The sequence below is a fragment of the Muntiacus reevesi genome, chromosome 10 (genome assembly GCF_963930625.1).
Source record: "Muntiacus reevesi chromosome 10, mMunRee1.1, whole genome shotgun sequence".
In the NCBI taxonomy this organism is placed as follows: domain Eukaryota; kingdom Metazoa; phylum Chordata; class Mammalia; order Artiodactyla; family Cervidae; genus Muntiacus; species Muntiacus reevesi.
The window spans coordinates 64,676,580-65,218,896 of record NC_089258.1 but is presented as its reverse complement, the minus strand read 5'-3'; the positions used below and the strand labels follow the sequence as shown (position 1 = coordinate 65,218,896).

At 39.6% G+C, this 542,317-nt stretch overlaps 3 protein-coding genes across 9 annotated transcripts; 2 read left to right on the top strand and 1 right to left on the bottom strand.

The window, feature by feature from the left end:
- Positions 1-56,918: 56,918 nt before the first annotated feature.
- Positions 56,919-470,723, bottom strand: DLC1 (DLC1 Rho GTPase activating protein). Of its 7 annotated transcripts, none has more exons than XM_065947630.1 (18): positions 470,492-470,723; positions 455,092-456,239; positions 353,647-353,796; positions 345,903-346,043; positions 264,530-264,563; positions 86,865-86,936; positions 80,920-81,001; positions 74,352-74,415; positions 71,362-72,767; positions 70,322-70,498; positions 67,688-67,847; positions 67,361-67,559; positions 65,530-65,743; positions 63,707-63,821; positions 62,375-62,593; positions 61,354-61,571; positions 60,437-60,610; positions 56,919-59,455 (listed from the first exon to the last, which is right to left on the bottom strand). In XM_065947630.1, the coding sequence occupies exons 2-18, from the start codon at positions 456,112-456,114 to the stop codon at positions 59,335-59,337; spliced, it is 4,569 nt and encodes a 1,522-aa protein (XP_065803702.1). In that variant the 5' UTR covers positions 456,115-456,239; positions 470,492-470,723; the 3' UTR covers positions 56,919-59,334. The 7 variants fall into 7 exon arrangements, with proteins under 7 accessions (XP_065803702.1, XP_065803701.1, XP_065803703.1 ...); XM_065947629.1 differs by lacking the exon at positions 470,492-470,723 and adding an exon at positions 469,772-470,060; XM_065947631.1 differs by lacking the exons at positions 264,530-264,563; positions 345,903-346,043; positions 353,647-353,796; positions 455,092-456,239; positions 470,492-470,723 and adding an exon at positions 234,096-234,264.
- Positions 112,467-113,148, top strand: LOC136176818 (HIG1 domain family member 2A). The gene has a single exon (XM_065947455.1). It carries the CDS (start codon positions 112,577-112,579, stop codon positions 112,895-112,897), a length of 321 nt encoding a protein of 106 aa, XP_065803527.1. The 5' UTR covers positions 112,467-112,576; the 3' UTR covers positions 112,898-113,148.
- A 49,881-nt stretch (positions 470,724-520,604) lies between the features above and the next one.
- Positions 520,605-522,897, top strand: C10H8orf48 (chromosome 10 C8orf48 homolog). The gene is made up of 2 exons (XM_065946777.1): positions 520,605-521,595; positions 522,662-522,897. Exons 1-2 carry the CDS (start codon positions 520,812-520,814, stop codon positions 522,679-522,681), a joined length of 804 nt encoding a protein of 267 aa, XP_065802849.1. The 5' UTR covers positions 520,605-520,811; the 3' UTR covers positions 522,682-522,897.
- The last annotated feature ends 19,420 nt before the right edge of the window (positions 522,898-542,317 follow it).

Genomic DNA, 542,317 nt, shown 5'->3' with positions numbered 1-542,317 from the left:
AAATGAAATACACTCTGTGCCCACCTTTTGGCAAGAATCAGTGAAGTTGAGTGTACTCTTTGGTGGAAATCTCTCAATTTAAAAATCATTACTAGTTCTTGTCTCTAGAAACCATCACTTCTTTCATCTTTGTGCTCATCTTGCAATTTTTGAAATATCGAAGTGTAAATTCAGCTTTAAAAGCTCTATGCATCATGGGTTTGTTAGCAGTTTCTAGCATTTTCTTGATGGTCGGAATCAGAAGGAAATAGCTAGTTGCAGCACCTTTTTACTGTGCTCATCACTTCTGGCTCAGTCCCCGGGGAAGACACAGAAGACTGTCCCCCTTTGAACAGCCTTGGTGTGGGGGACCGTTAGATGCTGGAGCTGCCAGAGCCCCGGGCTGCCACTGAGCCTGACAAGGAGGGACTCGCCCAAGCCAAGAACCACACCTGCCCTTCCCACCACACCACCCCGCACTCCTTCGGGGAGTTCCGGGCCTCTGCCTCCACCCAGGACTTCATCACACTGCATCCCTCAGCCCCGGTCCCATCTCCAGGGAAATCACCCCAACCTGCCGCTCCACCTTGATTTCTTCCTCACCATCCTGCAGCCCTGTGCATTTAGGGTGACTGACAGCAGCATTTGCTGCATTCACTTTCAGCAAAGAATCTTCCTGCAGCCTTCCTGAACCAGCTACAATTTGGTCTCCTCTTCTCTCTCCAGCAAAAAAAAAAAAAAAAAAAAGCGAGTTGACCAACACCTTCCTAATTCCACTCACTTTTCTACCTAGTTCTTCCTCCTCCGTGCCAACCCCACTGTGAGCTCCGGAAACCGCCTCTCATTTGCCATTTTAAAGAGCAGCCATAAAGGGACATAAAGGAACTCCCCCACCCGCCGGCGACTCCCAGGCTGGCCTCCCAACCTGGCGAAGGTAGAGTCCAGCTCTGGCCACTGGAATTCTGCTCCTTGTGGGCTCAGCTGGCTGGGAAGGCCGTGTCTCAACTTCACTGACTCCCTGAATTTTGAGTCTCCTCCCAAGATAACATCTCACAGGTCCCATGGTTCTAAGTCCTCTAAGACTCCCCAAGTGGGAAGAGTTAAGTGTTCACTTATTTGTGAGATTTTTATTTGAGGCCTGATGACAACTGATAATGTGGGCTTGGTCCTTGGAGTTCACTGATCAAGGGTTAAAATGACAGTCACCAATATTCAAACCATCAATTACTAGCTTTTTCTTTCTCTTGAAAGAGGTCACAGTATTTGGCTAAGTGCATACAATGAAGGGGGCTTCCCAGGTGGTGCTAGCGGTAAAGAACCCGCCTGCTAATGCAGAAGACAGTAAAGAGACACGAGTTCGATCCCTGGGTCAGGAAGGTTCCCCTGGAGGAGGGCATGGAAACCCACTCCAGTATTCGTGCCTGAAGAACCCAAGGACAGACTGTAGCCTGGTGGGCTACAGTCCATGGGGTCACAAAGAGTCGGACACGACTGAGCAACCTGGCACACCCTCATACAGTGAAGAGCGTGAGAGCTGGAGATACTGATACAAAAGGAAATCCCTTCCTTCTCACAAGTCACTCCTGAAAAATCAGGCAGCCAGGCCTCAGTGTTCAGAACTCTTTGACCATGAACTTAACCCGATCCACGCCTTTGAGCAGCCAGGGCTCAGGAGCTGGTTGACGGAGATGCCATATGATATGCAGGCCGGAGCAGTCCCACTAGCAAGAAGCCAGTTGGGACCCCCAACACTGCCCCATGGATGCAGGGAACCTGCCTGGAGGTGGCCCCACGTGTACCACGAGCCTGAGTGCTGGCCCCATGTCTGGGAAACTTGGCAAAGATTCCTGGGCCCACGCTTCGGGCTTGGCATCAGGTGGGTGGAGCTGCCACTTCCCAGTGACTCGGTGGAGCCATTTCCACGGGTCCTGTTCCTGGGCTCTAACGAGAGACCACCGTCCTTGCCCAGACAAGGTGGTGGTCTGCTTGCGTGTGCCCACATCCAAGGCACCCGAAGTTTTCTCATCAAAAGAAATGCAGTTGAAGCCCCAAAGTTCCGTGACACAAGATGACTGCATGGAAGCAGATCGTTAGGATGGCGTCATCCAAGCCCGCAGCCCTGTACTTGATCAGCGGGAAACCCCAGCGTGTGGGCTGAAGGGACCTACACACCTCCTACAGGCAGAGCTCCTTGGTCTGGGGAGGCTCAGCACAGCAGCTGGAAGAACCGCACCCGTTCCATCTCTTGAGGCCTCGGCCGCAGAAGGGGGTGTCCACAGAGAACCTGCCTTGCCGTCACTACCGAGATACGCTGGTACAGGCAGACGTCGTGTGCCTGCATGTCACAGACGCTGCATTTTTTTACAAACGGAAAGTCTGCGGCAACCCTGTGTTGAGCAGGTCTCTCCAAGCCCTTCTGTCAGCTGCATCTGCTCACTTTGTGCCTGTGTTACATTTCGGTACTTCTTGCAACATCTCAAACTTTTTCATTATCCCTGCGTCTTCCATGATACCTGTGATCAGTTATCTTCGATGTTACTATTGCCAAAAGATTATGAATCACTGAAGGCTCAGAGGAGGGTTAGCATTTTTCAGAAATAAGGTATTTTTAAATTAAGTTCTGTACGATTTTTTAGACATAATACTGTTGCACACGTAACAGACTAGTCTCATGGGCCTCGAATGCATCCCTGGAAATTCAAACTTCAACCTACAATGTCAGAAAGCATGGGAGGGGTTTTGAGTAGCTGCTTGGGAAGATTCCTCTGGAAGAGAGAAGGTGTAGTGGGAGGGGCTGAGCTTTCCAGGCGGCACGGGTGGTAAAGCATCCGCCTGCCAATGCAGGAGATGCAGGAGACACAGGTTCAATCCCTGGGTCAGGAAGATCCCCTGGAGGAGGAAATGGCAACCCACTCCAGTGTTCTTGCCTGGAGAATCCCATGGACAGAGGAGCCTGGCGGGCTACTGTGCATGGGGTCCCAAGAGTCGGACAGGACTGAGCAAACACGTGTTCCGATTCTGACGATGGAGCAGAGGAGGTGCGGTGACGAGGTGGGGCAGTAGGCTGGGAAATGAAAATAAGATACATGCAGAGCTCAGATAGAACGAGCTAGAATCTGATCAGAGAGTCAGGGAGAAGAAAAGGAGGAAATGGCTCCTACATCCAACCTGGCGTCCAGGGAGGCTGTGAACAGAGCCCAGCGCGGGAGCTGGGACTAGAGGACCATGCAGCGACGGTGGAACTAGGGCGCCCTCTGCTGGACGTAAACGCCGCGCCGTCAGCACGCGCCAGCACCACCCAGCGGTGTTCCCAGGACCGGCGGATGCTGAGCCAACACTAGCTTTCAAACACCTGGTAACTAACACACTGGTACCTCAGAAGGAATTCAGACAGATCTGTGCAAACAAGAGGCTGTCCAAGCCAGCTGCTGCATCTTCTAACACACACTGCCTCATACTCAGATGGGTTTACTGACAACAAAGAATCACGCTCGACAGAAGGCACAAGAGAATATGATCTGTGGGAGAAAAATCAAGGGAGGTCTTTTGGGGAGTGTTAAATACGTTCGTTCAGAGTGATAAAGGGCTGAAATGGTGATCTTTAGCTGCTAAGGCGACACTGGAGTACTTCAGGCTATTGAGTGTTGAAATGTGAAGGGTCTGAACAACTTAAGAATACTGCACATGCAACTTGGCAGAGAGAACAGCAGCAGGAAGCTGGGCTGCACGGGTGCGAAGTGACTCGGCGAGAGGCCTTTGGGGCATCCTCCCGAGACCTCCTAGCCCCTTCCAGGCTTTCACTCCCGCACCGACTCCCTAATTCCCACATCCACCCTGTGACGTGCACGCGTCCTGTACACAGAGAAAGGGCTGCTCGACCTGAGAGTCCTGAGAAGAGACCTGTCGGCTCCCTTCCAGCGCCCGCCGCACGGCCCAGCACCCCCCGGCCCCACCTCGCACTCCCGGCCCAGCTCTGGCCTCAGCGCCTCCTGGCTCCTCCTCAGACACTGCAGGACTCGGGGCTCCGCAGCTGCTGTTCCCTCCGCTGGCGATGCTTGTCCCTGAAGCACAAGCGATGTCCCCTCGCCTTCTCCCAGCCTTGGCTCAGATGCCACATCCTCAGCCTGGCCTCCCTGGTCACTCAGTGATACACGTACACACACCACACACACACAGCACACACATACACACTACACACAGCACACACATACACACCACAGACACATCACACACACACCACACACACATACCACACACACCACAGACACACCACACACATACACGACACACACAGCACACACACATACCACACACATACATACCACACAAACACAGCACACACAAACACACCACAGACACATCACACACACACACCACACACACAGCACACACACATACCACACACACACATACCACATACATATCACACACATACACACCACAGACACACCACAGACACACCACACACACATACCACACACGTACTCACACCACACACACATACCACATCCTCAGCGTGGCCTCCCTGGTCACTCAATGGTACACATACACACACCACACACACAGCACACACACATACACACCACAGACACATCACACACACAACAGACACACCACACACGCAGCACACATATACATACCACACACACATCACACACACCACAGACACATCACACACACCACACAAACACACCACACACATACATACCACACACACCACACACACACACCACACACACACACCACACACACACACCACATACAACACAGACACACCACACTCACACACCACACACAAACACACCACAGACACACCACACACATACATACCACACACGTACTCATGCCACATTCACACATACCACACAGATACCACACACATACATACCACACACACATCACATTCACACAGCACACACATACTCACACCACACTCACACACCACACACACACACCACAGTCACACACCACACACAAACACACCACAGACACACCACACACATACACAGCACAGACACACCACACATACACCACACACACAGCACACACACATACCACATACATACCACACATACATACCACACACACCACACACACACACCACACACACACATACCACACACGTACTCACACCACACTCACACACCACACACACATACCACACACATACCACACACATATACACCACACACACATCACACACACACACACACCACAGACACATCACACACACCACAGACACATCACACACACCACCTCACATACATACCACACACATACTCACACCACACTCACACAGCACACACACATACCACACACATACCACACACATACACATCACACACACCACACACACACATACCACACAAACAGTACACACAACACACCACACACACCACACACACATACCACACACATACCACACACATGCATACCGCATACATATCACACACATACATACCACACCAACACAGCCCACACATACATATCACACACACCACACACACACCACACAAACAGCACACACAAACACATCACAGACACACCACACACAAACAGCACACACAAACACACCACAGACACATCACACACACCACACACGTACTCACACCACAATCATACACCACACACACATACCACACACATACATACCACACAAACTCAGCACACACATACATACCACACACATATCACACACACCACACACACATACCACATCAACACACCACAGACACATCACACACACCACAGACACACCACACATATACATACCACACATGTACTCACACCACACTCATACACCACACACATACCACACACATACATACCACACAAACACAGCACACACATACATAACACACACACATCACACACACCACAGACACACCACATACACACATACCACACACGTACATACCACACACATACATACCACACACATACATACCACACAAACACAGCACACACATACATACCACACACACATCACACACACCACAGACACACACATACCACACACATACATGCCACACAAACACAGTGCACACATACATACCGCACACACATCACACACACCACACATGCATACCACACAAACAGCACACACACACATCATACACACCACACACACACCACACAACTAGCACACACATAGATACATCACACACACATCACACACACCACACACATACACACCACAGACACATCACACACACCACATACCACACACACACTCACACCACACTCACACACCACACACACATACCACACACATACCACACACATACATACCACACAAACACAGCACACACATACATACCACACACACATCACACACACCACACACATACACACCATAGACACACCACAGACACACCACAGACACATACCACACACATACCACACACATACCACACACATACATACCACACACATATCACACACATACATATCACACAAATATAGCACACACATACATACATCACACACATCACACACACCACACACACATACCACACAAACAGCACATGCAACACACCACACACACACACCACACACACACACAGATCCCCCACACACACACCCCACACACACACCCCACACACATACCACATACACACCACACACATGCCACCCACACACCACACACATACATACCACACAAGTACTCACACCACACTCACACACCACACACACACCACACACATACCACACACATACATACCACACAAACACAGCACACACATACATACATCACACACACCACACACACATACCACACAAATAGCACACACAACACACCACACACACACACACACCATACACACACACACAGACCCCACACACACATACCACATACACACACACATCACACACACACCCCACATAAACAGCACACACATACACACCACAGACACATCACACACACCACAGACACACCACACACACATACCACACACAGCACACACATACATACCACACACACACATCACACACCACACACATCACACGCACCACACACACACACATACACACACATACATACCACACACACACACACTCACACACACGTACACACCACACATACACACCACACACACACACTCACCCCCCCATACACCACATACGCACCACACACACACACACACCACACACACTAGTTACATACCACACACACACACCACACACAGCACACGCACATCACACACACAGTCTACACACACACTCCATACACTCCACACACACACACCACACACTCCATACACATATCACACACACACACGTCCCCCTCCAAGCTTCGTGCTGTCCCACAGCCTTACCACCTTTACACACTACATTTTCTCTGTGTACCTTATCCCCTCTCCACTCCCCCGGATGCAGGGCTCTCAGAGGACCTGGATTCTATTCTGTGGTTGTATTTTCTGTCCACGGGCTTAACCAATCGGCCTGACCCACCCTGAGTCTCAGCTTTCTCATCTGTAAGTTTCCTCGTCAGTAAACAGGTTCATGCTAACAGCTCCAGGAAAACCGAGTAAGACACAACCCGTGTTTGAGTTTCAAAGCATCAGGAAAGGGAAGCGCTGTCGAGGAGGGCCCCGGGCACAGGGTCAAAGGTAACATCCTCTCCAAACAGGGGGCCCAGACATCGTTTAAAAGGACAAATAGGACAAGAAAAACTGTGAGTAATGAAGCTGAGACATTTGTCCTGTTCTCTCTACTTGCAAAAGGAAAAACATTAAGAATTCAGTATTGGTTAGAAGGATACAAATGAAACCGAAAGAGATAAAGGAACATTTGCAACACCAAACAGATCAAACTCTGAATTTCTGATTTATACAAAGGCATTTTTCCCAGGAACATATCCAACTAAGAACAGCCCAACGGTGTCAGGCCCGGGTCAGGGCCGGGCTTAGGCAAACCCAGCAGTGTCGCCACTGATTTTCACTGTCCCCACCTCGCTCTGTGCCCACTCTGGTTCCTGCATGTCCCCAGCCGGCCTTGGTGGTCCCATCCCACGGCCAGGAGCCCGGGGACTCAAGGTGTCCTACAGGCCACGCATCCCTGGAGAACATCTCAAGCCCAGAGCAGGAAATTTCCTGAACCTGGCTGTCCTTTCTCCAGCTAGGCACTCGCATTCCCTCGGACCCAGCTTTCTAATCCATGTTAACTCAACAGCTGAAGGAAGCTCCCAAAGCTCCCCTCTCCGGGGGGAACTCAGGCCTCCTCCTGTGCTACCCCATCCACTGTGGCTCGACGCCCCCATCAGAGCCGCCTAAACCTCCCCGGCCCCCCTTCACTTACAGAACTGGCTGGCAGCCCAGCCACGGTGAAAACCACGACATCCCAGCGAACCCCATCCACTCAGAACACACCAATTCAGACCTGGTGCTTCTAATTCACCTTGGATGTGCAGTCACGGTTGGGCAGCTGGCCCCTGGAGTCCCAGAGCCTCTCTTGACCACAAGCCCTCCTAAGCTGGGGCCTCTCTCTCTCACCACCTCACTCACCGCCGTCCACACAGACACGACAGGATGCTCCCCGAATACACCTGACCATTTTAGCCTCAGGAGGTTTTGCATGCCCCTCTATGGGTCGAGGACCACACGACTCAAAAGTGTGGTCCCCAGACCAGCGTCAATGTCACCTCGGAACCAAGAACTGCAGGATAAAGAATCTGCATTGCAGCAACATCCCCTGCTGATCCGTGATGGTGGTGGTTTAGTTTAAGTCGTGTCTGACTCTTGCAACCCCATGGACTGTAGCCCGCCAGGCTCCTCTGTCTATGGAATTTTCCAGAAAAGAATACTGAAGTCGGTTGCCATTTCCTGCTGATCTGTAGGAACATTAAAGTTTGAGAGACAATCTAAATTCTTTCCCAGCTTGCATCTCTGCAGAATTCACATCGCACTTCTCTCTCTCGCTTGAGTAACTCTTCTGAGGAGCTTCAGAAGCTCCTCTCACCTCATCCTCTTCCCTCCTCACCCCTTTCTCTAAGGAACTAACCCTCCTGTTTCATGATTCCACATCTGTAACACCCAAGAACTGAAGACAATATACTTCCCTGGGCCTTTGTTCAGTGATGCTAGGACCAAACAAAATAACCAAGCTATTCGCTTCAGGAAACACATGTTCCTAGAAGAAAACCCCGATCCAATCAGACAGCTGACTCACCAAGACTCGCACCTGGGGCACAGAGAAGGGCCCCTGGCCCCCACCTCACCACCGGTCCAGAGAAAGCTGGGAAGGCGGAACTCGGCCAATCCCCACCCCACAGTGCAAGATACACCTGAAATTCACCCAGCCCAGGCCCTGAAACCATACAAGTATCCCGCTCTCGTTTCCTGTTCTGAGACACGACAAAGACAACCAAGCTGATGGTCTCCCTCATTGCAATAGAACTCATAAACTTAGCTTTATAAACAAACAAACAAAAAACCCAAAAATGCTTTTTTAATGAAAAAATAGCAAATAAGTGAAATAAGAGGAAATCATCTAAGTTTATATAGTCAATCTTAATGTCACTATTATTACTATGACTGAAGAGGGTCTGGAGTACTTTTCTGAATATTTTCAGTAGCTACTGGTTAATGCCCATTGATTCTACTCTAGATCCTTGAAGCAAACCTAGTTCCTAATCTGGGCTGTTCTCCCTCATAACATAATAAATTATACATTATCCAGCTTCCACTTCCAGGAGACAAGAGAAGGCAAGTCATTTACATTTTTTTGATAAGTTTGTCTCTGAACAATGCATATTGTCTCTGAATGATGTCTCTTATTAAACAATGCACCTTAATGTTTAAGACTAGTTAGTAAATGTAGCAACTCTGTTAAAAAGAGTAAGAAGATGATTTAGGAGGCTTTCATTCGGCCCATGAATGATCACAGCAACTATGAGCCCATAACTAATGAGCACACCGTCTTTCTTGAATCAACAAGTTTGTCTGGTGGCCTTTTAGACGGTCTACAGGCAACACACCCATCACAGAATACAGCAGTTACTGATTAGTACGGTCGCGCTCACCCCACTCCCGTGGCAATGCCCCTTTATCAGCTCAGGTTCTGTGACTCAGGAATTCAGAGGTTTTGCTGGCGGGTCTGACCCCGTGTCTCTCAGGAGGCTTCAATCAAGGTATCACCTGGGGCTGTCATCTGGAGACGTGATGAGGCTGGAGGACGTGCTTCTGAGATCCCTCTCTGACATGGCTGGTGGCTGGAGGCCTCGGCTTCTCACCACGTGGACCTGTGTGCCGAGATGTCCTCATGATATGACAGGCAGCTTTGCCCAGAGTCAGTGACCCAAGAGCAAGCAAGCCAGAGGGAAGCCACGAAGTCTTCTATGACCTAGTCTCAGAGCTGACAAAGCATCACTTTTGCCAGGTCCCCTGGTCACGTGGAACCACCCTGAAATGATACGGAAGCAGCTACACAAGAGCAAGAACGCAGGAGGCAGGGCTCCATGGGGGCCCTCCTGGAGACAGGCCAGAGCACGGCCTGATGAATTAATTTAGAAGCTGAACCCAGGAGCACTGCCCGAGGCCCCTGTGACGGCATCTTGTGATGTTTCTGCCACCCTTCCTGTGATCTTCGTTTGTTGTTTAGTCACTAAATTGTGTCCAACTCTTTGTGACCCTCTAGACTCTAGGCTTCCCTGTCCATGGGACTTCCCAAGCAAGAATACTGCAGTGGGTTGCTATTTTCTTTTCTTTTCCTGGCAATCTTCCCGATCCAGGGATCGAACCCATGTTTCCTGCATTGGCAGGCAGATTCTTTACCAGTGAGCCAGCAGGGAAGTAGCAGCAAAATTTCTGGGCACCATGAAATTGGGGGTCTTATATAACAACTGTTTCTACCAAATGAATGATGATTGAATGATGATGACTGACCAAGAGGATTTGCGTGAAAAGAGCCCTCAGACATTTAGGCATTGCCGACCCATGTTTATCTGCAGAGAGCTCTTTGAAGTCAGGTGGAGCTAGCAATTGTGGTCTTGAAAAACAACAACAACAATGACTTGCTTTCTTCCTTGGTTTGTTTACTCAGCTCCAAAAAGAGTACAGTAAGAGCTTCTTTGATGACATTTTATGGAGATTCAAAATTGGATGTGCAAGACAAGTAGTAATTATTAATCAATTGATAAAAATAACTGTTAGAAAGATTACTTCATAATTCATGATAGTGTAGGGTAACCATCTGAGTTGATAGATGTCTTTTTGGAAAGAAATTTATAGATTCATAAAAAATAAATCTCTCCCATTTCATAACCACATATAAATCTCTCTCTCATATAACCACATTTCAGAAAAAAAGAAAATCCATTACCCTGCAACTCTAACACAATCTCATCATCATATTTTCTTCCAGCTTCTTTTTCTATGCAGTTTTCCCGTAACTGGAGTCAAGAATGTACATAAAAGTTTCCTTTTTGTTTATTTCACTCTGAGTCTTAATACTGAAACTTCATACAGAGTTTTATACAGAAGCTGTTCAAAATGTGTCACACTTAGGGCAGTCAGCTGGGGGTGGAAGTGGGAAGTGAGAGTTGACCGGGGCGGGGGGAGGGGGGGGGTGTTGAGGGGAGGCATTCTGGATCAGTCATTGCTCAAGAAGGCTGTGTCAGGATCAGCTGAGGTTGCTAGGAGGAGACGTCCTGGGAGTTACAAAAAGCCACTGAGGCAAAACAGCAGGAGGTCTGAGAGATTCTGGAAGTTGTGGTCTAGAGGGGAAGTTAATTACCTAACCAATCTCTGATCCAATTCCTCTTCTATAAATCATAGATGTTACATGCACCTACCTTTATAGGGTTGCTGGTAGAAGGGTAAGTCAAGTTAAAATATGTCAGGTGCCCAGAATATAGGAAACATGTTATTACTAAAATGGTAAGATTCCATGAATCAGGATCTAGAATTTACCCCAAAGTGTTTAGTAGCCATTCTTAAGAGACCTCTTAAGCATATAATTTATGCCCTAAAATAAACTAGCTGATGACTAATTTCTATTGTATAATATAGGGCAGCCCATCTGGACACGAGGTCAATGTGGGACTGATCATTAATCAAAATCATTGATAACAAATACCAATGTCAATATGGCTTTCTGGGTGGCACAGGGGTCAGGAATCCCCTGCCAGTGCAGGAGGCAGAGGAGATGTGGGTTTTACCCCTGGGTGGGGAAGATCCCCTAGAACACAAAGTGACAACCCACTCCAGTATTCTTGCCTGAAGAATCCCATGGACAGAGGAGCCTGGCAGGCTGCAGTCCACGGGGTCACAAAGAGTCGGAACACGACTGAACATGTACATGCATGTCAGTGCCAACGTGGACCAGGAGAGCAACCCAAGGACAGGATGCTGGGAGGGGCGCGAAGCATGCAGGGTGCAACCCCACCTCCGGGAGACAGCGGTGACTGGGCTCACAGCTCTGCGGGAGTGACCAGGTTGCCAGGTGACCGCGAGGGAACATTTTCATCTTTCATCAGAACTGATGTGCTATCCACAAAGCAAAGTGATGCCACGAGGACGTTTTTGGAAATCTGCATGCACATGAGCTAACTGGTGGTTAGCTACCAGGGTTCCTGGCACAGGGAGAAGGGTTACACTTTCCCTCTTGTCCCCAACTGTTGAGGGTTACTTGATTTATATACTAAAATACAGTTAATGTACGACTCCCGGGTGGTGCAGTTGATAAGAACCCACCTACCAACGCGGAGGACATTGGTTTGATCCTAAGTCCGGGAAGATCCCACATGCCTCAGAGCAACTAAACCCGAGAGCCACAGCTACTGAGGCCACAAGCTGCAACTACTGAAAAGGGAGCATCCTAGAATCTACGCCCCACAACCAGAGAAGCCACCGCAGTGAGAAACCCACGCACCACAACAAATACACAGCTAATTTAAATTGTTTTTTAAAACTACACACTGACTTCCCATCACTTCATCGCAAATACAAGGTGAAAAAGTGGAAGCAGTGACAGATTTCCTCTTCTTGGGCACTAAAATCACTGCAGATAGTGACTGCAGCCATGAAATTAAAAGACTATTGCTCCTTGGAAGAAAAGCTATGATAAACAAAAGCTATGACTGTATTAAAAACCAAAGACATCACTTTACTGACAAAGGTTCATATAATCAAAGCTATGGTTCTTCCAGTAGTCATGTACGGATGTGAGAGCTGGACCATAAAGAGGGCTGAGGGCCGAAGAACTGATGCTTTCAAACTGTGGTGCTGGAGAAGATTCTTGAGAGTCCCTTGGAAAGCAAGGAGATTAAACCAGTCAATCCTAAAGGAAATCAACCCTGAACATTCATTGGAAGGACCAATGCTGAAGCTCCAACACTTTGGCCACCTGATGGGAATAGCCGACTCATTGGAAAAGAAGTTGATGCTGGGAAAGATAGAAGGCAGAAGGAGAAGAGGGTGATAGCAGATGAGATGGTTGGACAGCATCACCGATGCAGTGGACATGAACGTGGGCAAACTCCGGAGTTGGTGAGGGACAGGGAAGCCTGGGCATGCTGCAGTCTACGAGGTTGCAAAGAGTCAGACGCGACTTAGTGACTGAACACCACACGCTGACTGCAAAACATTTCAAGCAGTCTTACACCAGAGCCAAGAAATCCACTAACTTTATTCAGCCCAGCAGTTCTCATGCTGTTTGATCTGAAAGCTTTGCCTCATAAAATGTGTTAACACCCTAGAAAGCACACTTTGGGGAAAGTTTCTCAGCTTTCAAAAAAGAAGACCCAAGCAAACCAATCAACAGAAATACATAGGAGGCTGCTACGGTGCCATGCCCAGGGCACCCAGAGCCGTCTCTGCAATGGTGTTGACGGACCTCTGCCACCTGCCACCACTGCGCCAGCAGCCGGGACACAGTAGGCATCCCAGGGAGCCTGGCCTTCCATCTCTCCTCACTGCTCAGTTACCAGGGGAGAGGTCTGAGTACCACCCTAGCACTTAAAAAGGCAACCTTTTCCCTGAATCCTTGGAAAACTTATCATTTTTTTTTTTTTTTTTTTTTTACTATTTCTCCAACAATCATAAAGAAGCTTTATGAGTATGTGAAAGGTAACTATCTCCTCCTCCGATGAGGCCTGAATACCCTTAGTGTTGCTGGAACACTGTGAACGGTGTTATGATGAATTATAACGACAACAGAATATTTTCTCACTTGTTTATCTTCTCTACCCGTTTGTTAGCACAGAGAACAGGCAGTGGGAGCCTTAGCTTCCCTGACTGTGGAATGAGGACAATCATGTTCATCTTACAGAATCTGTCAGTGATTTTAAATATTAAATATTAAAAAGGCAAATGTGTGTGAAGTTCCTAAAACAGTATCAGAGATGCAGCGGAACCCAATCAATGACAACTATTGCTATTCTTTCTACACTTCCTTTAGGAAGACAGAAAGAACAGGGATCCGAAGTATGTACAGTCACTAGAGCAAATCACAGAAGTGCAGTGCCTGTGGTTAGATGACATTTCTTAAAGGGCTGGAAGGATTTTAGAAATGATCTTTTACTTACAGGTGAGAAACAGGGACACTGAGGCTGAGAAAAATCAAGCCAGTTACCCATGTTTTTCACAGGAGTGTAAATTCCCAAACCCCAACACTTGGACCTCAAACTAAGAACACAAAACCTCACTGAAAAGTTCAAAACTGAACAAGACTCATCTCAAGTGAATGCGTTAGTCACTCAGCCGTGTCTGACTCTTTTGCCACCCCGTGGACCATGGCCCACAGGCTCCTCTGTCCATGGGGTTCTCCAGGCAAGAATACTGGAGTGGGTTCCATTCCCTTCTCCAGGGGATCTTCCCAAACCAGGGATAGAACCCGGGTCTCCTGCATGGCAGGCAGATCCTATGCTGTCTGAGCCGCCAGAAAAGTAAAGATGCCCATAAATCTTCACTTCTCACAGGCCCAGGGATTCTGTACTTACACACATTTGCATGGTTAATAACACACTGGAAGTTCCTGTATACTAAGTGACCTGCTGCAAAATGTCCCCAGTATTTTATTTAAGTTCCTGTTTGCCTGTGTTTCACAGCCCAGGGGTTTTCTTGGGCAGGCAGAGCGTCAGCAAAGCGTCAGCCCAGCCCATCACTAGATGGCACTCCAGCCACTCCTGAGGGATCTGGGGGAGCCGGGAGGGACAGCCCAGGGTATGAAGTACAGAGACCATCGCATCCTGGTTCTAGTTCACATGTCCATACTGGGCCGCGAAAGCAGAACGTGTTCGATTTGCCATGATCATCCTTCGTGCTTAGATCTAATTAAATTGAACAAAAATAGAGCACAGCTGCAGAAGTGGCTGCCGGCCCAGCACCTCTGGGCTGTACTGCGGCAGGGCGGGAGGATCCTGACACAATCCAAGCTCCAGATCCGCCGCCAGCTGAAGCGGAAGTGAACACACAGCGCGGTTTTCTTTCTCAGGAAGGAGACCGTCCATAATTTCATTCTAGAGACAATGGGAGCTGAATGACGGAGCCAGTGAAAGACAGCCATTCTGGAAGAACTGAAATGCTCTTGTACTTAATGTTGGGCTAATAAAGGAAAAGGAAAGAGGATGAACAGTAGAGGGAAAGGAAAATCAGAAAGAAGAAAAATAAATGTTTCAGAACAACAGAGTGTGGTGAGCTGGAAAAGGAGGTTTTCACAAGGACTCAGAGTTGCAAAATTTCAGAGAGGGAAGGAACCTTATAAGGAAGCAGAATTGGGCCTGGGAACTAAAAAATTTGCTGGGAACTACACAGATAATCCGTAGCAGACAAGCACTGGACTTTTATTTGTGCTAAGCCAGTGCTCTTTCCAGGAAAACACGTGGTGCCCCGCACGTCTGAATGAAAATGCTTCACAAAATCCAAGGAAAGCCACGTAGAGACACCCTTCCTTCTGCCTCCACGAGCAGTGTGCACACACATCCACTGTTTCAACAATACAGGAAATTGAAGGAAGTGATCTGAAACTTCAACCACGGGCACAGCTGCTGCAGACAGCGTATCACGAAAGGCTGAAATCCATGCTGTGCATTCACACATGGAGTTGTTTGACCCTATTTAATAATCAGTTACATGCTCACAAAAGAATGCCAGAGCAGAAACAGAAGGGAAAGAAAAACCACACACACACACACCCTTTTTCCTTATGAAGAAGCATCATTCCAAGAAGTTTAAGGACCCAGCTAGTTTATTTCACAGCAAATTTGGTACCCTGTGATGCTATTGCCTTTGCCAGCCCAGGGTGATGGCATGACCAGGCAGTCACTGGGATCATCCAAATACATCAAAACCATACTTTACCTCAATCATACTTATATTTCAAGTGACACTGCATGCGTGCATGCTCAGTTGCACATTCGTGTCCTACTCTTTGTGACCCCATGGACTATAGCCCCCCAGGCTCCTTGCCCGTGGGATTTTTCCAGCAAGAATGCTGAGTGGGTTGCCATTTCCTGACAGTATTTTGAACTAAACACTTCTGATAATTATCAGATGTTCTGTGGTTTGGTGGGAAATGCTGGGCAGACCTGTGGTTCTGCCACCTACTTTGAGGCTATGTGATATTGGGAAAGACACTTAACTCCTCTGAGCCTCTTTCTTCTTCTATCAAAATGGGACTGAATAACTATGACCTCACAAGGTAGGTCTGAAAAGAAGTGAGAGCAGCCGTCATACAACACAAAGGAGCATCCATAAACACGAGCCTCCTTCCTTCAGAGTTGTGTTCTAACTCACACCCCTGGTGTGGATCTGGCCTCAACTAAAAAGAAAAGGGACTTTCTTGGTGGCTTAGGTGCTAAAGAATCTGCTGGCAATGTGGGAGACCTGGGTTCAATCCCTGGGTTCGATCCCTGGCTTGGGAAGATCTCCTGGAGAAGGGAATGGCAACCCACTCCAGTATTCTTGCCTGGAGAATTCCATGGACAGAGGAACCTGGTGGGCCACAGTCCACGGGGTCTCAAAGAGTCAGACACGACTGAGCGACTAACACATAGGAGGTATATAGCAGGTATAAAGAGAAAAGTGAGAAGAAAATGCTTCATTTCCTTTGGAGCCACTGTTGAGTTCTTTTAAGCCTAATCTAGGCCAGGGGTTCTCCAAACATTTTGGTCTTAGAATCCCCTTAACACTTTTTTTTTTTTTTTAACCACTTACACTCACAAAAGAGGTTTCTGAGGAACTTAAAAAAAAAAAAAAAACGGGTTATCAGTATTTACCATGTTAGACATTAATACTGAGACATTTTAAAAATATTTATTTATCAAAAAGATAATAATACATTACATGCTAACATAAATTATGATGGTTTTCCCAAACAAAAAAACGTTTAGTGAGAAGGGTGATGTCATTTACAAATCTCTTTAATGTCTGGCTTAATAGAAAACAGCTGGGTTCTCATAGCTTCTCTGCTTCTACATTTAGCCTGCTGTAATGTCCTAGTTGAAGTTTAGGAAGAAAATCAGTCCCCGAGTGCGAGAGGAGTTTAATACGCTTTTTTAAAGAAAGATAATTGTATATATTCTTTGATACAACTAAAAACAGTAAAGTGCTCATTTCTTTCAAGTTAATTTTCAGTGTGGAATCCGCAACCTTGTCGATGAACTCCTAAAGTTCTCTTCTATGAAAGCCATTGATCTGCTTTGCTCTCTGAACAGTTGATTTTCTCCTGTGTTCTCATGTGTGATTTTGTAACATTTGGAAAATACTGACTCACCGAGCTATACAGATCACTCCAAATGCTGATCTATTTTATTACCCAACATCAAAAATCCTATCATTAATATATCACCACCAATCTCATCAGAAGGCTCCCCTGACAGATCAGTTGGTAAAGAATCCGCCTGCAATGCAGGAGACTCCGGTTCGATTCCTGGGTTGGGAAGAGCTGGTGGAGAAGAGATAGGCTACCCGCTCCAGCATTCCTGGGCTTCCCTAATTATGGCTCAGCTGGCAAAGAATTCGCTTGCAACGTGGGAAACCTGGGTTTGATCCCTGGATTGGAAAGATCCCCTGGAGAAGGGATAGGCTACCCACTCCAGTATTCTGGCCTGGAGAATTCCACGGACTGTATAGTCACAAAGGGTTGCAAATAGTCGCAGACGACTGAGCGACTTTCACGTCACAATCTCATCAGAAAAGTCTCTATAATGAGGCTGTTAAGCTACCTGTGATGGGCTCAAGTTTTCCATAATTCTAATTTTCTCTTCAAAGTTAAAATTTTATCCCTGGCAACTGACAGTGTCATTCATCGTTTCACTTGACAAGCTCACTTTATTCATTTTCAGCAGAATATCTGTGAAATGCCCCAATCTAAATAACTATTGTTTGTCTTTCATTCTCTAAAGTAAAAATGATGCTCCATAACAAAGAAGAGCCAATTTATTTAACTCACAATTCAACTGCCAAGTGAATTTTTTAATTTTAACTTTTAAAAATTAAAATAAATTTTAATTTATTAATAAAATAAATTTTTATAGTTTTTCCCTGAGAAAACCAACCTATTTCACTTTTCAGCAGAAATGTTCCATGTGTATTTCCCATTTCATCACACAGACATGAAACAGACACGTACTCCAGGTTGAGATTTCATAAACTGAACAGCTTCCACCGATAGATCGAGGACATCCTTCAGTGAAGCTGGAACCTGTTTCGCTGCATGTGGTCCTCGTTTGGTACCTCTGCCCTGATTCATGCTGGACCTTCTCCTGCTTCAGCAACGTCAGTGGAAATGTCACCACAGTGAAAGAGTCAACATTGCAACACTGTTTTGATAATAGCTTTGACCTTTCAGACTCCCTGAAAGGGTCTCAGAGACAGCTGCCCTCGGGGCCCTGTGGACCACGCTGTGATAACCTCTGCTCCAACCCCTCCCCTGACCCTGACGCTCCTCTGTCCTTGGCGCTCCATCCCCTTCCTCCCCCGACCAGTGACCTCTGGCCGCTTAAAGTCCCCCTCTGGCTGCACTCAGCGAAATGTCCTATTTCCCCAAGTTCTCTGGTTTAGGGCTGACTATATCCTCTCTGTATATTGTCACCTTGCTTACTTAACTTATATGCAGCGTACATCATGCGAAATGCCGGACTGGATGAAGCACAAGCTGGATTCAAAATTGCCGGAAGAAGTATCAACAACCTCAGAAATGCAGATGACACCACCCTTATGTCAGAAAGAGAAGAGGAACTAAAGAGCCTCTTGATGAAAGTGAAAGACGAGAGTGAAAAAAGCTGACTTGAAACTCAACATTCAAAAAATGAAGATCATGGCATCGGGTCCCATCACTTCATGTCAGATAGATGGGGAACAATGGAAACAGTGACAGATTTCATTTTTGGGCTCCAAAATCACTGCAGACGGTGACTGCAGCCATGAAATTAAAAGACACTTGCTCCTTGGAAGAAAAGCTATGACCAACTTAGAGAGCATATTAAAAAGCAAAGACATTACTTTGCTGACCAAGGTCCATCTACTCAAAGCTATGGTTTCTCCAGTAATCATGTATGGACGTGAGAGCTGGACCATAAAGAAAGCTGAGCACTGAAGAATTGATGCTTTTGAACTATGGTGTTGGAGAAGACTCGAGAGTCTCTTGGACTGCAAGGAGATCAAACCAGTCAATCCTAAAGGGAATCAATCCTGAATATTCATTGAAAGGACTGATGCTGAGGCTGAAGCTCCAATACTTTGGCCATCTGATGCAAAGAATGACTCACTGGAAAAGACTCTGATGCTGGGAAAGACTGAAGGTGGGAGGAGAAGGGGACAACAGAGGATGAGATGGTTGGATGGCATCACTGACTCAATGGACATGAATTTGAGCAAACTCTGGAAGATGATAAAGAACAGAGGAGCCTGGTGTGCTGCAGTCCATGGGGTCAAAAAGAGTCAGACATGACTAAGCGACTGAACAACAATATCCTCTTTCTTCAAAAATGACAACAAAAATGATTCCATACCTATTACATACCACTGTTCTCGGCACTAAAAACATAGTCATCAAGAAGATTAGCAAAGTCCTTGCTCTCATCATCCTTATACTTTAAAGGGAGAAGAAGAGACAATAAACTTGCAAATACCATACAAGATAGTCTCCAAGTCTCGTAAGAAAAAAAAAAAAGAGATTGATGTAAGGAAGAGAGACAGGTGAGGTGGTAAGAGATGCTCAAATGAGAGGTGTCATGTTTGTGCACCCAGTCTGACTCATGGTAATTCCTGGGTAGAAATGGGAATGGGGGACATTCCCAGGAAACTGGCCGGGACAGCTCGGGAATACCTCCTGGAAAACTGGGAAGAGGAGGGGAGGGCATGGTGCTTGGTATTTGAAAGGTATTTACCAGTGGGGGTGGTGGTAAGTTCTCCAGGGGAAAGCAAGGTACTGGGGAGAAATGACCGAAGAAGGCAGGCTGGGACTTGGACAAGCCGCTCTCTCTGCCTCTCCACCGAGGGCTGATGTGGGCTGCTGAAGCACCAGGCGCCACCTAGCCTGCCTGGAGGCCAGTAGGAGGCGGGGACAAGGAGGGACGGGCATTATTTGTAATATGATGCTTCCAATACCCTGGCTGCCAGACCCAACTCACAGTGACATCCGCAGCCTGTCACTTCCGCTCCCGATTTATCACAGAGCCACTTCAAGAGTTCACTGACATTTTCCATCCAAACCAGTACGCACCTAAACTAAGACAGGAATAAACAAAAATAAAGAACAAAGAAATTGCACCTAACTGGCAAGAATGGCTGGGAGGTTCCACTGCGTGGAGGAAATCACGCCACACCCTTGAGAACACTTCTCCAGAATTACTTCTTGGCTGGCTCTCGTCTCCCCTGCACTTTATCCCAATAGGACGACACTGTGGCTCATGCTGAAGGAACATGTCCTCTGAAGGCAGACTGCATCTCTCAGGAAGTTTCTGGGAGTTTCTTTCACCGAACCCTTCTGCTCAGTCCTAGGAGGCATCAGCCTTTTACGCCTCCTTCCTCTACGATCCGCCTCCTCTGACTTAGTGCTCCTTCCTCCATGAGCCACAATCCTGTTTCACAAGTCTCACACTTTTCCCATGAGTTACTATAACCCCAACAAAGGTGTATTTTCTCTTTCCCTGGTCATTTCTCTTTAGTCACTTCCTGTCTTTGAGAAGGCATATGCTGGCAAGGCGTAGGGTCGCTCAATGGGATGCGGCACTTGATGCAGATGGTGTCTTGGAACTTGAAACATGAAAAAACTCCCTGAGCTAGAAATGCTCGTTCGAGGGCATCCACGCAACCCCCTCCACCCATTAAATCATGAATGACCCCTCTACTTGTGAAAGTCGCTCAGTCGTATCTGACTCTTTGTGACCGCCCCCACCCCCCCAGAACTGTAGCCTGCCAGACTCCTCTGTCCATAGGATTCTCCAGGCAAGAATACTGGACTGGGTTGCCATGCCCTCCTCCAGGAGACCTACCCAATCCATGGATGAGACGCAGGTCTCCCACATTGCAGGTGGATTCTTTACCATCTGAGCCACCAGGGAAACCCAAGAATACTGGAGTGGGTAGCCTATCCCTTCTCCAAGGGATCTTCCCGACCCAGGAATCGAACTGGGGTCTCCTGCCTTGCAGGCAGATTCTTTACCAGATGAGCTCCCTCTCCTTATGAAATCATAAAATTCTGTAGAGCAGGGACCTTTCCCTGTAGCCCCAGCCTCTGCAGACTGCTGATGCTGTTATGGAAAGGAAGTCAGAAAATACACCCTGCTCAGCCAGCCAGGCTTCCGCCTGATGTTCCCAGAGGCAGCTGGTGGGGGAGGGCTGGGGACAAGTAGGAGGCAGGTCTTTGTCTTATCTCTGTTCCCCAAAGAGGACTTCTGCTGTAACCACCCTTCCCCCATCGTGTCACTTATTATACAGTCCCCTTCTGGGCTGGTTCTAAAATGTTTAAAGTCAATGTATACACCAACTTGATAGTCAGCAAAAACAAGACCGGGAGCCCACTGTGGCTCAGATCATGAACTCCTCATTGCAAAACGAGTTTGCAATTCAGACTTATTCAGACTTAAATTAAAGAAAGTAGGGAAAACCACTAAACCATTCCGGTATGACCTAAATCACATCCCTTACGATTAGACAGTGGAACTGACACATAGATTCAAGGGATTAGATTTGATACATAGAGTGCCTGAAGAACTATGGACGGAGGTTTGTAACACTGTACAGGAGGCGGTGATCAAAACCATCCCCAATGTATATCCTTGCCTCCTTTGTCAAAGATGAGGTGTCCATATGTTCGTGGATTTATCTCTGGGCTTTCTATTCTATTCCATTGATCTATATTTCTGTCTTTGTGCCAGTCAGTACCATACTGTCTTGATGACTGTGGCTTTGTAGTAGAGTCTGAAGTCAGGCAGGTTGATTCCTCCAGTTCCATTCTTCTTTCTCAAGATTACTTTGGCTATTCGAGGTTTTTTGTATTTCCATACAAATTGTGAAATTATTTGTTCTAGTTCTGTGAAAAATACCGTTGGTAACTTGATAGGGATTGCATTGAATCTATAGATTGCTTTGGGTAGAATAGCCATTTTGATAATATTGATTCTTCCAATCCATGAGCACGGTATGTTTCTCCATCTGTTTGTGTCCTCTTTGATTTCTTTCATCAGTGTTTTATAGTTTTCTATGTATAGGTCTTTTGTTTCTTTAGGTAGATATACTCCTAAGTATTTTATTCTTTTTGTTGCAATGGTGAATGGTATTGTTTCCTTAATTCCTCTTTCTGTTTTTTCATTTTCTCTTTAACAAGTGGTGCTGGGAAAACTGGTCAACCACTTGTAAAAGAATGAAACTAGAACACTTTCTAACACCATACACAAAAATAAACTCAAAATGGATTAAAGATCTAAATGTAAGACCAGAAACTATAAAACTCCTAGAGGAGAACATAGGCAAAACACTCTCCGACATAAATCACAGCAAGATCTTCTATGACCCACCTCCCAGAATATTGGAAATAAAAGCAAAAATAAACAAATGGGACCTAATGAAAATTAAAAGCTTTTGCACAACAAAGGAAACTGTAAGTAAGGTGAAAAGACAGCCCTCAGATTGGGAGAAAATAATAACAAATGAGGAAACAGACAAAGGATTAATCTCAAAAATATACAAGCAACTCCTGAAGCTCAATTCCAGAAAAATAAATGACCCAATCAAAAAATGGGCCAAAGAACTAAACAGACATTTCTCCAAAGAAGACATACAGATGGCTAACAAACACATGAAAAGATGCTCAACATCACTCATCATCAGAGAAATGCAAATCAAAACCACAATGAGGTACCATTACACGCCAGTCAGGATGGCTGCTATCCAAAAGTCTACAAGCAATAAATGCTGGAGAGGGTGTGGAGAAAAGGGAACCCTCTTACACTGTTGGTGGGAATGCAAACTAGTACAGCCACTATGGAAAACAGTGTGGAGATTTCTTAAAAAACTGGAAATAGAACTGCCATATGACCCAGCAATACCACTTCTAGGCATACACACTGAGGAATCCAGATCTGAAAGAGACACGTGCACCCCAATGTTCATTGCAGCACTGTTTATAATAGCCAGGACATGGAAGCAACCCAGATGCCCATCAGCAGATGAATGGATAAGGAAGCTGTGGTACATATACACCATGGAATATTACTCAGCCGTTAAAAAGAATTCATTTGAATCAGTTCTAATGAGATGGATGAAACTGGAGCCCATTATACAGAGTGAAGTAAGCCAGAAAGATAAAGAACATTACAGTATACTAACACATATATACGGAATTTAGATAGATGGTGGCGATAACCCTATATGCAAAACAGAAAAAGAGACACAGAAGTACAGAACAGACTTTTGAACTCTGGGGGAGAACGTGAGGGTGGGATGTTTTGAAAGAACAGCATGTATATTATCTATGGTGAAACGGACCACCAGCCCAGGTGGGATACATGAGTCAGGTGCTCGGGCCTGGTGCGCTGGGAGGACCCTGAGGAGTCGGGTGGGGAGGGAGGTGGGAGGGGGGATCGGGATGGGGAATACGTGTAACTGTATGGCTGATTCATGTCAATGTATGACAAAACCCACTGAAATGTTGTAAAGTGATTGACCTCCAACTAATAAAATAATATTTAAAAAATAAAAATAAAAATAAAAAAAAATAAAAATAAAAATCATGACTCACCCCTCAAAAAAAAAAAAAAAAAAAAACCATCCCCAAGAAGAAAGGCAGAAAATGCAATGGTCATTGGAGGAGGCCTTACGAATAGCTGAGAAAAAAAGAGAAGTGAAAGGCAAAGGAGAAAAACAAAGATATATCCATCTGAATGCAGAGTTCCAAACAACAGCAAGGAGAGATAAGAAATCCTTCCTAAGTAATCAATGCAAAGAAATAGAGGAAAACAATAGAATGGGAAAGATTAGAGATCTCTTCAAGAAAATTACAGATACCAAGGGAACATTTCATGCAAAGATGAGCACCATAAAGGACAGAATCGGTATGGACCTAACAGAAAGTGAAAGTGAAGGTCACTCAGTCATGTCTGACTCTTTGCAACCCCATGGAGTATACAGACCATGGAATTCTCCAGGCCAGAAAACTGGAGTGGGTAGCCTTTCCCTTCTCCAGGGGATCTTCCCAACCCAGGGGTCAAACCCAGGTCTCCCTCATTGCAGGCAGATTCTTTACCCACCAAGCCACAATGGAAGCATTTTATGCAAGGATGGGCACAATAAAGGACAGAAATGGTATGGACCTAACAGAAGCAGAAGATATTAAGAAAAGGTGGCAAGAATACACATAAGAACTATACAAAAAAGATTTTCATGACCCAGATAACCACGATCATGTGATCACTCACCCAGAGCCAGACAGCCTGGAATGTGAAGTCAAATGGGCCTTAGGAAGCATCACTACAAACAAAGCTAGTGGAGGCGATGGAATTCCAGTTGAGCTATTTCAAATCCTAAAAGATGATGCTGTGAAAGTGCTGCACTCAATAGGCCAGCAAATCTGGAAAACTTAACAGTGGTCACAGGACTGGAAAAGGTCAGTTTCATTCCAATGCCAAGGAAAGGCAATGACAAAGAATGCTCAAACTACCGCACAATTGCACTCATCTCACATGCTAGTAAAGTAATGCTCAAAATTCTCCAAGCCAGGCTTCAGCAATACGTGAACTGTGAACTTCCAGATGTTCGAGGTGGATTTAGAAAAGGCAGAGGAACCAGAGATCAAATTGCCAACATCCACTGGATCATAGAAAAAGCAAGAGAGTTCCAGAAAAACATCTACTTCTACTTCATTGACTATGCTAAATCTTCTGACTGTGTGGATCACAAAAAAACTGTGGAAAATTCTTAAAGAGACAAGAATATCAGAATACCTTACTTGGCTCCTGAGAAACCTGTACTCGGGTCAAGAATCCACAGTTAAAACCAGACATGGAACAACAGACTGGTTCCAAATTGGGAAAGGAGTACATCAAGGCTATATATTGTCACTCTGCTTATTTAACTTATATGCAGAGTACATCATGAGAAATGCCAGACTGGATGAAGCACAAGCTGGAATCAAGATTGCTGGGAGAAATATCAATAACCTCAGGTATGCAGATGACACCACCCTTATGGCAGAAAGTGAAGAGGAACTAAAGAGCTTCTTGATGAAAGTGAAAGATGAGAGTGAAAAACTAACTTAAAATTCAACATTCAAAAAACGAAGATCAAGGCATCCAGTCCCATCACTTCATGGCAAGTAGACAGGGAAAAAATGGAAACAGTGACAGACTTTATTTCCTGGGGCTCTAAAATCACTGCAGATGGTGACTGCAGCCATGAAATTAAAAGACACTTGCTCCTTGGAAGAAAAGTTAAGACTAAACTAGACAGCATATTAAAAAGCAGAGACATTACTTTTCCAGCCAAGGTCCTTATAGTCAAAGCTATGGTTTTTCCAGTAGTCATGTATGGATGTGAGAGTTGGACTATAAAGAAAGCTGAGTGCTTTAGAATTGATGCTTTTGAACTGTGGTGTTGGAGAAGACTCTTGAGAATTCCTTGAACTGCAAGGAGATCAAGCCAGTCAATCCTAAAGGAAATCAGTCCTGAATATTCATTGGAAGGATTGATGCTACAGCTGAAGCTCCAATACTTTGGCCACCTGATGTGAAGAGCTGACTCACTGGAAAAGACCCTTATGCTGAGAAAGATTGAAGGCAGGAGGAAAAGAGGATGACAGAGGATGAGACGGTTGGATGGCATCACCAACCCAATGGACATGAGGGTGAGCAAGCTCCGGGAGTTGGTGATGGACAGGGAGGCCTGGTGTGCTGCAGTCCATGGGGTCACAAAGAATCAGACACGACTGAGCGACTGAACTGAAGTGACTTCAGCAGCTCTCCAGGACCTCACCACCAGCATGGTAAGAATCAGATATATGAAAGGCTTCATCTAATGTTTTTCACCTTCAACATCCTTTGTCTTCAATCACCACAAATTCATCACTTCTCTCCCATTTCCTTTCTGACCTCTGACATGTGTCTTGGCTACATTTTATCTCCCCAAAACAAACTGCTGTAGAAACGTTAACAAGTTAGTCCCACATGTCTATTGCAGGGACATTTTTCACATTTCCAAATCCCATGAATCACCGAGAGCTTTCACGGGGGCCCTGGGGAACACGGCAGGGAAACAGCCTAAGGCAAGTCGGTATCACAGGGGAGCCGGTAGGTTTTCACAGCTGTGGAACCCAATTCTATTCCACCAGATAGAACTCTAAGTAGTAACATGAGTCATAAGCTTTCCCTGCCGATTGAGTGGATTAGGATGGGAGTAGGTGGAAGCCATGACGGCGTGGGTGGTGGCCAAAGGTCAGGGAAGCCAGCAGAAAATCACAGAGAAAACAAGCAAAGTTCTGGAAGAGCTGCTTTTCCTTCATCCATTCTTCTGAAAACCCTACACTTCATAGTAAATTCACATCCTGAAGAGGGAACCTAGGAAGACGAGGGTGCATCCTAGTTGGCCACTTTATCCCACTTCATCGCAGATTCTTAGCTTTATATCCACCTTCAATCCATACCTCCAGCTCTTTGGGTTCTGCAAACATCTGACTGGCCTCTTAGCTTCTTGAAGTGGAGCCTGCTTTCTGGCCCATTGAGTCTGCTCAATCCCTCACTTTGAGCGTCTCCTCATAGTCCTTGAGAATTCTAAGAAACCATTGGCTCCATCACCCCTGGCTAAACCAGTAGTCAGTGGTAAGCCTGGGAGAGCCTGCACTCAAAGATCTGATCAAAAACATATTCTTGGGATTTCTCTGGTGGCTGTGGCTGGGAGTCCGCCTTCCAAAGTGGCGATGAGGATTCGGTCTCTGGTCGGGTAGATGCGAAACCACACACTGTTAGACAATTAAGCCCTTGTGTGCCACAACTAGGACCCAACACAGCCAAATAAACACACAAATACGAAAGAGAGAAAAAACACATTCTTGCTTAAAATCAATATCAGAAACTAAAAATGTAGTCACCATGTGATCCAGCAATCCTGCTACTAGGCATATACCTGGGAAAGATGAAAATTAACTAGAAAAGCTACATGTACCCCAGTGTTCAAAGCAGCACCATTCACAACAGCCAAGACATGGAAGTAACCTAAATGTCCATCGACAGACGAAGGGATAAAGTGGGATACATATATAACTGAATGCTATTCAGTCATACAAGAGAATGAAATAATGCCATCTGCAGTACCATGGATGGACCTAGAGATTATCCCCTGAAGTGAAGTCAGAGAGATAGAGACAAATATCATATTACTTACATGTGGACTCTAAAAAAAAAAAAAATGATACAAATGAATTTAATCACAAAACAGAAGCCAACTCAAAGATTTTGGTGGGGGGGGGGGGGGAACCATGGTAACCAAAAGGGAAAGTGATAGGGGAGGGATAAATTAGGAGTTTGGGACTAACAGATACACACTACTACATAATGGGCTTCCTAGGTGGCGCAATGGTAAAGAATCCGCCAACACGGGAGATGTGGGTTTGATCCTTAAGTCGGAAAGATACCCTGGAGTGGGAAGTGGCAACCCATTTTCCTTGCCTGGAAAATCCCATGGACAGCAGAGTCTGGCGGGCTGCAGTCCATGGGGTCACAAAGATTCAGACACAACTGAGTGAGCACGCACGCGCTACTACATATTATAAAATAAACAACAGAGATTTACTGTATAGTGCAGGAAACTACATTCATATCTTATCATAACCTATAATGGAAAAGAATCTAAAAAAGAACATATACACACACATATATACATAGAAAACACCAGGAACCCCTGGTGGCTCAGATGGTGAAGAGTCTGCCTGCAATGTGGAAGACCTGGCTTTGATCCCTGGGTTGGGAAGATTCCCTGGAGAAGGAAATGGCAACCCACTTCAGAATTCTTGCCTGGAAAATTCCACGGACGGAGGAGCCTAGCAGGCTATAGTCCCTGGAGCTGCAAAGAGTCAGACGTGACTGAGTGACTAACACAACATACATATAAATGAATTATTTTGCTGCATATCTGAGACTAACACAAAAATCAACTACGTGTCAATAACATTTTTAACATTAAGTGAAAAAAATGAAAGTTGTGTTTTTTGCCCAAATCTTAACTCTTCAAATATTTTAAGTTTTTCACTATAATTAAGCTCATAGAGAAGAGAAATTAAAGGAGCTGAAATCCTAACCTACGTAGATTTTCCATTATGTAATACCTGCTCATTTATTTTTTGATAAAAATTTATCCTGTTTTGTAGGGCTTCCCGGGTGGCTCAGATGGTAAAGAATCTGCCTACAATTCAAGAGACCTGGGTTCAATCCCTGGGTCAGGAAGATCCCCTGGAGGAGGGCATGGCAACCCACTCTAGTATTCTTGCCTGGAGAATCCCCATGGACAGGGGAGCCTGGCGGGCTACAGTCTATGGGGTCGCAAAGAATCGGACACAGTTGAGCAACTAACACTTCTTCCTGTTTTGTAACCTTCCACCCAAGGCCTGGATGGAAGGTAGTAAGCAGTGATAATGTTAAATTTTAAAAAGCTGAGATTTAAAAAAATAAAAATAAAAAAAAAAATAAAAAGCTGAGATTTCAGGGTTAGGTTATTTTTCTTTGGCTCTGTACAGTCAGAGGACAAAACGTGCAATCAACTTCCATGTGCACATTTCAATACATTGTTTACTAAAGCCAGAGCAGTCTGACCTTTGCTGTTGAGGAAGAAGAAACTTTCCTCAGCTAAATTCCCAGAACACAGAACTTGAGTGTGCAGGAGAAACTTGACAAACACGTGACACTCACACTTGGGGGATGACAAATGGATGTCTTCAGCCATGCCACAGAAAACTGGTATTCCTATAGTGCTTTATGTTTTTGACATACACAGACATGTATGTATATGTGTTAGGTGCTTAAGTCGTGTCTGACTCTGTGTGACTCCATGAACTGTAGCTCATCAAGCTCCTCTGTCCATGGAATTCTCCAGGCAAGAATACTGGAATGGGTTGCCAGGCTCTTTTCCACGGGATCTTCCTGATCCAGGGATTGAACATGGGTGTCCTGTATTACAGGTAGACTCTTTACCATCTGAGCCACCAGGGAAGTCCTATGTTTTTCAAGGCAGATGATAATCTCCTGAATGGAAGGAACTTCATCTATTTACTCTGAATACCCTAAAGAAGTGCCTCATCCATGGCATTCTATAAATGTTTGGGGAACAGACCAGCCTCTATAAATGTTTGGGGAATAGACCATCTATCCTCTCACTTTATACTTCATGCGTGCATGCTCAGGTGTGTACAACTCTTTGCAGCCCCATGAACTATAGCCCGCCAGGCTGCTCTGTCCATGGGATTTTCCAGCAAGAATACTGGAGTTGCTATTTCCTACTCCAGGGGACCTTCCTGACCCAGGGATTGAACCTGTATCTCTTACATCTCCTGCACTGGCAGGCAGATTCTTTATCACCACATCACCTGGGAAGCTCCACTTTATACTTTCCCCATCTTTATGTATTTTTCTGAGCCCCTACTCAGACGTAGCATCCAAGGTATTGATTTCCTTGGCCTGCTTCAACTCAAGGTTCAAGCAGATGAAACCAATACATAGGAGACCCTAAGCACCATGGCAAGTCCTGCTTCGAATCCCTACATCAAACACAATGTTCTTTTAGGAGATGTTCCATGGGGAGAAACAGACAAATACTTTACTTCAGTTCTGATAACACACAGGTCTTTTTCTGTTTCCTGTCTGACTCCAGGCATATGAGGACTTTTGACACAAGGAAGGCAATTTGTCTTAGAAATGTTTTCTTTCATTTAGGGTTTTGTTTGTTTTGTTTTCTGAACTTTCAGCTCACTGACTGGGCCAAATAATTAAATCATGAATCTGGCACTTCAGGCATGTAGATTACATCTTTTTTTAACTTGCTTTTACATGTGGCATTTATTTGAAACAAATTTACAGGCAAGAATAAAACCTTGAATTTATTGCCAATAGAACTGAACTCTTTTGAAACCCTAGACATCATGTAATTCATTTCTACAGTGCGTATTGAGTGTGTGCATGCTAAGCCACTTCAGTTGTGCCCAACTCTTTGAGACCCTATGGACTGTAACCTGCCAGGCTCCTCTGTCCATGGGATTTCCCAGGCAAAATACTGGAGTGGGTTGCCATACCCTCCTCCAGGGGAATCTTCCCAACCCAGGGATCGAACTCATGTCTCTTATGTCTCCTGTATTGGCAAGTGAGTTCTTTACCACTGGTGCCACCTGGCAGAAAAGGAAATGGCAACCCACTCCAGTATTCTTGCCTCGAGAATCCTGTGGACAGAGGAGCCTGGTGGGCTGCTGTCCATAGGGTCGCACAGAGTTGGACACGATTGAAGCGACTTGGCATGCATGCATGCATTGGAGAAGGAAATGGCAGCCCACTCCAGTATTCTTGCCTAGAGAATCCTGTGGACAGAGGAGCCTGGTGGGCTGCTGTCCATAGGGTCGCACAGAGTTGGACACGATTGAAGCGACTTGGCATGCATGCATGCATTGGAGAAGGAAATGGTAACCCACTCCAGTATTCTTGCCTGGAGAATCATAGAGACGGAGGAGCCTCTTGGGCTGCCATCTATGGGGTCGCACAGAGTCGGACACGACTGAAGCGACTTAGCAGCAGCAGCAGCAGCGCCACCTGGGAAACCCTCTACAAATGGATAAAGCCAGTGGTTTGTCTTCTACGAGGCTCTGAAGGGTACTACACCTTGCAGGGGTTAGCAAAGATACAGGTATGGAATTTCAAAGTCTAACTCGGCAATGGGAGTAAGCCCAGGAGAAACCGGTCTCTGAGTTCAGTGACGTTAAGAGATATACTCATTGCCCTTTATAGCTCAAAGTCATCCTTCTGCTCCAAAGGAACATAACCCTCAAATACAATAGACATTCACTCCCTAAGTAACACTGCTTCCTAAGAAGCAAACAGATTGGTACATGGAGAATAAAGGGATGTGGGCCCTTATTGTCAGGGGGAGGAAGTTTTTTTTTGTTTTTTGTTAAGCAGATAACATTTAAGCTGAGATCTAAAGAGTAGGAAGCCAGCTGTGTGAAGCTCAGTTTTCAGACTGAGTGATGGATAAGATGAAGGCGGCTGAGTGTGAAGGAGAGGGAGAAACCACGAAGGACTCCCAGGCGTCTGCTTTGTGCACCTGGCTTGGTGTGCTAACGTTCATTCCCAGAGATCGAAGAGAGGGAGAAGGAGAGGATCACAGGAAAAGTCAAAAGGTATGTTCCGGGTTTGTCACGTGTGTGCCGACTATGAGAATTCCCAAGGGAGAGGTCAAATACATACAGACGTCTCAGGATCCCAGCTGGAAACCAGGGTTATGTGAGGAGAGTTTAATAAAAGGATTAAGCCGAAAGGATCATTTCTGTTTTTTCCATAGGATGTCTCTAGCAGCACTTAGTTGTCTTTTACTTCATTTGAAACAATTTTGTTAGATTGTATTGTGACAGCTGTCATATCAGTATGCATTAAAAAAACATCAAAATTGATGAATTTCTGTGTAGCCATTTCAATACTGGAAATGGAAAAAAGCAACATTTTCAGCATATTATGCTTTATTACTTCAAGAAACATAAAAATGCATAATCTTCCATCAGGATACTGCAAGACCACATGTATCTTTGACGACCAGGCAAAAACTGTTACAGCTTGGCTGGGAAGTCCCGATTCATCTGCCACATTCACCAGACACTGCACTTTCCAATGTCCATTTATTTTGGTCTTTATAAAATTATCTTATTGGAAAAAATTTCAATTTCCCAGAAGACTGTAAAAGGTACCTGGAATAGGCCTTTGTGCAAAAAGATAGAAAGTTTTGGGAAGATGGGATTATGAAGTTGCCTGAAATATGGCAAAAGATAGTAGAACAAAAAGGTGAATACGTTGTTCAAAAAAATTCTTGGTGAAAATGAAAAATGTGTCTTTCATTTTTATTTAAAAACCAAAGGAACTTTTTGGCCAACCTAATACAAAAGTATGAGCAGAGTCTGCCGGGCTCACTCAGTCATGTCCAACTCTTTGTGACCCCACGGACTGTAGCCCACCAGGCTCCTCTGTCCATGGGATGCTCCAGGCAAGAATACTGCCATTTCCTACTCTAAGGGAGCAGAGTTTAGGACAAGCAGAGAGAGCTGATGTGGTTACCCTGAAGCTAGTAACCATGCCTAGGCCTGAAGGAGCAAGCGAATGGGGCAGAAACTGGTAGGGAGAGAGAGAGCTGGTTAGATGAAGAAACTCTTGTGGTAGGAGCCGTGGTCCTCAGGAGGGAGATCCAGTCCGAGGTGAACCACAAACAGGCAGCTGGGTACTAAATTTATTGACCTCACTCTCCTCCTGCCTTTCAACTTTCTGCTGGAAACGTCTACTGGCCACGGCCACAGGAAGCAAGAGATTTTCTGTCCACGAGGCCCACAAAGGTCAAAGTACCAAGGGCAGAGTGGAGGCTCAACAAGAGTAGAGAGTGAATCGAGGACACACAGAAAGTGTACAACACAAGGCAGCCGGATACACTGGGTTCCAAAACGATGGACAGGCTGGTTGGAAATGATCGGTGTGTGGTCTGGAGTCAAAGCTCTGGAAAGAGATGAGGCTATGGAAGCAGAGAGAACGAAGAAAAGGGCCCACGCACTAAAGCACTCAGATGTTAGAGCTTAGCTCGAGAGTAAAGAGGAACTTGCAAAGACTGACAGGACTGGCCAGAGACCTAGGAGAGGAAACAAGAGAGCGGCGTCCCAGAAGCAAACCTGGAGATGGCTTCAAGAGGAAGAACGATCAGCTGACTCTCCCGGGTCAAATGCTCCCGGGAGGCTGAGGAACAGCAAGGTGACTTCTGGATCTGGCAACGTCATTCAACAAGTCTGTTCGGACTGTGCTTGTGGGTGTCTAGATTGAGGACACCCAATCTAAACAGGAAAGCAGACACCGTATTGTGGGATGACCGCTCTGATAGAAACAGGAACAAGTGCCTTTGAGAGCAGAGTGGGCACGGTGGAAAGTTTCCTAAGGACAGGGCTTCCCTGGTGGTCCCGTGGCTGAGATTCTGCATGCTCAATGCAGGGGCTCTGGGTTCTACCCCTGGTCAGGGGCCCACACCCGTATCCACAGCTAAGACCCGGAACAGCCAATTAAATAAATAAAAGTTCTTTTAAAGTTTCCTAAGGACACTAAATTGATGCATGGAATGTAAATTCTTTGAAATAAATAATGCCGGTGCTAAAAAAGCCTTGCATTTAAGAAGAAAATGAGAAGGAAATGAAATTCAGAAAAGTAAACAACTTGGCATTAGTACTTGACTCAGTACCCACGTGGGAGGATCCCAACAACCTAAATACTGTCTTGATTTCAGACTTTCTTGGTTAGATCTTCAGAAGATAAACCTATGACCTTTGCTTTATTAGCCCAAAAATGTTATTTAAAATTTCCCATGAAAGTAATATGTTTATCCCAGAAATTTTCAACAATAAACATAAAGAAGAAAATTAAACTTAATACTGCTAAAATTAAATCCATACTACTAACTTTTTAATGTTTTTTTTTCCATTTTTTCCCTAAGTTCATGTATGTTTATATAAACACTTCTCTTTAAAAAATGTTTTGTACATATCAGTGGCATGAAAAGGCAACCACAGAATGGGATAAAATATTTGCACCTGATAAGGGGCTAATATCCAGAATATATAAAGAACTCCTACAACTCAACAATAACAAAAACAAATTAAAAATGGGCAAAGACTTGAACAGACATTTCTCCAAAGAAGACAAACAAATGGTCAATAAACATTTGAAAAGATGCTCAACACCACTAATCGTTAGGGCAACGTGAATCAAAACCGCAATGAGGGGAGCAGAAGAAGACGCCAGAGAATAAGACGGGGAGATGGCCTGCCTCCCCACAAGTACATTAAAAACTCCTCAAAATATGAAAAACCACTTCTACTGGCAACTTCTAAACCACAGCAGAAGATCCCAGGCCTCCAAAAAGGCAAGCTAATCTCTCTGGAACAAGAAATCAAACCAATACTGTAAAGCAATTACCTTTCAATTAAAAATAAATAAAATTTTAAAAACCACAATGACATCTCACCTCACATCCATTAGGGTGGCTACTGCTATCCAAAAAACCAGAAATAACAGGTATTTCCAAGCACGAGATGTTATTAGAACCCTTGTGCACTACTGATGTGAATATAAAATGGCACAGCCTCTATGGAAAAAGTATGGCAGTTCCTCAAAAAACTAAAAACAGAATTATAACCCAGAGTCTTGAAGAGATCTTTGCACACCTACGTTCATTAGTCATAACAGCCAAATCACAAAATTAACACAAGCACCCACCAACAGACAAATGGATGAACAAAGCATGATACATAGATATAATGGAATATTATTTAGCCCTGAGTAGGAATGAAATTTTGACACATGTTATAACATGGGTGAACCTTGAGGACATAAAGCTTAGTGAAATAAGCAGTCACAAAATTACAAATACTGTATGATTCCCTTTATATGAAGTACCTGGAGTAGTCAAAATTCATAAAGACATAAAGTAGAATGGTTGTTGTCAGGGACTGAGGGCAGAAAAAAAGTGGGGAGGGAGCAATGCTGCTGAACAGTAGGGAATTTTAGTTTTTCAAGATAAAAAAAAAATGTTCTGGAGATTGGCTGCAGAACAATGTGAATGCACTTATCCCTACTGAACCGTGCACTTTTTAAGATGATAAATTTTGTTACAAGTATTTTACCACAACTGAAAATTTAAAACATTTTATAATTTTACTTCATTTAAAAATATCAGGTGAACCTCTTTTCATATCAATTGAACATTTTTGGTATTAGCGGTTCTGTAAAAGCCTATTTTATTGTTCCATACCTTATTTAATAAAACTACTGTTTTTTTTTCAAAATCAGGTTTTCTACAAAATGCAAACATCATAAACAAACTGCAATGGGCAGTGCTCAGCTACTTTTTGGACTCACAGGAATTATTTCCCTAGAATAAATTCCTAGAATGGAATTGTTGGGTCAGAAGAGAGTGGGGCCGTGTCAAGGGTGAGACTGGGGTGGGAAATGCAATATGAAAACCAATCAACAGAGACCTGAAGTGGGGTGTGGTATAAATTGTTACATAAATGTTTCTGATTGGAAAAAGGGACTGTAACTTACTCATTTATTCCTTATCTAAAACATACTGAGACGCCGCCATGCACCACCGTTCTAGACACTATGATACCATATTGCCCCATGATATGCTCTCTTATCCCTCAAGGAGTTTAAAGACTAGGTCAGAGAGAAACAAGGAAATCACCAGCTTCAGTGTGGCTTGGTACATGAGGAATGGGAGAGGAGCCCAAGGGCTAACGGAAGCCGGGGAGGAGGCTCTCCAATCGGGGAGTCTTCTCCATGGGACTAACTGTGCATCCGTGAGCTGAAATTCGAGGGACAAGTCCGAGTTACTCGACTTCAAGAGTGGATAACCAGATGGTATACTGCACCTCCAAGATGGTACCCAATGATCCAGACCTCCTGGATCAGGGCGGTTCTGAGTGCCCAATAAAGAAGACAGGTGTGTGAACTCTGAGACTAGGTTATAAAAAGCACTGCAGCGTCCTTCGTGCCCGGCTGGACTGTCTGCTCTAGGGGAGGTCAGGGTTAGGGCCATTCGAGCAGCCCTGTGAAGAGGCACCCTGGCCTCTGACCAAGAGCCAGCGCCACTCACCAGCCAGGTGGACGCGCCGTCTCAGCAGCCGATCCTCCGCCCAGGGGCGACTGCAACCCTGGCCAACGTCTTGAGGGCAGCCTTGTGAGGGAACCTAAGCCGGAACTGAGAGTCATGTAAGTGATCCCTGGTTCCATAAGCCACCGAAAAGTTTTGGTGGATTTGCTTCTCAGCGATAAGTTACTTTAACATACTGCGTCTAAAATTTCTAACAATGGGAGATATTTGGGGTGACCCCAGAGAAGGTTACACATGGGGGACCAGCAGGAGCTGGAGCTGGAGAGGAAAGCAGTGGCCAGGTGATCCTCGGCCGGGGTACACTCTGCCCCCCTCCCTCCCCTGGCCAATGGACCCCGTTTTGTTCACGTGTTAGGTGGCATCTAGATGAGGTCACACTGGGAGGACGTGCGTGCAAAGGACAGTGAGCCGAGGGGAAAGCCTCACGGGTGAGCAGAGGGAGAATGCTCTGCTCAGACACCCACGAAAGAGGGGCCACTGAAGTAGGAGAGAGGAGCAGAAAGAGGAACTCTAAAAGTCAGAGTTTCAAAAAAGAGGGCACGGTTAAAGCTGTCAAAGGTAACAAATCTAATAAGGGGACTTCCCTGGGGGTCCAGTGGTTAAGACACCACTCTTCTATGGCAGGGGGCATGGGTTTGATCCCTGGTTGGGGAACTAAGACTCCCCTGCATTAAGATCCTACATATCACTGCATGAGGCGAGGGCAAAAAAAAAGAAAAAAGAAAAAATTAGAGAAAAAAAAGTAAATCTAACAAGGCCCAAGAAATGGGCACTGGAAGGGTCACCCTTTTGTCCTCTGTTAGGGCCGTCAAAATACTGGGTCTGACCGGAACACCAACAGTCCTTCAGTGGCTCATGTAACACCCATCACTTCTCTGTTCCTTCGTCCCCTCCCACCTTCTCTTTAGGGCTTCCCTGGTGGCTCAGAGGGTAAAGCGTCTGCCTGCAATGCGGGAGACCCAGGTACAATCCCTGAGTCGGGAAGATCCCCTGGAGAAGAAAATGGCAACCCACTCCAGTACTCTTGCCTGGAGAATCCCATGGATGGAGAAGCCTGCCAGGCTACAGTCCACGGGCGGGAGGGGGTCACCTGTAGAGTGACCCCCCCCGGACTGGGGGGGGGGTCCCAAAGAGTCGGACACAACTGAGTGGCTTCACTTTCACCCTCTCTCTTCTTCTCTTCCCATTGGCCACCTGGCCTCTTCCTTGCTCCCACCTCAGGTGTCTATGCTTTCTGCCTCTCAATGCGTGGAAGTTTCCTCACTAAGGTCCACACTGCTCCCTCCTTCCCCACCTCCAGGCTGATGCCCGTCACCTTCTGAGTGTGACCTTCCATGGGTCCTGCAGTTGAAACATCCCCACAGACACACCTTCTCTTCCGTCCTCTGCTCTCCTGCTCCCCCTACTGATCACTCTACAGGCCACATCTTTTACCTGATCTTGTTTTTGCATCTCCCCTTCTCTAGGGTGTCAGCTTCAGCAGTTTGAACTCTATCCCCAAAATGGAGGACTCAAGTGTTCTCCAAAACCAGTTAAACGCTGCAAAAATAAGGCACAGTTCCTGTTTTCAGGACTCGTGACCTCCAATCACAGGGTGACAGCTGCTACATCTGAAGCACGCAAAAGCACTAAGTCTCCAAGGAAGGAATGAGGGAGGAAGCAACTTTGGAGCAGAGAAAGGAGGAGCAGGAGAAGGGCATCATCCTCTGATGTGTCAGGACCGTGGGGGTGGCGGAGGCGGCGGGGACCGGTTGAAGGCAGACTGTACTTCTACAGTCTGAGCCTTTAACTCAAGAGCCTTTAACCTATAGGGCAGAGACTCAAACTGTCCCCTGCGGAGTCCCAGGGCCTCACACCGGCCCGGCCACTGGCTGATGGCAGGCAGGCAGGATGGAAGGTGGTGTTCTAGCCTCCACTGGTTTACATAGCATGCTTCTGATGAGTCCTTCTCCTGAAGGCTCCAGTCCCGCCCACCAGCAGGTTGAAAATCATCTCGGCCGGTAATGAAACCTGTGACCTTAAAGAAACACCAAGTCCAAGGAGAATCAATCATATCCTTTGGCCAACACAGGAGCGCAGGCCAGGCTTGGGGGCGGAGGGGCGGTGAGGCGGGTGAGAATGTGCAGGTGTCCTTGGTCAGCTTTGGCAGCAGTGGGGTGCAGAAACCAAGCCTGGGCGCTAAGCCGGGCTACAACCGTATCAAGGCTCGGGCCGAGAGCAGAGCGGCCTTCCACGCGTGTAACCAACAAATCCCGCATCCTGGGGCGCACCTGTGATCGTGCAGGTGCACTCGCTGCTGCCCAAGACGTAAAGCAACTCGCGAAAAGACCCACACGCTCATTTGGAGGCAAAGGTGGGGTTAGCTCTACCCAACTCTGGCGTTTTTAAAGCGTTGTTTACAGCGCTAAACCACCAGATAAAAGCAGTGCAACGGGCCGGAAAGAGGCAAGGGCAGAGAACGCGGCGGGGGTAGGGGGCAAGGACCAGGGGACCGTGGGGGTGGGGTGGGAAAGGGAGGCATGGGAGTGGGGCAAGGGGACTGGGCTGGTCCCTTTCGGGTCAAACCCGTTTCGTTATCTGCCAGACCGGAGCAACTCGTGCTCGTGCATCCACCTGCTCATTCTACGACATTTCTTTGCTTCTGAAAAGTATCACAAGTACACGAACGTGCCAGATCCCCATTTTCTGTCCATTTCTGGGAAGATGCGGCGAAGGGAAGGAAAAGGAGGAGTTTTCCTTCCTGCATCACACCCACATCTGAAAACGCTGACCTTCGGGAGTCCTCTCGGGCCGGGGGTGGCGCGGCGGGGGCTGGCTGGCTGGAGGCTACGTGACTGCGCGCTCGCCGCGCCCCCAGCCGCCCCGGACGGCCGCGTGCCCCTGGCAGGCCCCGTCCCCGCAGCCCGGGCGGAGGGGAGGGGCGGGCCCTCGGCCTCCCGCGCCCCCTCCCCCGCCTCCCGCACCCCGTCCTCGTCCTCCCCCGCCCCTCCCCCGCCTCTGCGCAGCTCCAGGTGTCCAAGTCCTGGGAACCTTGGACGTTCCAGACGCAGGCACCTCCTTCTCCTTCCTGGATCCAAGACGCGAAAGGTCACCAATCTTGAGTCTTGGCTTCCTAGTTCCTCGACTCACAACTTGGTGAGGCTCCCGAAGGGCCCTTCCGGATGCTGTAAGGTCTGGGGCTGTTGTTCCATGAATGATGCTTTTCCACTCTGCAGGCATCAATGAGACCTTATCTGTAAAGCGCCGTGAGTTCCTTGCGATAAAAGTGCTGACTTAATTTGTCACCCATTGCTTGTAAAGTCAACTAAAATGGCATTTTAAAATCAACATTTACTTAGATGTAACCCAACCATAACAACCTTCCTGTGCAGCTTGCCAAATACTTTAAATGTCAGGCTGGGATCTGAATCATTACTTCATTTTTACAGATAAGAAAAGGAAACATTGTTTGTTATAATAGTAATCACCATGATATTATTATTACTGAAAGTGATCCATTTTGAGTGAAAAACATAAATTGCTAAATACATGTATATCTGAGAAAGTCTTCTGGAACCACTTTCAAAGAATGCTCCCCATCTGACCATACACAAAAGGGAAGAGCAAAGTAATGTTATCTTTTAAATCAGGAAAATAAACAGTTTTCTATTTTCTTCCCTCTTCTGTAAGCACTGACATTTGAGAGGTTTCTCACCAGCACTTGATCCTAAACATGGCTGGGGCAACCTGGGGGGCACCTAAAATGATGAATTGGGAAGCGATAGATTTGGGGTCTGCAGATTTTAGGGAAATATTGATACCTTCCTGCTCCTTTATTGGTTGTGTGGCACAGTCTCCGAGACCCCTGAAAATGGTGAGCAGGGTAGAAAGGAATGAGATTTGTCCCCATCCTCTTGCTCCTTTTGTGAGGCTTGGGTGATGAATGTCCAAGGAAACTCAAGGGTGGAGGTCAAGCTGTCTAACTGGTCTGGGTGGGTGTGATGGAGGTGATAAAGGAATCCCATCTCCAGAGACCCCTGGGTGCAGTTCAACCTGCACAGCAGGCCTAGGAGACATGACCATGATCCTCCCTGCCACATACATGAGGCCCACGGGAGTTGCCTCCAGTAAAACAGTTGGGAAGTAATAGGACCAGCTTTCAAATCCAGCCATCTCAAGTTCAGCTTCAGAACTGTCTCCTTGGACTCCAGGAGTTCTTGGACTCCATCAGAGTGATGGTCCTGGGATGGCAGAGACTTGCCCGGGGGAGGAGATGTGGGTCTCTCTAACCTACCCTGAGCTGGCTCCAAAGCAGGGGCATTTGTGGAAAAGAAGGCTACACAGGAGTTAGCAGCCTATGGACCACGGGCTACTCTAGCCCGTCACCAGTTTTTGTATATCTAGCCAGTTAAAACTGTTTTTTACACTTTTTTTAAAAAAATGGTTTTGGGGGAAATAATCAAAAGCAGAAGAATATTTTGTGGCCTATGACAATTATATGAAATTCAAGTTTCCCTGTCCATAAGTGAAATTTTATTGGAATATAGCATGCTCATTGGAGAAGGCAGTTGCACCCCATTCCAGTACTCTTGCCTGGAAAATCCCATGGACGGAGGAGCCTGGTAAGCCGCAGTCCATGGGGTTGTGAAGAGTCGGACATGACTGAGTGACTTCACTTTCACTTTTCACTTTTATGCATTGGAGAAGGAAATGGCAACCCACTCCAGTGTTCTTGCCTGGAGAATCCCGGGGATGGGGTCGCACAGAGTCGGACACGACTGAAGTGACTTAGCAGCAGTAGCAGCAGCATGCTCATTGCTTGCATATTGTCTGTGGCTGCTTTCACGTTACAAATGCAGAGTTGAATGGAATGGATTCTCGTTTTTTGTGGCCCTTATGTTCTGTAAAGCCACCAGGAATACAAAATCAGCAATACTGAGCCACTGCCCCTAAGGGAAATACAGGGTTATGTTCCTGCAAGCCTCTGGCCACATTTTTGTTAACAGATCAATACATAACCTTATGTTTTGTATTTCTGTTTACAGAAAGATTATTTTAATATATATTGCTCACTCACTAAGACTGAACTCAAGACCAACCACAGTGTAACTCATGCTTGGACAAAACTTATGTAACACATGAAGTTTCCATCTTCCTGTGCGTGGGAACACTTCGGAGCCGTTTTAAACAGCAAAATCACTCACAAAGTGAAATAAACATGACACGAAATAGATTCCAGAAAGAATGCTTGTATACTGTGTGTGAGCTGAAACATGAAGGCAGAAGTTCTCCTTGTTTGCCTTCACTGCTGAGAACATGGGTGTCAGGTGATTCGTATGTTTTGCCGCTCTTCACACACCCATGGTGGTGGTTTAGTCACTAAGTCATGTCCGACTCTTGTGATGCCATGGGCTGCAGCCTACCAGGCTCCCCTGTCCATGTGATTCTCCAGGCAAGAATACTGGAGTGGGTTGCCATTTCCTTCTCCAGGGTCACACACCCATAAGTGACTGCAAGCGCACGCAAATATTGATCTGGGGGGCTTCCCTGATAGCTCAGTTGGTAAAGAATCCTCCTGCAACTCAGGAGACCCCAGTTCTATCCCTGGGTTGGAAAGATCCCCTGGAGAAGAGAAAGGCTACCCACTCTAGTATTCATGTGGAGGGAGTTTTCAAAGTGTGAGGCAAAGCTTCGGTGTCTTCCCTTCACGATCTGTTTTTCATTGAACAAACATTTATCTATACTTTTACATTTGCACGAGTCTGTGCTGAGAGTGGTAAGCTGTTCAGAGTTACTCGTTTAAATAGGAGCACCCCCTGCCCCACTCCCGCCCTGGTCAGCGGGCTTCCCAGCGGGCACTGGTGGTAAAGAATCTGCCTGATACTGCGGGCAGACATAAGAGACGTGGGTGAGCTCCCTGGGTCAGGAAGATCCTCTGGAGGAAGACACGGCAACCCACTCCAGTATTCTTGCCTGGAGAATCCCATGGACAGAGAAGCCTGGCGGGCTACAGTTCATGGGGTCGCACAGAGTCAGACATGCCTGAAGCAACTTAGCACACACGCACGTCCCTTGTGAGTATCCTGAGAAGTGAGGTGTGAAAGGCTGCTGGGAGGAGAGGAGCCCCGACACACAGGGCCTGGCCACTTTATAACTCGGATCATCGGTCTCCGAAACGGAGTAAGCAGTTTGCTTGCTAGGACTTTCTGTGATCCAGCAAGGTGGGGGCAGTTTACAACCCGAGCCCCGATACCGTGGGAGGAGGGAGACAGCGGGAAGGCGCCGAGGCCTGAGGACTGAGGCAGTACCATCGGGCAGGCGGGAGGGGCCGTGGGCTGGTTCCGCTGAGTTTCAGGTTGAACTCTGAAGGAACAGAAACTCAGTTCAGAGAGCCGACTTGGTGGAGAAAAGTCTTTCTCCAGCCCTTAGGAGTTCAGTGTGTTAGTCGCTCCGTCATGTCTGACTCTTTGTGACCCCATGGACTGTAGCCCACCAGGCTCCCCTGTACATAGAATTCTCCAGGCACATATGACCCAGCAATACCACTTCTGGGCATACACACTGAGGAAATCAGATCTGAAAGAAACACGTCCACCCCAATGTTCATCGCAGCACTGTTTATAATAGCCAGGACATGGAAGCAACCTAGATGCCCATCAGCAGACGAATGGATAAGGAAGCTTTGGTACATATACACCATGGAATATTACTCAGCCATTAAAAAGAATTCATTTGAATCAGTTCTAATGAGATGGATGAAACTGGAGCCCATTATACAGAGTGAAGTAAGCCAGAAAGATAAAGAACATTACAGCATACTAGCACATATATATGGAATTTAAAAAGATGGTAGCGATAACCCTATATGCAAAACAGAAAAAGAGACACAGATGTACAGAACAGACTTTTGGACTCTGTGGGAGAAGGCGAGGGTGGGATATTTCGAGAGAATAGCATGTATATTATCTATGGTGAAACAGATCACCGGCCCAGGTGGGATGCATGAGACAGGTGCTCGGGCCAGGTGCACTGGGAGGACCCAGGGGAATCGGGTGGGGGTGGGGGGGAGGTGGGAGGGGGGATCGGGATGGGGAATATATGTAACTCCATGGCTGATTCATATCAATGTATGACAAAACCCACTGCAATGTTGCGAAGTAATTAGCCTCCAACTAATAAAAATAATTGAAAAAAAAAAAAAGAATTCTCCAGGCAAGAATACTGGAGTGGGTTGCTATTTTCTTCTCCAGGGATCTTCCCCACCCAGGGATCAAACCCGGGTCTCCTGCATTGCAGGTGGACTCTTTACTGTCTGAGCCACCAAGGAAGTCTTTTCTAATGCGGGGTCTCTTCCAGTGAACCCAGCAGATGGAGGGGTCTCAGCTCCACAAACCAAGCAGATCCAAACCAAATGCCTAACTGCATCCTGTTCTCTCGGGGCTTCCCCAGTGAAAACACAGCTCTGTGGGGGAACTTAAGGATTAAGTGTCTTAAGTATTTACTTTTCTGATGTCTGGCTATATCCTAAGAAAGAACTCAAAGTACTGAAAAGAGTGATGGACTGAATAATTTTGAAATAACCCTTCACAGGGAACTCTTTCTCACTATCCTTTGGATAAGACTTAAAGGCATCTGTTCATGGGCTTAGAGAGACGCTATTGTGTGTCATTAATTGAGGGACAGCCCATGGACATCATCAACTCAATGGATATCAGTTGGAGCAAACTCCAGAAGATAGTGAAGGACATGGAGTCACAAAGCGTTGGACATGAGTTAGTGACTGAACAACAACAAGTCATAGACTTTAGAAATAGCTGAGCACTGTGGAAGGTGAAACCACTAGCAGGCCAAGCCAGCAATTTTTTTCAGGAAATGGTTTGGGGTCCGCCCTAGCCCATGAACAAGTCCCAGCTTTATTTTACAGAGAAGGCTCAAGGTGATCTTACCCTGGAAGATTTTCAAAGTCCACTACCCCCTGAAAAAATTCCAGCAATGCTTACATTGTATGTACAGACAGAAAACCTGTGTTTCTCTCCCAAAGCCCCTCCAGAGTCTAGTATACCTGAAGTCCCTTCATGCGTACCCTGACCCTTCGTCTAGGTGACAGTTTTCTTCTTCCTGTCTCTTGACATGGAGACAGATACTCAGTTTAAGAAGTAGCGCCCTAAAAATCGGGTCCCACTGAATTCCCCCACTAATCATGTCCTGTTTCTCCCAACTACCAGGACTTAGTGGTATCAAAGGGGGTAGTCATGGATGGAAGATTAAGGAACAGGATGTAGGTTACAGGATTACAGGATGGATAACAACAGTGTGACCTTCCCCATCCCCCACCCCACAAACACACACACCTCAGGCCAGCAGCTCAGCCTGGACATAAACTGACGTGATTCTTAGGCATTGCAGTATGGGCTTGAAAATCCTGGCTGGAGGGCAGAGCTCATCCTAGCCACCGGAAGCACTAACCACCTACTTTATCATCTTATCTTGTGGAGAAATATCATCCAATGAGTCATAGAAGTGGGTCTCTCTACCTTGAAATCTGCTCCTCTCTTCCGCCTTCCCGACCCCTATGCGTCATGAGCCTCTGAAGGTTTGTTTCCAAGCAGCTTCTTATACCTGAGAAAAGCAGGTGCTAAAGAAAAAGAAAAAGAAAAGTCAGATGAGTAGATAGATGATAAGCCCTTTCGTGGAGAGGGTTTGTCAACTCCAGAGGTCTCTTCCGGGCTTGGTGGAGTCCTGGACTCCCCTTATGGATCAGGTTGGGAAATGCCAGTCTGACCCCTCATCTTTGAACTAGGATGCAGCCTCCTCCCGTGGTCCCAGCGGTTTATACTGATGCACTTCAAGGGGACCGGGATGTGGAAGTAGCAACAGGAGTCTGAACCGAAAACCTCAGCCCTTCAGCTTCATGTACATTAAAAACATTTTTTTCTCCCTGTTGTTGCAACCACATTCATTCTCTTCATGCCTCTTCCAGAGAGGAAGCTTTAGGCAAAGATAAGGGGATGTGAGGAGAGGGCCTTATCTGGAAAGAGAAATGTAGTATAGAAAAGAGAGGGTGACAGTTAAATTACATACAGTATGCTTCTTATGCATTAGGGACACATGTCTGGCGGTTCAAAGATTTTAAAGGTAGCATCCCCCCAAATGTTTTTGTAAGCCTAGATTTCTGTTTGTGAGCTGTTTGTGCTGAGTGAAATAAATATCTGAAGACTCTATTGCTTTTTTTTTTTTTTTTAAGAGAGCCGCTTGTATAAGCGCGGGGGTAAATGACTAGAGAAGTCGGCTAAGTTACAGCACACCTACCAGGAAGTACATATAACAGAGCCCCCCCAGAAAATGGCCAAGGTAATTCTCAGTGCAGACAAGGAATGCAATTACACACAGCTCTGGTAATGCTGGAGACAACTGAGATCGTCATTACAATTGGGGAGAAACACACATAGGACGCATTCAGAGTTGAACCTTACTCTTGCCATTTGCCAGAAAGAAATTTTTACCCTAATTAAAACTTCCTCCAGGCTCCACTAGTCCTAACTCTGAGGATAAAAGCTTATTTAGATCCATCCTGTCAGAGTCCAAATTGATAATGAGAAGACGATTACCACCATCCAGTTCTCAGCTGCGGGCATGGCCTGGAGGAAGAGATTCCTGTATCCTGCAGACCCAGACCGGTGGCCTCTCCACCATTTTCCTGAGACCAGTGCCTTTTTTTTTTTTATTTCAGAGTGCAAAATACTTCTTATTAAATACTTTGGTAACATAAAAACAATTTGTTTTTAAACACAAGAATCTTGTAAACACAAGAATCCGCAAAGACATCTATTGCCAGCAGTGGACATTGAACAAAATCGCCAGCTTGAGTGAAAGGCAACTTTTAAAACTGTGTTTGGTTTCTGACCTTGTCCAGATAACCCTGTTTATTTGTATAAATTCACTGTTGCTCCTGTATGCATCATAGAGAAGTCTTCGTGCACAGTCTTGGATTATTCTAGAGTCTAAGGAATACAGATCTTCTAGGGACATTTTCAAGTTCTCTCTTACTTCTGGGTATTTTGAGGAATGTTGAAGCCATTCTGCCAACCATCTCAGTTAGCCACAAGAGCATTCCTGGTGGAAAATACCCATTCTTCATCCTCTGCCTTCAAAGGCAAGAATCACTGCACAGGCCCCCCCGGTGGCTCGGCATAAAGAATCCCCCTGAAATGAGGGAGTCGCAGGTTCCATCCCTTGGGCTGGGAAGATCCCTTGGAGGAGGGCATGGTAACCCACTCCAGTATTCCTGCTGGGAAATCCCATGGATAGAGGAGCCTGGTGGGCTAGAGTTCAGGGGGTCACAAAGAGTGGGACATGACCGAAGCAACTTGGCACACACGTGTGTACATACTGTTGTGAAACAAATGGTCTGTGTTCTGCTCCACACACATTTTTGGAGTTCTGGAAATATGCCAGGGACCATGTTATGTGTTGGGAACAGAGGTGGGAGTAAGGTAATGTTTGCCCCTAAGAGGTTGCCGTCTGGTAGCAGAGCCAGACCAAAACCAAAACACAAACCCAGACAGTGACAGAAGAATCTGGGAAAAGAGAACCCAGAGGGAGACTTCACCCACCTCGGTGGGCTTCTTAGTCTCTGGAAAGATGGCTTAGAGTTTGCTGGGGAGGATTTAAAATTTTCCATTCATTTCTGTCTCAGAGTGTTTGGAAATGTGAGCAGGCTGGACCCTTTGCTCACCTCTGGAGATGCCTGTGGCCTTGCGGGTGGCTCCCAACTCGCTGACTAGGACACAGACTAAGGGCCAAGCATTTGCTGTGGGTTCCTAGGCTCTTCGCCAGCCAGGGTACTGTTTTATGTTTAATCCTCAGAAACTTCATATTTTGAAAACCGATGTCTATCAATTAAAGTGTGTTGATTAAGTAAACCTAACTATTTTTCCCATTATAATTTAAATAATTTAAGTGATAGATGTGCTCTGTGCACTCATGCACTCAGTTGTGTCCGTCTCTCTGTGACCCCATGGACTGTAGCCCTCCAGGCTCCTCTGACCATGGGATTCTCCAGGCAAGAATACTGGAGTGGGTTACCATTTCCTCCTTCAGGGGATATTTCCAACTCAGGGATCGAAATCGTGTCTCTTACACCTCCTGCGTTGGCAAGTGGATTCTTTACCACTAGTGCCACATGGGAAGCCCTAAATGACATTTAACTATTATTAATTATAATCAATTTAATGGCACATTACTGCCAGTTGAAACTGTTGCTTATCACAGGATAGCAAATGACACTACACAGGGGAGGATGTAGTTTCTTATAAAATCAACCAAATGTTTTAATTAGTTTGTACAGGCTTATTGTGCTAAGGCATGATTTGAATTAGACTTTTCTTGCCCCGCTCCCCCCTCCCCGCCCCGTTTCTTTTTTTTTTTTTTTTTTTAAAGATAATGAAGTAGCAACCAGTTCTTTTCTCTGGGAAACACTAACTTTGTGAAAAAGGGACTGGGTCTGAGTATCAGAGACTCTAGGGCAATTTCTGACTTTTTAAAAATTTGATGTGCACATTTATTCCATTTAATTGAGATTTTTAGTTGATGGCAGTCACTCTTGTTTCCATTCCACTTCTCCATGAGGCCTCCAGCCTGTATGGTAGGGATGCAGAAACAAAATTCATCGTCTTTAGTTAACCTAGGGCGTTCGTGAACCTAAAACATCAAGTTAGGGAGAAAACCCCTTAGATTCCTGGTAATTATCCAAGCGCCCTCCTCTCCCCGCATCCCAGGGTCTTCGGATCTTTTATAACGTGACCTCCAGGCTCTGTGGCTTGCACACCACAGGTGGCTTCTCTATTCTTCCCCGGGCCAGGACAGTCCATGGTTTCAGCTACCGTCTACCCTTCCATCCATGCATCACACCAGGCTTCTCTCGGGAGCTCCTGACCTAGATCATGTCCACCACCCACGGGACAGCTCCGCTGAGACGCCTTCGGAAGCCTCGGTGCTCTCACAGCTGAACTCACTGTTCCTTCCAGCATCGTCCCAGATCTGTTTCTGCTCCTGAACTGCTTATCTCAGACAGCAGCTGCCACCCCTCCGCCCAGGCTCCGGGGTGGGGTTTAATCCTCATCCCCAATCTCTCATTCCAACCAGACTGTCACCAAGCCCTGTTGTCTACCTCCTAACCAACTGTGTTTCCAGGGCCTCCTCTCCTCTCGTCCTCTGGGTCCTGGCGCTCATGAGCTCGGGGTGGGGGGACTCCTGTGAAGGACTCAGCACTGCCTTCCCGGCCTCCAGTCTTCTTACTGGATCCACCCTCCATACCACCTGCAGCCTCTTCTTTTAAAAAGTCAGATCTGATTCTGTTGCTTCCCTCCTTTAAAGCTTTGCAAGCTTCCCACTGCCTGTAGGGTGACATTCAGATTTTCGAGAAAGGGATGCAAGGCCCTTGTCCACCTCACAGCGCCTGGTTCTCCCAGGTCTTTCTCCTGCCACACCTTCCCTACAGAACACCTCCTCGCCTGTGCAAGTGAAAGTGAAAGTTAGTCACACAGTTGTGTCCGACTCTTTGCGATCCCATGGACTATAACCTGCCCAGCTGGAATTCTCCAGGCAAGGGAGTACTAGAGTGGGTTGCCATTTCCTTCGCCAGCCCAATCCAGGGATCAAACCTGGCTCTCTTGCACTGCAGGCAGATTCTTTACCAGCTGAGCCACCAGGGAAGATGTTTCCCACGTGCAAGGCCCTCCCAGCATCCTCCCCAAGCCAGGCTCCTCCAAGCTGCCCATCATCACCCCTGCCTGGAATGCATTTCTGCCCTCTCCCTCGCCTTCATCCTTCAACACCTAGCTCAAATGTCATCTCCTCCTCAGGGCGTCGGGGTGGAGTCACGACTCCAACACATTTTATTGAAATGATTTCTCTGTCTGCCTTCTTGAAAAGACTAAAATCACCTCCAAGTCAAGAGGGATGACTTATGCTTCTGTGGCTTTCGTTTGTTGGTATCTAGTAGGTATTCAACAAATGTTTGTTGAATGAATAACCAAGTTAAAATGGAGGGCTAATGCTGCTGAATTCTAGAGACTTCATGAAGAAAAGAAACTGTCAGGTCTTCACCACTTTGCTCATGGAGTCTGGCTACCCAAACTTGGACAGTATTCATCTTAATTAATATTAATTTGAAGAATATGGATAGTGTATTTTAGGCACAAGTTTAAACCAGGAAAGAATAAGAAACAGATATTTACAAGTAATGATACCTAGTACTTACTGTGCATTGGGCAAGGTTCTGTTAATAATTCTTTGTATAATAATTTCTTTGCTATTATTGTGTCTATTTTGCAGATATGAAAACTGAGGTTAAGTAACAATTTCTCTGAGATTATATGCTTAGTGTCAACAATGGTTTAACTGTGAAGATCTGTTCAGAGTCTATGCTCCCACCTGTTGTACAAAATGATGTCTGTTGTTTTTGTTGTTGTTTAGTTGATAAGTCATGTCCGACTCTTTGTGACCCCCATGGACCATAGCCCACCATACGCCTCTGTCTGTGGGATTTTCCAGGCAAGAATACTGCAGTGGGTTGCTATTGCCTTCTCCAGGGTACCTTCCTGATCCAGGGATCAAACCCGAGTCTCTTGTGTCTTCTGCATTGGCAGGAAGATTCTTTACCACTGAACCACCTGTGAAGCCCCAGATGACCTCTAGTATAATATTAAAAATAACAATAGCTAACTGACTCTGAGTGCTCACCACATGCTGGGCTGTGTTCTAAATGCTTTATGTGATGTATCTGATGGGGACCCAAACAGTTTAACCTAGCTGTGTTTTGATTTTCTCGTCTGTAAAATCACATAACAATGCCTCCCAACCTTACAGGTGTGCAGTGAGGATTAAGTAAGGTAATAGATGGAAACACTACAATTGTGCAGACCTACACACTTAAGTGCACAATAATTCATGTAACCGAATGGCCACCCACAGCTTTAGGGAATATCGATGGAGAAAGTAGACACAGCACTCCTGGTTGACAGTGACATGGGTCTCGGCCCGAGAAGAACCAGAAGTGTGAATGAGAGTCACACTGGAGCACCTGATGGAGGGAAACTCGGAGGGAAATGGCTATCATCAAAGCATTCATGTGCTGTTTTATTGGAGAGGAGAACTTAAGCCCCTCCAGGTGACTGCTGTCACCCTAATGTGACTTCTGGCCCATTTGTTGCTGCAATTTAAAACCTAAAGGCAGTCACAGATTCTTACAGGGTTACTGCTTCCACATCTGGAAGATGAGATGGTGGGATTTAGTTATCTTGAAAGTCTCATCCAATTCAACATGCTCTGACCCCACAGCCCCAGCCTCTGGTTGACCAAGATCCTTTCTCAGTCTGTCCTTCCTTGCTGTCCCAGAGGAAAGCACCTGCTTTCTTTTCTTAAAGTCACCCTTTGTCTTGTGAGCCCATTCTGTCCCTATAACAGAGGGACTCTGAGGCTGTCTGCATCCCTCCATCTCCATGGGCATAGTCCCTTTGTCCTCAAACCTATGCACGTGTGCCCCTGAACTTAAGAAAACATTGCCCTGATCTGCTTTCTCCGATTCCCCTGCTGTGCCGGTACCTGTCCAGCGTAGTGAAGGACCATTAATTCACTCCCCAGTGCCTTACCACATCCCGTAGCATTCCCTCATATTGCTGTCCTTGCCCAGTGAGGGCAATGGGATAAAGAATTCTTCAGCCCATCTAGCAGAGATAGGCTGAATACCTGTCAATTAATAAAAGCGAGAGAAATACAAAATGACCTTCCTGCTTTGCAAATTGAAGCCTAAGAAACTATTTGAACGATTTTTTGTTTTTATGGTGGTTTTTTTTTTTGTTTGTTTGTAGGGAGGAATGTGGGGCAGGAAGAGGAAACATATGGAGATGTGAGAGATGGAAAGAGATGAAGGAAGAGACAGAGGGAGTCTTCCAGGCCACCTGGGAGGCCAGGGGAGGGCCTGGAAATCAAGCTGGTTGGAAGGCATGAGGAGAGAAAAGTCACAGGAGAGAGGAAGTATTAGTGTGAGGGAACAGGGACCAGAGTGAGGGGAGTTCAAATATCAAGAGGATGTGAAGAGGAGGAGGTCAAGGAGTTTAGTGTGAAAATTGAAGTAAGAAGTGGCATTTCATTAGGCAACACAAGGAAAAGCATCTGTGTCTCCAAACACAGAGGTAGGTGCAGAAGGGGTGATGGAGAGTTAAGAATTTTAGTGAGTATATTTTAATGATTAGACTCTCTTGTTTGTTTCCTCTTTATCCCATTTCTTTCTTTTGATGCTTACTTGAGAGTTTTGTTGAGAGGCACCGTCCCTATATTTCCTGATTTTTATCTCGATTTGTACTTTTCTTGGCATAGAATGGGTTTAGGACCAGATAAAACTGGAAAGTAGGTCAAAGCCAAGAAATGAAGTTATCAGTCTTAGAAACTGCTTTCTTAACTGTTAGGTCTGCTTTGTTAGGAAATGGGGGGAAAAAAAGTCAGCAAAAATGCGATCCTGAAATTTAAATGGCCACTGGTCCATTTGATGCCAGGCTGACCTATCTCCTGGGGTCACTGGAAAGGAGGAGCTCCCAGAGGATCCTGTTGGACCTCTTAGGGTCAGCCAGCCGGAGCTGCCCATGGGTGGCAACGTGGTGAAGATTAATCTGACCGAGAGTGTTTACGGCATTAGGTTGGTTAAGAACAAACATCTACATCCTTATCCTGCCTTACCAGTCAGGTTGCTTGACTTCTGGAAATTTATCTTCTTTCCTTTCCGGATGGTGGCAGGAAAACATATCCCATTTTCAGCATTCTGGGTCATGGGGTGAAATATTCTCTAGCTCTTTTGAGATACTGCAACATTTTGCACGGCCCCAGGGACTTCACATCTCTTCTTGCTTTAATAATCTTTATAGTCTGTGTGGCCTCTTCATTTCCTGCTTTCCTGGAATGATACTAATGGTCTATTCATATTTTTACATTTAAAAATACTGCAACAAAATAGAGCTTGACTTATCTTTGCTATTGAAAAAAATACATCCTATCAGCCCAGGAAGTCAAGAAAACAGGTTTCTCTGGAACTTGTCATTAAATCCCCCGTTTCCTTGATGAATTATCTGAGCAGGGCTAGGAACCATCACTCAACTACAGACCAGTGACTGGGAGGTGCCAGTGGCCTTGGACAGTGTTCCGCTTAAGAGCCTTCGTAAGCTATTTTTCATTAAGAAAACTCTCAAACCATGTGCCAATAAAAGATATTTCACACACAGTTCTAAGACCCTTCTGGACCTCATTAGCAGTTTTAAATAGTATTTATCTTGTTGAAAATTCAAAGAAAACATTGTTGTTCAGTTGCTAAGTCATGTCTGACTCTGTGACCCTACGGACTGCAGCACACCAGGCTTCCCTGTGTAAACTGTACTGTTTAATACCTTAAATCTTTGACAACTCTGGAAAAGAATGGAAGGCAGTAAGCAATGTAGTGAAGAGTCCTTGGAAGCAAAAAGCTAGGACCCACTGTTGAAGATATATCTTTATCTTAGAGTTGTTACCACCAACTTTGAAGTTCTGATGCCTCACACATATCAAACCTGGATCAAGAACTCCTATCACTATCTAGAAAAAATGGTACAGGTGAACCTGTTTGCAAAGCAGAAATAGAGACACAGATGTAAAAGAAGAAATGAATGGATGCCAAGAGGCTAAGGGTGGGGTGGGGTGGGGGGTTGGGATGAACTGAGAGATTGGGAGTTACATATATACACTATCTATACTACTATTTAACTAATTAAAATAGAAAACCTACTATATAGCACAGGGAACTCTACTCAATGATGTGTTGACCTCAATGAGAAGGAAATCCAAAAGAGAGGGGATTATGTATATGTATGACTGATTCACTTTACAGTGAAATTTAAAAAAAGAAAAGAACTCTTACTGAAGGACACCCTGGGCTCTGACAGCTGCTGCCAAGTGGCTACTCTCACCAGCATGCAGGAAGGCCTAGACACCAGGGACAAGGGGAATGAAGGGACAGACGTTGACCGCGAAGGGACCACGGTGGTTCCTGGACAGCAGCATCTGCCAGGATGCCTGGGCCTGCAGCAAGCCTGGGAGAATGTTCTGAATGACAAAGCATTCTTTCAGATCAGCTCGAGCTTATCTCTGGTTTGGTTATGTAAAAATAATCCTCCAGCAAAGAAAAGAGGTCATCCAACTCAAGCTTGAGAAATGAAGGAGCTGGCCACAAGGGACATACAGTTTTAGCCTCGTGACTGGTAGAATAGTTAGTGGATACTATCTGACCTGAAATGTGGATGTCTACAAGTACTGATTAGATTTCTTTCCCCTGCCTTCCTCCTCTTTCTTTTTCTTTCTCCTTCTCCTTCCTTCCTTCTTTTGTTCTTTCTTAGAGGATTATTGTAGGTGGTAGAGAGAGAATTGGATTGCTTGGAATTATTCTCAGATCTTTGGAATAAAAATTACACTGTCCAGTTCAGTAGCGACTAGCTACCTGGAACTATTTAAGTTAATAAAATTAAGTAAAATGAAACATTCAGATCAGGTCCTCAGTCACATTAGCCACATTTCAACAACAGTCACACGTACCAGAGGCAGAATGCTGTGTTGTACCATATTTCCTGAGTCCCTTTGCATGTATTATAGAGCTGCTTTATTTCTTTAAGTGTCCCAATGTCTTTAAGCTTTTTCATTTATAAAATGAGGCTAGTAAGGTCTCCTTCAAAGGACTGCTATGAGATTTAAATGTAATATTAATTCAGTGAAGCATATATTTCAGTACCTTCTCATTAAAATGCTTATTAAAGGGTAGCTCAGCAGCAAGTCCTCTCAGACTTGGGCCAAACTCACTTGTATTTGTCCAGTACCTGTCACCTATGAAGCTTTTTGAAACAATTTCCTCAGGAATCAGACAATTTTTATGGGAACAAGTCACTTTTTTTGTGGGAACAGCATCACCCAATCATGGCTGATGTTGAGTCATAAAAAGAGTACGATTTTTGCTTTCCACGGTGCTTTGTATCTTGATAGAAAAAGAGAAAGAAAGAAATGAAAATCCCCTATGAGGAATAACATTTCTAGCCCTCAACTCACTTTTTTTTTTTTTTTTAAAGTCTAATGAGATGAAAAATCTCTCCAAAGAGGTGTTTATACTATAGGTGTCAACACAGCCTTGGGTCCAGACAGGCAAACCGGCTGCTCTAACGGCAACTGTGTACACACAGTGAGGGTAATTACTTTGGCTACAGCCGCTGACATGATTTAGCAAACTCCCAGCCTGCAAAGAACTTATCATTCCCTGGAGAATGAGTCCAATTTCACTGCAACTGCACAGACCTACCCGAGTTTTCCCTGCCACAGGCTCTTTGAGGGTTTTTCTAATTTGCATTCCTTGGGCAACTGGAATTTAAATTCCTTAGGCAAATTTCATCCTGATGGAATACCAAGATGACATGCATGCCATGATCTCATTGTTTAGGCTTTCTGCTTTAGAATCATGTATGTATGCTTCAACTGGCAGGTAAGGGAAAACATGTGGGCTAACCCCCACTTTTCTTTCATGAAGGATCCTTTACCTTTCAATATACTCTTGCTTTTCAAAGCACCTTCACGAATATGTCAGAGGCACTTCATGGTATTCTTGGCTGGTGGAAAGGGCACCGTGACGAACTGCAGAAAATCACAGAACTGGGTTTCTGAGCCTGGGCCGCTGATTAAGGGGCCTGTAAATAGCTATTTCCCTTGTATCCGTGAAGCAAAGCAAGACCCACCCAGGCTGGGTGGGTTGCAATCAGATGACACGTCAGATTTTTCTGCAGGCACAGATGGGGAGGAGCGGGTCTTCTATCTGATGGGAGGCATCACTGGAGTCTTGGTACATCACCAATCATGCATTCAGTTGGCAAACAGAACTACAAATTCTCTAAACCATTAACCTGAAGCAAAACTTCTGCCTTATATTTAACTTTAGCCTACTTAATTTTTCCTTAATTCTCTCAGTAATTGGGTGACAGAATAATTTCTTGGGAACTTTGACTTAATGTGATTTTGCTACGGACTTCCCTTTTCTCTGTGTTCCTTCTGATTCCGGTGCTGAGATGACCTGAGTGAATTGGATCTTGCTATGAGAAATTTGTCTCTGGATTAAAGCAAGATCAGCAGATGGGAGATGGGCTGGGGTAGGATCAAGTGAGCTGGAATTTCAACTCTTCCTTCAGGCTCTGAACACTTTAACCTGTGCCTTAGAAGGATAATACCTATGCTTCAGGGGGTGCATGTGAGGATTGAAAATGTGAAAAGTAGACAGAAGTGGCAAAAAGACCCATCATTGTTTTTGTCTATGGGTTTATCTATGCGAACTTGAACAGAATTTGTATCTACTCTTGTGTGAAAATTGTATAAATCTTATGTTGAATTGGTTCACCGTGCTTTTCAGGTCTACTATATCCTTCTACTTCTCTGTATATTCATTCTGTTAATTTTGGGGAGTTTGATATTGAAACTCCAACTAAAAATATTAATTTACTACTTAAAATAATTGCATATATTATATTGTTGCATATATTTGTATACATATTGTATATATTATACACAAAACTATATATAGTGGAACTATTTATAAACTTGTTTTGCATTTTCCAAGTCTCCCGGCAAATGTATCATTCTTTCATAATTAACAACAACAAAAAAGAAAATCTCACATACCTCTTTTGCCTTTATCTCCTGCATGCACACACACTCACACATACCCCCTTAACCAGTGGTGTTGGAAAAGCACCAGTTTGGATTCTTTCCTGGTTTTCCTCATTTTTTTACTTTTTCAAAATCTCAGCTATTTCCCTTAGCCCTGCAGGCAAATTTCAAGAATTTTAATTCTTAAAATTAAGTTAGAATCTCCCAAGTTACTCTATCCGTTAACTGGTAGGCAGGGTGCTATGGGGTGTTATCGTTTCTATATTAGTGTCCATGAGAGCAGATTTTCAGAACTGCAGTATCTTGAGGTCGGAGCTCTGTGTGGGTGAAATAAATAGGTGTTGGAATAGCTGACTAAATGAGGTGACAAGGACGATGGTGGTGACAAGAGCAATCTGAATCTACCTTGGTGCCTGTGAGAGCATCTCTCCCACCGTGGTGACCACACTTAGCCTGTGAGTAAGTTACGACTCCAGGGGCAAACAACTGAACTTTTGCTATTTCAGGCCTGAGACATTTTGATCTTTCATTTTATATGGCTCTGAGGAAACCAGGACTGGAGGCAGAGGCAAATAAAAAAGGCTTTGGGCTGTATTTGTGTCTTTTAAAAATTAAAAAAAATTCTACTGAGGTTGGTTTTTCCCTTTTACTATGCCCAAGAATTTGTCAAGAGCAAATTTTAAGCTCTGTATCACATTGTATTGGAAAAAGAGACTGGCTGAATTTTGAGCACAAAGAACTCTCTAATTTAGAATCTAGAACATCTCTGTAGAGCATCTATGTCTTCTTCAGTTTGAACTTTGAGATTTCATTAGATGTAACAAGTTTCAGTCCCTGCCATCTCAAAATGGGCACTGATGAGCCACAGTGACAGAGAGCATCCTAGATTTGATCTTTTCAAACAGACACAAATTCAATCAATTCCATTTGGCAAATAATAAATTTATTAGGTGCCTACAAGTACAAAACACTGAAAGCTGCTGTCGGGGATTATAAAGACAGATAGAAGAGCCCTGCTCTCAGAGAGCTCACAACCTAGGCAATTAGTCACAATTAGTAAGCTGGGGCAATATCACTGTAGGTGGCTTAAAGCGGACTTCTTGAAAATGTTCGTATCCTTCACATTCTCCTCCGGTCAAATATGTAAGGAATCCTTTGAACAGGAAAGCAAAGAGTGGGAAAGAGACCTTTTATGGAATGAATCCATGACCTTGGCTTTGCTTATGAGCATCTTTCGGTTGCTGTTGCTTATTCTTGTAACTTTCTCAGCATCGTTTCCTCGTGACCTTTGTTTGGAGAGCATCTCCATGCTTCCTGAACCTTCACCAGGGTTTCCTGTTTGTGAGTGAGTGGCTCAGTTGCAGTTTGGCCTTGGAATGATTTGCAGTCTGATTTTTTCCTGCAGCAAATCTGTATTTTCATTTCAGTTGATGCTAGGATGGTAAGCCTTGCCATCTGTGGTTTGAAGGGTGGCAGAGAGATGCAATACAATGGAAAGCAGGCCAGACGTTTCCCTTACTTTAAACATTTAATAGTGCACTTATTGATTATATTCTGTACAGATATAGAGCAAGTTATAAACCTCTTCTTTTACTTTTTTTCACTTAGACTGTATTCATGTAAAGTGTATTTACATTAGCAAAAAACAAAAAACAAACCAAAAAGCTTTGAGGTACAAAATCCAAAAGAATATCTGAGGTATAAATACAAGTATATTTTAAATAATAATTTTTATCATGCTTTATCTATGTTGGAAAGCACAGTGGACAGGTAGGTGTACATATTTCTTAATAGAATGGTATATACAACATACAATCTTACAAATCTGAAGGCCATTAAAATTGAATATACAAGTATATCTTCATGAGGAACACTAATATCCAAAATACTCAAATTAAACTCTGATCTGTCCCCCGCCCCTTAATTCTTCAAAGAACCTTTGAAATAACACTGACAATGGTAACTAAATTATAACAAAATTAAAATCCTTCTTACAACTCTCATTCATACATTATTCACTTTTGATCCATATAAAATAAATTTCACTAATACTGTCTTTTGAGCCAACCTTTACTATTACAGTAAAACCTGTATAAAGACCACCCTTCCAAAACCCTGAACTAGTGTATTTTTATTTGTTTTTACTGTGATTACAACTTTCCATTACTAAAATCTATCCCAAGGGCTTCAGAAAAAGAGAAGAAAAAGAAATATAGGAAAAACAAAACAAACTCTCTTTGCTGATAAAGACAAATCCAATTAATAAACATACGCAGCTTTCAAAAATGCTACTATAACGACAACAAGCAACTTTTTGGTTGGGTTACACTCGCAGGGAGTTCCTTGGGACATAGTTTCCTGTGTTCCCATACACAGTGCCTTAAAGAGCTTCTCCTAACACAGACATGCAAAGAACTTGCAGATACATAGAAAGTGTTGATTCTTGATTCAGAAGTAGACATTAGAGTGGTCAGTTTTCACATCTCAACTTAAAAACCAAAACAAAACAAAACTGCTTTGGTGCTAGCAAGGAAGAATTTCCATCCCTGAATTCACCTGTACTGGATAAAACCAACTTTGCTCCTTGCAATCACATCTAGAGACAAACTGCGTTCAAAAGGGGCTATCTGAGTAAATTTATTACAATCACTTTTAAGGCAAAGAAGAGGCTGGCGGGAAAGGAATATGTTTACTAACTCAGAAAAGAAAAGAAAAAGAGACATGGGTGGGTTGCCCAACACCCCAAAACAAATGGGTTCCCTTTCTGGACGATTCCATGGGTAGTCGGATATTCCAGGTTAAACTGAACCTGGTGCATCAAAATCCTTCTTGGAGGTGTCCCAGTGTGCCAGACACTGCGGCCCAACTTACGCATCTCTGCCATTCAACCAGCAACAGACACACATACACGCACTCCTCTGTGCAAACCTTTCTTTGCTCTTCTCAGTGAGAAAACATGTCAAAGAGGACCAACTATTCCAGTGGATACACCCATCCCTCCACGCACTGCAAAGAAAATGACAGGTACACGTACACAGACACTGACATTGCAGGAAAATGAAGTCTCTTCATTATCTTCCCTAATATAGTTTGCTTCTCAGAAGCAATTCAAATAAGAATACATTTTTTTTTTTGCACAGTCATATATTCCAGTCAAGGTCCATAATACAGACCTTACACAAACAGGAAGCAGCTTTAAAAAGGTATTGAATCGCTACAGTCAATTCCCACTCTCCAATTTGTAGTTTTGCTTCAGGATCAGACACTGAACCCAATCTTCCAAGAACTGGCAAGTGTTCTAGAAACAAACGCCCAGACAGTGGACACGCTTCAGGAATCACCTAGATTTGGTGTCTTTGGTTTCAGTGTTCTGATGACTGAAGGAGTCTCGGATCTTTACCACTTCAGCTGCACACAAATGTCCAAAAGCTTTCGTGTACCACTCTGGCATGTGGCCCCTACGACAGAAAGAAAGGAAACGCAAACAAATTATTCAAGTTGGAAAACCCTGAATCAGCTGAAGGAAGTTCTGAATACACTTCTCCTTCTTGATCAGCAAATGTGCAAGTAAAGATCTCTCTTACTATTCCAAAGTAATCTCCTGGCACCTTCATTACACTTACGGAACCAGAAGTTCCCCAAGGAACAGCATACTGAGTGCAGATACTGGGTGAGACTGGGCTTCCCTGGGGGCTCAGACGGTAAAGAATCTGCCTGCGATGCAGGAGACCTGGGTTCTATCCCAGGGTCGGGAAGATCCCAGCAGGACGAAATGGCAACCCACTCCAGTATTCTTGCCTGGGGAATCCCATGGACAGAGGCCTGGAGGGCTACAGTCCACGGGGTCACAGGAGTCAGACATGACCAAGCTACTCACACACACAGACTGGGTCTAACTGTCCAGGAAAGCTCTGGCGTATGGAACAAAAGCAGATAACAGATACTTGAAGTACGACAATGTAAAGACTTCAAACAAGAATTGATTTAACAGGAGAGCCACTTTGGAAAGTTTTCAGAGGTTGATTTTTTTTCCTTGTTGGTATTGCTGCATTTCATTCATGTTTTGATAAGAATTCACACTGATCTAAGACACACAGCATAGGCCTAATTAACTACTAAAAGGGCATGTCCTATTATTTGGCTTGCTGATTCAAACTCTCATTTCCTGTGGCTTTAAGCTCATGGCAGAACCACCATATCTGCATTGCTTTAATACTACATTCTCTAAGGGGTGGAAATTAGCAAGTGGTACCCAGAAGACCAAGAAATGTGAAGGAGTTACTTTATCAACACTGATCTTCATGGAACATCCAAGATGCAAGGATGTATTTTCATGCAAGCCATTTTTTTTTTTTTTTTGGCATCAGACGAGAAGTCTGAGTCTACTTTATGCCCCTCACTCACGATGTAAAAAAAAAAAAATCAGCATCAGAACGTACCTTAAGTCTGCTCTGCACATGTAGGTGAGTTTGGATTTCCCTGACCCACAGGGTTCGATCAGATACCTGGCCAGGAGCACATTGACCCTCACTCCCACCACAGGGGCCCGGTCATGATCCACCGAGGTGAGTAAAAGGGCACATGCTCCCTTGGGTAAATTAGTCCTCCATGTTCTGCAGAGACAAAACGAGAGGGGGAGTAAATGGGAAGTTGCTGGAAGCCAAGTTTAAAATGGGGCCTCACTCTTACAGGAGGGAGCTGAAAGGCAGGATGGGGCACCCTGGTGACCCAGCCTGGGCAGAAAGCATCCTTGTGTAAGAACTCACGAATGGCTCACTCTGTACAGAGCCCCTTCTGCAGTGGGTATACAAGCTCACACAGTCAGTTCTTTGAAAGAAAACCAAACTGAAGTGACTTTGAAAACCCTTTTTATGTTTCACAAATGTACTAGAACATGGACGTCCAAATAAATGTTACTCTGTTGGAGAAGTTCGGGACTAATGATGTGACATTTCCTCAAAGATTTTTGAAATTCTTCCCTCAATAATGTCTTCAGAGAATGTAGGAATTACATATAAATCAGCTTCAACCACAGCTCACTTGGGACCCAAATGTTATTTCCTGGCTGATGCATTCACTAGCTATTTCTGAGAAAATCTATCCTAAAGGGGAAAAAATAGCTACCACTGAGCACATCTGATGGACTGTGCCTCTCTCTCTCTGAGCACAGTTCCAAGACTTCAAACCATTTTCAGGGATGGACACACTGCTGGAATAAATGCAGATGTCATCTTTCTTATCTGGAAGGGTTCAATGCTTTTATAGAAGCATATGTTCTATTTTAAGTAATTTTAATATAACATTCAGTGACATATAAGCTCATTCTTGCCACAATAATCAATTCGGAAGCTCTCACCTCAAAACGACATAGTCCCGAGCAGGATGGGGCGCCATACTGTTTTGGACGTACTGGTAAATTTCAGTCTGGCTGTCCAGGATTTCAATCACTTTTGAATCCAACAAGTCTACATCCCAGAGGTGCTGCTCTTTCAGGAGGCGCTTTAAGATTTCCTCGGGTGTTGCAGGGACTTCGATGGTTGCCCTCCAAAGCCTCAGAGGTGGTCCTTCACTCACCTGAGAAGGGGATGGAGTTTTCAGTGCTGAGACAGTCCCCACACATCTAGACTCTTAAGACAAACTGCTAGTCGGGTACATGGACCTAATGCTTACTTCTGACTTTAACAGGGTGCTGACCTCAAGTATATTCAAAATCAGAACAGAAAGCAGATAGGACTGCTGGCGTCACCTCTGGTTTTATCTGTTTTCCTGGGACCCATATTAGGGTCAATGCAATGAAAGTAAGATCTGTTGGCATGTCCAAGCCTGCAATGGCCATCCGGACTGTGCTCAAGGTTTCTTTCTTTTCAAGGTGGTAGAGAAAAGTCAACAAATACCTCCATGAGCATGCAAAGTCACATAGGATACCTCTGCCCTCAAGGGGCTTTCAAGTTAAACCAACCATCCCTGCCCCCAGCACTCCCTGCTCAATAGAGGGCCAGGAGAAGAGTGACTGAGAACAGAGGAGAGCCTGAGGGGATTACAATCAAAGGATGGAAACAGCCGAGCTCCCCATAAAATGCCCAAAGGCCCAAGACCATTAGTGAAACATTCCCGGAAACTCTGGCATGATTCTATGGAGCCAAAGGATTTCAGTAGCTCGTTTCCTCTGACGTGAGTTCAATGAGTGTACCATCCCTCATCGAAATGGTTTCCACTCACATCTCAGGGATATGAATCACCCATCTGCCCAGTTCTAGAACGAAGGCAATGGGTGACAGACCGCCACAGAGAACTGTGTTGGCAAAAGGGTCTGGTCTCTAATGAACCCAAGTCCCAACCACCAGACTTGAATGGCCGACAACAAGGATCCAACTCACCTTCTTATAGGAGAGCTCAGCCTGCTCAGATGTGGAGTAGCTGACCCAGCCTTTGAACTTCTCTTTGACCTCTTTAAACAGGCTGTCCACACAGTCCTGGAGGAAGTGTCGGTAGTCCGCTGACTCATCATTACAAAGGCGTCCTAACGCTTCGAGGGTAAGGGGCTTTAGCTCCTGTTCAGTGTAGGAATTTCGACATCGGCTCATTTCCTCAGGAACCTGGGAGTGACACGAGAGACAAAAAGGATGCCTGTTGCCCATCGGTGGAAGTGGCAGGATCAAAGCTGTGAAGGCAGTCTAATCCCCCTGCTTCCCAGGTGAAGGGTGTCCCTGCTGACTTCACATGGTATCACGAGGATGCAAGCAGAGCACCTTCATAAAGGTACCTAGAAAGCTTATTCTTGTGTGAGGTCCTCCTCTTTAGGAAGAAGTTAGAATAGAAGACAGTGACTAAAACAAGGCGTACACTGATGAAGACACAGAATTTTTTTTAAATTGAAATATAGCTAATTGATTTACAATATTACAATACTTTCAAGAGTCCAACATAGTGATCTAAAATTTTTTATATACTCCATTTAAAGTTACGATAAAATATTGGCTATCTTCCCTGTGCTGTACAATATATCTTGTGGTTTAACCCCTCAAAAAACTATTTTGTTCTCTATACCTGTGAGTCTGTTTCTGTTTCATTGTATTCATTCTTTTGTCTTGTTTTTAGGTTCTACATATAAGTACAGACAGGTGCATGCAGTACTTGTTTTTCCCTGTCTGGCTTATTATACTAAGAATAATGCCCTCCAGGTCCATCCATGTTGCTGCAAATGGCAAAACTCAAAATTTCATTCTTTTTTTTTTTAATGGCGGAGTAGTATTTCATTTTATATATACACACACAGAGACGCCCCACATATTCTTTAGTTCTTTATCCTTTCATCTGTTGATGGACACTTAGGTTTAGTGTTTTTTTTCGTTTGGATATACACCTAGGAGTGGAATTGCTGGATTATAACGTAGTTCTATTTTTAATTTTTTGAGGAAATGCCATACTGTTTCCCATAGTGGTTGCACCTCAGATACAGATTTACTTCAGATAATTTGTAGCTTTTGTTTTCTAAGTAAAGGGGTATGAAGGTTGGCAATTTCATGAAATATATTAACTCTACTGAGCTTATATATTATAAAATACATAAACAAGACATTCTCAGACTACATATATAATTTCTAGCTTGGAAAAGATCTTTTGGTTACGATGTGAACAAGTATGGAGCCCAAGATGTTGCCCCTATTTACATTATCCTCAACCAATAACAAAACTTTCCATCTCCCTACCTGGAAAAGCTTCTTGCACTCAGCAATCATATGGGCTAGCCCTTGAGTGGCAGCGAGATTCTCATTCAGATCTTTCTGATCTGGTTTGCCCAAACTCTGTTTTCTTTGCATTACCCTAGAGAGAGAAATGAGGAAGAGGCAAGATTCAAACGTTTATATATTTTTAATCAGTGTGTTATTCTAGGAAACCTAAAAGAGAGAAAAAGGCTATTTCACTGGAGCTTATTTGACATTAAGTAGTTGAAGAGAGTTTTATTTTGGTCACTAAAATTTCTCAGTTGTATCAACAACATACAAAAAACATGAGAGACCATCTCTGATGAAATCCTGGCTACTTAAAACATCATGTTAGGGACTTCCCTGGTGGTCCAGTGATTACATATCTAAGCTCCCAAAGCAGGGGGCATGGGTTCGAGTCCTGGCTGAGGTAACTAAGATTCCCCCATACTATGCAGCCCATAAAAATAAAACCACCATGTTAAATAGGTTCCTATTGAAACAGGGAAGCTTATAAGGTCTAAACATGTGGGGTGGCGAGAAGGAAAGGCAGCTTTGACTGGTGGATGGGTGGGAAGCACTGGTCATTGGGGTAAATAGGATCATTCTTTACAGTTTAAAATTAAACAGGAGCCCCTCCTGTTGGTGAGAGAAAAGTCTATTGTTTCCTAGAGGTTTTGTCTTAATCTTATCTGATCTCTTTCTACTGCTCCCCTTTAGTTCTCTCTCCCATTAAAGCAGGAATGCTCTAGTCAATGGTTAGAGCCAGTTAATTAAGCATTGTATGTCTTTCAGAAGCAAAGCTAACTTCACCTAACACAACTAGGCTGACCCCATCCTAACAGCTGAGAACTATCTGTCAAGTTCCTTTAGACTTGAGGAAAAGGATCAGCAGGATGCATTTGGTAGAAAGGAGTTAATGACTCCTTTCCTACTTTATATAAAATGTTCATGTAAGTAAGAAGTTCCTCTGCCATTGTTTCCCCATCAGACAGAAGCAAGTTAGTTACTTAATGGACCTGCCCCGCAGTCCCACCTCATGTATAAAATAGATGCTAACAGCAGCTTTGCCTCCTTCAATTGTTAGGAGGATTAAAGTTGATAATGAAAGTCCAGGGTGTAGCCCCTTGCTGGGGACAGAATACGTGCTGAGCAAACATCAGCCTTAATTATTTTCCAGATTCCTCGACTTCCACAGTCACTTCACCTTCTCTACATCTAAGGAGAAACTCTGCAACGTTGGCTCAGCCCGGTTCTTAACTTTTAAGGCCGAACACAATCCTTACTTACTTCACATCCAGCTCCTTTCAACCTCCGGCACAGGCCAGCAGGTTGGTTCTGCCGAAGAGGCCAAGCCAGACTGGTTTTATTTATGCAGAAGCTAGGACTGTTTTGGAGGTCAGTAAACCCTCATGATTCTTTGCGGGCAGAAAGTATGATGACCAGTTACCGAGGGTACTGACCGAGGGTCAGGGGAATCCCTTGCCGTGGCAAAGCAGGAATGCAAACGTTTCTCAAAAGCGGGTTGAAACTAGACTGTCTAGGAGGCCACACCCTCAGGGCTGAGTAGGACGGATGGGAGAAGCAGAGGTGAGGAACGTGGGCTGCGAAAGGAGGCCAAACTCCGTTTTGCTGGATTCAGGTATTAAGACAACAAAACACACGCAGACAGCTCTATCAGGACAGGGAAGCTGCCGCTGTCTGAACAACGGGGCGTGCGCATTGTCACCGCGCGTGCGCAGCGCGTTGTCACGGGGGCGTGTGCATTGTCACCGCGCGTGCGCAGCGCGTTGTCACCGGGCGTGCGCAGCGCATTGGACCCGCACCTCGGGGAGGAGTTCTCTCTCTTCAGAGTGTTGAGGTGGAAGAGGGAAGGCGCCAAGCAGACGGCCAGGTTGGTGGGGGTCATCTGGTTCTCCTTGACGGCCGCAGTGACATCGCTCAGGAAGTAGAGGAGCGTCTGCAGGACCTCCCGGTTCTCGTCGGGCAGGAGCATGATGGCGGCCTTGATCGCCTGGAGACGCTGGTCCTTGGGCACATCTGCGCGACACCAGCACTTCCCCCGTCAACCCAGTGATTGTCCATGTACGCTTGCAAGGAAACGTCCCCAAAGCAAATATCGACACCAAAGACCTCAGCCCAGCACTGAACAAGCACTTGCAGAAAGTGTACTTGAGGTTAATATGGAAGAAATTAGGGACAGCCACCAACGTCACTACCCTCAAGTATTTCCTGCCTGTGGAGGAACTGAGAATTTTAAACACCCACCTCAGAGTTCAACTCCAGATGATGTCTGCTGTTTTCTTTTAGTTTACGGAAGTTTGGTTTCTTTCTTTTCTAAGTACTTTTTTCAAAACTCCTAGTTTACCATTCTCAATTACTGAACATTATAGGCTTATACTCTTGTTCAGTTTCAATGAGAAATTTATTAAAGACACATACAAGAGTACAAAAACTGAGATTTCTTCACTTTGACTACAAAGTGTTCAGCATATCTGAGGACTTTCCTAATTTTAACTGATCTGCTCATTCTTTAAATGAGCAAAGGAAGCTACTAAAATATTCAATTTAAACAACAGATATGTTTTTTATGTAGTAATTTAAGCTTTGGAAAGCCTACTGAGAGGCTAGTAGTAAAAATACATGCTTGAGAAATAAACCCATAAAAATATAAATAATATAACAATATAATATAATGTATATATATGTATAAACTAATAATACAGGTAGAAAATGCTGAACCCAACTTTCAGGTCTCTTATACTAGGCACATTTTTCTTTTAAAAGGCATGTGGTGGAAAATTCAAGTCACTCAAACGCAGCTCCATAGGACAAACTGATTAAACAGCTCCATGGTTACAATACATAACAAATACCTTGGTGGGGGAAATGTGACCTGTGTTTTCATAAAATCTGAAAGGATGAAACACATAATGAAATAATCCAGACCAGCTCCACTTCTCATAAAGTCAAGTCCCATGCGCCAATTCTAAAGACAATGGTAGCTCGGAAAGAAGGTGCTTTTAAATTACATCGCTGTAATACCACACTGAGCCAAGGAAAACACAAGGCTGTGAAAGCTACAATCCTGATCTTGATCATTAACTTAGACAACTGTTTGCTTTAAGCTTTACTTAAAAGTGAGATGGGCATGGGGATTGTTTCCCCAACTATTTCTGGCAGAAGCTGAGATGCATAACAGAAAGATTATTTATTCATTTTACAGCAGGATAAAACACATGGACACCTGTGAAATTTTAAACACAATAGGCTTTGCTAGAGAGAAGTGAAGCAACTGAAATACCTATAGACAAGGCAGAGAGAGAGAGATCTTGGAATCTGCTCTTCTAAGTATGTTAGATTAACACTGGTCTTGAAATGAATGAAAAAAAATGAGTTCCTGGATTTGAATGTAAAGATGTCCAATTGCTTAGTAACTGGAGAACGATGACAAAGGAGTTTTTCCTTCACTACTCACCAGATGTACAGAAATCTGTTTTGCAAACAAGAAGGCAAAAAAGAAACAAAACAAAAACTGATGACCTGTCTCTAAGAGGTCACGATGTGGGTCCAAAAGAAGGGCATCAAAGGAGCTACAGGTTTTGGCTGACCCCACTTCCCCAACCGCCAACCATGTCAAGGTCAAAGAACACTCACACTGGTATATCTGCAGAAAGGTTTCTGAGAGCTTGTTCGTCATCAGTGGCTCAGGAAGGTCTCGAAAATACTGCTTCAACATGTCTGCCACATCATAAGCAGACTGTCCCTCATAGTTGACACAATCTGTGGTGCTTTCATTCATCTGGCGCAGAGCCTGAATCCGGGATTTGACACCCGATTTTCTGAAGAGCCCAACCTTTGTTGGAAAAATAAAACAAAATGTAAAGTGTCAAGAGGAAAGCAACATTTTCCAGCAGAGCTAGAAAATGATGCATGCACCTGAGCTCCCATGATTAAGTAGGACCTGCAGACATCGGCTCTCACCTGATCCAAACAATGATTGCGGAGGTAGCGCATGGCCTGCTGGATGCTCTGGGGGAGGGGCTGTCCTGTGCGCTGCACGTTGACCGTCAGAGGGACCCCGAATACATTCCGGTCCTTATAGTCTGGAACCTTGATCCTTTTCATGAACTTGGGCACAGCCCTATTGAAAAAATATTGGAATTGGGAGGGATACGATTACTCGTCTTCTGCACATTTTGTCTGTCTCTGCAGGTAAGCCCTGTGGGTTCTAGATCTGTGCTAATAAGGTGGCTATTTAAATTTAAATTAAACAAAATTACAAATTCAGTTCCTCAGTCATATCAGCCACATTTTAAGTGCTCGATAGCCATTTGTGGCTGGTAGCTACTACTGGACAGTGCAAATATGGAACATTCCTACCACTACAGAAAATCCCACTGGACAGTACTGTTCTAGATTTTCTAACATTTGAGGCCATGAGGCCCAATAACATTTCCTCAGCTGGGGATTCTCCCTCCACTGTTAGCTCTGAGAATGGGGTCTATTTTCTTAAGGGAGAAGATGGGCTTCCTTCCAAAATGGCGGCATAGGAAGGAACAAGAGGAGAAAGCTACAGTCAAGACCCTAAGTAGGCACTTCAGGATAGAGCTGAGAAACAAGTTCCCATTTGTCCTGAAAATGGATGAGAATCATTTCTGAGCTCTTGATGAGATCCCAAAGTATTTAGGGTAAAAAAAAGATCAGGATGAAAAAAAAAAAAGCAAAGGCATGATGTTGGTCTCACATAATGAGAACTAACACCAGAGCTCAACGTGGCGGGGGTGGAAGAAGGCAAGCTAATGACTTGAAGTCAAAATAAATTCTCCTGCTGATGACCCGAGAGAACATAACATCTTTAGCTTTCTAAAGGAAGACAGAGGAGAACAATGAGGGTTTTGTGAGCCTACCCCAGGCTCCCTGGAGTCCTGACACCAGGTCCAGCCTCAGCAGTGTGTGCAACAGCAGGAAACCGATGTCATGTATTTAATGCTGTCAAGCAGAAATTTCAGCTCTACAAATGACCTCTCTGAATGGGACAAGAAAGGGCAAAGCTGAACAGGAAAAGAACTTTGTGTAGAATTTCTCCTTACTCCATGGATCCCACAGTATGAGGCTTTAACATTTGGTTTTGCCTCACTGGAAAAACTGACCAGAACTCAAGAAGTATTCTGGACTTTCAGATTCTTGAGGGTTTGGTGGCGAGGGGGGGGTGGTGGGCCACTCAGAACTGAGAATGTGAAATATGCAGTTTTAAATAGCCAGCAGGGAAACTCTGGCTCGAAGCACAGAGGAACACTGCGGAAGGCAGACTGCCTTGACTTTAGAGTGCTAAACCCACAGCCACGGTGTGTTACTGTTTATAGCTCAAGGAAAGGTAAAACTGAAGCGCAGGGCCAAATCTGTATTTCCATACAGTGAAGTATATGGATCGTGGCTCTGAATACGCATAATACTTGCTTTGTCGGGGAGAATAGCCCAGCGGCGGAATGTACAAGGAACACATTACGATCTCCACCGAGAATCTGAAGCATGTGGGGGATAAACCAGTCAATACTTATTTCTGTCATTCAGAACAAACAACTTCTGTATTTAGCAGGGCTCACATAATAACAGCCTTTGAACAGGAGATGCTTTGATGCTGAAGTTAACCTCACTACGAGTCCCAAGGAGGGGAGGAGCTGGGGAGAGAAGTTACGTTGCTGCACTGATTCTGGTTTTGCTACCAAGTGATACTCATGAAATGGACCGAGTCTCCATTTTTATAAAGAACTAAAATTGTGCAAGTGGATAATGAACACTTAGATTAGTGAAAAGACTGAAGGATACCCAGCTGACACTGCAAAATGTGCTGGGATGTCAATGTAGAGACATTTACCTGCTCTGCACTCAGTAGAAAAAAATATGCACATAATAGCTCCTGTTCATGACCTATTCAGCCAAGCAGTCTACATCTCACAGTAAATACACCAAGGACCGTACTTTCCAAAGTGTGGACAGTTTAATAAATTTTATTTTTGTATATTATTTTTGTTTATAATATATTAGAGTGGTGAATTCCTTTAGTATTCACTGCTTAAGAATCTTTGTTGGAAAAAACATAACCTAAACTCTTTAGCCCAGGTAGATTTTTGTGATAGTAAAGATACCTATATCAATCAAAAATGATTTCTAAAAAACGTGCATGAAGAGGGTTACAAGGTCAAGCACTGTACATCAAGCATTTCAAAGTTGCTCTCATAACATCCCATGATCTAAAGTTTTCTTCCCTTCCTTCCAAAATATGATCTGATCCTGTACATGTATTTGCCTGTGGTGGGCTATTCCTACCACTGGGAAGGAAGCGCCTGGACAGTGAAGTAGAAGACTAAAGCGGTCTCACCCTATCAACTGGCAGCTTGTCACTTCTAGCGCTGAAAACTCAACCAGCCCCAATGGGAATTCCCTAAAGCTATACCAGCTGAAGCAGTATTGCACGTGGATTCAAGAATGTAGACACTTAGAGCGTCGGGACAATGAACTCAAGATACAGGATCCACCTGTTACACCCTCAGTGCTGGGACAACGCTGGTTGAAAATGTTTTCCAATATGGTACACTGGGCAGTTTAAACCCTTACCAGCTAAAGCCATGCTTATTAGAAGGCGTGTATTTCTCCAGCAGGGCGGTTAACTTCAAAAGGGAGTACTTTTGCAGCAGGTTCATCTGGGCCACAGACTGGCAGTTAATCTGCAGTGACACGGAGTTTAGGCTCGGCCGATGAGAGCTCTGGAAGCTGTGCCATCTCAGCCTGTGCCTGAGAGAGAAGGGGGCGGAATGTGAGTATGAAAGCTTTTTAATGGGTGAACACACAGTCAGCAGTGGGTCTCTCACTGGCCTCTAATCTTAGGAACTGAGAAGATTCAATTTCCATTCCAGTCTGTTTTTATTTTATCCTGTGATAAAGTATATACATAAATAAAATTTACTCGTTTAGCCACTTTTAGCATACAGTTAAGTTCCCTTGTGGCTCAGCTGGTAAAGAATCCGCCTGCAAGGTGGGTGACCTGAGTTCAATCCCTGGGTTGGGAAGATGCCCTGGAGAAGGGAAAGGCTACCCACTCCAGTATTCTGGCCTGGAGAATTCCATGGGCTGTATAGTCCATGGGGTCGCAAAGAGTCAGACATGACTGAGCGACTTTCACTCACTCAAGTACATGAAGCATTAAACACATCCACGGTGTTGGGGTTCCCTGGTGGCTCAGTGGTAAAGAATCCGCCTGTCAGGCAGGAGACGTGGCTTCAATCCCTGTGGTCAGGAAGATCCCCTGGAGGAGGAAATGGCAACCCACTCCAGTATCCTTGCCTGGGAAATCCCATGGAGAGAGGAGCCTGGTGGGCTACAGTCCATGGGGTCACAAAGAATTGGACACGACTGAAGCGACTAAGCAACAATAATGACAAAGTGTTGTACAATCAATCAACCCCACTATCCATCCACAGAACTGACTTCTTCTTCCCAAACTGAAATTCTGGTACCCAGTGAACAATGTTCATTAATCTTGCAGGATGATAGGATTTTCCCATCTAGCACTTTCCTTAGGAATTTCATGGCTATAAATGGCTCAATCCCATGTCCCCTACACAGCAAGCAGAAGCAGCCCCTTTCTGATCACTCACCTGTTGGACCTGGTCAGGGAGGCCCCGACCCCGGAATCCCTCCTTTCCGGGATGTCAGCGGGCTCCTCAGGCTCGTTCAGTGAGTTGCCTGTGCTGTCCAGGTCACTGGGGGTGGCTCGGTCGTTGTCCACGTCCAGGTGTATCTGCTTGGGAGAGGACGGGCACGGCGAGACGGAGTCCAGGGCTGAGTCGGAGTCTCCCTCATCGGAAAACTTCTCCGACCACTGGTTGACTATCCTCTGCATCCCCTTCACGTGGTAGAGGATGTCGTCCAGCTCGGGGAAGATGTCCTCATTCTCCAGATCGGCCAGGTCACCCGAGCTGGAATAGAGGATGGAGCCCGGCACGTTGTCATAGATACTCAGGCGGCTGCTCACAGAGCTCGAGGAGTTACGTCTCTTAAGTTCCTTGGGGCTGCTGTTTTCTCTTCTCAGGCTGATGTGGCCGGGGCCATGGAAGCTCCCGGTCCTCCAGTTCACAGAGCTGTTATTCCCTGAGGGAGAGAAACTGCCATTGGAAAGGGCTTTCGGGAAGGTGCCGGGCTTGTGGTCTTCTGGGATGTAGAACACCGTGTCCTCCGGGTAGCTCTCCCGGTTTTTACAGTTCTGCTCCATGACGTTGTTGAACGTGGACTGATTGAAGGGATCGAAGCCCTCCAAGTACATGCCTCCCCGCTTGTTGCAGGCGCTGAGGCTCCGGGTCCTGGTGACGGGACTGGGCGTGCTCACGTTGCTGCTGGTCTCAGACTGGCTGCTGCTGCTGCTGGTCTGCGTGGAACTGGAGATGCTCCTCTTCCGTACCATAGGAACGTTGATGTGGTTGCCGTTGAGGGCGGAGATCTCCACGCAGTTCAGCTGCTTCAGTTTCTCCTCGTCCACCCCCTCCTGCAGGATGGGCCCGCTGATGATCAGACCCAGCTTGGAAGGCGCCTTGTGCTTGCTGTGGTGGGAGCCCTTGAGCTTTAAGCTCTCCATGCGCTTCAGCAGGCTGTGCGTCTTGGACTTGGTCTTCTCGTGGCCCTTCATGCTGAAGCTGAAGCTGGACAGTTCCTTGGGAGAGGGCAGGCTGCAGAAGGAGTCATCGTTGCCTACAAAGGTGCCGGAGGAGCAGACGCTGAGGACAGAGTTAGTCCGGGCTGGGGCCGCCTCCCCACGCTGGGGCGCGTGGGTGGTGAGGCTGCAGGTGCTGCGGACAGAAGCCACCTCCTGGCGATCGCTGAGGTCCGTCAGCATACTTTCATGGCTTGGGGCGCTCTTTAGGTGGACAGCGTCTGGGGACCCAGGGATGGGGTCCTGCTTTGGAGAAAAGACGTCAAACTCTTCAAGTCGGGACCACCTCTTGCTGTCCCTCTGGAAAGTCCATTTGCCACTTATTGCACAAGGCTCGTCCTCATCGGAATCCTCGCTCTGCAAAGACAGAAGGGAACCATTCGTCCCCTGAAACCGGCAGACAGCACGGGGCAGGGCATGACCCAAGGCCCGGGGGTCAGGAGACTGACCATAATGCCATCCATTCATGTCAATACCCCTCCCCGCCTTACAGCTTTATTATTATTTTTTAAAATAACCAAGATGAATGTAAGCATTTCACAGGAAAAAGTCTGAGCAAGTGTTTCAAGCTAAATAAGAGTTATATGGAAACTCTGGGATCTATAGGCTGCTCTTAAATTGCTCACAAAGGAAACCTCTGAGATCTGTGAAAACTCCAGGCATGTAAAATATTTTGAACTGGAATCAGCAACGGGTAGGACTCCCTCTGGTCTGCCTCCAGTTCTGCTGTCTGTTGACAGTATGTGTTTATATTCCCTTTTGCAACTAAAATGGTGGTTCCCGAACACTCTCATCTCTCAGCCTCTTCCCTGTTCCCTTTCCTTCCTCCCCCACCAACATGGGGACCAGAATTAGTGCCACAAGAGTCCTATGACATTTCAAACTCAGGCATGCTCCAGGCCATTTAATAAGGTTTCACAAATACCCAGTTCTGATGGCATGTAACATGCGCACACCTGACAGAACATCTCTGCTGGTGATGCCTGACTTGAAGACGGGACCCAGGGTTCCACTGTGACAGGCTATTGCATCCGAGCCCCTTGATGGGGTGTCGAGAGGCACAGTTCAGTGTGATGCATGTGGAGCGTCTCCTGTGAGCAGGGTCTCCTGGGACAGTGGGTGGAGGGCACTGAACGCTGACCTGCAGGCTCCTCTCCACAGCTCCCCACAGTGTGAGGTGAGGTTCCCGCTCATTTGTTTAAAAGGTTTAACTCCCCCAAGAAGGCAACTTGGCGCAGGTTAGATAATTAAAATCGGTACTCTTGACAGTGAAAAATATGTTCTTTGACCAAACTCACTTCTGTTTACTCTAATTTGTGGCATTCACTCCCACCACTACACCCACCTCTTCTCCTAAGATCTCATAAGACGTCCTCACATTTCAAACACAGGAGAAAATACCATCCGAATCAGTTCTGTGCCGGCATTTCACTAGAATGTGTGGGATTTCCAGCCCTCCCTCTTTCTCCTCTAATTCCTTTCTCCCTTCAAAGCTCTAGTCTTCCACACTCCACCAGCCAGCCTTCCCTGCCATCTCTACAGCTTCAAAACACAGGTTCTGTTACACATGGGAAGACAAGAGTTCCCAAGAACTTCAGCTGCAGTTTCTGCAGGGAGGCAATGCAAAAGGCACCAGAATCCTTAAGCCTCATCCCTTTAATATGTTGTAGGCATTGAGTTAATGAGGCAAAATCACAGAAAATCTGTTCAGATCAAAAATAGCAGGCGAGACACAGATTACTGGCTAGCTGCAGCTATAGGTTTCAACTACATAAAACTACACAGTTTTTGGTAAACCTGCCTGGATTATAACATTTAAAATATAGGTATTTTTAGAACAAGGAAATAAGAATTTGTGAAACAAAATCTATCACAAAACACATAATCCAGTTTTTCATCTTCTCCTTTGCTCCTACCCTATGATACATTTTATATACTCACTCTTTTCCGATGAGGACTAATTTCCAGCTTCATCACCGCACATTTGTTTAAAGTATTTAGACGCCTACAGAGCAAAGAAATAACATTAGCAAAAATATGAAACCATGGATGGTGGATAAATATTTTTTCCAAACAGTTGACATGTTTGAGTTTCTTTAAATCCATTAATATCTACAATTGAGAAGAGTCTTCGAAATTTCTTTAAAAAGTGAAGTCTAAAAATACTTTTATATTTCACAAGTTGTTTTATTTACATTTAATATTACTATTTTACAGTGAAATGGCACCCTGCAATGGTTCTGTAAAGTGCCTCTTATTCTTCACAGAACAAACAACCCTCATTCGAAGACGTGTATTCTTCCAATAGCCCCTAAGTTGAGCCATTTCCACCCTGTGCCAAGAAGTAAACGCCAGTGATGTTTCCTTTCACAGAAATAGGAACATGAGCAAGTAACCAAGCTGAGCTGTTGGTGAATAAAGTGTTTGCTGTTGTAATGTATTCTATCTCAAATCAAAATCCAAATATAAAAATAAAGCTATTTTTAGTTATCTCTGACAAATGATAGGTAGTCTGTTAAAAAACTTAGTGAGCTCTCTATAGAAAGGAGATTTGAACGCTCTTTACTACCTAATTCTTTTTTACAGCTTCCTGTATAGGACAGGAAAATGCATTGGTATAGTCGTAGCAACAGTGCAAATGATTAATTTTAAAAACTGTATACTTCAAAGGTCAACATCTTTAAAAATTCAAAAAATAAGCGCTTGAATCAGATTCTTCTTTGGAACAGGAGTCAATTTTTTTACTCTGAATGCTTTTTTTTTTTTTTTTTAATTCCTGACAAAGAGTAATAATTTAAAATTAGGAAAGTAATTTAGCTTCATCAAAAATGAAGTACTTAAAACAAAGCAAAACTCCACCTCACTGGGAAATAATGATATAGCTTAAAGAAAGAAAGTAACCCTTTACAGATAAATAATCTGTATTATTTATACAGATAAATGGCATGTAAAACTGTGAATGACAGCTTTTCAGGCCCCAAATCTTTCTAACGTCTTCCAGATGACCATCATTTAATTGTCTTCAAATGAATCCTTATCGTAGCTGCTGTCTTGCACCATCAGTTAAGATTGAAGTTCTTCCTATTTCACAGGACAAGCGCATTTAATGCACACAAATTCAAACTGATTCTGAGCCCTCTTCAAGGCTCTATCGTTCTGATCCTGTTCTTGCAGCTTGTCTAATAACTTGGATAAAGGAGGGTAGAAAGTATTTTTGCCTGCTGATAAGACTGCCTTTGATTTCATAGATTATGTGGTAGCCTGCTTATAGGATAAACAAAGATAACCCTAAACAGAGCACCTATGCTCAGGAAAATTCTCTCTGATAATGGGAAGGGAAAGAAAACAAATAACTTTAAAAAAAAAGTCCACAGACATTAAAACAAGTGGATATAAAGTCCCTTTCAAAGGGGCATCCATTACTTCAATAACTTGTATCCACAGTGTTTTAGTTCTCAAATGTTTTTAAGATGTAAAGAATCCAGGATGGTTACAGTCTTAGGTCTGGGTTTCATTAATCAAACCTGAAATCAAATACCCACTTGACTTCATTTGGGCTTTAATGGTCGAGTGGTGTTTATAATCAAGTTTACTAGGCATGGATGCCTGTAGGGTGGGGGAGGGACTGACTTCACAAGCTGCAGATTTCAGTCAAACAGAAAAGACCCCAAAGGTCATTTTTGGAAAGGTCGGCGTTATCTTTTTCTCTTGGTAGCATCAAGCTAACAATGCTTCAAAACTGAAGCCCAGGAGTTATTCCTGAAGTTTTCATGGATGTTACCAATTTAGAGAGGGTACTGACATGAAGTAGCAGCTGGGGACGCACTTTGGGTCAGGCATTGTGCCTGGAGCGTCGCGTGTATTATTTCGTCTTGATAGAGATACTACTATTTATTTTCAATGTATAGATGAGGAAATGAGGCTTGGAGTGGACACAAACCTGGTCCAAGGCTACAGAACTAAAACACAGTGACTCTGGCTCTGAGAAGCAGTCTCTTCCGCGTTCCTTTCTAAAATAAATGTTAATCATGATAATATATGGGAGCAGCTTCTACCCTAAGTATGACTCCTCCAGTGAGTGGCAGAACACTGGTATCTCACACTGCCTGTCCGGAAGCCCGGGTCCTTTCTGGCCCGCAGGGTCCCTGCTGGCTCAGTTCTTCAGGAATGTGTCAGTCTTATCTGCTGGGCAACTTGCACTCAGCTCAGAGGGGGAGGGGGCACGGAGTGAGCCATCAGAGGTTCACGGGCTCTGCTGGAGGAGCTGCAAGCACCCTGATAAAACCATGGCAGGCGTGGTCCTGGGCCTCACGTAGTCCAAGTGAAAACAGGGAAAGCAGAAGAGAAGTGAGAAAAGAAAAAGGAACGTATGCCTATGGCCCGATATATGGCAGAAACCATCGCAATACTGTAAAGTAATTATCCTCCAATTAAAATAAATATTTTTTTTAAAAAGAGAATAAAACATCCCCCCCAAAAAAACCCCAAGAATATTGTTCCCCCATCTCTCTCTGAGAATACACCCTCCAAAGAATAAATACTAGCCAGGTGTCAAGAACATCCATGAATAGCTTACCAGTTTTATTCTACTTTGAGATGCTGAAGGTGAAATGAAAGGTGCAAAGAAATGTATTTCCAAGATGCTGTTATTATTTGGCACTAAAAGCATAATGTTGAGTTTCCTAGGAAATATACTATTTAAAAATATCAAAAAAAAAAAAAAAGAAAAGAAAAGAAAAAAGGAACAATTTCCCACATAGACCTGACAAATAAAAATTCTTCCAGGCCTTAAAGATATTTTCTTGGAATTACTGCAATTGCTTTTCTTTTAATAGGACCAAAATAGTAACATAGCTGAAATGTACTAAATGGCTGGGTGGTTCACAGAGCTTAGGCTCTTCAAGGGTGATTATATAATAAAGTACAGACTGAAGACGCTCCTGTCATTATGTGATTTGTCATTATATGATTATCATTTTATTTAAGTAATTCTTTGGTGTATTCATAGGAGTCAGTTGTAACCTCACAGGAAAACAGCAATGTGGGATATATGAAGTTATAGAGAGAAGATTTCAGAAAAGGTATTCTAAGAGGTCACAGTTTGCATTATCATCTGCATATGCTTCAAGACAAGTGAATCAGTCCTCTAGTATTAATACTGAATGTGATGCTCTCAGAATCTCGGCCTTATCCTTGGGGTTGGATCATAACAGCAAAGCTAGCATGACTGGGACAAAAGCCAACCTCTCCAAGGAAGCAAGTACGTTCACTCCTTACAAGTGTGCATGCTAAGAATGCTGGTAAGCAATCCAAACCCAAACAATCTAGTAGTTGCATAATTACAACTTTTGGTCATTATAAAACTTTATATTATTTAAGACCGTATCATTATCATTCTCAAGAACACACTGTCTACAAGTTTTCTGCTCTTAGTAGATTATGTTAAGAGGTCAGCACCTACTAGATTATTGATCAAAAGGAGCTTTAAAGGAGCTTTAATATCTGCACAAGTGATAAGTACATGAATGTTTATAATAACCTCTAAGCAGAACATGGGAGTGTATACTAGTATGTAAATGGGAGCATTTGATCTGTGTGTGGGTGGGGGGAGGAGGGGTGGCAGGAAAGAAAAACCATGTAAGAATTATTTTATTTAAAACAAACCTTAAAAAGTTTTAAAGTAAAAACTATTAAATATTTAATAATATTTTATTAAAGTGAAACTTTTAGCTGAGTTTCTGTTAACTATATTACCATATGTATTTAAAATCAACTGCTCAAACTGTTTCAACAAGGCAAAAAGATGGAAGTCTATGAAACAGTCTGTCTAGGGAAAAACATGACAGATCACAAGGCAAAGTTTCAAACAACACTATAGATTCAGGATCTGCTGGCCCTTTGAATGCTGTGGGCTGAGCGAGTACATAGAAGAGGCCAGTCTAGCAAATGAGATGAATATCATCATCAGTAAAAGCAAGTGTCCCCAGCAACTGTGATGACCATCCCAGGATCTGGAGGGCATTTCCAAGGAAGATGCTTGCCACTTCCTTCTTCAGAACATTCGTTTATCCCTATCCAAGGAAAATCATTTGCCATAAGAAGTCTGTTTATGTGAAAGTGTGGACAAGAGACCTTGAGCTTTTCATTACAATCAACTTGATGACTATTCCTGTGAATTCTGAATCCTACCTCAAGCTTTCCTCCACATACTCAAATCTGGGTGTCAGTTTTAGGCCTGATAAATTTTAAAGCACTTGACATCCATCACTGCATTTTCTTCTTATACTTAACCCATATTATTCTACACATAAGAGAAACATATAACAGCAAGAGAAACCAAAGACCAATCAGAATACACTGGTGGAATCCTAAGAGAGAGCAAGGTCTAGTTGTTTTTAGGCTTTTCATCAAAGATCTGAGTACAGAGTTACTCCCTTCAAAGAGAGGCAGACTCTCTGACGGTGCTGAGAGCCGGTACAAGGCACAGGGTACGGAGGATGCCCTTAGACCCAGAACAGGGTAACTGCATTTCAAACTGATATTAAAAAGGAATCTAATCATGACCCCTTGGGCTGTGATGCTGCCATGATATTTTTATGACCCAGAAATTCCTAAGCCGTTGCTGCTGTTTACAGGGCACGCTCACTAAGTAGCTTGAAATGTGTGAGACGGATGATCTGACGCAATGAGCATGTCTCCTAGGACACATCTTAGGAGTGACCTCATTTCTATGCGTTATCACCAGTGATGAATTGAGAAGAAATTAATTCTGTCCCACAGCTAAGCATTCAAACATTTCAAAAATGTCTGGAGTAATTTATATACCAGATGTGGTCCCTTCCCTCCTAAACTGTGTTGGGGCCATTTTTTCATTACAGATGACATAACTATGATATTATACACTCTGTGGGGTGGGGGTGCGGGGCCTTGGAATTAGGTTGCTTTCAGAAAGTGTCTACATACCCTGGGCTTTTCTAAGCAGTCATTCAATTGGATTTGAAAAGTGACAGTGTTTCTGTGGTTAATATGGCATTTTTTTTTCTTCTTTCTGAAGCCAGGAGAACTAGTCTATTCCATGAAAGTGAAAGTGAAGTAGCTCAGCTGTGTCCGACTCTTTGCCACCCTGTGGACTGTAGCCCACCAGGCTCCTTCCTCCATGGGATTCTCCAGGCAAGAATACTGGAGTGGGTTGCCATTTCCTCTCCAAGGGATCTTCCTGACCCAGGGATCGAACCCAGGCCTCCCGTATTGCAGGTAGACGCTTTAACCTCTGAGCCACCAGGGAAGCCCTATTCCATACTTCATTGTAAATACCATACTTGTCTTTCCCTAAAATGCCTGCTTAAGTTAGGTGCTTCAAAAACCACTGGATGACATAAAAGAGGCAGAAAACAGTATTTTCACAGAGCTACAATTCCTTTCTTTGCCTGTAAAAGGGAAATACATCCTGGGTGCCATTCCACCTCAATGATGCTTTTCCAGGTTAAAAGTAATACCGAAATTAAAAGAAAACTAATTTTACAATCAAATCAATAAGTGAATTAGTCTGTGTATGATCTTTTTCTCTCCAAAATTCACCTTTGATGGCTTACAGGTTTTGAGAAAAATTACAAGGATGATTAGCTTAAAAATGAATAATATGTCCTGAAGAGCTGGAGAGGATTATCAGTGTCCTGTCATCGTCTGCTGCGTATTTTATCGCTTCCACTTCATTAAAGCCTGCGAACTGCTCAGTGTGAAAATCCACCAGCACCACGAACAAGGGTTTCTGACACTTTTTCTCACATTTCCCATCAGTCTCATTTGCTGCCTGTCTACTTTCTGTTACAGGCTGTGCTGAGTTCTTTTACAGCTGTATTTAATCCTATCGTTATGAATGTGTACGTGGGGAAGTTGAAGAGGTTTGGAGATGCTTTCCTGGAATTCAAGCCACGGTCCTCCTGCCTCTAGCTTGGCGTAGTATCCCCCTCCCCCACGTCCACTGATTTCTCTAAATGTGTTACTTTCATTTGACAGCAGCTTTGACTCTTTGAGGCCACCTGGGTGGGGCTGAGCAGTCAATTACACTGCCTTAAAAAAAAACCCTGTTCTAGGTTTTCAAACCGCCTGAGCATTACCTGTTTGAGAAAGCACATGGCATCAAACATGGAACGGCACTGAGTAGGCCCTGGGACTGTGCTATTTTAATGGCAATACTAAATAATAGGAAGTTACTAATTTTAATTAAAAGGCCTATGATTCATAAGGAAGTAAATCTCTATATCCAAATACTATTCAAAAGCCTGACATAAATAGGGACTTCCCTGGCCGTCAGGTGGTTAAGACTTCATGCTTCTGCAAGGGGCATGGGTTCGCTCTCTGGCTGGGGAACTAAGATTGTGCATACTGTGCGGCCAAAAAGAAAAAGACACCTGACATAATTAGAACAAAAGCAAACTCATCCCAGTGATAAATACTATGCTCTTAAAAAAGAAAAGAGAAAGAAAGCACTCAAAACATTTCAGTTTACCTGCATAAAGCCTCAATAGCATCTCTGTCCAAAAAATCATGCTCTCTCTTCACTGAGGAAATATCAATGGGGAACAGAAGATCTGTAAGAGAAATAAAAACAAATATACTTATTGAGCATTCAGACGCTTGCCAATCTAGCCCAGTTTAGCAGAGGGAGAAAAAAAAAAACCCTCAAAAACAAGATAATTTCTTGAATACTTACTGTGTACAGGTTATCTCCTTCCCTACTAAGTGCTATGGGAATGTAAAGCAGTTTAAGACAATATCTTCTGTGTCCTAAAGGAGCTTGGATATCAAGTGGTCTGCAGACTCAAGTATCTGCTGTCAAAGATCAGTGGTTCAAAACACTGTTTCACCTTTAAACAAATCAGCAGTCAACAGACCTGCTATATAAGTTATAATTTAAACCAGAATGAATACCAGAAGGACGCTTCCTTCTAATGTGGCTGTTTCCTCCCTCCCCCGCCATGTGTGTCTTCACTCACATTTGATCAGGGAAGGGGTCACAGAAAACCAGGCCAAGGAAAGATCTAGAGAACAATGGTGGTTGTCAATGGAATCCAGTCATTTGCATGACATCAAAGGCTAAAGAGAATTCAGGATGTGCTATTTTTAAACAAAAACTAGCACTTCCATATGGCTTTCCAGTGGTTTATATAAATCCCCCTGAAACAAAAGGCCAGCTCTAAAGCTGGTGTAGAAAGACAGAATCTCAAATCCTTTTATCTGTAGAAGAGTTCACTACTCTAAGAATACATTAAGTTATATCAAAATCGAAAAGCAGAAAAGGGGAAGAGTCAACTCAATGGATGAATTCACTTTTCTGTCCCTCATTGAGGAAGAAGACCAGCAGTGCTTCCATGGAACACGACAAAGCTCTGGAACTGCCATTAGATAAGAGCAAGTTATCCCTCTTTGGTGTTCTAAGCTATTAAGGTAAATAACGGGCCTTCCTAGTAAAAAGCTTGCAAAATAGCGTGAGGAAGAGTCTTTTGTGCAACTCTGTGGGTCAGGAGCACTGCAGGACACAAGAATACACAAGGATACACAGAATACACAAGAATACACAGAATACACAAGAATACACAGACTACACAAGAATACACAAGAATACACAGAATACACAGAATACACAAGAATACACAGAATACACAGAATACACAAGAATACACAGAATACACAGAATACACAAGAATACACAGACTACACAAGAATACACAGACTACACAAGAATACACAAGAATACACAGAATACACAAGCATACACAGAATACACAAGGATAGACAGAATACACAAGAATACACAGACTACACAAGAATACACAAGAATAGACAGAATACACAAGAACACACAGAATACACAAGAACACACAGACTACACAAGAATACACAGACTACACAAGAATACACAGAATACACAGACTACACAAGAATACACAGAATACACAGAATACACAAGAATACACAGACTACACAAGAATACACAGAATACACAGAATACACAAGAATACACAGAATACACAAGAATACACAGAATACACAAAAATGCACAAGAATACACAGAATACACAAGAATGCACAAGAATACACAGAATACACAAGAATACACAGAATATACAGAATACACAAGAATACACAGAATATACAAGAATACACAAGAATACACAGAATACACAAGAATACACAGAATACACAAAAATGCACAAGAATACACAGAATACACAAGAATGCACAAGAATGCACAAGAATACACAAGAATACAAAGAACCTAAAGACCCCTTTGACCTCCCAAATGGCTAATGCTGCAAGGGGAACCTGACATGGCTGTTGGTAGTTTTGGAGACACAAGTAACTAACAGTATTCTAGTTCTGGGGTTGACGTGGGAGCACATGATGGTTCGTTATGTTTTTATGGCTTCTAACTTATGATCATTGGTTTTAGAGGACGGTATCGAGCTCTTTATCTTCAGTCATCAATTTCCCAAAAATTATACTTATAAATACCCCCCCCCATCAATGTTGAAGATTAACATAATGAGTGTTGTGGTCTATTCGTTTTCCTGAAGGCCAAAGTTAGTGATCCTGTTCTCTGAATGGTAAGACAGATAGACCAATGAAATAACTTGAGCCTAAAGATTCATGAAGAAATTTATAAAATTCAATATTGGAGGATCTACCTCTCTTCATTACCTTATAGACCAAATGATTAGGGAAATGATTAGCTGCACCACTATAGTAGCAATAAGAGAGAAGACTTCTAGTGAATGTAAACTATTAGTAAATAGAAGCAAAGCAGATTATAAAGCTGTTCGAAGCATCTGGCAACTGTATTTCACTTTGAACAGACATCATGCACTCTAAGTATTAAAGGACAGAGCTTATATTAAGGAATATGCTTGTAATACTTAATACATGTAAATCATAAAGTTAACATGCCTGTTGCGTGCATCTGAGACAGAAACTTTGCTATTTTAGCAATTCCTAACTCAGTGTGCCCAGAGCTATATTTTAGATTACTTTCCTGACCCAAATTAACTTTAAAATTCTGTTTAAAAAAGAAATTCTAGGAAAAGTAGGGACTAAATGCAAGAGAAGAGTGAAATAATTACTTTTTGTTGTTGTTGTTCAGTAGTTCTCAGAGTTCTTCAGGTTAGGATTTAAACTTCCAGCTTGGGTTTAAATGCAGGATGTATATATTGTCAAGGACCAAAATAAAGCTAGGAATCAAGGGACAAGTGTGGTGGTATGTGGTATATGTGTGTACCTGCCCTGCACATGGGGGCAGGACAAAGGAGAGAAATTATAAACGCTTAGAACAATGTACAGTACAACCTCAAAAGTAGATTTAGGCTTTAAAAGACTTATAAACGTCAAAGGACCCCCAAAATGTAACTTGCGAAAATAAAGTCTGTCTCTTAGGATTTGGAAAGATGTAAGCAGAGACCGGAAGGGGATCTCAGCAAAGATACACATCAGAAGAAAGGGCTGCTTGGCAGCAAATCAACACTAAAAATTGACATAATTGAAGGAAATTTAATTTCTAAACAGGAGAACAAAAGGACAAGCATGTTACTGCCACTGCAAATGCAATTATCTTTCCGCCTCCAGTAGAGCTGTGAACTGAAAATCCAATAGAATGCTGGGCCGCCCCCACCCCCACCCCCTCCAAAGCCCTACTGAGAGACAGAGGTGCTGTAAACGGTAATAGGTCCAAAATTCTCCTACAGGAAAGATAAGCAACTCCACATAATAAACACGCGGGCTAACCAAACACCTTAAAAGAGAGAAAGAAAGGAAGGAAGAAGGAAAAGGAATTGGAGATATTCTCTGAAATGGAGGAACAGTAAGATATTCTACACAGTCTAATTATAAAATAATTTTAAACCCATCTTCAAGGAGAAACATCATACATTCAGTCTGGGCTACTAAGAGGAAGAGCAGGCATTATTAATGAAGTAATGAGTTAGATTAGCTGAGTGAGGTAGGGATATAAAAATGATCTCTGTGGTTTCTCCCCAGTTTGCTTCTGGGGAGCATCCCTACTCCCTCCATTTCCTTCTTCAGTGCAACCTGCTGCAGCGGGACTCCCCTGACGGTCCACGGCCTGAGACTCCATGTTCCCAATGTAGGGGGCCCAGTTCAATCCCTGATGGGGAAACTACATCCCATAAGCTGCCACTAACAGCCAGTGCAGCCAAATAAATAAATATTTCCTAAAAATGAAGCCTGATTATCACGGGAGCACCTCCAAGCTGACAAACTGTATCCAGTCTCAGCACTTGTTGTTTCTCCATTGCTAAGTCGTGTCTGACTCTGTGACCCCATGGACTGCAGCACGTCAGACTTCCCTGTCCTTCACCATCTCCTGGAGTTTGCTCAGACTCATGTCCATCGAGTCAGTGATGCCATCCAACCATCTCACCCTGTTGCCCGCTTCTCCTCCCGTCCTCAGTCTTTCCCAGCATCATGGCATTCTGCTCATTTATTAAAGAAGAATGCTGGTGACCAGTAGATACCAGAGAGAGCCCACTGCCATTGCTATAGGAAGCAGCCTACGTGTTATCATCCTAGAAGGATGGGAGGGCAAAAGAAACGTCTTAAAATCACTATTTATTGTGAGAAGAGTTGAACATTCCTGGTGAAAAGACTGAAATGACATCATTTAACCTGGCTCTTTCAGCAGTTTTGTCACATAATGCCTGTCTCATAGCATCTCCTTCCTCTTACGTGGTGAAAAAGATGTATTCTTTCAGCGTAAATCAAAGAAAATTATGCTTGCTTTTTGAGTTATTTGGCAACCCCTTAATGGTGTTCTTTGAGATCTGAACTGTTTTAATTTTACAATATCTGCAGCATCTACTAAAGTGGTGGGCACCCCTGATGGTGCAGAATTAATACTGGCTTGTTGATTAGCTGAATGGATGGTTGGATGGATAGATGGATGGACAGATGAATGAGAAACATTTGGCAATAAGAACAATAAGTCTCCCGTTTAAATGAACAACCTCTTCTCCTCGTGTTATACAGAGCACACTCTGCCCACCCCAGGCAACCAAAGACATGAGCGAGACTCAAGGTGCTCAGCATCCTGTTTCAGCATCCAAGTTATGTTCAGGCCACTGTGAAGACATCAAGAAGCAGCAAAAAGCCAGCCTGAAAGTGAATGTGCTAGTTGCTCAGTCCTATCTGACTCTTTGCCATCCCGTGGACTGTAGCCCACCAGGCTCCTCTGTCCATGGGATTCTCCAGGCAAGAACACTGGAGTGGGTTGCCATGCCCTCCTCTAGGGGATCTACCTGACCTAGGGATCGAACCCGGATTTCCTGCATTGCAAGCAGATTCTTTACTGTCTGAGCTACCAGAGAAGCTACTTAAAAGTCAACCTAGATCTTGATTTCTTTTAAAAAAAGGGTCCACTTACTGAAATAACCTAGGAGAAATAATATTGATCGAATGACAATTTAAGGAAAAGTGAAAGGCCTAATGACAAAGTAGGGAAATATATCTACGACACATGACCAACAAAGCCTTAGTGTTTAGAATAAAGAGCTCTTATAAATCATCAAGAAAAGCACAATCAACTCAGGGTAAAAATGGGCAACAGATATTTCACAGAAGAGCAAACACATATGACCAGATGCCATGAAGAACTGTGTCTTAGCATCAATAGCTAGAAAAATGCCAGTCAAAATCTGTAAAATGTCATTTTATATCCACTTGAATGGCAAAAATTAAAGTCTGGCAATGTCAAGGGTTGACAGCATGTGCAGAGACAGGATCTTTTTACATTACAGGGAGGAGTGAAATCAGTACAGGAACTTTTCAAAAACTTGCATTATAAAGTTGCATGTACATTTCTCTACTACCCAGTAATGCTACTCCTAGGTATGTGTGTGTGTGTTATTGCATGATGGTTACTTTGGTTACAGGGTGGTAGAGTGACAGGAGACTGGTAGGTGTGCTATTATTAAGGTCCTAACTTTTTTCGGTGGCAGGGGTTTTAGGTGCTTGCTATATTTTTTCCTTAATGAAGTATTCAAGTAAATAATAAAATGTCTGAAAATAAATCGTAGATCAGTAATAATCATGTACCAAAGACAGGCTTATGGCCATTATAAAGGAATGGTATGGGACTTTCTTGATGGTCCAGGAGTTTGGCATTCACCTCCCAATGCAGGGGACATGGGTTTGATTCCTGGTTCGGGAAGATCCCCCATGTGGCTGAGCAGCTGAGCCCACACGCCACAGCTGTTGAGCGTGTCCTCTAGAACAAGTGCTCTGCCACGTGAGAAGCCACCGCAGTGAGAAGCCTGCGCACCACGGCTAGAGAGCAGCCCCGGCTGGCTGCAACTAGAGAAAGCCTGTGAGTAGCAACGAAGATCCAGAGCAGCCCAAAGTAAATAAATACAAATTAAAAAAATAAGAATGACGTTTCTAGCTTACCTTCATAAAGCTGGGCATACTGGGGGAATCCTGCGGCTCGGAGCCAATCACAAGCTTCTTTGGCTTCGATTTCTACAAGAGAAGAGAGGACAGACAAACATGTTAGCTGTGTGTAACTCTGCTCCTTCTTCCTTAATAAACCCTGGTTTTGTTATATAATTCCCTGTTGAGAAGGGATAAGCAAAAAACAAAATCCACCTATTCAAACGGCTTAAAATTTTTACATCTCTTCAGACTTTAAAAGATAGATTTAATTATCCACCTTTCCTTTAAGAAACAAAAATGGAGTCTCAGCATTAAGTCCCTCTCTGCTGCTTCTGTGTTCTGGTGACAAAAAATTATGAAAACAGGGCATCGTGAGAAAGTTGAAGGACGATTAAACAATTGATTTGAGGTCTGCGTGGCTTAACTTGGTTTACTTTTCATGTCAATAGAAGGCCACCGAGTACATCTGACACCTTGGAAGAGAACTGACTTGACCCGATGGGATGCATGTAGCGGCCTGTGTGTTGTGAAGGTGTCTCTTTGGGTCTATCAGGCAGCAGAGAGGCGCTGGAGGGAACTAAGTCGATAAACCCCACAGTCATGGCAGGCTGAAATGCCCAAAACAACTTCTACTACCCCGTGGTTAACATCGTATAGACAGTACGGATAAACAGTAAGGCCAAGAGCAACTGACATGGTGTTCAAATTCATTCAAGCCCTGTTTACGACCCCATTAAAACTGACTCACAGAGGAGTTCGGGGTACAGTCATTAGTTTCTCAGTTTGCACAAAAAATATTCTTTCAACCCTTCCTTCCACCTTCCTCAGATCCTCAGAGTACTTAGCGTGTAAGGTTATTCACGCATTTATAAATGTCTCAGTATTGCTTAATTTACTCCACATTCAAATGTTCATTACACTTTTCTCCTCTGAGCCAGATAGGAGGTGGATAATCCATCAGAGAGAAATATATATATATGTCTCACTTTAATATAATCTCACTTTTGTGCAGTAACTTTATTGTTTTAGAAAATAGGTTTTAACTTATTGCTTCATGAGTTCTTTGAGTCTTTAGAGGAAAGACAATTGAGAACACTCAAATTCATTAAAACAAGTAAGGATGGCCTTACAGAAAAAAGCCTGCTACGATCTTCTGATAAGTTAGTTAATACCCAAACAAAACCACTTATGGCAGCAGAGAAGCAATAAAAGACAGGGCAAGGTTTATTACTCTGATGAATCTTTTCAGTGTGGTGATGAAAGTAGCATCACAAAACACAAGATTCAGGACTGGACTTGAGGTTTTGAGAGTGACTGGAACGTGTCACTCTGTTGACATTGAAGAATCTCAATCTCTATACTGAATCAAATAATATATCAAACTGTCCAATGAGAATTATCTGCACTTAACAGTTTTTCTTGTATTTATATCCATACCTCATCTCAGTAAGGAATTAAAGAATCTTTAAATAAAATCATAAAATAAACATTTTCCAGAAAATTGTATTGCTGGAAAAAAATATAAAAGTTCAACATTTTATTTTAAAACATGTGGAAACTACTTTCTTCTCTATCCCCATGGCCATGTTACAAAGATAGACATGGAAAGAAAACAAGCTAAACGTTTATTTTTTAAAAATATATTAAATACCTTGCTTCTTCTACTGTGTAGAGGTTATTTCCATTGAATAGATTGTTAGACGTCAAACAATAGATTGTTAAAAAGTAAAAGTATTTGCTTTCTACATATTTTACTTAATAAGTGGTGAATAGCCAGAAATTCTCAACATCTACCTTTTCTGAACTATATTCAGACATGCTATCAGATCAGCACACACACAAGCCTTAACTGGACAAAATTCTCCAGCCAGCATCACCACTTATTTAGAACATGCTCCTGATTTCTTATTAAAATGGCTTCATGCCAAGAGGCATGAAAGATGTATGGCATTATTTTTTCTAAAGAGTGTTTAAATTATTTATGTAACACTTAACAAATCACAAAGTGTTTTCATCCATGTGCTGTGCTTGGTCGCTTAGTCGTGTCCGACTCTCTGTGACCCTATGAACTGTAGCCCACCGGGCTCCTCTGTCCATGAGATTCTCCAGGCAAGAATACTGGGGTGGGCTGCCATCCCTCCTCCAGGGAATCTTCCCAACCCAGGGATTGAACCCAGGTCTCCTGCATTACAGACAGATTCTTTACTGTCTGAGCCTACCCATTTAAAGCCACTTTAGGAAAACATAAATGCCTACTGATGTCTTGTCACTCTTATTCATTTCCCACCACTAAGAAAAAAGAAATGCCCCCAAATGACCAAAAATTGATCTAAAAAGCTGTGTTCACATAGCCACTATTCTTAGGGGCAGTTAGTTAGAAAGAAACGATGTGAATAGGCCAAGGTTTGCATCTTGTGCAGATAATTTAATGGAAGGCTTACAATGGCTAAAAAGCATCACTTTCAAGAACTACAGAGATCAGGAATTTCACCTGCCTTTTCCGTTCTCTAATATAGATGAGAATGTCTTTCCTTTAGATATCAAACCATGGGAAAGCGACATGCCTCTACTTAGTTTACATTTAACAATGTCCACTCATGAAATTAGGATGCATAATAAATGAGAACCTGTTGCTTCTACAGAAATCAGAATTAGAAAAACTGTAAAAAGCTGTCATTGATTTTTTAATAAATGGGATAGTTACTGACTTCACTCTCACCCCTTTGCAATTACCAAGAGAAAATGATAACGACCTAAGATCCATTTTATTTAATATGAAAAGAACCCATGTCTACAACCAGGTCAGGTAGGGATTTATCCTTTCTAGTTCCCTCCTGATCCAGGCCACAACTTCCACCCTTACCCTAACTAAAACTCCAAGTCTCCTGTTCTCTTTCCTGAGATTCCTGACACCAACCTTGCCTCATCAAACTTCCTATGTTACCGTTTTGATCTTGTCTCTCCTGCACAAACTTCCCTGGAGCTCCTGCCCCACTGCTTAGAAAACAAATCTAGACATCTCCCTGGGGTTTTTAAGGTTCTCCACGAGGCATGGTTCAGCTCCCTGCACCTGCTCCATACCCCAGCCAAAGTAAACCTGGTCCTTCTTCACCCCTCAACACATCCCTGGAGGGAAATACTCTCCCATCCTCTCATTATCAAATTTTACTCATCCTTCAAGGCCTCTGCCAAGTGTCACTTCCTCTAGGCAGTCTTCCCAGATGCCTCCCAACAATTCCATCAATGGTTAACTTTTATTGAGCACTCACTATGTACAAGGCCCAGTCTAAGCACTTAAGGTGTATGAATTCTCTGACTCCTCATATTGATCCTAACAGGTGAGCTGGGAATATCCCTAAGATATGAAGATGAGGGAACAAGTGGAGAAACAACCACTTCTTTCCATTCAATTGCCATAGTGTGACAGACAGCAAAGACTTGCAGAAACGAGCAACCCCGATTTCCCTGAAACAAAAATACGCATCAATGAACAACGTTAAAAATACTAAGCCAAACCACGTGAATGCTGCATTACTACTGTGACTCTGGCCCCCCTGTGTCTGGTTTTGGAGGCCTCTGACCGGCTCTTGGGACAATGTTTTTTAAAAAAATTCCCCCACCAGGCAAAAGTGCCATCAGAAACTGAAAATGAAGTGGAAATATGACAGGTTTAGATCTGGGTTTTCTCTAAGCCAACAACAGACAAACGTGTGAAGGAGGAAATAGGAAATTTTTATTGGAACCAGCTTCAGTAATGACTTGTGTTTGATGAATGAGGTTCGGGAGAACCTTTGGTTCTGACTGGGAGCCACGAGGCCGAATCTGCACACTTCCTGGCATGATGGGGTGACCCTAGCTTCCCCTCACCCCTCAACAGTGAGTGCGACAGAAATTCCCCAGCCCCGTCATCGTTCCGCTGAAGTCGCCATCGCGGTGGTTGAGCAATAACCGTCGGGTCTGAGCAGGATATGAGTACTTCCACCTTCCATCTGCTGTCTTCACGGTGGGAACCCTCTCGTCGAGCTTCCTGCCTTTGCGATTTGCCACGTGCTTCCAAAATCAGGCCTCAAGGCAAATGCTTCACGGAAAGCATCTCTTAAATACAATTCTAAGGAATCAGGAGGAATGTAAGAAAAGTCAGGCATGTTCCGGATTCCGTGGATTCCCCCAACATGGGCAGACTTGTGGGCGCAGACCCGCGGAAACGCGGATGCTTTACCAGCCGTGGAGAAGCACGTCGGCTGTGTGAAGGCAGGCGCTGCTTTCTGATCTAAACCAGGATTCCTAACCCCGGTCACAAAAATTCCTTCAAACGGAAGGAAGAATTGCTTCAAAGGATCAGTTCTCCTGCCCCCATTCGGGGCGCCACTTCACCGGACGGCCACACAGCTGGGCACCAACGGGCCCCCTTCCCTGGCAGGTGGGTTTCTCGGGGGCAGAGGAGCAAACCACAGTCTCAGACACTTCACCTGGGAGGCTCCGAGCCCGGCCCGGCGGGCATCACCTGGGGGCGTCTTCTAAAACCACCCCCACCCCCACTCCCAAGTGCTCTCATCTTCTCCATCTAGAGAGGACTGTGACAACATCTTTTTAAAGAAGCTCCTAAATAAATGTGAAGGTGGTCAGGATCCAGGACCACTGAACCAGGTAGCATTTCTTCATATTCCTTTATCCCAGGACTCCTTCTTCCCAAGGTATCCTGGCATCCTTCCCACGGAACTCTGATAACCCTTGCTCCTCCCTGCCCTCAGGAACTCTCTCCTAGCCCAAAGGGTAGGAGAGCCCTGGATTGGTCTGTAGGAAATACATGATTTACGTCATGTCATGTCGTGTCACGTCACTCCTCTGCTCAGAATTCCTCCATGACTCCCACTGCCTTTCAGACACGACTCCTCAGCAGACCCACAGCCATCTTAACTCGCCCTCTGCCCAGCCGTTCTGCTCATGGAGGGCCTCCAAATGCAAGCTCTGCTCCAGTCTTCCTGAACTCCTTGCAGTTCCCAGGATGCACAGGCTCTTCATCTCCTACCTCTCTTGCTGCAGGTAAATTCTCCCTTTGCACCCCATCAACCTCTCTGCCCCTATCCCCTGGGATAGTGAGTACACCTACTAAAAGCTTCTTAATTTATACATTTATTCCGAGAGACTATTTCCACATTGGAAGCACACTTAACATTTGTTTGAAGGACAAGAACCCATTGACATTTGACTGAGAACTACGACTTAAACCCCTATCTCTTTGCAGTTAATAAAAATAAATGTTCAACACACACACACACACGCTGCCAAAAGATTGGCTATTGGGAGTTACTTATGTAAAGTGGGACTTCCCTGGTGGTTTAGACGGTAAGGCGTCTGCCTACAGTGCGGGAGACCCAGGTTCGATCCCTGGGTTGAGAAGATCCTCTGGAGGAGGAAATGGCAGCCCACTCTAGTACTCTTGCCTGGAAAATCCCATGGACAGAGGAGTGTGGTAGGCTATAGTCCATGGGGTCACGAAGAGTCCGACACGACTGAGGGACTTCACTATGTAAAGTGAATTTCTAGTTGGGCTAAGTCAGATAGCACAATGTATATGTTAATATTTATTAAACTCTTCTGTTATCTAATCACAGCAAAGATTATGACTAGCCACTAGCAACATTCCTACCCTCAGGTGCTTAAAAAAAAATTCTAAGCATCTGCTGTGTCTCTTCTCAAAGAGACCAGTGAGAAGCTTCTGCAAGACCGATCAATATAATTCAGCTCCTGGGCCATCTGGCCTGCCAGTAGCTGACCCAAATCCACCTTTAGATATATTCTAGCACAGACACACATTTACGTGCAGCTCATCAGCCTTCACTTCCCTGCTTAGCTCAATATTTATTTATTGCACATCCACGGTCTGTGCCGCCTGCTGTGTTCAGGACAATCAAAGACCCAGGTCGCTGCCCTGAAGCAGGAAGCCAAAGGCAAAGGTAATTCACAATGGACGGACACTCAGCTGCTTCTCTTCTTATGAATGAGCTGGCTTCCAAAGGGCTCTTCTGAGATCCACGTATTTAAGTCCCAAGGGACCTTGTCCACGCAGCCCCCAAGAGTCCCCATTTCATAGATGACAGCCAGACTTCTAACACTGGCCCCTGGGCCCTTGCGCCTTCCTCCATCCTGTGACCCGATGGCCCCCAGGCTAACTGACCCACCCTCACAGGCCTCTTCTCACCCACCCCATGCTTCCTTTTCTGCTTTATCTTTTCTTCTCCCAAAACATTTATTATGTTTACTTTGTCTCTCCCCTCTGTAAACTCGCCAAAGGCCAGTTTCTTTGCCTGTTTTACTCTCTGATATATCCCAAGCACCACCAACAGTGTGGGATACATAGTAGTTACTCAATAAATACCATGTAAATAAATAAACTGCAATGTGATTTTCTTCTAGTGAAGTGGTCTTATTTTTTTCAGATCAGAAGCCACCACGAGAAATACATCTTACATTGGCCCCCCACACACACACGCATATGTGTGCCTATGCACGCATTCATGTACACACACGTGTGTATATAAGCATATATAAAACTGAAACAAGTTTCCCCAAATAACACTTACAATAAGTAATGCAGTCTTACATTTTTTATGAAGAAAAAAAAAAAAAAAAAAAAAGCTATTTGTTACCTCCAAAAGAAAAAAAACCAACCTGTTTGAAATACACTGTTCTCACACAGCTTTTTCTTAAAGAAAAGGAAAGAGGAAAAGAAAGAAAAGAAAAAGGAAGGAAGGAAGGAAGGAAGAAAAGTAAACTAAGAAACCTCTGTATAGTACAGAGGAGGCTATGACGTGGCAAAGGAAACACACGCATGAATTCAGAGGCAGGCGGGGGAGGGAGGCGGCTACTGGGCATTCGTTTCAATGCTCAGCCTTTATTTGGAGGGGCTGTGATCTTTTATAGAAGGCTGGATTGCAGGACAGGAGACTGGGAATCAAAGAGAATAAGCTGAGTGGAGAGCTGGCAAAGCACAGGTGTGTGTGAAGGTACGGTAAGCAGACTCGATTTACTGTAACACACAACAGAGGAAGGGGAGGGATGCAGTGAAAAGGGGGTCATGCCAAAGAGCAGACACAAGCATCTCCTTAGCCTGGTTACCCAATGAGCAGCCAACACGATTTCCTCAGATATACAAGAACTTTGCACAAGTGTCCCAAGTTCCTACTAAAAGTCCGCAACAGAAAGGGGGCAAAGTATGACCTGTAACAGTCAGCGAAACAGGTCCAGGAAAGAATCCATTGCTTAGTTAAGTAGCTTTAAGAACACAATCCTTCTGGACTGGTTTCCTCATCTGTAAAATCTGGGATTGCCACAGGCTGCGCAGATTCCTTAAGCTTCTGACTCTAAGAATTCCTTTATGCCCATTTCCCTTGTTTGTCAAGACAACAGTTAGACAAGGTTCCATGTGTTAATTTTCCACATTTATCATCAATTACACGGAGACATTCTCCTTCCCTCAAAAACTTATCAACTGTACAAAATTGACTGGCTTATTGCTAAAATATCTAATTTGTTTCCTTTTGCGGGGGGGGGGGGGGGGGGGGGCGGGAACCATGCCAGGGATCGAACATATGTGCCCCTGCACTGAAAGAATGGCATCCTAACCACTGGATCGCCAGGCAATTCCCTCTAATTTGCTTCTTAATAGATCAATTTCTAGATTTGTTCCCTGAAGCCTATGATCATATTACAGAGAACTCAAAACCCTAGGCATTTTTGCATATGCATGTCTCCAGCCCTCAAACTAAAATTAGTCTTTACAGGAAGAAAACACTCCAACCCATAGAAAACTCTTGAGTTTTAAAAAAAAAAATCAAAGTTTTACTTTGCTTATTGATCTTGTACATTTGTGTTTCAGTTAACAGCACCATCTTGACATCAACTCAATCAGGGAACTGGGGGCTAGAAAGCCTCTTGGAACTTTTCCATTTTTTCCTCTTTACAAATGAGGAAGCTGGTCCAAAGTTTAGCTATCAATAATTTGCTTACGGTCACAGAGGGCACCCCCCTCCCCCCACCAGCCCTCACTCCTGGTTAGAGAACTTACTGCACATGGCAGTCTTGCCCACAAAATTAGGCTATTTTTCAATACAAGTAAGAACTGGGAGTTTTGAGGGAGTTCTCTTATTAAGTTTTTTTTTCTCTCCTACTTGAGATTCGGAGACAGATAGGTTGCTTTCTAGTAAAGAACATTCCTAGAAATAATATAAAGGGGGGGGGGCAGGACCCATTTTCCCTAATGATGTGATGACAACTTAATAAATGGCTCTGCTTTAAAGAAGGGACACATAAGGCAAGCCCACACCTGATATTCTGCACAGGAGTCCACACTCCAACAACGTAGAAATTAAATCAATTAAAATTTCCTTTGGGGATCACTGAGGTCAAGTGTTTGGAAAACACTATTTTTAACACACAAACCAGGAAAAAAAGCACATAGCTCACACCAAAAAAATACATGCCCTTCCCGTGCGAAGGCCAACAGCTCTGCATGCATTTAAGCTCAGGCAGGACTGGGCGCTATCAGGCACTCCAGGCTCGAGCTGATCCAGTTGTTTCCAGGAACAGAAATCATCTCCCAATGAATCAGAAACTGGCACTTACTACCCAGCACACACACACAAAATCAAACTTAAATGAAAATAAACTGTTAAGGAAATGGATATTGCATCATCACATCTTTCTACTTCATTGCAATCTGAGGCAGAGCAAAACCCACCTCCATCTACATACACACACACACTCTCTCTTCCAGTATTCTGCTCCAAATATTTATGCATTTCAAACCACCTATTGCTAAGAAAAAAGATATGAAGTAGTTTCTTAAATAGTAAATTATTTAAAGATAACTGGATAGATTAGGAAAATGATTTCAAGAGAGGAAGCCATCTTAAACCAACTTTAAGGGTCCTTGTTTTTCTGAGTCTCATTTTTTCTCTTCCACTAAGTGAAGAAGATGGTTTAGATTATATAATTTGCTTCCTTTTAAACTTATTTTTCAAGGCAAAAATACCTGGTTACAAACCTAAAATAGCACCTTCCTCCCTATCTCCACCATTCAAGATTGATACACTCATCTAGTCTTTCACATATGTCTGCAAAGCCTATTCTATAACCCTAAGCTCCTCTCCCCAATCTGTGGCTTTTGCCCTAAGTTCTACAGCATCATAGCCCAGGAAACATAAAATACTGTGCAAACTGTAGTGCTACAAAAACCTGAAGTTAGAAATAAAGGGAATAGTGAGGGATGGTACAGAAACTATTCACTCATATTACAGTCCATCCTGACAGAGAAAAAAAGAAAATCTAGAATTGAACGAAACATCAGGCTGTCTTATCAAAGACCAATGAAAACAAAAACATGGCAGATACTAGTTAATACAAGCAGATTTTAACCACTCTTATGTCTAACCTCAAACAGGAAACACTACAGACAGACCTTGCTTTACTGTACTTCACAAATACCACAATTTTTACAAATGGAAGGTTTGTGGCAACTCTGTCAAGCAAGTCTATAATTGGGCCACTTTTTCAACAGCATTTTAAAAAATTAAGGTCTGCATTTTTTTTTTTAAGATGTAATGCTATTGCGCACTTAACAGATGACAGTATAATGTAAATGTAACTTTTATATGCACAAGGAAAGCAAAAAATCTGTATGACTTGCTTTATTCTTGTGGTCTGGAACCAAACCTGCAGAACCTCCAAGACACGCCTGGGTTCAATTCAACTTTCTGAGTCCTGAGCAAAAGGTGTAAGAAATAGAAGTATTATTGTCTTCTAGGTGAGCAAAAGAATTATTTTCATCAAAACTGCTTATGACATTCAGGCCTCCCAAACACACACAATCCACTGGTCAAAATTTGACTCAAGTATTTTTGTTTAGTTTAGGACATTACTGGTTTTATAACATATGCTTTTCCTACAAACACATTAAAATCCTCATTTTGTTGCTTCCCTGTTTTATTTACACAAGGGGACAGGAAGAGGTCTCCAGTTCTATTCAACTCACATATGACCTTGGACTAGTCCTTGAACTTCCAGGCAACTCAGCTGTCCCTCAGTAGAGAAGAGGCAATGTTTTTCCAGGCCGCCTTTGCACAGATCTGGAATTTCCCCTGGAATAACTTTTACAAATGCATAACCGCCATACAAGATCCCTTTTGGTGTCACACAGTTTGAAAAACGGAGTTGTAAAGAGATGTCTTTGGTGGTCTCTCCAAACTGGGAGGGCAGGTGAAAATGATTGCAGAATTTCGACATCTTCTATCTCCTTGGTTATCTGAGTGTGACAAAAGGCATGGCAGGGTGGGAGTACATGGGCCACAGGCCATTTCACCTCCCAGGTCCCTTCCTCTCCGGCCTCCTAAGTGCTGCAGCCTGGGAAATGCTATGAACTCAGGGTGTGGAAAACTTTTGTCCCTCAGACATCCTCTGGAGACTCTTGCAAGGAGGAGGAAGGCGCCTTTCTGTCGAGCTGCAGGAAGCAGCCTCTAGCCCTCTCCGCAGGACACTCAGAGGTGGGGCAGGGGAGAGAACAAAATGTGGATGGGAGGCGTCAAAGGCATCTGAGGACTCTAGGCACTGACCTCAGCCTTCAGCTAGCTTTTGATTTTTCTCCTGGGGGCGGAAGGGAGAAGACATGAGAAGGCCACCCAGTTGAGGCAGAATGTGTGGATGGAAAAGGAGCTCACTTTCCACTGTGAGACTCACTCCAGTAGCAGCATAAAAAACAAGAATGAAGGATTAAGAGAGAGACTTGATTCCCACCATGTGTGTTGGCTTGACTTCAGCAAAGGAATACTGTTTTTACCTTTTGGTGCCCAAGAACATTATTTCCTAATAGGTAGGCCTTTTCAAGATGCCATTCAAAATGTTTCCAATGACCTCTGGGAGAAAACTTTCCCTTGGAAACATTATTTTGGAGTGCTTTCACTGAAGTAAGCACCATTCAGGACAGTCAACGGAGACTAGAAAATGGTATCCAAAACTCCGTCTTCACATATTAAAGACAGAGGCTTGAGTTCTCGATTCACAAGGCCCCTGAGAGGGGACGCAGAGACCACTCATTTGTCAACCTGGGACCCTAACATTATAGCTCCCCACCTACCAGCACAAAGAAACTGTGGAGTAACTGCAAGGCTCTGTTTGGCCACCAAATATTGTTTCCTCAACTGAATCAACTCCTGCCAAATGTATGTCTGCAACTGGAATCTACAGTCACAGACACCTGGTTGAAATCCTAGCTTGGTCATGTACGGTGAGTGATCTCAGGCAAGGTATTTAACTCTCTTTCAGGGCTCAGATTCCTCATCTTAAGGAATGGAAATAATTAGATCTACTTTGTGAGGTTGCATGAAGATTACATGTGACAATGAAAGCAAACTTAAGAATACATTTTAACTTCTATAATGTGGCTCAGCGGGTTAAGAGTCCGCCTGCAACGCAGGAGATGTGGGTTCTCTCCCTGAGTCAAGAAGATCCCCTGGACGAGGGCATGGTAACCCACTCCAGTGTTTTTGCCTGGAGAATCCCCATGGACAGAGGAGCCTGGCGGGCTACAGTTCATAGGGTCGCAAAGGGTTGGACATGCCTGAGGTGACTGAACATGCACACATAATGTCACTACTATTCTGGTAAAAGTCTATGTATTAAAAAAAAAGTCTGTATTTTTTATAAAAATTAAAAAGGAGTATCCACACTAGAGAAGGCTGACTGTTGCTTATTAGAAACTATAAAAATTTTTATATATACATATACATATATATGTACATAAACATATATATAGACATATACATATATATATGTATAGGCTAAAAATACAAGACTTTATTCCTACCCACTGTTAATTATGATGGCAAGAAGGAAATAGCTAGTGAAAAAAAATGTTGAGACCCAATTAAAGAAGTTCCAGCAGAACTATACTTACTTATCATTAATGATGATAATCCTTAACAATAAGACAGGCTCCCACAAGGAAAAGCGGAAACAGGCAGGAAGAGGCTTTCTCAGCTGGGAACCTTACCCCTTTCACAGTAATTGGATTTCTGACTAATTTGAGGTGGAAAGAAAACACCACTGATCATACTCCCTCCAGTCATCTATTCCTATAAAAACGTATTTTAACCCTACAGCACTGTCCTCCTTTAAAAGAGTAAGAATTACCCTCAAGTTCTGGAATTCCTCTCTACACAATGGCCACACAGACAACTGTGAAAATCCACTCCAGAAAAGCATTCTCCTCCTAATTTCATAGCCATGGAAAACAGGCACTTGGCACTGTGCTTTTTAGGACACAGTGCTGGGCATTTATACCTTATGGCTGAGCATCAGTTTCCACCCCCCCCCCCCACCACAGCGAGGACAATTTTTGAAGTCCTGTATGCTACGTAGATTACTCCTTGTACTGCAGTCCCACAAGGCCAAAGTATATTAGAGATAAATCTTGCTAAAATGAACATTCAGAGAAATGACTCCGTTTAGAAATTAAATTCTCTCTCCTCCACTGGATTCCAATTCATATCCCTGTAAGCATTAGATTAAGTCAACTTTAAAAATGAAAACCACTCTTCTCCCCAGGCTTGCTTTATAATTTCAAGAATAGGCTTTGCAATGATGAGACTTTCCACCAGCTGTACCATGAGGCTGCTTGCGCTGTAATGTTCTAAAGCACAGAGAATTTGATCTTTAGCAATTTGGCAATGTCCAGGGAGGAAGGGGAAACATCTGAAGTTATTTTTACTTTTGCAAGTCCTCTAGTTGTACACAGTGAATGCTAGGGTGGGTCAAGTATTGTCTAGAACCTTCAGGGTCTTTTTTTTTTTTTTTTTTGCATGGCCTCATTTCCGTCTTCCTGTTGCTAGGAAGGGGAGCTAAGCATGAGAAAAGTGTGTTTACAATACTGGACCATCCTGTCCAGCACAAGGCTCTCTTCAAAAGAGTACAATTCACTTCACCCACTGTACTTTGGATGCCCCATTCTTCTGAACCAAACCACCCTCCCCTGAATATTTTCAAATTGCATATTTACCCACCTAAGCCATAAAAATACCACTTTCATTTGAACATTGCATCATGGCTTAAAATCTCCATGGGGACACCAAGGGAAACCCAGGTACTTATTTTTGTATTTGAAACCACCTCTTGGAACCCCACCAAACCTCTGATTAAAAGGCATCTCACCGGGGCCTCCCATACCCTCTTAAAGCCCCACAGTAGTTTTACAAGGAAGAGTTTAACTACTATCTATATTTTTCACTTCACAGTGACAAACTGTTTAATCATAACATGCTTTTCTATTAATCTGGCATATTTTCCATAAGCAACCAAGCATTCCCCTTTAATGTAAAAACGCCCTGAAACTTTGCTCCATCTTTGGTTTTTGAAATACAAGACAGAACAATAATAAAATAAACAAAGATAAAAAGGCTTTAGTTTTAAAGGGGCATCTAGTCTCTCACCTTTGCTCCAGAACAATAGGAAAATCCTTTGATTAGTCCAGTGTATTAAAGCTTGGAACACTGCCTTCAATTAGCCATAGTTAATTGTTTAACTGTTTAAGCTTTTCAGTCTTTAAGGAGTTAGAGGTGGTGTTTCTCATAAGGTCCACAGTTAGGAAGTTAAGACACAGGTAAGTCATTCATATGACACTTCTCATTTACTGGAGGGAAAGATGAAGTTGGAAGCTACTTAAGTCCAATTCTGTGGTGGAGGGAAACCAAGTCAGCTCTCTGTCTTGGGCTTCCAGCCAGTTTAATGTAAGGTGTCAGTCAGCATGAATTAAAATAAAATCTGTTTTTGTCAAAAGCAAAGTTTTAAAACCAGCTAGGAGAGAAAGTCAGTCTGCTGTGCTTCATTTTAAACGCTGAACAGTAGTGCTAATGAAAAAAATATGCACTCAGGTTTGGGCCACGCTGTAAATCTGGCATGCCACAATAAAAGTTAATACACGCAATTGCCAACATTTTCTCAGAAAACGACTCGAAATAACGTCTGAAAGCACACCTGCTAACTATTTGACACTCATTTCCCAGGACTTTAGTTCTATTAGGGGGACTGTTGACTTACAGGGCACCCCTCCGACCATTTGCTGCAGTCTGCAAGCCAAGATGGCACTATGTCCCTCCATTAATTTCTCACTTATCCTCCGCAAATTATCTCTGCGGAGGACCAGCCTGCAGGCCAGATGGATGCTGAATTAGTCAACCTCTTGGAGTTGCTGATAGATTAACATCCAGAGTTCTGCTGGTCTATTATTTTCTCTCAAATCTTCAGCAAATAGAGTTTGGAAAAAAAAACAAAAAAGTAATCTGAGACTCGGTATTCTGCCTTCTTCAGAGTTATGATTTTTTCCCCCCATCCAAATGCGTCATATACCCCGCCCTCATGAATCTTTCGGTAACTGATGGCTGTGCCTGGACTGCATTCCTCTGCCTCACCGGCAATCACTAAGGCAGCTTCTGAATCCTAAGAATGTACCCATTTGCTAGCCAAGTTGAGTGTAAAATGACTGGGGCAAAGCAAGCGTTGGGCAATATTTTCTTCCCCACTCTATATGCAGGGGTTCCCTCCTTCTCTAATTAGCACACACTGGGTGCTGAACATCACAGGGACTGTGCTCAGCCCTTGTCGTTTGATCCTCAGCACTTCCCACCGCGGTAAACACAGTTAGGACGCCCATGATGCAGATGAAGGAGGTACGGCGAGGTGTCAATTCCCAGATTCACTCAGCTTGCAGGCTGCAGACCACTCTTCCCACCCTGCCGGCCTCACCCAGGGTCTGCGCTCTGGAAGGCACGCGGAGACTGTTAAGTTACACGTGGCGGCGTCGGTCTGCCGCGGCCAGAGGTGTAACTCCTGCCGAAGGATCAATGACTCGGCCCGCGAGGCTGGAGGCGGGGACAAGGACACGGGGGGCAGGGGTCCAAAAGGCCGACGCCTCGCTATACGGAAAAAGCCAGATCGCCTGTTGTGCTTCCTTCCTTTTGGCGGCCCCGGGATTCGCGGCGCGCGGGCGCCTCCTCCGGAGCCAAGGGCGTGGGCATCTCCACCGGGCATTTTAGGAAACCCAGTCCAACGCCCCAGCACGTGAAGGCAGAGCCTTCCAGCAAGCGCCCCACATGCAAGCCTTGGGGCTGGCTAAAACAGCTGCAGTCCTCTCCAGGGGCAGGCAGCCACCAAAGCAAGACTTTCCTGGCTAAGCCTGGGTTATTTTCCAGCGTTTAAAATATTTGAACAAAAACGGCTGGAAATAAAAAGTTTTTTGGTAAGTTCACTTTTAAGCAGTTGAACATTTTTTTCCCAAGGGTCACCGCAGTCTACATATCCCTAAATAATAAGATTCTCAAGGGAGTCAACGCTGATTTTGGCTTGTAGGGTGAAGGACAGCAAACGCCAAGCCCTGCAAAGGTCCTCAAACGGAAAAGAGCAGAAAGAAGGTCGCTCCGCGCCCCCTCGGAGCCAGACGCCACCGCCTCGGATTTAGAATGAGAACAGAAAGACCGCCAGCGAGGCTGGGCAGAGGGACTAGGCGTCTCGCGACCCCGACCCGGCCCTGTGCCCCCAGCCCGGCCTGCACCCCCAGACTGCGCGGGAAGTTATTGTGGGCTTCACTTCATCAGTTACGGTCGCTCCCCCACCCCCCACCAGCCCGCCGCCCTCCCCAGAGCCCACGGGGCGCGTCAGCCCGCGGCCCCAGGGAACATTATCCGAGATTAAGACCTCCCTCCCCGGACGACGACCCTTGTTTTCCCCACACTCCACCTCCTGCACTCCAAGAAACACGGGCGACTCCGTTCCGAGCCTCCTCGGAAAGGGCTGCCAAAGCACAGAACGTCAGGCACCGACTTGACAAGGCAGGGTGACATTTCCTCCGCGGCGGGTTCCCTCCGCAGCTGGCTCTCGCGGCCGGCCGGATGGCAAGGCACAAGTCTAGCTTACGTGTTAGGATCATGGTGTCCGGCTTCTCTCTGCACATCAAGTGCGGCAGGGGACGGCGGGGGCGCGGTGGGGAAATCGAGGCAGCCCCAGGCAGCTCGGCTCCGGCGCCGGGACCCACGGCGGCACCCGAGACGCGCGCGCCCCTCCGAGAGATCCTCAGAGCATCCTTGCTCGCAACCCCAGAAAGAACGCGGGGTTTGCCCGAGATCGAAAAGCGGGAGCGCTCAGAGAGCTGAGCCAGAAGCCCGGGAGCGCTGCTGGCTCCTGCCGCAGGGAAGTTCGGCCATGGCAGGGACCGGAGCGCTGCACCCTCGTACTAGCCACAGGAGCACTCTGCCTCCCGCCTAACCGGCAGGCCGCGCCCTCCTGCAGCGCCCACCCCTGAGGGGAGGAACTAGACCCTGCGCGTCTCCTCCCCCCAGCCGCCGGGGTCTCCAGCAGCGCCTCCCGCCGGCCTCAGGCCCCGCCCTGCTCTCCCGGCCCCGCCCCTCACGCCCAGGCCCCGCCCCCTCATCCCGCGCCGCCCAGCTAGCCCGCCACCGCCTGAGGCCTCCCCTGGCCGCCACCCTTCAAGCCCCGCCCCGTCCCTCCTCCGCCCTGGGCTGGAATGCTTTTCCCCTGGCCGGCAAATCGGCTGGAGGAAGCGTCTACAAGTCTCCCATTAGTGGTCTTGGGGGCAAAGGCAAATGCTGGACCCTGGAGGCATTTACTTGCTGGGGAGGTCTGGGCTCCACGCTGGGAACACCGCGCACTTTCCCTCATCTTTTTCTTGGTAGCTTTGCACACTTTTTTTTTTTAACTTGTTATCCTGCCTTTCATCATGATGGGAACTGCATAAATTCCTGGGAACCGAGGCGAGGTGGGGAGGGAGGGGTGAATCAGTGTTGCATTACATGTAAAATGGGAAGAAGACAACCTGTCCCTTGGACATTCATCATTCAATGCTAAGGTGCGCAGGGGTACAGAGGAATGTAGCTGACGCTGTGGTAGAGAGGCACAGCTGTTACTCCACGTGTCTAGTCTGTGTGCAGCCAGACCCAAAGGTTTCCTAACCAAAGCCCTTGGGCCACAACCCAGTACAGCTCCTGGAACTGGTAGAGCAGACTCTAGACTGCAGAATTAGAATCTCTGATTTTGAGAATCTGCATTTTTTTTTTTTTAATACAAGCCCTTGGGTGATTCTGGTGCACTGCAATTTGAGGACCCCTGATATAAAAGGAAGCTTTATTTTAAAATATTACAATTGACTATAATCTCTGTAAAATTAAAAAGAAAAAAAAAACTCTGATCGAGATTGCATGAAAATTTCCTTTGAGGCTAGTCAATGCTTTCTGCCTATTTCCTCTGGGTAAAGAAAACACCAACCTAAACCCATTCATTAAACAAATACATCCAGAGCATTTATTTACCATGAGCCAAACACTATTCTAGGCCCTGGAGATTCAGCAATGAGCAAAAAAGATACACATCCCTTCCCTTCTGGAGTTTACTTCCTAGTGGGGAAGATGCACAATAAACAAAATAAGTCAGTGAAATATGTCTTAGATGGAGATATATAAAGTAGGGGAGGGGATGAGGAAGCTTGGAGCAGAGTCTGTTTTCAAATAGGGTTAAATACAATGGGAGAATTTAGTCTCTTGATTAGTTTAAAATTTATTTATTTCATAGCTGGGTCTTAGTTGACATACAGGACCTTTTCACTCCATTTTCTCAAAAACAAAATAAAAACACTCATTTCACCACTGACTTCCTAATTTACCCAAACCGGAATTGGGCCCTGAGGAGTGGCATCCTGGGAGTGCATGGGGCTCCTCTATTTAATGGTTATTTCCAGGGCTTTTACCTACTTAGAGCTGCTGGGGACCCCAAGATAAGCAAGGTCAGGCCTGCTTCTGCCCGCTCAGAGTTTAGTCTGCTAACAAAGCAAAGGGCTTACGAGAAACAGTTCTTGTAAGGGCCTGAAAAGTGGGGACCCGACCTGGCCCAAGAAGAAAGAAAAGGGAATGTCCCTCTGAAGTCCGGGAGCTGGAAGAACGCTCAAAACAGCTGCCGCAAGGGGAAATTCGATTCAGGAGAAACTGGAAAAATAAAGGCAAGAACTTTCAATTCCCCACACTACTGTGCTGACAATTTTTAAAAATCCTTAACAGCAAAAAACAATGTAAACCACTATAAAGAAAGAAGGCACCCCGTGATCAGATTTGTATTTTGAAATCTTTGCTCAGTGCGCAGTGTGTACTTCTTCAAAACTTGAAAAAGAGGAATATTTCCCTAAACTTCCCTTATACACTAAATTCTCTTGTTTAGAAACAATCCAAAACTTAAAAATATAGATACTCTTAAGCCTCTCCTCCAAAACATATCAATTCTCAGAATATGTTCTTAATGCTTATTATTAACTGGTTGAAGTTGTATTTTTCTTGAATTAGGTTTCCAGGAGTCTGTGCAAGCCTGATGTACCATCTGCCACTAAGTTATTAATCTTTCCAGAATAAGACCTGATAATGTTAATATTTTTGTCTCTTCTTAAGTCTCATTCCTTTCTCCTTGATTATTTTTTTTAATCTTTTGATGTGGCCCATTTATTTATTCATTTTTGGCTATGCAGCATCTTTGTTGCTATGCAGGCTTTTCTCTAGTTGGGATGAGCGAGGGCTACTCTTAGCTGTGGTGTGCGGGCTTCTCATTGCAGTGGCTTCTCTTGTTGCAGAGCATGGGCTTTAGAGCATGTGGGCTTCAGTAGTTGTGGCGCATGGGCTTGGTTGCTCTGCAGCATGTGGGATCTTCCCAGATCAGGGATCGAACCCCTGTCTCCTGCATTGGCAGGCAGATTCTCTACCACTGAGCCCCCAGGGAAGCCTCTTTCTCCTTGATTATTTATGCTGTCTTCTCTTGTTTCATTCCATCTCTTTGGAGGTTTGTGTGACGTGGATTGCTCACCATCTAAAAATAATAGTAACTCCAGACACAGTTGCCTTGGTGATGCATTGGTTTTCATATAGCCTCCCCTGAATCTCATCATCTTCTTCCATTATTTGGTTTCCTAACTTAGCCTGTGACCTGGGCCAAATCCCAAATTTTATTTTTTAAATTCTTATTCCCGTTAGAAATGGATATGCTACATTTAGAAAACTGCTACACTTGTAGAATGTGGCTGAAACAGGACTTTTGGAATAGGCCACTTACCAACTGTGTGATGAATATATTATTTAGCCCCCTAAACTTTAGCTTCATGTTTGAAAAAAGAGGTTTGAAATAGTGCATATCTCATGAGGTTTATCATGAAGATTGATAAGCTCATGCACATTACGCTTAGCACACAGTAAGTACTTGATAAGGCTAGACATTATTATTATATATCACTAAATGGGCACATCAAACTAAGCCATGCAGTTAGTATTTAAATAGCCATCTAGGAGAAGATGAAAACAAAACAAGATTTTGATTTCAACCTTTGCGAATCTGAGAAACCTGTACAAACTGGGGCAAGGAAGAAGTGGGGACATCATTAAGAGTTAAATACACAGTGGTCCTTTCCGGATAAAAGAGAGTCCCCAGGAAAGAGCAATGTCCTGCCTCTCCATTTAACCATCAACTCATCACCCACGGTTTCATTTGTCTATCACTGGAAGACGCCATTAGCCTGGGTTTGTCAACCAATGCGTGGCATGAGATTTGGATATTGAAACACTGGACTCCAAGAGGCATGGAATAAGGCAGCCCATTTCCCTGCCCACAGTATATATGGTCCTCTGATACTCCTTTGATAAATGAGAATAAAAAGCCCTCACAGGGACTTCACCGGGGGGCCAATGGCTAACACTCTGTGCTCCCAATGCGGGGGCTCCTGGTCAGGGAGAGAGATCCTACATGTCACAACTAAAGACCCTGCAAGCCACAACTAAGAAAGATGCAGCCAAATAAATAAATATTTTAAAAAATATCACAAATTACCCCAGGTTTTGTTGCTACTGTTGCTGCTGCTGTTCTCAATGGTAGGTTAAAACCAACAACAGAGAAAATCTTTGACATAAGGACCTGTGATGCTGCCCTTCACGTCCTGTCATGCTCCTCTCAGTTGGAGCATCAATTTCAAGTTATTCACAAGGATAGCCAGGCTCTGTCATCTACGTGGATGTTTTCATGTTCAAGGGTTGTATTACCAAGGTAAACAAACCACATGGTGAACTTCTAAACTGCCTAACAGAAGGCTGGGTGACTAACTGGGCTACTCTTTGATTCCCGTGTGTGGTAACTCGCTTCAGTTGTGTCCCTTTTGCGACCCACCAGGTTCCTCTGTCCATGGGATTCTTCAGGCTCTTTTCTGATGATTAATATTATGTATCATTGATATTGCCCCAGGGCATCCTTCTTGCATTTTTTTTTTTTTCCGTTAAAGAAAAGAACAGAACTCTGGTATCTACAGGCAGTCAGGCAGGTAATGTCGGTGAAGAAAGCAAGTCATAGTGGGATGGCGAGAAGCTGAGGAACCAGGGGCCCCTCCAAGACGGCAGTGTCACCCAGGCCCACTTGGTTGCTGGCTTGTGTTAATTCAGCAACCCACTGACCTGGGTTTAAAGGTTTTTTTCCAAGAGCCCCTAGATTTCTAAATTTTTATACCACATGTCCCAATTTTTAGATGCCAGCAACTAATTTAAAAAAAAAACATTGAAACCCATCCCAGGTTCAACTTTGGGCTTCATTTAGCCCTGGGGAAGCTAGCTTAAACCTCTGCTCTAGGGATACAAGCCAAGCAATCTCTTTAAAAATTTATTTCTCTCCCACAGGAACTAAAAGACTTCTGCACTTGGAGAATGTTGTAATATAATTTGTGTTCAATGGACCATTGTGAAATGTGTGTGGGAAATAGTTTTTTATTTTTACTGTTCAAAGGAAATTTAATAATAGAAAGCAGTGAAAATAAGTTTGTAAACAGTATACAATTCAGAGAAATAATTAAATTTGAAATTTAATGGTTGTCCTTAAAACATTCATTTATGGTTAAGCTTCCATGACCCAAATCTGGATTCTTTTCCCACTGTCTACCCTGGTATTCAGCCTTTTCCAAAATATTTGAAACCCAGATGCCAGCGGGTATAGGATGATGAAACAAGAGAAAAAGCAAGGTTTAGGAGGTGAAATAAATTAGCCTGCTTTTAATTCTACCTAGAATAGTGGAGCCTGGCGGGCTACAGTCCATAGTGTCGTGGAGTCGGACATGACTGAAGTGACTTAGCATGCACGCATGCACACAATAGCTCTCTTATTCAGTCAGGCCTTTTTCTGACTACATCTTTAGAACACATGAAGTTTAAAATATAGGGAAGGTTAACAATCGATCAGTCAGCTTTAGTTCAGAGGAGGAAGTCCCTTGTTCCTGCATAAAGGTGGTAAAAATCTATTTTCTGGATAATAACTTAAGCCTCAAATATGATCCAGTCTAGCACAGAACTTTTATTAATCAACAAATATATATTAAACCCTAGAAAAAGGAGATGTGCTGGTGATACAAAATCGAACAGGAATAAATAGGTTCTGGGATGTTATGTACAGAATGGTGATTATAGTTACTAACGTCTTATTGCATATTTGAAGGGCTTCCCAGGTGGCACTAATGGTAAAGAACCCACCTGCTGATGCAGGAGAGGTAAAAGACTTGGGTCTGATCCCTGGGTCAGAAAGCTGCCCTGGAAGAGGAAATGGCAACCCACTCCAGTATTCTCGCCTGGAGGGGTCCTGGGTTCCTCAACTTCTCACCATCCCACTGTGACTTGCTTTCCTCACCAGCATTACCTGCCTGAGTGCCTGTAGATACCTGAGTTCTATTCTCTTTTTTAATGGAAAAAATGAAAGAGGGATGCCCTTGGGCAATAACAATGATATATAATATTAATCATTAGAATAGAGCCTTGAGAAGACCGTGGACAGAGGAGCCTGGTGGCCTACAGTCCATAGGATCTACAGAGTCAGACATGACTGAAGTGACTTAGCATGCATGCATATTTGAAAGTTGTTAAGAGTAGATTTTAAAAGCTCTCACCGTAAGAAAAAAAAATTTGCAACAATTTGTGGTTCAGTGCACTTCAGTTCAGTCACTCAGTCGTGTCTGACTCTTTGAGGCCTCATGGACTGAAGCACACCAGGCTTCCCTGTCCATCATCAACTCCCGGAGCTTACTCAAACTCATGTCCATCGAGTCAGTGATGCCATCCAACCATCTCATCCTCTGTCATCCCCTTCTCCTCCCTCTTTCAATCTTTCCCAGAATCAGGGTCTTTTCAAATGAGTCAGTTCTTTGCATTAGGTGGCCAAAGTATTGGAAGTTCAGCTTCAGTATCAGTCCTTCCAATGAATGTTCAGGACTGATTTTCTTTAGGATGGACTGGTTGGATCTCCTTGCAGTCCAATGGACTCTCAAGAGTCTTCTCCAACACCACAAAACAAAAGCATCAATTCTTTGGCACTCAGCTTTCTTTATAGTCCAACTCTCACATCCATACATGACTACTGGTAAAACCATAGCTTTGACTAGACGGACCTTTGTTGGTAAAGTAATGTCTCTGCTTTTTAAATATTTTGTCTAGGTTGGTCATAGATTTTCCTCCAAGGAGCAAGCATCTTTTAATTTCATAGCTGCAGTCACGATCTGCAGTGATTTTGGAGCCCCCCAAAATAAACTCTGTCACTGTTTCCATTGTTTCCCCATCTACTTGCCATGAAGTGATGGGACCGGATGCCATGATCTTAGTTTTCTGAATGCTGAGTTTTAAGCCAACTTTTTCACTCTCCTCTTTCACTTTCATCAAGAGGCTCTTTAGTTCTTCTTCACTTTCTGCCATAAGGGTGGTGTCATCTGTGTATCTGAGGTTATTGATATTTCTCCTGGCAATCTTGGTTCCAGCTTGTGCTTCATCCAGACTGGCATTTTGCATGATGTACTCTGCATGTAAGTTAAATAAGTAGGGTGACAGTATTCAGCCTTGGCATACTCCTTTCCCAATTTGGAACCAGTCTGTTGTTCCATATCCAGTTCTAACTCTTGCTTCTTGACCTGCATACAGATTTCTCCGGAGGCAGGTAAGGTGGTCTAGTATTCCTACCTCTTGAAGAATTTTTCAGTTTGCTGTGATCCACACAGTGAAAGGCTTTGGCATAGTCAACAAAGCAGAAGTAGATGTTTTTCTGGAACTCTCTTGCTTTTTTGATGATCCAACAGGTGTTGGCAATTTAATATCTGGTTCCTCTGCCTTTTCTGAATCCAGCTTGAACATGTGGACATTCACAGTTCATGTACTGTTGAAGCCTGGCTTGGAGAATTTTGAGCATTACTTTGCTAGAATGTGAGAAGAGTGCAATTGTGAGGTAGTTTGAGCATTCTTTGGCATTGCCTTTCTTAGGGACTGGAATGAAAACTGACCTTTTCCAGTTCTGTGGCCACTGCTGAGTTTTCCAGATTTGCTGGCATATTGAGTGCAGCACTTTCACAGCATCATATTTTAGGATTTGAAATAGCTCAACTGCAATTCCATCACCTTCACTAGCTTTGTTCATAGTAATGCTTTCTAAGGCCCACTTGACTTTGAATTCCAGGATGTCTGGCTCTAGGTGAGTGATCACACTATTGTGGTTATCTGGGTCATGAAGACCTTTTTTGTGTCGTTCTTCTGTGTATTCTTGCCACCTCTTCTTATAATATTTGTGGTGATGGATGTTAATTAGACTTATTCTAGATTTATCACGGTGATCATTTTGCAATATATACTTATATTGAACCATTATGTTATACTCCTGAAACTGATATAATGTTATATGCCAATTATATCTCAATTTGGGACTTCTCTTTGGCTCAGCTGGTAAAGAATCTGCCTGTAATGCAGGAGACCTGGGTTCAATCCCTGGGTTAGGAAGATCCCCTGGAGAAAGGAAAGGCTACCCACTCCAGTATTCTGGCCTGGAGAATTCCATGGACTGTATAGTCCATGGGATTGCAAAGAGTTGGACACGACTCAGCAACTTTCACTTTCATATCTCAATTTATAAAAACCTCAATAAATGACGAAAACAAACAAAAAAATAGAATATAACGAGAAGGCTTGGAAGAGAAAGCTCTTCGGTAGAAAGTAAAAACAAATACAGTCTGCCACAGTTCACTGGTGTGCTGGACACGCTGAATTCTCCATCTTGGTTTGGTAAACCAGTGGGCATGCTTTCCTGAGATAATAATAATATTCACAGTAGAATCTCCTTTGAAAGGCTATTTCATTTAATACCTGAGATAGTTAATCAGCCCATGGCCTCACAGCCCAAAATGGCAGAGAAGTGACCCCAGGACCCCTAATCAGTGCCTCTGCCACCCCAACTTCCATCTGTGCTTCACCAAGGATGGCTCTGATTCTTTCAAGTGGCCTTTGACAAAATTTGCGATCCTTTTTGAATCCACAGAAGAAAATGGCCTAATTTCCCATTGAATTAGCCAATTTTAATGGCATGCGTTTGATTCTTTGTCTATTCTGACATTATCCTCAACTGAACAGGATTTTTTTATTTTTGAGCTTGTAGCAAATAACTTATTGAAAGCTGAGGATGGACAATGCTTTTTTATAAGAACTAATAATATTTAATCTTTTGCTTTCTTATTTAACTTTTGTGACTATAAAATATTCATTGTTTTAAAGTTTGGAAAATATGAAAAAGTATAAAGAAGAAAATAAAAACCTCATAACTGCACTACCAGAGACAACTGGAGACGATTTACATTTTCATGTCTCTCTTCCCAGTCTGTTTTTCTAAGGACAGATTCTTTATTGTACAACATTGGGATCACAGTGTATATTGTTTGTAACATTTTCTTTCACTTCATATACCTGAAGAATATAGCTTTTTAAAGTTGCTTCATATTTCTTCTTATGGATATACAACAAATTGCTAATCAGTACTGAACTTCAAATTTTTCACCATTTTTCCTTTAATGGACATTCTTCTATAAAAAATTTTAAACACCAAGAATGATAATTTCCTTTAGGGAAATTCACTTACTTTGAATTGAGAGGCAGAAGGACATTAGGACATATCTGTTTCTAAATTGTCATTCAGAACGTCTGTACTTATTTGACATTTTCACCAGTGTCTGAATGTACCCATTTCTCTACAATGTTAAGCATTGTAACATTATAATTTCCATTACTAATTTAATACGCAAAAATATATTATCTCATTATTAAGTCTACATTTGTTTGAGTATTAAACTGGATTAATTTATTATAGTAAAATATATGTAACATAAAATTTATTTTAACTGCTTTTAAGTGTACAGCTCAAAGGCACAGAGTCCCTTCACATCATTTTTCTAGCTGTCACTACTATCCATTGCCAGAGTTTTGTCATCCTCCCCAGCTAATTCCCCATTCTTCTTTCCCTAGCCCCCAGGAACCACTGTTCTACTTGCTATCTCTGGGAATTTGACTATTCTGTGTAGCTCATATAACTGAAATCATACAGTATTTGTCTTTTTGTGTCCAGACCTTTTGTTATACTGTTTGAGTGTTTTCATATTTATTAACCAGTGATAATTTTAAAACTTGCCTATCTAATCCCACAGTTTTGTTCTTTTTTTTTTTTGATGAAGCATTTTGTCTTTTCTTAAAGATACTAACCATTTGTCATTTATTATAAAAATATTTTTAGGAGTTTGTTATCTACCTTTTAAGCTTGATTATGATATTTTAAAAAATTAACAGGAATTTTCGCCTACTGCTGTTGCCCGAAACATGGAGACTCCTGGCCGTGTCACTCCGGAGGCGCCTTTTGAACCATCGCAACCCCCAGTCATTGAAGGCTTTAGCCCCAGTGTATACAGCACTTCGGAAAGCTTCAAGGAAAAGTTTATTCGCAAGACCCGCGAGAACCCACTGGTACCCATAGGCTGCCTGGGCACTGCAGCCGCCCTGACCTATGGCCTCTACTGCTTCCACCGTGGACAGAGCCAGCGCTCCCAACTCATGATGCGTACCCGGATCGCCGCCCAGGGCTTCACGATCGTAGCTATCTTGGTGGGTCTGGCTGCGTCCACTCTGAAATCTCGACCTTGAACCGGTGGCCTCGCCTTGAAAGCCTCACGGAGATGGCGTATACAGCATTTCGGAACCACCAGTCCTACCACTGAAATAACTCCCTCATCTCCCCTAACAAGCCCTGTATCAGTGCGGGTGGAAGTGGCCAATTGTGTAAACGACAGATTTTTTTTCCGGAATCTCGGGTTCCGTTCAGTTTACGTGTTGCCTACTTCTGTTTGTGCTGCACCTTCGCCACTTCCTACCTAATAAATTCTCATTCACTTGTAAAAAAAAAAAATTAACAAACAAAATCCAAAGATCTTATTTGTTTTTCTTAATGATTAACTAGGAATTTACTTAAGTAGTTTTCCCAATGTGGTTTGAAGCCAGAAATGCTAAGACACAAAATCAATTTGCAAAGCAAGGTCATTTAACAGGTGGGACTTTTGCTTTAGTTATAAGTTTCATTATTTACTCAAAGAAATATTCTAGGTATCTTATTTGATTTTTCTGTTTACTCTAGCATCACATATAGATGCTATATATAGAGTAAGGCCTCCATAAATACTTACTGCAAAAGGCTGGCAGGTTTAGTGTATAAGTTGGAAACCTAGGGGCATTGAGTTTGCATAGTTTTGAAAATCTGTGTGAAATCATTCATGAGTTTGTTTTTACAAAAGAGATGTTTTGTGTTCACCTGAGTTGTAATGTGTTGCTTTTCTTCATAGTAGATTGCATCTTAAAAATACTATGGCATGGGTTAGGGCGACTGCCTGAAAAATAATAAACAGCTCTTTTTCTCAGCTGCTAACTACAGCATGTTGGCAATTACAGTATTATTTCTGGAAACACCTACACAGCTCCAGATCATTAACTTACTTTAATGGCCAGCAGGAGAATGAAGTTGCAGCCAGTCGTCAAGCTTGACTTTTCATGCATAGCTAACTCAGTCAATTATCTCTTATGAATTCAGTTGAATTAAGCTGCTTGGGGGGAACTACATGAGAACACGTTAGACATTTTAAAAATAGCCCTGGTTACAGGAGTCATGAATTGTGAAAGACTGACGTTTGAAGATTTATCAGGAGAGACCAGAGTAGATTGACTCTCTCCTATACAAATATTCTGCTGCTGGACTCACAGCTATTTCTGTATTGATTATTGTCATCTTTTTCATGGGTTGACAAAACAAACATACAATAAAGGGCAAAAAAATTAGAAAAGCCCACTCAATGTCACAACTGAGTTCTCCAGGTCTGAAATAGAAAAATGAATCTGTGAGGGTCCTTCAGTTCATGCATGTGTAGAAGAAAGAATACTGATGTAACTCACGTTTCTGCCCTGGTCACAGACACTATCAGTGACCTTGAGTTGCTTACATAATACTATCACTTGTTCCTTAGTTTATCTTAGAAATTAGATATATTAGATATACATGATATGTTTGTATTACATTTTACTGTGCTGTGCTCAGTGCTCAACTGTGTCCAACTCTTTGTTACTCTATGGACTGTAGCCCACCAGGCTCCTCTGTTGATGGGATTCTCCAGGCAAGAATACTGGAGTGGGTTGTCATTTCCTTCTCTAGGGGATCTTCCCAATCAACGGATCAAACCCGCATCTCCTGCATTGGCAGGCGTTTTCTTTACCACTAGGCCACCTGGGAAGCCTCTATATTTTATTATAGATAAATAAATACAGATAAAACTTACATGAGAAAGATACTGGATCATTTAGCGAAGGATTTTAGGCTGAAGACATAGTATAATTTGGAGGTGAACATTATTATCACAGATAAGATATTTAACTCAGAGAGATTATAGTTAGCAGCTTGCTTGACTTAACATTGTTAAGAACTGAAGAAGCAAAATTCTGGGTCTCTCTGCAATGATACTTGTGAGCTTGGAGCAGGTTTTTGGGTCTCACCTTTCCTAGAATGTAAATTGAGGGGACAGGACCAGTGGTTCTCTCAATTCCTTTCAGCCATCTGTAGGTTCTAGTTTGTCCTGATTTACAGTGTAAAGCTGAATTTACACTCTCATTCCTTTCCTTGTTTAGAGCTCTAACACATCCAACTTTCAAAAAATCTACTAATTTAAAAAAATAGTGGAAAGGAAGAAGCATCCACTCTTTCAGCCACCATGCTTCACACCAATTCAAAATAGATCATGGTGTCCCCTGAGTGTGCAAATCCCAGGATTTCACCTGCTATGGTAGAACTCTTTACCCGTGACATGTACAGAGCCACATTTCTTGAAAATCCCCAAGTAAAGCTGAACACCCTCCTTGACTATCACTGAGGCCTCATGAGGTATGTGGTGTGGTCCCTATACAGGCTTGTGAAATTCGGACCATGCAGTTTGGTTGTGTAGAATTTCAAGGCTCTTTGCCAAAATGACCTTCTTAAAGATGATCTCTTCCTTTTTTCCTGTGTCACTGCTCTAATTTGCCAATCATATTTTGATTTTAACCTTCCCATCTGGATTTTGAAGTGGAATACCTGTATTTGTGTGATTTCTTCCACACTTTTCACTAAGAGTTATTTTCCACTTTTCATACATTTAGTCTCTCTTCAAAATTTATTCTCCTTTGTAAGAACCCTATTGTGATTGTTATGAAAGAATATAAAACCACCATGGCAAAGTATTACTGACAGAATATTTTGGACACATGCATTCCTCACAGTGATACAAACAGTTTTAAAACAACTACCAAACTAATAAAAAGATGACAATATATGTGCTGGCTGTCTTGCTTTTATGCACTAAAACCTGCTACATCTGAGCCATTATCTAGTATGTTTGGCATGTAACAATACTCTTTTGCATAGTGCTCTTAAATATAAGTGAAATTTCATTTTCAATAATATTCAATAATTGAGTAGGATATTTTGTTGTATTTTCTTCTGATCTTTTTCTTCTCTCATCTTCCATTTCCCACCTCCCAAATGTTTTTTTCCCCTTTTATAGCCCAACTATTTCACATTCTGGAAAAGGTAAAACTATGAAGACAGTCAGAAGAAAAGATCAGCAGTTGCCAGGGGTTAGAAGGGAGGGAAAATGATTAGGTGAAGTATAGAGGATTTTTAGGGCAGTAAAACTACTCTGTATGATACTATAATAGTAGATACATATTATCATACATTTGTCCAAACCCATGGAATGTTTAACACCAAGAGTGAATCTTAAATGTTGACTGTGGACATTGGGTGATAATGATCTGTCAGCAGAGGCTCATCAGTTTTAACAAATGTACCACTCTGGTGAGGGATGTTGATAAAAGAGGAGGTTGTGCATGTGGGGAAGGGATTGGAGTTATATGAGAAATTCCTTGCTCCCAATTTCACTGTGAATATACATCTGCTGGAGAACATAAAGCCTATTAAAAAATATGAGAGGCTTTAGAAGAACATGGAATCTCAAGTGATAAGGACACCAAACACCATAACTGTTTTGGTGTCCTATTAAGAGTAAATATAGAAAATGGAGCAAAGGGGCAACATCTGAGTTCATGGTAACTGAGGATTTCTCAGGACTGATGGAAGACTTCAATTCACAAGTACAGGAAGAATAATGTATACCAAGCAGAATAAACAGAAATCCACACCTAGACACCATTTAGTGAACCTGCAGAATATTACTAAAAGAAACAAATATTAAAAGCACTTGAGAGAAAAGAGAAATCATCTACAGAAAATGGTAATTAGATTGATGGTGTACCTCACAACAACAAAAATGCAAGTCAGAGAACAGTGGGATATCTTTGACTTGGGGTGGGAAGATAACTTTGAAGTATGTGCCCCCCAAATTTTTTTAAGGATGACGGTAAAAAAACATTTTCAGATAAGTAAGAATAGAAGGAGTTAACAACCAAGAGAACTTTACTAATGGAGATTTGGAAAGACATACTTAAAGAAAAGGGAAAATGACCTTAAAAGTCTGAGATTCAAGAAAGAATAGAGAGCAAAGATTGCAGGTAAATTGGGAAAAAAACCTTGTCTATGGAAAATAAAAACAGTATTAACAATGATAATAACAGGTTTATTTGTGGAGCTTAAAAAAGCCAACTACAGAGACAACAGCAAGTCAGGAAAGAATAATTGCAGTAGAGTGTTCTAAGGTCCTTGTGTTTATTTATTAAGTATGCATAGCAAAATTTCAAGAATAATCTCTACAAGAATAGAAATAGTGCATTACTTCTAAATTAGTATAGGGAAAAACTGGAATAAGAAAACAAAGATTTTGAAATGTTCTGAAACATAAGAAAACAAAGATTTTGAAATGTTTTGAAGCAAAAAAGGCTGAGGATAAAGACAAAGGAGAGAGCAGGTCAAATGAAAAACACAAAATGAAGGGACACATATATTCAAATATATTAGTATTTATCAGTAATAATATAAATGGTCTCAAGTTGTCATGTAAAAGTTGAAACTTACAGATTATATTGGTTGCTTAAAAATAAAAATACAGCTATATATTATTTGAACTACATTAAAAAGATTGGAATATGGAAAGGCTGAAAGTAAAAGAATAGAAAAGAATTTACCAACCAAATACATATGAAAAAAATTAGGGTACCTATGTAAATACAAATAAAAGGCTTCAATTCAAAAAGGACTATAAATGATGAAAACTTATTACACGGCACAAAAAAAGCTCATTTAATGAGGAAAATAAAGTAATTCTGAAGCTGTGTGCCTCTAATAAAATAACCTCAAAATTTACAAAGCAAATATTGGTAGAATTTGAGGGAGAAATGGACAAATATCATATTGGTGAGAGATTTCAACATACTTCTCTCAATTCTGGATAGGTTGAGCAGGCAAAAAGAAAAGTAAAATAGGCAAGTTTTAAAGACCTTGTATAGATATCTGTACCCATCAGTTAAAAAAAAAAGAATATATACATTCTCAACATTGCAATATTAAGACCAAGTAAACGAGACAAAATAAAACCACTGACCATATACTAAGCCATAATGCAAATCTCAACACATTTTAAAGAAGTGGTTATGTTAACCACTGTGGTAATTTAAAAACACACGTTACAAAACCTTTTGCAATCCTCTCATCAAGTGATAGAGTCAGTGTCCCCTCTCCTGGAACCCAGGAGGTCCTTGTGACTTTCAATGACTAGAATGTGGCCCAAGGGCTTCTGCCCTACTTCCAAGGTGGGTTAGAGAAAGTCACGTAGCTTCCGCAAGTTTTTCTTGGACAGTTGCTTGCTCTGGTGTCTTCCATGTAAGAAGTTTGGCTGCCTGAGTTCCTGACGTGGAACTTCCAAATGGAAGGGCCAGGACAGAGACGCCAGAAGAAATCCAGCTGTTTTGAATTTCCCCAGCCCAGGCACCAGTCATGTGAACGGAGACCCTAATTCCAGTCACTTTCTGACTGCAACTGTCCAAGAGACTCTGAGGAAAGCCTAGGTGATCCAGTCAACCTCCAGAGGAAAATGCATAAGTGATTGCTATGCCCCTAATAGTTTGTTCTACAGAAATAGATAATCAGAACAACCACATTCTCTGACCAAAATGCAAATAAGTTAGAAACCAAGAACAACAATATCCGCTACCACTCCAGTATTCTGGCCTGGAGAATTCCAGGGACTGTATAGTCCATGGGGTCACTAACAGTCGGACATGACTGAGCAACTTTCACATTGACTCATAATTTAAGAAACTACTAAATATCTCATGATTGAAGAAGAAATTATAATGGAAAATGTTAAATATTGAATGACAGTGAAAATAGTGCATATTTTCAATGGTGAAATAGAGTGGAATATATTTGATAAAAAATATAAACTTAATTATTTATATTAGCAAAGAAGAAAGGCTAACTATTAATAAAGCACCCAGTTTTGAAAAAGAATGAGAGAATTAACTCAAAGAAGGCAAAATAAAGAAATTAATAAAAGAGCAAAAATTAATAAAATTAGAAGATAGGAAAGGCATGGAAAACAAGAAGTGAACAAACACATGGCAAGACACTTAAATTAGTTAGTAATAAAAAATGAAAATCAAGACTATAATTCACATATATAATATTTACAGTGAAAAAGTCTGGTAATGTCAGGAAGTGTTAGAAAGATGAGAGCCCATTTATATGGGCTGGTTCAACCTTCTAGGAAAGCAATTTTATATTCATTTTAAAGCTGAACACTGACTCTGATATGACCCAGTAATTCTGCTCTGAGGCTTGTTGCCTAGAGAAACTCTTGTAACTGTGCATCTAGAAAACTGAAGGAACAGTACACTAATATTATATTAGGAAAAACGAAATAATCTAAATGTCCATCTAATGGAGAACAGATCTTTTAAAATGGAATGTTTCGAAAGAACAGCATGTATATTATTTGTGGTGAAACAGATCACCAGCCCAGGTGGGATGCATGGGTCAAGTGCTCGGGCCTGGTGGGCTGGGAGGACACGGAGGAGTCGGGTGGAGAGGGAGGTGGGATGGGGGACCGGGATGGGGAATGCGTGTAACTTTATGGCTGATTCATATCAATGTATGACAAAACCCACTGAAAAATAAAAAATAAAAAAAAGAAAAAAGAAAAAAAAAATAAATAAAATGGAATATTTACACAGCGGGATACTACATGAGCAGTGAAAGTAAATGAGCCACAGCTACATGGAACAACATGGACAACTCTTTAAAACAATGTTGGGTAAAATATCAACATTAAAAATGAAGCCTTACATGGTAAAAGCATTTCATAAAATGTAGAGGGAATAATAAATTCAACAATCAGGATTGTGTTAGCCTCTGGGGTCAAGGAGACTAGCTAGGGTAGAGTCATAGGTAGCTTTAACAGGAAAGGTAATTCCAGATATTCAGTTGGGTTTGGGGTTAATGGCTGTTGTATTATTATACTTTATAATTTATATTCACGTACATTTTCTTGTTGGTATTAAATATTACATCACTAAGATTTTAAGTGAAATAATCCTGGAGAAAATTTGTTTATTATATTGATAAGAATCCTGAAACTTCCATTTATTTGCTGCATGACTGTGGAGAAGTAACTTTATTTTCAAATCTTATCTTCCTTATACATACATGGCAATGGGCTTCCCCAGTGGCTTAGTGGTAGAGAATCCACCTGCAATGCAGGAGACGCAGGAGACTTGGATTCAATCCACAGGTCGGGAAGATCCCCTGGAGGAGGAAATGGCAACCCACACTAGTATTCTTGCCTGGAAAATTCCATGGACAGACAGCCTGATGGGCTATGATCTATGGGGTGCAAAGAGTCAAACAAGATTAAAGTGACCAAGCAACAGCAGCATACAAGGCAACAATAATACCTTCTTGGGTAGTTGTGAGGATTAAAATAGATTATGTTTATAAAGGGCTCAATATTTACTTATATGTGAACTTATTAAAAAACAGGAACTGAAACTGTAACCCAAAAATCTGTTTTGGGGGTACATGTGCATATTTTATCCATTTAAACTTCCGGAAGGACTGATGTTGAAGCAGAAACTCCAATACTTTGGCCATCGGATGCGAAGAGCTGACTCATTTGAAAAGACCCTGATGCTGGGAAAGACTGAGGGCAGGAGGAGAAGGGGACGACAGAGGATGAGATGGTTGGAGGGCATCACCGACTCAATGGACATGCGTTTGGGTGGACTCCAGGAGTTGGTGATGGACAGGCAGGCCTGGCATGCTGCAATTCATGGGGGCGCAAAGAGTCGGACACGACTGAGCAACTGAACTGACTGACTGATACTATATAGCTCAATCATATTACACTGCTATTTTACTTGTGTCTCAAAAGGATTCTTTCTCTTTCAATTATTGTACTATGATCGTGTGCTGCAGTATTATTATTGAAAAGTTCCAGAACTAGTGACTTAATGAAACTAAAAAGAAAAATCCTTAACTTTTTAATGTCTAAATTTTTCATTCAAAGCAATCCCCTACAGCTCTCTTATTTTCTCCTTTTACCTTCATTTGCATTATGAAAGCTAAATAATATTAATAATGATAATAATAGTAGTAGTAATAATTTGACTCTGTAAAGGAACAACCGTGTGTGTGTGCTGTGTTGTCCACTTATGTCCAACTCTTTGCAACACTATGGACTACAGCCTGCCAGGCTCCTCTGTTTACGGGATTCTCCAGGCAAGGATACTAGAGTAGGTTGCCATTTCCTCCTCCAGTGGATCTTCCTGATCCAGAGATTGAACCAACGTCTCCTGTGTCCCCTGCATTGGCACGCAGATTCTTTCAACATTGAGCAACCTGGGAGGCTGCACAGGAACATCTACTTTCTACCATTAAAGTTTATTCTTATTGCATAGCATCTAAGACATGAGACTTTCATGTTTATTTCAGTACTATGTTTTTTAAAAAAAGTTGTGTCATATAGCTATCACTCATGCTATTAGAATGTTTAAAGTTGGGAAGATAAAATCCAAGACAGGGTTGTGGAAATGTTTCTAACATTTCTTAGCACAGAGATCCAGAGGGAAAAGCAAACCCCATAACTTCATCTGGAAGTGACAAGACACTGCTGGTTAGTTTTGACTTAACCTGGTTCTGATATAGCCCTACTCCTGAAAGACACTTTGAAATCTGCGTTGAATTTAGAGAGAATGAAGGAACGCTGATGAGTGTGGTATAAATTTTAAATCTCTCTGGGATAATCAACCTCATGTTAAGGCTTTTATTAGCATCCCCCAAACAGTGTTAGATATGAATCTATCAGTTCACAATTTATATATTTTTTCTTTATTTGTCTGATAGGGTAGGTTTGCATGTCTGTGTCTAAGACCCACACTTCAGTCAAAAAAATGATTTCGCTCATGAGGTTATAATAGAAACTGAACACATCAGTCTTATCTCTGGGATTCTTCCTCAGAACTGAGCTCTTAAATAACAATCTCAGTCTCCCAGGGCAGTGAGAGATCTAACTCAAAACCCTGACCTAAATAAATCTCGAGGGCTGAACTGAAGAATGGCAAGTTTAGGGAAGCTAAATTAGTATGCATGGATTTCCTTCCCCCCTTTTCAAAATGAATGCAGTGCTTCTTCACACAGCTTTGTGACCCAAATTGTTCTATCCCAGTAGCTTTCATTCTATCACCAACCTCAAATCCTGAACTCAGAAAAGAAAGTTCTTTCATGCTGATTTTCATATCTTGTGGCTCCCACTGACAAAGCTTCATCCGGATATTCCACAATTAGGAGGAGGTAGGAGCCTCTACCTGAAAATTACGTGCATGGTGTGTGAAGAAGCAGGTCTACCGTGACCGAGGCTAAGGTTTAAACACTGTTTGAGCGGACACCCTGTGACTGAGAAAAGGAGGCTGTCAGAGATGTAGACCCCAGTTTTGGTTTGTAGGCCACCAACAGCCACTCATAAACTAAAGGGAGAAACTTCAACTAAATCCTGAGAGGTGTGTGTGTGTGTGTGTGTGTGTGTGTGTGTGTGTGTGTGTGTGTGTGTGTGTGCAGGTGCATGTAACACACAAATGGGGCACACACATGCTGGCATTTCCTCATAGAGGGCTTAACAGGGTTTTTCCTAAAGACCTGTTAGCTTTTAGCCTTGATGCTTACTTCCCACTCTTCCAGAACAGCAAACACCCAGTTTGATCAGTAATAAGGTGAATAATATATACTCTTTTAGGAAGCTGATTGGAAATCTCTCAGCAGAAACAAAGTACAGAAGGCACAATCTTATTCCTAAGTCTCCTGACAAAGCTTAACTCATGCAAACTTTCAAAACCTCTCTGTTTGCACTTCCTTGTCCGAATCCCACCCAAGAATCAAGCTCTCTTCCTAACTTCTTGTTCATATGTGAACCCTATTCTTTTTCTTTAATTTCCCTGAAATTCCAAAACAGTGCGACTAAGCTGTCCCATTATAGTCTAGGCATTAATAATCGCCTCATTTCCTACTCCCAGAACTCACTCTGAAACAGTCTCTTTCTTTCCTAGGGACAAACTATCGACTCAACTTCTCTTGCCTCCTACTCTTTACTGAGGCAAAGCCTTGCTTGCCATCAGTTCATAAAAATCTCCATATTTGTCCTCTCTATCCTCCGTATTTGTCTACTCCTCACCTCATTCTACAATCTGATCTGGGTCCTTCTTCCCAGATCTATGCAGGTCCACCTACACCTTCAACTCTCCCCAGACACAGACAACACTAACATTTCCCAAGTGCATTTTTATGGTGGATGACTATGTCCTGCATCTTCAGAAAGGCAAAGAGATCCTGTAAACTTGGCCAGCCTTCCCACCAGCTGGAAGAACATCTGTACATAGGAAGGAAAGAGATACAAACAAACTAGCTTCCCGAATGGCTGGGGCTGGGATAAAGCAGGTGCCTATGAGACCAAAGGCTCTATTAACAGTCACCAGGGTCATCAGGCCTCGTGTTCACTCTTGGTTTGGGAAAGCTTGCCTAAGTGAATTACTCACAGAGTCTGAAACTGAGACTCCATGCTGTTGGTAACCACAATACCTGTTTACAGAACTCTTCCGAAGGATGTAATAGGCATTTCCCAAGATCTGTCAGCTCTGGGCCAGGATTAAATCAGCCATTTGCCTCTGAAGGGTGTAATACCGCCTGTAAAACCACCACCACCAAAACGTCTTTTGCAGCCTGTGGTGTATACATGTATGCATGTGTGTGTGAATATATACTCCCCTGACCCTTTTAGAAGCTTAAGGGAAACATATAGGAAAGACAGGACTATGGATGGGTCAGGAGAGGATCTTCTTTTATTACATACACCATCTGTTTTCAACAACCATTATTTTGGCTAGAAAACATTTAATGAGTGCTTTCTTTTTTTCCCCTTCTTAAAATATTATATTTTTGTTTATTTTTGGCCATGCCGCACAGTATGTGGAATCTCAGTTCTCCGGCCAGGAATTGAACCTGTGCCCCCTGCATTGGAAGCGCAGAGTCTTAACCACTGAACAACCAGAGAAGCCCCAGTGAGTGTTTTCTTTTAAAATTCATCTCACCCTAATCAAAGAATCATAACCAAAGAGAAGTGATGGAGAATAAGAATTGGAATGCTTTGCCCAGCAGGCCCAATGAGTCCTTTAAAGGTGATTTCCTTCTTCTAATTACATTAGACAGTGATTGGAAGGATGGTCACTAACAAGGTTTCATTGTCCCTCCTGTTTTCTTTGTTGCCCATACCCTAATGACTCATTCTGTGGTACTTTGAGCCCTGGTGTGGAGCTCTGGTCATGTGGTTCGTGGGGACAGACGCAAGACTGTCAGACACAGGACTGGCTGTAGAGGAAAGGAGCCTGCGATGGTTTTAATATCCCGTGAGACAGAGCATGACAGATTAGTGGGCAGCTCCTTCCTTCTCAGGAAACCAGGCCTCTGGCTATAGCTTTGTCTTACCTCAGTCGCAGATCTTTATAAACACTTTCCCCCTGAACTTTAAAGGACCTGTGCTTTCCAGCAATACTTAAGGCCCACGAAGCAAAAACTCAGATAAAGGGTTCAAGCATAAAATCTTATTGAAGAGTAAGAACGCTTTCTATAAACTCAAGACTTCACGTCCAGAAAAAGATGACAATTGCGAACATTTCCACCAGAGAAAACACCAGACTGAAAGAAATGCTTGAACCTTGATAAACGATTTTGAATCTCAATTATTTTAAAGAAATACAGAAAGTTGCACCATTAGGGACCAGTTGTAGTCAAGGCTTTCTGTTAAGAGTTCTGGACAAGGGATGTTTAGAGATAGAGCAAGCCAGTTGGGAGGTAATAACTAGAATTACAGGGGATGGAACCATATGATGATAAAATATCCCAGGAAAAAGAACTGTAGTGAGGGGAACATGAATCCTTATAAAACATGCATAAAGATCTGTGGGTGTATGTCTGACACAAAAAAAGACTTGAGTACATAAGAACAAGGACATGATGTTTACCTGGGAAGACTCAATATTTACATGTCAGTTCTCCCTTAAATAATCCATCAATTTAATTCAGGTCAGTTCAGTTGCTCAGTCATGTTGGACTTTTTGCAACCCCATGGACTACAGCACACCAGCTTCCCTGTCCATCACCAACTCCCACCATGTCCATTGAGTTAGTGATGCCATCCAACAATCCCATCCCCTGTCATCCCCTTCTCCTCTGCCTTCAATCTTTCCCAGCATCAGGGTCTTTTCAAATGAGTAATTTCTTCGCATCAGGTGGCCAAAGTATTGGAGTTTCAGCTTCAACATCAGTCCTTCCAATGAACACCCAGGACTGATCTCCTTTAGGATGGACTGGTTGGGTCTCCTCGCAGTCTAAGGGACTCTCAAGAGTCTTCTCCAACACCACAGCTCAAAAGCATCAATTCTTCAGTGCTCAGCTTTCTTTATAGTCCAATTCTCACATCCATACATGACTACTGGAAAAACCATAGCCTTGAGTAGACAGATCTTTGTTGGTAAAGTAATGTCTCTGCTTTTTAATATGCTGTCTAGGTTGGTAATAACTTTTCTTTCAAGGAGTAAGCATCTTTTAATTTCATGGCTGCAGTCACCACCTGCAGTGATTTTGGAGCCCAAGAAAATAAAGTCTGACACTGTTTCCACTGTTTCCCTATCTATTTGCCATGAAGTGATGGGACCGGATGCCATGATATTAGTTTTCTGAATGTTGAGTTTTAAATTTAAGTACCAACAAAAACAACAACAGTATGTTTTAAGAGTAATGATCACTAATATGAATTGCATGCTATGTCAAGTACTTTCTGAGTGTTCTCATCTCTTAAATCGTTCAATCCCTCAATAATCTTATAGTTATTCACTTCCTCATTTTATAAGTGAGGAATTTAGGCAGAGTTTAAGCAATCTGCCCAAGGTCACGGAGCCAGTAAGCAGCGGCACTGAGATTCTAACCCAAGGGTTCAGGCCCTAGAACTTAACGATTATCTGTGCTTTCATGTCAATGGAACTGAAGAGTGAGTCTAGACATTGTGTTAAACACAGGAATTTAGATGGTATCAAATGTAGCACTGTGGAACATGGGAGAAAAAGAGGAATAATCATCTGATACATGAAGCTGAGGCACTTGTGTGGCCATCTGGAAGCAAATAAAGTTGAACCCTAGCCCGCTCTTTACCCCAAAGTATTTTTCAAATGTATTGAAAATTTTAAAATGTAACCATCTGAGGATAATCTGGGTGAGTGAATGACAGGAATTGGGGGAAGATACTTAAATTTTATACTATCGGCATTTATTGTCTGTTAAAATTAATTATTTTTAAAAGAGAAAGAAAATAAAGTGGTAGGGCTACCTACAGGGTGTGAGAGAGAGTGTGTGTATGTATGTGTGTGCATGTGCGTGTGTGTGTATGTGTGTGTGTGTGTTAGTGACGTGAATTAATGCTAGTGCTATTCAGATCTGTTTCTGAAGGAATAGATCTCTGGGGTTTACTCTACCCAGAAAAATGTGGCTATCTTGTGTCTATGTCTATGTGATGTTTTAGATGGTTCACTTTTCACACTTTATTATTAACAGTATGAACTTTTCCTCCAGGTTACTGAATGCAGTTTCAGTTTCTTTGAGTGAGAGATGGTGCTAGAATTTGGAGCATGCTTTGGGGAAGTTCAGTGTCTGTAAAAAGGCAGTTATGCCAGATTTTCTGAAGTTTACATCCTGGTCTGCAAAAATTGTGCTGAAACAAGAGTCAATGCTGAGCACAGTGGACAAGTCTGTGTGCTTTTCCTGACAGTACAAACCCTTCTTTGGGGTTCATTTATAAGTTCATAAGAACACAAGAACACAAAAATTCTGAGTTTATAAATATATATCCAAAAGAAATGACTCAATAAATTTGATGGGTTTCACTGCTATCTCAAGTAAGCTTTAAAGTATCTTTGTTTAGTCAAGTTACAGATTGTTCTCAGTAAAGGAAGCGATGGTTTTTACCCTGCATGGGATATGGAGGCAATAATGAGAAATAAGTTGAACTATTTCCAGTCAAACATTAGTTTTTAGAAATCTGACTGATTGTAAGCTTTAATATTAAATTAATGTTGTCTTTTTATTATGCTTAAGAAATTGTCTGTATACAACCACCTGGGGCCTCTTCATCAATTATCTGAAAAGGTGCTGACATTTTTGCCTTGGGGTGAGAGGTATTTTGTTTAAGTTTATGACTTAATAATAAGGTTTGGTAACTATTTTGGACACTACACACTCAGGCATTTTTCTTCCTACTCTGTTGCCTCTGTACGTTGTCCCTCTGTTGGGACTGTTCTCTGCTTTAATATTTTTAAAATTAATTCTTTATTTTGTTGTTCAGTTGCTCAGTTGTGTCTGACTCTTTGAAACCCCATGGACTGCAGCCTGCCAGGCTTCCCTGTCCTTCACTATCTCTTGGAGTTTTCTCAAACTTATCTCCACTGAGTCGATGCTGCCATCCAACCATCTCATCCTCTGTCACCCCCTTCTCCTTCTGCCCTCAATACACAGCTACATATAGAGAGTATGGAAAAACTAGACAATGCAAATGATCAAGGAAGAAAAAATATAGAAATAAGTACTCTTAATATTTTAATATGTAGATAAGGGAAACCTATTATATCAATCTTTGTTTTTCACAAATTGAAAAAATTCACATAATACAGGCTAACATGTAGAAAATCAACATAGAATCGAATGAACTTGAAAGTGGAACTCCCCCCATCTACTGAGGTAGCTAATATGATTATTCAAATCATTTTCTAAGCAATTGCCAGTATATTTTATATATTCTGCATACACATATATGAACACATTTTTTTGTTCACAAATTTCTATGTGAATTATTCTACAAATTGCTTAAATATATAAATATAATAAAAATAATGTACATGTCTTCATGTTAATGTATACAGATGTACCCAGTTTCTTTCAAGGTTTGGATAGAATTCTATTATGTATCTATGCCCTAATCCTAAGCTACTTAAGTAACTAGCTCTCTGTTGATGAACACTCATAAGGTGCTCTATCCAGTTTTTATTGCTGCAACCCTGCCTCACTGGCTCTCCCTGTGCTTACAGGTTTTGCACAGTGAGCACATGGGAAAACCACCTCCTCTCAAAAACAAATCAAAAGAAAAAAAAGGAGACTATTTGGTTGGACATTAACATCTTTAGTCTTAGAATCTTAAATACTATAATTGTAATGGATGTCCTACTTTCTAATTATTTCAGTTTTAAACTTTTAATCTACTTATATGCTATAGAAAAAACACACTCAACAAAATCAGATTATTTTCAATACCTCAGAAGTACCCTAAAATATTGAGATAAACGCTTTTAATTAAAGTTAATCATTCTCATATTTGTTTAATATATTCCCCTGTACATTATATTGTTTACTGTACTAACTTGTAATTTGAAGGTTCTCATCATAACGTTGCTGAAAATCTTGCTCATTTTAGAGTTACCCCTTATTTGAGATTTCCTGTTAAATAATACTTCTCGATGAAAACTCAATAAAGATATCATTTAAATAGTCTGTATGGGGAATAAAAGAACCCAAGGCTGTAGGTGAATAGTAACTTTATCTGACTATATTAACTACATGCCAAAAGACTATATAAAGGAACTTGAAACCTCCTAACTAGTTTCTGTTTGATAAAAATGAAACGTTTTTGAATAGATGAAATGGAGACTAATCCTGTTTAATTTTTCATTCTGAATCCTAATTTTTAAGATTTTTTTTAAAAAAGAAATGAACTCTCTAAATTTATTTTCAATATGTTTTTACCTTTTAAATTTGGGGAAATGTAGTTATTTATTCTTCTGTTGCTTTGCTTATTCAGCAAGGAGAATCAACTCAGCAAAGATGTGACTACAGTATTCAAGATGAATAGTCTCTAAACTCCAGTACTATTCTTTTCTACTGGAAAGTTAGTTTCAATTAAGAGATCGTTAAACTCACTGGTGACCAGCCACTCCAATCCTTGCCTCAAGCTGTGCCTTAGAGCAAGCTCCTACCATCAATATGATGCCCCAAAGGCCATCCCGAAGGATCTAAGTTACAGTCACACAAAGAATATTGAGTGCATAGTTTGGTTTTGTCCTGACTTTCTTCCTGCTGTGCCAAATGATTACAGGGTTATGAGGTTAAAGTGTGCTGGATGCACCAGATGCTTTTTATATATTAGCCCTAACTTTGCCTTACATTGTTTTGCCTTGTGAGACGCCTGGAGGAAAAGTCTTCTCTTCCTTCCCACCAAAGCCTAGAAAAACTCATCAAATATTTTCTCTCGGAAATTCTGACTCTTGAGTCATTGGTGGGCTATGTACTCACACACTTCCCATCCCTTCCTTCCAGGGTTTAATCATAGTTGTCGGTTTAGAAGAGGAAAGGGTGGATTTCCACATGTATAAACTCTAGAATGAGAGGTTATGAAAAGTCCAAATGTCCCTGTGTCTGAACTGGCTAAAAAGAGAGAGTGTTTGCAACTCAAAAGTCAGGGACTTTGGGCGAAAGGCTTGCTGAGAGAGCATGCCTGGCTAGGAGGCAGCCAGCTTGCGATAACTATTACAAGATCTGCTCAGGAGCAACCTGATGCCTCTGCCCCTTTGGAAGTGAAAACCTGCCTGAAGTCCATGTGTACTTTCAGAGGACACAGGAAGGAGAGAAAGAATAGCTCCCTCCTGTTGCCTTTCTGAGGGAATAGCCTGTTTTTCCCCCTCCAGGTACAAAGTTTAAATGAAAATGCCAGGATTCACTGCAGTGACAGAAATTTGATTCCCAGACAGGAAGTGTAAACAATTGTGTGAATGGAGCCCACGTAGAACCTTCAGACTGATTTACCAGGAGCTCTTTGGGACTTCTCACGCAAACTCCATTCCCTGAGTCGGAAGAGGCAGAGTGCTTCTCCACACTGTGCCTTACAAAGTGAGTGCACTTGCCCGCTGCAAATACCCTTCTCCCGTCTGGGCGGACACTGTTCAGCAGGTTTGCAACACTGGCACATTAAGAACTGGCAGACTGAAGACTTTTGGGGAGCAAAAGACAAAATGAAAACTTAGTAACTTGAGGAGGCAGGGTTAGAGAGAGTGCAAGAGTGGAAAGTGCTTGAGCCTGGAGGAGTGTGGAGAATGAAAATTCATTACTGAGAAGAACATGTGTTTCTGCAGGAAAGCCTGCTAGTAGTTAAGTTAGATCCAGAGAGAACAACAAAAGGACAGCTATCACGAAATTTAAAAAAAGAATACTTCAAAATGACCATGATTAGAGGTCATTTAGCATTTGAAGAATAATAAAGCATTGGTAATCACAATGGAGCTATTTATTGGCTTCCAAATCATGGGCTAAAGGAGCTTAATCTAGGCAGGCTGAGGGAAGAAAGGTCAGACTGTCCATCCCTTCACAAAAATAATAAATATAATACAGGGACTGTGACCTAAAGGGGGAACTTCAAAAATGTTGTTCTCAGCTCTAGAATCTAAATGTGTGGCACTGTGACTATAAATTAAATTTAAATGTAAAATCTGGGAGAGAATCTGGTATACTTTCACACTCTGACTGGGAACTTAGCTTTTATAATTTTTACTACATTTGAATCACAATGATATTCTTTTCCTTTTCCCACCAGAGTAATTCACATTTTTCCTCTCAATGTTTACTTATTCTACCTACTACTTGATACCAAAAATAAAGCAACATTTTTAAAAAAGAAAAATCTCTTACCAGTTCAGTTTATCCACTAGTTTACAGCAGCAGGATTCTTTGAAACTAGAAACCATGGGAATATTTCAGGATTTGGAACTTGTGCATATAAACCAGCTGGGCTTTGTTTAAAATTTTAAAGCCTTCAAATATTTCACTGAAAGAAACCCAAGATATCTTTTTTTATAGATGTCAAGAGGTCACATTTTTATTGGTTCATCTGTGTGTCAAATAAAAGGTCCTTAATATTTTTAACCACAGTAGGTCTCTAGGTTCTCTGCCCAATCACCCTATATCATCAAGACGGGTTTATTGTGAGTCTAATTTTTGCTAAAATACAGTACTCATTTGTGGGAGTCACATTTACTCAGACTTGTTCATCTTTCTATTAAAAGGAATTCAAGAAACAAAAGAAGTAAAATTTTACAAAGCACTTGCTCTCCTCTGGGTAACCGGGTTACATTTCAATTTAGAAACAACTGTACCAAGCGCAGGCGTGCACACACACACACTCAAGCTGAAATAATCTGCATATTTGGGGAGAGCTCATTGTTATTCAGCTAAGCCTTTCCCCTGACTTCTCTATTCTTGATGAAAGCTATGATGGGACATTGTCAGACTAGGTGGTGAGGTTCTGGCACAGATAAGAGAGGGGGAAACGCATCCTATCACATCAGGTTATTCTTCCTCAGGTCAAACAGTATATTGGAGGGGGGGTAATCTATAAAGCTAGATGATCCTTCCCATAGTAAAATCTGGAACATTCTGGAAGCAGCTGCATATATATTTATTTTCAGCTATAGCTCTGCTTCTCTCCCAGTGCTCTCTGTAAGGATTCTGCCCTTAGTCTTTACTGCTAGTTCCTGCCCTGCTAGCTCAGCTGGTAAAGAATCCACCTGAAACGCAGAAGACCCAGGTTTGATTTCCTGGGTGGGGAAGGGAGAAGGAAATGGCAGCCCACTCCAGTATTCTTGCCTGGGAAATCCCATGGACAGAGGAGCCTGGTCGGCTACAGTCCATGGGGTCGCACAGAGTCGGACATGACTTCGCGACTAAACCACCACCACATTCAGAACCAACACACACACACACACACACACACACACACACACACACACACACACACACACACACTTCTCTCTGTCTGTCTGTCTCATTGTCTCAAAGCATGAAATGAATCTAGGGTCACCTAGCATCGTCAACAAAAATAAGATGAGCACTTAAGAGTCTGAGCTCCAGACCAGGCATAAGTGCCATCTACCCCTCCATGAGCAGTGCCACTTCTGGGAACCAGAGTTGTATTCTTAGAAACAGCTGCAGAATCTAGCAAGGAAATTTATGTAATTAGCGAAGCAGGCAGAGATAGGATTTTTGGCTTCAGATTGAAATTCCACTTCATGATTCCAAGGTGGAAAGTGTTTTGTTATCTACCCACGTGGGACTGATTTCCCTCTTAGGCCTCTAAGTCAAATACCAGTACTGTGGCGAGGGCCCAAGAAACTGCAAGAGATCGAGGCAGAAAATTCTCATGCATCCACTCCCCAAAGTTTGGGATTCACAGTTTCAGGTGAAATTCAAACAAGGGAAGCAAAATTGGGGATCTCACACTATTCTCCTCGTGAGGCGGTGGTGTCAGCCATCCCAGAGGCCCAGGACCGGTCACTCACAATGACTCCAGAGCAGTGTCCTTTATCCAGGGATTGGGACACAGCTGTACATTCTTGCTTTGAGGTCTTTCTAGGGGTGGAGGAGGGACTTGGTTGACTCTCCTTGCTCTGTGCCCTGACATGAAGCCTGAGAACCCTCTCCCTCGCTTGAGGCACCATGTCATTCAACATCCCCTCTTCTGTTTGTTTATTATGCAACCTATAGGCGTATCATCTCAATTATAAACCCAGACAGGGGCTTTCCCCTCCCCACACCCGCATCCCTGTCGCCTAATAAATTTCCCTGGGTGAGCTGGCACCCGTCCTGCGGAACACATCCCCACATGTCCTCCAGCTCCCCAGGTGGCAGCCCGGGTACTGTCTGGAGCCCTTGTTGGGTCAGCTGATGCATGGTCCTTGGACCATTCTTCCAGCTGAAGGGCAGATAACAAAGAGGAAGAAGGGAGGGGACCCAGGGAAGGAGTGGAAACCTAGCAAAAAAAAGAAGGGGGGAGGAACACAAGCATCAGTAGCGCCAGCTTCAAGTCATAAACCTTTGAGTCACAAAGAATAACTGATGAGCGTTGTTTAAGTCAGAGTATTCCAGTACCTGTCCCAGCTTGATTTAAAACTTTGACACATTTCTCAGCATCTGCACGTGGCTTTCGGGGGTGCTGCCCTCCTTGGCAGCTAGGCGGTCCTATCTCCCTTTCACCTCACTCAGAGGGCAAGGGCCCTGGACACATCTCCCTACTTTCTACCTTTTTTCTTCTCTCTTACTTGGCATTGGTTAAACCTCCAGGATGATTTGGCTTTGAAACCACAGAAAGCTTACTGCATGCTAACTCTTACTTAAAAGAGAGGACTTTTATCAGGGAGGGGGACAGGAGAGGTAATGACAGTCAGTGCCCTTCACTGTTTTGGGGAAACACTATGTGGAGGAGGGGGTGTTATTAGGATGGATATGGGGTGTTGGCACTGGGGGAGATAGGCCTATAAGACATTATTCTATATCTAAGCAAAGATTTGGACAAGACTGAAGTTACTTACAACGTATGCATGCAACCTCATCTACTTATCTCTCTTCACCTTAAAGGTACCATCTCTGTGTACATGAAACAGAACTGAAACCTCGATGGTGAATACATTTATTCACAATACTAGCATAAATAGCTACAACAACAACAAAGCTAAAAATTCCAAGAGCAGCTTTCAATGGAGTAAAGAGTGGTAGGGATCTTTTAGGATAATCTGTGAGGGCTTTCTCAAAGAAAAGTCCTGATCCTAAATTAGCCCATACTCCCCCTCCCTGATCCTTCTGAAGTGAGACTGATAGGTTTTATGTGCCTCTGTCACTTAAGGAACCACATCCCCAGAGAGCACAGTCCCTGGTCAGTAACCCTTCTGAGAAACTGAACATATAGAATGTATCAAACAGTAGAGTGGAATGTGGGCCCATGTTAGGAACCTTGCACTTCACACTGTTGTTGTTGTTTAATTGCTAAGTCAAGTCTGACTCTTTCCGAACCCATGGACAGTAGCCTGCCAGGCTTCCCTGTCCATGGGATTTCCAGGCAAGAATACCAGAGTGGGTTGCATTTCCCATCAGGCTTCTCTCTCCAAGGGATTTCCCAGGCAAGAATACTGGAATGGATTGCTACTTCCTTCTCCAGGGGATCTTCCTGACCCAGGATCGAACCTGGGTCTCTCGTCTCTTGCACAGGCAGGCAGATTCTTTATCACTGACTCACCTGGGAAGCCCGAACTTCAAGTAAAAGTTCTATAAATCAGTATTTGTAGACTGAAGGGACAAACTATTTCATTCTGATATGAACCCTGTCATTAAAATACAGGTAAATGTTTTTGTGATGAATAAAATACACATTTGTTTCAAAGTATACTAAATTTATAGCAGCTTATTTTGGAGGGGTACACTTTAGTCAACAGGAAATAAAAGGAAAGACAAAACTCTGTAGGCATTTATAAAAGCTTTTTCCTTTAATAAAGAATGTAAAACTGAAAGTCCAGGAACCAAGACTGAAGAGTGCCTGCCCAGATAATGGAGACTTCTGATGAAAGAAACACTGTCAGTACTGTTATTGGAACAGTTTTACAGCTTAAGACAAACATCATAAGAAGGAGTTCAGGAAAAGATAAACAAGTGTAGGACCCTGGGAGAGAAACTGAAACAATTCTGGAGACTGAAGAGTATCAAAGTAAAAGCAATTATTATCTTGGCAACTAAATGGTAGTAGGCTATCGTTTTACATAACTGGGTTTGGAGATGCTTAAACGCTTATGGAACTGGCAGAAGATCTCTCAGGGGTCATTGTCTGCACTGTGAGGTTGACACTAAATAGCCTAAGTAAGACTGAGCCTCCCTAAGTCATAAGCAGATATTGTTAGTAGTACAGGCATACTCCAGACATGCAAACACTAACAGCTGAAGGATAGTCAGGTAGCCTATTTTTTTAGCTCCAACCTTGTATGTGTGTGGGCTTCCCTCTTGGCTCAGTTGGTAAAGAATCCGCCTGCAATTCAGGAGACTCCAGTTCGATTCCTGGGTCAGGAAGATCCCCTGGAGAAAGGATAGGCTACCCATTCCAGTATTCTTGGGCTTCCCTTGTGGCTCAGCTGGTAAAGAATCCACCTGCAATGTGGGAGACCTGGGTTTGATCCCTGGGTTGGGAAGATGCCCTGAAGAAGGGAGAGGCTACCCACTCCAGTATTCTGGTCTGGAGAATTCGTACAGTCCATGGAGTCACAAAGAGTTGGACACGACTGAGCGACTTTCACTTTCACTTTTCTATGTGTGTTACCTTGCGAGTAGTCAACTAAAGTCCATCCTTTTATAATATGACCACACTTCCTTAATATAAGTTAGAGCTGTGACATAACACAAATGCTAATTCCTACATTTATAGAACACTTTACCTGCATTCTATTAGTGTTGGATTGTTTGATTGGTGAACTGCAGATCAGCTTTGGGAGAAAAGAACATAATTAATCACTTTGTGTTCAGCACTGCCTGCAAGACCTCTCAGAAAGTACCCAGGGCCAAGAAATGCTTTTGAAACTGGATGGCAAGCTCCTTAGTCTAGGGCTGGCAGACATTAAGGCGGAGGAGGAGTGACCCCTCCAATTTTGCGTAAGGGGTTCATTCAGCCAAATGAACGAAGTACCTGTGGCAGCACAAGCTGGGTAGTTCCTCCCTTTGTGTGTGTGAAGTGGGCTGGGGAGGTCATGGGTGGTGAGTGAAACAGTGGGAGCCAGAGGAAAGCTGCCTACTGCTTCTAGAACAAAGTAGCTAAATGCATTTAGCAGGCAGTCAGGGAAGAAGGAGCCAGCAAAATCAAGATGGTACTCATGGCCCAACATGGTGAGACAGTACTCATCCAACCAATGCAAGTAGGCTGGTCTTTGACCAATGCAGCCTGACCCCTTCCCTTGGTTTCCTCGCATCTTTCTGTGACATCTTATCTCCTGATATTGCCTTTGAAGACTTTCTGTGGCACTGACTTTAACCCAATCTTATCTTTATAAAAATATTAACTGGATCTTGGGCTAGAAACATCATCCCTCTGGAGCTAGCAGTACACACCCAGAGAAGATGATTATACTTATACACCAGGAGAGAACTTTTTGTATAATGTGTATTTATTCTGGAGACTTCTCCATCAAAGTTTTTGCAAATGTTCTACACAGAAACTTGACTGGGTTGAAACAGGACTAAAGCTGTTTGTCAGCTTGGATAATTCAGTAGAATAACCTGCAAAACTATATTAGTGAAAAAGGAGCTATGATGACTGTGAAACTAAATCCAAATCAGAAGAGACTGTGAGCCTGGACTTTCCGCTTCCTGGTGGGTTTTGCAGTATCTTGTGAGCACAAGCTTGTGGACATGAGATAGCCCTGGAGTCGAGTAAAGGAGACCACCGTTAGAACAGGTAAGCAGCAGAACGCAGACTGATCTGGCTCTGGAAGTGGTTCTCAAGTTGTTTTCTCTTTGCAGTCACATTGCCAGATAAAATGCAGGATGCTCAGTGGCACTGGAATTTCAGATATATATTGAGTAATATCTTAGTACACAAAAATATGTCACATCATATCGCATGTGATATTTGGGATATACTTAAAAAAAACCCTCACTGTTTATCAGAAATCCAAGTTTACTGAGCGCTGGTTATTTTTATTTGCTAAATCTAGCAACTTTATTTTATACTGTGGTTTAAATGGATTTTCAATGTTGAGTTAAAAAAAAGGTATATGAAAGAAGGGTAATTGGCTTTATTCAGAAGGCAAAGAGCTTAAAGTGGTTTCAGCATGAGACACTGAAAAGGTGACTGCTAGATAAATGGCGTATAGACTGAGAAGCAGTATTTCTATATTTCCAGAGAGACTCTGACCTTGTCACAAAATTTTCCAGTTCTGAGCACTTAATTTTCCAGTTCTGAGCACTTAGTTTCAACACCCAGCTAGTGGTTTCTCCCTGAATGAGTGTTCTGTTGGCACAGAACAGGTAGTTGTGACAGTGGACCCAGGGCCAGGATTTCTGTTTGCCATGGCTCTTTTGGAAAGGAAGATTTGACCTGGCTTCCTGAAAATTAAACAGTTGCTACTTCAACTGCATTTTCCTTCAGAGTATAGCCAAAGCACTGGGAAGTTCCAGTGAAACCATTAGCATCCACACCTCTGTGGATTTCCCCTATCCTGGCTAAATGGGCTGACCACACATGAGTGGCAGTGATTCTCTACCCACTCAGTCTTGTGGCTTGACAGGAAGTAGGATGAGTGGCCTCCTTTGTTCCATTTCCTTAAGCACATACCGTTATATTGGCTCATCTGGGTCACTCAGATGATTAGAGAAGTCCAGAAAGCTAACCCAGAAAAAAGTGTTTAATCTAGGTTCCCTGCTATGACGCCCCCCTCGTGGTACAGCTAGGTACTGTATCCCTAATTATGTCACTGAGCTGGGGCAATCTTCTGAGAGGTGGGAAGTGAGTTACAAGGGTTGGGAAGAAGTCGTATCTCTGTATCTCACAGCACATGTCCAATAACATACCCTCAACTAAACTGAGGAAGGAAAATGGCAACCCACTCCAGTATTCTTGCCTGGAAAATTCCATGGACACAGGAGCCTGGCGGGTTCAAGTCTATGGGGCCGCAAAGAGTTGAACACGGCAGAGTAACTGAGCACTAACTAAACTGACCATTTTTCCTCTCAGTCTTTCCTTAATGGCATGATATCATACAGGTCACACAGGCTCAGGCCCCAGCATCTTTTTTTGACCACCCACCCCTGCATGTTCTTCTCTTCCCACACAGCTGATGAGCTATTAAGCCCAACACATCTTACCTCTGCAGCGCATCTCCCATTGCCCTTGCGACCACCCTCATTCAGGACATCATTACTTTTCATTAGGACCACTGACCATTAACTAGTCTCCTTGCATCTGATTTCTCTGCTGTTTAAGTCATCTTATTTAAACTGATCAAACAAGCCAACTTGAGGCTGCTGACTAATTTTTTCTCAGACACACCTCTGATTGCGAGTTTGGCCATTTAAAATCCGCCGAGGGTTTCTTATCTCATACCAGGTCCGCCTACGAGAGAGGAAGGAGGTGGCGGCTGGCAGGTGGGTCCAGCGGGTGCTGGTAATTAGCTGCCCTGTGGCTCTTGAGAGAATTCCTATTTGTCAGAACTGGCAAGAAAGGAGGCAGGTTTCCTGAGCTCTCAACCCACTTCCAAATGACGAGAATGAAGAAAGTTAGAGAAATTGTGTCCAGTTCATCTCCTTTCAAAGAAAACAAAACCATGAAAATGGATTGAGTTCTGAACGAACAAATCAGCAGACTCCAAGTGAGCTGAACTATACAACTAGAGGAAATGAACAAAAGACCTTTTCTAGTGGAAGAAATCTGTGTACATTTTAGGGTAAACACTCAGCAAGACGATAATTCGGAGAATGGTTTAAAAGGGAGTTAAGCGAGTAAAAGATAGAAAAGCTAACAGAAGCGGACTTTGCCAAACCGCCCTTTGTCTTAACATTTCCTAGGTTCTTAAGACTAATTGGTTCAGACTTTTTCTGAAAGGTTGCAGTAGAATTTAATCTTCATGTTAGGGATTTGGGAACTCTTTAGTAAGCGACTCTGATGACACAGAATTACACATATTATGTGTGTGACCTGGACCATAGCTCCCTTTGGATTTACCTGGGTTCTTACACTCATTTCCCTGAGGATTATGGATTAAAACTGAATGGCTTCTCAGTGGGGAAACATTTTATCTTCTGGGTCTTGACGCTGTTATTTGTGGCCTGATTGATGATGCCTAAAATCAGAGTCCAGCCCCCAAGGAATGCACAGTTTTTCACGTGAGTGGCTATGTGAGAATTCGCCACAGCAGTTATGAAAACCATCTTCTGTGACAACTGCCATTGGATCAGTGACTTAACTCTAGAAGGAGCCCCACAAAACAGTATATCTTGAGTCCATACAGTCTTGCAAATGGCATCACCTGCGTGGATTATTTTAGCTGTCAAATCTCCAACTGGGCATTTTATGAAATCATGATTTAAAACAAAAGCAAAAACTAAACTTATTTTTAGATCACACAATCAAACAATCTGGTCTTTTATGACTCACAATATTACTGAGTACCTTTTACTTAGTCCATGTAGAGTCTTACTTTGTTTTTTAAAAAAATACAACAAATTCATATTTTCTCTTCATTTTTTCTGCCCCAAGGGATATACAGCATCTGAAAATGAGGATCAGACTAATTCTTGCAAATAAAGCCTCTCTATGCCACAGTGAAAACATTTCTAGTAATGCTGCCACGCTGAACTCAAATCTTCATTTTTTATTTCTTAGAGGTCACATCTAAGATAAAAACTGTGTCATTAAGGCTTTTCTTAAGTAAAGCAGCACAGTTTTTAGAGCTGCTTCTCTATAAAGAAACTTACTAATATGAATATTAGATGGTTTTCCAAAATTCTAATTGGTGGCCAAGCCAGTATTATTTCCCAGATGAAACTCTCCTCTAACCTGTATTGTCCCAGATCCACTTCAGTTCACTGTATCATCAGGTGCCAGAAAGGAAAATGTAAGAGGGTTTAAAAAAAAAAGTCTTTTACTACCAACAGCAACTCGGTGCCATTTTTATTATACCTATCAAGAAAATAAATGAGACAAGTCCCTGAAATTGATTTTTATGCTTAAAATACATAGACCAATGGTCAGGATATTATTGCCAATCAGGAAAGGGAGTGGAAAGGAACACAGGAACCTCAAAGGAAAGGAAAGGACACAGAATCTTTTGTCTTTTGTTCTGAGATGGAAATAAACCCTCTCCCGTCATGATAAGCCTCCTTTTGATCTTCCTCTTGGAATAAGGAGAGGTAAAGAACTGGATGTTTTAAATTTGCTTTTACAAATTCAAAGTGAAGTCCACAACAAACTAATTGTTGATGGGCATTATTTCAGCCAGAGAGCCAACCACAGAAGTGACCTCGCTGTTCTATCTACTTTCCTAAGGATGCCCCCAAACCCCCATAGCAGTCAGGAAATGGGCTTGGAGATTAGAGGGCTGTTTTTCCTGATGGTGACCCTGCACTTATGACTGCTGGATGGAAGCATCTGATTTATTGTCATAACGTTAGGGGGAACTCATACTCCTCTTCGCATTGTAGCAAAGGTCATGGGTATAGGAAATGAGATTTAGAATTTTCTGTGAAGTGTATTACTAGTCCAGAAATAGTGCACAGCCATATATCTTTATCTTCATCATGTTATGGGTCAGGAGGAAATGTGACGTGTAGAACTTGGAAATTTGGGGGCTTTACTTCTAGATGCTTCAAGGTTAGAACCTAATAGCACTATTTGTTTTTAAGTTTTGATGTGTTTGTTTCTCCTAGATCAGTTACATCTGATGAGACACTGTTTTCAGAATGTTTATATTTTAATATCTAAGAACTAGAAAGAAAAGCAGTGGAATATAACACTTTTTTTTTTTTTTGCTTTGAAGTTTGGATATACAGGGGTTTAAATCTTGGCTCTGTTGTTGAATTACTTAAGAGAACTTGGGAAAATTACTTAATCCTTCAGACTTGAGTGTTTTTGTAAAATGGGGAAATAATCACTACCTTGTAGGAGTTTATTGCTTTTAAATTTAAGGGCTAATATGTGTAAAATATCTTGGAATATTGCCTGGCTTTTAGTAGAGATGCAAAAATAAACAGTTCTTTTTACTAATAAAAAACCACAACTGGTCAGGTGTCAGGGCACCTAGATTTCAGTTCACAATTGGGTTCTAGAACTTGCTTGTAGCTTTGGTCAAATCTTATCCTGTGGAACTTCAGTAGCCTTCTCTGAAAAATTAAAGAGGTGGTCTAAATCAGTATTTCGTTAAAAGTCTATTGTTATTATTGCCTTTCATCAAATTCCCCAAGACATTAAGAACATGGAAGAACATTTCATGATTTAGACCACTTAAGCACTAAAATTCTGTGATTTATGCAGTAAAGATGATTTCAAGTTTATTTAGCACACAATTTTAATTTTTGCAATTGTTATTAGGACATGCCATGCTAGACAGGGCTATTGATATACTAAAAACTCTTTATAGATTAAAAGGTATGACAGATGCATTTCTACATGCTCCTTAACATTTGAAGAGCAGGTGGTTCTCAGATGGATTCAAGCACAGCAAAATGTCTCAATTAAAACAAAGTCATTATCACTGGGAAGAAAAGTTATTAAGCAATCTTTCACAGTTATAAATTGCGAGAAGCATTATGACTTGAGAGTTAGTGAGACGTAATGGGCATGTGCTAGTGATCCCAGAAGACCACTTTAAAAGTATGTCTCTATACTTTATTGCAGACTACCTATTTTGCAGACATCTAATGCTAGAGGAAACAATCATTTAGAGTGCCTGAATGATCTCTGTTCATTCACAACAGAATGATCATCAGTTCATTTCCAAGGCAAACCATTCAATATCACAGTAATCCAGGTCTATGTCCTGACCAGTAATGCTGAAGAAGCTGAAAAAAAAATGAAGTCTACTGGTATTAGCTACAGACAATCTTTCATAAACCACTCAAGAGGAGTGAGACCCACAGAGACCACTTTGTGCCTGAGTGCTCCTACAGCTCTGAAATTCTGTGACTTACAAAATACAACTCACTTAACGCTTACTGGGTATACTGATTTCACTGTTATTTACTGGTTATTAGAACATGCCATCAGATGACCATTACATCTACTACTGTGGGTAAGAATCCCTTATTTGGGGGGGCTCCAAGATCACTGCAGATGGTGTCTGTAGCCATGAAATTAAAAGATGCCTTCTCCTTGGAAGAAAAGTTATGACCAATCTAGACACTATATTAAAAAACAAAGACATTGCTTTGCCAACAAAGGTCCGTCTTGGTCAAAGCTATGGTTTCTCCAAACATTCATGTATGGGTGTGAGAGTTGAACTATAAAGAAAGCTGAGTGCCAAAGAATTGATGCTTTTGAACTGTGGTGTTGTAGAAGACTCTTGAGAGTCCCTTGGACTGCAAGGAAATCCAACCAGTCCATCCTAAAGGAAATCAGTCCTGAATATTGGAAGGACTGATGTTGAAGCTGAAACTCCAATACTTTGGCCACCTGATGCAAAGAAGTGACTCATTTGAAAAGACCCTGATGCTGGGAAAGATTGGCGGCAGGAGGAGAAGGGGATGACAGAGGATGAGATGGTTGGATGGCATCACTGACTCAATGGACATGAGTTTGAGTAAATTCTGGGAGTTGGTGATGGACACGGAGGCCTGGCGTGTTGTAGTACATTTTGTTGTAGACCCGTTTGTAGGCGTCGCAAAGAGTTGGACATGACTGAGCGAGTGAACTGGACTGATGGGTAGCCATCTCAGAAGCTGCTGAAACAGTGGAAGAAAATTACTACTCTTATCAAAGATTTAGAAATCCTTCAGTGGTCCGGACAAAAAAGTGAATACCCTATTCTCACTAGTTACAACTGAGGGTGAAGGAAAGAAAGGAAGAAATAAGGAGTTGCTATGAAATTATCATCTCTCCCAACAGAGTGTCAAGTGTTTCTATAAAGGACTAAGTGAAATTTACCACTCTAATGACAGAAAGTGAAGAGGATCTAAAGAGGCTTTTGATGAAGGTGCAAGAGGAGAGTTAAAAAAGCTAACTTAAAACTCAATATTCAAAAAATGAAAATCATGGCATCTGGTCCCATCACTTCATGGCAAACAGGTGGGGAAAAAATAGAAACAGTGACAGACTTTATTTTCTTGGGCTCCAAAATCACTGCGGACAGTAAGCACAGCCATGAAATTAAAAGACGATTGCTTCTTGGAAGAAAAGCTGTGACAAATGTAGGCAGCATATTAAAAAGCAGAGATGGATGTGAGGGCTGGACCATAAAGAAGGCTGAGCACCTAAGAACTGATGCTTTCAAACTGTGGTGTGGAGTAGACTTTTCAGATTCCCTTGGACTGCAAGGAGATCCAACCAGTCCATCCTAAAGGAAATCAGCCCTGAATATTCATTGGAAGGATTGATGCTGAAGTTGAAACTCCAATACTTTGGCCACCTGATGTGAAGAGCTGACTCATTGGAAAAGACCCTAATGCTGGGAAAGATTGAAGGTGGGAGGAGAAGGGGACGACAGAGGGTGAGATGCTTGAATGGGATCTCTGACTCAACGGACATGAGTTTGGGCAAACTGCTGGAGATAGTGAAGCACAGGGAAGCTTGGCATGCTATAGTCAGTGGGGTCGCAAAGAGTCGGACACAAGTTAGCCACTGAACAAAAACAAAGTGAAGTTTTCCAGAATGGTATTATTTATGCCAATTAGGCTGAACTGATCTAGGCTTATTCTTATCCTCAATTCATATTTTTTAAGGTTTCTAATAGATATAAGTCTGTGGGGACTGAGCATTCACTGAGCTTCCCTAGGTACTCCATTTCCTCTTCAAACATTGTTCATATACAGGAGAAAGAGGCTTTTTTTGTAATGTCTAGCATGAAACATCTAACTAAATCCTTCCAAAAGGCACTGCTAATGATGACTTTCAGGCTCAAACTCCTTGAGGGAAGTCAGTGTTTCTAGAGAAGGTGATGCTCCAGAGGAGGACCTTTTGTGGAGGAGAGAAAGGAAGAAATTTGGGTCTAAAGCAAATTCCGAATGAATCCTAGTGCTACAGCTACAGGAAAGGCTGACCTCGGGAGCAGGTTTATGTCCATCATAGAGCAGAGCTCAGGATTAGCTTACAGGCTCAGGAGTTAGTCTAAGACCAGTACATCTATACGCAATCACCCCATAAAAAAGCTGATCCTAATTAACATCAACCCACCAAGAACAATAATTATGCTTCGTCTATATGGCGCCATGCTTTTGAGAAAAATGTATTTTTTATAGACATCATTTGGGGGTGCTATTTTTATATTTAATTTATAGAGTCTGGGGAGTTAAAGATGTAATTATTTATTTTAAGAGTTAAGTTCCTAGACTTGTAAGACACTTAGGCAAATATTTCAGTAATACACTTTCAGCTTTATTAACAGAGACCCCAACAGGGTGTGGCCAGCAGCTCTTCAAACCTAAATCCCTGCTGTAGAAAATATGTGAATTAGAGAAACAAGGGAAGGAAATCAATAGTTACTTAGTATCAAGTATGTTCCACACACAAAGGGCTGAGGTTTTAACACTTAGGAGTGCATTTACTCCTCACATAGAATAATTTCCTGTGAGATAAGTAGTATTTTAGTATTACTGTTATACTAGGATTAAATGAGGCCATTTGTTTAATGAATTTATATCTGGGGTTGCAAAATAGCAATTCCTCAATAAATGTCAACCATTATTATAATTCTCTTCTACAGATGATGCAATTTAGACTCAGTTTATTTTATAGACTTCCCCAACTCACATAGTCAGCAAGTGACAAAATAGGGATTTGAACCTGCCTTACTTCAGTTGGTTAGGAATAGATACTATTTTGAACAAACTTCTGATCATGTGTGTGTGTGTGTGTGTGTGTGTGTGTGTGTGCAAAAATCAGAAAATGGAAATTCTATTGTTTGGTGGCTTAACTGATCTAATAGGAGTTTCCGAATCCTCTATCAAAAGGAACACAGGAATAAGCTCCCAGAATCTTTCAGAGACTGCAAGATTCAAACAAATCCCAGATTTAGCAACCCCCAGATAACTCTCTTTCTGAGTTCCCTGTCTCTTGTTAATTTCTGTTACTTCTCCAGCATTGTCAAATTGATGTTGCTGCTTATTTAATTTCAGACCCACATCATCAGGTCACCCCAAAATTATCAGTCTGTATAAAATATTTCCTTTTTCCCTTCTGTTTAGAGGTCACTGAGACTGCATTTCTTCCCAGCACAGTTAGGATGATTGTTTTGAAATGTTTTGAACTCTGAGTAAACACACATATTTGAAAAACTGACATATTTTTGAAAGATGCTTTCTGGAATTGTCTTGAATATCTCAAAGTGAATAAAGATTTGAATCCTTTTTTTAAAAGTCCCCATAGATTGAGTCCAAACTTCCAGTTATAAAATAAATAAGCCACGGGGATGTAATACAGCATAGAAAATAGTCAATAATATTGGAATAACTTTGTACAGTGACAGATGGTAACTAGACTTATAGTGGTGAGCATTTTATGTTTAAAAATATTGAATCACTATGTCATACACCTGAAACAAATGTAATATTGTAAGTCAACTGTACTTCAATTAAAAATAAATTTTAACATTACAAAAAAAAGGTCCCCATCAGAGGTTCGACTTCTTGCAAACCAGCAGGGGAACCTCTTTCTGAATACACTCCATTCCCTCAGAGCTCATGTAGGATGGAAATTGAAGCATTTCACAGGGTCTCTTTTCAGACCAGTCTGATGACTTAACTTTTGGTGCTTCTAAAGAAACCAAACAACATTACACTTTCTTCTTTTAGCTACTGGATTAAGGATAGAACTATTTTAGCATACTGAATTTGAAGTACATATGAGACTAGGGATCTGGAATGATTTAAGAATTAAAATGCATTTTGAGAACCCATATTGTATTAATTTATTTGGTCCATGTCTCCATCAAATGTTAAACCATAAATAAAGTCCACTTTTCCTAATTTAAACATGGCCGACAGATGTTTAAGTGCTTATCTTCAACTTTTAACCATCTGCCCACACTCTCACTTCTCTCTTGTTTTATAAACACACATTAAAAAAAATCAACATATGTTCGAAATAATTATAGACTCACAAGAAGTTGCAAAAATAGTTACAAACATCACTCAGCTTTCCCAACGTGCATAATCAAAACCAGGAAATGGACTGGCATAATACAATTAATTAGACTACAGACTTTAGTCAAATTTCTTCTGCATGCCCTCATTTAAAAAAAAGTCTTTGTGTGTAACTCTCTGACCCTCCATTACATGCAGGTATAGATGCCTAAAGCCATCACCACCATCAAGATACACTACTGTCCTGTCACCACAAGTGAATTCTCTCCTGCTGCTCCCTTAAAGCCACACCCTCCTTCCTCTTTCCTACCCCTGCAAGCACTTATCTGTTCTCCGTTTTTATAATTTTGTCTTCAACAGAATGTTACAGACACAGAGTCCTACAGTTTGTATTGCTTTATATGCTTATTATGCTTTTATGCTTACATATTGCTTTTATGCTTATTATGAGTAGAGCATAAACTTACCCACTTTTTAGACATGAATCTGTAAAACTCAAACTTCTCGGCACCTTATGTCGTTAAATTATATTTCTACTTCTCTGCCTTATTTTTCTGGATACAGAATTCCTTACTATATTTCATAAAAAGTAAAACATATTACAATCAGGTTAGGACCTGGTTTGGTTTTATTGCTTCTGAAGAAAGAGTTTAATTGTTTTTCATTTTTTCTCCATTTCCTCTAGGGGAAAAAAATGGAGTAAGTTTTAAATTGCCAAGAGAAGGATAACAATTGCCTACACATAAGCACTTTCTTTGTTATAGAAAAGACAGCAGGGGAGGAAGAATAACTAATGCTTCCTTCCTCTCCCACCTCCAATTCCATGTCCTAATCCTAGGAATCTATGGAGATGTCATGTCACTTGGCAAGGGAGAATTAAACAGATAGAAGTTAAGTTTACTAATCTGTTGACCTTCAAATGGGAACATTACTCTGAATTATCCAGGTGGGCCCAGTGTACTCACAAGGGTCCTTACATGTGGACAAGGGAGATAGGAAGTTGGAAGGAAGAAGTATAAGAATTTGCTGGCTGTTGCAGACTTTGAAGATGAAGGAAGGAACCATGAGCTAAGGAAAGTGGGACAATCTCTAGAAGATAGAAAAGGCAAGGTTTCTCCCCTTGAGCATCTAGAAGGAAGGCAGCCCTGCCAACACCTGGAATGGGGCCCAGTGAGACCCTTTTGGACTTGTGCCTTCCAGAACTGAAAGGTGATAGATCTGAGTTTTTGAAAGCTTGTGGTAATTTTTTAATACAAACAATAAATTCATTTTGCTTTGTCACAGAAATAAGAAGTCATACTAACACAATAGTCAACCTTAAAACAATTGAAGGAGGCATTTTATACAAATATTTCTCCATGATCTTTAAGAACAGAATAAAGTTTTGCCCATTTAGACTGGTGGTGAATTAGTATATAGAGTTTTACCCATTATTGTATAATAATCTATAATGGAAAACAGTCTGCAAAAATACTGAATCACTATGCCATTCACCTGAAAAAATACAACACTGTAAATCAACTATACTTCAGTAAAAACTCTATTTCCTGCAAAAATGAATTCTTACTTGAACCATTACCAGAATCAACATTTCTATTGTATTAGTGCACGTTTGTTGTATATGTACATATATGTGCATGCGTGCTCAGTCACTCAGTTGTGTCTGACTCTTTGTGAACCCATGGACTGTAGCCTGCCAGGCTCCTCCGTCCACGGGATTAATCTACAAGAATACTGGGGTGGGTTGCCACTTCCTGTTCCAGGGGACCGATCGTCCCAACCCAGGGACTGAACAAGAGTCTCCAGGACTGCAGATGGATTCTTTACGAGTGAGCCACCTGGGAGGAAGCCATGTGCACATATATACATATATAAAAAAATGAATAAGTGATTTTATACATAACATATGTATACATGTACTTTTGTGTTATTTTTGTTTTTAAATTAGATAGAACAACTTTCCAAAGTGAAACAGCAACCCTCTACCCCAATTTTCAGAACACAAGTATATATATTAGAGACATTAATAGGATCAGGAAAAGCATTAAATAGTACTCCAAGCAAAATACAAAAAATGGGGACGATTACTGCCTCAGCAATATTAATGAATATCAGAAATAAAATATTTTGAAATTTCAAAAATAAACAAAAATAGAGAAAAACAATATAATCAATTTCTATGCACTCAGCTTTAAGGATCAATCAATTCATTGTCAACTTGTTTTGTCCAAATCCCACTCAGTCCATCCCAACCTGAGTGGCTAATTGTGAAGCAAACCCATGACATCATATCATATCATCCATAAATATTTCAAAGTGCATCTCTAAAGGCTAAATTTAAGTTTTAAAAGACTTAACAATAAGCACAACTAAGAATTTAATGATACTCTCTAACCATAATACCTATTAAATGCTCAAATCCTTAACTCTCCCACAACTTCAAAAACTTTATTTCTTCTAGTTGAGTATCAGAGTGGAACAAAGCATTTTTATGTGATAATGATATATTAGCAATTAAGTCTACTGACTCTGAGGGTTTTGAGTTTAAATTTTGTTTCAGACACAAATTTTGTGGGATACTTGGGTTGCGTGAAAATTCAAAATATATTTCCCACCTTTCCTGTTATTCTCTGAAAGTTTTTTAATAAGAAGAGCTAGCTATTAGATGATATGTCATTAAATTTTCTATGTGTCATCTGTTTACTTTGAGGAATAAAAATCTTCACAGTCTTTATCATTGTTGTTGCTTAGTCGCTAAGTCGTGTACAACTCTTTGTGACCCCATGGACTGTAGCCTGCCAGGCTCTTCTGTTCATGGGATTTTCCAGGCAAGAATACTGGAGTGGGTTGCCATTTCCTTCTCCAGGGCATCTTCCTGACCCAAGGATCGAACCTGTGTCTCCTGTAGTGCAGGTGGATTCTTAACCAATGAGCCACCTGGGAAGCCATAAAAAACTAAAATGCACATTTAAATTATTTAAATATAGCAGCTGTCAGCATAATTAGTATACTGTTTATAGAATTTAATAAGTGCAATAGCTTCCAACCATCCTTCCCTCAAATTCCTGCCTGAGAGTTGTGGTAACGCACTTGAGGTTTCGAGGCTTATTGGAATATAAATTACAAAGCAATCACTCTTTCAAATGGAATTTGAAGGAAATAATACAGAGTGATAGCAGGGGCTGCAAATGAAATTGTGGTGGTCTAGGGTAAAAGTGCCAACATTCCCTTCCATTTTGCTATTTTATATTCCAGATGCTGTTCCCATCATTAATGTGACCAGGAGAAATTCTGGTTCTTGGACTGAGAATCATGTAAAAACCACATGCTGTTTCTGGACAGAATGGAAAATGCAGAATCACAGTGGAACTACTCCAATTTAATATCTGTAGGATAGATTTACAGCAGTGAAATTAACTTATTCCTTCTCTAATTTCCTCCCTAGTATTTGCTGGAAATGTGAGTTTGTCAAACACACACACACACACCCACATTTCCCGCACACTTAAAACTAAGATTTCAGATGATAGAAAACATTTAAGATGATAAAATATATTTGATTCTTTCTTATTTCAGTGTATATAAAACATCTCAAGTAAGTTAAAGTAATTGTCTGTTTCGTAAAATGGCTCTAAGTCATTTGGATATCCATACAGAAAAAAAATTTTGTCTCATTCCTTATCAATTAAAAAAAATAATTTCCATGAATTGCAGGTCTAAGAGTGAAAAGTAAACAATATGGCTTTAAGACAAAAAAACAGAACTTCTTTCTGACCTGGAAGTAGGCAGGCTTCATAGATAATGCAAAAACAACAACAACAACAAAAAAAATCCACTAATGATGAAAGAAAAATGATAGATATGTTAAAACTAAGATCTGTTCATCATGAGAAAGTTTAAGAGAATGAAAGAAAAAAAAAGAATGAGGGAAAAATTTTCACTGTGTATACATCTAGTAATGGTTTTTATATCCAAAAAGATATGAAGAACTCCTAAAAATCAGTAAGAAAAACACAATCCTCTGTCTGTCACGAGAATGGTCAAAATGAGACAGATGGGAAATATCAAGCGTTAGACGTGCAACAAGTGAAATTCTCAAAAACTGCAGGAGGATAAGTTGGTACATTTGGGAAAACTATTTGGTAGTATTAATCAGCTGTGATACAGCAATTCTACCAAATATACATCAAATGGAAATGTGCACACTTGTTCAGCGAAACACAAGCACTAGAACATTCATAACAGCATTACCTGTAATAGCTCCAAACTGGAAACCATCCAAATGCACATCAAAAGTAGAATAGATAACAAATTGTAGTTCAGTTCGCCTTTGAACAATATGGTTAGTGGTACCAACTCTTCATACAGTCAAAAATTCACATGTAACTTAGAGTCAGCCCTGCATATCCCTAGTTCATCATCGGAGGATTCAACCAACCTAGGATAGTGAAGTGTTGTAATATTTGCTGCTGACAAAACTCCTGCACAGTTCAAACCCAAGTAGTTCAAGGGTCAACTGTACACCGACAGAACAGAACGCCACAGAGCAACGAGAACTCATAACCGCTACACACAGCAATAACGGACGCATCTCAGGAGCATGGTCCTGAGTGAGGCAAACTGGACACAAAATAGTGCAGACTGTGTGAGTATGTTGTGTGTGTGAGTTAGCCACTCACTTGTGTCCAACTCTTTGCAACCCCATGGACTGTAGCCCACCAGGCTCCTCTGTCCATGGAATTCTCCAGGCAAGAACACGGGAGTGGGGTTGCCATTCCCTTCTCCGGGGGATCTTCCTGACCCAGGAATGGAACCAGGTCTCCTGCATTAGAGGCAGACTCTTTACCATCCGAGTCACCAGGGAAGCCCGTGACTATGTTATGAGGAAGGAAACGAAGCTTGGGTGTGTGTGGTGGTGTGACCTGAAGGGCATGTGAGGTATCTCCTGCAAAGCTGGCGATGTTCTGTTTCTCACTGTGGCTTCTGGATAAACAGGTGTGTTGTTACCAACCTCTACAATTACACATACATATTTCTGTGTATATATTATCCTTTAATAAAAAGTTAAAAGGCAATTACTTTGCATGCGGGCTTAGCGTGCCTATTTGGTTTGATTCTCTTTTCATGAACATGTCCTTGGCTTTGTGATGCTGGATTTACTGTGGATTGCTGGATATCAGTGGCAGCCCCAGATGTAAATCTTGAGTTTGCAGTGGATTCATATGGATAGTAATCCAGGTTCTTATCAAATGCAGGTTGTGTTTGTAAACATTCCTCTACCTCCTGAGGTCACATTTCAAGGTATCCACTAATGGGTATCTTTTTCCTGAAGCTGACGAATTGTTCTTTGCTCTGGGCTTCCACTGTTCTTCGTTTGTACTTGTGTTACGGAACTTACTCTGTTACTTATGAAGTTGTACTTAGTTGTTTGTGTATCCAAGCTTGTCCACTGGATTGTTAGCCTCCCTGAGGAGAAGTACCTTTCTGAGTCACAGAGCACAGTGATCAGATACGAAATAAATGCTGGATTGTCTTCAGGACTTCAGATTTGTAGTCTTCTGAAGCCACGTGCTGCTTCGGTAAACCTTGTTGGCTCCACCTTTAGCCACACCTAAGTCCCTTCTCAGGCTTCCCAGGTGGCTCAGTGGCAAAGAATCCACCTGCCAACTCAGGAGACACAGGTTTGACCCCTGGGTCGAGAAGACCCCTGCAGAAGGAAATGGCAACCCTCCCTAGGATTCTTGCCTGGGAAATCTCACAGACAGACGGGCCTATGCTTTCTCATGGGGTCGCAAAAGCACTGGACAGGACTAGTGACTAAACAACAGCAACAACAAACCCCGTCTCAGCACTTGCCTTGCGATCAACTTGTTCGAGGCCACTATCATCTCTTGCCTGGGTAGTACCAGTAGCTTCCTAATTTCCTTCCTTCAACTTTTGTGCCCTTTGAGTCTATTAGTTTAGTGGTCAGAGTGACTCTTTCAGAATTAAAGTCAACTAACATCACTCCTCTGAAAATCCTCCATTGGTTTTCTATCCTAGAGTAAAAACCAAAGTCCCTTCAATATTCTATCAGGTCCTTCCTTCTGTTACCTCTCTGACCTTTTTTTCTATATCCTTTCCTTTGCCACTCTCATTCATATACTGGCCTCCTTGATGCTTCTTAAGAAAGAACCTTGGGGACCTGCCTGGTGGTCTAATGGCTAAGACTCTGTGCTCCCAATGCAGGGGGCCCAGGTTCAAGCCCTAGTCAGGTAAATAGATTCCACATGCTACAAGTAAGACCTAGCCCAGCCAAAAATGTGTGTGTGTGTGTGTGTGTGTGTGTGTGTGTGTGTGTGTGTGTGTGTGTGTGTGTGTGTACATATATATAAAAGAAAGGCCTCTGGGGGAAAAAGGGACCTGAAGTTGCTCTCACTTAAAGGACTTTGCACTTACTGTTTTCTCTGTTTAGAAAGCCCTTTCTCCAAGGAACCATAAGGCTGCTACTCCACCCTTCATGTCTTGACTTAAATGTCACCTTCTCAGAGGGCCCTTCTCTGACCACCTTGTTTCAAATGACACTCACATTCTCCTTATTCCCACCAGTTCTGTATTCTTTCTTTTCTCTGTTTTATACCCACCCCCACAGTACCTATTATTAATGCCTACCAACATAATAATATACACATAATATATAATTTACTTATTCTCTGTGATTTGCCTCTCACCAGTAGAATGTAAGCTCCATGACAGCTGAAATTCTGTTTCAGTCATTGATGTGTACCCAGAGCCTAAGGGCACTTGGCACATAATAGGTGCTCAATAAATATTTGTTGAATGAGAGAGAGTCTCTTTAACCTCTCTGTTTTTCTCACTAAAATAAACACAAATTGCTTTCAGGCAGGGATCATGTCAAATTCATCTTTCAGAGTTTAATATGGTCTCTGGCAAAGGGTAAGTGGCCATTAATATTGAAGTGAACTGTTGAAGAAAAACACACTCTATGATTCTCTGAATATTGCATTCCAAGATGGACATTCCAAGGAGGGCTGGATACATGATACGGAGAAGAAACAGAAAAGGCCTCAGTTAACCAACAAATATATAGATATTAAATTTTATATTACATGAAAATGTAGATAGAATTTGAGAAATAAATAGAGGCTAGGGAGATTCTGGATTCTTACTATCATGAGAGTAGGGAGTGAGGATATTAATCATAATTACCTGGGAATATTTGAGGGGTTCGGCACTGCTACCTCTTTGGGAGAGCCTCTCACATTTACGGAATATTTATTATGTGCCAGACTTCTGGATGAGATTTCCAGTGGCTGCCCACTGGTGTCTTCTTGGCCCTTACCCCTTGAGCTCCAGCCTGAATAACTGTATTTCTCTATGTGGTGACACTTTCTTATAGAAGAAGTAAAATCATACTAAAAGTTAATATGTTTCTCTTGCTCCCTTTCCTCCTCCCCCTTCTCCTTAATGGAAAAGTATTCATAAAAACAGAATAGTTGCTTTGGGAGTTTAAGTTGCTATATAGAATCCAGGATAATTATTTTAAGCAGGTCCATACAATAGAGGCAGCTTTAAATGACTAAACCAGCTTTTAAAGCAGCTTCATTGGCAGTAAAATTTTCACTAAAGGGAAAGTAATGATAAACATGAAATTTAGTAGTTACTACTGGGAGGTGGGAGGAACTTTCTAAGGCATTGGAGACAGCTTCTTAAGCTAGATGGTGAGTACATGTTATTACTTTTCAATACATTTCTATGAGACACATATTTTTATAAAATATTAAAAAAATTAATTGCTCCTCTGGACCAAGAGTTTTCTCAAACAACCATTTAAAGACCCTTAATGTATATTAGAATTAAAGTAAGTCACTTCGATAGCATTAAAATTTTCCATGGTAAAATAACTGTAAGCATTTCAGCCCTCCCTGTGGAAAGCTTTTTTTTTTTTTTTTTTTTTTTTTTTTTAATATTATTTTATTAGTTGGAGGCCAATCACTTTACAACATTTCAGTGGGTTTTGTCATACATTGACATGAATCAGCCATATAGTTACATGTATTCCCCATCCCGATCCCCCCTCCCACCTCCCTCCCCACCCGACTCCTCAGGGTCCTCCCAGTGCACCAGGCCCGAGCACCTGACTCATGTATCCCACCTGGGCTGGTGGTCCGTTTCACCATAGATAATATACATGCTGTTCTTTCAAAACATCCCACCCTCACGTTCTCCCCCAGAGTTCAAAAGTCTGTTCTGTATTTCTGTGTCTCTTTTTCTGTTTTGCATATAGGGTTATCGCCACCATCTATCTAAATTCCGTATATATGTGTTAGTATACTGTAATGTTCTTTATCTTTCTGACTTACCTCACTCTGTATAATGGGCTCCAGTTTCATCCATCTCATTAGAACTGATTCAAATGAATTCTTTTTAACGGCTGAGTAATATTCCATGGTGTATATGTACTTTTATGTAAGAGTCGCTCAACAATAGAATCTAAAATAGCCTCTTCCTGTGAAGGTTGTATACAGATTCCTTTTGTTTGTTTGTTTATAAGTCATTTGTTTTAAACTCTAAATAATCTTCTCTTAGTGCCAATATAATTGGAATTCCAGCAAAGAGGAAAAGCCTATTTAATAACTCAAAGAACTCTAGTGACGACACACAGGCCCTAACCACTAAATGTAACTATCATTAAATAAAAAGGCACTCAGATCCAAATTAGGAACACAAGTAGCATGGAAACAAAAGAAGGAACTCCTAGAGTTTGCTTCTGCATAAGCTCCAGGCTTTAGCAGGGCAGGAGAGAAGCATCTGGCCTGAGATAGGTGTGTTATGAGAGTTTGGAGCAACAGAAATATGATATAGCCACTTCTGTTATTTAAAAATTTCTAGTAGCCACTTTAAAAAAGGAAACATGTGAAATTAATCTTAATACTACATACAGTTTATTTTACCCAGTGTATCCAAAACATCATTTCAACAAGTGATCAATACAGAGATTATTAATGAGATCATTTACATTCTTTTTCTCACAATAAGTCCTAAATCTGGTGTATATGTTATACTTCAAAGAGTGGATCCACTTGTGGAACCTACTGCTTTGCAACTGTAGATGATATAGCCATCTTTAACAAAAAGATGACATTAATAATACAAAATTATATGTGACAGTGAACATTACTTTAGAATGAAAAAGGCATCACAAGGAATTACTGGAAATTTGAAGATTCAGTGCCACCCCCCACCCCCCACCCTTTTGACAACTCTCTTGGCAATTCACCAGAAATACTTACATAGAAGTGTTTCCTGACTCCAACCTGGCTTCCCTTCCCCAACCTGAACAGGACAAGTGCTGGCACACACAGGGGCCCGTCTACATCAGGGGCTCTGAAGTGTTTAAGTTTTGTTAGTGTTACAGGTGAAGCCTTGATCCCTAGCACCTAAAAATGTTGGAGGTAAGGTCTTTAAAGAGGTGACTGAGTTAAAACGAGGCCATCAGGAGTGGGCCCTAATCCAGTATGATTGGTGTCCTTAGAAGAAGAGGAAGAGACTGAGAGGACAGGCCAGAGCAAACTAATGCAATCAGCTTCTGGGTAAACTTCCTGGGCTGACGGACTCTGCTGCTTCCTGCCTTATCCCCTTGCTCACCAGCAACCTCCTCTTCTCGGTCTGTTCTGATCCAGCCCAGTCTGAGCTTTCTCTCTTCAAGTCTTCCTAATGGAGAGACCTCCTGGGCTCAGAGTGCATTCACACTTACTGACTTTCGTCATTTAACTAAGGAATTCGAGCTTCCATGGGACCACTGCTACATTAGTCCCATGTTGACTTTTCAACACATCTTTCCTCCCTTATGAGGAGGGACAAGACTTCAAGACTATCAGGGACAATGTCATATCAAATAGGAACATCACGAATATTTCTTTTTGGGGGGATGTGCTTGTGGGATCCCAGTTCCTTGTCCAGGGGTTGAACCCAGGCCATGGCAATGAAAGCACCAAACCCTAACCGTTAGACCACCAGTGAACGCCCTCAAACATTTCTTCAGCTATCTTTTTTAAATTAGGAGGGAGGAGGCCCATCCAATGCTGTGGATGACAAAACAAAAACAAGGTGGGGACTCTTGAAAAATGTTATTTTCAAAGTTACAAGAGAACAGAATTCACCATACTTGCTGATGGTTTAGTGCTATATCTGCATCACAGCAGTTATGGCTGAAATCCCCTAGTCTCTCCCACTGCTTCCTACTAATGCAGTGGGTCAAAGGCATTTATCTTTGTTTCTGCTGCAGCAACCCAATCCTGGTGGTTGCCTTCTGTTTTTCCACTGCTTACAACAGTAACGGAAGTTCACAAGAATATCTTCCAAAAAACTTTGGCCAGAATCAAAGGAAATGAGTACATTCAAGGGTGAAAGGATGATTCAACCTCTTTCAGTGCTTAATTCTTGGTTTGGTATTCCTTCTGAAATTGCTGAAAAGAATGCCAACAAGTTGTAATTACCATGGTGCTCCCTGGGAGATGGAAATCTGCCAGAAGTCATTGGATTTCAACCAGAAATTCATTTTAAATAAGTCTTTGAAGGAAATGAGTATCTTTTTGGGTTATTTATAGGGACTATCTGTGGTCCTTTCCCAAGTTCACAAGCATGCTTGGTACAGAGTTTCATAGTAAGTATGCTTATCAGCACTTTTTTGGGTGCGGGCTTGAATGGGTGCTAAATATAGTAATTCATTAAAAGGTTGATAAAAGAGAGTGGCAAGTATGTAGTCCCAGAATAAGCGTACCCCCAAATATGCATTCGCTTACAGAGAAATGTACACTTATTCTCCTAGTAAGAAAATATATCTGGGTTCAAAATATTTATCAAATGTCATATTTTTCCAGTAAACCAAGGTCCTCTAGGGGAGACATCCATCACCATCCTCAGGAAAGTGAGAGGCCTGCTTTTGCAATCAGAACGGCTTTCCAAGGCTCTCGTGCCAATCGCCTTGTGGAATGATTCAACCTCGGCTTCGGAAACTTCCCTGGGAGCTGAGTGGGCGGCCATGAATCATCTCTCACCCTTTACACATGTCATTACCGATCACCTTGGAATATTACGTGAAAATAACACTTTGCATTTTTGTAAAGAATGCTTTTCCTAAAGGATGAAAATTATCTCAGTAACTTTTATGTTGAAACTAGAATATTTTACATATGTTATGCTAAATAAAATATATTATTAAAGTTAAAACAAAAAGAATGCTTTCCCTGATGACATTAAACAGTTCCAGAGTAAAAGCAGGCCCTGATGTGCGGTGTACCCGAACTGAATACATTCCAAAAATGTGTGCAAATCCTTCTCTGATTCTGAGTCAAATATCTGATTTGGAGGGCTGTCTGTCACAAAGCCTGACGGTCTGGCAAAAGCACAAGGACTTCATTTTGGGAATTAAAAAAAAAAAAAAAAAAACCCAACTAATTTTAACCCTTTTATAGTCAATTTGAGGGAGCATTGTGATCTTTAATTTTCTGGTTTTGTTACAGATGAGAAAATAGACCTAAGAAAACCTCTCTTTAAAAAAATGCTATGCATACACTGAAAAAAATATTGAGAGACGTTTTCTAGCTATTTCTCATTTATTTGGCCACAGCTGATGACATAGTGTCCTACCATGTGGGAAGGAATGACAGGAACCTTGAAACTTTTGGGAGCTAATGCCACTTTACATTGCCAGTTTGCTGTGCACTTTTCAAGTTGCGTAGACTCCCCGGGATACCTGTTGAAGTCGACCGATAGAGTTTGTAGCATTCAGTGATGGCAGTCATTCTGTTGCAAGGTCAAAAGCAGATGAGTCATCTCATCAAAATGTTCTTACAAATAGTGACAGCTGCAATGGCATTTCTGACCCTTCACATATAAATAAAGAGCTCCCGTCAATGGTGAACCATCAGGCTAAAGGGATTGTGAACGTGGCTTGTTGAAACCATGTCAACATATGATAACTACTAAAACCATGTCCCAAGAAGAATAGTTGATTGAAAGGAGGATACCTAATTTGTAGAAAAGACGATTCAGAGAAAATTTAGTAGTTTCTCCATGTGACTGAAGGACTTCTGTGAAGGAGAGTTAAATGATTTTGCTTGTGTGATATCAAAGTGTAGGATATGGTCACAGCAGAAGCCACGTGGAAATAGATTCCAGACCAGCTGAGGGGTCTCCGTAAAGATGCCACAATACCAAATAACATGCCCTTTCCTGGAGGCGTCCAAGTGGACGTTTGATGGTCACAGGCAGAAACACTGATTTAACTACCAAAGTACTCCTCTTTTCTGAGATTTCAAGGAACATCTAAAAATAAGCAAGGGGATCATTATAGAAATTTAAGCTGTAGCTTTTTATTTTGCCATTTAAGGATATTTTAATTGCTATTTTTACTACAACCATTTAATAGAACAAAGGATAAAGCTAAGAAGAATAGGAAGGAAATACTGTAAGAATAAAGGATAGTTCTTGAGTAGTACTAAATAAATTCAGCTCTATGAAAGATGTACCATCTGTGTAACTTGAAACACACAACAACCAATACTGTACATTCTACATTCACACATACACACACAGACACATATACATACACATACACACAAATGTGGATGTAAGAAGAAATATCAAATCATTAGCGTGGATGGGAAGAGAGACGAGGGCTAGTGTGCATGCATGCGTGCATGCTAAGTCGCTTCAGTTGTGTCCAGCTCTGTGCAACCCTATGGATTGTAGCCTGCCAAGGCTCCTCTGTCCATGGGATTCCACTGGGACTAGATGGGACATCTAGTTTAAAAGCGACAACAATTTGATCTACACTATTTTACTTCTTTATATAAAAAATGGCAACACCAATATGATAAAATGTCCACACTTTTCAATTCTGGATGCAGGAAGCAAGAATGTCTGTTATCTTTTTGTGTTTTTCTATGTTAAAATAGTCACCCTCTCCTACCAAACAAAACAGAACAAAACACCAAGCTTTATTACATTGTCTGTATTTTTCTCATTTCAACATGCACTAACATAAACTGTCTATTACTACTGATCCACAGGCCACTATTTGGGAGACAGGAGTCTTCTTTTATCAATTGTATCTCACAGTCCACTGTGGGACAGGCACTGTGCGTGCACTTTCTTCTATCCTGTGATTCTGTGGTTCTATGATTCTTCATTTTCAGTAGATACTCCTTGTACAGTTCCTTTCTGATCTTACATTTCCTTTGAAACCAGGAAAAAACTGCAATTATGTCAACATTGTTAATAGAAGCTATTGTATGCTGATTAGATTCCCTAATTGGTAGCTATTTAAGCCCTTGATTTATTTTAAAAAGAGGGAGTGAGACTGAAGAAAAAAGTTTTCAAAAAAAAAAAAAAAAAAGAATGAAGGAATCTCCAGGAAGCTAGTGGTTTAGTTGCTCAGTCATGTCTGACTCCTTGCAACGCCCTGGACTGTAGCCCGCCAGACTCCTCTGTCCAGCAGATTCTCCAGGCTAGACTACTGGAGTGGATTGCCATGCCCTCCTCCAGAGGATCTTCCCAACCCAGGGATCAAATCTGTGTCTCTTATGTCTCCTGCATAGGCAGGTGGGTTCTTTACCACTAGCACCAGCTGGGAAGCCCATAAAAATAATAATGATTACAAATTATATAACATGTAATATCAATTATATAAAATAAAATAATAATTATGTTACATTAATAAATTTTAGAAAGTGCTGGCAAGGGGACAAAGAAAAAAATGTCCACTCCTCAAATTAATGCCAGTAATTCTTGATTTCATAGTGATGTGTTTGTTTTGAACTGGTACTATTTACAAAGGCAGCACAGAGACGGTGGACCTGGTTTTAGATGTTTAACAACTCAAATAAAGCTGCAACTCCTTGGTATGCAATTGAGATCATGAAGTTCAATCGACATACATCACTAACAGCAATTTACAGTTTATCATGAAGTTTCACTGTAAACTCATCCCTAACCACCAATGTCCAGACATGACTTCTTTCTATGCCACTGAACTCACTGACTAGTACACTTCTCTTCACTCCTTAGAATACCTCTGAAACATAACTTCCCCTGGGAAGCTTTTCTTTTGACTCTGCTAGTCCACACTTGCTGCTCCCTTGTGTTCTCACTGTTTTTTTAATACACTTTCATTAAATAGTTCCTACTTGATTTTAAAGTATTCTTTTTATATTAAACTAGTTCTTATTTTATGTTAAAATTATATTTTGTATAAGTCTTCCACACAGGACAGTGAGGAGAGGATGTCATTTCTATGGCTTTATGAATGATGACGTAGAGATAAGTGAAATGAGTAAAACTGCAGACCAGGTGAGTTTAAGACCCTGAGCTTGAAACTAGGTCTCCTGTCTCTAACTCATGCTCTTTCTACTCTGCAGCACCACTCTTTATAGCATGATAGGATGCTCAATTTCACTAAATACTACAAATATCACCACTGTTCTTTAAAATGATAGTAAAGAAATAATTTAACAAAAGTAACAGTGACTCCTAACAGTCTACATTTACTGTGTGTTTATAATATGCCCACAATGTTCTAAGAGATTTAGATGTATTAATTCATTTAATCCTCATAATGATCCTATAAGTTTACTATTATTCTTACTGTACAGGTAAGGAAATTGAGATGCTGAAAGATGAGATAATTTGCTTGAAGTCACCCAGCTAAAGAAGGACAGAATAGAAATCCACACCCAGGTGGTCTGGATCTGTCATCTATATTCTTAATGGAACTAGACTTTACTGGTCTTTTCTCTCAATGGAACTTTGACGATGAACAATGTCTACAAGATGAGTTTCAATGTTGATACTCTACGTACCATGGAACCAAGATTTGTCTTTGGTTTTACATCTATAGCCTCAACTCTAATTATACAGCACAAAAGAGAGTTGATTCAGATGATTGAGTACATTGAATTTCATATGGACAGTTATTATGAAACAAGTAGGCTTTTATTTTTGGAATTTCCCCCCCGCCCCTTCCTCTACAGATAATAAAGGAGACTGGGAATTGAGGGAGAAAAGGAAAACAAACAAACAAACAATTTCTGATTTGTTTGGGACTCCATTCAAGGTTGAAGCTATCATGCAGAGGTGAGTTTCAGAGTGTTCAAAACAACTGTTCTCTTTTGACATAACTTTGAGATGAAAAAATAAAATTGTAAAATATGTTGTGACAAGCTGCTATGTGAAAGACTTTTTACATGTAGAACAATAAAGAATGGAACAAACACTTTCATTACAGTTTACATTGTAAACATTACCTGAGTATAAAACCTAAATAACAACAAACCAAAAAAGCATAGGTAAGAAAAAATCTTCATAAATATTTTGTGCCCTTTGATAATAATCAATCAAAAATTCACTTTATTAAGAAAGTAAATTTAAGAAGGCAATACTGAGCAACTATCAGAATCATAAAATACAGCTGGGAAATGTATCCAAGAAGAAAAATTTCTCGTTTCTAACACATTAAAATAAAATTCATAGTCACTATTATAGTTATTTAAATGCTATTGTAGTTTACTAATTAAGAAGGAAAAACAATTCATGCCACTGAGATTTTAGGAGTCACTAAAATGCCTGATCTATATTCTGGACATTCTCATCTACACCTTAGCAATACTGAATATGTATCTTTCATTATTTCCTTAAAATATATCTTGAATACTATATATACAGTTTTACTCCTGGATATTTGGGCCAAATGACCTGGTTCTTTCTCCTTCAGACTTTCTTAGACCTTTTTTCTGTCCCTACATTTTCCTAATTTGCCTGTTTCCTACACTTTTCCATCCTTATCCTCTTTATTAATTAATTCACTTACTCATTCATTCATGCTACATTTATTTCACTTCCTACACCATGACTTCATATTTATCAAAATTAAAACTTCTCCCTTTTAACATATTACATGTCCTCTCTTTGTCAAGGACACCTTGAGATTTTAGTCAGAGTCAGTCTCTCCTACAAAATGAACAGTGGGAAAGTAGGATCCATTCCTATGTCTCTCCTGAAACTTGCTTCACTCACTTTATCCTGTCCTTCCCTAACCTAACATCATTTGGACCTCATAGTGTTTAGGTGATGCTCATATACACACTGTCCTATTAAAAGTTTCTGTTTTCCGTTTCAGGTTGTAAGGTACTAGAGGGTACTCAGAATGAAGTGTCAATAATGACCATGCTCACTTCTTTTAAACTTTTTATTGGGTGATTTTTTTTTTTTTTTAAACAATACCTGGGCTCTACTCAGCCAAGATAATGAGAAGGGAGTTTCACTCGGAAATTAGAAACAAGGAAGATAAGTAAGAGGTGATAAGTGCCCAGTTTCCTTCCATTGGTTTTGGAATTATGCTGGGATGAGTATTTCTAACTTGGACAATTGCCAAAAGTGACATGAAGAATGAATTTTCTATGAAAAGGAAGAAAGAGAACAAACCTGAAGCTGTGTATAATCCCCTCTAAACAACGAGTCAGCTGTTTGCATGGCCTTATAGAGTGAACTGGTGGTATCCCATCTGTTTTTTTTGGCTGGCTTTACTCTAAGAATATATTTCCTCTCCTTCTGTACTGAGTTGTAAACACAGGCTCCCTCTTTTAAAGGCCAGTGTTCCTCAGGGTTATGGACAGAAGAGGAAATTCCTTTTAAAATAGCTTTGTGATAGAACTCCTGTCCTTTACACGAAATAAACCTTTTGGGAAACAAAACAGAATGGATGGGAAATAACATGATAAGAAAAGAGCTCTGTACTTCTGCATTAATTTCAAATCCAACCTCTCCACGAGGGGAGCTGTTAAAAGCTGGTGCTGACTCACTTCCCTCCCTCTGCTGTAACCCTGCGGGGAGACACCATTACAAGTCTCGCACACACTCATAAGCGTTAGCAACTTCTTGGGTCTTTGATGTACTTTGGGTCAACAGTCATTGCAGCACACCTATCATGGGAGTGACTTTGAAAAGATTCTTGAGGCCTGTAGGGGCAAAAACACTAAGGAGGAAAAACTCCTGTTAAGAAACATATTGCTGTAAACCAGAAATAGTTCTGAAGTCTTCATTCAGTCTAGCAAACTCCAAGGACAAATGGACCCATGGACTAACACTAACTCCCCTGGGTGTGCTAACATACAGGGTCTGTGTGGGCTGAGCAGTTGGAAAACAGAGGGCCTGTGGGCTCTGTTGAATTCTGAGAGCTGTAAATTTTGTCACAAAGTTCACTTACTTTCAGATATTTGAAGGTCAAGGTAATGAGAACCCCTGGTACAGACTAAGCTTAAATACACTATTACCCTCAGACTTTAAAGATAGCTTTAGTACTCTCTTGATTATTGATATGGGCAAAGCTCAAATTCCAGATTTAAAAAAAAAACAACACTTTTACATAAAAATAAATAAATAAATTACTGTAGATCTAGACAATTTCAGGGTAATATATGCACACACCAATACACTCACAGGTTTTAGAAGCAATAAAATATTTTATTAAGCTAAAGTCATGGCTATTTCATTTCATTAAGAGTAGGATACTTTACAAATGAAATAAATCATCAGCAAATAAAATGCTGTGCTTTAATGATCTTAAAACATAACATCTTTTTAAATGGTCACTAGATATTTTGCCGATTTTGCCAATTACTTGTCACACTTTGGTTGGAAATTCTGAACAATTCTATTCATTTATTAACTCAGCCAGAGAACTGTTTTTAAAATTTATGAGAATGCTTGTGGTCAAATTCCTCCATTGCTTTTACCTATGACTCAGTGGAGAGAATGCTTTTCAATTGGTTAGTGGTCCAAGCACCTGTCTTGTATTTTGGACGGTAACTGTAACTATGACACTAATTGGCTTGTTTCTTAGCACTTTCTCGATCATATTGCTTGAATTGGGCCAATCCTGTAATGGAGCATTTTGTGATCACATGCTAAAATTAAACTATTATAGCCCAGATGGCATTACTGGGAGGTCACCCTAGGAAAAACGAGACGGCACTGCAAGTTTTACTTTTCTATAGGAAAACAGGGTTCATTTCAGCCTGCAATGTAGTCTAATACACATCATTTGCACCTCCAAGGATACCTAATGCATATTGTAAGGCAGGGCCCTGAAAGTGGGATCTCACACTCCAATGAGTGTGCAACTAAGCCTGAGTGAGTGCTACAACTAGAGAAGACCCGCATGCCATAACGAGAGGCCCGCAAACCAAACAGAGACCCAGCACAGCAACCTATCCCCCCCAAAATACTCGCCTATGGGTAAACAGAGGTAATCTTAAGAGATTTAAAAGACATACTATGACATCTGAAAAGAAACCTGACTGAAAATAATGCTAATCAGTCAATACATAAAGAAGAACAAGCTAAAGCTGATATTTATTCTACTCTTAAAGTAAACTCTTTGATATGTTGACAAATCAGATTTGGCAAAATGTCTTCCTCCACCTGCCTCTGTCATGAAATTTTCAAAAATACTATAGTAATATTCACATATTGATATTTGTATTGATATTCATGATTTTTCAGAATGAATCTTGACCTGGGGTAAAAGTACACCTTGAGATGTCAGATAAGAATACAATAAAGTTATAATAATTAGTATGATGCATCCACTCTATGCATCCAAAATATACTCCTTTGATTGCTTCCATGATGATTAATTATGTGATACTCAGTCTAATGTTTAATTTTAAATGCTTAGAAGCCACAATTGAAATTTTTCACTTGATAGTCAATACACCAAAGACATATTAAGGAAACACTTGTTCTTGCCTTGGTAAAAATGCTTAAAATAGTCCTTGAAAAATAATACAATGTCAAGTTAGATTACATTCCTTTGATAGTAAACACAAAAAATTCATAGTAAATATTATTAAAATTTGAAGAAACAACTTTTATAACAAATTATGTAATGGAAAGGGCATGGTATAGCTAAATGAAAGCACAGATGTTTTTCATAGGTCTCAGCTTATATAGTATTTGCTAAATTTTATTTCAATGATGGAATATGAACGATTACCTTCTCACTTGTATTATGAGTCACTAAAGGAAAGAAAAACCAATGAGGTGATATTCTTATAATAAATAACTCTTTCAATAAAAATAATATTTTTCAAAAAAGCTGTTAATTTAACCACAGAAAGTATTCTAGGCTAAGTTTACAGAGACAACATTGCAAAATTAATAGATGAGCTGTTTTAGCAAGGAAGTAAAAACTAAAAGTGTACAAAATGCTCTAGGATGATGTTGACATTCTAATGATTTTAATTTAAGAAACTAATAAAGCATAGTGAATTCTTTACAATATTTGAAATGAGGTAGGGAGTGATCACAAAAATCACTCATTATTACACAGAGGTTCACTGGTTATTTTACAGGAAAGAACTTGAACCTGAAGATAAGTTACTTATTTTTCTTTTTTAAAAAAGCATATATTTAAAATTTGTTAAAATTTCTATGATGATAAGTTGCTGTTACTATTACATGCCCTGAACATACATTAAAAAAAATCTTATATGATTTGTTTCCCCAAGATAAAGGTGACATTTAAACAATGAGGGGGGAAGTATCTGCTTTTTAAAATAAACAAACAACTTGGATTATCTACAAAGCACTTTGAAAATATTTTGGAAATGTGTGCATTGTTATGTGAATTTTTTATTGAAAATTATGTGTTGTGTCTCCTATTAAAACTCCCATAAGCAAAGTTAAAAGAAACTGAATACAGCTTTCTAACTAGCTATTTTTTTTTTCTAAATGAAGAGTTGCAGTAATTTCAAGCATATGTGTTAAAAATATAAAAATGCAATTTCTTACTTGTTTTTACGGGATCAACACAAAGATATTTATTAGTGAAATTTCAGGAAAATCCTTTCTTTAGACTGAATGGACAATTTTGTACCATGATACAGTTCAAAAGTTTCACAGTTTCATTTTGTCCAACTAGAGTTACCTATCCTTTGCCTAGCGGCCTTTAAATTCAAGCACTTAAATAAATTGACAGTTTGAATCAGGATGCAATCTGTTACATCAAGATTTAAAAAACAAGTTGAAAAAAAGAAAGAAAAAAAAAAAAAAAAACCCGGAAAAAAAAAAAAACAAGTTGAAGCACAGTCTGTCACATTTCTTTTTCTTTTTTTTTTTTTTTTTAATATTATTTTATTAGTTGGAGGCCAATCACTTTACAACATTTCAGTGGGTTTTGTCATACATTGACATGAATCAGCCATATAGTTACACGTATTCCCCATCCCGATCCCCCCTCCCACCTCCCTCCCCACCCGACTCCTCAGGGTCCTCCCAGTGCACCAGGCCCGAGCACCTGACTCATGTATCCCACCTGGGCTGGTGGTCCGTTTCACCATAGATAGTATACATGCTGTTCTTTCAAAACATCCCACCCTCACGTTCTCCCCCAGAGTTCAAAAGTCTGTTCTGTACTTCTGTGTCTCTTTTTCTGTTTTGCATATAGGGTTATCATTACCATCTTTCTAAATTCCGTATATATGTGTTAGTATACTGTAATGTTCTTTATCTTTCTGGCTTACTTCACTCTGTATAATGGGCTCCAGTTTCATCCATCTCATTAGAACTGATTCAAATGAATTCTTTTTAACGGCTGAGTAATATTCCATGGTGTATATGTACCACAGCTTCCTTATCCATTCATCTGTTGATGGGCATCTGGGTTGCTTCCATGTCCTGGCTATTATAAACAGTGCTGCGATGAACATTGGGGTGCACGTGTCTCTTTCAGATCTGGATTCCTCAGTGTGTATGCCTAGAAGTGGTATTGCTGGGTCATATGGCAGTTCTATTTCCAGTTTTTTAAGAAATCTCCACACTGTTTTCCATAGTGGCTGTACTAGTTTGCATTCCCACCAACAGTGTAAGAGGGTTCCCTTTTCTCCACACCCTCTCCAGCATTTATTGCTTGTAGACTTTTGGATAGCAGCCATCCTGACTGGCGTGTAATGGTACCTCATTGTGGTTTTGATTTGCATTTCTCTGATAATGAGTGATGTTGAGCATCTTTTCATGTGTAAATAATAAAAATTATTAATGATGACATTTATAGAGAAAGCAAAAAAAAATGTTTAGCACTACTAAAATGTAAACTTCAACCTTAAAAACAGACATTTTCCATGTTTGCTTTACATAATATATTAGTATTATTACACATAGCATTACATGTGGATGGTTTAAAGTAGTGGTTCTCAATTGGGGCAATTTTACCCATAAGAGAACATTTGGAAGTGTTTAGAGATGTTTTTGGCTGTCGTAACTGAGGAAGGTACTCTGACATCTAGACTGTAGAGACAGGAACGCTGCTAAACATTCTACAACGCACAGGACAATCCCCCATGACAAGAACTACCTGGCCCAAAATGCCAATAGTGCAGTCTAAGGAATTCTGCTTTAGAGATATATAAATGTGTATACATATAACACATAGTATGCACTCAAAATATTTCACTTAGGTGTATACTCAGTGTAAAGTTTGTAGACCACTGTAAGTTATGATTTCTCAGAAGTTCAGTTATGCTGTTTGGTTCAAAGTGCAAAATATCTGGTATTTGTTTCAATATACCATAATATCTTGACTCAAAGTTCATCTAATTTTTACCTCTGTGAATTATAAATCATGATTGACAAAAGAAGGACTTCTTAGGAAGCAAGGCCACATCTGTACTATATCTTCAGAGCTGTTTTTCTGTTGTTTTTCTAAAGTACCAAAATATTTAAAACAAAGTTAGATTTTCATGAGGTTCTATTATATTTGAATATAGAATTCAAGAAATTTAATCTCAAAGTAGGGGCACTATGATGAATTTCATAAAACTTATCCATCTGATTACCTTGGAGTTTCCAGGCAAAGAACTGAATTTAAAAACCGTTTTATCAGGATCTCTGTCTCTACTTTAGTCAGCCTTTAAAAGAAAATTGTGGAGATAAACACAATCGTTAGCAGTTATCACTTTTTTTTTTTCCTCCAGTAAAAGGGTATTAAATCTTACCCAAAAGCTGCAGATTTACAATTTCAGTTTTCAAGGTTAGTATATTAGTTTTCCTGTTTTTGGTAAGGGGATGGAGATTAAAAATTGACCAGAGGTCTGAGTCACTCTCCAACTTTAAATTCCTCTTATCTGATAGTTTATCAAACTTCCATTTCCTTTCTGCAATGCCCAGAGCTTCAGATCAATCATAAATTATGGCTTCACAACAGAGATTTAGCGACTGAGTTATAAAATTAAAAAGGCAATGGAGTTTTGAATATAGGACCAGACAGATGGAGATAAAGACAGACCAACAGACAGACACACACACAATGAAATGAAGCAAGATAGTTTTATAAGTATTTCCTTAAAAGCTGGAGGAGCTGATGATGGAGGAAGGACATGATAAAAGCTTTCTCTAAAAAAAACAAAAATTAACTGTGTAGTAGTCATTATTTGGGGAGGGGCAGTGAGTGACTTTAGCTTCCATAGCTTTGAATTTCTGTAGGGCATGGTTTTATATTCCTGTGAGAAGATGGAGGAATGCAGAAGGAAACCAACTTAAGTTTATGTTATTTATATTGTCTGTATTGACTGATTTTCATGTTATTTTGTTTTAGTTGATGCTAAAGAATGTAAAGAATGCTAAAGAATAAGGAAATAAAGAGAATGTTAAGAGTCACTGATGACTTTGATTTTTCTACTGAATTTTCCTAAAGCCTGTACATTCTCTGCTGTTCTTTTGTATTAAGCATTTTTTTTCAATTCTGACTACATTTAAATAGTGTTTTAGTAATTAAAAATATTCATTAAAGGAGAATATCCAAGTTTACAGGACTGAAATATATCAACAATGCTTATAATATTTACTGGGAGCAAAAAACTTCAGAAGAAGAAATAAAATACACTGAGCCTAAACTAATAAGTTGTAAAACTGGAACATAAAGTGAACAGAAACAATGGATTTGATCTCCAATAGAGATCCGTATTTCAAAATCATTTCTGCAAATTCATTTATCATGTTAAATCAGTTTTGGAAAAGCTCCTTCTCAGACATTTGGAAAGAAGGAAATCACTACTTTGATATAAGGCAGATGGTCCTACTTATTTGTTATTTGGTAACTGGTGGCTCAATAGAACCACTTTGAATTTTCCATCCGTCAGTGATTTAGTTAAACATGTATATTTTGACATCTTTTGGAGAAACTGTTTTATGCCTTCATTATCTTCAAAATGAAAGCTATATAAGGCATTTATCAATCTTGCTGCTTTTAAATCTCTTTCTCTGAAGTTCTTCATATAAATCTTAAATAATCTAGTAATCTAGGTCATTTGATCTGTGGGAGTAGAATAGAAATCTAAAATGAATAGTGTTTTAGTTTTCTCATTCTTCCAGACTGAAAACTCCTGAACAAACGATGGGGTGGGAGAGTAAAAGCAAAGAGAAGAATGATAGATATCTCCTGCAGGGACCTTTTAATGATGAACATCGATCCATTTCTAAAACCCATTGGCATTCACTGCATTAGTTACCAACAAATACTAGTCATGCTTCCTCTGTTTACCAGATAAACACCAATATAATACCATATCATGCTTGGTAAGGGAAATGTCAATTTCTTTTTTCTATTTCCTTATCACTGAAACTGTTATAGCCTAATACCTATAAAATAGAAATGAAAAGTCAGCTGGTACTGAAAAGAAAAGCAAGGAAAAGAAAACAAAAGAAACCCCAAAGCAAGGAGTGGGGGACTTATAAAAAGTCTCCATGAGGTCCTGGCAGGTAAAACAATCCTATGTGTTGTAAATATTAGTGTTCTAGAATGAAAATTGAACACAACTCACACATTGTATGTTGGCAAACTGCAGCTGATTAAGCATGAGATTAAATAAATCATAACCAGGACTTTACTCAACATAGAAAAGTTGTTCCTACAAATGCTTGGCACCTTGCCTGATGGACAAGAAATAATTGGTGCCTTCAATTTAAACTAACAGCGGTATAAATACGTAAACACTCTAGGGAGAATTTAACTTAATATTTCAAAGGCTTCCATCTCTGTTTAACAGCTAGATAAATGGCATTCTTTTTATTTTGGTCATATAAGATGATCAGTCATGCTGGCCGTCCGAGTTTGCAGAGTTGCCTCAATCCTATCTGTATCCCTAATCCTCTCCTAGGATAAGTTGGGTCACTTTGTTAAGACACAGTTAAAGAGTACTCAGCTTTTCTCTGGAACACTCAGTAACTGCTGTTTCTTCTGCTCAACTGTAAGTTCCACAAGGGCAGGGGCTGTGATGGCACTGTTTATTGATATGTCTCTAGCACCTAGGACAATGCTTGACATACACGAATGAATGAATGCATTCGGGTTTGTTCATTTCCTAAGACTGTATTTTCTTTTTATCTTGCTTCATCTGAGGATTTGGTTTTGGTGTTGCTTTTGGCACTCATTTTACCAATGAAGATTGATTTAGAAAATGTTCATTTTGATGTGATACTTTAATGTCATAAATTTGAGAGAAAGGTGAAATGGATGAAAAACGATGGCCTAGCTTTTTCTTTTTGAATTTTTAAAAGACTTTTTTGATGTGGACCATTTTTAAAGACTTTATTGAACTTTTTACAATATTTCTTCTGTTTTATGCTTTTCTTTTTTTTTTGCTCCCCAACCAAGGATTGAACACTCAACCTCTGCATTGGAAGGTGAAATCTTAACCACTGGACTGCCAGGAAGTCTCAGTTACCTGGTTTTAATGACAGGCTGCCTGGTATCATTGACAGTTCTTGTGTTTTCTCAAGTAGCTTTCTCAGAATAGTTTCAAGAACTTCAAACATGCCTTTCATCCTCGTGTTATCTCTGTGATACGTGAAGTATTTTCGATATCACCATATAACAGCTTGGGAGGCAGGCAGGTCTGAAAGGCAGAAGTCCAGAAATGTTTTCCATTTGACCAAATGTTTGTTTCTACTTCTGGACTTCACTCATTTTAGTCTGACCTGATCAAAATTTGCTTTACTCCAGGGTACTGGACTGGTTTTTATTTGCATAGCTATATTCTGTTTGCTATAATAGAGAATTTTAAAATGGCTTGTGCTTTACTTTTGATTCTTTAAGTTTTGAGAAGAGATGTTTAAGGTGGTGGGAGCTTAACTATAATTTATTTGTAATTTCACAATTAAAAGTAACATTTATTTATTCATATTAATTTTTATTAACTTATTGCCCTTCTTTATAGTCTCAGAGATGAAGGTGAAAGACTTTTAATAAAAATTCTGCAGGATAATATCAACATTAAAATGCCCCAATAATCAACTTAAAAATACTGAGAAAACAAGACTTTCCCTCAAGAGTGATTACTGGCTATAGGTAGCTCAGGAAAGCAAAATGATCACACAAACCTCATGACGTGCAGTCATACCCACATTCTGTGTGGGTATGGGCTGTGTATGGGCTCACAGTTATGTATCGCACACCCTCATGTGTGCTAAGTCATTTTAGTCGTGTCCGACTCTTTGCGACCCTATGGATATAGCCCACCAGGCTCTTCTGTGCATGGGATTCTCCAGGCAAGAATACTGGAGTGGGTTTCCATGCCATCCTTCAGGGGATCTTCCCAAACCAGGGACTGAATTCGAGTCTCTTACATCTCCTGCATTAGCAGGTGGGTTTTTTACCACTAGTACCACCTGTGAAGCCCACATCACAAATCCTCAAGCACAACCTTCCAATCTATGACACTATATTCTTGAAACGTATATTCTTCTATATTTCTATGTAAATTCTAACCAAAAAATGCCTCACCGAGTTTATCAAAAATCTTCATGTTTTCAGAAAACATATAATTTGGGAAGATGTTGGAAAACTTTTGGTTTTTACCACAAGGACACGCATGTTAAAAGATAAGACATTAAGAAAGAAAACTAATAAAGCTGGCTTTGCCCATGAATCAAATCTGAAACAGAGGGATTCCATTTGCAGTGAAAAGAACCCCCCAGCAGATTCCTTTCCCTTCCTTGGCTCCTCTTCAATGATGAAATTTCATCTTTTAGGAGCCTTGGCCAAGTCTGCAGTTAAGGCTCCCACAATGCAATAACACCTCAGACTAAGGTTTCATGAGAATTTGGTACTTTAATTCACATCAGAGTAAGTACTTTTTTTTTTCTGTTTTTCTTTATAAGAAGATATATCCTGGAATTTCCCCCTACACCAAATGAAGAGCTCAGGTATCATAAAGAACAAGTTGTATGTCAATGTAGAAAGTGAGCAAACATTATTAATATAAATGACTAAGAAATAATCAGAATGGGAACTTCACTGGTGGTCCAGGGGCTAAGACTGAGCTCTCAATGCAAGGGGCCCCGGTTTGATCCCTCGCCAGGGAGCTAGAGTCTACATGCCTCAGCTAAGAGTTTGAGTGCCACAACTAAAGATCCTGCATGTCACAACTAAGACCTGGTGCAGTCAAGTCAATAAATACATAAAATACTAAAAAAAGAAAGAAAGAAAGAAACATATACTCAGAATGACTAAAGAGAATGGAAAATAGGCAAATGCGAGTCCTTCAAACCATGAAGAACATCCTTAAATGACTGAGTTAGCATTCTTCTGCTGTTTCAGTAGTTCTTTAGGAAAGTCACATTTTACATTTTTGGAACTCTGCTGACAGGCTGTCAAGCTAGCTCTCCTCCTTGCTTGATTTGGCGGTCTCACAGCCCTACCTGGGGAAGTAGGGCCCGTGGCCTGCGGTGACTGCTGCTGTTTCAGGCTCCTCTTATCGCTAGCGGAACTGGCATCTTGTCAAGTCTTACTGAAGAGCCCTTATTTCTGTAGCCACTGAGGAGACTGCAGCACAACAGTCCCACCAGGCGCACACCGCCCAGATGATGTTTTCTTCCTCGGAACATGGAAAGGCCACTTTTGGGGAATGGTGTAAGGAGACAAACCAGCTGCCACTTCCGAGGGGGAAAATTCGATCCCTTTGTGCTCTTATCTGCATCCACTTCCAACAGTACTGGTTCACCTCTGCTGGGTCCCAGGGAAGGTAAAAAGGAGAGCGGAAAACGCTTGATGTGAGTGCTCATGGCCACGAATGAGTGACAAGAGATGGGTCTCAGTGGACAGCTTGATAACAGCCTTGGTTCAGGACGGGGGTCAGGTACTGTCACACCCAGCCCCACAGATGTACACAGTGTTTGCTCAATCACACAGCCACCTGGGGAGAATGCACAGACGGCACATACTCCTGGTTCATTCGTACATTCATTCATTCATTTGACAACTGATCGAGTGTTACCGTGAGCTGGCACTGGTTCTAAGCATTAGGGTTATAGTAGTGAACTAGGGTTACAGCAGTGAACAGAGCAACCCCAATCCCCTGGCCTTTAGGAGCTTACATCCCAGTGAAGCCTACATTCAACATTCTCTATAGACACGATAAAACCAGTAGGCCATTTTCCAAATGTCTTAAAAATAAATCATTTTAATTAAAAATAATTAACATGTGAAATGTTCTGCCTTGGTACCAGGCTGGCGAAATCTGAATTTAAAGATTGAATATGGGAAAATAAAACCTCAAAGATAATGTATTCCATTATCTATATATGCTTCAAAAATACTACCATAGTAATGCTTAGACTTCCCAGGTGGCACAGTGGTAAAAAATCTGCCTGCCAATGCAGAGATGCAAGAGATGCGGGTTTGAACCCTGGGTCAGGAAGATCCCCTGGAGCAGGACATGGCAACCCACTCCAGTATTCTTGCCTGGAGAATCCCAGGGACAGAGGAGCCTGGTGGGCTGCCGTCTACGAGGTCGCACAGAATTGGACACAGCTGAAGCGACTTAGCAGCAGCAGCAGCAGCAGCAAAGAGTCGGACACAACTAAGCACATAGTCGCAAGCGCTCTGCAAGGCAGGACAAATTCAGGAAAATTCAGCATCCAGTTTTCCTTAGAATTCCATTGTATATTGATTATGAAATATTAAACAGTTACTCTTAGAAACCACATATAGTTATAACTTGTTCAATTCTACCTCATTACACAAAGCCAGTGCACAAGCTCATGGAGTAACCTGCCTGCATTTCTGTCCACCTCTGCAAAGGGCCACGACTCACTCCCCAACACATCCTCAGAAGAGCTGCGGTAGTCAGTTTACCAGGTCACGGAAGTGCATCCACAGGGGCAGCAGCTACCTGGGGGAAATGGTGGGGTGGAGTCTTCCCCCAGCTGCCTCCACGCTGGCCCCTCCTGCACTCATGTTGCTTCCCTGGAAAGGTGTCCGAGATGGTCGTCCTTCCCACACTGCCTCCCTGCTCCGTGACAAAATAAACCACCCACAGCATTCCTCTGCTCTAATGGGTTTCTGCTCCAGATGGTCCCGTCAGACCCAACCTCATCTCCTTGCCAGGCTTTCAAGGTCCTGACACTCTGCAATCAACCCATTCTGGTAACAATCACAATCATAAAGTTAACAACAATATTTCATATTTCCTCTTATAAATTGATTGTACACATGGGATTTCATTTGATTAAAATGATCTCTATTGACAGAGGGTTACTCTGAATTTCAGAAAGGTCAAGTGATTTGCTCAAAGCCACACAGTTGCCAAGTTAGAGCCCAGTGCTTCTGAGTTCCAAACCATTTTTCTGGCTATTGCTTTTCCTTTTCATGACACACTCTTTACTCCAGTTGGCTCCAGCTCACTTTCAGTTCCCACCACTGGCCACACTCCTCCGACTGGTAATACTCTTCTGCTCAATTTGCCCCAGCCCTGTCCCCAGCTGGACCGGGTCCCTTCCTTGCCACAGGCTTCCCACAAACTTTTCTCTTCTTTTTCTAAAAAATTTCCTTACCGAAGGTTTAGCCTAGAGTTTCTCAACCTCAGAATTATTGACATATTAAAACAAATAACTTCTGCTATGGCAGGGCTGTCCTGGTGCTTTGTAATGGGTGGACCAGCATCCCTGGTCTCTACCCATTAGATGCTAGTGGTGCCTCCAGCTGTGGCAGCTAATAGTATTTCCAAACACTGCCAAACATCTTTTGGGACCAAGAGATGGTTGAGAGTCGCTGGCTGAGCCTGCAGTTATTCTCTACTTGAATGATGTGGGTCTGGTATGTCTCCCCATGAGACTTCAAGTGTGGGCAGAATGCATTTTCTTTGTATTCTCTGAAGATGTTGTGCACTCAATAAATATTACGGACCTTTGCCTCTCCTTCCAGTTTCATATGGGAGCTGCTGACTATATCCTCACATTTCTGATTGACTTTGAGTTTTATGGCATAGTAATTAAAAGTCTAGGCTATAGAATTTTAAGAAACGGGCATTAAAATCACTTCTATCATTTATTAGACAACCCACAGAATGAAAGAAAATATTTGCAAGTCTATAGACATTTCTCCTAAGAAGATAACAGCAACAAGTAACATGAAAAGAAGCTCCAGGTCACTAGCCATCAGGAAGAAGTAAATCAAAACCACAATAATCTGCCACTTCATACCCACTAACATAGCTATAATTTAAAAAATGGAAAATAACAAATGTTGGTGAGAATGCAGAGGAATTGGAACCCTCATGCATTGCTGGTAGATGTAAAATGGTTTATCCTTTGAAGAAATTCAAAATAAATAACTATATCACTCAAAAAATTCTATTAGGTATAGATACAAAAGAATTGGAAATGGATGTTCAAACAGAAACTTGTACAAGAGTGTTCGCAACAGCTGAACAATAGCTAATTAAATATATTTTATAATAAATATATTTTCACAATGGTTAAAAAGTGTAAACATTTCAAACATCCGTCATTGGATGGATAGATAAATAAAATGTAGTAGAATCATACATGGAATACTATTCACCCATAAAAAGAATGAAATTCTGATACATGCTACAACATGGGTAAAAATTGAAATATTATGCTAAGTGAAGCAAGCCAGACACAAAAGGCCACATATTGCATAACTGCATTTACATGAGCTATCCAGAACAGGCAAACCCAGAAAGCAGATCAGTGGTTTCTAGGTGTTGGGGAGCAACAGAGATGGGGAGTGACTGCTTCATGGGTATGAAGGGTTCCCTTTGGGGTGATCAAAATTTTCTGGACCTATATAATGGTGCCATGCAAAGCAATGTGAATAGACTAAGTCCTCCTGAATTGCATATTTTTAAATCGTCAAAATGGTGAAGTTTGTATTTCACATATTTTGCAACAATAAAGAAAACTGAATGGCTGGTAATGGTTCAGTAGCAGGGATGTCAGTGAGGGTTTTTTTGAACAAGGTAGGTTTCTGAGCATACAGGAGATACAAAATTTGAACTTTTCAGCAAAGAAAGATAAGGGTGACCAAAATAAAGATGGAGGCCTGAGCAGACTGGTGGGACAAGTGGGGTTCATATAGAAATGCTAAGGTAAGTCCTTTTATATCCTCCTATAATTACATTCTATAATAGAGTTACATTCTGCTATAGAATATAACAATAGAATTATACTCTCTAATTTTGGTCCAAGCAAAAATTGCTTTAAAGCACAAAATAACTATCAATAAGTGAGCACATCAAGTAGGATGCTATGTTCCTTGGATTTTGTAATCAGATATTATTGTCTTCTTACCCTTAAGAAAAGGAGCAAATATCCTTTGGCTCACTCACAGTTCATCAATTTTTATAACATTTGTTTTATAAATACGGTGTTCCTGTGAAGGAGAGAGGTGTATACTCACAGAGCATATTTACTTTTTCTACATCAGAGAGTTCCATACATCATTGCTTTAGGGACTAAATATGGCTTTTGATTTACTGTTGCATTAAAGTGTCCCCCCTCAAAAAAAAATATACAGCTTCAAATAAGGACTGTTAGCCATTCACGTGGAGATCAACAGACTCAGGAGGTGTGACTGTGTGTCCTGCAGGGGAAGCGCGGTGACAACCACACAGTCACAGCCTGGAATGTCGGCAAGAAGGGCTGTGGGCTGAGTGATGAGAGGCAGCCCCAATGAGAAGGTGTGAGGTGACTGGATCTCAAACCTAATGGTGCAGACGCGGGCCAAAGGAGGACTGGAGGTGGCTGACTCCTGTGCACAAGCGGGTGAAGGGACTATCTTTCAAGTCTTCAATTCTGAGCCACTTTAAACTCTTTGGGTTTTCTCAGCCCTGAACTAAGGTCGTCACCTTTCACGAGTTTTCCCTACAAACTAAACAAACACTGTCGTGTCGCCACCTCGTTCTCTCCTGGGGAGATGTTAGACACCACTGACCTCGATGATTGCTGTTGGCAGCACACCCAAATAGAGACATCTAGGCTGGAGAGAGGCCTCCAAAGCTGGCTGGCAACCAGAATCCTTCCCCAGGAACCCATTCCACACAATGGGGAAACTGCTTCCAAAGGCTTCCATTTCTTACTGCCAAGGAGAAGTTAGTTCTTCTTTTAAGAGACAACAAAGAGGGTTGAAATTCTGAAGTCTAAGAAGGCCTTTTGATTATTTTCATCAATTAATATTTTGGCAATCTCTGGCATTCACAGTACTGTGCAGTGGAAGATATCACAGACATATTACATCAGGAAACTTAGAACCATCCTCAAAAACATATTTTTGATTTCCTCACCCAACCTTGCTATTGTAGATGAGAGGGGGATAGAGGAAGCCCTATATCTTCAAACTCTTCAGATTATGGTAAGAAAATTTAAAAAGGTAGATAGTGTAGATTATCCTACGTTGGACTTTAAGCCATTGTACTAAAAGTGTTTTGAGAAAGGAAATTTACATTCCATACCAGCATTTTGTTGAGTATATTGATAATGTTTTATATAGGCTAGAAACATGTCTAGAAACATGGTAAAATGAGACTAATTATTAACAATTTCCCCTTGGACTTTACCTTCTGATTGCTCCTTCACCAGAATTTACCCAAATTCTACTTGCTAAAATTTCCAAAGAGCTTCTAAACCCCAGGCACCCCGTGGTGATTCCAGAACTCTGTCTCCGAGCACAGCTTTCCTCCTGCCCCTGCCGCTTGTTTTTCCGAGATACTGTTCTTCCACACCTTTCTGCTTTCTAGGAACTATGCCTCCCTTCTCCACCATAATGAGAGGAGTTTAGGATTTGGAATTGAACAAACCTGGTTGAAATCTTAATTCCACCAGTTACTAGTTGTGTGACTTTTTGCAATGTTCCTAAATATTTGTGCCTTGATGCCTTCATTTGCAGAGAAGGGAGAGTAACATTATAGGTTTGTTAAAGGATAATGTGACAGACTATATTTAAATCACTTAGTACAGAGTAGTACGCATAGTAGGCACTCAATAAAAACTGTTTCCTTAGCTCATCAGACAAGAACTGCACTTTCCCTTCACCCCACAAGTCTCTCAGTTGGTGTCTAATATCTTGTGGGGCATCTTTGCACCTAAGACAGTTGTTTTAGAACAACTGTCTAAAGAACAATAAATGTTTAAAGAACAATAAATGCTCATTTAAACTAACATTATAATCTATTTATGTCTCTGAAGCTTACTTTTTGTGTTATGTCTATTTTTGATCATTCCTTTGATACTTTTCTTCAATGCAACAAGGATTAAAAAGTCTAAAAGAAAAAGCTGACCACCAAGGATATTCATTAAATAAGGCAAAAAGAGAATACATAAAACTAACTTTAACTTGATGTTACAAACCAAACCATCAACATTAACTGGTATAGAAACATTTCTTTGTATACATTTTTGAGCAGGAAACTTGAAAAAAGAATTACTTGGTTGGCTAACACCACTGAAATGTCAAATTCCAATAAACAAGAAGCACTCCATTTTATTGGACTGCTAGGAATACATACATATATATATATGAAAGTAGAGTATTATATTTGAAAATTTTATTTTAGTCTTTAAGTCTTTAAAACTGGCTTCAACTGTTTCTACTTTTACATTGCTTTTAATTTTTCAGTGGTTAATACATTTCAGTAAAAGGTAGAGGGTTTTAAATTACACAGTAAAATAGAAACAAATCAAACGATTTCCTAAAAATGTGAAGAATGTCTGAAACTAACTCTAATAAGAAAGCAAAATGTACAGAGAGTATGTTTAAGAAGCTGTTTCTTTTTGCATTAATTTACCCTGAATTGCCATGACCAGATTATTGAATTTTTGGAATAACTATAGGCTCTGAGGGCATATAAAATATCTGACAACAAAACCTTTTTATTTTTGATTACAAACATTTGGGATTTTTTGATTATAAGTTACATAGTATTTCACATAAACTGTTTCTGTTTAACACATGATGGTTTTAGAGTACGGTGGCCCCTAGAAATGCTCACCAGTACTTCAATTCTCCTTTTACTGGGTATATGTCACGTTTGTCTTTCACGACCTCCTTGAAGATATATGTATCTATATAGCTTGCTTTGGCTAAATGAACATTTGTAAGTAGAAGTCATTAAGAGTTAGTGGGCAATTCACCCACTCCCTGGCCCCAACACTGGAAAAATTAGAGGAAAAAAATGATGCCTCTTCATAATATATGTTCATGCCAGGGTGAAGGAATGTAGAGTGTAAGAAATGAGAGGAAATCTGGAGAAGCAGTGGTCAAGGTTATGGAGACATTTAGTGCCAAGTGAAGTGTTTGAACTCTATTTCAAAAGCAATGAAGGGACTTCTGAAGGTTTGTGAACTGGGAAATGAGGTGACCAGAGCTGAGCTACAGGAGAAGCTGGAAAAGTTTTCAGGTGCACGCTAGAAAAACCCTAAGGAAAAAGGCCATTGTCATAAATGGACTGTTCAGGCCGATTCTGATGAGAACTTGAAAAGAAAAGAAAAGTGAGCTCCCTGCAGAGACTGAATCTGCTGGCACCTTGATCTTCGACTTCCCGGGCTTCAGAATAAAATAAATTAAACATATTTTCTCCGTAAAACAACCAAAAATCTTTTACAAAAACAGTGAATCTTCTATAAAAACAAAGACTAGCTACTTGTTTTCTGAGACATGTACATGAAACCAGAGCCTATTTTCTAGAGGATCTCATTGCCAATGAGCAGATGGCCACCCTGCTGGTCAGAAGAGCTTATTCATGAACTAAGGGGCCACTGAATCTCATTAATGTTTTTTGCTTCTTGGCTGCTGCTGGAGGAATGTAAAATTCTTTGCAAAGTGTGAACAAATGGTGTCGACTCATCTGTTTATTAAGGACGTGAGAGCCTATGTAGTATCTGAGAGCTCCAAACGCCAGTGAAGTTGATTTTAGAACACTGGCGATTGTTTAAGGGCAGGGCAGGCTTGGACAGGTTTTGACATGTGTATCCATCCCTGTCCGGCAGGACTCGGACTTGGGGTGGGGAGCTTCAAGTGGTGGTCAAAGGTGAATTCTATTCTGAGAAGGTTCTGGTTTGTCTTTCCTGCACTGCCCACTTCCTTCCTTAAGGAGCTACTTCCTCTTAAACGACATTTCCTTGCTCCATATTAGCACAGGGCCATGTGCAGTAAGGGTGAGATAGGGTGGTGATCCGCAGGGTTGAGTGCTTAGAGATTTTCTCTCTTCCAGCTATGTCGACTGCAGCTGCTCACCCGAGAGTCAAAGGCCAACTTTCTCATCCCGCAAATAATATAATGCTTTGTGTAAGTTAACCATCAAAGACAAAACCAAAAAACGGAAGCTTCTCTAGGAATTTTCGAGGTAATAACAGAAGATGGGCTCCTGGATTAGGGGCTCAGTCATTTATTTCTTTATGAGGGTTTCAATGAGTTTTCCTATCTGTATCAGGAAACGAAACGCCAATCTGAAGAATTCTTGGAGAGCTCAGCCACTTAATCTCAACTAATTAAAGTCTGTTGCACAGGCGGAAATGTTTGTTTCTTCTATACCCCTGTATGATTTTAAATAGAAAGCTGATATTCTTATGTAAAGGTGGGAGTTCTGCCGGGAAGAAAACCATACTTCTTTTTCAAAGTGGCTCTTGACTGAGAGCATGTTTCCCCTGGACTGTTGAGGCAGCCCCAGGACCTTTCAAAGGCTTCATTCTCCAGGCACTCCAATCAATGTAATCATCACATCTACATCTGAAGATTTCCCAAACAGGGGAAGTCAAGAGATTGGTCCAACAGAGTTCAGGAAGGAATGTGAACAGCCTGGCTGGCACCTACAACCAAAGAGGGCAAACAGATCATTCACTTCCTTCCCGTGGAACAGGTATTTCTGAACTCACCACTGGTTAGAAGAGAGTTAATAAGAACACTAAACTGCATATGCAACACATAGAAGGGGAGATGCCCATGTCCCTGGGTCCATTTTGGGGGGAACAAAACAACAGAGATTGTCTTTTTTTCTGCAGTTGGAAAATTATTTTTTCCCAAAAACTGATTAATTGACTTGAATATAACACTCTTGATGAATGTTACTTTTGATTTACATTTTGAGTTTTTTCCTAGGAAATTAGAATACAATTATCTCACATACATTTTCATATTTTGGTAAAGATACAGGTGACTCAGATAGTAAAGAATCTGCCTGCAATGCATGAGACCCTGGGCCAGGAAGATCCCCTGGAGAAGGGAATCTTCTCCACTCCCAGTATTCTTCCTCCCACTCGCAGTATTCCCACTCCCAGTATTCTTGCCTGGGAAATCCCATTGACAGAGGAGCCTGGTGGGCTACACTCCATGGGGTCGCAGAGAGTCAGACAAAACTGAGTGAGTAACACTTGCACTTTTTCACAGAGAAATTAGGGCTGCTTCTGTGATAGTGAACACACATATATACTGCACTTTACCAGAAACGCTTTGTCTGGTTTCACACTGTAAGTTAGTGGCAGAACACAGTGTATGTGTACCGTTTTCTCAAGTTTATGCATTACTATTACATAAAAATCCAAGACACATGCTCTATGGTCATAATGAGTCATTTAATTCAATGTACACTCTCAGAGGGACAGGTGTATGCATTTTAAGACATGATGAAAGATAAATTAAGTTTTTGAGATATTTTATATCTGTAGTCATTCCATGGCTAATTTATTGTGACACTGGCTACTGTTTTGCTTCCCATCTTATATTAAGGCATCACTACAAAGGGGTAGAGTATTAAAGAAAATCATTTCACACAACTAGTTTGATGGCTTTTATAGTTCACTTAATAGAAATACAAAATACTTTGACCTGCATATTGGAGCATTTATGTAGTAGACTTAATCTTAAGTGTGACAAGGTTTTACAGAATATCTCTAGTCTGTTCCCATCCCTTCATTTTTTCTATTAGTAAATGGGATAAATGTAATATTTTGAAGAGTTGTTAGGAAAGTTATAAAAGAGTATGTATATCAGGGTAATTTGTAAACTCAAAATCTATACACAGACATGAATAACTTGTTGCAACAAAACCTAATGGGCTATGGTAATGACTTAGTAAGTTCTTGTTCTAATATTATGATTAGAGCTTTTTCTCTTTCAATCTGTATATTTGTCGAAAGAGCATTCTGAAACATATTTTATTTCCTCTATTGTGACTCATGATTCCTTTTGAAGGAATTTCCTGTTCATATAAACAGGAAACACACAATTACCATAGAACATCTAAATAAAATTAAAAAGAGAAAACACTTGCAAATTAAATATTCGAGGATCCATGTCTAGAATACATGAAGCACTCATGCGTGTGTGTGTGCTAAGTCACTTCAGTTAGATCCAGCTCTTAGGAACCCCATGAACTCTAGCTCACCAGGCTCCTCTGCCCATGGGATTCTCCAGGCAAGAATACTGGAGTGGGTTGCCATGACCTCCTCCAGGGAATCTTCCCGATCCAGGCATTGAACTTGCCTCTCTGCATGTCCTCAGTAATAAAAAGACAACTTGGTTAAAACATAGGCAGAGGATTTGGATGGACATTTCTTCAGGGAGGGTATACCAATGGTCAATAAGCATAAAAACAGGATAAGTAGTACTATCCATGAATACAGAATAGGAAATGTACACCAAACCCACAAAAAGATACCATGTCATACCCACTAGGATGGCTCTAATCAAAAAGACAGACATTAATACGTGTTGGTGAGGATGTGGAGGGCTTGGAACTCTCACCACTGCTGATGAGAATGTAAATGCTGCTGCAGCTTTGGAAAACAGCCTGGCACATCCTCAAAACGTTAAACATAGAGTTACAATATGATCAAGCATTCCACTCCTAGGTATATACACAAGAGAAATGAAAATACATGTACACACCACAACTTGTATAAGAATGTTCACAGTAGTAGTATTTATGATAGCCCAAAGCAGAAACAACCCAAATGTCTGTCTACTGATAAATGGATAAATAAAATGTGGTATATACATACAATGAATATTGTTTGGTAATAAGAAAGTATTGACACATGCCACAAGACTTTAAGTGAAAGAAGCCAGTCGTAAAGGATCATATTTTGTATAATTCTACTAGATGAAATATTTGGAATAGGCAAATTCATAGAAGCTGAAAGTAGAGGAATACCTGCCTGGTCATGGGGGGATGGAGGTAGAGAGGTTTGGGGGAAAAGGTGGAGTGACTGCTAATAGGCACATGGTTTCTTTCCTTTTTTCCCCTCACCTTTGTTCCCCAGCTTTACTGACTTATAACATTGTGCAAATTTAAGGTAAACAACGTGATTCAGTTGAGGGTTTCTTTACGGGGTGATGAAATGTTCTAAGATTGCACAACTCTGTGAATATACTAAAAACAATTTGAATTATACACTTTAAAAAGGTGAATTGTATAGTATGTGAATTATATCTCAATAAAGTTCTTGAAAAATGGAGGATGGAAGGAGAATATGCTTCTTTTTCCTGGATTCTAAATTTTGTTTTTCCTTAAAAATAATGGATGACTTGATAAGATGCAGGAACAAAGAAGCTATCTACCTCCAGGCTGATGAAGAGAACCTGGTCCCTAGAAACTAACGGTAAACTCCGAAAGTGTTCATTTCCTTCAAACTGGTGACCTGTGGTTATCAGGAGCATTTCTATCTTAAACCAGATGGATTAGTAAAATGATTTGGTCCTGTGCAGACCAAAGAAGCTAATGGTCAAAAGCTTTGATGCTGTCAAACAACTAAGCAAATAACACATTAGATGAAAAGAAAACAGACATACAGACACCACTGAGGGAGCCTTTGATCTCCTCTGCGGTGGCTGCTCGCTCATAAAGGACACTGAAAACTGTTGCTTTTTCCTAATGAGCCTTCCCTGCCTTATTAGGGTCACTGATTTCATGTGCATCAAACAGGCGGGAAAAGGCACTGCCTTCTAAGAGGGGGCTTTGATGTTTTATTGATACTCGCCAATAAACCATTTCTTGCACTCTCAGCCAGTAAATAGTGATTATAGGATACCTTAAAAACTACTATATTTAGCTTCTGCTGGTGTGAACAGAAGGTGCGCCAGAAAAGGTTACAGCTGAAAGTCCAGAATGCCTCGGAAGTCCTCATCAGACTCATGTAGCAGCTTGCTTTTTCTAGTTTATTGCTGTTTATTTCTTAAGCTTACGAGTCACTGTTTGTCTCATAAAACTGTTAAAACAGTAAATTGTAAAGCAAGGTTAGGTTGCAATGCACCTAGGATAGTTCACGTCGTCACTCCTCTTTGAGGTTTTGACACTTGGGGAGTTGAGGCTGTCTGTGCACAGTGAAAGAAGTATGTGTACAGGAGGTTCTACCCAGATGGACAACGTTTCCAGGATTACATAGAAAAGAAACACCATGCAAAGGGTTGTAAGCATTTGCCACTTTGCTTGCGGTTGGAGAAGGGACTGGTGGGTGTCACATGCCGCTGGGCTAACAGGACAGACACATGGGGGCCGGGATACTCAGCACAGGAGAAAGTAGGCTTGTCTGTCACAGAACTTGTGTACTGTACAAACAGGTGCCTGACCTTCAAGTTCTTCAAATTCTTGGTTTTACTGCTAAGCCTCAATTTCTTTTAAATCCTGATAGGAAGACGAGAGAGAATCAAGGGAGGGGTTTTATTCTTGTTAACTGATGGAGATGATTGCCATTTTCTGTTTAATGTATCACTGAAGAGTGCCAGCCTTAGGGTCAAAGGAATTTGGTTAGAATCCAAGACTCACCATTGACGACTGTAGACATTTGGGCAAATTACTTAACCTTTTTACTCTTCCAGGACTAAAGGAGGTGATCTCCAGCGTTTCTGTGCTTCTAAATATTTTAAGTCAAAAAAGACAAAATTAAGTCCTTAATTCTTAATTTACAAAAGGAATACATGTTCTTTGCACAAAATTTAGAAAACACAGAGGATCAAAGAGTTGGAAATTTCATTCACTTTATAATCTTGGGCACCGCCAAGTCAAAGACTGTTAGAGCAGGGAGATACAGCGACAGTTATCTTGTCCAAACTTCTTGAAATTTAACAGATGAGGAGCCTGAGATACGACTTCTCCAGGATCACACAGAGTACCCGATTGAGCGCACGACTCTGCTCATTAGTTTAAAATGTCTTACCCCCTAATTGTTTGCAAATGGCATTTTTTGATCTTCCCCTTCAGTGTTCGCTACAAAAGTGGGAACTTGGAACCATTCTTTCTTTTTTTCTTTGGCCACACCTCATGCTATGCAAAGCTTCCCTGACCATGGATCAAACCAACACCCCCTCCCCCAGTGGAGGCGCAGAGTCCCAACCACTGGACCACCGGGAAAGTACCAAACCATCACTTCTTATATGTAGATATACTTGATTGTATTTTCTTCACAAAGGGAATCCTTGTGGCTTTTAAAAAAACATGTTGCTGTGTTCAGCTGCTGGCGTCTCTGCAAGACACAAATAACCTGAGAATGCCTACATTTCTGGCACATCCAGTTTAATCCACTGTTTACTCTGAGTTACTCCAAGTCTGTCACAATGGCCCCTCTGGAGTTCTTAGTTCCCTCATCAGCATGGTTCCAGCTGTTCTAAATAGAGAGGTGACCCTGTTTCACTTGGCCACTGGTGTCAGCAGCAGACACAGTATGGGGTCAGAGGTGAAGCAATATTAGGAGACCAGAGAGTCAAACTTACAGGGTGGGGGAGACTGACAGTTCTGGGCCAAGGAATGCTGAAGCTGGGTTGTGGGATAATGTGTGGGGACAGATTAAGATCCTCTTCCTCCAGTCTACTGCACACACAGTAACTAGGTAGCCATTCTTATTTCTTTGCCATTCCAACCTGATCATTCAGCTAAAATCGCAGACTTTAGGGTGTGAAGAAAACCATGACTGAAAGGCTGCTCCCCATAACCCGTCTTCATATCAAGTGATATGAAGGCTGCCTTGGCAACTGCAAGAGATGCAGCATGTTTACCTCATCACTTCTGGAATTTTAAATTCAAGTATAAGCTATTTCCATACATTCATAAAATATCATATTGTATTAGAGTTCTTAAAAATAGCCATTTATTTCATTACATTGTCTTCTGTAATAGGTGAAAAAATTGTTTTAACATGAAAGAAATAAAGCTCTTCCATGATTGGTTCTGTTTGCTTGTTTTCTCTGAAGGAGCAATAATATCTGGGGAAGAAATAATGGCATGTGTAGCAAAAAATTTAATAAAAGTATAGTATTTATTCACATTTTTGACTACTGCTAAATAGATATTTTACAACTCTGGTTTATGTTTGTGTATAGCCCTTGGCCATTGTGATCCTCATTTCAGACAGATGTTCCAATTTTCACCTGAAAGAAGTTTCAATACATTTTTTAGTATGTTCTCTTTCTTCCTAATAGCTAATATTTTCTTCTCAAAAGATAATGTATTTTAAAGACTCACTCTTATTTTAAATTTTATTCAGTTCATGGAGTATATTCCATGGAAGGAAATTTGCATAGGATAAGAATGTACTTTAAAGGAATTTTAAGTAAAGGCACTATAATCCCACATTCAATGTGTACCTCATCTTCCAGCACATTGCTTCAGTTTCAACAAAATATTTAAACCCATAAATGAACGTCAAATAATTTGGCCTGTCATCTGAATATTTCATCAACACAATATTTCGATACTTGGATATTTCTGAGTTGTTCATTTCATCCAGCTGTTTGATAATTAAATAAATAAAACCTTCATATGCCATAAGTCCTTAGAGCAAGAGGTCTGGGATTGAGGATCTGGTTGCAGGGAAATGAATTCTACTGGTTTATCATCTCTTTCTGAGAATAACATCATAATAAATGAATGCCATGGAGTCTCAACCACTTACAAGCTATAACAATTAAATTTTTTCTTTGCCTTTCTTTTTTTTCTTTCTTATTTTTGAAATAATGGAGTATATTCAAGGCGGTGCTAAGCCCTGAATCACACTGTAATTATTTTTCACACAGCTTATTTGCATTAAAAAAAAAAACAACTGATAACAGCATGCAATTCACTCCAAGCTAGATACTGGTCCCTCATCCATTAGTTGAAGACAAACACAGGTTCCAATAAAACATTTAGTAAGTGGTTGGGTAATTCAGGACAGGTCTATTTCAAGCCTATTTCCTGTTTGCATAAGCATCCAAGTCTAATTCTAATTAGCATCCTGAAATCAGCCCTAATTAGTAAATATATTTTGGATAGTTCATTCAAGAGAACACACAGCCTATGAAGAAAAGATCTGTATACATGGAGACCTGAGGGCAATATTACAAATGAAGAAAACTGTTTCTAAGCACTACCATTTCAGATCAAAGGAGGCTAGATAGCGAAACATTTGCTAAGTGGGAGAAATACCTTTACTTGGGTCTCTTTTTAAACATCTGTCTTAGGTTGAACATAAAATAAAACAATGGTGCATGTAAGTTACATTTGTCGAATGAACATTGGAGAGTTTCATGGATTAAACTTTGAAGCCTCACTCAACCATAAAAGGCACACAAATGCTGGGAAGTTGAATTTTGGGGGGTCATTTTGGCAAAGAAATGAGCTGTATATAAAGAAGAAGAGAACTTTAGGAGGGCTTGAGTTTTCTCATTTAAACATCATCACCTTTCTATAAATTAGACATTATTATGCCTACTTTTGAGGTGAACTACAGAAGAAAGATTCAGAAAATTCAGCATCTTGCCCAGCTCATTCAGCTATTAAACCACTGACACAAAATTTGAACCTAACTCATATTTATCTAGATTCCCTGGTAGCTCAGTTGGTAAAGAAACCCACCTGCAATACAGGAGACCCAGGTTCAATCCCTGGGAAGATCTCCTTAAGAAGAAAATGCAACCCACTTTAGTACTCTTGCCTGAAAACTCCCATGGACAGAAGCGCCTGTCAGGCTACAGTCAAAGCCCATGTTCTTTGCTGTTCACACATTTTGCAGCCTCTAAAAGTTTTTCAGTCTCTAAGTCATGTCTGACTCTTTGCAACCCCATGGACTGCAGCACGCCAGGCTCCTCTCTCCACCACTATCTCCTGGAGTTTGCTCAGATTTATGTACATTGAGTTGGTTATGCTAACCATCTCATCCCCTTTTCCTCTGGCCATCTATCTTTCCAAGCATCAAGGAATGTTGGTCTGAATCAATAATGGAGAGGATGAATACTGGGTGGAGGTCAGGAGCCCATGAGACAGTGAGACCAGGCTACCTGGGACGGGCTATCCCTTGTAACAGAGAAGGGGGTGGGAAATGCTGCTCCTCTGCATCCCTGTGGTGAGGCACAACCTCTGCACCGCTGCTGCTGACCTGGGAGCGCTCTGTACCGTGTACAGGAGTCCCGGGAACCGGGGAGGTAGGATAATCTTCATTACTGTGCATGTTGCACTTGGAGCACCAATTACCACAGTACATTCATTTAGAAGGGCTTTGCAGGTGGCACCAATGGTGAAGAATCCACCTGGCAACACAGGAGATGAAAGAGATGCGGGTTCAATCCCGAGGTTGGGAAGATCCCCCAGAGTAGAAAATGACAACCCCCTCCAGCATTCTTGCCTGGAAAATTCCATGGACAGAGAATCTGGGGGGATACAAAGGGTCCATGGGGTGGCAAAGTGTCGGGCACGACTGAGCAGGCACATACGCACGCATGCATTACTTTAAAAAGATGAGGTAAGTTTAGCAGATTTACAAAAATTAAAAAAAAAATTAAAAAATGGAGTAATTTGTGTACTTTTAACATTTTCTGCATCATATCGGCCATATTTTTCCCCAAAGGGAAGTCAAGTTGTTTCTAGCGTATAAAGAAGCTGTATAGGAGTGTATAATACATTTGATTAATAGGCAATTTATTTGTGATAGCTGTTTTCTCCTGGTCATTTTTATTGTGATAGGGTCTTCTCCAGCATTTACTAATAAAGAACACTGAGGCTGCTTGCATTTTTATAAGCATATCCATTTAGAAATGAAAATCTGGAAGCAAGGCAGTAAAAAGAAGAAATACACTTTATCTTTTACTCTAATTTTACAGACAAAGTATCTAAGGTCTCTTTGACTATGGAATGACATTCGATGGGCCAAGGACGACAATGGCCTTATTTGCACTTATAAAATGAGGTAATGATAGCTTGATGTTGGGGCTAAAAAGCTGGTCCCTCTTTCCTCTGGGAGCTATAAGGAAAATATGGACAGAAAGCATTGTATTCTCCTCAAAGCTTAAAGCCAAAAGGAAATCTGTATATTCAAGTAACTCTAACCGCTTTCATTTTGCAGAATGATAAATTTCTTCAAGGAGTGGTATTCTGAATCAACCTGGGGTTAATTTGTGTTAATTTTCTTGTGCAGTAGAAAGAAATGCAGTATTAAAGGACAAAGCCTCATAGATTATGGATTCACAATAATTAATCCATAGGTTGAACCCACCAATTAACTAGAGTTTTTTCTTTTTTTAGCTGAAAGATAATTAAATCTTTTCCCAGAAATCATTGTCTTGGAGGATATTTCCTAAGAAATGGGGCCAGATGGCTCATCATCACCCACTAGGCCGGAGTAATAAGTCAATTTGGACAAATTGCCATATACACATTCAGTCGCGGCAGCCTTTAATTTCTAACAGCTTTAAAAGCATCCATTAAAGCAAAATAGAGGAGAAAGGACTATAAATAGCCGGCAGTTTTTAGGAGGATTGTTTGAAGACTAGAAGGTTTGGTACTTATTATACAAAATGCTAACAGTAAGAAGCAGTAAAAGGCAAAATGAAATTTAAAAACCTACAATTAAGGTATTACCCATTTTCTGATGTTAAAATGGAACCCATTTTTGAAATTCTGAATAATATATTTCTAGTAAGTCAAAAATATATTGTTAATGCAGAATGCTTTAAACCATATAAACTAGAAGAAATCATGAATTTACTTAAAGATTAAAGAATGCAGAAGGTAGGCTCTACTATGGTGTTTCAGCAAAGAAAATGCTGCAAAATCAAGGTGAAGTCTCTCTTTGATTATGATCTCTTTAAGTCTCACTCAGTTTTCTAATGCATAGTTATGTTACAGATTCTTGATTTTCTGCAAACTGCAAAGATTTTATTTATTAGTTCAATTCTTTTTAACAATCTTAGTTCAAGTTGATTGCCACATCAGTTATTGATATTATTTTACCTTAACTAATGGGAAATGTGATTGTAAAATTCTGTCTGATCCTCTTTATAAATTGATGTTAAAAACAGAATTAAAACTTAGAATTCCTAACCTCCTAGTTAGACTGTCAACCTTGTCATACAGTTGCTCTGCCCACATCCATAGGAAATTACCTATATAATGATGTCTTCAGTGGGGAAAAAAAGAAAAACAGTCATTTGTTTGAGTGTATTAAACCACAGGTTCTTGTATTACTTTTAAAAATTTATTAAACTCTGACAGTATTCCTTTTATAACTCTGAGCGAGGTAAATCTTTTTGTATGTGCTTTGGAGATGGATTCAAAAAAATCAATTAGAAATATTTAGCATAAATGTTGTACAGGGAAATGATTATCACCTTTCTATTGAAATAAAAACAACTTGGGGTTGATGTTACAATTTGGTCTCTATCTACAAGGACTTACTACTCACTCAGGTAAACTGTTAGGTAATAGAAAAACAAAGCTATAGCTAGATGTTCCTTGCTCCTGGGCATCAAGTGGATAAAGGAGACATGGTGGTTCCCGAAAATAATTTGACCTTTCTAAAATAAGAAATAATATACAAAGCACTGAGTCTTTTCAGTTACGGAGTTTTTTTTTTTTTTCCTCTGTAAAATGTAGAGACTGGAGGCTTACATGGCTTCAAAGTCCCTTCCAGCTCTGATCTTCCATGATTATACACAAATTATCCTCATACGGAAGTCAGTCCATCCTTTCAGGTGTTTTGCTTGTTCCGAGACCCCTGCAGTGCAGTGGTTAGAACCAGGCACAATGATTGTACAAAGAGAGGACGAAGCTTTCTGTTGCTCACATTCCTCACATTTTGTTGACCTTTCTGACCACATAGAAAATTATTTGTAGTATTTTCAGAGTAGAGCAATCAAAGCTACACATCTCTTCCTGGGTTATAACTGATCAATTTTAAATAGTATGGATCTATACACATGCTGAAAGAATGAATGAATGAATGGGGTCATTCATTCTGACATCCTTTGGATTAAGTTAATAAGTATCAGGTAACTCAATGCTCTTAAACATCCAGGCTTGCACATATTTTCACTTTTAGCCCAAACCAAGTTCTTTGTGTGTACGTGTGTGTATGTGTATAAATATGCATGTGTTAACCAATATGTATTTATATTGGTATACAGAAGCAGTTTAATTAGAAAGGAAATCTAAAAACAAAACTCTCTCTTCTTTACAGACTCTGCGAAAATATAAAACTAAAACCTATCAGATCATTAAACTAATTTTGATCATCCTTCCTCTCTGTGTGTTAGACTTGAATCTCTAACTCACACGAAACCATCGAGGAAATCAGAATATGTACCCTCTCAGGATACCCTGCTCCACAGCTATATGGTTTAGTGAGGTATTCACATCTTTTTTTTTTTAAATAAAAAGTTTTATTGGAGAAAAATAGAACAACCACGTACACAGGGAAAAGAGCACAAAAATTCAACTGATACAGAACTGAAAGTCACAACTTCCCAATGTTGTCTGTGATTATTTTTCAATTTCTTAAATGCCTTCCCTCAATTTTTTAAATAGCCTTGCCAATTTTCAGCTGAAATAGAATCAAGTTTTCAAAAAATTAAGAGCCTCAGCGAAGGGACCAGCTTTTAAGATAACAAAGGTGACACCAAGAGTCTCCTAATAGGACCAATTCTACTGAAAAATTCCTGAAGCACATAACTACTGAGTCTGGTAGAACAGTAGCTCAGAGACCATCAGGGATTAGTTAGAACACTGACTCAGATGGTCCAGTATGCAGAGAGGGCAAACAAAAAAGCTGCATTTCCCTGTCAGATGAGTTCACATAAGAAAACCAAGGAGGTGCTAAGAAAATATAGGCAATGGCTGCTCAAAATAATTAAGAAGGCATTCTAAATACCACATATTATTAAACAACAGTGTGTAAAGTGATGCAATTAGAAAACAGGCAACTTAAAAAACAATATGGCCACAGGTCTTTGAGAACTCAAGAAAATAATCAATAGCAAACACAAGAGCTGAAAATCTTCTCAGCTGAGGGTTGAAAGTTAAAGTGAAAGCGAAGTCACTCAGTCGTATCCAACTCTTTGCGACCCCGTGGACTGTAGCCCACCAGGCTCCTCCGTCCATGGGATTCTCTGGGCAAGAATACTGGAGTGGGTTGCCATTTCCTTCTCCAGGGTATTCGCATCTTTTAACACATTAGAGAAAAGCTTCCCTTCTCAGGTGAAGCTGTCCTCCTCCAGGGCTTGGAGATCTGAGGACAGGCTGGACTTCAGCTCTGAGGTGGCTCTTGGTTGGGAGCAGAGCTGCTGCTGCCCAACCAAGGCTCTGAGTTATACACTTAGCAATTGGAATCAGCCCAATTTCCTGGAAGTTCATAAAAACCATTCCTCTCCAGAACCATCAGAAGAGCAAGCATTTATTGAGCCTACTGCGTGATCTCCTAAAGCAAATCAACCCTGAATATTTACTGGAAGGACTGATGCTGAAGCTGAAGCTCCAATACTTTGGCCACCTGATGGAAAGAGCTAACTCACTGGAAAAGACTATGATGCTGGGAAAGATTGAGGGCAGGGGGAGAACAAGGCAACAGAGGCTGAGATGGTTGGATGGCATCATCAACTCGATGGACATGAGTTTGAGCAAACTGTGGGAGATAGTGAAGGACAGGGAAGCCTGGGGTGCTGCAGTCCATGGGGTCACAAGGAGTTGGACACGATTGAGTGACTGAACAACAAACAACTGCGTGCTTTGCACTCTGCTGGGAGGTGCGGGAGTGTGTAAGTGAAAAGAAGACAGGTCCCTGTCTTCAGAGCTCACAGTCTGGCTGGAAAGCCAGAACAAAACCAGGCAAAACGGTGCGGTTAGAAGTCAGGTTCTGAATATACCATCACTTGATTTTTCTCTTTCTTCCTTACATAAAAAGGACACTGGGTAGAAGGACTTTGAGAGTATTGACTTACAGCTACAAGTTTCTTATCTCTAATCTACAAACAACAATGTGCAACACATCATATCTAGTGCTCATGGTGAAGAAACAATTACAAGAGTAGCTATGATCTGCAGATGTCTGGGGAGATTAAGGGCTTCATGTTAAATCACTGAAGACTGGGGTGAATATTCCAGTATTGGGATACTATGGAGGCAAAGACACAAAAAATAGGAATCACTTTAAGTTGTGTGTGGAGCAGTGAAAAGTCCAAGGTAACTGAAACAGATATCAAGGTTGGGTTATACGGGGGAAGACAGGTAGGACAAGATCAGACTGGGGTCTACCATTCCGTCACCTCTAGTGGATCACAGGCACATAACTGCCAAATGACTTGAAATCATTTGGGGACATAAATTGGATCTGTCACCATGGAGAGCTTTACTCAGTGTGAAATGTTCCAGGATTGGAACCAGGATCTTGGTCAATATTACACCATATTCTAAGGACCCAATGAAACAACTACCCAATACACACACACACACACACACACACACACACACATGGGCCCAGATCTCAAGAGGGAAACAATCCTGATATGTAATCTCCGGCCTATACCATGTTCGCTGTTTCAAAGACGACTCCAATGAGGGGAAAGTATTAGAAATGGGAAGCTTTCCAGAAGAAGAGTGTTAAAATATTGGCTCCTACAGAACCGTAACCCAGAGAGAAATGTTCTCCTCAAACAACAAAACAATTTACAAAGTGGCTTGAAGTCAGTTGGAGAGAAAGCAGAGTTTGGGAGGTAAGCCAAGGGGCTTGCATTTCTGTGATGCTTGTTCTGGTGCCAGTGATAAACACTAGTGCATCCCACCAGCCCTCCGCCTGCCGAGAGCTAAGTGGCTACAGTGCTCTCTGAACATAAATAATCTTAATCTTCAAATGAACAGTAGACACAAGAGAACAAGATCAGGGAGACTTTTTTTCTTAGCCCTTTATGGAAACTTCCAGAGGAACAAACTTCAGCCTACTATGGAAATCTCACTTGGAATAGCTGTTTCTGGAGCCTCAGGTGTATCTCTGTACAGTTTACCAGACTGGACTTGCTCTTTTCCTGTGATAGTGACCCCTAAGCCACAGAAGCTGCAGAAGAAGTCAAGGGCTGGCCAGTTTCAAACTCACACAGAGGGGCTGGTTGTTCAAAGGAACACGAAAATGACATTTGAGTGAGTCATGTGATAGTTCATCTAGTCTTCCTTAAGATGTTTTAAATGCTGGTACAGGAAAAGGGCACAATGATCACTGGGCAGTGTTTGTTTTTTAAGCAACATCATTAACCAAGTTATTCATGAACAATTTCTATTCAGATGGAAAAATATGCATTCTCTTTAATTTCATAATATTAATATAATTTCATAATATTGTTAGGGAAAGCCCCAGAATGTGGAAAATCTGAACTTTTTCTGGAGATTGCACATTAATAGCATAGATCAGCCTGTCTGCTTCACACTGTCACACTGGCAGCAGGTAAGGGTGGCTTGGTATGCAAACTATTCAATTATGAGTTGTCTTGGATAGTCTTGGACCATAAAGAAGGCTGAGTGCCAAAGAATTGTGCTTTCAAACTGTGGTGTTGAAGAAGACTCTTGAGAGTCCCTTGGACAGCAGAGAGATCAAACTAGTCAATCCTAAAGGAAATCAACCCTGAATATTCACTGGAAGGAATGAAGCTGAAGCTGAAGCTGAAGCTCGAATACTTTGGCCACCTGATGTGAAGAGCTGATTCACTGGAAAAGACCCTGATGCTGGGTAAGATTGAGGGCAGAAGGGGATGACAGATGATGAGATGGTTGGATGGCATCATCAACTCAATGGATATGAGTCTGGGCAAACTCCAGGAGATGGTGAAGGACAGGGAAGCCTGACATGCTGCAGTCCATGGGGTTGCAAAGAGAAGGACACATCTGAGCGACTAGACAAAAACAACAAAAGCTCTCCCTACTAATTGTATTCAGGAGGCTGAGAAAGATGGCAATGACAGCTAAAGCAGAGATGAAGAGGAGAGGGAAATAAACCTATGAGGGAAGAGAAGGAGACAGATGGGAAAGAAACGAGAAAAGCTCTGGGGCTTTTCTACATCTAAGTGATTCTTACATAGACTCAAAGTCTAGTTGTGAAATATTGTTCTTTCATAAAGGGCTTCGGATGCTGAACTGTGGATTCCTATTGTCCCTGTATGGGGCTTCCCTCATAGCTCAGTCAGTAAAGAATCTGCCTGCAATGCAGATTTGATTCCTCGGTTGGGAAGATTCCCTGGAGGAAGGCATGGCAGCCGACTCCAGTATTCTTGCCAGGAGAATCCCATGGACAGAGAAGCCTGCCAGTCCATGAGGTCGCAAGAGTCAGAGCCTGGCAAGCTACAGTCCAGGGAGTCTCAAGAGTCCATGGGGTCACAAGAGTCGTATACACAACTTAGGGACAAAGCCACCATTGTCCCTGTATGCACACTTTGAACTTCTCATCACCTGAAATAAAAGCAGATGCTCAGACATTATCCTAAGAGGTGAGATGGTCTTTCAATTAAGAGTTAAGGCCACTTAGAAATGTATTATTATGCAAATTTATGTAGTAAACACCTTCAGTATGAACAAGCAGGAGGTCCTATTGCACTGGAACACAAGTTTTCCTAGATTAAGGAAATGTACCTGTTTGGGGTACATTTTTTTTCCTTTGGTTTCTTTTTCTTCAGTTCCTGGTCTTCACACTCATTCTGCCCTTTGATACATTTTTATATTCTAGCTGAGTTTCGACTGTAGATCATAAAAGGAAGAGAATTAGACAATTAATATTGAGGTAAGAGGCTCTAGGGATGTAACAGAGAAAACAGAAGAAAAGCTCTTTCCGCGTCCTTCTTCACGCTCTGCCCCCACTTTCTCTGAAGGGCAGAGGGATGCTGTGAGGAGCAGCTCTCCGGCTTTTCAACAAGGACAAAGGAAGCTGATGGAGAACGTCTCTCTTGGTGCACCCCCTCTCCCCCGGCCTCAGTTGGTAAGGTCTCCTTCCTAGGGGACCCTGCTGGGCTGCAAGGAAATAAGAGGCATTATTCGCGCACCACTCACTATCTTTCAGGAGCTAATTAGCTGGTATGGACTATCCAGACCGTGGGTCCCTTTCACCGTCCTTTGGCAACTTGCCTTTTGGTCATTTACCATGCTTCATTAACGGGGTAAAGTTCAGATCTGCCCATTTGTCTCACCCTTAGGAGCACTGATGGCAGCTTTCTTGGGGAAGGCAATCGAAAGGGCTATGAGGGGATTACCGATAGAGGAGGATTATCTAAACTGGTGGTTTTCAACCTTTTAAACTAGGAGTCCTTTTACAGGTTAAAAAAAAAAAATCTGAGCACCCTGACGAGACAGTAATTATACTGTTAGTGTCTGCTGAGGAAGGTGAGCAGGTGCTCATAAAAAAGAAAGTCTTGTTCATCTTGTCTTCTTGCTCTTCAAACACATTCTCTTCTCCTGCCAACTCCTCTTGGAAAGACATCTTTCCTAGGGCATCAATAATACTATGAATTCCTTGTGGTTCAGACTCAAGTAAAGCAATGAAGGTTTACAGGAGAAGCCTGGTATCTATCATCTGTTGGAAAGTCTTACTGACACAAATACAGATGGTTGAGATGTTTTGGAATAATGACTAGGAAATAACAAGGAAAAATGAAAGAAAAATCTCTTTCCATGTCACGATAGGTGTTTCCATTTGTGAAGGCTTAAATTTGAAGATAGTTAGTAGTTTTCTTGTTTAGTGATGATTCAATGTATGTGTGAATCCAAAGAAACTGAAATCAACTTAAGAATGCTGGAGATTATGGAGAGTATGATCCTAATGTGTTTTTTAACAGTGTTGCTGCCTAGTTAGCGATGGGCCTCAGGGTGAAGATTTCAGAGTACACGTGAAAGGCATACCAGCTTCAGGAAGAGTTGCTAAAATGTGCGTGGTTAAAAAGAGTAAACCTTTTGTTTTTCCTGTGCATGGTCCACATTTGTTGTTTCTCTTTGTTCATTGTTTGAACAAATTGTTCTCAGTATCTGGACACCATCTTCTCTCAACAGATAATTAGTCTTCATCATCAAGAAAATAGAGGTGATAAGGTTTGAAGTAATTAGCAACATCTGCATTCTTGGAACCAAAAAAAAAGCTGCTCTTATCTTTCCATGGATTCTTATAGTCCCTCCCCCATTCTTTTCCTATCTGCTGATCACTCCCGAGTCGGTATCTCCAGCCCTATCTCTCTTCTCTTTCCAGTTCAGACTCAGACATGCACCTGACCACTGGCCACGTGCACTGGCCACAGGCACCTCATACCCACCTCTTCCTCCTTAACCTGATTCTCCTCCGAAATTCCTCATCTTAATGGAACCACCATTCCTTCAAGCATCCAGCGTAGGAACTGGGTAGTAAATCTACATATACTTTGCTCTTTCCTTCACTCCACATATGTGCTAAGTCGCTTCAGTCGTGTCTGACTCTGTGCAACCCAGTGGACTGTTTCCTGCCAGACTCCTCTGTCCATGGGATTCTCCTGGCAAGAATACTGGAGTGGGATGCCATGCCTTCCTCCAGGGGATCTCCCCGACCCAGTGAATGAACCTGCATCTCTTGCATCTCACGCAGTGCAAACAATTCTTTTAACTGATGAGCCATTAGGGAAGCCCAATGTTAACATCCCAGGTATTATTTTACCTTCTAATAGTTATTAAGTCCATCCTCCACTGTGGAGCTCAGCTAAACTTCCTTCTTTCAGGCTCTCTACCCTGGATGCTTACAGGGACCCTTAACGACTCTTCACTCTGCCTAAAAATAAGGTCCCTGCCTGTTCATGTGACATTCAAGACTTTTCATGACCTTCCATTTCCACTTTGATCTGCCACTTTCCTTGGTCCACTTCACCAAACTGTACATACTAACCAACTGCTTATATTCCTTTTACTTGAAATCTCTCCACCTCTCTTTCTTCATCTGACTGACTCTAACCCGCCTTCTCTGGACCTTATGACCAAGCTAGGTGCCCCTCCTCTGTGACCCGATGATACCTGGTACATACCTGTCTCTTATCACCTGTATGTTACATTATATTGTAATTAATGGTTAATGCATTTTTCCCTCCTACATTTTCCCCCTCCATCTGATGCTTCCAGTCATGAAGGAAGATAGTTGCCTATACTGTGATGCAATGGCTTGTTTTTTTAAAAAATGTAGGAAGTTTCTGACATACTTTGAGAGCCGAGCTGTAGTCCTTGCACCGCCTTGAACTGGGGCAGAACTGCCACATGCTTGTGGCCCACAGAATGTGGCTGTGTGACCTTAACGTCAGGTCAGAAGCCGTGATGCTGCCTGGCCTTTGCTCTGGAGTCCGGTTCCACCTGATAAGAAGTGTGGCGGCCCTGAGGTCCCCGTGCGGGGCGGAAGCCCGGGTCACATGTCTAGAGGCCACATGTAGGTGTTCTCTTGAGCCCAGCTGAGGTGCCAGCTGACAGCAAGCATCAACCACCAGACCCAGATGAAGAAACCTCTGGGTGGGTCGAGCCCCCAGCTGTGGCGTCACCCCAGTCTTTGAAACGTTCCCCTCTGAGGCCCCAGATCTTCTGATGCAGAGGCCCCTGTGTTCATCCTAAATCCTGCCCCACAGGCTCGGGAAGCTTCCTAAGTGGTTGTTTTTACACCACAGCATTTGGGGTGGTCTTGTAGCAATGGTAACTTAAGCACACCCACAGCAGTAATCAGCTCATTAACTCTTTATTGGCTCATCACTTATTGATCTCACCTCATTATTTCATCATGCTCCTGGTGATCGTGTCCTAAATAAGCTAATGCCCCCAAGTCATTGTCTCAGGGACTTTTTTTTTTTTTTTTTTTTTTTTTTTTTTTTTAATATTATTTTATTAGTTGGAGGCCAATCACTTTACAACATTTCAGTGGGTTTTGTCATACATTGACATGAATCAGCCATATAGTTACATGTATTCCCCATCCCGATCCCCCCTCCCACCTCCCTCCCCACCCGACTCCTCAGGGTCCTCCCAGTGCACCAGGCCCGAGCACCTGACTCATGTATCCCACCTGGGCTGGTGGTCCGTTTCACCATAGATAATATACATGCTGTTCTTTCAAAACATCCCACCCTCACGTTCTCCCCCAGAGTTCAAAAGTCTGTTCTGTATTTCTGTGTCTCTTTTTCTGTTTTGCATATAGGGTTATCGCCACCATCTATCTAAATTCCGTATATATGTGTTAGTATACTGTAATGTTCTTTATCTTTCTGACTTACTTCACTCTGTATAATGGGCTCCAGTTTCATCCATCTCATTAGAACTGATTCAAATGAATTCTTTTTAACGGCTGAGTAATATTCCATGGTGTATATGTACCACAGCTTCCTTATCCATTCATCTGCTGATGGGCATCTAGGTTGCTTCCATGTCCTGGCTATTATAAACAGTGCTGCGATGAACATTGGGGTGCACGTGTCTCTTTCAGATCTGGATTCCTCAGTGTGTATGCCCAGAAGTGGTATTGCTGGGTCATATGGCAGTTCTATTTCCAGTTTTTTAAGAAATCTCCACACTGTTTTCCATAGTGGCTGTACTAGTTTGCATTCCCACCAACAGTGTAAGAGGGTTCCTTTTTCTCCACACCCTCTCCAGCATTTATTGCTTGTAGACTTTTGGATAGCAGCCATCCTGACTGGCGTGTAATGGTACCTCATTGTGGTTTTGATTTGCATTTCTCTGATGATGAGTGATGTTGAGCATCTTTTCATGTGTTTGTTAGCCATCTGTATGTCTTCTTTGGAGAAATGTCTGTTTAGTTCTTTGGCCCATTTTTTGATTGGGTCGTTTATTTTTCTGGAATTGAGCTTCAGGAGTTGCTTGTATATTTTTGAGATTAATCCTTTGTCTGTTTCCTCATTTGTTATTATTTTCTCCCAATCTGAGGGCTGTCTTTTCACCTTACTTATAGTTTCCTTTGTTGTGCAAAAGCTTTTAATTTTCATTAAGTCCCATTTGTTTATTTTTGCTTTTATTTCCAATATTCTGGGAGGTGGGTCATAGAAGATCTTGCTGTGATTTATGTCGGAGAGTGTTTTGCCTATGTTCTCCTCTAGGAGTTTTATAGTTTCTGGTCTTACATTTAGATCTTTAATCCATTTTGAGTTTATTTTTGTGTATGGTGTTAGGAAGTGTTCTAGTTTCATTCTTTTACAAGTGGTTAACCAGTTTTCCCAGCACCACTTGTTAAAGAGATTGTCTTTTTTCCATTGTATATCCTTGCCTCCTTTGTCAAAGATAAGCTGTCCATAGGTTCGTGGATTTATCTCTGGGCTTTCTATTCTGTTCCATTGATCTATATTTCTGTCTTTGTGCCAGTACCATACTGTCTTGATGACTGTGGCTTTGTAGTAGAGTCTGAAGTCAGGCAGGTTGATTCCTCCAGTTCCATTCTTCTTTCTCAAGATTACTTTGGCTATTCGCGGTTTTTTGTATTTCCATACAAATTGTGAAATTATTTGTTCTAATTCTGTGAAAAATACCGTTGGTAGCTTGATAGGGATTGCATTGAATCTATAGATTGCTTTGGGTAGAATAGCCATTTTGACAATATTGATTCTTCCAATCCATGAACACGGTATGTTTCTCCAACTGTTTGTGTCCTCTTTGATTTCTTTCATCAGTGTTTTATAGTTTTCTATGTATAGGTCTTTTGTTTCTTTAGGTAGATATACTCCTAAGTATTTTATTCTTTTTGTTGCAATGGTGAATGGTATTGTTTCCTTAATTTCTCTTTCTGTTTTTTCATTGTTAGTGTATAGGAATGCAAGGGATTTCTGTGTGTTAATTTTATATCCTGCAACTTTACTATATTCATTAATTAGCTCTAGTAATTTTCTGGTAGAGTCTTTAGGGTTTTCTATGTAGAGGATCATGTCATCTGCAAACAGCAAGGATTCTTTAATATCCGCAAATCGATCAACGTAATACACCACATTAACAAATTGAAAGATAAAAAACATATGATTATCTCAATAGATGCAGAGAAAGCCTTTGACAAAATTCAACACTCATTTATGATTAAAACTCTCCAGAAAGCAGGAATAGAAGGAACATACCTCAACATAATAAAAGCTATATATGACAAACCCACAGCAAGCATCACCCTCAATGGTGAAAAATTGAAAGCATTTCCTCTGAAATCAGGAACAAGACAAGGATGCCCACTCTCACCACTACTATTCAACATAGTGTTGGAAGTTTTGGCCACAGCAATCAGAGCAGAAAAAGACATAAAAGGAATCCAGATAGGAAAAGAAGAAGTGAAACTCTCGCTGTTTGCAGATGACATGATCAGGGACTTTTTAAACAAGGGAAATCCAAGTTAAGACACTGCCCAAACCCCACTTTCAGAAGTTATTCAAGTGGATGTAAAACATTAAAAATGCTTTAGAAAAACACTTTAACAGGCTACAGAAGGGGCTAGAACTTAGACCAAGACAGTGGTCCTGAGAAAGCACAATTACTAGAGAAGGCACAGTAGCCTGCTTTACCTCCAAGGCTCTTTGCGACCCCATGGACTGTAGCCCACAAGGCTCAGGCAGGAATACTAGAGTGGGTTGCCATTCCCTTCTCCAGAGCATCTTCCCGACCCAGGGATCAAACCCAGGTCTCCTGCATTGCAGGTAGATTCTCTACCATCTGAGCCACCCGATGAAGCCCAAATACCAAATACTGAAGGTTAAAAGTCCAGTAACAGCTTTTGCCCAGAATTGAGATTTTTAGAGGCCATTTGCAATGATGGCAAATTAAAAGAAGAATTGAGGTAAAGATATGTTTTCATTTAAAGGAAAAAAATAACTTCCTTTCCAAAAGTCTGAAAGCATGCCTTTAAAATATCTTAGATTTGCTGTAGGAGTCTCAGGTATCTCAGGTAAGATTGATTTGATCAAAAAAGAATTAGGAATTAAGATGGCAATAATGGTATCCTTAGTATTGAGTGAAGTTGTTGATAATTCAACATATGCAGTGTTCTTCCTTTTACTGGGTAGATTCAGTCGTAAGGTGGCATTCTGGATTGTGTGTATTTATGTTTGTGTATGTATGTGTATATGTCGTCTAAAATAGAAGAATTTGATGTTTCAAACACTTTAGAAAATAAGACCATTCAGAAATCTTATTGAATAAAGAGTCCAGGTATCACAGAGGTTGATATCAATTTAGTATTCATAACGAAGGTACCTATAAAACCATGACTGTTTTTACATGACCACATTCCATCATGCAACATTCACCTGCATACCACTGCCTCACTCGTTCCTTTATCATATTTATCTGAGTTACCATTCAAATATCTGGAGATAGTCCATGGAGAGGGGCTAGCACAGCGTCCCAGGGTCTAGCACAGTGCCCAAGACATGTTTCTAATATTTACTGGATGAATAAAGCAGTGCATAAAGCAATGCCTCCCATGATTTAGATCATAAATACTGTTCATTCCTGTCTTGTTGTCAGTACCATGCCCCACCCAGCAGTGACCTTGATTGCAAAACTATAATGAACAAACCCAGACTGAGTGTCTCTATTCAACACAGGCAGAAACAGCCTCCTCTGTTAACGAGCATACCATCCGGACAGCCTCTGTCCTTAACCACGTTGCAAGGAGTTTCACCTCCTGCCCAGAAAGAAGCCAGCAAGTCGCTTTTTAAAGGTAAGTATTTAATGCATAACCACTGAAAATAGAGAGATAAGAGACAAAAAATGTGGCTGAAGTGATGGTGAGGATTCATGACTTGGTTGGATGCCAAGCGAAAGTCAGTTCCAGTTGCTCCATTAGCAGTCCAAACTTCAGGCACTGCCAGACATTACTATCTGCTTGTGCAATTTGGCACAGTTGCCACTAGGTCCAGAATGTAACTGCAAAGCTAGCACAGCCAATACTCTGCCCTGAAGGATCCACTATAGACGATGCAGAGAGACACACTATATGCAATTATGGTACCTGTTAACACTTACAGAACACCAAGAATATGCCTGGTAGCTTTCTAAGTGCTTTGATTAAAGTGGCTCCTTTCATCCTCACAACAACCCCATGTGGTAGATGTGTTACTATCATGCCCATTTCACGGCTGAGAACATTAAGGCACAGAGAGGTGAGTAACCTGTCCATAGTTACCCACATTGTATGTGGCAGAATGTGAGTTCAAGTCCCGTAAGTCTGCCTCCAAGATCCATGCTCCAAGCAGCCACACTGCTTTTGACAACTACGGTGTCTGCCTGTCCTGACGCAGTGCAAATATCTGACTATGAAGACACATTACAAGTACGCTCAAACAGGGGCAAAAATAGACCAGCTTTACCTCTGAGGCTAAATACCAAATGCTGAAAGCTAACAACGGTGCAGGAATAATTTTCTAACTAAACTATGCAATATTTTATTAGTAACCAGCCCCATGGCCCTACCTGAAATTGCTCAAAGTTAAGTGTTCTTTCTGGTCTGCAATTCATTTTAGTAGGATATTGCTTATGGCAAACCTAGTAAATAACATGTAAATGCTTAGTTGCAGTCTTGCAGTCACTTGAAACCATGCCTCTGCTCTCTGTCACCTTTAGTTGTGAAGCAAAAGGCAAGCCTATTGATATGGAAGTCTCAGGAAGGCAGGGACCTGTTAGTCCTGGTCATCAGCTCTGTATTTGCACAGAACGGGGGTCCAGTAACTGACTGCAGCACCTCGTACACTGCAGTGCCTGGCGCAGCATTTCCTCACCCTTGTCTTATCCTCCTCCCAGTCCTTGTCCCTGTACCACGGGTATCCTCACTTAACTCTTAACATCCTTTCTAATGTCCCTAACGTGTGCTGCAGCTTCTGTACCTTCTGCTCTGCCTGGAGACCTGGATCTCCAGAAGCACATCTCTTCTCCTGCAGCTTTCTCCTGCTTTCATGTCCATTAAATAACTTGCAGGAAGAGCCGTTCTCTCTGAACTACTGTTTCCTGATCCTAACGCTCCAAACCATTTCCTTTGAAGTCGAGGCCATCAACTCTACATCAATCCAATCTCCTGCTGCTCCTCCTTCTTCATGGAAGACTCTAGCTCTTGGTTCATACACTTCTCTTTCATTTCAACTCCAACAGACTTACCAGGAGGCCAAGTTCCTGTAGAGACTGCAACCTTACAATTCCCATCTGTGCTTCAACTTGGCAATTCCAAGACCATCACTGGACACAGTCTGGGCTTGCTTCAGAAGTTCTCAGCTCCAATACCTCATTCTGATTTCAACCTCCCATTCCTCTCCTTCCACAGCCCGGCTCTGGGTGAACCACTCATTCATTTCCTTCTGACATGCACCCTCAATTCCCTGGCATCCCAGCTTCTTCCTGCCTTCAGCTAGACAAATCTCCACACAGAATTAGAGCTGCAATCCACTCCTTTTTCCTTCCTGTGATAGTGAGTTACTGCTGGAGAGGATCCCACAGCTTTGCAGACAGAAGCTATCACCACTCCAAGCTCCCTAACCTTCGTAGGGCTCTTGACTCATTTCTAGACCTCTCTCTCTCCATTCCTTAGTGATTCCTTCAAACCTTCCTGACTCATCTCAAGCTCTGAACCATTTTTATCAGACTGCATTGCCAGAACTGCATTAAGAAAGTTGAGACTATCTGTTATGATCTATATCAGCTCTCCAAACACTCCTTGTCAAGTGATCTCTTACCACAACTATCTCCACCCCATTTTCACTAGTCTCAGACTTTAACTATTTTCTTATCCCTTTCTCAGAGTTTTGACTTCTATTTCTTTCTCCTTCCCTCCTTCTCTCCCTCCCTTCCTTCCCCTCTCCCCTTCCCCCTCTTCATCCTCTTCAACTGGCAACTTCCCCTTTAGCTTAAGTCTCTTTCATCCTGATTAAAAACCAAACTACCCAAACCAAAATAACAAAAACAGCAATTAACAGAAAACCAAAACATATCTGGAACCAATTCCCTCCCATCCCAAACAATCCCCATTTATCACTCTTTTTCCATATTAGACAAATGGCTCCAAATGATCACCCTTCAGTGATGTCATCCCTCCCATGACACACCTGGCTGCTTCTTGTCTCTCTGCATGTCACCCACGCTCTCCGAAACATCTCTGCCTGCTAGGACCCTCCAGGCTGGGCTGGGGCCTCTCCCTGTAATTTCTTTGGGACATTGTGCCCATTTCTGGAACTTCTACCATTTCCTTCAGTCTACTTGAGTAGAAGACAGTGAGGCCTTCTCACACATGGAGAAGGCCATATCTTCACTGCCATATCTCCATAGTCTGGCACAATGCCTGGTACATGGGAGAGCATCAGTGAGTTTCTGTTGAATAAATGCTTCCCTATAAAGTTCTACCAAATGGCTCTGCTCCATTCATTTTACCTTTTTATTGCTTTAATATGACTTGATCATTTTTGACCCAAATAATCACTGCTCCCTGCCAGAACAACATTGTTTCCATCTGCTTCATTAAGCTTCTGCAAAGATCTTAGCTAGTTCTTTGCAGTTCAGAGTTCTGGTTGAAGTCAGCTGGCCAACAGAACATCATTTCTTCTCTCACATGTTCTTCTTCAATGACTTCTACACTTAGGAATGTCATAAACTAATAAGATTTCCAAACTATGTGGGCAGAGGATTTGATTGCTAATTTTTATTATCTTAAGTAAGCGCATTAATCCACATCATCCAAAACCAATTTCTAGATGACAGTAATTTCATAAAAGTCAGGATATTTTAATGAAACAAAAAGTTAGAAGGAATAACGAATAAAGATGGAATAAAGGATACAATTTTAAAATGAATACTTAGAAATTAAGATTAAACTTAGTATTAATTTATTAAGTATTAATGCATTTGATACTTAAAACAGTCAGCATGTTTCTGGATTAGTCTGCTCAGGCTGCCATAACAGAATGCCAGAGACTGAGTGCCTTAAACAACAGAAATTTATATTCTTACAGTTCTGAATGTTGGAAATCTAATAAATTTATATTTATTACAGTTAAGGTGCCAGAAGGACTGGGGTCTGGCGAGGACTCTTTCTGGAGTGTAGACAGTCACCTTCCAGCTGTGTCCTCACATGAACTTTTTTCTCTGTGTGTGCATGTTTCTGGTGCCTCCTGTTCTTAAAAACACTAGTCTTATTAGATTATGACCCTGCCTTTTAGATCTCATTTAATCTCAGGTACTTTCTTATAAACCCTATCTCCAAATACAGTCACTGAATTCTGAGGTCCTGGGTGTTTGGACTTCAACATATACATTTGGGGGCTTCCCAGGTGGTGCCAGTGCTAAAGAACCCATTTGCCAATGCAAGAGACATAAGGATGCGAGTTTGATCTCTGGGTCAGGAAGATCCCCTGGAAGAAAGCATGGCCACACACTCCGCTATTCTTGCCTGGAGAGTTCTATGGACAGAGGAGTCTGGTGGGCCACAGTCCACAAGGTCACAAAGAGTTGGACATGACTGAAGTGACTTAGCACACATACATGCATATAAGTCTGGAAGGGCCACAATTCAATCCATAATAATTGTTCATTTCTCATTTTGTTGCAGGTCACTGGAAATTTTCTCTTGGATTGGTACCAATCTTCAGGCCAGGATTTGGAAAACACAATTCTAAACACTGCAAATATCACATACGTGTTGTTCAGTCACTAAGTCGTGTCTGACTCTTTGTGACTCCATGGACTGTAGCATGCCAGGCTTCCCTGTTGCTCACAATCTCCTGGAGTTTGCTCAAATTCATATCCATTGAGTCAGTGATGCTATCTAACCATCTCATCCTCTTCTGCCCTCTTCTCCTTTTGCCTTCAATCTTTCCCAGCATCAGGATCTTTTCCAATGAGTCAGCTCTTTGCATCAGGTGGCCAAAGTATTGCGATTTCAGCTTCAGCAACAGTCCTTCCAATGAATATTCAGGACTGATTTCCTTTAGGAATGACTGGTTTGATCTCCTTGCTGTTCAAAGGACTCTCAAGTGTCTTCTCCAGCACCACAAGTCAAAAGCATTGATTCTTTGGTGCTCGACCTTCACCATGTTCCAACTCTCATATCTGTACATGATTACTAGAAAAACCATATCACATATACTGTTTTTAAAAAATTACTTATTTTATTTATGTATACGTTTAGGACTTGTTGCTGTACTTCTTGGCAGTACACAGTCTTTAATTTTTGTTCTTTCTAAAATTTTCTATTTCTTTTAAATGGCAAAGTGCTTGAGGCAGAATCCTTGGGTGCAAAGACTTTTAGAACAAATTTATCCACCCAGTCAAACATAGTCATTGAGGACCTAACATGTAAAATAGAATGCAATCGAATATTGCCAGTTGTGGTGTCATGCAAAAAAATCTATGCTTAAAATAATAAGATCTGGATTCTTAAGCTCTCAGAGATTAAGCTTCTTCATCTTTAAAACAGAGGTAATCACATATGTTTCCTTAATCTCTTTGAAGGGATTCCACGGGAATTTATGTTGGCTTTTTTTTTTAAGGTGTCAACACTACACAAATAAAGGCAAAATAATAATTATTAGAATTAACGCAGTTGGGTTAAAAATATTGGGACATGGGACTTTGATGGTGGCACAGTGGATAAGAATTTGCCTGCAAATTCAGGGGACAAGGGTTCGGTGATACCTGGTCTGGGAAGATCCCACATGCTGAGAAGCATATTTCCTGGAAATAAGAGCTTAACTTTCTTACTTGTTTTCAATACCTAAAGGTTCATCATGCAAACATTTTATGGGACCAAAGGATAGTCCCATTATAATTGTTCTGTTAAGGTGTCTGACCAAACAGAAAAGGCACAAGACTGGGAATAAGAAGAATGTCTTGATTCTAACAGCACACTTCTACTGAGGTGCAAGCTATATTCACAGAACATGGTAAGTATGATCAAGAACTGAAAACAGAAAGGTAATCTCACCATGAACAGATCACATTGGTTCACTGTTAAACTACCACGTACCTCAATAAAATGTTTTCCTTAATAGAAATAAAGAAACTTTAAACACACACACACACACACACACACACACACACACAAACTACCATGTACATCTTCATGTACATATTGTGAAGTTATAAAATGCTCACATAAAGTTATCCAAAGGACTGAGGTAAATGGGAAGCTATCATACGATCATACAAACCTGGCAATAGCAGAGCAGAACTTGGGGTAACACCCAGAAAACTGTGGGAACAGTGTCAGGTTAAATCAAAGTTGATTAATACTATTAATACTATGTAAGAAAGTATTCAAAATGTGTATGGAACTCATTACCATAAGAGGTGAAATCAGTTAAAAAGTGAAAAGCCATGTGAATATCATAAATAAATTAATGGATACAGAACTAAAATGAGTTCTGAAGGAAGACATTCTTATTGAGGATTTTCTGAATTTCTGGGCATACATGTCAGAGAGTAACAGCAGCAATGCTTTTTCCAAACTGTTCTGGGACGTTCAGTGTAACGTGAATCTGCTCCAGTGTAATTGCTCTCGTGCCAGTTCTCCTCCAGAACAGTAAACACTGTGTTTGTTGTACACATATGTTGTGTTTATATGCTTACAGATGCATGTATATGAGTACACATTTAATTGGGCTCCCCAGATGGCTCAGTGGTAAGGAATCCACCTGCCAATGCAGAAGACATGGGTTCAATCCCTGGGTTGGGAAGACTCCCTGGAGAAGGGAATGGCAACCTGCTCTGGTGTTCTTGCCTGGGAAATCCCATGGACAGAAGAGCCTGGTGGGCTACAGTCCATGGGGTTGCAAAGAGTCAGACACGACTGAGCGACTAAACAACAACACATACAGCTAAAATCAGATTAAAAGAAAACAACTACAGAAATTTTCAAATATTTATTATTGATTTTGTTCCTTTTCCTGTTTCCTTACTACATAATATTGAACCTAAAAAGACTTAACAAACCGTCTGACTTGTTTTAAGTGAAAATAACAATGGAATGAACATAGGCTTCTCTGAGCAGGCCCTGGGGCCCATCTTCCATAGGCTGCACATCCTATTATGGCCTGAAAATGTGCTTAAAAAGGCAAGGAGTTGTTACTCGGGGCCCGTGCCATATACTAATTGCATTTTCCTGTCTTCTCTGACACCATCATGGATTAGGAAGTTAAGAGTCTGAAAACAACAACAAAAAACCAAAGGCAGCAAATGCTTATGAGTAATGAAAACATGGTTGAGTTATAACATCTGGACTTCATCGCCACAACCCTGATGTCAGGGCACAGTCCAGATGTTAACTAGAGTAACCATCTAAAGTTTGGGTGAATGTGGTCTTTCCTTTAATTCGCAAAATCCTTCTTGCAAAAATCCATGAAAACATTACAACTCAGGGATATAAGTAGTCTACCAAATATTTAGGAGACCAACTTTGGGATTACACAAATACACCAGCTTTCTACGTGGTTTGTCTCCTCGGAATGCTGTGGTCACCTACCTGGAATCCCACTTCCTCTCCCCACCCCCCAGGGAAAGAATGAAGAAAAGAAACAACAAGTACTTGGAAAGAATGGCAAGAAGGGAAATTGTGAATTCACAGGTGAGAAATGACCAGTCTTGAGCCTTAAAAGACACGCAGATAGAAGTCAGGACACGCTTCCTCCCTGTTTAAGGGCAGGCTGCGGCAGCCTGCTGGGATGAGTGTCAGGGTTTCCGTGTTTCATGTATTCTCTCCACATCTTCTAGGCAGTTGAAGAACAAGAGAGGACATTAGAGTGCAGATGGAAAAGAAAACAATAAACTGTATCTTAAATTTCTTTCCACTTTTGATTACTATATTGAAGTAATGTATAGCTGATGCCCTATATACTTTTTATAGTCATATAATTAATGAAGCTATGCTACATGGGCTTGTCTTTGGGGTGATACTGACATAAAATGGAATAAAACTGCATTCCCTATCTCCTAACCCATCCACACTCCCAATTACCAAATACCACTGGAAAAAGTGATTGGATAAAGACCAAACTATGGTTAAAAGCATGAGTTACTCATAAATGAAAGATCTCCTGAGAAGGGAATAACAACCTGCTCCAGTATTTCTGGGTTTCTCTGATGGCTCAGACATTAAAGAATCTGCCGACAGTGCGGGAGACCTGTGTTCAATGCCTGGGTCAGGAAGGTCCCTTGTGGAAAGGAATGGCTGCCCACTCCAGTATTACTGCCTGGGAAATCACATGGACAGAGGAGTCTGCAGAGGGATGTGGGGGGGGCTACAGTCCATGGGGTCACAAAGAGTCAGACACAACTGAGCAACTAACACTTTCACTTTCTTTCACCCCTTTGTGATTTCACGTATGGGGGTTGTGACATGACTAAAAGTCTCTTTGCTTTAACAAAATATGTAGAGTTCACTGAACAAATACCTAGAAGGCAGAACAGTGCTGGTTAAGGTAAAGACCCTAGAGACAGATGATCTGGTCTCAAATCCTGACTCTCTCACTTACTATACAATCTTGGAAGACTTAACAATCTACTGGGATGAGTTTAGAATATCTCTGAGTGACAATTAATCTATTATAAAATTGGAAAAGTAATACCTATCTTATTGTATTTTTGTAAAAATTAGTGATAAGTGTTTGAAAATCCTATAGGAGTAGGATTCCCTTCTATGGCAAGGGAATATGCCATTCCTTTCAACAGGGGACCTTCCTGACCTGGCATATAAAAGCTCAACAGATTACATTATTAATTATACTAAAGGTAGAGGTGAGTCCTGTCTATTTTTGTATCCCAGTATACAGTAACTTGATAACTGTTCAACAATAGTTTTTAAATATATGAATGAATGAAAGCGCAAAGAGTAAACAAACAAATTCAGGGGTTGAAACCACATCCTCTACTGAAACCAAGTGAGTTTACCCTTGGTTTCCTGTGCTAACCAGGTCATTGTTTTTATTTTTTTGTGGGGATGTTCCATCCTGTGCATTGCAGGGTATTTTGCAGAGTCCCTGGCCTCTACCTGCTAGATGACTGGGCCACTGTTTTCACTGTCTCTGCACCCTCTGCCAGGGTTCACTATGTTCCCTCTTATTCCTGCAACTTGCCTACGTTTGCCTGACGTAAGCAACCCAGTTCCATCCCCACTGTCTGTCATGATCACTTTCCACATGACTTCAGGGACACCTTCTTTGTTAACGGCCATAGAGCTGGTCCTCATGTATAGGCAGTTACTCATACTTGTTAAATAAAAGAATACTGCCCTTTCTTATTGTTTAATGTTTACTGTACCTGTCTTGAGAGTAGGGCTCATATCCTATATCTTTTCATCACAACACAGCGTTGTGAAGAACAACAGTATATCTGGATTGAAGGACATTTAGCAATAATGCAATTGAACCCCATCTCTGAAGATGAAGAATGTGAGGATTACATAGATTAATGACCTGCTCAAGTCTCACAGAGCAGGTATAGTCCCAGACTGGGGAATACAAATCAGACTCTTAACTAATCACGCTTGGCTGAATAGATTTAAAAAAAAAATTCCTAAAGGAGGTTTGTAGTAATCACATGTATTTATTACTACGTAACTCAAGCTCTCAAAATTCCTAAGAACTCAAAACAAGGTCTCGCTTAGATTAACTTATCCCCAAAATAATTGCTTTTCTTGTCACAGATTTCTAAAATAATTTAACTAGTCAAGAAACAAGGGCAGGCTCCTTGGAGAGGGCCATAGGTGACTTGGAATAAACACCAGTAACATACTGATTAACGTGTAGAACGAAGGATACTTTTTAAACACATTTTGCAGGCTCTAAACCTCCTAATACCTGCATTCTATGCACTGTCTTGTATGTCCTGGAAGATATAGGATCAGAGACCAACTTCTTCCCTGAACTTCTTTCTGAAGCACTGCAATCAGGATGGTTGACCACAGTGGTCATATCTTGTGTTGCAAGACCAAGTTGTCTGACAAGGATTTTCTGTCTAATCTTGATAGGCAGTTCAAAAGAATGCAAACATTTATCTCAAAAAAAAAAAAAAAAAAAGCGAAAAGTCTGCCATGCCCATTGAGCAAGTGAATAGCACTTTGGCTATTGGCAAGGGTAGATGATCTCATGTGATAATCTACTTTCTATAATTTAGTCATCGTGTGAATGGGATGCTCTGGTTAAAATGCAGATTCTTGAATAAGGAATTGCTGGCTGAATTCAGCATTGAAAGTATTTTAGGGGAATATCCTGATTGTATCAAACATGTTAACTGCCTACAGGATATGATGCCGACTTTGTTTATGCCAGCTGTATAAAAAAAATTTTTTTTTAAAGAGGAATAGAAGCTGTGGGAAAGTGGTATACTGAAGCTAGAATGTTCTCTTAATCCTAACCAGCTGTCCTTGCTTGAATGCATGGGAATTTAACAGCAATTTCTTTCTCTTTCTCATAACATGCTTGGTGAGTAGCCTGCTCTGTATGCATTTTATCAAAGCAGTGACAGAGCTGTTTTCCAACTACCAAAGTGTCTAAGACAACACAAGGACATATTCAAAAGCCAACTTAAACAAAATGTATGTAAGTACCAAAACCAGACTTCTTTAAGGCTGTTAAATGCCAAGGAGCCACAATTAAGTAACTACTGAAACATAGCAAGTTTCAATTCACTTAGCCTGTTTTTAGAGTGGTTATTATCTCAAGTTGAATCACCCAGCAAATCACAAGTGCAAGGGTGAGAGAAACACAACATTCCAGTACCTGAAGATAAATAGTCTAAGTGTCACACTCCAAACTCCTCAGATCTTTCAACTACTCCTCCTTCACATTTTTCTTTAGGGACTGACAAATTATAAATCCTTGACTACAGAGGAAACTGTAGATTTACTCTGAATCTCTTGAAGTAACAGGTCAAGAGGATACACAGAAGGAAGGAAAGAAATAACATTTTTACTTTTGGTTACAAAACTATGCTATGGAAAAATATGTAAAGAGTGAGTGATTTTGATTTTTGTTAGTTTCTAAAAATGGTCACCCACATATGCCCCCATTTATTTATCATATCTGCTTCCTGAGTTTTATTTCATTTCTTTAAGATAACAGAAACACCAAGGACATGGGATTCAAGAGAATTGAGCTCACATCCGTATTTAAACTCTTACTAATAATGTGACTTTCGACAAGCTGCTTAACAGTCTGAACTTGGGTTTCCTCACTTGTCAATGAGGAGAAGGCTATCTGCCTTAAACGGCTGTAGCAGCACTCACAGAAATGGGTGACCCATGTAAACTGCGGGGCTATTCCACAGGTTCTCAATGAAAATTGGTTTCTATCTCTTCTGATACTGCATTTCTGTGATTTCTCATATGCACAAGAGACTGTTTAGAGCTAGCCTTTAGAACAATTTCATTTTGCAACTATAGGAACAATGACAAAATAAAAAAATTAAAAATGATAATTCAAAATGCCCATCAGTCACTCCAGCAGTATTTGTCATAAAAATTACAGCTATAAACAAAGATCTTGGCCACCCCATTTCTAAACAATACAAGAAATTATGAATATCAAATGACCACAGACAATCCAGTGCCATGAATAATAATGAACTGTAATGATCTGAATTGAGAGAAGTTAGAAATATGTTAATTTAACAAATTTTATGAAAACATATGAACACAGAGCTAGGATTTCCTTAGGACCTCAGAGGGATGTGAACAAATGAGGGACTCTGAAGGTCATTACTCTGATTACATATCTGCCTCGGACTGGGGGTGGGGTGCAGGGAATCAGTGCTTTTCATTATAATTGTTTTATAAACATAAATACTACAATCTTCAAAAATTTCACAACTTCTCCAAACCCATCATATTTCCTCTGTTTTCTTCTCCCACCTGTCCTGCTTGAATTGGCATGTAAACTTGTTTCTTCTGAGTAAGCCATGGGAATGTTGACTTATTTGAACTGGTGTGTGCGTGCGTGTGTGTGTGTGTGTGTGTGTGTGTGCTGCCTGAAAAAAAAAAGTGTACTGGTATGCTATGTGGGTGCATACCAGCGCTATATACAAGCACCAGAGATGTTTTTTCTGTTCAAGTAGATTCCTATCGAATTGGGTGGAGAAGACTAACATATGAAATAGCAACAAAGAGATGAAATAAATAAAAAGAAGCATATAATTACTTAATTAGAACACTGAAAGAATCATTAACTGTTCAGTTCAGTTCAGTTACTCAGTCGTGTCCAATTCTTTGCGACGCCAGGCCTCCCTGTCCATCACCAACTCCCGGAGTCCACCCAAACCCATGTCCATTGAGTCAGTGATGCCATTCAACCATCTCATCCTCTGTTGTCCCCTTCTCCTTCTGCCCTCAATCATTCCCAGCATCAGGGTCTTTTCAAATGAGTCAGTTCTTTGAATGAGGTGGCTAAAGTATTGGAGTTTCAGCTTCAACATCAGTCTTTCCAATGAACACCCAGGACTGATCTCCTTTAGGATGGACTGCTTGGATCTCCTTGCAGTCCAAGAGACTGTCCAGAGTCTTCTCCAACACCACAGTTCAAAAGCATCAATTCTTCTGTGTTCAGCTTTCTTTATAATTCAGCTCTCACATCCATAAATGACAACTGGAAAAACCATAGCCTTGACTAGACAGACCTTTGTGGACAAAGTAATGTCTCTGCTTTTTAATATGCTGTCTAGGTTGGTCATAACTTTCCTTCCAAGGAGTAAGCATCTTTTAATTTCATGGCTGCAATCACCATCTGCAGTGATTTTGGAGCCCCAAAAAATAAAGTCAGCCACTGTTTCCACTGTTTCCCCATCTATTTGCCATGAAGTGATGGGACTGGATGCCATGGTCTTAGTTTTCTGAATGTTAAGCTTTAAGCCAACTTTTTCACTCTCCTCTTTCACTTTCATCAAGAGGCTCTTTGTGTTACAAGACTTCAAATAACATGGACATCAATAAAGACTTACATTGTTCTAAATGTTATAAAAGCAAGAGAATTGAAAGGTGGAGATGACTTGTACTAGGGCACCCTGCTCTGTTGGAGGAGAAATGAGCACAGTGCTTTAGTGGAACATAGGGAGATAGGAATGACTAAAGAGAGTTCAGCTAGGTAACAGAAGACCTTCACAGATACATTGAGGGGTCTTGGTTATACATGCCTAAGAACTGCACAACACAAGGTTTTTGGGCAAAAAGAATGACAAAGTTAAGATGGCAGTGGCATGCAAGATGGATTGAAGTGGCAGATGTTGGAGTTACAAGGACAAGCTGAGAAGACTTGTTAGACTTTATCTACTGAAAAATAATGGCAATCTGTGCCCTGGTGGTGGATGTGGAATGGGAAAGGAAGGAACAGATAATGAGATACACAGAAAGTGAATTTGACAGTATTTGGTCACTGAGGTGATATGAGGGATAAAGGGTCAGGGAGGCAACCTATAGAAGTTTATGAGTTTAACCTTGCAATTGTTGACTTTAACTTGATGTTGCAAGACCACCAACATTTGATGAACAAGTCCAGTAGACAGTTGGAGATACGGGATTAGAGTTTAAAGGTGAGGATAGGACAGACAAAGCTGGCTAGCTAGCTAGAGGAATAGATAGATAAATGCATAAATAGGCATGTACATAGATAAAATAGATAAAGGAGAAAGGCTTAACTAATGCTAGTTGGGTACAGGTGTAACTATTATATCATGTATATTTATGATAGTTTGAGCTTTAGGAATTATCACATAAAAGTAAGGATATAATCCAAAAATAACTTATGAAAAAACAATATATATGATGTACTGATTCAAATAGCTCCTAAGTGTTTGGTTGATACAGAAAGAACATGAGATGCTGTGTCTCAAATTCCTGATACCTATTTTTTTCTTTTAGTTAGTTCTATACTAAATGTACTTGCATATTTTGATATACAATGTTCATACATGCATTTCTGCTTTTGGCAATATGTATATGTGCATTTGGTTTGGGCTTCAAAGAAGAATGTAAAGTTTAGAAGGAAAGAGAGACATAAACAAACCCACAACATACTGGGATGAAAGGATTGCAATTGGTTGATGGGAGAATGTGATTTTAATAGAATGAGCCAGAATGGTCTCTCAGTTGAGGTACCATTTATTGGAGACCTGGATGAAGTGAGGGAGAGAGCCATGTGACAATCGGGGAGAGTTTTCCCAGATGAGGGAACAGCAATTGCCAAGGAAGAGCAGAGGTCAGAGTGCATGGAAAGGAATGAACTGGGGGAATATAAGAAGGTGACTTAGGAGAGGTAGGCAGGCTCCAGGTCAGGTGAAGTCTTCTTGGCCACAGAACAAATTTTATTCGAAGTGTGAGGGAAAGCTAAGGGTTTTGAGTTGAGGAGTTACAAGACATGATTTACATTAAAAAATATCCCTCGGGTTGCATGCTTGAAATACACTACTGAAGAGAGGCAGAGGCAGAAGTGAGTGAGTGTGGGCTGAGCTGTTCATATGTGTCTGACTTTGTGACCCCATGGACCATAGCCCACCAGGCCCCTCTGTCCATAGGGAGGCCAGTTAAGAAGCAATAATATGAACGCAGATTGGAGTGACGGTGGCTTGGCCCAGGGTAGCAGTTCTGAGGATGGCAGTCAGAACCTCCAGGCATTTAGCTGGGAGAGCTGATGGGACTGGTGGATGGAAGGAGCGCGAAGTATGAAGGAAGACAGAAATTAATGATGAACTGAGATGAAAAGATAAGTTTTATGGGAAAGTGAAGAACTTGTCAATTTTGGACATGTTACGTGATTTTTGGCCAGTTAACTTACCTGTCTGGACATATTTCCTCATTTGTAAAACAAAAATATAACAGGGCTAATAAATCTACTTCAGAATCTACTTCGTGTGTGTGTGCAGAGTTGCTCAGTCGTGTCTGATTCTTTGCGACCCTGTGCACTGTAGCTATCCTCTCTCCATGGGATTTTCCAGGCAAGAATACTGGAGAGGGTAGCCATCCCCTTCTGGGATCTTCCGGACCGGGGGACTGAGCCCGGGTCTCCACTGGCAGGCAGATTCTTTGCATCTAAGTCAGCAGGGAAGCTCACTGCACAGTGTTAGGTACGCACTAAACAACGCTGCAACAGAGGCCCTGAGCAGAGCCCCACGCTGCTTTGTCAGGGGTTCGGCTAAAACGAAAAGGCACGCAGTCGAGGAAATTCACCATCTTTTTGAGTTTGAAAAAAAAAAAAAAGTTTAAAAACTTTAGCTACAATTTCTTTCATGGAGTGTTTTTTTGGGATATGGGCACTACTGTTGGTGTTGGGAGAGAGTGATAGTTCTAAATGCTAATTATGTTATGAGTGCTAAAAATAATCATTTCTTATGGTGACTGCCATTGAATAAGTAAATTTAGTATAAAAATTATGGATGTTAGAGACATTCTAATTGAAATAGGAGACTTAAAAGAAGAGACAAGGTTTATATTTTGGAGAGAAGAACAGAAAGAACTTAAGAGAATTGCTTAAGGGGAACATATTCCATGAGAAATTATAAAAGGCATTAAAATTAGGAGGAAAATCAATAATTATGTTATTATAAGAAAATCAACCTACGTTTTACAGAGCAAGGCTTGTTTCTATCCGAACTTCATGTTCTCAAAGAATGACTTGTGATCAACGGTAAAGTGAAAAGAGATCATTTAACTAAGGAAGTTGTAAATTCACCAATATTGCCAGGCAACTTTGAGGAGCCCATTTCTACAATCATATCTGAGGTCTTCACAATACCACAGAGTGCACCGCTTCCAACTTATCAATACAAAAAGAAGAAAGACAGCTAGGTGGATGGAAAAACGCACGTGCAGAGATCACCATGCCCTTACTCAGCAGTCTTAATTTTAAAACTGAATAACCACCTTTAGTTATATATCTCTGAGAAAAAGTTGAGGTAAAGACATTGATTTTTAACAGGCATATCATTCTAAAGCATGATGCTTTGCTTACAAAAGACATATTAAAAATAAAGTATTGCTATTTTACTCATTTAACACAGAAGAATAAAAAAATAAAATCTACACTTAGTTTTGAAAAATAATGCTTCTGGCATTGGAGGATAATTATCTACCATTTGAGGAAAGACTTGTTTCTCAGTGATATTTGTCCCTGGGACTTCACTGGCAGTCCAGTGGTTAGGACTCTGTGCTTCCAACACAAGAGGCTAAGGTTTGATCCCTCATCAGGGAAGTAAGATTCCACATGCTGCTTGGAATGGCAAAAAAAAAAAAAAAAAAAAAGTTGGGCCCTTATGCCAAGTTTTCACACTTATTCCAGGGAACCCTTGGTCCTCATGGAAGCCTTCAAGGGAATCTTTTTTTTAACTTTGGTGAAGAGGAGGTATTTCTTAATATAGGTTATTGTGAGAATATTATTTCTGAGTCATACTTTCTGCTTCCTCTAATTCTCAGATAGATTTCCCCTCCATTTTCTAACCTCATCACCTATCTAAGTTGCATGAGTACAACAGCTCAGTCGCTCAGTTGTGTCCAACTCTTTGTGACCCCGTGGACTGCAGCCTGCGAGGCTCCATCTTCCATGGAATTTTCCAGGCAAGAATACTGGACGGGGTTGCCATTTCCTACTCCAAGGGATCTTCCTGACCCAGGGATTGAACCCATGTCTCCTGCACTGGTAGGCAGATTCTTTACCACTGAGCCACCTAGGAAACCCTTAAGCTGCATTTGTACCCAAATACAGACCCAGAATAGGCATAAATGAACTTGACATTTATTATCACCTTTAAGCAGATATTTAACTACATTTTAATTAAAAATATTAAAATGAAAAACATTATTCATTATTTATAAGCTTCATTCCAACTCTATTTATCTAATTTTTGCTTAATTCTATTAATAACTTAAAAAACCCTTCATGATATACTTATATATGATACATACATATAAAAATTTAGATATGTATATGGCTATATATACAAGAACACATACATTTATATGTACCCATACATACATATTGATATATATATTTGACTTGGTTAATATCTTATGCTATTTATATTTTTGTGGGTTTTTTTAAAAGTAAATATTTTATGAGTTTTACAGCACTTGAAAAATTCTCTACTATTGAGATATTGGGTATTCTTCTATATCATTGGAGGGTGTGCAGTACATGAACACCCACCACAGTTTGAACAGTTTGGCCACATAAGATGTGCATAACTTACTAAGAAATTCCATCCTTACCAGAATTACTCTGTCATAGAGAAACTTCTACACATATGTACAGAGAGGTATAAACAATAGTATTCACTCCTAATAGCAAATGCTTGTAATAGTGCATAACTGAAAGCAAACTAAATGCCTTTCAGAAGAAGGATGACTAAGTAAAATACAGCATATTCATAAAATAAATCGTAAGAACAAATGATCTTCAAGTTTCAACATGAATAAAATAATTCTCAAGGAAAACCTATACAGAATATTTTTTGACATAAATCTCAGCAGTATTTTTTTGGAATTGCCTCTAAAAGCAAAAATAAATAAATGGGACCTAATTAAACTTGAAAGCTTTTGCATAGCGAAGGAAACCATCGACAAAACAAAAAGCAACATACTGAATGGGAGAAAATATTTGCAAATAGTATGACTGATAAAGGATTAATAGTCGACATAAATAAACAGTTCATACAATTCAACATCAAAACCAAAACCAAAACCAAGCAACATGATTAAAAACCAGGTAGAATACCTGAATAGAGATTGTGCCAAAGAGGAAATGTAGACAGCCGACAGGCACGTGAAGAGATGCTCGACTCGGCTAATCGTCAGGGAAACGCAAACCAAAACCACAACGAGCTATCACTTCACACCTTAGGAACAGCTCTCATAAAAAAGAACATACATAACAAATGTTGGTGAGGATGCAGAGAAAAGGAGGCTCTTACATATAGAGTTGGTGGGGATGTAAATTGGTACAGCCACTGTGGAAAAGAATATGGAGGTTTCTCAAAAAACTGGAAACAGAAATACCATATGACTTAATTCCAGTCCTGGGTATATATAAAAAAAAACAAAAACAAAAACAGTAATTCAAAAAGATGCAGGCACCCCCAGTGTTTATAACAGCATTATTTATAATTGTCAAGATGAGGAAGCAACCTAAGTGTCCATCAACAGATGAGTGGGTAAAGAAGCTATTCAGCCATAAGAAAGAATGAAATGTTGCCATTTGCAAACAACATGGATCATCTTGGAAGGCATTATATTAAGTGAAATAAGTCAGACAGAGAAAGACAAACGCTATATGATATCACTTATATATGGAATAAAAAAATGCACAACAAACTAGTGAAAATAACAACAACAACAACAAAAAATAGACTAAAAGAAGAACAAACTAGTAGTTGCCAGTGGGGAGTCTCAATAAAGGGAAAGGATAGCAAGATGTAAAAACTATTAAGTATCAAATAAGCTACAAGGATATATCATATAACACAGAGAATATAGTCACAATTTTATAATAACTATAAATTAAGTATCAGCTTTAAAAACTGTGATTCATTATATTGTGTGCTCAGTTGCTCAGTCGAGTCTGACCCTTTGCAGCTCCATGGACTGTGGTCTGCCAGGCTCCTCTGTCCATGGAATTTTCCAGGCAAGAATACTAGAGTGGGGTGTCATTCCCTTCTCCAGGGGATCTTCCCCACCCAGGAATTGAACTCACATCTCTTGAGTCTCCTGCACTGGCAGGAGGATTCCTTACCATGTGTCACCTGAGAAGCCCATATAATATTGAACAAAAACTAAACATCAATAAAAAGCTTAATTGATAAAAATATATTCAAAAATATAATTCTGAGCAAGATGACTTACAGAATGATATCTGTAGTATGGTCCCATTTAAAAAATTTAAATGTGCAAAACATAATTAACATTGTTCTGGGTTACTTACATACATAATAAGAGTGCAAAGCCATTATGGGAAGGATTGAATCCCAAGTTCAGGACTAGAATGTCAGGGGGAGTTGGGGAGGAAATGGGATGGAATGGGACTCAGGAGGGGCACACAGTAATTTTAAATTAAAAATTTTGAGACAGTAATTTTAATATTTTATTACTTAAGTTAATGGTTGATACATGGGGATTTTTTTGTATGTCAAACGCTTAATAATGATAATCTCGCCATTAGTTAATTGATAACATATCTAAAGATGTTTTTGGACAAAATATTTTTGGAAGGCAAAGGTACTGATTTCAAATGTTGCCTGAACTGTATTGAATCAAAAAAACAGTGAGTATGTTATGAAAACAGCAACTTAAGCCACATGAGACACTGTGATCAAGTGTCCCAGGGTAAGACTGCATGGACCATTAGCTAAAGCAACATCACCTTCATTTTACAAAAGCAATTAGTACATGCTTCAGTCTTCAAAGTGAGCAAGGATTACCTACTCTTAAAAAGTTATTAAAAGCACTTGGCTTTTGACCCTTAGAGCACACTGGGTCCAAAGTATGGGCCAGTTTTTTTCCATTGTAATAAAAATTACAAAATGCCATTTTCCTAGACTCTGTTTAAAAACAGAGATGTTACATAAGTTATTGTGATTCAAAAGCATGCACTTTTACATAGAGAAAAGTAGATAGCTCATGTCATGGAGTTTTATTAATCAGGTAAAATACTTTAAGTCCAGGTAGGGACAAGAATATGGAACAAGGACAGGAAAGTAAGCACACACAGGACAGATTATGAATTCTGACCTAATTCAACTTGTAGCTCATTTTCAATGCAAACTGGGTAAAGAAAAATAGCAGACAGTCACAAAATCGACTGGAGTCAGGGTCTGTGTGGGTTGTTAGGGGGATTAATGAGGATGAAAGGCCATGAAGGTTCACTCCAGGAATACTTCATGGGCAAAGTGGGAGTCATGCTCAGGGTCACAGAAATAAAAACATTTTCTGCAAACTGACCTCATAAGAATGGGAACCTGGAATGCGTGTGGCAATGGCTGAGAATAGATGGGTGTGCTGTTTTGACCCATTCATTCTGGTGTGATCAGCAAGCAGGGGTTTACCCTCACCTCCCTGTTAAGGCCCTTCCCAGATGCCATTTTCTTATTTTCCTTTCTTTCTTTAAAAAAAATTAAATGTTTATTTTTTCCCATTTCCCAGCTTATTAACACTTGGCTCTTATTAACACTTGGGTAATCCTTGGGGTTTGTGCAGTGTGGCTGGTCACAGACTGTTGTTATTGCCTTAAATGTGGCAAAGGGGCATTTACAATAGATTTTCAGCCTGCGCTTTGAAATCACTTTTCTGAGGTTTAGCCTCCATGTTTATCTTCAGTTGTGCAAAGATTATGCTGTGCCAAAGAGCTCTGGCTGGAAACACAGCCCGGGTTCTAAGTCATCAATTTATACAAATGATCACTTAAAGACTGAAAGAAATCTTTCTCTTCTTTTCTTACCCTAGCCAAAAAAAGAAGGAAAGAAGAAAGAAACTTAATATTATGCAAAAGATGTTGTACACAAAATGGGATTCATTACTGAATATACATTTCACAAATGCACAGTATCCTATGTGTAACATTTCCAGGGCTGTTCTCATCCTATTGCTATCACGGCCGCCTACATACAAAGAACACAGATAAGGTCAACTCCTTGGGTTGTCTTGTCACACCTCTGCATTTTCCATCCTGGTGCTCCCAGCTTCACACAAGTTCTGCTGGCATTTGGCTGCATGTGGTCTGTAGCCCGAGCATAACTGAAAGGGCCTCAGTTTTTCCCTGTAACTGAGCGGGACAGTATTCTACTCTGGTGTGTGCTCAGTTGCTCAGTTGTGTCTGACTCTTTGTGACCCCATGGACTGTAGCCCGTCAGGCTCCTCTGTCCATGGGATCCCCCAGGCAAGAATACTGGATCAGGTTGCCATTTCCTTCTCCAGAGGATCTTCCCGACCCAGGGATTGAACCCATGTCTCTTGGGTCTCCTGCACTGGCAAGCAGATTCTTGACCACTGTGCCACCTAGGAATGAGTGCTGGCTTTTAAATAAGCCCTCTGCAGAGTTCCTATCAATCAATAATACTTAGAATAAGGAAATCTAGCCAGGTGAACTAAGACTTGAGAAGGCCTGGTACCACGCTTATCCCCACGTTGCTATGGGTTTGGTCCTATCACTCCCTTCCCGCCCCCACTAGTTTATCATCTCGTTTGTTCACCGAGGAGCTACACATGAGTCAATGTGCATGTGCTCATTTCATCTGGCTGGAATTCACTAAATGAAATTCTAGCTTCTTGTAATAGCACAAAGGAGAGATGTTCCTATTGCAGTCTGAAAGTACATGCTTAAACTTGTTTTCATTGGTGAAAAATTATAGTCCAAAGACTGACTCATCTGAGGTGAAAAGCAATACGTTTGATGGCATCCTTTACAACCTGAGATGGGCTTCATTTTCAAAAGTTTTATTTTAAATATAGAATATCGTAAAGGTATATGAGGAATGTCCTTACTCATCCAGTTTAGCTCTCTCTTTTTTTTGCCAGATGTTTATGTTGGTGAGAAACCAATAACACTGTCTAGACCTCTAGGATATAGTAATCAAGCATGAATGGAAAACATTCAGAGGTCACACTTCAATCTGGACCTACAACATCCTGCTATTCAAAACCAGATTAGAGATGATGGCTCATGATAAACGGAACCACACCGAATGCTGAGTCAGTGATTTGAAAGTTGTCTGCAAAAAACTAAATATGTCACCAAAATTCTAAAAAGTTAAAACAAAGTCTAGACATCATTACAGGAGCTGAACCTCTGCCCCCACTCCAGGTTGTCAACAACCAGATGCTACATTGTGACTTTTACACCAGCATCCTGTAAATCAGAAATCCTTAATCTGTTTTTGAAGAGAGGTTCCCTGAAGTCTTGGCTTCCTGAGGGATGTACGTGTGTGTGCTGAGTGTGCGTGTTTGTGTACACAACTGCCTAGATGTGTTCATATTAATAATAAATCCCTTAAAGACACACAGAGAGAAAAGTGATTTGTGGTGTCAGGATACTTAGAGATTACCAAGCAAGATTTCAGCTGGCAAAATATGGTGTGTTTTTTGCTATGTCCCGGTGATTTCTGTTGTCGAGAGATTGTTAATTAGTTTTTCATTAATAGTGTTTCAGTTCTTAACTGACATAATTTACTGACTGGAGATTCCTGCAGTACAGGATCAAAACTGACACTGAATTCAACACAAAGATATTTTTACTAATCAAATAAAGCGGAGACTGGGTATCTTGGCAAATCATAAAAACAGCCTCTGTTCTCTCCACCTCCTGGTTGCCACTCTCAAGCCCTTACTGAACTTTCGACTGGGAATATATTTCTGTTATAATGAAAGCAAGGTGTGGGTCAATGACTATCTCAAAAAAGGGCAAACCTTACTGCTTCCAGCCTAGACTGGAGCAAAATTGTGGTGGGATACTTTATCTTTTTATTTTTATTCTTTGGAGGAAGCAAACAGGTGAGTCCACTCAGTTGCTAGTGTGAGAATTTTTTTCCCAGTGTTGAGGAACATCCATATCACTTATCTGGCTGAACATATCAATGCTATTGTGAAAAAATTTTTCAATATGAAATCCCTGCATTTATCATCCTCCTAGTACACACGCACGCATGCACGTGCACACACGCACACACACATACATATGTCGCTGCCATCACATCCTCATAGTGACATAGAGGCTCTTCTCTGCAATGATTCAAATGTTTTCATTTCCATGTGCAATAATGGAAAAATGATAATTTATGATTTGAAAAGCTAGTTATCTCAAAGAAATTTTCACTTATAAATAATGTTCATTGGGATACAAATGAGCGTGACTGTACCAAAGTACAGAAAAACCAGTAATGAAATGGTCTGTTCGTCCTTTTGTTATAATGCACTTGGGTCAGTAGTCAGTTCCTACTGTAGACAGGAGAGAGACAGAGGGAGGAAGGGGAGGAAGGAGAAAGGGAAAGAGGGAGGGAAAGAAGAAATGAGGGAAGAGAAAAGGAGGGAAGCGAGGAGGAAGGACAGATACTGACTGGCTCAGCAAGTGCCTTATGGGTTCTGTCAAACCATGCTCTATAGGCTAGTTTTCTCCGTAGGTTACTTTTTTTCCTGTCAACTAGACTCTAAACTATGGAAGTCTAGGGACAGTTTTTAATTTATGCTGTCTATTTTCTACCAGCTAGCATTACAGTCAGTGCACAATCAATCTTAGCTAATTTGTAGCTAGTACAAGGCTATGCTCATGCAATGCGAAAGCCCTCCGTCACTCTGCTTCAGGGGGTGCTCTGTCTGCCTTTTTGGCTGTAGGGTTTGAGCCACATCTCACCTTCTCTCTAAGGCCCCTAGTTTGAAAACAAAATGTTCAGCTTTGAAAACTTTCTTGCTTTCTTTCATCCTCTGGCTTCTCTACCTGGAAATACTAAGATGCCACAATTAACTGGATTCTTTGGAATATATTACAGAAGTCACTTCTAAGAGAAAATGAGGCCATGATAGGTGAACATACTTTCAGTACTCAAAATATGCTCTAATTAAAATGTGGAAGCTGATAAAAGCAGTATTAATTCAAAGTCATACCTACTTTGGTAATTTTCTCACTGATTTAATTAAACTCTGCATTCGATAGATAATTAATATTCAAATTATTTTTTCTCTAATTTTCAAATTACTGAAAGCAATCTAGAGTGTTACTGATCTGAAATGAACTAGAATTTTTTTGAGATCATTATATATATACGAGAATACAGAATTGCTTCACTATGATTATGTGTGTGTGTGCGTCTGTGTGTTGGTCGCTCAACTGACTCTCTGTGATCCTATGAACTGTAGCCCACCAGGCTCTTCTGTCCATGGAATTCTCCAAGAAAGAATACTGGAGCGGGTATCCATTCCCTTCTCCAGGAGATCTTCCCGATTCAGGGATCAAACCTGGGTCTCCCATACTGCAGGCGGATTCTTTATTGTTTGAGCCACTAGGGAAGCCCCCATGATTACATACTTGACCCTCAAATTCTATTACCTCAAGTATTTTTCTGTTCAGAGTATGATATAACCTTGGTGACTGGTAAACATTTAAGAATATAATAATTATGCTGTATTTTTTGAGGTGTGATAATTATGTCATATTTTAATATAACTCATCTATCATTATTTCTCTTTTCTTTTAAAAATCCAAAATAGGAATATCTCTTTTAAAGTTATTATGGGAAGAAAAAATGTCCTTACTTCCAATTTGGTTCCATGAGAAATTCTATGAAATAACAAAAGACTTAGAAAAATCTATTTTAAGTCCATAGCCCATGTATGTTGAGATCTGAGATCAATTTCATCAATAAACTAAAATATTTAAAACACAATCTTCAAGTTTAGTTCATTTGGAATTCTGAATCAATCAAAAGCACCCTGTTTTAGATAGTGACATATTTTAAACTTTAGTACATTTCAACTTCATAAACAAGTCAGTATCTCATCTTAAAGAAATGGTTAAAGCTATGATCTCATAGCATTTTGGAGGTATCGAGTCTTTGTCCCATGAAGAGAATGGCTAGTTCATCAGGAAAGATGCACTAATTTGTCTGATACTTCTTTGCAGAGAGGGTCTCCCCTTGCTCCATGGGGTTGTCCACTGATGGTCTGATTTACTGATTTACATTTATAGGTTACTCTGCTCATGAGAGGAGTTGGGCTCGCTGGGATGCACAGAGCAGTTTAAACTGATGTTTCTCAACCTTCATGCTCATGTTCCATCCCTCCCACCTGCGCATGATTACTCTATCTTCAGCATTTTGGAAGATGCAGTTTGCGCTATGGAAACAATAAATGGATCATGTATATCTTTAAAAACTACATGTGCTCTTTCCAATATTGCCCCTTTCAAGTGTGTCTTTTCTCATCCCCTCGAGAGTCACTGGTTTAAAGATCAAATCAGTGATGAGTTTCAGACCTCTCTCAATGTCAAGAGACACTGTACAGTTCTTCCTTAAGAAAATGGGGTTCGTGTTGCCCATGCTGGGTCCCTCTTAAATTTAAAGGTAGAATTCAGATGTGATGTTCGTGGCTGATGGTTAAGGACTGGGTCTGTCTTGTTAGTTCTCTGCTACTTAGCACAACATTTCGCACAGATTCTCAATATAGATTCTCAATAAATATTTGTGATATTAATTAATGATGATGGCGTATTTGAATGTTTCTGATTTTTGTCCATGGACATTAATTAATGGATTTTTAAGGTATTGCCAAAAATACCCTAGCTTAAATGGGAATAAAAATAGTAGTACATGCCTCTTAGGATCATTTTTAAGATTAAAGCACTTGGTAAACACTCAAATGACAACTTATTGTTATTATATTACACTAGCTGCTTTGTCTTTGACTATTACCTGAGGAATATGACAGTAGTCCTGTAGTTGCTAGTTTGATTATTAAAGGGATGAGTAACTTTGGTCTTTTCCATGGTTGGGCCTTCATCAATAATTCCAGGAAAATGATTCAAAAATATCAGTGGTTGTTCACAAGCAATGTGGGAAGAGCACAGAAGGATCAACATGAACACACCATCATTACAAGTAAATACCCCCAACACATGCCTTGTGAAGAGCATATCCTCTTTCTCCAAGAATGACATATTATTATTAAGTGACAGGAAGAAGAAACTGAAAAACACATACAAGGCAAGCTTGAGTTCAATCTACTCCTTAATCATTCCTCTAGAATTGAGCTCCTACAGTGGAATGTTCTTTTAAATCCTGTTGTGGTTTCATGATACAGATTCTGATGCTTAGGCAGACCTGTCACTAATATGAAACAGTCACTCAGGTGTGTCCGACTCTTTGCAATGGAATTCTCCAGGCAAGAATACTGGAGTGGGTAGCCAGTCCCTTCTCCAGGAAATCTTTCCAACCCAGGGATCAAACGGAGGTTTCCTGAACTGCAGGGAGACTCTTTACAGATTGAGCCATCAGGGAAGCCACCAGGGAAGTCATGAATATACGCCTTCTATTAAGCCCCTGACTTTGAACACATCTCATTATTGCAATTATAATGACCTTTGGTAAACGATGCTGACTGTTCATACTTACTGTTTTATGTCATCCTTTTCTGGAGAGACATACTATTTTAGATGAACAAAGTTACAGAAGTTTTGCTCCAGAAAGGGAGGCGTGAGGACTGTCCCTTTCAAGTGGCAGCCTTGATGCTGAGCGTACTTTTTCCTACTTCAGAGCAGGCCCACGTGCTTGGATCTCTCTGCTGGTGCTGCTGCTCTTTCCCGTGTTTGGCTCCATCTATCTAGCAATTTTCAAAGCAGGTTCCAACTCGTTTGAGAAGACTCTCAGATATTGTATAATATATCTAGCCTGACAAACTCATATGCAAAGACTGATTCCCTCATCAGTGTCTGAAAACAGTTAACTCTCTAGTCAATTCTTTTTGGATTTCAACCCAGTGTCCGTAAAAGTCACCTTCATTAGATTCTTCTTTCTTTTGCACCACAGGTACAGAAGTAAATCCCATGTTCCATTCAAATGTTACCTTTTCATTTCCTTAGGACTGGTGAACTACTTTTGCCCAAAGGATTTAGGCAAATGCTGGGGTGTCACCCTACAGGGGTGAAGCTTCCTTGCAAGTAGAGCATAAGGAAACGGGAAGTTATACCAACCAAAAACTGACAGAGGGTTTACTTATACCAGAGACTTTTCTGAGGACTTTGTATAGTGACTCACATGATCCTTAAAACAATTTTATGGCATAGATACTATTTTCATCCCTTTTTAAATTGGTGAGGAACAGACTTGCCCAAAGTTACCCAGGCAGTCTGATAGCACAGCCAGCTTGCTCGGTAACTATATTATATTTCCTCTCATTCAAGCTGGCCTCAGCATCTGAATGCTTCTTCTTCTTTTTTTTTTTAGAAATAGTAATATCTAATTTAATACACGCTCATATCCACCCTTCAGAAGGCGACCGTGTCTCATGAAGCGTTATTAATGGTTGTCTCTCAGGCCCTTTGAAATGTTCTGTAGTGTTGCATTCTTCTAGAGAAGTCTTTGTTTACTTGAGGAGCCTGCATAGTTTGAGGCATACATCACTACTGGTTAAAAGACATTCTATTTGCCCTTACTTGCTTTTCATGGTGAACCAATGAGTAGAAAACAGTTCACAGGAGTCAGTGTTTGTGGTTGCCTGTCATGGGAAATGGGCCAGAATTCTTGATGCCCTGCTGAATTCAGAGCCAATATACTGAAAGTGTGTTGAGCATTCTTTTTTGCTGGTGAAGTGGAGACTTGATCAGCTGAAATGTAAAAATCTACTTCCCAAAAGATAGAAGATGCTGAACATCCAACAAAGTATCCCGGGGGGCTGGGAGGGGGGCTCTAACCTATCATAGATATCTGAATCATTTATTTTATGCCTATTGAATCTGAGACTGGTCTTAATTTTCTTAATTTCTTCATAGGCAATTCGGTTCCTCTTCTCTTTAATGTTTAGCCATAGAACTGTGTGTTCATAACAGGTTGAAGTATTTAGGTTTTTTCCCCTTATGTCATCTTTCCCTAAAAGAATAGATTGAATACTTTAAAAAATCAGTATGTCTTACACTATAGAAATTGTTCTTATCTTGTGTGTGTGTGCTTAGGTGCTCAGTCGTGTCCGACTCTTTGCAATCCCAAGGACTGCAGCCTGCCAGGCTCCTCTGTCCTTGGGGTTCCGCAGGAAAGAATACTGGAGTGGGTTGTCATGCCCTCCTCCAGGGGATCTTCCCAACCCAGGAATCGAACTAGGGTCTCTTGCATTGCATGTGGATTCTTTACCAACTGAGCTACTAGGGAAGCCCTGTTCTTATCTTATTACAGGTTAAATAAGAGCTAATATTTTATTGCTTTTTGGATAATTTATTCAGTCCACTTTCCAAACTGATGAAAGACACTTCACATATGTCCTCTGGATTTTGCCTTACTTTCAGTCTTCAGTCTCTCTGTGTCTTTCTCATCTTAATTTTTTTTTTTAAATTTCCTTAGAGGGCATCCTGTTGGTATATCAGTTTAAACTTGTTAATGGATCTTTGTGAAATATACATCAAAGAATTCCAGCCATCTCATGTATGAGAGACTAGCATCTCAGGCAATAAGAATTTTTGACTGAAAGTATTGAAAAGCCATGGAAAGCATTAAGCAGGCATTTTTAATTGAGGGTCTATGGAGAGAATTCAAGGTGTCCATGAACTTGGAGGAGCAAATATAACATTTTTATTGTCACTAAACGTAATTGAGATGTAGCAGCTTTTTGAATTATGAATGTTGACAAATTGACACCACTCCACACACAGTGGTACTAGTGTCCCCGTGACTTCATCACCAGTGGAAATGAGACTCTTCCAAACCACATTACAGTTATCACAAAATATCATTTATACTCATCTTTCCTCCATAGTTATGGCCGTTGTCACACTCGCTCCAGATCACACACGGTTGCAGTTCTCTCCACAGATGTTCGCGGGACGCTGCTGGCCCCATTCAGCCGCTAAACAGGAAAGCTGAAGATCTGCGTGTTGCCACCTAGACATGGATATTGCCCAGGATTTCCTCTCTGTGATGGTTGGTGACATGTAGACGAATTAAGGATGGCTGCTCAGTTAATGCTATTAACTATGGCTGCAGTAACAATCTGCACTCCCACATCTTTTAAAAACATCAAATTTATATTTAATTCCCTATATTGAATCCCATGGACAGAGGAGCCTGGTGGGCTACAGTCCATAGGGTCTCAAAGAGTCGGACACAACTGAAGCGACGTAGCACCTGTTTTGAACACATTATCCTGTTATAGAATTCATGTTATAGTGCCATATCACAAAGTTTAGTTTGAACACCTTGATCCCTATATTTCATTCTAATTGGTTTCTGCTATAATTCTATACATTTTGCTTATATATTAAAAATATTATTCTGAGAAGTGAGTTCATAGGTTTCACCAGAATGCTAATGAGATCCATTGGCACAAAAAAGTGTAGTTCTACATGATAGGATTAAGGGGCAACAGGTTTTTCAGGAATGAAATGCTCTCCAGAGCCAAGATGTCCCTGAGCTCAAGGAGAAGAGTGGCAAGGACGCAGTACACGCGTAAGACCGAAGCACAATTCGTCCAGAGAAGGGCTGTCAGCCCATCTGTCACTCACTGTTAACCTCAAAGTCCTAATTCCCTGAAAACACAATGCCATCCTAAGCTTTTAGGAGAGAAAAGAGACTGAGAACAACGGTTGCAGAGGGGACGGGAGTAAGAGAAGGCCCGTGGGCTGCGGTTGTGCAGAACCAGCAATTACAGATAAAGGAGGATGCAATTAAGACAGTCTGTTCTGTCACTCCTCGCGACTGGTCGGTCTTTCAATAACAGCAAGCAACAGTTCTGTCTTTCCTTTATGTAAGGCTGTGGACCCTTAAAAATAACAGATGGAATCTGTTTTACACATAAGAGAGTTTAAGGCAAGGGGAGGTAAATGATGGTTTGCGTATATAACACCATTTGGAGTAGAAGAACTAGGAGCTTCTAAGTTATGTAGTGTGTGTGTGTGCGTGTGCGCGCGCGTGCCTGTGCGCGCGCTTGCATGTGCGTATATGTGTAAGAGAGAGAAAAACAGAGACCTACATTGATTGAGAGAGAAGATACCTAACAAGGAAACTTAAAACTCTCTTCCACGGCCAAACACTCTAGTCTGGTGAAACCTCTGAAAGAAACTGAAATCTCAGATTAGTGTTTGAGAAACTTGGTGAAAGTCATCAAGGTAACGACCATCATGGAAATAACATTCCAGGTACTATTAACAGAAGTTATTTCCCTCCAGAGGCTTCCAAACATGTTTCACCTGTCACCTCATTAACTTCACAACATAAGAGAAGTGGGCGGTTTGGATTTTCTACTGCCCTCCATTCTGCAAGAGAGGGCAAAGTGGTGTGATGTAGAATAAAGACTGGATTTGATGTTTAGAGAAGTAGCTTTTTGTGGATAATTAACAGCTAATATTTAGCCTTTGGCCAGTGGCGGGGGGGGTGCAGAGAAGTTTGAGGTAAAGCATAGAAGTGTCCTGAAGTCTGGATGTGCACCAAATAGGTCTTCACTTGACTGAGCTATAAGCCAAGCAGGAGAGAGGACACAGAAAGAGTCCAAGTCCCCAGCAATCGCAGTCAGCTATGGTAGCCAAAGTCCTTTCTTATTCAAGTATCATATCAGGCTATTCCACTGTGTAAATTACCAAAGAGGTTCATATTTGTCTTAAAGAACCCTGACAATATAAAGAATCTCTTCCTTCAGTAGACCTAAAGCTAAAGTCCCACTTGCTGTTAGAGCTGGGGAAATGTTTAATTTTTATCACATGTAAAAAGTAACTATTTGTCTCCACGAGGTCTTCATGAGGTGCTATATTTTGGACTCCATACAGACCATTAATATATAGCAGACAAATGACAAAGCAGAGACAATAAGTTTCTAGGGATAATATCCTTATTCTAAGAGACCAACAGCTGTCAAAAGCTCTTCATTTATGAAAATACAAGAGGTCTGGGAAGCAAGACTGCTTGAATCAACCTCTAGTTTCAAATTAGAGCACCAAGCTACAATAAAATATTTTTATGTTATTTTTAATGAGGCATGATTTGTGAAATCTTTCCACTTGGGACAAAGGATGTGTCAAGAAAACCAACAGTGAAGCAACCGTTTTTTAAAAGAGTCAATCAATAGAGTCATGAATTTTACACTCCCATATCTTATGTCTTAAACTTTTGACCAACTGGAAATTGTTATTACTTAAATCTACTTTAAAAAAACTTACTATAAAGTTGAATTTCTTCAAGGTATCATATTTTACTCTAAAGCCACAATAAAATTATTAAATTTAAAATATTTTACTTTCTTTACTACCTTATGGTAGACTTGACATTGTTTACTCTTTCCCAGTCTTGAGCAGTATTATTTAGTTTAACAGAGAGAAAGATTTTCGTGAGCATTTGGGACAAATTCACAGCCTACAATGATATGTAACTAGCAGGTTATCTTCCTAATCTGCTCACAATCACAAACCTTAACTTTCACCTCTTCAAGTCACGTCAGGACAATGAGGTCAAAGTCAAACGGCCTTTTATCAAGAACACATAGCACAGAAACCTGGATTGACACTAGGAGGCCACATCCAATATTTTTAACCATTGAGAACTTCATTCACTCTATGGAAAAACAACTGGATTAACCAAGAAGGTTAAGAAAACATAATCTTTGACCCATCCATGCAAATAGCTGAAGTATAGCGACTTGGAGAGCAAACAGGAAGGAGCCATTAAACACTGTTGGGGTGCCTTCCCTGGATGCACAGAGGTTTTGTTTTCTTGTGAGAAGCTATTTTTTAAATCAATTTATGAATATTCTTAAACCACAATCAGGCAGAGGTTCCCTTTTCCTTAACGTACCCTTTCAAACAGTCTGCCATTCGGTCTCTGTCACATGAACCCTAGAACGTTTGAACTGCACACTGTATTTACGTTTTATTATATTTCAAACGCCTGCCTCCAGCATACCTGACACCCTCTTGGAACTCAGAGCAGCCCCAGGCTGCCAGAGGAAATACCAGCAGGCTTTCACTGGGCTGCATAGATGACTCCCCTTCCCCTCAGCCTCGAAGGCCCCTCTCTGCACAGGCCAGGCCACCTCACCAGACCAGCTCCGCAGCTGACCCTCCGAGGCCCATCCGACCTCGGGGCTTTTGCCTGGTGTTATTCATCACCACCGATTTCCTGACATTTGAAAGGTCCTTGCTTTTGTTTTCAAGGCTAAAAAAGAAAAAAAAAAAAAAAAAACCACCACAAAACCTCTCATAAAACCTTATCTAGAAATAATCAGACCAGAAACCAGAGAGGAACTGGAGTTTAAAAAAAAAAAAAAATCACTACAGAAACGCTAAACCTCAGAACAAGGGAGACTGAAATCCTTGCCATGACAGTGATGAACTTCACTGCGTTGATGAGCTCATGCATGATCCGAGTTAATAACTGTGCCTGTGTATTTAATTGTTTTCCTTTTCAGATCTCTCGTCCTCGCCCGCCCCTCTTTGCCTCTCACCTGCCAGCCGCCTGTCTCGGGTGTTTTTCCAAATGACATCCAGGGCTCTGGCCGTGGAGTCTCGGATGTGATCACTGAAGGACCTCCGGAGAGGGGCTCTCAGGGGCCGCGCCATCACGTGGGCCTCGGGGTCCCCCATCCGCCGCGGCCGCAGCGGACTTCGGCGCTACCCCGGCGCGGCCACCCACCCGCGGGGCTCGCTCCTGCGGCGGTCCCTCCCCGGCGGCGGGCGGTCGCCGCGCGAGGCGGCCGGGGTGCGTGCGCGCCGGGCCCGGGGGCGAGCGAGCCGCGCGCGAGCCCCGCGCCCTCAGGAGCCGGGCATTGCGGCCGGGCTCGCGCCGCGGCCCGGGGAGCGCCGACTGCAGGCGGCCGCCTGGCCCCGCGCCAGGCCCGCGCGGCTGCCACATCTGGAAAGGCTTAGAAGTGAGCCTGCAACACCCGCGCGCAGCTCTCGGGCTGCCTTCGTGCCTGTCTAGATGATTCTGGCTTCCTGTGTGATCCAGTAACCCGACTTGGCAGAGCTCGGCTGTTGGTCTAGGCAATAACGTGTCCCCCTGCCCTGGCAGGCCGGTACCCTTGCGTGTTTTGAAGGAAAGGCCGGGCAGGAGGCAGAAAAGGGAGAAGGGAGAGGAGGGGTGGGCAGGTGGGGCTGTCTTCCATCTTCATGGCTAATTCTCACTCACATTTGTGTTTTATTAACTCATGTGTGTTTCTACATTAGGCTGTTTATGAGACAGAAAGTCCAGCCTTTAGTTGTGGTTGTGGGAAGGAGCTAGGGCTGGAGCGACCATTCTTCAGATCAATCTAGATTCCCTCTAGGAAACAGACACCTGCGTTTTAAAGCGAAATATTAATCAGCTCCTCGTATTTCCCCTCTAACTATGCTTCCACTTACAGCCAGTGGTTTCATCAGATAATTCTAGGTTTTACCCTTAAATAAGGATCAGATGTCCCCTGGTTTTGTGAATCTTTTGGCTCCCGCTAAGCAAACTTCATCATTGTAATTGCACATCAAAAACTCTGCCCAAAAGAATTTAAAAAATAAATAGTGCCAAGCACCATGAAATCAAAATATGGGCCAACTGCTTCTTTTACAAGATACGTTTTTGAGTTTCTAAAATGCCAAGTAAATCTATTTCTCTGCCAATGAGTTTGGCTGATTTTCTGCCTTTCAGTGCGTTAATAATCCTCTCTTTTTTCACTGTTCCCTAAATCCAATCTTACAACTTTCAGTGTTTGGCATGGAGGCTTAATATTGGCATCAGATAGTATCTAAGAGCTAATTTATAACTTTACAAAATTACAAGATGCTGTAAAAGCACTTAGTAAATCACAAGGCATGATGCAAATGCTAATTATTATTGTAATTATTTTTGTACATGAAATCATTTTCAACCCAGGCTGATCCTGAATCTCCAAATTTCTGTAGTGTGCATCCTCTTTCCCATCACCTTTGACAACTGAATTATACAAAGGGTGAGAATTAAATTAGTGTAGTTGTGCTCACGAGTTACAACTAACCCTAGTACTACAGCTTATCAGTAACTCATGTGTCCTAAACTTACTGTTTCCAGAGTGCTCATGCCCTTGAGTCCCTCCAAACTGAGAACATGCTCCTTGGTAGATACCACTTTGCTTTATCACTGGGCTGAGCATAGATTAGGAGTCAGTAGGTACCAACTGCTGAGGCATGTAGACCTCTGTGCCTGTGGGAGACAATCCCAAGGGAATATTCTCCATAACAATCTCAAAAAATTGGACTGCCTAATACCTTGTTCCCTTTTAAAATGAAGTGCCCAAAGTGTGTATGTGTGTGTGTCCTTCAAAGAAGCCTGGGCACTTTGAACCAAGTTCACTCGTCTCCTGGCCAGATGAAACAGAACAGGTCTTCGTGGACACCGTTTGCAGAGGAGCAGCCTGAAGCAACCACAGCACAAGCAGGGAATCACACCCTGTGCCGGGCACGGGGAAGCTGAAGATAAAAGAGGCCCTGGCTCTGTGTTGGGGGAGGGAAAAAAATCCCACTGGCTCACAAATGATTTCAAAAGAGTGTGATTCGGTCTGTGATCGAAGCATGTGCCAAGGAGCACCAAGAAGGAAAAGGTAGCCTGGATTCCTCACTCCTGTTAGGCACAGACTACATCTAAATTTCTCCAACTATGACAGAGTCAGGGACATACAGTCATTTCTAGCACAGATATCAACAACTGATAGTCTGAGTCATGCAAAGAGACTGACTACAAAGGCACAAAGCTCTTCTCTACCCAAACACAAAGGAAGGGGGAGCGAAAGAGGGGAAATAGTATTTACTGAGTACCTATGATGTATCACAGGCTCTCCTAGCATTAGCTTTAGACCCATGTATATAGACCCCTACTGTTATATAGACCACTATCAGCATTACTTTGTCCTCTTTATTGATGAGGAAGCTGAAGCACAGAGAGAAATGTTTTGAGAAAGGTCAGATAGTAATTGGCAGATCCAGGATTCACACCCAGTGCTGTCTGCGTCCAAAACTCATTAGCCTCCTAATCAATTTTAATGGTCAGAAACAAATAACAGTGATGATACTGATTCATTAAAACTATCTAGGCTCAGTTGATGCTAAGTTATGGATCAAAACTCCATAATTTTATCCAAATAAAACTACCACTGGACCCACTGTGTGGAGGAAGAAGCCAGAGTTTTAGATGTTTGAGGTGATGCCACCTATGGAACATCAAGGTCAATCAGTCAAGAGAACCAAGAGCTAGTCAACACATATTGTCTAATGATGGAGTACTCAGCTCAGATCTCCAAAGTGTTCCCAAAGGACCCTCCTTCTTTGTAGCACTCTCTTTCCAGGACAATACTCCTGGTTTTGATACACTGCTTAGAAAAATCTTCTTATGCTAAGTACAGCTTCCATTAGGTAGAATGACCTAAACTATCTGAAAGATTTTTATGTTTTTTTTAAAAGGAAAATTACCAATATAAAGGTTGCTTTTTTCTTTTTTGGCCGCACTGCATGACATACGATATCTTAGTTTATCCCCAGGAATGGAACCTGTGCTCCTTACAGTGAAGTGTGGAGTCCTATCCACTGGACCGCCAGGGAATTCCCATAATGTAACTTTTACTGATAGACTGTTGGAGAGGAGAGACACAGCTAAATGTTTTCAAGCAAGGTGGGCTTTAATTACTGATTTTACCATAGCCCAAAGTAGGGCTGGCAACTTGGTCCCTCATTTCTAAAAACTCATTAAATCCAAATTTCATTGTGAGGTCATTTCAAGTCCTTATGGAGAAACTTGGCCACATACCATGGGTATGGTGCAAAAAAACATTTTAATACACAACCAATTTAAAAGTATATTTTTATTTCTGTTTTCTGTCTGCACTTACTGGCCATCAGAAATACTCAACAACAACAACAACAACAAAATGCCCTTCAGAATTTATTGTTTATAGAATAACTCCTCAAGTTATATTTCTACAAATTTGAGATAATCCAAGTCTCCTGTAATTGTGAGAGGTGAATACAGTATGTGATAATTAGTGTTGGTCTCAGCTTAGCAGATGGGAGGAGTGGGAATAGAGAAGTCATTTGGTGTTTTTCAAGATCCTGCTGGGAATTGTAAGAGCAGTGAAAAATAGTAACATCATGCCCTGATTGCTTTTCAGCTCCTGCTTTTTATGATAAAGGACTAGTTTCAGTCATTGGTGGAGCTGCCCTCTGACCTGAGGAAGCTTTGCAAGCTCATCTAGATCCCTGGAGAGCAGGGATTCTAGTCAGTATACCAAGCTAGAGATTCTGGCTTACATATGCCTCTAATATTTTCCATCTAAGCAAAACATCCCACTCTGGCAATGTATTACATGTTTTATCTAGTTTATAAATGTCATCTTCTTATTGCAAATAAATCTTTTAATTTCACAGTATTTATAGGTCCGTGTGCTTTGATCTAACAGCGGGGACACCTTCTTGTCCGAGCCAGTGTAACATAAATCTGCTTTGGTCTTATGGCTACTCTCATTTGCTGATGCAACTTACTTAAGCCTTTTAGGACTACTCAAAGTTGGCTCAGAAGGAAAAGAATCTTCCTGGAATGCACGAGACGTGGGTTCTATTCCTGGGTTGGGAAGATCCCCTGGAGAAAGGAATGACTACCCTCTCCAGTATTCTCCCCTGGAGAATTCCATGGAGAGAAGAGCCTGGTGGGATATAGTCCATGGGGTCAAAAAGAGCTGGACACAACTGAATGACTAACACTTTCAAAGTTCTGGTAGATTCTTTCAAAATAATGTCAATGATGGGAAATGGAAGGTTTATTAAGAGTCACTGCCATGCATGGACCTAGGTCTTTGGTACAGGAAGGAAATTATTAAAACTGCATTTGGTTAATCCCGGTGAGTGAGAGAGCCCCTGAAATAGGACAGCAGGTTTGGTGAAGGACAGTGTCTGCCCTGGCAAAATAAGTCTGCCTCCAGGGCTGTGATTTCACAAAGGAGCTCTCTTCCATTAGGTAGGTATCCAAAAGCCCATGTCAAGGAGAATTCATAGTCTGAAGCTTCTGTAACTCTGAACAATGTGTAAATGGTTTCTGTTTACTCCAGTGAATAACATCTAGCATGTAGATTACATGGTGCCAAAGACTGCTTTGTTTTGAATTCTGTTTATTTAATATGATCATCTTTACTACATTTACTACGTTTGTACATTTACTATATTTACTACTACATTTGGTGCAAGTGGCAATTTTATTTCTTAATTTGCTTCTATGTTTGGAACACTAAGGGGCTTCCCTAGTGGCTCAGAGGGTAAAGAATCTGCCTGCAATGAGGGAGACCCAAGTTCGATCCCTGGGTTGGGAAGATCACCTGGAGAAGGGAATGGCAATCCACTTCAGTATTCTTGCTTGGAGAATTTCAGGGACAGAGGAGCCTGGCAGGCTATACAGTCCATGGGGTGGCAAAGAGTTCGACAAAATTGAGCTATTAACACTTTGGAACGCTAAGGGTTACACTGAATTTGGTTGAGAATCTCTTTTGTGATAAACTCAAATGTTCTCAAAGGGCTCAAGTCAGGTCATGTAACACTGTTAGGTATCTGTGTATGCTTGATGGACCAGTAGACCATAATGACCATATTCTTGGTGATCTCTGACCTGGAGGCAGACATGACTCTCCTTAGAAGGGAAAGAAAATCTTAGAATTTCTATCTATGTATATAGTTCTTTAAATATTTCTACTTTTGTCAAATGTCTAAAGCACTTAAGCATAGTGATTTATTACTCAATTTACAAATAAATGTATATATTGGGGTTTTATGCTAAAAAAGTTTTACTGATGAGAGTTAATGATCAAAGAAGTTCAGAGACTTTCTCTGCAACTAATGATATATACCAAAATCACACTATCTTTCAGAGTGAAAACTTGTTTGGGGCATAGTGTTGAATAAATATAAAAGAGGAAAGGGTGTAATAGAACAGGAAATGAATATAACAAGAGGGAAAAAGACTTCCTTTTCTTCTTGATTGATGCAACAATTTTTTATTTCCTTTTCAACTATGGAATCTCATGCTTTCTGAAACAAAATTCACCTGGGCTGACAGAAGTCATGCCTGTGAAAAAAGAAACTGCTGTAGACTGAATGTTTGTGTTACCCCAAATTCTGATGGTATTAGGAGGTAGAGCTTTTAGAAGGTGATGGGGTCATGAGAGTGAAGCCCTTATGAATGGGATTAGTGCCGTTAAAAAAGAGACCCCAAAGAGCTCCTCTGCCATTTCTGCCATGTGAGGGTTCAGCAAGAAGATAGTGTCTATGAACCAGGAATTCAGCTCTCAGACACTGAATCAGCCAGCACCGTGATCTTATACTTGCTAACCTCCAGACTGTGAGAAATAAATTTCAGTTGTTTATAAGCCACTCAGTCTATGGTATTCTGTTAAAGCAGCCAAAACAGACTAAGACAGATACAGGCTTCATTTCAGTCCTGCTTCTTGACAGCTTTGTGACTTTGAGACAGCATTTTCACAACTGCTAAAGATGGGATTGACTAGATCACTAATTCTGACCTAGAGGGGAAGATGGAAATGGTGACTATCAGAATCATACAGGATGGAGCCTCTCCTACTGAAGTGAAACAAAAAGGTAAAATAATTCTACTGGGCTTGATGGCCTCATTCCCTTTCTGAAAAATATCTCAACAGAATCTTAACTATTAATAAATTAGTGGACCATTTTTAATCCTTTCCTCAAGCGATTTTCAAGTGGCTTTGAATATATTTCTTTGGAATTGTTCATTTATCTTGTTTTACTCCTGTCTCAATTATTTCTTTCTCATTTTCTGTAGTTGACTTATTTTCTACTGACATTTTTGGCAAAGAGATAATAAAAGATGCTAGAGAATGGAAAGAGAAAGTAATGACGCTCCCAGAATTTTTTAATAAAGTAACTTCAAATTTTCTTACTTCAAAATTTCAAAATTTCTTATGAAATCTTCAAAATTTCTTATGATTTCAGAAAGTTAAAATATTTAAATTTCTATAGAAAAAACATATATGGATACCTCACCAATACTACTACTAAAGAAAATAATGCATATATAATTTATATTTTCCTATAAATATAAATTTTCTTTCTTTCTTATAAAGTAATAGGCTATCTAATGGTAAAATAAATTATAGGTACAATTAAAACTTTAGAAGGAAGTGATCTCCTTTTTTTTTAAATGCTTCCTTTTATTCTTTTAGTTTTCTATCCTTTATTCTTCACAATGTAAAATTCCAGCATTTTATTAATTAAAGGAGTCGAACATTATGACACAGAATTACAGTCATGTAATTTCTCTGATTATTCAGGTTTAAAGTTTATTATGACTACTATGGATTGCTTTTAAATTGTATTTATTTCAATTCATACCATCTATTTTATGGATAATCTTATTGAGATTTAGATCAAAAAGAAATAACTTCTCACCAATTCTGAATTATAAGGCTTCCTTCTGAAAAACAAATAAAATATTAAAACTGTTCATTTTACTTTTATGCATGTCCACTGCCACAAGTCTCAGTAAGGAATGCCAGGTATGATTATCCTTTGGATTGTAACAATTAACAATAATCTCAAATAACATGCTACACTAATAATAAATCAAATGTTATTCTGGATGATAGCTGAATGGTATACTCAAGCATATACACTCAGGAATAATTTCAAAGTCAGACCAAATAGGAATCCAAATATTTGTCTATGTTAATGTAACCTATTGACTACATCCTTCTAATGTTTTATATTGTGACAAGACCCAAAACAGTGCCAATACTAACAGGCTAGGATGTTTTTGTGAAAAAACTCTTTTACAGGTTGACTTAGCTTTTGTCCACGAAGGGATCTTGCTCTTTCTCTTCTCACTCTCTCTCTCTCTCACACACACACACAAACACGAATACAAAACAGTGTTTTTCAGAAAATGTAAAACAGGTAATTCAGGACTGTAATCTCTAAAACGTCAAAAAAACAAATAGATGAGCTATACTATTGCCCCAACTTACTGCCTGGGAGAAGTTTCTGGGTCACAGAGTAGAAATAGGAAAGCCACACACAAGCTGATGGTCTTGAGGTGAAAGAGATGAGTCTGTGGAGACTGAAGCAGGGCAGAAGGAATGGCATAGACAGTGACTTAGGAGATCTGCAGAGGGGTCTCCCCAAACGTTTGACTGAATGCTAATTGGCACAGCTGTAAGGAGGAACTCTCCAAAGCCAGGGAAAGAGGTACTGGAAGTCAGGAGGCAGATAACTTCTTGGAGCTCACAAAGTGAAAAGTAAAAGTCGCTCAGTCGTGTCCAACTCTTTGCAACTGTAGAGCCCATGGAATTCTCCAGGCCAGAATACTGGAGTGGGTAGCGTTTCTCCAGGTGATCTTCCCAACCCAGGGATCAAACCCACGTCTCTCACGCTGCAGGCAAATTCTTTACCAGCTGAGCCACAAGGGAAGCCCCTTTCACTTTTACTGAAGCCTAGGATTAGTTCTGTTCCACCAGCTGGCATGAGAAGTCCTCAGGTAATCTGGGGCATGTGTCAGTAGGGGGACTAAATTAATGTCAGAAAAATGGCTGCTGTTGACCTGCCAGTAGAAGAAAGGAAATAATAAAGATAAGACAGAAATCATGGAAATTGAAAATGGACAAATGATAGAGAAGATCAAATCTATTTTTTTGAAAAAAATCAATAAAAGTGATTAATATCTATTTGGGTTAACTAGAAATAAAAATTAAGTTTAATGAGGTCACAAGATTCAAGGTCAATATAAAATAATCAGTTGTATTTCCATATACTAGCAATGAACAATTATAATGAAAATAAATACCACTTATGATTAAAAAATACAAACTACTTAGAGATAGATTTAACAAATATGTAGACAAAAACATATACATTAAATGCTATAAGAAACTGCTAAGAGAAACTAATGACCTAAATCAGTTCAGTTCAGTTCAGTCACTCAGTCGTGTCCACTTCTTTGCAACCCCATGAACCGCAGCACTCCAGGCCTCCCTGTCCATCACCAACTCCTGGAGTCCACCCAAACCCATGTCCATTGAGTCAGTGATGCTATCCAGCCGTCTCATTCTCTGTCATCCCCTTCTCCTCCTGCCCTCAATCTTTCCCAGCATCAGGGTCTTTTCCAATGAGTCAGCTCTTCACATCAGTATTGGAGTTTCAGCTTCAACATCAGTCATACCAATGAACACCCAGGACTGATCTCCTTTAGGATGGACTGCTTGGATCTCCTTGCAGTCCAATGGACTCTCAAGAGTCTTCTCCAGCACCACAGTTCAGAAGCATCAATCCTTCGGCGCTCAGCTTTCTTTATAGTCCAACTCTCACATCCATACATGACAACTGGAAAAACCATAGCCTTGACTAGACAGACCTTTGATGACAAAGTAATGTCTCTGCTTTTTAATATGCTGTCTAGGTTGGTCATAACTTTCCTTCCAAGGAGCAAGCGTCTTTTAATTTCATGGCTGCAATCACCATCTGCAGTGATTTTGGAGCCCAGAAAATAAAGTCAGCCACGGTTTCCACTGTTTCCCCATCTATCTGCTGTGACGTGATGGGACTGGATGCCATGATCTTAGTTTTCTAAAATTTTGTGCTTTAAGCCAACTTTTTCACTCTCCTCTTTCACTTTCATCAAGAGGCTCTTTAGTTCTTCACTTTCTGCCAAAAGAATGGTGTCATCTGCATATCTGAGGTTATTGATATTGAATAAATAGAGACATATACCATGTTCATGGATTTGAAAACTCAAAATTGTTAGAGTTTTCTCCATAATAATCTCCCCTTAATAATATATAGATTCAACATGGAAAAAATGAAAATTCCATGAGGTTTTTTTTAAAACTTGACAAACTGATTCTAAAATGTATTTGAAAATACAAACGACCAAATGCACCTAAAAGACTTTTAAAAAGGAGTAATTTTAGATGATTTACACTACCTGATTTCAAGATTTACTATAAATCTTCAGTAATCAATTCAAGAAAGGATGTTACTGATTTAAGGATAGACATATAGGCCAATGGAACAAAATAAAAATTCCCAGAATAGGTCCATACTACCCATTCAGTTAATTTTTTATAAAGATGCCAAGGTAAGCCAGTGGGGTGGGATAATTATTTTCAAATGTTGCTGGGGTAACTGGGTAACCATATGGGAAAAATGAATCTCCACGCTTACCTCACACTTTAAGCATTGTCTAAACGGACCATGAACCAGAAACCTAAATGTAAAACTCTAAGACTCATAGGAGAAATTTTGTGACTTTAAGTTAAGCAAAGTTTTCCTGCTGCTGCTGCTGCTAAGTCACGTCAGTCATGTCCAACTCTGTGTGACCCCATAGACAGCGGCCCCCCAGGCTCCTGTCCCTGGGATTCTCCAGGCAAGAATACTGGAGTGGGTTGCCATGTCCTTCTCCAGTGCATGAAAGTGAAAAGTGAAAGCGAAGTCACTCAGTCGTGTCCAACTCTTTGCGACCCCATGGACTGTAGCCTACCAGGCTCCTCCGTCCATGGGATTTCCCAGGCAAGAGTACTGGAGTGGGTTGCCATTGCCTTCTCCAAAAGCTTTCCTAGGTCTTCATAAACATGAATCGTAAAAAAAGGAAAGAGAGAGAGAACAAAATAGAACAAAAACCTCTGTTCTTTTAAAAGGACTGTGAAGAAGAGAAAAAGACAAGTTACTGGCTGGGAAGAAATATTTGTAAAGCATATATCATAAACAACTTGTTTTTGGACTGTATGAAGAATCTTATGATTCAATAACACAAGAGCAAATAACCAGACTTTAACAACGGAACAAAAAATCTTCATTAAAGAAGACATATGAATGACCATTAAGTACAGTAAATGATGACTGGCCTCACTAGGGAAATGAAAATTAAAAGCATACTGAAATACCACTACTTACTAAAATTAAAAAGATGAACCATACCAAGCACTATATTGGAGAGAATGTGAGGCAACTGGAATTCTTACACATTGCTGGTGGGAATGTAGAATGGACAGACAGCTATCCGGAGATGAGCACAGAAATCAAGGAAGCATTTAGAAACATCTAAATCAATCCTGAATATTCATTGAAAGGACTGATGCTGAGGCTGAAGCTCCAATACTATGACCACCTGATTCGAAGAGCCAACTCATTAGAGAAGACCATGATGCTAGGAAAGATTGAAGGCAGGAGGAGAAGGGGACAACAGAGGATAAGGTGGTTGGATGGCATCACCAACTCAATGGACATGAATTTGAGCAAGCTCTGGGAGATGGTGAAAGACAAGGAAGCCTGGTGTGTTACAGTCCATGGGGTTGGGGTTGCAAAGAGTTGGACATGACTGAGCAACTGAATAACAACAAAAAAAATAGTGTTAGGTGGGCTTCTCAGGTGTCTCAGTGGTAAAGAATCTGCCTGCCAAGCAGGAGATGTGGGTTCAGTCTCTAGGTCGGGAAGATCCCATGGAGAAGGAAATGGCAGCCCACTCCAGTATTCTTGCCTGAGAAATCCCATGGACAGAGGAGCCTGGTGGGCTACGGTCTATGGGGTCGTCAAAGAGTCAGATACAAGTTAGCAACTAAACAGCACAGCGTGGTATAATAGTTTGACAGAGTAATTCTATACCTGTTGAATCTAATGATAACATACTTTGCCTTCTATTTTTTTTTTTGTTTTCCCCCAATTTTATTTTTCCAGTGCTTTTTCATTTTAAAATGGTATATGTCCACAAGAGATTAAAAAAACTGGTCACCATAAATAGTTTGGGAAACCCTGCTCTAAATGCATGTATAATATACCTAGAGAAAATAACTGCTTGAGTATTTCAAGGGGTGGTAATTTAGCTTCCTTGTATCTACATGGAGAGGGGTTCCCTGGTGGCTCAATGGTAAAGAATCTGTGTGCCGATGCAGGAGGCGTAAGACACTTGGGTTCGATTCCTGGGTCAGGAGGATTTCCTGGAGAAAGAAATGGCAACCCACTCCAGTACTCTTGCCTGGGAAATCCCAAGGACAGAAGAGCCTAGTTGGCTACCAGTCAGGGGGTGCAAAAGAGTGGGACACAACTTAGCAATTAAACATTAGACAACAACAACAACAATCTACATGGAGAAAAAAGGTAACACTGTTTCGTAAGTGTTTGATTAGCCTCTAATTTAAATAACTTTCATTATTTGCACATTTCTTGCTATTTGTTATCTACAAATAAAGTAACATAGGCAGCAATAATATCTGAAGTTGGAAACTGAAAAAAAAATGAAAGGACATAGAAGTATTTTTTTGCCTTTGGAATTTCATGCACAATAAGAGGGTCATTTCTGCCACCAAGACTATAGATCATACAAGCACATCCAAACTTGAAATATTAAAAAAAAAAAAAAAAAAAAGGATGGATTGTGGCAGGAAAAAAACCAGGTAATTTTGTCATTTAAGTGTAAAATATAATTGTTTTAAAATAAGCCTCCTTTTATCTAGCTAGTTTTTAAGAAATGGTTATTAGCATTTTGTAGGATGATTTGCTCTAAAATCTTTGTTATTGTTGTTTAGTCACTCAATCGTGTCTGACTCTTTGCAACCCCATGGACTGTAACCCACCAGGCTCCTCTGTCCATGAGATTTCCCAGGCAAGAATATTGGAGTGGAGTGCCATTTCCTTCTCCAGGGGATCTTCTCAACCCAGGAATTGAACCTGCATCTCTTGCGTTGGCAGGAAGATTCTTTACCGCTGAGCCCCCAGGGAAGCCCCTGAAATCTTTAGAAACAGCTATTTTCTTTATTGTAAAGACACTATAAAGAAAGCTGAGCACTGAAGAATTGATGCATTTGAACTGTGGTGTTGGAGAAGACTCTTGAGAGTCCCTTGGACTGCAAAGAGATCCAATCAGTCAATCCTAAAGGAAATCAGTGGTGAATAATCATTGGAAGGACTGATGCTAAACCTGAAACTCCAATACTTTGGCCACCTGATGAGAAGAACCAACTAATTGTAAAAGACCCTGATGTTGGGAAAGATTGAAGGTGGGAGGAGAAGGGGACGACAGAGGATGAGATGATTGGATGGCATCACGGACGTGATGGACATGAGTTTGAGTAGGCTCTTGGAGTTGGTGATGGACAGGGAAGGCTGGCATGCTGCAGTCCATAGGGTTGCAAAGAGTTGGACATGACTGAGCTACTGAACTGAACTGACTTTCTTTAGTTCCCTAAATTCGTCTGTTACCTCTTTTTTATCTTAATGGTATCACTTATTACTTATTATCATGAGCATGGTTGAATTATAATAAAGCAGAACTCAAGTTTTAAATGTGTATCACCAAAACAAAAACATAACCCAAAATCTTCTGACTTTTCTCTAAACTCATCACTAAATTCCTTGTGATTAAAAGTATTAAAAGTCCTTGATCAGTGTTGACTATCGTAATCTAATGGGGTTTTGGTATTGTAGTGCATCATTACAAAAAAAAAAGTTTCTGCCTCCTTTTTGCAAACTACTTAATAAAGAGTTAAGAATGAGGATGTTTAGATTTTTGCAGCTGGGGTAATACCACTGATTAACTTGAAAAGATTTACTATTCTTAGTGAAAATTAAAATCACTCTCTGAGGCCTGCTGGAGTCTGGACTCATCCCATTTTTTCCTATCTTCTTTCCTTCCAAACACAAACTCTGTTCTCCAGCTGGCCGGGCCACACCATTGCATCACCGTGCCTTGTGTGTTCCCATGAAGCCTAACTTTGCCAACACCACTTTCCTTGCCTAGAAATGTGTCAGATCTTCCATTCCAGTTTTCACAGCTTTCTGTTTCCCCAGATTTTCTCTGGATCGGTCCAGCCCAGGTGTCCTCTCTCAGATAAAAGTCTAGAGTCTCTTGACTATCTCACCACTTAGTCATTGCTACGTATCTTGCCCAGCAGGCTGGAGGCATTCTCAAGGGATGTGTCCTCAAGGTCTGGAACAAGGAAACTCTGTGCTGCCTCAACAGAAGAGGCAGGAAAAGAAGCATGTACGGACACCCCTTGTTCACAGACCTCCCCTCCGACCCCGATCTCTGGTGCTGAGTTTTACAGCGGGGGGAGGAGAGAGAAAGAGGGTAAGGATGGGCTGACATTTGGCTGGACTTGGATTAACCTGGAATAGGGATAATAGGTTCCATTGAGGGAAAGCTAAAGACTGTGGACTTACTAAAGAGCTATACTACTTACATAGCTGTCAGCAATATATGGCAGTGATTTTTCAGTGTCACTTGGGCTGTTTCTAGGATTCCATAAATTATGTATAAACTACTTATATCATCCCTTCATTTCCCTCTCTGACCATGACCCCTGAGATTTATTCCTTTTCCCCAAGTCATCGAGTCTGTCTGCCATCAACTGTCCAGAATCACCACTGCACAGGTTACTTCTTCATCTCCAAACACCCTCCATCTCACAGAGGGTGGAGTTTCTGTCATGTGGTACTTGATAATCCTTGCTGGGCCATTCCAAGATGAAGATTAGCCCTAGGAGAGGATGAGGCGGCTGTGGAGAAATTTATATCTAAAACAAGAACCTGGTCCAGATAAACATCTTATTGAATGTGAGGGGCTTCCCCAGTGGCTCAGCAGGTAAAGAAACTGCCTGCAATAAAGGAGACACAGGAGACACGGGTTCAATCCCTAGGTTGGAAAGATCCCCTAGGGGACGGCATGGCAACCCACTCCAGCATTCTTGCTGGGAAAATCCTACAGACAGAGGAGCCTGGCGGGCTACAGTCCAGGGGCTGCAGAGTGGGACACGACTGAGTGACTGAGCACGCTGAAGTGAGTGGTGGGACAACCAGGGCCTCCAGTCTTCACTGCAGACTCTCTGTTCTTTTTTCCTCCTCCTGTCATGTCTGCATCTGGAGTTATTTCCACTGCTTTAAAATGCTGTTATTTTAATTTGATTAGGCAGTGAGTATGCTGGATAATATGTGAAACTATAGGACACAATAGCACACCTCTGATAACTTTGCTTGTTTCAACCAAATTTTCATATGTATCATTTCTCTCACCTTGACCATAAGCTCTCCGAGGCTAGTGTTTTAAATAGTTTTATAACCACAGCACACTATTTGGTAAAAGTAGATATTCAGAAATATTTCTGGCTTTATTTATGATAAAATATGACCTTTCTCGAGTCTTTCAGTGTCAGGATAATTTTCCTTAAGCCTTAGGCTTTTGCTATGCTGTACAAACTTTGAACTATGTAATGAAATTCATGTGCATGTGGAAGAATAAATGTGAAACTTTCATTGACATTAAGCAATGATCCTCAAACTTTAGTACGGATAAGAATTCCCTGGAGAGTGTGTAACATTTAAGATTCTTCGGTCTAAGATATTCTGATTAAGGAAGCATGAAGGAATATAGGAACCTGGGTTTTAAAACAAATATTCTAGAAAATTCCAGATGTAAAAGCTGGATTTAGAAAAGGCAGAGGAACCAGAGATCAAATTGCCAACATCCACTGGATCATAGTAAAGGCAAGAGAAATCCAGAAAAAAACATCTATTTATGCTTCACTGACTATGCTAAAGACTTTGACTGTGTGAATCACAACAAATTGTGGAAAATTCTTAAAGAGATGGAAACACCAGACCACCTTACCTGCCTCCTGAGAAATCTGTATGCAGGTCAAGAAGCAACAGTTATTACTGGACATGGAACAACAGACTGGTTCCAAATTGGGAAAGGAGTACATCAAGGCTGTATACTGTCACCCTGCTTATTTAACTTTTAGGCAGAGTATATCATGCGAAATGCCAGGCTGGATGAAGCACAAACTGGAATCAAGATTGCCGGGAGAAATATCAATAACCTCAGATATGCAGATAACACCACCCTTATGGCAGAAAGCAAAGAGGAGCTAAACAGCCTTTTGATGAAGGTGAAAGAGGACAGTGAAAAAGGCAGGCGTAAAAGTCAACACTCAAACAGTGAAGGTCATGGCACCTTCATGGCAAATAGACGGGGTAACAATTGAAACAGTGACAGACTTTATTTTCTTGGGCTCCAAAATCACTGTGGATGGTGACATGAAATTAAAAGATGCTTGTTCCTTGGAAGAAAACCTATAACAAACCTAGACAGCGTACTGAGAAGCAGAAACATTACTTTGCTGACAAAGGTCCATCTAATCAAAGCTATGGTTTTTCCAGTAGTCAGCTATGGATGTGAGAGTTGGACCATAAAGAAGGCTGAGTGCTGAAAAATTGATGTTTTTGAACTGTGGTGCTGGAGAAGACTTTTTAGAGTCCCTTGGAAGGAGATCAAACCAGTCAATCCTAAAGGAAATTAACCCTGCATATTCATTGGAAGGATGAATGAAATCAGTCTGAATTCAGACTGATGCTGAAGCTTAAGCTTCAGTAGTCTGGCAACCTGATGGGAAGAGCTGACTCATTGGAAAAGACCCTGATACTGGGAAAGATTGAAGGCAGGAGGAGAAGGGGATGGCAGAGGATGAGATGGTTGTATGACATCACCAGCTTGACAGACATGAGTCTGAGCAAGCTCCAGCAGTTTGTGATGGACAGGTAAGCCTGGAGTGCTGGAGTCCATGTGGTCGCAAAGAGCTGGACACAACTGAGCAACTGAACAACAACAATTCTAGAAAATGTTGAAGCGTACTTCAACATCTTGCATTAAGAGAGTATGCTTTTATTTTCAATTAAAAATGCCATTTTTCTTTCAAGCAGAAGATTATTAAATCTTCTTTATGTGCAAGGCATTCAAAGATAAATTAGACATTGATTTGATTATATAACATGAAAAAATAAGCCTTAAAAATCATAACAAAAGGCATAAAAATATAAACACTGTATGAGAACTGTAAATATAAGATTGAGAGATCTGGTAAAAAGGGCTGCTTTCAGAGTAGTGGAGAGCTTAGAAGCTTTCAAAGAGGAGGTGTATAAAGTAATTTGGAGATAGCATGAAAGGAAATTTTAGGAAAAGGTAACAGGAGCAGTGAAGACTCTGAAGTAGAAAGAGCAGGATGTGGAGAGTACACGCATTCCTGTGATGGAGTCTCAGGGGCGGTTGGAAATGAGGTGGGCAGTTTGACTCACTGGGGCTGGACATTATGTAGACACATCTTTATTTGGATGAGACTTCTAAGAGAAAGTGTAAAGACAGACAAGAAAAGAAAATCCAAACATTAGTGCCAAGTAACTCATTTAACATTTAGGAGGGGGCTCAGTGAGACAAAGATTCAATCATAAATATTATTTGTTAATTACATTAAATAAGATATTAATAAGTCCTATGATATGAATGATGTAACTTTATTTCTATGTGCTCTATGATATTAACATCTATGATTTGAGGCAAACAAAGTTAAGACTTGCAAATTGGAAGATTAACACCAATATTCAGTCTAGTAAAATAAAAATCAAAGCACTGTCTATCTAATGCATTTCTAAAATATAATTCCATATAATTGACTAGGTACTTTATATATATACATATACATATATTTTTTACCATCTATATAACTTATGTAGGCACTTAAATATAAACCAGGCTCAATTCTAGAGAATCACAAAAATGTTATAAAGTATTCCTTTGCTCTCCTTCCTCTTAAAAACAGAACAAAACAAAAATCTGAAACCCCTAAGGGTTAAATAACTTCACTAAAGCAAACAGAAAGGAGATAAGCTGAAGTCATGGGAAATGGTAGAGAAAGAGCAAGAGGCTGGAAACCTACCACAGATGGAGCAAAGATTTTCCAGATGTGGAATTCTTCCTATGGATCTGTGCTGTCGGCCTGGCTCACTTAAGTTCTACCAGGAAAGAAAATGCAACCATGGCTTCCTTCTATCTGCAATCTAACTAAACCTCTTTTGCTGAAATTTTATATTTTGTTTCCTCTAGGAAAAAGTCTTGCTATCTGTGATCTGCAGTTAGTTTTTAAAAACTGGCTTCCATTCCAGATGGGAGTGCTTTTGAAACACCCGAAATTATTTGTCTGTGTGTCAGAATAGCTCTATTGCGAAAGTCATTTCTGACATTTCTTTGTCACAGTGCTTGTGTCCACATCACAGAGGGCCAGGGAGCTGCTTGCATATGAGGATGGTGGGGTCACTGCTCTGTTTATGTTCTGCTGTCAGGGACCATCTGGGAGCACGGCTCCTGATTAGCTGCAGAGTGATGAGTGCCATCTCAGAGTCAGGGTCACATGTTAGAGCAAGATAACTTGTTTCTTTTTAGGTCCCCAAATTTGGTACTCGAAAATATTACCAAACAATGAAAGTTTCATGCTGTAATAAATAAGCTGGTGTTCTGATTTACCAAAAATCACAAATTTAGAAAACCCTTATATCCCCCACCTGGCTGAGCTGGGTCTTACAGAGATGAACGTTACTGTTTTCATGACTGCAGCTAGAATTCAATCATTGGTGGTCTCAGAGGGGGAAAAAAAATCATAGAAATGCCTCCATATCCCATAAACATAGGTGACTTTTTAAGATTAAAAAAATACTAAGTCATAAAATATAGGTAAGTTTAATAGATTTCAGATTTTTTTTCCTTTTAAAGACATTTTATTTTAAAAAATGTATCAACTGTCTCCCTGATTATTTATTTGTATGCTTCCCTCTTTTGGTTTTACACTGTTAACTCTTATTATTTAGTATCTGACATATGTTAATCATATTCAGTGGAATAAGGAAATGTGAATATAGACTATAAAAATATGAAATTGTTGAGGGCAACAGCACTTGACTCAAACGAATTACAATGCAAATTAAAAACTGAATGGCATGGTCAGGATGATGTTAAGTGATTTTAAAAGGACATGATTTCTTTGGTAAAGGGGAAAAAGACAATCAACCCATGAATCTCATAAATACCAGATATGATGGTTGAACGTGACTGAAAATGGAGAAACACTTTCTATGGGCTAAAAGGTGATTATGAAGTAGTGATAGCGTTCTGTAGCCTAAAATGGCAGTATAACTGAAAAACCATAGTTTTATTGAACATTCACTACATATGCAGTTCTTGCTAGATGTTTTAGAGTAAAATAAATCATAAACAGGAGACCAAAATATTTCATGGTTCTTCATGGTTACTGCATATTACATATTTTGAACAAGTATATGTTCATATTATACATATATATGAAGAAGAAAACAGTATTATAAGACAGGTAAAATAGATAATTGACTATTTTTGATACTAGTTATATTCAGTAGGGATTTGGAGAAGGATGTCTAATCATCTGAATGCAAAGAACTCATTCATGTTGGTGATGCTGTTTAGTTGCTAAGTCGTGTCCAACTCTTTGTGACCCCATGAACTGCAGCACGCCAGGCTTCCCTGTCCTTCACTGTCTCCTGGAGCTTGCTCACACTCATGTCCATTGAGCCAGTGATGTCATCCAACCATCTCATCCTCTGTTGTCCCCTTTTCCTGCCTTCAATCTATCCCAGCATCAAGGTCTTTTCCAATGAATCAGTGCTTCACATCAGGTGGCCAAAGTATTGGAGCTTCAGCTTCAGCATCAGTCCTTCCAATGAATATTCAGAGTTGATTTCCTTTAGGATTGACTGGTTTGATCTCCTTGCTGTCCAACTAAAAGCCTGAGATGTGAGGACACAGAGATACCCTGCAGACGAGGGGTGGGGCCCTCCTGAGAGTTGGGACTGATAGAAGCAGTTTCCTTTTCCATCTCATTCTGTAGTTTGCATCATCTCTACTCTTCTTTTTTGGGTCAGTTACCCCTTTACCCTGCTCCTCTCTGCAGAATCATGTTTCCTCTGTGACTCCACCTAACAGTGGAGTCCAAAACACCTGTTACAGGTTGACTGAGTTTCTCTGGCTCATAATATGAAGAAGGAGAGAGAAGGAAGAGAAGGAGGAGAAGTGAAAGAGAGAGAGAAACAGATTGTCCGCTGTTCACTCAATGTATTCTCTGGCCTTGAGTCATGTGTGTCTCTCACCCCAGCTGCCTGCCCCCAGTCCAATGGACTCTGGCCATGGGTTAGGATGGGGGGAGGGAGGTCACAGTGTACATAGGCTGCCACTTCTCAGGGAAGAAGATGAGCAGTGACATCTGTCTGATTCAAAGGAAGAGCTTGCCCAACAACAGAGTAACTGAGGTTTTGGGCAAAAAATAGCACTCAGGCAAATCCTTAAGGAAGTGTGTGATTTGGAGAGAAAAACAATAGAAGAGTGTTTCGGGAACAGTAAACTTCAGGATCAAAGGCATAAGGAGAGAAATAAGTGGACCACATAAATTACATGAACTATTAGATTTTTACCAATTTCGGTCATACTTTTATTAGAAGACTCAGGGGTGGGAGACGTGGTGCTGTTAGGTGGGACAAGGTGGAGAGAGCATCAGCTTTGGAGCAGGAGAGAGTCAAGTTCTGTGAGCTTAGGGTGCGCTAAAGATGATGTCAAGGAAGCGTCTCTTCTCAGAGACCACGAGGTAGGTGCACAATAAATAACAGCTGTGGATAACACACGTAGTAATAGTATCTTTCTTTTGAAAACATGAAGAAATTCTGAAGGAGAGAAAGGAAGTAATCACAATCAATGACTAAGAGAAGAGAGTCACTTTTGCCTAAAGAAGAAGGGATAAAAGTTTACAAATGTGCTGTGTGCAATATATTTTATGATCAATGAGTTGAAACATTTTTACACTAAAAGTGTGTTAAATAAGCTCCTTTAAATGTGGTATATTCAAGCAATGCAGTGTTAACTTAGTACTAGTACTTAGTACAAGAAACAAGCTATTATATTATGAAAAGACATGGAGGAACCTTACATGCATAGTTGTAAGTGAAAGAAGCCAATGTGAAAAGCCTACATGTTTTACCACTGAAGCATCACATAGAATAGCTTCCCTGTCTTAAAAATCCTCTGTGCTCCCATCAGTTCATACCTCCCTTTCCCCAACTCCTGACAATTCCTGATCTTTTTACTATGTCTGTAGTGTACTTTAAAAGAACGTTATATAATTTGAACTGTACTTTCCACTCAGTTTTCCTGTGAACTGAAAATTTCTCTAAAAAAATAAAGTCTATCAATTCAGTAACCCCCTCTTAGGTGCACAGCACAGTGCAAAGTGTTTTTGAAAGAATTCTTACAAAACTGTTGGGAGGCAGAACACTCAATGGACAATGGCAATCCACATATGATTAAGAATGAAAATGACCGTAACAGACTATATATGCTGTATCATTTCAAAAAGCAGGAAATTAATATGAGCAGGAGTTGTCACAGAAGACTACAGTGAAGGTCGGACCCAAATGGGACCTTGGGGGATGGGGCAGTTAAATTTCTGGAAGGGAAACAGGAGGAACAAAGGTCAACTTATATAGAAGCAAATTCAGGAGAAAAGCATGGTTACAGGGGAAGGTGCAAGTTAGGGGGGGACGGGAGATAAGGCGGGAAAGGAAGGCTAAGGTCTGATTAAGGAAAAATTTGTTCATCAGCCTGAGTGAGGAACCTTGGCATTTAACCACTGCCTGCAGCATAGTGGTTAAGAACAAGCACTCTAGCCTGTGTTGCTTGCTTTGAGTCTTGCCTCAGCAGTGGTGTGACTTTGGTTATTTTAGGAAACCTCTCTGAGTCTCAGCTTCCTCATCTCCCTAATGTGGAAAACACGTCTACGTTATATGATTGCTAGAGGATTAAATTAAGTCATATCAATAAAGTGCTTAGGAAAGTGCAGGCACAGAATAAATGTTTGATATTATTATCCATTCAACCAGTCATTCGACAGACATTAAGTCAAAAACCTCCTAAGAGGCTGGTGCTATACAGGTGCAGGGAAAATGTCTGCCTTTCAGGCAATCACAACACAGCAGGGAAAACACTGGATAAATACACAGAAGACCAGAGACTTAAAAAGGGTAGACACAGAAGTGATGAAGTGTACCATGTTGTTCTCCATTTATCTATTTCCTCAAATCCATAGAAAGAACAGATTTAACATTTATTTTAAGAAGAAGTTTATCACCAGGATTAACATAATGTTATAGGTCAATACGCTGCAAAAACAAACAAACTCAAAGAAAAAGAGATCAGGTTTGAATTACCAGTGGTAGAGAGAGGGAATTGGATGGAGGTCAAAAGGTTCAAACTTCCAAGTACAAAATAGTAAATACTAGGGATGTGATGTACAACATGAGAAATATAATTAACAGTGGTGCTCAGTTGCTTCAGTCATATCTGACTCTGCGATCTTATGGGCCACAGCCTGCCGGGCTCTTCTGTCCATGGGATTCTCCAGGCAAGAATACTGGAGTAGATTGCCCTTCCCTTCTCCAGGGGATCTTCCTGACCCAGGGCTCAAACCCACATCTCTTATGTCTCCTGCATTGTCAGGCCAGTTCTTTACCACTAGCGCCACTGCTGTATGTTATACAGGAAAGTTACTAAGAGTGTAAATCCTGAGTTCTCATCACAAGAAAACAAATTTTTCCTATTTATTTTGTATCTTTATGAGAGGATGGATATTCACTGAACTTCTTGTGGTAATCATTTCATGATATATCTATGTCAAATCATTATGCTGTATACCTTAAACTTATACAGTGCTGCCTGTCAACTAAATCTCAAGAAAATTGGGAGGGAAAAAAAGCAGTTTATAATATTAGCAGTTGGGAGTCACTGGAATATGTTTTCTGGGAAGCACAATGGTTAGAAAAATTAAGACAAAAAGCAAAACCCCAGTTTGGTGGGCAAGTGAGGGATTTTAATGACCATTCTGCTTAAACATCACTTGTAGAATTCTAGAAGATCATTTCTACATGATAACAGTAGTTAGGGCAAAATAGTTTCTTCTATTCATGAACCATTCTCCTGAAATGGCCAAACTGGTACTCTGGACAGCCTTCATATAACAATATGAGCATCAGCCTTTTCTTGGGAATTAGTTTCTTTATTATGATTGTAAATTACTGTCTGAGATGTCCCACTTAGATAAGCCATATCTCAAAATCATACTTTAATTATAAAACAGAAATACTTAGAGATCAATCTGGAAGAGATATTGGTCTCAATCTTTTACCTATAGAAACATAAATCAAAGTCCTTAAAACCAATGGAGGATCAAGAAGAGAAGAAAAATACAATCACACCAGCAGAAATTTTGGTCATTTCATACTCATGTCAAAGTAATACCTCTTATATATACCTTTCCAGGGAAAATGGCACCTTTCTAAAGAAATTAGAATAATATACAATTATCTTGTGGGCACATATTTGTGTGTATATTCAAACTATTAATAACAGTAACTGAACTGCAAACTGTGGACTCTATAAAGGTAAATATTTGAAGGGATCAGATGATCAGATATGATTTTCAAACTAAATGCAAGCTGTATTGCTTTGTAAATAAAACTGATACAAAGAGGCCTTTTCATAAATTGTCTTTCTTCAGGGGAGATTAAAAATGACAAATGAACTTTTCTACTAATCAAAGGTCAATGTCAGTTAAAATATGGAAATGCAGAACTGCTTCATGAGCTGGTCCAGGTAGTTCATAGCCACCTCTTCAATGCTGACAGTCATTCTTTCAAGGGATAAACTCAGATAGCAAAATGTTCACAAGACTTTTTAGAGGAAGAATTTTCAAGCTTGTCAAATACTGTGAAAAGCTAAGGTCACTGATAGATCAGAGATGAACTAAATGCCAGTATGAGTTGTTTGGTAAATCACATAAATGAATTGATTTAATACTGTTTCTTGAGCATCTGCTCTGTGCAAGATCATATACTGGGTGAGGGCTGACAAAGATTAAATTAAGGGTTTATGCCTTCATGGAGCTCACAGCCTGATGTGAAAGGGAATTCATGAACAGCAATACATCATAGGAATCATTAAATACTGTAAAAAGATACCATTTTTGATAACCACTCCAAGTGCAGGAAGCAATATTTGAATGGCTACTTGTTAAAAGAAAAATTATCATGCACTTGTATTGCTTGTAATATAATTGAGAAGAAAAGGAAATACGTTTGCTTGGTTCTGGTGATACAGTAGCTTTGTTTTACCTACTTGGTAATAAATGGAATGCCAATAGAACATTAAGACACAGACACTGGAAAATATTCTATGAATTCAAGATCTTTGGCATTTAAGAATAACTTACTTATATTTTTCACGAATTCTTTGATACCTGAAAGCTAATGTGTTTTCTCTCAACAGCCCAGTCAACCACAGCCAACTTTTTCATGGATTAGTTTACATTAGGTTTTAGAAAAACTGAGAGGTTATTTGTGGGCATACCCTAAATTCCTTTCTCATAAAAAATCAGGCAAACAGAGACCATAATACTAAGAAAAGTAAAATAAGTGAGTATTTATAAACCATTAGTAAAAAAACTAATGAAATTCATTTTCTGAGAGTGAAAGGAAATAAAGAATTTGGAATGTTGGCCAAAGACCAGTCTAGCCCGATAAAGACAATTTTCAGATCCTGTTTAATCCTGTGAAACAGCTGGGGGTCTTTGCAGTACAGAAAGTGTTTCACCTAGAAAAAAATTATAAGATTCTACATTTGGCTTTGGGAGTATTGTATTTGCAGATTTTAAAAACATCTAATTTATCCATTCATTTACCAAATATAGGGCAACTATAATAATGCCAGGCATTGGAAACACAGAGCTGAATGAAACAAAATTCCATCTTGCAAGATGCTTAGAGTCTAGTGAGTGAGACAGCCCTAAAACCGACATGATTTGTACTAAAATGGAGACACAGAATAGGGCACAGTCTTTCAAAGAAGAATGCTGAAATTGAGCAGTCCTAGTTTTGTCTGTCAAATCTTTTTGGATCTATCAATATTGGAACACGATTGATAGAGTGGAATCATACATTGCATGGGTAGGTCTCTGAAATAAGACTGGAAAAGGAGGAATATCTTCACGTTTAAGTTTTTTTCTTTTTGTTATCTTCATTTTCCTTCTCAGTGGTCAAAGGCAGCCAAGAAAATTAATACCAAAAGGCACCGTGTCTGGGCTTTGTTATTTACTATGTTTACAAGGAGCTTGTAATGAAATTGTGAAAACCTTGTTTTCCCCCCCTTACACATGTCACAAGGAAGTGCTTGATTTCTATGTTCTGTGTTGCCACAACATAAAGTTTAGACAGACTATGAATCTGTTATATGCCTCTGAAAGCTATCTTTCACAAGTGTTTCAGGCTATAATCATTAATATCTTGATTTTTAACATTTTCTGACCAAGAAAATAACCTAGAGACAGGCAAACAAACATCCGAAGAAAAATGACCAATGAATGTAACCAAAGTTCAATTCTGAATCATCTTTCTCAATGGTGCCCTTTGCACATTTGTATGGAATAGATCCCCAAATAACATCATTAATTAATTATCTAGTTGAGATACTTGGCAGTTGTGTGGGTAGCAGGCATAAAGAAGAGAGTTGAGGCGGGGAGTCAAAATGTTTTAGAACCATATTAACTCTAAAGATTGAAGCCAAAGCATTTTTGCAATTATAATTAATTGGTTAACATGTATTTACAGAGCACCTACTATGTGCCAAGAGCTGTTTTAATTACAGAGCACACAAAGATGATATTCCTGATCTAGAAACACTCATTGTCTAGAGAAGAGATCATACAGAAAAGCAAGATGACAAAACACTAATTGACAACACAGAGTTTTCTAGGAGCACAGAAAAATCAAGGACTAATCCTGCCTTGGAAATAATTCATGAAGGAGGTGTTATTGTTGGACAAGTAGAATTTTTCAATCAAAAAATGCAAAAAAAATTGTTATTTTTGGCTTATGATTGTGGTATATTTTTTATGGGTTGCTCTGCAGCCTAACAAAGTTTGTGTTATATGATTTAACTTTAGAATGAGAAATTTCATATTACTCCCTATGACTACTTTTCAAATATGCTTTAGTCACATTTTGGTGACTAAAAAGCACTGATAATTTTCTAATTTACATGTCTTTGGGCAATAGAGGACACATTCTAAATAGTAAGGATGGATATTTTTCTCCCCCATGTGATTAAATGAAACTCTATTCATTTTGATAAAGATAGACATGGTCCATCTCTTCTCTTTTTCCTGAATAAGTCATTTCTCTTTTTCTCCCTCTATCTCCACCTATCATCTGTATTTTTAAAAAGGCAGTTGCATGATCTACATAGAAGTAGAAAGATCAAAGTTAAAATGGGTTCTGTGGCTGTATATTATGACTGAAGTTGGACAAACCAACCAACCAACAAACACAAACGAACAGAAAGAAGAGAAAATATTGGTGGGCTTATCAGTGAAACCCCTAGCAGGAAACAGATGGCAACCTGGGTAAATTGAGGGGAGTTTAATAACAGAAGTATTGATAAAGGTGTAGGGGAACCACAAGGCCAGAGAAGAGAATGATTTAAAGAACATGGGAATTTGGGTGGAAAATGCCAGCTGTGATTCCTCGGGAGGCAGATGGGGGAGTAAATGACCCAACCTCACAGCCCTACTGTCCTTCCAACCATTATTCTCCTGTTAAGGCTCCTCGCTGGTGCAACAAGAAGACAGAAAAGAGAGCAGCCCAAGCTTCTGCCCACACTGGTCCACCTCCAGATCACAGAACTGGGGAGAAGGAAGGTGGAGGGTGAACTACAGGGGTGACATGGGCATATCCAGTGCAATACACAGCATCCAGATTACAAATGGCCAATGATGTCAAGCAGGAAAGTTTGATCATATCGTGCAATCAGTAAGGAGGTTAACAAAAAGCTGAAGTAGGAATCGACATGATCAGGTGATGCTTTTCAAAGATAATTTTGGTGACAGTGTAGAGAGTGAACTGGTATAATGATAAGTTAAGGTGGGGAAACCAGTTCTGGACGCTGTTTCCAAAGTCAGCGCAAAGTGGAGGGCTGCTTTAAAACAACAGCAGGGAGAATGAACATGGGGTGGTAGGATGGCAGTATTGACAGGACTATATGCAGGAGGCGAGGGAGGGAGGGTGGGCGCTGAGTAGACAGGATCCAATTACCCCAGCATCTAGGACATACATTTCTCAGGGAGTAATCTTTTGTGAAAAATCAAAGATTATCTATTCACTTGAGAGAATTTCACATTAATAGAGCTAAGAATTTCTAAAGAGATGTTAAAATATGGACAGGTCTGCCTACACTGTGATAACCTCTGTCTGAATGGACTGACTCAGAGGCTTCCGGAGAAAGTGATCTCTTTCTTCCACATGGACAGCTGCTCAGCTGTTAATTGGTGCCCCGAGGAAGTGTTCAAGAACTCTGAGCAGACACAGGCAGAAGTAACACAGCTAGTCTCTCTGGCTTGCACATGTGGTGGTTATAAGCACAACTCATTATCACAAGACACAGCTACCATTTTTCAGAGCCTACTTTGTGCCAAGCATTGTAGCCTTACAACACGGCAGCTTCTTTATTTACTCTCTAGAAATGGGAAAATGAAGAGATTAAGGAACTTGCTCAAGGATACACAGGCAAGAAGCAGATGTGCTGGAAAATATACCAGTGGCTTTGGCTCACTCTTTACAGATTCTGGTGGCATAAAGAAAGCTAACTGAAATTATTCTGTGTTGGATACAACTACACATACTGATACTTGTGTGATCAATTCTGATTTTTTAAAACAAAATGTATTGGACTCTTAGATCTGGAGAACACACATTCCAACATAGAATTTCTTGAAAACAATATTTTTATTTGATTCTTTTCTTGTGAGGCTTTCTGAATAACTTGGCTTAAGAATTTTTCTTTGAGAAGAGGAAAAGGAGGATGCTGGCCCAATGCAATATTCTCCTCTAGAGTTTGAATTCCTTCTGGGCGAGAACCATATCTTGTTCATAACAGCTTCCTTGATAAAACCTAACATGATGCTTAGTGCATGTTGCTGTTCAGTACATATTTGTGGAGTAAATGGACCAATGGGATGGTGTTTAACAACAACAGTCTTCCTTTGGAGGGCTTTGTCATCCCAAGATGGCAGAGAAGCAGCAGAATGATTCCACTAGGCTGAATTTATGTAGCAACACAGATCAGAAGAGAGGACAGCTACTTAGACCCCACACTGGGGCAACCACACAACTGCAGCTTAAGAATTATTAATAGCATGCTCCCTAAATGATTTTGTTTAGAGCTTCACAAAGCCTGGTGGAGCTGGTTCCAGTTGGCTTGGATGAGAGGTCACACAGATTAAAATAGACTTTCTTAATAAGAAACAATAGGCTACATTCATTTAGCCAAACAAAAAAAGAAATGACAGGCCTTAGGGGTGGGAATGAAGCTTAATCCTATTTAAAGGCTCAATTAACCCCCAGAAGATTGAGTAGGTCCCCTGCCTTTCCTGTCACTCCTCTGTCTAGCAGAGCTTAAAAACAAAGATTCATAAAAAGGATAAAGATATTCATATTTGTATGTAAAACACTCAAAATATTTTAAATATGGCATAATAAATTTTAGAAATTTAGGAAATTGATTAGACTTTCATAGTTCTTTAAAACCTTTTGAAATGAATCATACTCTCTTTTGAACTGGCAAATCTGTTGCAAACTGAATAAAATATTCAAACATAAGCCTCTATCTTCACATATAAATTCATTGATTTAAAAAACCATTTCTTTCTTGTATTTATGTTCTCAAACAAAATTGTATTTCCTCCTTCTTGTATTTCCAATTATGTTTCCTTATAATGTACTGTACATTCTCAAGAAATCTAAATTAGAATCCATTCTGGAGTTAATTTCAATCATTCTAATGTTTTAATGCACAAAAGCCAGGTTCTGCTCAAATCAGCCCATCCTGGGTTAAACGTCTGAGATGGGGCATCCAGGGGTCCGCTTAGGTCATACATACGAACTAGTGCATCCGACCTTTCACAAATCATCTGTGAATGAAATTTATCAACTTAAAAAATTTCTGCCCCAGGAGTGTAAAAATGACCCAAAGAGATAATTAAATAGTGACACTTAATTTCATGGGTTTTGTTGTTGTTGTTGTTATTGTTGAGGAGGAAAACATCTGGGATTGTGGCTTTTAAAAAGTGGTGTGTGAATTATATGTATGTTTTCTGTTTAATTAGCTCTTTGTTTTAATAGAAATGTCTTTAAGCGGCGCTTGATAACTGAGGTGCTTCTCCCTCGCACACTGACATCATTTTAGTGGCAGAAAAAGTCTTCACCTCTTCAGTCTCTCAAGCAATGGCATTTCCAGCCTTTCTCCCCCTGCCCCTCCAGCCAAGAATTCCTGTCCTAATTTTCTCCTTGGGGTATGGAAGAATGTGCTGATTTTCTGGAATAAGATGACAACTTTGCTCTGTTACACCCTTTGTTTAAATGGTAGCCAATCCTGCAAATTACAGAGAATGTCACAACACAAGATAAAACACAGCTTTGGCTAACTTCCTTTTTCTTTGTGATGCAAATGCGCTCTTCACCATTAATGTTTTGTTCTAAGGAGATAGCTAATATATTAATTATTGAAGGTATTAGAGCTCGGTAATGGTAATTTGAATCTGTTTAGTATATATCATTAGTCCAGCGCATGATACCAACACATGATAAACCGAGCAGTTTTTCTCTTAAACTGACACAAGATACCAGTTCCATGTTTTTCTTTTATTTGGAAGGTTTACCTTTCAACATATTAGACAGAAGAGGCTAGACACAGCCTAAACAGAGGAGAACACTTTAGCTCTTAGAAGGACATAAACTATGAAAACTTGTGTGTGAAAACTATCTGGCAGCAAAAATCGAGTCACTGAACTTGACACAACATCCCCCATAAAACAATCCTATCAGAACAACTCTAATGCATTAGTGTAAAGTCACCTTTTAGATGATTCTATAAACTTTTAATTTAGCTTTTAAAAATTACACACATCAAAGAGCTAAGTGATGTGCTTCAAGCTTGGTAAAGCACCTTTAATCTGTTTTTTAAAAAGAGATTTTTTTTTTTAACACAGAAAACGTTAAGACTATATTGAGGATGATCAACAGATTGTTAAAAAGCATACCATTCCACCAACCTGAGTCTAATTTTTCATATTTCTGCATTTCTCATTAATCCTCATCCACTTCCCATAATACTGTTAAATAGTTATAATTATAGCACAGAGCACAGAAATATATTATCATTTTTCTCTAATTAACTATCCATATCACTTCACAATTATATTTTTGATGGTATGACATAATCTTTAAACAAGCACATCTTTTTCTAGGACTACTAAACAGGATACTAAAATTTTTAAAAACCCTTCATAATCTTGGTCCCTCAGTAGCCTCAGGGGACTGATTCCAGGACTCCCTGGTGGACACCGAAGTCCATGTACGCTCAAGTCTCTTACATAAAATGGCCCAGTACTTATATACAAGCTACACACATCCTCCTACATCCTTTAAATTCATTCTAGATTAGCTATAATAACTAACACAAAGTAAATACTATGTAAATAGTTGCCTCTGTGGCAAATTCCAGTTTTTCGCTTTTGCATCTTTCTGGAAATCTTTGCTTTTTCAAATATTTTTGACCCAGATTGGTTGAGTCCATGGATGCAGAACCCGTGGATACAAAGGGCTGGCTGTATGAGCAACAGATCTCCAAAGACCATTCCTCAGTACACTGAACAACATTTAATTATTTTCCTCAAGAAAACAGTTGTGATCACATTTACAATTAAGGCCACAAGAATTACACACCTTATTCTAACAAGATATAATGTTATGCTAGAAAACCATATTTTTTCCTCGCATTTTGAGCAAAACTTATTTTTCTAGGAATTCAACCATAACTTTTGACCAGAAACTGAGGAGATGTATGCATTTTAGATATTTAATGAAATGTCCATATGAAAGATGGAATTTTATTCTAAAATAGATAGGAGTGAAAACAAAACCAGTGTCAACTTACCAGCCTTTTCCTTCTCTGAAATACCTGGAATCGCCTGAAAAAGAAAAAAAGTCACAAATTGTGGTATCATTAGAAGGAAATAGCAAATAATATTATTAGGAAGAAAATGATGCCCCATAAATGAAGCAAAAATTAAATACAGCCTGACACTAATAATATCAGAGAAGAGGAACTGAATAGACATTATTTTCCCCAAAGAAGGCATATAAATGGCAAACAAGCACATGAAAGGTGTTCAGCATCACTAATCATCAGGGACACGCAAATCAAAGTCACAATGAGACATCAACTCACACGTATAGAAAGTCATTGTCAGAAAGACAAGAGATGAATAGTAGAGGTGAGCATGTGGAGAAAAGGGAACCCTTGTGCACTGATAGTGGGAATGTAATTTGGTACAACTATTATGGAAAATAGAATGGCAGTTTCTCAAAAAGTTAAAAATACTCTATACTTTCCATATATATGATCCAACAATCCCACATCTGAATATATATGTCTAAAGAAAAGGAAAGAGGATATCAGAGGTATCTGCACTCCCATTTGCTTTGCAATATTATCCACAATGGCCAAGATATGGTAAAAGCCTAAGTGCCCACTGATGGATGAATGGATAAAGAAGATGTGGTATGCATGTGTGTGTGGTTGTGTGTGTGTGTAATATTATTCAGGCCTGAATAAGAAGGAAATCATACCATTTGCTATAACATGTGCCTTGAAGGCATTATGCAAAGTGAAATAAAGACAAATACAACATGGTATTTTTAATATGTGGAATCTTAAAAAAAAAAAAAAAGCATGAAACGGAGAGAGTAGAAAAGTGGTTGCCAGGGGTTGGTGGAGTGGGAGAAATAGGGAAGGATTAGTGAAAGGTATAAATGTTCAGCTATAAGATGAATAAGGTCTAAGGATTTAATGTAAAGCATGGGGATTACAATTGATAACTGTATTAAACAACTGATATTTTTTTAAGAGAGTAGAATTCAAATGTTCTCACCAAAAAAAGACAAATATGTGAGGTGATGGATATATTAGTTAATGAAAGAGGGAATCCTTCCACAATGGATGTTTTGTGTGCTTAGTCACTCAGTTGTGTCTGACTCTGTGAGCCCGTGGACTGTAGCCCATCAGGCTCCTCCGTCCATGGGATTTCCCAGGCAAGAATACTGGAGTGGGTTGCCATTTCTTCCTCCAGGGGATCTCCCAACCCAGGGATTGAGCCTATACCTCCCGTGTCTCCTGCATTGCAGGCGATTCTTTACCCTCTGAGCCATCAGGGAAGCCCTTCACAATGTATACATCAATCAAATGATGTTATGATTTGATATATATATAATCATCAATCAAATGATGATTGATTTGATATGTATATATCAAATCACTACAATGCACACTTTAAATGTCTTAAAATTTTATTTGACAATTATACTTCAATAAAGCGGAAAAGAAAAAAAGAGAGAGCTGTGGCACTGTCGTAAAGTCACTAGATCCAGTTAAGCTCATTGTAAATCAGTCATGTGTTTTCCTCTCTGAAGACAGACTCATCTCACCCTTAAAAGGTATTGCAATAAATGAAACTAAAAACACTTTGAATTTGGATCGAACTTTTTATAGTTCAATTTCTTTGTCCTATTTTGGGAGGCAAAGAAAGTTAATTGTTTGGTCAGTATCTGAGCCTTTCAAGCCTCTGTACACTCCTCTAAAGGTTCAGATTCCTCCTTTATAAAAGGGGGATAAATACCTCGACTTCACAGGGCTGCTGAAAACACCAGATGTAGTGGCTTCTGTAAAGTACATGAGGTCCTTGGGAAAAGACAGCCGCTCTATTTGCTACTATGGGCACTGTTCCAATGAGCGAATTACTGAAATGAGAGGTTTAGAAGTTCAATTCCTAGTAACGATTATCTATCACTATTATTTAGAAACTAGAATTCAGGATGAGATGTCTTCAACAGACTTTAAGGCAGAATAGTGTAGTTCTACTCCTTGTGGATACCGTAAAACAAACTAAGGAAGTGAGCTTCTGATTGCCATTCACCTCAGCCACTCATGATAAAATACAGTTAGCATGAGGGCATTAACTTTTATTGGAAAGCTTTTTATAAATCTATTTGGCCCACTGAGATTTCACGTTTTCTATGCCACAACCGCTGACCACACAAGATGTCTACAAGTATGTCTCTCTCCCCTTCTTAGCAGACAAAGTCTTCAGAGTTGAAGGAAGAAAAATAGGCTCAAATGGGAAATTAATTTCGTTGCACATGTGTATGAGAGAGAGAGAGAGAGGGAGAGAGGAAATTTCATGTGCACCTCTATTGTAGATCAGCCTAAGAAAATAATATCAGTCTCCATTTTTGGAAATCTCAAAGATCAAGACTCATATCTTTGTGAGATATTGATTATTGAGAACCGCACCTTTGGAATTTACAGGATTTGGAGATTGATGCAGTTTTTCAAATAAGGGGAAAATCTATGGATAAAAAAATGGAGGAGGATTTGTAAGCTTGATCTACCATGAAAGCATATTTTGATTTAATCTTGATCTACCTTTAGTTGTTCACTTCTTGTTCTCTGGCTGTGAATGCTGACTCTGCATCCTGGCAAAGATGCAGCCCTGAGGAGAACATCCAGTTATTAAATGGCAGAGTGGAGGACCACATCCAGACAGCAGGGCATCAGATGGACTGCACAGGCTTCCAGCCCTGTCCTCAGCACCCTTTTATTTACAGCAAGATCATCTGATTTCTTCTTTGTTTCAAGAAAAACTTCTCTGATTCTGTCTTCCCTTGACAAGAAAGTCATCCTACAGCTTTGGCAATGTTTGTTTACTTCTTATGTCTCTATTCTGGGAAAAGTCTAAGAATGGAATTAAATCCATACTATATATTTTAAACCTAGCCCCAGATTTGTCCCCTGACTAGAGATAAGGGCTTTTAAATTAAATTTTCTCTTTTGTTTCAAGCAAATAAATAACAAAACAAAATAGAAACCCTTTCATTACAAGATTGTAAAGGGTGGTAATAGGTAATTGACTCAGATGGTAAAGAATCTGCCTGCAGTCCAGGAGACCCATGTTTGAACCCTGGTTTGGGAAGATCCCCTGGAGAAGGAAATAGCTGCCCACTCCAGTATTCTTGCCTAAAGAATCCCACGGACAGAGGGGCTTGGTGGGCTACAGTCCATGAGGTCGCATCGAGTCAGACACGACTGAGGGACTAACACTTTCACTTTCATGGAGAAAGTTCCCCAGTGTATGAAGAGCTAACACTTACTAAATTCTCAGTATGCACAAGGTACAGTTTTAAGATTTTACCTGCATAAACTCACTCAATCCTTAGACCAACTCCATGAAGTCTTAAAAGTATAGCAAGTTTTGTGAGGTCACATTAATAGAACGGAAGCCAGGACACAACTACTCACATGCTGATCTTCGAGATCACTAATTTCAAAACACTAATAATCAGAGAATTTTGAAACAAAGGAGAAGAAAGGTCTGCAGAGGCCCTATGGGCAGATATTGACTTAGACCACAAAATACTTGTGCAGGATGTCTGTATGAAACATTCAGAAATTCTCTAAATAAGCTCTCTCTTCTTATGGCTAAATTGTTTTAGACAAATTGAATGTCTTATCCCAATTCCAAGGAGACCAGTGACAGGCCTTCTCCATATTTTATTCTATTTGATTACAAAGTGTGTAACCAAGCATGTGTAAGTAAATATTTAATAAAGATATTAATCAAGTTGCCCTATCAAACAAAAATATTTTAGCCTCCAAATAGCCAGATCCAATATGTCATGTAGACAGTGCCAGTTACTTTAGAATATCACCCCATGCTCTGCATGATTCTTTAAACTCACCTCCAAAACTCACTACCAAACTCTTTAAACTCACTACCAAAACTCACCTCCATTAAATAACTGCAATGACTGTATTAGCACATGAAGAAAGGAAAGTCAAAGTTTAATGTACCCAACATTTAATAACTTTTCTTTTAAAGTATAATCACATAGTAATAACAGCTGGATATCCTTCAGCTGATTTATATTTGAATTTGAGGGAGAACCATCTCTTTAGAAAATGGTTTATGAATACACTGATTAGATCTGTGAAATTTTCTAGCGATGAAAGGCAATATATTAAAAAAAATGCTGACACCTGGTTTTCAATTAATTAAAGCTATTTGTTGTTTCTTAATTAGCAGCAACTTTTTTTGTATGTGTGCAATTCATGATCCAGTTGAAGAAGATACAGGAGAATAGTTCCACTCAGAGGCTGCTGAATGACAATGATTAGCACGCTTATTGGAGTGCTACCCAGGCAGAAATGGCATGGTTTTCCTGGGTGTTGAACCCTTGGGGAGAAAGTGCTGGCCAGGAGATTTCTTTTTGCCTTTGATGTAAGAATACTGGAGTGGGCTGCCATTTCCTTCTCCAGAGGACTTTCCCACTCGGGATCAAACTCAGGTCTCCAGCATGGCAGGCGGATTCTTTACCACTGAGCCACCAGGGAAGCGCATTTCTGGGCTTGGGAAAAAAAAATCACTTCATGCAAGCTGTCTGTATTGTACAAAGTAGGTGTTCATCAAATTTTTGTGGGAATAAAAAACCAAGTGTATATTTGTATATATAGCTTAAGTAATATGCATGACTGTTGCTTATGAGAAAGCTCCCATAAAAAGCATATTTTTGAATTCATTAGGGGTTCTTTGTTAATAGCTGCCATATGTTTCATTTGAACTGTATCCTCAGGAAGTGATTTAACATTTCTGGCAATAAAGCAATTAAGTAGGATTTTCCTGCTGGCCATATGGGTTCGCTGTAACTTCATATTTTCTTCTCTCATTTCTCAATGGAACAAAGGGAAGTCTACTAATAACTTCCAAATGAGAGAAAAAAAATTATTCATGGTCTTTTGTTATTTTTCTCTGTGATATTCAAATGATAGGCAACAACCTTTTCTGTGGCTATCCTTACCTTCCAGTAGTTCTCCACATGCAAAGAGTTTCATTTATGTTGATTTGTTGAGGTGTTTTACAATTGAATTTTTTAAAAGCCATTAAAGAGAAAGCTTTTTAGTAAAAGGGGAGGAAACAACTTACTTTCTGTTAATGAAGTCTTTTAAAACTGTGTGTGGGAACCTAGACTGTGTGTGCGTCTGTTTATGTTTCTGGACATGAAACGTGTTGGGGAAATGCTCATTTTGATGTGCCTTGCGGAAATGCTGTAGACATACGTTGATTCATTTGGTCTGTTGCTAGAATGGCTTTCTGCACTTACAGAAGGATCTCAGCTGGATACCTTTTAGGAATTTATACCAGCTACACAGAAGCTGCTAACATAAAGAGTAACATAAGTAATGGATGTTGTATCTGAATCCATTTTATAAAATGACAATTAAAACATTGTAATTGATCTTGGTGATTTCTAAGTTCATCTTAATGATTTCAGGTGAAAATGGAGTAGGATTTTTCCCCTTTAATATGTCATTTTTATTAATATGTCAAGTCATATACATTGTTGTTGTTCAGTTGCTAAGGTATGTTCGACTCTTTGCGACCCCGTGCACTGCAGTACGCTGGACTTCCCTGTCCTTCACTATCTCCCGGAGTTTGTCCAAACTCGTCTATTGTGTCCATGATGCCAGATCACCCTCTATCACTCCCTTCTCCTCTTGCTCTCAATCTTTCCCAGCATCAGGGTCTTTTCCAATGAGTCGGCTCTTCGCATCAGGTGGCCTGATGCTCCAAAGTATTGGAGCTTCAGCGTCAGCACCATCCCTTCTAATGAATATTCAAGGTTGATTTTCTTTAGGACTGACCATTTGATCTCCTTGCCATCCAAAGGACTCTCAAGAGTCTTCTCCAGCATTCATTCTTCAGTGCTCAGTCTTTTTTATGATCCAACTCTCACATTTGTACCTAACTACTGGAAAAACCATAGTACCTATATGGACCTTTGTTGGCAAAGTGATGTCTCTGCTTTTTAATACCCTGTCCAGGTTTGTCACAGCTTACCTTCCAAGGAAAAAGAGTCTTTTAATTTCATGACTGCAGTCATCACCTGCAGTGATTTTGGAGCCCAAGAATATAATCTAATATAAAAATATATAATATATATATAATACAGAAATGTATATATATAAATAAATTATATATATATATATAATATATTATACAGAAATGTATTTATATATCATCTATGTAAGTTATTTTTTTCATAGTGTTTTGGAATTGGGATGATACCAATTGGGATGATACCATCAAGAAGGCCTTTTGAAAGAACTCCCTGGCAGTGCAGTGGTTAGGACTCCACACTTCTACTGCAGGGGGGAACAGAGTTCTTTCTGCTTGGTCCCACAAACCATTAAAAAAGTAAGAGACCTTTGAAAGTCACCCCCATACAACAAGGGACAGCGATGAGAGGCTGAAAGATGCTACTTGTAGGTTCCATGTAGGGAAAAATGCTATCATTTATTTTGTCCTTTCTGTCTTTACAGGTAGTGCTTATTTTGTATGTTTTCAAATATTAGAGATGTTGATGCAGAAGTGTCTGGAATATTGTCTTTTTCTATGGGAATTTTTCTCTATTTGCCTTCTTAAAAATGGGAAGAATCAGTGACAGAGTAGATTATTCCTTTCCTTTAAAAGCATTCCCTTTTATTCCCACAAAATATTATACAGTAAATTTCAAAGTGCACAATTATGTCCATAAAATTTGCAAGAAAATGTCCCTCAGTGATGGAACTCCCTCAGTCTCAGAGGAGAGCATACAAGAGTCCATTGTGGGCACAATGGACAAGAGGAAGAAGTGGGAAAGTCACTTTTTTGTGTGAAGACATGAAAGATAACATTAAAGGAAAGTAGGTACACTGGAAAATGGGCTTGTTTCCATGTCTGTTTACAGACTCTTTTGAAATGACTCCTGTCTGTGATATTGTTAACCAGTCAATGATTTCTGTTTGCTTTCATCTGAACAAAGAAGTTCATTGAGAAAGCTGTGTCTGATTGGCAATCTGATATCATCTGTTGTGGTTTACAAAGTCTTTCTTCAGCTTTGACAGTCATTTTCACTGAAAACATAGACTTTATTTTTAGAGCAGTTTTAGGCTTACAACAAAACAGAAGACGCTACAGAGATTTCCCCCTAAGTCCCTTGCCTGGACACATGCATAGCCTTACTGTTATCAATAACTCCCACCAGAATGGTACACTTGTTACAACTGATTGGCCTACATTGTCACATTATTAGCACTCAAAATTCATAGTTTATATTCATGTTCACTCTAGGTGTGGTCTATTCTACAAGTTTGGACAAATGAATAAAGACAGGAAAAAAGTAAGTGTTAGCTGCTCAATTGTGTCTGACTCTTTGTGAAGGCTAAGCTTCTCTGTTGGTGGAATTCTCGAGGCAAGAATATTGGAATGGGTAGCCATTTCCTTCTCCAGGGGATTTTCCCGACCCAGGGATCAAATCTGGGTCTCTCGCATTGCAGGCAGATTCTTTATCATCTGAGCCATCAGGAAAGCCCCTGTATAAGGACATGTATCTACCATTATAGTATTGTAGAGAACAGTTTCATTGCTCTAAAAATCCCCTGTAAATCCTCTGTACTCTATTCATCCCTCTCTCCTTCCTAACCCCTGGTGACCACTGATGTTTTTATTGTTCCCATAGTTTTGCCTTTGCCTGAATATCATATAGTTGGAATCAATATAGCCTTTTCAGATTGGCTTTTTTTCACTTAGCAATGTGCACTTAAATGTTCCTCTGTGTCTTTTCATAGCTTGACAGCTCACTTCTTCTTAGCACTAGATATGTTCCATTGTGTGAATGTGTTAGTTTTTTACCCATTCACCTACTGAAGGACCTCTTCGTTGCTTTCAGATTTTGGCAATTATGAATAAAGCTCCTATAAATGTCTGTGTGGGCAAGTTTTTGTATGAACGTAAGTTTTCAATTTCATTGAGTAAATACTAAAGAGTGCAATTGCTGTAAATGTGGGTTTAGTTTTGAAATGTTCATTTTTTGATGACACAGAAATGTGAATAGTTGTATTAAATAAGTTGCAGAGGGTTTACCCTTCTGACTTCTATAGTCTTATCTAATAGTGTGTGTGAGATTCATGAGCAGAGAACAAAGTTCTTACTTTAACATATGGTTAATAGTTGAAAGGTGACTGGTGAGACTTCCCTGGTGGTCCAGTGGTTGAAAATCCACCTTCCAATGCAGGGGACATAGGTTCAACCCCTAATCAGGGAACTAACATCTCACATGCCACAACTAGAGAGGCCCGCACACTGCCAACTGCTGAGCCTGCTCACTCTAGAGCTTGTGTTCCACAATAAGAGAGGCCTGTGTGCTGCAATTAGAGAAAGGCTGTGCACTATAATGGAGCCTCAGGGCAGCCAGAAATTAAAAAAACTAAATTTAAAAAAGATGACTAGTGATAATCCTCTTTTCCTGACCCTTTCCAGATATAATCTAACACATACCTCCCTTTCAAGAGCAGCATGGAGATTGCTCACTGGTTTAACAATGTGCATCAGACCCAAGTAGCTCGAGACAGCTCACTCCTGATTGATGGAAGCGTCAGGTGTGGCTGCCGTGTGCGTCCTCGGTGGACAAGCCATTTTGTGCTCTGGTGCCTGCTGCAGCCTACACAATACACAGAGTCTGGCGAGCTAGGAGGAGACGTGGGCGAGGTGCATGTGACGTGCGCATACATGAAATGTGTGGGGAAGCAAAGGTGGAGCAACTCTGGCATAGAACGTACAGAGCAGTAGGGGCCTTCCTGCTACAGAGGTGCTGGTTATTCACTGTAGGAAAATCTTTAATAGTAATAGAATTGTTGGGTAGCAGGTTTCTTTTTTTTTCCAGTAGTTATTAATATTAACAGCTATTAATATTAATATTAACAGTTATTAATTTTAACAGCTCCTTTAGCTCTCAAAAACATCCCAGTTTGGACAATAATTTATATGAGAACAAGGATTCCATCAACAGCATCCCATGTCCCTGGTTTTAGGGTAGGCTTGGCCTGTGGAAAGCCCCAGTATGAGATATAAGGCTGTGATATTATTTATAATAAATGTATCTTTGGATCTTCCATCCCTTTCCTAGCACAGGGCTCCTAAAAACACTTGGAATTTTCTAAGTTAGGAGAGTGATAAAAGGTGTCTTCTGTTATGCTAATAAGGTGACTTTTGACCCCACATAGAGATGGGGGCTGGCTGCCAGTGCAGCTGGGGACCGAGTTCAGTTGCCAGTGGTCAGCGAATTGCCAGGAGTCACACCTACGTAAGGAGCCTCCAGGAAAACCCAATGGCCAGCTTCTGGGTTGATGAACACCTGGAGATCGGAGGACACTGGTGTGCTTGGAGAGGGCGTGTTCCCATACCTACCCCTTTGCAGTTCTTTCATCTGGCTGTCCCTGAGTTATATCCTTTCACAACAAACCACTAGTCTAGTAGCTAAAATGTTTCTCTGAGCTCTGCAAGCCACTATATCAGCTTAGTGCAACCCAAAGGGGGAGTCAGTGGAACCTCCAGTCTACAGCCTGTTGGTTTGAAGCACAAGTGACCTGGGCTTACAAGTGGCATCTGATGTGAAGGGAGGGGGCAGTCTGTGTGACTGAAGCCTTAACACCTGGGATCTGATGTGACCTCCAGGGGGATAGTGTCAGAACTGAGTTACATGGAAGGATACTCAGCGGTGTCTCAAGAACTGCTTGGTGGTGTGGAGGAGACCCTCTCCCACATTGGAAATTGATTCCTAAACCCCTCCAAAGGGGAAGGATTATTTATTCCTGTGGATTCTACAGTTGCCTTGAACTGTCCTTTTACCCAAGGTCATCATTGCTCTTCTCAAGCAGCTAACTCTGCAGACTTTTCCCCTCTGGGTCCTGCTAACTTCTCTTTGGGGCCTTGAGGTGGTCATGGCTCAGCTAGGGGTATGCCCTACTGGTTATTGCACTAACCCTTGTATTTCTCCTCCCTTATGACTTTGTAAATAGTCCCTTTGTAACTGATCCTTCCCTCCATATAATCCTATTTTAAGTGCTTCTTCTATTTCCTACTGGAGCCTGAATTGGTACACTTCTCTTCCTTTCTTTCTTCTACGAATGTGCACAAAAATTCCATTTCTCCGCTTGCTCCCCTCTTTCTCTCTCTGTGGGGCATTATGTAGGGTACATATGATAATAAAATAAAAAGCCTCAAGAACCACTGATGTATCTTTTAATGTCTATTTCAGTCCCAGAAAACTGCATTTCAAAAATATCAATGAATTGTGAGCCTTCTGAGAAATGAAGTTTGTGACACTGACACATTTTCAACTTATGTTAATATTGACAAGATTAGAATCATTGAGGATAAGGAGTATAAGACTTGGGGAGAGCAATGCACTCAGAGAAGGCATGAAAGCCTGTAAACTATAAGATTAAGTAAAAATATGAACAGTTAGACACATTTTTGTTTTTAAATTTAGATGGAAGGATTGGAAGGATAGCTAGCCATAGCAAGTTTGAAATCACCAGCATCCAGCTAGAAGTGCTTCAACGCTAATTTTCTATATGAAATTTGTTAAGTGCATTTTGCACATTAGCCATAAAACTGAGACTTTGTAGACATATGAGGGCCAACTGAAACTGACATATAACTTTAGAAGTCAGATAACATTTTGACTTCTTCATTAACTAAATGTTCTGCTAAATATGTTTTCAACAAATTTTTATCAAAGGCTGAGTAGGAGACAGGAGGTGGTGGGAGAAAGCAATGGTTCAGAGTTTTAGAGAAAAGACAGGGTTGAAATGACCATGTGCACCACTTTTTTGACTAGCATCACTAAGGAACGAGTGCTCGTGTCTTCCCAGGGTGGATACCCAGGCAAGGAGGAAACAGGCAGGGTGGGGATGGCCTGGATTAAGGGCACTAGGCAGAGCCAAATGGGGAGGCAGAGTATAGAAGGGGAGATGCTTGAAGCGGGACCATTAAGAGACCTGTGTTTACAGAAGCAGGTGGAAGCTGAGGAGGACAGAAAGAGGTTGAGAAAGGAAAGGTGGAGAGAGAAGTGGGTCAAGAAGAGTCACGTGATTGTAGGGATCAGAAAGGGTAGTGTTTTGGGAAAAACTGGACAAAATGGTAAACTGCCTCACTGCCATAGGGAACAGGCAACACGTATTAAGAGGTGACTCTTATCCAGCACCTACTCTGCGCCAGGCACTCTTCTAAGCACCTGGCACATATTAATTCATATAATATTAATAAAGTGTGTAAGTTCCTCAGTTGTGTCCAACTCTTTGCGACCCTACGGACTGTAACCTGCCAGGCTCCTCTGTCCACTGAGTTCTCCAGGCAAAAGAATATTGGAGTGGGTTGCCGTGGCCTCCTCCAGGGGATCTTCCTGACCCAGGGATTGAACTCTAGTCTCTTACGTCTCCTGAGTTGGCAGGTGGGTTCTTTACCACTAGCGCCCCTTGGGAAGCCACAACTGAGTGAGCTCTCTCCAAAGCCAGGTGCTGACGAGGGGCACTTCAGACGGAGCTCGCTATCGCAGACCTGGGATTTTTCATCCATCAGCAGGGATGCCAAATGGCTAATTTATACTTAGAAGGGGTATACCTTTCACCATGGTCAAAAGTAATTGGTTTAGTGGATATTTAGTTTATAAAAACATCTGTGATTATGAGCACATCAACAAAAATGAAAGCATATAGGAAGCCTAGAATAGACACCTGACCCCAGAGAGCAACTGCATGATAACTGAGGTCCCATTTCTTCCCCATGGCAAAGAATCCTTGTAGAAATCATGTTATCAAAATCGCCCCACTACTGTCTGCTTCCTTTAATCCACACCTTGGATCCTTCTCCAAACATTGTTCAATTCTGTGACTTATTGTTTAAGCTGAAAAAAGCTAGTTTGGGTTTTAAATGATCAAACTGGCACTAAGTTAAAAAAAAAATCTATTCTAAACATTAACAAGATGCCACTCTATTATCTTAAACTCTTTTTGATCTCCATTTGGAATATATGGCCTCATGGTGACTTCTGCTCTCCATGAAGTGGGTTAAAAACTTGTCCAATCAATTCTTTTTGAGAACTTAGGATCCTGTTGGGGTAACTCCAAACTTTTGTATTGGGTGCCCAACTTCATCCAAGGATCCATTCTCTGTACTTAACAAAAGAACATGTTTGGTAACATGTTTTAAAATTAAAACATGAAAATAATGTATTTCCTATTTTTAAGGATTATAATACAGTAAGATCCCCAAACCACAAAACTGATGTCATCCCAATTACTTAAAATGTAGAATCTAGTACCAGGAAAGAATAACACATTTTTTGAATAGTTAGGCTTATTAACCTACACAGGACAAAGAGAAATAGTAAAGGAACTGAAGACAGTGATGTGATCCCAAAGTGAGCTATCTAATCAGTTCAGTGCATTTGGATAACAAACAGAAAGTTCTCTTTTTTCCTCTTTCCTATGAACCTCTGTCTTTTCTATAGGAAATTGGCATTATATTAGCCCTGAGTCAGAAGCACACTTCATTCAATTCTCAGGGTTTTCAGAAATTTCTATCTTTATTTTTTTAGGTAAGAAACAAATATACTTTTAAAAGGACTGTTATTTGCAGGCTCTCCTGATAATGATTCACACAAAATCCACATGGCCCAGATGAAGGAGTGATCTATTTTTAAGTGTCTTTTGTAGAAATTCAGTAAATGTCTCACATTCTCTGCTAGGCCTACTTTTAATTCCCACAACTGTTTTTCTTACTATTTGGGTCAAAATTCAATTAATAAACAGTACTTTTCCATATATTCTCCATGCTGAGAACTTTGAGTATTAGAAAATTAAAGATTTATTGAGGTAGGTCTGAAAATATTTCTATTCAAATGCCTTATTTACATTAGGGTTTTGAACAATGATTTTTTTTAAGAACTATAGTAAATTTTATTTTATGATATGCAAAATTAATAATAAAAATAAATCAAAATTGCTTTTATTAAATGCTTTAATTTGTTAATCAAAACATTTAAGATAATATCTACTGGCTCTCTTAACTAATACCTATTGCTATTCAATACCCTTGATCATTTTGGTTTTGAGAAACAACCATAAAATAAACAAATAATATAGTTTTAATTGTTATAGTTAAATGTTTGGAAGATTTTTGTTCTACTTAGGCAAGGACTGTAGTATTTTTCTCTCTTTTTACCCCTTGTAAAACTTTCTTACTTTGATAGGCACAAACTGTTACAGTGAATTTAGATTATTACCTTGGACTTCATATAGAGTTGACATTCTACCATATAATTAATCCCCAAAGGAATTAAACTGGGTATTTGGAGAACTCAGAGCGCGTTCTATAGCCTCAAGAAAATTAAACACTTTAGATCACAGTTTTCTTAGTTATAAAGTTTTAGCATATCTTTAAAGTTACAAACTTTAAATAATTCTTAATTTGTGCTGAAACGTCACGAGTTTCTCTTGGAAATGTCTGTCAGCAAAAAACTTAGCCAAACTGAAACCATATGAGTTCTAGGAAGTAATATTTCTTTACTGCATAGAGATGGTATTACCCATAGCATTTACTGTGATAGTTTTAATATATGTCCAGAAATCTTTGACCCTCCTTCCTTTAAAAGCTGAAGGCTCATTCCCTTCTCCAATAAAGTATGGTGAAGAGCAACTTCAGACGTGATGTTACACAAAGCATCGCAGCTTCCTCCTTGCTCTCTCTTCTGTGTGGCCTGCACTAGGATCAGCTAGTTCCCGTACCATGAGGACACTTAAGTCCCGCTGTGTGGTTCACATGGCAAGGAACCAAAGTCTCCTGCCAACAGCCATGTGAGTGAGCCATACTGGAAACATCCTCCAGCCCTAGTTATGCCTTTAGAAATCTTGACAGTAAGCACAGATCAGATGCTAAGCCAGAACCAACCAACTAAGCTGCTCCTAAATTTCTGACCCACAGAAACTGTGTGGGATCATTCATTGTTATTTTAAGTTGTCAAATTTCAGGGTAACTTGATATGCAGCAATAAGTAACAAATCCATTTACCTGTATATTCAAATAAGGAATTTATGACTATCTTTTGTACACATCTGTGAAACTATAACTGAACTAAAATTCATCTTATTTCCTGGAGAACTAGATTTTCTTTCATGCTCCTTTAAAAGATTGTTTCATGGGGACTTCCCTGGCAGTCCAGCAGTTAAAAATCTGCACTTCCTTTTCAGGGGATATGGGTTCTAACCCTGGTGAGGGGACCAGGATTCCACTGCCAGGCAGTGTGCCCCCCCCACAAAGCCATATATTTGGAAATTAATAAACATTTCTAAATAACTCGTAAAAAAGGCTGTTTCATGTTCAAAGACATTCATTTGCTCCTACTATACAAAATCACGAATTTCCCCTGCTACAATTAAGTAGCATGTTCTTTTGTGGCAGACCTGATGTAAATAGGCAGAACAATTGGCCTCTATTCTTTACAATTTTTCTCTTATCATTCTTTGCAGCTAAGTATTCTGCTTGGGTTGATGACCATCAGTTATTAGCATATTTATTGAGTTCCTCTGGACATTTTAAGCAAAAATAAGAACTATGCACAACATAATAAAAACTTAGTTCTACTGTTAGGGAACTTAGATTTTTCAACAGGGAATGATGTGAGCATACACAGTTGGGTATATGGTGTTCACACCATGTTGACACATACACAGACATAAGGTAATGCAGTAAAGTGAATGCCTTATTGTTGTTAAATAACAATTATATATTGTTTTATAATAATACATAAAATATAACATATATATATATGTATATAGAAATATATTAAGTGTCTTAATTTATCCTTACAGTAATCCTATGTGGCATCCAATAGGCATTTCACTTGGTGGTGGTGTTCTTTCTTTTGAAAATAGATTTTCTCTGATTATTTTTTCTGATTATATCTTAGAGACTTAAAAAATATGGAAAGATACTCTAGTGCAATGTAAGTGTAAATCAACCCAGCAAGCTGGCTTATGAATCATGTGAAGTAGTACTGTATCTCAAAGCATCCGATTCTGTGGCTTCATTAGAGCCCGTCGGCATGGGCTGCTGAGCACAGTAGGGACAGTCTGTTACCTGAAAACACTGCCTACAGGGTCTAACACATCAGACTGAAATCTCTGAGTTTTACATCAGAGAGAGATCTGGCAATGTTTTTAAAAATTTGCATTGTTTTTGCTGCTGTTCTCTCTCAAGTGAGTTCATAAGGAAACTCTCTAAAATACCACTGAAAGCGCAGAGAAGATTTTTAGTAGCTCATATTATTGACAAACATGACGCAGACATGTCTCTAGGGCCGTTCCTCAAACATGACTTTAAGGTAAGCTCCAACTTTATCAATAGCATATGACATCATTCTTTGTCTTCTTTTCTGTGTTAAACTGAATAAGATCTTAGCTTCCAAACCAAATTCAAACCATGTACTTTTACTAATGAGGTAGAAAATGGAAATTTTTTGTTTTTATTTTTACAAATCATAATCTTATTGCACAACAAGCATTTGGAGAGTCTTTACTAAACAAAAGAATTTGGAACTTAAACCAACCAAAATACAATTATAGTTGTGTTTTCCTTGATAAACATCGAAAGTGTTATGTTTGTGTGGAAAATATACATACATGTACACATTTTAAGGCCATTATTAGAGTATCAAATAGTCTTTTGACTATACTTTGGTGATGCTATGAAATGATTATTTACCATAAGATAATGCAAGTGACTGACTTGTTTAAACACTAAGTGCTAAAAACATTTCTGCTTTTCTTGAAATTACATGGGCATGTAAATGACTTCACAAACAGACACACCTGGGAGTGAGGAGCATAACGAAGAATTTTTTTAAAAGAATTTTGTAACTAATGGCAATTATTTTACAAAACAACTGAAAAAATAAATGAGAAAACAGAAATCTCAGAAGTTGATCAGTCTTTGCCTGTATAGCCTGTTTAGAGTCCTGAGAGCTTGGAAAGGAAGTAAAAGTGAGGCTGATGAGCTTTTGGCTTTTAGACCTGAGCCAGTCCCTCGAGGACACTGTTGGATTAGCTCGAATGTGGGGAGGGAGGGATAATATGATTTACAGAAAAAGGTTTTTTCTTGCTTCCAACAGTCCTACTAAATTGCACAATCCTTCAACAACACTCCTCAAACATTTAGACATGTTCTGGGACAATAATTTTATGCATACACAAAGATAATCTCAGAAGGCCATAAATGTTGTCCTGCTACATGACAGGTTGACAAGTGGGTGGTTTCTAAGGACCAATCATAAGGTGGAGACACAAATGAGGCAGGCTGAGTGAACCATTCTCAGTACATAATTGGCCTTTCATGTGAAGACAAACAGCTGCTAGAACTTTCTGGAAAATTCTATAGAGGTTTAAGAATTCTTAGAACAACTTTGGCACTATAATAGACGAAAGTTAGCACTGAATAATCTCTGGGAAAAGATTGCCTTCTTGCATCACATTTTAAAACATGAGGTGGTTTATATTTATTCCAAATTCAACTAAGAAAATGGCTCTATCGACCATTCACTCAATATATAATAAAACTTAGTATTACAAGGCAATGAGGAGGATACTAAAAATTATGAAGTATAATTCCACGTGTCAGTAAACTTGAGATTTAAGAGAGAGAAAAAGACATCCACATGCAAATTTCAATAACAATTCAAGAAAACAAGAGGTGATGTTTGACAGTAAGAAGGTCTAGATCTTTATTTAAGGAAGTCTTACACTTAAGAGTATTATGTGAGTAACAGTTGCGTGAATGCCTGCTAAGTCGCTTCAGTCATGTCCAGCTCTTTGTGAACCCATGGACTGTAGCCCACCAGGCTCTTCTGTTCATGGGATTCTCCAGGCAAGAATACTGGAGTGGGTTCCCAGGCCCACCTCCAGGGGATCTTCCTGACCTAGGGATCAAACCTGCATTTCTTATGACTCTTGGATTGGCAGGCCAGTTCTTTACCACTAGTGCCCCCTGGGAAGCCCGAGTATCAGTTGACCTCTACGTATTTTTTGGAATGTGGTATAGCAGAATGCCCAAAGGCTCACATAAAAGTACACACAAGTGTGTATATATCTTGTCATTCAGAACTCGAAAGCCACCTGCTGCTTTCCCCTGTCAACTTACTAGGTTGGACAAGCAATATCATGGGCTCCAATACGTTGGAGCTCCAATATCTTTCCTCCACTAAGTCCACCAAAAGAACCTGCCACATCAGATATATTTGGGTAATAAAACAGGTAGAACTAGGATTTCTAGTTCTCAGATTAGCAAGGTTAGTGTTTCTCAGACTCAAGTGTACATCAGAATCATCTTCTGGACCCTCCTCCTAGGGTCTGAGTCAGTAGGTCTAAGGTGAGGCTCAAGAATTTATATTTTCTTTAAGTGATATCACTGTTGCTGCTCCAGCGGTTATACTTGGAGAACTGGTGAGCTAGAAGACCATATTGGTTTTATCCTAGTCCTGAAAACAGAATCTGTGGCTGAAGTCTGACATGTTGATGGAAAGGATGGCATGAGATGATCCTACAGAATTAGGTGACAACTAGGTTATATAGAATTCATGTTAAGCCCTGACAATCTCTTTGTGGGTTTTAAGTAGATGAGTCATGTGATCTGATGTGCAGTATTCAAAGACCATGACGGCTGCCTTGAGGAGAATGTATTGGGAAGAAGAGGATTAGATCTAAGTACTGCCAGGTAAGAGGTGATAGTTCAGGGCTGGTGATGAAGATGGGGAAAGTGATCAATTATCACTTACATTTTGGAGGGAGAATCATTAGCAGACACATGGCAGTGGATTGTTTGTGGGAACATGGGAGGGGTAGATTCCCAAGAAAATGATCAGCCTTCCATCCCAGGGAACTGAGAAGATGGAGTAGTGGAGGGAGGGAAAACTGCAAGGGGCGTGGGTAGACTGGGTGGAGTCAATTTCAGTTGTGGACAAGCTCAGTCAGACTCTTTTAAATCACTGGTTACAGGAGTGTGAAGATCAGAAGAGAGGTCTGGGATGAGATATGAGTTCTGTGGGACCTAAAACTTACGAAAATGGGGCTTCAGAGTATGGAGGTGCCACATGGGAAGAGAGTGGGCCTGGACACTGGTATTGAAGGACCAAGTTGAGAAGGAGTCAGCAGAGCAAACTGACAAGGACTGGAAGAGAAGAAAGAGAAAAACCTGCAGCGTGTGATGTCATGGGGGCTTAAAGAAGCAACATTTTTGAAATGAGAGGGGCAGTCTGGAGATGGAGGTGATGCTGGGGTCAAGAAAGATGAGAATGAAAATACGGTCACTTGATCCAGCAACAAGGAAGTCAAGGAAGGCTGAAAAACCAGCAGAGGCAGATGTGGACACCTGGTAGGGAAGCTGGATTAAGTGAGTTGAAGAGTGAGAGGGAGGAGAAGAAACAAAGACATTTACTCACTGAATCACTGATTCAGACATGGATTCATCCAATTCAGTTTTAAACAAATATTATGTGAGCTCAGCCCTGGGGGAAAGAGGAAGGATCAGCCACTTTGGAGTGGCTCATTACAGTCTACAACAGGAGAAAAAATGGCAAACACCTTCTCTTGTGCCCGTCTTCCTGGACTTTCCCCAAAGAAGTATTGCTTTCTGGAGGCATAAGTATCTTCTGATCTCATAGACCTTTCCAATGCTTTCACACCAAGGTGTACATAAAAAAAAATGATAATATTGGTATAGATCACTAAGTTGACTAGAAAGGGTGCTGAAGGCTGGAGTTATGTCATAGACAAACACACCCCTCCACACTTTAAGATACACAGAATCATCCCCAGACTGACTCACCTCAACCCAGGTATGGTCTGTTCTATTCACATCTAGGATTCATCCACCAAAACTATGGTTCAGGAGCCCTGGTAGAAAGTAAATACTCTCTGAAATAAAGAATTTTCTACTGAGTTTTGGGGTGGCCTGGCTTTTGGATATTTTTTGACCCTCCACTGTTCTATGAGAGTTTGAAATGTTAACATTACTAATGTGGCATTTATCCGATATATATTTTTATTTTAAAATATTTTTTATATATTTTTATTAAATTTATGTCTTGTCTTATTTCTCCAAGGGAACTCTATGATCCCCCAGGACAGGAGATTTGAATACATTTTCTTTCTTTTCATCCTCCCTAAGCCAGTATAGTATCTTGCACACAGTCAGTCAGTCAGTTCAGTTGCTCAGTCGTGTCTGACTCTTTGCGACCCCATGAATCGCAGCACGCCAGGCCTCCCTGTCCATCACCAACTCCCGGAGTTTACTCAAACTCATGTCCATCTAGTCGGTGATGTCATCCAGCCATCTCATCCTCTGTCGTCCCCTTCTCCTCCTGCCCCCAATCCCTCCCAGCATCGAGGTCTTTTCCAATGAGTTGGTAATGCTTATTGACTGATACACACAGGTATGTGAAATCCATGTGTTCAGGCTTTGTTTGAAGTAGAAGAGAATGCATTGCTTTCTTATCCAATTATTAAAATCAACACTGATTTTTGTCTTTGGTTGACAGACTTGTCTGATACTAAAACAACTTGGCAAAAATCTGTCTAAGGTGAAACACTAGCAGATTGTGGGCACACATTTTTAAAAAAACTGATTATTAGATATTTAACTACTATACCTATGAACTTCTGACTGGACACAAAATCTACCTTACTAAAATACAGGTGGAGGGTATCTGTACCTCTTTCTCTGCACCACCTTTTTTGAATAGAATATTGCATATTCTGTGAGCTCCAAGCAAACACTAGTTGTTGTTGTTCAGTTGCTAAGTCATGTCTGACTCTTCGCAACCTACACTAGTTATCGGTATAGTAAGTCCCATATATACAAACCTTCAAGTTGTGAACTTTCAAAGATGTGAATGATGAAGAGCTGATGGAACTGGAGGCCCCAGAGGAAGGACAAAGAGAGACAAGAGGGAGAAAAGTAACTGAAAAACTGAAGATATTCATGATGCAGGCAATGACAAGGGGATTTTCTTTATTTGAGGAGGCGCTGATAGTTCTTGAGACACGAGATCTGAACATAGGACAGTACAGGAAGGTTGCAGCAGCCATTCAGAATGCAATCCAGGGCTGCCATGACATCACTGGATTATATTTCAAGAGGGTAGATAGAATTGAATCCAGCCAGAAACTAGAACCTGTGCCGTCAACATCAGTCAGTCAGTTCAGTCGTTCAGTCATGCCTGACTCTTTGCAACCCCATGGACTGCAGCACACCAGTTTTCCCTGTCCATCACCAACTCCTGGAGCTTGCTCAAACCCATCTCCATCAAGTTGGTGATGCCATCCAACCATCTCATCCTCTAGCGTCCCCTTCTCCTCCCACCTTCAACCATTCCCAGCATCAGGGTCTTTTCCAATGAGTCAGTTCTTCTCATCAGGTGGCCAAAGTATTGGAGTTTCAGCTTCAGCATCAGTCCTTTCAAAGAATATTCAGGACTGATTTCCTTTAGGATGGACTGGTTGGATCTCCTTGCAGTCCAAGGGACTCTCAAGAGTCCTCCAACACCGCAGTTCAAAAGCATCAGTTCTTCACGTCAGGTGCAAGTGAAATAGCGGCTTGCCCTGCACCTCCTGTTGTGATGATTCTTCAGCCTACCCCCTCCCACCCACCTCCCTCCTTCAGTCATAAAACTCTTCTTGCCTGTTCTCTTGATGCCAGCCCCTGTATGCCAGCTGTTGCACTCTACTAGAACAGTAGATGCCAACACATTCAAAGCAGTAACCAGCTACCTTTCTCCAAGTCTTCTTGGCTAGTAGGGACGTTTCTATTGTGTGGCAATGATGCTTCTCATTACGTTCCCAGGACCCTACATCCTGGGTGTTGAGGACCCTACACACCTGGAAAGAGGTTATGGGGTGACCGTCTATCCAGAGGCTATAATCATATACAGCTGTCTTTCCTCACCTCTTGTCTTTTAAACTTTATTTTTGTCTGCTTAACTCTTCACCAGACTCTCTGTGCAATAACTGGTTAAAAACAGTCATTCTAAAATACTTTCCTTACAGAGGGTCCTGATCCTACAAACAGCTTAGCCTTACAGGTAGGGTTTCCTCTCTCTGAAAAATGCTTGTGCACTTGAAATTAGGTTAGAATGAACAAAAAGAATAGATGTGAAAAAGGAAAAAAAAAGATAAAGCAAAGAATATGCCCCCAAAAGTTCAAAATAAGACTCAAAGATACAAGAGCCAGTAGAAAAGCTCACTCACTCATCCAAGACTCTTCTAAGCCAAGTTCCTCAGGTTATAGGGGTTTGGGTGGCTTCCTGATTTCTGTTACACCAGCTCCCTAGTAACCAATTCTCGTGTTATAAGAATTTGTTCTTTGTACACCTAGGCTAAGGTTTCATAGCCATTCAGTTCAGTTCAGTCGCTCAGTTGTGTCCGACTCTTTGCGACCCCAGGGCCTGCAGCATGCCAGGCTTCACTGTCCAAAACCAACTCCATTAGCCATCTCCTAATGATGGATAGGAGAAAACAGTCTTCTATTAGCTGGCAATGTCAGTTGGTAGGATTCTTTTTGCTCACAGATCTAGCCTATGAAACAATGACCTGGGTGTACAAGGAACATGCTGGGAAGCTATATGGATTGATGGCTTGTAAATAAGTCTGAACTTTTACTTTCATTTTTGACTTTTATTATTTTGCAAGTACAGGCAGACCTCACTTTATTATGTTTGTCTTTAGTACTTTGCAGATACTGTGTTCTTTACAAATGGAAGGTTTGTGGTGACTCTGCATTGAGCAAGTCTATCAGCACCATTTTCCCAACAGCATTCCCAACGGCATTGATCACTTTGTGTCTCTGTGTCACATTTGGGTCACTCTCAAGGTATTTCAAACGTTTTCATTATTATTATATTTGTTAGGGTCATCTGTGGTCAGTGATTTTTGATGTTACCTTTCTAATTATTTTTCATTTTTTTAAGTAACAAACTATTTTAAATTAAGGTACATACATTGATTTTTTTAGATGGAATGCTAATGCACATTTAACAGACTATAGCATAGTGTAACTTTTATATACACAGGAAAACCAAAAAACCCATGTGACTCATTTTATTGCAATATGTGCTTTACTGCAGTGGCCTGGAATCGAGCTCACAATATCTCCAAGGTTTGCCCGTACCAGACAGGCCACCTTGGTTATTTGATTATAGTTTTCCTTTCGTCAATGTATTCCCTCCTCCGACGTGACAGGGAGGTGAGGGGTGAGGGGAGCTTACCGAAAACTCCAAAAGGTACCCCACACCTAGGTTCTGGCAAGTACCTGCAATGCATGCTTTAGTCTTGTTTTGTTTAGTCACAAAGTTGTGTCCGACTCTTTGCAACCCCATGATCTGTAGCCCACCAGGCTCCTCTGTCCATGGAATTCTCCAGACAAGAATACTGGAGTGGGTAGCCATTTCCTCCTCCTGGGACAGAACCTCCTTCCTGACCCAGGGACAGAACCCACTCCGTTGGCAGGCAGATTCTTTACCACTGAGCCACCTGGGAAGCCCCAAGCTTTAGTCTTTGCATAAATTATTCACAAACAACAGAAGATACCCCAAGTGACAATTACTTCTGTTGTTGACTCTAATTCTGAAGCATAATTTTTAATGAAAATAATTTTTACTGTGATACAAAAATAAGTTCCTCTCAACAATCAAGCTGAGGTCTTGTGAGGTTTGGTGACCTTGTTAAAGCACACCATCTTTGTACATACAAAATAATGGTGGATAGGAGAAAATGTTGTTTTCTCTCAGGTGGCAACTCCAGTTAGTAGAAAGGTTCTTTTTTACTCACAGATCTAGGTTATGAAACCACGGCCTAGGTGCACAAAGAACAAATTCTAAGCCTAATGTATTTGAATAAGTCTGACTCTGTGAAAGCTAATATTCCAAAGAAAGTTGAGAATAAAGACCATCCAGTTTGAGGAATTCTGAGGATAAGGTATTGCTTTGCTAAAATAGCTATTGTGGCAGAGGATTAAGAAGGGGAAAGAAATTAATATGCCTGGTTTTGTCATTCAACTACAGTCACTCTAGAATGTCTTTAAATTTAAAATGTTTGTGTTCTAACTCAGAAATGATGCAGATAGAAACATCAAAAAAGAAATAAATCTCCAATTGCTAAACCAGAGAACATACCACTTTTTGTTTAAAAATACAATCTATTTTGAAATTTCTAGGATTTTCAAAACCTAAATATTTTTACATACCAAAAAGAGTAAAATATTGATATTGGCATGAAGTCAGGCCTTGCTCCTTGTTTTTAAGTAGCTTTAATATTCTCCTTCCCTTGCCTATTACTTTCTGCTAGTCTGTTCCTTGACATAACGCACTGAGAATGCGAGCACAAGACAATGTGTATAACTACTGAGTATGAAGACTCAAACCATGTTCAGTTGAGTGCAGCTACCATAAAATACAACAAAAATTTTCTAAAGTTAAGAATTAGCTTCAGCATTTTTAATGACCTTTAAATCACACATAATAAAATTTTGATTGGCCAGACTATTTTGGAAATGGAACATAAATTGCTTTTTTTCTTACTGTAGCTTTAAATTTAAAAAGGGAAAAGGTTATTTCAACCATTGTTGAAAATCTTTGGAAAGTGGATCAGCATATTTTCTTGCCTTAGCAAATAAAACATAATGAAAACAATGCAATCTTTCTTTAAAGACTTAGGTCCTTGCAATGCCTTTAGCTCCTAATCATCTGAGCTGCACACCCATCCTCTATTTTCAAGAAGTACCTGAGGGTCAGAGAGTGAGCAGAGCATACACAGCATACCCTGGAAGTTGCTTGAAATAGTAAATACAGAATATGTGTGTGTATGTATGTATGTATGTTTATGTATACATATATGGCTTTGCCAGTGGCCCAGTGGTAAAGAATCTGTCTGCAATGCAGAAGACCTGGGTTCAATTCCTGGGTTGGGAAGATCACCTGGAGAAGGGAAATAGCAACCCACTCTAGTATTTTTGCCTGGAGAATTCCACGGACAGAGAAGTCTGGTGGACTACAGTCCACGGGATTGCAGAGTTGGACACGACTGAGTGACTAACACTTTCGCTTTCATATATATACATATACATAGAATATACACTGTAGGTGATCTTCTTGGATTTGCCTTTTGTCTGAGAAGTAAGTTAAAGGTAACTTGATTAATCCATCAATTAACCCAGAAAATTAAGACAGTTTATGTACAACAATACATTTAAGTGTAATGTCTTCTGAATCATACTGAGTACTACTAAAATGGATGTATAAGGGTGATTCTGTGATTCTTGAATATCCTGCCCAGAAGTTTATAAATATGGGATCTCTATTTATCCTCCCTGAAGATAGAGAAATGGATTAAATCACCCCTCTGGAATTGCTGTAACAGTGTGAGTCTAGAAAGTTAAGTAAAATTTAAGTGAAAACAGTTATTTAAGTAAAATTTAAGTAAAATAACTATAATTTTTTTTAAAAGATGATACTATTTTCATACAGGGCTTATTACTTTTTCATATAATTTAAAAAATTATTTTTAGTTGTTTTATTACTAAAATGCATGTAAAATTCTTGCAAAATATCATCTCCCTACCAACATCAAATGAGTTTTTCTTTAAGATGCAGAATAAAAATTTCCTAAGACTCAAACTGCTTCAAGGGAGAATTTAAAAATGGCTCTCCAATTTGCTACTAGAGTGTCCTCCATGTCTTCTCATTGAAAATAGGACTTAAAAAAAATAGGGCTTTATTTAGAATATATAAAACAAAATGCCCAGCAACCCAAACTCAACATGAGTTCCTAGAAGGTTCAGAATGCCTCCTCCTCCTTCATTGCCTAACATCCATTTGTCAGATATCTATAAGCATGTTCCTTTTCGTAAGGTCTACATCAGAGGAGGACTCTCACCATAATCTTAGCAAATCCAGAGTTAGTCAGACATAAAGCATTTTTCGAGCATCTTCCCTATGTTCCAGGCACTGCTCTAATACTGGAAACTGTGACAAACCTCACCAGAAAAGACCTTCCTCTCAGGAAGCTAACTTTGCAGGAAGGGAGATTGACTAAAAACATCAAAACAAAAAATTTAAAGTCGTATTCAGGTAAACATAAGGAAGAGGATAAAATGAGATGAGGCCATGTGGTTCTGAGTGACCTGGGCTGGAAGAGGGGATGGGAGGTGGCTGAAGTCAGAGAAGCCCACTCTCTGGAGGTGGAATTAGAATTGCAAGCTGAGCAATGAGGAGACACAGGAAAGCAGCAGGAGCTGTTGGTGCAAAGTGCTTGAAATGGAAAGGAGCCTGGTTTGCTCTTAGTTCAGAGCCTAGGCTAGAGTTGGTGCCACAGACTGAAAGACGGGGGGGACAGATGAAGAAGAGGTCAGGGAGCAGGACACGGGCCAGACTTGTGAGTTCTTGTAGGAATGTTATACTGGCTGTAGGGGAAAGCGGGCTGGGAGGGTTTAAGCGGAAGAGTAGCTTGGTCTGATTCATGTTTAGAAAGAATACCTTGCCCTGGATCCATTGTGGGGAGGAGGGAAGGCGGGGGACCAGCTGGGATTCTGGGAAACATTGGAAACTTGAATTAGGACTTGGGAGACAAAGATCAGTTGTCTCTGGCCAAGGATAAGAAAAGGGGAAGATACCAGAATATTTTTGTTGGGGAAGTGGGCAGGAACTTCCTGAGACACAGATTGGATGGGTCATTTGAAGGACACCGAAGAATCATAGATTGCTTCTGGGTGTTTGGGTTGGAAACTGACAGGAAACCTGGGTGTGTGGAGAAGAAATCAATTGTCCTACTTTTGGCATGTTGAGCATGAGATGTTTGTTAGATATCCAAGTGGAGATAGGTCATAATCACAGCTATGCATTATCATTGCTGGCTATGCTCCACACACTGTTCTAAGTCCTTTTAGGCACAATAGGTAATTTAGTTTTCTCAATGATAAATGCAAGTAGAGGCTACTATTACAACTGCTAAGGTTGTAATAAGTGTCAGAGTCTGAACTAGTCCACAAAAAACCTGGCTTGAGACTTGAGCTGGTTATCACTGTGCTGAACTGAAGGAAGAGAGAAAAGGCTTATAGGAGAGAGCTATATATCACATTTACATTTTAGAGTCATCAGCCTACAAGGCATCTTTAAAACCAGGGGGCAGGCTGAGATCTCCCAAAGAACAGGGATAGATGGAGATGAAAAGATGACTGGAGATAGTGTCTTGGGACTTTCAAAAGTTGGGAAGGAAGAGCAAAGGAATGTGAGACATAGAAATTAGTGTGATTGGAGGAAATCAGGCAAATGGAAATAGAATCTGTCTAAAGTTCATTGGTGTTCAAATATAAAACTTTAAAAAAATATATCATATTTAGAGAGGACACATGAGTCCAACATTTTTCTCTATGGAACTTTAATATTTTTAGAGAAAACCATGTAAGCACACAAGAAATTCTTTTTCAGATAACTTCACGTATACTACCAAGTCATGAGACTTTTTGAGGTATGGTAGAAGACAATTAATGGAGAGTTATCAGAACTCTGACTGAATTTCTCAGAGCATATCTGAAAGTAATATCCTAAATTTCCCTCATGTTAAACTCATTCCATGGTCAAGTTGATGAAAATCCTTATTTTTCATAAGAATAGGCCTTCAAAAAGTATAATATATATCACATATTCTGCCTTAGAGATAACACTAATAACAAACCAAACATTCAAGCCAAATCTAAATCTATTGTTCCATAAAACCACAGCACCAGTTCATTTATCCACAGTACATAAAGACTGCCATGGTGCATGACAAAATGAAGAAGCAAAATTAATCAATCATTGTTCACTGGACCTATACTGAAATGTGTATAATTATGACTTTATTAATTTCAAAACAATCTGATTTTATGACAAGAGAATAGGTTTTCATAAATAACTTTTATAAATTATGAAAAAAAATTACTTTTTGTTTATGAAGGTACATTTTACTGCTTATTGTACTTGAATTATAGCTGGGGAAGGAAAAGATATGATATCCAGAATCTTTCCAAAAACTAGAAAGGATGCATATTTCCAAGGGCTCATCTTTCTTTCTAAAATATTATTGAGAATTTTTTTTCTTCCAAGTCTTACAATAGGAGCTAGAGAGCATTCATCTAAATCTACAAAACATAAGCCATTATCTGCTAAAATCTAGGAAAACAAAACCTCTAATAAAATTTACTTTTCTAACAATTAAACAGTCCTAAGGTGAAGTTGCTTGATTACAAGATAATATGATTTATTATTGAGACTGGAGGTTGAATTACAATGCAGAAATTACAATGTATCAATATGTGTTATGATATTTGCTAAGTCATTTTAATATTTCAGACTAGGAAATATAACAATTCTAGGAGAAATTTTTTACCCTTCAGAAGGAGAAGTCATATTTTTCTCAGTGTAAGAGACTAGCTTCTGCTTTGAAGTTAAGTATACAGCTACTGAGACCTTACAAAGAAAAAGCAGCCAAGATTAAACAATTAATTAGTACACAGAGCTAAGTTACTGTGGGGAGCTGCTGCGTGGTTAGAGTTGGACTTATCAGAAGCCTGAGCTTCAGTATGAGCTCTATCACTTACTAGCCACATGCTCTTGGCTTTAACCTCATCTTTTTTATCTATGAAATAAGAATAACTACAGTATTTGCAGTGTTGTTGGGACGATTAATAAAAATTTTTGAAAACACTATGCAATATGCACCCAAATATAAACTGACATTACTACTACATGACATTAACTGTACCTCAGAAGACAAAAACCAAAACATTATGACAGGAGTGTGTGCTAAGTTGCTTCAGTTGTGCCCGACTCTTTGCGGCCCTGTGGACCATAGCCCGCCAGGCTCCTCTGTCCATGGGATTCTCCAGGCAAAAATACTGGAGTGGTTTGCCATGCCCTCCTCCAGGGGATCTTCCCAAACCACAGACTGAACACGTCTCCTGCTTTGGCAGGCACGTTCTTTACTACTAGCATCACCTGGGAAGCCCTAAGACAGCAGTAAAATTTGTGATTTTTTTCCTAATATAGTTTAGATAGATGAGTCATTGAATAGAAGTGAATGATTTCCTAAACAATCAGTTAAAGGAGGAAAAACAGAAAATATAAACAAAGTATAAAAAGAATCAATTGTTTCTGGCTAAAGGTGGAAGGGAAAGTATAATCTCCTTCCTGGATGAAAACAAAGAAATATACTGGAGAGTTGTTTAAACACTTCCTTGACAATACCTTTACTGTAGAAATGAATTTCAGAATATTATAAGAGAATTTAATTTCTTTATATTTCTGCTATTCTAAAATCTTGATTATATAACACATGTAAGATTTATACAAAAAAGCATAGTAAATGGATATTATTTGCCAGGAGAAATATCAGTAACCTCAGATACACAGATGACACCACCCTTATGGCAGAAAGCAAAGAAGAACTAAGGAGCCTTTTGATGAAAGTGAAAGAGGAGAGTGAAAAAGTTGGCTTAAAACTCAACATTCAGAAAACTAAGATCATAGCATCTGGTCCTATCACTTCATGGGAAATATATAGGGAAACAATGGAAACAGTGACTTTATTTTGGGGGGCTCCAAAATCACTGCAGATGGTGACTGCAGCCATGAAATTAAAAGATGCTTTTATACCACTGTATGACAAAACCCACTGAAATGTTGTGAAGTAATTAGCCTCCAACTAAAAAAAAAAAATTTTTAAAAAATAAAATAAAAGATGCTTGCTCCTTGGAAGACAAGCTATGACCAACCTAGACAGCATATTAAAAATGCAGAGGCATTGCTTTGCTGAGAAAGATCCGTCTAGTCAAAGCTATGGTTTTTCCAGTGGTCATGTATGGATGTGAGAGTTGAATGGTGGTGCTTTTGAATGGTGGTGTTGGAGAAGACTCTTGAGCATCCCTTGGACTGCAAGGAGATCAAACCAGCCCATCCTAAATGAAATCAGTCCTGAATATTCATTGAAAGGACTGATACTGAAGCTGAAACTCCAATACTTTGGCAATCTGATATGAAGAACTGACTCATCTGAAAAGACCCTGATGCTGGGAAAGATTGAAGGTGGGAGGAGAAGGGGATGACAGAGGATGAGATGGTAGGTTGGAATCACCAACACGATGGACATGAGTTTGAGTAAGCTGCGGGAGTTGGTGATGGACAGGGAAGCCTGGCATGCTGCAGTCCATGGGGTCACAAAGAGTCGGATGTGACTGAGCAACTGAACCGAACATTTCCATAACACACATTGAATATATGCAATATGTTTTTTTGAGTTCAAGTAAAAGATACTTCTAGGCGGCTTCCCAGGTGGCACAGTGGTTAAGAACCTGCCTGCCAATGCAGGAGACACAGGAGAAGTGGGTTTGTTTCCTGGATCGGAAGATCCCCTGGAGTAGGAAGTGGCAACCCACAGCAGTATTCTTGCCTGGAAAGTTCCATGGACAGAGAAGCCTGGCGGGCTACAGTCTGTGGAGTTGCACAGAGTCAGAGCAAGCAAGCAAAAGATGCTTTTGATTGAATTAGCATTATTTTTAAATTAAATTATTCATTATCTGCCTCATTTGAGAATAATGAATTAACCTGATTTGTAATTAAGAATGAATTCACTCATAGTTACATAAAATAAATGATCCAATATATTCCAAGGTTATGATGAAGAGTAATAACATATTCTAGGAAATTTGTATTTTGTCATCAGTTTTAATGCCTTGATTTGATTTGATAATCATATTAGTATCACCTATTATAAACAGAAAACTAGGAGGTAGATTCTGGTGTCTTGCCATGTTGTTCACCTTTACTACATGAGAGAATTTAGGAGGATAAGACAAACTCAAAAAACTGAATTTCCAATATTATGTATATATTACCATATGTATATATACATAATTGAACCTACAATGCACTTTTCCCATAAATTTGGTAAAATAAGACTAGGAAACATAACATTATTACTGAACTTTAATAGAGATAGATTCACGACACTAAAGAAAACTTAATATAATATTCACTAAATTATTGAATCAAGCAAGAGTCTCTTGTGGAAGAGGTACGTCCCATTCTGCTCACCCCCTTTTATATCTTGCTGTGGCTCTGTGCCCACATCACAGGTGAGGTTCTATTATAGTCTGACCAGCAGCTGGTAAGCCTCAGCTTACTCAATTCTTGAGACAGTAGAGTAATAATAAGAAGTCTTTGTTGTTGGTTTGCAGAAATCAAAGCATTCTATAGAATCAGCAATAGTTATGGACATCCAGAATTCTACTTTTGTATAGTTTTGTTTGCTTTTCATTTTCCCGCACAAAATGTCTATAAGTTCATCAAGCTGTTAAGCCAAACACATTTATAGATTAGGATTTTCTTTTTTTTTTTTAACCAGAAGTACTTCATATATAACCATGCAAGTGTTTGGTAACAAGACAGGGAAATATCCATAAGAGCAGGAGGTCAGTAATTATTCAGAGAATGACTGATAACGAATTAATTAACTAAACTATTCTTTTGCTTGTCAGACAGGAATTTTACAGACTAAACTGCCTTTATTATAGAGTTGCTGTGAGGTTAAAAGACAAAATGATACATATAAGAACAATTTTCAAAGTGAAAATGACTATACAAAGGGGATGAACGTAGCTCAAATGATACAATAATTGGCCTCTAAGTCAGAGAAGATAAGGTATAGTATATGACTATTCAGGCCTCTGATGACAATCTTTCTAGGATATTTATAAAAATGAGATGCTGCATGTGAAGCAGTTAGCAGGCAAATAATAAGTTCTCAAGAATTAAAGTATTATCTTTTCAATTCTCTAGTCTCAGTTTACAATTAATTTCTCTTTGTAGGGTACCTCTCTAGGAATGATCACATCAGACAACAGTCCACAGTATAGTATTTTACATCTCTAGTTGACACTTGTGTGTGCTTTAAAAGCACTCTTCTGACTTGATACAGGGTAGAGATGTGCTGTCATTACTTCACTGTTCTTAAATAAAAAGAGAAGAAGGTTTTCACTGCCAGAAAATTTTCTTAAGGATCAGAGATTATGTCTGATTTAAGTGTAAAAGTCTATTTCTACAAAAGTAAATCTATAAGCACGTAAAGCAGGTTTTTTAACCTGGGCCTGCTCATTTTTGAACCCCTAAAATTGTGCACCAGACTTATTTTTGCATGTGTATAATTACTTCAGAAAACAATCCCCCAGCTTTCATTAAATATACACAAGAATTGTGATTCTTTCCAAATTAAGAATTATTGGTATAGAAAGTTCATAACAATGAAATAGTTTATGATGTGTTACATTTATGGCTCAAGGGTTCATATTTATTTCTTCCTTCTTTGCTTTTCTACTCATTTAGCAAATATTGATTGAATGTCTACTATGTGCTTAGAGCAGAGCAGGAATACAGCTGTAAATAAAGCATATAAAATATCTGTTGTTCTCACTGGACTTATATTCTAGAGGGACATAGATGAAAAACAATTAATAAAATACAATATAAAATCAGGTAGCAACAAGGGTTATGAAACAAAAGCATGAGCCCAGAAATCAAACATGACAGGGTAAGGGAAACCAGGGGTTCAGGGAAGCCTCTCTGGTGAGGTATCCTGAGAGCACAGACCTCAGATGAAAGGCAGGAGAAAGCCATTCACAAAACTGGTGAAGAGCATTCCAGGAACTCTTTTTAGCTAGAAATCATCTTCATTTTTTTATGCTGACTTCTCTTGTGCCTATGTAAGAAAAGCCATGACAAACCTAAACAGCATGTTAAAAAGCAGAGAAATCACTTTGCCAACAAAGGTCTGTAGAGTCAAAGATATGTTGTTTCCAGTAGTCATGTATGGAGTGAAAGTTGGACCATAAAGAAAGCTAAGCACCAAAGAACTGATGCTTTTGAACTGTGGTTCTGGAGAAGACTCTTGAGAGTCCCTTGGACAGCAAGGAGATCAAATCAGTCAAACCTAAAGGAAATCAACCCTGAATATTCATCGGAATGACTGATGCTGAAGCTCTAATACTTTGGCCACCTGATGCAAAGAGTTGACTCATTGAAAAAGACGCTGATGCTGGGAAAGATTCAAGGCAAGAGGAGAAGGGGACGTCAGAGGATGAGATGGTTGGATGGTATCATCGACTCAGTAGACATGAGTTTGAGCAAACTCTGGAAGATAATGAAAGACAGGGAAGCCTGGGGTGCTGCATTTCATGGAGTTGCAGAGTTGGACATGACTGAGCAGCTGAACAATGGTCCTACTTACTTTTTGTTGTTCCTTTTTTTGACTGTTTTCTTTCACAGGCCCAATGTCTGTAGATTTTGGTTCTCTATTTCCTCTCTTGTGAGATGAGAGTGTTTGACTAGCTGGATCCTTAACATGTTAACATACTGTGCTGCCTATTGTTGTTTTATTATTTTTATAAACTTCACATTTCAGAGTTCTCCCAAATTCGGTGACAATTTGGCCTAAGTCACACTTCCTGGGTGACTCAGTGGTAAAGAATCTGCCTGCCAATGTAGGAGATGAGGGTTCAATCCCTGAGTTAGGAAGATACCCTGGAGAAGGAAATGGCAACCCACTCTAATATTCTTACCTGGGAAATTTCACAGACAGAAAAGTCTGGTGGGCTATAGTCCACAGGATCGCAGAGTCAGACATGACTGAGTAAACAAGAAAAAGATACTTCTGATTCAATTAGGAGTATTTTCAAATCAAATTACTCATTATCTGCCTCATTTGAGAATAATGACATGACTGAGTGACTAAAACAATAATAATAATACATTCCATAAATAATTCACCAAAGATTCACAAAGAAATAAAATGTATGTCCTCATCTCTAAAGAGCTTGAAATCTGACAGCAATAAACTTCCTGGAAAATTTAACTGTTCTCTATGCCTGCATCTAATTGCAGAGAATTATTTTTATTCCTCAGGGTAGTTTTACCAGCACCTAAGCCTGTCTGAAGTTCCTCACACTGTGGCACCAAAACCAGCCATCCGTCAAGCTCAGGGATGTTCAGAATCAGTATTGCTCCTTTGAGCCTCATGTTGGGGGAAACAAGTGTTTGGTAGGGTTGGAGTGAAAAGAATGGATGGAGATTCACATTTCAGCAAAATTACTCTTTCTCCTGTTGAACCAATGTCTCTAGCCTGGGATCACAACACTGGAAAAAAAAAAAAAGGAACCAGTGACAAACAAAAACCAGAAAAGAAAGGAAAGCAAAAGAAAACCCTCAAGAAAGTGGACAGTCTGATGTATGCCACCGAATGGAACAGAATCACTGGGAATTGTCCTTTGTCTACTGTCTTCCACAAAACCAAGAGCAGTTCGCAGACTAGAATGAGGCTGGAGGGTGGACCTGGGATGGAGGCATGAGTGTCACTCACACGCTGGGTGTGGGCGTGTGCTGTGCCTTTAGCTCAGAGAGACGTTGGAACTTCTGCAGGTTCTTAAACTCCAGAACCTGCATAGGGATATCCCAAAGGGCTTCTTGAAACACAGGTTACTGGCTCCAAGCATAGTTTTCTGAGGACTGAAAGCTTTACTTCTAAGAGTTCCAGGTGGTGCTGATGCTACTAGACCACACGTTGAGAATTCCCAAATAGTTCCTGATTAGAGAAAGGCCATTGGGTTGCTGAGGGTGTCCCAGCAGTTGGAATGTCATAAGGAATCCTAGCAGGCCTTAAAACAAGGCAGCCAGGGTGTGACTCCAGTCAGTGGAACTGGCAGGCTCATTCTCCTGGTATGCAGCCGCTGGGACGCAAGACTCCTTCCAGACACTGTGCAGCTCTTAGGTTGGTGCCCCAGGGAAGGAGAGGCCCCATCAAAGCCAGCTGATTGCATCTGTACCCAAAGTGTGAGGGGCCAAACATCTTCCATCAAATTCTCTAATCACACATGAACACAAAATCAGCTGAACAATCTTTCAGTAAGTAAAATAGTACTGCTCACCATTCTATAAGCCAGGCAGTGATATATTCAGCCAGTCTGAATGAAAAGAGTTTATTTGCTTTCACTTCCAAACTAAATGAATTCCAAACTAAAAAACATTTCTGATCTTGAAGAATCTAAATACAATTGATGAGCTATGACAAAATTAAAGCAGAGTCCTACCTGTTCCTATGTGTAAAAAATGTAAGTAATCCACAACAGGTAATAAGAACTTCCCTGTTTACAAATTATTTGATGATTCTGCTAAGAAACTATAACTTTATACTTCAGGGAAAAATGTTTAAAAATACATAGGAAATTTGGAGGGAACTCCAGAAAATTATGTATGATTAAAATAGCAAGTCAATAAGGGAACTGTTAGTATATTCAATATTTTTGTAACAACCTATCAGGGAAAAGAATCTGAAAAAATAGATATATATGTATGTGGGTTCCCTAGTGGCTCAGTGGGGAAGAATCTGCCTGCAATGCAGGAGATGCCGGTTCCATTCCTGGGTCAGAAAGATCCTCTGGAGAAGGAAATGGCAACCCACTCCAGTATTCTTGCCTGGAAAAATCCCAACCCATGGGGTTGTAAAAGAGTCAGACATGATTGAAAGACTAAACAAAAACAACAAAATGCATGTAAAATTGAAACACTTTGTGGTATACCTGAAACTAATACAACATTTACATCTACAACTCTTCAATAAAAACATAAGATAAATAATAGCAAGAAAAGTAAATAGTTTGGTCAAGCAAGAAATATGTGGTAGTTACTTTTATTGGCTGGTCTGTGATGCCAATTGTTCAGTCAAATACAAATCTTGATATTTTGCAAAGGCATTTTTCAGATGTGATTAATGTTAAATCAGTTGACTGACCAAAGCAGATTACTCTTCAACATGTAGGGGTGGGGGTGGGGTGGGGTTCATTCAATTAGTTGAAGGTCTTTAGAGCAAAGACTGAACTTTCCCAAAGAAGAAACTCTGCCTCAACTCTGTAACACAGAAACCTCACCTAACTTTCCAACCTGCTGCTCTGTGGAATTTGTAGTTAAGACTATAATATCAAATTTTTCCTGAATTTCCACCCTCCTGGCCAACTTTAGAGATTTTGGACTTGTCAGACTTCAGAATCACATGAGTCAATCTTTAGAATAAATCTCTCTGTCTCTGTCTTTGCCTGTGTCTGTCTCAGTGTCTGCATTTATCTCTCTCATTTTATGTCTATGTACCTACATACCTATCTATTTAATCTCCTGTTGATTCTATTTTTCTGGAGAACACTAACACAGTGTGTATCAAAGACAAGACAAGACTAATCAGACTGGAGTTGTTGGACCTCAGACTGTTCTTAATGTGACTATGGTGAATGCCACAATAACTTTTTTACTTTGACTACTTGAAGGTGTACTTAATTTTTCTCTTAATCTCCATTGCCTCCACCCTTTACCCATCAAAAAGCAGAGATACATATTGACTCTTCACTATTAATACTTCTGTGAAACAGGTTAACCTGTCCTTTCTATAATTCCATTTGCTTTAAAGATGTCAAGAGAGATAGATTTATGATCCTCAGTGATTTGATCAAATTGAGAGATTGGCTCGTCCAGTTTTTGTGCTTTCTCCAGTTAGTTCCTGTCCTTTTCAGCCTTACGTGTATAGCTACAAGAAGTCACTATTCTGGCCAGAAACTGATGGCTCATTGCCTGAGACAGGAACATCACGTACAAGGCTGCTGTCTTGCACAACTCCTGGGATTGTGCAACGTGGTGTCCCAGATCAATTATAATCACTGGATGGAAAAAAAGTATTTAAACTACATGTCTCTGTACGTTTAGAGCTGAAATGTGCTCAAACAAAAGTTATAAGATGGGGAATGGTGCCTATTCTGTGCAAGGCCTTGCACTAAGTAATTAAATATATAATCTTATTTATGTTTTAACATGTCTATGAAATAAATGATGCTGTTGATGATGACAGAGTCTTATTTTCTGGGTAAGAAAAAGAAGGTCAGAGATATTAATTGACATCTTAACATCAAACTCTTAGTAAATGAAGGGACATGAATTTAAGTCATATCTGATTCCAAAGCCTGGACTCTAGGAAAATTAGACTTTTACATAGTTTCAATGTCTTTATAGATATACCATCTTGATTTTTCTCAGAGAGGCACTCTGTCTAGACATTGATCTGAAAATAAATCTACAGCAGGTGAATCTAAGTCAACATTGCATATCATTCTGAGTTATTTAGGGACCCAAATTTGAAATACTTATGTACTTATGTTTCCAGAATGGCAGCACAAAATGGTCCAAGTCATCAAGATGTTTGGTTAGTACCATTTTCTTTGGAAATGTGGTGAGGGTTTCTCAGAATCTTGGAATTTGTTTTGCTTTGATATTTTCTGAATCTATATATCCTCTAACGACACATTCACTTACTCATTTATTTTTTCATTTAACACTTACTGAGTCCTCATTATATCCAAACTCTATTTTAAACTTAGGAAAGTATTAAGATGAATTAGCTATAGGTTCTCCTTTTATAGCCCTTTCAATCTGAGAAGTTCTAGTAAGTGAGAGGAGGACAGAGCACAGAGTGACAAATGGGTTTATTGATGTTAGTGACAACATTTGCAGCATTATCAGTAAAACAGTTCTTGCAAAACGGAGGTTGAACTGATTATGGATGAAACAATGCATGAGGTTAGCCTATAGCCATCATGATAAAGACCATGATCATGATAATAAAAGCCAGATTGCTCTATTAGGACAACAGGTATAGATAAAAATCATTTGGGTTGATTTTTTTTTTCCTTGTGGCTAGAAACAGAGAAGGAAGTAATAACCATAAAAGTGGATTTCACTTTGTATTTAGATATAATTTGTGTGTGGTGTGAAAGGAAGAAAGTCTAACTGTGTACACATTTACTCAAGTAAGTTTAGTCAACTTCTAACTATTTAATTATTTCACCAAATTGGATAATAGATGGAAAATGATGAATGATGAAAAAGTGACTCCAGTTGACTGAAAATTAAATAGAATCTATAATTCCAGAACAGTGAAGTGGGACAGGAATTTAGAGCTCCCTACTGAAGCTGGTATAATTACAAACAAATCAAGAATGTAAAAGATAGTTGATCTCAGTTACCCTAGAATGAAAATAGAAAGTAATGACTGCAGAGAAAATAAAGGAAATGAAACTGCTTGAAGCAGGGGTTAAAGGCTACCTTGGGAATGAGAGAGAGGAAGAGAAGGAGTCAGCAGATGACTCAAAGGTGAAATCTCTGGGATGAGATAATCGACTTATGAGGTTTTTGGAGGGTTTACTGAAGTAATTTCTCATTCACAGTGTCAAACTCAGCAATGAATTTGGGCAAAAAGATAAAGCTTTCATTTTAACCTAGAAAAGAATGACTTCATAAACCTTTGATGATGTTGTTTAAGATGTGTATAAATACTATAAAGCCATTCACTTTTTCTTTAATCGAGCTGTGGGATCTTTGTTCACCAAACAGGGATTGAACTCTTACCCCCTGCATTGGAAGTGCATTGTAGGTACCTTCTAATACATTATGAAATGATTTCACAAGAGTCTGACATGCGAAAAAATATTCTGAAAATATGTCCTGAGTGGCACTTTGGGATTACACAATGGTATCCTTGTAGAGTATTTGCCACCCATCTCTAAACTTGGGTAAAAGTTAAGTACATGTCTTTTTAAAATGTAGAGATTCATAACAGTATTAAAAGAGGCTCTTTCACTTCAGCTAGATTTTTGAACCATATTTCAATTCTACTGGGTTTGAGGGAAGTAAAATTGTTCACAATCATAATGTAAGATTTTTCAGTTAGCAACAGGAATGAAACGTAGACTAATTTGAATTTGCAAGCAAGTTGTAGTCTAATGTTCACTTTCAAGTCTGTTCTTTGGAATGCTGATATCATCTTTTTGTAGACCAAAATAAATAAACAAACAACCCAACCTGACATGGTAGCCCAGACTGTGAAATCTGCTCATTAAATCTCTTTAGACCATCATGTACCTAAAATTTAACTGTTGTTCTTGTTCTTTATAACATAAGCCACAGGTACAAGACCCTAATGACAAGGTGCATGGTTCCTCTAATGTATGGCCTCACTGACCATCCCCTTGTCCAGACAGGTGTGTTTCTAGGAGGGGGGTGACAGAGAAGCTGGGTGGCCTTGCCAGGGTAACCCCCCAGCACACATTCCTTTTATCTCACGGCCCCTAGCACTGGTCCTATTGCTTCACTTTCCAGGTGCAGTAGATGTTTCCTGACAATGTTTTATCTCTTCTTTGGTTCAGAACAAGAGAAAACGTATCTAAAATCAGAATACATGGCTTTGCTAATTTTCCCAGGTGGTGCTAGTGGTAAAAAACCTGCCTGCCAATGCAGGAGATGTAAGAGACATGGGCTCCGTCCCTGGGTCGGGAAGATGCCCTGGAGAAGGAAATGGTGAACCACTCCAGTATTCTTGTCTGGAGAATCCCATGAACCGAGGAGCCTGGAGGGCTATGGTCCATAGGGTTGCAAAGAGTCGGACATGACTGAAGCAACTTAGCATGAATGAGTGTTTTAGAAAACAAAGTGAGAAAAAACTACTAAATGAATCTATATGTGAAAAAAGAACATTACATTTTGGTGATAGTGGTGATGAAGAAAGCTTTATCTACATTTCTGAGGAAAATCAGATACAGATAGTCCCGAGTATGTCCTCATGGGAGCTTGAGGATGGGTTCGCACTCTGAGGCCAAAACCTGCAGTGTGGGAGCGGAGGCACAAGAAGGTGAGGACTTAGGAATTTAATCTCTCTTTTTTGTAAGATACACCCATTCTGGACCACCCTTAGTGTGCAGATTTAACCCTCAGTTAAACTGGTTTAATGATTAGAGACAGCAGAGAGGGGAGGGAAGAGAGAAAAGAAAAGTGGCTGATATTTCCATGGCTACTTCCAGGAGGGCTGGATCACCAGCAAATGAGGAAAGACGAAGTCACACCTCCTCTCCCAGAAGCATGAGAAGCTCGTTTCAGTATACGAAGTATGTATGGAAAAGGTACTTTCTATAACTCTTGCAACTCCATGAACTGTAGCCTGTCAGGCTCCTCTGTCCATGGAATTTTCCAGGCAAGAATACTGGAGTGTGTTGCCATTTTCCTTCTCCAGGGGATCTTCCCAATCCAGGGATTAAACCCAGGTCTCCTGAATTGCAGGCAGATTCTTTACCAACTGAGCTATCAGGGAAGTCCAAGAACATAGAGCAGGGGCTCCTAATCCTCTAGGGAGAAGAGAATATTTTTAAAAGTCTTCCCTGGAAATTTCACTGCGTTGTTATTGTGTAAATCGGGAGGGAGGGAAAAAAAAGTGTGTCTGAAGGGGAGGAGGTGGGAGACAGCATGGCCTCCATGAGGGTGGGGGTATGCGCCTGGTGGGCGGGCACAAGCTGTTTCGTTTCGCCGGAGCATAAGGTCCACTATGTGGCAAGGTGTACAAAACAAGCTATAGAGATAGAATCATTCAGGGCTGCGTGCCACACTAGGCAAGTTGGATGTTGTTCTCTAGAGCACAGGGAGCTACTAAAGCTTAGCAGAAGTGACACTGCGAGATTTGTATTTTGGATGGATGACTGTGTGTGTTGGATTCAAGGATGACAGACTGGAAACGATATCGCTTAGGAGACTGTTGTCATAAGAAAGAAGGTGAAGACTGTATGAAGACCATTGTTGGGCTATTGATAGGAGCAATGGAGAGTGTAGTTTCTGATTCCAAAAATGTGGATTCCAAACGGATACTTTGGTTAAATATGACTGAATAAACACATTCACCCCAAACACACTGCAATAGTAAAGAGAGAGAGAGAGAGAGAGGATGTAACAAAAAGAGGACACAGAGATAACACAAGTCATATCAGTAACATTTTTTACTCTGGGAAGTAGATGCACTGTTGGTAGCTGCTTAGAGGATACAGAGAACTGTCTTCTCAGCCTTCTTGGGGGAAGTCAGTAAAAAGGGATCAGATTCCTTAAGCTTAAAGAAATCTGAAACTCCAGTACTTTGGCCACCTGATGTGAAGAGTTGACTCACTGGAAAAGACCCTGATGCTGGGAAAGATTGGAGGCAAGAAGAGAAGGGGGCGACAGAGGATGAGATGGTTGGATGGAATCACTGACTTAACGGACATGAATTTGAGCAAACTCTAGTAGATAGTGAAGGACAGGGAAGCCTGGTGTGCTGCATTTCAAGGTGTCGCAAAGAATTAGACATGACTTAGTGATTGAACAACAACAACAACAAAGAAATCTGAACTTGCTTAAGGAATGGAGACACCAGTTACTAGGGTTGGGAATGTAAGGATGAAAAGGGAGGGATGACTTTACAAGTAACGGTTAGATTCCCAGATCCACGGGCCCATGCTGCACAGCCAGTTAACTGCCTGTCTACTATGTCAGCAGGGGACAGGAAGTTGGTTTTCTGTGGAGACAAATTAGGCAGGTTCTGGACCCAAGGCATCTGGGCAGAGCTGAGGTTAGGACAAGATGTAGCAGTGGAAAGAGTAAGTGAAAGGCTGGTATTCCCTTCTCCTTCACAGCTACTTGGATTTTGACAATCAGACTTCACCTAGGAATTACTAGAGAATTACTTTCTGGAGAAACTTGTCAGTCAAAGGGAAAAGACCAATAGATGTTAGCAGTTGAGAAACTTCCTAAAGAGATCTGAGTCTCAACCAGATCACTAGTCTCCAGTAATCAAATCCCAGAGTGGCCATCTCCCACCTCCAATTTAACACAGAGCATCCAATCAATTTTAGTGACTTATTTTTATACATAAACATATAGCTAATATTCATCAGATATATAAGGAAGGCTATTAACATGAAAGGCAAAATAAAAAAGAATACATACAAAAAATGAAATTTGGAGAAAACAGAGATGATGCAAGGAGGAAAATAAAACTGCAAAGAGAATCATAATTACAATTTAAAATTTAATTTAATGTTAAATTTTAAGAAAAATCTTAGAATCCAATATAAGTTTTGGAATATAAATTAGCACAAAAATTTCTCAGAAAGAAGATAAAAATGAAAAAGGCATAGAAAATGGAAGACAAAGGTTTTAAAAAAGTAGAGTATAAGCCACGAAGGTCTAATATCTAAATTACAGGGAATATAGAAAGAGAACACAGAAAACCAATAGGAAGAAATAATTTTAAAACTGCAAGGATATCACCAGAAATGAAGAAATGAGTTTTCAGATTTAAAGGACAACCAGGTACCTAGAAAAAAAGAGGGAAAAGAAGAACAGACTAATACTAAGACATACCAATGTAAATTCTCACTCCATTAGAGATAAACTGAGAATATAAATTTTTGATAGGTAAGATGGAAACGGTTCACATGCAGGATTGGGAATGGATGTCACTGTACTTTTCAATAGCAAAATTGCAAGCTAGAAGGCAATCTCTTAGACATTTTAAGGGAAAGTGATTTCTAACCTTGTCTTCTATATCTGTCTAAGCTCTCAATCAAGTGTTGGGACAATAGTCAGGTATAGACATTAGAGTTGGACCATAAAGAAGGCTGAGCGCCGAAGGACTGATGCTTTCAAACTGTGGTTCTGGAGAAGACTCTTGAGACTTCCTTGGACAGCAAGGAGATCCAACCAGTCCATCCTAAAGGAAATCAATCCTGAATATTCACTGGAAGGACTGATGCTCAAGCTGAAACTCCAATACTTTGGCCACCTGATGTGAGGAGCTGACTCATTGGAAAACACCCTGATGCTGGGAAAGATTGAAGGCAGGAGGAGAAGGGGATGAACAGGTTGAGATGGTTGGATGGCATCACCGACTCAACAGACATGATTTTGAGCAAACTCCAGGAAGTAGCAAAGGACAGGGAAATTTGGTGTGCTACAGTTCATGGGGTCTCAAAGAGTCAGATACAACTTAGCAAGTGAACAACAACAGGGAGATGGAAATCAATTTCAAAAATGACATTTCATGCACTAATTCTTAGGAAGTTGTTAGATAATTGGCTCCACCGAAACAAGGAAGTAAGCCAGAAAAGGGGGTATGTGAATGAATTCCAGGAAACAAGGGATCCATTGCAAAGAGAATCCCCTGATGAAGGGAACAGGCTGGCAGCTGGGAAGAGGCATAGATAACAGATAATCCATAGTGAAGCAGAAGGGTGAAAGAGGAGAATGAAAAAGCTGGTTTAAAACTCAACATACAAAAAACTAAGATCATGGCACCAGTCCCATCACCTCATGACAAATAGAAGGGGAAGAAGAGGAACAGTGACATATTTTATTTTCTTGGGCTCCCAAATCACTGTGCATGGTGACTGCAGTCATAAAATTAAAAGATGCTTGCTTATTGGAAGCAAAACTATGATGAACCTAGACAACATGTTAGAAAGCAGAGACATCACTTTATCAACAAAGGTCCATGTAGTCAAAGCTATGGTTTTTCCACTAGTCATGTATAGATGTGAGAGTTGGACCATAAAGAAGGCTGAGCAGTGAAGGATTGATGCTTTCAAACTGTGGTGCTGGAAAAGATTCTTGAGAGTCCCTTGGACAACAAGGAGATCAAACCAGTCAATCTTAAAGGAAATCAACCCTGAATACTCATTGGAAGGACAGATGCTGAAGCCATCTGATGGCCAATACTTCGGCCATCTGATGTGAAGAGTTGACTCACTGGAGCACCTGATGCTGGAAAATATTTGAAGGCAAAAAGAGAAGGGGGTGGCACAGGATGAGATAGATGGTTGGATAGCATCACAGACTCAATGGACATGAATCTGAACAAATTCCATGAGACAGTGAAGAACAGGGGAGCCTGGCATGCTGCAGTCCATGAAGTCACAAAGAGTGGGACAAGACTTATTGACTGAGCAAAAACTGCAACATGAGAAATTTCTTCAATAAAAAAATAAAACAAGACAAAACAAACCAGGGAGATTACCAGATGAAGAATGTCAACACATTGAAAGAAGTTTTACCACTCTGGCAGAGTCTGGAGATGAATATGGGAGAAGAATTTAGAGCATGAGTCATGCTTCCCTCAAACTAAAGGGGAAACGTTGTTTCTAATAAAGGAATATAATCAAATATTATGAGCTGTGTGTATGTGTGGTATAGGAGAGATAAATCTTTATCTTTTAGAGCTAAATAACTAAAAAGGAAAATCAAACAATCACAGGTAAGCATATTATTTAGTTAAGCATGCTATTTACAACTATAGACGCACATATCAATAAAAACAGATTTCCTAATGGCTCAGTAGATAAAGAATCCTCCTGCCAATACAGGAGACGCAGGAGACACTGGTTCTATTCCTGGGCCAGGAAGATCCCTGAAGGAGGAAATGGCAACCCACTCCTGTATTCTGGCCTGGAAAGTCCCATACACAGAGGAGCCTGGCAGGCTACAGTTCATGGGGTCACAAAGAGTCAGACACAACTGAGTGACTGAGTATGCTCACATCAACAGAAACAGCAAGACTTGTTTAAAATGATTGCTTTGGGGAGCAGAAATCCAGAGGGGAGAAATGGGGTGGGTGTTGCTAATTTCTATTACACACATAGTCACATTGGGCTTCCCTGGTGACTCAGACAGTAAAGAATATGCCTACAACTGTGGAAGGCCTGGTTTCCATCCCTGGTTCCGGAAGATACCCTGCAGAAGGGCTTGGCAACCAACTCCAGTATTCTTGCCTGGAGAATTCCATGGACAGAGGAGACTGGTGGGCTACAGTCTATGGGATTGCAGAGTCGGACACGACTGAGCGAATAAAGCTTTCACACTGTGCACTCATACTATTTTGGCCATTAAAACGTGAGCGTGATTTTTGTTGATATAACTAAAAAGTAAACATCACAAAAGGAAACAAAGGGAAAATCATCTGGATTTGAAGTTGGTTGGGTAGGTGAGGTGACAAAGGTTGAGTATTACAGGTGAATGATTAGATTAGGCAATGGGAAGCTGATTTCAGGAAAGGACCAGGTATCTGGTGGCAAGAGCTACGAGGAACAAAAAGAGATAAGCTGCATTTTAGATATCCTGAGTTGGAAAGCAGATGTGGCCTCAGGATGATCTGAACTAACTATATCAGGAATCCATCTTTCCATTTTGCTTATCTTTTGTTTGTTTAATCTCTGGGAAGAGCTTCTCCATGCAGCAGTCGATGTGGCTGTAAGCATGTTGAGAGTTACATTTTTCAGTTTGTGACCAGAAACTAAAGTATGCAGTCTTGCCTACAGGTCTGAAAATTTCTGGAGATATTATGTAATCCAGGCTGGATGACATGCTCCCCTCTGTGGCCAGAGGTTGGATGTGTTATCGGGAAAAGGTGTCTTAACAGAAAAGTACTGCATACCACATTCATAACTTTTCTTAAAAGTAGTCTTCCCTTCTTTCAAGGCCCAACTACAAAGGTTACCCTAAGGATAGATGTAACTGCCTTAGTCGGAATTCATTTAGCCTTCCTTCATAATACCCACTGCTGCATTACCTGTATGTCCCTTATCATTTATTACAAGTAGTTGCATTTTTATGTGTGTATATTATATCTCCTCTCTGAGATTTTAAGCTCCTTATGTGAAAAGTGTAAAATGTAATTATAAGGAAAAACATTATAAGGTTTCTATCCCAATGAGAATGTCCAATAGTTGCTTTTGAACTGTGGTGCTGGAGAAGACTCTTGGGAGTCCTTTGGACTGCAAGAAGATCCAACCAGTCCATCCTAAAGGAGATCATTCCTGGTTGTTCCTTGGAAGGACTGATGCTGAAGCTGAAACTCCAATACTTTGGCCACCTCATGTGAAGAGTTGACTCATTGGAAAAGACCCTGATGCTGGGGGGATTGAGGGCAGGAGGAGAAGGGGACGACAGAGGATGAGATGGCTGAATGGCATCACTGACTCGATGGACATGAGTTTAAGTAAACTCTGGGAGCTGGTGATGGACAGGAAAGCCTGGCATGCTGTGATTCATGGGACTGCGAAGAGTCAGACACAACTGAGCGAGTAAACTGAACTGAACCAAATAGTAAACTGGGAAGTGTGCAGATTTTAATTTCACTACTCAAACCTAGCCTTAGAAGGCCCTTTGGTTAATTTTTTTCAAGCTTACTACTCTTTTTTTTTTTTTAATGTTTTTAAATAAGATTTTTATAATTTTTACAATTTTAAAGATTAGTTATTACAAAACATTGGCTGTATTCCCCTTTTTGTACAATACATCCGCGAGCCTGTGTTACACCCAATAGTTTATGCCTCCCCTCCCCCATTCCCCACTGGTAACCACTAGGTTGTTCTTAGTCTATTAGTATCTTCTTCTTTTAAAATATATGTCTTTTACAAGATAATCACATTTTTTGTAAGTCTTTTTTTTTTGGCCTGCATTACGCAGCACATGGAACTTTCCTGATCAGGCACGGAAACTCGTGCCCCTCTGCAGTGGAAGCACAGTCTTAACCACTGGACTGCCAGGGAAGTCCTTTCATGTGAAGCTTTTTTTTTTTTTTTTTTTTTTAAGACAATTATATTCTTAAACAGTCAAATCTAGTGACAGATTTCAAGAAGTAGAATTCTTGAAGTAAATTTCTGATACAGATGTTGATTTAGATTTATACTTTTGAAATGGACAAATTCAGGGACAGTCTTTCAGAAGAAGGTAATGATAATATAATGATGTTTTCTTCCATGCTTTGTAAATTGGCTTCAACCATCTTTCTGAAGGAGTCCCAAATGCTTTTAAACAATGAGATTATTTCCTTAGTAAATACGAAGATAGTATTTATTATATGCCAAGGATCATCTTAGTTCCTTTGTATGTTTTAACTCATTTATCTCCGCAATAAACTAATGAGGAAGGTACTATTATTATCTTCATTTCATAGATGAAGAAACTAAAGCACAAATAATCTAAGAGTTGAATGTTACTGACTAGGAGAGTTGGGATTCAGTCCCAAATCAAGGTAATTCACCACTGATGACATGCTACACTATCATGGTGTGCATGCATGCCAAGTCGCTTCAGTAATGTCTGACTGCGACCCTACGGACTGTAGCCCGCCAGGCTCCTCCGTCCATGGGATTCCCCAGGCAAGAATGCTGGAGTGGGCTGCCATTTCCGACTTCTGGGCAGCTTCCTGATCCAGAGATCGAACCCAGGTCTCTTATGTCTCCTGCACTGGCAGGCGGATTCTATACCACTAAGCCACCTCGGAAGCCCATCACCATCATGGTAATGTTCTCTTTTCCAACATGCTCACTGAGAAAGGAGGTGGGTGCTCTGACCTTGAGCCAAATCCATCCTCCCCAGTTTTTGTACAGACTGTAAGCTACAGTTCTTGATGTCTAAAAAACAATGAAAGGGAATATATTATGGTACATGAAAATTATAGGAAATTGAAATTTTAGTATGTAGAGTGTGTTAGTTGCTAAATGGTGTCCAACTCTTTATGATCCCATGGACTGTAGCTGGCCAGGATCCTCCATCCATGGAATTCTCCAGGGGAGAATAGTGGAGTGGGTAGCCATTTCCTTCTTCAGGGGATCTTTGCAACCCAGGGATCAAACCCGGGTCTCTGATCCAAGTCTCCTGCATTGCAGGCAGATTCCTTACCATCTGAGGTACCAGGGAAGCCCCTTAGTATCCAGAAGTAAAGTGTTACTGGAATACACCCATGTACATTGCTGTATGTATTGTCCATGCTGCTTTTGTAATGTAACAGCAGAATTCAGTAGTTGTGACAGAGACTGAATGGCTTGCAAAGCCTAAAATATTTGGTATCTGACCCTTTATAGAAAAAGTTTGCTGACCCCAGGCTTAGAAAAACAATACTTGTGTTGATGTCTACGTTCAGACACATTTCTCAAAAGAAATTCCAAAAAATAATAGTTTTAGTAGTTTATATTAGTGATTTGATTTGATGTTCCTTATTTTAAATTTATAATCATAGCATATAATAACATATATCTATTCATTCATCAAATGTTTAATCCACATATGCCAGACACTGCTTGTAGAAAACACAGTTAAGTATAAAGATTAAAATAAAAACTTTAGCATCATTATTTTACTGTCGGCTCTCATGCTCCCACAAACATCTATATTGTACTTTGCACACTGTTAAGAGATCAATAAATCTTTATTAGTAATTAATTTTGTTGCATTTTACACATAGAGTGTGTTTCCCATTATGTGCTGAAAGGCTCCATATGCTTATAGAGATAAAAGGAAGTTATGCACAGACAGCTTTATGATGAAAAAAATGTAAAACATTAATGGAACTAGAAAGAGGCAGTGGAGCCCTGCAGCTGAAGGCAGATCCTGGAGCCAGACTGTCTGCCTTCCAGTCCTGCCGTGTTACTAAGTTCCTGCTCGAGTTACACATGGAAACCCCCGGGTGGGAGATCTCCCCCTCCCTGACTTCAGTTTCCTCATCTGTAGACTTCTGTGCTGGACATGAAAGGATCTGTAGGGCCTCAAGGATTTTGTGAACAAATATACTGGCTTTTGATTTCCATTTCCATTAAAATATGTTGTTTGGTGTGATGTGGGATAACAAGATCAGAACGGGGTCAAATAAATATTTACCATTGGCTGAACATTAACCAATGCTTTGTAATATTAGACAAATTATTGTCATTTAAAAAGTAGAATCCTCATTCATGCATGGATTAGCATATGGGCCTTTTCACTTTTCAAAGTGAAGTTGATAAATATATAAAAGTAGAGATGAATTTGATGCCTAAACAAATTGTCCAGAGCTATAGTTAAAGCTGAGTAATTTTTTCTTAACCAAATCTAAACAGTTGGAAAAGTCCTCCTTTGTTCTGCAGTTCAAAACATGATTCATCTAGAGATATATAGAGATAAGTAATAACTCTTCTTGGGGACATATTTTAAACCTAGGCTTTTAACTTTTATTATATCAATAGGACAGTAAGATGAAAACGCTTATTTTAAAAAAGACATACATTTGAAATATCAGCAGTCTTTTAAGAGACTATCAACAAGATACTGCATGAGAAAATATTCATGAATTTTCATTTAAAATAAAGTATATGTTCTGTTAAACAATGATTTATTCTTATGTTTTAGCTTCTTAGGGTAGTTGGGTTATGAAAACTGTTTAAAAACACTTTTCAATTCAAAGGCAGGTCACTGTTATCTGTGAAGCGTGTGTGTGTGCGTGTGTGTACACTCACATAATACACATGTGCTGGCACACAGGCTCACATTCACATATGCATTCCTAGAAAGCCATCAGATGCAAAAGTGAACATGGGGGGATCCTTTTGTCCAGGAAGCTTCCTATGAGAACTTACTTTAAATAAATAAAATAATAATGTTACTTCAGTCAATATTTTGTCATTAATATGTATATGGTAGGGTTTCCCTGATAGCTTAGTTGGTAAAGAATCCACCTGCAATGTAGGAGACCCTGGTTCTATTCCTGGGGTGGGAAGATCCCCTGGAGAAGTGAAAGGCTACCCACTCCAGTATTCTTGGGCTTCCCTGGTGGCTCAGCAGTTAAAGAATCTGCCCACGATGCGGGAGACCTGGGTTTGATCCCTATGTTGGGAAGATCCCCTGGAGAAGGGAAAGGCTACCAACTCCAGTATTCTGGCCTGGAAAATTCCATGAACTGTATAGTCCATGGGGTCGCAAAGAGTCAGACATGACTGAGCGACTTTTATTTTCACTTTCACATATATGGTACATTGTCTTTTGGGGAAAAAGAATCATTAGCCAACTGTGATAACTATGATTATGGAAAAAATAAATTGATGATCAGAACATTTACAACACTGACCCCACACCTATCAGTAATACCAAGTATTCTTGATAACTCTAATTCTCCCAAGTAATCAACTCTTCTGTAGAGAGGATAAACAAAAGCTGAAACGCATAGGCACCTACTTAAGAAAAAATATATCTTAGCGAAACAACAACAAAGCCCCACAGTAAATTCATTTTATTAGAAAATTAAACCTTCTTTCTGTTTCAAAGATACTATATAATTTTCATGTCTTAGATGATATGATGGACTTCCCCAGTGGCTCAGAGGTAAAGAATCCGCCTCTAATGCATGAGATGTAGGAGATGCAGATTCAATCCCTGGGTAAGGAATATCTCCTGGAGAAGGGCATGGCAACGCACTCCAGTATTCTTGCCTGGAGAGTCCAATAGACAGAGGAGCCTGGCCAGCTACAGTCTATGGGGTTGCAAAGAGTCAGACAACTGAAGCAACTGAGCTCACAGTACAGGTGATACGATTCTGCCTTCTAAGTTTGTTAACACAGATCACTTTGCCCTCAATGGTGGCTTGGCCAAGGTGTCTTTTCTCTTTAAGGTGACAGTCTAGACTGGCTACAAGCATTACGCCAAGGGGAGGCTTGCCCTGCCCAGTTCTTGGAAGAGGAACTCCCAGGGAGAGGAAACGGACATGGGCATTTTGGTCAGGGGTTTCTGACCATCTAAAGAATTTTTTTCCTCAACTATGTATGTAGCATTTCTTCTGAGTCAGATGGAAAAAAAAATGTTTGAACTCATATATAAAACCTGTAAAATGTTTCACAACCTTTTACTGCTTGTTTACTTAAAACAACAAAAGCTTGTTTTCCTAGAGCCCTTCCAGCGCTAATGGTCTACAGTAAGGTAGTCCAAGGCAAAGTTCTGGATTTACTCAGTGAAGGTCAAGAATGAAACAGGCTAATGGATTTGTCTGTGGACCCCTGCTTCTCCATGTTTAAACCTCTTGGGATTCTACCCTCAGCCACAGTGAACTTCTCTTTTTTTCTGTACTTGGTAATGATCTTCCTTTTCAGACCTTCAATATGATGTTTATTCTGTCTAAAAACTCATATTCTGCTCCTTTGCTTAGCTAATTCCTACTGATTCACCAGTCTCATTTGACTTAGTTACTGCTACCTTGTATATACCAACCTCCTCCCAGGTTTTGCTTAAAAAAAACTCTTTCTGGGCAGTCTTTCCTGGATCTTCTAACTAGTTAGATGCTCTTGCCACAGGCTTCCACATCAACCTGCACTTTTGTCATAGCCTCTAACATATTTTGGTGTCCATCACGTCCAATTTCATTGTCATACGGACCTGACTGTGAGCTTAGCAAGAGGGGGAATGGGTCTATCATCTTCACCTTTGCCTGTTTCCAGAGCCCAATGTAGCACCTGGCATCAAGCAGTTGTGAAAAGATTCATGTTGAGTGAATGCCAAAAATAATTACCTGAGCTTTTAGTACAGGTATGAATGTAAACAGAACTCCCTTAAAGTAGAAAAAAGAAAACTGAAAATTGAACATGTTTGGTTTGAAATTCATTTATGCATCAAGTTCACTAGCCCCACTGCATGTTTTGAATGCCACTAATAGCTCGGGCTTCCCAGGTGGCCCAGTGGTAAAGAATCTGCCTGCCAGTGCAGGAGATGCAACAGATTGGGTTTGATCCCTGAGTTGGGAAGACTCCCTGGAGGAGGAAATAGCAGCCCACTCCAGTATTCTTGCCTGGGAAATCCCATGGACAGAGGAGCCTGGTGGGCTACAGTCCATGGAGTTGCAAAGAGTTGGACATGACTGAGCAACTGAGCACACACACAATATCTAGCTCACTGAAAAAGTTTGGATGTGCAGAAAATGAGTTTAAAAATCAATGAATGTTCTCATTTAAAATGAAATAAAACATCACTGGGAAGGTTATATTAATGATTATAACATTATTGCACATCAGATAAAATATTACTTTCTAGAGCTCGACCATTACTATAAAGAATTAATAATTCAAATAGTCTAAATATTGCAATCACATTTTTAAAACATTTTGATATCTGAAATGAAAGTTTTTAAAAAATCTATCCCACAGCATATTATCATTTATTGATTATCTGTATTAGTCAGCGTGGACTGTGTAACAAAATACCATAGCCTGGGTGTTAAGTAAACAACAGAAATTTACTTCTCACTATTCTGAAAGCTAGCAGTTGAAGATCAAGGACCAGTAGATTTGATTTCTGATGGTGGACTCTCTTCCTGGCTTAGAGATGACTGCCTTACTTCAAACCTCACAGAGGCTTTCCCCTGAGTACATGAGGGAGGAGAGCAAGCTCTGTTGTGCCTCCTCCAGTAGAGACACTAATCTTATTGAATCAGGACCCCACCCTTATGACTTCATTTAACATTAATTACTTCCATATCTAAATACAGCCACATTGAGAGTTAGGGCTTCAAGATATGAATTTTGGGGTATCCAACGCAATTTGTAGCTTTATCATTCTAGAATAACATTTTAAGTAATACAACTTGAAGCAATGGAAAAAAAATTTTGGTCTATATTACACAAAGTAGTAGCAATTCATTAAAATTTTGTTTTTCAATTAAGTACTGTTATGATGATGCAAGGGAGTTTATTTTTCTGGAGTTCAGAGTAAGAGTTACTGACTTGGCATTATCTTTACAGTAATTTATATCATCTGACCATATATCACACAAGGCATTTCCTCTCAAAGTTTATAATGCCATCTTATTTAGACTTTTAGACCTGGTCATGAACTCAGAAATCACTCAGTCCAATTCCTTTATTTAAAGATGAGGAAATTTAGGTCAAAGAGCTAGAGCTGCCCATATGCCTAGCAAATTAGTCAAAGTTTTTCATAATTTGTTTCAATTTATATTTTATCAAAATTGTTCTTCCTTCTCCTGCACTGTATATTTTTACCATACTAGATTATTTGGCAATTACTTTTTCAAGTCCTGACTGAAATCTCTCCAAGATAATTCTGTCCAACAGAAATGATTATTCATTTCTCCCTGTCTCTATAGAATATTTCCAAATGCTTGTATATCACTTCTTCAATTATGTAAAAGTAATTTTATTAATTTACATTCTTCATTAAATTATGAGGTTACTAAAGCTAGCAGCTGGGTTCCATTTACATTCACAAGTCCTAAGCTATAGTATAGGACCTTAATAAATGATTCTTCATTTCTGAAGGTCATGTGACTCACAAGTGATACATCAATAACAGAAATCTGGGTCTCCTAATTTTCTGATCAGTGTTGCTATTATTCCGAGATCATACTTCGCTCTTCAGATGCTCCTTTTAGAGTTCTAGAAGGTCTTCTGTGGCAAAGTCCTTCTAGGTCAAAGCATAAGTCAGAGAAGCCTCAGAAAAATCCTTCCCTGAGTTAAACATGATATCTGAATTCACTCTCTGATGTTCTACATGGTTAAAATACACCACAGCAATGAAAACTGTTATATTTCTCAGGGGGCAAAGTCACCCTAAGAACTGAGCACTGAAAGTCACATTTGAAAGTTCATGTTATCCCTGGCTTGCAGAAGAACTGGAAGAATTGTGCAGGAACTGCATGTGGTCACATTGTGAGATGCCATATAGCAAAATCACTGATGCCCCAAAGAGATTAAAGGTCATGAAGTTAAGCCTAGGGCAACTGTTCTCTGAACTCTGGCACATTCTTCCTGGGTTTCTACTATTTTATTGCATCTGGCCCTTCCCGTACGGTTTAGCAAGGATTGTGAAATTCTGAATAAAGTTACAAGACATGTTGCTTCTCTTTCCATGATTCAAATTCCAATTCTTTTCCTCTTCAAATTATTTTGTCCTGAGCATTATAATAGTAGAGATATTTTGCAACAGATTTGTTGCATACATACAAAGATTGAGATGGATAAAAAAATTTATTATTGTTATTTTTTAAGGTTGTATGAATATCTAGAATTAATAACATATTAAAAATATTGCCATTCCCTGAAGATGTAAAAACGTCTAGAAGAAATTAGAAGTGGGATACTTGATAATTAAAATTCCACTTTTTTTTTTTTAATTCCACTTTTAATTGTGGAATTTTAGGGTACACATTTTATAAAAATACCTGCCTATATATTCTCATAAACTAGGTATTATCTTAAAAGAGATAAGAACTTTTTAAAAAATTCCCAGCTAAATCTTTAAAGTTAACTGTGTCATAATATTATGCTTTACAGCAAACATTCTCCTATCCACCTTAAGTTTTTCTGGAACTAAAAGCTGTAAGTCAGAAGATTCTGATTTACTAATTAACTGAAATTGATGTTATCAGTACAAGTCTCTTTTCCTATCTGAAAGTTGAAGAAAGGGGAATGGCCTTTGATTTGTATTCATTCCCAAAGTGTTTGATTTCTTTGGTAAGTATTCCTTCTTATGTGTTTAACTAGCAGCATAGACCATTATTAATTTACCTCCTACATTTTCTTCTGGCCTATGACAAGCGAAAGAAATGTAGTAAGACTGTTTTTTTAAAAAAAACATTAAAATATTTTCCCACCTTATCCATAAGAGTTTCTCTTTCCCAAATAATCACAAAACATAGGGTTACAATATCCTTGGAAGTACAACATAAAATTCCTGCTAAGGAAGGAGGCAGATAAACATGCTAACAGAGAAGATAAATAAAAATGAGGTGGTGAGCAGAACCTTTGATCTGAACCCAAGATGGCCATTTCTTTTAAATTTTCTTTTCTTTTCCCTTTTTGCATATACTGCCTGACAAAGTTACTCAAAAGAAGACTATGTTACATTGCAAGCTTGTGGAAGATATTTGTTTGCAAAATTATGTAATAGGTGATGTCTATTTGATTATGCAAAAGCAAAGCAGTTACAAATCAACTCTTTAAACAGTGTTTGTCCTCTGATTCTCTTCTGTCTCACAAAACCTGCCCCATAAGCTGATCCGGAATTCCTGGCAATTGAAATGGCTTACTTTGTATCCTTAACCCATCAATTTGACTTTATTGGGTAATGTTACGCTCAGGTAATGCTCCACAAATCTGGGTAAGTGAGTTTTACTTCAAAGACCTGAGACTCAGATTGTAAAGGAAAAGGGCCCAGTTTTGCTGGCCATGTGCACCTGCAGCTCCGCTTGAGGCCAGGGGGACGTGCTACTATTGGAAGAGGAGAAGTTTACTTTCAGCCAGCTCAGCAAAACACAACTCATTCTAAATACAACATCAGAGAGGATATCTCAGCAAATCCAACGATGTTGAAATCTGTGCACAATGGTAATCCAAAAACTGGTTTTGTGACATCAAAGAGTGTTATCAATTGTCTAAGGAATTTTGCAAAATTCTGTGAGGAATTCTCAAAATATTCTTAACTACTTATTATCAAAAAATGAAACAAAATAAAATAAAAATATCAACCATACCAGGATTTCAGGAGAGAAGACAGACAGTGACATAAAATTTAAGCAATGAGACATTGCTGTAACTTTCAACAAGTAAGAAGTTTAAGTTTTAAAGGATTACGATAAGGTACCAAAACATACATGACATTAATGCTACTTAGGTCATTGTAGAAAGAATTATCAGAAATGCCTAGCAAACTGCAGATGCATTTACACTTGATGGATTTGATAGGAATGGGACAGTTACTAGTTGGAAAACATATGAAGAGCTACAGTATCACCATTTAAAAGTGGGTAAGCCAGGTTCCTCATTAGTAGAGAAGGAAATGGCAAACCACTTCAGTGTTCTTGCCTGGAGAATCCCAGGGGCGGGGGAGCCCCTGGGATTGTTGGCTGGAATGTTGGCTTAAAGCCCAACATTCAGAAAACTAAGATCATGGCATCTGGCCCCATCACTTCATGGCAAATAGATGGGGAAACAGTGGAAACAGTGGCTGACTTTATTTTGGGAGGCTTGAAAATCACTGCAGATGGTGACTGCAGCCATGAAATTAAAAGACACTTACTCCTTGGAAGGAAAGTTATGACCAACCTAGACAGCATATTAAAAAGCAGAGGCATTACTTTGCCAACAAAGGTCCGTCTAGTCAAGGCTATGGTTTTTCCAGTATTCATGTATGGATGTGAGAGTTGGACTATAAAGAAAGCTGAGTGCAGAAGAATTGATGCTTTTGAACTGTGGTGTTGGAGAAGTATCTTGAGAGTCCCTTGGACTGCAAGGAGATCCAACCAGTCCATCCTAAAGGAGATCGGTCCTGGGTGTTCATTGGAAAGACTGATGCTGAAGCTGAAACTCTAATACTTGGGCCACCTGATGTGAACTGACTCATTGGAAAAGACCCTGATGCTGGGAGGGATTGGGGGCAAGAGGAGAAAGGGACAACAGATGATGAGATGACTGGATGGCATCACAGATTCAATGGACATGAGTTTGGGTAAACTCTGGGAGTTGGTGATGGACAGGGAGGCCTGGCGTGCTGCAGTTCACGGGTTCGCAAAGAGTCGGACATGAGTGAGCGACTGAACTGAATTGAACTGAACACAAGTCTGAAACCATTTCCACCATCAAGGTCACACACACAGACATCACCTCCAAAAGACTTTTCCAGCTCTCTTTGTTATTTTTATTTATTTTCCCTCAGTTACTTCTAATATGCCCCAGGTTGAGAACCACACAGTATTAGTAGAATGACACTTATCTTGAGTGCTCAGGTGGCAAAACGTGTTTTCTTTTCTTTTATAAATACTGTAATTGTTGTGATTATACTAGCAAAATATGTCTTGAAAAATATGTCTTGAAAAATCATTAAATGCAGAAAACTGAAGAAAATAATAATTTAAAAATTCCATAATCTCACTGTCCAGATATAAACATCTTCAACAATTTGTTTCCTTCTTTGTATGCTAACTGTTTTACATGGCGGCTTATGCTGCACACACAATATTACATTCCTTCTTTTTTTTTTTATTTTACGGTTGACTATATTTTTATTTTTAAAATTATTTTTTATTTTTATTTTTACCGAAGTATCGTTGATTTATAATATTGTGTTAGTTTCAGGTGTGCAGCAAAGTGATTCAGTTTTACTTACATATATGCACATGTCTATAATCATTTTTTTTAACTTTTAATTTTGTATTGGGATATAGCTGATTGACAGTTTCAGGCAAACAGCCTGAAGGGACTCAGCCACACAGACACATGTATTCCTTCTCCCCCAAACTCCCCTCCCATCCAGGACACTTCATATCAGTGAGCAGAGTTCCATTTGCTCTACAGTAGGTCCTTGTTAACCATTTTAAATACAGCAGTAAGTACGTGTCCATCCCAAACTCCCCAACTATCCCCTCCCGCACCCCTCCTCCAGGCAACCATAGACCCATTCTCCAAATCTGTGGATCTCTGTCTGTTTTGTGAGTTTATTTGTATCATTTCTTTTTAAATTCCACATATAAGAGATATCATATGATATTTCTCCTTCTCTGGCATTTGACAATATTTTCAATGTCATTTGGTATACATTTCAGATATCATTTTAAAGCAGTTGCCTACCTTTAAAAAGTCTCCATTACATATTATTATTTTGTGTATTTCAAAGAAAATTCCAGACAAATTATCTAGGAACATTCTTGGCAAACTTCCCCTACCAAAATCAAGTTTCCCTGAGGAAGGAGAAACCTCAAGCTTCTTATTCAGGCATAACTCAAGAAGCTGACATTGGTATTGCTGCCAAGTTCTCCTCACTAATTCCATTAAACAGTGACCCTCTACAAGAAAGTCACGGTCCTGGATGCTGAGCACTGGGCCAGGTCATGGCTTGAATGTTCGGTCAAGCTAAGACAGACTTCCAATGGTTGAGGCAAGAAGAGGGATGGACAGAGAATATCCTAAAGCCAAAGAAATAAATCTGAACTCAGAGCTAGAGGCACTGAACACAATCAATACATGCCAACCACTAAGTATCTGAGAAAATCGGCAGAACTTGCCAGCTTCCTGTCCCCAAAGAGGAAAGTATTGAGTGGTGGCTTAAGCTGAAGCTAAGATGAATTAGCACAAACTAGCTTCATCTAGTCTGTGGAGTCAGTCTAGAAACTGAAGATAAAACTTGCAGGAAAGGTGAACTCAATGACACTAAAGGATGCAGAAGCTGAGCAACGAAGCTTCAATCACCTGCTGGAAGTTAACCAGTAAAACTGGAGAAACAATCCATGTCTGGGGCACTGTAAATAGTCTGACTTGGAAAATTTTCCTTGACATCCTTCTCCAGAATGGAAGTACCGGAGTGTGAAATTAGAACACTCAGTGCAGGCAGATTTCTGGGCATTCTCTAAAGTGGGATTCCACGCACCTGATAGTGGAATCATTTCAAGGCTAAGCTTGAAGTGAGAGGTGAACTCTGATGTAGCTTTACCTTTCTAAGATGCCTCAGCTGACAATGCTTCCATTTCTGAACAGGGACATCTGTTTCCCACGCTGTGCCGGGCTGTACTAAGTCACTTCAGTCAAGTCCAACTCTGTGTGAGCCTATGGACTGTGGCCCACCAGGCTCCTCCGTCCATGGGATTCTCCAGGCAAGAATACTGCAGTTGGTTGCCATGCCCTTCTCCAGGGGATCTTTCCAACCCAGGGATTGAATCCAGGTCTCCTGCATTAGCAGGCAGATTCTTTACCATCTGAGCCACCAGGGAATTTGCCCTCTAGTATTATTGCCTGATTTTTATATGAATGTTGATCTTGTTACTAAAACAAAACTATAAACAAGGGAAGGTGTGGAAGAGAGAACGGAACTTACATTATGTTTAGAATAACACTCAAATTTACCCTAGTCTGGGTCCCTGTGTAACCTTTCTGCTGGTCCCTTCCCATTCCCTAAGCATTTCACATACTTTCCTGTTGCAGGGCCTTTGCCCTTATTTCCTATCTAGAATTCTCCTCTCCTGGCTCTTTTCATGCCCATGAATGGCTTCCTCTCATCATTCAAGTATTACAACATCCTAGAGAGGCCTTTCTAGATTATCCTACTAAAAGATTCACTTCCTCTTATCTCTGCTTTTTCTATTACTTTCCTTATCACAATGCAGTCATTCATTTATTCCAGAATGATGCATATTGGCCTACTCTGTGCATGGTAATGGCATACAATAGTGGGTCTCCAGGAGCCTCCACTTTAGCTGGGGGTAGAAACAGGACTCATATACTCTCATAAATCATTGCAAATTCCTAATCCTGTTAAGATCTATGAATGAGAGCCCGTGGAACTAACCTGCAGGTATCTGACTTTGGATTTCTTCATGGTTTGTTATCTGTCTTCCACTTGAATATGTGTTTCCTAAGGGCAGAGTTCTGGCTTTCTCTCTGGTTCTGCACTGTAGCCTCCCAGTATGCACATTTAACAGATGTTATTGAACAAATGAATGCTAAGCAGTTACATTTACTCTTTCTGTTATACGTCATGGTGACCCTGAGAACTACGTACCATTATCCCAATTTTATGGATTAATAGCACTGAAGGTCAGATAAGACATTAGTTCAAGGTTGTGAAACTGGTGACAGAACCAGAAGTTGAACTAGCTCTTATTCCAAGTTATTGCTCTATTTCACAAAAGGTATGGGAGAGGCAAAGAAAAAATTACTGTAAATTGCTTTACTATGATGCAGAACGTAAGCGATTTAGTTATTTTCATGTGCAAAAATCAAAACAAACAAACCAACCTACTACTATGCTAAAGAGTCTTACAACTTTATTTTCCAATAGCATTGCAGGATCAACAAACTCTAACCTTGCCAAGCAAGCTCAAATATTTCTAGTGTTTAGTGATTGCAAAATTGGATTTCATTTGGATCTCTTTATATTTGGCACCAAAACGACAACTTGAACAATCAAGAACAAAGCTGTATGCTTGTGTGGCATTTGCTTGACTTGGCTAAAGGAAACCAGGTACAAAGGTACATACTCCTTAACTCTTTCTGTTCTCTAAGAAGTTCTCAGAAATTTGGAAGAAATGCCTACAGTGGTTTCTTTGTTAATTATGCTACATGAGTGTGAGCAGGGAGAGACTTGCACATGTGTGTGCGTGTATGCATGTGCAGGTGTGCATTTCGCTCACATATTTGCCTTTATATCCTCTGTTTCTCCCTCTAAGATCTCTCCTTTCGGATCTCGGGTAATACAGGGCTAGCCTCCTGCTTTAGAGAAAAGCCAAGAGCTCAAGGGGAGCCAGAGAGTACTAGTAAAGTGGTCTCTGACTGAGATTCTCAGGTGACACTCTGAACTTTGCACAGAATGTCAGCCTATCAGCTTTATTTTCAGATGTGCTCCCTGCAGCTTGCGTCTCTCCTCAAAAGCATTGTTTTCAAGTTTCCAGGTCTCTGGTAATGCCTCTCCTGGTCGTCCTTGCGCTGGTGACCTTCAGTACTGGCACAAAACAATCTCTAAGCCCAGGGAGATTTCCTTCTTGGAACAGAGTTAGGTGATTTTTAAATTTATCACATGCTAAAGACTTCTTTCCAACCTTGCAAAGATCAATCAAAACTAAACATCTTTCCCCTAATTAAATAAGAACATGTATATTTTTTAAAAAATAGTCTCATATTTCTAATTCAATTACCTGTAAACCATCAGAACAATAAGAACTAATTATTGCCTACAAATCTCTTTTGAGTTTGTTAAAAGGTAATTGAAAAGTTTTCCCTTCATATTTAAGTAACCTCATGTTTTGCCAAGGATTAAGTTTGGTATGTTTGAGATTGGATGATAAATCAGTGCCCAGAGACTTTCAACACTTTCTTCATCTGGGACAAATGTCCTCCTGTTCTGATAAGTAATTTACATTTAATCCAATCTGCATTCCATTAGTATAATCCTTAGCCATCTAATTCCATTTTTAATTTCCATTTCACAATCTCTATTCTATTACTAGCTTTCACGTAGGTCAAGAGAGTACCCTGTAGGAATACATTTGTTGACATAAACAGAAAAATTACTTTGCGTTAAACTGATTACTCCTGTCCGTTGCAATGAGTCGCACACTGGTTTATGGAATCTAATCAGTCAAGTGACCATGTGGCTCGCTGATACCCAAGGTTATGTGGAAGGAGCTGATCCATCCCCTTTTGTGGTGTGCTATCCTCCCTTGTAGGAGGACTTACTGGTCTCAGTTCACCTGAAGACACCATGGTATTTCCAGGATCCTCTGGAAAGTGAATGATTCTGTGCCTTCATCCTGCTATGGATGTGATCAGCCCTCAAACACAAGGCACCTTGGAGTACATGGGATTCAAATGCAGAAGGTGGCACAGATGTCGATTTTGAGAATCTGGGCGTCTGCCTTCCTCAATTAACCTCCGACAACACCTTCATTGTATACCTCAGAGCAAGCAGCCTGGAGATGGTGTTGCTGCTGGGTTTCCAGACATGTGTCATTTCCACTGCATATTTAGTAGGGCATAACTGCCTGAAGTGGGGAGACGGGAATGTGAGGCATGTCTCACTGAGGAGGAGGGCTTTTATTTAAGAAAATATCACTCAACTGCTAATGGAAACGTCAACCTCCCAGCCCTATTCTTAAAAATAAATAAATACAAGGAGTTCCTCGTGTGAGAGGCACATTAGGGACACAAGATATTCATTTCCATGAAGTCACTCACAGCAGGCCTGTCTGGAAAAATGCTTTCATCTTCTGGGATGGGAGGGGGGGAATGGTACCAGCAAGAAGGTTTAAAGACCAAGTCTTTGAAGTAGAGGGTAAAGTGGGAAAAGTGATCTCCCGGTCAGGTGAATGTGGGGCAGATCAGATTAATTTCTATACTTCAGCGTGTGCTGCATGAGGACCATAGAGTTACAATTTGCAGCGGAGAAGTTCTACGTCCAGTCCAATGGTGTTCACACGAGGTTCCCTGAAGTCCTGGTGATCCTCCACCCCCAACCCAGGACCCCAGGGTGCAGAGGGCAGCTGGAGTGGGAGATGCCCTGTTGCCACAGCCAGGAGAGCTCTGCTTTTCACTGCTTCATGGATTCCGGTGATGATGAATTTAATTCATTTAACACATATTCACTGAACATCTACTATGCTACTGGCACTGTTCCAAGTATGGTCTACATGATAGAGACCAAGACAGATGTGACCTTGGCCTCATGGAGCCTATAGCTTCAACAAGGTTCTTTGTGGGCTGTTGGGAGTGTGTGAGTGCTAACATGCTCACTCTGAGGATGAACAAACTGAGGCCCAGAGAGATGAAGCCCTCCAAATAATTAACTGAAGTTGTTGTTCAGTCGCTCAGTCATATTCAGCTCTTTGCAACCCATGGACAACAGCACGCCAGGCTTCCCTGTCCTTTATTATCTCCCAGAGTTTGCTCAAACTCATGTCCATTGAGTCAATGATGCCATCCAACCATCTCTCCCTTCTCCTCTTACTTCAATCCTTCCCAGCGTCAGGATCTTTTCCAATAAGTCGACACTTCATATCAGGTGACCAAAGTATTGGAGCTTCAGCTTCTGCATTAGTCCTTCCAATGAATATTCAGGATTGATTTGCTTTAGGATTGACTGGTTGGATCTCCTTGCAGTCCAAGGGACTCGCAAGAGTCTTCTCCAATACCACACTTCGAAAGCATCAATTCTTCAGTGCTCTGCCTTCTTGATGGTCCAATTCTTACATCCGTACATGACTATTGGAAAAATCTAGATGCTGTGACTTATATTTCTATGTTCTTCCTCCTAAGCTCAGAGCTCAGACAGGTAGAGAGGGGAATAAAAAAAAATTCAGAAATATGTTCAACTTCAGAGGATGTGAATTTCAGTTCATGACTAGGTCTTATCTCTATGTGTGCTCACTCAAGCATTCTCTCAGGCTGCAATCCATGCTGTATACCCATTCTTGGGCTTGGGGGACACCAGATGCATGGGCCTCACTTCTTCCAGACCAGTGTGTCTGATTCACCTCTGATAGGAGGTCGTCTGACTGCTCTTTGTTCCAGGAGCCTCCCCTTCAGTCTCAGTCGTTCACTTGGTCTGCAGAGGTCTCTGTGTAATCACTGAGGCTCTGGCATTCTTCTCTGCCCTGCATCACTTCCTTCCTTCCCTTCTCCCATGCAGGGGGAATGCTTTCTCTCCAGCCCCCATTCCTGCTGCTCAGTCTCCCAAAGGCGACCTTTGTCTCTTTCCCTTTCCTTTCTCTGTCCCCGCCGGGGCTCTGTTATAGTACTTTTACAATGCTGAAAACCAGGATGGGGCGGGATACAATTTCATGTGTTTTCCCTTTGAGTGTGTTTCTGTCTTGTTTCCTCATTGTTTAAAAGCCCTCACTCTTTTTTTTTTTTTAATTAAATATTTATTTATTTTTGGTTGTGTTGGGCTTTTGTTGCTGTGTAGGCTTTTCTCTAGTTGCGGAGAGCAGGGTCTACTCTGGTTGTGGTGCATGGGCTTCTCATTTCAGTGGCTTTTCTTGTTGCGGAGCACATGCGGGCTTCAGTAGTTGCAGCTCCCCGGCTCTAAGAGCACAGGCTCAATAGTTGTGGCGCATGGGTTTAGGTGCTCCTCGGTTTGTGGGATCCTCCCGGATCAGGGATCTAACCCGTGTCTCCTGAATTACCAGGCAAAATTTTCACCACTGGACCACCAAGGAAGCCCAGCCCTCACCCTCTTTTAAGTGTTGGGTTTCAACTTTAGAGGGCTTCCCTGGTGGCTCAGATGGTAAAGAATCTGCCTGCAATGCAGGAGACTGGGGTTTGATCCCTAGGTTGGGGAAGATCCCCTGGAGGAGGGCATGGCAACCTACTCTAGTATTCTTGCTTGGAGAATCAGTCCATGGGGTCACCAAGAGTTGGGACACTCCTGAGCAACTGTCACAGGCTTCACTTTCAACTTCAACTTCCTGCCTGCTGTGCCTCTGTCCTCTTCACATCTGTAACCACCTGCAGTCCTGTCTCCAGTAAGGTTAGATCTGATCAGCTTTTACATGAAGAACAGTAACCTGCCGTGTGTATGACTCAGGATGTGGAATGTTCCTTACTCAGTCCATCCAGTCCAGACCTTTACCTGCTGGGACACATATATACATCCCTGCTGGGATATAGAGTTGCTGGCGGTGATCCTATAATACATGCAGCATCTTGTTATTGGGAACTGCTCACATGTGAGCCCACATCACTCAGTCCTTGCTAGGGCACATGATGGAAGGAGAGGGAAAAGCAGCCTCCGCTTACTAAAGAACTTCTCATGATCTATTTCTTTATTACAGTACAAAACAAAACTAAAGAGTGCTTGCTTTTGAGAAGAAGAGGTTGTTTCTACACAGGCCAACACACTGACTCTCTCCTGTACCCTTTGAAATCCTAAAATCAATTGTCCATAATCTTTAGTTAATATTGTTTGTAGAAGGGAAACATTTTGTGGTTTATTCTCCTCTTCTGTGTATTTTCTTTCATCAAACTGAACTAATTGAGGATGAATTGAATGCTTCGCCTACCTGCCAGCACCAGTGCAAAGCAAGCGAAATTGAGTTTTGAGAGACTCTGAGTTAAATTGGCAAATGAGGACGATATGATATTATCAGGACAGGAGCCTTGGGGAAATTTTCAACCGAGAAATCTTATAGAACTAAGCATACTCTGTCTTCTAGTTCTGTTTATCAATTGTTTTGTGGGGTCTGAATGTGGTGCTAGGACAGTTTTCTGTGCATAACCTCATCAGTTCAATCAAGGGCTGAATCTTTGACCCTGACCTCAAGTGACCACTGTGTTCCAAATGGCTGAATCTTTTTTCCCCAGTAACGTCTAACTCAGTGTGGAAAAGAAAATCAGAGCTGTTTTGTTGGAATAAGTGATAGTGAATTTTCAAACAGATAAAGTTTTGATCCCTACTTCAGACCCGACAGATGAATGTCCCACAGTGATAAAGGTACTTAAGTGGCACGTCATCTGTCTCCTTGGGAAATACATTTTCCATGACACCAGACCCAAGTTCACGTGGTTTTTTTCTTCCTTCCCTTTCCAGTCTCCCTGACTCTTTTTCCACGGAGCCCTGACCCCTTCTCCTTCAAGGTCAGGGCATCTCTGGCTGATTGAAGCATTGCCTTTACATTTCATGCAACAGAACAATAATAAGGTCAAGTTATTTGCTGCAGGAAAATCATGAAGGACCTGAGGTTGATATAAAGGGACCTTACCCAACTGAAAATGCAAGGTAATTCTTCCCAACATGGAAAAAAGAATCTTACAAAACATTAATGTTTTATCAGTGGGGCATTCTTAGGCATGTACTGAGTTGATTGCTGGGAGGTGAATCTAGGTAGTCTGGTATAAACACATAGACTCTGAGCTTTCAGGCTAAACAGACCTTGCAGAAAGACAGGTGAGGGCTGGGTGTGAAAGGTTCACAGTTTCTAGAATAAACATAAGTTTTTATTTTTCTTCTGAGCAGAGAAGCGGTACTGATGTTAGCAATGCTCTTTCTGCTCAATCCCTCTCCAACGACATGTAAGGAAGGGGTAAAGAGCAGCAGTGTGTATGACGGCTAGGCCTGTGGTCCCTAAACACCATGTCTCCAGCTTCTCCCCCTCTCACCCTGCTCTGCATAGATTTGTGGAATCTGGTTGAGCTGCCAATAGGTTCATTCTTTCCATTCAATCTGTAGATATATCTCCTTTCATAGTCTAGTAAGTTTGGTATCATTGACTTTGGGGGAAAAAAGATGATTTTTCTCACCTAAGTCAACAAAGCCCTGCTTCTTCTTTTGTTGTTCAATCAAATAGTCAATTTTTACTCTTTATTTTATTTCCTTGGTTTTTCTTAGACATTTAAAAGTGTTAACTGTGTCCTCTTTCTCAAAATGACATTCTTTTATATTCAGTCATTAACTGGCCTTGCTTCCTCCCTCCTCTTTACTCTCTACATTCAATACATAACTGCATGGATTATAATTTTTTAATATATCTTGAAGAAAAGCTATGACCAACCTAGACAGCATATTAAAAAGCAGAGACGTTACTTTGCTGACAAAGGTCCATCTAGACAAGGATATGGTTTTTCCAGTATTCATGTATGGATATGAGAGTTGGACTATAAAGAAAGCTGAGTGCAGAAGAATTGATGCTTTTGAACTGTGGTGTTGGAAAAGTCCAACACCACAGAGAGAGTCCCTTGGACTGCAAGGAGATCCAACCAGTCCATCCTAAAGGAGATCAGTCCTGGGTGTTCATTGGAAGGACTGGTGCTGAAGCTGAAACTCTAATACTTTGGTCACCTGATGTGAACTGACTCATTGGGAAAGACCCTGATGCTGGGAAAGATTGAAGGCAGACAAGAGGACAACAGAGGATGAGATGGTTGGATGGCATCACCTGACTCAATGGACATGAGTTTGAGCAAGCTCCAGGAGTTGGTGATGGACAGGGAAGCCTGGCGTGCTGCAGTCCATGGGGTCACAAAGAGTCAGACACGGCTGAGTAACTGAACTGAACTGAACTCAGATCCTGCACTTAGGCCAGACCAAATCACCTGCCAGTCCCCAGATGTGACCATTTTGCCTGGAAAATTCTTGGTTCTTGATACCTCCACTAAGGTAGCCCATCTGTCTTTAGATACTTAAGAAAGATACTTTTGAGCACATACATCATATCATCTTTCCTTGATTCCCTCAAAACTAGTGTAGGTATCCTGCCTGTAAGTTAGAATTGATTGTTTATTAGTGTATCTCCTTGTTTAGCTGTGAGCTCCCTGAGGAAGTCTGTTTTGTCTTGAGTATCTAGCACATGCTTGTACATAGTAGGCACTCAATAAATTATTAATGAGTAAAGAAATAAACTGTAAATAACCAAAAGGCAAATTTGGCATATAAAAGCATCTTCACTACTGAGCAAATACACTGTGAAAAGATCAACTAAAAGCTTTGGTTCTATAACACTTCATTCTGAACAGCCAAATCCTCTTGTAAACACTCAACAGGGAGTGATGGACACAGGTAACAGATGTATTAAAATAGATTGAGAGATGATTCACCTGACCTGCGATTTGAGATTGTGTTTATTGGGAAACAGCTATAGCTCCTTTCTATTTACACTTCACTTATTGCCTCTTTCTAAAATGTGTGCATGTGTGATTTTGATAATGGGAAATAGTATACTAAATGTCTGAAGAAAAGGGGGTTGAAGGGAATTGACCTTTATCAGGGATTATTTGAAAGGTCCCAGAAAATCCCAAAACGAAGGTTCAAAATCTTGTTTTCCTTGGTAATTGCTAATAAAGATTAAACATTTATAGAGAGAACTGCAGCCGATATGTCATTGTTTCCATGGGTAGCCTGTTTACAACCCTTTTGCATACAAACAGCAGTATTATTCTAAGGTTGGTAACCAGTTCACAAGTCTTTCAAGAAAATATTCAAACAAATTCTTCTCTGGTAATGTGACTAGAACATCATTTCTTCAGAGGCGCCAACACAGTGCAGAAAGCCCTTTACTAAGTGTTTGTGTTCCTCAAGATAAAAAAGATGCTTACTTGATGGCATCTGAATTATTACAATTATGAGACAAAATATGTTTTGTGTACTCTCCATCATATTCTGACCAAAGGTAAAACTATTTCCTCCTGGAGGAGGAAATAGAAACCCACTCCAGTACTCTTGCCTGAAAAATCTCATGGACAGAGGAGTTTGGCAAGGCTACAGTCTGAAGGATCACAGAGTCAGACACGACTGGGTGACTAAGCACAGCACATAGCACAAAAGTATTTTCTCATTTCCTTGAGTACAAAGGAGCATGCCATTGATAGAAATGGAAAAATTAACGAAAGTACACAGATGCTTCATTTTAAAAGACACAGAATTCCTCTTAATATTCTGTTTAGCACAGATGTTCGTTCTTACAGAAAGAAGCCTATGTATTATGTCATTAAGAAGCCAGATAACACATTTTCTGGAGATATATGTATTTCTAATTTATAATATATGTACTTCAGAGTATTCCCAATGAGGAAAGATGGTGGAGTGCCACCAACACCATGACCCAGCATCTACCAAGGCTTGGCTCAGAAAACAGTGACAAAGACGCACAGCTAGAGAAACCAGCAAAGTGGCTGTAACTGAAACTCAAACGACAGTTATTAAGATGGATGCAGACAGGGGTGACTGAATTATTCATCTTTTTCGTCATCCTCAGCTTCCCAGATAATGACCACATTCATTAGTGTCATTCTGAAGACAAAAGTGCGCTGTTGGGTTTCCCCTGCTGATGAAAGGGCTCCTTCCTCTTTCACTTTTCCCTGTAGTGGAATATCCCAATCTTCCTGGGAACTTGACTCTAATAATTGCTCCTCATCTAATGCTAGAGCATGTAGGACAAGCATGTCCTTTATGGGCTGTTGATCTGCTTGTTTAACTCAATTGTCTTGGCCCTTTTCTAAATTACACACATGTGTCTCCCTAATTCACCCTAGCATGGAAAATACCAGAATTTGCTTCAGTTCAAAGAACAATCTGCCATAGAATTAAAGCAAAATGCAAACATACACGCTATTTTAATATTAATTGATTCACCAAAGTAACTTTATGTACTTCTTTTAAAGAGTACATCTATTACATAAACTGAAGTATAACAGCAATAACTGGAGAGAGCACACTGCGCATTGAGTTCTCTGCTAACGGACTTATTTCCATAAATCATCACGGGATCTCCATGAGTAGCCTTTAAAAAGGACTAGCTGAATTATTTAATTAAAATTAATATACTTTAAAACTAGCTTATTATAAATAATAAAAAATAAAATACATACATTCACAAAGTATTTTTATAATTTACTATAAATATTATGAGTATAAATTATCATTACAGAATATTGTATAAATCTATATTGCTCTGTTTCATGAAAATATTTACTATAATTTCTTGCTCTGGAGTGTTTTATCAAAATTTAACCTAAATCTAATAATTTTCCAAAAGAATTTTTAAGAACTCGAAAAAGGACAAATTATACAGCAAACGATAACAAGTTATTATCTGCTTAAAAGGTTGTGTGGAATTGTTATAAATGAAAGAACTATATCTACTTTTTAACATTTAAAGTTTTGTCTCTTGAATAGGTCTCAATGGAATAGAAACACTGTGTTAATGGCCATGTATTGTTATAGATTTAGATCCCCGACAGTGAGCACTTCACATCCAAGCTTCAGCTTAACCTCTGTCCCAAGAGGCCAAAGGGCAAGCTGACTCAATCCTAAATTCTTTAAATTTACTATCTAAATTGGAAATTTCAATTATTTTTTAAATTTAAAAAATTAATAAAGAAATTTTTTTAAATTGTTCATATATTTCAAAGCTTGGCTACCACTTTAACTCAAAAAGCATAAAATAGATGTAACTATGAGTCATGTATTAAACTTGTGAGACTATATACACATATATAATATCTTATATATTATTATATACCACTCCTCCAGTGGATAAGACAGTAAAGAATCTGCTCGCAATGCAGGAGGCCTAGGTTTGATCTCTGGGTCAGGAAGATCCCCTGGAGAGAGGAAACAACAACCCACTCCAGTATCCTGCTTGGGGAATCCTATGGACAGAGGAGTCTGGCAGGCTGCAGTTCCTAGGGTTGCACAGAATCGGACAGGACTGAAGCGACTTAACATGCACGGACAGAGTATTCTTGCCTGGGAAATCCCAATCCATAGGGTTGCAAGAGTCGGACACGACTGGGTGACTAAACAATAACCAGTGTTCCTACTGCCTCTAGGTCTTCCTTCACAGGCAGCCTTCCCCGGGACCTGGCACTGAGAGGGCTTGGGGACCCCCCAGTCACACCCTCATCTGAAGCCCAGCACCCTTTCCTTCCCCTTCTCCCCGACCATGACCACCCTACTCATCAGGCAATTTTTAAACACGAGGAAGACAAAGTCATTAGAATAGAAAGTGTGATTTAGGGATAATAGAGTTAGAAATGTTAAGAAATAAGGCAGGTAAGTGTGTGGGAGATGGGAGGCTTGCTTTGTTTTATGGATTCATATAACTAGCACTGGGAGAGTGGAAATCTAGAGTTGTTAGGACACTTCATCTTCCTTGAGAATTCTGTCTCATGATATCATTCTGAAGCTCTGACAAAGTAACTGCCTGCTCTTACCTACTGAAGTCTTCCATGTGACGGGAAGTTAAGACAAGACTGGTCTTTTCAGCCAATATTTAATCCTACTTCTTGTCATGTGACTCAAGTCAGCGGGTCTCAGTGTGTAAAGATTCTCCACCTGTTAAATATGGATGACTATGGCTGATTTCATGGCTATTCAGTGTGGATTATGTGTGTCAGAAGACTGTAAGTAACATGGGAGGAAAAAAATGAAAATCTGGTAGAAGCCATCAGTGACAAAAAAAGTAGCTAATGAGTCTTTCAGTTGTTCCAAACTCTTGCACTGTGATTTTTCAGCTTTTGGTTTTGATGAAGATGCTTCTGGTGGATAAGTTGGTTATCCAGTGTGGTACAATGAAGAATTTTTAGGGCTTGGCTCAAAAGAACCCACTAAATTGCATGCTTTTCATTTTCAGTGCCTATGATAGAGATATTGGTACATGTAAGAACTCCACCTTTTGTTCAAGAAAGCAATGAGAAGGAGTAGAAACTAGTAGAAGTAGGAAGTAATCGTACATGTATCAAATCTAGCCCTTTAAAATTACATATCATTTAATGAATCATTCTAAAAGAAGTTAAAAATACGAACAACTCTATGACAAGAAGACATGTCTGCCATAAGAATTCTCTGTTGTGAGGAGGACATTTATTAATGGTGTTTATAAAACACTATAAAACATTTTTCAAGGGAACCACTAAAAATTTGTAGAGAGGAAATATCAAATATATATAAAAATTTCTAAGTTAATCTAAGCCATAGATTCTTACAGAAATACAAGAAATATTCCCTTAAGATACTTGGTCTTATCTATACTTTTGGCATTTATTGTGCAACATACACTTCTGGATAGCACTGCAAGTCCTCAAATATCCTCGGTGAATTCTTAAAGTTCCTGAAAAGTCACTTAAAGTTCTCTGGCTTTGGAGCGTTGTAAGTACAAATCTTAAATAAGTGACTCCTAATGATAAAAGGTGAATTTAAACAACTAAATTGCCTCATATTGTGTCTCCTATTTTGTGTATGAAGTGATACAAAATTTGACCAGAAGATGGCAGCATTCTGAAAGGAAAAAAGAAAACAAGAAAGCGAACAGGAAAACAAAAGGCAAGACACAGCAATCATCAAGCCGTTCAAGGATTTAAGGATGACTATTTCAATGTGTTAATTTTTTGTATAATTTATTTGTTTCAAGGTATAAGATTTCCTAATCCCAAGAACAGTAACTTGAGTACTATATAAGAGCCTACCTGTATTATTTTCTCATTAAGGAAGAAAGTCCTTTGAAAGATCCAATAATTATCTCTAGATAGAATTTTAAGTCAGTATTGTATTCATTTTCTCTTGGAGTAAAAATAATATTCTAAAATAATATATATGGCACTCAAATTTATGTCCCAGAAATATATTAACTGCATTATAATTTTCTCTAAAATATCTGTTTGGGGTGGAGGAAAGTTCTTGTGTACTATAAAGTGCATTATATAGAAACATAATTTAAAAAACATGAAAATATTCTTCCATAGAGAATTATATATCTCTTTATATATTTATACATAATTTTATTTACAAATCTTTAAAAAAGTCCTACATTAGCCTGAAAGAGTAACAGAATTTTCCTATGTGCTTAACTTACTAACAGTTTGAACTGAACTGAACTGAACTGAAAAGACACAGGGGAGCATATACTTCATGTCCTTTTAATGTCCCTTCCAATTGGTACAGCAAACAGAATTATGGATAATCCTCAATGACAATATTCTTCAAACCAGTTAATGAGTAATGTTGTTTACTCTGTGTAATTCAGAAATATGCTAGAATAATTGTGGAAAATAATAAATATATGATGGTAACTAATAAAAAATATTGAAGTGATTTAAATTTTGTGTCTTTTGCTTTTAAATGGAATCATATAGTTTTTGCCATATAATTATTTTCTGACTTGACAGTAATATATTAATGAAAGCTTTCAGGTACTTGGTAAGAAAAAAATTACATTTAGTATCTTATTGCTTCAAACACTTAAGAAAAATAGTCCTTCAGTCTGAGTCTGAATATAAGCAGGTATCCTTGGGGTCAATTCCTGCCACCCAGGCAGTTTCTAAGTCAGAATATATCCATTTATTCCATTAAGTTGTGCTGTGCTGTGATTAGTCACTCAGTTGTGTCCAACTCTTTGTGACCCCACAGATTGTAACCTGCCAGGCTCCTCTGTCCATGGGATTCTCCAGGGAAGAATACTGGAGTGTGTTGCCGTGCCCTCCTCTATGGGATCTTCCCAACCCAAGGATCAAACCCAGGTCTCCTGCATTGCAGGCAGATTCTTAACCACCTGAGGCACCAGGGAAGCCCAAGAATACTAGAGTGGGTAGCCTATCCCTTCTCCAGGGAATCTTTCCCACCCAGGAATCAAGCCGAGGTCTCCTGCACTGCAGGCAGATTCTTTACCAGCTGAACTACCAGGTAAGTCCCTCCACTAAGTTAGACTAACCTAATTCCCTCCATCCATGCTTGATCTGACCATTTGAGACCCAATAAGTGTACTTATTGCTGAAACCCATCCTTCTTTATCCCAAGAAGCTACTTGCGCTTCTAGAGTTCAGCCCCAAACTAAATGTCCAGTAGCTCTGCCAGGCAGGGTTCATCCCTTGTCACTGCATTAGACCTCTTCCCCATCACAGTTCCCAAGAAATGGACTCATGTGGAAGGGTGTTTCTTCAGTAATCCTTGGAGCTGAAAAAGAAATCAAGCCCTCCAACAGACAAAAAAATTATGCTATGTAGACACACAAAGTAGAAAAAAGTAAGTCTAGGCAAGTGGCTAAACATTTACATTTTACCTCTCTGCAAGAATACAATTATTTATTTTAAACCTTTGGCATCATTCGTTTTTAAAATTGTGTTCAAATTTGTTAATCTTACAGCTCAATTGGTATCACTGACTCAACGGACATGAGTTTGAGCAAACCCCAGGAGATAGTGAAGGACACAGAGACCTGGTGTGCTGCAGTCCATGGGGTCGTAAAGAGTTGGATACAACTTAGTGGCTGAACAACAAACAACAACAACAGCTCAACTGTCTGTCAACATACAAACCATGTTGGAGTATTCTAATGTGCTCTCTGATCATATGTTTTCTGACTTTATGTTTTTAAGGAAAACCCATTTTTTAATGGGTTTAAGGAGGTTTAAGGAAAACCTCCTTTAGGGTCTATGAGTTCTGCCTTTAGCTGGGCCAATCAAGGAACTGAAAAGTAGTATTCACCCCATTTGCGTGTGTGCATACCAGTCTTTAGACTCGTCTGAATACAGTTTCAGAGAACGACAAGAAGGTACCACCATAACCTTGAATCTGTGGTTTTATCCTGCTCAGTGTTCTTACTTTTCATTCAGCAGCAGAGAAGAAATGTGCTGCCCTGGCAGCCATCATCGCAGCTCATCAGACACAGATCTGTGTGACAGGATGTTAAAGCTGAAGTTCTGACTTAAACCCTAAGGTGACAGATTCAATATCAAAGTGAGTTGTGATATAGGAAAAAAAAAAAAAAAATGCAGATCTTGTAAAAAGATTTGGAGGAGAATGCATTAGAGAACTCTCAATCTCCCCTAACCCCCAAAGGATCTAACAGGATGAAGAATCAGAACATTTGGGGAAAAGTGATTTTGGAGAGGGATTTGGGGTTCTATGAGTCCTTTTCCACATTTTTCCCTACAAGGAAAGGTCAGTAGGGAGCCTGTTCTCATTTCAAGGCTGGTTAGAGGAACCTCAATGTGACCCTTCAGACACGGAGAAGGTGATGTGTCAACTACAGCATGAGGTCTACAGGAGCCTAACCCGGCCTATTCTATCCTACCACCTAGCACAATGGCTTACACATGTGCATAGTGAGTTCTTATGGGTTTTTTGGGAAAAAAAAAGAATTAAGTTTTGTAACATTAATGTTTATAACATTAATAGTATTCAAGCTCAGCTACATTATAAATTAGAAAGGCTTTTGTTTAATAAAATGTAGAATAATTTCATAAAACATGAATACATCTTTTAGATATATTACACATGGCTAGTAAATTTTTTTACATTCTGATTAAGATGTTCAAATATCTAATAAATATTTTAAAAGTTCAATATTAGGAGAAATAGAAAATTACTCTTTAACAAATATGTGAGCCCTTTTTAGTATGTAACTACATAAGAGAATATTAGAAATGCAGACAAAAATATATTTAGAACTATTCTTTATGTGTTATATAATATTGTATTTAATACAGAAAAAACTACAAATGTGCTATCAGTAGAGAAATGATTGCACAATTTTGATATATTCACAAAATTCAAAACGTAAAATTTAAATTTGCTTAGGAAACACATTTACACAGAAATTCTACTAGCTCTGAGTTCTAAATGTTTTAATCTCATAACAGTTATTTAAAATTCTGACTTAACTCCCCAATAGACAGTTTTTTAAAAAGTAAAACTATCTATCTACAGTTCAGTGTCTGAAATAGAGAATTTAATGATCTGAACCAGCAGAATTCTGGACCCAGGCTAAGGTGAGTTGCTCTGATCCACAGCCTGCTCTCTCCCACCTTTTTGTCTCTGATTGGCACCCAAGCTCAGGACTCAGTGAGGATGAAACTTAGTGAGTGAAAGTGTTGCCGGAGCAGCAGAGAAGTTCTGGGTTAAAGTTCAGCTTTACCAGGATGATCTTGGGTATAAAGTAGACATACATCAGAGGCTATCTGGACCCAAGAAAAAAATTCTCCAACATTTTCCTCACCCAGGATGTAAGCAACCTTAATGCTACGGATTGAAGGCTGATATATAAGAGGGATGAAAGTAAGTCTGGCTGGGACAGATGGAGGAAGGCAGTTTCAGGGGTGCCCAGAGCACAGTCTGAACAGCACTGATTTATTATTAGTATTTCCTTGTTTGTATGATTCTCTGCATTTCACAGTATGACTAGTTTGGTAATGCCCATTCAGTATCATAGTATTTATATAAAGGTAGGTCCTTCAAAATGAGCCAACAGAACCACAACAAAATAAAATGAACCAAGCAATCTACGGTAAAAAGGAAGTAACTGGAATCGTTTTCATGAGCTGCTGCTGCCGCTGAATCTCTTCAAACCTGTCCGACTCTGTGTGACCCCATGGACTGCTGCCCACCAGACTCCTCTGTCCATGGGGATTCTCCAGGCAAGAATACTGGAGTGGGTTGCTGTGTCCTCCTCCAGGGGGTCTTCCCGACTTAGGGATCAAACCTGTCTCTTATCTCCTGCACCAGCAGGCGGGTTCTTCACCGTTAGTGCCACTTGGGGAGCCCCGTTTTCACGAGAGTCCACCGATTTTCTTTCAAAGGCGTTTAATAATCCAGAAGTTGCCTCCCTTACACCAAGTTGTCACAGTGGAAAGAATAAAGAGTCACTGAAAAGTGAGAGTGGCCACAATTATGTAAGGAATATGAACTATTCATTTCATTCAAAAACAAGAAAGTAACATACAAAATGCTCATTAACTAACCAGAATATCAAGAACACTGGTAGTTTTCAAGTGATTGTGTCTTAGGACTCCATGAAGATAAAGAGTAAACAACTCCCTTATTTTCATATTTTTGTTACATGACTCCAACTGTTTAGATGGGTGATATTCAGAATACGCAAATGCTCTGTGGCTGTTTTTAATTTTTCATTTAGAAATCTGGTTTGTGGTAGATAGCTCAAAACCATAGTTATGAAAATTCTCTGTGTAAATTTAGTGTAAAAGTTACTGAATATTCACATGGAAAATCCAGCTAAACATTTCAACTGACTGTTGAAGTGAGCATCAAGGAGGCCATCAAACATCAGGGCAGCATTAACTATCAATCAAAAATCAAAGTAAGGAATTACAAAAAGAATGGAAACACTGCATATGCAATTAGAACTCAGGGAGAACTCAGTTTGAAATGAAGGAAGTGCTGTGAAAAAGGCTTATGGGTTATTATTACTGCTCAGTGTTATGAATTATATTCTTGGTTGCTGTGATGTGGCATGCTGTTGGCTTGCCATTTTACATTGCCCAGAAATAACTGGAAGTTGTTATTTCTCTTGGATGAAAATATGAGCTGGATTCGAGAAGTAACATCAGCACATGGAAAAACTAAATTTTTCTCATTGTAATGATGATAACATACAAAAGTACTATTCATATGACCAAATCTTAGGTTGTAGAAATTTTTTTTTTTTTTACTGTTTCTTGCCCTACTGGAGTCTATTCAATTTTAACTGTGTCCTCATTTATATGTTCCATTTCCCCCCATCTTTCTTCTAGTTGTAGGAATTCTGCTCCAGATGTCTAATTAACCAGGTTATTATAAATGAAATATGAACAAGATAGAAAAACAAATTTTCCAATTAAAAAAAAAAATCACATAAATACCATGTGCTCAGACTTTAGTATGAAGGATTAGTATATCTGGATGCAAGTTACACTTATTCTTGGCACAGTAAAACTCCTAAATTCAAAGTGAAAAATCTTACATGAAGTTATTGTGGAGATCAAATAACCCATCCCAAACAATACTATCAGGAATTAACGTGCATTTGGAATGGAAACAGATGTCAGTAACTTCAAGCACAAGAAATGAGAGAATTTTGAATAATTTTAAGTAGAAAAGTAAATGGTTATAAAATGTTTCTATTTTTCAAAGCCAAGCTTAATGAATTAATATTTATTTATAATTTCAAAATCCAGAATATGTGAATAGAATCCTCTATGTTAAGAAATATCTCACTGTAATAATCACAGAATGATTTCCTTTTTAGAAACATTTTTTCCTCAGCTCTCTTGTGGCTCATTTTTCCTTAAAAACGCTATAAAATTTGCCTTATTTTTCTTTCTCATAAACAATGAGAACAAAGAAAAATACTTTAAAAATCCACATACTTTAATGTTATTGCTTAGCTAGGTCAAAATTAAATTGTCACATTCAAAAGCATTACAATCAAAGGCATTTTTCTAAGACCATTACATTTTTGTTCACAAAGTGGTAAAGTTTACTAATTCAAATTTTTTGATGTTTCAGAAGAATTGACTAAACTCTCTTTACAAATTCTGCGTGGTTATTTTTTCTTTTACTGTGCTATTTGCCTTACTTACCATAAGTGACATTATGAAACAATATTTAAATTCTAGTAATTTTATGTATTTTCCCTCTAAGAAATCAGTAAAAAGGAGTATCTGTGGTTCCTATTTGCAAAAAAAAAGTTAATGTTTCATGCCTTTGTTTTAAATAGTGGACAGCATTAGAGAAAATTACTAACTTTGTTTAAAAATCTGATAATCACTTGAGCAAAAATACATAATAATATCTTGGTAAAACAAAATAGAGACCTAAAATTTTGTATATGAATTGAGTTTTAAATGATCCTTGAAAAGGATGTGATTTGAACTCCTGAATCTACAGACTGTTTTTCAGTTTTACTGCCTATCATATATTAATAATATGTCACATGTATAATGCCTTTAGCTTAATAATTATATGTATGAGAGGTGTGATTAAATTTGTATAAAATGCGGTTTACATTGGAAGTTTTATGGGGAATCTCTGATAATTTTTCTTTTCTTTCTTGAATCAGTTTTAATTTCCTTAATATGCTATATAATTAGGACAAATGCCAACAACATTTTACATAGCAGATTAGACCATATCACATTGGATGAAAAAAGGAAAAAATAAGATCTTGTTTTTAAATGACTTAAATGTTAATAGCATTCATTAAAAATAACATCAAGTCAAAATTCATATACAAAGTCATCACCCTCCTTTTTACCTCCATTTCAAAACACTTATACTTTTTAGGGAGGACAATACCATTGACAAGTGAATGTAAGACTCCCAGATTACTGTTTGCTTCTATTATGCAAAATAGAGGAGAAGAGAAAAACAGATTTATATAAGTGCCTCACAGTTGTGTTTCAGAGATATAGTGAGAGTTGTTTTTTTTTTTTTTTTTCTTCAAGGATAGGTTACAATGATCATGCAGTCTTTGGAACTGTTGGTGAAAGCAGCTAAAATATCAGGTTGACTGTGGTATTAGAGTTCCTTCTTTTTTAAAGTCACCTAGAAATGACCATGAACTTGCAGTCAGGACATACTCTTGAAGCTTTATTTCGGCCACCCTCCAGTAGTATTTAGGTAGGACTTACTCTGAACCATCCTTGGAAGGAGATGGCAGTCCCTGGCTGTGTGGCATTCTATCTACCCTCAGCTCCCACCTCCTCCATGAGCTGTGTCTCCACCCTTATCTATCTGATTGCTACTTTGCTGAAAGTGAAATTTGCTCAGTCGTATCTGATTCTTTGCAGCCACATGGACTATAACGCCCATGGAATTCTCCAGGCCAGAACACTGGAATGGGTAGCCTTTCCCTTCTCCAAGGGATCTTCCCAACCCAGGGATGGAATCCAGGTCTCCCGCATTGAGGGCTACGTTGGTAGTAATGATGAAAAGATTAGGGATGTATTTGGTCTGTGGAAGTAGAGCTACTGTTGCCAGACTGAGCTGGAATAAGATATATCTGTCTATTTTCACACTGCAGCAATTATAGTAATGAAGGTTAATAATTTCTGCTGTTTTTGATGTCTTCAAAGGAGGGTTTATTTTGTGATTCCAGTGTTCAATACACTCTGATAGGAATGCCAATATCTTCCAACATTCCTTTTGATAGTTGAAGATACACTTAAAGCTGGGGTTCCAAAATGCCCCAGATGATTGAGGTTCTCAGTTCTGTGGCTGTGGGAATTCTATCACATGGCAACAAGGGAGATTGTTTTTCTACGAAGCTGATGTTACTGTATAGCTCAGAACACCCTCCCTGTTCCAGCAGTACTTACTTTACAAATAAAATCTGTGGTTTTTCTTATCTCAGGCTTGGCCTCTTTCTTCATATATTCAGAATATATAAAGAATTCTTACAACTCAATAACAGAGGCAAAACCTAGTCTTTAAAAAGGCAAAAGGCTTACATAAACATTTCTCTAAAGAAGGTATACACATGCCCAAGAAGCACAGTGGTGAATTGTTTGGTACATGAGTTTTACCTCAATGTTAAAAAAAAGAAGAATTGAACAGAAATTTTAGTACTGAAAAATATAGCAACTAAAGAGCTCAGTGTGGATTAAATAGTACGTTAGACAAAGGTGACTAAAGGATTAATGAATTGAAAGATAGGTTAATAGTGATTAACAATAATTTAACGACCACCTATACTGATCAGTAGCTTTAAGTGAAACAACCACCACAACAATATTTCTGGGGTTTTGGTGCCCAACTTTAAAATCTTTCATATAACAACCCTATACTATGTAGTGCAGGAACAACTCAAGCAACCGTTTATCCTGGCCAGAGGATGTCAGAATACTGTTCTGCAGTGGATGAAAGCCCTGTATAAAGATGATATGACTACACATGGGTTGTTTGCATAAGTGTCTAGTGTGAGAGGCATTACGAGACTGCCTCAAAGGAACAAAACAAAGAAGTAAGAAATGGATGAGATTTTTTTCTCCGATAATTGTTGCACCTGGGACCATCTCAGTGCCTGCTTCAGTTGAGTGTTCCCTCTTTTTACTGTAAATCACATTTTATTCCTATTTGTGAGTCATGTACTTTTTAGTTACATGCTGCACATTGTGTGTGAAGTAGGGACTGAAATAAACATTTACACCTAGTAAAAACAAAAAAGAAAGATGGATGAGATTTTTGAAATGAAGCACCAGACCTTGTTTTTAACAATGTGTTTTTTGGTAGTAGATATCCTACCTTCTAGCTTTTTAATTTTTGTATGTCAAATACATCTCAGAAATCCACTTGAATGCTCAGTTTTCAGCATGATATATACATGGTATTTATGAAAAATCTGAAGATTACTCATTGGTCCCCTTCTAATAATAAATATAAAAGTAGAAATCTTATTGAAACATTGGCACTTAGAAATCCAGAGACCTTACATACAAAAGGAAAGCCAAATATTTGTGGTAGTTAGTCACCATTATAAATAGATTCATAGCAGCAAATCAAACGTAACATTAAATCATTCTGAAATGAAAGCAAGCATTCTGTAAAAATATGAGAGAAGTACACGGAGCAGAAATATAGTTCACTTTACGTGGATATTTGAAGTAGGTGTTCTTTGAATTTAATGTTTCTACTTAATATTAAAGTTGAAATTTTAGTTCACAGTGAAAACAACCACTCTGTAGGATTCTGCAGTTCTTTCTGTTTTTCACAAAGTAGCCAGTCTGTCATTATTCCCTAAGCTTAAAATTGAGGGGGAGTATGTATTTAATACCTCATAAAATAGGTAAAATTCTCCATTCTAATATTTTAACCTAGGGATAACTGAAAACATAAAATTGATCCATGGCAAAAGACTTCTTTTCTAACTTTACTAAAAAGGAATACTCAAAATAACAGTAACACCAAAACCAGCAAAAAATAAACACACGTGCACATTAAATTGGCCCTTCTGCTAACACAAAAGCTTGTTTTTCAAGATACTTTTTAAATTGTTCTTTTTCTTTAAGAAATTTCCTAAAAGTCAGTTGCCTTCGACAGTAGAGTGTTTCTCTCCCACTCTGGGTAGCTCTCATGGCCAGCTAGAGAATTTGACTAAAGTCCTAGGAAAACCGATGGCTTTATGTTTCTTATTCTGAAAGCTTACTGAAGATGGTTACCATAAAAACATGTACAGACCTCAACAGAAACAAATGACCACATCTATAAACATGGGAGTACTGAAGAAAGACTAAGGAACTGTATACAGAGTGGCAGCAATTTTTACAAATTATAAGGTGACCACACACTAAAAAATATACATTTCAAGGGAGAAATAGCAGATACCAACAGTGACTATTCTAAGTAAAAGATGCAGACAGAATAAATGTTATAGTAAAAATAGCACTCTAAAGGTCATTAAAAGGTGCTTTAAAAACAGATTTAAGCATAAATACCATAAAAAGGAATTCACCTCCCTTTCTATTTCTTTCTCATATGTCAGCCCCACACCTGTTTCCAGTGTTCATAAAGCCAGTGCTCCAACGTTCCCCAAATCTTCAAGCTAAAACTCTCAAGAGGTTTTGATCTTTTCCCTTAATAAGAATGTGGTAAAATCGGATTGTTTGGCTTCTATTTGAATTCTGCATTTCAACTTTCTCTGTTCATTGTGGAAAGGGAGAGACCCATGTCACTGCAGTCTGCCCAGTGACATACATATTAGACCCTATTTTTTCAATGTATCATAAAATAGCACTGGGCAGTATGTCATTGGTTCTTCCCATTTCCAATAAATACAGCACTAACGTGCAGCATGTCATTGCATTTCACTGCTTACATGCCTTCCTCTTTTGCTAGACTGTGAGATAATTAAAGATAGAGAATATATTTTTATTGCACTCTAAGTCTGTTTCATCTAGCATAACACATGGCACATCATAGGTGTTCAATAAATATTTATTCCATCAAAAGTAATCTAGAAATTCTTGCAACTGAACAGATCTACTATGGTTTAAACTCAAGTATTCTCTTTTGAGTTTTATTTCGGATTTGCCTTTTATTTTAAAGGCAGGCAAAAAAAGCAATCCAAACTCATTTCTCTGTGTTAAGCTAACATGGACATTTAAAAAAAAATAACACGACACTATGATTTTCACTAAACTAGGGAAGGTTATTTTGGAGCGCTGGGACTTTAGATATTTGAAGTAGTAATTACTTCCTCCATAAATGTTACCTTTAGAGTCAAATGCTGCTTTCCTGTTGCAGTTCAACTTTTTTATTTAAAGGAAAATGTCTTTTATTCACAATTCACTGTACTATACTACTATATGTGGTAATTCTTCTTTTCATTTGTTTTTGTAGCACTGCAAAGTCCATGAAACATCATAATAATAATGACAGTAGCTTACACTTTTTCAGTACTTTTTCTGAGCCAAGATTTTACCAAGCACTTGACATACCCACACAAAACTTATCACATGTGTGAAACTATGTATCTATCTCTACCCTTTAATCTATCCATCTGTTTATGTATCTATCTCTCCATCCATCCATCCATTAATTTTCCCATTGGTTAGCTTTGTAGTCAAAATAATAATACATGGAAAATGATCTGAAGATTTTCATTCTTGTTTCTTTAAAGTTCTAAGTATCCAGCAACAAAATTTAATACCATATTTTGCATAATTTTAGAGCAATGACCCATTTTAGTAAAGTACTTGTGTAATCATCTATAAAACAAAAAAAATAACATTTGCTGGGTTATAGTTAAACATTTCAAGTCACTGCAACTAAGAATCCAAGAGTATTTATTCCAAATTGAACAGAGGAGATGTCAACTCTTACATGATGATCATCAACACTGCATGTTGAAACTGTTATCATATATAACTTACCGTAGACTTGGGTTTGGTTCCAGAATTGGCCACTGGGGTGGAAGACTGTGGGTCAGTGGACTCAGTGTTAGAAGACAAATTTATTTGTGTTTGATTTATCGAAGTGGTATCTGTTCCACTCTCAGGTCCTGATTCCAGATCCTATTAAAAAATACATTGATATGAAGGATATGTCCACACTCTCTACATGCCTTTGTCCCTGCCTCCCACACATTTTCACCTCCTCCTCCTCCTAACACACACAGACACACCACATAGTTATGACAACCAAAACTGACCTGTCACACATAACCATGCACTATTTTGTATTAATGATTGTACTCTTTAGAGGGTCTCATTTTAGAATGCAAACACTGAAAAGAGGTAATACACTCCTTTAGTAACTTAACAGCCAATTGTGCATTAGAAAGGGCAGTAGTGGTAGCTAGTTAGGATACTGCAATAAGTCGGGAGATATTAATATAAGCCCATAGACAAGCCTGGCTCTCTGTGTGACCCTGAGGAACTCGCTTCACATTCCTCTTGCAATGGAGTTATGGATGTCAAATGAAAAGACAGCTCTCATTTCTTCTCACCTCACTCTCTTCTATGTTCCCATTAAATCTCCATGGTGACACCTACCATCATGGCCTGGAATCATTTAGCTCAAGTGTATGTCTATCTAATAAACTAAAAGCTATTTAAGGGTAGAACTACACTTTGTCATATGTAATTCAATTCCCTCATTTGATAATGAGTATAATAATTGCAGGCACTCATGAAGATTATGAAGATTAAGCAAGATAATGCAAATTATATGCAACAAGCACATATTCAATTTCATTAAATGCTAGGCATTACTGTAAATAATGTTATTATTAATATCATTATGTTTTCTGACCAACTAGTGCACAATATGTGGATAAGACATGCCTGTTCAGTGAACGCAATTACTCAGTAATCGCTCCAAAGGTTGTGCCTTTAATTTACTAAATGCTATCTCCATGTTATACAGTAGCTTGAGAACACAAAGGAAAGGCAAGGATGAGGAGAATGCAAAGGGTGGTGGGGGGGAGGGAAGTGAAAGCATACATCACTTTATAATTTTATCCTGAGAAAATTATGATTTAAATATCTTTGTGTCTACTCTTTCTACATCTCAACTTTACCATGGCCCACATGCTTAAATACACTCTCTGGTCTATGTTCTACCACTCTCTTGCTTCTGTGTGCTTCCGCTATACTTGCTGTTTGTCAGTCTTTCTAGCACACCAAGGTGGCTCCTATAGTAGCAACTACGCCCTTTCTAATCCCTTGCTCAAGCACTTCCCCTTGCTGGCCCTTGTCACTCAGCTCTCAGTTTGAATATAACTTCTTCAGAGAAGCATCCTTTGACATTCCAAGCTAAAACAGTTTCTTCCCTTCAACCTCCATAGCATATAATTCTCTGTTTTACAATCTTATCACCTTGTTTATCTACCATATATCAATTTTATTCATCCACCATCTCTACCTATGTATGTATCATCTATCCATCTTTCATTCATTTCTATATTCTAATCCTTTTATGTCTCCCTTTATTGGGAATCTATGTATCTCCAGAGTAGGGGCTTCACCTGTCTTGTTCACTGATACATTCACCAGGCTTATAATAGTACCTGGCACCTAGAATATGCTCATAAACACTGTTTTATCAAAGAATAACTAGACTGACAAATACTAATATTTAACCAAGGGCTTCCCTTGTGGCTCAGCTGGTAAAGAATCCACCTGCAATGCGGGAGACCTGGGTTCAATCCCTGGGTTGGGAAGATCCCCTGGAGAAGGGAAAGGTTACCCTCTCCATTATTCTGGCCTAGAGAATTCCATGGACTATACAGCTCATGGGGTTGCAAAGAGTTGGACACAACTGAGTGACTTGCACTTTCAAAGAGGCACATCTCTACATTAGAATTTATAAGACATTGATGAAAGAAATTGAAGAATACACAAATAATTGGAAAGCTATCTCATGCTCCTGAATTGGAAAAAATAAAATTTTGAAAAATATCATGCTACCCAAAGTGATATATAGATTCAGTGCAATCCCTGTCAGAATGCCAATGACATTTTTCATAGAAAAGGAAAAAAAAAATCCTAAAATTTGGATGGAACCACAAAGGACTGTGGGTAGCCAAAGCGATCTTCAAAAATAATAACAAAGTTGGAGGCATCACATTCTCCTATTTCAAATGTTAGTACTATAGTAATAAAAACAGTATGGTACTGGCACAGAAACAGACACGGGGATCAATGGAATAGGATAGAGAGTCTAGAAATAAAAGCATGCATGTACAGTCAACTAACATTCGGCAATGGGGTCAAGAATACTCAATGGGGAAAAGCAGTCTTTTCAATAAATGGTGTTGGGAAACTCTGATATTCACATGCAAATAAATTAAATCTGACCCCTGTCTTATACCACTCACAAAATTTAACTTCAAGTGAATTAAAGATGTAAATGTAAGATCTGAAACTGTAAAACTTCTATAACAAAGCATAGAGAAAATGCTTCTTGACATTGGTTTTGGCAACAATTTTTTTGGGGTATGACACCAAAAGCATAAGCAATAGAAACAAAAGTAAACAAATGGGACTATATCTAACTATATGGCTTCTGCACAGCAAAGGAAACAACAGAATGAAGATGTAGCCTATAGAATTAGGAGAAAATATTTGCAAACCTAATATCGGATAAGAGGTTAATATACAAAATATATAAGGAACTTATACAACTTACTAGCAAAAAACAAATCTGACTAAAAGATGAGCAGAGTGCCTGAGTAGACATTTTTCCAGAGACATACAAATAGGCAACAGGTACATGAAATGATGCTCAACATCACTAATTATCAGGGAAATGCAAATTAAAACCACAGCGAGGTATCACCTCATACCTGTCAGAGTGGTTATCATAAAAAAGACAAGAGATAATGAGTATTGATGAGAACGTGGAAAAAAAGGGAATTCTAGTACTGTTGGTGGGAATATAAATGAATATAGTCACTATGAAAAACAGTATGGAGGTTCCTCAGAAAGTTAAAAATAGAACTACATATAATCCAGCAATTCCACATTTGGGTATACATCCGAAGGAAATGAAATCACTATCTTGAAGACACATCTGCACCCCTTTGTTAACTGTTCTATTATTCACAAAAGCCAAGACATGGAAACAACCGAAGTCTCTATTGATGGATAAATGAATACAGAAAATGTGATACACACACACACACACAATGGAATATTGTTTATCTACAGAAAAGAAAGAAATTCTGCCTCTTCTGACAACATGGAAGGACCTTCATTTCATCATGTGAAATGAAATAAGAAAAACACAAATACTATAATAATCTCACCTATATGTGAAATCTAAAGAAGGCTGAAACAGAAACAAGGTAGAGAGGTGGCTGCCAGGGGCTGGGAAATGGGGATACTGGGGACAAGTTGGTCAGAGGGCACAAGTTCCCAGTTATAAGATGGTTAAGTTCTGGGGATCTAATCTTCACTTTTGTGACAGTATTAACATCACTCTATTATATACCTGAAAGTTGCTAAGAAATTAGATATTAAGTGTTCTCACCACATACATACACACAGGCACACAACTGTAATTATACTAGTTGATGGATGTGTTAACTAACCTTATTTGGTTATTATTTTGCAATTAAAAACTGTATCAAATCATTACATTGTATACCTTAAATATGTTATATGTCAACTATATCTCAATAAAACTCCAAATAGAAATTTAAAAAGTGGAAAACAAAGAAAGTGTATAAAATACATAAAAAAGAACAATAAATATGAAACAGAATGCAACAATCTTTAAGTATGTGTGTGTGTATAAACATATAACCCTAACCAAATTTCTCATCCCTGAGTGATTTCAGATTAAGGGCTACATATTCTTTTCTTTTTTTTTGGCATGGAAAAGACATTTTACATTTTACCATAAGAGAAAAATAATGTATTAAAATTTCATATTGAATCAACATTAAATGGATAGTCATAAATAGCAGGTAATTTATAAACATCAAATGCATAATCCTAAGTAGCAGGTAGTTTTTAAGTCATTTCTTTTTGACATTTATGTTTATCAGAAACCATTTGCATTAATTTTCCTTCCTGTTTATGAATTAATTAGGTAAATAAGAGGGTAACCTTGCACCTTTCTAACAATATAATAATTCTGAGGTAAAATAATAAATATTTTAAAAATCCACCACTAATTGTGCTTTTACCATTTATAGACAATACTCTATTGTTCCATGTTCACAAACTCTTTGGAAGATATTATTATCATCAACTGATGGATGATGAAGCCAAAGCTTAAAGCAAGTAACTTGACTAAGTTCACAGTCTGTGGCAGGACTGACATTAAAACTCAGATCTGTCTGACCCTCACTTGTCCGACTCGATCAGGGCAGGCTTCATAAACGTTAGCTCTACCGTTATGAACCTATTTGCAGTGCAGGAAGAGAGATACAGACACAGAGTAGTGCTGAGGACATGGTGGGGGAGGTGGGTGGGATGAACTGGGGGACTGAGATTGATATATATACACTACCATACATTAGAGAGATAGCTAGTGGGAAGCTGCTGAATAGCACAGGGCTCAACTTGGTGCTTTGCGGTCACCTACAAGGGCAGGACTGGGATGGGGTTTGGGAGGGAGGTCCAAGAGGGAGGCAATACGAGTATACATAGAGCTGATTCACTTTGCTGTACAGCAGAAAGTATACTCCAATAAAAACACCCTTATTTTATTTTAAAGCCATTCTTTACGACTCCAGCTCATATTATATTTTTTACCACTCCCTTTATTATAGAGAATCTGCCTGCCATGTGGGAGACCTGGGTTTGATCCCTGGGTTGGGAAGATCTCCTGGAGGAGGGTATGGCAACCCATTCCAGGATTCTTGCCTGGAGAATCCCCATGGACAGAGGAGCCTGGCAGGCTACAGTCCACAGGGTCGCAAAGAGTCAGACACGACTGAGTGACTAAGCACACAGCGCATTATATGTAGAACTCACTCTAACATTTCCTTATAAATAATTTCAAACTGAGGTCACTGTTCCATTGTATGTCTTCCCCTCCCTCCTAAACTGTAGATTCACAGTGGAGTATGAGGGTGTGTCAGAGAAGGCTTCTCCTCTGAATCTGGGACAGAGCTCCTTGGTGGACAGTCAAGGTCATAATCATCTGTTATAACCCACTTATTCCACGGCACAATTATCAAATGGAATGGAAATCTCATGTGGAAAACTTTTTGATGATGAGAGAATGTTAAAATTAGCTTTAAAGACCAAGGAACAGAAATAAAGAAAAAGGGATGACTTAGAAAAACGCAGAGACCAAAAAGAAATTTTGAGGGATTCAGGCTCTGTCTTATTCATCTCTAGCCCAGTGTCTGGTGTGAGTGAAGACATGGGAGAAGGAAAATGAATTAACAAATACCAAACATGTAATCTGTATCAGATCTTTGAATTCATTTACATATCTTCTTTCATTAACTCATCCCAACAAGCCATTAAGTAGGAAGCAATCTCGCCTGCTTTTACGTGAACTTGAAGTTGAGAAATTAAATACTTTTCTTATATTCTCAGACATTCAGTTGCAGAGCTGGCATGTGAACCCAGGCTTACAGACTCTAAAGTTTATTTTTATATTGTATTATTGGGCTTATTTCAACTATCTGCTGAACTAAAGACTCAGAAACACATTTTTATTTACAGAATCAACCACTGCTCAGCGAGGACAGTGATGGCCCATGAGACAGTGCATGTGATATAAAATCCAGCTTACACTTGAAATGGAGGGAGAAGATACAGATGTAGGCAAATCCTAATCATCACCCACCTTAGCTCTTGTTTGGTATTGTCTTTACCTTTCAACAAAGAACCACATGTAGCAGGTAAGGGCTGTTTTGCTCTCTGAGCTGGAGACAATAATATGGAGTTCTATTTAGCAGAAATCTGTGCTGTGCTTTTTATCGCTAAATACCTAGTACTGAGGAAAGGTCTATATAGAAGGAAAAGAAGAACCATTAAAGAGATAGGGAGAGATTAGCAATTCATAATAGAAAACTTTAAAAGAGAAAATATATCCCACATGTACATTAATGGCAAAAAAAAAAGTACTGAGAAGCATCTCCTATTGAAAAATAGGGCTATACATTTATTGAAAATGATGAAAATGAGCACAAAGTGAAATGGTGAAAATGAGCATGAAGCTTCTCTACACCTTTAATCTGTAAACAGGGTTAAAACACCCTTCTTGATGGTCTTCAGGAGGCTACTCTGGTTGTGTTTCCTTCACTTGGGTGCCTGTCCTACTGAAGTATGTGTGAGACACTACGGCACCAGGGGAGGAGTAAGTGATTCTGTCTGGGAAGACACATGGAGATTTAGGGAAGACTTCACTGTAAAGAAAACATCTGAGATGAATCCTGAAGGATAAGGAAAAATTATCCAGAAGGTTACAAACAAGAGGAAAAATGTCATTTCTACTGACTTTCTAGGTCTAGACTGAAGTATTTAATGTCATGTTTTTTTCATTTTTAAATTAAAATTGTGTTTTACTCAAGGTATCAGATTCCCATAATAGTCAGCTATGAAAAGAAGTATGGGATAGTGGTTGAATGACATGGCTCTTGTACATACAATTACTAACTTCTCTATTCTTTTTACTCTGAACAATGCTATAAGGAATGAATGTGTTAGCATATGTAATGCACATTATGTAATGCATTCATATATACTAAGGTTAGCTACTAATTTAACTTGTTTATTTTCTGTGAAATATTCTGTACCACAGTCAGAATAAGTCTTGAATAACTTCATAATCAATAGTAGAACTACACAAAATAATTTGATACAGAATAGTTATATTTTTGGTAGGTTCTCAAAAGGGCTCTATGGCTTAATTATAAGTAAATTCTACCATCACATTTGTTAGATATTCAAAAACTAAGCCGTTTAATATGAACATAATATTAAATATTTGAAGTGTATAGACATTTTGGCATCTATGTCTTCTAAATTTTATCTTGGGTGTTAGACTCTCAAAAGAGAGTCTATCTTATATGAAATTAATGTACAGTAAAATAAAGTTTTCACCTCTTTCCTATTCATTATGTTTCACTGAGTGAATTTTAGAGTGTTCTCAAGTTGATTTCAGCTAAATTCTTTCTTGTAATATGCTGAGTTAGTTCAATTAGCATTCATTCCTCCATCCATCCATGTGCCTACCCATCCATCCATCTACTTGCCCACTCATCCACCGACTCATCCATCCATCCAATTATTCATCCATTCATCCACAGATATTTATTAACCATCTTCTATATCCAGTGTAAATTTGTAGGATACTGGACATAAAATACTAAACAAGATAAACAAAGCATCACTAATGGTGTTTACAGCATATCAGAAAAGTCTGACAATGAGGGAAACAACAGCAATGACGAGAATCTGATCACTAGAAAGCAAAGTAACTTCCCAAAGTGACCCTCTTTCCTGTCTAATAATAACCATTTTCGTTTGAATCACACACGTCTCTTACGGACTCTGCGTGAAGCCTAGAATGATTTGAGTGAACTTTATGGAACACTATCAGGGTCACATGTGGGTATACTGGGCCATCCAAGAAGTTTCATTCTCAAGAGGGGCTCTGCAGATGCAGGGACACATTCACACGCAGAGCGGGAGGTGGGAAGCTCACAGGGACTTGCCGCCGCAGGTTGGTCGGTGTGCTGGACGGAGAGGAGCTGGAGCTGAGGGCGTTCTCAATGTCCTGATCGAGCTGGTCCAGTTTCATGATCAGCAGCACCATGGAGTCTAGTCGCGCCCTATCTCGATCTTCTCTTACTTCCTGAGGAACAGAACATGCTGTTGTTGAATCTGAAAGGCCATTTCTTGGAAAGAATAAAAAGTTCCCTGTTCTTCAATGGGACACAAAGGACACAATAAAAGGCAGTCTTCTATTTAAGGGGCAGGAACATTCTATTCTGTACCATCAATGGACGCTTCACTGGGAAAATACTGACCTCCTGCCAAGAAGGCATTTTTACAGGAATATTAAATATATATTTTCTAGAGCAAGCCACAGTGAAAAAGAGGCATAACACCAATGCTACTGAAACATTTACTATTTTCAGATTATTTTTGGAAAAAGTTGTATATTTACCCTTCTTTTGTCAAATCAATTATACACACAAATCATTTATAACATACTAACAATTGTTTTCAGGTTAGACATTTAAGGATGCATACAAGATAATAGTTTTGGATGACTATTTTTGAGTATAGTAAAAATAAAGGAAAAGAATCAAACAAGGCAGAAATTTTTGTTTGTTTTGTTTTTTGCGTGAGGCCACTTACTGCTTTTTCATGCTATGTTATTGCCAATATTCATTTTCAACCTTCTTTAACACACTTTGGGGGAAAAAAAGCCTCTACAATCACATGAATTGTGGTTACTTACTTTGCATTCTCTATAACATAGACATATATTTATGAAAATACTTTCTCTTATAAAAATAGTTAAGCTTCTCACTGACCATACAGAGTTATTTGCACATGACTGTTTACTATTCTTGAGTGTTCAAGTCATTAGTATTAGGAAACTTTAAAATGTTCTGTAATGTGCAAAGTATCAGGTTGGGCAGAGTGAGGGTAAATGAAATAAAAACAAAGCAAAACTTTAAAGCACTGTAAGTTTCCTTAGAAGCAAGATCCACTGAGAGGTGTCATGGACTCGGGACCAGCCTTTTTGAGGTAAATCGTCATTTGTGACTCATGTTGCCATTTTCTCATCTGTCTAAGATATTTACCTGGGTGAAATCAGCTTTGAAAGCACCATCAGCAGTGACCTCAAAGGGAAATGCTACCCTGACGAAAGCCTGAAGGGTGTGGGGACAAGGGAGTAGTTAGGAGGTTTTGCTAAGGGGATGGATGAGTAGTGGCATGAATGAGGTGACAGTTTGATTCAGATCTTTGATTTTGTTTTTGGACTTTTTCTCTTAATCACCCTAAATTCCCTAATCACCATTAGGGCAGACCCCAAAGAACAAGAACTAGGGTAATTGCATGGAGTCATCTAATGCCACAGGGGTCTCTGTACTTCACACAGGTAAAGTAGACTGTTAATATTAATAATAACTATTTCTCACAAGTCAAATTATTAGTTTATTAGATTAAGTTGGTCAAAAAATCATTAATTCAGCTACCATTAAGAAATTATTTGGGTAAGCTGAACCTGTGCTTGGTTTAAAGTTTAATGTCAAACTGAAAGACTCAGTCCCACTTCCATAAAGACATTAATTTTCAGAATACATTAAGAATTTTTCTGAGTTACGTTAATTCCCTCAGAGTACTATACTGTAATTATTTGTTCGGTTTCCTTCCATCATCTGTGTTGTCTAAAACATTTAATGAGGCTCTGAGAGAGAATTACAGAACTTTTGTGGTCATAAAGTTTCATTGTGCTTAAGAAGGGACAGGATATTTGCAACAGATATGAACATTACTCTACGTCATATTCCTCAATGCTACAGAACTTTGTTATATTTTTTTAAATGTTATTTATAGTAAAACCCTGTTTATACTTTAATAGAGTCCCAGAAATATTAAAAATATTAAATTCTATTCTAAATAATACAGAAAATGGAAGAATCTGCCTGAATAGAAGACTCAAAATCACCTTAATTACTCCCTCAATGTATTTGCTTATATAATTTCCTTCTCATTTAAACCAAACTTGTGTTTGGCAAGGTAATGTTCTTTGCATATCTCTATGTTCACGTATGCTTTTGTATGATTGTCTTTCATTCACCAGTCATAACAGCCTCAAGCAGAAAGATGAGGTTTTTCCACCAAGCAGACACAGAGTCAAGTTTTACACTGCATATGCAACACTTTTACAGGAATAAAAATATTAATGAAATCAATAGAAGCCAGTGAAATAACATTTCCTGGGGTGTTAGAAAACATGTCTTAATATTTTTCCAGCTACTAAGTTAACACTGGATAAAACAGTATACCCTGAAGTTATCCTACCTATCAACAGTAGACTTAGAGACAATTTGTAGTAACTGGATGTTGAGATTGTGCTTTAAAAACTTTTTCAAGTCTATGGGCTGAGCATTGAATTATTTTAAATGACCTGCCAAAAGAATAAAATCAAGCAGCCTTGGTCTAAGATATTTCTTTAGAGAAATAAGCTTATTGCACTTCCCTTTCATTCGTGGATACTTCCTTGTTCATCATCTATTACAACGTTCAGCCTGAAATGTAAAGTACTCAGACTAGCATCAAACATTACACATTAAACATCACAAAATAGAGTTGGCTACAAATCAGATGCTTTGGATAAATCTTTTGTCCTTGTTGTTAAAGCTCAAGTATGAACATTTTGCAAAGTTCTAACTTTTCATATGTCCATGGCTAAACTCCAGCAAATAGCTCATGGCTGAAAACAAAGCTGTGTGTTTGCAGATTCTGGCAAGGTTGAACTCTACAGCAGAGTTTTCATTTCATGCTGTCACTACAGGCCAGGGGAAGAGGAACTTCTTAATGAGTGAGGCTGCCTTAGTTCTATGTATTTCAGTAACTTAATCCCCTTAAATCAAAGCCAAGATGTGAAATTTTCTCCCCTCCCATCTTTCCTGCAGTCACAACTGTTCTGTGAAAGCGAACAAAACATTTATCAGTGAATAAGAGATAGAGAATCTCTGCTGTCTTCAATATTATAGTCAACATGAGAAGACATTAGGAAAGTAAAAAAAAATTCATATACATAGTTTCTGATAGAAACAAGGGTAAGAAGAAAATAGATAGGGTAATGAGGTATACAGTAACTTCAGGGGAAGTGTCCCATCTGGTGGAGTGTGGTCAGAGAAGAGCTTTCTGCCAAAGTGAGAGTAAACCATGATGGGGATGAAAAGAAAATGCGGTAGAAGAGAGAAAGAGAGAAAGACAGAGACAAAGATAGAAATGGAGAGAGAGAAAGAGAGAAATAAGGAAAGGAGGAAGGGTGTGAGGTGGGGAGGGAAGGGAGGAGGAGAAGAGAGGGTAGTAAAACTGGGAAATCAGTGTTCCATGCAGGGGGAAGAGTGATATAAGGATGCTGAGGTGAGAACAAGTTTGGTGAATAAGAGGAAGTGAAAAAAAGTAAGGAAAGCCAGGAGAGGGAAAGTGAGTGGGAGACTGAGTGGGTGCTAGGAAAAAATGAGGCTGACTATAAACAGGAGCCAAACTATATTCTGTTATGAAGGTCACTGTAAGGAGGTCAATTTTATTCTTTGTGTAGTGGGGCCACGGGAAAGATATAAGCAAATGAGTGATTCAGTGTGTTTTTTTAAACTTGCAGATTTCCTACCACATTTTGACAACCAAACATTTTTGGAACCTCATCACATTTTATGTCCAGCAATGCCACATGACTAATACAGGTGAAACAGTTTAGTTTATCCTAAGATGATTCTTCTAGTTCTAGCCATAGTCCTTTTTTCTGCTGAGGTCCTACTTTACAGTGATTAAAAAGAAATAATAGAAATTTTTATAATCAAGTCTTACACATTTTGAGATCAAAGTGAAAAAGAAGTAACTGTTTAGGGATCCTATTTCTTGGAAGTAGGGAATGAGTGGGCAGTGATATGTTAGAAAATCTTTAGCAACTGGATCTCCAAATAAAAAGAAAGCCCTAATTTGTAGAGTGTGCCGACTTTTCTGTAGTGTAAATACATCCATGGCCAATTTCAAGCTTCCAGCTAGACATTACTGAATGCAGTTTGGGGAGAGATGCACACAGTCGGCGCTTATGGTCTGTGGTGAGTTAATGCATAGGGGCTCCAACACACACACTAGGAGCGGGGACCAATTGGATAGAGAATCATTCTTAGAATCTGACTTGAATGGAAATACTGACAATTAAACCAACAGCTGTAATGAAGGTGTAGTCAACACAATCATATATTGAAATAATGCATTTTATTTATTTGATGCATTTACGCTCCCTAATATTTCCTTCCATTGCTCAGGTAGAGTTCAGTATATATTGTAGGTTTAAATTTAATGACCTTATGGAAGGATCTCTTTTTTTCTGGTAGTGGCTCCTTTATCTACCTTCTTGGTATCATCCCTTATCTATGTTTGCAAAATTCCCTAAAATGTATTATCATGAGCATGTCTATTTGTATTTTTACTTAAGTAAGTTAAAATTACATAAGTTAGGTTACTCATTATGTCACTTGGATACTTCATTCAACACCTGAGACTTTAGAAACCTACAGGTCCAGGACAGTGGTACCAATGTTCTGACTTTGCAGATGAGCAAAGTGATTCCAGCGAGTTTTAGGTCCAGGTCGCATTTCTGTTGGTAAAGTGACAGGCCTAGAGCTGGCTCTCCCTGCGCCTGTCCTAGTCTCCTTCCACTTTGCTTTCCTTCCACGATTAGTTTAGTAATCATTTCCACATCATGTGTACTCTCTTCCAACTCCCACAGCCCAGTTTATATTCTTTCTAACATATAGAAGCTATGTTTTGGAAGAACGCCAATGATCACAATTTATTACAATATATCTTTGAAGCATCTGGTTCAATTCTTTATACTTTTATTTAACAATCATTCAAGATGTGTTTATTGACCATCTACTGCATGCACTGTATCATTTCTTAGGTAGCAACTGCTTTCATATTTTTACAGCATAATTTTTAGAAATGCTGTTGTTGTTCAGTTGTTAAGTCATGTCCGACTCCTTGCAACCCCAAGGACTGCAGCATGCCAGACCTCCCTGTCCCTAATTATCTCCTTGAGTTTGCCCAAGTTCATGTTCATTGAGTTGGTGATGCCATCCAACCATCTCATCCTCTGCCATTTAGAAATGTTATGGAAACAGATTTTGCCTTCCTCTACCTTCCCAGTTTCTCCTTCCAGAACTAGACAGCCTAAATAAAGCCTGTTCCATGAAACTGCCTTTCAAATATTTGAAAAACTATGTTGCACCCATTTTCTTTTTCATGGTAAATCATCCTCAGTTCCTTTAATTATTTGTTAAATTGTTTACATATATATGAAAACATAATTATAATGTTTTCAAATCCTTATTAGTTCTGTTTACTCTTCTCTGGATATGACATAGTTCTATCAATGACCCAACTAATGGTTGGTACCAAGGATTAAATATATTACTTTACATGTTTTCTGACCATGAAGATAGAGAAGGCAAGTATTTCTCCATGTTCCATATACCCTCTTTAACACAGCCTAAGAATTAAGTGCCTGTTGAGAACATGAACAGGCTATTCTTAATGGGATAGTCTCAATCTGCTTTTTTAATGAGAAGGATTTTTTCGGCTGTGAGCTGACCTTGAGTCAACCATGTGATATATGTCTCTTTCTCCCAGTATGTGACTGTATCCTGCTAAGAACAGAAACATCCTGTTGTCTTGAGACTATAACCAGCTGTTGTCAAGGTATAGATAATGTATGTAGCTGCTGTGGAACAAATTTCCAGTTGTATCTTTTTCAAACACAAGTCAGTGTATACTTAGGCAAATTATGAGAAAAACTTCCTTTCAATTTGATTTGTTGTCAAAACCTAAGATGGCCAAGCCACGTGGAATTAATTGGGCAACTGGAAAGAGCTCCTTCTTTACTCCCTTGAGCTACTTAGTCCCTGGGCAGTGAAGTCACTTTGATCACAATGGTATTGGGGCAGACAAACAGAGATTTTAGGAGATCATTCTCTCCAGGGCCATAAACTGGAATCCTCTATGACTCCTCTTTCCTTGCCACTGAGGAAGATAATTCTGACCCTCTCTCTTTCTCCAAAGGCTCTTTATTGAACAGCATAGAACACAGCACATACACAGGGAGTGGGGATGATGTGTACATTATTGGACATTTCACAGACTGGGCAAACATGAGGTCCAGAGCAAAGGGTGCCTCCCTTAGAGCTGACAGGCTCCATTTTCCTTATGCCAAGCATTTGGAAGGGAACCAAAAAATTCAGTGAAATACCCGGATGCTTCCAAATAGTAGATATTTGGCTCAGCAAATTCAGCACTGCCTGAATGTTCTGCTTGTCAATGAGTTGTGGCATCCCATAGACAGGCATAATAAATTAAAGGCTAGGCCAGGAATAGAACTAAGACTTCCTGATTCACAAGCCAAGGTTCTGGCCTCTACACTGTCTTTGATTCCATACACATCTTACTGGCTATTCTGGGCTGTTAATACTCCTTGCTCACCCGTAAAAGAAAGAGACCTTTTAGCAAAAAGCTTGGCTCAACTTCACTCTGAATTATTTGATCTAAAGCCAGCTGGACTAGTATGAAATCTCATATTAGTGTTATAAATTTCATTTGACAATAAATTCCTCATTCTAGACTTTCCTTTCTTAACATAATATCCTGCTTGGAGAATCAGAAAGTGATTAAATCTTTATTTCTTCAGAAGCAGTGAAGATTTTCATCTGAGTTGACTGGCAGAAGCTAAAAATAATGTAATTATTTTATGCCAGAATTTCTAGGCAAGTTCAATAAGTCAGCCTTAATTTTTATTCAGGTGCATTTTGAGATAAAATTTATACAGACTGGTAATAAAGCTAAACAGAGGTAATTAAAAATATATATATATAACTACTATCTCCCACTTGCCAGATATAGTCTGTTCAACCACAAAATCTTTGTATGTTATCTTTAAGGAATAATAACATATGCCAATATCATTTTAATATTAGATGGTATAGAGAGAGAAATATTACCCTCATTTTAAGTTGCTACAAGGAATCTTTTAACTGATATGTACATTGTAGCACTATATTAAGTGTCTGTGTTCAGTTCAGTTCAGTTCAGTCGTGTGTCTGACTCTTTGCGACCCCATGAACCACAGCACACCAGGCCTCCCTGTCCATCACCAACTGCCGGAGTCTACACAAACTCATGTCCACTGAGTTGGTGATGCCATCCAACCATCTCATCCTCTGTTTTCCCCTTCTCCTCCTGCCCTCAATCTTTCCCAGCATCAGGGTCTTTTCTAATAAGTCAGCTCTTCACATCAGGTGGCCAAAGTATTGGAGTTTCAGCTTCAATACCAGTCCTTCCAATGAACACCCAGTACTGATCTCCTTTAGGATGGATTGGTTGAATCTTCTTGGAGTCCAGGGGACTTTCAAGAGTCTTCTCCAACACCACTTCAAAAGCATCAATTCTTCGGCACTCAGCTTTCTTTATAGTCCAACTCTCATATCCATACATGACCACTGGAAAAACCACACCCTTGACTAGATGGACCTTTGTGAACAAAGTAATGTCTCTGCTTTTTAATATGCTGTCTAGGTTGGTCATAACTTTCCTTCCAAGGAGTGTCTTTTAATTTCATGACTGCAATCACCATCTGCAGTGATTTTGGAGCCCCCAAAAATACAGTCAGCCTCTGTTTCCACTGTTCTCCATCTATTTGCCATGAAGTGATGGGACCAGATGCCATGATCTTAGTTTTCTGAATGTTGAGCTTTAAGCCAACTTTTTCACTCTCCTCTTTCACTTTCACCAAGAGGATTTTTAGTTCTTCTTCACTTTCTGCCATAAGGGTGGTATCATCTGCATATCTGAGGTTATTGATATTTCTCCCGGCAATCTTGATTCCAGCTTGGGCTTCCTCCAGCCCAGCATTTCTCAAGATGTACTCTGCATCTTGAGAAAGTTGAATAAGTTAATAAGTTAAATAAACATGGTGACAATGTACAGCCTTGACATACTCCTTTTCCTATTTGGAACCAGTCTGTTGTTCTATGTCCAGTTCTAACTGTTGCTTCCTGACCTGCATACAGGTTTCTCAAGAGGCAGGTCAGGTGGTCTGGTATTCCCATTTCTTTCAGAATTTTCCACAGTTTATTGTGATCCACACAGTCAAAAGCTTTGCATAGTCAATAAAGCAGAAATAAATGTTTTTCTGGAACTCTCTTGTTTTTTCGATGATCCAGCGGATGTTGGCAATTTGATCTCTGGTTCCTCTGCCTTTTCTAAATCCAGCTTGAACATCTGGAAGTTGACGGTTCACTTATTGCTAAAGCCTGGCTTGGAGAATTTGAGCATTACTTTACTAGTGTGTGAGATGAGTGCAATTGTGTGGTAGTTCACTCTCTATTAATCTCCCCTCCCATTTAAAAGGGATGTGAAAAAAAATGGTCACACATTTGCTCAATTTTTAAACTTCAGTGAGGCTTCAAATGGAGCATTTCTTAGCCTGGACTTTGTAAATTTCCTACAGTCTCCTAAATGGTTTCAAAGGACATTTATGCAGCAGGTCCTAAGGAGCGCTTAGAAGTGGCAGGTGTGAACCAGGAGAGAGGTGTGTGGGCAGCAATTCCTCTTTATCCCAGGGGAATCTGAGGATGCCTTCCTCCACTGGCTTTAAAGGCTCATTTTTGGTTGGGATAAAATTTCTAGCTAAATAATTTGGTGAGCATTCTGTGACCAGTTTTCACTTTAAATGCTAAAACTTTAGATTGACATTCAAGGTCAATTAATGTATGTATTTATTTAGACACAAAATCAGTCTTTAGGGACTATTCTGTGTTCTGTGTCATCATGCCTACACGATATCCCTGTAGTTTTTCTGTTGTTGTTGTTTTGTTTACAATTCTCATAAGCTCTTTGCTAGCTCAGATATTAAAGGACACAGAACTTATTCTGGTTTGAAAACATAAGGAAAACATCTACTTAACGTTAAAATTCCATAAATTATTTCCAAGAGTATTATGATGGTCTTTCCTTAGGTATAGATAACAAAGCAAGGCATAAATAAAAATTTATTTCTTTTCCAGAAAAATACATGACTTAATTTAGAAGCAAAGTCCTGTATTGACCTCACTGCTGTCTACTTTTCTAATTTTACCTCTCAGCACTTCCTGATCCTGCCCAGTGTCCCTCAAATTCAATCATTCTGAGGACAACTGCATATTTCTTGATATTTTTCTTTAAGTAGACCTAATGTTTCACAGTTACAAATGCATTTCTAACCTAGATGGGAAGGAAATCTACAAAAGAGGGGATTTATGTATATTTATAACTGCTTCATTTTGCTGCACAGTAGAAGCTAACACAATACCATGTAGCAATTGGACTTCGATAAAAATTTTTTTAAATGTACTTTTAGGATCTGAATAGACATTTTTTCAAATAAGATGTAGAGCTAACAGATGCATGAAAAGATGCTCAACATCACAAGTTATCAGAGAAATGCAAGTCAAAAAAGCATCAGATATCTCTTAACAGATAGTTGTCAGAATGGCTATTATGAAAAAGATAAGAAATAATAAGTGCTGGTGAAGATGTAGAGAAAAGGAAACCTTTGTTCACTATTGATGGGAATGTCAACTTGTACAGCCACTACAGAAAACTGTACAGAGGTTCCTCAAAAAATAAAGAAATTGATCTAGTCATTCCACTTCTAAGTACTTATCTGAAGAAAACAAAAATACTAACTGGAAAAGATAAATGTATCATTATATTCATGGCAGTGTTATTTAAACAGTTAAGATATGGAGGCAAGTGAAGAGTCCAATGATGTATGAATGAGTAAAGAAAATAAAGAAAATGAACAATGGAATATTATTCAGCCACAAATAAGAATGAAATCATGACATTTGTGACAACATGAATGGACCTTGATGGTATTACACTAAGTGAAATAAATCAGAGAAAGAAAACTACTATATTATCTCATTCAAGTGGAATGTAAAACAAACAGACAAACAAAAACAAAAACTGAACTCATAGATACAGAGAACAGATTGGTGCTTACTAGAGGTAGGCTGGTTGGGGATATGGTGGGAAAAGTGGGTGAAGAGGGTCAAAAAGTACAAGCTTTCAGTTATAAAATAAAAGTCATGGAGTGTAATATATAACACTATACATTAGTAACACTGCATTGTGTATTTGAAAATTACCAACAGAGTAGATCACAAAAGTTCTCATTACAAAAAAATTGTAACTATGTGTAATGCTAAAAGTTAACTAGGCTTCAATGTAGTGATCATTTTGCAATATATACAAAAGTCACATCATTACTATTTACACCTAATATTAATATGCTATATGTCGATCATATATATCTCAACTGAAACAATTTTTAATATATAATGCTGCATAAAATAAAAATGAAAATCTTTTATTTCTAATATTTTTTCCTATAAAATGACAAAGTTGTTAAAATAAAAAATCTTTACACTATCTGATGTAACCTCACATAAACCATACTGTATTTTAGGAAATACTGTACTAGAAGCACAGAACTTTTGGGTTCTCAAATATGCCATGTTCTTTCTCATTTGCAACTAAGATTACCAGATTTAGCCAACAAAAATTATATTTGAATTTCAGATAAGCACAAAATATATATTTTTAGTAAAGTCCCAAATATTCAGTGAGATAGTACTGTATGGGATATACTTATTCTAAACATGTTTTGTTGTTTATTTGAAATTCAAATGTAACTGGGAATTCTGTATTTTATCTGACAACTCTTTTTTTTTATTTTAAGCCTTTATTCATTTATTTTTTAAGAGCAGTTTTAGATTCACAGCAAAATTGGAAGGAAGGTATGAATATTTCCCATATACCCTTTACCCTCCCTGCCCCTCCAACACACACACACAAACATGCACACAGGCATGCACACACAAAGCCTCCCTCATTGTTAACATTCCCCACAGATGGAACATTTGCTACAACTGATGGACTTATATTGACACATCATACTCAAAGTCCATCGTTTACTTTAAGATTCACGCTTGGTATTGTACGCTCTGTGGGTTTGAACAAATATATAATGACATGCATCCATCAATATGGTACCTTACAGAGTGTTTTCACTGTCCTAAAAAATCCTCTGTGCTCTGTCTGTTCATCCCTCCCGCGCTCCCCTCACCCCTGCAATCACTGATCCTTTTACTGTCTCATTAGTTTTTCCTTTTCTAGAATGCTATTTTGTTGGAATTATACAGCATGTAGCCTTTTCACATTGGCTTCTTTCACTTAGTAATATGCATTTAAGATAGCTCATTTCTTTTCAGCGCTGAATAGGATTCCACTATTGAATGTACCACAGTTTGCTAATTCATTCATCCTCTGCAGAGGATCTGTTGGCAACTCTATTTTTGACTCATGTAATAATGCTCCTTTGACTTAAAACACCTCTCCCTTGCCTGAGTATATCAGAGGAAACCCCTTGGTTTCAAATTCAAATGAATATTAACTGCCTTTCAAGTTTAGTGATACGACTTCAAAGAATGGAAATTTTTTCACAGTATCTTATTCAGAGTAGTAAGTATCTGAATATTATTCAGATAATGATCCCAAGTAAATCTAAGAATTGGCACTTTCTTTTCTCTTTAGCAGCAAAATTAAATGTGAAAAATGCATAAGGCTACTCTCACGGTATTTTTAGGATTACAAATTTACTTAAATTGTTACTGTTTAGTACTAAATCTTCCATGAGAGAGGAAATTCAGAGTAAATTTTTTGCCATCGTATATTTTATAACTATCAACATGTTATGTGTGTTTGTGGTTTTTCTGACATTAATAAAGAGCCCTCACATTGAAGAAGTATGGGAACTATTTATCTAGCCCAATCCTCTCATTTTTTTTTCCCGTGTGATGATAACCTTGGCAAGTTAAGACTTTCCCAAGGACACAGACTTAATTAATGGCAGAATTGGAAACTGAGTCTCCTGATTCAACTCAGCTTTGCTTCCTATTACCCAATTAGTAACCACTAACACTTTTAGTCCTTTAAGGCAGGTTCTTCAGTTTTAACAGTGACCCAAAAGGCTATATTGCCCATGCAAATTCACGTGCAGTGAGAGATCTGAGTTGAATACATGTAGATTAAAAAGTAGACTTAGTCATGCATTGACTGGCACCATCTCACTGTTATTAATCTAGAAATTTAGAAGATAAACCACTCCATTAATGATTTGTTCCTTTCTTCCCATTCCTTCTCCCTTTGTTCTGCCTTTCTTTTTTTCTCTCCCTTTCCCCCCTCCTCTCCCTTCTCTCCCCCTTTCCCTTCTTTCTGTCCTGTCTACAACAAACTCTGCCAGGAGTTCTTAAATATTAGTGCACATCAACATCATCTTAAGAGCTTCCTAAACACAGAGAACTGCTGGCTTGTAGGTCTCTGATGGAGATGGAACACTGCATTTTTAGTAAGTTCCCAGGTAGTGTTACTGCTGCTAGGAGCCACACTTTGAGAACCTCCGAACCTGGCAGGCTATAGTCCATAGAGTCGCATGGAGTCAGACATGACTGAAACTGCTCAGCACACACATGAACATACACACAGAGGAGCAATAGTGAGCAGTGGCTGATTATAAGTATTCTTGTAGAGCTTTGAAAACTTTGACATGCCAAGGCTCCACTGACCAAATTCTGATTCAGTTGGTATAGCACAGGACCGTGCTAGTGTGTTTTGAAAGTTCCACAGATGTATTCAAAGAATAGTGAGAGTTGAGGAACATTGAAATATATTATAGAGAGAGCCATTTCTATGGTTTCAGACAAAAATTAGGATAAAAATTAGACTCTGACCCAGAGGAATTCCACAAGAAATCCATTAATTCCCTATGGTAATAGATTAATGGCAACTATACACCAAAAATGTCATAAAGGCATTCATAAAATTGAAAACCTATTTAAGACCAATTGTTAGTGATTTGATAAAAAGAACAACAACAAAACAAAAAGTCTCTCAGGTAGCAAGTTTTTGAAAGGCAACATTCTTAACTTGATTAAAACTGGGTATCAGATAATTAGAGTAAATATTGAAGATAATGGTGAAACATTAGAAACACTCCTACAATATTAATAGAAAGCAAAAATGATCATTATCACAAATTCTATTCAACACTGTACTTGAAGTTCAGGCTGATACAACAAAAACAATAACAGCAACAACAAATCACTGAGGATTATATTACAAAGAAGAAAATTTGTGCCTTGAAAATCTCAGAGAATCATCTGATAACTTATTAAAACAACAACAACAAAAGGATTTGGTTCAACAAAGTAAAACACAGATGCATTCATGTGCACTGTCTTTAAACATTTAAAAAATGGAATAGAAAAAAATCACTATACCAACAAAGAATCATACAATATCAAGAAGTAACTGAATGAGAAAAATCAAGAACTTTGACAGAGAAAACCAAAAATGTCACCAAAAAAACCTAAAAGAACACTGAACAAATGAGGAGATATATGGTTCTGATAGGAAAATTCTAACATGCCTCACATCTTGTGTATATATTACATATACATATTGTGTATATATGTATATACATATTGTGTATATATAGTGTCTTTCACCACTAGAATGTAGCAATTGTTGCCTGCTTGGCTCACTGATACAACCCAGGAATCTAGAGCAGTGGTAGACATATTATTGTCACATAATAAAGGTTGACTGACTGAATGAATGAATGAATGAAATGCTGCCCTCCAATTCATTCATAAATCCAAAGTAGTCTAAAATCCCATGTGATTTTTAATGGAACGTGGAGAGCTGATTATTAAAAAGTAAAAATAAAGATAAGGAAAAAAATCCCAAAAGAAATAGATAAAAAACATCTTTTGATGAATATCTTTAAATATACCAAAAAAGAAAGTGAAAGTCACTCAGTAGCAATTCTTTGCAACCTCAGGCCAGAATACTGGAGTGGGTAGCTATTTTCTTCTTCAGGGGATCTTCCCAACCCAGGAATTGAACTGGGGTCTCCTGCATTGCAGGTAGATTCTTTACCAACTGAGCAACCAGGGAAGCCCCAGCAAAAAAAAGAGACAAAGATACTATAATAAACACTGTGTGCCTCTCGGCTTAAAAGTTGTCATTTTTTGCCAATTTTACTTTATCTTTATTCTTTAAAAAACATATTTCACTTACATTTGATAAATTGATCTTAAAATTCTGTTGCAAGAGGAAACGCATATTAATCATAAATATCTGAAAAACAAAACAATTCAAATATTCTCTGAAACATGACTCAGTATAATAATCAACAAATGAAAAGACTAGCACAAGTTAAAAGACAACTGTCAAGCTGAGAAAAAATTTGGATCATATGTAATGAAGAATTAAGAAATTATAAAAAGGCAACCTAGTAAAAATGGTCGAAACATACAAAAGACTATTCACAGAAGAATTAATAATGACATAAAATCCTAAGCTTCCCTGGTAATCAAAACAATGCAAATTAAGTAAAGAGTAAGAATTATTATTTTTTATGTATCAGATTGTCAAGAAAAAAAAATATCTTGACCACGTCTTCAGAAATACAAGTTTATGCCTTATTTGGAAGGCAATTTAGCAGAATGTGTTAAAATTAAAGTAGGACATATTCTTCAACCTGGCATTCTAATTTTAGATGAATAACCTAGAGAATTACTTGCATTTAAGTCAAATATTTGTATGCCCAATACTATTTGTTAAGTAATTTTTTTTTACTAGTGGCCAAAGAACTGGAAATATCATATGCGGCTATCCTCTAAGATCAGAAGTAAGACAAGGATGCTCACTCTCACTATTTCTATTTAATGTAGTACTGGAAGTCCTAACAATAAAAAATTAGGCCACAAAAAGAAATAAAATACATTCAAATCAGGAAGAAGTAAAATTATCTCTATTTTCAAGTGATATAATTTTATTTATAGAAAACCCTAAAGACTCCACTAAAAAACCTGTTAGGACTAGTAAATGAATTCAGTAAAGTTGCAGGATACAAAGTCAACGTCAGTCATGTCCAACTCTGTGTGACCCCATAGATGGCAGCCCACCAGGCTCCCATCCCTGGGATTCTCCAGGCAAGAATACTGGAGTGGCTGCCATTGCCTTCTCCAGTGCATGAAAGTGAAAAGTGAAAGTGAAGTCGCTCAGTTGTGTCCGACTCTTCGCGACCCCATGAACTGTAGCCTACCAGGCTCCTCCGTCGATGGGATTTTCCAAGCAAGAGTACTGGAGTGGGGTGCCATTGCCTTCTCCGCATTAACAATTAACTATATAAGAGAGAAATTAACTATCTCATTTACAATAGCATCAAAAAACAATGAAATACTTAAAAATAAATTTAACCAAAAAAAAAAAGAAAAGAAAAAGAAAAACCTGTTCACCAAAAACTACAAGACACAGATGAAAGTAACTGAAGAAGATAAAAATAGTTGCAAAGGTATCACATGCTCTTGAATTGGAAGAATCAATATTATAAAAATATTCATGTGACCTAAAGTGATCCACGTATTCAGTGCAATTCCTGTGAAAATTCAAATGGTGTTTCTTACAAAATAGAACAAACAATCCTAAACTCATACAGAATCACAGAAGACTGAATAGCTAAAGCAATCTTGAGAAAGAACAAAACTGGAGGCATATTTCCTAATTTCAAAGTATATACCAAATCTATAGTAATCAGAACAATAAGGGACTGACATAAAAACCAGAAGATTCCACTGAAATGCAATAGAACTCAGAAATAAAACAATGAATATATGGGCAACTAATATTTGACAAGGTGATCAAGAACACACAATGGGAAAAAGACAATCTTTTCAATATAACTTATTTCATAGAAATAGAAAGGAGAATGGTGGTTGCCAGGGGCTGTGGGGAAGGGGAAAATGGGGAAATATAGGTGAAAATACATAAACTTTCACTTAGAAGAAGAGTAAGTTCTGAGACTCCAATGTACAGCATGGTGACTATAGTTAATAATGTGGTACTTAATACTTGAAACTTGCTGAGAGGACATCTTAAGTATTCTCGCCACACACACACACACACACACACACACACACACACACATGAGTTAACTATGTGAAGTGACAGCTGTGTCAATTATCTTGATTTCAGTGATCATTCCACTACGTATATGAATATCAAATCATGGTGTATACTCAAGTAAATACAAACATATTTACCAATTGTTCTTCAGGAAAGTTGAAAAAAATCCAGGTTGTAGCTCATTTACTTTTAGCACATATATTTCTTTCACTGATCTCTTTTTGATGATAAATAATTAGAAAGAAATAGCTAGTCAGTCTATAGGGTCACAGAGTCAGACATGACGGACCAACTAAGCACAGCGCAACACAGTAGCTCCCTTATATTATCAAGTATTTCCTGAACATATAGATGCCTGAATTAACTTTTAAAACCCACATGAGAAGAGATGGGGACTCAAGCTTCTCTGTAACCACTGAAGGACCTGGCAGAGAAACTGCCGATAGAAAGATTCAAAAGTATTTTTCGATTAATAATCAGTTATCTACAAAATTCCAATCTTTAGTGAACATCCACATAATACTGTCAATCTCTAAGAGTAAAAGTTTCTAAAGAGAGAAAGCATAAACAGCTACTATGGGAACTTTCCTTTTTAATTGAAGAGAACTTTTCCGATGCACTGATTAGAACATGTGCTGGCAGGAGAGTGGTTCATTGTTTGTGTCCTTACAAGACTCAGTGAAAACTCAAAAACGTCTTTGTGGTATAATATTTCTTGGAGTGAAAGGGACATTTGAAAAATAACCTTTTACTTCCAAAATATTGCGGTTACTCATCCTCCAATTCCCTGAGATCATTAAGACCTGTTTGTTTGCTTTTCTCTTGTGCATAAGGAAACCAAACATGCCTCTTCTTTCCCAATATGGCCATAACTCTTAACCCAAATTTCTGCCTAGGGAATCTCTCCAGCACACTGGAGAGGGTCTCTGTCTATATGCCTAGCTTTTCTCTGTATAAACCATGGGCCCATGAAAAGGACCCGTAAGTTTCGATGGTTTTTAATTCAAATGGCCATATTCAATAATACAAGTCTCCTGTGGAGTTAACTGGTTACCACAATGAGTAGTAATTATTCAGCTACTAATTGTATAAACACAAATAAGCACAGAGTATTAATAGAATGTGACTGATAAAGCTTGCAAGTTACTTTAAAAATAATATTAAACAGCACTTGAAAATGGGATTGAGTTTGCTTAAAATATTTGGGTTTGAGGTATATATAAACATGTGTGCGTGCGTGCTAAGTCACTTCAGTCCATGTCCAATTCTTTGTGAACCTATGGACTATATCCTGCCAGGCTCTTCTGTCCATGGGATTCTCCAGGCAAGAATATTGGAGTGGGTTGCCATGCTTTCCTCCAGGGGATCTTCCTGACCCAGGGATCGAACCCATGTCTCTTAACCTTCCTGCACTCTTTTTAAGACTAGCGTCTCCTGGGAAGCCCCATGTACATATAGTATGCATATGTAATGAAGGCTGAAACAACAAATAAAAGTTAACTTTCTGTTTTCAGAAGGTGGGTTTAAGACAGTACAGTATCATTCTTCTCAGAAGCCCAAGGGAGATGGGATAGTACTTAGTGATAAAAATCTGTTATTTTCATGGTGAAATTATGAAACAAACAGACCATGGAGTAGCAATTCAGAGCTGGAAAGGACTTTAGTTACTTATAGCTTTTTTACCAATGAGAAAGTCGTCTAAGATTAGTAAATCAAGAAACTATTGGCTTGCTAGGTTCTCACTACAAGGGATGGTAGCTAGTTGTTGTGTTCAGTCTCTAAGTTGTGTTCGACTCTTTTCGACCCCATGGACTGTAGCACACCAGGCTCCTCTGCCCGCCACGGTCTCCCAGAGATTGCTCAAATTCATGTCCATTGAGTACTTGATGCCATCTAACCATCTCATCTTCTGCTGTCCTCTTCTCCTTTTGCCTTCAGTATTTCCCAGGATCAGGTTCTTTCCCAATGAGTCAGCTCTTCACATCAGGTGGCCAAAGTATTAGAGCTTTAGCTTCAGCATCCTTCCAACCCTGAATATTCAGGGTTGATTTCCTTTAGGACTGACTGGTTTGATCTCCTTGCAGTCCAAAGGACTTCCAAGAATCTTCTCCAGAGAGAAGGTTAAAATATATATTCTGGAAAACTACACATGATTAATATACCCGTTATTTGACAAATGGGTATGTTAGCCTATATGAATCTCTTCTTTTTGAATGTTTAGGTTACACATAGTGCAAACTTGGCCCACCTCTCTCTCCTTCTTTTTAAGTATACATTTTTTCCCCATATTTACTGAGCAACAATTAGGTCAATAACACTGTATTGTGTATGGGACATAAACAAATCTTCTCTTCATTTAAGAAGTTCATATTACATCTAGTAGACTGTCATGCAAATAAGCAGCTGGAACAAAATGGGATGACTATGAGTTTAGAGCTAGAGCAAAGTGCCATGAAAGCAAAAAAATAAAAAAGTAATAAGAGATTCTATTTGGGAAATATGGGATCAGCTTCATAAAGAAGGCAATCAAAACTGAGCCTTGAAAATTGAATAAGACTCAGAGGGACGGATGACATGGAGTACAAGGGGTTCTGGAAATACAGGACACGAAACATGTTTGAAAAATAGATTTACACTGATTGAGTTGAGGCACGATCCAACATTAGCTCTGACTAAAGGCTTGTGTGAAGCACGGCAAAGATAAACCAAATACACAGAGAGCAGTTGATTTGAACTCCACAGGTTCACCCTGTCCCTCAAGCTTGCCACGCATGTATCTTTCTATTTTTTCTCTTTACTCACCAAATTTCCTTTTCCAGGTCTTCATTATGATACTTCTATGAAATAAATAATTGTATTTTTATGAAAATATACTAATACTACAAAAAGCAAATAATCCCTTTCTTCTCTCTCTGAAATCCCCACTGCCTCATGGTGTCACCTCTGTCTGGGGTATTTGCGTGTTTATGCGTGCTAAGTCACTTCAGTCATGTCCGGCTCTTTGTGACCCCCATGGATTATAGCCCTCCAGGCTCCTCTGTCCATGAGATTCTCCAGGCAAGAGTACTGGAGTGGGTCGCCATTTCTTTCTCCAAGGGATCTTCCCCAGCGAGGGATCAAACCTCGGGTCTCCGACACTGCAGGCGGATTCTTTACCACTAGCGCAACATGGGAAGCCCATATTTCCCTTATTTTTTTCAAGGTGAACCTAAATTTACCAGTGAAGTGATCTGCAGGAGCAGACCTGTTTTATAAGCTGTTGTGGAGGATCCTTTGCTAGATTGGTAAAGTTTCACCGCTCTGTTCTGGTAACAGTTGAGTCCTAGTATAAAGTTTTAAGAATAATTTTTTTTTACATTTATCAAATTTTCAGGCATTTCTTAAACATTCTGTGGTTATTTAATCAGAAATGGCATTTCCACAGGATTTCTGCTTTAGTGTGTGTCATTATTCAATTTGATAAAATTCTATTCAAATTTTTATTTAACCACAGATGCTTGTGGATAACTAAATGGTCAAATACATGAGAAAGCACAGATCTTTTCATAGGACCTGACACCATCACTGATAAAATAATTTGAAGTACATATTTTTCTACTGTGAGCAAGTTAAAGAAAGAATTGGATGTTCCTATTAGTCTAAAGGTCTTCTGGATTGAAAGCATCGATTCATTACAAACTTATAAAGTCCAACTAAGGAGAAAATAAGAATTATAATCTTTAAAATTGTTATTTGCTGAGCAAAATATAACCCAAATGTGAATTTTAGTATGTCTATAAGAATAGGAAGTAAGTTAAATAATCTTAAGAAATGTGTTTATTTAATATAATAGGATTTTAAGGTGGGTGGTTTCTTATGTTACTGAAAATAGAAACAGAAATATTCTTCTGACTGATAGTTCTCACACAATTTGCAAACTAAAACAACACAACTCATTGCCTTACCTGGAAAAGATAAGAGCAGTGTTAAAAAACAAAAAAGTCAGAGCTCTATTGTTTACCTAAAGATGTTTCTTCTGCTCTTGGTCAGAAATTAGTTATTTAATAGAACTGAACAAGTATTTATATGAGCCTCTGCATTTAGTAACACAACGCACCAACACATATTGAATATAAATGGTTGTAAATGTGATAATATGCATTAACATTGATAAATTTTGCAAGGAAGACAGTAGTAAGAATTCTATGAACTTTCTCATATACCAGGTCACTAGGAATGTTCTTAAGAGGCCTCCAAGCATTTGGGAGATGTGTCTCTTTCTGAGTTCCTAGGACACAACGTGCAGTGGAAGAAGAAGGGTTAGGAAGAAAGGGTCACTATCTCTAAGGAAAATATGCAAGTGCCACAGATGCGCGCATCAAGCTGCTGTTTCCCACACACTCCACGGCTCCTCTTGAGCACAGGAAGGGAAAGAAAAATCCTCTAAAAAATTAACCACATGTTAGTATTGAAATGTTGCCAGGAACACAGACAACCCTAGGGGTTTGTTTCAAATCAATATTGATGGAGCCGTGGTAGGGGGGTCAAGAGAATGGCACATCTTGCTTTTAGAGCTCACAGGACAGAGTATTTTTATTCATCCAAAGAGGAACACTCCGAAAACAAACAAACAGCAGTGGGAACGCTACAAGCAGCACTAACAGTCTGCTTGACATCTGTAGATTGATATATAGAGAGAAGGTGGGTCACAATCTCAATCAATCTCTGATTGATCTAATCCTGGGAGGCAGAGGGTTCTTTTTCAGCAGAAGGTGACATGGGATATTAAAAAGCCCTCCTGGTGAATGAGAAATTGGATTTTTCTGGGATTTTTTATGTATTAGATCAATGTCACTATTATAGTATGTTGCAGCAAATGTGACCATGCCATATTGGCATGGTCAAACTAACTGTAGTTTAACATGTAAAGCAAAAACAACCTACCCCCATACCGCCCACCCCCAACCAAAACATCTACAAATTATTTCTTCCCTTTTTTGAATGGACCAATCTGATTGTATACAAATTGAACAGATACTTATGCTTAATATTCCAAGTAATTGTTAAGTAACAGTCATTTTTTCCACATACAGAAATTGCAGGCATTATGTATACAAACATAAACAGTAGGCACTCAACAAATTTCTTTTCTCTTCTTAGCCTCAATAGCATTTTCTAAATTACATACAGTGATAGAGAAGAGAAGAGGTTTTATTAGTAGTAACAAATGCAGCAGTAAGTACATACTAATATTTTCAGTTATCTGAATATTTACTTCTATATTGTGATAAAAACCATCTTTTATAACTCAGGTATAATTCTACTCAGTGTCTACATTCAAGTAAGCCTTGCTGTCAGTCTTTTTGCTTCATTTTCTCACTCTGTGTCACCTTTGTTCTGAGGATCATAGAATTTAAAGCTCAAAGGAAAACTTGAGACCATTCAGATTATCTTTATTTTTAAGCCAACGTGACAACTGAGGCCAAGAAGAGGCTTAGTCAGGGCAAGGCTGATCCAGAAACCAGCCCTTCCCCCTCCCAGATGTGTTCCATGACTTTTCCTATGTATTTCATTTCCCAGAGGGATTACGAATTTTATAGTGCCGTTGCTTTATTTTACATATATTTTTCTTTCTCTTTAAACATTACCGACACTTATCTCTCACTCTAGGATTTCCTCCAATTCTCCCTACCAACATTAGAGCTTATCTCAAGATAACTCACAATGAGACCCTACTGAAACGTTCCTTGTTATGTCGGCTTTTCTCAGTGTTGCCCAGTGTCAGCATACAACTGACCACCTCTAAGTGCCTTTGTCTGATGCAGATGTGACCCAAACTTTAATCTGTATTTTGGGACTTCCTGCTCTTTGCTTTGATTCCGCCCTCTTGCACTGTCCTGACACTGGACGGCTCTGTTCTCTCCTCTGGCTTCCCACACAAGGACAGCTGGCTCAGGTCCCAAGAACCACTCTGTTCTTTACTCATTTCTTCCTCCTTTGCATTTGTATCGCCAGTCTAGGGAGCGCAACATAATTTCACACCAGTTCTCTCTACTTGTACAGAGTGGGATTTTTTTAACATGCGTGAAGATGAGACAAATCTTCCTTGATCTGTGTCTGTCTCGTGGCAGCTTGAAATCGATGCGACTCTTCAGCTCAGAATTCACCTCGCTTCCCACTCCATGCGGAAAATCCTACTCACTCTCCAGGGCATACTTTACTAGTTGTCCTCTCTGTGACTCCTTTTCTACTCCTTTTCCCCACAATTAATCAACCCCTTTGCCCTGCACTCGTGGGCCCCTTGCTCTCTTGTAGTCATTTTTGTCTATTTCCTTTAAAAAATTGCAAACTCCTTAGGGGCGAGAATAAATCTTGTTCCTTTAAATCCCATGGTTTTCCCCTGAGTCTTTTATAATTTCTGCCTTTTCTAGAAACATACTCTTAATCCTTTATTAGGCTGAAGCTCTCAGATGCAGAGATAATGTCTTCTTACTCCTTTGCACCCCTCTCCATACCTAATAAAATGTTGAGCACATGGTGGTCACTGGACACTCTGACTGCTTGACCATCGGACCAGAAATCTGGTAGCAGAGTTCCCAGTTTGGTCTCAGAGAGACAAAAGCCCCTGTACAAATGGATTTGGAAACAAGGGAAGGGTTATGGTTAAAATTTAGGGCTCAGGAAGAAAGGAATTTAGTTCTTCTTATTAGTCTTTTAATCTCGCCACTTCTAGGTCTTTGGGTGGTCATGTGACTATGTAGAAAGATAACAATGCAAAAGAGAAAAGAGGAATTGAAGTCAGAAATACATGCATTGAGTCCACTGGAGTCTTCGAATAAGAAAACATGTCACTGGCAAGAGATGCTGTGTGCTGCTTTCATCAACTGTTTCCAGCACACACATGGGTCTAGCTTAATGTTCCCCAAATTGGTATTTGAGGATCCTAACAGGGATTTTTCACTTGAGATGTTAATAGTTCTGACTTGAGAAAAATGTTTGAATAGTCAAATAAATAAGTGAAATTCTCTTTTCTGTGATGTGTATTTCCCATGATTGTTTACTGAAGCATTATAATGTCCATTAGCATATTGAAAGCTTTGAGAATTCCTGAAGTAAATAAAATTATTTAGGTTTATTTAACCAAGCATTTCTCAAACATATCTGAGCATGGCATGCTTTTACCCATTTGTTTGTTTTTCACAGAACACTAGTTTGAGGAATGCTGACCCAGTTACTCCAGGGTGACTCAAGTTCAGAAGAAAAGGTTCTCCCTGGGAAATGGTAGGACTCCATCTGTTGAGTTTCTGAGAGGTAAGAATTAGGTTGCCCCAGACAAGAGCTATAGCTAATGCTGAAGTAAATCAATTTTAATTAATTGATATTTCTCAAACTTTAATTAACTTACATATAACCTGGAGATCTTGTTAAAATAGAGATTCTAATTTAGTAGGTCTGGGTTGGGGCCTGAGATTCTGAATTTCTAATAAAGTCCAAGCTGATACTGATGATGTTGGTCTTTAGGAAGCCCTTTAAGTAGCAAGGTAGTAGAGTGTTTAGATGGTAGATAAAGTCTGGAAGCCACTGGGCTACTGTGGACCCCAGCAACTATTAGGATTCCAGCAAAAGGGTTGGTTCTCCCCAAGCAAGGAAAGATGGAATGGCAGAACAGAGTTACGGGCCAAGGTTTTGAAATGGCATATGGCTATTTGATTTCAGTTACGACTTTCTCAGGGTCTATTGTCTGTTTCAATGTATTGCACTTGAGTGTGATGAACATTCTGTCTGTGTATTGTCAACATATGCCATTCTAGAAAGTCTATGAGTGTTCTGCCTGATCATTTGCTTGCATTTATTTGGTAGTCTTTTAGTGAACAATTTCTGAGTAGAGGCAAAGAGGAATTGGGAGGTTTAAGAAGTTAAGGAGTAAGTTAGGAAGAAATTATTCATATTGTTTTTCAAAAGGTCCTTCATATAATAATTCTAAACCATTGATTCAAACTTACTCTCTCCTTTTCCTGAACCCAGAGCTGTAAGGCCCATTTAGTCTAGTCTCTTCCTTAGCTTGTTCACATGCCATGCTAAGTTCCTCCTTCACAAAAGGATACAGCCTGTGTGCTTCCATGCTTTCCTTTTCTGTCTAATTCTTACTCAGTGTGAGAGCCTAGCTCAAGTTCTGCTTTTTTCATAAAGCCTCTATCAATCACCCCAAAGCATATTCTATAGAACAAAATTGACACTAGTGCTCCTTGTTTCTTATTCCATTTCCAACATTCTTGTCTCACAGTTACACTTGAGGTTCTTTGAGAACAAGGGACATACCTTATTATTATTTTGAAAATTTTAACTTTACTTTCTTGTTTTCTGCTTTTCTAGACTTTTGCATTTTTTAGTTTCATGCTTGTGGCCAGCAAAGAAAACTTCTCTAAGGACTTTGTTATCTCATCTGTGAAACACAAACATTGGCCTAATGTGTGGTTTTCAAATGCCTTGGAGATGTAGAACCATTTCTTCCAAGAATATATTACATAGTAAACCCAATTTTGGAGCTTCCTAGGTACTCAGTGGTAAAGAATCTGCCTGCGAAGCAGGAGTCATGGGTTTAATTCCTGGGTCAGGAAGATCCACTGGAGAAAGGAATGGCAACCCATTTCAATATTCTTGCCTGAGAAACCCCATGGACAGAGGAGTCTGGTGGGCTACAGCCCATGGGGTCACAAAAGAATCAGACACAACTTAGCAACTAAACAACAACAGCAACCCAACATATGAAGAGATCAAAGTAGACCCTAGTAGGGCTGCAGGGCAACATGGCAGGTGGGGAAGCAGAGACTTTTCTCTTGCACATCCTTCTACTCTTCGTAGAGCTTCAATCTAATCATAAAGTTACACAGAAATCTAGAAAACCAATGGATTCAATGATATCTAAGTTTGTTTCTTTTTTTAAGACGTTAAAGACTGCATTTAATCACCAGAGGAATTTTAGCAGTTTATACTACAATAAATAAACATATCATGATAAATAAAATCATAAAATAAAATCCATATCCCATGATTTTTAATATGTGCTTCACTGAAAGCCTGAATTAGAAATACTGTGATGCTTTTTAGAGATGCAAGATCATTGGTCTCTTTTGAGACCAAATGAATCATAATGGGTAAGACCTGAACATTTATAGTTTACCAAGTCCCCAAGCTGATTCGTATAAACATAGAGGTTTGAAAATCAGTGATGTAGAGCAGGATTTTAAACAACGGTGCACATAAGGATCAACCATTAAGTTTTGTGCAACGTAAGTACCTGGCTACTACTGCCATAAGTTCTGATTTAATACATTTTGGATGAGGTCCAGGCATCTGTACTTTTAAAAAACTTTCAGAAGCAATTTTCTGTGTACTGCTGAGAAGCACTGATAGAGTGTAAAGAGAAGTAAAACACCAAACGCTGAGATGTGTACAGTTGCTATCATTATGCAGCAAGTTTAGCTTTCAGTTTTCCAGTAATTAAAGCAAACAAGAGAAAGTTTTATTTTAAATATCTTTTTGCATAAAGTAATGCTCAGTAAGTATATGTTTATTTACTGGACGCACTCTTGCATTTCCTTTTTTTTTTTTTTTTTGATGTTTCTTATTGTTATGGTAGGAACACAAAATCCAAAGATAAAATCCTCATGTGTTTTTGATGGCTTTTATTTTTAACTATACATTTCATATATAAAAGCTAAATGATTCTTTCATGAGCCTCTAAGTTGTTCTGGACTAAACCTTTTTTTTAAGCCTGATGATACCCAGGCCATGCTCCTGAATAGTTATATCAGGATCTCTGGGGGTGGGACCTACCTCCAGCATTTTATAAAGCTCTCTAAGGAATTCCAAGGTGAAGCCAAGGTTCTAGTTTTTGTCAATAGTTCTCAAGATACAGAATGCATACAGGTCACCTGGAGGGTTTATTGGAAATGCAAATTTCCTTCTCTCCTACAACTGAGATTCTGATTCAATAGGTTTATCTGAAAATTTAGATGTGATTGTGCTGCAGGGGTGTATTTGAGAAACTAAAGCTGGTAGGGGAAAAAAAAATCAAACAAACTCTAAAAGGAAATCTAAAAGTAAATGCTAGCATTAGAAGTAAAAATGTGATCTATTGTTCCAATTCTGCTTAATTACCCTTTACCAGTGGACATGATTGGAGACCTCTGATCTGTGATGGATGCTAGGTGAGTTACACATCTGAGTCCTGGGAGCTTGTGACTGGCCCACTAACTGCGCCAGGAGACACACTTGAGGACAAGGGACCACCAAGACATCTTAAGTCACCTTAAGTCAGTATTTTGAAAAATGATTTTTAGTTATTTTTAAAGGGGCTGCTCACTGTCTTTTTTTCTCTACTGAACTTTGGAAGGTAAAAAAATAAAGGTTCAACTTGGAAACATACTTTATCCATTAAATAAAAAACTGGGAAAATTATCTGAAATATTTTGGCTTATGAAATTTGGTAACTGATTTTTAAAAACTTTATATAATGAGAAGGCTGAGAAGACTCAATATTACATTGCTTAATACATTTTCCACCTTAAAACTAAATATTAAACAGAATTTTATAAACCATTAGATTTTTTGCAAAATCCGTTTTATGGCCATTAAATTACCAACAATGGATTATATAATGGATAAATAGTTACTGAGATAGAAAAATTCAGAATATATTTTTATGTTTAAAAACATTAAAATATGGCTTGTGCAGTTAATTGCCATCACATCTGGTTGCATGAAGGACAGTGATACATTTAAAAAATAAGAGAGAATGAACAGACAACAGATGAGGATAAGTTATAAAATCCTCAACAACATGAGGATAAACTCTAAGACTGACAATGTTTCTTCCACGTTAGACAAGTGAGGTTTGATTAAGCTATAGCATCAGTTTGAGTCCCTCGTAGAAACAGTATTCAAACTAGTTGAAGTAAAAAGGAAATGTTTTGGGGATGTTACTGAGAATCCAGGACATGAAATCAGGGATGCAGGCACAGATGTACTTAGGAATCTATCAAAGTTTGTGTTTCTTTTTAATTTTTGTATATTTTAGAAACTTGGTTTTTATCTTATAGTTGATTTACAATGTTGTGTTAGTTCTGAGTGTGCAGAAAAGTCATTCAGTCATACATATATACACATCCATTCTCCCTCAGATTCCCTTCCCATATAGGTTATTTCAGAATGTTGAATACAGTTCCCCATGCTACACAGTAGGTCCTTGTGGATTATCTATTTTATATAATAGTAGTGTGTATACGTTAATCATTGGAGAAGGAAATGGCAACCCACTCCAGTGTTCTTGCCTGGAGAATCCCAGGGACGGGGGAGCCTGGTGGGCTGCCGTCTACGGGGTCGCATAGTCGGACACGACTGAAGCGACGCAGCAGCAGCAGTATATGTTAATCTGAAACTCCTAACTTAACCCTCCTCCCACTTTTCCCCTTTGGTAACCAACATTTTTTTCAAAGTCTGTGAATCTATTTCTGTTTTATAAGTAAGTTCATCTGTACCATTTTTAAAGGAATACCGAAGTTATTACAACTCTGTCTCCCTTGTCTCTGTGATGACTTCATTTGCAGGCAGGTTTTCTCAGTGAGACACCAAACCTGGCCACCTCGAACTTAAGACTGAATACAAGATACTTTCAAGACAATCTTTCTTGGACAAAGTACTCTCAGAAAACAAAACAAAGCAAAACAAAACTGGGTAACTGTGGCGAGGGAAATAAGTTATGAGTGGCCAGAATGGGTGATATGCTTGCAGATGCCTAGGTTTTGACAGTATCCTTCAGCCAAGAAGAGCAGATACAGAAATAAAAATATTCTGGGCACATAAAAGTTAATGGCTTCCCATAATAGTACAGAAAATAAGTCCAAAGAAAGGAAATTTTTTTTCCAGATCTTAGAAATTCACATGTATTCTTTTATCACAGGGCTTATGTTTGTCTATCTCAGTAAGTAGTTTTCTGCCTCACTATCAAATTTTCTTGTTAACAATAACAAACATTTATTTATTGGAAAGCATTCATAGGTTGACATTTTAAAATAATGGAGCAAAGTTAATATCAACAGGCTACGAACTTTGACCAAAATAAGCCCACTTTCACACAAACTGTAATCAACTCACCAATGCATTATATTTTAAATGAAACATAAGTATAGTAAGCTTAATAACATATTTATTGCATATCTTTGGCTATTCAATATAAGCAAATGCGAATGGATGATAGCTTAAAAAATGGTATATATGGGAATCATGAACTAGTTTGAGAGCAAAACATACACCCAATAAAAATTACTGAGAGTAATTTTAAAACAATATATCCATAGTCATTAAATGGTATAATACACCCTGTATGCACTCATGCTAATGAAGTTAGAATTCTCATTTTAATCCTACAGTTTTATAACTCCTATACACATAACAGGTTTATTTACATTCTATTAAACATTATTGTAGAAGTGTTCAACTCTTTTCACTAAAAAAGGCAATAGTCTAGTCATTAAGCTCAGTCATGTCCAGTTTTTAGAGCTCCACGGACTATAGCCCACTATGCTCCTCTGTCCATGGAATTCTCCAGGCAAGAATACTGGAAGGGTTGCCATTCACTTCTCCAGGGGAGCTTCCCAACCCAGGGATCAAACCTGGGTTGACTGCATTGCAGGCAGATTCTTTACCTTCTGAGTCACCAAGGAAGCCCAAAAATGGCAATACTCTAAGTCAGCTTTAAGGTTGATCTTTGCTTTACACCATTCAGGGCTGGAAAATCTCTTTTACCCAAAGGAAGATATTTTGACAATGCCAAGTATAAACTGCCTGAGTGAAAATGCAAGAAGATTCAAATGCTTGGAAACTTTGGTGACCTGGAGATGGTTAGAGACATTTGTAAGGTAGCTCCAGTAGAGTTGTAAAGCTGCAAGACAGTTGCATGAAGTGTAAACAAGAGGTGAAAACATGAAGACAGTGATATTAGACTGGCCTTACAAAAAACTAGACTTAGAAGAAAAAACATGCTCAAAAGTAGCTGCTATCTGTTTATGTTCAATTGCTTCAGGTTCCTTTATTTTTCTTGTCTCATCCTGCCTCTTCATTTTTTTTCTTTTCCCTTTTCAAACACTGGGGAGACTAAATCTAATTTGCAAGTTGAAGACAAAAACTAGAGAAAAAAAGTTGCTGATAGCACAGAAATTTAGGAAAATTGATTTAGGAAGAGGGGATGGGATGTGGAACATGGGGGAAGATGTTGGTTGTGGGAGGGAAAAGGAGTGCCTTTCATGAAAGGAAGAATTCAGGTGTGGGGAGAGGACAGGGACATGAAGGAATTGTCTCACCCATCACTCTATTTTCTCTTTGAACAAAGAGGAGGGTTTCTCTGCTGAAGGTGTGTCAGGGTGTTCTGGGGCAAGAGGCCCCAGTAAGGCTTGAGGAGTGTGGTGAAAGAAATCTTTGGAATAGCCATTCCAGGGTTGGGGTGTCATATTTTCACAAAGAAAATTTCTATTATGGTAGCTTCAGGTTAGGAAAAGGCATGGATTGAAAGCTACTCTTAAATACAAATCAATCACAAATGCCTGTCTCAACTGGGAAGCATTAACACCGTCTATTTTTCTGATTAACTGTCAAATATCTAAATGATAAATCCAAATATAAGTTGTATGATTCTTAAGCTTTCTTCCTTCAAAATAGAAAGTAATGATTTTTGTTTTATCTCTAAAGCTGACAGACTAAAATGAGATTATATAGTTATATGCAGGTTATTGTTTTTAATTATGTATGATGTCAGGGTACTTTGGTCCTATAAATTTTGCAAGATGCTCTGCTGACTCACAAACACACACACACACACACACACACACACACACACACACAAAACTCTTCTCTTTTGGGAACAAATACAAAAAAATGACAAAGTTTCTCCCAATTATAAAGTGTTGATTGGAGGGAGAAAGAAAAGCGGATGTTCATATGTAAGCATGGGTTTATGACAAACTCTAATTTAATTCTGTAGTTTTACAAATGAGGATGATATTCCATATAGAATTCCGTAACAATAGATTTGAGACAGACTAGTGACTTCTAAGCCATTGGTCTTTTTACAAAGCAGAAGAGGGACATTTGGACCCAGATACAGACCCACACGGGAGAAGACTACGTGAGGACAAAGGGTTAGCCTGGAATGGTACCCCTTTAAGACAAGGAATGCTGAGAATTCCTGATGACCACAGAAGCTAGAAGGAAGATATTGGGGGTGGGGGGTGGATTCTTCCCTAGAGCCTTCAAAGGCAACATGGCCCTTCTGACACCTTAACTTTGGATTTCTAGTTTCCAGAACTATAAAAAAATTAACTTCTGTTGTTTTAAGCCTCCCAGTTTGTAATACTTTGTTACACAGCCTTAGGAAACTAATATACAAGGTTTCTGATAATCCACTGAAAGGATTCAAATGTGAAGTTTACCAAGAATAAGACAGAGATAAGCAATTTCAGAGCTTAGTACAACTTTCTCAATTGTAAATGAGAAGATTTAGGACTATTGAGATAACTAACTCCCCCAAATTGATTAAGGGGAAGAAGGAACCAGAATCCAGGTATCTTCCTATCCTAACTTTTCTTTTTCATGTTGTCCAGATGTATATAGGAAACATGCTGTGCTCTGGAGAGACACATTAGAAAAACAGACAACTTCTATTTCTGATTTTGCCTCATTGTATTTGTTCACCAGGTTTTGTGGCTTTCTTGAAAGTAACACATCAAATTTTATACATATCATTCAATATCAAATACCTATCAAGACTAATCCTTGAAGTGACTGTGTTGGTACACCAAATACTTTTTCAATATTCATTACCCTCACTTCTCCAGACTCTCCCATAAAAATAGATTTTGAGATTTAAATATATGCATATATCATTGCCTGGACAGTTCAGTTCAGTTCAGTTGCTCAGTCGTGTTCAATTCTTTGCGACCCCATGGACTACAGCATGCCAGGCCTCCCTGTCCATCACCAACTCCCGGAGTTTACTCAAACTCAAGTCCATTCAGTCGGTGATGCCATCCAACCATCTCATCCTCTGTTGTTCCCTTCTCCTCCTACTCTCAATCTTTCCCAGCATCAGGGTCTTTTCTAATGAGTCAGCTCTTCGCATCAGCTGGCCAAAGCATTGGAGTTTCAGCTTCAACATCAGTCCTTCCAATGAACACCCAGGACTGATCTCCTTTAGGATGGACTGGTTGGATCTCCTTGCAGTCCAAGGGACTGTCAAGAGTCTTCTCCAACACCACAGTTCAAAAGCATCAATTCTTCGGTGCTCAAATTTCTTTATAGTCCAACTCTCACATCCATACATGACCACTGGAAAAACCATAGCCTTACTAGACAGACCTTTGTTGGCAAAGTGATGTCTCTGATTTTTAATATGCTGTCTAGGTTGGTCATAACTTTCCTTCCAAGGAGTAAGCATCTTTTTATGTCATGGCTGCAATCACCATCTGCAGTGATTTTGGAGCCCCAAAAAATAAAGTCAGCCACTGTTTCCACTCTTTCCCCATCTATTTGACATGAAGTGATGGGACCAGATGCTATGATCTTAGTTTTCTGAACGTTGAGCTTTAAGCCAGCCTTTTCACTCTCCTCTTTCAGTTTCACCAAGAAGCTTTGCAGTTCCTCTTTGCTTTCTGCCATAAGGGTGGTGTCATCTGCATATCTGAGGTTATTGATATTTTTCCTGGCAATCTTGATTCCAGCTTGTGCTTCATCCAGCCCAGCATTTCTCATGATGTACTCTGCATATAAGTTAAATAAGCAGGGTGACAATATACAGCCTTGATGTACTCCTTTTCCTATTTGGAACCAGTCTGTTGTTCCATTTCCAGTTCTAACTGTTGTTTTCTGACCTGCACACAGATTTCTCAAGAGGCAGGTCAGGTGGTCTGGTATTCCCATTTCTTTCAGAATTTTCCACAATTTATTGTGATCCACACAGTCAAAGGCATTAGCATAGTCAATAAAGCAGAAATAAATGCTTTTTTGGAACTCTCTTGTTTTTTCAATGATCCAGTGAATGTTGACAATTTGATCTCTGGTTTCTCTGCCTTTTCTAAATCCAGCTTGAACATCTGGAAGTTCACGGTTCACATACTGTTGAAGCTTGGCTTGGAGAATTTTGAGCATTACTTTACTAGCGTGTGCAGAGTCTTTTCTTGTGCTGTTGGAAGAGGGTATTTGCTATGACCAATGCATTCTCTTGGCAAAACTCTATTAGCCTTTGCCCTGCTTTATTAGGTACTCCAAGGCCAAATTTGTCTGTTACTCCAGGTGTTTCTTGACTTCCTATTCCAGTCCCCCATAATTAAAAGGACATCCTTTTCAGGTGTTAGTTCTAAAAGGTCTTGTAGGTCTTCATAGAACCATTCAACTTCAGCTTCTTCAGCATTACTGGTTGGGGCATAGGCTTGGATTGTCATGATATTGAATGGTTTGCCTCGGAAACGAAGAGAGATCATTCTGTCATTTTGAGATTGCATCCAAGTACTGCATTTCGGACTCTTTTCTTGACCATGATGGCTACTCCATTTCTTCTAAGGGATTCCTGCCCACAGTAGTAGATATAATGGTCATCTGAGTTAAACTCACCCATTCTAGTCCATTTTAGTTTGCTGATTCCTAGAGTGTCGACATTCACTCTTGCCATCTCCTGTTTGACCACTTCCAATTTGCATGGATTCATGGAGCTAACATTCCAGGTTCCTATGCAATATTGCTCTTTACAGCATCAGACCTTGCTTCTAGCACCAGTCACATCTCTGTACAATCAGCAAAAACAAGACTGGGAGCTGACTGTGGCTCAGATCATGAACTCTTTATTGCCAAATTCAGGCTTAAGTTGAAGAAAGTAGGGAAAACCACTAGGCCATTCAGGGATGACCTAAATCAAATCCCTTATGGTTATACAGTGGAAGTGATGAATAGATTTAGGGGACTAGATCTGATAGACAGAGTGCCTGATGAATTATGGACGAAGGTTTATGACACTGTACAGGAGACAAAGATCAGGACCATCCCCATGGAAAAGAAATGCAAAAAAGCAAAATGGCTGTCTGAGGAGACTTTACAAATAGCTGTAAAAAGAAGAGAAGTGAAAAGCAAAAGAGAAAAGGAAAGATATTTCCATTTGAATGCAGAGTTCCAAAGAAGAGCAAGGAGAGATAAGAAAGCATTCCTCAGCGATCAGTGCAAAGAAATAGAGGAAAACAATAGAATGGGAAAGACTAGAGATCTCTTCAAGAAAATCAGAGATACCAAGGGAACATTTCATGCAAAGATGGGTTTGATAAAGGACAGAAATGGTAGGGACCTAACAGAAGGAGAAGATATTAAGAAGAAGTGGCAAGAATACACAGAAGAACTGTACAAAAAAAGATCTTCACAACCCAGATAATCACGATGGTGTGATCACTCACCTAGAGCCAGATGTCCTGGAAAGTGAAGTCAAGTGGGCCTTAGAAAGCATCACTACGAACAAAGCTAGTAAAGGGAATGGAATTCCAGTTGAGCTATTTCAAATCCTGAAAGATGATGCTGTAAAAGTGCTGCACTCAGTATGCCAGCAAATTTGGAAAACTCAGCAGTGGCGATAGGACTGGAAAAGGTCAGTTTTCATTCCAATCCCAAAGAAAGGCAATCCCAAAGAATGCTCAAACTACCGCACAATTGCACTCATCTCACACGCTAGTAAAGTAATGCTCAAAATTCTCCAAGCCAGGCTTCAGCAATATGTGAACCGTGAACTTCCAGATGTTCAAGCTGGTTTTAGAAAAGGCAGAGGAACCAGAGATCAAATTGCCAATATCCGCTGGATCATAAAAAAAGCAAGAGAGTTCCAGAAAAATATCTATTTCTGCTTTATTGACTACGCCACAGCCTTTGACTGATGCTGGGAAAGAATGAGGATAGGGGGAGAAGGGGACAGCAGAGGATGAGATGGTTGGATGGCATCACTGACTCGATGGACATGGGTTTGGGTGAACTCCTGGAGCTGGTGATGGACAGGGAGGCCTGGCGTGCTGCGGTTCTTGAGGTTGCTAAGAGTCGGACACGACTGAGCGACTGAACTGAACTGAACTAAGTGGCCTGAGTGACTTCTTTAATGCAGGGGGTGTTCTGCATTTGAAAATTTTACAATTTCCTACACAAATGATACCCTTAAATGGCATTTCCTTCCACAGTTGCTACATGTCACATTCGAGACAACTAAGATGTTTTGTATTGCATTTTCATTTCTCAGATCCCAATGCTTTTTTAAGTGAGTTGAGTCCCTCATCATTCAATCATTTTAGAGACAGGCTTTGATTTCCACTTAGTTTTAATACCATTGCTTCTGCCTTTTCCCCTCTACTTTGCTGATGCTGATCCAATTAAACTCCCATAAAAGCCAGTCAAAAATAAAGATACTGAAAATGATCAATTATATGAGTGTTTTCTTGGAAAATATAAAGCAAATAATTTGTATCTAATTGTATTTCCATATATTTTTCATATCTTGCTTTTGTCCTCTGACAATTGCAAGAACTGCTACAAATACAAGTAAAAATAAATGTAGTGATATCCAATTTTAGGGAAATCATCATTTAAAAAAGCAGTCAAAATGATAATCTTAAAAAGTATTGAAAAGCATGAAGTAAACCAGACAGAAATAGACAAATATCACATAATATCATATAAAAAAAAATGATACAAGTGAACTTGTGAACTGTGAACAAGTGAAACTGAAACAGACTCACAGATACAGAACACACACTTATGGTTACCAAAGAGGAAATGTAGAGGGGTGGGGATAAATTGGGCATTTTAGATTAAAATATACACACTGCTGTGCTGTGCTTAGTCATTCAGTTGTGTCTAACTCTGCAACCCCATGGACTCTAGCCCGCCAGGCTCCTCTACAGGCAAGATTACTAGAGTGGGTTGCCATGCACTTCTCCAGGGGATCTTTCTGACCCAGGAATCGAACCAGGGTCTCCTGCATTGCAGGCGGATTCTTTACCACCTGAACCACCAGGGAAGCCCAAAATATACACACTACTATATATTAAATAGATAACCAACAAGGACCCGTTATATAGCACAGGGAACTATGCCCAATATCTTGTAATAATCTATAATGGAAGAGAATGTTATAAAAGAATATATATATATTTATATACACATGTAAAAAAATAAATAGAAATTCAGTCATTACTGCTTAACATTAAGTAGAGAAAAACAGCTATACATTTAAAAGGCAATAAGACCTAAAGGAACAAAAGTCTCAGCAAAGAATTAATATGCATATTCCTGGAATCAGATATCATGGAGCATACATTTGAGGAGAAATAAGAAACAAGGCTAGACTGTGTGTAAGTGTTATGACTATTGGTCTTTTAATGACATATTAATGATAAAAGGGACTAGATCATATACAGTCTCCAGTTAAGGAAGAAGAAAATGGAGCTGTGCAAACTAATAAGAAATGTAATTAGAGAGAGAAAGCAAAACCTTAATTATTACTTTAATGAAATGACTGTTTTTTTTCAAATTGCATTGAAAACTTCCGTGAACTATAACTGCCACTAAATATTATTGATAATTACCCTGAATCTCCTCTAACAGTGAATGGTAGTTGCTTGTATTATTGTGATTTTATAAAAACAATACAGTAGAAAAATTTTATACTAAAAACTGGATCATAACAAATGTATGAGATGATAAATTATTGTAGCTTATAATAATAAATACTCAATATTATTTGGCCTTCACAATAATCCATCAAGGTGTTCAACATAGTAATTTTCTTCATTCGTTAAAATGAAGAAACTTACTGCATCAATCACTGAACTCTTCTGTCACTCATTTGCAGGCTGGGAATTTTAAACCTATCCTCTGAACTTATGATTCTGAAATATTTTTTGCTTTGCATCTAGAGCTTAAAAAATATATTGCTGTATTTACATCAAGGATATGACTGATAATGATATTTTGTGGGGCTTTCCTGGTGGCTCAGGCAGTAAAGAATCTGCTGGTAATGCGGGAGACCTAGGTTCGATCCCTGGGTCAGGAAGATCCCCAAAGAAGGGAATGGCAACCCATTTCATTATTCTTGCCTGGAAAATTCTGTTGACAGAGGAGACTGGCAGGCTACAGTCCATGCAGTTGCAAACAGTCAGACATGACTGAGCTTAGTGACCAAAACTAAACTATCAATATCTTGTGGATTCTAGATATTGCTGGCTAAACTTGCCCCTTAAATAAGAACAGCAAATCCTGGGTAAAAGGGATAGATAAAAATGCCGAACATTTGATTAATTTAAGAAACAGAGGCACTTGTTAGCAAAGACGTGTTACAGAAATGCGATATAACAGTTGCCTTTTGGAACTACACAAAGCTCCTGATCACACAAAGGCTGGGAGAAGTATTACAGCTTCTTTGAGATGCTTGCTTGTATTTAATATAATGTTTCCCTAATTAAATAGCCCCCCAGGATTATTTTTTTTCACTAACGACCTTTTTAGTATTTTTGAAATTAACAGTCGATAGAACACCTTAATAAAGTATTAAATAGTCAAGAATTTCAGACTCAAGTTTAATGACTAAAGGAAAAACAAACATTCTTTAAAAAAAAAAACAAAAAAAAAACTTCAGCTGTCCTTGAAACTTCCATTGGCCATGAGGGATGATTTCATATTAGGTCAACATAATTTAACAGATCATGGAAGATCAATGTAACTAAAAGACAAGTTAAGACACTGACATTGTAACTCTTTATATATATTTTATATCGTTTGTTATTTTTAATACTAAAAGGACTGTGGGTAATGAATTAACAGGAAAGCAAAGTTGTATTCCTAAAATTTCCTTCATATTCCCTTTGGTTTTAATTATGAAAGAAATATATACAGAGTACCATGCTTCTTCTGACTTCTAATCAGACACATTTGTCCATATGGGGGTTTTGAACATATTGACAGTGAATGAAATTCTTCATAATGGTAATTTGGTAGAAAGATCCCAGGATATATTCCAAATTCGAACTGTTTGACTGTCAATATCACCTATCATAATTAGAAGTCACTTTCTGAAGAAGCTGAATAAAGCAGTGTTCTTACAAAATTTTTCTAAGCATATATGCAGATAGTGGGAAGTAAAAGCAGTTCAACACAAAATTCTAGGTAGGAAAGTGAAAAGGAAATTACTGCTGAAAAGAAGCAGTTATTGCTCTTTCTGCCTTTTTAAACTGACTCCCGTCTATTAGCTGGCAGTGTTTCTTCGGTATACTCTTTCATGAACATTACTCTCTTCAGTTCAGTTCAGTTCAGCCGCTCAGTCGTGCCCGACACTTTGTGACCCCATAAACCGCAGCACGCCAGGTCTTCCTGTCCATCACCAACTCCCGGAGTTTACGCAAACTCATGCCCATCGAGTCGGTGATACCATCCAGCCATCTCATCCTCTGTCGTCCCCTTCTCCTCCTGCCCTCAATCCCCCCAGCATCAGGGTCTTTTCTAATGAGTCGACTCTTTGCATGAGGTGGCCAAAGTATTGGAGTTTCAGCTTCAGCATCAGTCCTTCCAATGAACACCCAGGACTGATCTCCTTTAGGATGGACTGGCTGGATCTCCTTGCTGTTCAAGGGACTGTCAAGAGTCTTCTCCAACACCACAGTTCAAAAGCATCAATTTTTCAGTGCTCAGCTTACTGAGGTTTAATTTTAGAGGAATTATGATGACCTACTTTGAAATATTTCTGTATTACACAGAAATAGAACTAGATGCTTCATCTCAGGAAAAAAAATGATCACGGTTGCTTTAATCTGCTTTAATATTTTTATTGAAATTTTAAATATGTAAAAGCAGTATCACTGTGTCTGAGCATTACATTGAGATACATAGCTAATCAACAAGAACTAAGATAGGTATTTGAGATTTATATGGACAAACTATTTCACGTATCTATTTATATTTCTTAACATATTTTCAAATAATCAAAGCAGTTTGTATCAGTAACATTTCCAGAGGTTATTAAATAATTTTAACGGGTGCCAAATTTAATTGTTTTTCTCAAGGTGGATTTTATGAAACCCCACTTCTGTGAGATACACTACAAGCTTCTATGATCAGAAAAGATTGAGAAATCTGTATATGCTCTAGCTCCTTCTTGAAAATTCGTAACAGATCAAAGTATCCCCTGACCTTTTTCTCCAGGATGATCCTGCAGTAAAGAAACTAGTAGTTCCCAAATTTATGTGACCAAAAACTTTTTCCACCTAAAAACCTAATATCATTTCACAAATGCAGTGTTCAATGGAATGCACTTTGTGCTGTGCTGTGCTTGGTCGCTCAGTCGTTTCCGACTCTGCGACTCCGTGAACTGCAGTCCACCAGGCTCCTCTGTCCATGTGATTCTTCAGGCAAGAATACTGGAGTAGGTTGCCATGCCCCTCTCCAGGGGATCTTCCAAACCCTGGGACTGAACCCAGATCTCCCACATTGCAGGCGGATTCTTTATCATCTGAGCACCAGGAATACACTTTGAGGAACACAAGACTATTTTTATGGGCATTTCATCTTCCCACTAGGAAGGATATCCTTTGAGTAAATTCAAAAGGTTGATGGGACAGAAAAAGATGTCTACCAGGTGATTATGTTTATCATAATCTTCTTCATCAAAGATGAATTGTCAAGAGAAGAACGTTCTTTCTTAAACTTAGCAGGTTTACAAAAGACAGAGACACCAAGGGATGTTCAGCAGCTGGATAGTAGTACTCAGAAGACAATGTAAATCTTCTTTCTATGAATCACAAACAACTAGCAGTAGTATTTTGATGTTAGATCTGCTACAAATCCACAAAGTACTGGAGAACAAATAGCTAGCTTGGGTTTTATCCCTCACAGGATTTTTTGACTCAAAAAGAACACACAATATATATGTTTTCTACAACTGGAAAGAATACCAGGACTGGTTCAAACAGTAATTACATTTGAAGTTTGCTAATTTACACTTGGATGCATTAATTTGGAATATCTTCCGTGGAGATGATTTTTTTTCCATTTATTTTTATTAGTTGGAGGCTAATTACTTTACAATATTGTAGTGGTTTTTGCCATACACTGACATGAATCAGCCATGGATTTACATGTGTTCCCCATCCTGATCCCCTCTCCCACCTCCCTCCCCATACCTTCCCTCTGGGTCTTCCCAGTGCACCAGCCCTGAGCACTTGTCTCATGCATTCAACCTGGGCTGGCGATCTGTTTCACACTTGATAATACATGTTTCAATGCTGTTCTCTCAGATCATCCCACCCTCACCTTCTCCCACAGAGCCCAAAAGTCTGTTCTATACATCCGTGTCTCTTTTTCTGTCCTGCATATAGGGTTATTGTTACCATCTTTTAAAATTCCATATATATGCACTAGTATACTGTATTGGTGTTTATATTTCTGGCTTACTTCACTCTGTATAATGGGCTCCAGTTTTATCCATCTCATTAGAACTGAATCAAATGTATTCTTTTTAATGGCCAATGTTCGTCGCAGCACTGTTTATAATAGACAGGACATGGAAGCAACCTAGATGCCCATCAGCAGATGAATGGATAAAAAAGCTATGGTACATATACACAGTGGAGATGATTTTATCAGTAACAGAAAATGCAGTGCCTAAACCTGTTACTGTACTGTACTGTGTGTGCTTAGTCATGTCCAACTCTTGAGACCCCACAGACTGTAGCCTGCCAGGCTCCTCTGTCCATGGGTTTTCCCAGGCAAGAATACTGGAGTGGGTTGCCATTTCCTTCTCCAGGGGATTTTCCCAACTCAGGAAATGAACCTGGGTCTCCTGCATTGCAGGCAGACTCTTTACTGACTTAGCTACAGGGGAAACCTGTTACCTATGGTCAAGTGCAGTCTGAAAATATTAAATGGAATATTCCAGAAGTTAACAATCCTTAAGTTTTGAATAGTGCATCTTGTAGAGTAGCATGATGAAATCTTGCTAGATCCAGCTCCGTCCGTCCAGGCTGTAAACCATCCCTTGTCTGCCTGATGGTTAGTCACTTTGCATCCACCCAATGATGCCAAAGTGCAACACTTCTGACACTAGCAATTTCAATATGCCAAAGTGCTTCTTTAAGGAAAAGAAAGGTCTTGACCTATAAGAAAAAACATTGTGTGCTGAGGTTGCTAAGATCTATGGTAAGAATCTCCTATCCCTTAGAAAGCATTGAAGGAAAAAGAAATCCATGCAGTTTTACTATTGCATCACCGACTGCAAAAATTATGGTCACACCACGTGATTAAGCACTTTAGTTAAAAGGGTGGTTGTTGGCCCCTATCAACCCTTATTTTTCCATGGTGGTGGTGGTTGCTCATGGTGGTGGTGTGTGCATGCTCAGTCACTCAGTTGTGTCCTATGCTTGCGACTGCATGGACTGTAGCTCACTCGGCTCTTCTGTCCATGGGATTTCCCAGGCAAGAAAAGAATACTGGAGTGGGTTGCCATTACTGCCTCCAGGGGATCTTCCTGGTCTAGGGATAGAACTGGAATCTGCTGCACTGCAGGCAGACACTTAACCACTGAGCCACCAGGGAAGCCCACAGTTAAGATGGGAAAAGCATTAAATTTTTATAAAAGATATTTTGAGGAAGAGACATATTCACATAACTTTTAATGCAGTATATTGTTATAGTTGTTCTATTTGCTATTTTTTGTTAATATCTTACTGTGCCTAATTTATAAAATAAACTTTATCACAGATATGTATAGGAAAAAACATAGTATCTCAAGGATTCAGTACTTTTGTGGTTTCAGGCATCACTGGGGGTCTTGGAACACATTCACTTGTTTACATATTGCCTGCAGTTCCATTTCGTGAAACCTAATTTTATTAAATACTGCTTCTTTGGTATGTGTTTAGAACAACTCTCAAAACATTTTCATGTAAGGATTCAAAACAGTTATATTAAAATACAACTTCAATATAGAGTTTATCACAGTTTTACAGTATTCAAAAATGATGAACCTGCCCTAAAAACCAAAGCATAACCCTATATGCAAAACAGAAAAAGAGACACAGAAATACAGAACAGACTTTTGAACTCTGGGGGAGAACGTGAGGGTGGGATGTTTTGAAAGAACAGCATGTATATTATCTATGGTGAAACGGACCACCAGCCCAGGTGGGATACATGAGTCAGGTGCTCGGGCCTGGTGCACTGGGAGGACCCTGAGGAGTCGGGTGGGGAGGGAGGTGGGAGGGGGGATCGGGATGGGGAATACATGTAACTATATGGCTGATTCATGTCAATGTATGACAAAACCCACTGAAATGTTGTAAAGTGATTGGCCTCCAACTAATAAAATAATATTAAAAAAAAAAAAAAAAAAAAAAAAAAAAAAAAAAAAAAAACCAAAGCAAAACCAAAAGGACCATTACACCCAAGGCATAAGAAAACAATTAAATAAACAAGTTTGGCATTTCCATAACTTTGTGTCCATCTATTCTTTTTTCTTTTTTGTCTGCATAGCTGAACTTGTAGGATCTTAGTTCCCTAACCAAGGATTGAACCCCTGCCCCCCCAGCAGGGAAAGTGTGGAGTCCTAACCACTGGACATACAGGGAATTCTTTTTTTTTTTTTAAATAAGTACTATTTTATTATTTACAAATACATAGTGACCATAAGTGTACATGTCACAAATTAAAAATGAGAAAAGTAGAGACGAAAGCTTGAGGGGAGTTGTTTTTTCATTTTTGTTTTTAGTGTCTTAGGAATTCAAAAAAATTTTTAAGGAAATAAAATATATAATTTCTGCCAGGGCTATATTAGCAGTGAAGCATTTTTAACTGTGGAAATTGTGGTTTTGGTTCAGAAATAATTTGTATATTTTTCACCCCTGATGATGGGAGACAAATCAGTGTTGTATCTTCGTAGGTTGCTCAACTATGGAGATCAGCAGTTACTGTGACTGAGTCGGCCCTTTCTGTTTAGAAACATGTTTTAAATATTTAGCAATTAACATGTGGTTGCCCTTGATTACGTTCACAGATTTCACCAAGCAGGCACTGATAAGAGTAAAACTGAGTAGTTATGAAAGAGATCACATGATGTGCGAATTCTGAGATGATTACTGTTTAGCCCTTTATAGAAAGATATGCTGTTCCCTGGTGTTAAAGGGTCTTATGTGTATTGATAAGTGCAATGAGTCACAGTCAGTAGACGAAGAGTAATCCCAGAAGGGAAGTGGCTCTTTGGGACAGAAAACATCTCGGTATGAAAATGACATCTGAGCGTAGAGAGACCTGAAAAAGTGAGCAGACCAGCCTGTAAAAATCGAGGAAGAGTTTTCTTGGCAACAGCACTCCACTTGGCATGCTTGAGAAACAGCTGGAAATCTAGAGGGGAGGTGAGTGATGTGAGAGATACATGGGTCTTAGGAGATGTGGTCTTAGGGATGGACCAGATCACAGCATCTTTTTAGCCACAGTAAATTTGGATGTTAAGTGATAAGGCTTTGAATTTTTTCGAGTTAAGGAAGTAACGTGAACTGATTTGTTTTAAAACAGTAATTCTGGCTATTTTGTTGAAAACTGACTACAGAGAGACAACTAAGAAAGAAACAGGGCAATTCCAAATTAAAACAATAGCATTTAGTCTACTATCAGGCTACAAAGATACTATTGTTAAACACTTGTCGTCAATAAAGGCAATATATTAGATCAGTGGTTTCAGCTCTGATGGCACATTAATCTCAGAAGCTTTAACTGGGTTTGCAGAAAAAGTTGGTTCAGATTTTTCTGTAACATATCATGGAAAAACCTGAACGAACTTTCTGGCCAACACTTAAAAACATCAGTGCTAGAATCCACAGGTGATTCTGATTTAATTTGTTCCAAGCGGAGTTTAAGAATCAGTGTTCTGTTTGTTTTAAGCTCTCCAGATCTCTTTAATGTGCAACCAGAATTGAGAACCACTGCTTTTACAGAAAAATAAAGAAGACCAAAAAAAACCCCAAACCAACTTTTATAGGATAGCTAAGAGAAGTTCAGTATGCAGCATAAATTATCTAGGAGTTCACTTTTCCTGGAGATTGTATAAGAATTTCAAAATTATTCAGTGTCCTGGACAGTTTTAAAATCAGACTGGGAACCCATTTGTCTGAAGCAGACGTTATTCAGCTTAGGAGCTGTATTAGTATCAGATGGCCTTTAGCGGTCCCAGACAGCCTCCTGATTCTGTTAGTTGAATCAATTTGTACTGCATTTATGACCTGATGGTGCTTGCTGGTGGGGCATAGTTTGGGAGTTTTAAACATCGTCATCTGTACCCAGCTCATCCCCTAAAAGATAGAAATGAGGCCCCTGCAGGTCTGCATACCCAGTGGTCCCTAGGAGCTAGTTACCCGAGTAATACAACAATATTATTTGTTATACGTAAGCATGTGGACCTTCTAAGCCTCAGGCATAGCCATTACATGAGGTCATATGTGCTGATGTGATTTGTTGAAAGAAATAAACATAGAGTTAATCACCAGAAAGGAAACCTTATTACTTAATGTGAAAATGATTCACTTGGCATAGATCATGTGTAAGATAGAATTCTGTTTTGACTGTAAGAAAATAAAAGACATATTTCAACTTTCAAAAGATGCTCAGAGGACTAAAATATCCACTAGCATGTCACAGAAATAAAAGAAATCAATGTGGACCTAAAAGAAAGTCAGCAGCATATCTAATGACAATTAGGTAGAGGGCCTTCAAATAGATTCCCTTGCCTTCATCTTCTGACCATTTTTTCTTCACCTTGATTAATGTTTTCACTGAAGGGAAAACTGAGTCTGTTTCCTGATGTCTTTGTTTCTTAACTCATCAACTTGAGAAACAGTAGGAATGGCAGAGGAAAAAAGGAGAAGGGCAAAAAGAGGTGGGAGCTGTATAAATTTTGAGGACAAAGTCAAAGTTCCGTGGGCCATCAGAGCTTTTGGGAAATCTCTGAGAGATGATGGAAAACCATTTTAATGTCCTAGATGACATTAAGATGCCTCAAGATAACACTATCACGACTTAAGTTTTTTGAGTTGTTCATAACTCAAAAACTATGTGACTAGAAATTCAAATATATTCTCTCAAAGTTTGCCTTTTAATATATATATTTTTAGAAATGCAGATTTTATAGAATATTTTATATAAGAAACCATCAATCTCTTTTTTAACTCAGGACTGAGTCATGTAACCCTGGTCCACTCCTCCCCTGCCCCTGTCCCTCCAAAATTACAAAGATATAGGGAAATTTCCTTTTATATACCTCAAATCTGTCAGAGTCCAGTGACCAAATATATTCTCACATTTCTGATATTACATGAATTTTTTTAATATTCTCTGCATTTTGACAAGTTAAATAGGACATTGTAGCATCAGACATCTTCACATGGCACAAGACCTTACAAGACAGAGCAATGAAGCAGAGCTCTGGGAAAATACAATTTCCTCCTTAGCTTACCTGTTATCTGCATTTTTCAGTTGGCATGTGTTAAAAGTGTTAGTCGCTCAATCATGCCCAACTCTTTGTGACCCTACAGACTGTATCTTCTGTCCGTGGGATTCTCCAGGCAAGAATACTGGAGTGGGTAGCCATTCCCTTCTCCAGGGGATCTTCTGAACCCAGGTATTGAACTCGGGTCTCCTGAATTGCAGGCAGATTCTTTCCCAACTGAGCCACCAGGGAAGCCCTATGTGTTAAAAAGCTGCTTAAAAAATTTTTAAAAAGGTTTTTGGTTGCTCCTAAAGGAGCTTCTGAACCTATTAAGCCACAATTGTCCAGACAATTACATTCTTTGCAGGCAAAGATGGAGAAGCTCTATACAGTCAGCAAAAATAAGACCGGGAGTTGACTATGGCTCAGATCATGAACTCCTTATTGCCAATTTCAGACTTAAATTGAAGAAAATAGGGAAAATAATTGACCATTCAGCAATGACCTAAATCAATCCCTAACAATTATACAGTGGAAGTGAGAAATAGATTTAAGGGACTAGATCTGATAGACCAAGTGCCTGACGAACTATGGTCAGTGGTTCTTGATACTGTACAGGAGACAGGGATTAAGACCATCCCCAAGAAAAAGAAGTGCTAAAAAGCAAAATGAGTGTCTGAGGAGAACTTACAAATAGCTGTGAAAAGAAAAGTGAAAAGCAAAGAAGAAAAGGAAAGGTATACCCATTTGAATGCAGAGTTCCAAAGAATAGCAAGGAGAGATAAGAAAGCCTTCCTCAGTGATCAGTGCAAAGAAATAGAGGAAAACAATAGAATGGGAAAGACTAGAGATCTCTTCAAGAAAATTAGAGATACCAAGGGAACATTTCATGCAAAGATGGGCTCAATAAAGGACAGAAATGGTAGGGACCTAACAGAAGCAGAAGATATTGAGAAGAGGTGGCAAGAATACACAGAAGAACTGTACAAAAAAGATCTTCATGACTAGATAATCATGATGGTGTGATCACTCACCTAGAACGAGACATCCTGGAATGTGAAGTCAAGTGGGCCTTAGAAAGCATCACTACAAACAAAGCTAGTGGAGGTGATGGAATTCCAGTTGAACTATTTCAAATCCTGAAAGATGATGCTGTGAAAGTGTTGCACTCAATATGCCAGCAACTTTGGAAAACTCAGCAGTGGCCACAGGACTGGAAAAAGTCAGTTTTCATTCCAATCCCAAAGAAAGGCAATCCCAAAGAATGCTCAAAATACCAAACAGTTGCACTCATCTCACACGCTAGTAAGTTCAGTTCAGTTCAGTTCAGTCGCTCAGTCGTGTCCGACTCTTTGCGACCGCATGAGTCACAGCACACCAGGCCTCCCTGTCCATCACGAACTCCTGGAGTTTACTCAAACTCATGTCCATTCAGTCGGTGATGCCATCCAGCCATCTCATCCTCTGTTGTCCCCTTCTCCTCCTACCCACAGTCCCTCCCAGCATCAGGGTCTTTTCCAACGAGTCAACTCTTTGCATAAGGTGGTCAAAGTATTGGAGTTTCAGCTTCAGCATCAGTCCTTCCAATGAACACCCAGGACTGATCTCCTTTAGGATGGACTGGTTGGATCTCCTTGCTGTTCAAGGGACTGTCAAGAGTCTTCTTCAACACCACAGTTCAAAAGCATCAATTTTTCGGTGCTCAGTTTTCTTCACAGTCCAACTCTCACATCCATACATGACCACTGGAAAAACCATAGCCTTGACTAAAGGACCTTTTTTGACAAAGTAATCTCTCTGCTTTTTAATATGCTACCTAGGTTGCTCATAACTTTCCTTCCAAGGAGTAACTGTCTTTTAATTTCATGGCTGCAGTCACCATCTGCAGTGATTTTGGAGCCAAAAAAAATAAAATCTGACACTGTTTCCACTCTTTCCCCATCTATTTGCCATGAAGTGATGGGACCAGAGCCATGATCTTAGTTTTCTGAACGTTGAGCTTTAAGCCAACTTTTTCACTCTCCTCTTTCACTTTCATCAAGAGGGTTTGTAATTCCTCTTCACTTTCTGCCATAAGAGTGGTGTCATCTGCATATCTGAGGTTATTGATATTTTTCCTGGCAATCTTGATTCCAGCTTGTGCTTCATCCAGCCCAGCATTTCTCATGATGTACTCTGCATGTAAGTTAAATAAGCAGGGTGACAATATACAGCCTTGACGTACTCCTTTCCCAATTTGGAACCATTGTGTTGTTCCACATACAGTTCTAACTGTTGCTTCCTGATCTGCATACAGGTTTCTTAAGGGGCAGGTCAGGTGGTCTGGTATTCCCATCTCTTTCAGAATTTTCCAGTTTATTGTGATCCACACGATCAAAGGCCACTGATTACACAAAACAGGGAAAGGGCCAGGACATTCATGTACAAGGTCATGTATTCTCCAAACTTCATATTTAAAACACAGAAGAAAGGCAGAAAGGCAGAAAAGAAGCAAGGAAGAAAGTGAGGGAAGATGGGAGGGAGAAAGGAAGAAAGGAAGGTGGGAAGGAAGGAAGACGAAGACGAATAAAGCAAAAGGAAGAAAAGCGAGAAAGACTGAAGGAAGAAAGAGGGAAGAAAAGAGACAGTGAGATGGAGAGAGAGAATTAGTTAACAGCTTCATGGTTTGATCTCAGAGCATGTTCTTGGTGTCTTTTCAGTTTAGTCCAAAAGTCAGTAGGCAGTTGGCCATAGTTTGCTCTGCTTAATACATGTTTAACCAGGAACAGAAAGCAAAATTATTTTGGAGGAGAGAGAGGCAGGAGGGTAAAGGAGGAATCTGAAGAAAGAAGGAGGAAGCTCTAGGCACTAACAAACATAAGCCTATACTTCAGAGACAAAAGCTCAAACACACAGCCTAGATCTCCACTGAGCTTATAAACCAGGGGATGGAACAACAGCTGCAGGGCTTGCAGCATCTGACTTTCCATCCTAAACCCAAAGACATAAACACAGGCAGAGAGTAAGGAACCACCAATTATTAAAGCTATCACCTAGAACAACCCCTCAAAACAGAACATCTGGCTAATTCCACAAAAGCCACAGTAATGGGTAGGGACAGAATTAGCATCTATGACACGCTGGTGACTACAGACTTAACTAGACATTACTGTAGGGAGGCCTCTTTTTTGAGTGATATCATCCTACCCTGAGGTGCAACAGCTGTAAAAGAAAGGAAAACAAAGCAAAAATAACCCAGACATCTCTCTTTTTCTAGGTTAAAACCCTGAGGAATCTGCATACTCAGCACCTAAGAGTTTTTCAAGGAGCCAAACCTAATTCAGCATGTTGTTCAGCCACTCAGTTGTGTCTGGCTCTTTGCAACCCCGTGGACTGCAGCACACCAGGCTTCCCTGTCCATCACCAACTCCCAGAGCTTGCTCAAACTCATGTCCATTGAGTCGATGATGCCATCCAACCATCTCATTCTCTGTCATCCCTTTCTCCTCCTGCCTTCAATCTTTCCCAGCATCAGGGTCTTTTCTAATGAGTCAGCTCTTTGCATCAGGTGGCCAAAGTATTGGAGCTTCGGCTTCAGCATCAGTCCTTCCAATGAATATTCAGGACTGATTTCTTTCAGGATTGACTGGTTTGATCTCCTTGCAGTCCACAGGACTCTCAAGAGACTTTTCCAACACCATAGTTTGAAAGCATCGATTCTTCGACCCTCAGCCGTCTTTATAGTCCAACTCTGACATCCACACATGACTCCTGGAAACACCATAGCCTTGACTAAGTGGACCTTTGTTGACAAAGTGATGTCTCTGCTTTTTAATATGCTGTCTAGGCTTATTTCAGCATATCTACATGCAACTGAGAGATATAAAGAGACAGATTTCAGTGTACCCGTATTCATCTGAATATATTTCATTTCATTAAGGAAGATTTAGAGAATCCCAAGAAAAGACTTAGGAGATAATATAAGCCATTACTGAATCATAGGGTGTTGACTGAAATAGTGATCAGCCCATTGGTAAAATTGCTTTTATCCATGTTAACTACCTGAAAAATTTAGTAGTATATTGATTACAAAGCAGAATATCACATTAAGACAAAAAACTTTCAATATGTTTTCTAAAAATTAAACAAAAAACTCTCCAATGTCTAATTATGATATTTGGTGAAAGAAAGGTAAAATTCCCTCTGAAAAGAATAAAAATTGACACAGACATAAGTTCCACAATTGAGAACAAAGAAACATGAAAAATGAGGATAGAAAATAGCAGTATCAATGAGATTTCTAATCATTATTATCTTACTGTCATGGTGCTACTCAAACAACAAGACTTAGGAATATAAAATGTATGATATTATAATGTATTTCAGCAATGCTATGACAGAATTTTATCTCATGGATTTTAAGTAAGCTTATTTGTTTCCTTATTGCATTATTTTCAAATTGTGAGGAATGAAAAAAAAAATAACATTCATCTTTGTTTTGGTTTCTTGAGTTCCATAAACCCTTCCCAATGGAAAAAATTGTTGTTGGAAACCATGGCCTGGGCTTGTTCATTTAGTCATGACTAAGTTTTAAATCATACACTCGAAGAGAAATTTTTGGCTCTGTGTAAATTAAAACAAAACAAAAACCAGAAAGAAAAAAAAAAAAAAAACAAGTAGGTCTTAGTTCTCATGTCTCTTGTGACTTTAAAACAGTTTCCCAAACTTTCACTGTGTTCAGGGCTTCAGCCTTCACTGCATTGAGTAAAATGTATTCTATGAGTCTCAAGTTATTAACAGCTTATTTTCCCTATGTTGATTTTTGGTATCAGAATATGATTCATTTTCCCAAGAAATAAAAGATGTCTCTGGAAGTTGACCTATCTTCAACACTGAGATTAAAATATATTCTGTTTTTTACTAAACACTTTTTGTGCATTCATGTTTTCTTACCAAGTACACAATTTATGCTACTCTTTATGACATCAAGTAATATCTATTTGGCATACATTAGATTTGGTTTAGTGAATGTGTGGTTGTGAAGAACTGGTCTGCCATACATTTTCAAATATTTTATCTTTATTGACCAGATTCTCTCAACTAGAAAGTGGTGGAGATGGGATTTCTGTCCAGATAATCTGACTCCAGGGCCTTGGCTTTTTATTGTCTCTCAATACTATATTAGAAAAGAAAAACTTGCTTATTAGATACTATGTCTCTATTTCTTTTACATGATAAATCTTACAATAAAATCTTCCTAGAGCTTGTCTATTTAGGTTTATACAGATGATAGGCTAAGATTTCAGGTACAAGCCACAAAAGAAAACTTTTTTTCTAGTATTTGCTACCATTCTAGAGTGAAAGTGTGGTTGCAGTTTGTCTTTTTATTTTTAGTTTTTAAATTGTAGGTTTTTCTTTTTCTTTTTCTTTTTTTGGTCAATTAGACAGCCAAACTGATTTTCCTGATCCTTTGAGAATACTTTGCAAACTAATTTCAAACATTAAAATATCCTGTTTCTTTCACATTTTTAAAGAAAGGTTGTTGTTTTTGTTCATTAGCTAATTCACGTCTCACATTTTGCAACTCCACAGACTGCAGCATGTCAGGCTTCCCTGTCCTTCACAACCTCCCAGAGTTTGCTCAGATTCATGGCCATTGAGTCAGTGATGCCATCCAACCATTTCATTCTCTATTGCCCCCTTGTCCTCATGCCCTCAGTCTTTCCCAGCATCAGGGTCTTTTCCAATGAGTCACTTCTTTGCATCAAGTGGCCAAAGTATTGGAGCTTCAGCATCTGTCCTCCCCATGAATATTCAGGGCTGATTTCCTTAGGATTGGCTGGTTTGATCTTCTTGCTGTCCAAGGGACTCTTAAAGAGTTTTTTCCAACATCACAATTTGAAAGCATCAGTACTTCAGTGCTCAGCCTTATTTATGGTCCAACTCTCATATCCGTACATGACTATTGGAAAAACCATAGTTCTGACTAGATGAACTATTGTTGGCAAAGTGATGTCTCTGCTTTTTAATACCCTTGTCTAGGTTGGTCATAGCTTTTCTTCCAAGGAGCAAGCATCTTTTAATTTCATGGCTGCAGTCACCATCTGCAGTGATTTTGGAGCCCAAGAAAAGAAAATCTGGCACTATTTCCATTGTTTCCCCATCCATTTGCCATAAAGTGATGAAACTGGGTGCCATGATCTTAGTTTTTTGAATGTTGAGTTGTAAGCCAGCTTTTTCACTTTGCTCTTTCACCTTCATCAAGAGGCTCTTTAGTTCTTCTTCACTTTCTGCCATAAGGGTGGTGTCATCGGCATATCTGAGGTTATTGATATTTCTCCCAGCAATCTTGATTCAAGCTTTTGATTCATCCAGCCTGAAATTTTGCATGTACTCTGCATAGAAATTAAATAAGTAGGTGACAATATACATATATGGCCTTGGTGTACTCATTTTCCAATTTTGAACCAGTTCCATGTCTGGTTCTAACTGTTGCTCTTGACCTGCATACATCAGGAGGCAGGTAAGGTGGTCTGGTATTCCCATCTCTAAGAATTTTAAACTACTTTAGATATATTTTCAGGAGTTCATTCTATCAAGCTCTGAAGTATTTCTGAATGCTGTATGTGTAAATCTTCCTAAACTGTGTCCTTAGTATAGTGACATTTGTGAAAGATTCAAGGTCCAGGATACTGACAGTATAGATAACTAAGTATTAACATATATTTTATGCTGAAGAGCCCAATTTTTGAAATAAAACTCATCTTGGAATCTATTCCCAGTCAACTTGGTCAGCATCAGTGCTTATAGCTGGATAGGCCTCTTACCAGGTGACTCACTCACATTCACAAATGCTCAGTCTATGGTACGTCACTGTGGGTATCCACTGACACTCACATGGAAAAAAAGCCTGGTAATGAATCATGAAGTCCTGGAATAGAAGTATATTTTCAAGCAATATTCATGGGATTTCCCAGGGTTGAAAGAATAATTTCTCTTCTGTATCTATAAAATTTCTTCTAGGAGTAGAACCTACATTATTCATAAAATGAATCCCATCCATCTCTTTTCTCCACAGTGTTTTTCATTTTAATTTCAGAAACATACCATCTTGGTTTAGAACATTTTGGGTGCAGGTGATGTAGTTTCTAAAATACTTCTACAAATGCACACTAGCAGATGTGGCAACAAAGGAAACGCCATTGTTTTTGAACATTTTATGGGACCTACACGGACGTGGGGGCATTTGCGCTTTCCTACTAAGAGCCCTTTAACCATTTTGTTTTGAGACCAAGATGAACTCAGGCAACTCTGGTCAGTTTGCTGGTACTTCATGGATTACTGAAAAAACCAATTTAATGAACATCTTGTACCTTACAAGCCACAATCATTCCAGAGGTTAACCTTATGAAGCAATTAAGAAAAATCATCCCAGTATTGTGAAATGACCTAGAATCAGAGATCACTGGGCTTGACAAAGGCGCTTTTTATGTAGAAAGCTAAGTATACAGTTAGACTTGAGTAAATAATAGTCTTTGGAGATGTGGAGATTGGCAGATAGCTCAGCTCCAATGCAGTTGATAAAACAGAAACAGAAGTAACCTTTGCCTTTGCAAGAGAAAAAAAACAAGGAAAGGTCATTTTGGAATTCATTAGACAATATTTCCAGTGTCAAATGAAGGATAACTGCCTCTTTCAAAGAGAAGAATATATTGGTATTTGTTTTAATTAACTCAAGATGTGCAATTTTCAAGCTTTACTTATTACTTACTGGGTGTTGTATGCATCACTGTCAAATAAGATAGGATTTAGGAATCAGACTTGGGAGACATGAAATCCATGTTGTCCCCTTCTGTGCCAGTGGTAGGCTGTGATTTGATGTGTAGGAAAATAAAAATCTTGATCAAGAACAAAATGGGGTATTATCTGAGGAAAAGTTTTCATTTGGTGGCAGATAAAACTTGGTAATATCAGATTACAAATTTCCCCAAACGTGAATTATTGTGAAGTGTTGGTTGCTCAGTCATGTCCAACTCTTTGTGACCCCATGGACTACAGCCCGTCAGGCTCCTCCATCCATGGAATTCTCCAGGCAAGAGTACTGGAGTGGGTTGCCATTTCCTTCTCCAGAATTATTGTGAAAGTCTCAGTAATTATGTGTGTCATTGGGATTCTCAGGGTTTAGTCTCTGAACCTAACCATAATTCATGAGTCTTTTGATATCATTTTCTTACAAATTTAGGAAAACATGTTTTTAACAAATCAAGGAGAAATTTTTACAATAAAACATATTAAAGGTAGAGGTAATGGAAGTTAGTTTAGTATAAGAATATAGCTAGAACTAGATTTTGATAAGTAGATTTATTAATATTTTAAACTGAAATTATATCTTTTTATTTTCTGAACATTTTTCTAGTATATAACTTAATGCTTAGTTGCTTTAGTCATGTCTGACTCTCTGCAACCCTATGGATCAGGGCCTGCCAGGTTGCTCTGTCCATGGGATTCTCCAGGCACAAATACTGGAATGGGTTGCCTTTTCCTTCTCCAATAAAACTTAATAATATTTTACAAATTTATAGTTTAAGACTGAAAAGTTTTCATGAATAATCTTACAAAATTAACGGCCATGAAAAATTTTTCCAAATATTACCATCATCAGAAGAAAAATATAAGCCTACACATACATATGTCAAATTTCCTTAAGATAACTGTAAGATAAACAAAAATAGAGAGTAAACATATTTGGAAAAGAGGTGTAAAATAATTTTTTGTGTGATTTAGGTCACATTTCATTTACTGGTGATTTCTGCTTTTTTGATTTATTTCTTTATTTGGCTGGGCTGGGCCTTAGCTGTGGCTCGTGAGATCTTTGGTCTTTGCTGTGATCAAGCATCAAGTGCAAGTCGCTCAGTCGTGTCCAACTCTTTGTGACCCCATGGACTGTGTAGTCCATGGAATTCCCCAGGCCAGAATACTGGAGTGGGTAGCCTTTCCCTTCTCTAGCGGATCTTCCCAACCTAGGGATCAAACCCAGGTCTCCTGCATTGCAGGCGGATTCTTTGCTAACTGAGCTATCAGGGAAGCCCTTTGCTGTGGTATGCAGTATCTTTTAGTTGCAGAATGTGACTTCTTAGTTGTAGCATCTGGGATCTAGCTCTCTGACCAAGGATTAAACCTGAGCCCCCTGAGTTGGGATCATGGAGTCTTAGCCACTGGACCACTAGGAGGTCACAACTGGTAACTTTTTAAACAGACTGCCTTTAAGCCTGACTTGTTTTTTCAGCAGCATCTAGCATCAAATTTTGTTTGAGAGACAGTGTTAACAAATCTTACATAAAAAAACAATAAGACTACAGCAACATTTGAGGAGTTATCTAATGAGAAAAGGCCTGGCAGGCTACAGTCCATAGGGTCACAAAGAGTCAGACACAACTAAGGTGATTTAGTGCATACACATGCATGCAAACAATATTTAATTTTCTACAAAATACATGTTTATAAATATAGTAAACATTAGCTGATTCAAGAAAGATTGTAGCAGATCATAATTATATCTACATCTACCTATAATCTGACTCACCTTAGTAGTTGTTAATATCTGTTCTAGAAGTTAAACATTATGAAGTGAGAGTAAAAGAGTTACTCAACTCATGTTATCCTATGGATGGCTGGTGGAGATACTGAAATATTTTCTACTTAATATCAAATTATCCAGATACCCTCATGCTAAGTTGGTGATGCAATTTCTGTATTTCACAAGGATTTTTACTTTTCAACCATTAGCTGAAGCATTACATATCAGTAACTATCATATAATCACTGGTAGGAAATAAAGTAGTTAACTGAAATTATTGCTCTGTTCTCCTTGAACTGCTTCAGGGGAGGACACTGATCACAAGTGATCTTAGAATGTGAAAACACTGGTACCCTGTGTAGAGCAACAGGGGTAACCTAGATCTGAGAATGACTGCCTTGGCTATACATCTGATACAAACCATCCAAACCATGCTGATCTCATCTGGCTAAATCTAGAGTCTCAAGGTTAGGGTAAGCCCACAGTTATACATGCTCAGTGGTTCTGGGACTGCTGGGTTTCCTCCCTGGGACATTCTAATGTCACGATGGTCTATCATGGCTGTGTCTGCTTGGCTGTTTTCACAGCTGAGCTGGCTACAGGTTCCAGAGGAGAATGGCTATAGTATGAATAATAATAATGATGTAACAAAGTGGCTTGGGCTTCCCTGGTAGCTCAGCGGCAAAGAATCTGCCTGTGATACAGGAGACGTGGGTTCAATCCTTGGGTCGGGAAGATGTCCTGGAGAAGGAAATGGCAACCCACTCTAGTATTCTTGCTAGGAAATCCCATGGACAGAGGGGCATGGCAGGCTACAGTCCATGGGGTCACAAAAAGAGTTGGAAACAACTTAGCAACTAAACAACAAAACAACTAGCAACTAGCAACAACGAAAGTGGCTTATAAATTTTGTCTCTGTCCCTTTCAGCAAGAGTTCAGTCTTTCCTCACTTGCTCTTCACAACAACCCTGTCAGGCAATTTAATTCTTATTTTACACAAAAACTGAGAAACAGGTAAGTGATTTAACTAGCCACATCACAATGAGTGTCTTCAGTATTTTCATCGAAATCAAAGGATGCGATACTTTACATATAATTATTTGTAGAAATAAAGAGAAATGGGATACAATTAGAAACATAGTAACTAAAATAGATTCATTTTATCAAAAAAGATTGATAAATCAGTAAGTCATTTATAGCTATTCCTTTTTGTATGAAAATAGAGAAAAATTTGCTACATATTTATTAACAGAATACACAGCCTAGGATATTTTAGTTTTTGTTTTTTTCAGATAGATATGTTTACTGAGTCTAAATTGAGCAGTCAATTCATTTCTCTGGTTTAAGAAAGCATATTTCACTGGAAATTTCATGACTATCCTCAAAAGAATTTATAGAAATGCCACTAGCCTGGCTAGATTTTCTTTTTATTCAACTTCCTGTGTTTTGAAAGTCAATAGTACTCAATTAGCATTGTAGAAATGTTATTATTTCACAGTTAAATTTAATTGCAAATACTTCATCTCTGTATGCTAACATATGTTTTTGAATGTAAAAGATACTGATTTCTGCTAATTGTTTGTGCAAATACATGCATTCTGAATTTGCAAAACATGGCTGTCTTCTTTTTAATTCATGTCCATTCAGCTGACAATCAAAAATTGAGAACCCATTGCAAAACCTTTCTAATATAATATTAAATTATTTTATTAAATGTGCTAAGTTTTAAAATCTTCATGGTTAAATGGTAAAATTAAAATGTTTTCATTGCCACTATATTAGAATTCCTTGTAATGGCATTTTAAAAAGTGTGTAGTGAAAAAGGCAGAATTATTTTTTGGACTACGTGCAGTTTGGCTTGTTCATGTAGTTACAAAAAAACAAATGTTTGTCCAACAAAATGCTGAGAGTCAGGTCTCCTGGGAAACTTATACAAGGTCATAGCTTCATGAGCATAAAAAAATCTTGTAAAAGCACATTAGCATGTAATACGAGAAAGTAAAGAAGAGAAGAGGCTGGGGGAAAATGTGATTGTTAGTTGAAACATCTATTAAGGAAAATAAAAAGTTACTGTCTTCTTAAAATAATAGTTCATATGCAAAACGTGTTTACAGAGTACATTATTTCCTTAAAAGATCATTTCCAACAAGTTGTTGAGGAGAAGAGAAATGATCAAATTTTAGCATTTTTACAGAGAAGGGAGGAGTTAAGCTAGGAACAAAACTGCCTGATACAATGAGAAGTAGGTATGAAAAGAGCTTCATAACAGTTGTAGAATGGGCAGTACTGGGACAGAGTGGTGGAGGTGTGGAGGTGGGAAAGATTATGCAGCACAGACAAGGATGGCTGTGACCTCTATCAACGTTGGGATCCTATTGGTTTCATTCACCACTAAACACTCAGCACATGGGAGACTCAACAAATAACTGTTGAACAATTGAACAAACAGCAAATAGATGAGTAAACAGCAAACAAGCTAATTAGACAAAGCTGTGAGAATTGATTTGATACTAGAACCTGTGGACAGTTCATCACAAAATAGGCGAAATGACTCCTTTGTTTCCAAAAGCAAACATTACAAAAAAGTATAAACAAGCACAAAAATAATTGCCTTTGGTAAAGAAAAGGGCTTCCCAGGTTCAGTGGTAAAGAACCCGCCTGTCAATGAAACAGATGCAAGAGGCGTGGGTTCGATCCCTGGGTGGGGACGATCCCCTGGAGGAGGGATTGGCAATCCATTCCAGTATTCTTGCCCGGGGAAATCCCATGGACAGAGGAGCCTAGTGGACTCCTAGTGGACTCCATGGGGTCACAAAGAGTTGGACATGGCTAAGTGACGGAGCAGAAGCACACACACACACACACACACATAGAAAAGGGAGGAGACGGAATGTTGTACTAAGAGAATCAGATGTGTTCAGATGTATACATTGTACACGTTGCCCAGAAAGAAATTGACTTGTCTAGCCTGTTAAAATGTGTGTATCAGATCATGCTACTCTTCTCCTAAGAAACCCTCCAAAGGCTTACAAGACATTCAGAGTTAGGGCCAAAAGTCCTCAAATATCATCATTTCTTGGACCTTTTCTCCTACAGGTTTCATCCATCTCACTCTGTTCCAACCACACCTGCCTCCCCAGCTCCTATTCCAAGCACTTCCTGCTGGCTGTACCCATGGGCACTGCAGTTCCCTGACACCTACCCTGAAAAGCTGGCTCATCCCCTCATCTACTTTAGGTCTTTACTCCAGTATCACCTCTCAACAGGGCATGCACTGGCCATCTTGTCTAAAATTGCATCTCCTGGTTTTTTTCCTGCTTCATTTTCACTTAGCACGTATACTTCCTACATATTTTACTTATATACCTTTTATATTATGCCTTCCTCACAATAATGTAAACCTCACGACGGTAGGGAATTTTGTCTGTTTTGTAGTTGTTGTGCCTATTTTGTATCCTAACTCTTTAGAACATTGTCTGAAAGACAGCATTTGTTGAATTAATGATAAACAATTAATAAATTAACCAAATTAACAATTTTGAGGCTTTCCAATTGAACATCATCTGTTTTCCTTCATTTCCAAAATTTTCAAAAATGCAAATTTAAATGACAATTATTAAGTGAAATGGCAACTACTATAAAAAGAAAAACAGCTTTGTGTCCAAAAAAGGAAAAACATCAATTCTTCTGCAGATTTCACGCAACAGGCTTTTCTAAAAGTAAAGTCCTAGGTTAAAGGTTCTTAATGTGGGGTTCACAGATGCCTAAAAATTTCAGAAGGAGTCTCAGAACCTGTGTATTTTCAGGCTAATCTGTATTATGCATAGTACTTATTTTTCTGGTAAAATATGTCACAGCCTTTGTCACAAATTCAGACAGTATTTACAAAAGTATGGTCTCCTTACCATCTATATTGATATAACCAAGGTTGGGGGGTGCTTATAAAAATTGTACATTCCTGGGCCCTCTCTAGACATAGTGAAGCCAGAATCTCTGGGGGATGGGCATGGGATAAAATATTTTGCAGCAATTTTTCCAATTGACTTTTAATAAAAATTTCATTTCAAGATTCACTGCTGCCAGTAGGTTGTGACCTCTCAAATATGATAACCATTTCACCTGACTGTTTTCAATGTTATATAGTATCACTTACATCTGACCATCTCAGTAGGACAGAGAGGCCTATAAAGGTAGGTAGTTTCTCTGTTCCCTGGCAAGGAAACTGATGCTGGGGAGAAGTGACTTAACCTAGTTCTCAAAGTTAAGTCCAAGGTTCTTTTACTCTATGTGTATACTTTTTGATGAGCTTCTTCCATAAGGAATTCACAGGGATCTTTGTAATATAGTAGCCATAACATTTCCTGTAACACTCAAGACATTTACTGAATTTTTCAGTGCTATCAAGTAAACATGCAGAGCAGTGTAAACAGCTCAGGAAAAATGAAATTTTAGAAGCATTGCATGACATCTTTCTATATAGTTTATAACCTTTTTGGTTGTTCCATCTATAGGTGGTTCCTTTAGGTTGCAATTCTCTATTGTTTTTGTTCACATTGTCCTCTCTCTTCTCAATTATTTTTACTTTCAAGCCTAGCATCATCCAGTTTAGTAATTGTAGTTTCACATGTGAAAGCTGTCTTCCTACGTAGCCTTTGAAAGCAGGAATTATGTGCTTCCTTTTCTTTTATATGGGACTTGACAGTTAGTTGGTCCCCAAAATAAGATGGCCTTTGTGGCCCTCAGGTTTGAAAGCTGCAATCAGCTCAAAATACAGATTCTACTAATATGTTTTTTTTTTTTTCCGGTTGTGCTGGGTCTTCATTTTGGTGAATGGGCTTCTTGTTGCGGTGGCTTCTCTTGTTATGAAGCACAGGCTCTAAGGCTCGCAGGCTTCAGTGTTTGAGGAACTTGGGCTCAACAGTTACGGCAGCTGGGCCTACCTGCTTCACGGCATGTGGATCGTCCCAGACCAGGGATCAAACCTGTATCCCCTGCACTGGCAGGCAGATTCTTTACCACTGCACCACCAGGGAAGCCCAGATTCTCCTAATGTTGACGGAGTTCGTACCACGGCACTCTTCTGAGTCGTCTGCACAGACTATTCTGGCTGTGTCTCAAGCTTCAGAAAATCAACTCACAACAATATAATTAAATCTGCTATGCTATCAGTGGGCTTGAATGGTAGTATGCTTATTTTATTTTTTAGTTGTCATAATTGAAAACATTGTCCCAATTTTAGAATACAACTTTAATTGTGAATTAGATTATCTGTAATTATTTCAAAAATCAGATTTAAAGTCTTTGGTTCCTAATACACTTTCTATTATTATGTATGACTCTGTACTCAGAATTTTAAAATGAGGTTCTCTACAGAAAAAGTAAGTTACAAGTAGAATGTATAGTGTGGAGAATACAGCCAATAACTATGTCATATCTTTGTATAAAGACATACCATAACTAGTCATTGTGGTGATTAGTTTGAAATGTATAGAAATATCAAATCACTATGTTGTGTAACAGCAACTAATGTGTTGTAGGTCAGTTATTCTTCAAAAACAAGCAGACAAACAAATAAACCTATGGAAAAAGAAATCAGATTTGCAGTTACCAAAAGTATTGTGGTCAAACATACAAACTACCAGTTATAAGATAAATAAGTACTTAAATATCTTATAAGGGATGTAAGGTTAAACCTGATACATATAGCTAACACTGCTGTACGTTATATATGAAAGTCATTAAAAGCTTAAATCCTAAGAGCTCTCATTACAAGGAAAAAAAAACTTTTCCTATTTCTTTAATTTTGTAACTATATGAGATGATGGGCAATCACTAAACTTGTGAAAATCATTTAATGTATGTATATCAAATCACTATGCTGTATAGCTTAAACTTATACAGTTGTATGTCAATTATATCTCAATAAAACTGGGAGAAAAAATAAAAATGCATCCCTCTTTCTCAGAATATTGTCAACTCCTTTCCTGAATCTAGCACTATGCCCTACTCATGTTAACTGTTTGACAAATGTTTACTAAATAAAAGAAATAAGACAAAATACTTTAAAAAGTATAAGACAAAATAGATATCATTTCTATGTCTATTTTGTTGAATCATTTAAAATAGTCTATCAAACAAAAATTACTATATATTATGAAATATACTCCTGTCCTAATAAATTATAATAATGACTAAGACATTTATTAGACTTCTTAGACATCTTAGAAGCTTCTTAAACATGAAATCAGGAGAGATGAGACTAGAAGAAAGATGTGTCTTACAGAATATATAAAATGAAGTTGAAAATTATTTTACAAATATATCATTACTGAGGGAAAAAGAGAAAACTTTGGTAGGGAGATTCTTTACTACCAGCGCCACCTGGGAAGCTCCCATGTGAATATTCTACAATCATATACTATCAGAGTTTAAAAAATAAATGCTATTCAAAATTTGAGTGTTATAAGTTTATAATTATTAGATACACAACTTCAATGGAGCCATTTTGGCAAGATGCATGATTTCACAGTTGGAGAAAACCTTAGCCAACATCTAGTCTCACTCCTTTGCATTTCTGACAAGGGCATGAGGTCCAGAAAGATAAGGTAACTTTCCCGGGGTCAACTTGGGTCAGAAGTAAAACAAAGAACTTCTAACTCTCAGTCCACCCCTACTTCTAATAATTGAAGTTTTTATTTCCTTGGAGCCTTGATAAGATATAGTCAATAAAATGTTCCAACATGAGGTGAACCAGATAAATAATTCCCTTGTTATTTGAAATGCTAAGTTGACATTTGAGAAAACTCCAAAATAATACTTTGTTCTCTGTTACCACACAGCTCACACTGTACAGCATACGAAAACAGTGATCTGATATTAAGTCACTATTACAATTTTGAAATCACAGATGTTGCTGACACATCATAAGTCAGAAGTTGAAAGTACTTCAAATGACCTTTTGAAATATGGGTTCAATCTATAATTGCAATTATTTTCCCTCTCAAAGCATTTCTACCACTCTCCTACCACTGTCATTTATAATGAACACTAAAAAACAAGCCTAGAGTTTTTTTCAGTTAGGAAAAAAGTTTGCTTATCTCTTTTGGTTAAAAATCCCCCCTCCAATTTACATATTGCTAACTTTGTAACAAATTTTGTAACCCAGGATAAAGTCTCATGACATAATAATATAGGCCATCCTTTTGTTGAATAAAATCCAACTAATTCACTAACAACCTAAAAATACAGTTCCATTATTACAGATTAATATATTTCTTGTGTCCAGCTAATGAATAAGAATTCTTTCCTAATAAAATGCAATTTTTAGGCAAGCAATCAAATTATAGTTTGATTTTTTAAACTTAGCACATCTTCTAAAAGTTCTCAAAGAAAATGTGCTAAAAGTTTTAAGAAAAAAGAACAGTTCTTTTCTTCCTCCTTTGAAAGTTCTTTTTTTTTCCGGGCTTTATCTCTGGAGGATTTCTAAGTTCTATGAAGCTCTCTGATTTTCAGATTTCTTCCTTTCTCTCATCCTCATTCATTCTGTTTCTGTTTCTTTCTTTCTTTCTTTTTTAACTGTCTTCCTGGGACAGGAAGACAGGGTGTTGATCTTATCTGGATCTTTTCCAATCTCAGAAAGTGGTCTTAAAGGATTCTGATCTTAGACTTCTTCCTAATTTTGTATTTCAGATAATTGTGTCAATAAATGAGTTCTAAATGTTTTCTCTCCTCCTCCTTTCCCATAGCTGTAAAATCATCAAGTGACTTCTTTGAGGCTAATTACCAGGCTTTTAGAGAAACAAGTATTATCTCTTCACTCATTGAAACTGCACTGTTTTCCTGATGGGGGTTGGGGAAGGGTGGGGGTGGGGTGGGGGTGGGAGCTGGGGGTGCACAGTGACAAGCCCTCTGGTCCACAGGTCCTGGGCTCCTTGGCATCAGAGTGTTCTATTTTAATACTGCTGAACCTATTTCTGCGACAGAGAGACATTTCTGAAAGTCTGCTGTTAGGATTTCCCTTTCCCATCTGGTCTAAAGAGTGGCCTCTTTGATTCTGAGAAAAAGGAAATGTTATGTAAAAACTACTTCCTGTGAATAAGCATAATAAAAGTAGAAAGATACAAATGTCACATAACATACTCTATAAAAATATTTTTGTGCACAACTCTTTTTATAAGTTTATGAGTAAGAGGATTGCCTGGGGAACACCCCCTCCAGCTCACCCAACATGTGCCTGGAATGCCATCCTGATTCCACTCTGCCTGTTCCCCAAACCAGTCCCCTCCTTCCATGAAACTGAAATGACTTCCTTCTTCTGAAACTTCTCCAGATGATTCTGCTCACTGCTGAAGGATTAGCATCTAAGGCAGTGCTTGGAAACTATTGAGCACTTAATAAAGATAGCTGAGCACATGAACAAATGAACCCCGGCAGTCAGTGAGGATACCTCACTCTGAGATATGTATTGTCTGTATCCCTTGCAAGTTTTTAAAATAGCCTTATACATTTACACGTGAATAGGTTTATCTAATTGATTTAGCATTTAAAGAGCTGTTTCTTTTCTTCTTAGCAAATGTTTATCTCTCCCAGCTCCTTGTGAAGTGCCTTTCTAGTTCATGATAAAAGCCCAGCAAATGTAGGTTGTCTAATTAAAAAACTTCCATAATGATTTTCCCCGTGCTTATTGTAAATGTTCTATGCATCTATTCATTTACTCATCATGACAGTTATATAGACCTCGTTATGGGCTGGAGTTGCAAAGGCAAATAAAAAATGATCTTTACCTCAAAGCAGCTAATTTCCTAGGGTAGGGACAAAGTTAATAGACATTAACAGTTCAAGGTCATGAGTGTCAGTCTAACAGTAAGAGAGTACACCTGCGGGAACATGTATAGGGTTTTGAGATGGGACACAAGAAAGTGAGGGCACACTTGGGAAGTTGATGATGTGGATCAAATTTAGGGGCACAAGGAGACACTTACCTCCTGTGTTTCCTGCTGCCACACTCCTGCTATTTAAAGGGTAAAAATGATCACCACTAGTGAGGAGCAGATGTCTAATGTTAAAGGCCAGGCATACCTAGGAATCCCAATGACACCGCAAACACTACTGCTGTGATGGCTCACACTGAAGACAGATTCCTTTCTTGTATGGACCTATGTTCATGCTTCACAGTGTGAAGGAAAAACAAGTTCCCACAGATATAAAAATATTGGTCCAGTGGTTAAGAATCCACCTGCCAATGCAAGGGACACAGGCTTGATCTCTGGTCTGGAAGATTCCACATGCCATGAGGCAACTAAGCCCTTATGCCACAACCACTGAAGAAGCCCACTCACCTAGAGCCTGTGCTCTGCAACAAGAGAGGCCACCGCAAGGAGAAATCAGCGCACCGCAACTAGAGAGAAGCACCCACCGCCCTCGCCACAACTAGAGAAAAGCCTGCCCAGCAACGAAGACCTAATGAAGCCAAAAGTAAATAAATAAATTCTAAATGTGTAGAAACCGCCATGCCAGTGAATTAGCTTCTTATACCAACGTGTCTTGGGGTGATTTCAAACTACACATGGTATTTTAAAAGGTGCGTTTTCCCAAGCGCCGGCTTACCTCCCTTGCAAAGTATTACATTCAGTCCCCCTTTTTCTGCAGGTTTAGGAACAGGTTCATTGACTTACTCCAGATCACAGAGATAGTTAGCAGTAGAGCTGGGCTGAGCCTCACTTCTCTCTGACACAAGTACTCTTCTGTCAACACACGATCTTTCTGACTTGTAGACAAGTTAGCATTCAAGGTGTGCAAGAATGCTGCCTATGATATAATGTTAATACAAGATGTTTCTGCATGTCTGGCAGCAACAACTATAGTGGGGCATTTATCTCTGCTAATATTTAGTACTTTCTACATTAGCAATACTGGAGAGAAAGCCCAGTTCTAGCATTTTCTTTTATCAGCCTGCTCTATACTTGCACTGCAAGGGGGACAGTCACATAACAGAGATGGATGGGGTCTGATGAGCCTCTGAGTGTCCTTCCACCCCAGCCCCTTCCTAGGAAGACACAGATCTATGGCTGCAAAGTCATGGGCTACACAGATCTTATCATTCAGCCAACATTTTCAACTTAGTCCATACGAATTCTATCCAAATAAATTCAAGATAATTTTTATTCAAAATCTTCCAATCTTTCAGCTGTCATGTCATCCTATAGCCTACAGTAACATAAACTATATGTGCCAAGAATAACAGAAATCCTGAGTCCTCCTGGGAACTTTTCTTCTATAATTCGGTTGGTAATCCATCCTGAATAAGAGGAATGAAATACCTTTGCCATCTTTGCTCTTATTGGACATGTGTCTCTTTTTACGTCTTATTATAATACCCCTTTGAAAGTGAAAGAAATGGACAGGGTCATAATCAAAGAACTTTACAAGGTGTTGAAGTTCATGCTCTACCCAGAGCCTTTAGAATGAGCACTGAACATGTTTTATTAGTTGCTGGAACTGCTTCTGGAGCTCTCGTAGCCCTATGGTTTAACTGTTGATCATTATGATACACAGGTATCATTCATATAAATAAATCAAAACTTACTAGCTTTTTTCTTTGTCATTACAGACAACATACATCTGGCAGTTTTGAGTTGAAATATCTCAACTATGCAAGATAGCCTCTTCTACATTCTTAGAAAAGCTAGCAGAGGAGTTTGGGAGATGCTTTTTATCTGGTTGCCAGCATTCAGGGAACTTCACAAAAGACTATTATATAGCATGATAACTTGGTGTGACTGAATATATATTAGGTTTGCAACTCTGTGGGAAAATGATCACTGGAATTTGAGCCTTGCCTAGGACCACAAGTTTCAGATTCTATTAGTTGCAAAGAAGAATAACTGCTTAGGGGTGAATTTGACCTCTTGGAGATAAGATGGAGGAATCATGGAAAGGAAATGTTTAAAAATAAGACTTGATACCACATAGATTAGTTTCTCCATATCTATTCAAGGAATAAAAGACTAATTTGATACATTTTCAGAATACCTGGATATTCACTATCTTGTTTTTTCTATTGGTTACTTACAGATATTTGTTTATGAAAAAACCTTAGCTGTGTTTACTTTGGGGATAGGTCAATTGAAGCCAGTGAGGCTGGTAAAGATTTCATGTAGATTAGAATAATTTTTTTTTTTTAATCTTGATCTTGTGCCTAATTGTCTCCGAACTGAGACTGGTCATTTCCGGCCATGGGGAAGAAACACTGTTCTAATGGCTGTTTGGGGCTATTATTTTTGGCTTATTAGTCTCTGAGGAGGAAACAGAAACCTGACATTTTGCTGGATTCCCAGGACCTATGTCTTTAAAGACTGGGATTATCACCCTTCCCTAGAGAGATGTCTGTTAGGGAAAGAGGGCCATCTGGGACCAGAGTGGCAGTTCTATTTGTGGGGACATGAAAGAGCTCAGAAGAGCTCGAAGGAGAAAATGACAGCTAAAATACTTCCTCCTCTGCAGTCCAAGGGATGAAATAAATCAAAGAGATAAACTACAATAAAGGAGAAAAAGACAAAATTTAAATACCGTGAAAAGTTTCCCCCTCACCCTGTCTCCGCCCCGAGTCAAGAAAGACTCAAGCTTAAGGCTGGAGTGAGTAAAAGCTGAAGCTTCATTGATGTGGGCAGAGGTCCTGGGGCAATGTATAGTGCTGGTGTTGGAGGACACAGAATAAAGCTTCCTAAAGCCCTGAGCGCCTCAGGAAGAGAGACCATCATCCTGTTAGTCTGGAGATCTAGATGTGTTGTAAGCAAGCACACAGGGTCCACACTCATCTGGACTCACCCACGCAAAACCGCAACACAGACAAACCAAAGGCAGCAGCAGACACTCTTCTTCAACAATGTGAGAATTACAGTCAGAATCTTTGCCTTTGGGCAGCTTATCACCAAACTAGGTAAAGTAGAATTCAAACACAAGAATTTTTAAGTGTGGCAATAAAAATCTTTTAAAATCTTTACAGGAAAGCATATTCACATTTGTTACCACATTCAAGCATTTCTCTTTATTTTAATACATCAACTGATATATGAAAGGTATTCCATATATGCAAATTTGAAAGCCTGATTACAGTGATTCCCTCTGAATCCACCATCTCACTGCAGCACTGGAACATGACCAATGATTTAAATCCACTTATATGTTCCTTTTCTTTCTTATCCTCACCTCCCTTTATGCTTTTTGCTTTTGTGTTTCGCTCCTTTGCTTTCTTAAAAATATAATTTTTAAATTGCATATATATATGCCTAGATAAGATATTACTTAGCTTTATTTTGAGCTCTATAAATGTATTGAACTTTTATGTAGTTTCCTGAAACTTGCCTTCTTCATTCTCTACATTATTTTATAAACACCCAGTGTTGGGTTGAGGTGTTTAATTTACTTTGAAAAAAGTGAAAGTGTTGGTCAATATTGTCTGACTCTTTGTGACCCCATGGACTATACCCCACCTGGCTCCTCTGTCCATGGGATTCTCCAGGCAAGAATACTGGAGTGGGTTGCCATTCCCTTCTCCTGGGGATCTTTCCGACCCAGGGACCGAACACAGGTCTCCTGCATTGCAGGCAGATTCATTATCATTGAGCCATCAGAAAAGCCCTTAATTTACTTTATATCTGTATAATATGCCACTATGTTGACATACTACAATATATTTTTCTTATCAATGAATATTTGAATTTTTCTAGTTTTTTTGCTATTATGAACAATAATGTAACACACATTCTTTGTGTGTGTGTGTGTGTAATAAAGTTTTATTAAAGTATAAAGGAGATAGAGAAAGCTTCTGACATAGGCATCAGAAGGGGGCAAAAGAGTACCCCTTTTCTAGGTAACACACATTCTTGAATAAATTTCTTGGAGGACAAATTCACGATTGTTTCTAAGGATGTATCTAGGAGTAACAATGGCTATTTCTAGAGTACATGAATATTTAACATTAAGATATGGGCTTCCCACTTGGTGCTAGTGGTAAAGAACCCACCCGCCTGCCAATGAAAGAGACATAAGAGATGCAGGTTTGATCCCTGGGTCGGGAAGATCCCCTAGAGGAGAGCATAGCAATCTACTCCAGTATTCTTGCCTAGAGAATCCCATGGACAGAACAGCCTAGCGAGCTACAGTCCACAGGATTGCAAAGAGTCAGATATAACTGAAGTGACTTAGCATGCAACATGAAGAAATAACGCCAAATTGCTAAGTTTGTTGTATCAATTATTTTGATACCCAGAAAGTATAGACTTTTTCATTGAGCCTAATCACCTCTTGACACTTCATATGTTGGACTCTATAATTAATGAAAATCTTAAGGGGGTAAAATTGTAAATCATTGTGATTTTAATTATCATTTATCTGATTTGAAAGCACTTTAAAATGCTTTCTTTATATTGTGTTTTGGTAAATAGGGTTTCTGAATTTTAACATATTAAATATAGCCACCTTTTCTTATGTACTCAGTGTTCACTCTGTATTATTTATTAACTCCTTACTAAAGAAACTCAAGGTCATAAATTTTATGTTTATGTTTTTTAAATATTTCAAGTTTTCTTTTCATATTTAAATCACTGTGCTTAGTCCCTCAGTCATATCCGACTCTGTGACCCCATGGACTATAGCCCACCAGGCTCCTCTGTCCACAGGGATTCTCCAGGCAAGAATACTGGAGTGGGTTGCCACGCCCTCCTCCAGGGAATCTTCCCAACCCAGGGATTGAACCCAGGTCTCCTGTACTGCAGGCAAATTCTTTACCATCTGAGCCACCAGGGAAGCCCTTTAAATCATTAAGCCATCTCAATTATGTGTGTGTGTGTGTGAGAGAGAGAGAGAGAGACAGACAGAAAGAGCTGATGGATTTAATTCTACCCTTTTCTATATAATCAATTTTCCAGGTATCATCCCCCTTTCTTTCATCCCACTCTATCTGGGGCTTCCAAGGTGGATCAGTGGTGAAGAATCCACCTGCCATTGCAGGAGACACGGGTTTGATCCCTGGGTTGGGAGGATCCCCTGGAATGGGGAATCGCAACCCACTCAGTATTCTTGCCTGGAAAATTCCATGGAAAGAGAAGCCTGACTGCAAAGAGTTGGACATGACTGAGCACACACGCACACACTCTATTATTAAAGTCTCTATCTACATGGGGTCCTTCTCTTCTGTTCCATTAGTTAATTTGTCTGTCCTTCATATATATTACATTATGCTAATTCAATACTTAATATTTTGACATTTGGTGGGTCAGCCCACTCACCTCAGGCTCCTTCTTCCATAATCTCTTCGCTGTACTCTGTCTGTTGCTTTTCATATACATTTTAGAATCCGTTTGTCAAGGTTCTTGAAAAACTGTTGAGACTTTGATTTTAATTGCACAGAAATGATGGATCAGTTTTGGAAACATTGATATCTTTACAAATTGAATCTTTCTATTTGTGAGTATGATGTATCCCTCTACTTATTTAGATCATCTTTAAAATCTTTCACTCAAGTTTTATAATTTCCTGTATAACGTATAACATAAAAAGGTACAACACTTAAAGATTTACTTCTCTGTAACTTATACTTCTTGTTGCTTTCATAAATGGCAAATTTTAAAACATACATTTTCTAAATTTTTGTGGGTGTACTAAGCTCTTTTACTATTTTCAGGAATTTGTCTGATTATTTTTGTGGGGATTTCTGACAGGCAATGACATCATCTGCAAAGTATCTGATTCTTAGACTTATCGCCGCTGCTCTTCCCCCTGGTAAGCCTCTCCAGAGAGACCATGAAAGTGTGTCCCTATTAGAAATACTGTTTGCTGTAGGCTTTAAAAAAACAAAATAGATATCACTTTGTCGGTTTAAGATAGTTCTAGTGTGTTCCTATGTTTTTAATTGAAAAAGCAAACAAGCCATAAATGGGTTTGGATTTTGCTAAATACTTTCTCTGCATCTCTTAAGATGATCATACATTTTTTTTCTCCTTTAACCAATAAATGTTTAAAATAACACATACAGATTTTCTAGGGTTAAAAAACCCTTTAATTATGGGATGAACCAAACTTGGTTAGATGTTTATCTTGCTTTATACTCCTGAATTCCATTTGCTAATATTCTGTTCCGGTTTTACATCTGTGTTCATGAGTGAGATTCATCCTTTCCTATTCTTTGGAAGAGTTTACAAGGGGTTGAAATGATTTGTTTTTTCAGAGCTGAGTAGAATTTGCTTGTAAAACCATCTGGGTCTGGTGTTTCCTTTGTAGGAGAATTTTAAAGACATTTTATTTTTATAAAATTATATTTTTTCTTGGTTTAGTTGTTATATTTTTCTAGTAATTTGTCTATTTTATCTAATTTTTCAGGTTTATTGACCTAAAGTTTTGCATTGTATTCTCTAATTCATCTTTATTAGTCATTATATTCTACTTTCTATTTGTGCATTCTCTTTTTCTTTCTTGATTTGATAGAAGTTATTATGTTTATTCTTAGGTTTTCCAAATAATCAACTTTTTTGCTATCACTGATTCTTTCGATTTTATGCTTGCTTTTTCCCTTGATTTTTATTTTTATCTTATTTCCTTTACTTTAATTGGGTTTATATTATTCTACTTTTTTACTGCTTAATACACTTGCCTCATTATTTTTCAGCTTTTCTTCTTTTAGAATACAAATACTTAAGGCTTTACATTTCCCTACAAGCACCTCTTTTATTGCATTCCACAGGTTTAGATGTACATTATTGATTTTATTACCACTGAATTATTATTTTTAAAATTTAGATTATGAGTATTTCTTGAATGATAAAGATGAATACGTTTTAATTTTCAAATACATGGGAATTTCAATTATTAAATTCAAACCTAATTGTCTAATTTAACACTTATGGCTCCTGACTATGTGGTCTCTGATAGCATTTTTTTTTTTTAACTTCATTGAGACATACTTCATGGCCTACAAAGTCAGTTTTCAAAATGCTCCATGTGTGACTGAGAATAATATGTATATTCTAATTATTATGTTCAGAGTTTTGTATGTGCATCAGATCAAGCTTGATTACTGTGCAGCTTAAATCAGCTGGTCCTTTATTAATTTTTTACTTGCACTCTTGATAATCAAGAGACCTGACAGTCCCATACCAAAACTGTAGATTCTTCAAAATTTCTACCTTGTTATTGTTAACTCTTTTATATTTTGGTCTATTTTATTTGCTGTATGCTGTTTAAATTAATGGTATTTTTATGGTGAATTGAAACTTTTATCAGTGTTAGTGACATAATTTTGTGTGGTCATTTTAATAATTTCTTTGTCTGAAATATCTTTTATTTCTTTTGCATTTACCTTTTATTTTTTCTTTTTCTTTTCCAAGTCCTTATACTTCACAGCATTAAGCTGGAATTTTTTTCCAAACAATAAACTTTTACTTGACTACTGACACTGACATTTACTGTCATTAGTGATACAATTAGATTTTGTCATACCATATTAATACTTTTCTATTTCATTTATTCCATTTTTATTGCATTTTCCTTTTATTTGGGTACTGATTGGGCTTTTTTATTTGCTTGCATCCAGTCCTGTTTTCTGGAATTTATTTATCCAATTCTATTCCTTTAGCAATTATTCTTAAAACTTTATCATTTATTTTTAGCATGGCAAGCTTATAAAATCTAAAGTAAAAAAAAAAAACTTAACCTTTACTTTCTTGAAAGGTAGAAGAAAGTTTGAGCTTTTTAACTTTGATCATCCCTCTTCTGAGGTATCCTTATAGTATCTGCCTTCTGTGTTTTATAATCTGTGATTAAATCTCCTTCTTGATCTTAATAGGAGAGATCTCTGTGGGCATAAATGGGCATTTTATTTTATTTTATTTTTTGCCACAGAGGTTTTGCTTCTGCCCGTAGCTAGGAGATGCTACCAAACTTGAGGGACTTAGCTCAGCATGGCTTCTCCTTCCCAGATTGAAGCTGGCTCAAGATTCACTTTCCCAGTTGTTATGCTGCTCTTAGCATGTGTCCTCAGGCAACCCTGCCCTTCCTGTCTGTCCACTGCTCAGGCTCCTATCAAGGTTCCAGGTCTTCCTTTTGTTCTTAGCACATGAAGAGATGCTCATTGGTGACCTTCCTTACCCCCTTGTGAAACCAATGGCAGCTGAGAGAATTCTTTCCAAGGTTTTGTTGTGTTTTTTCCTCCTTTGTTGTTATGCTCAGCTGTGTCCGACTCTTTGCGACACGATGGACTGTAGCCCGCCAGGCTCCTCTGTCCATGGAATTTTCCAGGCAAGAATATGGGAGTGGGTGGGTAGCTGTTCCCTGCTCCAGGGCATCTTGAAAAGATCGAACTCGCATCTCTGGTGTCTCTTGCATTGGCAGGCGGATTCTTTACCGATGCACCACCTTCAAAGGTCTGACATGACCTGAAAGTCACTCAGTGGTGTCTGACTCTTTGCAACCCCATGGACTGTAGCCTGCCAGGCTCCCCTGTCCATGGAATTCTGCAGGCAAGAATACTGGAGTGGGTAGCGGTTCCCTTCTCCAGGAGATCTTCCCAACCCAGGGATCAAACCCAGGTCTCTTGCATTGCAGGCAGACTCTTTACCAGCTGAGCCACCAGGGAAGCATTTAGACGAAGTGAAAAAGGAAGTTCCTTTGCGCCACACTGTTTAAAGGGAAGTCTCTTTCAATCTTTTTAATAATGCAATAAAGTAAAAGTTATTGTCACATATTTATCTTGAAGAAATTTTGACACATAGAGGCTAACCTGCACAAGACACAGCAGCAATTTAAGAGATTAGACTCCCATATTCTTTTCTATTGTAAAAGATGAAAAACAATTTTAACATTAATACTAAGAGAAGGTAGAATAAGAATGTGATATGAGTTTTTGTTGTTGTAGAAGCAACTGTTGTTTTTAGAGAATATGTGGACTTCAGTTAATAAGTGTACTATTGGTGGTGGTGGTTCAGTTGCTAAGTCGTGTCTGACTCCTTTGCAACCCCATGGACTATATAGCCCACCAGGCTCCTCTGTCCATGGAATCCTCCAGGCAAGAATACTGGAGTGGGTTGCCATCTCCTTCTCCAGGAAATCCTCCTGACCCAGGGATCGAATGTGTGTCTCCTGCACCGCAGGTAGATTTTTTTTTCCGCTGAGCCACCAAGGAAGCCCAATCCATCTCCTCACATTTTCCTAGTACCACTAACCCCTACCACTATCAGTTCCCATGAATCAGATCGTTGCCATCAACTTACTCTAAACAGTATAAAAATAACACAAATTCTTGTGCAGGATTCATTTCCTTGTCTCCTTTGTGACAGATTTTGTGATAATTTTCCATACTTGCATCTCACTGTTACTCCAACCACATAGATACAACTAACAGATTAAATAACTTCCTCATTGTCACAATCTCATATATGGTGAGGTTCCAGAATCAAATTGAATTCTCTTTCCAGAATGTATTCTCTTACACTTTCCAGCTTTTATGAATTTTGAGTAGCAGCACTGCTTTTGAGGACTGAGAATGAATGGGACAGGGATTACAGTCTGAAGAGCAGCACTGCCATTTAAGTTTCCATAGGCCCAAGTTCCAAAGCACAGGTCAAAGAATAAAAGTCCCTTTCTTTTTTATAGCTTTGGAAGTTCTGAAATTCATCTACAGTTTAAATAAAGCCTTAGAAAGCTGAGATTAATATTGCTTTCTAAAAATTCCTTTGTGTTCTATTAGAACTAGGCTAGTCCATAGTGCACAGAGCTAGAGTCCATACTGTGACCAGAATAATGGGCTTTGGAGCCCAAATTCACTGAGGTCTGAAAAAAAGCTCTGACACTTAACTGCTCTGTGATCCACAAGTATGTTCCTTATTTGTCAAGGCCTCAGTTTTCTCATCTACCATTTTCTACCTAATGTGTAAGTTGTTGTCACAATTAAATAAATCAGAAAGAGAAAAACAAATGGATATTAATGCTTATATGTGGAATCTAGAAAAATCGTACAGATGAACCTATTTGCAGGGCAGCAATAGAGACTCAGACACCAAGAACAGACATGTGGGCGGGGGTAGGGGTGGGAAACGGAAGTGGGGTGAACTGGGAGGATGGGATTGACATATATGTACTGGCATGTGTAAGACAGAGGGACAGCAGAAACCAGCACAGGAAGCTCCGCTTGCTGCTGTATGATGGCCTAGATGGGTGGGATGGGGGGATGTGAGAGAGCTTCCAGACAGAGGGGATATAGGTATACACACAGCTGATTTACTTCGTTGTACAGCATAAACACAACATGGTAAAGCAACTATATCCCGATAAATTAAAAATAAGTAAATAAATGAGATCATGCACATAAAGAATCTGGATCTGATGCCGATGCATAGTTAATGCTCAAATAAAAGGAATTACAGGTATTTGCAAAGTTAAAGTATATACAAGTAGCACAATTTTCCAAATCCTGAGAGTTTTATTAAAATTTGTATTTGAAGGTTACGATTAACATGAAATAACTTCAATAAGAAATGATTGATAGATTTCCTGAAATATGTAACCTACCTAATTTGACATGATTTTGACCTTCCAAACAACTTTAGTTGTTAAAGTTTGCATGTCTAGAGAAGTGTGATATTGCTTTGCTAAAATCTATACAGACTAAATCCACTTCAACTATCTAAAGAGTCTAAAGTTCTTTAGTTTTCCTGTAGGGAGAGCATAAATTATGAACAAAATTATATATATATAAAAGCAATTCTAGTTTCCATACACCAGAAAAGTGGCATAATAGCTCAACATTGTAGGAGAACACCCGCATAGGGCAGCTTATTTTTGTATAAAAAGTGGAGATTGGATTTCCGTTGATTTTTCTGTCCCTTATATAAAGCCCAGCCTAACAATAAATCCACTTGTGTTCAGTCACCCTTCCAACCTCACGTTTTTTTTTTTTTCCCCTTGGTGAACAAAGTTACTTCCTCTTGTGGAAGAATTTAATATGACATTTGAATAAAATAGTCCTTTGATACAGCTGGAAAAGAGGAAAGCACATTTGTCTATCTGACTATATCACTTAAAAGTGATTCAGAAAAAAAGTAATATACTGCCCAAGGGACTTTTATTTTTATTTTATTATTTGAGCATAATGTGCTAGGTGACCGTTCTAATGGCCATTTAGTATAAAGAATGCCTTTCAGTAAAGTCCCTGGAATGCTCCTGGCAGATTCCCTCAGCTCTTCCGCTCCCACCCACTCCATTGGGTGACATCAGCTTGGGGCCTTACACCAGAAGGACATTTCAGGGCTGGGGGGCAGTCATGAAGCTCTCCCACTCTGGGACCACAAAAATCCCAAAGGTTTCTTAGCTAACACCCTTTAAAAAATTGAGGCCTGTGGAAAACCTACGCACGGAAAGTCTGTTTCTATTTCAGTTGTGTATCAGTTAAGATGGAAAATTTTTAAAGTCCACACAGATGGTAAATAAATTTCTGCTACATGAGGCAGTTCCTGGAATAAAGCAATTTTCTCAAATAACAAGTGCCAACTTATTTTTTTTTTTTCTCAGCAGGACTTATTTTTAACTTTCCCAGGGAATGGTTAAGAGGCTGAGAGCAGTGTCCTTCACCTTAGGAATCCGAGGCTCCTTCCAGAAGAAGCTAAGGCTTTTCTCCCTACAGACTTACTTGTATGCAGACAGACAGACATACCCTGAGTGAAGGTAGTGGTTGTTCACAGTCTTAGGGGAGGGGAATGAGAAGAGGGGAGGGGAAAAAGAGAGGGGAGGGGAATGAGAGAGGGGATGAGAAGATGGGAATTTTGCACAAATATTTATGTCTTCGTTCAATGTTTAGTTTTCTATAACTTCCTCCAAATGGCATGTAATTAACTCATATTCTTGTGTAGGAATTCCTTAACTATCTTGAACAAATGGCCATTAATCCTTAGGGATTCTTTTCCCACTGTGAGACCTGGCCTGTCCCCGGAAAACTTCAGCATCCGTCTCCTAGGACGCGCTTGCACCCCGCTAACGGTTTGCTGGGTCAGGCATCCCAGGGGAGAGACATCCTGGAAAGGGCTGCAATTGGCAGGGAATGCATGCGTCTTAAACAAAACCGTGCCACTTGCTAAAGGGTGATTCAAACACTTCTTGTAGTAGCAGCCATTCTCTGTTCAGAAGAAACAGAGAGACTATTAAAACTTAAATTGTGTTGTAACACACTGATTACAGCAGAATAAGTGTAACAACAGAGGGTGAAAGAATGTGTTAGTCGCTCAGTCGTGTCTGACTCTCTGCGATCTCGTGGACTGTAGCCTGCCAGCTTCCTCTGTCCGTGGAATTCTCCAGGCAAGAATACTGGAGTGGGTTGCCATTCCCTTCTGCAGGGGATCTTCCTGATCCAGGAATCAAACCCGGGTCTCCTTCATTGCAGGCAGATTCATTACCCCCTGAGCCACTACAGCAGAATGCTAAATTTGTAGTCTTTACAAACTCAAACTTATTATCTTTGTCTTTTTGTTGCTGTTGTTAAAACCTGTCACTCAGCAGTACAAGGCTCTATCAATCTATTGATAAATGTTTCCTGAGGGCCTGAATACGAAGTCACTGTAGGAGTAAGGAAAAAAGAAAACCTATCTTTACTCTAAAGAAGTTATAATTGAAGAGAGAAACACCACTGTACCTCATTTCACTGTTCGCCTTACCGTACTCCGCAGTTCCTACGGTTTGTTTTGTTTTTTAAGAAATTGAAGGTCTGTGGTGAGGCTGCGTGGAGCGAGCGAATTGCGGCAGTTTTCCCACCGCGCTTACTCACGTCATGTACGTTTTTTGCGGTAATTCTCGCGAGAGTTCACTTTTTCGTTATCTTTATACCTTTATATGGTGATCTGTGATCCTTTATGTTGCTGTCGTAATTGCTTTGGTGGTTTTTTCAGCGATAAGTACTTTTTAATGAAGGTATATACTTCTTTTTTTTTTTTTAAAGACAGTGGCTACCGCACCCTTAATAGGCTACCCTATATTGTAAACAGGATATTCCCGTTGGCTAGTGGTTTTCTGCCTGCCAATGCAGGCGACGTGAGTGACGCGGGTTTGGTCCCTGGCTCGGGAAGGCCCCGTGGAGAAGGAAATGGCATCCCGCTCCCGTATTCTTGCCTGGAGAATCCCATGAACCAGAGGAGCCTGGCGGGCTGGGGTGGCAAAGAGTCAGACACAACTGAAGCGACTCAGGTGGAATCTCTGAGTAAAGCATCCAACCCACATGAAACAAGAAGACATTTTTCTGAAAGAGAATTTTTAAGTGCTTTTATTTTTATGACGCTCTTACAACTTACTTGCAGTGACAACTTAGTGTGGGTGTGAGAGAGAAATTCTGATGCTTGAGAGGAAACACTGACAAATCACTACATTGAGGCACGAATACAATTTACTAACAAGTATGTGGGGATTAGAGAAGTGAGGAGCTGGGAGGAATGGGAAGGTTTCTAATGCAACACCCTCGCTTGAATAATGAGGACACAAGCCTGAGGAGGGGACAGATTTGCTCAGAGATGTTGTCAACACTTTTCCATGACCTAACTGTGTCCCCTAGATCATAATGTAAGAAGCAATAACAGATTCAGTGTTTCTGTTCTTTAGTATTTATGTGAAAACATGTGAATCTGGCTGGCTTCCTGAGAATAAAATACATCTGAGATTCACTCCTTAATTTTTAAATTTTTTTTTAAATAATTTTTTAATTTTTTTTATTTTTCAGTGGGTTTTGTCATACATTGATATGAATCAGCCATAGAGTTACACGTATTCTCCATCCCAATCCCCCCTCCCACCTCCCTCTCCACCTGATTCCTCTGGGTCTTCCCAGCCCACCAGACCTGAGCACTTGACTCATGCATCCCACCTGGGCTGGTGATCTGTTTCACCATAGATAATATACATGCTGTTCTTTTGAAACATCCCACCCTCACCTTCTCCCACAGAGTTCAAAAGTCTGTTCTGTACTTCTGTGTCTCTTTTTCTGTTTTGCATATAGGGTTATCGTTACCATCTTTCTAAATTCCATATATATGTGTTAGTATACTGTAATCTTCTTTATCTTTCTGGCTTACTTCACTCTGTATAATGGGCTCCAGTTTCATCCATCTCATTAGAACTGATTCAAATGAATTCTTTTTAACGGCTGAGTAATATTCCATGGTGTATATGTACCACAGCTTCCTTATCCATTCATCTGCTGATGGGCATCTAGGTTGCTTCCATGTCCTGGCTATTACAAACAGTGCTGCGATGAACATTGGGGTGCACGTGTCTCTTTCAGATCTGGATTCCTCAGTGTGTATGCCCAGAAGTGGTATTGCTGGGTCATATGGCAGTTCTATTTCCAGATTTTTAAGAAATCTCCACACTGTTTTCCATAGTGGCTGTACTAGTTTGCATTCCCACCAACAGTGTAAGAGGGTTCCCTTTTCTCCACACCCTCTCCAGCATTTATTGCTTGTAGACTTTTGGATAGCAGCCATCCTGACTGGCGTGTAATGGTACCTCATTGTGGTTTTGATTTGCATTTCTCTAATAATGTCACTCCTTAATTTTTTTCTCTGTATTCTTTCATTTGGTCACTAAGTTTCCTGTGATTTTACACTAAATCAAAGGGCAATTGAATGAGAACATATTTTGAGAGTGATATAATGGCATTTTTCATAGACAAAGAAGACCACACTGAAATCTGTTTGTAAAAGAAGCAAATTACTTAATATTTGTACTTTTTTTTTCTTTTTTGACTTAAAAAATATGTTGTATCAGGGTTGACTTGTTTAACAGTCTTCAAAAAGTGGTTTGAGAGTACAGCAGAGATATCTTAATAATTAAAAGTTGTTTCTGAAAATGTTCGGGAGAAAAAAAACTTGATTTTCCATTTTCGTTCAAAAAGACTCAAATCTTCTGATTCTGAAGGGCCCAGCAAAAGGCCATCTTTCCTATCAGGTCTTTGGTTAAAAAATAGTGGTTCAAATAATGAATTTCCTGTTATTCTTAGCATGTGCCCAGAAGCCATGGAGATTTTTGGATATACTTAGTGAATTAAAGAAAGAAAGTGAATAAAAGACTCTATTATGAATAGCAACCATAGAAAATAAAGCTTATAAACAGTAGTAGTTTCATGATGAAAAGAAAGACATAACTGTAACCACAAAATCTCTTCCAGAGATGGGGAGACTCCTGGGTGTATTTCAGCCCTAAGGTAAACTGGAAGAAATACAAACCCTGAGGCTGCTACTCAGGTCCTTAGAAGAACATACTAAGGAGTGAGGTCAGTGATTGACACATGATGCATATGTGGTATTAATTGAGTTTGTGATGTGAAAGAGACCAGGATGTAATTTTGGAAGACTAATTAGCAAGAGTGAAATGTTACAAACTCACTTATACTCTCATCATTTCCTTCAACCCAGTATTTTCTGTAGTTCCTGCATGCTTGGGTCATTATTTCATAATGAGGTCTTCACTGAATTACAAATGGGTGATGGAGAAACTTCTACAGGAATCAGTTCTCAGTACATTTACTATCTCCCAGGGAATTGGAGAAGTATGTTGCCTCTTGGAACCAAAAAAAAAAAAAGTTGTAGGAGTGAACTGTGATGATGGAAAAGTATCCATTTAAAAGCAATAAGCAAGACAAGGGCTCAGGGCTGGTGCACTGGGAAGACCCAGAGGGATGGGATGGAGAGAGAGGTGGGAGGGGGGATCGGGATGGGGAACACATGTCAATCCATGGCTGATTCATGTCAATGTATGGCAAAAACCACGACAATATTGTAAAGTAATTAGCCTCCAACTAATAAAAATAAATGGGAAAAAAAGGGGTAATTAAAATTGTCTTTAGGGTGGTCCCTAAAAAAATAAAAATAAAAAAATAAAAGCAATAAGCATTTATACTTTTTGAACTTTAGAATAAATGAGAAATTATTTTAGTACTACTTCAACAGCCTAATTGCCTTGCAAATCATTTACTGCTTTGTGAATATTGACTCTTCCATGACTTTCTGTGAACATCCAGCTGTAAGAGCTTTATTTTTACGATGCTTTTAAAACATTATACCAGTTATCCAAAGCTGAATCTCTGTCCAAAAAGTTGCATTGACGTTTCCAAATATTAGGAAAATTAAAAACATAGCAAATATAGTCTAATAATTTCAACAGAATTTTCTAATGCCTCCAAGAAGTTTAAATTTAGAGAGAGGAGACAAAGAACATTTTCATTTTTACATACGCATCAATGCCACAGTTCTTTTTAGTAGGGCTAGTTCATAAGTCAACTGTGTAATTTGTCACCCAAATGGGACACTTCAGAGTGAAAGTGGGAGCTAAGGAGGCAGGATGTGGGGAAAATGGCATAACCAAAGTGGCTGGACCAACCAGGATGAACAGTCACCATGCTAATGGAGCATGTACCATGAGAGCTGGAGTTATGGATGTTTTTCCTTCAAGGTTTTTGAGTTTCTTGGGAAAAATGACAGTAACTTATTCATCTTTGATTATCTGGCAACTAATATATTACTCAAAATTTAGATGGTAAGAAATGCTAAATGAATAATGATTGAGTGAATTAACAAAATTACGAACAACTGTAATTTTATTGTGGGGTACACTTCTTCATGTATGTGAAATTAAAGATTAAAACATTCAGAATAAAGAACATGAGAAGCTAGCATAGTTAGTACTTCTTTTTCCCTTCTTCCCTAGTAAAGGAAGCTGTATTTTTCTCTTATATCAACCTTAATGAAATTGGAGACAGTTCTGTAGTCAGCTGTGGTTAGAGTACAGACTCACTCATTAGTTTGTCCACAAGCCCATCCATTCAATTAATCCATTCATTCATCTATTCTTTCATCCATTCATTCATCCATACTTTCATCCATCCATCCATCCACCCACTAGATGACTTCCTATTTTTCACTATCCATACTGGTCACTGAAGCTACACAGGGGAAACACATATTCTTCGCCCTCAATGAGCATATGAGTACCACCAAATGAGGGCATTTATTAGGTTCATCCTCAAGCAAGATGAAAAAAATATTACCCTTCATTCGTTTTATGTCTTTCCTTAATGAAGACATTTTCAGGGAGAGAAGAGGAAGAAATAGCTTTGCAAACTTAAAGAAAGTAGGATGAGTTTGGAACAGTTAAGTTCCAAAATGAGGCTGAAGTGAGGTAAGTGGGTGTACAGAGTAACCACTATGAGTCCATGATGCCAAAGAGCATGCATCTGTAGTGTTTCTATAGGAAACTCATTAGAGTAGTGAGAACAGCCTTAAAATTCAAGAAGGACTAAATACAGAGGACTTTAAAATGCAATCTGGGGGATGTGAACTTTATCTGATAAAAATGAAGAGATTAGATCAGTTTAATGAAGGGAAATCGCCTGCTGATGATGTCTTCTTAGGAAGGTTAAGCTGATTATACTATGTAGAAGGTGCTAGAATAAGAGAAAAGACTGGATTCAGGGAGATAGCAAGGGATTTATTATAGTACTTTTTTATTCTGACATAAGCATCTGGATAAGGTGGACATATGAGAAATGGAGACACATAAATGATATATTCCTACAAGAATCACAGAGAGATCAAACAGCAGCCACCTATTCTAACCAATTTTCCTAAGCCATACTAGGAAAGGCTAACCAAAATCACTGTATTTTTAAGAAAAAGCAATAGCAGGAGACAGACCATGGTACAGAAAGAAATAATTCAGGTAATACCAAAAACACACTGTAAACCTCAAAACCTCATGTGAAATTTAAATTTACTTTGAAGCAATGTGAATAAAGCTCCTAAAACTACAGGAAATTAGTCCATGTATCCATGTGTTTCAGAAATTCAAAATGTCTATTACAAACTGTTGTTAGACACATCATGCTCCATGTCTGTATGTATCTGTTGGGCTAGTCATAGCTCTAGAAAGTTCAGGCAGAAATTTAGAGATTTGGAATCCATCTTTACTTTAGAAACATGTAGAAAAGTACCTGTGAGTTTTGCTGTAATGAGCTGTTATTATGGAACTAATAATTCTACATCCTCAATATTTTTCATGCCGAGCCCCTTAATCTTCACATCATCTCTTGCTCAATTTACTGCTACATCATCCTAACTGGTTTCTTTGATTCCAGTTCCAATTGCTGTCAGTCCATTATCTGTACTGCATCCAAATATACCTATATGATGTGGTTCTGTCATGCTCCCATTCATAGCTTTAAAATTCCAAGGTGCTAGTCAAGGTTTTCAAGGACAGTCACACTCTGGGCCCTGTGTGGCTACACAGTCTCATTCTGTGCTTCTGTTCATTTCATATTTTATAGCCACATTCAACTTCTCCTAGTTGTTGAGGCTCACTGTATTCTTCTCTCACTCAGAAAGCTCTTCCCAGTCCACCTTCCTGCCCTTGCCATTCTTCAGGTTTTATCTTAAAAGTTCACTCAAAAGGCCTCCCGGAACCCCTTAGACTGAACTTGGACCTCGCTCCAGGTGTTCTCTCCCCCTGTATAGGCTTGCATCGCACTTATCTCTCAGTGTTGGAATCATCATTAACTTCTCCGTACTGCAGGAGTTGAATTGTGGCCCCCAGAAGGAATGTATGTGTCCTACAGCCTAGAATCTATGAATGTGATCTTATTTGGAAAAATAATCTTTGCAGATGTGATTAAGTTAAGGGCCTCAAGACACGAGGGTACATATTTTTAAGTTCTTTAACATCCATAAGAATCATCATCTTGCCCACACTTCAGTGATTAAACAGGTTTAGGATTCTAGGTTTATTTGATGGTATTCCTTACCTTTCCTGTGACCCTGTATTTAAACCATGAATACCAATGTCACAGTGATAACTTGCTTTTTGTTGTTGTTGCTTTGTTTTCAAGTCTCTGAATATTTTAAAGGCATTTTCTTAATCCTTGGATGTATAAAACTTATCAGGATGTAACTAAGAGCAGCTTTGCTTCTTTTGAGCGTAATCTAATGTTTACTAAGATCTTTAAATCTGAAGAGCCATGCCCTTTACCAGCTTGGGAAATACTCCTTTCAATATTTTATGAGTATTGCTACCTCCCATTGTTTCTGTTGTTTTTGCCTGGAATTCCTACTAGATGTTTTTGAATAACCTGCATCTAAGTCTTTTAATTTCCATCTATTATTTGATATTTCTCTTATTTTTGCTTTACTAACTATGAGAGTTCCTTGACTCCCTGTACCAGATCAACAGTTTGGTCTTTGGATATATCCATTTTATTATTCACCATCAATTGAAACTCTTGTTTAGGTCATATGTTTAACTTACACAGCTCTTTTCCTATTTTCATTCAATCACCTAGTCAGTACAGAGCTATTGAGCACTTACAAGGTACCAAGCATTCTTCTGGATGTGAGGGATACAAAACAACATCTTCTCTCAAAAGAACTTACTTTCTAGTTTGCTGCTGCTACTGTTAAATCACTTCAGTCGTGTTTAAGGAAGCATAAAACAGACCAACTAAGGAGTAAGCGAAACAAATGCAGGAAAAGAATCAAGAGTAGGATCCTAGTGGTCGTGTTAAGAAGCAGATTCTAAAAGAAGAGGGAAATCAAATTTTACAAATGCCATGGGTTGATCAACGAGAAATCTGGCACTGAGCAACATCAAGTTCATTGGCCAGCTTGTTCATAGCAGTTTGGATAGGAGCAGATGCTTTTCAGTGAGGTTGAGGACAAAAGGGAGGACAGGAATTGAAGAAAGTGAGCAAAGCCAACTATTAAATAATGATTTAATAATTGCTATAAAGGAACACGAAGAAAGAGGAGGATGTGGTGTCAAGAGAGATTTCTTTTAAAATTTTAATGGGATATATTTGGACATCATATTTGGAACCTGATAGAAATGACCCAGGAAAGGAAACATCACTGATCTAAGAGAGAAGGCTGTCCTAGGAGTGATGTCCTTGAACTGATGAGAGAGGAGGGGGTCCAGGGCGCAGTGGTGGGACTAGGCTTAGATTGAAGCTGAGAGTTCATACCTGTAGCAAGAGGGAAGGTGAAGAGTATGAAGTATGCTTTCTGCTCTCTCTTTGCTGGTAAATATAAATTCGTTTCAAATTGAAGGGATAGGAGTGTACATTTGGGTGGTAAATATTGCTTATGACTCGCTCTTAACTGTATGAAAGTGAAAATGTTAGTCGGTCAGTCATGTCCACCTCTTTGCAACCCCATGGACTTGCAAAGGAGGAGTCCACCAGGCTCCTCTGTCTGTGGGATTCACCAGGCAAGAATACTGGAGTGGGTAGCCATTCCCTTCTCCTGGGGATCTTCCCCACCCAGGGAAGGAGCCTGGGTCTCCTGTATTGCAGCCAGATTTTTTACTATCTGAACCACCAGGGAAGCCCCTTAACTGTATACATCTCTTCAGTTGTTTTGGTTTCAAAAAGTTACATGAGTAAAGGAATGCAGAAGGGTGTTCTCAGAGTGGCAAAGGAATTCTGTGCTACTGTGAGATAATATGTCACTGAGAACATAGGCAATCCAGTTCACTGCTTCTCACCTGGGTGTCCACTGACCCCAACAGAGGGTGGCATAATAACTGGCCTGCAGAAGAGAGATTCCCAGGCATCTGAAAATGGCCTGGCCAACAACGTCAGGCAGAAATATTCGCTAATTTGCTAATAATTCTTCCAGTATTGTTTTATTGATGAAGTGGTAACAATGACTTCAAGATACTGTGTCACGTATAACTCCCATGGATTTTAAATATAGAACAACATCATTAAACATCCCTAGACAAGGTTCTGATCCACCTTAAGAGTGTTGGCTACATCCCTTTGGTATTTTAAGCATGACTTTGTGGCTGCTTGATACTCCCTTCCAATTAACACACATCTACTCTTTCCTCCCTAGGAAAGACTGACATACTCTTTCTGCTACAAGCCCCCATATTCTGTAGGAAACCATAGAGTGATCATTTTGATTATTCTCAACATTCTGCTTTAGTCTTTCAGCATAAACCCGGATTTAAAACAACTTGAATGTAGATTGATAAATAGTAGCTTAAAAATGTTTCTTCCCTCACTAAGCCTGCACACTCCTTGTTCTCAAATACCATCCCCACCTATTCTTCCCTGTGTGGATGCTCAGTTGTATCCGACTCTTTGCAACTCTATGGACTGCAGCCTGCCAGGATCCCCTGTCCATGGGATTTCTCAGACAAGAATACTGGAGTGGGTTGCCATTTCCTCCTTCAGGGGATCTTCCTGACCCAGGGATCGAACCTGCATCTCCTGAGTTTGCAGGCAATTTTTTTACCACTGCGCCACCTGGGAAGCCCATTCTTCCCCACCTTAAACAACTCTGTGTGTGCCAATTTTTGCTGTAATAATCTGCACAATAACCTGCACTCCAGATCAGCATGGCACATATACAAACTGAGTTGCAACACAAATGCATCACTCACTTTATTAATGTTGTGACTTACCTTACATCTCCTGAGTAAATGCAGTTCTCTTAAAAATGAAAAGATTTATATTAAAGTTAGAAATTAAATTTCATAATTGTCTGGCTTCATGCAAGCAATACAACTATTGCCCATTCATTCTCTATCAAAAACATACATTTTTCTCAGTGGTCAGGGTTGGAAATTTAGGATTACAATAATTATAAGGTACTACATGGGAAAAATAGATTTATTTTCATTGTAAGTTGTCCAGGACAGGCTGATGTGCAATGATGCATGCTCTTTGTTTCTAATCTAGATAGAATTTTAGGTGTAAAAATTTAGTGCTTTACATGATTATCGATATGTTTAAAAGAAAAAATTTCTTGAAGATGATACTGAAATGACTGGCTAGCTTCTTTTCTCTTCTGGCCTCCTTAAGGATTGCTCACAGTATGGAAGTTGTTTGAAATACTTTTCAGCTTGTTTAAAATTTATCATGCCTCAACCCAAACACTGTGGACATCTGAGAGAAAGCACTTTGTAACTTCTAAGTGGACAGAGATAATATTTATGATAGAGGTCTAGGTTGATCATAGGGAAAGGGTACAGAATAACTGAATTAAATGAAAATTCATGTCTCAGGAAAGAGTTACTTTTTCCTATTAAACTAGAAAGCAAGAGAAGCTGAGAAAAATCTTCATTTTTTACTCCATTTTCAGCTTCTAAAAATTTATATTTTTGTCAACATATACCTGAAATGGTAGTTCAGTTTGCAAAGACATTTTTTTTTCCTGCACACACAGTGGACAAATGTCTGAAATAGGAGGATAAAACATTTCCTTTCATCGTTCAAAAAAACCTTAATATTAGGTTTGTGTTACATTTCAGTGTTGGCCAATTCTTTCTGATTACTTTTAAATTACAGCTTTTGCATGATAATATGCAAGTCAGCATCTTTCCTGTGGGGCAGCAACTTTGCCTTGGTAACAGGACATACCTCTGTTAACACGCTAAATTACAGCTCTTTGGCCTTGTCAAGATACACACATTATTGCAGTTAAAGTGAAATGCATGGATGTTTAAAGTCTCTTCCTGTTGGAACAGTCCATGAACCTATGAAAAGCAAATTCTCCATCTCTCATATCTTATCTGTTTATAGGATGCTACCTACAACAGTCCAGGCAATTGAGCGACATGTTGCTTGTAGGGTAAACCAACATGTGACAGGACATTCAACATCATGTGACCATCTTACAACAAAATGAAGACAAAATGCAAGGAATTTTAGGGATGGATTGAAAATCCAAAGTCTCAGCTACACAATGGCAAATGCATTCTGTGACTAAGATATTCTGCTCCAAGAATTCCAAGATATTCTGCTTCCTTAATGCAAGCTCTGGTCAGCTGTTAACTCAAATGCCATTTCCCCATGCCTTTGAGGAGTAGGAGTGTGAGGAAAAGGTCCGCAGATCTCAAAGATGATATTCACCACAGAGGCAGAGCCTGCTTCTAGATTCTTTGACACTGAGGAAGCAGAGCACCATCAGCTGACTTACTAACCTCCTGGGAAGAGCAACCACTTAGTTCCTAAGTTATCTGTCCTCTACTCCATGTCTCAGTAAAGACTGTACTTACTACAGGCAGGCAAATATCACACCTCAAATTGTGCTTGATTATTGCATATATTGAAAATTAGGTACATGTGTATATAATGTAGTCATTATTAATTATACATATATAGTATATTATTAAATGAACTTATTTTACTCTTAGATTTCTTGCTATAGATTTGGGCTTTATACATTCCATAATTCTCTTAAGCAAAATTTTAATTTATTGAGAAATTCATAAGTGAACTTTGTATGCAATGATAAAGAATCTGCCCACCAATGCAGGAGACTCAACAGATGCGGGTTCGATCTCTGGGTTGGGAAGATCCCTGGAGAAGGAAACAGCAACCCACTCCAGTATTCTTGCCTGGAAAATTCCATGGACAGAGGAGGCTGGTGGGCTACAGTCCATGAGGTTGCAAAGAGTCAGACACAACTGAGCACATTCACATACAACCATAAATGATTTTAACACATCTATGAAGATATAAAAGTAGGAATCACTGTCTCATCTCATTTCATCATTATTATATAATTGAACCATTCTGTTGATGCTTTAGTCATCAAGCAAATTTCCATGATTCATTTCACTTTTCTGCTAACTAATCAAATACTAGCTGGGGAGCAAATTAACGTGGCTAGCGTTTTTTTCAGAACCCATTAGTATATTGAAACTGAGATTATTTGTTTATGTATTTATTTAAGATAAAGTGAGCCCAGAAACTACTTAGCTAAAAATCTAACTTTAAGAACAGAAAACTGTTTTGCCGAAGCTAAAGCCTGGTACATGAAGTACCATCCATCCTCTTTTGATTTTCATATCACTATGAGATATTCTTAAAAAAAAAAAAAAACTTAATATTTAAAAGTGTTTGTTTACAAAATGGCCTTTTTGAAGTATTTGCTTATTTCACTTACTTCCTTAAGTCTGTGTATTTAAAAATAAAATGGTATTTTCCAAGAACAGTTTAAAGGAAGCACGGAGAGATCCCTCTCCCTTATTCTCACAAACAGAAAGTCTCTAGCACCTTCCAAGCTCGGCTCAGGCACACCCTGGGTGAAGACTTCCCTGACCCTCTCATCTACAGGGGTTCCCCATCCTGGCCAGAAGCATGTGGGGTCTTAGCTCCCTGATCAGGGATCGAACTTGCAACCCCTGCATTGGAAGGTGAATCCCCAACCATCGCCACCAGGAATATCCCGCTCCATTGATCTTAATTCTGTGTACCAGTGCATTAGGTTGAGCCAGGGTATTACTGTACTTGTGGTTCAAAACCTAGTATTACATTAGGTTCTAATAGTAATAGGTATTAAGGTTAAAAGTTAGTTTAACTGAGTATTTTGTTATTTGTATTATATTGCCCCTACCACTATGTAAGCTCCTTGAAATAAGGATGCATATATGATGCTTACTCAGATTCTACACCATACATGGCAAAGTATGCATGGGGGAATGCATATTCCACACTGTACTCTATAACGATAATTAGATAGCAAGGATGCTTGTGTGGGTTGACTTACTTTCTAAATCCTCTCTCAAATGTTGTCAGTCTTTTTCCATAATTATTCCCAGACAGTTCAGCTTATTCTTGGATCTGTGACTAGGGCATTTTAATAAAACAGAAAATAACAACTTCTACTGCTAATAGATGAAGTCACACAGTGTTTGCTAGGTGTCAGGCACTGTTCTAATTACTGCATACATATGAACTTTATCTTCTCAAGAAAAAAATGAAGCATCCCGTTATATAGTGAAAAAACTGAGGTATAGAGACAGTAAATAACCTACATGATTACAAAGCTGTGTGTGAGGGAAGCCGTTTGCTTTTAGAGTTCATTGGCTTAATTACTTTTTACAGAACCACAGTGTAGGAGCTGTGGAGATTTACCATGCCCTATGAAGTGTTCTGGAGAAGGCAATGGCACCCCACTCCAGGACTCTTGCCTGGAAAATCCCATGGACAGAGGAGCCTGGTAGGCTGCAGTCCATGAGGTCGCTAAGAGTCAGACACAACTGAGCAACTTCACTTTCGCTTTTCACTTTCCTGCATTGGAGAAGGAAATGGCAACCCACTCCCGTGTTCTTGCCTGGAGAATCCCAGGGACGGGGGAGCCTGGTGGGCTGCCGTCTATGGGGTCGCACAGAGTCGGACATGACTGAAGTGACTTAGCAGCAGCAGCATGAAGTGTTCTACTCCAACTAAAGTAGCTACTATACCCTTATTGGCTATATATACTGTGACTATAGGTTCCACTAGAATTTGACCAATTCCCAGATCTAATTCTGTAATTCTTCAGTTATTTATCTGTCAAATCTTCACCTCAAATTTTAGCTAAATAATGAATTTTTCTAGTGGTTGTGATATGTAGCGTTGAGCGACATTTTCTATCTCATTTAATAACCTAACAACCTGTGATGTAGGGACTGTTGTCTGCATTTTTCAAGAATACATAAAGCTCACACAGATTAAAAACACCCCTCAATTTAGACGATGCTCCTCCTCATTACAGCTTAATTTCTTGGTTAGAAAATCAAGCTCAGACCAAGCTATTCATTTTCTAGACCAAATAATGATGCTATTTCAACTAAAAAATAAAACAAAACAAAAACTCTGGGTTAACTTTCAACGTATATAAAAAGCAGTATATCCTTTTGAAGTTTTACTGGCTCAAAAAATAGAACCCAAAATGGAAGAGGTTCATTAATTACTAGTTTTATTCCTATGCCAATGTAGAAATAGAACTGAAAAAAGAATAAAAGTGGACTTTCCTATTTGCTTGTATTTCCTTTGAACATTTTGAGGTTATCTCTAAAGTAGCACTATAATTTTCTCAACACAAAATTATTTGTAGAATAGAGATCTTGTTGGCAGCAGGGATAAGTACTTTATTTCTAAGAACATGAGCCAGAAAATGAACAGATTCCATTGGCACCATGGTGCTAAGTGCCCAGATAGCAGAGGCAGGGCCCTGTTTTGAAGGTTTTGCTAGTTATCCCAACTTTTGTGGATACTGGCATTTCTTCGAGGGAGGCAGCCAAAGCCTTTGGTAGTTTTGTTGGTATTAAAAGATTAGTAAGTTGGTCCTGGTTTATAGTAACAGAAACCCACCAGGAAGAAACTAAATCAGTTTCACTATTAAGCTAGCCTCTAATGTGCAACTGGCTTGAAACACCCATTAATTATTTAAAATAACATCATAAAAGTATATTATTTCTTGCTCCAATAAAAGCTGATGTTGGGTTAATGTGAACTTAATAATAATCTTGTTACTAATAATGTAAATTTGCTGTTTTGGTCCAAGTCACTGCTTGGATCAGAGGTCTATCACACATCATAACTACTTTTTCCAAAAATATCTGGAACAAGAAACATTTAAGATCTAATCACTCTCATTCAGAGTATATTTTTCTGCCATGATGGCACCTGGCATCAAATCTCTCTACTTTATATGGTTTCCACACAGAAATTGAAAATAAATTTACTATTGTCTGACACTCTGTAAACAAAAGTCTCTCCATCTCCCTTATTCATTTGTCCTTTAATTTCTTACTCTATTATTCCTATCATCTCATTTCTACTTCCAATGTCCCCAAAATGACATTAACCAGAAAAGCTCGAGATATTCTAAACCAGTGGCCTCCCAACAGTTTTGATTATGTACTTTTCAGTGACCATGTGTATACTATTTACTTATATACTTTCATAGTGACATATCATATATCTTATAAAATATATACAAAATTAGAGGATAAATTACAAATAAATGTGAATGGTACTCCCCTGGCAGTCCAGTGGTTAAGAATCTGTGCTTCCACTGCAGGGCATGTGGGTTTGATCCCTGGTTTGGGAAACTAAGTTCCCACATGCCGAGAGGAGTGGTCAAAAAACAAACAAACAAATGTGAACGGATATTCTAATATTTTCCTCTTTACAGTCACCCTTGACCACTCTTTTCTGAAGACAACTGAATAGTTTCTAAATAACATTCACCACTCCGATTGTTATATAACTATTTAGTAACAGTTAACTGGTGGCAAAAGGTAATAAGCATCTTAAATTTGAAGGATGCATCAGAGACCAGAATTTACATAATTATCTCTTCCCTCTTGTCCCCTCATCCCTCTTTAGCAAGGAACTATTAATAGCAGGGAAAATATAGAGGAGATTATGGTATAAAGTATGAGATAATTGGTCAGTGATTTTTGGTTATATAAGCCTCATTTCTTCTGTATCCTTATGACTTGGGTTCTTGATATCTGATATTGTCTTCTGAAAATAAATCCTTTACCTTGGCAAGGCTATTCATTCATTTAAGCACTTATGAACAGGATTCTAAGCACTGAGATGGATGCTACAGACACAAAACTGAATCGCTACAAACATAAAACTGCCCCCACATAAGCCGACGTTTTCGTTAGTATTGGTGGGACCAGGTGTATTTGCAGTAAACATTCTAATTGGAGTAAGTCCTCTATGGGTGAAGACAATCAAGCAACAGATCTGGCTGAGGAAACTGGGGAAAGTCCCTTCAAGGTGAAGACATTTGAGGATTTTAAAATATGAGCTTATCAGGTCTTTCAGCCTGTTGGAGACAGAGAGCATGAATACTGGCTCGAGTTGGCAGAGTTCCTCCTGTGAAATGGCAGGAAGCATTGTCTCCACCTGCTCTGTAATCACTGGAGTTAAAGTTGTGTTCCTTGTCTCCTTATTAAACTTGTGGTGACCATAACTCCATCATGTTGAAAGAGAATCTGATTTCTGCCTGCTACAAATGTCAAGGAATTATATCGTTGCTTTCTTTTCCAATTAATTGGTCTTCCCTTGCTACCCAGTTTAGCCCATCCTTCTCTCTCTCTCTCTCTCTGTATCCTTCTCTGCCTCTCTCTTCCTGTTTTCCTTCTTCTCTCTGATCCTACTTCTTCCACGCCATCCTCTCTTCCTTTCTCACTACTGTTCCCTCCCTCAGTGCTAGCATTATGTGTTAGTCGAACAAAAGCTCTGTCTGGGGATACCAGCAGCGTTTCAGGGACTATAGCTTCACAGTGTAATGAACTCTGCCATTTGGCTTACGGTAGTATACCATGGTTCACAGAACGGGACCTGGGATACTGAAGATGCTCAATATTAATTACTTATTAATTATACTAGACAATATATCTAGTGTTATTGTTTATCATATAATTAAATGTTGTCTGCATTCTGGTTGATTTTGGGGAATTATGTTTGCTATGAGGCAAAATATTTGAGCCCCAACTATCTGTAAATATGTTTTTGACTTTCCAGTTGTTTTTGAGGCAAAAACCCAGTTTAAATGGCATGTAATAATTTGATGGCTTTAGCTGGCCTAACACACAAAATGAGCTACTTACAAAGCTACCAGCTTTACCTGGGACACAAATCCTGCTAAAAATACGGCTGAGAAGACCTGTGTTATCCATCTACACATAGATTTTCTACCTGGTAACAACTTTTCTCTGCCAGCTCTAGTGTTAGAGCTAGAGAAAAAGGTTAAAAACAGTACAGTCTGCTCAATAAGCCTGTGTGTTTAAAAGAAGTGTGACCTTCATGTAAAATCATATTGTCATTAAGAATCTATCTGCAGCTATGTAGACCTAACCCTGTTTCCCAGTCCTTCCCTCACTGTGAACTGAAAAACAAACTCTAATTCCTCCACTAGTCCTTGCTTTCATTCAAGGTTGGGGCCAGCTTAGCCATCTTTAGGTTTTCATTTCTTAGACAATTTTTCCTTCCTTTTTATATTCTTCCAACTGGCCTCTTGTCTCAGGCCATTCTATATTCTGTGTAATTTATTATGTTCTCTATGTCACCCATTGGTCAACGTTAGCCTTCTCATGCTACTAAGCCCTCATATAGGCATTCAGGAGACAGAAAAGGTCAGGAAGGTCATAGAAAGAAATGAGAAAGTCATTTCAGGTGTAGGTGTGCTTTTACCAAATATGTATATATTTTAAAGATAGGATAAGGAGAAAATATTTGATTTTTTCAGTCATTGCTAATTTTTTTCAGTCATTTCAGAATGTACTGGGTTTCCCTGGTGGCTCAGTGGGAAAGAACACTCCTGCCAAGTAGGAGATACAAGTTCAATCCTTGAGTCAGAAAGATCCCCTGAAGAAGAAATTAGCAACCCACTCCAGTATTCTTGCCTGGGCAATCCCATAAGCAGAGGAGCCTGGCAGGCTATGATCCATGGGGTTGCAGAAGAGTCAGACAAGACTCAGTGACTAAACAGCAACAAAGAATGTATTATATTTGTCCAAAGATAAAGTATAATATGTACTATACTGAAGTATAGTGTAGTATTATATACCGTATGAGCTACCACTGCTTCCCTGGTGGCTCAGACGGTAAAGAGTCTGCCTGCAATGTAGGAAACCCAGATTCGATCCCCTGGGTCAGGAAGATATCTTGGAGGAGGGCACGGCAGTCCACTAAAGTATTCTTGCCAGGAGAATCCCATGGACAGAGGAGCCCGGTGGGCTACAGTCCACAGGGACACAAAGAGCGAGACATGACTGAGCAACAAATACTACTCTACTATGTACAGTGTACTCTTTGTGCTTTGGGCAATGTTTCCATAAGAAAGAGTATATTAATAGCATTTGATCAACATCACTTTGACACATAAAATAGTTTCCCAACATGAAAAGATATTCTGCAATGTGAAGTTAAAGCATCAAGGATTTGCCACAGAATACCACAGAATATACATGCAGCCTGTTAAGGAGCAGCGGCTGTACTTTGCTGGAGCAGCTGTGAAGAGATACCCCACGTCCAAGGCAAGAGAAAGCCAAGTCAGACAGTAGGTGTTGCGAGAGGGCATTAGAAGGTAGACACACTGAAGCCATAATCACAGAAAACTAACCATTGGATCACATGGACCACAGCCTTGTCTAGCTCAATGAAACTAAGCCATGCCGTGTGGGGCCACCCAAGATGGACGGGTCATGGTGGAGAGGTCTGACAGAATGTGGTCCACTGGAGAACGGAATGGCAAACCACTTCAGTATTCTTGCCTTGAGAACCCCATGAACACTATGAAGACGTAAAATGATAAGATAATGAAAGAGGAAATCCCTAGGTCGGTAGGTGCCCAATATGCCACTGGAGATCAGTAGAGAAATGACTCCAGAAAGAATGAAAGTATGGAGCCAAAGCACAAACAATACCCAGTTTTGGATGTGACTGGTGATAGAAGTAAGATCCAATGCTGTAAAGAGCAATATTGCATAGGAACCTGGAAGGTTAGGTCCATGAATCAAGGTAAGTTGGAAGTGGTCAAATAGGAGATGGCAAGACTGAATGTCAACAATCTAGGAATCAGGAAACTAAAATGGACTGGAATAGGTGAGTTTAACTCAGATGACCATTATGTCTACTACTGTGGGCAGGAATCCCTTAGAAGAAATGGAGTAGCCATCATGGGCAACAAAGGACTTGAAATGCAGTACTTGGATGCAATCTCAAAAACAACAGAATGATCTCTGTTCGTTTCCAAGGCAAACCATTCAATATAACGGTAATCCAAGCCTATGCCCCAACCAATAACACTGAAGAAGGTGAAGTTGAACAGTTCTATGAAGACCTACAAGATCTTTTAGAACTAATACCCAAAAAGGATGTCCCTTTCATTATAGGGGACTAGAGTGCAAAAGTAGGAAGTCAAGAAACACCTGGAGTAACAGGCAAATTTGGCCTTGGAGTACGGAATGAAGCAGGGAAAAGGCTAATAGAGTTTTGCCAAGAGAATGCACTAGTCATAGCAAATACTCTCTTCCACACAACACAAGAGAAGGCTCTACACATGGACATCACCAGACGGTCAACACCGAAATCAGATTGATTATATTCTTTGCAGCCAAAGATGGAGAAGCTCTATACAATCAGCAAAAATAAGACTGGGAGCTGACTGTGGCTCAGATCATAAACTCCTTATTGCCAAATTCAGACTTAAATTGAAGAAAGTAGGGGAAACCACTAGATCATTCAGGTATGACCTAAATCAAATCCCTTATGACTATACAGTGGAAGTGAGAAATAGATTTAAGGGACTAGATCTGATAGATAGAGTGCCTGATGAACTATGGACGGAGCTTTGTGACATTGTATAGGAGACAGGGATTAAGACCATCCCCATGGAAAAGAAATGCAAAAATGTAAAATGGCTGTCTGAGGAGGCCTTACAAATAGCTATGAAAAGAAGAGAAGCTAAAAGCAAAGGAGAAAAGGAACAATATACCCATTTCAATGCAGAGTTTCAAAGAATAGCAAGGAGAGATAAGAAAGCCTTCCTCAGCGATCAATGCAAAGAAATAGAGGAAAACAACAAAATGGGAAAGACTACAGATCTCTTCAAGAAAATTAGAGATACCAAGGGAACAATTTCATGCAAAGATGGACACAATAAAGGACAGAAATGGTATGAACTTAATAGAAGCAGAAGATATTAAGAAGAGGTGGCAAGAATACACAGAAGAACTGCACAAAAAAGATCTTCATGACCCAGATAATCATGATGGTGTGATCACTCACCTAGAGCCAGACGTCCCGGAATGTGAAGTCAAGTGGGCCTTAGAAAGCATCACTACGAACAAAGCTAGTGGAGGTGATGAAATTCCAGTTGAACTATTTCAAATCCTGAAAGATGATGCTGTGAAAGTGTTGCACTCAATATGCCAGCAAATTTGGAAAACTCAGCAGTGGCCACAGGATTGGAAAAGGTCAGTTTTCATTCCAATCCCAAAGAAAGACAATGCCAAAGAATGCTCAAACTACTCCACAATTGCACTCATTTCACACGCTAGTAAAGTAATGCTCAAAATTCTCCAAGCCAGGCTTTAGCAATAAGTGAACCGTGAACTTCCAGATGTTCAAGCTGGTTTTAGCAAAGGCAGAGGAACCAGAGATCAAATTGCCAACATCCTCTTGATCATCGAAAAAGCAAGAGAGTTCCAGAAAAACATCTATTTCTGCTTTATTGACTATGCCAACGCCTTTGACTGTGTGGATCACAATAAACTGGAAAATTCTGAAAGAGATGGGAATACCAGACCACCTGACTTGCCTCTTGAGAAACCTGTATGCAGGTCAGAAAGCAACAGTTAGAACTGGACATGGACCAACAGACTGGTTCCAAATTGGAAAAGGAGTACGTCAAGGCTGTATATTGTCACCCTGCTTATTTAACTTATATGCAGAGTACATCATGAGAAATGCTGGGCTGGATGAAGCACAAACTGGAATCAAGATTGCCAGAGAAATATCAATAATCTCAGATATGCAGATGACACCACCCTTATGGCAGAAAGTGAAGAGGAACTACAAAGCCTCTTGATGAAAGTGAAAGAGAAGAGTGAAAAAGTTGGCTTAAAGCTCAACATTCAGAAAACTAAGATCATGGCATTTGGTCCCATCACTTCATGGGAATTAGATGGGGAAACAGTGGAAACAGGCTGATTTTATTTTTGGGGGCTCCAAAATCACTGCAGATGGTGACTGCAGTTGTGAAATTAAAATACGCTTATTCCTTGGAAGGAAAGTTATGACCAACCTAGACAGCATATTAAAAAGCAGAGACATTACTTTGCCAACAAAGGTTCATTTAGTCAAGGCTATGGTTTTCCCATTGGTCATGTATGGATATGAGAGTTGGACTGTGAAGAAAGCTGCAAGCCGAAGAATTGATGCTTTTGAACTGCGGTGTTAGAGAAGACTCTTGAGAGTTCCTTGGACTGCAAGGAGATCCAACCAGTCCATCCTAAAGGAGATCAGTCCTGGGTGTTCATTGGAAGGACTGATGCTGAAGCTGAAACTCCAACACTTTGGCCACCTGATGCGGAGAGCTAACTCATTGGAAAAGACCCTGATGCTGGGAGGGATTGTGCTCAGGAAGAGAAGGGGATGACAGAGGATGAGATGGCTGGATGGCACCACCGACTTGATGGACGTGAGTTTGAGTAAAGTCTGGGAGTTGGTGATGAACAGGGTGGCCTGGCATGCTGTTATTCGTGGGGTCCCAGAGTCGGACACGACTGAGCACCTGAACTGAACTGAACTAATCTCATTCACATTGTGCCACTATATACTCATTTCAGTGCAGTTCAGTCACTCAATTGTGTCCGACTCTTTGCAACCCCATGGACTGCAGCATGCCAGGCCTCCCTGTCCATCACCAACTCCCAGAGTTTACTCAAACTCACGTCCATTGAGTCAGTGATGCCATTCAACCATCTCATCCTCTGTCGTCCCGTTCTCCTCCTGCCTTCAGTCTTTGCCAGCATCGGGGTCTTTTCCAGTGAATCAGTTCTTCGCATCAGGTGGCCAAAGGATTGGAGTTTCAGCTTCAGCATCAGTCCTTCCAATGAATATTCAGGACTGATCTTCTTTAGGATGGACTGGTTGGATCTCCTTGCAGTCCAAGGGACTCTTGAGAGTCCTCTCCAACATCACAGTTCAAAATCAACCCTTTGACCCTTGGTCTTCTTTATAGTTCAACTCTCACATCCATACATGACTACTGGAAAAACCCTAGCTTTGACTAGATGGATCTTTGTTGGCAAAGTAATGTCTCTGCTTTTTAATATGCTGTCTAGGTTGGTCATAACTTTTCTTCCAAGGAGCAAGCGTCTTTTAATTTCACAGCTGTAGTCACCATCTACAGTGATTTTGGAGCCCCCCAAAATAAAGTCAGCCACTGTTTCCACTGTTTCCCCATCTATTTGCCATGAAGTGATGTGACCAGATGTCAAGATCTTAGTTTTCTGAATGTTGAGCTTTAAGCCAACTTTTTCCCTCTTCTCTTTCACTTTCATCAAGAGGCTCTTTAGTTCCTCTTCTCTTTCTACGGTAATATACTGCCACGATATACTGGGATATATTTATGTTAGGTCTTGTTCCTCAACATATTCATGTTATCAGTTATCCTTCAATATACATTTTTCTTCGTCTTTGATAATAGAATTTTCAGCAGACATCAGTTGCCCAAGATGCAAACTCTATTTCTCAGTGCTTATTGCTAGATGTGGCCATATAGCTAAGTTCTAGAACATGAAATATTAAAAATAAAGAAATGTGCTCTTTCTGGTTCGTGCCTTTACCGAGGAGTGTGGTCATTCCGGTACACTTCCCTCTTCTTACTAATCTGGATATGGATAAATGCTCAAGGTGGTAGACCAGTTGGATAAGAGGGTCTAAGTTTCAGAAAACATACCATTCCAAAATTACCTATACCCAATTATTATATATGTGTGAGAGAAAGATGTTGGGCAAGCCACTTTTACGCTGATTTTCTGTGAAAGCAGTCAGATCGATAGCATAAAAGATACTTTTGTTGCCTGTTGGAATGTGAGGCTTTTGTTCAAATGGGAAAATTGGATGTCAAAATTCAGATCATTTTTTTTATTATCTTTTGTAGTTTATTCTGCTTGGTAACATGGAATATGTCTTATGAAAGCTATTAAAATATTTTATATATTTATACAACTATTATAGCTATTCAAAAAATGGGGAACTATTTAAATAGTCTCTAGAGAAGACTGAATTTCGGACTCTCTTTAATTAGTAAACCACCATCAAGAACAAATATACTGGCTCTTAAAAAAAAAGTATAACCTCAAGTCTTTCCCTACATGTTTTCCATCTTCACATCCCATCTGGTTTGAAGAGACCACTTCTTAGACTGTCTTCCTCCCCCACATTTCTTTGGAACTTGTCTTTGGGAATTGCTCTTAACCAGCTGCCTTACCCCAAAGACCCACCCACAGCCTATAAGCACTGGTCACATGCCACATGACCTTCTTGGCTCATGTACTGATGTCTGCTCATGATCTATTTGGTTTTCCTTTGATTTCAGTGGCTTTGATTTAATGATATATTTCACCATATTGAAGGGAATTATTAGCTTAAAAGGTCAATATTTATCTATATTTATTACAAATGCAGTCACTCCAACTGAGACTTCTAATAAGTATGTCTGGCTATCTTTGATGGCCAGAAATATCACTGGAAAACAAGAAAAAATACATTACGCTGAACAACAAATGCCTGCCAATATTTATAGGTTTGAAGGAATTTATATCTAAATTACAGTGATAACTCTGGAGTAGTATTTCAGTGCATTCTGAGAACTACTCTTAGAAACTCTGTTTTTGTTTTCTTTCCAAGTCTTAGAACCTGATTATACTCCCTCCTGCAAGAAATTCATGTTCATAAATTCAATGACAGATTTGGTTCACTCATATGCCCATCAGATAATGAGCTGATTAAAGTTCTCTAAATTTTATTAGCTTATTCTGCTTTACCTTTCTAAGCTCTAATCTCAAAGCTGTCACCATGCTTGACAAATAGTTTAAAAGATACAGACAACTTAGCAGACTGCTTTCACAATCAGGCCCCTAAGACCTTAGACATGAAAATGTGCTCCATGTGTCTCTCCAGAGGCTTATCTGGAGATAAGTTTTAAACTAGTTAATACTAGAATTGAGTAGTTGATTGAAATTTTTGTTGATATTCTGAAAAAGTCTGTATTTTTGTCATAAAAGTAATAATAATAATAATAACTGTATAAATAAAGGGTCATCTTATGCCATGTAGAAGATGCTTCAAATAGTAACTGAACCCACATCTCCTGAGTCTCTTGTATTGGCAGGTGGATTGTTTACTACTGAGCCACCTAGGAAGACAGTCTAATATTAGGATCTAATATTATTTTGTTTTTGTATCTGTTCATTGTATGCATTTTGCCCAGAATACTATTACCTTTGGGTTTCCCTGGAGGCTCAGTTGTAAAGAATCCACCTGCAACAAAAGAGACCTGGGTTTGATCCCTGAATTGGGAAGATCTCCTGAAGAAGGGAACAGCTACCCACTCCAGTGTTCCGGTCAGGAGAATTCCATGGACTGTATAGTCCATGGAGTCTCAAAGAGTCAGACACAACTGAGTCACTTTCACGAACACCTTTTATAAAAAATATATAGGCCAAAAATGGAAAAATGCCCTGCCTCTAACCTTTTACTTCTGTTATCTCAAAGTAAATGTTGTCAACAATTTTGTGCCTATTTATCTAGAATTTTGCATATTCTTATTTAGGCATCTAGAGAGGGTCATAATTCATCTATATTTCTATCTATATCTGTGTCCACATATTTCATCTTATCAGACTGAGACACACTATAAATATTGGCCTGCCACTGTCTTTTTCTACACACACTATATCATCAGTACCATTCAGTTAGAGAACATGATGTCACTCCATCTTTTTCATGGCTGCATACCATTCCAAACTACAGATTAAACAATCATTATACACTAAACCATGATTATATATCCTTAACTGATGGGAATTTGTGTTGTGTCCTTTTTGTCAGTAACATACAATACAATGATGGACATATCTGTACTGTATTTATGCATTTGTTTTATTATTTCTTTTGGTAAAGTTCTAAAATGGCTAGTGGGCAACTTGAAGCTATTATAACATGCATTCAGAATCAAATAGAACAAAAATTCCTACACACTGATTCTAGAGGTTTCTTCTCTTGTAACCATACTTTTCCAGAGTAATTTCCAAACCTCAAATTTTGAATTTAATCTGTTTACTACAAAGCACCCCAAATGAGTTGTAGAGTCAAAATAAATACTCCTGCAGACAATGCCATAATACTTTAGAATGATGAAATGCTTAAAATAGAACATTTAAGTTAGAACTTGTAAATGAGATATAATTATGGCTCTCATAAGGCAACCATGCTATAGTGACACATCCAAGAGCAAATTCCTTCCTGCATTCTTAGAATTGATATAAGTGTCCAAGTGGTGAGCATATGTTTCTGGAATGTTTAATGTTCCTGTCGGCAGTTGGGCAGGGTCTGTCATATTTTAGGCGAACTATGTCATAGGTCAGTTAATACTTTCTTATGTCATTATTGCGTTCCCTCCAACAGATTTGATTGACTATATGGACATTTCTGAAAAAGCAACCTGAGCATTCCAATCATAACAACTTTATGCAATATTAACATTCTAATACAGTTTATGTAAGGAAGGAAGAGTTCGCCAGAAGCACAGAATGCTCTGTGGGCATGTATTAACAGTTTGAGCACATTGATCTTTGCTGTAAAGTTTTGACTTCACTTAAACTTACGACACATTACTGATCTAGTTTGTTAGCAAAACCACGTTTACAGTTTATGGAAACCAGATTTCCTCACCAAAAGGGAGCTGGAGTTTCTGCTTCTCATTGTTGATAGCTCCAGTTGTGCAGAACTGAGAAGTTTAGTTTTGTCTTAGGAAAGTTGGAATTATGGACTCATATTGTTTCAAGAAGGGCAAGGTTGCTGCCCTGAAATGTCCAATCTGCAGGTTGTTTTTTTTTTAAATGTCAATGGCATGTTAGATTTACAGAAGAAATGGTACTCGTATTTGCATCAAGATTATAGAATACTACATTGTGGGAAATCCTAAAGGTATGACAAACTTTAGTTAAGAGGTCTCTACCTAAAGCATGATCATGTAGTTTGTCTCCAATCCTTGTGTCTCTCACTTGCACACTTCTTAAGGGATCATGGTATCTATAGGATCAGTCAGAGGTGTCTCAGCATAAAATTTTATTTCAGTTATTGATCCTTTTGGTCAGAAGTTAACAGAAAGTTCATACAGCTATGGATAGCAAATATGCCAGGGTATCATTTAAAATAGCATTAGCATATTTTGGAGGAGGGGGTACTGTTGCCTTAGAATATGCAAAGGGTTCATTTAAAATATGTGACTTATACCATTTTTATTATAATAAAATATGTTTTCTAAAGGGGAAAGAGAAACAAACTGAAATATATAATTTTAATTTAAAGATATGATAATCTTTCAGAAAATTAGAGATTGTCCTTCAGATCTATGAGCTATCTGGTGACCATTTAATTCCAAAGAAAGTGAAATCAGTTCTGTCTTCAACACAATTCCAAAATAAAATGTTCAGGAAGCATTATAAATATTATTAGTGGAACAGGTTATCCTGTTTTAATTTTTACATATTTTGATGATTTTTCCAAGGTTCTCTTTAAGTCATACAGCTACACTACGGGGCAAAAGAAACATCGACATATCTTTTTAACCCTAGTAAAAATAATAAATGATGGAAACAAGGATATTTACAAAATTCCAAAAGCCAGATAATTGGTGCATGAGTCTTACCTTTCTTTTACGAAGTCTGACTTGGTTATCTGTGGGTTCCTGGGTGGCCAGAGTCTCCTTGAAGTGTAAACACTGCATGCCATCTCCTGAGTTGAACTTTGGAAGACTTTTGTTTTGATGTTCTGAGAAACCACTCGTCTCCAGGCCATTTTCAGTTGACATTCCACTAGGGCAGGAAGGAGGCTGCAGAAGGCAGCTTCCAGGATCTGGTTTTAATAATGGCAGTCCTCTGTCCATACGAGGAATAGCCAATAACTTATCTTGTACTGCACTGCAGGTGTTGCTTTCATGTTCATCTTTAGGGAAGTCAGGTTTCCTTCGATGCTGAGCAATTACAGCAGAATTAAGCAATTGCTTTTCTGGCACAGTATCTTTCACATTCAAAGAACTGCAAGCATTCATTTTGGACGGATCTTTTATTTCACTTAAGCTTATCTCCTTACAAAGCTCCAGGCTTTTACTCACCATGTCAACAGCTTTCCTGTCCCCTTTTTCCTCAACCAGCCCTAAATCAACTCCACCAGCCATTCCCCAGGAGTCACAAGAATCTTGGTTACTTTCCACAATGGGTAGTGTCTTTACTAAGGAGCCTGCTCCTTTGACGCTATGTTGGTCTGATGTTTCAGGTCCTTGAGTAGTTAGAATCTGTTTATCATCTGTGAGATACAGATCAGAATCGGTGTCCTCATCAGAAACATGCACGAGTGTTTCAGTGCTGGCCTCCAGAGAAAGAAACTGATCTTCACCTTCGTGGCTGTCATCTTCATCTACCTCCTTTGAAATGTGACCCATTGGCCTCCCAGGAATCTCTCTCAGCTCTGAGCCATGACAGCAGTCTGGGAGTGAAACACACCTCTCTTTGCGGTCCACATTTAGAATTGCATCTTTTTCCATACTTGCCTGCAAGCTGTCAGCTACTAGTCCATGATGACATGCTGTGTTACAATCATCAGAACTAAAAGGCTGTCCCATCCATTGGGTCACATGTTCTTCCCAGCTTCTCTTTCTGATAGCTACAGACATGTCATCGTAGTTTAACAACAGACAGAGAGATACATTCCGTATGAGACTAAAGGAGATGAAACTTGATGAAAGATTACTTCAAATTCACTGATTGATGAATAGAGAAAGTTTTGTCATTTCACCACCTATTAAAAAAATAAAATACATACATATAGTTCAGGATATAATTCTAAAGTCAAAATTTATCTTGGAAAAGAGAGTGCTTAAGCAATGCTATAAAAGATTAAATAAGAGATTTCTATAAAGCTTCCAATCAACAACCTTAATAGGGTTATTTCTTCAAGAAGCAGGCTAATATTAGAGGAAAATTTTACATTTAGTATCTCTGGTCAAAAATCATTGACAATACTTTTAAATGTAGCTGGACTGATTGACCTATTAATGAATAACCCAGTAACACTAGTGGTAAAGAACCTGCCTGTCAATGCAGGAGACAGAAGAGATGTGGGTTTGACCCCTGGGTTGGGAAGATCCCTGGAGGAAGAGATGGCAACACACTCCAGTATTCTTGCCTGGAGAATCCCAAGGACAGGGGAGCCTTGTGGGCTACAGTCCATGGGATCACAAAGAATCAGACATGACTGAGCAACTGAGCAGGAGCACGAGCATGTGTGTGTGCGTGTATAATTTAAAATTACACTAGGAAAATATCTGGACTGCTATACTTAATAATTCACCAGAAGCAACTAGTTGCTCTAGCTTACACGCTTCCCTGGTTAACTTTTGTGGAAACAAATTGCTACAGAAATCTATTGGTTGTTTGGTTTGAATTGCACCGAAGGTCACCAGGGAACTGCTCATGCAAAACCTGAGCTACAGGGGCAGCACGTGTAACATATTAGCATGTGAAAGAGCTAATATAGACCCCAAATCACCAGGACACATTTACTCCAGGGAGTGACTCCGAACGCTGAAGCTCCGGGGTAATCCAGTTTAGTTCATATTAACACATAATTCATGCTTAAGAAGGCATACCACATGCCATTTGCAATGCCTTAGGTTAAATGGGCTTCCCAGGTGGTTCAGATAGTAAAGTGTGTGCCTCAGTGAGGGAGACCCAGGTTCGATCCCTGGGTCAGGAAGATCCCCTGGAGAAGGAAATGGAAACCCACTCCAGTACTCTTGCCTGGAAAATTCCATGGGTGGAGGAGCCTGGTAGGCTCCAGTCCACGGGGTCGCAAAGAGTCGAACACAACTGAGCGACTTCACTTTCAAGTTAAATATATTTACATACATCCCTTTGCTACTATGACCAGTTTGCAAGCTAGTATTGTTAAAGCTTAGAGACGTTAAATGACTTGCTAAGGCTACATATCTTGGGATAAGCCTGGATTCAAAATAGACACCAGTTCTAAGAGCCAAAGAGGCAACAAACTTCATTGTCTCCATGTAATGAGATTCTACAGCCTCCGTTTCCCCCTAGACTTCTTTAATAGGTATAAAATCTAAACTCTTCAGGTAAGGATTCAGGTGAATCAAAAGAAGATGTGAGCACAGTAAAACAATTGAAACAGTTCTTTAGGAATTTCAGTTTGATTCTGTTTGGCTTCCAAGGAGTTTAGTTTGTATATTTCTGTTAGAATTTGGCCATAAAAATTTTAAGTAAACAAGAAAACCAGCCATAAGATAAGGTCAGGATGTAAACACATTCCAGATATCCATCCATCCTCTCTGCCTTGAATTATTCAAAGCCTTAGTTAAAGGCAACAAATTACACCAATGTAAACGCAAACGACTGAGCTGAGCAACTGAACTGAACTGAACTGAACTGAAACGCAACCTTATAAAAATGACTAATCCAAATGTGTCTATAATGAAACTTAATGACTGAACTGTAAAAGAAGAATCTCATTCAAGAGCAGACACTTCCAGTTTCTACGCCACATAAGAACGGTCAGCACATAACATGGACTGGCTTATTGATTTCAGTCATAAACAAGATTAACCGCGGTGCTGGTTTCGGGTCACTGCAGTCTATTGAAAAGGAGTCTGACTGCCCACCAAAAATTTCAAGCTATTCTGACTAAGCACATGCCAGAAAGGTAAATATTCTCATCCTGTAAAGACCAGGAATGTACTAGAATTCTGGTACCCCAGACTGACCAAATATCATTCTGGATGCTATTTGGTTTCCTTAGAGGTCTGTGTGTATCTTTTTGAAAATGGCCAGTGTTCACATTTTCCATGTTGGCATTCATTTTGCATTCAAAAGAAAAATATAAAGTCCCTGAATTCCATGCATAAGTCATTATTGTGTGGGAGGCTACGGAAAGTGGAAAAAACGCATAGATGCAGGCCAGAAAATTTCTGCTTTCATGGGCAAATTTGGGTTGTAATAGGGCGGTTCTGTTTTAGATGCTTTCTTTTCTTTATTTTTATCCAGCGTAGAAAGAGCAGGCTAACTTAAGAAATGCCAAGTGGTATTACTGTGTCATTCCTAAGCCACATTTACATTTAAGTTGAGGCTGACTTCTGGTTTTATTTGTTTGGTGAAGAAGGTGAAAGAGTTTTATTAACCCCTTGGGGAACAGATTACATAGAAATTTTGCCTTTAAGTCCTTACCATATTAGTTAACTTATTGCACTCAACTTTGGCAAGTATTTTTATAACATCAAAGGAAGACAGTTAAACAGTTCTGAGGCAATCTAGATGCAAAAAGAGACTGTAAATTAGACAGATTCCTACAGTATTAACTCCTTCTGTCCTAATTTCTTATCTAGGTTCTTTGGACATTTCCAATATCATTCCTGTGAATTTGTAGTATCTTCGTCTCAAAGACATAGAATTTTCTAACTTTCAATATGACCATCACCACTATAGTGTGGATGTTCATTCCAAATCCTGTGGTCTGATAAGATTTCTTTTTTAAAATTATCTCAACAAGCTTTCTTATTCACACTTCTTAATTAAACTCTGATTTGTAAGATTTATAGTTAAAAATCTGTCTTCAGGATCTAAAGGCCAAAAACAGCATTAATTAAAATATGATTATTATTGTCTGGGCTGCCCAGAGGGTGCCAAGGATAAAGAATCTGACTGCCAATGCAGGAGACGCAAGGGACGCGGGTTCTATTGCTGGGTTGGGAAGATCCACTGGAATAGGAAAATGGCAACCCACTCCAGTATTCTTGCCTGAAAAATTCCAATTCCATGGACAGAGGAGCCTGGCAGGCTACAGTCCATGGGGTCACAGTCAGACACGACTGAGTGACTGAGAACATTATTGTTCATCAAACATGAGCACCCTGGACTCATTTTCTAAGTCTTCTGAATTGACTCGAATTTGTCCTGTAAGTTTCAGAAGTCTTCATAAAAGACCTAAGTTTCCCTTCGAGCCTTCTCACCAGACTGCCTTATTCAAAATTACATTTCTAACTACTGATGACTTACTTTGCAAACTTCTATTACCAGTTTTTAAAATAATCGTTATTATGCACTTTCATTCAGAATGAGCTCAGCTGCTCGGGGCTTGGATGAGGGATCTGGAAAAGTATAAGTCATTCTAGGGTGTTGATTTTATGAAGTGAATTTCCATGGGGATTTTTCACTTCTTAAATGTATATGTTCAAACACCACTGTATTAATGTAACAAGAAGCCCTATGTACCTCTAATTATGTAATGATTCTGGAAAATATTTGTGAAATGTCCACATTTGCTTTTTGTGATGTTAGGGCATAGGATGTTTGGACACAGTGATTTAAAATGTATTATGTGGGCTCATTTTGTAACACTTACCACCCTTTGGCATAAACATTTTATAGTATACAGTCTGTATTTTAAAATGATCAAAGTTGAACATAGTACTAAAAAACAATGGAAAATACTCTAGTTTGAGAATCCCTGGCTTATTTCTGACATCAGGTTATAATGCTGTCTTTTGCAGCTGCTCCTGAAATGAACACACATTTTGTATTTTGACCTGGCAGTGGTCCTGAGGAAGAAGAACCCAGTGGGAATCACTACTGCTGACACTACAGCCTGGGAGAACTCGGTGCAAATGAAGTACCTGTGGCTGAAATCAAGTGGGTGGTACCTTAGAACTGACAGCAACACTGCCTGATCATAGTCATTTATTCAATAAGTGTTCATTTAGGACTGAACAGGCTACAGAAGGCTTCCCAGGTGGCTCAGTGGTAAAGAACCCGCCTACAAATGCAGGAGATGCAAGAGACCAGGGTTTGATCCCTGGATTGAGATGATCTCCTGCAGTAGGAAATGGCAACCCACTCCAGTGTTTTTGCCTGGGAAATCCCATGGACAGAGGAGCCTGGTGGGCTATAGTCCATGGGGTCACAAAGAGTCAGACACAACTGAGTGACTGAGCATGCACGCCTGGGCTGCAGACAGTCTGCTAAACATTGGGAACATAAACCTAAATATATATTAATTTGTTTTGTCCTTTCAGAGCACAGATGACATATATAGATATACATACACATATATAAATAAATACACACACAGGCACACACACATGATTGACTCCTGGGTTGTTTTTAGACACCTTCACACAGATGCTGAATATTAACAGAAGGGAAAATAAAGGCATAATAGTACTGCTGGTTTCTCTGTATTTTCCTACTTTCTTATAGATGGCTTGGCTGGAATTACTTCTGGTTTTTCTTTATGTCTTTCTTCTTAATTACTCATCCTGTATTAAATTCTAGGTCATGTTTTTCTCCTACTACTGTTATAACGTATATGTGCATATGTTTGTGTGCATGTGTGTGTGCGTAATAGCTACCACATAGTATGTATTCAGTCACTGGAAGAAGGAAGGAATATTATAAGGGAAATGATCTCCTTTTAATCAGAAGTAAGTTAAACTCCTTCCCTGATGGCTCAGTGGGTAAAGAATCCACCTGCAATGCAGAACACACAGGAGACCCGGGTTTGATCCCTTGGTCGGAAAGGCTCCCCAGGGTAGGAAATGGCAACCCACTCCAGTATTCTTGCCTGGGAAATCCCATGGTCAGAGAAGCCTGACGGACTACAGTCCATTGGGGTGACAAAGTGTTGGACACAACTGAGCAACTATGCACACATACACAGATTAAATTCCCAACATGAACTCTTGCAAGAATAGAGAATGCTCCTGAACCAAGAGAAGAACATTTCTACTGATACAATGGCCTGTGCTGTTACTAATATAAGGGTCAAGTTGGTGATATGGAGAGATGGGGAATCTGAGCATCCTATAATGATTTGACTTCTTAATGGATCTTGGCCTGCACTTGGGGAGTCACCTTTGCATATCATCATGCCACCCAAACACTTATTGAATTGAATTAGACAATCAGAACAGGATCAACAACAGTCAAACAGACACAGGTCTTCAAATGTGTGCTCACGAATGGCAAAGTAAATCTTCCTGACAGTGAGCATGGGTGGAGGTCGAAATGGAATTCATTTTCTTGATGGAGCTGTCAAAGAACAAAACATCTAGCAAACTAAATTGTAGCACATCTGGGCACCTTCCACTGCCCCCAACTCAATGATAACATGAGAAGAGTGCTTTAACATGCAAAGCTGGTGTCACATATTCAGGAGTCTTAGGATCAGCAAGAAAGCCTGGGACAGATATGGTTATTCTTAATCCCTGTATGTAAATGCACGATGAACAAATAGCCAAAAAAAAAAAAAAAATCACATATTTTAAAAAAGCATTTCTATGAGTCTAGTCAGGGTAGCCAACTTTTAATAAAACACAATTAGCACTTATTCTTTAAAATATTCAGGCTTTCTAATCCAAATTAGACAGGGTTAGAATTAGGCTTAAGGAGAGAGAAACCTCCTCCTTTCCTTAAGTCTAATGTTTTTGCATAACATGATGCAAAAATCTCTTGCTATACGATTGCACGCAGATTTCCTTTTTTAAGTAGCAAAGTGTGTCTCATTCCTTCACAAAGTCATTATTCATCCATCTACTTTTACATACTGTGTCAAATGTTGGAATTTACTCATTATCCCTCATTAGCTGTCTGTGGAAAAAACAAACTCCTATTAAAATTCTTTATTGATAAATTACTTAATGGAGCTTAAAATATTATATCTGAAAAAGCTTCTATGTCTTTAGGCTGCCTGGAAATTATAAGCAGCCTTTTAAATTATAGGATAAACCACCTACAATGAACTAAGTCAATGGAGTAAGTACTACATCACTTTTTCCAGCAGACACATCTAAGCTTCCATCATTTTTGATCTTAAGAAAAAGAATGAAGAAATAGGTACCCAATTAAAAATTTTTTTTAATGTTTACCTACTTTCATGTATATATTAGTTTTACTGAGCTTTGTAAGTTTTTTCTCCTTCTTAGCTCTCAGAGTCAAATATGTTCCAGAAAGCAAGTACATTTGAAAATTAACAGGGTCAATCCACTAGAAGTCAGCTCATCAGAAAAGAGAAAGCTGTTACAAAATTGCAAATTATTATTTCTGAGTTGTCCTATTTTTACCTCCAGCTTCCTCCTATATGATGTAGCCGTGTGTGTGTGTGTGTGTGTGTGTGTGTGTGTGTGTGTGTGTGTGTGTGTGTGTGTGTGTGTGTGTGTGTAGTCACTCAATCCGATTCTCTGTGACCCCATGGACTGTAGCCCGCCAGGCTCCTCTATTCCTGGTAGTTTCCAATTCCCTTGAAGGGAGGAGCTCAGATACTGGCAGTGTCTGACTTATTACCACTTTATAGCTCAAGTCCACCAGGTTTGCATATTCCCAGAACATTTTCTTAAGTAACCACGTGTAATGTGACTACATCTTTTAAAATGTCATGATGTTTGCCTGATATCACTAAAAGTTTTATGGAGATAATTGGTTTCCAAGAGATCCCAGAATTAACACAGTCTTGGGGTATAATATTATATCACGGATGCAGTAATTTCTAGATATCTATATTTCCTTTGGGATTCCATGTTTTATTTTTTTATGTACATAGTCTTCTCAATAAGTGTTCCATTTCGTGCAGATCCCTTTGAGCATCTAGAACTACATTGTAGCTTGGGTATTTCTGCAAATAAATTCATTAATGAATGATAAATTATTTGGCATTTTGACTTCATATCTTTTCTGCAAACTCCCTTAAAACCAAAGAAAAGTATTGCTTTTGCTCTGAAATTGTTTCACTTGAAATTTCCGAGGCAACAGGAAACAGCTTAAAATTAAATTTTATATCGAATGTTTCATTGTCTTTTTTTATGGCAAAGCAATATGACTAAAATGTGGTTTCTCCCTTTTTCTAAAATGATACTTCTATTCCACAACAGACATGAATTATAATGCTTTATCATCAGCATAGTGAGATGTGGCTTTGCTTTAAGTGGTCACTTTCTATTTTTAGCTTTGCTATCATTTCTAAGAACACTCCAACAGTAGACATAGTAATCACTAAATATAAATAAGAGATAGGGCTATAGCAACACAGGTGCTCAAACAGCTCGGTGACAACATGATACTGAGATTTCAGCCATTTGATAAGTACAACTTTCACTGAAATCAGGAACATGAAATCATTTGAGAACTTAGTTACTTCTGTTAGGTTGGTATCCTATCAGGGATTGATACCTCTGATATCAACTTTTGTCCCCTGCGGTAGGGGTGATTTAGTTGTGTCCACCTCTTTGCGACCCCATGGACTGTAGCCTGCCAGGCTCCTCTGTCTATGGGATTTTCCAGGCAAGAATATGGATGTGGGTTGCCATTTCCTTCTCCAGATGATCTTTCCAGCTGAGGGATTGAACCCATGCATCCTACATTGCAGATGGATTCTTTTACTGCTGAGCCACCAGGGGGTATCCTCCTGTATTTAATATCTATAATTCTCAGCTTATTTTTTCATCTGCTTATGTATATTTGAGATTGTTTTTACTACCAACTGTCCCAAATACCCAAGAAATAGTTGGTGCATTAGAAATTTTCAATGATCATGGTAATAGTAATTGCAAAAAAGGCTTCCTGTTATTAAGCATTTACTGTGGATCAGGCCCTGTATTTGGTGTTGCCCTTACACTGTCCCCTTTAGTAATAATATTCATAAGTAATAAGTACTCATTGTAGTGGGTACTGCTGTTATCCTATCTTATACAGAGACATTTTGGCAGGACTAAGTAATAGGTCAATGTCCAACACCTATTGGTGGCTAGTGTTTATTATCTCTATTTTTTGTGAGGGCAAGATGTCTGTTAAAGAATCTTTTTCTTTTTCTGGTGATTTGCATTTATTACTTAGGTTCTGTCTTCCCCAGTTTTCTCACTTCAAGAATAGGAATAATGAAAATCATTGACAGAAATAATAATATTGTGCTATAATAATACTGATGAGCTGATAATACATGTAAAGCACTTAATCCATGGCATAGTGTAATAATTCACTAGATACTAGAAGATGATGATGATGATGAAGATGGTGACAGCAATAATTCCTTTATTTTGACAGATCTTAGCTGCAGAATCCATGACTGAGGAGGAACTGGAACTATCCCTTGTATGCCTGTGTTATTTCAATACAGATGAGTGATATGACCACAGAGTGAAACGCCATGATTCTTTCTTTCTTGATTCATTTGACCTCTGCTTTTTTAAAAAAAAAAACAACAACACAGAAATCTGTTTGTTATACTGTATGCGACCCAATTGGCACATACAATGTCTCATCTGATGCTCAAAATGACCTGGTGATATAAATATTTACAGTATCTTCCAGATTTTACCAATAAAAAGCAGATGCTCAAAGTAGATATGGGGCATGCTTGAAACCACAGAGCAGATTTCAAATGGCAAAGATGCAAGACTGAGCCCATTTTCTGTCCCTTCCCAGAGCTTTCCAGTACACCACCCCATTTAAATTGTGGAAAATTCACCAGTGCTCTGCTCTCACTGGCCTCATGTAACTTTTAACTTTGAACTATTTTTGGATGCTCACGCTTCCCTCTGGTTCTTAATGAACTTGTAATGTCATCTTATGAGAGTGTTGTTAACCTCTGGCCTCAGGCTCTGATGACTCTTGCCAACCTCTTATTTCCCTTCCTCTTTAAAAATTATTATTCAGTCATTACAGGATGTCTGGAAAACTTAAAAAAAAAAAAAGTCTCACAACACCCACTCTTCAACATTGGTTTTTCTTTCCTTTATTTCTTCTTTCCCTCCTATTTACTTCACAAACATTTACTTAAAAAAAAACAGGTATTGACAGTACCTGACACGCTAGATATTTTGCCAAGTGCTGGGAATAAAAAGCAACACTTACTGAATTTCTGATCTTGCTTTCTGCTCTTCCTACTTTCTTACTATCTCATTTCTACTAATGAACTGATTCCCTCTGGATTATCTGAACTGTACTAAACCATTCTGTTATTTCAGTCCAATAAGACAACCTTTTCATACATAGAGGTCTTCCCTTGTGGCTCAGCTGGTAAAGAATCCACCTGCAAGACCTGGGTTCCATCCCTGGGTTGGGAAGATCCCCTGGAGAAGAAAAAGGCTACCCAGTCCAGTATTCTGGCCTGGAGAATTCCATGGACTATATAGTCCATGGGGTTGCAAAGAGTCGGACACAACTGAGTGACTTCCACTTCACTTTCATACATACAAGCAGTTGCAACTGCTTTTTTCAATCCTCTATCTTCTTTCATGAACAAGTTCACATGCATGCTGTTTACACTGCCTTTTGTGTTTTTTTTTAAACAAAGGAATTCCTATTTAATATTTTCAAGTTCACTTATTATACTTTTAATACACTAAATCAAAATAAATAATCTCTTTTAAACTAGGTCTCAAGGTCCACACTTCACCTTTATTCTGATTAACTCCCTCAAGAACTAAGCCCATCTATTTCTCAAAACTCTATGAGCTGACTAGTAGTTTAGTGTCAAATGAGGATGGCAGAAGTACATGCTGTATTTTCGTATCCACACCAAAGACAATCTGAATTTGGGCTTCTCTATAAACCTGTTTGACTTACATTGTGCAAATAAGGGCCTTATTGTTCACTTGGAAGAAGAAGGCACAATATTTATGCTATTTTCTTAAAATCTGGAGGAATTTTCCCTCATTCTCTTTAAATTCCGATGTAAAATCCTTAACATTTATTCCAATAATAACTGATCCGAATCTAACTCATCACTCATTTGGAACTTTGCTGTACTGTAATGATATCTACGGAGAGAATTCTCATTGTAAGATGATATTGATGGCAATTCATTCATTCTTTAAAAAGAAAATCAATGAAAGAGTGGCCCAGTGGCTAAGACTCTGCACTCCCAATGCATGGGGGCCTGGGTTCAATACCCGGTCATGGAACTAGATCCCACATGCCTCAACTAAGAGCTCGCATGCACAATGAAGACTCAGTACAGTAAAAACAAAAGAAAACCAAAAAGACATTTTAAATGTCCCAGTTTAGAGTTGTTTTAATCCTATAAGACTCTTTCTCTGTAAGGAAGATTAAACCATGCCTAAAGCATTTGTGGGCCTCAGCGGTCAAGAACTCACCTGCCAATGCAGGAGACGCAGGTTCAATCTCTGGGTCAGGAAGATCCCCTAGAGAAGAGAATGGCAACACACTCCAGTATTCTTGCCTGGAGAATCCCATGGACAGAGGAGCCTGGCAGGCTTCAGGTAGACTCAGTAAGTCTACCCCACGGTCCCCAAGAGTCAGACCCGACTTGCTGACTGAACAAAAACAAAGTGCTTGTTGCAGGCGTAGGTTTGGGTAGGGGCTTCCCAGGTGGCAACTAGCGGTAAAGAACCCGCCTCCCAATGCAGGAGACATGAGAGAAGCAGGCTCAATCCCTGGGTCGGGAAGACCCACCAGAGGAGGGCACAGTCCCCCACTCCAGTATCCTTGCCTGGAGAATCCCATGGACAGAGGAGCCTGGCGGGCTGCGGTCCATAGGGTTGCAAAGAGTCGGACATGACTGAAGGGACTTAGCATGCACGTATGGTATGGGCAGACTTGGATAGGGCCAGAAAAATTCTCTTTTTTATTATTATGTACTCAAGAAAAAATAAATAAAATGACGTACTACTCTCTTTTACTAAGCCCTTTGGTAATCATGCAATCAGTTATATGGGCTATTGCTTTACAGTGTTTATTCCTCATTCCAATCATGTAGAGTGTGGAGACATTGGAAGTGTTGAATAGCTTATCTTTTAAGTGGTAATAACATCAGGAAATCCAATCTGGTTCATAAAAGTGGGGGGAAAAGGGTCATGACTCACATTTTCTCTAACAACATGGGATGTACTAGAAATGAAACATATTCGTTTTATTAGAAAGGCTCTTGCCATGGAAAGTGCAGTGTTTCAGCATGAATAGCAACATATACTGTCATATATGAGGAATGGTACAGATGAAACAGCCAACTCCTCCATTTAACACTACACTGGTCAGCAATTTATTTATATACCGTAACAAATTCTGCATTCTACAATTAAAGGACTTTGTAGAAGGCTCAGAGCAGATATATGAACCAATTAAAGGACTAAAAATAAGCTGTTGAAGGCATGATGAAAATAAGTGGGTTTATTTGACCTCAAAATGTACACATATTTTCACATGTCCATTTAGCCTTTTCACATTTCCACTGAGGTAAAAATGCATAGAACTGGCAACAGGCTACAGCAGTGGAGATTTAGGTTATTTAAATAAAAACATGTCTGGGTATGTAAGATTCTTAAACTGATTCCAAAGGGGGGCAGTAAAATCTTTCCTGAACGTCACTGATTGGGTTGGGTTATAATGATACCATTTAGATACAAGGATATGAATCAGACAACCTCCTTTCTAACTCTATGTTTTTAAGAAACATCAGTTTAAAATTAATATAATTATTAGCATATGGATTGATTTCCTGGGCATAAACATGAAATGTAACAAAACAGTCACAAACAAGTTACTCCTTTAAAGTGTTTGTTGAAGGTAGAAGAAAACTTATGCATTTGAGGAAATTTCATTACTTAGTAAATTTGATTATTTTTTAAAACCATGAATTTTCTTTTCCCCCACGCTGTAATACTAGTGGCAGCTGTAAGCCTTTTTTTTTTTTTTAAAGAAGCATTTCAATTTTCTGTTTAAAGGTAGCCTTCTACCGGATATGGATATGTTCACACCCTATTATGCATAATTATTATTTGGGAGCAAGGTGATGTGATATAAAGTTATCTGAATTATGACACAGGGTATGGTGGTTCCAATGTCATCTCTTCTACTAACTAGCAGTGTGACCTTGGACAGGTCATTTTTGAATGTCATACTTCAGCTTCTTTTTTGGCACCTTTAAGACAGTGTTAGAAGAGGTGACCTCTCATATTTTTTTCCTTCCTTAAAATTCTATTGAAGAATTTTATTAAATTATAATTTAGAAAAGTCAATATTTTATTTTTAGCATATTAAAAAGATTCTTTTTATCACTTTTGAGTCTTAACATGACTTAAATTGTTAGTGAATAGTAAGAATTTGTCAACACAAGTTATTCTAGCATAAAATTTAAGCATGATTAGCTAATACAGCAAATGGTCACCTTATACCATGACAAAGTTTATGATGAAAACTTTGACTTCATATGATCCAACTGTCAAACAGCTTTCATGTTTCATTTAGGATATTTTGTGTTCATCTAAGAAATTTGGAAATATGCATGGCTATTTGTTTCTTTCACATATCTTTCCATATTATTTCTATAAAATAATGGTTTTCATTCTAAATATTCAGAAGTATAAATATAACACTATGTTATCTATTAAAACTCTCTGCTATTTCAGTCATTACTAAATTTCTTTCCTTACACTGCACATGTAAACATAACTTAAAAACACTACAGTCCAGTGGAAATGTAATTTTATGATTACATGAATTGTCTACACAGATCAACTTTTCATATGATTCTAATGATTTCCAACAACCTTAAAATGGTAATAATGAATGTCATTGTCATTGAGATTTACTTTAATCAAAAATATTCACACAGAATTTGAGCAGTGAATAGTTAATTCAGGAAAGTTAACACATATCTTAAATCTAATTCTGATATTAAAATTTTTAAAAATCAGAGTAAATTCTATTTAGGATAGAAATAAGTTGTAAACTTTCATGTGTTTACTTTTTTGAAAAATAAATAAACCATTTATTAACAAGCTGTATGTTAGCAGTTTGACCTGTAGTTGAAACTGGGTGGGGACATACTGAAGAATCCAACCTTCATATTTTAAACGAGACACAAACTTTTCTTTGAAAAAATGCATTATTAAGAAATAAAGTCATCTACTCTTCTGTTGGCAAAAGACGGGGAAAGAAAAAAAATCATTTACACCTCACACTTAATGTGTGACAATAATGTATTTGTTTCACATAAGTCATATAATAGGGAAACTGGTCTTCAGGCTCTAGTCATAAATAAGTTAAGGATGAAAAGGACTTGAAAATAAGATCTTACTTTACGGAGAAAAAGAGTGAAGTCTCCCTGGAGCCTACTTCCGAATTGACATTCTGCTAAAACAGTTTGACCCACAGTTTTCTACTTACTAAACATTTTCCACTTCTGACTTCGTGGCTCAGCTCTAAGACCCAGGAAATCACCACTCCGTGCAAGATGCTAACACGTCTCTCAATCTTTCTGCCTCTCTGCAGATTGCCTCAAAGCGGAGAGAGAGATAGTCCACAGCGTCTTACCTCGACGAGGAGGAGCTGAAACGCCGAGGCATGACATGCTTCAACACTCAGCCTAGGAGAGGAGTCCGTCTCCGTTACTTTCTCCAAAATATAAGTTCACATTTCGTGGTTGAGATCATGGCTCTATTCTAAGCGGTTCTGCGCAGTGTGTGATTCTAACAAAAACAGCCTCCGCAGCTGGAGGGAGCCTTAGCCGAAGCCGGAGTCTGTCAAGGCGTTCCTAGTGACTTCTGTCTAGTAAATTCAGACTGATGTTTTGCAAAAGGGGCCTCCACAACCAGGCCCAGATTGCCTGCGAAGCATTTCCTGCCTCTGAGTGGTGTGCGTGTGAGAAAGACTGAGCCGAGCCGGGAGGAGGGGAGGGGGAGCCCTGAGGCCGGCGATTTAGGAGTTCTGATTTTACACAGAACTGAAGTGAGTTTGTCAAAACCCTTGAGGTGATTAGTTGGAGAGTCATAAAGCCGTAAAGCCTTTTTCTATCCCACACTGCTTATGGGGGAAAAAGGATAGAAAACCTAGTTCTTTCCTTTCTCTGCAACTTTTCCACGGTATTCAGTGTATACACACAATGTAATCAAAATACCTTTGCAGGACTCCTTTCAAAAGATCTTTTAAGGGAGCAAGATGCAGTTAGAGTTTTAATACCGTAATTCTTCTAAATTTGAAAACCTTTTGACCGCTCCTTCATTTAAAATGCTGCAGCCAGATCACACACCGTACCTGAGATCTGTTAAGTGAGATCCTAGGAATCCAGCAAACAGAACGTTTTCTTCAAGATCTCTGATCCCAAGAATCCTTCCCGGAAATAAAGTAGTTTGTGTCAGGGCCCAGGCAGCCTTACTTCTGGCCAGAATCCTCCAGTCACACACATCTAGTGCTGGAAAAGCAGAAGACAGACTCCATCTTGATCCTATTACAGTCTTGCTGACATTAACCACTTGCAACTGCTTCCATCCCGCAGAACACAGTCTGGGACTCACATCTCTCAAGCAGCTCACAATATCTGTATCCTTCCTCCGACACAAATGTTGTGAACTATCGTCTGTTTATCTTTTCTGCTTTCTTATGCCTCCACTGGATGACTTCCTCCTAGCTGCTCTAGGCTGGGAACTTGGACTACCATTTGGTTTTGATTAAAACCAGACAGCCAACTCTGGAGAATGTAGGGAATAAGCTAATGGAAACTGCAAGTATGGCTTTAATTAGTGCATCAATTAATAATAGAGGTTCGCTCCTCTTATAATAAGATGACACAAATTTCAAGGCAGAGGAAGCGCAAGTCGTTTTAGGAAAAAGTTGCACCAATTCTTCCTTTATGACCCAGAATTCTCTTTGGGGAAAGTGGAAGGAAAGAAGAGTGATGTGGCCTTGGGATATCCAGGTTGTACAGAGGCCGGTGCAGCATGCTGGTTGTTTATACCAGAGAAACAGGAAACAGCATCTCTGAGTTTAATTATCTTGCTTGGTTGAAACTTCAGTAATGCCTCCCTTCTACTTTATTTACAATCAATGGATTCTCTTGCTGTTTATGACATAGGTATTTCTTTCAGGGATTAATGATCAGATTAACATGATCATTGGGTCTACATGGGGCTTGCAATTACCCAGAGATTTCCAGTAACGAGGGGAACAATCCCAATTTATATATGATAAAAGAGGAACATAAAAAGGGATACAGGAAATATTAAACCTATTAGCCCTAGACCTATGTGGTACATCTCTGAAATTGTAAGCAGTTTTCATTATTCACATTTATTCTCTAATTTTTATAAAGACGGACAGACACCTAGTTAGCATAATGATCATATTTTGAGTACTTCCTGATACTACTGAGTAGATGAGAAGTCAGAGTGTTATGTTGTAGCCATTATTTCTTTTCTTACTGGGTAGCTAAAATCTCTCAAAATTAGTGCAAAGCATGGACTATCAGAAATATCAAACCCAATGCCTAACATTTGGTTTGTATGTTAAACTTGGTTAAAACAGTAAGTGGCAGGGATAACATTTTATACATAATTTTCAGATGAGGTGCATTCAAATAACCTGGAGGGAGAGCAATTTTTAGGAGTTTATCTCAAAACATTACTGATTAAAAAATGAGCATTTAGATTCCTTGAAGTTAACCTTCAGCCACAAGAAGGAAGTCCACAACTTCATAAATTCTTTAAAGGGTCATTTATGTTCATATTCAAAATACTTACACTGAAACTATTTAATCTTCCCAACTATCACTGTATGTATTCTTATTTTTATCTTACAGATGAAATATTAGAAATTTATGAGAGTAATTTTTTCACAACCAGATGATGGAGAGTAGCCAAGTCTACATTGGAACCCAAATTTTTTAACTGTAACACCCTGAGTTCAACTGTCTCTCCTGACTCTCTCTTAATTGCTGTGTGAAACTAGGAAGACTTCTTAAACTCAATGAGTTTCAGATTCCTCCTTATAAATAGGGACAATTCCACATAACTCCCAGATTGGAAAACAGGATTAACTTTATATACAGATATTTTTATAAATTTATCTCTTTCCCTTCAGAAAACACTGGAGCAGAATGGAATGGGAATTGATGTAAGTTCTTTCCTAAAATAACTTGTATATCTCTATACCTATCTGCTTGTAGCTCTGCCTCTGGTAACAGAGGGCACTCAATAAACATTCTTACTCTGCTAATTCTTCTTGACTAGATTCTCCTCCTGAGTACTATAATCCCCCTCTTGTATAATTTAGCCTTGTTTCTGTTTATATTGGCCTGAGGAAACAACAAAACCCTTTTCACATAGATTTACAAATGGTTTTTTAGATATCCAGATAGTCTTATTAGTAATTTTCTCCTTAACATTCTCTTCCCTAAACAAATAAGACCATGATTTATTCTATTATTTAGAAGGATTACTTCCCAAATCTTTAATCACTCTTGTTTATTTTTCATCCTTCAGTTGCCTGACTCCAAACAAATCCCAGAACTTATATTCTCATAAATGTTCTACCAAATATGAGGATAAAGATAACTAATGAGATCGTTTCCTAAATATTTAACATAGTGTCAGGCACATAGAAGGGGTCCAAGATATTTGTCCTCTTCTCCTATCCACTTGTAAATCTCAGTACAAAACTCCTTTAAATGTTTGCATATTATTCAGTTAATAAAATATGGTAGAGGGGCAGTGAAAAAGTTGAAATCAAAGTATCAGGAAAGGACTCTGGCTCCAAAACTAACAATCGTGACGACCCTATTCGAATTACTTAGCCTGCGTAAACCTTGGTTTTAGTCTCTGGATCTAAGGGTTTTTTCAAAATTAGAGATGATAGTCCATGTCAAGTCATTAGACTTCATGGCTGGTGTGGCAGTCATTGTTATCTAGAATTATTTTTACCATTGAAATAATTGCCCTTTTCATGTTTGCATCTCTATTCTGATTGTTTTCCTGAAGACTTTTATCTATTTAGCTCACTTAAGTGTATACATTTGGAACAATTTTACTGGTGGAACAATTACGTAGTTTTTTTTTTTAAAGAAAAAGGAATTTCAGAATGAGGATTATAAGCTATTATGAAGATTAGCTTTTCTTCCATGCTGTTATTGTTGCTCAGTCACAAAGTTGTATCCGACTCTTTGTAACCGCAGGAACTGCAGCATACCAGGCTTCCCTGTCCTTCTTCCCATGTACTAGGATCTAAATAATAAACAATGGCTATGATTGGATAACTAATCCTCAACTATCATTGGGAAGTTTAAATCTGCACTTTTACAGAATTGTTCAATGACTCTAAAGTCCAACAAGCTTTTGACCGTGCAAAGTGGGACCTATCCTTTGAAAATAGTGTTGAACCCTTTATGAATTGAGTAGCAAACATCATTAATTCAGCACTCACATTTAACATTTGTGATATTGTGGGTATAAGCAGGCTTTTATTTTTCTCTTTTAGTGAAAGGGTAGTGTCCTAATAGAAATGAACTTTAAATTAATATAGAGAGAGACTGAATGTCTTTAAGGCACTTTAGAATTCTCCACACAAGTGTGTGCTGTGCTTAGTCACTCGGTTGTCTTCAACTCTTTGCGACCCCACAGACGGTAGCCCTCCAGGCTCCGCTGTTTATGGGGATTGTCCAGGCAAGAGCACTGGAGTGGGCTTTCACGCCCTCCTGCAGGGCTCTCCCTGACCCAGGATCCAACGCCTGCCTGTTTACATCTCCTGCCCTGGCAGGTAGATTCTTTACCTCTAGCGCCACCTAGGAAGCCATGAAGAAACTGTCTAGGAAAACTGATCTTTCAAAACTCTATGTAGAAACGTGGCTTGCAATTTATTGGAGTAACCACATGTGTATCAGAGCAATAAAGTTGTAGTATTTGATAGATTTCTAGTTATTTTTTCAGCAATATTTACATGTACTTTCTTCCAGTAGGCTCATTTGGATAGACACATACCCATGTAGGAAAAAAATACAATTTTGTAGTTTTAATAATCTGCATATGCATATTAGTTTTGGATCAACGTTGTCAATGATACAAATTTTGGTTAGCTCTTGATATATGTTGATTTTTTATTCTTTATCATTGATTTCTGATCAATGTAATTTTGATTGGTTAGTTTTTGGATCAATGTTTTCACACTTTTGACACCGCATTTTGCCAAACATTTAGCATTCATCTAGAAGAATTTATTAAAGGAATACAAGTTTGACATTAAACTGACAAAAGCAGCAAAACCATATAAATTCTCCAGAACCTATTACATCTGTTTTTTGGATTATTATATACATTGCTTCCCTTCATTGAAAGTGATTACAACTCAGGAATAGCTATGAAAAAAAAGTGTACTGATAAATTCCAAATAGAAATTAAAACATAAACTTAGAAAACAGTAAAAAAAAAAAAAAAGAAAGAAAAACTACACTGCACAATATATATGGTCTCCAAAAACGTTGAATCTCCCTGCCTGTTCAAAAGTACCCAGGATATTCTTAGAAGCATGAAGATCGAAAGCCATGAAAGATACTTTAGAGAGGTCTAGGTGTGCCCAGCTAGTGGAGGTGAAGTTTAGTTTTATGTCCCACAAAGATTTGTTCTGTATGAAAACTTAGGCTAACATGGCCATTCGGTACTCTTTAGCATCCTTGTTGAGGTTAATATAACGTTCTCTGAAATTCTCATTTCCCTGTATCTTCAGTATATTCAAAAAATATTTCCTCTTCTCTTTAGGCTGAAAGCTCATGCTCTCTCTAGCTTCTCTTGTCCTTTCAAATGCTCTTATTGTTCTTATACACTATCTCCTGCACCCTCTGTTCACCTGGAAGAGGTGAAACTATCTGTGTCCCGATTTCTTCATCTCATAAAACTTCTGCTCCAGTTAAATCTCTACCTTCTGAGAGTCATCCCACCTGACTCTTTATCCCATACTCCAGCATCCAAGGCAGCATCCTCAAGGTACCGCTGGAGGGGGAGCGGCAGGGATGGGAGTCATGAACTTGTTACCAAGGCTTGTAGCCTTGAAGGAATATCTGTTAAAATCCAAGTATACTTCTCATATTTGTCTCTTTAAAACAGAACCACTGGAAAGCCTCAGAATACTTATTGAGTGACATACATAATATCTGTCCCCACACTCAAGCAATATTTACTTTGTATTTGCTATATTCATGGTACTGTTCTGTGCACTTAGGATATGTCATTAAGCACCACCCAACCAAAAGAAAAAAAGGACTTTGCCCTCACAGACCTTAAAATGGAAGGTAGAGGATTGGTAATGCACAATAAGCATAAATATATAAATTATCTAGTATATGAATAATTACTAAGGGAAGCAGAAAACACAGAGCATGGTAAAGAATATGAGGAGTGAGGGACAATCATGTTACAGAATTAACTAAGAGATATCAGGGGAGATCTCTCTGAGGGACTTTTTAGTAAAAGTTTTAAAAGAAGAGGGAGATGGCCATATAGATATCTGAGGGTCACAGAGTCCAGGCAGTGTAAAGAAGATCCTAAAAAAGAGTGTGCCTGGCAGTTTCCCAAAGTAGCAAAGAAATCAATGAGGCTGGGATGGAAGGAGGAAAGGGTAGAGAAGGACAAGATGTGCTCAGGAAGGTAAGGAAGAGTTAGTGAGTTAGGTGGTGTCTTGTAAAGACTTTGGCTTTGATTCTGAAAAGTGGTGCCCTGGCAGGGCTGAGTGGCAAGATCCGGTTTACATTGTAATGGGGTTTTTCCAGCTGCTGTATTAACAGGCTGAGAGGAACTAAGGGCCAAAAAAAGACCAGTTAGGAGGTTACTATGGAAATCCAGATGAGAGACATGAAGGGCTCTGATGGAGGCAATGAGAAAGGTGAACTTTTTTTGGTGTGTGATGCCAAGAGATCTTTCCTGAAGAATTAGATATGTTACGTAAGAAGTAAAAGTGGAGAGATCTTGGTGTATTCTGCATACAAGTTCTTTATCAGATGATTTGCAAATATTTCCTCCCAGTTTAATTTGTCTTTTCATTTTTTAACAGTGCCTTTTATAGAATGGACGTTCTTAATTTTGAGAAAAGAAAAATATAAACAAATTTTTTCTTTTATGGATTGTGTTTCCAGTCTCAAGGCAAAGAAATTAGGTTTCATCGCCCAATCTAAGATCACAAAGATTTTCTTCTATATGTTATGCTAGAAGTTTTATGGCTTTAGATTTTACATTTAAAGTTAATTGTTTAAAGTTAATTTTTTTATATGGCATAGTAAGAGGGTGGATTAAACTTTTTTTTTTAATGAGGATACCCAGTTGCCCCAGTGCCATTTGTAATAGCTCTCCTCCACAGAATTGTCTTTATCCCTTTAACAAGAATCAATTGACCAAATATGTGATGTTCTATTTCTTGACTCTATTCTGTTCCACTGACATATTTGTCTACCTCTTATGCAATACCACATAATATTCATTACTGTAGCTTTACAGTGGGATTTGAAATCAAGTAGTATAAATATTCTAATTTTGTTCTTTTTCGAAGTTGTTTAGATAATCTAGGACGATTGCACTTCTATATGAATCTTAGAAGCAGCTTTTCCATTTCCATGAAAATGCTTTCTGGAATTTTGATCAATTTAGGTTAGAAGCAACATCTTAATAACATTGTCTTCTGTTTCATGAACACAATCTGTCTCTTCTTTTATTTAGGTTTTTAGTTTCTCCTACAAGTGTTTCCTTCTTTTCACTGTAATCGTTTTACACATTTTTATCAGATTTCTCTCTAAATATTTCATATTTTTGAGACTACTGTAAATGGTATATTCCAAAAATTCCATTTCCAATTGTTTATTGCTGTTACATAGAACATACTTTATTTTCGTATTTGAATTTGTATCCGGCAAACCTGCAAAACTCACTAATTTCAGTAGCTTTTTGATGATCCCTAAGATTTCCAACGTAGATTATGTTGTATGTGATTAGATAGTTTTGCTTCTTCTTTTCCAACATGAACATTTTAATTTTTTAATTAATCAATTTTGGTTGATCTAGGTCTTCGTTGCTTTGCACAGGCTTTCTCTAGTTGCAATGAGCAGGGACTATTCTTGGTTGCAGTATGTGGACCTCTCATTGCTGTGGTTCTCTTGTTGCTGAGCATGGACTCTAGGCACACAGGCTTCAGTAGTTGTGGTTCAGGGGCTTAGTTGCTCCACAAAAGGTGGAATCTTCCCGAACCCGGAATTGCCTGCATTGGCAGGCAGATTCTTTTCCACTGCACCACCAGGGAAGTCCTGTTACTTTTTTATTTGTTGTTATTTTATTTTACAGACTGGAATCTGCACTACAATGTTGAATAACATAGGTGAAAGTGGATAGTTTTGCCTTGTCTTGGGTCTAAAGGAAAAAGCATTTGGACTCTTACCATTAATTATGATATTAGTTGAAAGGATTTTTTTTTTTTTTGTAGATGTTCTTCATCAGATGAGGGAATTTCCCTCCATTTCAGTGGTTCTCAACCAGGAGTAGGATTTTATTTAATAAGGATGTTTACAGATGTTGGAGATATCTGTTCATCACAATTGAACAGAGCAGTGCTTCTGGCCCCAAAATATGCTGTTATGCACAATTACAGTTTGCCACAACAAATGATTATCTGATCCAAAATGTCAGGTTCCCACAGCAAATTATTATCTGACCAAAATGTTGACCATGTTGAGGCTGAGAAACCCTTCCCTACTTCTAGTCTGTTGAGAGTTCTTTTTAATCAGGAAATGATACCTCAATCCAAAAAAGATTTTTCTTAATCATATTTTTATTTTTTAATCTGTGTAAAGTTTTTCTAAGTCTGTTAATAATGCTGCATGTCATCAATTGATTTTCAAATCAATTTAAACAAATTTAAACAAATCTTACATTCCTGGCATAAATCATTGCTGCTGTTATTCACTCGCTGTTATGTCCAACTCTTTGTGACCTCATAGACTGCAGCATGACAAGTTTCCCTCTCCTTCACCATCTCCCGGAGCTTGTTCAAACTCACATCCATCGAGTCGGTGATGCCATCCAACTGTCTCATCCTCTCTCGTCCTCTTGTCCTCCTGCCTTCAATCTTTTCCAGCATGAGGGTCTGTCCCAATGAGTCAGCTCTTCAAATTAGGTGGCCAAATTTTTGGAGCTTCAGCTTCAATATCAGTCTTTCCAGTGAATATTTAGGGTTGATTTCCTTTAGGATCGATTGGTTGGAACTCCTTGCAGTCCAAGGGACTCTCAAGAGTCTTCTCCAGCACCACAATTCAAATACACCAGTTCTTTGGTGCTCAGCCTTCTTTATGGTCCAGCTTTCACATTCATGCATGACTACTGAAAAAACCATAGCTTTGACTAAATGGACCTTTGTTGGCGAAGTAATGTCTCTGCTTTTTAATACACTGTCTAGGTTTGTCATAGCTTTTCTTCCAAGGAGAAGGCATCTTTAATTTCATGGCTGCAGTAACTATCCGCAGTGATTTTGGAGCCAAGAACTTTGTCATGATGTATATTTTCTCATATATTATTGAATAACTTACTAAAATATTGTTAAGAATTTTTGCAGCTATATTCAAAAGGGTTAATGGTGTGTGATTTTCTTATTATCTTTGTTGTTGATTTCTAATTTATTTCATTATGATTGGAGAATAACTTTTTGGATTTTTATTGAGTTGTTTTATGGCTAAACATATAGCCCATTTGAAAAGAATGTGGGGTTTTTTTTTTTTTTTGGTACTGTTTTTATAGATAAAATACCTGATCAAAATCCAGAGAACTGAAAAACTTTCACCACTATTCTGTCAAGCAGGAATGAAAAAGCATCTATTATATATAAACTGGAGGTATATAATCAAAGAACCATTAGTTTCAATGGATTATCAGGCTTGATAGAAGTGATAGATAAGCCATTAATAATAAAGAACACAATTAGAAGTGAAAGGTTGTTTCTCAAACTCTTGCAAAATGTTGATAATCTATTCAGTATCCAATAGGACAAATTCCCATTTGTATAGTATCCTTCTACAGCCTGATCTTAATTTACTTTATTGGATAAAGCAACACACAACAGTTTCTTTCATAAACTGCAGTGACCAGTTTCCATTTTGTATAAGAAGAGAAGCAAATTTCAAACTTTAAAATTAATGTTTTCATGAAATTATATATCTCATTTTAAGTTGGAGGAAAGTATGTTGGGCAGAATGGAGCAAAACCATTGCCAAAATTCAAATGTTAGAAAAATAGTTTGAAAGAGTTTGTAAAACATGTGTCATAATAGGCTTCCTCTATCTTTATACTGGAAAGTTGAATTTCACTATGAAAAATAATCCTATTGTGGAATAAAATATAGGATAGTTTCCTCTCCTTATATTAGGTATTCGTGGGTCAAAATGGAGTGTCAATTACAGTTGCCAAGTTCCTATGTAGACAAATGAATCAGAGAAACACAGTAGCTATTTTATTTGGGGCCTTGCTGAGCTGCAAGATTTTTAATGAGTTAAAATAATATTTTGGGTTTTGAGAAGAAAGTGTGAACTATCGAAAACACAGACATTTGACTTTAAAGTTTAGGGCAAAAACAAATCCACATGCAAAGTCATCTTGAGCAACAGACATACTGAACTTGGAAATAGAATTCCCTGAGTGATGGGCCCCAGGCCTGTTTTCTTTGGTCTCTGCATCAAGGAAGCCAGTCTGATGATACTGAAGCTTGTGAGAGCAGTGTCTTTTATCACTATCACGGATGCTCAAAAATTTACATGTAAGAAAAATTGTTTTACCTTATGTCTGTATAGCCCATGGGTTTCCCCGCAGTGCAGGAAGCACGGGTTTGATCCCTGGATCGAAAGATCCCCTGGGGAAAGAGTTGGAAACCCACTCCAGTATTCTTGCCTGAGAAATCCCATAGATAGAGGAACCTGGCAGGCTACTAACAATCCATGGGGTTGCAAGAATCAGACATAACTTAGTGACTAAATCACCATATAGTCCATGCCAGGATGACTATTTGCTTCTTTTTTAGATGGGAAAATAATAATAATGATAATTACTGTTAAAAACTAAATTGGATAGAAACCACGGAATGTACAGATATATAAGCAAATAGAATAAGTGAATTAGAAATATTTAAAGAAATGGATCAAGTAATTGTGTTAGCATCTTTTTTGCCAAATAGTGATTAGGAAAAAAGTATTAAACACAACCAATGTTTTTGTTACCTACAGCAAGACCCAGGGCTTCCCTGGCAGCTCAGGCGGTGAAGAATCCACTTGATTCTTTACAATGCAGGATACCTGGGTTTGATCCCTGAGTCAGAAAGATCCCGTGGAGGAGGGAATGGCTCCCCACTCCAGTATTCTTGCCTGGAGAATCCGATGGACAGAGCAACTTGGTGGGCTACAGTCCACAACTGAGCAATAACACACACTCACAGCAAGGCCCAGTGTAGTTAATGGTTTTAAAGATAAATGTGACAATTTAAAGAAAATTAAAATAATTACTTTGTAATATAATAAATTAAAAATTTAGACATGCATACACTCTGCAAGCATTTGGTACTGTTTTATTTTCCATTTTAAGTGAAAGTCACTTTAACATTTCTCTCCAAATGTTTGTTATCCTAAGGCCTAATTCTAATAATATCTGCTTCTCTGTAAATGCCTTTCCAGATGACCCAAAAATTATATGTAACTACTCTTTTCTTTATTTTCTTTTAATATTGTATTTGCTTCCCTGGTGACTCAGACAGTAAAGACTTTGTCTGCAATACAGGAGACCCAGGTTCTATCCCTGGGTGGGGAAGATCCGCTGGATAAGGGAATGGCAACCCACTCCAGTAGTCTTGTCTGGAGAATCCCATGGACAGAGGAGCCTGGTGGGCTATAGTCCATGGGATCGCAATAAGTAGGACACGACTGAGCGACTAACACACAATACTGTATTTATACCTTTTTTCAAACATGCCTCTTGTTTGGGGACTATTGTAAGTGAGATTTGCTAAAGAAATACCCTAAATTAAAGACTGATCTTTGCCATTTAGAGAGATCATTTCTTGTAACTGAAATAAAATTTCAGGATGGAAGAAAGAAGATAGATAAGAAAAAAGGGAACATCTGTCATGCATGAAAGATGAAACAACAAAATTCTAGAAATTAATGGGATGTCACTGGCAAAAGCCTAGCTTTTCCTGTGTTGTAAATATATGTTACTGTCCTGCCTGAAAAGATGAATCATACCTGATTCTCTTATTGTTCAAGTTCCATGTCCTATTTATAATTCTATTCCTAACACTACACAATTAAGAGCTAGGGGGGAAAAGTCATGGAAAGTTATCAGGGAATCACATTTGAGCATTAGTTTAATTAGATTTTTTTCCTCCTATCCATAGGAACAGGAATTTTGATTAGTGTGGACTTTGGGGAGGAGGGTCAGGAGAACCAAGGAGGGTAATTTAGAACAAGGGGCATGTGTGGGCAGAGTGGGATTGAGCAGCTGGTCTATAATGACACTTTGGGGCTTATGGGAAACTAGAGTGAAACATGATGGCACCTAAGGGATTGAAGTTAAAAGTCAAAACAAAACAAAACAAAAAGGGCTATTTTGCAACCTTAAGTGTAGCTGAGCAGTGTGTGACTTTTCTTTCTTCATGTCATGTTTACACGCGTCTTCTATGTTGCCTGTACTTATCTATAAACTTACTGGTGTCACCAGGTTAATACACCCATTTCTTGAGAGAAATAGAATTATGAGATAATACGAAAAGAAACTTAGTAACTGCTGAGTTTTAAAAATTCCTTGAAATGGAAACCGCAAAGGAAATTCTTAGTTGCTTCTCTAAGGGATGGCGGAAATTGGTAGGACAAGATACTCGGTTCTGGTTTTTGCTTTCATTCTCTGAAGACATTTCTGTTTCTTGGCTCCGAGTCTGTATATGTGTATATGTGTGTGTGTGTGTGTGTGTGTATTTCCAGAGACATGTAGCATATTCTTGAGCCAGACCACATGCCTATGAGTCAAAACTTTAGCCTGGGTTTGTCTTAAACCGTGAAGCTCTGGGTGTAACCTAACAGAATCTGGCAGGTTGTCTGAATAGTTCTTTCACCACTTGACCCAAAATATAGTAAATCAGATGACATATTGTTCCAATTTTACGTTAGTACTCATATTTTAATAAGGAAAGGAAGAGTGTGTTCTATCAAGATTTTCAAATACCAACAAAATCTAGTTTCAGATCCAAGCTATTACAGAATTGAATATTGGATTCAATTTGCTTGTTTTTATTTTTTAATATATGTCAGTATTTTAGTATTTGCTATGGATTGCACTATGCACCCCCGCCCCCAACACACAAACTGCAAATATATATTTGGAAGCCCTAAGTCGGCAATTTGGTCATATTTGGAGATAATTAGATTTAGATGAAACTATGAAGGTGTACCCCTTTGCGGGATAATGATGGGATTAGAAACCTGTAAGAAGAGAGAGAGAGTCACTGTCTGCCATGTGAGGACCCAGGACACACAGGAGGTCATTTGCACACCCAATAAGGAAGAGGGACCTGATCAGAAACCAAACTGTCCAGCACCTTAATCTTGGATTTCTCAGCCTCAGGAACTATAAGAAATAAATGTCCATTTTTAAACCATCCAGTCTATCATATGAAATAATATAGCATGGTCAAGTTTGGAAGCTTCATTTAAACTCAATACTAGAAACTGAATGTCTAAAGTAATAGTAGTAGTAATAATGATGATGATGTGATAATGGAATTTTGTGACTTATCCTTTCTGTCTTGCTAAAATGCCTGGGGGAAAGTAAATTAAGACGAGGGTGAATTTTATTATTCCTTCTAAGTAAATGTTGGTGCTATAGACATTGAGCACATGCACCATTCTCAGCTCTGCTGTCTGTAAGAGGAATTAAAACATTTTGCACCCCTATTTTTAAAAAAGACATATATTACAAAGGGGAAAACACCATATATTTCTGCTCCTTTAAAAAATAAATCCAGTTATAGAATTTCTATTAGGTTAGGTGACTGTTCCAGTCACTTAGCCAGTTAGTGACAAGGCTCCCTCCTCCCAGCCCAAGGAAAGTTCTTTCAGTCTCAGTGTAAAACCCTAACTGTATTCTATGATGTTTGCTCAGACATATTTTGTTTGTCAGAATTGCTCTGAATTCATTAAGGCCTGATTAGAGCTAAAAGAGGCAAGATAAACTAAAGAGATTTGGGGCTTCTTTGAGAAACCTGAAGAGACTTTCCCTTCTTTCTGCTAACACGTCTCTTCCCAGGAGGCAACAGGCACTGAGCTGCCTATTTGGGTGGAATGGGACTAAGAAAACGAACGGGACGAGGCTTTTCTAAACTGGATTCTCACCACTACCTACGGGTTATTTTAAGGATGACTTATCTCTCAGCAGCCCTGTCCATCTGTTTCTTTCTTTCTCTACTTATATACACTTCAACTTTTTGTAAAAGGAGGAAGCCATCATTCAATCCTGTCTCCACTTGGAACTCTTCATTCCTGACTCTGTTTTTCATTACTAAAGCTTTGGGAATCATAACAGATATGCATTGAGTGTTCACTAATTGTCAGACCATCTTCTCAGGGCTGTACTGGTCTGCTACTTAAACCTGACAACAATCCTAGGAGCTAGGATCTATTAATATGCTCCTTGTATAGATAAGGTAACTGAGGCTGAGGTGTTTGACTAACTTGTCAAACTTCTCACATTGGAAAGTGTTGAACTTCCGAGTCCAAACTCTTGACTCCTGCCTTTCCATGTGGGTGTGTTACACTGCTTACTGCCCTTTCTCACCCGGTTGACACTTATCCTTCCATTTCTAAACTACTGTGCTTGTCCCTCTCCCAAGTTTCTCTCAATATTGGCCTGAAATCCTCCAGTTGTATACATTGAAAGGCATAAGATGAATAGAAAGGATAAATGTTTTAAATGCCAATTATTTAAAAATTAGGTCCCAAGTTGTTTTTGTCCCTTAGTCGCTCAGTTGTGTTCGGCTCTTTGGGATCCCATGCACCATCGCCCACCACTGTGGCTCCCCTGTCCATGGAATTTTCCAGGCAAGAATACTGGAGTGGGTTGCCATTTCCTTCTCCACAGGATCTTCACAATCCAGGGTTCAAACCCACCCTCCTGTGTCTCCTGTATTGCAGGCAGATTTCTTACCCACTGAGCCATCAGGGAAGCCAACGGCATAATTCCATGTGAAAATTTGGAAATCGCCTGTTGAATAGATGTGAATAAATGCTGATAAACTTAGAGTATGCATCAGTTGAAATGCTGTGTACCATTAATAATGCTTGAATTAGAATACTGATTAATTAAGCTAGAAGCAATAAAACTGCCATGAAGTAAAAACAAAAGCTCACAAAAAATCCTTCCCATAGACAGGAATGTTAAAAAAAAAACTAGCACAATATAAAAGTGATTATCTTTGAGTAATAGATCTTGGTGAGATATTTCTGTGTTCTCTTAGTTTTTAGTAATATCTAAGTTTTCCATTCTTGTTTAGTCACTAAGTTATGCCCGACTCATTTTTGACCCCGTGGACCGCAGGCAGGTCCGTGGGATTTCGCAGGCAGGAATACTGGAGTGTAGCCATTCCCTTCTCCAACCCAAGGATCAAACCTGTGTCTCCTGCATTGGCAGCTGGGTTCTTTCCCACTGAGACACCAGGGAAGCCCTAATACTTCAACAGTGGAAGGACAAAACACTTTTGAAATCTTGTAGAAATAGTATATGTACAAGAGTTGAGATATCATGATTCTTAGTCAGCAAATATCTGCGGTTTCAGGTAAATAATTTCTCTAGATCTCAGTTTCCTCATTTGTAAAAAGAGCGCAAGGGACTAAATATTAATTACAACTCTCATATATCATGCTGTAACTTTCATTTACAGTAACTCTTAAAATCTTCCATGTATCCATGAAAAGTAGACAATATCAGCTAAGCTTTTATGGATGAAAAAGTTGAATTTCTGAGCACTTGAGAAACGAACATTGTGTGGTAAGGACCAAAAATAAAAACCATGTATTTCCAAAGAGGATATTTAAGATCTGCTCCATCACAAATATTTTATATGCTATGTTCATATAGTTCTTATTACTTATGACCTCCTTTCTTCATGTCATTCTTTTGACTATTGCCTTCAAATCCCTTCCAAGTTTTTGGGTCTCATTCAATTGATTCTTTCCCATTTATGCTAGCAATTCTCAAGTATCTTTCCTATTTCTCCAAAAAACTTTGCTCAATCAGCCCGGCTGACTGTATCTTTTCACCACTTTTGGCACATACACAACGAGGATGTGGAGCCCTGACATGTTTGTGCCTGCTCTAACTTCATTAACAATAAGGACTATATATTTTGTTAATATTGTATTTAACTCTTACACACACACACTTTACCAATTGCAAATCACTAGACAGGTCAGCACATTTTAACTTGGGTTTTGCAGATTATAATAATTTAGGGGATTATAGTGCACATTGTTTTAAAGTCCCCAGAAAGTAGCATATATGTTCTGTAAACTTTCAGTGCCTGTATGGTAGGCACCATTTTCCTCCTTTTATTCTCCAATTACCCTGGAGGTCCTACATGGAAGTTAAGGTACTGATCTCCAGAAAAGTGTGTTTTAGTTGCTCAGTCATGTCTGACTCTTTGTGACCCCACGGACAGCTTTCCAGTCTACTCTGTCCATGGAATTCTCTAGGCAAGAATACTGGAGTGGGTTGCCATTTCCTTCCCCAGGGCATCTTCCCAACCCAGGGATTGAACCTGGATCTCCTGCATTGAGGGTGAATTATTTATCTTCTGACCCACCAGGAAGTCCTGAACTCCAGAAAAGACACCACTAACCCTACTAACTAGAGATCAAGTTGCCAACATCCGTTGGATCATCAAAAAAGCAAGAGAGTTCCAGAAAGATATCTATGTCTGTTTTATTGACGATGCCAAAGCCTTTGACTGTGTGGATCACAACAAACTGTGGAAAATTCTTAAAGAGATGTGAATACCAGACCACCTGACCTGCCTCCTGAGAAATCTGTATGCTGGTCAAGAAGCAACAGTTAGAACTGGACATGGAAAAACAGACTGGTTCCAAATCAGGAAAGGAGTAGATCAAGGCTGTATGTTGTCACCCTGCTTATTTAACTTATATGCAGACTACATCATGCAAAATGCCAGGCTGAATGAAACACAAGATGGAATCAAGATTGCTGGGAGAAATATCAATAACCTCAGATATGCAGATGACACCACCCTTATGGCCGAAAGTGAAGAAGAACTAAAGAGCCTCTTGATGAAAGTGAAGGAGGAGAGTGAGGAAGTTGGCTTAAAACTCAACATTCAGAAAACTAAAATCATGGCCTTTGGTTCCATCACTTCATGGCAAATAGATGGGGAAACAATGGAAACAGTGACAGATTTTATTTTCTTGGGCTCCAATGGTGACTGCAGCCAGGAAATGAAAGATGCTTGCTTCTTGGAAGGAAAGTTATGACCAACCTAGACAGCATACTAAAAACCAGAGACATTACTTTGCCAACAAAGGTCCATCTAGTCAAAGCTATGGTTTTTCCAGTAGTCATGTATGGATGTGAGAGTTGGACCATAAAGAAAGTTGAGTGCTGAAGAATTGATACCTTTGAACTGTGATATTGAAGAAGACTCTTGAGAGTCCCTTGGACTGCAAGGAGATCCAACCAGTCCATCCTAAAGGAAATCAATCAATCCTGAATATTCATTGGAAGGACTGATGCTGAAGCTGAAACTCCAGTACTTTGGCCACTGATATGAAGAAGTGACTCATTGAAAAAGACCCTGATGCTGGGAAAGATTGAAGGCAGGAGGAGAAGGGGATGACAGAGGATGAGATGGTTAGATGGCATCACCGACTCGAAGGACATGAGTTTGAGTAAGCTCTGGGAGTTGGTGATGGACAAGGAAGCCTGGTGTGCTGCAGTTTATGGGGTTGCAAAGATTCAGACATGACTGAGTGACTGAACTGAACTGAATCCTACTAACCAGGCAAAGAATATGCTCATGTGGATGTTTATCCATCATTGTCTCAACCAGAGCCAGACATTGGCACCTCATTCCATTGTCTTCTCTCTCTTGGCTTTGAAAACTCTAAGACCAGTGCTACCATTGTTGTGTTGTCTTGGTCTTCCTTAGAGAGTTCAGTTTTTATTACAATAGTTTGCTGTTGCATCCCTTTCTGCGTTTTTGGTAATTGTAATGGAGGAAAATCTAAATGACTTTACACTGAACATTATATCTGCCCCGTGCAACCCTGGCCCACATTCCCATAACTGATCTAGCCCTTTTGGCCTCTCACTCACCTTTTGATAAGTTATAAGAGATGCTTTATCTCTTCATAATCATTCAATCAATTACTCAACATATAGTTACTGAACATTCATTATGTGCTAGGCACTGACCAAGGTTTTGGTCATAGATTAAGAATGAGACAAAGTCCCTTCCACCTTTTGAAGTTTATTTGCTGAAGGAGAACACAGATATTAAGAAAGTGAGCATATATAACTTGTAATGATAGCTGCTTCATACAAAACACAGAGAGGAGGCTGACCTGATTCCATAGAAAGGCAAAGGAAGTTAAGAGTTTCCATCCTGGGAGGTGACAGGGTGAAGTTGGGCAGACAGAGAACTTCTAAAGATTACAGGTTATAATCACAGGGAATTACAGAGTTCAAAGCTTTGATTTAATATTATTTAGAGTGATAGGTAAGAGATGTGCGTATTTTTAAGAGTGGTCCAATGAAGGAGGGACAAAAGTCCTAAGGAACAAGTTTCTCTATATTCAAAACTTAATTGGAACTTTAACTATATGAGGCAGCAAGGAAATTACACCTAGCTCTGTTTTACAAATGCTCAGATGGATTAAGTGCCTTACTCCCTGGCAGGTGGTTAGTGAGTTTCAGGGCAGGACAAACCCAAGTTACATTATCCATAGTCACAGTCTCCATCCACTGTCCCAAGTACCTCTTGATTTCAAAATCATGGGCCAGCCTTGCTCAGGGACCTCTAGCTGTAAGCCAGTAGTGAATTTGAGAGAAGAGATATTATATATCCATATGACATGATGACATAGCCATATATTTTGAGAATTTTCAATCATGTTCTCTTTGTTTCTTTGTAACTATGCAGTATTAGACCATCTGCATTTCAAAAATGTCTCAGTGCATCCAGGAATCTGTTCCAAAATTACCATATTTTTGGAAAGCATGTTATTATTATGTGTTATAAGATGTAAGGGAATTTTATGTTAAAGTTCCAAAATTATTAATATCTTTTTGTGGAACAGTCATTATACTTCTATAAGTTTTATAAAAGATAAGAGTGATGCAATTGATAAGGTGGTATGTTTCTGAATCTTGATGTTTCTCCTTTAAGCACATCATACATTTAGTTAAAAACCTGAACAGTAAGTAAAAACACACTAGTCTGCTATATATGAGCACAAACACAGGTTAGAAAGATCTTACTTGTTTTTGAATCGAGAAAACATAATCAAGGATGAGAAAGCTTCTGTTTTTCCATTAACACAGCAAGAATCACTTTTTGTAGTTGTGTTCTGATTCTGTTTCTTATACCCTCCACAAAAAATCGTGACCATTTGGTCTGTTTAATGTTAGCTAGGCTTAATCATTCTAACACATATTGTTGTCCAACAGTGTGAATGGCAACGGTGAATCTCACTATTGCTCTTTTGTCATTTGGAGCATAACACACCATGGATAATGTCTGCAAAGTACAAGATCCCACGCTATTTCTTTATCAGAAATAATGCAAGCTGTTCAAGCTATGAAACGTCATGAGCCAAGGTTTCAGTTTAAAAAGTACACACAAGCTATGAGATTTTGACCTATTTAGGCACAACACTAGTGCAGAGTGAGAGCAACTATGGATAATAATGACAATAATGACAACAACAGCAAGAAGAATTAATTGCTTCTAACAGTACAGGGCTTCCCTGTATCTCAGATGGTAAAGAATCTGACTGCAATGCAGGAGACCTGGGCTCAGAAAGATCCCCTGGAGAAGGCAGTGGCAACCCACCCTAGTATTTTTGCCTGGAGAAGTCCGTGGACAGAGGAGCCTGGCAGGCTACAGTCCGTGGGGTTGCAAAGAGTCAGACACGACTGAGCAACTCTCACTGCTACTAACAGTAATAGCAGTAATGGCCAACTTTCGAAAGCTTAGTAGGTCCTAGGCTCTAAACTAGGCATTTGACAGCAGTGACCACATTTAAAGTATATGTGAGTATATCCACGAAGTATAAGAAAAATAACTAATATTATTTTTGAAATAATTTAAATAATTATTAAATAATTGAGCACTCACTATGTGCCTAAGACTTTATAGGATTATATCATTTAATTTCACAAAACCCTCCAAAGTTCTGCAGGGAAATAGGCTTTTTTTTTAAAAAAAAATCAAGGTTTGACATAATTGACATATAACCTTATATTAGTTTCTGTTGCACAACAGAATGATTTCATATTTGCATAAATTGCGAAATGATCACCACAAGTTTAGTTAATATCTGTCACCACACATAATTAAAACAATTTTTTTGTGTGATAAGAATTTTCAAGATTTACTTAGTCAACAATTCTCAAAGATGCAGTACAGTATTATTAAATATAGTCTCAAATGCTGGCAAGTGGGAGAAGAGATCATTACTAGGGTCTCCTGAGCGTGGATACCACCTTTTCCCTCCAACTGAGGAAGGGGACTTGCGAGGTTGAATGTGGATCCAGAACCCAGAGAAACCAGTTTGTAAACATTCTTGCAAATGGGAATATATTTATGTTGGACAGGCCCTTCTGGAATGATGATGTAGATACTAAGTATGAAAGTATAGCAGAACATCCAGAATTAGAGTTTCCTGATCTGGTGACACCCTACTCTGCAGGTGGCAGATGGTGTCAAGGACAGCTGTGTGCCTTGGTAAGGATGAAAAATTCAACAGGACACAGAGCCGGGTTGCATTTACTCTCATGCTGTGTGGCCCTTTTGCTTCAGAGATGTTTTGAGTGTGTACTTGGGCTTCACTTGTGGCTCAGCTGGTAAAGAATCTGCCTGCAAAGAGGGAGACCTGGGTTCAGTCCCTGGGTTGGGAAGATCCCCTGGAGAATGGAAAGGCTACCCACTCCCGTGTTCTAGCCTGGAGAATTCCATATACTATATAGACCATGGGGTAGCAAAGAATCAGACACGACTGAGCGACTTTCACTTGGCTGTTCAAATGAGGAACTGACTCTAATGCTTCCATGCGTGGTGTTTCCATGGGTGAGACATGTTGTCATTGCTTCTATTGGTTCTTCTCTGGCACATTGAGCCAGGGTGAGATGAAAGTCCCCATTTTACAGACGGAGAATCAGAAGTTTATTTTCACTCTGTATCTTGTCCACAGTCATTCAAGTGATAAGTGGTGGAGGCAGGTTTCAACATAAACTCTTCACTTATTATCCCCTCATTCTGTTTTCATAAAGTACTAGTTGAAAAAATAGTCCCTTCCCTGCCCTCCAGCTAAATGGATAGCAATATTATCGACATTTTTTTTCCTTTGCCCACAAGCAATAATTTCATTTCATAAAGTTTTCCTATTTTCACATTTTCCTCTCACTCTGAAAATACAAGGCCATTTAAACACCTGTCATTTCTATTTAGTCATTTATATTCTTCTGTTCTTCATAGATAAGTCTTCACTCTTAAATCTTTTAAAATATTATTCTTTTGAATAATTTCACATCCTACTGTCACATTTGATCATAGTCATTTTTATATAAAGTATTGGTGACATTTAATTATGCTTTTGTTTGCTGGATCTACTAATTGTATCTTGGTGAAAGCTCAGATGAGATTAGGAAGCTAAGAGCTACTTTCTGCATGTTTACTGACCTCCCTCCAATTTACCCCTTGTGGCTGGATGCCTTCTGCCCTTAGCAGGGTGGGAGCCCAGGAAATGTCTTTCAGGTTAAATATCAAATCCTCTATAGGTCAGCAAGTTAATAGCTTTTATTCTTTGCTTCTGTTCTTGAAGATGAGGCATTGGAGAGTTGTAAGGAGGGGGGAGAGGGGGTGGTGTTCTATACTAAACCTTGAAAGAATCTGTAGAGCAAATGATTTCTAAGTAGTGGGGTAGGATGGGGTGATGAGAAAGAAAAACAAAATGTTTTGGGTAGTGGTGATTTAAATGACTGCTTTAGTTTTCTTGACCAAACCTGGGATAAACTTGAAAATCTTCTTCAATGCAGCAATGAAGAGAGGGAAGATTAGCATTAGCCACAGGTATATAATTTTTTTAAAAGCTTGAGAGGAACCCTGGTTCACAGAAAAGTGTGAAAAGAGCTTTATAAATTTAGTCACAGGGGACTTTGGATTTTTGATAATCACATCAATTCTGAGGGCATGCTGACCTCAGTATATCAGTCCTGATAAAAGGAAGGTATAATGGAAATATAACGGTAGATATGGGATATTGAGAAACACAAAGATCAAAAATAAGTGAACAAATAGGTAGTTCAGAAACAACAAGAGCTGGAGAAGACCCAGTCAAAATTCACTATGGTCAGTTGTGTCACTCCAAATAAGCATTTCTCTACTCCCTTTAAGTATTTCTATGATTAAAAATAGGTCTAAACTTAAATCAACCGTTCATATACTCCACTCCACAGTAAAGTGCCCTTACTTAGTGAATGATTTTTGTGGTCTTTATGAAATTCCAGGTTTAATGAGTCTTTCCAGATATGATTAAAGTGAGGTGATTGAAGGCTGGTACTTGACAGAAAATCCCACTCAATATTCCAATTCTTGAACTGGGTACACCAAATAAGTACTTTCCCCTACAAAATCGCGTCTGGACAAATTCTGGCTTTGGCTATGTCACACATTTTCTCCTTAAGTATTGTTCAAAAAGTATGCATTTGACTCAATTAACTTCTGTTATCACAAAAATGTTTGCTAGGCTTAAAATTAATTATTCCTGAAGTTGGTAATGAGGTTGTTAAAACAAGATAAGAAACCCCAGTTTGTTAATGAAGCCTCAGGACATCACTCATCTGGGGATTTGTTCAAATAGCCATCTATAAACACGGTTCTAAATGTCAGAACAGACCCTGACTATAGAAGAAAAGCAGGGCCAGAAAGGGTTGAGACTATCCTCTCAGGAGTTAGCAAATCTATGTTATTTGTTTTTATACAATAAATGCAGGATCTTAACTGTTTAGAATTCTCTTTGAGAGACATGGAACATACTTCAAATTACTATGCTATCAAATAAACAGTTTAATAGAGTAATTCTTTATTATTATTACTGTCTTCATTGGATTATAATTTACACACAGTAAAGTCACCAATTTCAAGTTTACAATTTGATGAGTTTTTATAAATATACAGAGTCTTGTAATCACCACCAAAACTACACTATGGAGCATCACATTCACACCAGAAATTTCCCTGTATCCTTTGCAACAATTCCTTTCTCTTAACCCTTGGCGTTGGCAACCATTGATCTTTCTAACACTGTAGTTTTTTTCTTTTTCTAGAATTTCATACAAATGAAATCATACATTATATTTTCTTTTGGATCTGACTTTTTTCATTCAGGATAATGGTTTTGATATTCGTCCAGACCATTGTGTGTGGCAGTAATTCAACCCTTTTTTTCTGAGTGGGATTCCACTGTATGGATGTACCAGGGGATCTTCCCAACCCAGGGACCGAACCCAGTTCTCCCATATTGCAGGTGGACTCTTTACTGCCTGAGCCACCAGGAAAGCCACATGGATGTACCATTATGGGCTTATTCACAAGTTTATGGACATGTGGATTATTTCCTGTTTGGGGTTATAGCAGATAAAGTTGATACAAATAGTCAAGGGCAAGTCTTTGGGTTGAGACATGTTTTTCTTTCTCTTCGGTAAGTACCTAAGAATGTAATTCTTGGGTCATGTGTTAAATGTATATCTAGTTATAGAAAAAGCTGCTAAACTGTTCTCTAGTGTAGCTGAACTTTAAAAAAAAATGGATCTACAATGTTGTGTTAATTTCAAGCATATAGCAAAATGATTCCATTTCATATGCATATTCTTTTATACATATATATTTTTCAGATTCCTTTCCCTTATAAGTTATTACAAAATATTGAGCATGTTTCCCTAGATGACCTTTTTTGATATCCAGGAATTTCTGGGAGGTCCAGTTACTTTACATCTTGAATATACTTGGTATGGTCAAATTTTTTAATTTTAGCCATTCTAGTGGGTGTGTAGTGGTATCTAATCATGATATTATTTTAATTTTCATAGTAATATTGAATATTTTTTCATGTATTTATTTGACATTTATGCATTGCCTTTGGTGAGGTGTCATCTAAATCTCTGACTAATTTTTCACTTGGGTTTTGTTTTCTAGTTAGTGAGTTGTAAAATCTCTAATAAATTTAGAATATAAGTCCTTTGTTGCTACACATTTTACTAATATTTTCTCCCAGTCCGTGACTTTCATTTTATTAAGAGTGTCTTTTGGTGGGAAAATGTTTTTAATCATGATGAAGTTCATTTTTTCATTGTTCTGTGGTTTGAGATTTTTCTATCTTATTTAATAAACATTTACATAGCTTAAGATCACAAACATTTTCCCCTATGTTTTGTTTAAGATGGCTTATAGTTTTAGCTTTTGTATTTTTATTTCAGTTTTTATATTTATTTTTTTATAGCTCTTATATTTAGGTAAGTGATCTATGTAGAGATAATTGTTGTATATGGTATGAAGTGAGAACCAAGATATATATATACATATATATAGTGTGTATATATATATGTATGTGTACATGTATATACATATATATGTACATGCATGTGTGTATACATGTATACATGTATACATATATCTCTTGTGTGTGTGTGTGCTAAGTCACTTCAGTTGTGTCTGACTCTTTTTAACCCAACGGACTTCAGCTCGCCAGGTTCCTTTGTCCATGGGATTTTCCAGGCAAGAATATTTGAGTAGGTTGCCATGCCCTCCTCCAGAGGATCTTCCTGACCTAGCGGTTGAACCCATGTCTCTTATGTTTCTTGCATTGGCAGGTGGATTCTTTACCACTAATTCCACTTGAGAAGCCCCAAGTATATTGCATATGGATATACAAGGTTTTTTGTAAACTTTGTTGAAAAGACAATATTTTAACTACTGAATTGACTTTGTACTTTAATTGATATTAAAGTACCTATTAAATTACCTATGTATGTGTGGACTACTTTCTGAAGTCTTTCTTCTGTTCTAGTGGTCCTAAGTCTATCTTTTGATAATGTGATACTCTCTTGACTACTGTCAACTTATATGAAGTTTTTATTTTTTTAACTTATTTTGGTTGTTTTAGGTGCTTTGAATTTTCAAATAATTTTAAGAAACGGTTTGTTAATTTCTCCAAAAGAAAGTCTTCTGAAATCTTGATTGAGATTGAGTTGAATCTGTAGATCAATTTGAGGAAAATACACCTTTTAACACTACTGATTTCCAGATCAGTAAACAGGAGTTATCTCTAGATGTATTTAGGTTTTTTAAACATTCAACAAGGTTTTATAGTTTTCAGTTTTCAGTTAATAGTTTTCAAGTTTTGCATGTTTTGGTTAAATTTACTCAGAAATATTTTCTATTTTTGATGTTATTCTTAATAGTTTTAATTGTTGGTTACTGAGCTCCAATACTTTGGCCACCTGATGCGAGGAACTAACTCATTGGAAAAGACCCTAAGCTGGGAAAGATTGAAGGCAGGAGGAGAAGGGGATGACAGAGCATGAGATGGTTGGATGGCATCAGTGACTCGATGGTCATGAGTTTGAGAAGCTCCGGGAGTTGTTGATGGACTGGGAAGCCTGGTGAGCTGCAGTCCATGGGGTTGCAAAGAGTCATACACGACTGATCGACTGAACTATACTGAATGTATAATAACATAATTAATTTTTGTATATTGAACTGTGATTTGTGATATGATTACATAACTTATTAGATCTAATAGCTTTTCTATGGATTTCTTAAAGTTTTCTACTTAGATAATTATGTTGTCTGCTAACAAATGCAGTTTTATTTAATACATATTTGTAAAAAGTCAATTATAAACTTGTCAATGTCTATTTAACAAACATGTTCTTATTATACACTGTAATTAATGTCAAAAGAAATTTGTCAAATGTTTATTTAACAAACATATACTTGTCATTATTATATTTTAATTATGATATGATTTTTTCTTTTTCATATCATAAATTACATTGATTTTATAATCATAAACTAGCTTTGCATGTGGACAAACTCTGCTTGGCAATGATGTGTTATATTGAAGAGGAAGAAGCTATTGCTTGTTTTAATGATTCTGTGTCTTATATGTGATTTTCACTTAGTAAATATTTACGTTTAAATATAGTCAATTAAAAGAAGGAATGCAAACTAGGAGAGAAATTTTTGAAGTGTTAGACTTAGAGAAAGTATAACTTTTCAGGTTTTCCTGAAGTAGTGCCTTTTTGCAGAATCGTGCAGTTTTTTTTGTATTGTAAATTTCCTTAAATTCAGAAATAGACAATTTAGACCAAATAGCCTATGCACCCATCAAACAAATATGGAAAGACAGAGATAACAATTTTACTCTTCATTATTTTTTATCATTTTCATTCCATGTATAACAGATATGTACATAAATTGTATATATGCACACAAATAAGTCAACTGATCTCTCCTCTCTGTCATTCTCTCTTTCTGTCACATACACAAGCACATTGCCTGCCTCAACATGTTCACTAACACATACTCACAAGCACACACATATAGGCAAATAAAAACTACCTTAATCTATTGGTCAGCTTCTCTGTCAATGGGATTTCCCAGACAAGAATACTGGAGAGGTTTGTCATTTCCTTCTCCAGGGGATCTTCTGACCCAGGGATCGAACCTAGACTCCTGCACTCCAGGGGGATTCTTCACAGTCTGAGCCACCAGGGAAGCTCTAATATATTGGTCACTTAAGTGAAGAACCCAACAACTTGCAAACTAGAGGCCCAGCAAAGCTCTCAGAGCCACCAAACTGAATTAAATTTTGTCAGTGATTTTCCTTTTTATGTTTTTCCTTATGCTCTAATATAACATATATAACCTTTATGTATAGAGGAGAGAATGTGATATAATTGTTTGGAGCAAGTTTTGCTATGTGACTAATCTTTGCATCGTGGGTTAAACAACGTAATTTAGCAGGAGGAAGTGAAACTCAGCCATAGGTGCAGAGATGGGAGGATCTGAGTGAGACAGGATGAAGCGCAAGATTACAAAAAGCAGACAAAAGAATTGAAAAGTGTAGCAGCTGGGGCTGCTCAGTGATTGCATACTATTGTGCATGATTCATGCTCCTGAGTATAATCACAGAATTTTAGCACAGTCTAATAGCCTATGTTCAAGATGATGAAATGGAGCCATTAAGAATAAGTTAAGTCTGATCAGTATATTCTGCTCAACAAGGCATAGCAGTGTATAATCCATTTAAAAAAGCTGTCCGTTAAAATAGTTAAAAATATTTTGGCACTTTCTGGAGTAAGCTTTCTTTCTCTTGGGAAATTCACTTGGGAAATAGACTTCAACATCTCTTTGTTCAGTTATGCTGCTTAAATGAGGAGTTTGACATGTTCTGGAGCAGTCACCACCACTCAGGGTAAGGGTCACACAGTCCATACACTGCCAACCTAAGGGGATGCTCTTCACATAAACTTCTAGTTTAATAGTACTCCCCACTCCAGAATTGTGCAGCATTGCAGCCCTGTCTACAGGGGCCAGAATTGAATATTTCTGTTTTGTTTCCTTTCAGTATCCTTAGTGCTAGGACACAGTGTATGGCTCACAGTAGATATTTAATAGCACTTAAAAGAATTAATTATGGATAGATACAAAGGTAACCAAATTTAAACCATAACATTTAGAAACAGGATGTTTGAAGAAGTAGTTATCAGAAGAACAAATACTTGATTAAATACTCATTTATTAAATGACCAAAACATTCAGGACATCCTATGTAAGTGAGAGCAGAACATGCGATCGAAAAGTCATAAGGGGCTTCCCTGAGGGCTCAATGGTAAAGAGTCCGCCTGCCAATGCAGGAGACATGGGTCTAATCCCTGATCGGGAAAGAGTCCACATGTCATGGAGCAAGGAAGCCTGTGCACCACAACTATTGAGTCTGTTCTCCAGAGCCCAGAAGCCACAACTACTGAAGCCCACAATCCCTGGAGCCCATGCTCCATAACAAGAGAAGCCTCTGCAATGACAGACCAGTGCACTGCAACTAGAGAGAAGCCCCTGCTTGCTGCAACAGACAAAAAAAATCCATGCAGTAACGAAGACCCAGCACAGCCAAAAATAAACTTTTTTTTTTTTAAATAAAGGTAATAGGGAAGTGTCTATAAAGAAAAGGAAAGAACTGGGAAAACTACAACTTCATGAATGTCTTGGAGGAAAGCTTATGGTTTTCTCTAAGTTCACCTTTGCCTGCTAGGATTGGCCCTGTCTTTACTGGTCAAAAGTGGAGCCCAGCGTGACTCTCTGCATTCCCAGGATTGGATCATGGAGTATCATATGGACAAGATTTACTCTTCTCATTCTCTGCTCCTAAAATCTCAGTCTATTGTAAACCGATTCTGTGGCGATGTTGAACTGTGTTTAATTTACTTTGTCAGTTCTAGTTTCCTACCATATATACAGAGCATTTAGCCAGATGATGATACTAATGATGACAACACGTTGCATTTGAAATCTGGGGATTAAAATTCTACATCTGGCTAAACCATCAATGCTAACATAAATGATATTGTATTTGGAAAAAACTCTGTATTTGCCTTCTGTCTTTTGTTTATCTACAAGGTTAGTAAAACTTCAGCATTATTATACTGTCATGGATAGCAATTAAGCAATTTAGAATCAAGTGTTTTCACACTTCATGATGAATAAAATACCACCCCCTCTAGAGATATATTAAAAATTAACCATTTTTGCAATTTTTAAGTTTATTGATTTCTTTAAAGGCACATTGGGATACCAGCCAAGCACAAGCATTCATACATAGTCATTAGACATGTGCATTGGCTTAAAAGGTATGTTGACGAGAATAAGAAAGAAGATTAAGAAAACATTTTTATGGCATCTTGGAACTCTTATCTATTAAAAAGTCAAAAACAGTTTTGAAAAATCCTATCAAGGATATGCTATCTGTAGGGCTGATGGTCAGTTTGTCAGATGTAATGGTTTTCTCATATTGGTTATTAATCTTTATTTCAGCAATAATCACAGACCACCATAAATTCTAAATACCCATGGAGTTTCTTGGTCGGATATTATTCTGCAATTTAATGCCCAAGCATTAAAAATAGACCAAGAATTTGAGAATTTGTTTTCTTTTACTCAGTTGCAATGTAAAATGTTTATGAATCTCAATCTTGAAAAACTATTTTAATATGATGAAATACTTTGGAACACTTTAAAAAGCCTTGACAGGATTGAATTACATCCTTTATAGTGGAATCGACAGAGGAACTTTTTAAAAAGTCATATTTAGCTGCAAAGTTTTGCAAGATTATGTTTAAGGTGCAACTTGAAATCACCTTCCAGATGTCTCATTAATAGATTATGACTAGTTCATCCATGAATCACCAACATGTCATTCTTCTTCCGCATTGAAGTTTCCTGCAAACTAAGGAAATACCAGAGTCCTCTGTTCTCTTGGGTCTTTTATTATAGGATCCACTCAGTCTGTACTGCCTCTTGATAATGAAAGCCAGCATTAGAAGATAGGCCATGCTTCCAACAGGGTCAGAATCTTAGTAATTGGCCCTAATTACTCTGGAATATTATATCCCAGGTTTAGGCTTCTTTCCATAGTCCGTACTGTATTCATCAATCATGGTTTTCTGTCATAACTTGGCAAGAGTCTCTAGAATGCTGTATATTGTTAAAACAATCATACGTTTCCTGAAATAGACATTATATGTGTCCAAGGGTGAAGAAATCTTTGGAGAAGTTCTTTCTTCTTGAATTAAGTTGTATATAAAAAAATACTCTAAATAATAATTATATGCTAAATATCTATGACCAATAATTCCTTAAAATCTTTTGAATCAACTACTTTCAACTACTTTCAACCTTCTGACAAAAGGTTGATGACATAGTGAAAATACAGCATTACCTTATATCAAAGCAGTTTATTTGGGAAATTAATGATATTTCAATTCAGAACTTATAAGTAAGACAGAGCTATTTGTATAATCTTTGGGTAATTCTTAATAGTCATTATTGAATAATTATTGATCTTTCCCAGTGAGTGTGTGCAGAGTTGCTCCTGTCGTGTCTGACTCTTTGCGACCTCATGGACCCCACCGGGCTCCTCTGTCCATGGGATTCTCCAGGCCAGAACACTGGAATGGGTTGCCATGCCCTCCTCCAGGGGATCTTCCCAACCTGGGGATCAAACCCACATCTCCTGCATCTCCTGCATTGCAGACAGATTCTTTACTGCTGAGCCACTGCAGAAAGCTCCGATCGTTCCCTAGTAAGTCACATTTATTAAATTTATTGAAGAAGAAAATGGGTACATCTGTCTGTGACAAAGCAGAAGTGGAACCGTAGATATCATTCCCTTGACTTAATCCTGTTCAGGCCCCAGGGAAATATTTCTCTCCATCTCTTGTTCTTTGTTTGAAAAAGAAAGGTGTGTACATCGTATTGCTATGAATGTTGTAAAGGTTTATGGGTTTTGCCTCTGCTGGCAGCAGAGACAGACACAGCTCATGCATTTAGAAGGCATATTTGTCAAGGCTGGAAAATACCACAGACTTTATGTAGGTGTTTGGTAGCTTGAATTATAAGTTAAATGTTTAGCCTCTGTTTGTACTTTGTCTGCCTCAGCTCCCGCCTTCATATATCTGACTCCTCCTCTCTTGCCAATTTCTTCTCTCAGAGCCTGCCTCTCTCTAAACGCTGCATCTACAACACCTTTATCTCTCATTCAGTTTTCACTGGTTGTTCCTTCCTTAGAATCACTCTTTCTTGTCTTGTGGGTGAGAAATTTTCATCTTCAAGAATCTATTTGAGTTAACACTTCTTTGAAATTTTCTCAAGAAACCCCACTTCAACATGGATTGATCTAAAATAATAGTTAAAATATGAACAGCTAACTTTAAGTGCTAAGTCCTAAAATACTAAGTGCTTATATATTTTAATATATTAGGCAAATATATATAGGCATGTATATGTGCTCAGGGCTTAGTTGCGTCAGTCGTGTCCAACTCTTTGTCATCCCATGAACCATAGCCCTCCAGGCTCCTCTGTCCATAGGATTCTCCAGGCAAGAATACTGGAGTGGGTTGCCATGCCCTCTTCTAGGGAATCTTCCCAATCCAGGGATCGAACCTGCATCTCTTGAGTCTCTTGCATTGGAGACATATGCATACATAGGCATGGGGCCTGGCACAGAGCAAGAACTCAATGTTTCTTTTTAGAATTAGTTCTTCTTGTTAAGTTGAATTATTCTCTTCTTACCCTCATCTCACCCTCCCCCTACCACACTAGGTTAGTTAACTAGTTTAGTTAACACTATGTTTCCAAAGCATTCTGTACTCCCATGTTGGATTTTTAACACTCATATACTCAACTAGTATTTGTCTTTCTGTGTATGTCTCATTCATTCTTTTAAACCAAGAATCCAGTATTAAGCTGAATTAACAAATTAAGTTTCCAGAGGGAAAATAGGAGATGGTATTTGCAGAGATATGTGAGGGTCTGGTTGGAGAAGGAAATGGCAACCCACTCCAGTGTTCTTGCCTGGAGAATCCCAGGGACGGGGGAGCCTGGTGGGCTGCCGTCTATGGGGTCGCACAGAGTCGGACACGACTGGAGCGACTTAGCAGCAGCAGCAGCAGCAGTGAGGGTCTGGAATACAGAAGTAGAACTGGAGACAATGGATAACACTACAGGATTTTAAAATTAAATTTAAAAGCTATGAGGAATGTGCAATAAATATTTACAAAAATAAAAGAAGGGACATTTGAGGCATTTTCTTTGATACCCCAAGGGGTTATTTATCTAGAAATGGTAGGGAATTGTTAAATGAATGAGTTTACTCCCTTATCCTTTTACTCTGGTTCCATTAGAGATACTCAGCTGTCTTATATCAACTGCCAAAACATCTGCTTCAAAGTCAATGTGCCTTGTTTATACCTTCTTCAAGAAAAAAAACAAAAAACTCCCATTTAAGCCTGAGATAATTCTTTTTATTGTCTATATCTGGCATATAATAGGTGTTTAACAAATAGTGTAGAGTATTGCCCTTCTGAACAATAATATAACTGTAAAAATATGCATACATATGATCACTTCTGGAAAAAGAAGTTTGATATAAAAATTTTAACGGAGGTTCAGGATACTATTCTTAACCCTGGTCAGCTCTCATATGGAATTAGTAAAGCAGTAGCTTCGGTTTACCTCATATCTTAACAGCACACCACCTCTTGATAGCGTAGAAATATGAACTATTTCTATGACAACACACAGATAAACAAGGCTTCCCAGGTGACTCAGTGGTAAAAAAAATCTGCCTGCCAATACAGGAGACTCAGGAGACACAGGTTCAATCCTTGTTGAGAAGATCCCCTGGAGTAGGAAATGGCAACTTTCTCCAGTATTCTTGCTTCGAAATTATCATGGAGAGAGGAATCTGGTGGACTACAGTCCACAGGTCAAAGAGAGTCGAACGCAACTGAGCACGCATAGGTAAATAAACAAGATCGCCAGTCATCAGTATGATCTAGTTTCCATGGATTGATATTATTACTGATTATATTTTTAGCTGAGTCATAGGAAGCCTCTCATATCGTTTTTGACAACAGAATTTCTCTTTTTAGAAAATACTTTTTAGGGCCTCCATAAAAATGTTGAAATATGCCACGTGAGGAGACAATTATAATGACTGAATTTCAGTGAAATCTTTCTTCTCTCTTTTTATACTTTATCCACTCAATTCATAAAATAGAAGAAGTTTATCCAATTTCTGCACTTCTCCCCTTCCTTTAAACTTAATAGTTATATCGACCAATTATGTTAAAAATCAAGAAATGCGTATCCACCCATTAAAAAGACATTTTCTCACTCTAGGGCTGGCAAAAATTAGCAGTAAAATTACAGGAGAAAAATAAGCATGTTAAGTAGAGATTACTTTAAGTTAAGTCTTCTAAAGACAGTTATATCTACATGAGGTGACAGGTGTGGGAGTCATAGGACAAAACACTGAAGAACAGGTAAAAATGATTACAAGAGACTCAATGGCTTTTTAAAAAGCCTTTTCTTTAGCAACTCATTATCCTGAAGAAAATTATAAACTGTATTAGAAAATGCTTCTATCTGAGTTGAAAACTGCTTCAAAAACTCTATGGATCACTAGATGAGGTAAGCAAATTTAACGGTTTCAACCCTACAATTGCATCTCCACTGTCTGTGCGTCCACATTTCCCTAAGACATCCCAGTGAAATTACCCAGGAACATTGCTGTGTAGCTAATACTCATAGCATAACTCATGTATGTGACACAACTGGTCTAAAAAAGGTTGATACATTAAACAGCAGAGGAATTAATTTTTAAGCCATGTTAAAGGATGTGGTGGAAAAGAAAACATCTGGAAAAGAACAGGTTGATTGAAATAGGCCTGCATGGTTTCAGAAATGGAAGATCAAATTAAACTAATCTCCAAAAGAACTCTGAGAGTATTACTGCCAACATAGACAAAGGCAGTTCAAGGATGTAATACATTTGGATTTTCAAGGATCATATGAAAATGTTGGAGCTTAAAGGGTCAGTCTAGCAATGAGTTATCCTTTTATCCTTCCCATTGTTTTTAAAGATGGAGCTCTGGCTTGTTTTAGAGATACACAGGGACAGGCAGGAACATTTTACAGCCTACTACGTGCTGGGCTATGACTGATATTAGAGTGATGTATCTTCATTCTAAGATGTCTGGTCTGGAAGCCAGGAGACTATTTTGACAACACAATAGACAAACACTAATCCAGACAGATTTTACATGATCTGCTTGAGATGTTTAAGGGAAATTTGAATTTTAAAATTAAAGCTAAGGATAGTCCTCATTCCCATCTAATGATGATGAAATATACAGGAAGGCATATGGTGTTCTGCAGAAGCACTTTGTAGAAATAGAAAAGAAATGATATAACCAGAATCCTAAAGCAAAATGTCATTTTGTACATTTTTAAGTTATTTGTAAAGCAACTTCGACTCTCTTAAAATAGGCTTAAATCTTATTGAACAGATAAATAATGTAATTAGATTGGTGACAGCAGTTATCACTTGAATCTAGCTGCATGATTTGAGTTTTATCATAGAAACATAAGCTAGAAAGAATCACAGACTATAGTTCTAAGATTCTTGAAGTGTGTTTTATAATACAAAATAAAAGTTTTTATGGTCAAATGTTTAGAGGTTAATGGGCTAAATGAAGTGAAACTGGGTTTTCTTCTTAAGGAAATTTCAGTGAATCTACTCTCCCAATGTGTATTGTTTTTTCCCCACAAATAGACAGCACATAGAAAGTCTAACATAATGTTAACTGGAAGTGGCAAAAGTGGGCAGTGTTCCTTGTTCTGGGGGAAAAGATTTTAGTTTTTCACCACTGGGTGTGTTCCTGGCCATGGGTTTTTCATATATCGCCTTTGTCATGGTAGGTTTCCTTCTATTTCTGGTTCATTAAGTGTTTTTGTTGTGAAAAGGTGTGGAATTTTGTCAAGTTCTTTTGCATCAATTGAGATGATTTGGTTCTTTTTTCCTTCATTTTATTAAGGTGACATATCACATTGATTGACTTTTTGTCTGTTGACCCATTCTGAAATACCAGGAGTGGATTCCACTTGGTCATGGTGTATAACCCTTTTAATGTACTGCTTTTGTTTGCTCATATTTTGTTTGGGATTTTTATGTCAATATTTGTAAAGAATATTTGTGATATTCTTGTAGTATCTTTGCTTGACTTTGGTATCAGTATAGAAGTTTTCAAAATACATTCTGGATGCAAAAAAAAAAAACAACAAAAAAACGAGAGAGACAGCATGGCTTATAGTATTTACCAAAGTACTCTGACTATGCACACACTTAATGGGAACATGCAAGAATATGAAAACTTCATGGGAATATGCACTGGAAAACTCTTTGGGAGATATTGCTTTTGCCCAACTCGCTTATTCTGTGGAGACAGAATTAAGATTCAGTGGGTGAAATGATTTACACCATCAAAAATCAGTTATAGTGAGCTGAGATTAAGAATCTTGCTTTCAGATTTTCAATTAGCACTCATTCTTTTAAACTATGGTCTTCAATTTACATACACATAACTCTCAGAGAACTTAGGGATTTTCCTGACGTATGTTGGCGTAGATAGTTTTAAGAGAATCTAGTGCCACATCTGTCTCTTAAAATTGATTTGTCTTAAGAACAAGCCTGTGAGTTGAGTTGATCATCGGGGCAGATTGCTTTCATCTTTCCTATAACGTCTTCCAAGATACCTTTTTTTTTCATTTGATACACTGGGAAAAATGATTTACTTTTATAGAAAAGCCATATGCTTTTAAGAAATTTACCTAGCTGTCCTTGGCTATCCACAGAATTATAAAGAGTACTATTAAATGAAAGAGCTTGTTACTTCAGCTTACATAATATTGGTCTCATCAATGTAATACTTATTAACATCCACAGAACATAAACATATTTACATTTTGATGGTATTCACCACTAATGTGCCATGGATTATTAATGATCAATGAAGTGACCTGTATAAGTCATTATACTGCAAACTCAATACCCATTGGATTTCGTGTATGTATCCACTACCTTTATTCCTATTATTTTAGATGAATCTGTGTGTGTGTCTGAGACTAGTCCTTCCATCCGTGTACTAAAGTCCCTTCTCTCTCGCCTGCTGTAGGTATCACTTAAGCCTTTTTCTCTCTGTCTCTTGAATCTCTGTGTTGTACTATTCTCTTTCATATTAAAAACAATCCCCTCCAACATTTATAATTTAAAAAATTTTAAAAAACCCACAATGCCCTTTTGATTCTGCTGGTTCCTCCAGCTCTTTCCCTTTTTTCTATTGCCCTTTATAGTAATAAATTCCCAGAGTTATCTATATTCATTGTCTCTGTTTTCTCTCTTCCAATCCTCTACAAAACTAATTGCCTTGTGTCTTTGATCCCTATCACTTCAAAGCCACTCTTGTCAAGGTCATCCCAGTCTCCCCCATTAATAAATCTAATGGTTAATTCTCAACCCTTGTCTTACTTCAGGGCATTGGATATGGTTGATCACTTCCTTCTCTTTGAAATACTTTCTTCACTGAGCTTCCAGAACACCACATTTTCCTGTTGTTTTTTTTTTGTTTGTTTGTTTTTTTGGTATGCTCCTTGCCTCCCCTCGGGGTCCTTTTCTGGGCCCTTGACAGTCCCAGCCTTTGGACATAGGGCTTACTTGTTTCTCTTCTTATCTATAGTCACTTCTCACATGACTTCCTTTAGCCTCTCAGATTTAAACACAATCTCCATGCTTATGACTTTCAGCCTTCTACACAGCCATCTCTGTGTTTTGTTTTCTTGGTCTCCAGATTTGTATACTGTGATACCTACTTGATATCTGTACTTAGGTGGCTAAAAGACATCTCAGAATTTCCAAACACCCCATTTCCATTCTTCCTTTCCACTTTTCTTTCTTTTTTTTTTTTTTTTTTTTGTTTTTCTTGAATTTAATCTGTTTCCACTAATGATAGCTCAGTCTTTCCAGTTTCTTGTCCTTGACGCATCTCTTTCCTCATATCTCATATGCCCAACGCCATTGAGAAATCTTTTAAGCTCAAAATTCAAAATGTCTCCAAATAAGACCATTTCTTATCACCTCCACTGCTGTCCTTCTGGTTCCAGAAACTGTCATGTCTTGCTCAGATTTTTATCTTTGTGGACCAACCCCCATCTTGCTTTCCTACCCTTATCCAAAGTCTGTCACAGCAGCCAGAAATGTCCTGTTAAAATATCTGCTTGAATATTCCATGGCTATTTTTCTTAAAGAAAATCCTAAAGAGTTCACAATAGCCTACAAGACCCTACCTGATTGGGTTCTTACTCTCCATTATTAACCTCCAGTTCCTTTAATCTGCTCCAGCCAGGTAACTGTGGTATTCTTTGTACGTGCCCAGGCCTCTCAGAGGAGGATATTTATTCTTGCTGTTCCCTCCATCTGTAACACTTTTCCTACACAACCTCATGGCTCATTTTCTCATCTCTTTCTTGTCTGTTCAGATTTCATCTCTTCAGTGAGATCTTCTCTTACCACTGTGTTTAGAATAACAACAGTCTTCAGAACTTCCTCACAATCTTTGGTGCTTTATTTTTCTTCATATCATCTGGCACCTTCTAATGGAACTTACCTATTGTTCTACTTATTATGTGTCTCCTCACAGTAGAATATGAACTCTGAGAAGACAAGCTTTCTTATGTGCTTTATTCACCATGGTATTTCAAATGGAAAAAAAGAGTGTTTGAAAAGATAAAATATGTACAGTATACCAACTTTGGAATAGTGAGTCTATTTAGGGAGGGATGGTATGGAATAAAACTTGATGGAGATAAAGTTTTATTTTTGTTATTTAGTTTTATTATTTGTAACATGTTCTTTTTCTTAATAATAAAGGACCCAATTACTGTAAGAGATCATTCTGGTAACATATCAATAGCACATGCAAGGCTTTTAGTTGTATTTTTCCTTTGAAATTTCTGAATTTTTAAAACATCTTATAATGTTTTAAAAGAACAGTTTGCTGTGAAAGGAGTGAGCACATCAGAAATGGAGCACATCTGAATGGCTGGAGTGTGGGTGGGGGCGAGGGACAGATAGCAGGAGAGAAAAAAAGGCAAAGAAAAGAAAGAGTGGCAAGATATAAGGTGGTAATGGTGGTACCAAGTGTGGTCATTTTATGAAAGGATGTTTTGAACAAGCATTATAGTGCAGTGCTCCTCAACCTGCACGGGAATCACAGAGGGATTTTGTTTTAGTAAGCAAATTCCAAATCAGTTGGTCTGGGAGGGGCTGTGGTTCTGCCCGTCTGGGACTCTCCCAGGCGATGCCCAGCACTGGTCCTAGATCGCTGGTAGAATCCCTGAGAGAGTGGAAGAAAATACGGGGTCCAACCCTGAAGACTCTGATTTAACTGCTCTTGGATGTGGTCTGGCCCCCACCCCAGAAGTGGCTGTAAACCACAGCAGACCCTAAGAACTACTCTAAGGGACAAGGCCAGGTGCCTTCCTGACTCGCTGCCTCTTGTGAGGACTCCTTCGAGATGTCAACTTCCTGCCGTCTGCTGGGGGTTTTGTGGCAGAGGTCACTGAACTGTACCAACTGATGGGCCAGGAATTAGGACACAAATGCAGACCTAGGCTGCTTACCTGGCAGGCGTGCTTCTTCTGAAGGAGGCCTGGCTGGTCAACTGTTTCAGGAACCTGAATCACCCCTATGAGCAATGCAACAGTAGGGAAAATATATGCCAACTTCGGAGAAGAAAGCTATCAGAGATACTGCTAACTTGTCAGAGTTGTTGCCAGGCCATCAAATCAATTAACTAATTATTTCATTCATTTATTATTTTCCAAATGTATTGATGATTGGATATGTGTAAGGCATATAATTTAATGGTGGAGAAGACAGAGTTTTCCCAGGCTTGGTAGGGCTTTCAAGCTTTTAGTTATGAGGGACAGAAAATTATTATCCAATTGTGAATTATTGATAATGTGGTAATTGTTCTATGCACATTCTGGGTACTGAAATCACTCCCTACTACTTAAGTAGGGAGAGGAGGGCAAACCTTGTCTGAAGAAATGACAAATAAACTGAGGTCTGAAGGGTGAGTGGGCATCAGGAGAACTGGGTCTGAAGCAGAGGGGAAGTGCTGTTGAGTACAAAGTGTCAGTCTATTTCCCAGGATAGTTTTCAGATGCTTAAACAATTCTATTTCTCTTTTTCTCCAATGTGTTTTTACAGAAAGTCTTTAGTAACAGCATTATCCTGAATGCTTCACTTTGTTTTTGGTTTCTTTTGCAATTTGGAAAAGTCAGTCCATATCTGAGGAAGTAGTTTGAAACCAGTGATTTCAGACAAGACAAAATGAGGAGAAGCTATAAGCAACATGGAAAGGAGGGACAGAGTTTGAGCTGAGTGGAGATAATTATTTAAAAAGGAGTTGCAGTGGAAGGGAGGAAGAGATGAAGTGAAGAACAGTGAGGAGTCTAAGCTTGTGAAGGCAACTTGAAGACAGGTGCATTGAGTCCAGTGAAAAATGGTGGTGTCCTTGACTAGGACGTTTAAGAAGTCACTAAAGGGAAGGAGTCAGTTTGTAGAGGTGTTACTACAGGGCTATGTGACTGATTGGAGGCGTGACAGAGGAGAGGACGGACCTACAGATGATTCTTAGAATTTAGATGCCTGTGCTCATTTGTCGGTTTCTGCTCTGCGTTTTTAACCTCATAACCTATAATCTCTTGACTATATTCCAAGTATCCAGTCTCTTTTATTATCTGATTACTTTTAATATCTAATAATTCTAGATTTGCAATGACATAAGTATCTTCAAGTACTTAGTATGAAAACAGTAGGAAACCAAATTACATAGAAAATTTTTAAAAATTGCCACTTCTTTTGTGGGGAATGGAATACTATCTAAGTGGAAGCATGTTGCTGAGCATTCTGTTTGAATTCCTTTTGTCCTGAGATTCTTAGAATATGATGGTTTGGAGTTACTGGGCTAAGGGAGATTTGATGGTGAGATAGTTTTATGCTGAGGGGTAGAGGGTGGGCATGCCAAAGAGATGAAAAAAAATATTACCTACCCTGATAACATCTAATCAAGATGATAATTTGGGACTCAAACAGAAATTGCCAAGAATATTGACAAAATAGCATGATAATCCCACACGAAATTTGTCTACGTTGGTTAATCATGTTGTTCTGATACACTATAGTCCATGGGATTGCAAGGAGTCAGACATGACTGAGCAACTTTCACTTCACACTTCACTTCATATACACTCATCAAATACAAAATCGATACTTAACTGAGAAATCTTTTTCTGAAAGTGAAAGTGAAAGTGCTCAGTTGTGTCTGATTCTGCAACCCCGTGAATGACTATACAGTCCATGGAATCCTCCAGGCCAGAATACTGGAGTGGGTAGTCTTTCCCTTCTCCAAAGGATCTTTCTAACCCAGGAATTGAACCTAGGTCTTCCACATTACAGGTGGATTCTTTTTTTTTTTTACAGATGGATTCTTTACCAGTTGAGCCACAAAGATAAAGTGAAATACTTAGAAAAAAAAACTGCGTATAAATATTTTAAAGGTTGCCAGAAACTATTTGTAGTTTTAAACTCCTACTCCAAATGATTCCCACTTCAAAGTTGATTTTGATCTCTAACGTACTTGTAAGCAATACAAGTATTAGGTGAAGAATGGAGAATTATTTTAAAAAATAATCATTTTTTGAAAAATTATAAGAATCCAATAACTTTTTAAAGTATACTTTAAAAAATACCTTAATACGTGATATAGAGAGGTGATTCAGCAATTATTGGGAAAAGTAAAAGTCTGACACAATGCATTAACGCTATTATTAGTATTACAATACATGAATATATTCTAATGTTATTACATATGTTCTAACATTAAATACAAATCTAAAGCTAATTAAGATTATAGCTTTGGGTTACTTACAGCATGTTCATTAATAAATAAACCAGTATATTTGATAGAAAACATTTTTAATATAAAAATATGAAGTGAACTCACAGAAACAAATTCTGTGCAGGGATATGAATCTATATGCAAAGAATTTAACAAGTTCGGTGCATGCATTTTAGCAAGGAAGAGGACAGAACTTAACCTCTACTAGTTAGAACAGGGGCTGGCTTTGTGAAGTTTATTTTTCTGGCATTTGTATTCTATTTACCTGAACACTTTGATCATTTCACTAAAGTTGGGAGATTAGAAAATCATAAAAAATATGAAGGTGGTAGCAATGTTGAACTAGAAGAGCCCAAGGAACTCCCATGTTTTAATTGCTTCTTTTTTTTTTTAATTCCAATAAGCAACTTGTAGCTATTTGCTGTTCAAATTTGCTTTTAAGATCAGGAGAGTGCTTTGGACATTTTATTGGGTAGCTAAGATAAAAATGGGAAATAATCAGAAAAGTAAATCACTTCTTAAAAATTAGATAATTCACCATGAAGAACCAGTAGTAGAAAGATCTTGGTCTTCAGGTTCATTATGAAATCTACTACAGAACTGTAATGATGGTGGTGACCACAGTGTCATGTATTGAGTAACAAGTTCTCCATATTATCTCATTGTATACTTAATACCACCCCCAAAAGATGGCTGCTGTCACTGTCATAAGAGTCAGAGATGAAGGAATTGATGCAACTCTTTCATAACTTTGTTCTTTTTAAAATTCATGTGCTCTGACAAACCTTTCCATGCTTATTGTGTATATCTAGTTAACTGAAGCCTATATTTTATAGAACCCTATGGCAATGACTGGGGCGACCCTGGTGACTCAGATGGTAAAAAATCTGCCTGCAATGTGGGAGACCCAGGTTTGATCCCTGGGTGGGGAAGATTGCCTGGAGAAGGGAATGGATACCCAAACTTCAGTATTCTTGCCTGGAGAATTCCATGGACAAAGAAGCCTGGTGGGCTACAGACCATAGGGTTGCAGAAGAGTCAGACACAATTGAGTGGCTGACACTTTCACTTTCATGGCAATCACTATTGTTTTATAGGTCACTTTACCAAAGCTTGCATTGGGACATATCTATATAATATCAGCTGAGGAAGGAAGATGCCTAATCAGATCACACAGTATAAGAATAGCATGTTAAAATATAACAAGCAGACCACTTTCAAATCTTTCCAACTACATTTAGGATTAGGCAGTCCAAGTAATTCTGATCTCTTTGATGCCCTTCTGTTCATTCTGGATGAATTATATTCTTGTTCTCATTTTTATAGTGTTAGTTGTTATCACTATATTTAACATAGAGGAAGGCCTTGCAGGAGCGTTTTCACTCCTAAGCCTTTATCTCCAAGTGATTGCCAAATCATAAATTTGTGACTTTGAGGAGATGCTATAATAAAAGAGGGGAGAACAAAACAAAGCAAACAAAACCGACTTCACAAACAGCAGAGCAGCTTAATGACAGAGAGTAAAGGGTCTCACAAGTTTGATGCATAAAATTTAGCCACAGAAAAGACAAGAAACAGCTTCTACTAGCCGGAACAAAGGCTGACATTGTGCGATTTCAGTGGCATAATATGTGGGCTTCAAATAAGAGTTCTGGTCAGCGGGACATAAAGGAAGTGCTTCATTAGCTATCATAGTGCATACCTCCCAGGCCTGTACCATGCGGCAGCAGGCAGCAAGGGCAAGGGCGCAAAGAATGAGCTATTCACTCAGGTTTCATAATCTTGCTCTGTTTCAGCCTCCTGGGTTGACAGCTTTCAAGTTAAGCATGGAAGGCTCTAAAGAAACAGTCCTACATTCTTCAGTGATAGAGTTTGTTTTTGGAAAATGCCTATCTAAAATAAAGAGATAAAACAAGTTAAGACTGTGAGCTCAATTTATTGCATTAGATGTCTTTCCAGAGCACAGTGATATTTTTATGATGACTGTGAAGACTTCAATAGAATACTTCTACAGAACGATTGGTCTCAGATGAAATTATTTGCAATTTCTATGTCATTCAACCCTATGCAATCATATGAATATTCATTGTACAGTGAAAGCTGACTTTGTAAGTAGGAAAAATTACAGTGATATTGAGTAGAAGGAAAATAATTCTATGCAGTAGTTTTTCAGGAAAACCACTGTGAATCTTGATCTTTTACCCAGTCATTTAGAGCAACAGACCTCTCTCCCTCAAGGAAAACAAAACTATTTAACTCAAATTCAAATCAATGGCAACATCATTGAATTCATCATGTATCTTTGAAGAGAAATACATTATATTTGGGTTCAAATTTATAATAATTTGCTCAGTGCCAAGGTCAATCTTAAATCGTGTTGCCAGAAGGCTCAGGGACCTAGCTGCATGAAATTGCATAAAGATGCTGAGAACAGCTCCAAAATTAAACTACAATGAAGGAAAAATAAATAAGGGTAGAAAACCTATATATTATGTTGTTACTACAGAATTTTCAAAATAAAATCGTGAAATATACCATACAATTCAAGTTCACACTTAACTCTCTTCCTTGTGAAGAATATCATCATTGCTGCCCTTAAAATATGGAATATATTTGTTTCTAAAATAATTGAGTAATTTATGATCTACACTTCTTTGAAATTTGACTAGATAGTATGGTGAAACTGTGGGAAGTCATTGTTTAATTCCTGAAAACATTAAAAATACTGAAATACACCAATCAAAATATCTTTAAAAACTGCATAACATTAAAATTTAAAATTGCTTGTTTTTCAATAAGAACAATAATTTCTAACCTAAAATACTAGATATAAGCAATCTACAGTCTAGCCACTCAAGTTCGAGGTAGTGCATTCACAAAGGCGCCCATGGGTTGCCATCTAAAACAAATATGCTTCTTAACACAGAGAAATAAATGATACTCACTGCAACTGATATTTTTCCCACTTCTCGCAGTAAAGTGGGTGGGAATTTCTCCCTTCTGTAGTCCCTTTCACCCAATAAATTTGGTAGGAGGTTTTCCTTTCTGTAATCTCTTTTTTTTTTTAACCCTGCTGACTGTTACAGGGCTTCTCCCAATACAATGACAAGAATTACAGGATTTAGGGCTGTGCCGCTTGCAATTAAGAAGCAGCATATTGGAATTAACAGAGAACTCTGCCATGATGACCTGCATAAAGAATAACACAAAGGGGGAGGAGAGGGGAGTTTTCTGTTAAAATCTCATCCTATTCTGTTAATGTTCCAGCTACTGGGGAACCCAAAAGTCTTTCCCCCTCTCTTGTCTCCCTGTATGAATTTTTCTTAGGTTTCCTGGGAGGCCCAGTGGTAAAGAATCTGCCTGCCAATGCAGGAGACTCGGGTTTGGTACCTGGGTGGAGAAGATTTCCTGAAGAAGAAAATGGCAACAATCCATTTCAGTATGCTTGCCTGGAGAATTCCATGGACAGGGGAGCCTGGTGGGCTACAGGCCATGGGGTCACGGAAGAGTTGGACACAACTTAATGACTAAGCACTCTGTAATGTAGCTTTAGGCTCACTTATAAAGCAGTTTGTCTTAAGTTCTTGTACTTAATTTTATTTTATTTTTCTCACTTAGCAAATCACAGTCAGTCCTTAATCTGGTTTTCATACAAATCACATATTATATAGGTTGGATTATCTTCCCCACGCCCCAATTCTTACGTTGAAGTCCTAACGGACAGTGACTCGGAGTGTCTTTATTTGGAGATAGGGTCTTTACAGAGATAAGTTAAAGTGAGGTCCTTAGGGTGGGATGTGTGCTCAGTTGCTCAATTGTGTCTGACTCTTTGGGACCCTATGGACTGTAGTCCGCCAGGCTCCTCTGTTCATGAGATACTCCAGGCAAGAATACTAGAGTGAGTTGCCACTTCCTACTCCAGGGGATCTTTCCCACCATGGATCAAACCCATGTCTCTTGCATCTCCTGCATTGCAAGTGGATTCTTTATCCACTGAACCACCTGGGAATCCTGTATTTCTGGTTAGGAAGACCCAATTTTTAAAAAATCCTCAGTGTTTATAAGTTCAGTGCATTTCAATAAAATACCATATGTTTTTTACTTTTATCCTAGATCAAGACAAGTTGGTTACAAAGTTCATCTGGAATAATAAACAAGAACATCCAAAAAGTTGTTGACATGGATGAGAGGAGTCTGGCCCAATAAGAGATTAAAACATTATGCATGTAGCTCAGTCATGTCCAACTCTTCTGTGACCCCATGGACTATAGCCCACCAGGATCCTCTGTCCATGGAATTCTCCAGGAAAGAATACTGGAGTGGATGGTCATTTTCTTCTCCAGGGAATCTCCCTGACCCAGGGATCGAACCCACATCTCCTGTGGTTCCTGCATTGGCAGATGGATTCTTTACCACTGAGCCACCTGGGAAACCCTACAACATTATAAAGCCCTTTAAAACTCTATGATATTCATATGTGAATAGAAAAACAGACCAATGTACTAGATTTGAAAGTCAAGGAAAAAAAAGACTAAGTGCATATGGGAATTTATGACAAAAGGCAGCACCTAAAGGATATAAAATATTGTTAGGCTCACTGACTAGCCATATGGAAGAATATAAAATTAAACTCATTCTTCATGCTGTACTAGAGAAGTAACCATAAAAAAAAATCAGAGTTATAAAGCAAGGGAATAAAAAGAATCACAAGTACTATAAGGAAACATGAGTAAATTTCTTTATAACATGGGGATAGGAGATTTTTCTAAGTGTGACTAATAATCCAAGAACAATAAGGAAAATTATTGATAAATTTGCTCTATGAAATAAAAAGTTTTGCATGGAAAACAGCATAAGCAAGTAAAAAGAAAAACTGGGGAAATCATTTAGAGCTTATGTCACAGAAAAATGAATAATAATATTTTGATTCTTAAGTGGTTTTCAAGAATTGAGAAGGATAAAACAAGAATCTTATGGAAAATGGGTAAAATAAATGAATAGACAGTACACATAAGAATAAATGTAGATGTCCCTTATACACATGGAAAGTGTTTAATTTCACTTAAAATAAAAGGAATTCAATGTAAAATTACACTGCAATGTCATTTCTCTTCCCTTAGAATCACAAAAATTTAAATTTAAGTGCAACTCCTGTTGGCCAGGCTCTCGAGAATAGCCACTCTCATACAGTTTACTGGCAAGAATGCAAAATGTACACTTCTTATAATGGGAAATTTGGAAATACTCAAAGAAACTACACATACATTGATTCTTGGATCCAGTAATCTGACTACTAGAAGTCTTGCTTGAGTTACACCTCCAAAAATGCACAGAAAAATTGAATTTTTTTATAATCACAGAAAGTCCATCAACATGTGGAAATAACTGTGGGAAAAACATTCCCACAATGGAATACCATGCAGCCATAGAGAGAAATGAGGAAGATACCTATAGGATGATGTAAAGCAATATCCAGAATATATTTTTAAGGGAAAAAAGAACAAAAAAGATGTGGACCAATGTGTAGAATATGCTGAATATATTTTTTTCACAAGAAAGGGGATTCAAATATATATTGATTTTAAAAAATAAACTTGGAACGGTACATCAAAAATGTTAAAATAACGATATAGGAAACATTACAGCAAACAGAAGAAAGTTCCGTCTGCTCCATTTTTCTCTTTTCAGTTTTTTAAATTGTTTTACATTGTAAGTGATGTGGAGTACGAGATATGAGAACCAGGTCAGCCAAATGCAGTGAAAGGACCTTGTTTGGATTTTGATTCAAAAACTGCAATTGCCAAAACAGATTTTTGAAACAACCAGAAAAATACAAATACAGCATAATTATTAGGTGATATGAAGGAATTATTATAATGTTATGTTTTCAATGTGATAATCAGAATAATGTGGTTATGTTTTTAAAAAGGCCTTACCTCCTAGAGATACAAACTCAGGTATTACAGACAAAATAATATTATAACTTGTATTTTTAAATGCTGCAGGAGGGAGGGGGTTAGAGATATCAAAAGACTTAACATTATACATGCATTTTGACCTTTCAATTACAATTTCTAGAATTTATCCTAAATATGTAGTTATGAATGTATATAAAGATTTAGCTAGAGAAATACTTATTCCAGAAGTTTTAGGGGCAAAAACATGGAAATGCCTTGTGCTTAAATAACTGCATTAGTTAAATAAATCAAATAATGCAATACCACCTTTAAAATTATGTTGAAAATAATTTTTATAAATTGAATGGAAAAGTGTTCATATTATTGCTAAGGAAGAATTCATAAAACTGTAATCCAATATAATTTAGATTTTATTAAGAAAAAAATTCTTCAAGGGAAAATATTAAGATATTCTGCAAGTGTTTTTAGCGACTATTTCAGGGAGATCAGAATCCAGGCAACATTTATTTAAATTTGTTGTTTAGTGACAAAGTTGTGTCCAACTCTTTGCAACCCTAAGGACTGCGTCTGCCAGGCTCCTCTGTCCATGGGATTTCCCAGGCAGGAATACTGGAGTGGGTTGCCATTTCCTCCTCCAGGGGATCTTCCCGACCCAGGGATCGAACCCTCATCTCCTGTGTCTCCTTCATAGGCAGGCAAATTCTTTACCACTGAGCCACTGGGATGTTAGTAGTTTATCTTTATCTTTTAAACTACTGACAATCAACACATGTTATCTTTGCAAAATATAATAGCTATTAAAGTAAAAGAGAGTTCTTCATCAAGCAATTCATCAATTTCAGAAAAATAATAACACTGAAGACATAGAAAAAAATAATGTAAAGATTGAGATATTTGTCTGGTAAAACATTTTTCAAATATGAAGAACGGCCACTGCACTGTAAATTGAAGTCATTTTTTATCACGGATGATGTAAGATTCCTTTCTCCACAAAAATGGTTTCTCACAATGAGATTTCTGATACATTCAACCTAACCCCTTAGGAGAGGAAGTAATTTTTCATTTTGCTTGATCACAGAACCAAGCACAGTGTTGTGAAGTTTATGCAGAGGGCAGACTGTTTGTAAAGGATCTGTCCACTTAATTTCTCTTATTCATAAACTAGATTCCCTCTTAGTACCCCGGGTCCACCCTAATGGCTCCCGGAAAGAATACAGAATGCCACCTTGGCGAGGAGGCCGCTGAGATTCCTTGGAGGAGAAGCGCTTGCCTGACAGGAAGACGCTGAAGGCTTGCCCTTCTGCCTCCGAGGAAAGAGAAATGAGAGAGAGAAAGAATCTGACAGGAAGACGAATATGTTTTGACCTCCTGTCTCTGGGGTTAAGTCCCGTAGCTGCAAAGCATATTTGATTGTTCAGGAAAAGCTGGAAGGAGAGCTTTTGCTCTCCTTAAGGACTATGAGGGAAGAGAAAGACGTGACAACGAGATAATAAAAATAGTGCCGGGGCCTAAGTCGGCCCTGACCACCTGATTTGTCTCCTTCCCTCCTAGGACTTTCCACCTCCACCTCAGGCAACTTTCAGTCAGATGTGGTTTCTAAAGGACCCAGTGTTACAATTAGCCCCTAAGAGATACTAAGATACTTGAGATTTCTGGAGGAGGACTTGCCACAGGAAGTTGTCTGAGTGATGAGGGGGTTGCAAGGGCTTTAGGTTATGGTGTGTCTCCCAGAAAACATTCTCCCTTTTCTCCACCACTTCTCAGAAGTTTTTGAAAGAAACTAAGTACCTGTGGGTGTCAAGAAGCAGGCAAGATAGCCGGGAGAGGGTTTGACAAGGTCCAGTAGCCTAGGATTTTGTCAGGATACTGGAAGGGACCAGAATAACTGTGCGTTGGTGGGGAACAACACACATCCAAGTATCACCTGCAATTTGCGGTGGAGACCAACAGAGACTGGCAGAAAGTTAGGGCCCCCTACACCAAATGTCCCAAAGATAATAAGGATTTTCCCTCCGCAAAGCACCGTTGTGGGAAGGCAGAGAGTGAAGGAAGGAAGGAGTGTGAAAGAAGAAACAGCTCTGTTAGAAGTGGTATTAACATTGACTGAAGGTTTGCCAAAATGAGACTGACTGATATGAGACTATCGGGACATCTCTAATTATCAGGTTAATAGTTTTTCATAGCTATCAAAATGAGTGAGAACTTGTAAAGAAGATGACATTAAAACAAAGTTAAAATGCAGCATGCTCTTGGCATATTTGAATACTGATAGCCAATTTTTTTTTTTTAGTTTTAATTTCAGTTTTTGCAAATATTATTCTGAACTTCACAGATATTTGATAAATAAATAATTATATAACAGTTACTGAAACGCTGAACTGTTTCTATGAATTTTATGGAACAGCTACAAATGTTTCCTGTTAATTCCTCGATGTTTCTTTTCCTGATAAAAGCAAAAAAAAAAAAAATTTTAATGACATACTTTGTTTTTTTTACCCCCTGAAAAGTTTGATAAAATCTGCTTTCGGTAGAGTGAGTAGGAGTGACTTGTATCCATTGGGACAGTAAAAAGATTTTAGATAAGATGGAAAGTTGCAACTGTCCCTCCCTTTTCTTCTTTATATATTCCTGTTCTTAAAAAAATTTTTTTTTTACTTTTTATTTTTTGCTCTCACTTGAAACATCTAAGGAAAAAGATTAGTTTAAGACAACACACTTGTTCACAATTCTGTTAAGAATTCAGAATATATATATATTTCTTGCCAGTACTGCTCATGGACTGCTGAGATTTTGTTTTCACATGTGTATTACTGACCATGTTCATATGCAAAGAAAGAGAGAGTCCTAGGTTCAATCCCTGGGTTGGGAAGATCCCCTGGAGGACAGCAGGGCAACCCACTCCAGTATTCTTGCCTGGAGAAACCCATGGACAGAGGAGCCTGGTGGGCTGCAGTCTACGGGGTGGCAAAGAGTCAGACAGACTGAGCGACTAACACTTTCCCATTTTTCACATGAATGTGAATTTCAGGGAATGAGGGAGACTTTTGAAACAAAAATTAAAAATGAAAATCTTGAGTCCTTGAACTGGAGTTTACTTGGATTTAACCACAAATTATATATTATCTCTTTTTAAAGATTAATATTATATGATAAAATATGATTTGGGTGGAATGAATGAAGCTGAGATCTCTTCATCTTCAATATGAAGCTGGCTCATATTTGAGATATGCTTGTCGAACACTGCAGATTTTTGACTCACTGCCAAAGTGAGCACTTTTGTAATAACCTTAAATATATCTGGCCAGACTTGAATAACCGCCCTCATCCCCTACCCAGCCACACACTGAGAGAACTGAGAAAGGGAACCCATTTGAAATTATCTCAGATATTTACTAAGACCCAGACTCGGATATTAAGACCTAGAAATATTCAATCTTCAGAGTTAACATTTTCTAATTTCTGAGAATAGTTGTTAATAAAGCCCTATCTTATTTTTAAAAACTCTGTTGTAAAAGAATGTATTGTGAGTAGCGGCCTAATTTGAAGGGTTCAGGAAAGAAAAAAAAAAAAAAGACTGTAGTTCCTCGACCTTGTAGTACTTATGCCTCAATATCCAGGAGCGTACCTGTGTGAGGCAATATTTATTTCTGTTTGCAGAGTCATTCACCACATTTACTCTAACGATTTATTGAGCACTTTCTATGTATCAGGTCCCTGCTGACTGCAGGACAAGACTGACAGGATTTATGCTTTCATGGGGTTTTTAATCTGGAGGAGGCGGTGTGGGAGGTATTATCAAATGTGTATTAAATACAGAGTTGCAAACCCGGAAAGAAAGGCTGTGCAGTAAACTATTGGGGGCAGTGGTGGATACGAAGCTCTTCCAGAAAAAAGAAAAAAAAAAAAAAAAAAAAGGAGGAGGGGTGGACTTGAAAGAGGAGCAGTAATTAACGAAGAGGGAAGAGTAGCAGTTGAAATGCCATTCAGAGGAGCTCTGCCGGAACAAAGGCCTGAGAAACTGAGATCTGGGAAAACTGCAACGTCGTCCAAAAATGCCGGAGCACAAAAAGCTGTGCAAGACGAGGCCGGAGCAAACGGTCGAGTCGGAGCCCGGCCACGCAGGAGTCTCACAGGCTGGTTTCAGTATTTAGATTTTCATCCAAAGATGTGCTCTGCGACTAGAGCTCTTAGCTATCTGACTGGCAGATACGTTTCTGCTTGTGTTTTTCTAGCCAGCAGGAGGTGTGTTTTTGTTTGTTTGGGGCTTTTTTTTGTTTGTTTGGATGCATTTAGCCGGCGTGTGCATTATCGGATTAGTCAGAGGCCATCTATTCCTGTTGGGAAAGAGGCGTGTATACTTTTTTGACCCCTGGGGAAGGAGAGTTTGCAACCTTTTCTCGATCGTTATTGGAGTTTGTACTAAAATCGCACCGAGGAGGCGGAGACTCGCGAGAGCCAGCAGAGAGGGAGGCTCCGAAAACCTACACGAACTGTGCGGGCGGGGTCGGCTCCGAGGAGCGCGGGGGAAGGAAGGAGCGCGGCGCCCCAGCGACGCTCTGCGCATGACCGCCTCTGGTTGCCTAGGCAGCGGGACGGAGTCGCCCGGAAGAGCTTCCCTCAAGGAACTGCGGGCTCCTAAAACTCATCCCCGAGGGGCTCGGGACTGACCAGTTCCTGAGGCAGTCTTGACCACGGCAAAGCAGACGAGGCGCAGAGCCTGAAGCAATGTGATGGCCATCCGCCTAGAAGCCGAAGGATTCAGAGAAACAGCGGGAGTTGGCCCCAGCGGACAGCGGGGCTATGGCAGACTTTTCTGAGACCTTGGAGTCCTTGACCGATGAGGTAAAGAGTTCCGGTTCATTCAGTTCCTCTGGAGGACTGCAGCCCTGGTCTTACGCCTCTGGGAGCAAGTCTGAGAGCGGATCGCTGCCTTCATGCTCGGAATATGGAGACAACCAATCTGAGCTTTCAGACTTCAAAGCTAATGTAAAGAAATTGAGCAGAAAATGGATCCGTAACCTCAAGGGCAAGGAAACGAACTCTGAACAGTACCGACCAGACACTAAACATCAAACAGACATCACTCAGCTATCCCTTGAAGAACTGAATGCCCTGCAGTCTTTCTGCACCGTTAAGGTAAACCTGATCCACCACAGAGCGAACTCTAAGGGGAAAAAGAGCAGCAGACAGAAAAAGCCGCAGCTCGGACCCGAGGCCGAGGCTCCAGAGGTAGATGCCTTAAAGTGTACTGTCCCTGACGAGCTTTTGAATAGAATCTATTTTAAAAGCATGAGGACAACATCCAAACAGGTGGGAACAGCTAAGCAACACATTTCTTCTCGGTGTCCCGACTGTATCAGAAAAAGGGCAGAACTGGCCCAAGCTGCCTTCCTGAGACAGAAGAAGACTTTGCTGGAGTCACTTCTACTCCAGGAGAAAATAGATGAACATCTTCATACGAAAGACTTCCTTACCCTCATCAGAGAAGCACACCAGAGCCTTCCCAGGCTTTCAGATGACCCCAGAAGAATCTGGGAAAGGCTGAATGAGAAACGTAAAATTGGATACTCTGGTTTTTTGAAAGGTCAGATATAAAGCAGAAAATGTAGCAGAGTGGAACTAGTACTTGTTATTCACCTTTTTGTCTGCTTATTGCCAAACCTCTTATTCTTAACCAGACAGGGGGTGGTGTTTATTAATGATAATGTGTCCTGTGGGTAAATGTTTCTGTTGTGTATTTGAATAATTATCATCTCTATAATAGGGGTGGAGCGGGCATGCAGTCTATAGCATGCAATGCTTAGCATCGCCACCGTTATTGGGAGACCCTGAGAAGAGCAGTTATAAGGTCCCTCTCTGCCTGTGGTCATCCCCCAGTGCCCACCGTGGCAGAGTGTGGGGTGCAAAGCAGTCATGGGGCGTGCCTGGGGACAGGCTGAGGGCTGCCCTGTAGAGCCCCAGAAGCCTCGCATGACCTTCTCACTGGCCAGGCCCAGGCCTTAAAGGAGCAGTGAACCTCTTCTCCATCCCCACCTCTGGAACTGTGGTCTCCATGCCTGGCAGTTCAAGGAAGCCTCAGCAACTGGAGTAAATGGGGAATCTGCCACTCAGGTAACAGCTTCAACCAGCTTCAGTCTCTCTGGTCAAGTTTCAGAAACTGGTCCAGCTTAGATCAGTTGTCTATTCTGAGGAAGTGGCCAGAGGTCAGGGATAATTTGCACAGACATGGAGCATCTACTTCAGGTCCACTGCTGTGGTTGGGTCTCTTTTCAAAGAAGGGCAATTGTTGTGAGCTAGGAATTCACATGATTGGTAATTGCTACAGCACATGTTCCTGTCGATCCTAAACAAATGATTCTCTCCAATTTAAATGAGAGGCCTGAGAGCCAGTTGGGTCCTGGGTTCCCAGCTGGGCAGGGACCAGGGACTTAGCCAAGAGGGTGCCTGTCAGCTAAGATCTGCCTCCTCAACTGGGCCTAGGCCCTGCGGGAGGACCCAGACTGGGTGCGGGACAAGCGCATCAGGCAATTATTGGCCTCTGCAAGGATCACCCTCCTTTTAGCCAAGCCTGGACCTCAGAGGGTGAAAGTTGAGCTTTGGGATCTTGCCTTTTCTTGTCTGAACTGAGAATAACATTTATTTTGGTGAAGGTTTATGGGGAACACCTTGAGCCATGGACCAGGCCTCAGGAACAAAGGATCTGCCACTAACAAGTTTGTAACAACTAACACACCCTCCCTCACCTTTCCTATTAAAGGGATTTGTTGAAAGCTTTGGGGGCATTATGGGGTTCTTAAGGCATGGCCCTACAATAAACCATTCTATGCACCAAACTCTTGATGTTTTAATATCCTTTGGCCTCACTGTGTGTGGGCACATGGACCTGCATTCTATAACATTTCTAGTATAGTAAACAAGTATAGTAAACAAGAGTTTACTATTCTTCCCTCACAGATTTAAGGACTAAAGCTTTCCACCCAGTGTTTTTACATATTATAGAAGGGCACATGGATCTGCATTCTATAACATTTCTAGTATAGTAAACAAGTATAGTAAACAAGAGTTTACTATTCTTCCCTCACAGATTTAAGGACTAAAGCTTTCCACCCAGTGTTTTTTCATATTATAGAAGGCAACATTTTAGTTGAAAGAGTTACAAAGTTTTCATAACAATCCAGGAGAGAGATACTAGCATTTTGGATTAGGATTTTGACTGTACAGGTAGAAAGAAAAACAGAGATCTAACAAAGATTTAGAAGGTAATAGCGGGCATTCTTTGGTGAAGAAATGAATATAGGGGTTTCAGTTCAGTCGCTCAGTCGTGTCCAACTCTTTGTGACCCCATGAATCGCAGCACGCCAGGCCTCCTTGTCCATCACCAACTCCCGGAGTTTACTCAAACTCATGCGCATTGAGTTGGTGATGCCATCCAGCCATCTCATCCTCTGTCGTCCCCTTCTCCTCCTGCCCCCAATCCCTCCCAGTATCAGGGTCTTTTCCAATGAGTCAACTCTTCGCATGAGGTGGCCAAAGTACTGGAGTTTCAGCTTCAGCATCAGTCCTTCCAATGAACACTCAGGACTGTATAGGGGTTTAATGAAAGGTAAATGTTAAGAATGTGACTAAGTTTCTGACTTGTACATTTGTATGATATGATAATTTCATTGAAATAGGAACAGTGGAAGAGGATGATGTTTGATTAAGAAGGCAATTATTTGGACGTGGTTAGTTTGAGAAATATTTGGGACATTCATATTGAGAGGTTGAAGAACATTTGGTTATTTGTGCTTGTGATCTGAAGACAAGGTCTAACCTAGAGATTGAAGTAAAGGGTTGAGGGGGAGGGGATCACTGGAAGATACCGTAGTTAGAAATTGAAGTCATAGATGTGGTAAGCTCTTCTCGAAGAAAGTAGAATGAGAAGAGAAGAAAGACTATGACCAACTCTTGAGAAATTTACCAATTAGTGGCTGGGTAGAGGAGAATCAAGGTTTCCCTGATGGCTCAGTGGTAAAGAACCTGTCTGCCAATGCAGGAGACGTGGGTTTGATTCTTAGGTCGAGAAGATCCCCTGTAGAAGGAAATGTCAGTCCACTCCAGTATTTTTGCCTGGGAAATCCCATGGACACAGGAGCCTGGCAGGGTACAGTCCATGGGGTTGCAAAAGAGTTGGACACAACTTGGCAACTGAACAACAGCAACCACAGAGGCGAATAAGCCAGCAAAGGAGATTGAGGAGGAGTCATCCTAGAAGAATAAAGGAAAACAGCAAAGTGTCCTATCAGAGAGCAAAGAAAGAGATTTCAAGAAGGATGGGTTGTCGAAGCATGCCAACCCAACAGAGTTCATGGGAGATAGTTTAGCCACATATTGGCCTCCTGGCCTCAACAGCAGTCACTTCACTCTTAGAATCTGGGCAGACTGACAAAGCAGATTGAGGAATAAATGTAAGCTAAGGACATGGGGAATATGGGTATAGACCTTTTTTTAAAATAAAAACTTGAAAAGCTCCTTTATTTTTAGTACAGTTAAAATATCAGGTAGCACAAAGGACTGATCTAGTGCCCCCTTGTATTTTGTCCAAATCATGATTAACAACAGTCCAGTTATGTTATGAATGCTGCTTATTTCTTAAATTCTGAGTAAATGTCACCAGTTTTCTAGATGACTTAAAAATTGTTCCTAGTCTTATTTTCAAAGGAAGTGGTATGTAGACTTCTTGAAGTTTAGCTATGGAAGGAGAGCAGAGATAATTTTTCTACATGTCTTTACACCTAACCTATAATAATCAAAAATTTGTAAAAATCAGCAAAAAATAGCCTTTGTATCATATTTCAATACTAGCCTTTGCCTTTAGACCTTCATTTATGTATAAACATGCTCCTTTTTTTTCTATAAAATTTATTGTATTTCTCTTAGTCATTCCTAGATAAAATGGGAAATGAAATCATTACCATTTTCATAGTAACATTTTATTTGAAATCCACACTATGTCATGCTTTATCTTTGCCATGTTAGTATAAAAAATTCTGAATTATTTTCCCATTAAGGGTCATAATTCATCCCTTCAGTCAATTAAGTCTTCCAATCCATGCACAAGAGATTTTAAATTTTGTTTAGGTCTTTAATTTTGAAAGAAGTGTTTCATAGTTTTGTGCATACAAGTTGTGTGCTTCCTTTATTCCTAAGTATTTTACTCCATTGTTTGCTATAGTAAATGGATTTTTTTCCAATTCATTTTCTTTTTTGATATTCATTGCTAGTGTGTAGAAATACAGCTGATTTTTGCCTGTTGATTTTGTATCTTGAAACTGCTGAATTTATTGATTTGCACTAACAGTTTTTAAGAAAATGGATTCTTTAGGGTTTTAGAGCTAGAAGATTTTGTCATTTGTAAACAGAGATAATTTTACTTCTTGCTTTTGATTTGGACATTTTTTTTTTTCTTGTCTAATTGCCCTGGCTCTAATTTCCAGTAGTGAACTGTACATCCTTATCTTATTTCTGATCTTAGGGGAAGAGCTTTCAGTTTTTAACCACTAAGTATGTTTGTGGATTTTTCATAAATGGCCTTTTTCATTTGGAGTAAGTTCCTTTCTATTCTTAGTTTTTTGTATCATAAAGGGGTATTTCATCAGTTGAGATGATTGTGTAGTTTGATGTACTCTTTAACCCATTCTCATGCCTCATCTTCTTTGCACTCAGCCCATAACCTTGAAACACTGACTAATCAGAATTAAATGTTGTAGTCTGTATGCTAAAGCACTAATATAAATTTATAACACTTGTGTCTTAATAATCTTTTCTTTCTTACTTGATTTGAACAACTGGAGGTTGTTCCATCTTATACACTTAGAGGTTCCATCTCATACAGTATCCACAGCACTTAGCACAATGCCTGACACAGGACGGTGTTCAAGAAAAGTTTCAATGATGGAAAAACAAGTACATCCAAATAATGAGATTTAATATGTCTTTTGCATCAGAACAAGAAAATAATCTGCTAGTGTTTTGTCTTTGTGTAGCTATTTTTTATAATTGTTCTCTTTCTCTCCATGGCTTGGATTCCTTTTTATCATATACATTCATACTTTTTCTCAGTGGCAAATTAGTGCAACACTTTTTGGTATCTTTTCACATGCAGCCAATTAATACAGTATTCATTTAAAATAATATAAAAATATCTCTCTGGAATTCATGTTTTCAGATAGGAAAACATTTATGTGAATTGTTAACTTCAAAGATAATTCATGACTTTTTGCAGTTTTGAAATGAGGTAGAAGTTCTTGATGCTCAAACTCAAAAATAGTTTTTAATTCTTCTGAACAAATTCAAAAGGAATGAATATCTTTTCTCCAAACCCTTTATAGCGGCACCCAAGAGATTCCAGTAAGGCTGGAAAAGAAAATCTATCAGATCAGATGTTAAGAAACCACATATTTCCCCAATGCACTAAAAATGTATCTGGCAACTTGGTACAGGATTAAATAAATGCAGCTTATATAACTGTAATATAGACAATATATAAATATGCGTCCATGTAGTTTATGTTTTTTATCTAGATTTTTAATGAAAAAAAATTCTGCACTGAGAAACAAATCTATGCATTTAACGAGTATTAGAAAAACAAAATCCTTGGAACAGAAGTAAGTGATGTGCCAGATTGAGAGAAAAGAAAGTTCAGTCCTGAACCTCTGAGTCATTCAAATTCCAGTCTCAGAACTGTTTAGGAATGTTTGGGACACCCAGCTCAGAATACCTCCAGTTTTAAACATGTTAGTTTATTTCATGATGAAGCCTAATATAGTAACATAATTGTTTCTGCAGTAACATAGTTCAACAGGCTGCAAAGAAAATAAGAATTGTGGTTCTACATGGGTGTGGACTCTCCTTCAGTTTTTTTCTGGAATTGACAGATGAAAAGTACATACACAAATAGTTAATCTGAGACAGAAAAAAGACAGCTGAATTCTCAGTTGACAATACCCTCTGCAATAGAGAATTTCTAATTCTCCAATTTTCTGTAAACTCAAATTACAATGGATATTACAAGATTCTATCAGGGTAGCTCCAATAATCCCAGAGCCTAGCTTTGATGAGCCCACGTTGAGGTATTAATTGGGGTTTAGGAGAAAGTATATTATGGTCATTCCACCCCAAATTTGCTTTGAATGTCAAGACTGATGACCCCACATGAAGTCAGAAGGTCTGAAAAGGTCTACTGCTCACATATTGAGAGTTGCTTCTGAGGGACACAGGGCAAGCTCCCAAGCTGATCTAAAAATGGCTGGAGAGAGAGGAAAGATACTGGTTTGGCTTTTACTGTGATCAGGGAGTGGGGCTGAGGTGAGGATTCACACCTGTGGGCTGGGCTTACATGGTCTGAACTTCCTGCCAGTACCAAAGGGGGCCCTGGGCTTTTATCAGCTGTTGCAAAGGTGGGGTGGGAGTGAAAGGTGGGCGTGCACGTTTTTGACCATCAAACATCGAAATTGGAATCAGACTCTTTATTACCGCTCATCCTTAAGTTTGACTGCTGATAAAAAATGTCATATTTCATTTAATTAAAATTTATCTTTCTTGAGTATGCTTGAGTAAGAGAACTCTATGAGGCTTGTAGCCCCAGACAGACAGGGGTGGGGAAAGTTCCATTGAACACCTTGTTCAAGAGCTCAACATTGTATATTTTTAGAACTGAAATAGTCACCCTTAACATCTGGCATCTCAACGTGGATAAAGTGAGGCCTGTATTATAGCTTTAATATGTCACCTTGATTTATATTTTGGGTATTCGTGAGGCAAGAGACTCCCATAGTTATTTTCCTCAAGGATGGAAAACTTGGATAAATAATTGCTGTGGTTACCATTGGTGGAACTAGGTGGCTGGAACACTGCAATGGTCTGAGAGTCTGTAAGCAAACACTAGTGAAGGCAGTTGTTGGGCAGAGTAAAGCTGTTGACTGCATGAAATCCAGCTAATTTTGCTGATCCCTGAAGCCCATCCTTTGTCAAGGATGTCTGGATTAGGGAATTCAAAGTAGCAGCTCTCCAGAAAGCTCTATAACATGCAGTTTTGTCCATAAAGTGTACAAACTCCTACTCCTTTTCACTCATTGGACTCCAAGGAGTCAAATGCCAAGGGCACAAGAGAGAAGTTAACTCTCAACTGGCAAGGGTCTGAGGTTAGAGGTGGCCACCCTTTCCTACAGGTGGGATACTCCAGGGGACCCCAACTTAGGTTCAGCCTGCAGCTGACACTTTTGCTTAGCAAGGGGGTCTTGATGACTGAGCTGAGTTCATAGAAGGCTGCCTCCCTGCCCCACAGAAAGGTATGGAGCTGCAGAGGCTCAGGGACCGTAGGAGTGGATATGTGTTTCCAGGGGACCAATAGGCAGTCTCCAGTAACCACTCTAGTGGTAAACTGTATGAGGCTCAGGAGGCAGTTTCTCATACCAGAAATCCACGAGCAACTTACAGTCATCACGGGTGGTGCAGAGGTTTCCGGAGCTGTGGGAGGCCTTTGCTCCAGCTTCTGCAGTGAATGGCTCTCTGGGGGCAGGGAATGGGAACACTAAGGGGGGAGCCTGCTGGACTGCCTCTCAGACATTCCAGAGTCCTTTGTTGGAGGGGAGCCCCAATTCAAGATGGGACAAATTGTGAATAACAGCATACAAAAGCTTAATAAAACTTGTAAATGAAGAATATGTTGCCTCCAGATTCCCCAAAGGCCTAAAAGATACTGGGCTTGTTTAACATTGTGAGTGCAGAGAAGGTCAACTGCTTCTTCTTGACAGTGTTAGAGATGCCAGGGTCCTCAGGTTACCAAATACTTTCAGAAATTTCACCAGGGTTGTAGGGCTTTGTACTAAATGCAGGAAATACCCTCCCACCCCAACCACCCCCTTGTTTGAGCTCCCCTCCTCTCCCATGTGGCTCAGATGGTAAAGAATCTGCCTGGGTTAGGAAGATCCCTTGGAGAAGGGAATGGCAACCCACTCCAGTATCCTTGCCTGGAGAATTCCAAGGACAGAGGAGCCTGGCGGGTTACAGTCCATGGGGTTGCAAAGAGTTGAGCATGACTGAGCGATTAACACTCTTACTTTATTCTCCCTCATCTTCTCTCTTTTTTTTCAGTTTTATCTTCATACCTAGAAAGAGTTTTATTGTATTTCATTCAACTTAAAATATCCACATCAAAGTCACCTAGGAAAAAATTTTAATGCATTAAAAAATAAAATAAAAACGTGTGTGTGTGTCTGTGTATGAAGGACGTAGAGCAGATGGAAAAAAATTCTAGTCTCATAGGGTCCCTGGGAGAGAAAGTTTCGGAAAATAACACCCCATCCACTCTCTCTGGAGAATAACTTCATCTCTCATACAAGAGACTATTTCTATAACCCATGGAAGTAATCACACAGAGCTCTGGGTCAACAGATTTTCCAAAAGTCAGGATGTGTCAGTACACACCCCAGAGAGATTTTTCTCTCACAATGAAGTAAGTGTTGAGGAAAAAAAAAATTCTGCAACCGCTGTTCAAGACAACATCATAAATATGATATTTTCATTTCACAGTATTGGCCACACCGATAAAGTAATTAAATATTTAGCCATATATTGAGTCTTCAGGGCAAAAGGAAGTAAGGCTGTGAGGAAGAATCTGCTATGCCCTCGCTTAGTTTCTGGTGGTTTGCTGACAATTTCTGATGCTCTTTGGCCTATAGAAACATCACCCCAGTCTTTGCCTTCATGCTCACACTGCATTCACCATGCACGCATATCCATGTCCAACATCTCCTGAGAAGGACACCGGTCATTAGGATTTGGGCTCACTCCAATGACCTCACCTGATCACCTCTTTAAAGATTCTCCAAATAAAGTCACTTTCTGAGGGAATATGAGTTAGAACTTCAACATGTGTATTTGGAGAGAAACATAATCTAGCTGTAACAGAGAGAGCTCTAAAGCAGAAGAAGGAAACGCCCAGAATTTCATCTCAGTGAACTTGTTCTAGAATCTTAATTAAAGAGAGAGGCTCAAGTCAACAATTTTCAACCATGGCTGCACGTTAGAATTATCTGAGAAGCCTTCAAAATATACCCATGCCTGGGCCCTCCTTCTGTATATTCTGATTTAAATGTTGCTGAGTGGAGATCTGGCAGTATTTTCAAAAAATTTCTTAAGAGTATAATATACAGCTGCGTTTAGAATAACTGTTTTGGGATGCTAAAGCTCGAAGCAGGAAGACCAATTTGAAGGCTGTTTTGTTAATCAAGGAAAGATAACAACGCTCTGAAACATGGCATCAGCACTGGAAAAGAGGAAGAAATAGATGTTTTGTAGGAACAGAAAGTAAATCAGCAGGACTTGATGACTCATTGAATTGGAGGGATCAAACCAGTGCATCCTAAAGGGAATCAGTCCTAAATAGTCATTGGAAGGACTGACGCAAAAGCTGAAACTCCAATACTTTGGCCACCTGATGCCAAGAGCTGACTAATTAGAAAAGACCCTGATGCTAAGAAAGATTGAGAGCGGGAGAAGGGGGTGACAGAGGATGAGATGGTTGGATGGCATCACCGACTCAATGGACATGAGTTTGAGCAAGCTTCAGAAGTTGGTGATGGACAACTGGTGTGCTATAGTCCATGGGGTCTCAAAGAGTTGGAACGACTGAGTGACTGAATTGAACTGAACTGGACTGGAGGGGACGGGTGCAGTAAGGAAGAACAAAAGATGACATGTAAGTTGCCATCAGGTGTATGCTGATATTGTCAGAAGATGTTAAAAATTTAAGTTTGTTTTCTTTGGAGAAAGCGTGGTAATTGAGGGTGGTTTTTTTTAGCAATTAACTTGCTCTTTTTGAGATCACTGTAGATTGACATGCAGTTCTAAGAAATAATACCCAAAAAATTACATATATCATTCACACAGTTTCTTTCTAGGGTAACATCTTGCAAAGCTATAGTCCAACATCACAGCAAGATGTTGACACTGATACAATCGAGATATAGAATAGTTCCATCAAACTGGGATATAATGAGCTTGAGGTGCCTATAGATAGTGATTAAATGAGATTTGTTAAGGTGGTATGCTATAAGAAGTGCTCTTATCTGGTACTGATCACTCTAAAAGTACCAGAAATCTGCCAAAACTAAGATCAACCTACTTCAGTACCTCAAAGTAATAATATAGAATAAGAAATTTTTTTAAACTTTGGATTTACATAATGAATATCTAGCAGTGACTTGGAAGTACACATAGGCAACCACTTCACCTATAGCATAAGATCTAGTTAGGGTAATTCTTTAAACACACACTTAGTTGTGTATGCACATCCAGACATGCATGCACATGTACCCCACAAGCGTGTTTACACACAGGTGCAACTTCTATTAGAAGACACACAATTTTGTGAGTGACCACTCAGATGAACGCATATTCGAAGAGAGTGACAATTCTGTCTTTTAAAGGATGTACTTTCATTTTAACTGCAGCCCCCCCCCCCCACCGGGCCCCAGAAAAAAAAGATTAAAAACAGCTGGAACATGTGTCTATTTTCACCTCCTCCATCTGCTGGAACTTTGTTTTTGGATATCACAGACATTTTCCAAACAAAACTCTGCTGAACAAAATGATAAATGTGGAAGAGACATGTATGATTCCCTTTTTCTTTGAAGAGCTTTATAGAATAAAAAGTACTGGTGTGCTTTTCAAACATAAAACTAAAACTTTAAACATCACAAACACAGTTTTCAGTGGGTAACATGACATTAATTTACATTTGAAATTGGGTGATATTGTCAACTTGAATGTTGGGTCTCTAACCAGTAGGTGTATTTATCTGGGAAGTAAAAATGAAGTCTTTTATTATATGTTGATATTTAGAAGACTGAAACAGTGTGCTAACCAGTCTTTCAAGTTTCTGTCAGTACTTTACCTTTTCCCTTTAATCTCCCCTCCATAATTACTATTGCTAGACCCTTGTCATGTCATGCTCCAATTACTATAATAATTTTCTCTCTTTCATTGATGGCAGTATGCTTTTATACTAATACACCCTAAATAATAACTCAAAATTAATCTCTTAAAAACACTTTTGGTAACGTCACTTCCACTGTGTATAGACTAAAATCACAAATCGTTGGCTTTTATTTTGTAGGTCCTACTTCACTTTTCAGCAGGTATTGAGGCCTAGGTTTTAAAAAAGTCTTTGGTTCACATTCTAGTTCTTCCAACTACAAACACGTTTTGCAAAGAGTCCATTGTCCTAACCCAACTGATGCATTTTGAGGGTGTGAAATAATGGCAGAGCCGATGGAAAATTGAAAAAAAAAAAAAAAAAGATTGGAGATAATAAAATGGATCAGCCTTGGTGACAAATTGATTGAAAAAGAGAAAATGGTATCAAGCCTGATGTTTTCATTAAGCTATAGTATGTATTACCTAAGAGAGAGTCCAGGAAAGAGGTTTGGCAGAATGAGGAGGAAATCATTATTTTGAATTTGGTGTATGACAACTAGGTGAATATATTTACTCCACAGCAGTTAAGAGCCAGAGAAAGAGAGGCAAAGATAAAACTTTTGGAGGCAGCAGAAAATTATAATCACCATGTTCATCCAACATAAGACCATTAAATATAAATCCACTCCACTACAGGAAAAATATAGCCTAAGTGTCTTACATATTTAAAATCCCCAATTTTACTGGATAATAATGCAATAAAAGTGTATTCCATAAAAATGACAGAAAGAGTATTAAACAAAAGTTCAAATAAAAATCTTCATACCATTTACCTTGAACTTTTGGCTCAATATAAGATGATTCAGAAATTATAGCTACTTTACTATCTCGGCAGCTGTTTTCACAAAGACTAAAGATACAGACTTGGAATTCATGGTTAAGTGATATTTATTAGACTAGGAGAAGTATGGGGGCTGGGAGAGGTCATGGCTACCCTTTTGCTCCACATTTAGGGAAATTCCTTTATTCCGTGACCAAGCATACAGCTCAGAGATAAGAGAGAAAGCAGAGGGTCACCTGGCTAACGAGCTAGATCACCCCAGGGCAGTTGACCAGGTGACAGATGGAGTCAGATTGCCCTCACATTCCTATAAGAGAAGATATTTTTCACAGTTCTGGACCATATCCACTTAACATAAAACAGAATCTGATAACAATTATGAGTTGCTAGTGCACAGTGAGAAGTCAAATACCAAAGCCAGTCCTTGCCAAGTTTTTCTTTGTATTTTAACCACATGATCCATATTCCTCATTACACTATCCTTCATCTGTCTAAACAACAGGCTGTTGTTAGTTTACGAAACTTAACCATTCTTAGCCCAGACAAGCTTCTTTAAATTTACAACAAATGGGGATTTTTGCAGTTCATATAATTAACAGAAAAAGCTAATGGAAAAACAAAAAAAGCAAAAGCAAATCTTTGTAAGAATGTTTGGGAAGGTCACATTTGCTGTTGCAATAGTCAAGGGCAATGACCCTCCATTTCTTCTGGGGAAATTTTAGCAGACCTTCCTCTGTTGGGTAGATGACATGTGCAGTCACATTCAGGTGCTTGTGACCCTCTGTCGAGTTGATTTTCTGCTGTTCAGAAGCTCAGCTATTGGATCACGGAGAAGCATTTTAATTTGCATTTATCTTATTTTAGTGACCTTGAGAATCTTTTTTCATGTTGATTAGCTACTTCCCTGTTTCTTATCTTATGGCTTATTCTTTGTCTCTTTCCTACCCAGTTCTATATGAAATGTTCAATTTTTTTTTCTCACAGATAAAAGGAGAGAGTGGATTATTGGTGATAAATAAATTTTGACTTGGACAAGTGAGATGGATGGTGGTGAAATACACTAACGTGAAGACAACTAAGGGAAGATTAGATTTATGAAGCAGGGAGAGAAAGCCAAGATTCTCTTTGACCTTGGGAAGTGTAGTGAGTGAACCTTTTCCACATTGTGGGAATTTAAAATCAGCAGTTGGGAATAAATACCTGGAGTTGGTGGGTAGAGTGCTCCTGCTCAGTCGCTCAGTCGTGTCTGACTCTCGCGACGCCAAGGACTGGAGCCCCCCAGGCTCCTCTGTCCACAGGATTTTCCAGGCAAGAATACTGGAGTGAGTTGCCATTTCCAACTCCAGGGGATCTTCCCAACCCAGCAATCGAACCTGCATCTCCTACATCTCCTACATTGGCCGGTGGATTCTTTACTACTGCGCCACCTGGGAAGCCCCTAGAGATCAGATATCTCTTCATTGGTATATGGGCTTTAGAGGCTTAGAATTGGGTGACGTCACCTAGGGAGAACCTGCTTATAAAGAAATACGCCAAGAAGGATGAGGTTCCTGGGCAATTCCAGCACCCAGAAGCCAAACAGAGAAAGAGGATCAAGAAAGTAGAATGAAAAACAGTAGCTACATTGAGGCAAAAGATCTTATATTTATTGACTTTTTGAAATGACTTTAGAAGTTTTAAATTCAACTGTTCTGCCCATTACCCCTATTTTTTCTTTTAGGATATTTGTGACTTATCGTTGAACTTTTTTCATGCACCAAAAACATGGACTCTTTGTTATATATAACAAAATGCTTAAATTCCATGCACCCCATTTGTCTTTGATTTCATTTATCTTTTGATATCTCTGCTTTTTGTAGTCAGATCAATTGATTTTTTAGTGTACAAGATAATGCATTGCTTTTTTTTCTTCAAGTGTTCTCGTCCAACCCAAAGTTACTAAACATGGACCACTATATTTCTTTCAGTTTTTATGAAGTCTTAAAAAAAAACTCTCACTCTCTAATTCATCTGGAATGTATTTTGGTAACTGAGCAGACATTTCTTGAAACTTTGGAGTGAACCTTGGGTAGTCAATCTTGCTGCCAACGTCTTCCCACTGAGAGGGTTTCCCTCAGTATCCTGATTCCTACCCCTAAGAAGGGCATTAAGAGCAGAGCTCAGCAGAAGACCCTACTCCCTGAGCCAGCAAGTTCATTTTGATACACATCTGTAAGCCTGACTACTTTTTAGTGACTAAGCAATGATTAATCTCTGTTAAACAGGTTTGGTCATGTTAGCTTCCCAACTATTCTATTTGAATCTGTTGCTTTGTAATTAATCCCAGAAATCTTATTGAGTCATGCTCTTTAAACAGGTTCACACCCTTATGTCCTCCTCCCTTTTTTTCCTCCAAATATTCCAAGTTTGGGCGCTATTTCCTTTTTATTTCTTTTTAAGGGACTTAGCTTCGGTGTAGGAATAAGATATTACGATCTAAGGTAGCACGGCTGTTCACATTTCTTCTGTCTCTGCACTGCAGTATTCCCCACTGCACCTCACCCAATCAGTGTCCCAGTTGCAAGGAATTTTTAATAAGCACCATCATCAGTCTTGTTAGCAACAGGCCAAGAGGAGGTGTTTTGGAGAAGGAGTCTGGCATCTCTAATTCCATTGCCTTGATCCCTTGGGGTTACTTTTTTTTTTTTTCAATCATCACACCAACTTTAGGAACATCAGAGAATTTAACTGCCTCAATTCAACTGGGAACATGTGGCAGTTCTATTAGAACATGTGAGTTCTATTCAGCAGATATTGCTGTCTTCTGGGTCCATGTGGGATGGCAATTCTTTGCTCCCCTAAAACTAAGCGTCTCACCTGAGCTGGTCTGCTCGGGGAGATGTTGAGTGGAGGTGATGCGTGTCACTCTGATGGAAGCCCTAAGGGTCAATTCACTGTTCACCAACCTGTCAGTTCCTACAGAGTAGCTGCCCTGGCAGCCGGGGCGCTGGACGCAGCCCATCATAAGAGAGAAGCAGCCACAAGCTTTGACAGAGAAACAAACCCGAACTGTTTCAAATCTCTTACCTCACCGGATCATTGTTACAGTCTAACGGAGTGCCTCCTGACAGATACAGAATTGGTAGTTCAAAGTAGGTTACTGGGATTGGGCTTCACTTGTGGCTCAGCTGGTAAAGAATCCGCCTGCAATGCAGGAGACCTGGGTTCGATCCCTGGGTTGGGAAGATCCCCTGGAGAAGAGAAAGGCTACTCACTCTAGTATTTGGCCTGGAGAATTCCATGGATGGATAGTCCATGGGGCAGCAAAGAGTCGGACACGACTGAGCGACTTTCACTTTCACTGGGACTGGCCTGACTGGACGACATTCTGTGAAAGAAGACATTGATATTAGTCACATCCAGAAGTGATACAGTAAAAATGGATTAGGAACTCAGATGTGCACACCCTTGAGGGAAGGCTTTGGTGTGGGCAGACCTTCATCCTTGTGGTTGTGCTCATAACTGGTACCCGGCTGCACACCAGGGTGAAACTATCATATTGTGGCAAAGCGCAGGCCAAGAAATTGAGAGAAAATGTTCATGTAAGGATCTTCTCACCATATGGAAATGAAAACGCTAAAATAAAATAAACATAAAGCCTAAATATAAGACCTCCTTATTTAAACAAAAAACTTCCTGATCTTCTGAAGTATAGGCGCCTTATTGACACAGCCTGGGACAGTGTAAAACCTTTCTGCGTGGCCTAGTTGTATGTGTGTGTGTTAATTGCTCACTCGTGTCTGTCTCTTTGCAAACCCATGGACTGTAGCCTGCCAGGCTCCTCTGGCCATGGAATTTTCCAGGCAAGAATACTGGAGTGGCTTGTCATTTCCTTCTCTAGGGTAATCTTTCCTGCCCAGGGATCAAGCCTGGGTTCTCCTGCATTCCAGGCAGATTCTTTACCATCTGAACCACCAGGGAAGGCCACCCATGTAATCTACTTAGGTCTGTGTTTAGTTTAGGGCAGTTTTCTATAATTGTCGATTCTATATAATTTATTTTTATTTTTTAGCAACAAGCTATTTCCTTATTCTTTCACTATCTATACTAACATTTATGCCAAATTCTCTTAAATTACTTTCATTATTTGCCTGCATTCTGAGATATTTCACAAATTTATGATTTTTACATCAGTTCTTCAATTTTCTCTTCTCCTTGGTATCTGAAGCCCTTGTTTTAATTGTGCAGATATCATTCCCTTTCTCTTAAAGTCAATTTCTTTACTTCTCACGTTGTTGTCTTTTTAAAACAATCTGCTGACCACCTTTAAGACATATACTTGCAATGTAGGGATTGTTGCAGAAACTTTTCAAGCAAGTTAATAGCATATCCATGCTACCCCATGGACTATCCAGTCCATGGATTTCTCCAGGCCAGAATACTGGAGTGGGTAGCCTTTCCCTTCTCCAGGGGATCTTCCCAGCCCAGGGATCGAACCCAGGTCTCCTGCACTGCAGGCAGATTCTTTACCAGCTGAGCCACCAGGAAGCCCAAGAATACTGGAGGGGGTAGCCTATTCCTTCTCCAGCAGATCTTCTTGACCCAGGGATTGAACCAGGGTCTCCTGCATTGCATGCAGATTCTTTACCAGCTGAGCCACCAGGAAGCCCAAGAATACTGGAGGGGGTAGCCTATTCCTTCTCCAGCAGATCTTCTTGACCCAGGGATTGAACCAGGGTCTCCTGCATTGCATGCAGATTCTTACCAGCTGAGCTACCAGGGAAGCCCTCAAAAAAATCTGCTGACCACCTTCAAGATATATACTTGCAATGTAGGGATTGTTGGAGAAAGTTTTCAAGCAAGTTAAGTGATAACCTCATTTTGGTTGTTTTTATTTTAAAGTTTCTTACAATGCATGTTTAAGCCAATTTATTTCATCTTCCCTCTCAGTCAGTCTTATAGACTGTGGAAGCTCCTCTAAGATTTGACAACTGATTGACTCTCTTTGATTTCTATTTTACTGTGAGTTTCTATAGATTATTGTACAGTTGTCTTTATTAGCTGAGAGAAAAAAAAAAAGGGATAGTCTGAATCACAGACACCATTTTTCTCTTCAGACATCTAGGGAACCTGACCGGAATGGCTAAAGGTCATTTGTGAAGTTGTAGTCATGATTGTTTTACACAGTCACAAGCATTAAGATCACTGAAAAAGAAAGGTTGGAGATGCTTCCTATCCTTCTTCCCAAATCAAAGGCACATTTAGTTACTTTCAAATTTTTTGGCTAAGAAAAATCACAAGCATCTTCCTTTTGAATGAGGGTAGTGTTCTAGATGTCAGGTGACAATTCTCCTGACTATTCTATGATGAGTGTGTTTATTTTCATGAACTTACACTATCAAACCAACATTAAGAGTATAGCATCTTGGAATAATAAAAAAACAATTGGGTAAACAGAAACAACATATCTTTCACTATTCAAACATCTTCTGGGTTTTTGGAATTTTGCCAAAGAGAAATTCATCAAAATGACATGAGTTCTGAGTAAATATTAAAATTTATTTTTAATCTTGAAGTCTTCAAAGATATTTTACAATCATCAAAGAAGCAATTTAGGAAAAAGAAGTAAGCATGCACCAAATTTGTTGGAGCTTTGACTCTGAGTTAAAGAAAAAAAAACCCGGGTGAAAGATATGCTGGTAACTACTAGAGATACATATTTAAACATAAACATACTCTCAAGTAGAGAAAGATTACTAATTGTGAAAATATGTATCATTAATACAGTGCCAAAAGTTGCCTCTGGTTTATTACACTAATATCTTTAAAAAGATCTTTAAATAGAAAGGCACATTTTTTCCCCCTGTAGACCCACAAATGTTAAATCAACCTTAGTAAAATGGTTTCAATAAATTTTGTGGGAAATTTGTGATCATTGCATGCCATGGTATTGGAATTTTTGTTTCTAAATATGTCACTTGAAAATGATCTAGAAAAATAAGATAGTAAGAAGTCCTCTTTTTATAGAGCAACCATTATATATGCATATGTCTTCTAAAACAGGGATCCCCAACCTCCAGGATCTAATTAATGCCTGATGATCTGAGGTGAAACTGATGTATTAATAATATAAATAGTGTGCACAATAAATGTAATGTTCTTGAATCATCCTAAAACCATCCTTCTAGCCCCCTGGTCTGTGAAAAACTTGTCTTCCACAAAACCGGTTCCTGGTGCCAAAAAGGTTGGAGACCACTATTTTAGAACTATATGTGGTGAGCTTAACAATTCCCTGAATTAAATCGTTTTTAGTATACCTATACCAAATGATTTACTTCGGGTATGTTCTTCTGAGATGAAAATGATTTAATTCTATTTAATCATGGAGAGAGTGAAAAGGATGAATAAATGGATTCCAATAGTGTCACATCTTCATCTTATAGTCATTTACCTGTGGCTGCCTCAGCACAAAAAACATAAGGGATCTCTCAAGAGTGGCCTCTGATTTCATGATTACGTTGTCTTCTGGAAGTAGCAGGATGGTGCGATTAGAGATCGTGTGATTAGAGATGGTGCGATTGGAGGATCGAAGGGTGGCCTTCTTGGCAAAGCCCTCCAGCTCTTATGGCTCACAATACCTGGAAGCAACAGCCTTCAGCCTCAAGTGTCTCTTATTTCAGGTTCTGCCACAGAGGCTCTGTGGAATTTCCTAACCCTCTTCACACATTCTGATAATCAGATTTCTAGAGGAATTTCTGTAAATGTACTTGATATCTTTATGGAAAAGCTAGCGCTTGGACTGCTTAGGAAACTCACCGAAGAACAGAATTTGGGTGTTCAGGGGTACATGCATTTTGAATGAGGCTGTGATCTGAAGAAGGAGGCAGAAAGAGAACAGGGAAGCTCATTGGGTTACATACGGATACATACTTTCCAATGAAGTTTTTACTTTCTTTGTAAAATTTCCAAGGAAGCTCAAGGTTTTCCTTCCAAAGCCCTGGCTTCACAGAACTGACAATAATCACATGTAACACTTCACATAAACCACAGTTTTGCTAAGAAGTTAAACCTCAGGAACGCTTTCTTATCAAACACTTGTCGTAGGCAAATCCTGAAAGAGGCAATTATTTTAGAATGGTAGTTGTTCTATCCTGTTAAATGCCTGCGCACCCAGTGCAGGGGTGGTGGGGTGTAGATCAGTACTCCGAACCGTGAATGACATAAACACACTCTCTTATTCTTCAGTGTTCAGTTGTTTGAAGGAGAGATTAAAACAGTGGGGCCATCCTGTTCCTCATAAGAAGTCCAACAAGAGCAAGAAAAATTTAGATTTTTCATCTGACTATGCCCACTTGAACTTTTATTGGACAGATATCAATAGTATTACTTTTGCACTACTGGCGCCAAAAGTTCTTATCACATTTATTGATATTATTTTAACATTTTGAATCAGATTATCCACATTTAATTTGGAAAAAAAATTCAGCTGAAAGATGGATGCATTTCCAGCTTATATCTCAAGCTTTTATTATAGCTGACATTGGACCATTTTCAAACTAGAGGAATAACATAAAAAGTGACTGGGCCATCTGCTTTGCTTCTCCCATTTCTCATGCCAATTAATCATCCAATCTTTGTTGAGACTGCTAATTTTATCCACTTGAATGAGTTTTAATACCATGTTAAAACTAGTAAAAAAAATTTGCCTGAAACACCATCCACATTTATCGGGTTATCCTTCTCAGCATATTGATAAATTTAGATATTTTGCTCTTTTTAGTTAAAATAAGCAAATTTTATTTAATTTATCTACACTAGGATAAAAGTCATAGTGTGTATGTGTGTGTGTGTGTGTGCGCGCGTGCATATATGTGATGGAGGATAAAAGCATTAATAGAATTACAGTGTATGCAAACATAAGCGGCATTGACCAGGCTATAGCAAATGATATTATGATACATGAAATGTGTGTGTATGTAAACAGATATATATTTAGTGAAGATATTCTTATTCAAAGTCAACATCGTGCTCTCTTGCAGATCACCACTGAAAATACCTTTCATAGCTGCATAGAATGACTAAGTTTAAAAAAAAAAAACCTTGTAGACATATTCTCATCCATTTTTAACTTTAATTACTCTATCCAAGATTTGAAATTACATCATATATAGAATAAGAGAGCTACCAGACAACTAAATTTAGCCCCTTTTGTGAGGAATGTAGACTTGAATAAATTATTGTGAGCTAAGGAAATTTATATTTTAAAAAAGTGTTATCAAGAATCTGATTACTAGTTTTTCTCTGGCACTAGTAATGTTCTGCTTTTGTCTTAAAAAAAAAAAAGGTCCTTCCAGATGTCAATTTTCTCATCTAATTGAGAAGCTTATTTTCTAGAGTATCTGAATTAACAGGTGATTTGTAAAATGTTTTTAAATTAATAAATTTATTTATTTTTGACTGTGCTGGTCTTTGTTGCTGCACAGGCTTTTCTCTAGTGGCAGAGAGTAAGGGCTACTCTCTAGTTGTAGTCCATGGACTTCTCATTGCAATGGCTTCTATTATTGTTGTGGACCATGAGCTCCAGGGAACAGGTTCAATAGTTGTAGCCCTTGGGCTTAGTTTTTCCGGGGCATGTGGGATCTTCCTGGACCAAGGATCGAACCCATGCCTACTGTGTTGGCAGGTGGATTCTTTACCACTAAATCACCAGGGAAGCCAAGGTGAAATTTTAGTCTGATTTTATTTTCTTTGTAATACCTCTCTGAATTTTTTTTGACATTTTAATATTTCTAATTTTACTTAAAAAGCTGAACTGTTGGGCTTCCTTGGTGGCTCAGCAGTAAAGAACCTGCCTGCCAGCAGGAAACTCTGCTTCGATCCCTGGGTCAGGAAGATCCCCTGGAGAAGGGCATGGTGACCCACTCCAGTATTCTGGCCTGGAGAATCTCATGGACAGAGGAGCCTGGTGGGCTACAGTCCATAGGGTCGCAAAGAGTCAGGATTGAAGCAGCTTAGCACAAACACACAGTGATTATTAGTGCATGCTGCTGATTCAAGCCCTTTCAGGGGTTGCCCTGCACTGAGTAGGCTGAGGGAGATGGGGCTGCTGAACCCAGAGTGGATCTGCTTTGGTCAGTTTCATTATTTACATACCCAAGAAACATTTTCTTTGAAGAGTTTCTTGACTAAATAAAATATAAGAGTGACTGCCAAATGCTTCCTAAAATCCCTTTTAGAACCAATCTGCTATTTTTCATATTCCCTCTTTTATAAGCCTAAAAGTATGATAAAATTTCCCTAGTTATCTTTATTTTACTTCTGTTTACAAGCTGATATTAACATATTTGCATTTACATGCACTGGATTTTTCTTTAAATGACTCAATGCTAAATTTATTACCATTGCATTACTTTTTATTACTTTGCTTTAATAATCAGTATTAGATAAGTCAATTTACACAATGGCCTTAGTATAAAGCGAATCAGCCTGAAGTCAGTTCCCTAGTGCATGTTGTTATGTTAACATT

Bases quoted from the DNA above. Each gene is read 5' to 3' on its own strand.
- C10H8orf48 (XM_065946777.1), top strand. From the start codon at position 520,812: ATGGCAGACTTTTCTGAGACCTTGGAGTCCTTGACCGATGAGGTAAAG. The intron at 521,596-522,661 runs GTCAGATATAAA...ATTTTGGTGAAG, and splicing joins ATACTCTGGTTTTTTGAAAG to GTTTATGGGGAACACCTTGA.
- DLC1 (XM_065947630.1), bottom strand. From the start codon at position 456,114: ATGTCTGTAGCTATCAGAAAGAGAAGCTGGGAAGAACATGTGACCCAA. The intron at 264,564-345,902 runs GTAAGTTATATA...TTTCTTTTTCAG, and splicing joins GAACCAAACCCAAGTCTACG to GCGATTCCAGGTATTTCAGA. The intron at 67,560-67,687 runs GTGAGAGCCGAT...TTTCCAACAAAG, and splicing joins GCAATCATTGTTTGGATCAG to GTTGGGCTCTTCAGAAAATC.
- LOC136176818 (XM_065947455.1), top strand. From the start codon at position 112,577: ATGGAGACTCCTGGCCGTGTCACTCCGGAGGCGCCTTTTGAACCATCG.